General features: G+C 41.4%; 5 protein-coding genes across 19 annotated transcripts; 3 read left to right on the plus strand and 2 right to left on the minus strand.

Annotated features, from left to right (window-relative positions):
• Nucleotides 1-30,317: 30,317 nt before the first annotated feature.
• Nucleotides 30,318-50,735, minus strand: asb7 (ankyrin repeat and SOCS box containing 7). The gene is made up of 5 exons (XM_051712068.1): nucleotides 50,666-50,735; nucleotides 49,783-49,859; nucleotides 48,415-48,668; nucleotides 39,305-39,910; nucleotides 30,318-31,502 (listed from the first exon to the last, which is right to left on the minus strand). Exons 2-5 carry the CDS (start codon nucleotides 49,827-49,829, stop codon nucleotides 31,363-31,365), a joined length of 1,047 nt encoding a protein of 348 aa, XP_051568028.1. The 5' UTR covers nucleotides 49,830-49,859; nucleotides 50,666-50,735; the 3' UTR covers nucleotides 30,318-31,362.
• On the minus strand, nucleotides 31,363-41,913 carry LOC127447868 (ankyrin repeat and SOCS box protein 7-like). Its single transcript, XM_051710063.1, has 3 exons — nucleotides 41,898-41,913; nucleotides 39,305-39,910; nucleotides 31,363-31,502 (listed from the first exon to the last, which is right to left on the minus strand). Exons 1-3 carry the CDS (start codon nucleotides 41,911-41,913, stop codon nucleotides 31,363-31,365), a joined length of 762 nt encoding a protein of 253 aa, XP_051566023.1.
• Nucleotides 50,736-50,783: 48 nt separating the features above from the next.
• Nucleotides 50,784-126,880, plus strand: LOC127448832 (ceramide synthase 2-like). 12 transcript variants are annotated; one of them, XM_051711747.1, is made up of 11 exons: nucleotides 93,253-93,614; nucleotides 107,931-108,114; nucleotides 108,320-108,437; nucleotides 110,547-110,665; nucleotides 113,384-113,441; nucleotides 117,582-117,632; nucleotides 118,157-118,249; nucleotides 119,510-119,638; nucleotides 119,778-119,884; nucleotides 119,992-120,145; nucleotides 123,968-126,880. In XM_051711747.1, the coding sequence occupies exons 2-11, from the start codon at nucleotides 107,942-107,944 to the stop codon at nucleotides 124,094-124,096; spliced, it is 1,131 nt and encodes a 376-aa protein (XP_051567707.1). In that variant the 5' UTR covers nucleotides 93,253-93,614; nucleotides 107,931-107,941; the 3' UTR covers nucleotides 124,097-126,880. The 12 variants fall into 12 exon arrangements, with proteins under 12 accessions (XP_051567670.1, XP_051567662.1, XP_051567644.1 ...); XM_051711765.1 differs by lacking the exon at nucleotides 93,253-93,614 and adding an exon at nucleotides 93,686-93,767; XM_051711756.1 differs by lacking the exon at nucleotides 93,253-93,614 and adding an exon at nucleotides 94,701-94,835.
• A 4,172-nt stretch (nucleotides 126,881-131,052) lies between these two features.
• Nucleotides 131,053-460,509, plus strand: adamts17 (ADAM metallopeptidase with thrombospondin type 1 motif, 17). Of its 3 annotated transcripts, XM_051711576.1 has the most exons (25): nucleotides 131,053-131,228; nucleotides 132,375-132,721; nucleotides 141,347-141,515; nucleotides 160,272-160,444; nucleotides 172,974-173,057; nucleotides 174,244-174,398; nucleotides 190,041-190,084; nucleotides 233,043-233,148; nucleotides 239,788-239,928; nucleotides 243,688-243,838; nucleotides 249,291-249,392; nucleotides 249,588-249,733; nucleotides 252,856-253,025; nucleotides 285,576-285,703; nucleotides 288,285-288,405; nucleotides 289,092-289,166; nucleotides 308,389-308,469; nucleotides 310,263-310,420; nucleotides 333,399-333,558; nucleotides 371,311-371,446; nucleotides 419,544-419,748; nucleotides 436,368-436,520; nucleotides 454,692-454,869; nucleotides 457,004-457,181; nucleotides 457,588-460,509. In XM_051711576.1, the coding sequence occupies exons 1-24, from the start codon at nucleotides 131,057-131,059 to the stop codon at nucleotides 457,153-457,155; spliced, it is 3,507 nt and encodes a 1,168-aa protein (XP_051567536.1). In that variant the 5' UTR covers nucleotides 131,053-131,056; the 3' UTR covers nucleotides 457,156-457,181; nucleotides 457,588-460,509. The 3 variants fall into 3 exon arrangements, with proteins under 3 accessions (XP_051567536.1, XP_051567525.1, XP_051567547.1); XM_051711565.1 differs by having other exon boundaries at nucleotides 457,004-460,509; XM_051711587.1 differs by lacking the exon at nucleotides 289,092-289,166 and having other exon boundaries at nucleotides 457,004-460,509.
• Nucleotides 219,747-221,917, plus strand: LOC127449110 (zinc finger BED domain-containing protein 4-like). Of its 2 annotated transcripts, none has more exons than XM_051712309.1 (2): nucleotides 219,747-220,605; nucleotides 220,774-221,917. In XM_051712309.1, the coding sequence occupies exons 1-2, from the start codon at nucleotides 220,033-220,035 to the stop codon at nucleotides 220,792-220,794; spliced, it is 594 nt and encodes a 197-aa protein (XP_051568269.1). In that variant the 5' UTR covers nucleotides 219,747-220,032; the 3' UTR covers nucleotides 220,795-221,917. The 2 variants fall into 2 exon arrangements, with proteins under 2 accessions (XP_051568269.1, XP_051568260.1); XM_051712300.1 differs by having other exon boundaries at nucleotides 220,795-221,917.
• Nucleotides 460,510-576,716: the final 116,207 nt, after the last annotated feature.

Here is a 576,716-nt window from a genome sequence, read left to right on the forward strand (position 1 = left end):
TTAATATTCTATTGATTTTTGATAATTGATAATTATCTTTGATGATTGTTGAATTTGAAGGATCAATAAGCTAGTGTTAATTTTAATCAATGTTTCATCGATGTTAACAATTAACAATTATCTTTGATAATCTTTGATTAAAAAAAGCTAACATTGATTCAAATCAATGTTCTATTGATTTTAATAATTAATAATTATCTTTGATAATTATTAATTATTGCTAATAACCAAACCCGCTCCTAAACATAGCGCACTACATTTACTGGAGCCCCATATGAGGTTTTAATGAGTTAGATTCTATTATTTAATTTAAATATTAATTAATAACTAAAGCCCTACATATAACACTCTTAGCGTCCATGCCTGCCACGGACCACGAGCCAGCGTTCCATGCCTGCCACGGACCACGAGCCAGCATCCACACCTGCAACGGACCACGAGTCAGCATCCATGGCTGCCACGGACCACAAGAGCCAGCGTCTACACCTGCCATAGACCATGAGCCAACATCCACGCTTCCTGCAGCCTCACCCTCCGGGTCACCTCCTCCTGCAGCCTCACCCTCCAGGTCACTGCCCCTGTGTCCCAGTGGCTTCACCCCCTGCATCTCCAGTGGCTCCACACCCTGAGTCTCTAGCAGCTCCGCCCCTTGAGTCTCCAAGTTTCTTTCCTCTGAGTCCCCTAGTGCCTTGACCTCTGAGCTCCCTCATGCTCTGAGCTCCCCTTTGCTTCCTGAGTCCCCAGCTGCCCTGAACACTGAGTACCCAGCTGCCCTGACCACTGAATCCCCAGCTGCTCTGTCTTCTGAACCCTATGAGCACGATTCCTGATAATATCTCCCAGGGGAAGCATATATAAGGAGAAAAGCAGAGGCACTAAAACTGATCCCTGTGGCACTCCATACTTAACTTTTGTTTTATTTGTCAATTCCTCATTTACACAGACAAAGTGGTAGCGGTCTGCTAAATAGGACCTAAACCATGCTAATGCAAGTCCACAAATGCCAACATAATTCTCAAGCCTATCCAAGAGAATGTTGTGATCTATGGTATCGAAGGCAGCACTAAGATCTAAAAGCACTAGAAGAGAAATGCTGCCATGATCAGATGATAAGAGCAAGTCATTTGTAATAATAAGTGCAGTCTCTGTACTGTAATGGGGCCTAAATCCTGATTGAAATTGTTCATATATACTATTTCTCTGAGGAAATGAACATAGTTGGGAGGACACTACCTTTTCTAGTATTTTCGACATAAATGGGAGATTTGAAATCGGTCTATAATCTCCAGGATCAAACTGTGGCTTCTTAATAAGCGGTTTGATAACTGCCAGCTTAAAGTTTCTTGGGACATGCCCTAAGGATAAAGTTAATAATCCTGAAGTTAATAATATTAAGAATAGGTTCTGAATACAGGGAATGCCTCTTTTAAGAGCTTATTTGGTATTGGTTCTAACATACATGTGGCTTTTGATGTTTCAATAAGTTTTGTTAGCTCTTCATGAACAATGACAGCAAAGGATTGAAGTTGCTCTTGAGGAAAATTATGAGACACTGTTTTCTGAGGTGCTGTGACAGATGATTGCATAATTCCATAATTTTATTTCTGATGATTTAAATTTTATCAGTAAAGAAATTCATGAAGTCACTCGAGGCTTTATTCCTAACCAATTTAGCCACAGTACTGAATAAACACCTAGGATTTTTGTGGTTATTTTCTATGAGTTTGCTAAAATATGCTGACCTGGCAGCTTTTATTTCTTGTCTGTAGCTACAGACACTATCCTTCCATGCACTGCGAAATACCTCTAATTTGGTATTCTTCCATTTACAAAATTGTGTTATCTACAATCGACTATCTCAGAAGTGGAGGCAACTGAGACTTGTCCTCCGCCACCCAGATTGAGATGAGTAACCGTGCCACCATGAGGACCTTCTAAGTAGTGGGGCATTCCAAATTGGGAGAAAAGGGTATATATATATATATATATATATATATATATATATATATATATATATATATATATATATATAAAAGAAAAGTTGCAAATTCACCAAGGAAATCAGAATACGACCCGGGTCATCTATATACTGTAGCAAGGGAAAAAACAACGTTTTTATTTTTTATTTATATCTGATGGTGTCACATTATGTATAGTGACACCATCACTATGGTGTCATCTCTTTACAGTCCTGAATTAAGGACTGTAAAGAGATGGACCAACGAAGCAGAGCTGGAACTACAAGCCTGCTTTGACTGCACTGATTGGAGTGTTTTTGAGGCTGCAGCCACAGACCTGGACGAGCTCACAGATACTGTTAAACCATGGTTTACAGTGGAAATCAGGCAGCTTCGTCAGGCCAAAGAGGATGCTTACAGAGTTGGGGATAAAGTATTGTACAATCAGGCCAGGAACACACTGAATAAGGGAATCAGATTGGCTAAAAAAAGATACTCTGAGAAGCTGAAAAACAAGTTTTCAGCTAACGAGCCTGCATCAGTGTGGAGTGGCATGTAACAACTTACGAATTACAGGACTCCTACCCCCAACCCTGTGGTGGACCAACAACTGGCTGACGACCTGAATGTGTTCTACTGTAGATTTGAAAGGCCCAATCTCACACCCCACACCCACTCTGACCTTCACTTCACATAAATACCAACACCTCCTGCAACCCCCTCCTCCCTCCTCCTGATACTCATCCTGCACTTAAGATCTGTGAAGATGACGTGAGCCGCGTCTTTCGACTACAAAAGATAAGGAAACCACAGGGCTCAGATGGCGTTTCACCTGCATGTCTTAGATCCAGTGCTAACCAGCTGGCCCCCATCTTCACACAGATCTTCAATAGATCACTGGAGCAGTGTGAAGTCCCATGCTGCTTCAAACGTTCCACTATCATCCCCATCCCAAAGAAACCAAAAATCACAGGACTTAATGACTACAGACCTGTCGCCCTGATGTCTGTGGTCATGAAATAATTTGAGAGACTGGTGTTGGCCCACCTGAAGGACATCACTGCACCCTTTCTAGATCCCCTTCAATTTGCTTATCGAGACAGGCAGCAGCTTGTGAGACAGGGGAAACTCACTTCCAGCACCTGTACAATCAGCACTGGTGCCCCCCAGGGATGTGTGCTCTCCCCACTACTCTTCTCCCTCTACACCAATGACTGCATCGCCAAAGACCCCTCTGTCAAGCTCCTGAAGTTTGCAGATGGCACCACTGTCATCAGCCTCATCCGAGATAACAATGAGTCTGCATACAGAAGGGAGGTTGAACAGCTGGCTGTCTGGTGCAGTCAAAACAAACTTGGGCTGAACACACTCAAAACGGTGGAGATGATTGTGGACTTTAGGAGGAACACCCCAACACTGACCCCCCTCACGATTCTAAACAGCACTGTGGCAGCAGTGGAGTCATTCAGGTTCCTGGGCACTACCATCTCACAGGACCTGAAGTGGGAGACACACATTGACTCCATTGTGAAAAAGGCCCAGCAGAGGTTGTACTTCCTTCGCCAGTTGAGGAAATCCAACATGCCACTGGAGCTGCTGATACAGTTCTACTCAGCAGTCATTGAGTCTGTCCTCTGCACTTCAATAACTGTCTGGTTTGGTTCAGCTACGAAATCAGACATCAGAAGACTACAAAGGACAGTTCGGACTGCTGAGAGGATTATTGGTTGCCCCCTAACCCCCCCCCCCCCCCCATCAAGAACTATACACTTCCAGAGTGAGGAAAAAGGCTGGAATCACTCTGGACCCCACTCACCCTGCCCACTCCCTTTTTGAACTGTTGCCTTCTGACCGACGCTACAGAGCACTGAGCAGTTTTTTCCCTCAGGCTATCCATCTCATGAACAGTTAAATTGCCCCATTGAGCAATAACTATGTGCAATACACAGTTTAGTCTTTCTTATATTTATCCAACACATCCAACCTCCTCTGCCATTTCATTCCTCTGAAAAGAAAACAAAAATAACATTTGCACTGTACATAACAGAGTTGTATTTACACTGTACATAACAGATTGTATTAGATTTGCACTACCCATGTGTATGTGTGTATGTATGTATGAACCTTGTCTGAAGGGTTGAGGAGGAGGTGTTGCTGCGATTTACAGTGAAGTTTTTGGTGTTACTCAGAGGACAGGATATAAGTTTAAGTCTTTTGAACTATCAGAATCAGAATCAGAATGAGCTTTATTGCCAAGTATGCTTACACATACAATGAATTTGTCTGTGTGTCTGTATGTATGTGTATAATTATTTTATTTTATTTTTTTTATTATTATGTATGTCTTGCTGTTTTTGTATTGTTTTTGTATGGTTGTACACTGGAAGCTCCTGTCACCAAGACAAATTCATTGTATGTGTAAGCATACTTGGCAATAAAGCTCATTCTGATTCTGATTCTGATAGTTCAAAAGACTTAAACTTATATCCTGTCCTCTGAGTAACACCAAAAACTTCACTGTAAATCGCAGCAACACCTCCTCCTCAACCCTTCAGACAAGGTTCATGTAGACTCATTTAAACTAATATATTCATCTGGTTTAAGCCAGGTTTCAGTCAAAGAGAGTGCATCCAAACTATGATTTGTAATAATTTCATTTACAATTAGTGCTTTTGTTGAAAGAGATCTAATGTTTAGTAGCCCTACCTTTATATGTTGTTTATCTTAAATTTTTTTTATTTTTTTTCAAGTTTGATCTTAATCCATTTTTTTCTAAATGATTTAGTGAGAGGTTTGTGTTTGGTAGTTCGGGGAACAGACACAGTCTCTATGTGATATCTAGGTAATACAGTCTCTATGTTTTATAGTTTATGTGACCTGTGTGACATCTCAAGACAGCTTGCAGATAGATGGTTAAGCCATTCTGTCTGCTTCCTGACCTGGGCCCCAGTTAGTCAAATACTATCACTATTAAGACTATGAACCAAATTACTAGAGAGGAGAGCGGCACCTTCCCTGGAAGGATAGAGTCCGTCTCTCTTTAGCAGATCAGGTCTACCCCAAAAACTCTTCCAATTGTCTATAAATCCTATGCTATTCTCCAGACACCACTCAGACATCTAGCCATTCAGTGACACTAATCAACTATAAACAACAAGCAGGGAGGGGGCCATAGCATATTACAGTGTCTGACATAGTTTCTGCAAGTTCACACACCTCTTTAACATTATCTTTGGTGATCTCTGACTGACATCGTTAATGCCAACATAAATAACAATTTTAGAAAATCTACATTTATCATTAGCCAGCACTTATAAATTTGATCTGATGTCAGACGCCCGAGCCCCCAAAATGCATTTAATAATAGTGGCTGGAGTCTCTATTTCCACGTTCCTTACAATAGAATCTCCTATAACAAGGGCGCTTTCAGCATGATTCTCAGTGGGTTCATCACTGAGTGGGGAGAATTGATTGGAAATCCTAACAGGAATGGGAAAGTGGTGTCGGTTTGCTGAGCGAGTATGCCGCCGAGACTTCACCTGCATCCGAAACAGTATCTACCAGCTTCTCATGGAACGTCCATGGCATTCGCTCACAGATTAAAAGAGATAAAGTTCTGAAACTTTTAATAAATTTAAAAGCATATATCTGCTTGTTACAAGAAACCCACCTTTCAAATTCAGATGAACAATCCTTCATATCTCAACAATCCCTTCTACCTTAATACAAGGCAAACAGGAGTATCTATTTTATTCCATAAGAGACTTTCAACACAATAACAGACTCTGAAGCAAGGTACATCATAAGCCTTTTAACCATTCACAATAAACTATTTACTGTGGTTAATTTATATGGCCCTAACAAAGATGATCCCTCATTCTTCCACTCACTTTTCTCACAAATATATTATTTATTCACCTTCTCTACAGTAATAGTCAGAGGAGATTTTAATACAGTTTTGGATCCGAGTTTAGACTGATCTAGTAAATTAGGAAATTTAAGACACTCTCAATCATCAACAATAATAAAAGAATATACAGTATAGAAGATTTGGTTTTGAAGACAGAGAGTTAAGAATATGACAGCTAGAGAATACTCTTCTCACCTCTGCATCAATCATTTTCACGAATTGACTTTTTCCTTGTCTAGTAAATCTAGTTTTCAAAATATCATTAACACTAAAATACACCCTATAATAATTAGTGATCACGCACCTATATTACTACATTTTCAAATTGATTCTCTTTCCTTTAAATCCTCCTCTATATGGCGTTTCAACACTTCACTGCTTGAAGATCCAAATTTTGCCAAACTCATCAGGGAAGAGTGGGCATTCTTTCTTGACGATAACAAAACCACTAATATTTCAGCAACCCTACTTTGGGAGACATAGAAGGCAGTAATTAGAGGGAAAATAATTTCTTGCTCCTTTAAGAAAAAAGAGGAATGTAAACTTGAACACAAGTTAAAGGAAAAAAATTAAATAATTAACAGACATATATGCAAATAACCTTGAGCAGAACACATGGAATTGCTAATAATAATGTACATTTCAGCTTGACAACATTATATTAAAAAAAGAACAATTTCTTGCTCAACAACTTAAGTATAATGAATTTGAATATAATAACAAATCAGGTAAAGTTTTAGCAAATCAACTTGCCGCTCTGGGCACCTGCCCAAGTCGTCAGGTGTAATAATGGGTTAAGGAAGTGGTTGTAATGCTTTTTGGGTCAAAAGCATCAAAGGGGGGCCTGTAGAAATGTACATTGTTTCCTAAAATATGATTTCCACTTGACCTGATCATCTAAATGGCTTGTTTATTATGAAAACAAAGAAATGTTTCCAAATTGGTGCTGTCACACCACAGGGTGATCCCACTCTGACCAAATGGTCATCATCAATTGTAGAATGGGCACGGGAAGGGGCAATGGAGAACTATCACTGGGGAAGATAATGGGACAATAAGACAATGGGGTGCCTGAGCTTAATTAACATACAGACCATATATTTTAGGGTTCTTCATTTACAAGAAGAGTACAACTTCATTTACATTATGAGCGGGAAACTGTTTCACAAACTGGTTAAAGGTTTTGAGCATACAATGTTCATTGTTCAGTCTGACTCACTCTGAATCCAAGGTGCTTCATGTACTTTGTCACTGCTACACTGCAATAAAATCTTCAGCATCTTCAACCGAAGACCAAAACGTCTGTCCTTCCTTTATGTATTTTGTCTTACAGTGCTCATTGAAAATGATTGCGGTCACTGCAAGCGTATGAAACTAATCACTTTCATTCTGAAAGCCAAAGCTGCTCCCCTCTCCCCCCACTTGATCCTCTGCAGCTCCCAAGGGACCATATTTTCAAGCATATCAAGCAGCTTCGGCTTAATGTGGTGATACAATCTATTTCGGTGGAGATGAGGAGGATGCTATATCGCTGGGCTTTTATTAGTGAGACATGTAGGCACTTAGGCCTCTGGGGACTGAGTTGTTTAAAGTTCTCGTCTGAGTCTTAAAAACAGGGTCAACTGGACAAAAAGCGTGTTGGTGCCCAGTCAGCAAGTTTCTTTCCTTGGAATGAAACTCGACTTGGTTGCCATGTTGGCACACATGACTGACAAACATGTTCAGTCCATTCTCCTACACCTGACGAGGTCCAAGCCTTTGAGCTTTGCCACCAATGCTGCCCTTTCCAGAGTTGCACATTATTATTTGACATTCTCCCTATTCAATGATAGTCTGTATTACAGCTACCTTCAGCAAGGGCTCCCTCAACGAGGCCTATGCCTTAAAGTGGAAACTCTGCTTATTGGTGTTCACCTGGGGAGAGGACCCAATGTATTGCCCTGTGCAGATGATTCTCTTCTTGCTGCAAGAACATTCGTGTGCAGGACTCAAACCATCCACGCTTAAGGTATATGTCACTATCATAGCGACCACTTGTGACCTCTGGGGCTTGTTTATAGACAAACAACCTCTGGTCAACAGATTTCTATGTTGTACAAGACGGCTAAGAGCCTTTTTCACCCTGCTCCCATCCCGGTCTGGGATTAGCGCTGGTGTTAAACATCCTGACGGGTTCCCTGTTTGAGCAGTTAAGGGACAAGTATTACACTCTCCTTTAAAAAATCCTGATGGTGTGATGCTGGGCTCTGGCTTATACTGTATGCTGACGATGACATCTGCATGGGGCGAAGTGCCAAGCGCCACCAGCCAATCAAATTGGTGTGATGGTATAGGGTTTCAAGGTCACCATCCTGCTGCCATAGCTTCAGCTACTGACACAGTGTCTCATTCACTTCTTTCAGGGAACCAAGGTTACGTGAGTAACCAAGACATTTGTTTGTCTTTACAAAATAAACCTGCCACATTGTTTAGACATTTCCTAATGGCCTATTTCAGTCAAGTTTTATAAACAGTATACATATAAAATTGCTAAATACAATCAATAACTTAGCAAATAATGAATTTTATGATGATGAATTTACTGTTAACCGTGCTTCAAAACATTAAATCAAAACAAAGAAATGCAAATACTGGATATCACCAAGTCATGTTAACAATCTGTGTTTGTGTAATGGCTCCGCTTGCATATATTGCATAAATAACAGAAGTAAAATAAATAAATTGAAATTTCTATAATGCTGAATGTGATAATAAGAGTAAAGTAACTTGGCACTGAATTGGGCTGAATGGGTTTCCTTACTCATCACTTTCTGTATCATATCAGGGCCATGTGATGTGCTTTCATGAAGTTGTAAGGGTTTGTCTTAATCTGACTGTACAATTGTGAGATTTGTTTTTGAAAACTTTAATAATAATTAAGTAATAAGATATATTTTTTAACTTTCTGAAGAAGCTTTTGTAGTGCATGCCCTCGCAAAAGTCAGTGAAGTCAGGGCTTGCCCGCACTGCTATGATGCTATGGAATTGTTATGTGGTTGCTAAAGTGATTGGAGTGTTTTTGCTGCATATTGCTATGCAGTTGTTAGGCTGTTGCTTGGTGGTTGTAAGGATGTTCGGGTGGCTACTAGCTGGTTGCTCACAAGCCCAAGTAAACAGACTGCATCCCCATGTTTCTATTATACTCTGGTCTCTAGTTATGGCTTGGGTCCCTCTTTTAATATAGTTTATGGGAATTTTGTGCATTATTGTACGTCATGCATAAATTGTAAATCTGATCGCTCATGATAGCACCTGTCTCCAAAAAGCCACAGGGTTTGATGCATCAATCATGTTGGGAGCACAAATAGTGCAGGAGGTGTTACACACAAAAGTTTAATACTAAAGATTAGGTTAGTTCAAATCCCTAAGCTTAAATATGAGCAATATGACCAAGTAATAGTGATGTGAATAGTGATTTATTCATTGTCATCTTCATTGCAAAAATATATAATGGCTTAAACCATTGGTTGAACCTTTAATTTGGTTGACGTACAAGTACGAGCTGACTGCGCACTGTACAAGCATAGATGCAATAGTGTTTTGAGTGAGCTCTGTTGTCATTACTCTCAAATGGCACTGGGAAGTCTGTGAATCATTTGCATGTTTCAGTGAAACATCAGAACGATCCAATTCACTACAATTAATTAAACTTCCCAGCACTGGAGTGGAATGTTTAGGAGAGTGTGCTTGGCTCGCGTGTCTCTGTGCATGCTAAATAAACTAGGTTTGGCACTGGCCCAATGGCAGCTCTCCTCAGTTGCATGATGCGAGGGTTTAGGGACATTTTAACGAGAATGAGTACATGAGCAAATACCTAACCTGAAACCAGTTCTATAAAAAAAACGCATCATTCATCATCCAAATTGTGTTTTCTTAAATCTCTTAAATCTATTTCTTAGATCTCAGAGCAGTAGGCAGGCTGTAGTTTGGACACCCCTAAACAATTAAGTTAAACAAAGTAAGCAAAAGTAGGAACCTAACTTGGAACCTATATTGGATCTTAAAACATTTAATTGTATGTAAAGTATCAGGTTCACACACTGGCAAAACTTTGTTTAATAACCCTTACAGTAATCACTGCTTCCTACACATTTTAGCGATAAAATACAGTCAGTGACACTTAAAGCACTGTTGAGTCTGCTTTGCATATCTCCATCTATGGATGTCTGCTACTGTTAGACAATTCCAGAAAGCCCACACATTCAAATGTATCTTTCCTGTTCCATAGAGATATAGGCCCACAGACTGGGAGTTTCCCTAACCCAACAGGAAGGGCTCAAGGAAGACCTGTTTCTAGCATCGGTGAGGACATTATCTATCCAGTAGGACTGCATTGGGTCACCAACAATAGCCACATTGTTCTCCATGTCTGCAAGGAAAAATGGGCTACAGAGAGATGCCATTGTTTTATTGTGTAACGTTACCTGAGATTCGATAAATGATAGTGCCCTGTGTTTTTGTCAAAGGAATGCACAAATATATAACAGCCATTCTTAGGTCACTGCAGAATTTTGGCAATAGCCCCACTTACATGGGTTCAAGAGAAGTAGGAAAGCAGAAACCTTTTATTTAAGAACGGCATTCCTGGGAAAGTAAAAGAGTGCGAGAGAGAGATATCGCTTTTCAACAAAACATCACCCATTCTCAAGTAAACAATATCTTCGGGTTTCTGGAATAAGTTCTGATATGGTGCCAAACTTTGTCATTTAAGGTGTCTCATACTTTGAAATCTGCAGTGTTATTCAGATAACATGGCACGGGACGATGTTTTCTTTAAAGTTCTGCCAGGGCATTTGTTTGAAGGCATAACAAGATGTGAACTAAGCTTACTATGGAGGCTACAGCTAAACTGAAAAAGTCCGAAAAAAAGTTAAAATGGGAAACTGAAGATTTTGTCCAACATGATTACATGGGAAACAAAAATGTTGCTTCTGAAGTTTGGCGCTAGCCAAATCTATGTCTACTTAAAAAAATACAACTCGCTTTTGGCACCACTTTTTGGACATTTCACCAGGAAACCGAAGCTCACACATGCCCATTCGTTCAACAACATGTTCACTGTCACTATCTCCAATTCACCGTGCGATCAGTATGTTCTGAGATTGCACTCACTTAAGAATAATTTAAAGACTACAAAATATTTTAGAGCTGAGTATAACGAAAACATTTTATTGACTTTAGAAAGGCCTGAAAATCATGATTTTAAAATTCTGTATTTTTAGGTTTTCCATGAGGGTAAGAACCCAGATCAAAGCAGGAACAGGTTTTGTCACAATCTCTCATCAGGAAAAGAGTGAGTGATTTGTGAGCAACAGAGAATGCAAAAAAATAATCATCCATAAAACATTGTAATCCAGCTGTTGAATGAAAATTCTTTCATTATTCACTTACCCTCATGCCATTCCAGATCAAGCCATAATTTATTTGGTCTCTGCATAAATTAGTTGATCAATGATTTTATTTAATTTGAGAAGACTTTTTTAAATGTAATTTATTTTATTGTATATATATATATATATATATATATATATATATATATATATATATATATATATATATATATATATATATACAGGTGCATCTCAATGAATTAGAATGTTGTGGAAAAGTTCATTTATTTCAGTAATTCAACTCAAATTGTGAAACTCGTGTATTAAATAAATTCAGTGCACACAGGCTGAAGTAGTTTAAGTCTTTGGTTCTTTTAATTGTGATGATTTTAGCTCACATTTAACAAAAACCCACCAATTCACTATCTCAAAAAATTAGAATATTTGTTCATTAGAATATTTGAAAGTATGTTAATTTACTGTATATGTACTCAATACTTGGTAGGGGCTCCTTTTGCTTTAATTACTGCCTCAATTCGGCGTGGCATGGAGGTGATCAGTTTGTGGCACTGCTGAGGTGGTATGGAAGCCCAGGTTTCTTTGACAGTGGCCTTCAGCTCATCTGCATTTTTTGGTCTCTTGTTTCTCATTTTCCTCTTGACAATACCCCATAGATTCTCTATGGGCTTCAGGTCTGGTGAGTTTGCTGGCCAGTCAAGCACACCAACACCATGGTCATTTAACCAACTTTTGGTGCTTTTGGCAGTGTGGGCAGGTGCCAAATCCTGCTGGAAAATGAAATCAGCATCTTTAAAAAGCTGGTCAGCAGAAGGAAGCATGAAGTGCTCCAAAATGACTTGGTAAACGGGTGCAGTGACTTTGGTTTTCAAAAAACACAATGGACCAACACCAGCAGATGACATTGCACCCCAAATCATCACAGACTGTGGAAACTTAACACTGGACTTCAAGCAACTTGGGCTATGAGCTTCTCCACCCTTCCTCCAGACTTTAGGACCTTGGTTTTCAAATGAAATACAAAACTTGCTCTCATCTGAAAAAAGGACTTTGGAACACTGGGCAACAGTCCAGTTCTTCTTCTCCTTAGCCCAGGTAAGACGCCTCTGACGTTGTCTGTGGTTCAGGAGTGGCTTAACAAGAGGAATACGACAGCTGTAGCCAAATTCCTTGACACGTCTGTGTGTGGTGGCTCTTGATGCCTTGACCCCAGCCTCAGTCCATTCCTTGTGAAGTTCACCCAAATTCTTGAATCAATTTTGCTTGACAATCATAAGGCTGCGGTTCTCTTGGTTGGTTGTGCATCTTTTTCTTCCACACTTTTTCCTTCCACTCAACTTTCTGTTAACATGCTTGGTTACAGCACTCTGTGAACAGCCAGCTTCTGTGACAATGAATGTTTGTGAATTGGTGGGTTTTTGTTAAATGTGAGCCAAAATCATCACAATTAAAAGAACCAAAGACATAAACTACTTCAGTCTGTGTGCATTGAATTTATTTAATACACGAGTTTCACAATTTGAGTTGAATTACTGAAATAAATGAACTTTTCCACGACATTCTAATTTATTGAGATGCACCTGTATATATATATATATATATATATATATATATATATATATATATATATATATATATATAAAAGTTATAATTTGTCATTTTTTGCCTTTATTAGATAGTTTAGTGGGGAGAGGAAATGACTAGGAAATATGTGGCACTGGGGAGGCGTGGTCATGTGTCGGTCTGCGGGAGAGGGAGAGCGGTAAGGCTCATCACCTGGCTCATAATTATCTCTAACACCTGTCTCTCATGATAGTGATGGCAGATGGAGACTTAAAAGGCCAGCCAGAGCATCAGAGGGGGGAGAGAGTGGCCAGAGAGCTTCATCAGACAGAGCTTCTGATATTTTGATGTTCATAATGACGGTTACTGTAGTGTGTGTGTGTAAAGCAATACTGTAAATTCATTGTTCATTGTTTCCTGACTCCTCCATTGCCCCGAACAAAGAGCTTTTCTACAGTGGTGCAGAGAACCCGGCTTTGGAGGAGAACGCTGCTATGGAGTCTTCACCACTGGGCAAAGTCTTCAAGACCCTCACCAGTATACAGCAGTCCCAACACCAAGCCCTCATGGAGGTACATCGGGAGCAGGAACAACGCTTTCAAGTCCTGCTCCAGGCACAAGCGGAGGACCGGCAGGTGCTCCGGAGCCTGATCGCCAGGGAGGGGGCTGACGCTGTGACCTCCTCAGAGCATGTCCCACTGGTGGCCCTTACAAAAATGGGGCCAAACGACGATCCGGAGGCCTTCCTTGACCTCTTTGAGAAAACCGCAGAGGTTTGGAGGTGGCCTCCCGATCAGTGGGTGGCCCGCCTGTTGCCCCTGCTCTCCGGGGAGGCACAGCTGGCAGCACAACAACTCCCTGCCACCAGCCTCCTGGATTACAATCACCTGAGAAAGGCCATCCAGCAACGGGTTGGTCGGACCCCGGAGCAGAGTCGGCAGCTCTTCCGCTTGTTGAGCTTCGGGAAGGACAGCCACCTGTTCGCGTTTGCGCAGCAGCTCCGTGATGCCTGCTGGAAATTGTTGCTGGTGGGGGGAACCCGCGGCGTCGTGGAAGTCGTCGATCTGGTGGTACTGGAGAAGTTCGTCACCCAACTCCACCGAGGCATGTCTGAGTGGGTCCAGTGCCACCACACCGGAGGAAGCCGTCCAGCTGGCAGAGGACTACATGGCGGTGTTCCCAGGAGGTGGTGAAGCAGTTTCTTCTCTCTCTTCTCTCTCTCCAACCCCTGTGCCTCATGTTCCCTGCTGGTACTGCGGGGTAACTGGACACAGCCAGGAGCGGTGTCCAGTAATGGAGGTGGGGACACTGGTCCGGATCCCCGACACTCCACAGGCTGCCCCCGATCGGACAGGGGCGTATCGGATACCGGTAAGAGTAAAAGGGGATACACATCAAGCTTTGGTGGATACAGGTTGTTCTCAAATGCTTGGTGCAAGGCGGGGCATTGGATAAAAATAAACTGGTGAGGGTGAGGTGTGTGCATGGTGACATTCACAGGTATCCGGTGGTTACCATTGAGATATGATTCAGGGGGAAAAGGCATAGAGTCGAGGCCGCGGTTAATTCCCGCCTCACCCATCCAGTAATTCTGGGAACCAATTGGCCCAGTTTTAAAAATCTATTGAGGGTAAAATGTGTGGAAAATCTATTGAGGGTAATATGTGTGTCCTGCAAAGTAGTGGCGCAGGGTGTGACGTTCGATACTATGGCTAGTGAGGCGGTGCCAGGGCCGTCAACGTCAGCTCCGCGTCAGGATGATGCAGATGAGGGAATTCCCGTTCTCAGGGGCTTGTGAATTCCCGTTCTCCCTCTGGAGCAATCGCGTGATGAGTCCCTCAAGCACGCCTTCGACTAAGTGAAAGTAATTGATGGTCAACAGCTCCCATACCCATACTTTTCTATTATTAAAGAGCAGTTGTATCAAGTGACGCAGGACACTCAAACCAAAGAGAATACAACCCAGCTGTTAGTACCAAAGAGCCGTTGGGAAACACTCTTCACGGGGACGTTCGCAAGTGGTGTGCGTCATGCCGTGAATGTCAGTTGGTGAATCCACCGGCCACACCAAAAGTGCTATTGTGCCCGCTGACGTTGATCGATATCCCCTTCGACAGAATTGCCATGGATCTTGTCAGGCCATTAGAGTGGACTACATGCGGCCATCACTTTGTTTTAGTTCTGGTGGAATATGCAACGTGATATCTGGAAGCAGTGCCCCTACGCAACATCTCAGCACGTAGTGTTGCCGAGGCACTCTTCAAAATTATATCCCGAGTGGGGATTCCAAAGGAAATCCTCACTGATCAAGGCACAACATTCATGTCACGTACACTTCGCGAACTATATGAATTATTAGGCATTAAGTCAAATCGCACCAGCGTTTATCACCCGCAAACCGACGGGTTGGTCGAATGATTTAATAAGAACTTAAAAAACATGATTCCTAAGTTCATACATGAAGATGATAAAAATGGGGATAAGTGGCTCGAACCCCTGCTGTTTGCAGTATGAGAGGTCCCGCAAGCCTCCACCGGGTTTTCCTCGTTTGAGTTACTGTATGGGCGCCGGCTGCGTGACGTGCTTGACGTCATACGGGAAGCTTGGGAGGAAGGTCCTTCGAATAGTAAAAATAAATTCAATACTTTCTTGACCTTAGAGCAAAACTCCACACTTTGGGGCAGGTAACACAGGAGAATTTGCTCCAAGCGCAAGAACATCAGCGCCGACTGTACGACAGGGGCACTCGACTACGGGAATTCGCACGGGGAGATAAAGTGCTTGTATTGCGGCCCACCTCGAGCTCCAAATTACTCGCCAAGTGGCAAGGACACTTTGAGGTCAGACGATGAGTTGAAGATCTTGATTATGAGGTTAAGCGAATGGATAGGAGAGGGGCATGTCAACCTACCACCTCAACATCCTCAAACCATGGAGGGAGGCAGTACCTGTAGCCTTGGCGATGGTAGTTCTGGAGAGGGCGGATCTCGGGCCGGAGGTATCTCCCAAATCAAGTTCATTCACCCCTGTCCCTTGCGGAGACCACCTCTCACTTCTCTATTGCCAGGTTGCAAGCGGAATTCGTAGACGTGTTTTCACCCCTGCCCGGTCGCACGAACCTCATAGAGCATCATATCGAGACCACTCCGGGGGTGGTGGTTCGTAGCCACCCCTATCGTCTTCCTGAACACAAGAAAAAGATTGTTCAGGAAGAATTAGAGGCAATGCTCGAAATGGGCATAATACAAAAGTCACACAGCGATTGGGCCAGCCCGGTAGTTCTGGTACCGAAGAGCGACGGCTTGGTCCGCTTCTGTGTTGGCTACCAGAAAGTGAACACGGTGTCCAAATTTGACGCTTATCCAATGCCGCGAATTGACGAGTTACTCAATCGGTTGGGCGCGGCTCAATTTTACTTGACGTTGGACTTAACAAAGGGCTATTGGCAGATCCCTTTAACTCCAATGTCCCGAGAAAAGACGGCTTTTTCCACACATTCGGATTACACTAATTTGTGACTCTTCTGTTCGGTTAGTTCGGAGCCCCGGCCACATTTCAGCACTTTATGGACAAGGTCCTCAGACCGCACACGGCATATGCCGCCGCATCATCATTTGACATCATGATTTACAGTAATGGCTAGCTGCGGCATATGCAACATCTGGGGGCTGTCTTGAGAGCGCTGAGACAGGTGGGACTCACGGCCAACCACGAAGAAGTGTACAATTGGGCGGGTGGAAGTTAGGTATCTGGGGTTCCACTTGGGTCACGGACAGGTGAGTCCATAGGTTGACAAAACCACAGTGATCGCAGCCTGCCCGGTGCCCAAGACCATAAAGGGGGTAAGGCAGTTTTTGGGGCTGGTTGGCTACTACCGAAGGTTTGTGCCTAGTTATTCTGATGTGACCTTACTAAAAAGGGGGCTCTCGATCCAGTCCAGTGGACAGAGTTGTGCCAACAGGCCTTCCTTAAGGTAAAGTCTGCACTGTGTGGGGGGCCGCTTTTACATACACCTGATTTCTCTCTCCCCTTTATTTTGCAGATTGATGCATCTGACAGGGGGCTGAGTGCAGTGCTCTCGCAGGAGGTGGGAGGGGAGGAACGGCCAGTGCTATTTGACAAAATATAGTACCATCGAGAAGGAGTGTCTTTCTATTAACTGGGCTGTTCTGACCCTCTGCTACTACCTGCTGGGGCGGGCCTTCACTCTCTGTTCCGATCACGCTCCTCTGCAGTGGCTCCACTGCATGAAGGATACTAATGCGCAGATCACCCGTTGGTATCTGGTTCTCCAGCCCTTTAAGTTCAAGGTGTTCCACAGACCGGGGGCGCAGATGGTTGTGGCTGACTTTCTCTCCAGAAATGATTAGGATTAGGCAGGCCAGAAGTTGCCCCTGAGTCAGCGGTGGGGGCATATGTCATCTGCGGGAGAGGGAGAGCGGTATGGCTCGTCACCTGTCTCTCATTATAGTGATGGGGGAGGGAGACTTAAAAGGCCCACCAGAGCATCAGAGGGGGGAGAGAGTGGCCAGAGAGCTTCATCAGACAGAGCTTCTGATATTTTGATGTTCATAACGACGGTTACCGACGTGTGTGTGTGTAAAGCAATACTGCAAATTAAAGAACTGACCTTGAACCTGCTTCGTTGTCTCCTGACTCCTCCATTGCCCCAAACAAAGAGCTTTTCTACAGGGACTTTTAATTGTAAAGAAGCCCGAAATAAACATGGGACTTTTATTTTGAAATGTCTGCACTCCCAGTTGTGAGCTCACTGACAACTGATTCGCTGAAGTGTTAACTGCTAACCTAAGCCCCTGAGCTCAAACCCTCAGTTCTTTTCGGGTGATTCATGAAAAAGATCCAGTTCAAAAGAATAATTTAGTCATGACTCTCTCGCGCTGGGTTTGTTGTTGCGTGCGGTGCAGCGAGCGCCTCACTACAACAGATCGGATGAAAAGCAGCGTGAGACACACTGATGGCGCGCGCTCTATAGATGTATTCAACAACTCACAAGCTGATATCTGATGAAACCGCATATGAACGCACACAACCCGACTGTCGCCAGTGGCGACTAGATTTTAAATAATAGTTGCGATAAATGATATTTGGTTGCATTTGCGACCATTTAGTCGCAGTCTGGAGCCCTGTGATATCTGAAATAGTGTTGCCATGGCAATGCATTAAATGTCATTATTCCTTTCTATGTATATTCACATGTTTTTGAGGTACTTGGCATGCTTGAATTTTCATGATATTTTGCACACACATCAGAGTTGTCGGCCATTAGGCCTGGGAAAAAGTCAACACATGGGCGTGGCTGGTGAGCTCTGTAGCGCCACCTTTTGTCTAAAGTGGTGGGGTCTGTTTCTTCTATGGTCCCCAAACTTGCTACATATATTGTTCTCATCAAGCCAGACAACTTTCAAAATTACAGTCATTAGCTCCGCCCAACAGGAAGTCGCCATTTTGGATTGAATGTGGATTTTTTGAAAACTGAATACTCCTCCTAGGGGATTAATTTGACTGTCACCAAATTTAGGCAACCTTATGCCAAGACATTGAAGATGCTAAGTTGCAAACAAATTTTTGATATATCGAACGGTGTTGCCATGGCGAGGCAATAAATTAATGGAAAAAGTGAGAAACAGGAAGTGTCCAATATTTTCTGCATGCGTTGTGTGATTTAAATCATATTGGTGCTGTTTGTTCATGGGGGCTGATCGCATGGATGTGGCTATTGTGGGTCACGGTCTTAGCGCCACCAACTGGCAGCAGGAAGAGTGACAGTTACAACAGGCTTTGAAAAAATCCTCTTATATTTATCCGAATCACGTCATACTTGGTCAGAATAATATCAAGACATCGCTGATGTAATTTTGTGAAAAGATTCTTGATATCTTAAATAGTGTTGCCATGGTAACGCATCAAACTTTATTATTCTTTTATTTGTATATTTGAGTGTTTTGAGGCTCTTAGTATGCTTAAAATTTCATGAAATTCGGCCCACACATCTGAGTTGTTGGCCATTAGGCGAAGGCAAAAGCTAAGACATGGGCGTGGAGGGGGGATCTTGGTAGTGCTCCCTTTTGACTAAAGTGGTGGGGTCAGTTTGATTTAAAAAGAAGCCAAACAACTATGTGATAATAAATGGCTTCATATGATCACTATCCTTAAATAAAAGACAAAAATTTCACAATTTCTGCCAGGGTATGCAAACTTTTGAGCACAACTGTGAGTGTGTGTATATATATATATATATATATATATATATATATATATATATACAGTATATAAATTGTTTTACAATATTGCCTTAGTCTTTTACTGTTACCAGATGGCCCAGACACAGAGACTACAAGTGCAAATTGAATGAAACCCCAGATGCAGTTTATTGTGCTACTCCGTGTAACAAACTCAGACTGGAGGTCACCAAACACCGAACTCAGACTGGAGGTCACCAAACTCGGTACATATATAGTTCTCATCAAGCCGGACAACTTTCCATATTACAGTCATTAGCTGTGCCCACAGGAAGTTGGCCATTTTGGATTTAATGTGGATTTTTTGACAATTGATGGCTCTGAACTTTTAAATACTTTAGTCAACATGATCCTAAGACATTGAAGATGGTAAATTGTGAACAGATTTTTTTATATATCGATTGGTAATAAATTGATGGCAAAAAAGGGAAACAGGAAGTGTCTAATATCTTCTACGTGCATTGAGTGATTTAGATCAAATTTGAGCAGTATGTTTGGTCATGAGGCAGATCACATTGATGTGGCTATTGTGGGTCACGGTTGTAGCACCACCAACTGACAACAGAAAGTGTGACACTTTGTGTGACTTTGAAATAGTCTTCTTATATTTACCCTCTCAAATGCATGCGCCCACCATACTTTGTTTTCCTAGAGCCACCAGGTGGCGATGGCGCCGTAGTTATTGGGCACATCATTGCTGATTGCAGCTAGATTTTCTACTTGTCCTTCAGTTTGTGAACACAAAAGAAAAAAGTGCAACACACAATGAAAATTGATGGGGCAAGGCATATCAACTGAATAAACAATATAAAATATAATTTTCACACTGTCTCCAAAATGTATACTGTAACACAGTTCAATGGAAAGGAGGCAGCGAGAACCGGCTTGATGATATGAATCATATTTTAATGAGAATCTGAACCAAAAGACAAATACACACAGGTGTCGGGCAGCTGCCCGTAACTCTCTTTCTGTTGCACTGCCATCTCCGGTCGCCTTTATACCTCTCGGGCTTGATCAGCCTGATTAGGGGCCAGGTGTGCAGAATCACGACCCAGCCCTGCCCTCTGCCCTGCCACAGTCCCGTATTGTTTACCACTTTTTTTTCTCCTGGTAATTATTGATTGGGATCAGAGTGTAACATCTGAGCAGTCTCCCGTCCACCAGAGGGAGCCCTCACCTGAATTCTGAACTGTCACTTCCTGTTTCCTGCCACATCAGTTCCTGCCATGTCTCCTCCTGTTTGCCTTGTATATAAGCCATGCATTCACACTCCCATATTGCGAAGTATTGCCAGTTCACCTGCCTTACCAAGCATTTATCAAGTATATTCTCATTCTGCCTCATGTTATGATCTTCTGCCTGTTTATTGGATTCAAGTTTCTGGATTACCCTTTCTGTCTTGTTGACCTTATTGGATTGTTTGCCTGTTACCTACCTCTGCCTTGTTGTACTGACCACGTTTGAGCCTTCTGATTTGGATTTGTTCATTAAACTCTTCTGCATAATGGATTCTAACCCGACCTCCAGTCTGTGTTCATTACAGAATACGCCTGATCTGAATCCAGCCGAAGTGTCACAGATTCAAGCAGCCTTTAACTACCAGAGTGAAGTGTTACAAGGATTCCAAACACAACTTGCCAGTCTGCGTGCCACTAACGATCATATGGCTCGTTATATTCAATCTCGTCCACCGACCAGAATGGAATCGGTAAGATTTGCCCTACCAGACAAATTTGATGGTTCAGCTGATAAATGCGAGGGGTTTTTGCACCAATGTCAGATATATTTCTCCAATCAGCCTGATGTTTTTCGTTTGGAAAAGACTAAGTGTTAGTTTACGAAACTCTACTCACTGGAAAAGCACTGGACTGGGCGTCAGCTGTCTGGGATATGGACAATCAGGTACAAACCTCGTTTGAGTATTTCTCGAAACAGATTAAAGAAGTGTTTGAATATCCTGCGGGGGGACAGGATGTTTCTGTAAAACTATTACACTACACCAGGGAAAACACTCAGCTGCTGAATACGCTGTTCAGTTCTGCACACTAGCCGCTCAAAGCGGATGGAATGATATTGCTTTAAAGTCAGTCTTCCGTGAGGGTCTTAATCACAATTTACAAGCAGAATTGGCATGCAGAGATGAAACCACTACTCTATCTCAATATATTAACATGGCTGTCAAGATGGATAATTTAATTCGAAATAATCCCTGATCGAAAATGTCTCAAGCCTCTTCACCACTGATCACATCAGTCAATCATTCAATCCCAGAACCACCAGAATCCATGCAAATAGGATATACAAAGTTGTCTTCAGAAGAACGCCACTGACGTCGGTGTGAAAGGCTGTGTTTCTACTGCGGACATTCAGGTCACCAATGTGCTGCATGCCCCAATAAAACCAAGACCTCCAACAAAGAAGTGAGTATGGGAATTTCTCCATTTCCTTTTAGACAAAGCTTCAAACTACCACTAACAATAGATTTTAATGGTAGTCCTCACTATGTTTCAGCGTTAGTGGATTCCAGGGCAGCTGTAAATCTGATCCATCATGAACTTATCACTGAACTCAATATACCTACCTTACCATGCACACCATCCATCAACATAACAGCCATCAACAATGAACCAATAGGAACAGGCATTACACAACAGACTATACCGCTGACTATACGGATTGGTCTATTCCACACTGAAAGGATTTCATTATATATTATATCCTACCCAATGAACCAAATCATCCTGTGCCACCCATGGTTAACTGTACATAATCCAAACATATCCTTTGCACAAGGTGAACTCATTAAGTTGTCAAGTTATTGTCAGCAAAACTGCTTCCAGTCTGAAATCACTCTGCCATGTCTCTCCACCAGCATAGAAAGCCCCAATATTCAAGTTCAAACCAAGATTCCAGAAGAATATGCAGAATTTGCTGAAGTTTTTAATAAAACCAAAGCAACCCAACTTCCCCCTCACCGTCCTTGGGATTGCGGCATCGAACTTCTGCCCAATGCAGCTCCTCCTAAAAGCAAGGTATACCCACTATCACTTCCAGAGACTCAGGCTATGGAAAATTATGTCGAGGAGGCATTAACTTCAGGCTTCATACGCTCTTCCACGTCCCCTGCTGCAGCCAGATTCTTCATTGTGGAGAAGAAGGATGGTGGTCTCAGACCCTGCATTGACTACCACGGCCTCAATTCAGTGACAGTCAAGTATAGATATCCACTGCCACTAGTTCCTTTTGCCCTAGAACAACTGCGTGAGGCTCGAATTTTCACCAAATTAGACCTCTTACCACAATAGGGCACTATGAATATCAAGTCATGCCATACGGCCTTGCCAACTCACCAGCTATATTCCAGTCTTTCATAAACGAAATTTTCCGTGACCTTCTAAACCAGTGTGTCATTGCCTACATAGACGACATCCTTATTTACTCACAAAACAGAGCACAACACATTCAACATGTCAAGACAGTACTAACTTGGCTACAAGAAAACCAACTGTATGTTAAAGCTGAGAAATGTGAGTTTCATACCACCAGTACTATGTTCCTAGGATACAATATCAGTCACCAAGGGGTGGAGATGGATATGTCAAAGATCAAGGCAGTAACAGAATGGCCATGTTCCACAACTATCAAGAAATTACAAAGGTTCCTAGGCTTTGCAAACTTCTACAGACGGTTCATTAGAAACTACAGTATCACTGCAGCCCCGTTGACTTCCCTTCTGAAAGGTAAACCCAAGAAGTTGCAATGGACTGACTCAGCACAAACAGCATTCGAAATGCTCAAGTTCAAGTTCACGACAGCCCCTATTCTCAAACACCTGGACCCTAACCTTCCATTCATTATAGAAGTTGATGCTTCTGACTGTGGAATAGGAGCTGTTCTCTCACAAAGACACGGCACACCAGGCAGAATGTATCCATGTGCTTTCATTTCCAGGAAGCTGACCACTGCAGAATGGAACTATGATGTGGGCAACAAGGAGCTTCTCTCCATCAAAGCTGCATTAGAAGAGTGGCAACACTGGCTAGAGGGGGCGGCCCACCCATTCCAGGTAATAACAGACCACAAGAATTTAGAATACATTAAGAGTACGAAACGTCTGAACCCTAGACAAGCACGTGGTCATTGTTTTTCACAAGATTTCAGTTCACAGTCACGTATCGACCCGGCAGCAAAAACAGCAAAGCAGACACCCTCTCCAGGAGGTATAACCCTTCACACACCCCTAGTTACCAAGACTCCATTCTACCACCATCAGTTATTATCGCCCCCATCCGATGGGACATCATGGAAGAGATTCAGCGTGAACAACAAACAGACCCAACCCCAACAGCATGTCCTCCTACTAAACAATACATACCACATACTCTCAGACAACGCATCACTCAGTGGGTTCATACGTCTCTCAGCACCGGACACCCAGGTATCCAAAGAACTATAAGGCTAGTACGTAATTCATTCTGGTGGCCGAGTTTAATTCAAGATGTTACTAACTTCGTCAAGTCTTGCTCCATCTGTGCACAGTCAAAAAAACAGAGAACCTCCCGCTGGACTTCTTGAAACACTCCCCATTCCACAGAGACCCTGGTCCCATCTATCTGTGGATTTTGTCACGGATCTCCATAGTTCTAACGGTTTCACTTAGAACTGCTAATGCCTTGTTTCATCATGTTTTCAGAGTTTACGGAATACCAGAGGACATTGTGTCGGACCGGGGTCCCCAGTTAACTTCACAAGTATGGCAGGCATTCTGCAAACAGCTAGACATTAACATCAGTCTCACCTCAGGCTACTACCCACAGGCTAATGGACAGGTGGAGAGACTCAATCAGGAGATCGGTCGCTATCTCAGATCGTACTTCAGCCGTGAACAGGAAAAAGTGATTTTCTTCCATGGGCCGAGTATGCCCAGAATTCCCTCACCCATTCCTCCACAGGACTCACTGCCTTCCAATGTGTTCTGGGCTACCAACCACCCATTTTCCCTTGGTCAGGTGAACTGTCAAGAGTACCAGCAGTGGATGATTGGGTCAGGAGAAGTGAGAGGGTGTGGGACAGCGCTCATGTCAGGCTCCAACATGCCATCTGGGCTCAACGAATTCAAGCTGACCATAGGAGACGTCCCCACCCCAACTACCAGCCAGGCCAGAGGGTCTGGTTGTCTTCAAGGGATCTTCGATTGCGACTACCCTGCAGGAAGCTCAGCCCCAGGTACGTAGGTCCATTTCTTATCCTGAGACAAATTAATCCTGTGACTTACAAGCTAGAGCTTCCTGCAAACTACCGCATCTCTCCTTCCTTTCATGTGTCATTGTTAAAACTGGTCCACCCTGCATCTGGCCCTGAAACCACGGAAATGGAACCTCCACCACCTTTGGAGATTGATGGAGCTCCAGCATACCTGGTCAGAGAAATCCTAGACTCAAGAAGGAGAGGGGGCCAGATGCAATATTTGGTGGACTGGGAGGGATACGGACCAGAGGAGAGATCGTGGGTAGCCGCCAGAGACATCTTAGTCCCCTCATTGACCCGTGAGTTCCATCTAATGCACCCCAATCACCCAGCACCTAGACTAAGGGGACACCCTAGGAGAAGAACACCAAGAGGTGTTCGTATAGGGGGGGATTCTGTAACATCTGAGCAGTCTCCCGTCCACCAGAGGGAGCCCTCACCTGAATTCTGAACTGTCACTTCCTGTTTCCTGCCACATCAGTTCCTGCCATGTCACTTCCTGTTTGCCTTGTTTATAAGCCATGCATTCACACTCCCATATTGCGAAGTATTGCCAGTTCACCTGCCTTACCAAGCGTTTATCATGTACTATATTCTCATTCTGCCTCATGTTATTATCTTCTGCCTGTTTATTGGATTCATGTTTCTGGATTACCCTTTCTGTCTTGTTGACTTTATTGGATTGTTTGCCTGTTACCTACCTCTGCCTGTTGTACTGGCCACGTTTGAGCCTTCTGATTTGGATTTGTTCATTAAACTCTTCTGCATAATGGATTCTAACCAGACCTCCAGTCTGAGTTTGTTACACAGAGTAGCACAATAAACTGCATCTGGGGTTTTATTCAATTTGCACTTGTAGTCTCTGTGTCTGGACCATCTGGTAACAGTAAAAGACTAAGGCAATATTGTAAAACAATTTATATACTGTATATATATATATATATATATATATATATACAGTTGTGCTCAAAAGTTTGCAAACCCTGGCAGAAATTTTGAAATTTTTGTCTTTTATATAAAGATAGCGATCATATGAAGCCATTTATTATCACATAGTTGTTTGGCTCCTTTTTAAATCATAATGATAACATAAATCACCCAAATGGCCCTGATCAAAAGTTTAATACCCTTGAATGTTTGGCCTTGTTACAGACACACAAGGTGACACACACAGGTTTAAATGGCAATTAAAGGTTAATTTCCCACACTTGTGGCTTTTTAAATTGCAATTAGTGTCTGTGTATAAATAGTCAATGAGTTTGTTAGTTCTCATGAGGATGCACTGAGCAGGCTAGATACTGAACCATGGGGAGCAGAAAAGAACTGTCAAAAGACCTGCGTAACAAGTGTAGGGCTTTACTGGTTGTTTAGATCAGTGTTACTATCAGAAATAATTAATAAATATTTCTTTAGTTATTAATTAATATTTAAATTAAATAACAGAATCTAACTCATTAAAGCCTCATACGGGGCACCAGTAAATGTAGTGTGCTATGTTTAGGAGCGGGTTTGGTTATTAGCAATAATTAATAATTATCAAAGATAATTATTAATTATTAAAATCAATAGAACATTGATGAGAATCAATGTTAGCTTTTTTAATCAGAAAAAGGTGAAGGTTCTGGAGTGGCCATCACATCTCCTGACCTTAATATCATCAAGCCACCCTGGGGAGATCTCAAACGTGCAGTTCATGCAAGACGACGAAAGACTTTGCATGACCTGGATGCATTTTGCTAAGACGAATGGGCAGTTATACCACCTGCAAGAATTTGGGACCTCATAGACAACTATTACAAAAGACTGCACGCTGTCATTGATGCTAAAGGGGGCAATACACAGTATTAAGAACTAAGGGTATGCAGACTTTTGAACAGGGGTCATTTCATTTTTTTCTTTGTTGCCACATTTTGTTTTATGATTGTGCCATTCTGTTATAACATATAGTTGAATATGAATCCCATAAGAAATAAAAGAAATGTGTTTTGCCTGCTCACTCATGTTTTCTTTAAAAATGGTACATATATTACCAATTATCCAAGGGTATGCAAACTTTTGAGCACAACTGTATACACACACACACACACACACACACACCCACACACACACATATATATATATATATATATATATATATATATATATATATATATATATATATATATATATACACTCACACTACCGGTAAAAAGTTTTGAAACACTTCTTAATTATTATAATAATACTTTATTATAATTTTTTTTTTTTTTTTTTTTTTCACATTTTAGAATAATAGTAAAGTCATCAAAACTATGGAATAACACAAATGGAACTATGGGAATTATATTGTGACTAAAAATCCAAAATAAATAAAAACTGTGTTATATTTTAGCATCTTCAAAGTAGTCACCCTTTGCCTAGAATTTGCAGACATGTACGCTTGACATTTTCTCAACCATCTTCTTGAGGTATCACCCTGGGATACTTTTTAAAGAATATTGAAGGTGTACCCATCTATGTTGGGCACTTATTGGCTGCTTTTCTTTATTATTTGGTCCATGTCATCAATTTCAAAAACGTTTTTATTTTTTTTTTTTAATTAAATTGTAGTTTTATAATGAAATAAATTAATATGGTGGCACAGTTATGTTTTTGTCTACAAAACTAATTTCAAACATTTAAGCATACGCCTTCAGATCAAAAGATTTTTAAGATCATGAGAAATATTTCAGTCAAGTGTTTCAAAAGTTTTGACCAGTAGTGTATATATATTTGAGATCAAGCTTTTGACACTTCTCACAACTGTTACTATTTGACAGTTCACAACTATTACACAAGGTGAAAACATTCACTGATGCTCAAAAAGACAACAAACTACTATATGCATACTATATGTAATTATCTGTAATGTAGATTGTGAAGAGTAGTATTAAATAAAAAAATATTTTATCTCTTATATTTGTATAAATTATGAAAGGGTTGTGAACATTTATGAGACAAAAGGGAATGCAAACTTCTCAACTATGTACTGTATACTGTTTATTAAACCTCAGATTAATGGGTTATCAGCTGTCTTTTCTTCTGCTTTCTATCTTGTTCTGAACAGCAATCTAAATCGAGCAATTCTGTGATTTGGCTACTAAAAACAGCCATTTGGCTCCTTAATGTTTCAGTTTAGGAGCCAATGGCTCCTTAGTCATTTTTTTAGTCTGGAGCCCTGTATCAAGAATCCCTAAATTACTGTAAATCTGTACTGTTTTGACATTATTCGAAAAAAATTCTTTTGAAGCAATTCAATATTTCAAAGTCTGTTAAAAGAGCCACACTTCCTTCCGCCAGTTGGTGGCACTACGACCGTGACCCACAATAGCCACATCAATGTGATCAGCCCGTAAGGCCAAACATTCGGCTCAATTTTTGACGTTACTTTATCACATCGCCATGGCAACACCGTTCAATATATCAAAAATCCATTCGCAATTTAGCATTGTCAATGTCTTGGCATTATGTTGCCCACATTTGGTACCTGTAACATGAAATCCCTAGGAGAAGTATTTCAAATTCCAGAGCATGCATTTTTCAAACAATCCAAAATGGCCAACTTCCTGTTGGGCAGAGCTTATGATTGTCAGCACGAAAGTTGTCCGGCTTGATGAGATCTATATGTGTACAAAGTTTGGTGATGTTAGCTCAAAAGGGATGTGCTACAGAGGCCCCGAACATGCCCATCTTCTAGGTGGCGCTACAGAGCCCCCCTGCAACTTTGCCCAGCCCTAATGGCCGACAACTCTGATGTGTATGCAAACTTTCAAGAGTTTTCACACATGTTATGTACACCAGAATACCGAAAACCTTGAAAAGAAGAAGAATCCTTAGAAAAAAATAGGGCCTCCACACTTTCAGTGCTTGGGCCCTAATAATACTCAGAACAACAATTGGGCCTATGATCTAATGATCTTCTGTGGTAATCAGCATACAAAAGATGCTGTAAATAGAGGTTAACATTTATTTTACCTCAACTATAAAATGAACTTAATGAAACAGGGCAATTTTATATATATATATATATATATATATATATATATATATATATATATATATATATAAAATAAAAAAGCTGACTATATTGGAGTTGCAGATAAAGATGACATTGATTAAAAAATAATGTATTCAGTAATTAGTATATTTAGCAGACTTTTTATTACAAAGTCATCAAACTCTAGAAAAATGACGATCGATGAACACGGCACAATTACTGCTTCAAAGTACAGCAATGATACTTGAAAAAAATAACAAATGGGGACATTATGAGATTCATTATTCACACAATTGTACATCTGAAACTCAGCAAACAGCAGGTTATATACATTCAGTAGTTGATTTTGTGGAAGACTTCTGATTACTCCATTATTAGACTATGCCAACAGCTGAAGCATTCCACGTTCAGTACATTATGGTAACAAGCACTCTTCCTGATAAAGAGATTGTTTCAGTCCCACTAACACACAAACACAGTAAACTTATACAAACAATGCCACTGTTGAAGACACAAAGACAGAAATAATTTAATATTGTGGCAGGTCATTTTAATGCACTTTAAGTGTGTTCATGGTGTGGTGAAATGCTGTAGCTCTACTGTGTCACTGAACGCAAGTAAAGGCAGCTATTGTTAGAACCGGTTTGGGAAAAAAAATGCTCAAGTAAAAGCAAGTGAGAGTAATAGTGTCATTCCTACAATGCTGTGCCTTTTCAGCTTTGAAACTTTAGAAAAATCAAAGTACCTTTTTGTTTCGTCATTAAAGGGACATGTTTATAAGTTATACAGGTAAAGCTTCATGACTTAAAATCTGATATCCATCCTGTTAAGTGGACAGGGTAATGGTAGACATTCAGTGGGTTAATTTAGCCAATACATGGCCTGTGAATGACATCCAGCTAACATATTTATAAACTAATATAATGATGACTGATTTCTTTAAATATAAACATACTGACATTTTAAAATGACATAAATTTTCCCTATATCTTCCCATAACAGAGTTGATATGCTATGCTTGACACACACACACAAAAAAAGGAAATAAAAAATAAAACAGAAGAGTTAAGAACTTCAAATAACTCCAACATTATTTTGCTGAATATAAATTAGATCTTCAATTGAAAGTCACAGCCCATGTTTGGAATGGCAAACTACCATCCTACTCTTACTATTTCTGCCATATACAGATATGGCAGAAGTAGTAAGAGTAGTATGAGAATTATGCCATTCCGAACTCAGTGGAACTTGTCACCACAAGTGTCACAACATAACAGGGTGGACAATAAGTCAAGGGACACACAAATAACCTCCACCATCAGTGTTATAATTGCATGTTTACCATAAATGAATACATGCTAGTGAGAGAATGTAATACAAAACACTTAATTGTATGATTTAGCACTTATTTTTGTCAAAGATGTTTGACATGAAGATCTGGTGACACGGAGGAAATGACACTAGGGCAATAAATTAAAATGATTTCATGTATTTAAAATGTGACTTTTCATAGCAGTGTGTAACATTATAAATAGTCTTTATTCTTTTTTTACAAGTCAATTAAAATCGTAATCTGTTGACATGAAATATTATAATACCTTTACTTTTACTGGGGACATAAAAGGCACTGAATTGTAGGAATGACACACTAACTTACAAAAAAAAGGTCACATTAGTCCCTCACCCAAACCTTTCTGTGACCTTGATTGAGATTTTAAGGGAAAAGATTTGTTTGTGAGATAATTAACCTTGGCTTACGAATGAAAAACGACTTCTGAATGAAAAACTGAATCATGGCATTAGCAAATGCCAGACAAACTTAATGCCATGTAGACCTTACAAGAGGCTGACAAATCACTTATATTTGTAGAAGAAAAAAAAAAAACAACTGTTAAGTGCATTTAAAATACCTAGAATTAAGAAAAGAAAACCCTGAAATTTTTTTTATTTAATTGACTGCACATATTTAAGAGGTTTTTAATGTGCATAAAAAAAAAAAAAAAATAAATTAAAAAAAAAACAAAGGGGGCAAATTAAAATTAAGCTTCAATTAATTAGTAATTGATTGATTTTTTTTTTTTTTGAATTATGGTTCCAAACTTTCCGGCATCAAAGCCCTTGACAGGTCACATGTAAAACAATCACTCAACAAAACCCCGAAACACTTTGATAAAATAAGCTTGTGACTTAAATAGTCTAAAAATATCTGCTGTACATACGACACAATTATTTACATAATCTTTGTTAAGGATTTATGAGTGTATATGTTCAACTTGTTGCCACTATATCTTTTCATATGCCTTTCAATGGCAACTATAGACAAGCACCTTTGATACCGAGTTTATACTGATAAAGATTTGTAAATGTATATTTTGTCTAATGTATATTCTTCAAAACAACAACAAAAAAGTCACTCTCAGATGTAGAGACCATGGGATTTTGCTGTGAAAAAAACAAACAAAAAAACAATTCTTAACAGTGCTATTAAAATGTTTAAAACTTAAAAAATAATTTCTCCAGAGTAAAAATCATGATACGGTTACCACATGCACATTTTTATTTATACAAAATTGTGAGGGTTACTTAAATATTTGCCAATTTGTTTCCAATGTTTCAAAGGGTTATCTTTTTCTTGTCTGAGAATTTAGACAATAGAACATGTCAAATATTTACAAAGGCCTTGCTGATTTAAAAAAAAATATTAAAAAATATTTGGTGCAAATGAGGCTCACATGTTCCAAAATTCTTCTGTCATGGGTCAGGAATTTTTCCAGGCATGCCCCCATGGTGCACAAACCAACACCTTCTACAAACGCATCAACTTGCAGCCCGTTGCAGTGCTCCCAGTTGCACAGTCAATCCGTAAATATGTATTTTCACTCCGTACCAACAAAGTTTTACAAAACTTTGACCTGCTCCCACTGGTTTTGAGTAGAAATTATAAAATAAAATAAAAGAGTTTGCATAGAGTCTTATAGAACCTACAGACATGCTCTTGGCCTGAGTTTGTCGGCCTCCGTCAAACACTGTCAAATTTGTGTTTTAAGTAGTCCTTCATGACCTTGGCAATGGGAAGATCCTCCAGAAACTTTAAACTCTGGAGACCGATGCACTGTCGGATCTTTATCCTGCACAGATCCTGCAAAGTCCTGGGTTGCCCTGAAACAAAACATTTGTCAGATTAAATACAAACCATGTTCGAGTCAATAAAAATTGGATGATTTCAAGTAGTTAATTTCTGTTTATACCATGGTCTATTTGAAAGTTTGATTCTGATTGTCTGGAATGCGTGTGTTAAAACTGTTTAATGCACAGGTAGTTACAGTGAGTTTTAATCATAGTTCTATATTAATGCACCTACTCTGCTGTCCTCTGTATTTGACATAGCCTCTGTTCAAACTACCTCTGGACGTGATTATAGTGTTTCAAGTCTAATGAGTCTCAGAGCCTGGATAAACCGTTACATTACAAAACACAACATCATCAAGTCATGCAATGCCGTCTTCAAATCAAGTGTGAAGCGCTAAAGAAAAGAAAAAAGACGAAAGAGACACCAGTGTTCAGACCCCATTTTACTATGTCCGACCTGGAGATTTTTCAACCTTAAACACCTATAAGGCTTGTAAGAAAAGTATAGTTTGACATTCAGCTATGTTTTGCAAACATTTGGCCGCCAGTGTGTTTGTGTGTGTACACACACAAACACACACACACACACACACACACACACACACAAACACAAACACACACAAACACACACACACACAGGTGGCCAAATGTTTGGAATAATGTACAGATTTTACCCTTATGGAAAGAAATTGGTACTTTTATTCACCAAAGTGGCATTCAACTGATAATGATGTGAAAAATTACTGTTACAATTTGAATCATTTTTTCAGCTTTGAATTATGACAGTTTTGCAGATCCTTTTTTTTTGGGCCCAATTCCCAATGCGCTTTTAAGTCCTCATGGTTGCGTAGTGATTCGCCTCAATCCGGGTGGCGGAGGACGAATCTCAGTTGCCTCCATGTCCCAGAACCGTCAACCCGCACATCTTATCACGTGGCTTGTTGAGCGCGTTGCCACGGAGACGTAGCCATCCACAGTGGCATCCACGCTCAACTCACCACGCGCCCCAACAAGAATGAACCACATTATAGCGACCACAAGGAGGTTACCCCATGTGACTCTACCCTCCCTAGCAACCGGGCCAATTTGGTTGCTTAGGAGACCTGGCTGGAGTCACTCAGCACACCCTGGGATTCGAACAAGCGAACTCCAGGGGTGGTAGCCAGCATCTTTTACCACTGAGCCCCCTAGCTTTACAGATCCTTGGAATTCTAGTTGTCAGTTTGTCCATAGATTCTGGTGACATTTCACCCCACGCTTCCTGTAGCACTTGCCACAGGTGTGGCGGTCTTTTCGGGCTCTTCTCACGCACCTTACAGTCTAGCTGATCCCACAAATGCCCAATGGGGTTAAGATCCATAACACTCTTTTCCAATTATCTGTTGTCCAATGTCTGTGTTTCTTTGCCCACACTAACCTTTTCTTTTTGTTTTTCTGTTTCAAAAGTGGCTTTTTCTTTGCAATTCTTCACATAAGTCCTGTTATGTCCATCAGTAATGTCCTGACTATGCTTTGTGATCAGTTGAATGACGCTTTGGTGAATTAAAGTACCAATTTCTATCCAAATCAGCAAAATCTGTACATTATTCCAAACTTTTGGCTGCCAGTGTGTGTGTGTGTATGTGTCTGTGTGTGTGTATATATATATATATATATATATATATATATATATATAAATAGATTTTCACAGATTTTTCTTTTATGAGGGCATTTTTTTTAAACAAAAAATGCTAAATATCATATGTCAAACACTTAAAATGTATTATAATTCTCAATCAGAACAATTGTAGTTAACTTTAAATTAAACTCAAATACAAAAGTAGATATAAATAATACAAAAAACACTCTGCTTGAATACATGTTAGGTAATTGTCCAGTCGCTATGTTACTGTTACAACAGATTTAGCTGTATTTTGATTTCGTTTCTGATATGTTTTTATTTATAAAAAAAAAAAAAAAAAAAATTCCATCTCACCCTGACCTTAGGGGAATGGCATTAGCACACAGTTAAGTGGAGAACTGGAGTTGCACTTGCAAAAAACACCAAATGCAAGTAAAAACAAAAATTGTAAATAAGTTATATAAGGATAGTCTGACCTTTGTTGATGTTGTTTTTTTTTTAAACTGACATAAGCAACATTAACTAATCAAATAGTGTATAATGTCTTAAAAAGGCACAGCAGAAAAAAGACCCATGTACCCTGTAGAGTCTGAGAAAATGTGGGAAATGAGCAGAACTGCCGTTCACTGGATGTTTTTTGTTTTTGGCACCATTTGGAATAAATTCTAGAGACTGTTGTGCGTGAAAATCCCAGGAGATCAGGAGTTACAGAAATACTCAAACCAGCCCATCTGGCACCAACAATCATGCCACGCTCCAAATCACTGAGATCACATTTTTCCCCATTATGATGGTTGATGTGAACATAAACTGAAGCTCCTGACCTGTATCTGCCTGATTTTATGCACTGCTGCCACATGATTGGCTGATTAGATAATTGCATGGATGATTGTTGGTGCCAGATGGGCTGGTTTGAGTTTGGTTTTTACTCCGAATGGTGCCAAAAACAAAAAACATCCAGTGAGCGGCAGTTCTGTGGTTGGAAACGCCTCATTGATGAGAGAGGTCAACAGAGAATGGCCAGACTGGTCAAAAGTCTACGGTAACTCAGATAACTGCTCTGTACAATTGTGGTGAGAAGAATAGCATCTCAGAATGCTATTCTGAGATGCGGGTTGGTGCTGTTTTGGCAGTATGAGGGGGACCTATGCAGTATTAGGCAGGTGGTTTTAATGTTGTGGCTGATCGGTGTAAATGAGTTCCAGCACAAAGAATTTATTCATTTTAATGGGCAGCTTTTCCAGTCCCAGCACAGACTGTGCACACACAAACCAATCCAGCTGGAAAAACCCACTACAAAGGCCTGGAGATGGACAACTGCAGCCCCTGTCTTGTCACTCTCAATGCCTTTCTAAAGCCCTCAAATACAGGTGATGCCAGAGAAAGTCTGGATCACAGATGAAAATACAGATGCTTTAAAAAAAGTGCTTTTTAAATAAATAATCAAAGTGAAATCGGATCGTGCTGATTGAGTTGACAGCGAGTAAATGACTGCGACAGGTGCCTTTGATATGGTGATATCAAAGTTGAAGCAAAGCGCAGGAATGTGGCCATTGTTACGTACTTGATCATTAGTGCTTCAGGTAACACGGCTTGCTTTTCTTAGACACTCGATTGTTTGGTGTTGGGGAATAGAGATCATAATGGTGTTTGTTTGGGAGGTTAGGCTGACCATGTGAGTAGTCAGTTGTGACTCAACTTACAGATCGTCAGAACTGTCTGATTTCAGATTTCACTACCACCCTTACATTTGACAAATTTCTGGAGGGAATATTAGCTCCTTTGATGATATTCTTGCGATTAGGTCTGAAAAGTGATAGTCAAGCAACCCCCAGCCCCAGAATAACAGAAATAATATGTTTGCAAATGTTTGAAATTAAAAATGAAATGTTAGCTGCAACTAAAAAGTGCACTATAATTAAGGGTGGGCATTACTAACTACCTCACAATACGATACATATTGCAATACATCATAATTAAATGCATCATATTATAATTAGAGCCCGACCGATATGGGATTTTTGAGACCGATGCCGATTTTAGAGAGGGAAAATTCACCGATTACTGATATGGTGGCCGATATATTTAATTTTTGAGCTGGAATGAAAACAGACCTTTTCTATTTGAATTTTTCACCAATATGACTATGCAAAGGTACTCAGAAGGCTGATTTCTTAAACAAATATTTTTTTTTCAAAGAATATTTGACATTATTATTATACATTGTCAACAAATTCTAGAAATTAACACTGAGAAAATAAAGAATAAATTAAAATACAATAAATAGCTAAATAAACATCAGTACTGTTTAGTATCAGTCAAATGCTGACCATTAAAATAAAGAATAAATCAAAATAAAATAGCTAAATAAACATCAGTATTACTGTTTAGTATCAATCAAATGCTGACTATATTAATACTGCTGAGTCAAGATAAACAGATAAGCAGTGGCATTACACCATATTCTGCTATACAAGTTCAGGGGAAACTTTCAACGGTGGAAAACCAGACTTTTAAATATTACATTTTATAAATGCAAGGACTGGAATTGTTCAGTTGAAGGGGGTACCAAACTGTGAATCCTGAACAAAACAGTTTGGTGAATACGTTTACTCATTAGCTTCCACACAGCTGACAACGATAGCCTAGTTTCAATCCACTTTTCGTGCTATTTTGTTATCGACAAAGTGAAAATGCGTAAAATTTGTTTTGCATAATTTGCCGTCTTCTGTCTGTTTCCATTCAAATGGCCTTTTATCGATAAAAATGGTGTGCGTGATGATGTCATGCCTAAAAAAAACACTTTGTCGCATAAGTTTTGGTTTATCGCAAAAGAAATCTGCACTTAAACAGTTTCCATACAGAAATGTGTGTTTATCGCTAATTCGCCACCCAGATGTCCCTAATTTTTTTCCTCTGAAGTTTTGGTAAAATGGGGAGAATATTGAGACAATTAATTGAAATTAACCAGCTAACTGTCATTTTAATTTCACAAATAAATGCAATCAGAAGACAGAATTGCAATCAAAAGGGAGCAGTTGCCCATCTGATTGGACTGTAATTTTGGTCCTGATGTCGCGCCTATCGCAGGTTGCCACCGGTTCTGACCCGAAAGCGAATCGTCATGGCCCTGTTCAAGCTGGCAACCTGCACCAAGTAGTGGGGATATTTTCGGTCTTAGTATAAGGATCATTCATCGATGTGTATATGCTGTGCACAGCTATTAAAGAAAAATGTTTGCGGTGTAATATCAGGGTTTACATATGATACATTCCTGATATTCAATAGGCTATTTTGAACAATCATCTAATCTAAAGCATTGCCATCTCAACTGTATTATGTCCCGTATATTTGTCCCACAACTTTTAACAACCAACTGAACTTGATTATCATCTCAAATTAATTTTAGCATCATAATGCAATTTACATTTTCTGAAGAAGCTCAGCAAATGCGATCCGAGGTAAAGAGGGTTAGATTTAAAATATTTAAAAGCTTTAAAAGGTTCAAAATCTCATTTTCTGAAAGTGAACTCTACACTGGACAAATAGTTCTGATAGTTTATAGTCTTGAAGTGTAGAAAATGTCATTCAGCCGACTTTATTCATCTACAGAACAGGGTACGGCTAATTTAAGTTTGTGTAAAGTATAGGTCTAAAAATATAATTTTTTTCGTTTGGTAATTAAAAAAAAAATAATTATTTAATGCGTTTTTCATTTGGTAATTTATTTAATTTAATACAGGGAATTTTGCCAGCATTTTTTAAAATGTAAGCTAAACAATAATTTAATATAATTGGGCTGTTAGTGTTTCAAAAAGCACACTGAAGCTTTTCTTCTAGTATTGTGTATTTATTTTTAATTTAAAACCTCTTTGTGCACAGAAATTATATGTTTTTTGTATTGTGGGCTAATTCCGTGACTGCCGTCTATTATTTTGAATGGTGTGGAAAAGCAACTTTAATAAATAGACACTAGAGTTAAACGGAAAAATATTATGTCGACTCTTGTGAAATTTTAGCGATAATTTGCGTTTCCATCAGCTTTATTTTGATGCGCCAAAACTTTTTTTCACATAAAATCCTTGGAAAGTAGTTACTAAAAGTAGCTACGTGATTAGCTAGTTAGCTATAAGCTCGTTGTCATGGAGAGTAAAAGACGGACGTTGTTTATTTTACTTTCCAGCATTGTGTCTCACCAACTACGTAACAACATAGCATGAAATCAACACTCATCAGACACAATCAATGTTGTCTGCTGAGCTGCAAAAATATGCTCTGATGTTTACCTTTCACTCAGCTACATTACTGACTGCACTGACAAACTACAGCTGGCTAACAGCAAACAGACATGAGTGACATGCTTGTCAGGGACAAGGTTAATGTTATATTAGTTATATTGAAAAGGGAAAATGATGGGGTCATTGTTTATTAAGTTTCCAGTATGTATTTCACAAACTAGTTAGCTTACGGAGACACCGTTTAACTCCGCCCTGTCTGCAGAGTCACGGTCAGCTCAGAGTCAGCTCTGTAAACAATGGAGTCGAAGCGCACTCTGCTGGACAAACTACCCTATGACACCAATTCTAAAGCATTGTTTTCTGCATTATTTGTTCTGAAAAAAAGTTTTCATATCGGCGCATATCGGTAAAATATATGCCGATACCGATATATTGGTGAAAGGCTAATATCGGCTGATATATCGGTCAGGCACTAATTATAATTATGTCACAATTTTAACTGCGCCAAATGCACCAGAGAGACCGAGTGCGTCCAAGCGAGAGAATTAACCTGTGGCATCAGTTTCAATCTCTCTAACGCTCTTAGCTTCACTTTTCAGAGATGTCTCTGTCCCTGTAACACTCAGAAGTTGAGAGACAAGGAGAAATCATGAGATTGGTCTTAAGGTAAGTTCTTAAGACAAACTGAATGGGTAATAGGGCTGCACAATAAAAAATATTTTTTAAATCAAGGTTACAATTACGGTTGCCACAAATAACTAATCCTGAAAAGTCAATTCTCTTTAGGTATACTACAATCGTGTCTATATTTTCAATTTACAATGTGTTTGTTGTTGTTTTTTTTTTTTTTTTATGTTTGTTTTCTGTTTTTTTAATGAAATGTTACTCAAGTGTTTAGACTAATCTAGGCCCAGAAAGACTTTTTTTTTGGCTGAAAAAGCCACATTTTTTTGTGCTGATTTTGTTGGAAAATCTATGAAATTATAACATGGTAAAGTGTTGAGAGTAATATAGTCTTATTGGCTGCTTAATGTATTATCAAATTTAATAAAATATTAAATAAACAAACTATCAAGGGGCACAGACTTTGGAAATTTGTGAATGATGCATGTCCCATTTCTGCAGAATTATGTGAGCACAGTTTCCATATGGCCCTAAGTAATGCCTGATTCACACATACTCCGTGAGCGAGGCATGAGCGGAGCGTGAGTAATGCAGTCGCTGTTTTACTTTGGCCACCTTTTCCTTGTTAATAATTCATTGTTTAATATGTTTAATGCTGAGGGTTGAACAGCACTTAGTAATTCTCAACCAGGTAAATAGTTGCTTCAATGACAACGTCAGGCAGTCACATGCACATGTTCATGTTTATCAACGTACTTGGTCGTGACTGGTTAATGTTGTAAAGCCTATACTATATCCCTCCATATACAGTACATAAGCAGACAAAAGTCTGTGGTGGCTGTGGGGATTGAACCAACAACCTTCCACTTAACAGTTCAGTGCTTTAGTCCACTACACCGCCACCACTCCTATACATCACAAGAGAGACCACATGAACTCCACCCTCTCGTGAAGCTTACCGTAAGCGATGATTTATAGTTAAAAAGTACTTAAATATTGATCTTTTTTCACACTAAAAGCGATCGCATCACTTTAGAAGACATTAATTTCACCGCTGGAGTTGTATGGATGACATTTATGCTGAGTGTCTGTGATTTTTTAAACTTCAAAAGTCTGGTCACCATCCACTTGCATTTTAAGGACCTACTGAGCCGAGATATTTTTCTATTTTTCTTCAAATGTCTTCTGGTGAAGAAAGAATGTCATTCACAACTGGGATATCATGAGGGGTGAGTAAATGATGAGATAATTTTAATTTTTAGGTGAACTATCCCCTTAAACTACAAATGAGTAAATTATTAATAATAACAATAATAATAAAAAACTAAAAATGGTAATTTTCAACCTACTTGTGACCTCCTGCAGAAAGTCCAGACAGGGCCGACTGATGCCAGACATAGTGACTGAAACAGCCACAGGCGTCTGGCCTTCATAGTTCCGCGTGTTCGTATCGGCTCCATACGTGTAGAGCATCCGAGCACACAGCACATCGTCTCTGAGCGCTGACAGGTGCAGCGGTGTTTGTCCATCCTCCAGACGACCCAGGTTAGTGTCCGCTCCCCGTTGCAGGAACATTCGGCAATATGAGTGGTTGCCCTTTATGACAGCATAACGCAACAAGAAGCCGTTCTGAATGTCTATGTTGGCGTTGTGATCAAGCAGAATGCGTACGCAGCTCGAACGTTCACGGATAATTGCGAGCTGAAGTGGCGTGGTGCCTTTATCACTGAGCGGGTCCACCTCGGTTTTGAACTCTAAGAGGAGACGCACGAAAGAGTCACGCCCGTAGTGAGCTGCCACATGTAAAGGTGTCCAACCGTCGTTGCTCTTGGCGTTGATGATGTCACTACGATACTCTGATTCCAGCATGAGGCGGGCGATACGGGCACGGCCATGCATGGCAGCGTAATGCAGGGCAGTGAAGCCTCCAATAAAGTCCTTCACTGTGGGATCCGCTGTGTGATCACAGAGAGAAACTCATGAAAATAAAGCAAACTAAACTAACTCAATGGAAAATCAAAAATATCTTTGCTGTTATCTAGCATATATGCCACGTTTACATTATGAGGAATAAACATGACTCAAAATATAAAGAGATCTGATATTTGGGCAACACATTACAATAAGGTTCTAGAGTATATGTTTACATTTAAGTTTCGTTAATACATTAGGTATCATGAGCTAACAGTGAACAGAAATTTTTAACAGCATTTATTAATTAATGTTCATTTATAAATTCAATATTGCTCATTCTCAGCTGAAAATAGATTAATGTTTTTGTATACAACTTTTAATGTTAAAAATGTATTTGTATATGCTAGTTTGCATCCTGCTACTATATTTTAAGGCAAATCCTTCTGCACCCCAGTATAAACAGTGGCATACATGATATGTGCTTTTTCATTTTTTACTATTTGCAGTGTAAATATTAACATATACTATCTGCATTCTCTCTAGTAACATGTAATATAATACTATTACAACATGTACAGTAAATGTACATGCCTCATATTATAATATTAGTTTAATAGCATATATTATTAAAAATATCATTATAATATTATTATAAATGACACTATGACATATAAAGTATATAGTCTGGCTCAACCTTATTATAAGAGTACAAACAACTGTGCGGTCAGTGCTATTTACATCTCGATGCAAATGAAGGCACTTTTTTTGTGGTACTGACTGATCAATCTGCAATATTTTACTTTAACTAAATACATAATTTATTTTGGATCACAATAATTACAGAGGGCTGTGCAATTTCAGAAAATCACAGTAAAACATGTTCATGGATCATTCAATCCTCAGATGTTTTGATATTATAAAACCGTTTATAGCGCCCTCTGACGTCTTGCTTGCATTCCTACACCTAAACATGTAGGAATACCTGTATTTCAGTAAAATTGAGATTGTTCAATTACAGTTACTAAACTTTAATTTACCTGCTGTGCTTACAGCTGATTATGCTCTCGCCCTTCTGTAAATTCAGACCTCTATAATAATATACAAGTCTGAACACCAATGTTGGCAGTGGAGGAACCTATGACTTAAAATTAATTATAGTGCAAGAGGTTAAAATATCACCTTGTGCATTTCAAAACTAGTGAACTGGCAAAGGGGTGTACTGTACACTAAGAATCATTTGAGATAGAATAACAATGCATCAGTGAATTAATTTTTCCCCAGGTCTAGTTGCAGTACTGATGATAGAAGTGTCAGCACAATGCCAAGACACTTTTACAATAACTGGGACAGAGCATAGATTGTTAAAGTGGCGGAAAACCTGTGACCCCAATTGTTTGGTTTGTTCATGAATCAGACTTTACTGGTTGAATGTTTGTTTTTGCACACAACCAACAGTGGCGGTCCTGACTCGCATGTTGATCAAACATGAGCCGCCCTCCACCCCACAAAAAACAAACAAAAATTTAAGAGGTTGCAACTAACATAAAAGTAGCAAACTATGTTAAATCTATTTAAAAAAAAAAAAAAAAAAAATCATTTATATAACTATCAAATGCTTATTTAATTCTACTATAAATTTTACAGAATCTTGATTAGGGTTTTAAACAAATAGGGTGTCAAAATTTGATTGAACAAATAAATTTTTACTAAATTAAACAAATTAATTGAATCGAAATTAAGTGAATTGATTAGTTGAACTGGTTTATTTACTGTGGAATGGGAGGGCGTGGTCATGTGTCTGTCTGTGGTAAAGTGGTTTAGGCTCGTCACCTGGGCTGTAATTACTCTAACACCTGTCTCTCATTACAGTGATGGCGGAGGGAGACCTGATAAGGCATGCCAGAGCATCAGAACAGGAGAGAGTTTCAAGAAGACAGATCTGAGAGAGACTGTGCTGTCTAACCGCGTGTTTATGTTAGTGGACGGTTACCGTCAACTGTGTGTGCATCTGTCACTAAAAGAACTGACCTTGAACCTGTTTCATTGTCTCCTGACTCCTCCATCGCCCACGAACTTAACATTATCATGGTGGTGCCGAAACACCGGCTTTGGAGGAGAACACTGTTATGGAGTCCTCACCGCTGGGCGAAGTCTTCAGGACCCTCGCCAGCATCCAGCAGAACCAGCATCAAGCCCTCATGGAGGTACACCTGGAGTAGGAACAGCGCTTCCAAGTCCTGCTCCAGGCACAAGCGGAGGACCGGCAGGTGCTCTGAAGCCTGATCGCCAGAGAGGGGCCTGGCGCTGTGACCTCCCCGGAGCCTACCCCACCTGTAGCCCTGATGAAAATGGGGCCAAATGATGATCCAGAGGCCTTCCTTGACCTGTTCAAGAGGACAGCCAAAGTATGGAAGTGGCCTCCCGATCAGTGGGCTGCCCACCTATTGCCCTTACTCTCCAGGGAGGCGCAGCTAGCGGCACAGAAACTTCCCGCTGTCAGCCTCCTTAACTACACCCATCTGAAGAAGGCCATCCAGCAACGGGTTGGTCATAGCCCGGAGCAGAATCGACAGCTCTTCAGAACCCTGAGCTTCGGGAAGCACGGCCGCCCATTCGCTTTTGCCCAACAGCTCCGGGACGCCTGCCGGAAATAGTTGCTGGTGGAGGGAACCCGCGGCGCCGTGGAAATTGTCGATCTGGTGGTGTTGGAGCAGTTAATCTCCCAACTTCCTCGAGGCATGTCCGAGTGGGTCCAGTGCCACCACCCGGCATCGCTGGAGGAGGCTGTCCAGCTGGCAGAGGACTACATGGTGGCATTTCCATGAGGCAGGGAAGCAGTGTTTTCTTCTTCCTCTCCTCTCTCTCTCTCCACCCTGTGTCTCAAGTTTCCTCCCCCCCATCCCTCTCAGTCCCGCCCAGTTCCGGCTCCCCGGAAGCGGGGAGGAGCCCCGCCCAAACCCCATCCCCGGTCCAGGGGACCCCTTCCCTTGTTTGTCCCTCCTACTCCCTGTCTCCCTCCGCTATCCCCCCCAGGTTGGCAAGACCGCCCCCAAGAGTGCGGAAGAAAAGCCAGGGCCGGTCTGTTGGAGCAGTGGGGAAACCGAGCACAGCCAGGATCGTTGTCCGGTGATGGAGGTGGGGACACTGATCCTGATCCCCGATGCTCCACAGGCCGGGCCGGGGCGTATCGGATACCTTGGTGGATTCGGGTTGTTCCCAAACCTCTATCCACCAATCCACTTGCTTGGTGCAAGGCGGGGCATTGGGTAAGAATAAACAGGTGGGTGAGGTGTGTGCACGGTGACACTGACAAGTATCTGGTGATTACCATTGAGATACGATTCAGGGGGGAAAATGTATAGAGTCGAGGCCGCGGTTAATTCCCACCTCACCCATCCACTAATTCTGAGAACCAATTGGCCTGGTTTTAAAATTTATTGAGGGTAATGTGTGTGGATGAGTCAGGCAAAGTGCTGTCACGGTGTGTGATGTGTGACGCTATGGCTGGAGAGGCGGTGCCAGGGCCGTTGACTTCTGCTCCGCGTCAGGATGACGCAGACGAGGAAACGCCAGTTGGATGCTGCGAATGCCAGCTGGTGAATCCACCTGCCACCCCAAAAGCGCCACTGCGCCCTCTGCCGTTGATCGAGGTCCCCTTCGAGAGAATTAGCATGGACCTCATCGGGCCATTAGAGCGGACTGCACACGGCCATCGCTTTGTATTAGTTCTGGTGGACTATGCAACGCGATATCTGGAAGAAAGTGCCTTTAAGCAAAATCTCAACACTTAGTGTGGTGGAGGCACTCTTCAAAATGATCTCCCGAGTGGGGATTCCAAAGGAAATCCTCACTGACTAAGGCACAACATTCATGTCACATACATTACGCGAACTGTACGAATTACTAGGTATTAAATAAATTTGCACCAGCGTTTATCACCTGCAAGCCGACGGGTTGGTTGAACGATTTAATAAGACCTTGAAAAACATGATTTGTAAGTTTGTACACAAAGACGCTAGAAATTGAGATTAGTGGCTCGAACCCCTGCTGTTTGCAGTATGAGAGGTCCCGCAAGCCTCTACAGGGTTTTCACCATTTGAGCTACTGTATGGGCGTCAGCCACGCGGCGTGCTCGACATCATACTGGAAGCTTGGGAGGAAGGATCTCTGAATAGCAAAAACCAAATTCAATATGGTCTTGACCTTAGAGAAAAAACTCCACACTTTGGGGCAGGTAACACAGGAGAATTTGCTCCAAGCGCAAGAACGTCAACGCCGACAGTACGACAGGGGCACACGACCATGCAAGTTCACACAGGGAGATAAAGTGTGTAGGGCTTTACTGGTTGTTTAGATCAGTGTTACTATCAGAAATAATTAACAATTATTTCTTTAGTTATTAATTAATATTTAAATTAATTAATTGAATCTAACTCATTAAAACCTCATACGGGGCTCCAGTAAATGTAGTGTGCTACGTTTAGGAGCAAGTTTGGTTATTAGCAATAATTAATAATTATCAAAGATAATTATTAATTATTAAAATCAATAGAACATTGATGAGAATCAATGTTAGCTTTTTAAACCTTTAAATCAACAAATATCAAAGATAATCGTTAATTGTTAACATCGATGAAACATTAATTAAAATTAACACTAGCTTATTGATCATTCAAATTCAACAATCATCAAAAATAATTATCAATTATCAAAAATCAACAGAATATTAATAAGGATTAACATTGATGGGGCACCACCCTGGAATCAGGGACTAATAACCAGATAGTAAAACAGTCTCAATATTAGATTGTTTTCTTAGGAAAATCGACATCCGAAGAATATCGATTTTCGGGAAAAAAAAACAACGAAGGCTGGAATCCGAGCACTGACATCCCGTCAGCATGACACAGGCGTATGCAAAACAAACCAAAACACTTCTCTTTGTAATATAAACAAAGTTTATTTATGTAGTAATATCAATTAATAATTAATACAATGCAGTCAATAAACTTCCGACTTACAACTACAAACTAAACAGTGATATGATTAGACATGGAAATAAAAATAATCCTATAACACGAGGGTGTGTGTGTGTGTGTGGTTAGTACGAGAGAGAGAGAGAGAATTAAGTGACGGTCCTAAAGCCGATTTCACGATCGTGGGAGAGAAAGCAGTTGTTAGTTTATCGCTCAGAGACGAGGTGGATGGCTCGTAAAAGTCCTGCGTTCTTTGACTCTTTAATGGATAAATTCAGTTTGCCGGTTTCACCCGCGATGGCGAAAATGCACAACAGTCCAATTTGGTTGGACCACAATACAGCAAAACAAATTTGTGATAATTAATACCCTGAGTATTAATAATGAGCGGACATGGTGGTCCGTAAACTGTACAAGCAAAAACCTTGAAACACAAGAAAATATTCTATCTCTGCCCAGACGTAAACCTCTTACTTGAATCGCATGAGGACACAAGTAGAATGTGTGTTCATCTGTGCTTTAAATCCGACCCGGTTCCTTGAGGCTCGTGTGATGACGGGAGGCCGTTTCCTCGCTCTGTTGGCGGGCACGGCTGTTGATTCTCGGCGGGCTGGCGGAGAACTTCAGAAATGTCGACTTGATTGAAGATGGAAGAGAAATCTTTAATCTCTTCACTTCTGCAGGCAAACGGATGAAGATGCGGATTGCTCGGCAGTCTCCTTCAGATCCGTTAGAGTGTTCGGTTGAACACAGAGTAATCTCAACTCGTCCAGCGAGATGGAGATTGTATGGCCACAGTTTCAAGTTGGACGTTACTTCCTTGTGCCACGAGGTTGCACCTGAGAGCAGCGATGAGCTGCGTCTACACACTGCAAACAAAGTTGCTGGAAGCAAATCCCGGAAGCATTTCAGAGGTATTTCTACTCCTGATGATGTCATGGGTTGAGGTGCGTTCTGTTGTGTGCCTCATCCAATAGGAGTTGAGAGTTCGATCCTTTAGTGAGCAAGGCTTCATGGGATTTGTAGTCTGTTTTGGACTCCCTTTGTTTGATTTTGGTGAGATTTTTATCAGTATAATTTACGACTTTGAATGTGGGGGCTTGAGTTAGGTTTTTACGACTGTGTTAGGCCTGCCTTTGTCTTCTATCTGAATACATGACAACAAGTGCTTGTATTGCTGCCCACTTCGAGCTCCAAATTACTAGCCAAGTGGCAAGGACCCTTTGAGGTAACACGACGAGTTGGAGATCTCGATTATGAGGTTAGGTGAATGGATAGGAGAGGGGCATGTCAAACCTACCACCTCAACCTCCTCAAACCATGGAGGGAGGTGGTACCTGTAGCCTTGGCAACAGTAGTTCCAGAGAGGGCGAAGCTCGGGCCAGAGGTGACTCCCAAACCAAGTTCATTCACCCCGGTCCCCTGTGGAGACCACCTCTCACTGTCGCAGCTTACAGACATGGGTTGTAAGTGGAATTCGCAGACGTGTTTTCACCCCTTCCCGGTCGCACAAATGATATAAAGCACTATATTGAGACCACACTGAGGGTGGTGGTTCATAGCCACCCCATCGTCTTCCTGAACACAAGAAAAAGATTGTTCAGGAAGAATTAGAGGCAATGCTGGAAATGGGCATAATACATGAGTCGCACAGCGATTGGGCCAGCCTGGTAGTTCTGGTACCGAAGAGCGACAGCTCGGTCCAGTTCTGTGTTGACTACTGGAAAGTGAATGCGGTGTCCAAATTTAACATTTACCCAATGCCGTGAATTGACGAGTTACTCGATTGGTTGGGCGCGGCTCAATTTTACTCGACGTTGGACTTAACAAAGGGTTATTTGCAGATCCCTTTAACTCCAATGTCCCGAGAAAAAAACGACTTTTTACACACCATTCAGATTACACCAATTCGTGAGCCCTGGCCTTGTTTCAGCGCCTCATGGACAAGATCCTCAGACTGCATATGGCATATGCCGCCGCATATCTAGATGATATCATAATTTATAGTAATGTCTGGCGGCAGCATATGCAATATCTGAGGACTGTCCTGAGAGCACTGCGGCAGGCGGGACTCATGGCCAACCCGAAGAAGTGTGCAATTGGGCGGGTGGAAGTTAGGTATCTGGGGTTCCACTTGGGTCACGGGCAGGTGCGTCCACAGGTTAATAAAACCGCAGCGATCGCAGCTTGCCCGACGCCCAAGACCAAAAAGGAGGTAAGGCAATTTTTGGGGTAGGCTGGCTACTACCGGAGGTTTGTGCCTAGTTACTCTGATGTCAGCAGCCCACTGACTGACCTTACTAAAAAGGGGGCTCCCGATCCAGTCCAGTGGACAAAGTCGTGCCGACAGGCTTTCCTTAAGGTAAAGTCCGCACTTTGTGCGGGGCCGCTGTTACATGCACCTGACTTCTCTCTCCCCTTTATTTTGCAGACGGATGCATCTGACAGGGGGTGGTGCTCTCACAGGAGGTGGGTACTGTACAAAGTACAGTACCATCGAGAAGGAGTGTCTTGCGATTAAGTGGGCTGTTCTTACCCTTGGCCTTCACCCTCTGTTCCGATCACGCTCCTCTGCAGTGGCTCCATCACATGAAGGATACTAACGCGTGGATCACCCATTGGTATCTGGCTCTTCAGCCCTTTAAATTTGAGGTGGTCCACAGACCTGGGGTGCAGATGGTTGTGGCTGACTTTCTCTCCAGAAATGGGGGGGGGGGGGGAGTAGGCAGGCCGGATGTTGCCCTGGCCTGAGTCAGCAGTGGGGGTATGTGGCTTGGGGGGGGGGCATGGTCATGTGTCTGTCTGCAGGAGAGGGAGAGTGGTTTAGGCTCATCACCTTGGCTGTAATACCTCTAACACCTGTCTCTCATTATAGTGATGGTGGCGGGAGACCTGATAAGGCACGCCAGAGCATCAGAACGGGAGAGAGTTTCAAGAAGGCAGATCTGAGAGAGACTGTGCTGTCTTACCGAGTGTTTATGTTAGTGGACAGTTACCGTTAACTGTGTGTGCATCTGTAATTAAAAGAACTAAACTTGAACCTGTTTCGTTGTCTCCTGACTGCTCCATTGCCCATGAACTTAACATTATCACATTTACATAAACAAATTCACTAAGATAAAATTGGCTTTCCAAAGCCACAAATAAGTGGATTGGTGAATCGTTTGTTTTAACCGATACTCTTATATGAACAGTCCGAATGAACACATTCTCTTAAATGTTTTTGAGTTCCCATAAGAGAGAGAGAGGATGGTTTAGGCAAGTGTGTTTGATCACTGTCTCTATCTGTTCGGCTGCTGCATGAGCACTACAATGTGACAAAAAGCATTGTTGTGTTTTGTCATGTTACATCATTACTTGCAGGAAAAAGTAGCTTGTTAATGGAAAAGCTACACTATTGTCAAAGTAGTTTAACTATTGTCACACTACTGTATAATGTAATTGAAATGGTAGCTGAGGGGGCGCGGCTCGTCTTTTAGAGAGAGTTATCATCGTTTTGTATATTATCTTACCAAGCATCGCATTAACTTTGACCATTTCCGATGTCCAAAAACAGTCAACAATTTTACCTCCGTGTTCGAGGAAAACACGCACACAGCGTTCCTTGCCCTTTGCTGCAGAGAAGTGCAGCAGCGTCCAGCCATTGGCGTCTCTGATCTTGGGCGAATAACCCTGCTCCAGCATCTTGCGAACGGTGTAGACATCACCGGCCGTCACCGCCGCCTGGATCTGCAGCTCCTCCTGCAACTCCGGGTTCCTTCTGCAGTGATGGTTCAGCATCCTGTCACATCTCGCAGTATGGGGGTCAGACGCTCCAGTGTCCCTACAGTCAAACACACACTTCTCACATTAGGAAGGCATCATTCCAATATTTGGCCAATATTTTCCCATTTTTAGATTTTTGCCATCAGCTGAAAACCATGGGCAGTTAACAGAAGTGTTAGTTCTCCTTTGAATTTTGAATAAATATTTTGTAAAAGAAGTGTTACTTTATGTCTCTCTCTTTCCCATCATGAAATTAAATAACTCATAATATATAGGCAACCTGTACTCTAGATATCAGCATCGGCCATTGAAAAACTATGGTGCCCCAGGGGTAACAACCAGATCAGCAAAGTAAAACAAAAAGTTGAAAACACAAAGGAAATAAGCCACGACACAATGGAAATAAACTACAGCACATCAAAATGGAGCCACAACGCATTTATGTATTTCATTTGTGTTAATGAAATTAACCGAAAAGAATATTTTATAAACAGTCCATTTAAAAAAATGCAGTGACTAATCGGGATGCACGAAAGCAGCAGAGAGATATGCTCTAGTTACCTGCTATACATTTAATGCAGAGTGCTGCCCTATATCTCCTATGCCAGCATCGCCACAGCAAGTCACTCACAAGAGAAATGTCCTGATCAGCGAGTAATGGCTTTCCATTAGAAGACACTCAATGTATGCTAAAAATGTCTTTTTAAATATGAATGGATTTTTTTGCCTTTGGTTTATATATATATATATATATATATATATATATATATATATATATATATATATATATATAGATACCAACACATTGTCGAGAGTGAGTATTGTCCAGAGCACTTCTGGACAAATAAGTACAGCATTTATATATATATATATATATATATATATATATATATATATATATATATATATATATATATCTTTGTTTTCTATTAATTGTGACTTAATTTTGTCAGACTGTGGCTTTCATGTTGTGTTGTGGATTATTTCTGTTGTGTTGTGTCTTAATTTTGTTGTGCTGTTTTATTTTTTATTTTGTTTACAAATTTTTGTTTACTTTGCTAATTTGGTTGTGTTGCGCACTCCTGGGCCAACGTAAAAAAACTATATCAGTCAACCACTAGTATCGATAGATTATATAGATAATCACAGAGCTCTGCCAAGATCACTATTACCATTCACTGATGTCTCGTAGATCTGAAACAGTCCTTTTGTTCTGCATCCATTTTCATGTCCACTTCAGAACTTGATTCTGTAGATGCAGAGTAAATAAAGATAGATCTTCAGGCTAATACACATACACATATGCATACTTTTGCAAAATATATATATCTATAAATGTACAAAGTTTATGTATAAATGGTTTTTCATGTGCGCAAACATCATTTAACTATGCTAACAGCATTTAGATTTTAAAAGCAATTTTTATTTGCAAATCTATTGAAATAGGGCCTCTCTGTCTAGGAATACATATTTACAGACACCCAGCATATCACATTATTATCTTTAGCCTTTGAGAAAGAAAAAAAAGAAAAAAGAAAAAAAACAACTGCAGCGAGCATTTGCACACCCACATTTCCTATAAGAAGACAGACACATACGCTCATAGATCTAATGCATGTTTATTACCTAAAATGTAGCAAATAAAGGTAAATAAACATGTCTGTGGCTACTGCACTAAGAACAATGAATATGTTAGCTGGTGTGCTAAACCAGCTGTAGCAGCTAAAATAGCCTGAAAACAGATACCGAAGCGTCTCTTTTTAGAGATACACATAATTTATTACAGTACCAATAACACTTATGTTAATACATGTATGATAATTCTGATTAAACTGAATGAGAATCTGACTGACTCTGTGATTGACATGAACTGTTATTGCATTAGCATAGTTCGCATTTAGCTAGCGATTATTGATCACTTTTACAACAACACTAGGTTTAAAGTTACTTAAACTCTCTTTACCCGAGGATGGAGGATAACTGCATCTATATATTTGCCTATTTAAGACAATAATAACTTAGAGACAGTAAAATAGAAGTATATAATATACATACTGAATAAAAAATACAGTCTGGTAGCCATGAACATCATCTCCTAGGCTTCAAACCGCAGCGACCAATCAGGTTTAAGATGTCAAATACGTCATACAGGCGTCATATTCCTGCAAAAACATGCCGGATAAAGGTGTTTACGGCAATTTTGACTTTTTGACGGCAAACGATGCTCCGTGTGTAAGTGGTTTAAGTTATGTTTTGCTTTATTGGTAGATGACATATAGTATGTTCGAGAATCACAAATCAGCATTTCGAGTGAGAAGCGAACTAAGTTCTGTCGCTTCTTTTAATTTTTGGTATTTTTTTTTGGAGATTACGTCTGTCTGTCATTGGATGCCACCTCTGGGGTTTTATACATGAGAGCAACGAGCAACGAAGTCCTGTGTAATGAAACTTCGCTGCTTTTGTTAGGCAAATATATATTTTTTCGTATTCTAATTTTCTGAAGTTTGTATTATGAGCATCCAATAATCTATGGACTGGCTGCAGTGCACTGGCTTTTCATGAAAGGTATGGGTGATTCTTCAATAAAGGGCACTTTTGGCTACTCGAAAATATACTTTTTCAAACTATGTTTCGTGTTAAAACATGTATCGCACGGCCTCGAGAAAGGTCCGGTGTTCTGACAGTCTGTGCTACCAGCAGTAAAAACGGTGATATGTAAAGTTAAAACTTGGGTAGCACATGTCTGTTTGGAAATGTCAGCAGTATTGGGGCAATGATTGTTGCAAATACAAACATAAATGCCAAATAAATCGTAAGTGTGTATATATATATATATATATATATATATATATATTCCTTTTTGTGTGTGTGTGTGTGTGTGTGTGTGTGTGTGTCATTGGCAGATATCACCGAGAGGCCACTCCTCCTGACACCCCTACCTACAGGCGGAGGGTGAACTTGTTTAGCTACCTAATTTTTCAGCGTGACTAGGGCGCCGCCATAATTCTCCATGAATGTGGACTTCTTCCGGTATAAGCCACCTCCAGCTATTTAGCGACACAAAAATTCTACGTTATGTTGGTTTATATTGCAAACTGGCAATATATGTCATAATATTATTATCATTAATCATTATTTTCATGAACACATTGGTTTGTAGCTCAAATAGTTATACTGTTTATCGCATTTTGCCATCGTTTTATTACACGCGCAGGCAGAGTTTTGAAATAAATAAAGGCAACATTTAAGGTTTTGCAGATAAACATGAATTTTACGTGGAGACATGGGGACATTAAAAAACCGCATCGTCACGCTCTCAAGTATAAGAAGCTATCTGTATTATCGTCTCTTCAATAACAACACAGCAACAAGTCAATATGTACAGGTACTCTTACTATAAATGCTGACTTTAGAAACGTATCCGACATTAGGATATAATTCTGCTGTACATCCTGTGGTTGTGTAATAGTTCATAAGCCTATCACTAAATTCTGGTCATATTATCCTTCTAGTTATTTACATTGTGGTCAATGACAGCAGAACTCTGTCACACTTAACGGAAACGCAGCCGATTGCTTCTGCTTTGCAAAATAAGGTGGATACTTTCACCTGGCACTGCAGCGCCATTTATACTTGATGCACACCGCACTCACGACAGTACAGAGAAAATATTAATCCAGCAAGAAACAACGGCAAGAAGTGCTTTGCTGAACTTTACATTTGCCTTGCCAGGTATTATAATAATAGTTAATGTTTGCTGGCCATATGCAAGGGTGAACAAAACAAAAACACTAAGGCTTTACACATTGTCTGTAGCTAAACTCAAGCAATTTTATTTGTTTACAGTTTAGATACTTGTGTTTTATATTTTATTTCCTAGTCCAGATAAGTTCTAAATTTAAAACAATTGTATGAACTCCAATTACATTAAAACATGTTACACCACGGGTCTATTAAATGCTTGATTCTGATTGGTTCACGGACGTTCTAAGGTGTGCAGTTATTTTTCAAGTAAACGCACCGCTATGGAGTAGTTCCAGGTCTTGACCGCATAACGGTTCCATATCACGTCGCCAAATTATTTCAGTTATTTCAAAGAGCCCTACAGGTTACCACAGGAAAATAACCAGTTAAAACAAAGACATTGGTTAAAGTAACTCGGTTAAGAACATCAAACAATATCTAAAATATCCTACATTTATTTCAGTTTCTGTTAAAAAGAGCCCTCGTCTCCCCTGCACTTACGCACACACACGCTCACATACGCACATGCTGACGCGCTCACACACTGAGACTCAAGTCACTACCAACAAATAGAACCACACCCCCGCGACTTGATCAATAGACTAAGACGCCGCTGCGCTTTGTGACCGCATTACCACCTCGGGTGTGCATTATTTTTCAACAATTCAATGGTCCGTAGTCAATTATTCCTTAATATTTTTACATTTTATTTTACATAGTATAAACTAAACAAGAACTGTTCAGTTATAAATTAATGAAGCCAAACTCTAGTGTATTGTTTAGACCTTTTTGTTCAGTGTAGAAAAAGTAGTGGATACATATGCTTAGTTGTCTTTCTGAACAAGAGCAACTGAGGAGCTGCAACAGGTAATTTCAATGTGAAAACATTGTTCTTTTAACATTTAGCAGTAGTTTACTCTGCCTCAAAAGCACAGGTACATCTGCCCTGCCCCTTTCCTCGAGTTCATCCAATGGGATTGAAGCAGTGCACAGGTTGTTCCTGGCAGGGTACTTAGTCTTACAGGCTCCATATGGTTAGGATTAGGGTGGGGGCAGGGTTAGGGTATCTGCAGCCTGCCAGCAACAAACAGAGCCACTTCTGTACAGTGGGTGTGAAAAGTTTAAAAAATTGTCATGTGCATGACCACGCTAAACGAAGCTTTGCAGACACCAGGCTGTGTCAAGTATAAACCAGACTATGTAATCCCCCCAACACACACACACACCACCACTTCAGAGGTTATAATAATAATAGCCTAATAATATTAAAGGAGCACTCAGTAACTTTTTCCCCATTAAAAAAGTTTTACTCCTTAAGAAATCAATTGTAATTTTGAAACATATGTATAAAATTATGACCACTCACATGAGATGAGGACTCTAGTCATATCAGTAACCTTATAAAAGCTGTTTTATTCTACCTGGGGCAGTGGTGCCCTTATTGTGGCTGCCGTTTTAGAACCACATGACCACCTGAATACTGCTCACTTAATCTCAGTAACCGGCTTGTAATTGGACACTTTCACTCTTGGATTAAATTAATCATGGCTGATTGTGAATAGTGAATTTCTACAATGGCAACGGTAACTGAACACTATTGATTTTGAATGATGCTGCATCCACACCACTAGGTGTCACTGTAAGGGTTAGATGTTATCATCTTTGTTGGGCAGTTGTGCTTGCAGTGGAGATGGTAGCGCCCCTTGCTCAGTGCTTTTGAACAGCTGCTTAAGATGTGCGCCAGGGTGCCTTTTGCTGGGCACAGTGTGCCTGACGAGCTCTCCAACTTTTCCCAACAGAACAAGTTGGCTGGGCTTGGTAGAATGTCATTGACAGCCTGGAGCAGGAACTTGATGTGGTGGGGCTCTGCCTTCCAGAGCTCAGCCCATGAGATCTTAAGCTTTGTTGCTTGCTTCAGTCTTGTCCAGGATCCGTGCTGCCGCATACCAACCATCCAGCAGGCTTGCACGGGTGACCTTGAACTCTTCCACCAAAGATGCTTAAAGTCCCCCTGAAGTGCCTTGAGGAGAGCAGTTCCCTTTTGTTGGAATTCGAGCTGCGTATTCACTATGGGACACCATCTGAGTGTCACATGGTCTGAAGCCCTTATTCAATCATGCCAATTTATTGGCTGATGGTGCTTAAGCAACTCCCCTAGGGAGCTACGTCACGGGCTCCATAAAGGCGCTCGCTTTGGCGCCATCGAGTCAGATTTTCTGTTTTTCAGTGCACGATTTTGTCTAAGCCCGTGTTTGTTTCTAGTAACACGTCGAAGTGAGGATTATTAATTCTCCCTTTGAAGTGGCATAAGGACGTCGTTTATACAGTGTAAATTTCAGAGCAATTTTAATGGGGTTTTTTACAAACATTACAAGGGTCCGACCAGGACAGCGCCACTGTTCGAGGCTTGTAATTTCTTACCACGAGGCGTTATCCCCACTTGTTCCAGTTCCACAGCCTCCAGATTTGGAGCACTGTATGTGGGAGCCATTTGGGATTTCAGCTTTGTTTCTGAGAGGATTGGAGTGCCAACGGACATCAGATTCTTCCTCGTGTTTGTCAAAAGCGCGAGTCTCTTCGGACATGCTCTGAGGCTTGGCATTTTTCTGTCGAACAAAGCGTGCAGAAGAGATACCATGCACGTCTTGAGCCGTTGCCATTAAAAAACTCTGTATGAGAGAATTCGTCGTTGGAAGGGAACAAATTGGCCCCTTTGTCCCTATTGTCTTTTTCTGTGTCGTTCTGGGAGAATGCACATGAATAAGGCAATGGAGGAGTGGCCTCTGCCTCTCTCTCTCTCTCCCCTCCCCATTCGAAGCGAACTGCTCACGGTGGAGGGGATCATGCATGGACCAGTGAGCCCGGCAGCAGAACGTGGGGGTTGGAATAAGAGAATATTCCCCAACGGAGTGATGGCGAACCAATGTGCGGAGTGTTTCGCCGGTGCCATTACTCTTTCGGGATTCTGTCAGGAGATGCAAGGTAATTTTTTCTTTCACCCATTTGTGGACCACACGGGCGTCACTGCTATCTCTAATTGATTTTTCACTGGCGGCCTGGCTGTTTTTCTTTTCAGTCATTTGTTGGATCTACACACAATGGCTTTGCAGTCCAACTAAGTGCATTGCGTTAAGGAATGCTTTTGAGTTAATATCGGCTCTGTTTGGACTTTCACTTGAGGCTCGCGCTGGGGAACGAGTTGGTCAGGGCGATGCTTTTGTTCACGAGGGTGTTTCGCACTATCCGGGTACTACACGTTGTTCCCCATTATATGCTGGGACCAGTTTAGTGTCTATCTGTTTTTCAGTACACCAATTTAGCTCAAGTTTCCCCAGTAATTTACGCTGGTGAATGAGCATTGAATATTTTCGGCTTGAGTTTTGCTTCTGCCTCCATGAAGGGTCTCGGGGCACGTGTAATATAACTCATTGTACAATAAAAATAGGTCTACACATGAGCCTGACGGGCTTGCTGTGTAACGAAGGATTCAGTGAATAAAATTGGACTGTATAAATGTATCCATTTCTCTCCTGTTTGCCCTTCGGTCAGTATCGGGATGAGTTCGCCATTGTATACGCCTTGAACGTCCGACAACCAAAATATGATTCTGTTTTCCCTCGCAGCTTGCTGGGGAGCAAACATAAAAAAACGCTTTCCGAATTCAGTCTCTGTCTCGATGACCAAGGGTCTCGAGACATGCATAACAGAATTTGATGTTTATCAAGCATAAGTGTACACAAAAGACAGTAAACATAAGCACCACACATTTTTCCCCCATAAAGAATGCTGGGGCCATTGTGACGAACAAGTTTTCTCAAATACCGCTGGTTCTGGGGCAGTCGCAAAAAGTAAACCAAGCACACCATCTAGTGGTTACAGGTCGCATTGCAGGCAAGAGCCATGCATTAATTAATCTTTCTGCCTGTCTGTCGGCTTGGCAGCAGCTGAAGGGCATTGCGATCTGGGTACTTTATACAATAAAGCATGGCTATGTCATTCAATTCAGGTGGCTTACATCCCATTCTGGATTTGAGATGTTTGAATTTCACTCTAATGAAATGTAAATTCAGAATGCTGACGCAGAATGCTGGCCAGAAATAAATAATGTCACAAATGCAGCCGGGGGACTGGTTTGTGACAATAGATTTGAAGGATGCTTATTAAAAAAAAAGAGTCAGGCGTTCCGTTGGGACAGATTTGTCACCACAAAGTGATAATGACAGACGCCGCCTCCACGAGTTGGGGCGCTGTATTCACGGCTTGTTTAGCCTATGGAGTTTGGAAGGGCCAGTGGCAATATTGCCACATAAACTGCCTGGAGATGTTCACGGTGCTGCTGGTGTTAATTTTTCCTCCCGGAGATTCAGGACAGCCTTGTCCTCATCCGGTCTGACAACAGGACGGTGGTGTCCTACATCAGTCGCCAGGGAGGAGTGCACTCTCATGCCATGCTGAGGCTGGCATGTCGCATTCTTCTGTGGGCACAGGACCTGTCCAGACAGGGCTTGGTGCCCGGAGATTGGGCATTACATCCTCAGATTATGGAACAAATCTGAAGAAGGTTTGGCAGAGCGGAAGTGGACCTTGGCTTTGAGCGAGACGTCGCACTGTCCCCTCTGGTTTTCTCTCTCGCCCCCGGTACCGCTGGGCATCGATGCATTGGCAATGCTTAAAGTCTGTGTTGCCACTATAGCTGAGCATGCGCTTATTAATGGAGTCTCTGTCAGTAGACATTATCTTGTCTTTTGTTTTATGCGTGGGGTTTGCAGGCTTAGACCTTTTCTTCCCATCCACGTTCCTTTATGGGATATATCTGTTGTTTTAGAGGTGCTCTTGGGTGCTCCGTTCAAGCACTTGGCACCAGTCACTGATACGTTTTTGACTCTTAAAACAGCCCTGCTAATGGCATTGGCATCATTTAGAAGAGTTGGTGATTTGCATGCACTGTCGATCAATCCCTTATGTATGGATTTTGCGCCAGGGTGTTTAAGGGGTTAAGACCTCGTTTGGGCTATTTGCTTAAGGTTATTTCAACATAATTTTGCTCGCAGACTATTAATTTTCAGACTTTCTTTCCTTCCCCATTTGAGTCGGAGGAGCATGAAAGGTTGCTTATGCTTTGCCCAGTTTGGGCGCTGCAAGTTTATGTTGACCATACTAGCCAGTGGTGTAAGTCAGAACATTTGTTTGTGTGCTTTGGTGGCTGCAACGGGTGTTTTGGTGTCCAAGCATTGGCTTATTGGTGCAATTTCAAGTGCTTACACAGCGCATGGTTTACCTTCGCCTTCGGGTATTCGAGCCCAGTCTATGAGGAGCATGGCATCCTCATGGGCTTTGGCCAGAGGTGCGTCCTTTGAGGACATTTGTGTGGCAGCAGGGTGGTCTTCTCCGCATGCATTTGTTAGATTTTATCATCTGTACGAGGGTTTGAATCCTGCTTCCCAGGTTTTCTCTGTTGGAACAGGAGTAAACTCATAATTCCTTTTTATTCGGATGCTTTAGCTCGCTTGTGCACCGCTATATGCTTGCAACACGGGCTTAGACAGTTGGCAGCTACTGTTCGCATGGCATGAATGTATATCATTCCCATAGAGAATACGCAGCTCGAGTTCCTATGAAAGGGAACGTCTCGGTTACGTGGAAGGTATCCCTGGTTCCCTGAGTGGGAACGAGATGCTGCATAGCTGGCCATACTCTCTACCAGCTGCATAGGCTCATGCCTTCCTTCTGAAAATCTGACTCAATGGCGCAAAAGCGAGTGCCTTTATGGAGCCCGTGACATAGCTCCCCTGGGGCGTTGCTTAAGTGCCATCATCCAATAAATTGCTGTGATTGTATAAGGGCTTCAGGGAACCAGGGTTACGCTCCATGTAACCGAGACGTTTTCTTTGGTCTGTTGATGTATTTCCTACTGAAACATGAAGTTGGGGCGAGACTTTTTGAACGGCTCTGCCTTTTTTGAAAAGCCTTGGCAAAGCCACATACACACCTGCTGCTTCTCATGCCAGAGAGAGCTGGTGTCCAGCCGGGGAAGCAATCTATCCCAGTCCGACCACTTGAGGATCAAATGATGATTATACTGGCCACATTACTACATAACCAGCCCATAAACATTACAGTATTTGCTTACGATGAGGCTCGAGTCATTGTGCAAGTCAGTGCAGATAAACGAGAAACAAGTGTATCACAATATGTACATTTTTGAATCACAATACATTTAACATGAATAATAAAGAACGCTCATGCTGTTCATCCTAAGAAACCTCAGAAAAAAGGCTGTATTAAAAATAAATAAACTCCTGCGAGTTTCCTCGCACCCAACTCTCTCCTTCGGGTTCCATTAAGAAGTGATCATCCCTATGCCCTATTCACTTTGAAGAAAATTAAACTCCACTGTGAGCGCTTCAGAGTCCATAAAAGTGATAATGGTGATAATTGTTAACTAGTCCACTAAATAATGTAGCAGCAAAATTAACAGTAATTCAAGTGAGAATCTTCAGTAGAAAAGAAGCCAGTTTTCTTTGCAAAATGTTTTCAACTTGTATCTGGACTTTAAAGGATTCAGATCTCTTTTTTTGTTCACTAGATATCAGTTCACTCTTCATTCACACAGTTATACAGTTATTTGGCACCCTGTCAAATTAAACATTATCATTTGTAAACAAATGATATTAATAAATTAATATTATTATTTTTATTATTAGAGGTCCAAGCACCGCAGGTGCCAGAACCCTATTGTGTTTGTTCTGATTTTCTTAAATGTAGGGGTGTCAGAGACTGTAAATCACAGAGACTCCAAACTTGGCAGGATGGTCCCAAACCTGTACCACTACTCAGGCACTCATACTCGCACCCATCCTACCCTAGGTGGAGCTATAATAAGCACTTTTACGTTGTTGCTCATATCTCCTCAACCGTATGGGCTAGAATCAAAATTCTGTTAATCCATGCATCAAGCCCTACAAAACGTATATCTCCGATTTCATTTCAGTCTATGAAAATGTTCCGCCATTTTTTTAATTTATTTATTTTTATTTTAAGAACCTACTTTTTCAAACTCCTAGGCCATTTGTCACATGAAAATGTGTATACATCATCTACAGACCCTCCTGACAAAAATTATCAAAAGAATTTCAATACGTCAAATCATCCCGAAGATATTGGTGATGCAATTCCTTCGGTAGAACGCAATTTGATTAATCGATTACTATCTACTAAATGCAAGGTCCAAACTTAATAATACCTGATACATATAGTCTCTAGGCCATGTTGATGATGCATGCAAATTTGGCTCAATTCTGCCCATAGGGAGTGCTACAACTAAAAAACTGTCATAACTCTGCAGTCATTTGGTCGACTTAAATTAAATATGCACCTTCTTTGGTTCAAGTGCTAACATATCTTTAACATATTGATTTGACAAATCAACAAAAATGGCCACCAGCAGCCAATCAAATTTCAGCACCTAATAACTTGAGCTGATGGTCCTGAAACGTATTATACAAAAGAAGGGTCCCTACAGGAAGCTGTATATAACATTTTGTCAGAATCAGCTTTTAGTTTTTTAGTATTTTAGTTTCTCCAAATCCTTCAGTGCCCCCAAAACATATGGTCACATGTATTTCCATTTCCGCAAGAAAATTTTCTATCACTTAATCTTTTTTTTTTTTTTTAAATACCTACTTTTTCGAACTCATCCTAGTTTCCTTGATTCACACGAAATGTTGTATACATCATCTACAGACACTCCTGACAAAAAGTTACCAAAAGTATTTCGATTTATGAAGTCGTTCGGAAGATATTAGTGAAAACTGTTTTGGGTGTGGCCAATAATGAGTAATTGGCCTGTATCTTGTGAGCGCAATATTCAAACATAACAAAACTTAAAACACATGGACAACAGAACATTCTGAGGTCATATACAACATTTATTAAATTTATGATGTTAGGGGGTGCTGTAACTTAAAATCTTGTTTTTCAACTGTGATCAAGGCAGTTGAAATTTGACACCAAAACAAATGTGTACATGGCATCCAAAGGATCTATTCTGTTCACTTTGGTTATTTTAATCAAACACACCAGGACAGTCTGATGCGATGTGCCAAATTCCATATATTTCTGTTGTCAGCAACACATCAAAATGATTAGTTAATTTAACAGTAAAGAACAGATGCAGGATGTAGTATCAATTTTGTCCACTAGAGGGAGGCACAATATAAGAAATCACTGAAAGTCTTGAACCCTTCAAATATTTTATTGTGTGAAATGTGTTAATATGTGCATAAATAACAACATAAATCATCTATATCTAGCCACAGTCATTCATTATGAATCAGGAAGAAAAAATATGTACTAACTGCTATATTCATCTAATTTGCGAGATGCACTCCAATACTCTACAGTCTGATGACCTAAAAGCCTGTATGAGCCATAGACCTAATTTACAGTAGCGGTATATTTGATTTTTGATTGAAATGAAATTGAGGCTGAAGTAGGCTATAGACTCACAGTCTCCTCAACTGCATGCGCTGTATGAAGCTATCTAAAGGTCTCAGTTGAATTCAAGTTTCGGAAGTTAAGATAAAATCCAGTGGAGAGAGTCTTCTTTTCAAGCTTAATGAACATGTCTGATGAATGTATTTTCATCAAGTCATCACCGTGCTTGTTTCGGGTTTGATTGGATGCTTGTTCATTTAAATGTGAATGGATGTAATTAAAAATTGGGGCGGATAAAAATATTGTTTTCCCGATGCATCGCGATCCTTATGAACAATCTCGATATCAATTCTTAAATCCTAAGATCGATTCAAGTGAAGCAAATGCACATGCGAGTAAATTTTGCTCTATCAGGCCGCCGAAGCTGGCGTCAGGCACTCATGCTTTAAACGCATTTGCGCAGTGCAGTTGAAGCCTGGTTTTCACGTGAGTGTGGCGCGAGACATCACAGAACCACGTGTAAGTGATGCACTCTGCTCTTTTCTGGAGTGCCCACTTCAACTGGGCTACCCTCGATATCAGAGATGGGATAGTGCAGAACTGATCACTTGCTATCGTGGCGGCTTCCCTTGATGATCACAAGGCTTACCTTGATATCGTGGCGCAGACCTCAAAACTTAAGGCTAATTTTAATTCTGAAAATGTCTAGTTTAAAGTGCTATCGATGAAGTCAAATCTCTCAAACAGTTGGACAGCCCCGACATTTTATTCAGCACTGATGAGGAAAAGAGACAACACTCTGGATGCGCCAAAATAAGCTTTTATTTACATTTATCATTTCAGAACGGGCCACAAAACGGTGCCGCGATATGCCGAAGGGGGCAGCGATATGCAGAAAAGGACAGCGAACAAATTTTTGCCCAAAGATTGCTGAGATTAAGCGAGTAGTATTCAACTGGTCATGTGATTCTAAAATGGCAGCCCCCATGAGGGCGCCCCTGCCCTATGTAGAATAAAACATCTTTTATAAGGTTATGATTAGTCCACATCTCATGTGAGTGTCACATTTATGACTCCACCATTAAATGATGACCCTCTTTGCCTGTCAGTCATTTGGGCGTTTGGGTTGGCTAACGTGTTCTTGGAGAGCAGGGTTTTGGAAAGATGGCGAGTGGTTGAAGAAAGTCTGGAAACGGCTAAAAGCGCATACATCCATTGAACAATCCCATACCTGCACTTTCCTTAAACAAAAGTTTCAAACTAACACTTCACATGAGTGACTGATTATCTTTCTTGTGGATGCAAACCTTGATTTTCACAGTTTCTCATCATGGATGCTTCAGATTTGGATTTCCAAACCATTTTCAGACTGTTACATGCAGGATCTGCCCCTAACCTGTGCAGTAAAGACCTCGCCAGCAGAATTTCATCATGTCTTAGCCCTCAAACAGCCAGTGTCATTGTCACAGACACTGCTGTTATTTGCTTGTGTCTTACTCTTACTGAGAAAATCATTACCAGACTGTCATGTCAGAGTCTGTCACAAGATGTCAGAATATTCTGTGAAGATGTCATGAGGAGCCTGTTTGGAAAAATGAATCTGATGGCAAAACTGGTATGTTACCCTGCTTAACTGATGTTGTCATGGGTGAATCTCACAAAACCTGTCAAGAATATGTGCGTGCCGTACTTCACAATAAAACCAAAAGTCCAAAAGTTAAATATCATTCCCCATTACTGTAATGTGTAGTAATTATTACAACTGTTATAATTATACTGTATATTATTTTAATTATAAAGTATCCATGCATCATGGTAGTATTTGTTGCACTGCCTTTAATTTTTGCTGATTTAAATTAGAAAAAGCTTTTTATTACAGTATTTATATATATATATATATATATATATATATATATATATATATATATATATATATATATGTATGTATATATATATATATATTGGTATGTAAAAAAAAAAAAAAACATCTTTAAGCTCTACAGGGGTAATGATAATTATGGGGAAATGTGCATAATTGTCATTTATGTAATGTCAGAAATGTAATTGTCCTAAAATAGACTGCTTTTTTTTTCATACAGAATCTAATTTTTTCAAATTTCCATTTGTTTTTGGAGTGAATTGTGACCTGGACATATTTTTGTGAGATTAACCCATATAATTTAATATGTAATTTACATTAATTTAGAATTGTTCACCCCAAAAAGAGGAAATTCTCTCATTATTTACTCACCCTCATGCCATCCCAGATGTGTATGACTTTCTTTCCTCTGCAGAACACAAATATGTTTAGAAGAGTATCTCAGTAAAATGCAAATGAATGGTGAACAAAACTTTGAAGCGCCAAAAAGCACATAAACGCAGCATAATTAATGCGATTCCAGTGGTTTAATCCATATCTTTGGGAGTGATCTACATTAATCGGTTTTGGGTAAGAACGGACCAAAATGTAACTCCTACCCTGTGCAACTGTGCAAAAAGGAGTAAAATTTGATCTGTTCTCATCCAAAATCAACTGGATCACTTTGGAAGACATGGGTTAAACCACTAGAGTCAAAAGGATTGCTTTTTTACTGCCTTTGTGTTTTTTTGGAGCTTCAAATTTTTGGTCACTATTCACTTGCATTGTGTGGACCTACAGAACTGAAATAAAAATCTTTGTGTTCAGCAGAAGAAAGAATGTCATACACATTTGGGATGGCATGAGGGTGAGTAAATGATGAGAGCATTTTAATTTTTGGGTGAAGTATTCCTTTAAGCCTTAAGACTAAAACGGAAACGTATGACTGATCCTAGACCAGTTTAGTAAGTGTTTTTACCCCTCTGTTGTGTTTGTGCAGGTCTCCCTCCTCAGCTGCCAAGACCAACTGGTGTCTCATTTATCTGCAAAGTGTATGTCAGCATATGTCATCAATGATATTTGCATCAATGTAAGTATTTCACAAAAATAATTTATTTAATTCTACAGCTGACAGATTTTTCTATGATTATGAGTATAACTTTAACTTATTACATAAACAGTCCCCCTGGAGCAAACTGGTGTTTGCTCATGGGTACAATGTTTATATCTTTTTTTGTGGAGCACAAAAAAAAATGCGATTTTGTTACATTCAAGAACCAATGACATTTGTGGACAATGACATTTTAGAGCTTCAGTGAAGGGAAACATTATTTTGGTCTCACAAAACTAACTTCAGAAGACTTGGAATACTGCACAAGCTGTGTGAAATACTTCTAAGAAACTTTTATTGTGCTTTTGACCTTTTTTGGTGTTTGACAGCCCCTGGTCAGTATGAACTGTCACTGAATGAAGAGATTCTTCAATAAATCTCTTACTGTATTCCACAGAAAAAAAATATCAATACAATTTGAAACAACATAAAGCTGGGTAAATAATGACAAAAATTGTTTTTTGGGTGAACTATTCCTTTTCATACTACACATTTTTGGATTTCCAAACACTTCTGTACACTAAAGCACAAAGACAATTTTATGAAATAGTCTTGATTGACTGATATTGATCATGTGTTGATCCCCATTTCATTTACATTAACGTACAGAACATCTGGTAATCTTCTGTGTACTGTAAAGTTTTGAAATGCTGTGAATATTTTCTGTTTGTCTTTTTATGCTTTAACTCTTTCAATCATTCTGAGTTTACTAAGTTCTGTTGCCTAATTGTTTGTTGCAGGGAAGTAGCTGCTCTCTTTGGATACACACATGCACTGAAGTGTTTCAGAAATCAACTCCCAGCAGTGAACTGGATTTCTGTCTGTGGTCACTAACTGCTGTGATTAAAGGAGTGCTGAGAGCAGATTGCCAGAATAAAAACGGTACTCACATAGTAACACAGTATAATTCCTTTTCAGTTGCTTTTAATTTCATTAAACCAAAGACCAAAGGGTTTATCACAGTATATTTTCAGAATTACACCACTTCCTGTTGCCTGAAAATAAAGAGGCTTCTTTCTTTTTAGAAGAACAAAAGCATTTGTTTTGATCTTAAAGGAAACCACTGCATCACACATTTCTTTGTCTAATTGCATGTTGTGGATGTAGCTTTCTGTGACATGATGAAAACCTTTTTTTACAACTAGATATAATTTCTGCATAGACATGCATGGTTAATTCAGAATGATACATGGAGAAATGTTTTTTTTTTTTTTTTTTACTGAATTATAGTTAGATAAGATGCATTAATAGAGATTTGATGCTTCAGAGTTTTGACCAAGAAGAAAATATGTAACTAAAAATAAATCCACAAATGATCCATACAGTATATTTATTTAAATATTTTTTATTTAAATATATACCTTACTCTGTGATAATTTTCAGTTTCAAATGGCTTATTACAGCTAAAGAATCAAGAGCCAATGTGTGTGTGCTCCCTTCTGTTTTACCCCAATATTGGTTATTAAATCAGTATAAATTTGATTCATGGCTTTATTAGCTCCAGAAGAATATAATCTGTGCAAGCGCTTTCTGTGGGTTCACCAAGGTTTAAAAAGTAAAAAGTATTCGGCCCGCAAAAGATGACGTTTAGTCCAAACGCACCCACGCAGTGTGAGCATGCATGCAGGAGAGAAAGATTTAGGTTATCAATTTATTTTAGATGGCCAGATGCATGTCTGAAATATTTTTTATTATTTTGGGAATATATTGAATATTAAGAATATATTTATTGAAAAGAGGTCATTTTTATTGGCTACTAGTGATGCTCTGATTCATATGACTCGGATCAGTGGTCTCATATCCATAGCCAATCATAAACCATTTGCCCATGTCGCAAAAGATGCGCGGTTCCTTTACAATTTCAGCTTCACTGAACGCTAGCAGAATGTTGTAAGACAATGTGACACCACGTCAGGGTTCGTGTGTGTAAATGAGGAGACGGGGAGCAGTGACATGCTTCAGGTAAGGCTTTTATTTTCTTTGCCTTCATGTGCAGTGTATGCACTCTTTTCAATGTTTTTACTCAGTTCAATAATCCACACTCTCAAAATAAACAAACTTCTTCACAAACACTCAATGTAAACAGATTGCAATGCTGCACACTCGTTCTCTCTCTTCTCTGGCATGTTCAGCTGTTTTAAGGGCTCTCTCCACTATCACTGTAATGAGAAACAGCTGTTAGAAATCATGTCAACCAGCTTGACGAGCCACACCACTCCCTCTCTCCCGCAAACAGACACACATCCACATGCCCATCACCACATACCCCCACTGCCCAACTCAGGCCAGGGCAACATCCGGCCTGCCAACTCCCCCCTCATTCCTGGAGAGAAAGTCAGCCACAGCCATCTGCGCCCCTGGTCTGTGGATCACCTCAAATTTGAATGAAATCTGAAGTGCGAGGTACCAACGGGTGATCCGTGTATTGGTATCCTTCATGCGGTGGAGCCACTGGAGTGGGGCGTGATCTGAACAGAGGATGAAAGCCCGCCTCAGCAGGTAGTAGAAGAGAGTGAGGACGGCCCACTTGACCGCTAGACACTCCTCCTCCACGGTGCTGTACTTAGTTTTCCTCTGTGAGAGTTTACAACTAATATACAGCACCGGTCGCTCCTCCCCCTCCACCTCTTGCGAGAGCACTGCCCCCAGCCCTCTGTCAGATGCATCCGTCTGCAAATTAAAGGGGAGAGAGAAATTTGGAGAATGTAAGAGTGATCCCTCACAAAGTGCAGATTTTATTTTTAGAAAAACCTGTTGAGTAACTAGGCACAAACCATTCTTAGTAGCCAGCCAGCCCCAGAAACTGTCTCACCTCCTTTTTGGCCTTGGGCAGGCCGTGATCACTGCGGTTTTGTTAACTTGGGGACGCACCTGCCCATGACCCAAGTGGAACCCCAGATACCGAACTTCCACCTGCCCAATTGCACACTTCTTCGGGTTGGCTGTGAGCCCCGCCCATCGCAGCGACCTCAGGACAGCTCTCAGAATTTGCATGTGCCACCGCCAGTCATTACTATATAATGATATCATCCAAATAGACTGCGGCATATGCCGTATGTGGCCTGAGAACTTTATCCATGAGACGCTGGAACGTGGCGGGGCCCCGAACATACCAAAAGGAAGAGTCACAAATTGGTGCGTGCGGGGCCGAGCGGCGTCTGGGCAGAGCGAGGCCGGAAAGATAAGTGGTGAATGAGGTCCACATGTGTGCCACACCGGTCTCGCATTCCAGTGTGGGGCGGCGGGAGTATTTAAGGAGAGGAGACCACGGCAGACGAGAGAGAGATGCATGAAGCTGTCTGTGTGTCAGTGTGGTGGATGCTGAAAAGCAAACCTTTTGTGTACTGCTGAAAAATGGTGTCTTATTGTGTGCCACTGAAAAGTGTTTTCTCAAGCCAGCCCCAGCTTCCTCCTTTCCTTAATTGTTACATGTTGTAAGCCAAACGGTGAGGAAAAAGCAGTTTTTTCTCTGGATACTGGAGTTAAGGGGATCTGCCAATAACACTGTTAAATACAGTGTTGAATAAAATTGAGTTGCACCCAACCGATTGAGCAATTCGTTAATACGGGGCATTAGATTTGCATAAAATTTGGACACCGTGTTCACTTTTCAATAGTCTACACAGAACCGGACCATCCAGTCGCTCTTAGGAACCAGAACCACTGGGCTGGCCCAAATGCTGTGCGACACTTCTATTATGCCTTATCAAGCATTGCCTCTAATTCTTCCTTAACGACCTTTTTTTGTGTTCAGGAAGGCGATGGGGCGGCTACACACCACCACCCCCGGGGTGGTTTTGATGTGATACTCTATGAGGTTTGTGCAACCGGGGAGAGGCGAGAACATGTCCGTGAATTCCGCTTGCAACTTGGCCACGTCTGTGAGCTGCGACGGTGAGAGATGGTCTCCACACAGGACTGGGGTGAGTGAATTTGGTTTAAGAGTCACCTCTGACCCGAGCTCCGCCCCCTCGGGGCCTACTGTTGCTAAGGCCACAGGGACCGCCTCCCTCCATGATTTTAGGAGATTGAGGTGGTAAACTTGATGTGCTCCGCCCCATCCGTTCGCTTAACCTCATAATCGAGATCTCCGACTTGACGTGTGACCTCAAAGGGCCCTTGCCACTTGGCGAGTAATTTAGAGCTTAAGGTGGGCAGTAATACAAGCGTTTATCTCCCGGTGAGAATTCTCGTAGTCGAGTGCCCCATCATAACTGTTGGCTTTGACGTTCCTGAGCTTGGAGCAAATTCCCCTCTGTTAGTTGACCCAAAGTGTGGAGTTTTACTCTAAAATCAAATTCATTTTTGCTGTTTGAAGGCCCCTCCTCCCAAGCTTCCCATATGACGTTGAGCACGCCACACGGCCGACGCCCATACAGCAGCTCGAATGAGGAAAACCCTGTGGAGGCTTGTGGGACCTCTCTAACTGCAAATAACAGGGGTGTGAGCCATTTATCCCAATTTCTAGCATCCTCGTGCACATACTTACGAATCATATTTTTTAAACGTTTTTTTAAATCGTTCCACCAACCCATCTGTTTGTGGGTGGTAAACACTTGTGCGAATCAAATTCCTAATAATTCGTATAGTTTGCGTAGTATTCGTGACAAATGTAGTACCTTGATCAGTGAGGATTAGACCCCCCTAAGTGGGGAGGAATCCAGGGCACAGGACCACCCAGCCTCCTGGGGCAGGAACAGGATGGAAAGAGGAGGGGCGGAAGCAGGGTTTGGGGGTAGGGAAGAGAGAGAGAGAAGACGACAGAGAGAGAGACTCTGGATCACTGCTTCCCGGAAACGCCGTCATGTTGTCCTCGTCCAGCTGGATCGCTTCCTCCAGCGACGCCAGGTGGTGGCACTGGACCCGCTCGGCCATCCCACAGGGCAGCTGGGCGATGAACTGCTCCAGTACCACCTTGTCCATGATTTCCTGGGCGAAAGGCGAAAAGGTGGCCGTATTTGCCCAGCTTCAGGGTGCAGAATTGCTGTTGGCTTTGTTCGGGGGTCCAGCCAACCTGCTGCAGAATGGCAGAATGATGGCCATTCCCACACCTCGTTCTGATCAGGCTCCAGAAAGCCTGTCGGTCCTCCGCATGGGCTTGGAGCAGGAGTTGAAAATGCGGCTCCTGCTCCAGCCGCAGGTCGATGAGGCCTGATGCTGGTTCTGCTGGATGCTGCAGAGGGTCTTGATCACCTCGCCCAGTGGTGAGGACTCCATGACGACGTATCTCCTCGAATTTCTTCCCGGGTTTCGGAACCAGTGTGACAACACGTCAGGGATCGTGAGTGGAAATGAGGAGACGGGGAGCAGTGACATGCTTCAGGTAAGGCTTTTATCTTCTTTACCTTCGTGTGCAGCATATGCACTCTTTTCTATTTTTTCACTCAGTTCAATAGATTCAACACTTAAACAGATGGCAACACTGCACACTCATTCTCTCTCTATTCTCTAGCATGTTCAGCTGTTTTAAGGGCTCTCTCCGCTATCACTGTAATGAGAAACAGCTGTTAAAAATCATGTCAACCAGCTTGACGAGCCACACCTCTCCCTCTCTCCCGCAAACAGACACATGACCACACCCCATCACCACAGACAACAACTTGATTCGGGAGTTAAGAAACATGCAGTGTGAGAGGTGTAGTGAATATAAAAAGCTTGTGTACAGTACATGGTGTTTCACGCACAACACGGCAACGGAAAACAGGCACAAAGTTGATACAAAGACTTTTGGTACAAAGTTGATACATAAAAATACATCTTTCTACAGAATCGGTAGTACAGAGAAAAAATAAAACACACAAAGGATGGATGGACGTCTTGGTCTTCAGTTGTAGATGATTAAGTCTTTATTGCAGTGTAGCAGTGACCAAATACATGAAGCACCTTGGATTCAGCAGAGTCAGACTGAGAAATGACCATTCTAAACTCATACCTTGATATAGTTGGTAAAAAAAAGTTTGCCGCCAATAATGTAAATGAAGTTACGCTCCTAATGTTAATTAGATTTGACAAAAATTGTGGTGCCCAATTGTCTGGGATGGTTCTTGATGGCCCATTGCCGCTCCCATATGTAAGGCTGGCACCAGGATGTCTACACCCAAAAGGCTCTGTGAGAGCCAACGTCATAAAACACTCACACAGAAGAGCATCTCCACCTGACACAACACACCCTACTGATTAAGGACCATAAAACGCAAATCTCACTCACATCTGCCCCCTCTCTCACCTCAGGTCACTTTCGGGTCACCAAAAACTAAGTTATGACTTATCCTGTTCTGTAATGTAAAAGGTTTTCTGATCATACATGTTTGGTATCATTCAAGAGGTCTCAGTGCAACTGGTAAAACGGTCTCATTCCCTTTAAGCAAAGTCAAATCACAAGTAAGATTTAAGAACTTAGTAAAATACTGTATTCTATCATGGGCATGCCCCCCTCCCAGATCTCTCACAGAGACCAGAGGCTTTATGCAGATTAGGTGTATTCTTTGTAAACATCAAACTACCTACTCAATCACAAGTTTCAAAGGTCTACTTACAACCTCCTAAATTGTAAACTAAATCCTGAATAACATGAAACACACACATCTGAAATAACAATAGAATCATTTGGTACTTAAGGAGAGATGACAAAGGAATCAGGGAGTCTGTAGTCAGATATCCCGTACAATTGCTGTGTGTCATTTTCTATTGCCAGGTATGTTTCTTTGACTTGTCTTTTATTTTTAGGAATGTTTGTTTATTCTGATCATGTGTGAAATTGGCTTTGATTGATTTTTGTAACATACGTTTTAAATCCTACCTGGCAAATAAATTGTTACTTTTTGATTTATTCTGTATTACTCCGAAATCATTTATCACCGGTAGATTCGAAGGACGCCTTTTGTTACCGCAAACTTATGTCCAGGATAATGGTCATTACTGGAGCTTATGAATAGGAGAAAACCACGTAAGACTACCAGTCACTGCTTATCACCGTCTTAGCAAGTTGTATGAAACTTGACTAAATAAAACTATCATATGGTTATGAGCAAGCAGTAGGTGGCCGAACCACATGATAATAGTAAACCCTGCAACCGTTGACTATGAACGAAACTGCCGATTTTGTGTCTGTGAGATCTATGTAATTAATCGGCCGGCATACGACACTGAGCGACAATCGGGATCTGAATGAGAAGATAATGACAGTTTGGACGATTCAGAATAATCAACAACTTAAAAAGATTAAATTAAAATAATGATCAGAAATCAATTAAAGCTTAAATCTAAATTAGAGGTTCAACTTAAATTGGAGTCAGATTAATATAAAATTGGAGTCAGGTAAAATTAATAATGGAGTCAATTGATAAAGTGCAAATTAATAAGGGTTTTTGCTTCAGCGCTCAGAAAAGACAGAAACCTTCAGCCATTCTATTGACATTGGACCAATAGTTTTGGTTTACCCCTTTTTACACATACTATAATTGTCTGATGTCTCTGCAAAGTGAAAATCCATGTGTTGTGATACAAAGGTGTGGATGTTTGCTCATCTCTTTGATAATTAAGTACAGTACCAATAAGTGTGTATTAGGACCTTTACTGTAAATGTTGCTTAAAGGGTTTCTTCACCCCAAAATTAAAATGCTCTCATCATTTGCTCACCCTCATGCTATCTAAGATGTGTATGACTTTCTTTCTTCTGCAAAGCGCAAACAAAGATTTTGTGAAGAATATCTCAGCTCTGTAGGTCCATTCAATGCAAGTGAATTGTGGACAGGCCTTTGATGCTCAAAAAATCAAGTCAGCATAAACATAATCCATCAAACTCCAGTGGGTTAATCCTTGTCAGACCAAATGTAACTCAAATGAGAACAGACAAAAATGTAACTCCTTTTCTTGACAACAGTCTCCATGGCACTCATGATTTCAAGCTCGATTACACTTCCTATAGCGCTATCTAGCGCTCTGTGTATGTGTCAAGCACTAGAAAGTGTAATCAAGCTTGAAAGCATGATCGTTCCTAGAGACTGCAACTGCAAGATGTGCAGTTGAAAAGGAGTTATATTTTGGTCTGTTCTCACCCAAAACCAACTGGATCGCTTCAGAAGACATTGATTAAAACACTGAAACCTTATGGATTACCTTTATGCTGACTATCTGCTTTTTGGAGCTTCAAAGACCTGGCCACCATTCACTTTCATTGTATGGACCTACAGAGCTAAGATGTTGTTCTAAAAATCTTCATTCGTGTTCTGCAGAAGAAAGTAAGTCATACACATCTGGGATGGCATGAGGGTGATTAAATGAATTATCCCTTTAATAGACCTGCTGCTGTTTATGCCTTTAATATTAATCAAACAACAATATTGACAAGAAAAAGAGAAACACACTCACTGCTCTTGGCTGGATAACTTAAGTAACTTTAATAAACCCTCTGCATTTAAACATGAACACAAATTTAGGCCTTAAAAAAAGAAACCGTACAGCAAAGTTTATGTAAAGATCTCCAACAGCATCAGTACAGCAGAGAATTACTGTATATCTTAGATGTATTTATTATATCTAATAATGATGTAGTGAATATTATGCCAGTAGTTTCAGTAGTTTTAGTTAATTTGTATTTTTCTTCTCTTATTTATATTAATTGTAATTTGTTTTTTTGGCCTTTGAATTACTGACTGTCTACTTGAATAATAATAAAGAAAAATCAAGCTTTGTTTACTTAATTACTCAAAGAAACACTCAAGGTGATATGCCATGTAGAAATGTATGTGATCTCTGAATACAAACTGTTTGTTTATTTTCCCCATAGATGTTTTGACGAAGCTTCTTGCTGCACTGGATGCAGATCTCACTAGCTTGTACGCCAACATTCTCCCTCAAGACACAGTGGAACCTCATAAAACCAAAGTGACAAATCTTTGTAAAACCAAATGTGCGTTCTTTGACCTCCTTGAAGTCCTCAGTGCTGCTCGGCTCAGATGTGGGGTCTGTTCTTTTGTTCAGAGAACTATATTCATTCAGTCACGAGCGCTCCTGCATGTCATGAGAGCTGACGTGGACTATTTAGTAAAGAAACGAGCATTACTTCTACTGAAGAGAACTCTCCTGCGGAGAGCAGGTGAAGACTGGACCTTAGGTGATGTGCATTCTGCAGCGAATGAAGATGGCAGATTGACTGACGACATGCTGTCCATGGCAAAAGTGGTATTACAGGAAGTGGAGGCTGGCTGGCTCAAGGAAGTTCCTGTGAAAATTCGTGCCAGCTTTTTTGGTGGAAACTGTAATGTGGGTCTCAGTGGCACACAGAAAGATGACGTGATGCTGAGAGCATTGAGCCTGATTTTGCTGAAGTCGCTAGAAATAAACATTCAGTTTTCTTGTGTGAAAGGTAACTGTTATGCTGCAGTTTATTAGGTTCCAACCGAATCATTTTAAAAAGGAAATGCATTGCTCAGTTCCTGTGAAGTCATATTAAAATAATTGTTCCATGTCCCTAATTTTGGATTTAACATTTATTTCCAACAGCAGGGGGAGATATATTGCTTGGTAATTTGCTCTTTTCCTCTTCTTTTCAGAAGCTCAGAGTAACATTGACATTCAGCAGTATTTAACAGAGCTCATGTCATTCCTCATACGTCATGGGACTCCTCTGTCTCAAGACACTCACAGCTGTTCCTGGGTGTATTTAGTGTTTGCTGAGCAGGATGATGACATGATGGAGTCAGCCAAAGCCTTGATTGCCTTGTATTTGTACCAGAAAAGGTTTGGTATGCATTTTATGTCACCTGTTATACAGGACTGTACCCCAAACAATTTCTTTCTAGTAGTTGACTGATATGTGGGGATATATGGGGGGGGGGGGTGTAACATTGCTAAAATTTAAATGAACATTTATTTTGAACAGTATTAACTCAGAATTCAACTGTAAACAGAATATGTGCAGTTCAGTCGTCTGTAAGTCTGCCAAGTGGGCATGGTTATTGGCCAATGCTGACAATCTTTAAATGCGAAATATCGGCAGATAATTCAGCCTGGCCAGTGTATCGGTCTACTACTAGTTTTTTTTTCTTTAAGTTAATTAACACCTTAAGTAGTTTAAAGGAAAAAAAAAGTGAAGCAGACTAATGCATTGGCCAGGCTGCTTAATCACATTTGATATTGTGTTCCATTCACTTCCATTCATATGCATGGATTGGAAGAGCCAGAACACAAGCAGATGCATAGATTTTTCATCTTACACTGTGTACCAAAGTTCCATTTTTGTGACTTGTAAATTTATATAGCAAAAAGATGATTTAGCAATATGGGGATCTAAACATCAGACATGGAAAAAATTCTCACTTCACATCTAAAATAGTGCGAATTTCAGTTAAGAACTTTTTAAAGGAATAGTTCACCCAAAAATGAAAATTTGGTCATTATTTACTCACTCTCATGTTGCTCCAAACCTGTATGCTGTTATTTTTTTTCTGTGTAATACAAAATAATTATAATTAATAATTATATTTATTTATCACACATTATACATTTGCACATATACAGTGAAATTCTTTTTTTTTCCACATATCCCAGCTAAGCTGGGGTCAGAGTGCAGGGTCAGCCATGATACGGCGCCCCTGGAGCAGATAGGGTCAAGGGCCTTGCTCAAGGGCCCAACAGTGGCATCTTGGCGGTGCTGGGGCTTGAACCCCCGACCTTCTGATCAGTAACCCAGAGCCTTAACCGCTGAGCCACCACTGCCAAAAGGAAACTTTTTAAAGAATTATGTTGAAGGGCAACATAAAAACACATAAAAATCCATAACTTCTGAAGTGATGTGATGGGTGTGGGTGAGAAATTGATCAAAATTTAAGTCTTTTTTTTTTTTTTACTATAAATTCTCCTCCCAATCTTCACTTCACTTTCACATTCTCCTTCTTCTGTTTTTGGTGATTCACATTCTTTGTGCATATCGCCACCTACTGGGCAGGGAGGAGAATTTATGATAAAAATGACTTTATTATTGATCTGTTCTTCACTCAAACCTATCATATCATGTCTGAACACATGGATTTAACCACTGGAGTCATAGGGATTACTTTTATGTAGTTGCTGTAGTTGTTAATTCACAAAAAAGAACCGGCTCAAAAGATAAATTTGTTTGGGAATCAGACTACACTGTCGCGTGATATGTCTTGCATTGTAGTTTCAAAAGAACTGTCTCAAAAGAGTAATTTGTTTGGGAATCAGACTACACTGTCACATGTTTTGCCTCGCACTGTAGATACAGTAGCAGTGAGGATTGCTGTAGCACTTAGTAGTACAGCATTACTTTTAGGCACTTTTATAGAGTCTTTTTTTTGTTTTGTTCTTTATTTATTTTATTTTTTTTGGAGCTTGACAGCCATGGTCACTATGAACAGTCTTTGGATGTAAAGGAGTGAAGATACTTCCAAAATTATCTTTGTATTCCACAGAATAAATAACAGCATATGGATTTGGAACGACAGGTGAACTGTTAGGATGAACTATTTCTTGAAGTATGTGCTTAGTTTAGTTTAAACTATTGAATGTAAACTTCAATTTGGGAAGAAGCTGTACAGAGCTCTAAAGTAATTTTGCATCATTAGAATCTAGTGTGGCCACCCCTATTGTGTGCAGTAGTTGTGTTGCTATGCTTGCTGGTGTAGTGTTATTATTTAAAATACCTCTCCGCAAACAACAGAAAATGAATGATAAACTAGCTTTCCTTTTTTTCACAGTTTGAGTTCCTCAGACTCAGGGGTTTGTGTCTGGGGCTGTAATCCCCACTGTCATTTTATACTCCTGCTCCGGTCCCTCTCCTTTGACTCCACTATGCTACTAGACTTCCTCATCTCCACTGAAACTTGTTTCCTGGAGTACTGTGTTCGTTACCTGAAACTCCTCTGTGATGACTGGACTGGGTTTTGTAGATCTTGTCGTCATATTGAAGATTGTGATGATACAACTGTGATGTTTCAAGTTCTGTCTGATATTGCTGAAACATCTGAATCATCTCGGATGTCTGTTTCTTGCACAAGAACTTCAACAGGAAGTGATGTCAGAGATGGCCCAGTTTCACAACTGGTTGATTATGGGAGCTCAGATGAATCTGAGGAGGCAGAAGTGAACATTTTTAACAGTAATATCAGGGTAGATTCTGGTAGGACAGTGGCAGAAGCAACTTCTTGCCCATCTGTAACAGCATTAGAACAGGTTCAGACTGAACATGTGTCTGAATATCTGTTTGGTAAAGTGGTTGTGTGTCTTGTTGATCTGAGGACTGCAATAACAAGACTGCATAACAGGGGTCTATTTCCCTACAACCCTACCTCACTTCTAAAATTGTTAAATAACATAGAACCAAAGAGAAACATGGTTAGTTAGACCTAGTCTCAAAGCTATAACATGGAAAATGTATAACCAGATCCACATGGAATCTGCAGCCGCATAAATCCATAGAAAGTTCTGCATATTTCTGGGTAATTGGAACGTTATACACATCTTCCACCCTTTGTGTGTTTGTTAGTTTAATACTTTGGTTAATTTCAAAATGCTTTCAGCTACTAATAAGAGTTTAATATCCTCAGATCTGTTTTACCATATTTAAACCCATTCTGTAGAATTCTGCTGATTTCTTAATTAAATCAATACAAAAAATGCAAAGAAAAAAATCTGCAGGTTACAGTTTTTCTGTCAACTCCCTGCACACACTGGTGTGAAACCCACAGTAGTTCACGACCCATGCCCTCGCACATGAAGTTCAGGTGTTGCTGCGCAAAGTCTTTTATCCAACACCTATATCACCCATGTGAAAAACTAACTGCCCCCTTAAACTTAATTGCTGGTCATGCCACCTTTAGCAGAAACAACTGCAACCAAACGCGTCCGATAACTGGAAATCAGTCTTTCACAACGCTGTGGTGGAATTTTGGCCCACTCTTCTTTGCAGAACTGCTTTAGTTCAGCCACATTGGAGGGTTTTTGAGCATGAACTGCCCATTTAAGGTCCTGCCACAGCATCTCAATTGGGTTCAATTCAGGACTTTGACTAGGCCACTCCAAAACTTTAATTTTGCCTCTTTTGAGCCATTCAGAGGTGGACTTACTCCTGTTTTTTGGATCATTATTTTGCTGCATAATCCAGTTAGTTGTGCTTGAACTCACGGACTGACCGGACGTTTCCCTTAGGATTTTCTGGTAGAGAGCAGAATTCATGTTACCCTCAATTATTACAAGTCGCACTGGCCCTGAAGCAGCAAGGCATCCCCACACCATCACACTATCACCACCATGCTTGATCGTAGGTATGATGTTCTTTTTGTGGAATTCTGTGTTTGATTTACACCAGATGTAATGGGACCCCTGTCTTCTTAACAGTTCCACTTTTGACTCATCAGTCCACAGAACATTCTCCCAGAAGGTTTGAGGATCATCAAGGTGTGTTTTGGCAAAATTCAGACGAGACTTAATGTTCTTATGGGTTAGTAGTGGTTTTCACCTCGTCACTCTTCCATGGATGGCATTATTGGCCAGTGTCTGACAGTGGAGTCATGAACCGTGACATTTATTGATGCGAGAGAGGCCTGCAGTTCCTTGGATGTTCTCCTTGGCTTTTTTGTGATTTCCTGGATGAGTCGTCGCTGTGCTCTTGGAGGAATTTTGGAAGGTCGACCACTTCTGGGAAGGTTAATACTGTGCTAAGTTTTCTTAATTTGGAGATAATGACTCTCACTGTGTTTTTTTTGTTGTTGTTTTTTTTGGAGTCCCAGAGCCTTTGAAATAGCTTTGTAACCCTTCCCAGACTTTCAAATTATCAGACTTATGTTCCTTCCAGAAACCTGTATTCAGCAGGTGAACGGCACCTCGTGGTGCCATCTCATAGAGGCACGAAATCACTTTACCTTGACTGTTCCCCGATGGTTGAATGACCTGCCTAATTCCATCCAAGTAGCTGTCTCTTTAGCCTCTTTCAAAAAACAGCTAAAGACACATCTTTTTTTTGAACACCTAACCCATTTATACTAACGCACTACCTTTATGTTCTTTAAAAAGAAAAAAGAAAACCTTTCCTTGCTGTGTGTACTGCTCTAAGCTATGTGAGACTTGTATTACAGCACTTATTATATTGTTGCTCCTTTTGTTTGATGAATTGCTTCTATTGTTCTCTTCATTTGTAAGTTGCTTTGGATCAAAGTATCTGCTAAATGAATAAATGTAAGTGTAAAGTAGCTATAGAACTAGTCAACCCCCAGGTTTATCCCAGGGAATTTTTTTCCACTTATTTTTTGGTCACAAAGAAAGTAGAAGTGCTTTGGCCGATTTTAAATTTATGGAATTTAAACTATTTTCTAAAGTTCCGGCATTACGGATGTTGCGCACGGCAGATGTGTTACAGACCGTTATGCCTCATAATTGGTATGACGATAGATTTAAAGGATGCCTATTTTCATATTCCAATTGCTCGGAAACACAATCAATTGCTTTGGATTTAATTTATGGGTCAAATATTTCAGTTCAGAGTTCTCCCGTTTTGCCTCCCTCTGGCACCAAGGGTTTTTTCGAAATGTGTCCACTACCGCCACTACAAAGGAACTGCATTAGATTGTTGCCGTACCTGGACGATTGGCTTGTCTGTGCGGCATTACCACAGCAGGCAATGGATCAATATCGCCAATTACTGGACCATATTATGGCTCTAGGGTTCACAGAGAATTGGGGCCAGGGTTATTTTTGTAGTCTAAAATAAATATTGCAAAATAAATGAAACTAAAACTAAATGAAACTACAGTTATTGATAAACTAACTGTAATAAAATAATAATATGAATAAAAAATGTATCGTCTTCGTGATCATCGAGGTCTAGGTGAAGACCTGCAGATGGCGATGTGGCATGTGATGCATGTGAGGTTAGCTGATACTGACACTGAAGACAAGCAACATGAATGATGGCTGGTAGGAAGCGACAGAGTCTTTTGTGGGACTATCTAGAGTTTTATTATGAAACTAGTAAAAGTAAATGCATTGTCACATTCGATCTACGGCTTGTGATGTTGAAATTAAAGTAAAAAATTCCACAAATCTGAAAGTACATTTGCAAAGCAATCATCAAGAGGGATGAGACTGAGCAGACTCTGACCTTGTTTCCAAAGATCTGAGGTTTGGGCAACAAGTTCATATGAATTTAAGAAACGTGAAACACACTTCATATAATGTTAGTCTAGCACCAAGAACAATGAGTAGACTTTTACCCCGTAACTTCAATCTACTGAGGCGATGCAGCAGCACCAATGAGTGGATTGCATTTTGTTTTTTTAGTTAAAAAAAAAAAAGTAGGCTACAGTCATAGATTCTCTCTAAACATGCAGGGAGCAGCAGGAGTCGCTGACCTAAAGGCAAGATAGACAGTCCGACTCAGCTGAGCAACCAGTCAGAACATTTGTTTTGACTGGGATGAGATATTTGCTAACTGATCATAGTTTCCGTTTTAGTAAGGGGCGGGACATTTGTAGCATCTAAAGTGAAATGCTGAAATGCCAGCAGCTATAGTCATCATAATTTGCGCTGTTACTTTACTTCACTGCTAAACGTGACAATATTTATGCATTTAAGTACAACTTTTACTATTAAACTTTGTGAAAATACTGACTGCACCAGTGCAAGTTTCTGATGCTCTCCGCAGATGCTGGCCAACTTAACCGAGTTCTCCCATAATAATATCAAATGTCTTTTTTTTTCTGTCGGTGTTGCTTTTTCTCTCTCTCTCTCTCTCGTGATATAAAATTATTTCTATTTATATTTCTTACTAGGAAAACTATTTCACTATACTGTACTACACATAAGCACATTATAGTACACCAATAATACAAATAACATTAATTTGTATGTATAAAATGTAAGATAAAATAATATGTGTTCTGTCAGTTCCTAAACTATAATTACTAAAACTGAAACTAAAACATATAAAAATGAAATGGAAAGGTGGCCTGGGAAGCTCAGCGTGTATTGACGCTGACTACCACCCCTGGAGTCGTGAGTTAGAATCCAGGGTTTGCTGAGTGACTCCAGCCAGGTCTCCTAAGCAACCAAATTGGCCCGGTTGCTAGGGAGGGTAGAGTCACACTGGGTAACCTCCTCGTGGTCGCGGTTAAGTGGTTCTCACTCTCAATGGGGCGCGTGGTAAGTTGTGCGTGGATCGCGGAGAGTAGCATGAGCCTCTACATGTTGTTAGTCTCCGCGGTGTCATGCACAGCAAGCCACGTGAAAAGATGCGCAGATTGACGGTCTCGGAAGCGGAGGCAACTGAGACTTGTCCTCTGCCAACCGGATTGAGGTGAGTAACCGCGCCACCACGAGGACCTTGTAAGTAGTGGGAATTGGGCATTCCAAAATTGTGAGAAAAGGGGATAAAATAATTTTAAAAACAATTAAAAAAAATAAAAAACAAAATAGAAATGTGTCCACAAATCTAAACTAAAACTAACAAAACATTATTAAAACTTACTAAAACTAAACTGAAAATTATAACAAATTTGAAAACAGTATTAAAATAAAAACGAATTTAAAAATGCAAAACTATAATAAATTTGGTTGGGACAAATGCATGCTTTTCCCAACTCTGTTGACCCATTTCATAGGTCTAGCACTCAACTCTCACACGATGTTGGCCTCCCCCACACCGGAAAGGGTACGTTCAATTCTGTTGGTGGTGAAGCGTCTTCTGGTGGCATACTCACTACATTACATTAATGAGGCTCTTAAGGCCTTTGCACACCAAATGCAAATTTTTGCAGTGATTTCTTGCCGTGATCACCATTTTCAATTTATTTAAACAATGTATACTTAACGGCCGCTGCAGTTACCAAAACCACCGCAACAGGTGACACTAAAGCACAGAAAGCTGTTTTGACAACAGACATTAAACACTGAAGGAACTTGAGGAAGAAATCCTGAGGATATGTATTTCATTTGCATCAAATTCCTTAACTGAAACATGTTTTTCTTGTATGGGTTCTCTTAACATGTAAATGATATTGCCGCATCACTACCTTGCATCCCCTTTAAAATACTCTCTGATCTTATATAATGAATTCATAATGAATTCCAAAATACTGCATTTTTTGCCTTTGCATTTAATCTTACCTGAGTTATCCTATACCTCTAATATAATATGTGTTGTGTTATCTTTGCCTTTGCATCACCTTTTTTAAATAAACAACTTTATGGATCTTAAGTGCAGGTTTGTGCAAAATTCTAAATTTCAGAATTAACCATTTCAATTCATGTGTTTTGAATTGAATTTGAATTGAATTGGCCACACCCCACAGGAAGTTGAATTGGAATGATTGGAAGTGGAATTTACTGATTTGCGATTCAAAGAAACACAGTTACACTACACCATTTCATTAGTCCAAGACACATTTTGTGACTATTCAGTTATTATTTTTCAACAATTAAGCCTCTTTATTCCCTAATAGGTAGTAAAAAATTTTTTAACTTGTAGAAATAACGGAGTCACGTGGCACCATGCAAGGGTCCGCCGTGTGAATGGCAAGCTCTGCGCACTTTGCTAGTTTTTAATTATTTTTGTGTCATAAACCCGTGAGATTCAATACACTCTGTTACATAACTGTTCTATGAAGACAAATATGTCAAAGAAGTCAAAATCAAAAAGTCAAAAAGAAGCTGATACCCCAGACAGGGCCGCAGACCAGGGACTCAGTTTGGACGGTGCGGCGGGAGAAATTCATCGTCAACTCTCCAGCATGTCAGTGATGCTGACGAAGGTCGTAGCGGACTTGGAGGATCTTGCGGTGGTTGAGAAACGGATCGATTATCTGGAGTCATCGGAGAGGGAATTAGCTGCTAACCTGCTAGCGACCAAGGCAGATTTGCAGTGCGTCTGGGAAAAGATGGAAGACCTTGTGAATCGTAATTGGCGAAACAATGTCTGAATTGTTGGAATTCCTGAGAATGAAGAAGGCAGAGATATGGTGAAATTCCTAGATGAGCTCTTCCCTAGTCTGCTTGACATAGCAGGCCATAAGCTGGAAATCGAGCGTGCTCACATAGTTCCGGCTTGGAGATCTGATGAGGGAGACAGGCCCAATCAATTCTGGCCAAATTTCTGAGATCATCCGATAAAGATCTTGTTAGGCGAGGAGTAAAGGAAGGCTTTCTTGGAAGAACCACAACATTTTCTTGTTCCCAGACTTTGCAAATTCGACTAGAGTCTCTAGTCATAGAGTCTCTAGTCTAGTCATTGATTCAAGGAATGCAAAAAACTCTTACATTAGCGAAAGATCGCTTTTGCACTGATGTTTACGGCCAAACTGAGAATAGATACTAAGGATGGCCGCAAAGTATTTACATGTCCCCAGCAAGCATTGTCCTTCATAAAGTCATTGTAATGAGTAAGCCGTGGTGTGATTCTCACATTGCTCCCAAGTGAGCTTGACTCACTGATCATTCACTTGACTGTCCGAGGAAGCTTGGCACCTTTTTGTTTCTTTTTGTGATGGTTCTGCCTAGTGGCTGGAGTTTGTTTTGTGGAATAACACTCCTTCGGGACAGTTGTGGATGAATCTGCTCGTTCTTTGTGCCTATGCCTCCTGTTGGATGGAGTTTGTTTTGTGGAATATTTTTATGCAGGACATTGGAAGGATTAGGTCATCTGCTGCACTTATGAAACAGCCGGCTCACTGAACATTCGTTTGACTGCCCGAGGAAACTGAATGTTTTTTTTAATATATATTTTTTTCTTTTCTGTGTGTGTGTTGGTTCTATTAGGCTGGAGCTTGTTTTGGGGAGGAACACACCTTCGGGACAGTATGTGGATGAATTTACTGAATTTATAGATTTTCTTCTGTTATGTAATTCTGTCTCACAAAATTTGTATAGAAGCACCGGATTTGAGCAATCGACGGCAAAGTTGTCGTGGGGGCTCTCGTAGAGTTTAGAGGGACGCCGGTTGCCGCTGTCGTGCGTGGGGTTAATGCGCACATTTTTTTAGAGCAACATTGATGCATCACAGGATGTGTAAAAATCTTGGTCTTCCAGATATTTGGAGACTTTTGAACCCATCTGATAGGGACTATACATTTTTTTTCATCAGTCCATAAGATTTACTCTAGAATAGATTTTTTTATATATATCGAAGTCCCTCATTTCATCTGTTGTGGATTGCTCAATTGGAAACATCTTGGTCTCGGATCATGCCCTGGTGAGTTTAGAGGTGTTGTTACATACGGAGAAAAAGAAATCGTATAGTCTGTGCTTAAATTTAACCCTTTTGCATAATCTTGAATTCCAACAAATGTTAAAGGCAGAAAGATCAGTGTGTATATGGAGACCAACTGGTCCTCAGTATCCTCTGTCGGCATGGCTTGGGAGGCACTTAAGGCGGTTCTTAGGGGTCAGATCATACAGTATGCCTCGTTCATCAAAAAATCCGAAGCACGAGAACTCGTGGAGTTGGATGGGAGAGGCTGAGCTGAAGCGCCGAATGTCGTCTGATGGCCTCAGAGAATTGACCTGATTGAAATACAGATATAATACTATTTTGTCACAGAAGGTTTGGCTATTCAGGGCAAGACAGTCAAACTTGGAGTCGGGGACAAGGCAGGAAAACTTCTGGCTAGATATATAAAGCAGAGAGAGACTTTTACTACCATTTACTCAGTGAAATCTGCTGGTGGTGAAATTTTTACCTCGGCCATTGATATTAATAATGCTTTTAAAGAATTCTATATTGATCTTTATAGTTCCACGTCTTGGTCTACCGATGAAGATATTAGAAAATTTGTGGAACCATTAGAACTCCCTAAACTGACGGCTGAGCAAAAAGATTATCTTGATTCTGAGATAACCTTGGAGGAACTTGGCGAGGTAATTAAGGCCTTGCCTACAGGCAAGGCTCCGGGGCCAGATGTCTTTGCCGCTGAAATTTTTAGATCTTATGCTACAGAATTGGCTCCACTTTTGCTAGAAGTTTATACGGAATCATTAGATATTTAAAAAGGACAAAGATCCAAGCGAGTGTAAGAGTTACGTCCAATTTCCCTGATCCAGCTAGATTTTGGCTAACCGATTAAGTTATGACATCTCTTCTACATATAGATCAGGTGGGGTTTATTCGGGGCCACTGCTCTTCTGATAACATTAGACGTTTCATCAATATCATGTGGTCAGTAGCGAATGATCAGACTCCGGTCGCTGCAATCTCACTTGATGCCGAAAAGATTTGTTATGGTAGAATGGGATTATCTTTTTAAGATTTTTGAAATATAGGGGTTCAGGATTGCTTTTATTGGATGGATTAAGTTATTTTATAGACACCTGGTAGCGGCGGTACAAACAAATGGATTAATTTCAGATTATTTTACTCTGGATAGGGGCACCTGGCAGGGTTGCCCTCTTTCCCCATTATTGTTCTGTCTTGCCCTGGAACCATTAGCAGCCGCGATAAGAAGTGAAGAGTATTTTCCAGGGGTGGTGGCAGGAGGTATGGTGCATAAGCTTTTGCTTTACGCTGATGATATTTTATTATTCGTCTCTGACCCCACTAGATCCATGCCTTGCCTCCACAGAATTATTAATTCCTTTTCTAAGTTCTCAGGATACAGAGTCAGTTGGTCTAAATCCGAAGCTTTGTCTCTGACAGCGTACAGCCCAGTAAAAAAATCACATGTACATAAGTATTCACAACCTTTGCCATGACACTCAAAATTGAGCTCAGGCGCATCCTGTTTCCACTGATCATCCTTGAGATGTTTCTACAACTTGATTGGAGTGGTAAATTCAGTTGATTGGAGATGATTTGGAAAGGCACACACCTGTCTATATAAGGTCCCACAGTTAACAGTGCATGTCAGAGCACAAACCAAGCCATGAAGTCCAAGAAATTGTCTGTAGACCTCCGAGACAGGATTGTATCAAGGCACAGATCTGGGGAAGGGTACAGAAAAATTTCTGCAGCATTGAAGGTCCCAATGAGCACAGTGGCCTCCATCATCTGTAAATGGAAGAAGTTTGGAACCACCAGGACTCTTCCTAGAGCTGGCCGCCTGGCCAAACTGAGCAATCGGAGGAGAAGGGCCTTAGTCAGGGAGGTGACCAAGAACCTGATGGTCACTCTGACAGAGCTCCAGCGTTTCTCTGTGGAGAGAGGATAAACTTCCAGAAGAACAACCATCTCTGCAGCACTCCACCAATCAGGCCTGTATGGTAGAGTGGCCAGACGGAAGCCACTCCTCAGTAAAAGGCACATGACAACCCGCCTGGAGTTTGCCAAAAGGCACCTGAAGGACTCTCAGACCATGAGAAACAAAGATTGAACTCTTTGGCCTGAAATGGCAAGTGTCATGTCTGGAGGAAACCAGGCACCGCTCATCACCTGGCCAATACCATCCCTACAGTGAAGCATGGTGGTGGCAGAATCATGCTGTGGGGATGTTTTTCAGCGGCAGGAACTGGGAGACTAGTCAGGATCGAGGGAAAGATAAATGCAGCAATATGCAGAGACATTCTTGATGAAAACCTGCTCCAGAGCGCTCTTGACCTCAGACTGGGGTGAAGGTTCATCTTCCAACAGGACAACGACCCTAAGCACACAGCCAAGATAACAAAGGAGTGGCTACGGGACAACTCCGTGAATGTCCTTGAGTGGCCCAGCCAGAGCCCAGACTTGAACCCGATTGAACATCTCTGGAGAGATCTGAAAATGGCTGTGCACCGATGCTCCCCATCCAACCTGATGGAGCTTGAGAGGCCTGCAAAGAAGAATGGGAGAAACTGCCAAAAAATAGGTGTGCCAAGCTTGTAGCATCATACTCAAAAAGACTTGAGGCTGTAATTGGTGCCAAAGGTGCCGTTTTTTATTTTTAATAAATTTGCAAAGATTTCAAACAAACTTCTTTCACATTGTCATTATGGGGTATTGTTTGTAGAATTTTTAGGAAAATAATGACTTTAATCCATTTTGGAATAAGGCTGTAACATAACAAAATGTGGAAAAAGTGAAGCGCTGTGAATACTTTCTGGATGCACTGTACCATGAAAAAAAAATATCAACAACAGCAATGTAAATAAAACCATGCAAATTAGCCAAACAATGCAACCATATTATCCATGCCCTAGTGCATGCTGGGAAACATTTTGTGTTGGCCAATTTGAAATAAATGAATTAATCCAACTCACTTCTGTGCTTGTTGGTTTGACTAAGTATGTTGTAATAGAAAAGCTGCATTGTGATGCATTCCTTAAAATTGCTAAGCCCAAAAAAACAAACAAAAAACAAAAACACAACAATCAAGTAAATATGTCAATGTTTTGTTTGTTTACTTGATCAAATAATTTATTTATTTTATTAATTTTTTTCAGTGTAATGTTTCTGGAAATACTCAATTTGTTATGCATATGATAATATGATGTGTTTTATGTTATAATGAAAATCAAACGTATTAGAAAATAAACTAAAAAACAGTCTATTTAATTGATTTGTATTTCATTTCATTTTAATTCTACTTCCTTAAATTCACATTCAAATTGCAATTCTACATCCTTTTTGCTACCTCAATTCAAATTCAATCCAATTTCAGGAAAGGAATTGGAATTTAATTTGCATTCTTCTTTCAATTTTTAATGGTGCACAACCCTGCTTATGTGTTTTTTCTTTGCCAAATATGAATCATAATACTATTGCTGTGACTTGCAGTGCACACCTTATACATTTTTGGCTGTGATATTGTTAATAGTCGCTAACAGCTGTCGTTAAGTTTTAAAGTATCTAATAATGGATTGGACTGAAGATTGTTTTTGTTTTTTGGTTGAGATCTGTGTGGTTGTATTGTGTGCTTGATAAAGATTGTTGGAGCGTTTACATTTTTTCATGTTTAATTCGTAACATGCAGCAAATGTATAACACAAGTAAATATGCAATAAGATATAATCAGCATTGTTCATTGTTCCAATTGATAGCATCCATTTTATATGTGTGTATTACGCTGTGATTTTAAACGAATGTACTTTACATAAGTATACAGCATATGATCAGGGTTCTTCCAATTGATAACATGTTTTAACCATTAATATTTTTGCTGTAATTTATTTACACTTGATTCATTCTCACCCCTCAGACTGTGTGTACATCTTAACACTGTCACTCAACTTGTCCAGCTGGTGAACTGAAATATTTTGTGAAAGTGACTTATTGAGCAAACAACAACACACTCGTCATCACTGCTGCAGCTTGTAGAGAAGTTTGTTTTCTTTTTTCGATCTGCTTGTCAAGTTGTTCTTTTTCTCATCCGTGATTGGCAAAGGGCAGACCAGCTGATAGGTGCTTTGCACCACAAACTGTACTGGGATAAAATTGCTTGTTGAGTAGTGCAACCTATTGAAAAGGCGTGAATGTGCTAACAGTGATCATTCACCTCGCTTTTAATGTGAAAGGGCCGATCGTCTGTGATTTGTCTTTCAATGTCGCGTTGCCTCTGGTGGGCAAAAGTTTACAGCAGTTGTGCCACTAGGATTGCTGTGGTTGAGACCATTTCAACCTTGGCTCCTTCAGAAGTGGCTGTGTCCAGTGCGAGACAAGCAAGCAAAGGTCAAAATCACACAGTGCTGCATTCAGGCCCTGGCTCCATGGTCACGGAAGCAGTTCCTCAGAGGAGTTCCACTGGGACCATCACCTGCACATTGGGAGGTAAAAAGGACAGTTGCCAGTCTTCTCGGATGGGGTGGAGTCTGGCGCCAGAGGGGAGTGAATGACACTTGGAGCGGGGCTCTGTATGACACTGTATGCTCCCACAACTGCAGCCACCTTCTGCTAAAAGTTGCTCCTCACTGGCCTGCGAGGCCATGGTTTCAGATCCTCCTGTTATTGTTAGTAGGGCCACCTTGTCCTCCACCTTGACTCTGTTGGAGGGGAGAGTTTGGCACCTTCACTTTGACCGGTTGAAGTTGTGGGTGTGGCCACTAGGTCCACCAGGCCTCTCTTGCAGCATTCACAGGGGGCCAGAGGACACTGTTTTGAATGCCTGTGCAGTTGTTGCTTTCTTACATTTATGCATTTGGCAGACGCTTTTATCCAAAGTGACTTACAGTGTACTTATTGCAGGGACAATCCCCCCGGAGCAAGTGCCTTGCTCAAGGACACAATGGTGGTGGCTGTGGGGATCAAACCTTGTGATTACCAGTTATGTGCTTTAGCCCACTATGCCACCACCACTCCATAGTTTTTGAAAGGGTTTGTGCCCTCCATGGGGTGTGTGGAGCCAAACGTGGACTTAAGTATGGCGCTCAATTTCATATGTCAAGCCCCTTTTTAGCCTATATTAGGGTCAAATGTTAAATGGCTGTCTTTGAAAACTGCATGCCTCTTGGTCATTGCAACAGCGAAGCGTGTGAGTGACCACACATAATCAGTGAGTTTGCACTGGGGCCTGACTTCAATAATGTTTTGGTGTGGCCTAACCCAGCATTTATGTGGAACTTGTCCACAATTTATGAATCAGCCCATTGTGTTGGCTGCTCTACCGCCAGAACAGGCTGACATGCAGGTGGAGCTATGTCCAGTTATTTTTTTGAGGGTTTACATTGATAGGACTGCAGCCTGGCACAAGATGGACCAATAGTTTGTTTGCTTTTGTGATGCATGCAAAGGGACTGTGCTCTCCAAACAGAGACTAGGGTGACAGGTAATTTCTCATGCATACAAGTCTGCAGGGTGTCCTGTCCATTCATCTATTCACTGTCACTATATGCATGCTCTCACAACATCTTGGGAAGTACCCAGAGGTGTATCGCTTTCTTATATTTTTGCAATAGCAACAGGGCATCACTTTTTATCTTTTCTACAGATTAAATGTGACTCCCCCGCCAGCAGTGTGTGCTGCGGTGCTCTCTACCTGCACTGATGCATCGCAAGGAGGTGCTTTGTGACTGCATAGTTTTCATCTTCCAGTAGTACTTTCTGTACTGCCTCTGCCGGTCTGGAACAAAGGAAATAGAACCATGGTTGCGAATGTAACTGTGGTTCTGTGACAGACTGGAAGATCTCCAGAGTCTCTGGACACTCGGAATTCGCATGAATCATCTAGAGATCGAGCTGACATGTTTGAGCCAGGGCTTTTATAGCTCAAGACACGTCACGTGCTAATAAAAAGTTGCCACCCAGAGGCGCAAGATTTTTTTCACTAGTGCTTTTAGTACTGCCTCTGTCGGTCGTCCACTCAATTATAGAATCACAATTGCATTGAAGGATGGGAAAGTTCAAAAATATATTGGACCAGACAGCAAACCATAGCTTGTGTGTAAGTGAAGCAAAGTGCTGTATCTAATTTCACATGTGAAGAGGCCATTTACATAAAAGTTTTAAAGGCACAGCAGCAATTCTAAGAGTCGGAGAGAAGGTGGAAAATGGATTTCAATTTTGCCTCAAAATATTCTAACATGAGTATAGTTTGGACTATACTAATTTAAACTGCACATTAGTAAAAAATTAAAATAAATGGAAAAAAATGATCACATGGCATGTTGAAAGGCACAATAACTTTTGGTTTTCCCATTGAAAATAAGGTAATTCAAATTTTATAATCAAAATGCACTAAAGTTGCATAACAAAAGTACATTATTACATTTTCTGAAAAGAATATGAGTGGTCCTTTCCTGTACAAAATCTGCTGCCACAGTGATGTGGTAGTTGCCAGGGCATCAGTACCACCGCTCCCTACATGCATATTATGCAGTCTGCATAGGGCACCAACTCTGTAAGGGGACACCATCTTACCCTAGGGGGCCACCAGAAACTCCATTCGCTGTCCTTACTCGCACATTATACATTATTCAAGGACCCAATAGCAGTTGCGGAACACAGACAGTCGCCTCACGCTCACACTTTCGTTGTATCGTTGTTTGTTGTTTGTTGTATTCACACACACCCGCTTCCCACAATTGGAATCAGGACCTCTCTTTTATTGTGTTGCTCGGTCGTTGCGGCCGATCGTTACAAGATAAGGACTAAAAATACAAGCATATGAGTGAACATGCCTGATGAAATGGAAAACCATAGTAGTTCTTATCCAACTTGTTAACAACATTAAAAAAAAAAAAAAAAAAGTTTACCACAGACCTTAATTTTCTCATAAATCCAAAACTGTCATTATAAAAACCCATAGGAAAATCCAGAGGGAACCCATGGTTAAAAAATGATAATACTCTTCCGTGTTTTGGAGTACAACCTGAACAGCTCTATTCATGTGAATCTCTTTTGTTGTATTTTGTTATTAGTGCTGGATTATTCAACTGACTGAGATGGTAAATCAGTCTCTTTTGTTGTATTTTGTTCATTATTTAAAATGCAGGTTCATTCCAAGTCAATCTCAGAAGATTTAGACCCAACACATAACATCATTAAAATTTAAATTATGTCATCAGCTAATGGAGCAAATACATTTCCATCAGTTTATATGCAAATATCCAGAATCAACAACCATACCTGTCGCCAACGGCTTTTCAAAGGGAAAGGTAACATTATAGTAGAGTATAACTCGCATAGCTCACATGCTGTTGCTTCACATTAGTGTCATGATTAAGCTTGTTAGTTTACTATGCTCTCCTCTGATGAAAAGTTACTAGTAAACTTCATTTAATTAATCATAATTAATTTATCTAGAATCCCAAAGGATAAGGATATTTTTTTTTTTTTTTGGTCTGGCTCCTCCATGAAAGAAAATGCTTTGAAGATAAACCTCATTACATAAATGTTGTTTTATATACTATATGATATATAAAAATATACACTGTTAATTTTTTTTTTCCATGTAGACAAACAGCCTTTATATTAAAGGTGCACTCAGTAATTATTTTCCTCATTTAAAAAGTTTTACTTGTAAAGAAATGAAGAGTAATTTTGAAGCATATTTATAAAATCATGACCACTCGTGAAGTCATATCAGTAACCTTATAAAGCTCTTTTATTCTACATGGTGCAGGGGCAGCCATGTTAGCATCACATGACCAGCTGAATACGCCTTGCCTAATCTCAGTAACTGCCCTGTTATTGGATACTTTCATTCATGTATTAAATTAATCTTGGCTTACTGTGCATAGTGAATTTCTACAAAGGCACTGGTAACCGAAAACTACTGTTTGAATGATGCAGCCATCAGGCCAATAGGTGTCAGTGTAAGCCACACTTCGACATACTTAAAAAAATAAATAAACATAAATTTTATTTACTGAGTGCACCTTTAAGCAAAACATTCTGGTTGCACACTAATGGGCTTCTCACTTGAAATTGTTTAGTTTGGGTTAAACGAAATACTGGGTTCTTCCATGTTTAATGCTATTCATGCTGCATCCTGGGTTAGTTGGTTAGCCTCCTAAGCATGACTGCTGTGTGCATTTTCCATTTCCCTTTTTGATTTGTAACTAGTAGCACCTAATAAACATGCAAAAAAATTCTAAAGAAAATAGTTTTTCTAAAAATGTATGTCCTCATATGGGGACAGCGGGACTAAGTTGTGAAATTTCTAATAATACCAAGCTATCGATGGTCCTTTTTTATAATTTTTTTTTAATCAAATTGTTGATTAGGTTTCCAGGGGTGGTGGTTATTCATGCTTTTGAGATGTTACAGACATTACAGCTGATTTTCTGTTAAGCTGCTTTGGAACCATGTGTAATGGGAGAAGCACAAATAAAACTACAAATAAAATTATTTGACTTTTACAAAGTTTTTTTTTTTTTTTTTACTTTGACAACAAAATCTAAATGTTCTTTCTCTGCACAGTCAAACAAGTGATTGACTGTTTATACCAATCAGAAATTGGCATAATTAATTCAAAGTAATGGCAACCATGTTAAAATATAATTATACATTATAAATTCTGAACCTAAGTACTGATTACCATTGTCTGCCAAACATGTTGAGTTGTCTAAACATCATCTGCAGCCTGAAACTGAACTGTTAGGATTTAATGCACTTGGCTGCATAGGAAAGTTATAGGATGCTCCCTTGCTCCCTATTTAGTGAATGACTTAACCTCCAGTGTGTTGTCTGTCTCCACTGGTCTCAGAATAGGCACCTTATTTTCATCCTTACTCCATATATATATCCTCTGGAATCAAAAAGTCTCATTGAGAAAAAATGTGTCTCAATGTGCACAGTAAATATAGGATTTCTAAGGGGAAAAAAGGCCTGTAGTCCTCGTAAGAAGTCACTGTGTTTGACAGAGTGCCGTTTTGCGATAAATCAGTCAAATTTAAAAAATGGCATAACAGATGAAACTACAGACTCTAATCTGTTAACTCAAACAGGTTTCAATGTAAATACGTAATTAGGTTTCTTACCAGATGTAGTTTTGTTGGCATTTCTCCTAAAGACAAACTCCGCTGTGATTGCGCTATATTGTTTTGTCACATGAATCTTTGTGTCCAAAGTTTAACCAGAGACTATTTAGCAGAGACGGGCCACTTCTATTAAAATTAATGGGAGAAATAGGAATGCCCAATGGTCAAAGGATGTAGAAAGGAAGTGGCGCCTTACAGGTAAAAGAGCCAATCACCTTTAGACACAGACATCTCCTGTCAATCAACTCGAGAACACACAAGCGCATTTGCTAAACAAGCTGGGAAAGTTTAGTTTTTTTTTTTGGATAATCTGTGGTAAAGAAGCACAATTTATGACACCAGTGAGGTCAGATTTTACTGATGATTTGAAATATGTTCTTTGATCGTAAGCTTACTGACAGCCAGAGTGTTCTGAACTGAGATCGGTCGGTTTAAATTAAATTATAAATAATGAAGACAAAAAACAATGTCTGCATAGAAGGGTGCAGGGACGCACAAAGTTATAAGTGGTGTTTGCAAAGCAAGCATTTGATCAAACCTAAATATTAAACTTCAGCACTTAAGAGGGTATTGATACATTAACTCAAATATCTGTTGCTAACTTACACACTCAGTAGACTTCAGATGTTAATTCCACCCCAAGATTCATCTCATAGGTCCATTTGATTTAAAACTGACTTTGACCTATTGCGATACACAATAAAGTTGCTAATATTTTTAACGGTGGAGGGTAGGATTATCAGTGAACAACCATATAAATTTTAATCTCTTTCTCAGACATGTTACTGTATGGCTTCAGAATGCTTGGAATATAGAACACAAGTCATATGTACTACTTTTAGGATGCTTTTTTCAGCATGGTCATTCACATAAGGTCTCTTTTTGTGTTTAATGGAAGAAAGAAAATTATATGGAGTTCAAATGATATGAGGGTGAGTAAATGATTACAAAATGTTTATTTTCAAATGTGAAAATTTCCTATAAAAGTGGTCTTAAGACAAAGTTAAAAAAAGATGTTAGGAAAAGCCTAAAAGATCTCTAAACAGGCACAAGTACAGACACAGACTAATGTGTTGTGTATGAATGTTCTGCTCTGACACTCCCAGTTTACTGAGTTATTGACTGATTTCTGTGCTGTGTGTCCTTTGTCTTACCTGTCTGTTCTGGTGGCACCATTGTGTTTCCACACTATCTCACCCTCACCTCATCACTATCAGTTGTACAATGGAAATGAGGTGAGTCCTTAGGGCACAATTTTTGTGTGTGTGAGTCGAGTTATACAGACTTTCCCATTGAATGCCTGTTCACCTACTGCAGGTATGGAGGGAGGAAGGGAGGGGGGAAACAAGTCAATTGCTACTAAGCTGGGTGTGACCTAAAAGTATTTCAAACAAAGAGTTTTCCTGTGGGCCCAGAGTGTAGGGCTGCTGTCATGTTGTGCACTTTCACACTGTTGGCAGTGGAAAGCAGAGAGAGAGCGGGACGAGATTAAACCTGCACTGTACCACTGAGAGGAAGCAGAGGTGAGCGTGCTTTACTGTGTTCCATTCTGTATTTTTTTTTTTACCTTGAGTGTAGGTTAGGTAATGAAATGGCTTGTGACTAAGCCAATGCATGCTTTATAAACTTCTTCAATAACATTAGGAAAACTAGGAAGAGTTACATACCCCTTCAAGGTTTGTTGTTTTTTTATTACCATAATTCACACTGTCCCTTTGATTTGGTCCATTGATTTTATCTTCATTTATTAGGATGGTAGTGCCAAAATTCCTCCTCACTGTTTCAGTCTCTTCGGCTTGCTCACTGGGGTTTATTATTTACTTATTTATTTTAAGACACAGTTTAAAATAACATTTTATTAAACTGCACAATGATGACTAAGACATTACAGATATTACAGCTTAATTTTCTGTTAAAAAATGATTTTTTGTAAAGAATGGGTGTTGTGAAAAGCGCTATACAAATAAAAATGACTCTCTCTGTTGAGGCTATTGAAAATGTAATTACAAAATTCTCAACCAGCTTTAATAAAATTGATTTTGTTGGTGACCATGTGTATGGAAAGACATACACCTCTTGAAATGAGGTGGTTTGAAAGATGACGTAGCTCTATATGGTAGGTCAAAGTAGAGGATGTAAACCTTGTACATTTGAACTTGTACACTTGCAGAAAATACCATTATGGTGTCTTTGATCCCCAAGAGACTCGAAAGATGACATTTTTCACAGCTGCCAACTGTGTCCTATGAATGACTTCTTTTGTATTGATGTACTGTGTATAGGCTGAAAACTCATCTGTAATACTGAATTTCTATGTGCTTAAGTTCAATAAGTTCTTGAATTCGAAATATGTCACTTGGTTAGCCTACTTTCTTGTTATCAAAAATGGTTAACGAGATAGTGGATTTGTGATGGCAAAAAGAGAATGGCTTGAGTTCAGTGTCACTGTAATGGGGTTGAAGAAAGAGAAGATAATGACATTCTTTGTGATCTGTACACGTGGAGCCTACTTTGTTTACTCAGCGTCTTGTTTAAACAGACTCGGAGTTCTTTGTTGTGTTCAGTTGACATAGTTTTCTGGTCATTCTCTTCGCTCGTATTACAGTCAACAGAAAAAGATTGTTGTTGTTTGCAGTTAATACTGCCTGATCTAAGCAAACATGAAAGTAAGGAACATTTCCTTTTCTGGGTTATGGATATGTTGTAATTGAAGCTCAACACCGTGAATTATCAAGGACTTCATGGTAAGAGATCAATAAGATAAAAAAGTCTTCACAGATTAATAATAATAATTAATTAATATTAATTATATAATGCTGACATATAAAAGCACTATCCATTGATAAGGCTGGTGGTAGTGATGGATCTAATGATCTAATTTGGGTTTTTAAAAGCAACCTGAATGTGTACGGATGGATGAAATAACAGCTGGTTTTGGTACTGTTACACCAAAATGGAATCCAAAATGCATGAATGGATGAAGCTTTTCTACTGAACTATTTTATTTGTTGCAATATTTAATGACGGCAACAGTAGAGAAGAGGCAGGAAATGTATTAGGGTTTGAGAGGGGCATTTGGACACAATGCAGGGTGAATTTTAACATCTCCCACAAGAGCACCACAGCTCAACATATCTGTCACACATGCACTAACCACGAGGCCACTGCTCTAACTCTGCAGAAACTCCATATCACCTTCTTGATCTGTTTCTCTGCACTTTGAGTCACCTTTGTTATGCTGTAAACATATTTTCACACTGCACTTTAAAGTTAGCGTGAAATGGTGTTCGTAACCAGTTCACTTCTGTAATATGACATTTTTGTGTGTGAAAGATGATGTTAAATTATATAAAATGCTTGGCGGGACTTGATTTTTGCCATCGATAATAGATTACAATCATAAAAAGTGGGCATTTCATACCAGAATGGAGCCAGGTGGTTGGAGGGGAGGGGTTAAAAAATTTGAGGGGTCGTGATGTCAGCAGAAAAGGAAAGTCATTTCAGAAGTGGAGTTATTGCATTTTGATGAAAGTTTACATAGACAATTGTTGTCTTTTCTTTGGAATCATCTGCACAGCTGAACAGATTAACCCTTAAATGCATGGGTGTTTCGACAAACATTATTACAAACTGGGGTCATTAGCGACCCAGCACTTATATCTATTACAAATGGATCTACAAAATGCCCAGATTGTGTCACATTTTCAAAATTTTAAGACAATTAGAAAACAATAGAATAAAATAAAATATGTTCTGATATATTTGATGTTTAATTTTTCGTATGTCAAAGACATGACACAAGAAATACAGTACAGGACTGATTAATTTTACAGTAAAATTTCATGAGAAACAACTGGCTGTCAAACACATTGAACTACACATGTGTTTTCTCAGGCACTTTTTGGCCATGTTCACACAGCAGCAGAATACTGTTGTCAGTCCTGTTTTGAATGCTTGATACAGTTCTGTTCCTACACAGTTTGGTTATTTACGAGAGTGACAACCGCATTCTATAACCGAACTGACACCCTTAAATTTTCAGGTCTCACAACCGCATTCTCGGTTAACCTGTGCTGTGTGAACAGAACCATACTGGTTGTCTGTCACGTCATTTAATTTGAGAGAGCCACGCTGCACTGTACACAGGTGTGTCTCATGTGTTTCATGTATGGTTTCATTAAATCATGGAGATGGAGATGGAGATATGAGCTGCTTGTCATTTGAAGATTCAGCCACTGTTTTCCTACCGGCTGTTTGCGGGCACGAGCCACGCAACGCAAAATCTGTGCTATGCATGCGGTTAAAAAGCATTCAAAGCATTTGGCAATTACTTATGATCGGATGGATGAACTCACGCCTCGATTGGACTTGTTCATTTAATAACATGGCACCAATTGTGATAAGATATACTGGTGTTTTGGACGTCACCGGTGTTTTGGACATCACCATCTTTGATATCTACCTTAGTCACTGTCATTATTGTTACAGCTGTTAGAATACAGTTGTGACTTTGGTTGTTCATTCATACAGACAGTATTCAAACTGCTACTGTAAGCTGTTTTTATTTGTATAGCGCTTTTCACAACACCCATTCTTTACAAAAAATCATTTTTTAACAGAAAATTAAGCTGTAATATCTGTAATGTCTTAGTCATCATTGTGCAGTTTAATAAAATGAGTGTTTTACTTCCTTACAACAGGGTAGTGCAAACCCTGTTGTAAACTGGGTTTGCACTACCCATGTGTATGTGTGTATGTATGAATGTGTGTGTCTGTACGTATGTGTATAATTATTTTTTATTTTTTATTATTATCTATGTCTTGCTGCTGTTTTTGTATTGTTTTTGTATTGTTGTACACTGGAAGCTCCTGTCACCAAGACAAATTCCTTGTATGTGTAAGCATACTTGGCAATAAAGCTCATTCTAATTCTGATTCTGATTCTGAACAGGACATTTCAAGACACCTGTAAGTAAATACGGTTGTCAATCCCAAACATTGACTGTGTGAATGTTGCTTTTGAGTCTAAATAGATGCAACTTACATAATTTCAGTAGTACACTCAAATGACAATAGCCATATCATACTGTTCATGTATTACACTTGCTATAGTTTACTTCCATAGTGTTTCTTTATCAAACAGCAACACCTACTGTACATGTGTTACACTTGCTATAGTTTACTTCCACATTGTTTCTTAATCAGACAACAACACCTACTGTTCGTGTGTTATACTTGATAGCGTTTACTTCCACATTGTTTTTTTTTTATCAAATAGCAATGCCAAATGTAAATCAAGTCAATCACTGAAACATCAGCTCCACTTTGAGTAAGAAATAACAGGTATAATTTGTATGTGTACAATCATATGGAATACTGATAATTCACCATTGTCACACAGAAAATCAATGTGATATAGTAGACATTTGTATGAATATTGTACTCATTTGTCTTGTAATAAACAAAGAAATATATATCCTCTGATAGTAAACGTATTAAATCATCAAAAAAATATAATTAATTGAAGTGCAAAAAAGCGACACTATTACATATCTGGGGTCTGTAATGGTTGAGGTACAGGGGGTGGAATGAGGACCCGGGTCACTAAAGACCAGAGTTATGCACTGGGGTTAAGCAGCCTGATCTTATGAAAATTGTGTGACTGTTTTTGCAGTATCGCAGCTGTTTCAAGGTATGTCCACTGTGTGGTGCTAAAAGTGAGTTACATTTTCTTCCAAACAGATGAGTTTTAAGGGTTAATGCTCTATTGAGTTTTAAATTAACAAAACCTACCTTCCTACCCTAAATCTTAAACCTAAACCTAACATAGGGTCAGAAAAAAACAATTGTGAGATGAAAAATTGCTAAAGCATCCACATAATTTTGTGCATGTATACAGATTTTAATCTAAAATTTTGATTCTGATAAAAAACATATCATTTTGTGGTGCTTATGACACTTTCAGCTCACGTGTCGACTCTTGTCTGCAATGTTCTATCAGTTCAGTGAACAAGCAATTTTATCGTGCTCGAGCAAGATTGTAAATATAGAAGGTAATCAGAATCAGAATCAGAATGAGCTTTATTGCCAAGTATTCTTACACATACAAGGAATTTGTCTTGGTGACAGGAGCTTCCCATACACAATACAAAACAGCAACAAAACTTTTAAAAATAATTAAAATTGAACAAAAAATAGATAAATATTGAAAAGAAAAAAGTATATATAGAATACACAATAGACTATATATATATATATATATATATATATATATATATATATATATATATATATATATATATATATATATATACATACATACATACACACACATATATATATACATATATACACTACCGGTCAATAGTTTTGAAATACTTGACCGAAATGTTTCTCATGATCTTAAAAATCTTTTGATCTGAAGGCGTATGCTTAAATGTTTGAAATTAGTTTTGTAGACAAAAATATAATTGTGCCACCATATTAATTTATTTCATTATAAATCTAACATTTTATTTTAAAAAAAAGTTTTTGAAATTGATGACTTGGACCAAATAATAAAGAAAAGCAGCCAATAAGTGCCCAGCATATAGATAGGAACTCCTTCAATACTGTTTAAAAAGTATCCCAGGGTGATACCTCAAGAAGTTGTTTGAGAAAATGTTAAGAGTACATGTCTAAAAATTCTAGGCAAAGGGCGAGTACTTTGAAGATGCTAAAATATAACAAAGTTTTGATTTATTTTGGATTTTAGTTTAGTCACAACATAATTCCCATAGTTCCATTTATGTTATTCCATAGTTTTAATGACTTTACTATTATTCTAAAATGTGAAAAAAAATTATAATAAAGAATGAGTAAGTGTTTCAAAACTTTTGACCGGTAGTGTATATACATATATACACACACACACATAAATACACACACACACACACACATATATATATATATATATATATATATATATATATATATATATATATATATATATATATACATACATATACACATATATACACATACGTAGTGCAAATCTAAATACAAATCGGTTATATACAGTGCAAGGAAATGTAATGGCAGAAGAGGTAGGATGTGTTGGATAATATAAAAAGACTAAGCTGTGTATTGCACATTAATTATTGCTCAAAGGGGCAGTTTTAACTGTTCATGAGATGGATAGCCTGGGGGAAAAAACTGTTCCTGTGCTTGACGGTTCTGGTGCTCAGAGCTCTGAAGCGTTGGCCAGAAGGCAACAGTTCAAAAAGGTAGTGGGCAGGGTGAGTGGGGTCCAGAGTGATTTTTCCAGCCTTTTTCCTCACTCTGGAAGTGTATGGTTCTTGAAGGGAGGGCAGGGGGCAACCAGTAATCCTCTCAGCAGTCCGAACTGTCCTTTGTAGTCTTCTGATATCCGATCTCATAGCTGAACCAAACCAGAGAGTTATAGAAGTGCAGAGGACAGACTCAATGACTGCTGAGTAGAACTGTATCAGCAGCACCTGTGGCAGGTTGAACTTCCTTAACTGGTGAAGGAAGTACAACCTCTGCTGGGCCTTTTTCACAATGGAGTCAATGTTGGTCTCCCACTTCAGGTCCTGTGAGATGGTAGTGCCCAGGAACCTGAATGACTCCACTGTTGCCACAGTGCTGTTTAGAATGGTGAGGGGGGACAGTGTTGGGGGGTTCCTCCTAAAGTCCACAATCATCTCCACCGTTTTGAGCGTGTTCAGCTCAAGGTTGTTTTGACTGCACCAGACAGCCAGCTGTTTAACCTCCCTTCTGTATGCAGAATCATCATCATCTCGGATGAGGCCGATGACAGCGGTGTCATCTGCAAACTTCAGGAGCTTGACAGAGGGGTCCTTGGTGATGCAGTCGTTGGTGTAGAGAGAGAAGAGTAGTGGGGAGAGCATACATCCCTGGGGTGCACCAGTGCTGATTGTACAGCTGCTGGAAATTAATTTCCCCTGTCTCACAAGCTGCTGCCTGTCTGTCAGAAAGCTGGTAATCCACTGACAGATAGACGTGGGAACAGAGAGTTGGTGTAATTTAGTCCGGAGAATAGCTGGGATGATGGTGTTGAAAGCCGAACTGAAGTCCACAAAAAGGATTCTTGCATATGTCCCTGGTCTGCCCAGATGTTGCAGGATATGATGCAATCCCATGTTGACTGCATCATCCACAGACCTGTTTGCTCGATAAGCAAATTGAAAGGGATCTAGAAAGGGTCCAGTGATGTCCTTCAGGTGGGCCAACACCAGTCTCTCAAATGACTTCATGACCACAGACGTCAGGGTGACAGGTCTGTAGTCATTAATCCTGTGATTTTTGGTTTCTTTGGGATGGGAATGATAGTGGAACATTTGAAGAAGCATGGGATTTCACACTGCTCCAGTGATCTATTGAAGATCTGTGTGAAGATGGGGGCCAGCTGGTTAGCACAGGATCTAAGACATGCAGGTGAAACGCCATCTGGGCCCTGTGCTTTCCTTCTCCTTTGTTTTCGAAAGATGCGGCACACATCATCTACACAGATCTTAAGTGCAGGTTGAGTAGCAGGAGGGGGGTTGCAGGAGGTGTTGGTGTTTGTGTGAAGTGAAGGTCAGAGTGGGTGTGGGGTGTAAGATTGGGCCTTTCAAATCTACAGTAGAACACATTCAGGTCGTCATCATGTTGTTGGTCCACCACAGGGTTGGGGGTAGGAGTCCTGTAATTCGTAAGTTGTTTCATGCCACTCCACACTGATTCAGGGTCATTAGCTGAAAACTTGTTTTTCAGCTTCTCAGAGTATCTTCTTTTAGCCACTCTGATACCATTATTCGGTGTGTTCCTGGCCTGATTGTACAAGACTTTATCCCCAACTCTGTAAGCATCCTCTTTGGCCTGGCAAAGCTGCCTGAGTTCTGCTGTAAACCATGGTTTGTCAGTGTTAAATGTTAAATAAGTCCTAGTAGGAATGCACATATCCTCACAGAAACTGATATATGATGTTACAGTATCTGTGAGCTCGTACAGATTGGTGTCAGCAATTTCAAAAACACTCCAATCAGTGCAGTCAATGTAGGCTTGTAGTTCCAGCTCTGTTTCATTGGTCCAACTTTACAGTCCTTACTACAGGCTTAGCAGATTTTAATTTCTGTCTGTAGGTTGGAAGAAGATGAACCAGACAGTGATCAGACAGTCCCAAAGCTGCTCTAGGAACAGAGCGATATGCATCCTTTATTGTTGTGTAGCAGTGATCCAGTATATTTCTGTCTCTGGTTGGGCATGTAATGTGCTGTTTGTATTTGGGCAGTTCACATGTGAGGTTTGCTTTGTTAAAATCCCCAAGAATAATAATAATGAATCTGGGTATTGTTGTTCCATGTCTGTGATTTGATCAGCCAGCTGTTGCAGCACGGCATTCAAACACGCGTTTGGCGCGATATACACACCAGAATAAACGAGGAAAACTCCCGCGGCGAGTAGAAAGTCTTACAGTTAATAAAGAGCGCTTCCATATTAGGATAACACATCTTCTTTAATGTTGTTACATCTGTACATCAACTTTCACTGATGTAAAAGCATGTTCCACCGCCTCTCGTTTTCCCTGTTAACTCCGCAATGCGATCCGCTCAGAACAGCTGAAAGCCTGGCAGATGTAACGCGCTGTCCGGAATGGCTTCACTCAGCCAGGTTTCTGTGAAGCACAAGGCAGCAGAGTTTGAAAAGTCCTTATTTGTGCGGGTGAGGAGATGTAGTTCGTCCGTTTTGTTAGGGAGAGAGCGGAGATTCGCAAGATGAATATTCGGCAGAGCTGTTCAAAAGCCACGCCGATGGAGCTTGACCAGCGCACCTGCTCGTCTCCCTCGCCTGCGTCTCAAAAATCAAATCAAAATCAAATCACTTTATTGTCACACAGCCATATACACAAGTGCAATGGTGTGTGAAATTCTTGGGTGCAGTTCCAATCAACATAGCAGTCGTGACAGTGATGAGATTTACAATAACATCAAATTAACACAGCACAATTTAAACATCTGGTATACACATAATTACACTCAACAATATACAAATAATAACATACACTGTACAGTATGCAATACGCACTATATAGATACACATTATTCAATAAAAATAAAAAATAAAAATATATAAAAAAGTATATATAGTATATATAGAATGTACAGTATTGTACTGTATTGACATTCAGGCTGTTGGTTGATAGTCAGTTGTTAACAGAGAATATAATATAATAATCATGTAATTTATGACAGTCCAGTGTGAGATATAAGAGTTAGGGTAATAAAGTGCAGTGCTGATGTATTTTGATCGTGGGAGATCAAGAGTTCAGAAGTCTGATTGCTTGGGGAAAGAAGCTGTCATGGAGTCGACTGGTGCGGGTCCTGATGCTGCGATACCGCCTACCTGATGGTAGCAGTGAGAACAGCCCATGGCTCGGGTGGCTGGAGTCTCTGATGATCCTCTGAGCTTTTTTCACACACCGCCTTGTATATATTTCCTGGAGGGAGGGAAGCTCACCTCCGATGATGTGTCTGGCAGTTCGCACCACCCTTTGCAGTGCTTTGCGGTTGTGGGCGGTGCTATTGCCGTACCAGGCGGAAATGCAGCCAGTCAGGATTCTCTCTACAGTACAGGTGTAGAACTGTGTGAGGATGTGGCGGTTCATTCCAAACTTCCTCAGCCGTCTCAGAAGAAGAGGCGCTGATGAGCCTTCTTCACAACGACTTCAGTGTGGATGGACCATGTGAGTTCCTCAGTGATGTGGACACCCAGGAACTTGAAGCTGCTGACTCTCTCCACTGGTGCTCCATCGATGGTGATGGGACTGTGTTCTCTGTCTTTTCTTCTGAAGTCCACCACAAGCTCCTTTGTCTTACTGACATTGAGGGAGAGCTTGTGCTCCTGACACCAGTGTGTCAGAGTGTGCACCTCCTCTCTGTAGGCTATTTCATCATTGTCAGTGATCAGACCTACCACCGTCGTGTCATCAGCAAACTTAATGATGGCATTGGAGCTATGTGTTGCCACACAGTCATGTGTGTACAAGGAATACAGTAGTGGGCTGAGAACACAGCCCTGTGGGGTTCCAGTGTTGAGGGTCAGTGATGAGGAGATGTTGCTGCCTATTCTAACCACCTGGCGTCTGCTTGACAGGAAATCCAGGATCCAGCTGCACAGCGAGCTGTTTAAGCCCAGAGCCCTGAGTTTCTCATCAAGCTTGGAGGGTACTATGGTGTTGAATGCTGAGCTGTAGTCTACAAACAACATTCTCACATAAGTGTTCTTTTTTTCCAGGTGGGAGAGAGCAGTGTGTATTGTAGATGCAATGGCATCTTCAGTGGAGCGGTTGTTGCGGTAAGCAAACTGCAACGGGTCAAGAGAGAGAGGCAGCACAGAGCAGATGTAATCTCTGATTAGTCTCTCAAAGCATTTGCTGATGATGGGGGTCAGAGCAACATGATGCCAGTCATTTAAGCAAGTTATTTTTGATTGCTTTGGAACAGGCACAATGGTGGATGTTTTAAAGCATGTGGGGACTACAGACAAAGAGAGGGAAAGGTTGAAAATGTCCGTAAAAACACCAGCCAGCTGGTTCGCACGCTCTGATGACGCGGCCCGGAATGCCGTCTGGGCCCGCGGCTTTGCGGATATTCACCTGTCGGAAGGATCGGGTTACATCCGCTACAGAGACGGAGAGTGAACTAACCTCTGTAGCTTCAGCCGTGAGAGCTCTCTCCACGAGGGCGGTGTTATTTTCCTCAAAACGAGCATAAAAAGTATTTAGCTCATCTGGGAGAGAGGCAGCGGTGTTCATGGCGGAGTTTTTATTCCCTTTAAAGTCCGTGATGATGTTATTTCCCTGCCACATGCTTCTAGAGTTGGTGGTGTTAAACTGTCCTTCAATCTTGCTCCTGTACTAGCGTTTTGCGGTTCTGGCTTGTTTATGCTCCTCCGTGTTCCCGGAATTAAAAGTGGAGGTCCGCACATTAAGTGCTGTGCGAACATCGTTATTTATCCATGGTTTCTGATTCGGATAGATCCGTATTGTTCTGGTCGGAACGACATCCTCCATGCACTTTTTGATGAAACACATTACGCTATCAGCGTAAAGCTCGATGTCGTCATCAGAGGCTGACCGGAACATCTCCCAGTCCGTGTGATCAAAACAGTCTTGTAGCATGGAATCTGACTGGTCTGACCAACACTGGATCGTTCTGAGGGTGGGTGCTTCCTGTTTCAGTTTCTGCCTGTAAGCGGGCAGAAGCAGAATGGAAGAGTGGTCCGATTTGCCAAATGGTGGGCGGGGGAGGGATTTGTAGCCATCCCGGAAGGGAGAGTAGCAATGGTCCAAAACCCGGTCCCCTTGTGTGTTGAAACAAATGTGCTGGTGGTATTTTGGTGCGACTGATTTGAAACTGACTTTATTAAAGTCCCCAGTCACAATGAACGTGGCCTCAGGGTGTGCAGTTTCCTGCTCACTTATACTCCCATACAGTTCCTTGAGTGCCCAGTCTGTGTCGGCTTGTGGGGGAATGTACACAGCTGTGATAATGACTGCTGTGAATTCCCTCGGTAGCCAGAATGGTCGACACAGAAGCATGAGAAATTCCAGATCAGGAGAGCAGAAAGACTTGATAGAATGTACATTCCTCTGATCACACCAGGATTTGTTGATCATAAAACATACACCACCTCCTCTGCTTTTACCTGAGAGGTCTTTCGCTCTGTCCGCTCGGTGCACAGAGAACCCCACGGGTTCAATGGCTGGATCTGGAATCTCCACAGACATCCAAGTTTCCGTAAGGCAGATAATGCAGCAGTCCCTTGTATCTCGTTGGAAAGAGATCCGTGCTTTCAGCTCGCAGAGCTTGTTATCCAGAGACTGAACATTTGCCAGTAGAATAGTGGGTAGCGGGGGTCGATTTGCGCGGCGTCTTACTCTGATGAGAACGGCGGCTCTGTTTCCCCTTTTCCTTTTGCGTTTCCGCGGCCGTGCTGCCCAGACAAAGGGCTCCGCTTGCGTGTTTGTAAACAGCGGGTCGGCATTGAGAAATTTGAAGTCCGGTTTACGGTGTGAAATTGCTGAACCAATGTCCAAAAGTGTTTGTCTGTCGTAGACAATAAGGCAGACAACATCCAAGACAAAAAACATAAGAATTGTGAATAAAACAAACAAAACACTACTATGTTGTGTCGGAGCTCGCAACGCAGCAGCCATACCCGGTGCCATCTTGAGTCAATCAAGCGCGTTTAAACAACACAGCCGCGCCTCCGACTAAAATGTCCAATAAAACGTCCGAATATTCAAAATCCGGGAAAAGATTGACTGTTATATGCTGTCGAATGTTCAGCAGTTCGTCTCTGGTAAAACTGACTGGAAAAAGATTACTAAACACAGGACAAACAAACAAAAACAACAAAACAATGGGAGCGCTCCACACCGAGGTGGCCATCCGCGGAGCCATCATGATGTATTATGATGTAATATGATGCAAATGTTAAAATGTATCGCCTTAAAAGTCATGCACTATTGAATAAGTGTTTTGATGTCATAATATAGCATTGTGTGAGGAACAGGGTGAAAATTAAGTGTTTATGAACTGATAATCTGCTGTTCTTTCGAGATTTGTGAAAAAGGGAATACAAGTCATTGTTGTTTTAGCACCTCTGTGTTTATTTCAGCAGGAAACTGCTGTGTTACGCACAATTAGCCACATAAAAATCATTATTCAAATATGTAAGTATAGTAACGTGATTCTATGTTGACATTAAGACAATAAATGGGGTCAATTTTGATTTCGTGCTGACTTCAACCCTAAGCTAATGTCTTTTTTAAGGTCACATTTAACCCTGGGTTAAACAACACCCTGCTCCACAGCTAACCGTGAATTGCAGTGCCAAAGGTGTACAGTGTGAATTACTATCCCAGCGTGAAATGTAAACAGTGAAAGACATGGAATAACATAACCCAGGAATAAGGTAAATTAGGTTTAAAAATGACCTTTGTTTAATCCTTTATTATTAATAAGTTATTACCCAGTCATCAAACAATATGCTTTCTATTGTGTTGACCCAATTAAAATTACCCTTTAACACAGTACAGGAGGATTCTTTTTGGTATATATGACTGCTAATACTATTCAACTTAGGCGTGAGTTGTAATACATCCATGGGCATACAAAGCACTAAATTAACTTGAATTCCAAATGTGACAATAGCATGTTGGGTTCACACAACATCAGGTGGTGGCTCAGGTGTGTAGTCACATAAGCTTGTGGTAAGCATCACTCCTATTAAACATTGTTTACAGTGAAAGCAGAGCTATTTTACTATAAACATGTTGTAAGAGCCATTTGTAAAGGCTTAGAAAATAAATCAATATATACAACAAAAGCTATTCTTCTCAACAATTTTAACACTAAATCTTATACTACTTTCCTTGCATCATTTGGTTATCTTTTATTGTATTTTATTATTGAATTATTGTAGAGTCTGCTTTTCTTAGCATGTTTGTTCTAGGTATAAATGAATGCAGAGAGTCCTGTAAAACGTATATGCTAAATATAATTAGGATCTCTTTTTAGATTTTGCCATTTCCCCACAGCACTGTGTGACAGTTCACTCAAAAATGAAAATTCTGTAATTATTTACTCACCCTCATGTGTTCCAAACCTGTATGCTACATTTACATTTATGCATTTGGCAGACGCTTTTATCCAAAGCGACTTACAGTGCACTTATTACAGAGACAATCCCCCTGGAGCAACCTGGAGTTAAGTGCCTTGCTCAAGGACACAATGGTGGTGGCTGTGGGGATCAAACCGGCAACCTTCTGATTACCAGTTATGTGCTTTAGCCCACTACACCACCACCACACTGTATGCTGTTCTTTTTCTGTAACAAAAGGAGAATTTTGGAAGATTCTTCATGCAGCCTTTACCATACAACTACAGTTCATAGTGAACAGAAATATAAAATAAAAATATTATAAAAGTAGATATGATTCATGTGCTATATTCTAAGTTTTCTGAAATCATTCGATAGCTTTGTGTGGGGAACAGACCAAAATTTTTGTTGTTATTCACAGAAAGTCTGGCTTCAGAAGGCACAAGTCATTTGGATAACTTTTATGGTGCTTTCATGATGTGATTTGGTTCTTTTTGGAGCTTTTCAACTGTAGCCACTAGGGATGTACATGGTGCAAATTAAGGGGAAGGAACTGGAGACCCCCTGGAAAGAACCGGAGATCCCCCGGACAACAATTTTGTGAATAACCTGATTGGAATCTTAGTCGATGCAGATCTGAGCATATTCCTTCCTGTTCGCAGTTACTCCGTCTCGGCACGCGATTGAAGCACTTTCGTGCTTCAGGTCCCCTCCGACCTCTGCTACAAATAAAAGCATGAACAGTCTGTCCATCGTTAGCGTTGCATTAAATCAGTTTGCTGCATTTGTGAGTGTGACAGAAAGCACAAACATAACTGTCCACCAGTAAACCTAATATGTCATTACAAATAATTTAAAACTTGTATCTATAATTTTGTATCTGATGTTTTTTTTTTACTTTTAACTTCAATCAGTTTTCATTGTGACTGCTTGTGTGTCTTTAAAAGCTTCTTCAGTAAAATGACAGATTTCTCATGTAAGATGAAAACACTCTCTCTTTCCTTTACCAGGAACTGCTTCTTCCATGAATAAAATTCATTAATTAAAAATGCTTAAGCCTATCTTTGCTCTAGTCTAGTCCTTTTTTGAATGTTGACACAAAATGCTCATCTTAGTAACTGTTACACTTGAAATCTTGTCTGATTTGAGTTGTCATCTACTTTATTCAACAGGGACTGGCAGAATGATGGGAGTGATAAATGAGTGGCTGTGGTGGGACCGCCTTTGGCTGCCGGGCAACCTCACATGGGCAGATCTCAAAGACACAGATGACTTTGTCTATGCCAGAATATCACACCTCTATATCATTGTGCCATACGCGTTAGTCTTCCTCTTAGTCAGATACCTGTTTGAAAGGTGAGCTCATGGAATGTGGAATTTGTAAAATCTTGCAATACAGGAAATGGAAATTCGATAGTACACAAAAGGGTAGATTTCAACGCCCAGTGTGGGAATTTATAATGGAGGATGTCTAAAAATGCATGTGATGACTCATACTTAGAAACATTTTACACAACATATAAGAAATGCCAATGGCCTAATTGCACTTGTCTCTATTTAGGTTAATAGCTACACCGTTTGCTGCCTACCTTGGGGTTATAGAGAAGACAAGACACAAAGTGGAGCACAGTGCTATCCTTGAAAATTTCTTCATTACAAAGTCAAAAAACCCAGGACAGGTAATGTGTGCCCCTCCCACTTAACGACTTCAAACTCCATCTAAATCATGTATAATGGTCAAATACACCATAGATTATGATCAGACCAGATCAAGTACTTGAGATATATCGGCTAAAAGCTTATTCTATGCCTTCATGTGAAATTATTTGCCATTGCTGCACATAATATTTATAAGTTTTTCATAAGGTTTTTAGGTAGCATTTTAAAATAGTGCTATATACACAGTTGTGCTCAAAAGTTTGCATACCCTTGGAGAATTGGTAATATATGTACCATTTTTAAAGAAAACATGAGTGAGCAGGCAAAACACATTTCTTTTATTTCTTATGGGATTCATATTCAACTGTAGGCTATAACAGAATGGCACAATCATAAAACAAAACATGGCAACAAAGAAAAAAATGAAATGACCCCTGTTCAAAAGTCTGCATACCCTTAGTTCTTAATACTGTGTATTGCCCCCTTTAGCATCAATGACAGCGTGCTGTCTTTTGTAATAGTTGTCTATGAGGCCCCAAATTCTTGCAGGTGGTATAGCTGCCCATTCGTCTTGGCAAAATGCTTCCAGGTCATGCAAAGTCTTTGGTCGTCTTGCATGAACTGCATGTTTGAGATCTCCCCAGAATGGCTTGATGATATTAAGGTCAGGAGACTGTGATGGCCACTCCAGAACCTTCAACTTTTTCTGCTGTAACCACTGGAGGGTCAACTTGGCCTTGTGCTTAGGGACATTGTCATGCTGGAAAGTCCAAGAGCGTCCCATGCGCAGCTTTCGTGCAGAAGAATGCAAATTCATCTTGCCATCCAGTGAGCCACCACCATGCTTCACAGTGGGGATGGTATTCTTTTCACTACTGGCCTTGTTGACCCCTCTCCAAACATAGTGCTTATGGTTGTGACCATAAAGCTCTATTTTGGTTTACATTACAGTGTGCCAGAAGCTGTGAGGTGTGTCAAGGTGTTGTCGGGCATATTGTAACCTGGCTTCTTTCTGGCAACTCGACCATGCAGCTCATTTTTGTTCAAGGATCGTTGTATTGTGCACCTTGAAACAACCACACTGTCTTTTTCCAGAGCAGCCTGTATTTCTCCTGAGGTTACCTTTGGGTTTTTCTTTGTATCCCGAACAATTCTTCTGGCAGTTGTGGCTGAAATCTTTCTTGGTCTACCTGACCTTGGCTTGGTATCAAGTGATCCCCGAATTGTGATTGAACAGTACTGACTGGCATTTTCAAGGCTTTGGATATCTTTTTATATCCTTTTCCATCTTTATAAAGTTCCATTACCTTGTTACGCAGGTCTTTTGACAGTTCTTTTCTGCTCCCCATGGCTCAGTATCTAGCCTGCTCAGTGCATCCATGTGAGAGCTAACAAACTCATTGACTATTTATACACAGACACTAACTGCAATTTTAAAAGCCACAGGTGTGGGAAGTTAACCTTTAATTACCATTTAAACCTCTGTGTGTCACCTTGTGTGTCTGTAACAAGGCCAAACATTCAAGGGTATGTAAACTTTTGATCAGGGCCATTTGGGTGATTTCTGTTATCATTATGATTTAAAAAGGAAGCAAACAACTATGTGATAATAAATGGCTTCATATGATCACTATCCTTAAATAAAACTGATGCATGATCTGTCATATTTTCAAAATCAATGCCAACATTTCACAATTTCTGCCAGGGTATGCAAACTTTTGAGCACAACTGTATGTTAACATTAATTAAATAAAGGAATGGCTCACTCACAAATGAAAATGTTCATCATTTACTGACCCCCATGTGGTTCCAAACCTGTATGCCTTTCTTTATTTTGTGGAACACCAAAGGAGATTATAAAAATGTTAGCCTCAGCCAACATTTACCCATATTGCATTTCCCCCCCATTCAATTAGTAACACATTTTGCCTTACATCTCCTTTTGTGTTCCATGGATGACAGAAAGTCTTACAGGTTTGGAACAACATGCAGGTGAGTGAATGATGACAGAATTTAAATTTTTGGGCAAACTAACTCTCTAACATAATCTTGGTTCTTTTTTAAGTAGTTTTCATTTCACTGTAAGTATGTGAGCATTAGTCACTCGCCCTTCTCCTCTGTGTTATTAGGCAGATATAGATGGCCTATCTAAAAAATGCAGCTGGTCAAGCAGACAAGTGGAGCGCTGGTTCAGGCGAAGACGGAACCAGGACCGGCCTGGAGTTTTGAAAAAATTCAGAGAGGCCAGGTACAAGCCACAGACAAACTAATATGACTTATTATATGGATCTCTGGAAGCCTTGATTGTGATTGGTCGATCACAGCAATATAGCTGTGCTAGTTTCATTTCTCTCAAATAACTTTGTGCTCTCTTTCTTCTTATGTAATAATATAAGTTCATCTCAAATTAATATTTCACTTCCATTTATTTATGGTAGATACTAATTGCACCATGGTGCAAATAGTGTCAAATACTATTTTCACCCATATTTAAATAATAACATGCAGTATGGGCATCACTGCAGTGTGTTTATTGTGTTTATTTAGAGTCCCACAGACACACTACATTAACCTCTCACCCAAAACCTAACCTTAACCTTACCTTAGAAAAAAATAACCTTGGTTTTACTACAGTAAGCATGGTTTCACAATGGTATTTTTTAGTAAAATTACAGTAACCACAAAATTAACCATGGTTACTATATTAACAACATATTACTGTAGTAACACAATGGTTAATTGCATTAAAACTATGGTTTCAGCCAAAAAAATAAATAAATATATGGTTATTACAATATTAGTAATACAGTGATGCAATCTAAACACAAGCGATGCCGAGCCACAGGAATCCCGATCGACAGACCCGCCACCAGATCAAACGGATCAAATCCATCTCTGCAATCCCCGACATTCACCATGACCAAATCACTGTGATGAAATCAACATTTATATTCAATTTTATCTATTATTTTAAGTAGTAATAAAGGAAATATTAAGAGTTGAACCAGGAAATCAGATGGGAAAAAGAGTAGGATATAACGCGGATTTGAACCTTGGTCGAGTAGGACAACACTATACATTCAAAAATTCTTTACACCCCACGCTACTACAGCTACATCCATTGTTTAATTTGTCATGTTTTTCTGTGGATCCACTAGACTAGTGGTTTCAAACCCTGTTCCTGGAGGTCCTCCAGCACTGCACATTTTGTATTTCTCCCTTATCTGACACACCCAATTCAGGTCTTGGAGTCTCCACTTATGAGCTGATGAGTTGAATCAGGTGTGTTTGATTAGGGAGATACCCAAAATGTGTAGTGTTGGGGGGCCTCCAGGAATGGGGTTGGGAACCACTGCACTAGATTATTGGGGTGCAAATAGCTGCACTGTGTGGCAGATGCTATTTACACCTGGGTGCAAATAGGCATTCCATTTATTTATCTGGTAGGTAGCTGTGTAATAAGCTGAATAATTTATAGTCAGACGGTCAATACTGCAAATTTTTAAATGGATCATTCTAACTTCTGAATGAGCTGTTTGAAGTTGTAAAATGCTGTGACTGAACAAGTTATATTTTTACCAAGCTGCTATACTGCTTGGCAGCTGTAATCAGCCTAGTTAAACTAATGATCTATATTACTTGCCGGAGGAATTCTTTATTCTGATTATTAATGTTAATAAGTGCAACTATTTATTAAAAATTGGTGTCTTCTATCATATTGCTGTTATGCTTAATAACACCCTTTACCCATGGTCAGTTGTAATGTACGCCTCTCGTGGTTTGAAGTCCCTTCAGGTTGATACAACCTCTGCTTTATGTCAGGGTCCAAATCACCCTGTCAGGTTTATTTTTCAATAATGACCAGCTTACTCTATATTATTCCTTATGTATCTGTGTGAGACAAAGACAGAATATGATAGGAAATATGATTATGTGAATGCAGTTCTGCTTCAGTGAAGCTCAATACAGAAGGAGATCAAACCCACATCATGATATCATGCCAAAAATTATGTCACGGTATCACAGGTATTCAAAATATCACCATGCACAAATGGCTAAGAAAAACACAGAAAATACAATAATATCACTGTTCAGTGGTCCCTACATACTCAGCAGGCGATATCTGTAGAAGTCCACTTCACTTGATAAAATTAATTCATTTGTTATGCACTAAATGTCTTGAAAAAGCACAACAGTTGAGTCATGCAGATTAGGAGTTTTGAGTATGATGCTTAATCCTCGCACATTCACGTGTTTTTGCTTACATTTACATTTATTTATTTGGCAGAAGCTTTTATCCAAAGCGACTTACAAAAAGAGGAATAAAACATGTAGTAATACAACATATATTTTAAGTTAATAATGCAAGTTCTCACATAGTCATGCTCAAAGTTTAATCAGTGCGAACAAGCTTTCAGTTTTTTGCTCAACAAACCTATCATATGCGTTAAGAAGACTTGAAATATGACCCATAAGTCGCATGCTCTACATTTATGATACTTTTGCATCCTTTTTGAAACTTGAAAGTGGAATCATTATCCACTGTCATGCATTGCAAAAGAGGGCTGGGAAATTTTAAAACAATTTCTTTTTCAGAATGGATATTCTCCTAAATTTTTGTGCTCTGCAGAAGAAAGAAAGTCAAATGGATTTAGAACAACATTAAGGAGAATAAATGATGACAGAAGTTTAATTTTTGGGTAATCTGTTCCTTAAATATGGCTGATAGTGTCTCTTCTCAGGGCAGTAGTATCAGGTGGTTGGAACGTACCCACTGTTCGAGATGTAGTTTTCATAATGCACTGCATTGGTCATAAGGCAAGTCTAGTCAAGGTCTAATACTCAAGTGGCTGTTGGTTCTATTAATGGTTGCTCTGTGCTCTGTCTAAAACAATGTTGATTAGTTGTTAATTTTGAATGTAATCTCTGAATACATGAATTTTCCACTTGATTTGATTTTCTCTAGTTGGCGACTGCTGTTCTATCTAGGGACGTTCATTGGTGGCATTATAGTCCTATATGATGTAAGTATATTCTCATTCGCTTTTGATTGTTTTCCTTTAATATTTACATGTTAAAGGAATAGTTCACCCTGAAATGATAATTCTTTCACCATTTACTCACCCTTATACCGTTTTAAACTCACATGACTTACTTTCTTCCTTGGAACAAAAACAAAGATATTTGGATGGAGGTATGATGTGAATATATCCATACAATGCAAGTAATTTGGATCAAAACCTTCAAGCTCCAAATAGGACATATAGGCATCATAAAGGTAATCTATAAGGCTCCAGTGGTTTAATCCATGTTTTCTGAAGCAATATACACTTTCGAGCTTGATTACACCTCCTAGCGCTTGAGGCATGCGCAGATTATGATCGCTAAGGAGACTGCAAATGGCTAGATTTATTGTGAAAAAGAGTTACACTTTGGTCTATTCACACCCATAATCGATCAGATCACTATTTGCTGCCTTTATGTTCTATTTGGAGCTTCAGTGTTTGGATCTTAATGGCTTGCATTTCACAGATATATTCACATCATATCACCTTTAAAATATCTTTGGTTTTGTTCCGCAGAAGAAAGTCATATGAATAAATACATTTAAAATAGAATAAGGGTGAGTAAATGATTAGAGAATTATACATTTTGGGTGAACTATTCCTTCAATGTGTATGCTTTTGCATGTCGCAAGACATTTAAAACTTGCATTGTGCCTTTGACTACAGCTGGACACTAAGGTATTGTGAATCTAGAAGACTGATCTCATGAAAATGGCAAGACTGTGGCAACATTTTTGCAAAATGAAATTATGTGGGTTCATTACATGTATCGCAGCAGTTTCATGGTGAAATGTCCACTGTATGGCGCTAAAAGCGAGTTAATTACTTTCCTAAATAGATGACGTTTTTAAAGTTAATGATCTATTTAGTTTTAAGTAAATAAAACCTTCCTCCTTAACTTAAACCTTAAACCCTAACCAAACCAATAGTGCCATAAAAAGCAAATGTTATATGACAGAGCATTAACCTTAAAAACCTCATCTGTTTTTCAAGTTTTAAATAAATAAATGCGACATCCCTACCCTAAACCCTATAACTAAACCTATATGATAGTGTCATTATAACAAATGTGAGGTGGAAAACGTAATTGCTGAAGCAACCATGTTATATTGAAACTTTCTGCTCTCATCTTGAGCGTGCTTTGTTGGACTCGTTCCTTGGTCTTTCGTGCTGCAAGTCCAACACTCTACCATGCAACCAAATTACTTTGGACTAAGCTTGTTAATTTAGTTGGTAATGCAAACGTTAAAATGTATTACCTTTTAAATCATGCGCTATAGTAAAAATGTTTTGATATAGAGAGCATTGTGTGAGGAAAAGAGTAAAAAATAAGGATGGAATTCACTAAGAATGAATTGCGCCTGGTAAAATTAAAGATTGGATGAATTGCACCGGTTATTTGCACGCGCTGTCTGCGCTGGTTTAGCACCTGATTCACTAAAGGAATAATGCAGATCAGGCAACCGTGCAAACACGCCCACAAAATCACTGCTGAACACAATTTGAACGCGCAATTCCCATCTTGCGGGCCAATTCTTCGCGCCATACACTACATATATATATACTGGCGGCCAAAAGTTTGGAATAATGTACAGATTTTGCTCTTATGGAAAGAAATTGGTACTTTTATTCACCAAAGTGTCATTCAACTGATTACAATGTATAGTCATTACATTAATAATGTGAAAAATGACTATTACAATTTGAAAACAAAAATTCAGAACTTCTTAAAGAGTTCTCATCAAAAAATCCTCCACGTGCAGCAATGACAGCTTTGCAGATCCTTGGCATTCTAGCTGTCAGTTTGTCCAGATACTCAGGTAACATTTCACCCCACGCTTCCTGTAGCACTAGCCATAGATGTGGCTGTGTTGTCGGGCACTTCTCACGCACCTTACAGTCTAGCTGATCCCACAAAAGCTCAATGGGGTTAAGATTCATAACACTCTTTTCCAATTATCTGTTGTCCAATGTCTGTGTTTCTTTGTCCACTCTAACCTTATCTTTTTGTTTTTCTGCTTCAAAAGTGGCTTTTTCCTCTGAGTTTTCTCTTTACTGTTGTACATGAAACTGGTGTTGAGTGGGTAGAATTCAATGAAGCTGTCAGCTGAGGACATGTGAGGCATCTATTTCTCAAACTAGAGACTCTGATGTACTTATCCTCTTGTTTAGTTGTATCTGGGCCTTCCACATCTCTTTCTGTCCTTGTTAGAGCCAGTTGTCCTTTGTCTTTGAAGACTGTAGTTTACACCTTTGTATGAAATCTTTTTGGCAATTTCAAGCATTGTATATCCTTCATTCCTCAAAATAATGATTGACTGACGAGTTTCTAGAGAAAGCTGTTTCTTTTTTTTTTGTTGCCATTTTTGACCTACTATTGACCTTAAGACATGCCAGTCGATTGCATACAGTGGCAACTCAAAAACAAACACAAAGACAATTTTAAGCTTCATTTAATGAACCAAATAGCTTTCAGCTATGTTTGATATAATGGCAAGTGATTTTCTAGTACCAAATTAGCAATTTAGGATGATTACTCAAGCATAAGGTGTTGGAGTGATGGCTGCTGGAAATAGTGCCTGTCTAGATTTGATCAGAAATAACTTTTTTCAAATAGTGATGGTACTGTTTCTTTACATCAGTAATGTCCTGACTATACTTTGTGATCAGTTGAATACCACTTTGGTGAATTAAAGTACCAATTTCCTTCCAAAACAGCAAAATCTGTACATTATTCCAAACTTTTGGCCGCCAGTGTATATACATAAATACATATAGGCTGTAATGCTCTTCTCTATCATTTGATCATTATTTGATTAATTTCTGCTGATATGATTGATAGGAAATGTACACAAACATCTCTTTTAAACAAAATACATTTTACTGCCTGCTTAAACTGGTGGTATTAGTGCAATGTAAATTGTGGCATTTTGTGAATAAAGCACAATCTAAAGTAAGCCTAATTTACATAGAAAGGAGGCGTGTTTGCACAGAAAGGAATGACAATGACTGAATTTCAGCAGTGATTGCACCTGCTTAAGCTAGATTGCGGGTGGTTAGTGAACAAGATGCAGGTGTTTGCAGTGAAATACCATGCGCAAAGGTGGCACAACTGTTTAGTGAATTTGAAGTATTTATTAACTAATAATCAGCAGTTTTACTCGTGAATTGTGTGAAAGTCAATAAAACTCGTTGTATCACTTCTAGTGTTTATTTCACCAGGAACCTGCCACGATACTTGGAACGAGACATGTCAAATTCATTTTACAAAAATAGAGTTATAGTAACGTTATTGTTTGAGACCAGGTTTCATCTAGGCAGTGACAATGACAATATCCATTGGCCACACTCACATATAATGTTGGTTTTTATCATGTTGCTAAGCTTATAGTGTGATACCTAATGAGCACAAAAAATACAGAGGACACAAATATTGGGCAAAATAGTTTTTAGTTGTGATTTCAAGGTAATTAGAGTGAACTGTTTTTATCAATAATTTTCGGTACTGAATGAATTATGAGTATATTTATAATCAACATTTATTTCGCATTTTCCGCCATCTATGAATGTGTTTTTCCCTCCACTTAGCTTGTTGCAAAGCATTCTGGGAATGCCTTCTCCGTGAAGTATACAGTACATGCCATGCTGCCTTAGAACTTGGCCAAAATAAGGTATCTTAGAAGACCTCATATCATGGTGCCTACCTTTTGTAACAGCCATTGTGTTTACAGCATGCCCAGATACCTTAAAATTATGTCTTTACAGGCAGCTTACTAGGTTTTGGAACAAATTCACAATTTTATTCTTTCTTTTAAACGGTCTAAAATCTCTGGAAAGTTAATTTGCCACGTACCAAGTCAAAAAATAAAGTTGAATGTTGATTCTACACTACTGTTGCAATACAGAAAATTTTCTTCCATTGTTTAGAGACTCTGTTGGGGCCTCTAAATAAATAAATATATTTAAGAGCGATTTTTCCTATCTGAGTGCGAGCTCTGTTCTCAGTTTTGTTTAGAGGCTAAAATGAAGTTAATAAAGTTTACATGGACTTCACTATCAGATGTATTTTTAATGATTGATCTCTTTTCTTCCTCACAGAAACCCTGGTTTTATAATTTGCGTGAAGTGTGGAATGGCTATCCCAAACAGGTGTGTTCCCAGACTTTACAACTTTCATTAGCTTGTATTTGTGTTGCGTATCCAAGGAATATTTTATTGTTCATATCACCTGGACTAATAAGAACAGACAAAACTTTATTAACTTTGACCCCGGCCCCGATAAGGTTTCACGCAATGCTCAAACTTACAGCACAGCTAATAAAAAAGGCTTCTGATAAGGCTCACATTAGTTCCAAATCAAACATCACCATATTTAGAAGAAAGACAGACTTTTTTTTGCCAGGCTGAAAGGCTGTGTCTGGAACAGCTCACGGTTGTTAACTGAGTTCCTGTTCATAATCAAAAGAACAGTGATGTCATCCAGACTGGCACTGAAAATGCTGAATTTCCTAGAATAATCACCCCAGCCAAGTACACTCTTCGAACTCATGTATCAAAGCCCAGCAAATTGCACAAAATTCGCATTGAGTTATAACTCAGAGCAGTCGAAGTCTTTTACTTTTTATGTCATTAATGGTGGTCATCTCTTGTTGTGTTGTTTTGTTTTTCTGCAGTCCTTGCTAGAGTCTCAGTATTGGTATTATATTGTGGAGATGAGCTTCTATTTGTCGCTAGTGCTCAGGATCACGTTTGATGTCAAACGAAAGGTCAGTATTCTGCAGAGTTACGCTAACACCACAATATCATTGTAATCAGGGACAAAAATGGTTCAAGGAACAAAAACGGAAACCGAAAACGAACAAATTTTTTGCCAAACGTCACAGAAAACAGGACCAAAAGCCATTTAAGTTGTTCCGGAGGGAAAACCTTATTTGTAAATAGTCGTAACCGGTTAATAACTGGTTAATTTAGTTCTGATAATTTTTTAATGAAACAAGGGACTAAATGGTTTATAACAGTACATTTTCAGAAACTACACCACTTGCTGTAGCCCAAAACACAGGGTTTCCCAAAACAAGGGGCTTCACTCTCTTTAGTAGAACATGATAAGCATGTGCTTTGATCCTGAAGGAAACTGCTGCATCACACATTTCTTTGCCCAACTGCACATTGTGGATGTAGCCTTCTGTGACATGCTGAAGATCTTTTTAACAACCATATAAAATTACAAAATATACAAGCATGATTAATCCAGATGCAAGGAAAATTATCGAGGTAAAAAGTATCAACTCAGTTGATTTTTGAGTCTTCACTGAATTATTTGGATTAATGTAGATTTGATGCTGCCAGGTTTTGACTTAGAAGCAGATCTGTAATTTAAACAAATTATTGAAATAAAATAATTGAACAGTTATTATATAATTAAAATAAAATAATTTGGTCCGCATTAAAATGATGTTTAATCCAAACGTGCCCATGCAGTGTGTAAGTGTAGGCAGGAGAGACAGATTTAGACTATTATATATTATACTACTATTATACTACCATTTATATATTTATTCAAAATACATAATTTTATATAATGTACGCTACTGAATACTATGCTTGTTATGATTTCTATGCCGAGAAAAAAAATGAAGTGCTTATTTTCGCTTATTTTAGGTGAGGAAAGTCCCTTATTTTTACTTTGTTTCTTTTGCCAGATCTGGCAACACTGCAACTGGTATATCACCCACCCTTCACACAGAGTACTGTCATTTTAAAAAGAATGTTAATAATCATTCTTTAATTTCATTCTAACCGGTTACCAATTGGAAAGGAGGCTGTGGAACACTAGAACTGGAATGAAAACAACTATTTCTGCTCAGAATGAACCAAAATTTTGTCCCTGATTATAATAAATATTCAATCTTAGAACTTTTGGTAGAGAATATTTGGTTTTCTTTTGATATCTAAATTTTTACAGTCATACAATCAATAGCAGTGGAGAATAATTAAAGCACTTTTCTTAAATTTTTTTACTTCAGGACTTCAGAGAGCAGATTATCCACCATTGGGCCACACTGACCCTCTTAGCTTTCTCGTGGTGTGGGAATTACATTCGGGTCGGGACCCTGGTCATGCTCATTCATGATGCCTCTGACATCCTTTTGGAGGTAAATTATTTTGTTTTGTTTTTCAGTCGGATTCACACACACAACTGTGTCACATACATGCGCACCATGTATACACTGTTTTTATGCTCTCATTTACAGACCCAATTAAATCAAAAACTGTTATGATATTTCCACGCAGGCTGCCAAGCTCTTCAACTATGCCAAGTGGGAAAGAACATGCAATGGCATCTTTGTGGTATTTGCTGCAGTCTTCATATTGACGAGACTCATAATCTTTCCATTTTGGTGAGATGTTGAGGATTATGTGTGTGAAAATGTCTAGTTTACATAACATATGAGTAATAATTTGTTTATTGTTTATAAAAAGGACCAGCTATTTGTCTCTATTCCAGGATTATTCACTGTACATGGGTCTATCCACCTGACTATTACCCTCCATTCTTTGGATATTACTTTTTTAACTTAATGCTCGTCATCCTGTTGATGCTCCACGTGTTCTGGGCATATCTGATTCTACGGATGGTGAAGATGTTTCTCTTTGGAAGTGTAAGTTGTACATATTTTAACATTTCCTAAAGTTTACATGAAATCAAATTGGATCCTATTAACTTTTTTCCTGGTTCCTGGTCTTATAGAGCATCATTATTGGTGCACGTTATTCCAAATAAAAAGAAAAAATTGTATAGTCTTTCACCATAATGTGATGTTAATGTTGTTTTAGTCTACGGTAGGTAATGGAGCTTTTCTAAAATATTCCCAAAGGTTAATGCAGTAATGTAATGCCAGTTAAAGTTATTGTAATAAAGGTTATATGGCAATCAATAATTATACATTTGAAAAAGAAGCGTTACCATTGGGTTACGTTGATATACAATCGATTCCTGATAGAAAAAATCCTGTCCTATATGTTTTCTTGTTACATTTTCTGTATTACTAAGAAATATGTTGCAGGTGTAAAATAGGTTGCAAATGTTGTTTCATGTTTACTTTAATCCAGGGTTAAGAAAAGACATTAACCTAGGATTAATTGTGTGAAAAGTGTTCTGCACCTGGAACCATTTGTGAAAATGAATCCAGTTGTAGAGATTCTAATACAGCATAAATCTTCTCAATAGACAGGTTAGTATGTTAGAGATAGTATGCCTTTTAACAAGCCATAACACTTATTTCCGAGTTGCACATATGAAGTTGGAAATTGCTGTATGCTCCAAACTCTATGCAGAAGCATTGGCATTTAGAAAGATTTTATCATACAGTCGCAGAGTTCAAGTCACATACCAGGAAACTTGAAGCTTTTTAGAACATTTGGTTTTTGTCTGCGCATAAAAGTAAGAAATCTTACTTTAGCCTACCCAAGTGTGCAAGTGTACTAAGGCCACCAGGAGTATGTGCTTTTTCGCATACAAGTGGTTTGAGTTGGTTCTAAATTTGATCCTAAATTTAGAAAAAATGTAATTGCAAATTTATTGATGAATTATATCTGTGTGAAAATTTTGGTACAAATATGTGCGAATGCAACGCTAGTAAATGACACCCATCGGCCTTTTGGCGTATTTGGGAGCAGGTAGAGTTATGAAGTCGTTTTTATTTGTTGTCATGACTTATTGCCTATGAGTATTATTGCTTCATCACTGACACCTGTCTAGTTAACTGTCCCATAATACTTGTTATACCAGTAAAAGGATGATACGCCCAATTAACACTTTTGCCTTCACACTGTCTGTGTTTATTAAGTGCGGAGTGGGCGGTAATGGAGTCTAAGATTACTGTACATAGTAAAACACTGACGAGAGGTAAAATCTATACAACTGTTCCACCAATGGACTGTTTGCTAATGCATAATGTAACCTGTAGGGAGAAAAATACTTTGTTTCTTTTATTGATGATATCCATGACCCATTTTTTTTTCACCTGTCCCATCTCCTTTCAGTTTGACTGTGTTTGTAGTTCACAAATGAGTCATATTCCCTCCTCAGAGTAAGAAATTCCTGCATGTTGGTGTTATGACATGTATTGTCTTCAGCATGTGATTTAATGCTGTTTTTCCTGCACCGCTATTCATGTGTGCTGCTGAATCTGCAGAGCCACAACATAAAATGCTGTAAAGGCATATATACGGTATATTTTAGCAGAGCTGCGAGCTTGTGAATTGTATGTAATGAGAGATAAATAATGGACACTGCAAAAACTGTGTTCTGTGTAATACTGTCAACAGGAATGCATATTTTAATAACCCTACTCCCTAACCATCAGTGGAGTAAAAATATAATTTTAGAGCACAACATTGTTTATTTGAATGCGATTACTTCCTGGTTTCCATGGGACCAGAAATCATGTCTCAGAGACTGGTTGCGCAACCTGCTATAAGTAGCCCCAAAGGGAAAGGTGATCTCATTTGAATTGATACAAAAATGTCAGATGAGGGATGGTGCTTGTTAGTAATTCGGCAGAATGGGGTCGATTTCAGTGTACATGAACATTCAGAAGCAACATGAGAATGTTATCATGTTGGCCATATACAGAAACCTAAATATCACTAAGCGCTTTTCCACCATCAAGCTGAACAGTTCTAAGCATGGTGAGTAGGGATGTGCCCAAAGCCGAATGCCTTATTCGGAAAGGCACGAATAATGACTTTAAAATGAATAACGGATTCATCCAAATAATATAAAAAGTATTTGTATGATTGATTATCCAAAAAGCACAATGATAAAGCAACATTTTAAATAAATATATCCAAAATTACAACAAATTTATGAATCTGTGCAGCAAATATTTCTAAAGTTTAAACCTTAAGAATGAAAATGCGCACGGTGTGATTTCAGATCGGACTCCATTTGCGGTCTGTTAACTGTGCGCGTCTGGAGCTTGTCAAGTGTAACATTAATTAAGATAAGACATCATATAAACATTCCACTTCTTGAAATGTCTATGTTAATCTATCACACAATTCACATGTGATTTTCATGTTTTTATTTGTAGTCTAAACCTGAAGTGATTTAACGGCGGAGCTCGTATTTCCGTCTCTTAAAATTGACCACATTTATATTCACATCAGCGATTAAGGTAATTTTCTGGTTAAGACTTTATTCCAAAAAAAGTTAAAATGCTCCATAATGATTTAAATACTCCATAGATTATTCATCTATTAGGAATATTCCTCCTAATTTAAAACGAAGAAACTGAAACTCCATCTATTTTCTCCTTCTTCTTCTTCTTCTTCTTCTTCTTCATGAAACTGTGCTAAATTTTAAAATGTTAAGTGTTCTTGAACTCTGGTAAGGTGCTATATAAATGTAACATTATTATTATTATTATTATTATTATTATTATTATTATTATTTAACTAATAATGGTGTCCTATTTTAAAAATTCCTGATAGACTTACAGGACTTTCACCTGTTTGTAGGCTATATTGATTTTATTTAAATTTATTTTAACGTTTGAATTTGTATTTATTATTCACTTCACGTGTGTACTTGACATTTCACATTTTGCTTGACACCTCTTGCCTCAAGAATAATGTTGTTATACATGCAAAGACAAATGAAAATTCTGTTTTATACAGATATTAATATCTGAAATACCAGGAGAAACCACAACATATTCCACAGTTAATGTAGCCTACAAATTCAGCTTCATCTGGTAAGAAAAAAAAAGAATAAAATAATAATATATAAATAATAATTGTATAATAATAATAATAATAATAATAATAATTATTATTATTATTAGGCTATTATTATGAAAAGGCATATACAAGGCATATATAACACTATAATTGTAAGAGTAACACTTAAAAATGGGTGTTTCATTTAGTTTTGACGCACATCTGGTTTAAGCCCCGGTTCTATTCGAATACAGATAATGGCTTCCTTGCACATCCCTAATGGTGAGGTTCCAGTAGCATTTCCAATTGAGCACGTTTTGGTACTGTGCAATTACAAACACGTTGCTGGCTTGAATTTCTCAGCTGCACTGGTGGAACGTCTGTAGTCAGTCCTTTCTAATCTTTATTTTGCAGCACCACAATGGAAAATAATTCGTAACCGTCTCGACGAGCCCGGATCAGTACAGAATGGCAAGATATAGGCACTCTATAGGCACTTTTCCACCACTAGGCTAAACGGTTGCTATTACCGAAAAATGCCTATAGAGACTTGGGGTCGAACTCTTTTGACTTGGACTACTAAGCACCCTCCCAGAACACTTAGAACACATAATCAAGCACATAGCAACACTTAAGCAAGCACCAATTTGTGTACAAATTGTACAAAAATGTACAAATCAAGTTTTAGCTGTTGTGTTGACAAAACAAGATTTTTATTTAACTACCACCCTCTCTCTTTCCCACAATGCTCCTGACAGTTAAAAAAAGATGAGAGAAGTGACAATGAAGAAGAGGAGGAGGAAGAAACCAGTTTGACAGAGGACACTGATGGACATGCAAAAGTGACCAATGGCTGTGGAGGAGGAGGAGGGGCTAATCATCATTGACGATGCCAGAGACCTGTGAAAAACAAATTGCATCCTTTAATAACACTAAAACAATTCTTGCTTTTTTCCACCCGGCTTCTTTAGAGACGTTGTGTGTCTTTGCTGCTTTTCAGCGGCCAAACCTTTTTTCCCTTTCAACTTAAAACAGTGTTCATAATATGGCACAGAATCACATGGATAATTATGAAATAACAGAGTGGAAAAAATCAATTGAAGAGCTTGCTCCTCTTAACATTTAAAAGATTCTTCATTGTTTCTGAAGCTCAGCACTTGCGTCACACTGGCAGCCCTTGCCATCTGGCATGTTACATCAAGGCTTCATCGTCGCAGGCAGTGTTTTACAACATCATCTTTGCTGTCCAGAGGAGACTCTATCAAGAACATATGAGATGAAATATTGATGCAAGAGATAGACTTAATGTACATCCTCTTCAGTGGGTTGTACTGTTGTTTAAATTGGTGTTGATTGTTCAGCTGATGAAACATAAAAATAAAAAAATAAAAATAAATAAATTAAAAACACTTTCAGTTGGCAAAGAAATCCAGAAAACATTAGTTGTGAAAATTAGATGTTATCTTGGACCTTCATACAGCTTTATACAGTGTATGCCATTGAAGAGATTGTAAGTCTATCCTTCACAGTCTCTATTTTATTTGCATGAATACTAATATGGTGCTACTGTGAATAAGATCTGTAAGCTTTAAGGCCCGAATATACTTTGTTTTTCTGTGTTCTAAATCAGATCACACCCTGTTGACCACGGTGTCTTTCAAAGTATTCTCTTTTGACAGCAAGCGAATACGAATGCATTCGAAGTATGCACATTACAACTGCTTTGTGATACACTTTTAGGACAGTCAAGTGCAAGCGCATGCGCCGATGATGCAAACAGATGAGGACTATCCATGTGTCGAGAAAATTGGGGCCGCACGCGGCCAGTCCTTGCAGACTGTGCTGATGACAAAATTTGCATCACGCATACTGTGCGCAGCAACAGTCAACTGAAGTATAATTTGGCCTTAAGTAACATCACTGCAGTGAACCATGATTTTCTACTTGCTTGTTGCAGGTGGTATTGGGGAAGAGACACTCTCAGTCCAGAGAGCCTTTGTTTTTGTTTTTTACAAAAATCTGTGGTCATCAATATTAAAAATATATATATATTTAAAAAATGATAGTGTTTTTTATCAACATTTAGGAGTACACTAGGATTTAGATGAACTCAAAGCAAACACACATGGGCTAAAAGCCAAAATTTTGGTTTCATCTTTAACCTCTGTATACTTGAGCTAGGGGTCTAATGGTGGAGAGCAGAAATCAGTCTTTTTCACACAGTGTCTACACTGGACACATCTGCCATCACAGCCTGGCTCAATGGGGCATTCACACTAACAGCAGTTTTAACATTTATGCATTTGGCAGACGCTTTTATCCAAAGTGACTTACAGTGCACTTATTACAGGGACAATCCCCCGGAGCAACCTGGAGTTAAGTGCCTTGCTCAAGGACACAATGGTGGTGGCTGTGGGGATCAAACCCTGATTACCAGTTCTGTGCTTCAACCCACTATGCCACCACCTATTGTTGCAGTTTTATTGTTGCAGTTCACCGAGTGGCTGCATTTTTGGTTGCAGTGGCTGTTCTTATTGATGGTCACTCTAGCATTATTGGTGGGCTGCACAACTGGCCACAATCAGAAATGGAATGTATTGTCGGTAAAAATGTAATGTCATCCTATTTTGATGATACATCAATTTTCTTCCTGTTAAAACTTAACATTCTGCAGGGAAAAGTGTTTGCATATAAATTTCAGCAGTGCTGAATGTATCATATCATAAACAAGATGGCCAATTATCAATGCATGAATTAAACTCACTCAGAATACTGAGGAATTTCTAACACTGCTTCCCATGCATAATTTTTTAAATATCCCTTAAAAGTATGTAGGCAAAAACAAATCATATCGAACATGGAATGCCACTGTCATCACTCCAACTGGTAGTTGCTGCATTGCATATTCCACTTGCATTATCAGGATCCAATCAGCTTTAACTTGAGTTGACTTCACTACACTAAAATGAAAATAAAATCAATATTTTATCATTCATTTTCAACTGATATACACTGGTATAAATATACGTGGCGTGGGTTATTTTAGAATAGCAAATTAATTTTGTACTATGTTAACATTCCTACAAATGTGTGTGCAGTTGATGATTTAAATTATATTGCCGGATACCAGAAACATCTCAAGCTGGGTTTGATGTAACAGTCAGAAATTATAAATACACAATACATAGAAAAAAAAAAAAAAAAATTAATTAAATCATTTTATTTTCAGATCATGTCTCTGTCAACTGAAGATGTGTCTTGTTGCTTTGACACAGCTGCTTTGCTTACAATGGGAGTGATTTAGAACACGTCTGGTGTTATTGGACATTATGGATAAGACATAAAACTAATTAGGCTACTAAATCTGAAGAATATTGGATGTGTAAACACTGGGAATTTTTTTAATGTTTTATTGGTATATGAATGAAGTTGAAATCACAGGTTTAATATTGATCTGTGAACGACTGATTTGGTGAGAGTTGTAAGATATTTAATTAATTGTGAAGTGTATGAGAGAGTGACTGAAGAATAAAATGAGGTAAATGAGAAAACATAATAATGCCTTAAGACCGGCAAAGGTGGTTTTGTTGTGCATTATTTGAATTTATGCACTGAAAGTGTAAAGGATTTTTTATTATTGAATAATTTTTAATCAAGTGTTTTGTCTTTAATGTCAAGCTGTTGTTTTTGAAAATGTTCCATATTTCATTAAAATATTATATTAAAAAATATTATTATTTAGCTATTATTATTAACATAATAACACAGAACAGAACTTTCATTTTTGGGTGGAATGTCCCTTTAAAGTGTATGCAGCTATAGGCTGTGCCTCAAAACCACCTGAATGGCAGAATCAAACAGAATAAACCAATTTGAAAATGTACATTTAATTTGTTTAATACACTGCCCTTGTTAACTACTTTGAGGAGTAGACCACACTCTTGACCTGTGCAATAAGGACAGACCTTGTATGAGCCTAAGGTATCTAAAATGATATCCACTAAACTAAAAAGGCATAATTTTTGGTGTCACTTTGGTAAGGAACACAATGCTCGACACTTAATTTCGTAATTGTAGTGCCTCAATATGACCCGTAGGTGGTAGTAGACACAAATGACAAGTTGAAATGATAAGAAGTGACATTGTACTGAGCTGCCATTCATACTTTGTGTAGGCCTATTGGTGTGTACACTAGAGTGTACAGGACTGCCATGAATGAGTATAGTTCATGTTACTATGCATTGCTTGTTAATTATTGCACAATACTGTATAACATTTATTGTGCTTGTGTTCACAAATCCATGCCATCTTGTAAAGTATTTTTCTGAGTTCTTCACTATTTCCTCTTCTAAAGCAGAAAGCACATATGTGACCACTGATGGCTGTAGGGATCTATATGTGCTATTCCACAAGTCTGCAAATGCAAGCATCACTATTATTATTGCTTATACTTAGGGTTAGGATTTGAACAAACCCCAAACCTTGAGAAAATGCAAAAGTCTATTTTATCTATGAAGATTTGAAAAATCTATCAGCTTAAGAACTGATTACTATGGTTTGGTTACTGATTTCATAGAATGCTGTAGCAGAGTTCAGTGATTCTCAGTGTCAGTACATTATAACTGCATTGTATGCTGTACTTTCAAACTAGACAGTGAGCTTATTTATGGTGTATTGCTGAAATGCTACACTCAGTGCTCAGATATCTCCATAGCAGCGCTGGATTGAGCCTAGATAATTCTGATTTAGTCATTGCTCATTACGGGCCACTTGGCTGTGTCAGCTGCCCGCTATCCGCAGGAAGCAGCAAAAGCTCTTTTGTGGTGCTTTGGCTGACAGGAATGAGAAATCAAAGCACTTGAAATAGGATTAAAGCCTCTCCTGACCTACTCTAATGAACTTTACCCACACACAAGAGCTCTGTTCTCAGGGTACGAACAGATGTAAATGCTCAAATGTAACTGTTGTAAGAGAATTCACAAAATTGATTTAAATAGAGTAGATTCTTCTTACATTAAAGGTTTGTCAATCTTGTCAAGGAGATGTGGAAAAATCCCATAGACTTACACTGAAGGAGGTACCCGAGCCATATAAAAGGACCGGAATATCATAGAGACTTGGGATGGGCTCTTTTGAATTGGGCCAGTAAACAAGCACCAGCAGTAGCAACATCCCAGAACACCTTAGCAACCGATAATACATCTCTGATTTTCAACTTCTGAAAAATGTTCAGTGCTTAATGTTGTATAACACACAACTTTACTGTGAATAAAGGATGTTAAATAATTTTCTTTGCTTTGATTTATGTGGCTTATTGATTATTGAAACCAAGTCTATTGAATAGCCTAGGTCAAAGATGCAAAAGCCATCTTGTGTCAAATCAGATGACTTGCAGTGGACCTGAAAGCACACACAGGTTCAAATTTACTGGTTCTTTGTGTTTATGACTAGTTCTTAAGCATGGCTCATGGCTTATCTGATGAGAACATACATACTGTAGAGCTAATGATGTCACTACAGGTCACATAGTGTTGGGCCTTTGATTATATAGGCTATTTATTGAAAAGGTATGTCCCATTCCACATAACTCCATAATCTTCTAACGTTGTAATCGAAATTGCAACTTTCATTTTAAATATTTAATATAGAGCTATAATAATCCTATAATCATCCATAATATTATCCAAGTCTACACATGCTCTACATTAGAGATAATGCATTACGTATGTTGCTCCCAAAACTGATGAACAGGCACAATTGCATCAACCAGGCACTGTTGCCAACACATGTCACAGAGATTGCATCCTTGCATACAAGAATACATAATACAAGTTTTATCTAATAATAAAGAATGTCAATAACACAATGATATCCTATTTTCTTTTCTTTTATTTAGCCCTGTCCACCCATTCTTCTACACCGCTGATCATAGAAAGAAAAATTGTGTCTGTCAGGTCTTTTTTGTTTTAATTTCTTTATCTATTGATTTTGATTATGCAGTTAAATACTGTCCAAAGCTATTGGAGTTGTTTATTTCAAAACTGTCAAATAACAATGAGCAGACTCTCCTTTTTGTCAGCACTTTGACTTGCAGACTTTCTGTTTGTAACTGAAGGGAGTTGCTGTTGTTATTCACTCCATATTTATAACTTCAATGATAAGCAATACATGCCTATTAGATTAAATAAATCAAGTGTAGAAAAGCTTGATTTGAGTTGCATAGAAAGTGAAGGAAATATCCTTTCAGTATATCTATGAACACATAGACACATTTTTGAAAACATTAAATATAAATCATAGCAGTGTTTTATGCATAAAGACAATTATAATACCATAAACACTTACATAAATCCCTTACTGCAGCTGACCTAATATAATATATGCCCATATAAATGCATAAAAATTCCCAATTAACACAATTCCATTTTGTGGTACAGAACTGACATGGGGCAATGCTCATATTTTCTACATTTACTGGATAACAGTTAGACAAAGTTGATCTGTGAACATAAACCTTTCTTGAACTTACAAAACTGCACAAAAAACGATTTATTCAAATCGTAAGAGAGGAAAGAAAACTTTTGCCATTTGCCAACACTGTATCACAGAGGGTTAACAAAGATCTTCTTTACTCTTTTTGCATCTGACCAGTTTAACTTTAATTTATACCTGACAGTCAGCCAAATATGAAGGCAAGCAGACTAATAAAGGACATGCACTTGACTTGAAATACTTGCTGTTCAGCAAAACACAATCTACTTCTATCTTCTTGGTCATTCCATTGAAAAATAAAACATACTTGTATGAGTATATTTATGTTTCATCATTAAAGGGACATCTTAAAAGATTCATACTGGTCAAGCTAAATTAAATTTTAGATGTCCATCCAGATAAATGTGCAGGGTCAGGGTGGACTGCACTACGTCATCTGTGATCACACACAATTATTTAATTATGTTAATAAGAATACATAAATATATAGACATTTTAAAATTACATTAATTTTCCCTATATCTCCCCATAACGGTGTGGACATGTTTTACTTGACCACACATGACCAACAAAATAAAGGAAAACATAAATAAATAAAAGAGTTGCAAAATGCAAATAACTCAAAATAATTTTGCAGAATGGCAGATGTCACCTCCAGTGTGTGTGAGGTCGTAATATAATACATATATACAATTAAAGATCACAATATCATGACATAACATAGTGGACAATAAATCAAGGGACACAAAAATCCTCCACCATCAGTGTTAAAATGACACAAATACCACAAATTAATACATGTAAGTTAGAGAATGTAAAATTAACCACTCAATTTAATAGCAAAACAACAACAACAACAACAACAACAACAACAACAACAACAAACTTTGAATTCCAATGATTTAGCATTTATTTTTGTCAAAGACGTTTGACGTACAGCTTTGGGACATGAGAAAATTACACTTGTGCAATAGCTTCAGTTATTTAAAATTGGACGTTTAGGCCCATACAAGTGTGTAACATTATAAATAGTCTTTATTGTTTTTACCAAGTCTGTTTAAATTGTAATATGGTGAAATTAAACAACATAAATAATCCCACTAGTTGTACTGGGGAAATACCACCGTGTTGTAGGAAAGAATGACACTTTTGCCACCCTCTCAATAAATCTGTGACCGCGTCACGATTCCAACCCCCTTTAATGACTGACAGCGCCAGTACCCAATGATGCTGCAGGGATCTTTTTACATAAATCTCATTGACCAATCTAGACACAGAAGGGGCGGAATGTCGGTGTCAGGAGGCGTGAGCTTTCCGCCTGAAGTTCAGTTGTCCGTTTGCAGTAATTCAACTTCATGAAACTTCGTGTCAGTCCGTTGTTGCTGCTACACCAGTGCACGCTGCCTGCACTCTTCACACAGTCTTTTCTCCGCGATATATTATTAATGAAAATAATGCACGGCAATGATGCTTTACCGCATATCTTGACTTTTATTCTCTTTTGCGCTGGACTGAAGGCAACATCAGGTAAGAGTATATCACCTGTCATATACTGCTGTTCACCATGGTTACAAATTTCTATCAAAATACCATCCATTATTGCTACAGTTATTGTTACTAGAAAAACAAAGACAAGAAATAAATAAAATGGCAGAAGAACTTGAAAGTTTCTTACACTGTTCCCATATTAATAAATTATGGCTTTACAGTAGTAACAATAACTGTAACGGCGTAAACTGCGGTACCATGGCAAATTTTTGTAAGATTCATTCAACAGTTACTAACTGACAACGATTTGTTGTCTCTTAGTGTGATGGAATAACTTGTTAATTGCATGTTTAACAGCAGACTGCATCTTTTTCCTGCTGCTTTGAAAAACGTTACAGTGTATCCAGTCATGCTGTTTTAATTAGGATGAAAGGGTTTCAGAACCAAAGATGTCCTGCCACTCAGTTTTCGTTTCCAGGTTATATACAAGATATAGGTCTAAAAACCGAGCTGCCTACTTAAACAGCTGTATTGAAATGTTTTTTTTTTCTTTTTTTTTTTTTTTTTTTATCATAGGGGCAAAAACATTCTGAGGGTCAGAGAGTGCATGTGACGTCACAGAGTGCTGAGAGTACATGGGAGCTCACACATCTGCTGTTCATAATACCTAAACAATGTTGTCTAGGTAGGCAGCTCACTAGGTTTTAGGATGCAGCCAGTGTGTGTATCTCATGTCTCCATGGAGTCTGTCCCTTACCCTGTCCACTTGCATTTTAAGGACGATTCTGTGGCTTTTGTATTGAGCTGCCTGCCTAGAAAGCATTTTCAGACATCAAAGGCACAGAAAAAAAAAATGGTGTGATGTCTTGGCAGAGAGTGCATGGGACATCACAAAGTGCTGCGAGTGCGTGTGAGCTCATGCACCTACAATATATGACACCCAAAACATGCTGTCTAGGAAATCAAAGTACTGCAGACAGGCATGTCAACTCAGCACTAACTTATAAAACTAGAAGTTGAAATTTTTTTCTGCCTTAAATGCTGAATCTTTGAAAATAGAGCCACATAGCTTTTGTGAAATTATATGATATCAACATGCTTTTGTGGTATTGTCAGTGTTGTCCAGTTTTTGAATTTCACTTGTTTTCAAATCACAATGTACATTGTGTGTGTTTCTCCTTCTAGCGCAATCTTTCATGTATGAGACAGATGTGGTTGTACCACAGGAGTTGCGGCAAGAGGAGGTACACCTGCTCCAGGGAGCCAATAGGTGGAGCAGAGGTCGCAGACGACGTTTGGACCACCAGCAGGAAGGCCACCTGTTTCTGCGGCTGCCTGCTTTCATAAAGGAACTGTATTTGTTGCTCCAGAGAGATGACTCTTTCCTCGCGGAGGGGTTTGTGACAGAGGAGAGGAGCAAGGAGGGGACCGTTCAGCACGAGCCGGTTTTAGGGGTCCACCGGTGTTTCTATACTGGATCTGTTCTCAATCACACTGACTCTTTCGCCTCATTGGACATTTGTGGGGGACTGGTGAGTGCGGTTAGGAATTCTTCTGATTTTCTCGTCTATGGATTGCATGCAAGTGCCATTTTTTTCAGTGTGTGATTTGAACTTTTAAGGGTCACTTTGACATGAACACATGTGACCACACTTTGTGGTGGCCCTGTGGATTGTTGCGGTTGTCAGCATTCAAGGCCCACCCATGGGAGAAGGGCTGTTTTTGTTGTTGGAGAAAAGGTTTCCTTGACTTCAGTCCAGTTAAGATCAATCCATCCTCAGCTTTCTTTGAACAGCTGTTTAACTGCAATCTATCAATCGTCTTGAAAGTGGCACTCCATTGTCTGCTTGGCCAGGGTACAGGGTTTCTCTGTCATTTGATTTGTTAGGGCCTCTGATCTATAATATCCACCTTTTTCTTGAATGCGGAAGTGTTCTACGATTCATAAAGTAAGGACCCTACAGTAGTAGTATATTTCAGTTTTATGTGTCTAGTAAAATTTAGCTTTTATTTTGGTGGAAAATCAAATGAACCCTTAGCGGGCATGCAGAGTGAGAGAGAAGCCATGTCAGATTTCTTACCGACCAATTGTTTTTATTTCATTATACAAGCGGATTTTACAAACATGATAGACAAATAAACAATACTTTAATTATGTTTAAAAGTGAACTGCTTTTTTAAGAACTGTATTATTTTAATATTTATGAAATATTTAATTGCCATATAGTCCATTTAGAATTCTTTTTTAGATTATTCATTTATTTCAACAAAACAAAATTAGTATATTAAACTACATATGGACAACCAGTTAGTAACTCTCATGGGTCTCATGAGTCTTAAGTACATATAACACAGTAACATGTGCCCTTCAAATGGACGTTGGAAGGGGCGTGTCAACATGAAAGATGATGGAAAGCAGTGATTTTACAAAATAATTTCAACTTCTGTACTTTATTTTATAAAAATATGAACTTGTTATATATGAAAGTTTGTCTAATGACTCAACCGTCACTGGTTTGTTTTAAGCAAATTAATTCAGAATTTGTTAGATACCATGCATTTAATAAATCATATACAGTATGTTGTGAATAAGTGATGCAGGTTTAATCACTTAGTTTTTGTTCACCGGTACAACAGAAAAAGAGCTTTTGCCATTGTTCATTGTGTATTTGTTTAAGTATTTCCGTATTTTGTTTCCCACATGAACGCTTAACATGCCATAGTATTGAATGCCTGACTCAGAGGTACAAGCTTCCCAGGTCCACTTGAAGGCAGCAAACAGTTCTTGGTTTATTTGGAGTGAATTAAGGGTGTGTTCACACTTGGCAGGTTTGGTTCGATTAAAACGAACTCTGGTGCGATTGCTCTGTTAGTGCGGTTCATTTGAACAAGTGTGAATGCTGCCACTCGAACCTTGGTGCGTACCAAACAAGCGGACCGAGACCGCCTGAATAGTGGGTCTCGGTCTGCTTCCAAACGAGCTCTTGTGCGGTTCGATTGATATATGAACGCAGCATGGACCAAAGACATCTAAACGGACCAATAACAGGAAGTAATTTGCCTAATAATGACCTCAAGCATACCTGGTTCTTCTCATCATAGGAGCTATGTTGCCCATTACAGCGGTACAGGCGTTGGAACCACCGTCAGCCGTCCTTGCAGCATATCTTCGTTTGTGTGTGCAAAGGGGGAATTCCTGGTGCTGTTTTGACTCCTTTACACATTTTATTAACTCTTCCTTTGTTCTCAGCTTGTAAAAATACCACCATATATACATACATTTGTGCTCAAAAGTTTGCATACCCTTGGATAATTGGTAATATATGTACCATTTTTAAAGAAAACATGAGTGAGCAGGCAAAACACATTTCTTTTATTTCTTATGGGATTCATATTCAACTATAGGTTAGAACAGAATGGCAAAATCATAAAACAAAACATGGCAACAGTGAAAAAATGAAATGACCCCTGTTCAAAAGTCTGCATACCATTAGATCTTAATACTGTGTATTGTCACCTTTAGCATCAGTGACAGCGTGCAGTCTTTTGTAATAGTTGTCTATGAGGCCCCAAATTCTTGCAGGTGGTATAGCTGCCCATTTGTCTTGGCAAAATGCCTCCAGGTCATGCAAAGTCTTTGGTCATCTTGCATGAACTGCACATTTGAGATCTCCCCAGAGTGGCTCGATGATATTAAGGTCAGGAGACTGTGATGGCCACTCCAGAACCTTCACCTTTTTCTGCTGTAACCACTGGAGGGTCAACTTGGCCTTGTGCTTAGGGTCATTGTCGTGCTGGAATGTCCAAGTGTGTCCCAAGCATCCTTTCGTGCAGAAGAATGCAAATTGTCTGCCAGTATTTTCTGATAACATGCTGCATTCATCTTGCCATCAATTTTCACAAGATTTCCCATGCCTTTAGAGCTCCCAAAACATCAGTGAGCCACCACCATACTTCACAGTGGGGATGGTATTCTTTTCACTATAGACCTTGTTGACCCCTCTCCAAACATAACGCTTATGGTTTTGACCATAAAGCTCTATTTTGATCTCGTCTCTCCAAATTACAGTGTGCCAGAAGCTGTGAGGCGTGTCAAGGTGTTGTCGGGCATATTGTAACCGGGCTTTTTTGTGGCATTGGTGCAGTAAAGGCTTCTTTCTGGCAACTCGACCATGCAGCTCATTTTTGTTCAAGTATCGTCGTATTGTGCTCCTTCAAACAACCACACCGTCTTTTTCCAGAGCAGCGTGTATTTCTCCTGAGGTTAGCTGTGGGTTTTTCTTTGTATCCCGAACAATTCTTCTGGCATTTGTGGCTGAAATTTTTCTTGGTCTGTCTGACCATGGCTTGGTATCAAGAGATCTCAGAATTTTCCACTTCTTAATAAGTGATTGAACAGTACTGACTGGCATTTTCAAGGCTTTGAATATCTTTTTATATCCTTTTCCATCTTTATAAAGTTCCATTACCTTGTTACACTGCTCCCCATGGCTCAGTATCTAGCCTGCTCAGTGCATCCACGTGAGAGCTAACAAACTCATTGACTATTTATACACAGGCACTAATTGCAATTTAAAAAGCCACAGGTGTGGGAAATGAACCTTTAATTGTCATTTAAACCTGTGTGTGTCAACTTGTGTGTCTGTAAGAAGGTCAAATATTCAAGGGTATGTAAACTTTTGATCAGGGCCATTTGGGTGATTTCTGTTATCATTATGATTTAAAAAGGAGCCAAACAACTATGTGATGACAAATGGCTTCATATGATCACTATCCTTGAATAAAAGACTGCATGATCAGTCATATTTTCAAAATCAATGCCAAAATTTCACAATTTCTGCCAGGGTATGCAAACTTTTGAGCACAACTGTATATAAATCCAATGAGCGCATTTAGCCCAGCAGCCAGCATTGTTATGGATGTTTGGCAAGTTCTGTCGCAAATCAGGTTGTGACCTTATCCTGATGCCTTTTGTTTTGTATCTTTAGGTTCAGTGTTAAAAACGCCAGTGTGAACGCTATCCGAACCAGGACAAAATGTATAATTTTATTTTTTGGTCCGGACCAAGAGAACCAAGAGAACCGAAGTACAAGTGTGAACACACCCTAATTCACTCAGCTCCAACTGATTCATAAGTCTCTTTGATAAATTCACCAGCCAGATAGAAAATTTACCCCGCACTTGGCGAGTGTTAATTTTGAACCCTGGTTGTGCTGCACTGATACACAGCACACAGGGGCTCTGACATCGCAATCTGCATATATCTTCTCCCTTGCATTGAACAATATCCATTACGACCAAATTAAAAAATGTATCACAATTTTCACTAGGGGGCAAAATGCGACTGTCGTATCTGGAGGCCGGAGACAGTGAAAATGTGGTGGTATTGGCTGTCGGTCATTGAGGCCTTATGTTGATTAGGGAATACCAATATGTTATTTAGTTAGATGGAACACATTAATTATATCTATAAATTATAGATCAGGGGTTAGGGCACAGTATTTCTCAGTAATCTAATTGGTTGGGGCACAAAGTTTCTCAGTGATACAGTTGGTCAGGGTTTCTTACAAACACCATTTCCTTTATTAGATGTGTTTAATACTAACTGTAATAGGGTAATAAGACTTGGAACTGTGTCCTGTGTGTAAGATTATGGGGAAATTCACTAAACAGTTGTTAACTTTTGCTGTGCAAAAAGCTGCATTTTATTCATCATAAGCAGGCGCAATTAGTGCTGAAATAGCGCTGCGTCTTGAGTATTTAAATTTAGTCATTGCCATTTCTTTCCACAAACACGCCTCTTTTCAATGTAAACTTGGCACATTATAGATTTTGTTTTTTAAAAAAAAAAATAGGTTAATGGGTTATATATTACAAGGCTATTTGCCTTGCACAATAAACATTGCACTATTACCCCCAAGTTTTTTTGTTTTTTTTGGTTTTATCTTAAAGAGATGTTCATTAACATTTTTCATTGATTACGGCAGCAGTATTTCATCAGATAATAATCAAATGATGGAGAAGAGCTTTATAACCTGCCATTTATTTAGATGTGCGGTGTAGTCAAGTAAACGTTCTGCATTTTAAAGAGATGATTCAGGTGTCTGGATCACAGTAGTGGCAGAGTGAGCCAGATTGTGGTTTTATGTTGCAATTTCTACTATATAGTGCTACGAATTGATGAGCAAGTTCAGAATTGCGCCACGCAAATTGCATTCAGCACAGATTTTGTGGGTGCGTTCATGCCATTGCCTAATCTAAATAATTCATGATCTGCCGATAACAGTGAATCACTGAACCAGTGCACTCAGCATATTCACGTAAACAGCACTTTTACCAGTGCAATTCATTCTTAGTGAACCCCCCCATTTGTTTGTGAGTTTGTGGTTTTACATGACCCTATAAAGACACTGTAGTGATTTGAAAGGTCATGTTCTGTGTTTGCGTGTGGGACTCTCTGGCTCTGACTCCAACCACTGGCTCTAACCCACAAACTATAACCCACACATAATTGTTTGTCAGTGCTCCTTCAACACACTTGATGACACAGTATTGACCAGTTATTCAGACCATTTACACATAAATGAACTTCTTTGTCCTCTGCAGAATTTACCCCAGAATTCACTAAGCCGTCTATAGGCTGATTCTGTGGGAAATGAGGTCATCGTTATTGTCAATGTTTTGTCCATATGTTGTGAGGACGGATCAGATTAGATATTTTTGACACCTAAAGCAGATTGACTGCTAGATGGCTGTGCAGATGAGGCAGAAATCAGCTAGATGTTTTAACTAGCCTTGTCTGACCTCTTTCCTGCTGCTGCACTTACCGCAGGTCATCTGCAGGCGAGGAAAACAGATGTTTGAGTGAGACTCAGCAACCTGAGGAGGGAGTCAGGGAGTGGAAATTCTTTGTGTGTGTAACTAGATCTTACAGTTGTTTGACTGGATTTTACTTTTAACTAAAGTGGTATGTCATGTATCGCAATTGTGGTGTGGTTGTGCAACTTTAGGATGTGATATTTCAGAATCTTATTCACATACCACTTGCAGCCCAAATTATTAAAATGAAGTTTTTGACTTCAAATGAAGTTTTGAGCGCCACTCTTCATAGGCAGCACCGAGGGTCACGCAAATAGCGCTTCTCTCACAGAGTGCCCAGGAGACTCGATGCACAGTTTATTTCAATGGAGTTTGCCCTTAGCATGGTGCTAAGCTAACAGTGAGATACTCTAATAACCATAGAAATGCAAATACTGGTTGAAATGAGTTCAGTTAGGTTGAACTATTTTCATACTTTTTGGAATTGAATAAGTTGTAAGTATATTCATAATCAACATTTCTCTTGCGTTGACATTAACACACAAAAAACCCCTGACAGGATGATCAGGATTTGATATGGATGGGTCTTGTATCTTCCTTTATTTTAATGAGTGGCTAGATGTTCATTTTCCCGTTTATTACAGTTACTTACTTAGATGCTGCGACTGACCAATCAGGATGAAGTATTCCAGAGTGCCATGTAATAATAGGATTTAGTCACTGCTGCTAGTAAACTGCTTTAAACAATGTAGAAGTAAGTGAAGGACAAACAAAGATCTGCTAGTCTGTTAATGTCATTTCATCTCATTTTTACTGCTCTCTCTCATCAGCGCTTGGGCCATTTGTAACTGTACTTTGTTTAACCTGGTACATGTGGGGATTGCCTGTACGTGTTGTGATGAAAGCATGTGTTTTACAGCCTCTGTGGGCAGCTTCCTGTCAGCACTCCCATCTTCTGTTCTTTTCGGCCCGCCTGGGGCTCTATCCACCTCTCCCTCACATCCATTCAACATCCATGTGCTTTCCCCTGTCTTTTCTCTATTGAGACCTCCGTCGTGACGCTTGGATAAACAGTCAAGCTAAACTAGCCTGGTTGAATGAACGCAGTCATCTGATTTGATGCTGACTTGGTAGTTTTCGGTCAGTGGACCTTTGTGATGGGAGAGAAATTATTCTTGGATTTCACGTCTTTGTGCCCTTGAAGCCATGAGTGCTACGCAGTCAGATACATATACGTTAGCTTCCCATGAGGGCTAATGATGAATGATTCTTGATTTTTTGTCAGAGAAAACACATAAGCTCTCTCCTGGAGCACATCTTCTGATATTATCGGTACAATCTTAATTTTTCTAATGATGCTGTTGTTTATTTATTAATGCCATACCACTCTTGCCACAGAGCAGTTTTAAAAATTATTTTGGGATTAGTGGTGCAGCAGTTAGAAGGACATATGCTGCTCATGAACTTGACACAGGTTTGAGTCTGATTGAGTCCTGCTCCTTCCCCCCTCCAGTTATTCCCTGACACTGTACAGTAACTGCCTAAAAAGATGCAAATTTTCTGTGAAAAAATTGTGTGGTGCTTGCTCATGTAAAACTCCCCTCCATGATGCTAGGGTGTTCTGCATGGTTGCTAATGCATTGCTTGTTGGTTGCTAGCGTGTTCTAGATTGTTGATAAGGCATTGTTTGTTGCTTGCTAGAGTGTTCTATGTAGAGAGTCTAACACCCTGTCTACTCCAGACGTGAGTGCTGTGTCGTGTTGCATCAAATGCCATAGAACCCATTATAATCAAAGACGCTTTCTACACTGAAAGCATCCGTCGCGGCACATCCATCGCGCCGACAATAAACGGGTTTCCATTTCCATCTTGCACTGCACACGCTGGTGCTACTACACAAATTAAATGGTTTAGAGTGTTCGTGTCAATGCTTCCAGTGTGGACAGCCTCAAGCCGTTGTGTCGTGTCACTTCAACTGACGTGCCCGGTGTAGACAGGGTGTAAGTGGAAGGGCCTACCCCCTTGTCTCTATGATATTCTTACCAATAGATAAGTCTCTGGTCCCTCCTCCAATGTAAGTGTTTGGGATTTTTTTCACCCATTTCATCATCTACAAGGTGAAAATTTTAAGTCAGATCACTTAGAAAAGTGCACGTCCTCAAGAAGCTGCACGATTTGAGGGATCATTCATGTCTGTAGCACAAACTTTGCAGGACGAGCTATGTGCATGCCACCATTAGTTCCTGAGTGTAATAGTTATTTTTTCTTAAGCAAGGACCAGTAAAATGAAATATTAATGTAATGTATAATAATGCAATATAATCCTTAAAATACAACAGTTAGTTCCGGTCCTCGAATCTGATTGGACAAGAGATGTTCCATGAGCACTGATGGTCTCACACATCAGCACTCGGACGCTTCACTGTGTGTATCGCTCCGCTTGTGTTCGTGCTGTTCTAAACTAAAGTGTAAGAGCAGTGCATATGTGTTAAGAGCTACTGTATGTGTGTCTCTTACATTACATATGTTAGCCAGCAGGTGGTGGCAAAAGATCATTTTTGTGTGTAATATGAGCCAGTTAGGTGAGGTGAAGTGAATCCGCATCAGTTAGTGTTTACATACAACAGCACTACGTGATTGCTTGTATAACTACTACACTACTAAAGCTAGAAAATAGCTTTAAACCACTTTAAACTAACAACTTCAGCATTAAGGCTGAGAAAGTACTGTTCAAAATGGCGGAGGAGATTGCGGTTTCTATAGTGAATGACTCTTGCGCACCGGCTACCGTGAAATCGGGAGAAATACCCCCACTTGGACGGCTATTTTTCCACTGAGAAAGCTGACCTTCAGAGAGCTGACAGCATCTCTGCTTGGGTGTGGCAACAGGTGATTGCACATGCTCCATCTCTCTCTCTCTCTCTCTCTCTCTCTCACACACACACACCCCTCTCTCTCTCTCTCTCTCTCTCTCTCTCTCTCACACACACACACACACACACATCCATCCTTGTTTATCCAATAACTTGTTAGAAACAGCACAAGCTGTGATACTATTTCTGAAGTGACATTTTTAAATTACTAACGAAGGCTTGGACTCATCATTTGGTTTGAACCAGCAATGGCAGATGCTGATCCGTCACGTAAGAATGTAGTTCCATGCACAAATACGTTTTTATGACCGTACTCAGTTTTTTCTAATTTTTAAAAATGTACTTGTTAATTGAACTGTTATTGGCGAATATTGTATTGTGATATTGCTTAATTATATATATTTCTGCTTTTGAAAACTTTGATTTTGTAAATGTTGAGCTGTTGACCATTGTGTTTTCTCATAGACCGGCCTGGTTCAGTTCGGAGATGAAAGCCTGTTCATCGAGCCAGTGGGTCAGGCTGTGGATTCCTTCTCTGGCTGGGAACACCGAGTTATCCGGCAAAAGCATTATTTCATGGACAGTCCTGCTGCTGCTGCAAACACCAGCCCCAAATTCTGCCAAACACTCCAAGGTGAGAAGGTCACTGTTCTAAAATAGGGTGCACTTTACTGTGTCAGGTGTGGCAAGCCCCAGTGATTTAGCGGTCACTGTACTTAAATTCATAGCTCAATGGGGCTTTACTTTTGTCATATTTCTGGTGCAAGTGGGAAAAGTGGTCAGTTTTTGTGAGATTCTGTGGTCTCTTTGAATCTGATGATCGCAGAGTTTGTCCATTTTTAAATTGCAATAAAATACACTGTTGTAGAATAAGTGATTATATAAGGGCCCAAGCACTGAAAGTGCGGAGGCCTTACTGCGCATGTGGGAAAAAACGTAAGAAGCATGGCCCTCCGTCATTTCCATTTACGGTCTGAAACGCAATTGTCCTAATGTTCCGCCGCCGCACAGCAGTTCCGCATAAACTTCCTGTCATCTTTGAGGGAATGCAATGTAAAGTTTGTACAAAGTAACATTTATCTTTTACAATACTATCAAAGTGGAAAGCAGGCACAACAATGCCATATAAGAAAATGTATTAGTGTGGACGTAGCTTTAGTTGCATTTTAATATTTGCATTTAACATTGTTTTCGCTGCTATCAAAACAGACCTGTGACCTACAGTTGAGGAGCACTGTGTTAGGAGTGTTCCACTTTTCTCCAGAACTACTTAAGATTCAAGAGTTGTTAACTTCATAAATCAACTTTTTCATTGCAACATTTATTACTCTGTGTAGCTCTTTGATGTCTTCATCTTTTTAACAGCGTTGAAAGCCAGCGAGAGAGAGAGAGAGAGAGAGAGAGAGAGAGAGAAAGCTCAGCTGTTTTGGTCTTTACTGCCTTAATCTTGCTGGTAAATGGTGGTAAACTACTGTTGGAACGTGCTATTTTGCTGTTGAAATACTATCAGAAAGAAAGCAAGAATTCTGTTAGCTTGCTTGTGTACATTAATAATGCAGTGCATATTTTCCAGCCCCTCGGGTGTTTCTTTGGCAGGATTATGGATTTTTCTTGCCGAAAGGAATTCACATTTTTGAATACTGGCTCTTCTGTTCCCTTGGATGTTCCAAAAGCCTTTAGCATCTGTAAATTTTTATTGTCAGTGTCAGGGAGTTTTGTCTGAGCACATTGCATTATTGAATTTGTAGTTTACCCTTTGTACTGAAGCTACACTTATCAAAAATTCCGAGTCTGAATAGCCATATGCATGGATATATACAATCTACGGGCCAACCAAAACAACTTATGGAATTTCCAGTCGTACACTACTGTTGTTTGTGGTTGATTATACTCAATGCATACTCAAATTCCCTTTGAACCTTTTGCTCTGTTCAACATTGTACAAGTCCTCTTTTTTTGCTCTGACTTTGTGCACCATGAATATTACATAATACAATGATGAGAAGACCACCGGGACGCTTGACAAGTACTGCAGATTTTTTCCATATGTCAAAATCTGGTAATCAATGTAACACACAAACCTCTTGTTATAGGAAAAGAAACAGTAAATGAAAAAGAAATAAAGGTGAGTTAGTTGGTTTTGGGGGTTGTACTTTCGAGGAAGGGTCTGGACTCTGATCTTGTCTCGGCCATAATACAGCTCTAGGTGCATTTGTGATTCTGCTTCCCCCTGCACCTGGTGTGTAGGCAAAAAAAATGCCAGATTGGGTGGGGGGGGTTGGGATTCTTTCCTCTGCACTCATGTCTGTCGAAGTCTGTTTAGTGAGCCTGCCAGAGTTCTTTCTCTCACTCCCCCCTTTCCTGCCAGTGTGTTGAAAAGCCCAAAACAGTTGAGCGAGAGAAGTTGACCATTGCTCCCCCACAAACCAAACTGTCCCTAGAGGAGGATACTCGTCGAGACAGACCTTATATCCATTAAACTCAAAATGCCCCTCTTGGGCATGTACACACACTCATGTATGCTGTCTGTATGCATAAATTGGATCACGTTGCACAGTGGTTGATACAGAAGTGTTAAAAGCAATGGAAGGGGGTGAGCTGCAACTTGTCCTTAGTGGATCCTGCTCCATCCCCACTAAAATATGATACTGATGAAAGGGACTTAGCACTTCTAATCGGCCTATGTAATCTGCAGAGCTGTACGTCTGTTGATCCGTTCTGCTCATGCTCGCATGCCAGAAAGCTCAGGTTCGGGACACTGAAAGGGATGAAGAGACGCCTTGGTTCATTCTTCATATTGGTACATTCCTGTTTTGAATGTAGTTGAAGAGGATCAAGTGTCCGCATTGAGAAGAGGAACGCCAGACTGGGAGTAGACACAAAGAAGGATCTGAGCTTGGAGGAAACGACGTGTGAAATTGTTGGGGCCGATCCAAGATTATTGGTTGATTGATTCGTTCGGCTTGTTCGCTTAGACCAGCGGCCACTGCTGAGCTCTGGGAGTGAGATGAAAGGGGAAGTGCTGTTTAGTGGCCAGTTTGGTGTCTAGACAGAAACTGAATCTACAGTACCTGAACCTACAATGACTAATTTGTCAAGTACCTGATGCATTTATCCAAAGTGACTTTCTGTGGGCCACAGTGGTGAGAGTTCATGGGTCACCCATTGCGGGGTTTGAACATACAATCTTGGTTCCCAGGCCAATTTTTCTTTTTATTACATGGCTCTCTGAAATACTTGATTTCCTGCTACACATCGAGGTCCTGATCACCCTGTGTTTATTTTGCAATAATAACCGCTTGTCCGTACATTAGGCCTTATTTTTTTTTTTAAACTAAGTGCGCATTTTATTCATTGGCATATAGGGGGAATGCAGTGGCATTAAGCTAGACTTTAACCCACGTTTCCCAGCTCAATGTGTCAGAGCGCATGTGCTAACCAATAGGCCATGACTCCAACACACATTTCTTTAACCACTGCATTACACCACCCTTTAAAGGACTAGTTCACCTAAAAATGAAAATTTTTGAACATTGACTCACCCTCACTTCACCATGTTGTTCCGACCCTGTATTTTTTTCTTTCAGGTGTGAAACAAAAAATAAGATATTATAATGTCGGAGCTTCTGTTTTTAAGATATGAAAAGTAGGTGGGGATTTATAGTGCCAAGCTCCATAAATACATTGTAAAATTAGTCCATATGAGTCATGTGCTATAGTCCAAGTCTTAAGCAGTCATTCGATAGCTTTGTGTGAGGAACAGACTGAAATCGAAGTTATTCACTGATAATCTTCCCTCCATCTGTGCTCTCAGATTATATTCATGCTTGTAATCAATAACTAATAAATGTAAAAAATGGCTCCTTCAGAAGTGTTTGAAAAATGCAACCGTATATGAGATTTAAAAGCTACAGCATGGGGGAAGATTGTCAGTGAATAATGTTTCATTCTGTTCCGCACACAAAACTATCATATGGTAGGGATTTTAGGACACACACAGGCACTTACACATGCTCTCACACACAGCAGGAGAGTGAGCAGGTGTGGAGTATGTGGTTTATGTTTCCCCTTCAGCACAAACGTATTATTTATAGTCAGCCACACAGTTTTCACCATTACTGGCCCCTCAAGCTTTAGGGGCCTGACTATGAGATTTATTTGCAGTCTACATGATTGTTAATTGAATTTTGAAATGGACAAATCAAAGTCCTCACACCTGATCCTAAATCAGCCGGTGAGCAGAACTTGAAGGGAACTGTTCATAAAGCACAGCCAAAAGAACCAATGATTTAAGAACAAAATACCCTTAAGCTAAATATATATATATATATATATATATATATATATATATATATATATATATATATATATATATTAGCCAAGTCTTTTACGACATCTACTTTGTGCATGACGCGAGTCATTTTTCACAACAATTGTTTACAGACAAACTGTTTCGCTTTTAATTGACTATATCACAATTCCAGTGGGTCAGAAGTTTACATACACTAAGTTAACTGTGCCTTTAAGCAGCTTGGAAAATTCCAGAAAATGATGTCAAGACTTTAGACAATTAGCCAATTAGCTTCTGATAGGAGGTGTACTGAATTGGAGGTGTACCTTTGGATGTATTTTAAGGCCTTCAAACTTATTTTGAGAAGCTTGTGGAAGGCTACCCAAAACGTTTGACCCAAGTTAAATAATTTAAAGCAATGCTACTAAATACTAACAAAGTGTATGTAAACTTCTGACCCACTGGGAATGTGATGAAAGATATAAAAGCTCAAAGAAATAATTCTCTCTACTATTATTCTGACATTTCACATTCTTAAAATAAAGTAGTGATCCTAAGACAGGCAATGTTTTCTACGATTAAATATCAGGAATTGTGAAAAACTGAGTTTAAATGTATTTGGCTAAGGTATATGTAAACTTCTGACTTCAACTATATATATATATATATATATATATATATATATATATATATATATATATACACACACACACACACACATATATTAAAAACAACTTCTGACTTCAACTATATATATATATATATATATATATATATATATATATATATATATATATATATACACACACACACACACACACACACATATATTAAAAACAACTTCTGACTTCAACTATATATATATATATATATATATATATATATATATATATATATATATATATATATATATATATATGTACACACTACCGGTCAAAAGTTTTGAAACATGACTGAAATGTTCTCATGATCTTAAAAATCTTTTGAACTGAAGGCATGTTCTTAAATGTTTGAAATTAGTTTTGTAGACAAATATAACTGTGCCACCATATTAATTTATTTCATTATAAAAAATAAAAAAAGCAGCTAATAAGTGCCCAACATTGATGGGAACTCCTTCAATACTGTTTAAAAAGCATCCCAGGGTGATACCTCAAGAAGCTGGTTGAGAAAATATCAAAAGTACATGTCTGCAAATTCTAGGCAAAGGGTGACTACTTTGACGATGCTAAAATATAACAGTTTTGATTTATTTTGGATTTTGTTCAGTCACAACAGAATTCCCATAGTTCTATTTATGTTATTCCATAGTTTTGATGACTTTACTATTATTCTAAAATGTAAAAAAAAAAAAAAAAAAAAATTATAATAAAGAATGAGTGTTTCAAAACTTTTGACCGGTAGTGTGTGTGTGTGTGTGTGTGTGTGTATATATATATATATATATATATATATATATATATATATATATATATTTTTTTTTTTTTTTTTTTTTTTTTCATATTTTGAATTGTGCTGTGTTCATTTTCTGTTGTACCAAGTACAACAAGGTAGGTTGTGTGTAAAAGACTGAAAAACAATAAATATATCTGAATGAAGCATATTTTGTCCACTCATGAGATATTGTGATTAATCTCGATTAACTACAAGAAAACATGCGATTCAAAATTGTAATTGTTTGACAGCCCTAATATATATATATACATACCGAACTTGTGGAATTGTTTTCTTTGTTGTCACTATCATTTATCAGCATGGATTGCATATTTTATGATTTTGAGGGAGAACCGCTTGACACGGGCACAACATAGTGAAAGAAAAATACCGGCAAAACGTTGTGCATATTAACACATTAATTAACCTCTAGAGACAGTTTAGTTCTAAGAAAAAACAATTGTTTATGTTATTAATTTAGGTATACCAAAAAATAATATGTCAAAGAAGAATTATATTTTACCATTGTTAGCCCCTTTCACACAGACAGCCTTTTCCAGAACAATACTTGCAAATTTCAGGTTAGAGGTCATGTGTGAACACAACCTTTTTGAAAATATTGGTAAATTTTGCTCTGGCAATTTTTCTTAGTGAGAAGTTGTATCATTACCTATACATTTCCATGGTATGTGTGAACAGCACTTATAATACTAATACCAGAAAAGGCAACCCAGTGGTTTTCCTGTAATTTACCTGGTTGCATGTGTGAATGGGGCTAATGTGAGGTGAAAATAAGGATCTATTCTCAGTGTCACTCAGTAACCATCTGTAAGTTCCTTCAGAAATCAGCGCGTTGTGCACTCTGGTGTGTTTAGAATTTTATGACGTAAAAAAATTGTTTTGGATTATTTATGAAAACTGACAGATAATGGACAATGTCACGTTGTGTCACCGCAGACATTTGAAAAAATCTATAGTTTTATGTTTCTAGTATTCTAGTTTTGATAAAGCACCAAGGGACCCCCCAGGTTGCATTTATTTGGCCTTATGGGGGGTTCCTTAACTCTTTTAAAGCAGCTCGTAAAAACATGTACAGGTGCATCTCAATAAATTAGAATGTCGTGGAAAAGTTCATTTATTTCAGTAATTCAACTCAAATTGTGAAACTCGTGTATTAAATAAATTCAATGCACACAGACTGAAGTAGTTTAAGTCTTTTGTTCTTTTAATTGTGATGATTTTGCTCACATTTAACAAAAACCCACCAATTCACTATCTCATAAAATTAGAATACATCATAAGACCAATAAAAAAAAACATTTTTAGTGAATTGTTGGCCTTCTGGAAAGTATGTTCATTTACTGTATATGTACTCAATACTTGGTAGGGGCTCCTTTTGCTTTAATTACTGCCTCAATTCGGCGTGGCATGGAGGTGATCAGTTTGTGGCACTGCTGAGGTGGTATGGAAGCCCAGGTTTCTTTGACAGTGGCCTTCAGCTCATCTGCATTTTTTGGTCTCTTGTTTCTCATTTTCCTCTTGACAATACCCCATAGATTCTCTATGGGGTTCAGGTCTGGTGAGTTTGCTGGCCAGTCAAGCACACCAACACCATGGTCATTTAACCAACTTTTGGTGCTTTTGGCAGTGTGGGCAGGTGCCAAATCCTGCTGGAAAATGAAATCAGCATCTTTAAAAAGCTGGTCAGCAGAAGGAAGCATGAAGTGCTCCAAAATTTCTTGGTAAACGGGTGCAGTGACTTTGGTTTTCAAAAAACACAATGGACCAACACCAGCAGATGACATTGCACCCCAAATCATCACAGACTGTGGAAACTTAACACTGGACTTCAAGCAACTTGGGCTATGAGCTTCTCCACCCTTCCTCCAGACTCTAGGACCTTGGTTTCCAAATGAAATACAAAACTTGCTCTCATCTGAAAAGAGGACTTTGGACCACTGGGCAACAGTCCAGTTTTTCTTCTCCTTAGCCCAGGTAAGACTCCTCTGACGTTGTCTGTGGTTCAGGAGTGGCTTAACAAGAGGAATACGACAACTGTAGCCAAATTCCTTGACATGTCTGTGTGTGGTGGCAAATTCTTGAATCGATTTTGCTTGACAATCCTCATAAGGCTGCAGTTCTCTCGGTTGGTTGTGCATCTTTTTCTTCCACACTTTTTCCTTCCGCTCCACTTTCTGTTAACATGCTTGGATACAGCACTCTGTGAACAGCCAGCTTCTTTGGCAATGAATGTTTGTGGCTTACCCTCCTTGTGAAGGGTGTCAATGATTGTCTTCTGGACAACTGTCAGATCAGCAGTCTTCCCCATGATTGTGTAGCCTAGTGAACCAAACTGAGAGACCATTTTGAAGGCTCAGGAAACCTTTGCAGGTGTTTTGAGTTGATTAGCTGATTGGCATGTCACCATATTCAAATTTTTTGAGATAGTGAATTGGTGGGTTTTTGTTAAATGTGAGCCAAAATCATCATAATTAAAAGAACCAAAGACTTAAACTACTTCAGTCTGTGTGCATTGAATTTATTTAATACACGAGTTTCACAATTTGAGTTGAATTACTGAAATAAATGAACTTTTCCACAACATTCTAATTTATTGAGATGCACCTGTATGTACTTCAAGCTTGAATTGCTACGATGGTAGGAAAATACTTGCTTTTATTTTTAATTTGCGTACATGTTAGGAGGAATGATTAATTGCATTAATCTTTTTAACACATTATTTTTTTATATAATTAATCACACAGAATAATGAGTAACTAAAACAGCCAACTTGATGGTGAGAGAATGATGGGAGAATAGTTTTTTTGGGTGACATATTCCTTTTAAAATGTCAAAACAGCTGGAGGACCTGAGTCATTCCTGCAGGTAGCTTGTTATTACAGTATTACAGTAGATGACTGTTTGCTTGTTTCTTTGGCACCTCAAAATATAATTTAGTGCTCCTGACCATTAATATTGGTTGTGTTACTCATTTAAGTGTATCCTTTGTTTTTTGATTGTTTCTGACTGCAGGAATTGTTGCTGGTGTCAGCACATTACTTGAAAATTGAAGATGTTCTGTATCATTTTTGTGGAAGCCCAAGGCACAGTTAGTTAGCCTAATTCTCTTTGGTCAGATCAGCCAGAAAATAGCTGAGAATGGGAAAAATACTTGTGCTAAAAAAAGAACACGTCAGATTAGCACCATATGTTTTGTTGTTAGTCATTTGTACATGTGTGGGCACTCACACAAAAGCACATTTCTACCCCTCAACACCTATAAACATACAATGGAGACCCCCATTAGAGGGACCTCCATCAAAGCCCAACTCCATTCTGTGGAAAAAGAGCATATATAAGCTTGACCATTCAACAGAATTAAATGGGACTCTAGATTACAGCTCTCAACAAATTTGCAGTTTATGAATTTCCATGACTTACCCAGTCATTTGTGACTACTGGATAAGAACTGTTTTTATTATAATTTTATTGAAACAAAATGCAAAGAGTATTTTCTAGCAAATTAAATATTTTGGAGCTGAGCATAACTAAATGTATAACTTTAGGTATTTTTATTACTTTTACATGGCATTTTAAGATTTTATTAATCTCCTTGACTTGACTTCAGCCCTGAAAATCACAATTTAAAAATTTCCCAATATTACAGGTTCCCTATCTGTCACTCACTCGACGTTGTGTCAATGTAGTGACACTAGGGGTTGAACTTGGGAGCCCCAGTCACCTCTGATATTTGAGAAAAGGCCAATGAAAATTGGCGAGTGGAATTTGCATGCCACTCCCCTGGACATACGGGTATAAAAGGAGTCGGCTTGCATTCACTCATTCAGATTTGTTCTTCGGAGCCGAACAGTGTGAAGCTGAAAAATTCCACTGGCGTTCCTTTTCACCTCTACAGTGGCTAGGCTGTTGGATATACGGCACATTTTGCAGCTGGTTCTCCCTTCTAACGCACAGATAAATGCAGAGAACGCCCCTGGACGCTTCGGCAGCCACACTAAGGAGACCCGCTGTAAACCAGGAGGTGGTACACAGACCACTCCATCCCCCGGTGGAGGGCCGGGAGGAGAGTCTTTTGTTCCCTTTTTCTTTGATTTCTCCGCTTGCCCGGAGGGCACCAGAACTTTCATTTTCAAAAAAAGAGCGGTTCCCTATCTGTCACTCACTCGACGTTGGTGTCGATGTAGTGACACTAGTGGTCACTCTTGGGAGCCCGAGACACCTCTGGTCTTTGATAAAAGGCCAATGAAAATTGGCGAGTGGTATTTGCATGCCACTCCCCCGGACATACGGGTATAAAAGGAGCTGGTATGCAACCACTCATTCAGATTTTCTCTTCGGAGCCGAACGGTCTTGCTCATTGAGCTGAATACTACTGTTCAGTCACCTCTGCTGGATCTGACGGTGCATTTCAGCGGCTTCTCCCTCCTCTGCACTGGTGCACTGCAGAGAACACCCCTGGGCGCTTCGGCAGAAAAACTAGAGAGTATATTTTCTGAAAGAGAATTTTTCCCCTGTAAAACAGTATATATTTCTGTAAAAGAGCGCACACACGGAACGTCTTTTTAAAGATGCTTTTCTGATTGTGTGTTATTCCTGGTTGCGCTCGTTATCTCTCGCCTTCTGATGGTCACGATCACTGTCTTACGTGTCTGGGCACTGCTCCACTGTTCGTGGATGGTCATGTTCTCATTGTGAGAATATGTCCATGGCAACGTTGCGGTCGCGGCTCGCCTTCGTAAGAAAGTGAGCCACCCCAGAGGCTCCCACCTCGGCCCTTTTACCCACGGGTATGAGGCCAGCGCGGCTAGCACTGGGGGCGATTTGGGGACCCCAATGGGACTGCCTCCGCCGGGTATCCCCCCGCGGACCTCCCATTCACCAGCACGCTCGTCTGCCACGATCGGGCTTCCGGATGAGTCCGCTGGCTCGTCTCACGGAGAGTTCGATCTCTTATTCGGAGCCCACGAAAAGTGATGAGCTCTCGAGCGCAGCATCTGAGAGCGGGCTTGTCCAGTCGGAAGCCTCAGCTGGGCTCCTCCCTTCGGAGTCGATTGCCCAGTCACAGGCTGACGTGGAGATGACGACATGCTTTCCCGGGCAGCCGCGAGCGTCGGCTAGAGTGGATCTCACTGCTCTTCCCTGAACCCTTGCGGCTCGGTGATTGGTTCCTGGGCTTGCGGTGCCACTCAAAGCCACGCCCCGCCCCCGTTCCTTTCTTCCCGGAAGTGCACGAAGAGCTGACAAGGTTGCGGGAGGCACCTTTTACTGCCCGGTCCCGATCTTTTCAGCTTCCCCACCCTCACTACTCTCAATGGTGGGGCGGCCAAGGGCTATTGGGCAATCCCCCGGTGGATAAAGGCACTTGCGGTGCACCTATGCCAGCAGAGCACCACCACCTGTCGCGGGTGCCCAAAGCCCCCGTCCAAGGCCTGTAGGTTTACGTCGTCTCTGACGGCCAAGGCCTGCGGTGCCGCTGGACAAGCCACCTCCACCCTGCACGCCATGGCTCTCCTGCAAGTCCGCCAAGGCGCTAAAGGAACTGCACGAGGGAAGTTCTGCCCCGGGATTGATGCAGGAACTGCGCTCGATGACCAACCTCACTCTCCGAGCGATGGAGGTCACGGCGCGGTCTCTTGGGCGGACGATGGCCACACTAGTGGTCCAGAAGCGCCACCTTTGGCTCAACCTGGTCGAGATGGGTGAGACCGACAAGATACGATTCCTTGCTGCCCCCATTTCCCAGGCGGGCCTATTTGGCGACACCATCGAGGACTTTACCCAGCAGTTTTCGATGGTAGAGCAGTAGATGGATGCTAGCCAGCATATCCTGCCCCGGCGCGGCTCAAGATCCCGCACCCCGTCTACTCATCGCCAAGGGCGATCCGCCTGCGGTGACTGCACCGGCTCCGCCGCAGCCCGCCCCTTCGGCCCGGCCCCGGCGTGGAGCCCACCGCAAGAAGCAGACACCACCCGTCTCGCGGCTGCCCAGAACCCGTGAAAGGCTTCAAATCGCCCTTGAGACGGGCGACCCAGGGACAACGAAACCTGCTGCTCTGGAGCTGGTAAGCAGATCTCCATCTTTTTGTTACCTTCTTGCATTTAATTGCGCTGCATGCCCAAGTGGCTGCAGTACTCAAGAGCTCAGCAAGAGCGGTTTCCTTGTTCCCTGGGTCACGTATCCGGTGTGTACGGCCATCATCATGACCACCGTCCACCACTCTATTTTGCATGTTTGGCGCTCCAGCGGCAGTCTCCCGCCCTTGAGCGCCCAGCTGTGGCACAAATCTGCCCCCGATGTGACAGTCTCCACGAGTCACAAGGACAGGCCTCTTCCTCCCCCGTCCCAGGCTGTTCCGGGGGTGGTCACAAGGAGCCAGGTAAGTGCTTCGATGTCCTTAGGCTCAGCACGGCCACGACGTGGTTTGGCACCTCGAGCTCCGCCCTGCCGCGAGGCCCCACCTGCCGCTACGTCCGATGACATTGTCCCTTTGGTCCCCCTTGCGCATGGCTTGCGCTTTCCAATCCGTCGCGAGGGCTGGTCCGGACCGTCCGACTCGGCTGCGCGATTCACTTCGCCGGGCATCTGCCCAGGTTCAGCGGTGTCCACTTCACCTTGGTTAAAGATGAAAATGCTGCTACCTTGCACGGAGATCCGGCATCAAGATTGGTTCGCGGTGGTAGACCTGAAGGATGCGTACTTCCACGCCTCGATCCTTCCTCGACCACAGACCCTTCCTGCGGTTCGCGTTCGAGGGTCAGGCGTATCAGTACAAAGTCCTCCCTTTCGGCCTATCCCTGTCTCCTCGCGTCTTTACGAAGGTCGCAGAGGCTGCCCTTGCCTCGTTAAGGGAGGTGGGCATTCGCGTTCTCAACTATCTCGACGACTGGCTAATCCTAGCTCACTCTCGAGATGTGTTGTGCGCACACAGGGACCTGGTGCTCTCACACCTCAGCCGACTAGGGCTTTGGGTCAACTGGGAAAAGAGCAAGCTCCTACCGGTGCAGAGCATCTCTTTTCTCGGTTTGGAGTTGGACTCAGTCTCCTTGACGGCGCGCCTTACGAATGAGCGTGCCCAGTCGGTGCTGGCCTGTTTGAAGGCGTTCAAACAGGGAACAGCGGTTCCTCTGAAACTTTTTCAGAGGCTCCTGGGGCATATGGCATCCTCGGCGGTGGCCACCCCGCTCGGGTTGATGCATATGAGGCCGCTTCAGCACTGGCTCCAGACTCGACTCCTGAGACGGGCATGGCACCACGGGACACACCGCGTGGCCATTACATCGGTCTGTCACCGTCTTTTCAGCCCTTGGACCGACCTCTCGTTCCTACGGGCAGGTGTTCCTCTAGAACTGGTCCCCAGGCGCGTCGTGGTCATGACAGACGCCTCCAAAACGGGCTGGGGCGCTGTTTGCAACGGGCACGCAGCCGCTGGCCTCTGGACGGGTCCGCGACTGCATTGGCACATCAACTGCCTCAAGTTGTTGGCAATTCTGCTCGCCCTGCGGAGGTTTCGGCCGTTGATCCAGGGCAAGCACGTGTTAGTTCAGACAGACAACACGACAACGGTAGCATATGTCAACCGCCAAGGTGGTTTGCGCTCTCGTTGTATGTCACAACTTGCCCGCCATCTCCTCCTCTGGAGTCAGCAGCATTTCAAATCTCTGCAAGCCACTCACATCCCGGGCAACCTCAACACTACAGCGGATGCGCTGTCACAACAGGTTACCCTCAGGGGAGAGTGGAGACTCCACCTTCAGGTGGTCCAGCTGATTTGGAGTCGATTTGACAGGCACAGGTGCACCTGTTCGCCTCCAAGAATCCTCCCCACTGCCCGCTCTGGTATGCCCTGACCAAGGCCCCCCCTCGGCATAGATGCGCTGGCACACAGCTGGCCCCCTGGCCAGCTACCAGCCCATTCTACCAGGGGTGTAACGGCTCCCTGGGCCCTGGCCAGGGGTGCCTCTCTAACAGACATTTGTAGAGCAGCGGGCTGGGCAACACCCAACACCTGTGTAAGGTTCTACAACCTCCGGGTGGAACCGATTTCGTCCCATGTAGTTGCACGTAACACAAGTGGATAAGCCCGGGATAGCTGGCCGGGTGTATCGCTTGCACATAGCGCCTTCCACCTCCCTTGGAGCTGAAGACGTGCGCCATTTAATTCCCAGTAGTGTTCACAAACTTTGTTCCCTGGTTGACTTCCTCCGAGCCCTGTGGCAGTCGAGTTTTCGGAGAGACTTGCTGCTGGCCCAGTACACGTGCTAAGAGCCCTGTTCTGGGTAGGTGCTCCGCATGTTGCGGTTCCCTGTAAGGCTAATCCCATGCGATCTATATCTTCAGCTAGTTCGTTTCCCTGCTGGCAAACTGCGTCTTCCTTGGGTAGAGCCCCTCTGCCCCAGTCTCCATGTTTGTAGTAACTCCTCCTCCATTTGGCAGGATCTACCTTGAAGGCTCTCCACATGGTTGGAAAGACCATGTGACGTATTCTTCCACTTAAATATCCCCCCCTCTCTTTGGGCGAGGTGTGGTCTCCGCGGTGTCTTCCCCTTGTGAGGGACACCCCCCGACTAGACCTGGTGGCCCAGTCGGATAATCCCCCTTCTTTTTTAGGGAGTGGAAAAAGAGAAGGGGAAAAGAGGCCACGACTGGGTTAAGACTGTCTCTATCTTTGGGTAGTCGACTTGTCCCCAAAAAGGGCCATTCGACACTCATAACTATGTTGGGAGAGGTTACATGTTGACCTGGTGTGCTGGCTATGAGGCACACAGCAAGTCTGCCCACCACACACCGCCAGTTCACGTAACACAGTTCAGCCTTGTGGCGTTTTGTATAGGGACCCCTAGTGTCACTACATTGACACCAACGTCGAGTGAGTGACAGATAGGGAACGTCATGGTTACTGGTGTAACCTCTGTTCCCTGATGGAGGGAACGAGACGTTGTGTCCCTCTTGCCACAACGCTGAACTACCCGCTGAAATGGCTGGACCTTATATCGGCTCCTCAGCATAAAACCTGAATGAGTGGTCGCATACCAGCTCCTTTTATACCCGTATGTCTGGGGGAGTGGCATGCAAATACCACTCACCAATTTTCATTGGCCTTTTATCAAAGACCAGAGGTGTCTCGGGCTCCCAAGAGTGACCCCTAGTGTCACTTCATCGACACCAACGTCTCATTCCCTCCATCAGGGAACGGAGGTTACATCAGTAACCATGACGTTTCCTCATTCTCTGGGTCACACACTCGATGTCTATGGTTGTCACGACAGCCGTACATCGAACACTCGCAGCAGGGGTGCTGCGGATGCGAATCCTCCACCTTCGCACACCGAGCTGCGACACTCACATATCCACAATCAGGCATATGCAACGCGCCACGAGGACACCCAGCCTCCTCTCCCGTCACAGACCGATCCTATGGTGGGTACGCAGAGAGAGGTAAGTGCTCTAACATCTCTCTCAGCACAGCTATGGGTTCAGGACGAGCCGACTCGGCTATTCGATCCCTTCCAGGTAGGACCTACCGCGGGACTCCTTTCCATGTGTGGTACTTCCCCATTGGTAAGTCCATGTGATGTGTTCTCCACATGTTAACCTCCCTTCGGGTAGGATGTGGTCTCCGCTGTGTCCTTTTCTCCATGGGGAAAAGAACACCTTCCCTGGTGCGAATATATCTGGGTCCCAGTTAAGTGAGTTTTCATTTTCAAAAAAAGAGAGAAAAGGTTGAAACATCTGATGCGAACTATTCCCATTGTAAGTATGTCCCCCCCCCCCTTTGGGGTACGAGGGACTATGCAACATATGTGGGGCATTGGGAAGGTTACGATGGGGCTGTGTGCACTTGTTATACGGCACGCGGTAGCCTGCCTACATCTGCACTGCCGATCCATGTAACCCATGTTAACTAGTTGTGGCATTTTGTATAGGAAACCCTAGTGTCACTACATCGACACAATATCGAGTGAGTGACAGATAGGGAATGTCTTGGTTACTGTTGTAACCTCTGTTCCCTGATGGAGGGAATGAGATGTTGTGTCCCTCCTGCCACAACACTGAACTACCCACTGAAATGGTCTCGGCTCCTCAGCACAAACCTGAATGAGTGAATGCAAGCCGGCTTCTTTTATACCCGTATGTCTGGGGGAGTGGCATGCAAATTCCACTCACCAGTTTTCATTGGCCTTTTCTCAAATATCAGAGGTGATTGGGCTCCCAAGTTCGACCCCTAGTGTCACTACATCGACACAACGTCTCATTCCCTCCATCAGGGAACAGAGGTTACAACAGTGCGAACCCTGAAATGCAGTGGTTTCTTAATGAAAACATAGGTAAACAAAAAATTATTTGTCCCCTCGTTCAGTACTGGTACACAAGTAACCATTGTAATTATCAAATATGTGCAAAAGTGAACACAAAGATTTTTAAGACGTCTTACTAGTGATTTCGTTCATGTAACAGAACCGAAATCTACTGAGAGTTTGTCAATGAATAATGCATTTTCAGTTTTTTTGTTTTTACATTTTTTATTTATATGTTGTAGTGAGTTTTCAGACCTGCAAACTAGTCGCCTTTCGGCGAAATTTGCCATTTTGATTTCAAAATATGTCATTCATGTGATTCAAGATTTTTTTGGTGGGGGGTGTATGGGTTGTTGGTTAGCCTACACATCCATGTAAAGGATTTGGTAAACTTCAGCATTATGTGAATAAACATTTTCCTCAGCTGATCGCATCCGTAAATAGAGCAGCACAAGCACAGGGACCCTGTGTGTTTGACAGACACTGCACATTTCTCTTGAGGACTACAAACAGCAAGCTCTTCTCACACTTCCAATCGCAGGGATAAGGAATCCTTACTCTTGCTGTGTGTGTTACAAAACTGATCTAAATCTCATTGTTGTTTTATACTGTATAAACGAAAGAATTCCTTAGTACAGAATACAGGACTTTAAAATGATTAATGGCTTGGATGTTTGTAATGCATGATCTTACTTTATGATGTCTCAGAAAAATAAATAAATAAATAAACTAAGAGAAACCTATTTAATTAACAGCCAACAGTAAAGAACATAAGGTATATTTAAAGAGACAAAGAGCTCGGAGCTGCACCTGTATTTCCCCTGCCTAAATGGTTGAAATCTGTGATGTGGGAATACTTTGGGTATTTCAAAAGGCACTATCTATATTTTTTAGTTAACCAGTTTGTGAGGTTTGTCACAAAAAAGTGTTGGCTCAGGCTGGAAACACTTCAAAATCGGAGCACCATCTCCACAAGCATCACCACGGAATTTGCATGTGAATGTGAGTGAAAATTTATTTAGGAAAAAAAAATTATTGCATATTTTAAAAAAAGAAGCAAAAAAACATACAAGACAGTTTAAATTTTTTTTGTAATGACTCATTTGGTATAACGCTAACTATGTTGAGGCTAGTAACAAAGTGGACCAATCACAGCTGTTGTGGTCTGCGTCGACGAGACATGGTTACATTTTTGAAGAGGTGCACTTCAGGCTATGCGTAGGCTATGCCGTAACCAGCGTAGCTACACTTAGCCTATGGCGTTGTGGCAGCGGGGGCGTGGTCAAGCATCTCTCCGGAGAGAGAGAAAGCAGTAAGGGTGCTTACACCTGAGCTAAATTATGTCTAACACCTGTCTCTAATTTCAGTGAGCACGGGGAGAGCGGCATAAATAGAGACACACCGCAAATAGAAGAGAGAGAGAGCCTGGGCACGACAGACCCGAACCAGAAGCAAAGAGTTTTTATCATAAATAATGAGAGTTTATTTTGTGAAGCGGTGTGTGACAGTGGCTTAACTTAGTACATAACGCAAGACTGTAAGACTGTAATTGTGCTGCAGTCAGAGAAAATAAATCCTTACCTGAACCAGGAAAGCTGCTTTTCGTTTCCTCCTTACAGGCGTAGATTCGATGCAGAAGAATAAATCTGCCTTAAGCGCCATATAAAGGTTTTATGCAAAAATGACCCTGAATTTCAAAGGCAATGAATAGCAATTTAGGAGAGATCACCATCGTTTATTATGAGTATGCTTTGTAATTAGACTCAAAGAACAAAAAAATATTTTAGTGGCAGGTGGACTGACACTTGTGATCCGTGAATTGCTGCTTCTGTCCGCCAGCGAAAGATTGAACCCCTTTCATCCACTCAATTCCGCACCACGAATGACGCAAAGCAGAATCTTATATACTAGCATGACCCACTGAAAATGTAGAGATGTGCTTAGCGCTGTGTGGGTTGCACAAATGGTTTGTTCACACTATTACCCGCATGCCAATAATTAACCCTCCACGTGCAAACAGTGTCTTACAGTAGGTTGCCAAACTCTGGGCTAGCCTTTTAAAGTACTTCTCTACGTCCATTCAATTCCCCAACTAACACCCCTTGCTATTAGTACAGCACACAGCGCAAGACACATACATGGAAAAATAGAAAATTGGTGGTAAGTCATTTATTCAAAAATATTTAAGAAAAGGAGAGAAAAGGCCAGTTTGGTTATTCATGAAATTACAAGAAAAAATTAATAAATAAATATTAAATAATTATTATTATTTTATTTTTTTTTGCATTTGGATTGGTATGGCCTGAAACTGACTGTATAACATTACACTGACCATTATGCCCTGCTTAGTCGAAAGGGCAAAGCACTTGGAGTATGAAATTACTGTCTCATTTATTCACGTTTAGGACACCCTATTTATTATATGATTTTAAATGACAAAATTACCTCCTTGAAGTGACCATCTGTACTCTTTACTAATTGTCGAAGGGCCTTTCGTGAAAGAAGTCACTTTCTAATTTTTGTTTGGAGCGGCTCTATGGGTAGCGCCCCCTTCCTGGCCTTCAAAGGTGTAGAAATGCCATTTGGAATTTACCTGAAATGTGTTAGAAGCCTTCAGACAGAACACGTTCTTAAGCTAAAAAAGATAGTTGCAATGCAACAAAGAGAACAGAACGCAGGTATCTCGAGGTGCATTTTTAAAAGCTGAAGATATTTGAACTGACATGGTATCTAAAAAACCTAGTGCACCTGCAGAAGATGCTCAAAAATAAGTAAGATGTGGCACACCAGTCAAAAATGTTTATATAGTGCATGTTTACATAGAAAAACTATTGAAAAGCAATGCAGACGGATGCAAAAACGCATTCGGTATGAACGAGCAATTCCCATTTCATAATGCAATTCATAATGCAACACAAGGATGCGTTGCATTTTCAGTCTTTCCACAAAGGGCTTTATAGCGCATGAGCGTAAACTGTCTTCTTTGACTGTGATCTACTGTCATGGTTCAGCAATAGTTTGAAGAGAATATTGCAAGTTAAGTCTGATAAACAAATATTTTAAGCAGTTGATAGCTTCCTGAATATAAACACATCTGAAGTAATGGCACAGACATTTGAAGGTAACTCTATCACACCCTTTAGTACTGAGGTTTCTTACTGCAACATTATCACCAGAACACAGAACACAGTACAGATGGTGCAACTTCATTTATTGTATCTTGCAGTGCGCTGGTAAAGCATTTACGTCTGCATTTCTGTACTTCCGTAAAGAATGTTTCTGGTCTGACAGTGTTCTTGTGATGTGTTTGTGTACCCGTGTGTGTGTTTGTGTGTGTGTGTGTATTAGACAAGAAAAAGCAAAAAAAGGCAAAAGGAGCAGAAGAGGCACGCGGCAGGAGAAACACCATCAGGCTGAGCAGAGAATACACAGTGGAGACAGTAGTGGTGGCAGATGCAAACATGGTGCAGTACCACGGTGCTGAGGCTGCACAACGCTTTCTGCTCACCGTCATGAACATGGTGAGACACAAGCAAGTAGTTAACACACACACAATGCAATACAGGACAAAATATAGAGCAATCAACAATGGATAAGTTAAGCCAAATCTCTGGATTGAATTTCAGGATCTCGTCATTGAGTCAGCCAGCCTTACCAGATAAGGTTGTTCGTCCAAAAATAAAAGAGCTTTTTTGTACTATTCTTAAAGGATATTTTACCCAAAAATATATATATTTTTCAAACCTAAATCATTTACTCACCCTTATGTCATTCCAAACTTGTATGTCTTTATTTCTTCTGTGAACACAAATGAGAATGGTCATGCAGCTCTTTTCCATACAACAACAGTTAATGATGACCATGACTGTAAAGCTCCAAAAGGGACAAAAAAGGAACACCATAAATGCACCAAAAAAGTAGTCCATATGAATCGCTTGCTACATTATGCTATATTCCAAGTGTAGAGCATGATTTGAAATTCTTTGCCTAGGCAGCAACTTCGTAAACAGTCAATTTCTAATTATAATGGTCAATACTCACAAATAAATATACAAAATAAATATACAAAATAAAAGATTAAATAGTTTTTTATTTGTATGGGAGTATGTTGTATTGATACTGGTACTTATATTTACAATCAATATTTCCCTCAACTCTGTCTGCCAGCTTGGATTAAAGTCAACATGAATCCAAAATTGAATCCATTTGCTTTCTTAATGTTTGTTTCTTGTCTTTATGTGTACTATTTGCTGGTACACATTATTATAAAAACGTTTGTGTCTTTATAATATTTTATTAGAATGTAATAACTTGAGCAGTCTCTGAAACTGCTTTCCTTTACAGCTGACATCACAAATCAATCTTCTTTTTCAATACCACCCCTCCAACCACCTCTTCATTCTGGTACACACACACACACACACACATACACACACACACACACAAAAAGGCACTGTTTATGATATAATGAATCCCTGATGGAAAGAATAAAGTCCCAGAATCAATGTATCCCAGAGAGAAGGCAATCCCATAATGCACTGCAATGAAATCAGTGACAAAATCCATTCAAGATGGCGGAGAAAGTGATCTAATCTTCAGTCTGATTTACTGCAAAGTGGACTATTAACCCGGTATTTGTGGGCTTAGTATTTTTATATGCTAATGCCCTACTCTGTTGAAATCAATTGCGTCAAGTCTCCAGTGCGCTTTACGTGAGGAGTGCTATGTGTATGATGCTGCCTTTGTAGAATGTTTCAATTCGGTCATAGGCAGCTATGGTTATGCAAACTAGGTTTTAGAACACAGCTGAAAAAGCACATTTCACTTGGAGGTTCCTGGATACCCTGGCCACCAGAAATTAGATCTGATTTGATCCGACAAGAGGTCAAGCATTAAAGTGTCATGCATTAAAATGTATTAGAAGGACTAATTGAAATATATAACCAAGGACAGGGGTGGACTGGGAACAAAAAACGGCCCTGGAGAAAATTTGTCGAGTGAAATGGGTGTTGTGACAATGTGTTTTGCTGTCTCCTTCTGCATATCGCAGCCCCTTCAGCTTATCGTGGCCCCCTTCATCATATATTGGCCCATTTTGGCATATCGCACTCCCGTTTCAAGGCCGGCCAACCAGGAAAAGTCCTGGTTCAACTGATGGCCAGTCTGCCTCTGACTCAGGGTCATCTTTAACACTGGGTAAACAAAATCCTGGGTTATCTTTACCCTGGGTTAATAACTAATCATGGGTTTTTATGTTCAGAGGTTTCACACTGTGTAAATCCCGGATTAACTTTCTTATGTGCATTTATGTGATGTCAATATCAAAGATTACACGAATATAGCTTGCGAAGGACACGCAACCTGTCAGTGGAAATGCTGCCAAGCAAATCAGCTCTGTTTGTCTTGAAACATACCACAAAACCTTAGGCAAAAGGATTTAAATGCTGTCTCTTCATCAAGCCAGTTATTATGTTTGCCATCACTGTTCGACACTGTTGGTTTGCCTCAGATAGAGAATGTTAACAGCGTGTGAAAGTTTTTGCAGCTGTACAAAGTGCATAGATATTTAATGAGGTAAGCACTGAGGCCTTTTATTATTAATTGTGTGTTGCTAAACATCCTACTGTGAAATTCTAACACTGTATCACTTCAGCTGTATACCTCTGGCACCGCAATGCTAACCCTGCTCTGTAGCAGGTTTTTATAACCCCCTTTTAAAAAGTACAAGTGTGAAATGATGCTTTACTCAGGAACAAACAGGAGGAACTCGGGTATGAACAGGTAAATCTCGAGCCTTTGGGACTCTGGATTTTTTTCAGAGTCCAGACGAGTCCATGACATTTGTGATGCAATAAAAAAAAATAAAAAAATAAAAAAATAAATAACAAAACAGAAATTAATGAGCACATCTCTGTCTGCATGCAGCTGTATTAGCCCATGAAGTCATAGATGTAGCCAGAGTTGTTTCTCTGTGTTAAGCAAACACACGCACACACACATACGCACGTGCACAGGCACGCTCATCAGTCAACCAATACACTTGAATGTTACTACAGAGACTACTGTATAACATCGACTACCGAGGTGGCTGGCACAATGAAAACATAAAGATGGGTATGTATCCAATTTAATAGAAACTAAACAAGGCAGTTTCACACGACACGGGACCTGACAACTGGTAAAATTGCGTGTGGCGTTTGTGCAGCCAAGACGGTGCTCGCATTGTGGTTTCATCGTGGTTAAAAACTTAAAATCAAGAACTTCATTGAGTCAAGTAAACCCACATCATGTCTCTCACAGTTTACTTAAAACAGCATATCGAAATAAAAATACATAAAAATAGTATTAATATTGGATATTAAGTCTTTTTAGGTGTAATGTATTTACACATGTAGGCTTCTGTAGTCTCTTGTGGTCCACGTAGTGTTGTCAGCTTCAACTGGTCCATAATAGCTTGATGAATTAACTGTGTCATTTTTTAAATAGTCGGGGGAAAAAAGCGTTATTGTTAAAGCAGACAGCAACTCTAAACATATAAACAGCACCTATTTATTATTGATTGACTGTTTTCAAAGCACTGACAAGCTGCTTAATATACGTTCTTTTACAGCATTTGTCCACCATTCACATCATTCAACCATGCGCAATAAAATATTAGAATATTTTGGGCAGTGAAATGTTTTGTTTATAATTTAATTATAGACTATAAAATAAATGTATTATTCGATGACAGAGTTTGTGTATGAAGCTAAACTTCATGTTACGAGATGAATTTAGTTGGTTATGACGTTTTTATTTTGAATTTGTATTTTATTATATTTAATTTTTATTGTAAACCACCAGGCAACTTATGCACGCCTTTATTTAGCCTACATCTCTGACACTTTTGAAGGACAATTCTGTTAAATTTATGACTCAAAATGATTATTCTCCATGTAAATTTTCTTTGGTTGGTTTTTAAAGATTTCAGACTGATTGTAGATCAACATGGTTGCCGCTCAAGCAAATATCAATTATTATAATTTTTTTTAATCTTCTGCGGCAGCTGCTGCGAGACACACATGGATGCATCAGGGATTTAGGTACACGAGCAGCACGCAGAACTGCCCTGCATTATGCGGTTTCCCGCAAATTAACTAGAAAATCACTGGGCTTTTCCAGTTTTTTTGGATGTAGCATTTGCAGTCAAATCGTGAGACATAACTTCTCAGCGAGTGCTAATTACTACTGTGTTGACTCATTTGTATGTACTGTATTTTCCCAAATCAGTCGGCAGATAGAGAAAATAGATTCAGAAAGAAATCTCAGTATAGACTATTATTTCTTTAGATAATTTTAAATAAAACTAAATTAAATTGAATTGACAAATTGAAAATGAAGTAGAAACAGAAACTAAATTAAAAGTCGAAACATAATAACCTTGGTTGTAATGACTAACGCAGCTTTCGCTTTCTTTAGTCTATGTTTGAGTGGAGGGGAAAAAGCAACAAATAATTGAAATGTAAACAGAACGCAATAAGAAGTGTGTTGAAGGACAGTTTTGCCTTTATACACCTAAAGCATATGCTTTCATTCTGAAACCACTTTGAAGTTTTTTCAGCAGGATTCTAATCATAATATATATATATATATATATATATATATATATATATATATATATATATATATATATATATATATATATATGAAAGGCAACAGAGGTGTTTTTGTTACATTTACAGTGCATCCAGAAAGTATTCACAGCGCTTCACTTTTTCCACATTTTGTTATGTTACAGCCTTATTCCAAAATGGATTAAATTCATTATTTTCCAAAATTCTACAAACAATACCCCATAATGACAACATGAAAAAAGTTTGTTTGAAATCTTTGCAAATTTATTAAAAATAAAAAACAAAAAAAATCACGTTCATAAGTATTCACAGCCTTTGCCATGACACTCAAAATTGAGCTCAGGTGCATCCTGTTTCCACTGATCATCCTTGAGATGTTTCTACGACTTGATTGGAGTCCACCTGTGATAAATTCAGTTGATTGGACATGATTTGGAAAGGCACACACCTATCTATATAAGGTCCCACAGTTAACAGTGCATGTCAGAGCACAAACCAAGCCATGAAGTCCAAGGAATTGTCTGTAGACCTCAGAGACAAGATTGTATCAAGGCACAGATCTGGGGAAGGGTACAGAAAAATTTCTGCAATTGAAGGTCCCAGTGAGCACAGTGGCCTCCATCATCCGTAAATGAAAGAAGTTTGGAACCACCAGGACTCTTCCTAGAGCTGGCAAGAACGGCCAAACTGAGCGATCGGGGGAGAAGGGCCTTAGTCAGGGAGGTGACCAAGAACCCGATGGTCACTCTGACAGAGCTCCAGCGTTTCTCTGTGGAGAGAGGAGAACCTTCCAGAAGAACAACCATCTCTGCAGCACTCCACCAATCAGGCCTGTATGGTAGAGTGGCCAGACGGAAGCCACTCCTCAGTAAAAGGCACGTGACAGCCCGCCTGGAGGACTCTCAGACCATGAGAAACAAAATTCTCTGGTCTGATGAAACAAAGATTGAACTCTTTGGTCTGAATGGCAAGCGTCATATCTGGAGGAAACCAGGCACCGCTCATCACCTGGCCAATACCATCCCTACAGTGAAGCATGGTGGTGGCAGCATCATGCTGTGGGGATGTTTTTCAGTGGCAGGAATTGGGGGACTAGTCAGGATTGAGGGAAAGATGAATGCAGCAATGTACAGAGACATCCTTGATGAAAACTTGCTCCAGAGCACTCTGGAACTCAGACTGGGGCGAAGTTTCATCTTCCAACAGGACAACAACCCTAAGCACACAGCCAAGATAACAAAGGAGTGGCTACAGGACAACTCTGTGAATGTCCTTGAGTGGCCAAGCCAGAGCCCAGACTTGAACCCGATTGAACATCTCTGGAGAGATCTGAAAATGGCTGTGCACCGACACTCCCCATCCAACCTGATGGAGCTTGAGAGGTCCTGCAAAGAAGAATGGGAGAAACTGCCCCAAAATAGGTGTGCCAAGCTTGTAGCATCATACTCAGAAAGACTTGAGGCTGTAATTGGTGCCAAAGGTGCTTCAACAAAGTATTGAGCAAAGGCTGTGAATACTTATGTACATGTGTTTTTTTTTTTTTTTTTATAAATTTGCAAAGATTTCAAACAAACTTCTTTCATGTTGTCATTATGGGGTATTGTTTGTAGAATTTTGTGGAAGATAATGAATTTAATCCATTTTGGAATAAGGCTGTAACATAACAAAATGTGGAAAAAGTGAAGCACTGTGAATACTTTCCAGATGCACTGTATTTTGAAAAGCAGTTTTTCTTAGCTTAAAATATTGATGTTGAGTTTAAGGTTACCATTTCAATTCAGATTCATGAACAGATTCATTCGGACTCGACTCGGACTGCTATGGACTCGATCTTGAGTCTGACTCGGCCCCTTTTGGACTCGAACTCAACTCTGACTTGATTGTTTAAAGACTCGGACTTGACTCAGACTCGACTTGAGTTCGTTGTACTATAAAAACATACTGTAAGTTTAAAAACTCAGAACTTTCTCCACAATACAGAAAGAGAAATTGTTACATTTTTATAAAAACAAATTTCAGGGGGGACACCCCTGAACCCCCAATACAGTGTTTTTGATCTGTCAAAAGGCCTCGTATGCCCCATATATTCTGAATGTAAAAATATTTAAACAAAAACTGGACTGCTGTCATTCAGCTTCAAAATGAACTGTTGATCTTTTAATATTCATATCCAAGTTGTGAGGAGGCAGGTGAGGAATGAGGATCTAAATGCAGCTTTTAATGGTAAACAAAAAGATAAACAAAGTACTCAGAATAAAACGAAACGAAACACGGAAAACCAGGCACAGAACATGACAGCACAAGTGAAGACTGACAAAGAAACCAGGGAAACAAGGGCTTAAATACAAATGGGCAAACAAGAAAACGAGGAACACCTGGGGAAAACAATCAGGGGAAAACCAATCATGAAAAGAAACTACAAAGGACTACAAAATTAACAGGAAACAGGAACGGGGAACTAAACAAGAATTTCAAAATAAAAGTCTAAGTAAAAACACAGGGAATATGTGAAAGAGCCCCCCTTTTAAGGAGCGGATTTCAGACGCTCCAAAAACAAAACAAAAAAACAAATTGAGGTGTGGGGGAAAACAGGTTGTTCAGGGGGGCACAAGGGGCAAGGGGAGCAGAGGAACAAGGCAAAGTTATGGAGGCTTGGAACCAAGGCGGAGCTGGAGGGATGGAGAGCCAGGGTGACGCTGCAGGCTCAGAGGACCAAGTAGACCAGAGTAGATCAGGCGGGCGGCCGGGAGACCAGAGCAGATCAGGCGGACGGCCAGGAGACCAGGGAGACCAGAGCAGATCAAGCGGATGGCCAGGAGACCAAGGAGACCAGAGCAGATCAGGCGGATGGCCAGGAGACCAGAGCAGATCAGGCGGATGGCCAGGAGACCAAGGAGACCAGAGCAGATCAGGCAGATGGCCACAAGACCAAGGAGACCAGAGCAGATCAAGCGGGCGGCTAGGAGACCAGGGAGACCAGAGCAGATAAGGCGGATGGCCAGGAGACCAAGGAGATGACCTCAAAGTGGGGACTGGGTCAGGAGGCCTGGGAGGCGGCCGCAGGGCCGAAGCAGGGTCAGGAGGCCTGGGAGGTGGCCGCAGGGCTGAGAAAGGGTCAGGAGGCCTGGGAGGCGGCCGCAGGGCCGAGACAGGGTCAGGAGGCCTGGAGGCGGCCGCAGGGCCGAGACAGGGTCAGGAGGCCTGGGAGGCGGCCGCAGGGCCAAGACAGGGTCAGGAGGACAAGGACAGGCGGCGGAGCCGCTGTAGGAGGAGTCTCTGGGGGAGCGGGCAGAGCCGCAGGAAGATTAGTCTCGGGGGGAGCGGGCGGAGATCCGGGAACAACCTCTGTAGTTGTGGGCATGGGCAGAGACTCAGGAACGACCTGTGGTCGTGAACATGGGCAGAGATTCAAGAACGATCTCTGTGGTCGTGGGCATGGGCGGAGACTCAGGAATGACCTCTGTGGTCGTGGGCATGGGCGGAGACTCAGGAACGACCTCTGTGGTCGTGGGCATGGGCGGAGACTCAGGAACGACCTCTGTGGTCGTGGGCATGGGCGGAGACTCAGGAACGACCTCTGTGGTCGTGGGCATGGGCGGAGACTCAGGAACGACCTCTGTGGTCGTGGGCATGGGCGGAGACTCAGGAACGACCTCTGTGGTCGTGGGCATGGGCGGAGACTCAGGAACGACCTCTGTGGTCGTGGGAATGGGCGGAGGCTCAGGAACGACCTCTGTACTCGTGGGAATGGGCGGAGGCTCAGGAACGACCTCTGTGGTCGTGGGCATGGGCGGAGACTCAGGAACGACCTCTGTGGTTGTGGGCATGGGCAGAGACTTGGGAACAGAAACTTCTCCTTCTCCTCCTCCGGATGGCCGAAGTTGACAATGCTGACTCTGGGACGGACGAGGCTGGCAACGCTGGCTCTGGGACGGACGAGGCTGGCAACGCTGGCTCTGGGACGGATGAGGCTTCTAGCTCGTTGGCCGTGGCAGGCGTGGGCGTAGGCTCGTTGGCCGTGGCAGGCATGGGCGTAGGCTCGTTGGCCGTGGCAGGCGTGGGCGCAGACAGTTTTTGAGATAGGGTCTTCATGGACCTACACACTGGCATCAGTGGCAGATCATACAACTTGGAGACAGGGGCTGTGGAAGGCTTCGAGACAGGGGCCGTGGAAGGCTTCGAGACAGGGGCCGTGGAAGGCTTTGAAAAGGGAGCTGAAGACGGAGGTTTTGGCCCGGGGTTCCCGCCATAATCCACTGTATAATGGGAACCGCAAAGTTACAGAGCCTTCTCCACATATTTACCGAGTGTCTAGTGAGAATCAGCCGGAGGCATCAGTTCCCTCAGTGCACTATTCAGACCGACCAGGAAGAAAACCACCAGAGAGCGGTCTGGATAGTGCACTTCATTTGCCAGCTCTAAAAACTCACAGACATGATCCTCAACTGGACGGTCCCCTTGTTAAAGGAGTAGAATTCTGACAGCCACTAGATCCATTCCTTGGTCTGTCTTTCTGTGAGGAGGCAGGTGAGGAATGGGGACCTAAATGCAGCTTTTAATGGTAAACAAAAAGATAAACAAAGTACTCAGAATAAAACGAAACAAAACATGGGAAACCAGGCACAGAACATGACAACAGCTGTGAAGACTGACAAAGAAACCAGGGAAAATGGTCTTAAATACAAATGGGCAAACAAGAAAACGAGGAACACCTGGGGAAAACAATCAGGGGAAAACCAATCATGAAAAGAAACTACAAAGGACTACAAAATTAACAGGAAACAGGAATGGGGAACTAAACAAGAATTTCAAAATAAAAGTCTAAGCAAAAACATAGGAAATATGTGACACAAGTGCCCTCGACTGATGAAGTCTTGATGAAATATTTCAATCTTCTGGGCCATATAAATAAAGTCTCTGGGCCCCCAGTGTCCTCATCCCTGAAGAGACTATTTTGACTGTTTAGGAAGTATTATTATTATTATTTTATTTTTTACAAAGTACTATTGCTGCCAACGTGGCAAGTTATAAAAACTATTCAAAAATATATGATATAATTTCATAGCTATAGGACACTGTTTAAGCTACGTATTATTATCTGGACCTTTGCTGGGAAGGAAATGGTGAGACCGGACCTCTTTGAAATTTAATTGCATACCCCTGCACTAGATGGACGTCTTTGACCACTTTGATGCGTTTCCGGTGATTTGCAGCCCGTTTTAAGAGCGGTACAAGCTCAACTTTTAAAAAGGCATCTGTTCTGCTGCATTCCATTGCTGCCACTGGCTTGGAGAACTGCATCTCATCCAGAGTCAACAGACAATGGAAGATGTGAGATGTCATGCCTGTGGAGACCACAGGTCTGCTTTGGATTCTATTGAAATAGTGACTGAAGTTTACACTATCCTAATGGCATCAGTGCAGGTATATATGTGTGAGTCATGTTTCACTGTGCATTGGATTATGTCTGAGCACGATGTTTTACAGTGGATTGTAATAATGTGTGTTCAGCTCATTTCAGCTTGGATTGTATGTGTGTTTGGCTCATTTCAGCATGTATTATATGTGTTTTCAACTCATATCAGCATGGATTGCTTGTGAACCAGTCACAATATGATACACGTTTTGCAAAGGAGCTGTTATTTAAAGATGAGGCAGTTAAAACACTATTGGACCCGACCACAAAAACAAAATAAACGAATTCCATTCACGAATGTTTTATATGTCTCAATGCTTGAGTGAACAGTTTAATACATTCAGATGTAATGTGTTGGGTGTGCGTTATGTGTAAACACTGAAATTTAGTTTTTTATTGTTGTCAAGCTGTATTTTGTATATTGTTGTGGAGCTGTATATATGGCTGTATGGAGGGGCTTCACAATGTTAGCCAATCATAACAATGGACATTGCAGTTTAAGGAAGACGCTAAGGCCAAAATCGAGCATTTCAGACAGAGGGCCAGAGACAGGGTGCAAAATGATCATATATTTCTAAATTATGTTTTGGTGCATAAAAAACTTTACAAACATCTTAATTGGAAATCAGGGAAAATTATATATATATATATATATATATATATATATATATATATATATATATATATATATATAAAGAGTATGTCATCATATCCTTAAAAATATGATAATCCCGGGTTAAGCACAGTGTGAAAAGCCATGTAGCGTGTGAATATAATATATAGACACAAATGGACTACAACTCCCATTAAACTGAGTAAGAGATTGACAACGCCTTCATCTAAACACCGTGGATCACAGATAAGTATATAGAGGATCACAAAGAAAATGAACAAGATGACTGAACTTAAAAAATTAGGAGAATGATGAAAGGACTCTGAAAGGGAGACCCAACTTAGTCTCTGTCAGAATATTTTAATTTAGCCATATGTAAATTAGGTGTTCATTTTCTTTACAGATGTTACTGGTAATATCATAATTTACATCTGCATCCCAAATTCAAAATCAATGCTCATGGTGAAATGTGAATTTCAATGCACAATGTAATTGTATGGTTGCTACATTGCCATTTGAGGGCACACATAATGCTGATGTGGCCCGGGCTGGAATTTGACACCCCTGCTTTCAACAAAAATTATTTTAACCTTGAAAGGGAAAAGGGAAACAAAAAAAGGGGAAATATTTGGAAAATTTTCATTCATTCATTCATTATTAAAAGCTGACCGTTCCTGTTACAATTTAAATCACGCTGGCCTGTGATATTTCTTAACCCTCCTTAATGATACTAGATTGGGTGTGTAAAAGTTACCTGGCCCAGAAGAACATATTTCTTTTTAGTGATTTGAAACAGTTTTTATCTTCTCACCATTACCACATAGCCCACACCCACATGTGTTACCAGTAACACCCTGTCTACACCGGACACGAGTGGCACGGTGACAGTAAATTGATGTCCCTTCTATTTTGCACTGACGCTATTCCTGCCAATAATACAAATGGACAGTTTAGAAAATTTGCATTGATGTGTTCTGTGTAGACAGTGTAGAAATCGCTTGCATCTGGTGTAGACAGGTCGTAAGGATTACAGTTAGAACTATCAGTTTTTTATAGCTAATATTAAATTACATTAATCATCCATTGACAAATTGAAGGATGAATGATTTCTAATTTTTTACAAAGTTTTTTGTCTGTAGTTCTACTTTTCTTTAAGATTAACGTGAAATGCTGTTTGCAACCCATTTTAATTCTCTGTGTGGCATATTTCTGAGTAAAAAGGATGTTCAAAGAGAAAAAAAAAATGTAGGATGGGACTTAAGTTTTTTATTGCGAATTATTGGATCATGGATCATAAAAAGCAACCTTTACGGACCAAAATGGAGTGGTTGGAGGGAAGGCTGAAAAAGAGCAATTCGGAGGAAAGTCATTTAGAGGCAAGTTAAGTTAGCGGAAGTTATTATATTTTGATTTGGATATGAAGATTATGAAGACAAACATTTTCTTTCTTTAGAATAATGTGCACTGATGACTCGTAAAATTAAGAAAGTTAACTAGGGTTGATTTTTATTTAATATAGACTTTAACAAAGAAATCTTCCATCCTAACTAATGAGAGTGTGTATTTAGGATAAAGAAAGAAACATTCTTGTTTTGTAAACTTTCAGTTTTATTTTTGTCTAGTTGCTCATTCAGAACAGGTTTGTAAACAGCATGAACTGTGAGCATCTGGAAATGTGCCTCTGTAATAAAGTACAAACAGACTGCATATCCACTGATAAAACTCTAAACAACTCTGTTGCCTATTGTTTTATTTTGAAGGAAACCTAAATAAACACAGACTTAACACTTCATTGCATCTGTTGTGGTAAAGTGAAGCTAACCTCTTACTGTACATATCTGCTTTTTCTCCTGTGTCTTTAATAGCAGTGGTGAGTTATATGAAGATAAATATCAATATTGAATGAATTGTCCAGATGTGTGTGATTTGGTAAGAAATTAAACCTCCTTTTGTCCTCCCAGAGGTCCTTAGATTTACAATCTTCATGGACGAGGTCGACAGCCCTGTGGAAAATTGTACTCTTATTCAAATAAAACTCTGATATGAACCATCTCTTGTAGGTGAATTTCCCTTCAGATGCTGGTTGCTCATCAATATATAAACACTCTTTTCATTTCAGCTCTGTACTTAACTTATCCCGCATGGAATTGTCACTATTTATTGTGTCAGTTCCAAAATCTACGACAGCATTGTCATTGGATAGTGCATGTTTTCTTAGTAAATATTGTGTAAAAGCATTTGCACTGGGCATTGCAAAACCCTTATTGGTTGATAACACCTTTCTTATAACAACTTAACAATAACACCTTTCAAATATAACAAACAGTGTCTCTGGATTTTTCGAACGTGACAGATATGCAGAAAAAAAAAAGTTCATTCCCTTTCTCTTTGTTGTTCTCTTTCTGCAGGTGTACAACATGTTTCAGCACCAGAGTTTGGGTGTGAGGCTTAACATCCGGGTCACCAAATTGGTTCTCTTGCACACCCGTCCAGTAAGTGTGACCTCTGTGACCCCTGAGCTTGACCATTGTGATCTACAAACATAATTAAGATCCAAATCTCTGTACGACATGACTCACCCTGCAACACTTTTGCTTTTCCGTTCCTCCTCTGTGTTATTCTTATCCTCAGGACCTATGATATTATCTTCACTCTGTGTGTGTGTGTGTGTGTGTGTGTGTGTGTGTGTGTGTGTGTGTGTGTGTGTGTGCGCGCTCACGTGCATGCTTTAACCACTGGTTTTCTCCTACATTTTATTGCTGGATAGTGTTCTCTCCCAAGGCTCCGCAGTGTCTGCCAGAACTATTTTTTTTTGTTTGTTTTTTTAGCATGCACCTCAAAACTCTGATTTGATATATGTCAGGACATTGCTGAATAGTGTTTAGTCTAAATATGGGGAGCTACTTCAGGGCAAACCTTTTAGACACACAACCTATGGTGTCAAAAAAAAAAAAAAGAAAGAAAGAAAAAAGAGGAAGAGAAAGGGTAAGTTTGAAACAAATTTTTGCAAGTCCAGCCAGCCAATTCTAAAAGCCATGCTGATTTAATTGTGTGATCAGTGAATCATCAAAGACATAAACCACTTTTATGCCCTGAAGGAGGCAAATGCAAGTCACATTTACATCATCAACCAATTTTGATTTCTTCACAGATATCTGGCACTGATCGAATCTTTTTTTTTTTTTTTTTGCCATCCGATTGGCATCTGGTCATCTGACCCACATCTAAACACTTGTATCCAATTCTTCTATTAATTTGCAATTTTTCATCATTGTTATATAACAAATAACAAAGGTTGCGGTAAAGCTACATGAATTCATGGGAATTCTGTGTGTAAATCACAGTGGGAGTGCATGTGCTCCACTATTGTCAAATAGTGGGAGAAAAAAGTGGGAGAGCAAGTATTATATGTATTTATTTAAGTTGTTTATTTTAGAATTGCTGAATACCTTATAATTACATGTCAGTATGCTAGTGTAGTCCAAAAAAGTTTTAGATATATTGAATATTTTGACAGTGGCCAGTATAAAAGACATCCAAAGATTTGTTACTTGAGATGCTGCTTTGAATGAATGAATTTGAATGAAATTCAATTAAATGTGTCTAAATTAATGTTTTGCAGCACCATAGTCTGTAAATTATTGTGTAATTTAGAGATATTGTCAATGTCTTTCTCAGGAAAAGCTGAAGGTGGGCCACCATGGAGAAAAGGCCTTGGAGAGCTTCTGTCACTGGCAACATGAGGAATACGGTAGCCGATTCCTGGGCAACAATCACGTTCCTGGTAGCAGAGATGACCCACCTCCTGTGGACGTAGCCGTACTGGTCACCAGGTATTTCTCAACCACTCTTTGACATACAGTGGCCCCAAAAAGTATTTGCACTCTTAAGCCACAATTCAAATTGTTTTGATGTCTTAGTGTTATATAAAAAAAAATTCAAAGCAAGTGGCATGTATTTTAATGAAAGATAGCACAAGCACACATTTCAAGAAATTTGTTTGGTTTCTAATTATAAAACAATAGATGTATTGTTCAAATTAATGCAAAAGTACTACTTTCTTGTTGTCAAAATTTACTGGAACATGTCCATAGTGGTTACTCTGCTAGGACACCTGCGTCAACTTGAGGGGAATTGAGTTCATACATACACTAAAATCACCTTGGGGCAGCTTGGTTAAAAGAAATTGCAAAATGGAGAAAAGTTCTTGCATCATTTGTTTGCAGCTGCCACTTGGTTTGATATTTTGTTATCTTTGCAATGTTACTTAATTGTCCAAAAACTTTTTGTTTTGCACAGATTTGATTATGCTTTTCACTTCTCTTTCTTCATCACCATCCCTCTGTTTTATGTCTTTTACTTTCCAATTCGTTCCACACATCCTTTGAAATTCAGTATCTTTCAACTCTTTGCTATTTAAGACAGATTAAACCTGTTTTCCCCTTTTATAGAGATCCAACACAATTTGAACATTTATGTCATTTATCTGTGACAGACCCGTAATAATCTACACATTCATCCTTTTGTCAGCGAGACAAGTTTGCACCCAATCTTCACCTTCTCGCTACAACAGACACCAACTGGCAGCCAAAAACACCACATTTCCAGTTTGGGATTAGGTGTTATTAGCTTGCTGTATTTCCCAAAAAGTGAACAAAAAGAAAATGACTTTTTAAAAACGACTTGCTCATGTGAGCCTTTCAGATACTATCGGACTTCCTTGGCCTAAGGAGTTCGCAGAGAGGGTGATCGCACACAGAGAGTGCTTTTGTTCCTTCTGTGCCGGGTTAAATATGATCACCGCCGGCGCACAAAAGAAACTTTCTAGAAGGATGCGGCATACAGGAGCAACATCTGTCTTGGCTCGCTTGCAAAGTTGGAGCAGGAATACATCAAAGGCAAATTAAGGCATGACAAGGTGGGCCTCGGTTTCCCTCTCTCACAGCTTTGTTGGTGCTGTCTGTGGCTGGTCCCAAGTACCTGTGTTGCTTACTGACTGAAGAAAGATTATCTTCATAACACATATATAAGAGATAATCCAACAAAGGTATTTAAGGTTTCACACAAGAACCAAAATGAAAAAAATAATAATAATTAAAAAAAAAAGAAACCTTGGGTATGTCCAGAAATGTTAACAGTAACAGTTAGTTCCCGTCCACTATTTTGATTGGACAAGCGCATTCAAAAAGTATGGAACATACTGGACACGTTTCACTGTTTACTGTATTACACTTCTTATCCGTGTTCAGTACGTATTGAACTTTAAATTCAAATTCAAATTAAACAACCTGTGGTTCAGGACCAAGAGATCAATGTTTGGCAGTTTCGTAGGTCCAGTTAACCCCTGTTGGTTGGTACCATAACTACACCATTTTGTTGTCAAAAAGCAAAATGTAATGGACTTAAATTATTCCTGTTTGTTGCCTTTGAAATCACAGATCAAGCTAGTGAAGGGTTTGAGACTGTAGATGTTATTGTGGGGTCATCAGCCAATCAGCATTGCCAGCACATCAGGACGCAGTTTTCCTATGGCTCTAGAGTGATTAGTCACATTCACGTTCACATTCACGTTCACGTTCTGACATAGGCCGACATATAAAGTCTGTCAAAATTTATTTTCTTTTTTTAAATGAAGCTGTTTTTTAAACATATAGACAAAATCTAAAAAAAAGAATACTTTTTTTTTTTTTTTTTATGTGATTTTTTTTTTCAGGCTTTAAGGTCATTATTCTCCTAAGACCCAGCAATTCATTTTTGTATTTCACTATTTTTATTTACGTGTCTCTCAGCCCATACATCTAAAGGTATCTTAGAGGACTCCCTGGGCTTGTCAGAGATACCAATTGTTTGGGAGTTTGGCCATGACAGCTTCCTTTCACTGGTCTATAGATATGTATAACATTACAATTCAGCAAATCAAATACAATATGAATAATAATAATAAAAAAATAATAAAATAAAAATATTATTATAATATGCTTTTTATGCACCAAACACTATATTGACTTGAAAAGGCGAAATTTTTTTTACTGGGTCTCTTGCACACCCGTCCAGTAAGTGTGACCTCTGTAACCCCTGAGCTTGACCCCTGTGATCTACAAACATAATTAAGATCCAGATCTCTGTACGACATAACTCATCCTGCAACACTTTTGCTTTTCCATTCCTCCTCTGTATTATTCTTATCCTCAGGACCTATGATATTATCTTCACTCTGTGTGTTTTTTTTTTCACGCATGTCTACCGGTTGATTTGCTTCAAAAAAATTAATTAATTTATTGAAACATTAAAAACTTAAACCAAAAATGTGTCTAAATTCAAATTACACTTCAAACAATATTTTATATAATGACCTCCACAAATCCAAAAATGTTACCCTCTCCAACCTATTTCACTTTTGCAGTGACTTAAAAATCACAGGTGGAAAACTAATACAAATAAGATCATAAATACAACTGTAAATATAAACGTTTCAACAATAATGATAATAATAATTGAAAAATAAACCATGACCTCAAGAAAGTCAAATGTCATTAAAAAATAAAAAATAAAATAAAATCAAAGACAAAAAATCATTTTTGTTTCTTAAAACGGCTACAACAGTGATTGTCAGGGACATAATTTGATGTTCCACTATATTTTCAGAGTTTGAACATGAACTTTATTAAGACCTGTGGGTGGAATCTCCAAACTGCAAATGCAGGATCTAAGTTTAGAATTTGCGCAAAAAACAGACATGCTCACGAAACATCTTATCACAATAACCTATTTCTCAGGAAAATAGCAATTAATTAACATACAATACACCCACAATTTGCATGCATACATCCACAGATAGCATGAAGACTCCCAGCCATGCCCACTTGTACATTGCACTGGCACAAAATTGTGCTTAGAATTCCAAAATTGGAAAAGATGTAATGCATGGTAGTTGCGCATTGTGCTGTGCTTAACATAGTGACAAAATTATAGCCCATAGTATTATAATAGCTTGTAATCAGGGATTGAAATGAACACCTGCCAACCGGCCAAATTTGGGAATTCCATGCACAATGGTGGGTAATTTTGCTCATCTATCCTCCAATGTGGTGGGCGACCTGTAAGATGTCTCAGTGACAACAGATGAAAGAAAAGCTGTTGATGCACGTGTCTGATTTGCTGTGTGTTCAGAGGTTCTGGCAATCATGAGCGCAGCACAAGAACTTCTCACGGAACGCACATTCCTAGAGTTCTTACTTTTTGCTCTCTGCTTCAGTCATCTGAAAACAGTTTACAAGAATAGTGTTGTCTATAAGAATGCTGCAAATGATCTCAGATCATCTCAGGAAGTGCTCTGAGTTTAGTTTGCTTTATTTCTATGGAGCAGTTTGCATTTTACATGCATTGTGAACGCAACTCTGCAGGTTCACTTTATTTAGAAATTGCTTAATTCCAAATATTTGTTGCTGTACATGCAACAACATTAGGTGAATTGTCTTGCGTGTCATCATATTTCAGTACAGCCTCAGAAATAGTGCTTGAACAAGAAGTTTCTCTCCATTTGAATGTTGCAAAATTATCATTATGATAATAATAATAATGTGGTATTATATGTTACTACTGTGGCTGGTGGGCAAAAAAGTTAATTTCATACCCTGCTTGTTATGCAAAACAATGAGATCTTTATAATGACAGAGCAGGCTGCACATAAAAACATACAATTAAATACCAGTTCCTACTTTATATCTTAAAAAAAAAAAAATATATATATATATATATATATATGTCAGTATTTTCAAAGCTCTGTGTTTTTTTCATTGTGGTGGGCATGAATGGAATGTAGTGATGATTGAGAGATACCTCAAAAGCCTGTTGTATCATATTTTATGCACACATTTTGGTGGAATTTTTCTTTTGACTTGGGTTAGCAAGCAGTCTTTGAATACTTGGAAACTTAATAGCCACGCCCTAGCAACCATCCAGAGAAACCTAGCAACCAGCACCATAGAATTTAATTCAGAATTGCTCAGAAGGTTATCTCTGGATAAGAAAGTCATAGAGACAAGGGGGTTGGCTCTTTTGACTCAGGGTAGCAAGCAGCCTTTTTAGTATCACCCTGGCAACTTCCTAGCAACCAGATGGGGTCATCCTAGCAACCATACAGCCAAACCCTTATCTCTGCACCATAAAATCGGAGAACAACGTGGGTGGCTTCCTTTGATTTGGGCTAGAAAGCAGCCTTCAAGTATCACACTGCCAACTGACTAGCCATGCCCTAGCAACCATAAAGTGCACCATAGCAACCATGGTCTGTCAAGCAGTCTTTTTATTATCACCCTGGTCACTGCCTAGCATCCAGATGGAACACCCCATCAACCGTGTTGCAATAAACTGTACATATCTTGGAATCAGAATATCATATTTGAGACCTGAGGGTGGGCTCTTTTGACTCAGCTTAGCAAGTAGCCTTTGTAGTCTCACCCGGGCCACTGCCTAGCAACCATCCAGAGCACTCTAGCAACCGTATAGCAACACCCATATGGGGTTGGGCTCTATCAACTTGGGGCAGTTGGTGGGACATTGTTGTGATGATTTTGCCATGGCAAGCACCACTCACATTTTCTTCAGGAAATATATCTAGTTAGTTTTACTATATCAAAATCAGCAAAGATATCACAGCAAAAAGACATGTGCATTACAATATGTAGGCAACCATTTTTTTAAATGATATTGCAAGGTCTTCTACTTCCAGAAGAGCACAGAAACATTCAACTGGAGGCAGTAGACATCAAGTACATTGCATACAACAAGTGTTTTCAGCAAAGTATTCATCATGTTGATGATGTAGAGGCTTTAGAAAATAGTGTATAAAATATGATATACACGGCTTTAAAAATTTTGACCAACTCTGTCAAGGGCATTGTGGTCATAATGGCTCATGGCTTACTTCTTGCAGGAATTGAACCATCAACCTTCCATTTATTGGCCCTGAGCCTCAACCAATATACACGCCCACCCCTAATTAATTGCCCCTCATTTGAATCCAAGACTGATGTCCTGTGTGTATTGTTGTATTTTTTTCAGTTTTTCTTATTATTAGGGGGTTAAGCCGCGAAGGTGCAGAACCCAATTGAATTTGTTAAGATTTCTTCTTATTAGAGGCGAAGCACCAAAGGTGCGTAGGCACTATTGTTTCTGTTTGTGCTCTTCTTATTGTTATTCTGCCGTTTCTGGCTGGGAGTCTGTGGCGGTACTTTTTCACTGTGTTTACAGACATGATGTAATGATGCAAGGATGATCAAAATAAGCTGGCGATTTCGTGCCAAATCCGACCCTACAGCTCAAAATATAAAAATAATTTTTATAGGCTTACCATAGTGAATCGGGGTAAGGTAAGGACAATGTTTTGAACACTGATTGTTTATGTACTCAATCACTAATGGCAATTTGTTCATTTTTAACCAAAAAATCTTGCATAATGCAGCTTTAAGTCCTTTTCACCATAATTGTGTACTTCCGGTCACTCTACAATGCACTCTCCATGAGGGGATCCAGTTCACGCAGCCTCTCACGTGATGTAAGCACGTTGGCATGTTCACATGAGAACTGACATGATACAACTGGAAGTGCAGCTCCATTTGTTTAAAAGAGAACACTGTTCACAAGCTTCATTGGTTTTGCTTTCCTTTGGACATGCCAGCGCACTTACGTCACGTGAGAGGCAGCATGAACTGGATCCCCTCAAGGACACACATTGTATAGCGACAATTATAACAATTATATAAAAGTTTGCTTAAATACTTAAATATTGATCTGTTTCTCACCCAAAGCGATTTTATCGCTTTAGAAGACAAATTTAACCTCTTTAGACATATGGTTTACTTTTACTATGATTGTCTGTGCTTTTTGGACCTTTAAAGTGTTGATCACCATCCACTTGCATTGTTTAGACATACAGAGCTGAGATATTCTTCTAAAAATCTTAGTTTTTATTCTGCTGAGGAAAGAAAGTCATACACATCTGGGATGGCATGAGGGTGAGTAAATTATCAGATAATTTTTACTATCCCTTTTACATATCAATTCGACAATCAACAAAAATGTCCGGCATCAGCCAGTCAAATAACTTGAATTGTGAATGGCCAATGGTCATTAACTTTATCATACACAAGAAGGGTCTTACATGAAGCTCTATATCAAATTTGTTGTGAATCAGCCACACGTGGGGCTCTAATAAGTTAATTCACATTTTTGTTAACTCTGGAACCGTATAGGCTACAATAAAATTCTGTAGTTTTTTGAATCCTTCAGTGCCCCCAAATCATATAGTTACATTAATCTCCATTTACAAAATAAAACATTTCTGTGACTTATTTTTTTGAAAAACCTAATTTTATAACTCATCCTAGGCTGTTCGTCTGATTTGCACAAAATCTGGTATGCATCATCTACATACACTCCTGGCAAAAAAGTTATCAAAAGCATTTTGATACGTTAAGTCATTTAGAAGACATAAGCCAATATGTTTTTGGGTGAGGCCTATTATGACTAATTGGCCTGTATCTAGTGAGTGCAATATTCAAACTTAAAACACTTGGACACCAGAACATTCTGAGGTCATATGCAAATTTTCATCAATTTCTGATTCTAGGGGGGCTATAACTTATGGAAATCCTATTTGTTCAACTCTGATCAAAGCAGTTGAAATTGGACACCAAAACAAATGGATCCACGACATTCACAGAATCTATTCTGTCAAATTTGGTCATTTTGATCATAAACACCAGGACAATCTGATGACAGGTGCTAAATTTAACCAATTTCTCAAAATAATAAGTTAATTCAACAGTGAAGGGCAGATGCAGGATGTAGTACCAATTTTGATAAGATAAGATCTTCAAACCCTAAGAGTTCACTTTATTGTGCTGTGTGTAATGTGTTGGCATGTGCATAAATAACAACAAAAAAATAATGAATATCTAGCCACAGACATTCATTGTGAATCAGAAAAATCTGAAAAAAACAAACAAACAAAAAACACATAATGTTCTAGCTGCTATATTTATCTAAGTTGTCAGAGAAATGGCGGTAACATCTAATCTTCACAAATTGTGCTTTGTGGAATTTGTTGTAAACTGAGATATTTATTTATTATCTTTTTTGCAAATATACTTTTTTCATGTTTTGTCTGCGGAAAGATCCAAAACAGTTTAAACAAAAGTACAGACCATTAAAGAGACTGTAAGTCTGTTCCTCACAGCCTCACAGCCTCTCCATAAAAAAATAAAATATGGTGCTACTAAGAATAAGGTCCATGTGTGCTTTGCCCCCGATGATTGCCGCTTGCGGCTATATTTATTATTATTAATATTCTTTTTCTGCCCTAAAAGTATCTGGCCAGCCAAAACCTAGTGACCCCAAATTTGGCAGGATGGTCCCAAATCCCCCTCACTACTCAGGCACACAGACAAATCCCCATCCGACCCTAGGTGGTGCTAAAAAAGCACTTTTACTTTTTTGCTTATACCTCCACAATGGCTACAGGCTAGAATCAAAATCCTTTTGCCTCTAATTCCTTAAAGGGATAGTTCACCCCAAAATGAAAATTCAGTCAGTGTTTACTCATCCCTGTGTTGTTATAACCCCATTTGGCTTTCTTTCTTTTTCTTAAAGCTACTCTATGTAAGATTTTTTGTTAGAAATGAACAAAATTTCATTAATGAGCAAGTACACCAACACTCTGTCTTCCAATCCATGTATTTGCCTTACCCCGTGTCACTACAGTAAGCTGATAATAATGATTTATATTTCAGAGCTGTCGGAACGGATTTGGTGGGAAATTGCATACTTCCATCAGTCATCTGTGTGTAAGTCACGTCCATAAATAAAGAAAAGAAGGTCCAGCTAGCTACTACAGCATGTGTATGTGTACGGTGATGGCCGTGGTGGTAGGCTGAAGCTGACAGCTTGTAGCCACAACACATGAGCAACATTGACCATGGATCATTCAAAAAGGCAACCCTCTGGGGAATCACCCATTTTCAAAATAAAGAAACCTCGAACCGAGAAGAGTCTGCAAGCAAAAAGGGAAAGTGACAGAGCCTGTAAAAAAACATGAAACGGCTTGGCTTTTGCATAGGTGGCAACAGCTCCAAGAAAGGATTTAAAACCAGACCAGAGATGGAGTTTACATGCTCAACAGGCAAAATATTTTATTGGACCAATAAATTAAGAGACAGGTCTGGACTATTTTACTGGACCACCTCTTTGCGCAGTAGTTCGTTAGATAGTGTTAGCCACCCAAATGGGGCATTTTGTTATGGATTGTGGTACTGCAGTGCTTTCAATTTCATTGAAGGACAATGGGAAAAAAAACGTAATGCTGGTAACAACGCTAAGCTTTAAACCAGTTATTACCTTGGTCTATTTGCCTGCTAGCTAATTTATAATTTCCACCATTTGCACCATTTCCACTGTTTGACTTCATCTGATATGACTACCAATCCTTATGTCTACTGTCATCATTGCCTAACTTTTGTAATGCTATTTAAAATAAAAAAAAATAAATAAAAAAAAAAATTAAGTCAAAACAACAGCGGAAGATGTGCTGCTTACCTGCTATTAAGACATATTTTTAGGATATCCATCTTTTTCTGCCTTTCATTATTTTTTTACATTTATTTTAGGGTATGGGGCGAGTTTTTTTGTTGTTAGTGACATTCGCTCTGATAAGTTGATCACCTGTAACCATGATTACACTAGTGGTATTCAAACCATCAGATTCATCCGCGCAGAAGAGCAGAGCCTACAAACTCATCAGACATATTTAATCAGTTTGGTTCTCTGGTTAGTGTGCAGCTCTGTTGTGTTCTGTTGTGTCTATCGCTGTGGTGGACCTGTTTTTAAACAAAACGGGTTGACGCTTGAACGCCCTATTTCGCGAGTGAGGGCTGTTTGAACTTGCTCTCGTGCAGTCTCATGAACGCGCAGAGGAGAGCAACGGTCGGTCAACAGTTTCACTAATTAATACATTAGATTTTGGTTTGTTTCTCACCAAACCTCATTGTATGCTTTCATAACAATTATGAGTCTCATGGTATAATTTATTAGACTTCTGATTTATACTTTTGTGTGCTTTTGAAGCTTGAAGAGGTGGTCACCATAAACTGCCATTGTATGACATCACTGAGCAAATTTTTTCACAATTTCTTAAAGGAATTAAGGTGTTAAAGGAATGTTCCTGGTTCAATACAAGTTAAGCTCAGTCGACAGCATTTGTGACACAGTGTTGATTACCACAAAAAATAATTTTGACTTGTCCCTCCTTTAAAAAAAAAAAAAAATCTGGGTTACAGTGAGGCACTTGTGGAAGTGAATGGGGGCCAATCCTTAAACGTTAAAACACTCACTGTTTCAAAAGTATAGCTACAAGACAAAGGATATACTGTACGTGTAAACATGATTTTAGTGTGGAAAAAAATCGCTTATTAACCTTTTCTGTGTAAAGTTATATCCAGTTTTACAACTTTATTACCATGATGATGTAATGTCAAAATCCTAAAACCCAAAAATGACTGTAAAAATTACAATTTAAACAACTTTAAAGCTCAAATAATACACCAGTTTTAACAGAAGAATTAATGCAAGTGCTTTTGTAAAATTCTAAGCTTCAAATTTCTGTTTAAACCCTCCAAAAATTGGCCACATTCACTTTCATTGTCCCCATTCACTTCCACTGTAAGTGCCTCGCTGTAACCTTGATTTTTTTTTTTTTTTTAAAGAAAAGAAGGGACGAGACGAAATAATATTTTGTGGTATTCAGCATAATGCCACAAATGCTGTCGATTGAGTTTAACTTGTATTGAACCCAGAACATTCCTTTAGAAAAAGAAAGTCATATGGTGTTATAACAACACAAGGGTGAGTAAACAATGACTGAATTTTCATTTTGGGGTGAACTATCCCTTTAAGTCTAGCCCTAAAAAACATATATCTCCGATTTCATTTCCGTCTATAATTTTTTTTTTTTTTCTGCCAGTTTGAGCTTTATGAAAAACTATTTTTTAAACTCCTATATCCTTAGACTCATTCACCTGAAATTTTATATGTTCCATCTAGGGTCCCTCTAGACCAAAAGTTATCAAAAAATGTTGTTTTGTAAAACCATTTAGAAGATATATTGTAGATTGATAAATTAATAGGCTTATATCTTCTAATGATTTGACTAATCAAAATTCTTTTGATAACTTTTTGTAATTAGTGTCTCTAGAACAGTGTTTCTCAACCGGGGGTCCATGGACCCCTAGTGGTCCGTAGCATAATTGCAGGGGGTCCGTAGAATCTTATCAAATATATTTGAAAACCGTGTTGTTGAGAGAGAGAAGGAAAAAACTCACAGACAAGTCGCATCTAGTTTGTATATGGAAGGCATTAGGACCCGGGAGTAGCTGTCTGCATGACTTCCCTTCAGCCGCTCAGAATCAGATGTCACGTGCTCCATGAAGATTACCTCAGCATCTACACATCGTATCATGGTGCACTGGGGCTTGATTTAATCGGGAGAATTTGCTTTAAGTAATGGTGTATAGCGGTTTTTCATATTCTGTTCATGTTTAATGAAAAAAAAAAAAAAAAACGTGACAAATAAGCCACGTCTGGTTATATGTAATTCTGTGGTTATTATTTCTGATATTTGCAACCCTCTTTGCTATGCATTAATTATCCAATTCACTGACTGAATGTTTTTACTACGATATAACATTTTGAGGGCAGATGAGACTGGTTTTGAGATATGATGGTGTCCAGTACTCAAAAAAGGCTGAGAACCACTGCTCTAGATGATACATGCAAAAGTTTGTGTGAATCAGTCAACGGTCTATGAAGAGATCGAAAAAGAAAGTTTTTCAGAAAACTCAAAATACTCAAAACACAGAAGGTTCACCTAACATTAGTGTATGGTTTCCATTTGGTTATGTCACGATCCTGCCCGTTCTGCCCTCTCTGTGTTGTGTTGGTCTTTTTCTTTGTTGTGTGTCTGAGCACATGGCTTGGTTTGTTTGTCAGCCATGTGCTACCTGACACTGCCTACTCATTTCCCTCTAACACACCCCATTATCTAGTCCTTGTTTAGTCCTCCTTATGTTAATTGGGTTCCTGTTCCTCATGTGTTTTCCTCCCTTTATATTGTGCTATCTACCATCATGCCTCTGCCAGATTGTTTTGTGTGTTCAGTTCACTCTGTCTTGCTGTTGGTCGTTCTTGTGTTTGCCCTGTTGTTACTCTGTTTGGATTTTTGTCCCTTATTATTTTATTTTCAATAAAAGCACATTTATCATCATCATCATCCTGCGTTTGGGTCCTTTTTCTAGATCTTTGACAGGTTATTTATTTTTCTGCATTAAAAGTGACTTGCCAGCCAAAACCGTAAGTCCTAGAGACACCAAATTTGACAGGAAGGTCCCAAATTCCCCCCACTACTCAGGTATGTACACAAACCCCATTCAACCCTATGTGGCACTATAGGAAGTACTTCTATGTTTTTGCTTATATCTCTGCAATTGCACAGGCTAGAATCCAAATTCTCTTTTTCATCTGATTCCTTGAAAACTTGTGGAACAAAACGTATTTCTCCGTTTACATTGCCGTCTATAAAATTGAATTGAAAATAAAGTAATTTTTAGTTTTCTGAACAATCTTTTTTTCCTAACTCCTCCTAAACTGTTAATCTGATTTGCCCAAAATTGTGCATGTATCATCAAGGGACCCTCAAGAGAAAAAGTTAATTTTGACTTGTCAAATTGTTCAGAAGATATAGGCTGATAAGTGAATTGGTCCATGGCCACAAACTTAATTGGCTTAATATCTTCTAAACGATTTGACAAGCTAAAATTCTTTTGATAACTTATTGTCAAGAGTTTCTCTGATAAATGCACGTCTTTGTGTCGATGAAGGGATACTTGAGCCTTATTGATGGTGCTGTGGGGGTACTTACGGCAAAAAAAAAGTTTTGGAAACTTATGTAGTGATGAAATTATTTTGTCCTGACTGATCTGTTTTTTTTTTTATTATTTTATTCTTCACATTTTCAATTCACAATTTTGGTTGTTCCTCCCCTTCTTTCCCTTTTGTTTTCTTCCCTAAACTGCTTGGACCCCGATAATCGCTGCTTGAGGCTATATTGTATGTAATAATTATATGTTAGTTGAATTTGCTGTGTGAAAAAAAATAAAATAAAAATGTATAGTTTCAAACCAAAAAAGTATTACATATTTATTACATTTAGAGCCTTTATTCTGAAATATCTTGCATCCAGCATCTTTATAAAATGAAGGACAAAAATCCCTTTCTCACATTTGTGTTTCTAAAAACAGTACAAATCCTCTGAAATTCAAATTTAAGTTATTCAGTTGTTCACTTTTCTAAATAGAAAGTTGGATTTTCTGAGTTGAATAGAGCAATAATTTCAGAAATGCTTCTGAACAGACAGGTTGAAGAGTTTTGAAGCATCTGGACGAGATTCCTCATCATTATCCTCAATTGCTTAGCTTTGTGACATTTGGGAGGGAGATATCGGGTGCCATGTCATATCCTCTATGGACATCAACTCTAATGGAAATCAGCATTCTTAAAAATCTCCCTCCCCATCTATTACTGAAAATGATCTGTCTTCAGCACCCAGCTGTGTGTCAAATTCACTTAAGCTGTGAAAGGAACCGGAAGCTCACATCAAAAACCATTTGGAATAGTAGGACACGGCGCAGAGGATATATGGTGGAAATGCACAGCGTTTGGTGACTGAAACTCTTGTGTAGACTCAACACAACAGACATCAATCTTAGCTGTCTTACATCTAATAAACAATAATATCTTTGTTAATAAATAAAAATAAAAAAGCTTATTTGGTTTATTTTTTATTGCGACCTTTTTAAAAGCCCTTGTTCTTTTTAGTTTGTCATTTCTTGCCCACTTGTTGCCCACATTCCTGCTTGTGATTTGTTAACACTTTAATGTTTAAACTGTTCAACCACAGTAGACATATCTGGTTTGTTGGCTCTCCTCACCTGTTAGTCATTGTTTAATCTGAAAATAAGGTTATGGAAAAAGTCAAATTACAGGGTTCAAGACTGCTGCCACTGCGTCCCCAGAGTTTTGTCCTGCCAAAGACAATTATACAAGATTAAGCACTGCAGACAACTTTAACCATTTGCTGTTTGAACATTTGGAGCCTTGTGTAAAGCTTAGGAATGCTTTTTAATTCTTTCCACCCCTTAAAATTGACTGCTAATTGAGGGATTCAAAGGTATCTTCTGCTTGAACATATGTTGACCTTTTGGGGTGGAGCGTTTAATTGTGTTTTAGCTATCAGGAGGAGCCAAACCTTGTTTACATGACAGTCTTGTGTGTACTTTACTCTCAGTGTGCTGAGAAAGCAAAAAACAAAGCCTTTTAAATCTTCTTGGATGTCAGATGTGCTTCCTTTTGTGGAGAGGAGGAGGAGATGCGGCGTCTTGTTGTTTTGTGGGAACGAATCTGTTTGAATTCAGGCCAGTATAAGTGGGGGGCCATTGCTGGTTTTCGCAAGCGGAGCTGGATGATATCCAGACATCAAGTGTTATTTGGCTTTTGTCTCTTTTTATTTCTCCACATCTCTCCCTCATTCTTCTTCTGTCTGTCTGCACCAATCCACAGACACCCTAAGCCCTGATATATGCATAGAATGCTTCACGTTGATTCATGCACAGATGCTAACGTGAGGCTACCAGCACCTTGCTCAGTCGTTAGAGGGGTGCGTGGGAAAATGGCCCCTTCTAAAGCATCTGTTTGCCATTTCACACCCAACCCAGCCCTTAGACGTTCTCTGTTTGTTCCATGCGACCTCGGAACTCTGACTAATTCTCAGCATGATGACATTAACTCGGGAAAGTGAGAAAACAATATCAGCACTTTTCTGGCAAAAGTAATCCAGCAAAATAATTGAATTTATAAAAAGTGTGTTGTTAGGTACTCTCAAAAGGCTGTTGGTGAGAGATAAAGCTACCATATTTACCTAGTAGGTGAATCTAACCTACTACAAACACCTACAAAATATCTAGGTCATGCTCTACACAAAATGAAAAGAAAAACAAAATTATACATTTCAAGCCTATTTTAGGCTTTAGGCACAATGATTTTCTTTGATTAACATCAGTATACATTCAGTATAAATTTAGTAAAAATACCTCCATAATGTATAAATACTTGACAATAAATAAATGTAGGCCTATTTTGTATATATTTGTATTTAATATATCTGGAATGCTCACGGCAGGCAGCAGCTCTGTGCATCATAAACATATCGATCCTAACATGAAGTCCACTTACAATTGATTTCAGTAGAGTTTTGCATTAGCATGTTGCTAAGCTAACAACAAGATATTATAATAAGAATAAAAATACATAGCACACACAAATATTGACTAAAATAGTCACTTTTGATTGCTTTAATTTTATTAATATATTTTAATACTGAATGAATTATAATCAATGTTTCTCTTCTTTCTAAAAGATACAAAATTAGGCATCTTTTGGAATGTTTTGAAAGAGCTTTCGCATTGTGAGTGTACCTGTGATGCCTTAAAATGCTACTTACATAGACAGCTCAATATGTTTTGGCCCAGGCATGTTCTTGACAAGCATTGTGTGACTGTCTTGAATGCTGGTTTGTGGATTTTCATATCAGAAGTCAGAGAAACAACTTTTCTACTGCCACCAGTCTAGAGTTTGGGTTTGTGTTGGGTTCATGCCACTTTTGTCTGGTTCTTGTGAATTCTCTGAACATTTGTGGCTAGTTCAACCCTGATGTAAAAAAAATAGTTTCAAGACTTAAACAGGAAATGAGCTGGCTTTGATTAATTTGCTTTTGTTTGAAGTGTTACTTTCAAGACTGACAGAGGAAGGCCACTTCAAGTTACAAGTAGCTCACAGTTACAACAACAGCACTGCATTTTCCCACACTGCACTATTTTACCATCAAAGATCAGGTTCATGCAAAGGCATCCAAACAAATACAATAGCAAAACAAAACATTTTGAGAGAGACACATTTCCCATGTTTTGTTCTCAGTTAAAGTCTAGCCTCTCAGGATATTATATATCAGCCCCTCATTCCTTATTCACTAAAGCTTCTTTTCTTGAAAAAGTCTTGAAACTTGTTAGTTTATTTCTCTATTTCACTGATCAGTTAAACCACCAGTGAATTAATGCTGACATCTCTCTCTCTCTCTCTCTCTCTCTCTCTCTCTCTCTCTCTCTCTCACTCTCTCTCTCTTTTGTGTCTTGTGGTATGGAAGGTAATGTTCTGTGAGAAATTGATGACGTAAATAAGAGAACTATAAAATAAAGTTTTGTTAAAACTCAAAACTCTCTCTCTCTCTCTCTCTCTCTCTCTCTCTCTCTCTCTCTCTCTCTCTCTCTCTCTCTCTCTCTTTCGCTCTTTGTTTTCTTATTTTATCTCTCTAGAACAGATTTTTGCGTCCACAAAGATGAGCCTTGTGACACAGTCGGTGAGTAAAATGATTGATACTTTTCATGGGAATATGTAACCACACACGAAAAACATGATTTATGAATTATCTTTTGCATTCTATAAAAAGCCACATAAAAATGGGCTTATAAAGCCCTGAAAAAGCTAAAATTCTTTATAGAAAATTCTGCGCCACTTGCACACTCTTAAAGATTTTTGAGAGCTATGATTTGATGAGCTACAAATCCACATTGACCTATTTAAGAACCAGGGGGCATATTACAAAAACATACTCTGTCTGAATCCTACAAGCATCTTACCTAGTGATTAATCAGTGTGTTTTTCAATGACCGATTCTTAAACTTTTACATTTTGCACACCACAACAAATGTTCATATTTTAAATCCTTGATGAAAGAATTGTATAATTTTGTACAAATTTGAAGCAGCTTCTCTCTAGAAATCCATATAAAAAATTCCATCAAAAGACATGGCATCTGATATGTACATTGTTTTATAACCTTATAAAATGACTCTGTCATCCTTTTATGTCAAGTACTTTAATCAATTATTTCAATTTGAGTAATGTTTCAGTAATTACATATTGCCTGATCTCTACACTGCATAACGTGCATTGTAACTGAAACGTATTCCGGGATCACTTTTTTTGGTAACACTTTATTTTAATGGTCCCAAATAGATATTTAACTGACTATAAGTGACTTAACAACTGGCTTGCTATAGCTAGTAAACAGTGTTTCAACAAACATTCAGTAGACTTTCAGTAGCCTGTATATGGATCTTTATTAATGACCTACTTACATTATTGTTGAGAACATCAGTTCATTAAAAGGTCATTAATAAGATCTATATACAGGCTACTGAGAGTCTACTGAATGCTTGTTGAAACACTGTTTAATAGCTATAGCAAGTCAGTCGATAAGTCACTTATAATCAGTTAAATATCTACTTGGGACCATCAAAATAAAGTGTTACCCTTTTTTTTTTTGCTATTAAGTTAACATACAAAACTAATGCAGTGGCACAGAGGAGTTCTCTCCAGGTTTGGTAATTCAGTAATCTTTAACAAAATTAAATAAATAAAACTTGAAATTTAATTTTATTTGGTTGAAGATTACTTAATCCAAATTGATGGAATTTTGTTATGATATTTAAATGTTAATAAATGTTATTAATAGTCTATTATTATTAAAGCTTTAATTAACATTAGGGTTTTTCAGCATATCCAGATATTATTATTATTATTATAGTTATTATTATTATTAAGTAAATTGTTTGGTTACATAAGTGATTTCTCATACCTGATTAACTTACTAATAAATAATAAGTAACATCCCTCCTGTACTTTTTGTCTCTAGCAGGTGAGAAAGCTGTTCAGATAGACAGCAGCATAAGTGAGATGGGCCATTGGGGAAGGAAGTATAGCACAGGCAGTGATAGTGTTACTCACTAGGACTCATTAGTTAATTTTGATTGAGTGAAGTGAACGGTCATCGAATTTAGTGTGAAAACCCAATACCAAAGTGATCCGGAGCGAGAGAAGCAGAGTGCCCGTCTGTGCGGGTCGATCGTGCGAGGATCCGCCCTTGACTCTGCAACATCTGCATGAGGGAGGTTGTGAAACAAATAATTTTCAGCAAAATATCAAATGATGATTGCGATGTATGTATTTGTAACTAGGTCTATTTCAGATGTTATTTATAAAAAACAGGAACTGATTGCATATTTTTAATTTCGGGGGCATTTTTGGCAAATTTGGTGGCATTTTTGCCCCAAGCCCCCATTCATTTCCGACTCTGATTTACCACATTTTAATTATTGGTAATTGCAGGCAAGCATATTTTATATTTAAGATTAGGGATTTCAACGAACCCCTAACCTCAAGTATTAAACTTTGTTATGTAACCCACACATTTTAGGCTTTAGCAATGAATGATACTTCAAATCATGCGACATGTTGGGGAGAGCTGTGCTATTACTTTTTAAAAAGACCTTGCAGAGATAAAATAGTTGTAAAATCCTACAGACTTACATTGAAGCAGGGACCTGAGCCATATCTGAAGACCAAAATATCATAGAGACTGGCCTCTTTTGATTTCAGCAAGTAAGCAACCACCCAGAACACCCTAGACTTGTGACAGTGAGTTTTGCAAGGGCAAGCACAAATCTGTAAATCTGTTTTAAGTGTTATAGCTGCTCTTACCTAACTAGATGTGGAATGTTGTGAAATGGACCAGTACAAATTCTGACCTTATCTTGTCAGGATTCAGTTATTGATAGAGAAACTCAAAAAAGAGGTCTTTGAATTTGAAAATCTGATCCCTTAAATTCCAGCCATTGAAGTTTGTCGACAAACATTTTCATTGTCGAATAGTCGGCTAATCTCATTTAACATAACATAAGATCACATTAAACTTTAATGATGATGTGCGAGAGGAGCACAGCTCGAGTACATGATTGAGGAGAGGAAGAAAACACAGATCACATTCAAGATGAACTCCAGACTTTCCAAACATCTTAAGGTGATGTAGATTGCAAAGTATGAGGGAATTATACAAAAATACAAAATAAGTAAATATTAACTCTCTATAAAATAAGCACTCTCGTTGTGAAATAAAGACGGAGCCGGAGCCGGAGCTGCCGTTCTACTCGTGTCAGAGCGTCTTTAACCCTATAATGTTGTATGTATCAAATATGATACACAACGTTTGACGGCTCCTGTCTCACTCTCTGTTCAAGCTGAAAAGCCAAATAAACGTATGGTATGTTAGTTTCACTTGTTTATGGTACCATCTAGTGGTTATTTGTGAAAAAAAGTGGTTTCAATGTTTATATCGATCTATTTAAAATGGCAGCAGACTTCTGCAAAAAATTACTCTTATGCTGGGATAAATTACATCTTATTTTAATAAAGTAAGTGACTGATTATGTAGTTACTGATATTTTAAAATGAGTATTTGCTGAATATAAGCAACTTATGCTTGGTTAAAATTTTGTATATTAATTGATTGAAAAAGCATGTTGAAATTACATGTATCAGATATGATACAATAGGCTTTTGAGATATACAGTGGTGGCCAAAAATATTGGCACCCTTGGTAAATATGAGCAAAGAAGGCTGTCAAAAAAAATCTGCATTGTTTATCATTTTGATATTTCATTCAAAAAAAAAATCACAAAAATCTAACCTTTAATTGAAGTAAAACAATTGAAACAGGGGAATTATCTCATTATTAAATAAATATTTTTATCCAAAACTCATTGGCCATAATTATTGGCTCCCTTTTACTTTTTGCAACCTCCCTTTGCCCAGATAACAGCTCTGAGTCTTCTCTTATAATGCCTAATGAGGTTGGAGAACACCTGGCAAGGGATCTGAGACCATTCCTCCATACAGAATCTCTACAGATCCTTCAAATTCAGAGGTCCATGTTGGTGGAGTCTTCTCTTCAGTCCTCCTCCAATGTTCTGTGGGGTTCAGGTTGGGAGACTGGGATTGCCATGGCAGAACCTTGATTTTGTGGTCAGTGAACCATTTTTGTGTTGATTTTGATGTTTGTTTTGGATCATTGTCCTGCTGGAAGATTCAACCAGGGCCCATTGTAAGCTTTCTGGTAGAGGCAGTCAGGTTTAGATTTTTTATATGTGGGTATTTGATAGAGTCCATGATGCCATGTATCTGAACAAGATGTTCAGGACCTCTGGCAGAAAAACAGCCCCACAACATTAAAGATCCAGCACCACATTTAACCGTGGGCATTGGGTACATCTTCATCTCTGTGTGCACCAAACATATCTCTGGTGTTTGCTGCCAAAAAGCTTCTTTTTTTTCATCTGACCATAGAACCTGGTGGCGTCTGTTCGCTAAGTGGTGTTCTTCCCGACGCAAAGACCCCCAGAGATGCGCAGTCGGATCAGTGCTTTCTTTACTGCAGGAGAGGCTGGAGGGGCGGCTGTCCCCCTCCACCCTGAAGGTGTATGTAGCCGCTATTTCGGCTAATCACGATGCAGTAGATGGTAAGTATTTGGGGAAGCACGACTTGATCATCAGGTTCCTGAGAGGCGCTAGGAGGTTGAATCCCTCCAGACCACGCCTCGTCCCCTCATGGGACCTCTCCGTAGTCCTTCGGGGTCTACAGGGAGCTCCCTTTGAGCCCTTGGTGTCAGCTGAGCTTAAGGCACTCTCTTTGAAGACTGCCCTCCTGACTGCGCTCACTTCCATCAAAAGGGTAGGGGACCTGCAGGCGTTCTCTGTCAATGAATCGTGCCTGGAGTTCGGTCCGGGTTACTCTCACGTGATCCTGAGACCCCGAATGGGCTATATGCCCAAGGTTCCCATGACTCCTTTTAGGGATCAGGTGGTGAACCTGCATGCGCTGCCCCAGGAGGAGGCAGACCCAGCCTTGGCGTTGCTGTGTCTGGTGCGAGCTTTACGCATCTATTTGGATCGCACGCAGAGCCTTAGAAGCTCCGAGCAGCTCTTTGTTTGCTTTGGTGGACAGCAGAAATATATCCTGAAGATAAATATATTTTGACTTTACTGCACTGGTTTAAGTATGAACAAGTGAAAAAATACACATACAAAATACACTTATATTCAAGATACATTCTCTGAAAGCAAGTCTTACTTATCTTATATGTTGCTTCTCAAGTAAATGTGTCTTGTTTTAAGGATTTTTAGATATTTGTAAATTTAAAACAAGACAAAACTCTTGAAAACGTTTTTTTTTTTTTGTTTGTTTGTTTTTTTGCAGTGAATCTTTTACTGAATTATACTTAATAAAAAAGTATTTTTCTCATTTACTTTAGTGAATGTCATTTAGAGGTATTTTTAAAAGATGATTTTGTCCTCTTTATTGTTAGTAAGCATGTTTAATACAACCTTTTAAGTCAAGGCACAAGCTGAATAGTTGGTTAAGAGCTAATGATTAATCATTGCAATAATCGCCTAAATAGTCAAATATTCATTCTAATAATTGTTAGATTAGTCAATTATCAAAATAATCATTAGTTGCAGCCCTAATTCACTCATATTCCAGCATTCCCTTCCCTAGCGTGGGGAATACACATCAAAACTGTGATCAGAGGCTCTGTTTCACAATTTAGGTAGCTACCTTGCTGTCTACTGCCTACAGAAGCAATTACATTCTGAGGCAACATCTTAACTGAATTGGAACCTCATAAGTGACCAATTTTTTATGTAACAATATTAACAATATACTTGTTATTTGTTACACTAAGGCAGGCAGCAACTCTTCATACAAGCCTCAGTAAAGCTTCATACAAATGGCACACCTCAATTTCAATAGAGTTTGGCATTAGAAGAGTTTTGATTAGATTTAGATTTTTGCTTAGCTTTGCTAAGATTACTCTAATAAGCAAGAAAAACAAACATAGCACACATGAATATTGGGTACATTTTTTATTTAATAAGATTAAACTATTTTTTAGCTGTATATTTTAAATTTGAATAAATTGGATTGATTTTTCATTGAGCTTGTTGAAATGCATTATGAGATTTCCTTCTCCACAAATTAATTAATACGAAAAATCTTAAAAAGTAGAATAAGTTTGCTGCCTCCATTTTGGAATAGCCTTCTCATCACGAGTGTGCTATGATCCCTTAAAATGCTGCCTTTGTTGGCAGCTCACTAGCAGTAAATAATTTTGCAGTGTTGAGTCAAAGGTTCTTTTAAACAAAACAACAGTGTAGAAACATTCTTGTTAAGGTGAAAATTCATCTACACTAAAGTTTCCAAATATGCTTGCCAGGGTCATACTTTTCTTTAGTGCCTGCATATCGAGAAATGATCATCACGTCCAGAATATATTGTCCACAAGCTCTATGGTTTGCAAGCAGAGAAGCCAACTGAAGACTGTATTGTCAGTCCCAGCCAATCGAAGTGGGACGTAATTGTTCCAGCATGATGGAAATTATTGTCACAGTAGTGCTATTATACAACAACTCAGCAACTTGGAAAGGAATTACTAGAATGAAGGGTTTGAATGGACTTCTCTCTTAATGGGTGGCCTAGTTCCCTGAGGGAAGCATTGACATGAATCGTGAAAAACCTGCAGTCTGTAGCAACAACCAAGCAAAGGCCTCCCTGTCAAGACATGTTAGATAAGCCAACTTTCTATATATGTTCTGCAGCGTTGTTTTTGATTTAACACTTACATGATGCAATTCTCCAGTTATTTTACTGTATATGGTTGTCTTGAGTTGATTTGTATTAGGCTTAAAGTCTTGTTACAACATTTGGGATGACGAAAGCCCAGTTCACTAAGGCCTTATCGTGGAACTTGACCAAAAGTAATGACCTCACTAGTGGTCGATCCGATATTCATAATTGTTCTAATTATTGGAATCGTTATTTTGTCTGATCTGATTGCCGATACATTTTAAAATGCGTTCCGTTGGCTCTGATCCCACTACCTCTCTCTGAAAGGTTACTGCTTGTAGTCTGGCTCAATGTCCTGCCCACAACATTATCGGATTGGTTATGTCACGAGTAAATGGCCAATCATCACTGTACTCTGTATTCGTGGGGCAGAGGTGGGAAAGAGGAAAGCAGCTAGAGAAAGATGAATCACTGAGAGGACAAGCTGTTTTCAAAGGTAAGAATGCAGATACTGAAGTTGCAATAAACATCGCAATACTCTTTGCCAGCGGTCACCAATTAGTGGACCACGGTCCAGGTCCAGACCCCAGATTTGTTCCATCCAGTCCGCGAGACATCATGACAGAGGTTGCCCCATGTCACCATTTCTACACTTTAGGTTAGCAGCATGACAAAACAACAGAGCTGTGTACATGGCAAGCGTTCCAGGACATAGATAGCACTGATCTTTCAGTGCTATATCTTTTAATATTTTTCTCTAGCAACAAACACGGTTGATTAATGCCCTTTCACGCTCCGCACGCGTTGCCTCACTCCCCTAGCCCACGTGCATGGCAGAGCTGCAGACATGGTTATTTCAATGACAGTAGACTGTAACAGATAAATACAGTGAGCAGCAATATAGATGGGCAGCAGAGATAAGGACTGATTTAACAGACTACTCGCCCGTATGAGTTGATGTTTTCACATGTTATAGCTGATGATGGCATTGATTGTAGTCGCTAGATGACCAGTATTAGAAGGTTTAGCAAACATTGCTAGCGTTAAAACTTTCACCTCCATTGTGAATAAAATCCTATTTCCCTTTTTGTACTTGACTTAATGGGCTAGCCAGCAAGCTACATGAAGAGTATCAACTCCAATAACGCTGATTCTCTTCTGTTATCACATGTTAATACATAACATTCTGTTATGAGCTGTTTAGTTCATTATTTTTATTTACTGTATTTAAAGTATCAGTTGAAAAGAAAAGATGATATGTTGTTTTCCAGTATTTTTTCAAAAGATAATGTTGAAATATTCTGTTTTGCAGTATTTCATTAAACAAATTCATGGGCATTTAACCCTCAGGGGTCGACGGATGTGCTGGCGTGTCCTGCTGGATTTTTTCCTCATAACACCGGAAACAACATTTTTGGGCACACAGATAAGTGTAAGACATCATTAGAGACTATAAAGGGTCTACTTTTATTTGTGTACACTCACAATAACAACAAAACATTGTGCTTTTGTAAAATAAAGAAAATAAACAGGGTGCGCTTTCAGCCGTCTCTGGCTCCGCGAGCATCTTTCTGAAACACGTTACAAAAATGAACTGAAACTCCGCAAATACTTATCAGACAAAAATGAAACATATGTCTAAAGAAAGCTTAAAATGTCTACTTTTAAATAAAACAATTCAAATAAAAATAAAAAAACATTCTCCTGCAATGTAATCTGTATGAAACAAAGTGATGTACAGTTTCTCCTGGCTCAGCTAATTATCGCTAATGTGATCACATCCACCAGCAGAGCGTGCTATTCATACGGTAATATGCTGAGGCGATCAATGCAAATGGTAAACACCCCCAACAGTGCCTTAAAAAGCATCAAGTTCATTCACTTTCCTGCACGTTTGGAAGATGGCACGCTACACAGTTGAGCGGGAATCCGACGAGGAACGTTTGAAGAGCGACTTGATCCAGCCGAGGATACAATTTCGGATGAGTAAGTCATTTAGTTTTACTTACAAATTAGTTGACATGCTATTTTATATAAACATGGACATATTTTACTAGTTGGATTATTTCCAGACTTGCCATCCAGGATTCAGAATATTGAAATTTGAAATATGTCCTAATAGGCAAGTTTTAGTTACATTTAAATGTTGTTTCGGCTAAATCAGGTATTTAAATTGTATGCTGTATGATTTAAATATGATATGTAATATGATATAAAAATAATATGAATGTTTAGATTATATTTTAACTAGTGTTTATGCTGCCTCATTATCATCAACGAAGCTTGTGCTTGCAAATATCTTTTCGGGTGTAAATGTGTAAAATGTGCTGTAAATATGCCCATATTAGAAAATCATCATATTAGAATGATTTCTGAAGGATCATGTGACACTGAAGACTGCAGTAATGATGCTGAAAATTCAGCTTTGATCACAGGAATAAATTGCATTTTACAGTATATTCAAATAGAAAAGTTATTTTAAATTGTAAAAATATTTCTCAATATCACTGTTTTTGCTGTATTTTGGATCAAATAAATGCAGCCTTGGTGAGCAGAAGAGACTTCTTTAAAAACATTAAAAGAAATCTTACAGATCTAAAACTTTTGAATGGTAGTGTAGGTCTAAAGATTTTAAATAAAGTCTTCATGTAAAGAAAATGTATAGTCAGAATACTTTTAACTTAAACTTGATTTTGTAAATAAGCTACAAACAATACATTCAATCTTTAAGTCTCCTCACATTCATTCTCTCTCAGGGGAGGGGTCTTTGTCTCCTCAGGTGTGAATCACATCAATATTCATGATCATCCATGCCTCCTCGCATATGGCTTTTCTAACACTAAAAGTGTCTTACAAAAGTTAAATGACTATATTGTTTTGTATGAATGAGTGATCAGGATGGTTTTCACATCATTTTTGTAGCAAAAAACTCTAGGCTACAAGATCCAGTTCTCAAAAGTCTTGTAAACAAATGTTTAGTGTGTGTTAAATGGCCTTATTTCAGTGACTTAATTTTTTTTCAAAAACCATGCATAAACATTATTTTCTCAAAAATACAAACATGTAAATACATGTTGTTCACATATTATTTTAGCCCAGTTTGTGCTGAATACAGTGTTATCAGACTTTAGCCATTAATAGGTTTTAAAGCAACTGAAAAAAGCACAAATGTCAAGGCATGTCAAAACTTCTCCAGGGCCCAAAACACCCTCAGACCCCAGAGGGTTAAAGGATGTTTTGTGTTGGAGTTTGTGTGAATGAAAATTTTGACACAAAAATTTTCATTTTTACTGCAAATGTACATTGGCCCCAAATATTGGTTATCGGTCTCCTTTATTACTAATAATCGTTATCGTATCGGCCCTAAAAACCATAGACCTCACAGATATCAAGTCCACCTCATCCTCCTAAAACAGTGGTAACATAGGAAAACAGACATTCTAATTTCAAGAAACTATGTCAAAGAGAGTGTTAGCATTATTGCAATGTAATTGTCAGGAATACCCAGACTCAGAGATGGTATTGAACCCAATGGCAGGAGTTTATCTCTAGGGTGAGCGAACACTGCAGTAAGAAGCCGCCGCAGTCCTCTGCTGCTCCAGAGTAGGGCGCTGGATTCACCACAGGACCGGCGGAATAGACCAGAGAAGAAATTGCGGAAAAGTGCTAGGCGAGGATGGAGATTCGGAGGGATTTGCCGGAGGGACGAGTGCTCGGAGCGCGTCAATCAGCTCCTGGACCTGGCCCAAACCAGTTGGGTTCATGGCTTTTATTGGTCTGGTCTTCTGTCAGGAATACCCAGACTCGGAGATGGTGTTGAACTCAACGGCAGGAGTTTATTGCAACACAAACCAAAACAAACAGAAACCAACAGGTGAATAGTAATCAAGCGATATGGTTCTGATGTGTAGTGATGAGCAGTGATGAAGGACTGGGTTAATTCTGGAGAGGGATATTCTTAAGGAGGCGATCATACAACTGGGTGCTTACATAGGAGTGGATGATATCGGGCTTGCTGGAGTGGAGAGGAATCGTTAGGAGATCGGGATCGCTGGAGTGGAGAGGAATTGCTAGGAGTCTTGTGAGGAGGATGCCTGAAGGACCAGGTAAGTGAGTCTGTATTCTTTGTCAAGACCAGACAATGATTGAAAGTAGAATGGAGTTTTAGTAGAGGAGCTGATTGACGCAGTGATGAGAGACAGGTGCAGGTGATCAGTAATCAGGAGAGAGAGAAGGTTTAGTGAATGTGACAGAAGGGCCAGATGGATCCGTGACATTACCCCCTCCCCCCACGGACCGCTCCAGAGGGATGAGTTTCCCGACGCCGTGGCCGACCCCGTCGGTCAGTTAGGGTGAGAATTGTGGAAGTCGGAGAGTAGGGTCGGGTCCAAGATGTCGTCTCGAGGAATCCAAGATCTTTCCTCAGGGCTGTAACCCTCCCAATCCATGAGGTACTCGAGACGACCCCTGTGGCGTTGGGAGTCCAGGATGTCTTGGACTGTGTATACCGGTATGTCATTTTTTCAGGGTTGGGGGGGGGTCGTCAGAAGGATCAGGTTCAGAGGGATGAGGAGAGAGAGATGGGTGGTAAGGATTTAGAAGGGAGACGTGGAAGGTAGGGTGAATACAATATTGGGGGGAGTTGGAGTAGGTAAGTGACAGGATTAATTTGTCTGGTGATGGTAAAGGGACCAATGTAATGGGGACTTAGCTTTTTGCATGGGAGGCATAACCTAATGTCCCTCGTGGAGAGCCATACCTTCTGCCCAGGTTGGTAAATGGGAGTTGGGAACCTCTGGGCATCAGCATGGATCTTCTGGCGATGCACAGCTCGCTGCAGGTGGTGGTGAGCTATGTCCCAGACCCTCTCGCTTTCTCTAAACCAGTGGTCAACAGATGGGACATCAGATGGTTCTCCAGACCAGGGGAAGAGAGGAGGTTGGTAACCGAGTACACACTGGAAATGTGTTAGGTTGGTGGAGGGCTGGACAGGAAACAACTCCAATAGTCCTGGCGGCAATGGTAGAAGGTTCTGAGGAAGCGGCTGATCACCTGGATCTTCATTTCTATCTGTCCGTTGCTCTGCGGATGGTACCCAGATGTGAGGCTGATGGTCACTCCCAAGAGAGAAAAGAAAGCCCTCCAGACTCTGGAGATGAACTGGGGACCTCAGTCAGAGATTATATCTTCTGGAATGCCATAATTTCGGAACACGTGGTTAAAGAGCGCCTCTACAGTTTCTAGGGCGGTGGGAAGTCCCTTGAGAGGGATTAATTTGCAGGCTTTGGAAAAGCGATCCACGGTCACCATAATGCTGGTGTATCCCTCAGAGGAAGGCAGATCAGAGATAAAATCGACCCCTAGATATGACCAGGGTCAGCACGGGACGGTCAGTGGATGGAGTTTACCGGTAGGAAGTTGTCGTGGAGTTCGAGATATTGCACACTCCGGACATCCCTGGACGAACCTTCGGACATCTTTATCCATGCGTGACTACCAGAACTGGTCCTGGATAAGCGAGAGGGTCCTATTGGTCCCAGGGTGGCCAGTGCCTAAGGAGGAGTGTATGGAGTCAATGAGTGATAAACGTTGGGAGGAAGGGACATACTTGGTGGATGCTTGGAGGACCAGGTAAGTGAGACTGTATTCTTTGTCGAGATCAGACAATGATTGAAAGTAGAATGGAGTATAAGTAGAGGAGCTGATTGACACGGTGATGAGAGACAGGTGCAGGTGATCAGTAATCAGTAGAGAGAGAGGGTTGAGTGAATGTGGCAGAAGGGTCAGATGGATCCGTGACAGTAATAAGTTTGTAATTTGAAAAGTTGTTTACTGTAGAATGAGACCCACATTTAACCCTAAAGGAATAGTTCACCCAAAAATGAAATTTCTGTCATCTTTTACTCACCCGCATGTTGTTCCAAAACTTTACGACTTTCTTCCTTCTGTGAAACACAAAAGGAGTTGTTAGACATAATAAGAGCCTGACTGTCACAAACTGTGATTTATTTGTTTAAAAGCTAAAAGAAAACAGTCTTTCTCCTTAAAAAGTCAAAAAGGTTCACTTATTTTCCAGCTTTGAAGATCATTGTGATTTATAAACCTGCAGAAAATGGGCCAAAATTTGCTCATGGGATTGCAGCAGAAGATGCCTAAAAAAGATGATAAAACAACCTTTTGGAATAGATTGTGAAAACACAATGTAACATCATCTGGTTGCATTTCCAGTCTTTTTCAAAGCACTCCACACTTAAATGCACATCTAACTGTCTGGAATCACCCTTTTAACATGGGTAAAGCTTATAATTATTAAATGAGAGGAATTTCCCCATTCAGTCAGGTAGGATGACTGTATCAAAGGAGACATGCTGTCTTTGCGATATTTCAAAGGAGTTTAAAAAGTCTCTGTTTAAATGGAGCTCCTTTTCAGCTTATATACAAGGATCCTATTGAAATATGGCTTGATTGAGAAGGGATAAGCTCATACCTCAGGCTTAGCGTCTCCGATCTCAAATTTACTTCCTGGCTTTGAAATCTCTGTTTCTTCAAGTTCTTTGCCCTGAGCGATGGTCTGCAACTCATGTGAGATCTGATATGAGAGTTTTAACTTTTACAGCTGTCCCCAAGACTTAGAGGAAGACTAATACAAGAGGGAAACCATACTTGAACTGGACATTTGTGCACTTGTTTTGTCTGTTAAAAACATTTAAATTTGAGAGAAAATCAGTCCAGCAGATAAACCAAAAACAGATAAAGGATCATTTTTCCCTTAGTGGTTTATTTATATATTTTCAACAATAACAAGCAAAACTAGATTTTTACATTCTCTGAATAAAATTGGAGTCATGCTTGTCCGTGCAAAAGGTCTTTATTCTTGTCCCTAGGTATGGCTCGGCTGCCGCTTTCAATATAAATCAATGTTTTTCATCTGCTAGGTGGAAATTGTAAGAGTGATTGCTTAGAAATTAGATGTTTATGTAATGTAACAATAACTAATTAATGACGGGATAATGTCAGAACTTTTATTTGTCCATATCAAAAATGTATGCTAGAGAAATGTCAGGGTTCTCATATGTTGTTAAATGAGAGGGCAGTGTTGGGTTCAAGTTCACCTTGGTCAAATCCGAGTGAAGACCAAATGCTGGTTGCAAGAAACCCCTTAAAGGGATAGTTCACCCAAAAATGAAAATTCTCTCATTATTTACTCACCCTCATAATATTCCAGATGTGTGTCTTTTTTTTTCTTTTTTTTTCACCGGAACACATTTGAAGAAAAATAGATAAATATCTTAGCTCAGTAGGTCCTTAAAATGCAAGTGAATGGCGATTTCTCATTTGAAGCTCCAAAAATCACAGACAGTCAGCATAAACTTCATCTGTACGACACCAGCTGTTAAATGAATGTCTTCAAATAAGACATGATCGCTTTAGGTGTGGAAAAAGATCAATATTTAAGTACTTTTTAACTCTAAATCGTGCTTCAGGTGAGCAGCGGTACGCACGTTATGTAATCGCATTGGCATTTGAAACACGTGAGAACTGACGCAAGTGTGTCACAGCCGGAAGAGCAGCGCTATTTACAAGTGAGAAAGAGGAACGCTGTACAGAAGCTTTGTTGGTTTTGGTTTAGATATGTATTGATCTGTTTCTTTACTCACAGGGGTGCATTTGTGTGCTCATCCTGGATGTCTCAACTGAGTGGAGAATGTGAGATACATCTGTTTCCATGGCAATGCGAATACGTCACACGAGAGACCGTTTGGGCTCCACCCTCTCATGAAGTGTTGGATTATAGTTAAAAAGTACTTAAATATTGGTATTTTTTTACACCAAAAGCGATCGTGTCACTTCAGAAGACATTAATTTAACCGCTATAGATGTATCGATGACTTTATGTTGACTGTGTGTCATTTTTGGAGCTTCAAAAGAGAAATCTCCATTCACTTTCATTTTAAAGACCTACTGAGCTAAGATATTTTTCTAATTTTCTTCAAATGTGTTCTGGTGAGGAAAGAAATTCATACACACCTGGGATATTATGAGGGTGAGTAAATAATGAGAGAATTTTCATTTTTGTGTGAACTATCCCTTTAAGTAAAGAAAACCCTTAGTGACAATACACTTAAAATTATAACTAATGTTTTTTTTGTTTTTTTTTTACAACTGGCCTTGACCTTTAACCAGTCAATTTCAAGTCAAATCCAGAGGGGACTCATGGCCGTGTCCAAATAAGCCTAGTCCGAGTTGAGACTGGAAAGTGAATCTGTTTGGCCCATGTACACAAAGTTGCGGGAGTGACGACCGCATTTAAATGTGGGAGCGAATCCCCCATAATTTCATTGCATGCATGTACAGAATACAGGAGTTATTCCCAAAATTGGAATGATTGATATGCAATTTAAGTAGCAACACTTTTTCTTTTCTTTTTTGTGTGCAAAGAGATTATCCACCAGAAGCGAATTATCATCAGGCAATGTTTAGTTAGCTGCCATCGACAGAATCGCTGTGCTTTGTTTATGCGCACCATCTAAGCTGCTTTTGTTAAACAGCGCACACTCTCTCTTGACTGTAATTTATGTACAAGCTTTAGGGTTTTGAAATTTCTGTCATGTCCTGAAATGGATGTGGGATGTTTAGTCATAATAATCAACTTCCTTTTCAGCCATACCACTTTGCTGTGTTTATTGTTATTTGATTCATTGAAGCATGACTGCGGTGAGCTGAACTCTAATGGTCTTAGACGCCCATCGGCTACCATAATGGATACATTCAATTGGAGGCCACAAGGAACACTATGTTAACAGCTGAAGAAATACAAACCTAAAGATCTGACAAAAAAGAGAAAAAAAAAAAAATGTTTATGTCTGGATGAGGACTGACAGTGGTGATTTGAGTTTGTTTGTCTGAAGTTTCTTTTGCTTTGTTCTTCACTTCTGTTTCATATATATTGGAATGTCAGTAATGTGAGAAATAGTTAATTTCTGCGGATCATCTCCGTGGTTTTATAAGTCCTTCTGCACAGTAAATTCAACGTGCAGTTTCCTGTTTTCTCTGAACAATATGAAGGCTTCAGAGAATGATTAAGTGTGAAACTGAAGCTTTAAAGGGAACATCATAGGAAACAGTATTTTCTGTACTCTTTTGCAATAAGAGTTTGATATACTACTGTATGTAGACATACTAAGGTTTACAACACAAAGCCTCATCCCCAGTTCACCCAGACAATGTATGGAAACTAAATTGCAAAAACAGCTCATTCAGAACCTTGTGATGTCAAAACTATATGTACATATAGTTCATATGTTTACATATCAACACCTATTCAATATTCTTCAACTTGGCCAGGGTTTTACTACTCATTTCACGTGCAAAACGTTTCACGTTTAGCCAATCATAACAAAGATCATTTACATAGAAATTTCAAACACAACTACTGTAATACACTTAAATTCTTAGGGTCTGAGTAACTTAAGTCCACATTCTATAAAAGTGTATAATATGCCCTTATAAAGCAATCAGAAGTTTTCAAGACCTCCCTTTTTAGAAGATATTGCAGGTCACAACTCCCATGTAATTCTAAAATTATATTCTACACAAATACATGAACAAAAAGCTACACAAGCTAAAATGTTGGTGTCATATTGTTCCAAAATGTTGGAATGCAATTTATAAAGCAGTGCATGTGTTGCATTATCAGAGTTGACACAAGGAGCACTATAGCGTGCATAAGTGTAAACCATAAATGGTCAGTTTTCTTTTACAGGCCACTACGGTAGAGAATCAATAGCACACAATCCTTAACTGTCCATTTATTTATAGTTAGGTAACTGAATATTAAGACATCTGGTATAGACATTTGAGGGTAACAGTATCACCCCCCTTAACAGAGGTTTGTTACTCCCACAGTAACGCAAGAATGAGCACTTAGAATGTACTGTAGAATATGACCGTATGCTTGCAATGTATTCGCCAAGCATTTGCTTATGCTTTGGCATGCTTGTGTAGAGTATTTTTTTGGCCAAAAACTTTCTTACAAAAATGCAAATGCACACAAAGTATATACTGTACATTTTAATTTGATTAGCAACCTAAATGATGTTCCAAACGTATGTTCGGGAGGAGCTCCAGCTCCACATCTCCACCTTTATATTTCATAATGCCTATACCAATTATTTCAAATTAACTTTCCATTTCTTGCTTTAGTCTGATAGTCCATGGTGTCTCAGAGCTCAAGCCAGTCCCGTGGTTGAGCCCCTCTGTTTTGGACAGCACACTAATTATGTTTACCTTAATATGCTCCTGGACTATATGAACCAGCAATCCCGCAAATTATAATGTAAAAAAATCCCTCTCTTAAAGGAGGATCCGGGATGCCTCAATGTTTCTGTGTCCATGCCCCTCTCAGGCATAGCTCTCATGTCATGGAATGAATGACTGGTGACTTGTCGATCCTCCAAGCTTTTTTCACACACCACCTGGTATAGATGTCCTGGAGGGAGGGACGTTCACCTCTGATGATGTGTCTGGCAGTTTGCACCACACTTTGCAGGGCTTTGCGGTTGAGGGCAGTGCTGTTGCCATACCAGGCAGTGATGCAGCCAGTCAGGATGCTCTCTACAGTGCAGGTGTAGAACCGTGTGAGGATGCGGTGGTTCATTCCAAACTTCCTCAGCCGTCTCAGGAAGAAGAGTCGCTGGTGAGCCTTCTTCACAATGACCTCAGTGTGGATGGACCATGTGAGTTCCTCAGTGAAGTGGACACCGAGGAACTTGAAGCTGCTGACTCTCTCCACCAGTACTCCATTGATGGTGATGGGGCTGTGTTCTCTGTCCATTCTCCTGAAGTCCACCACAAGCTCCTTGGTCTTACTGACGTTGAGGTAGAGGCTGTGCTCCTGGCACCAGCATGTCAGAATGTGCACCTCCTTTCTGTAGGCTGTTTCATCATTGTCAGTGATCAGACCTACCACCGTCGTATCATCAGCGAACTTGATGATGGCATTGGAGCTATGTGTTGCCACACAGTCATGTGTGTACAGGGAATACAAGAGTGGGTTGAGGGTCAGAGGTGAGGAGATGTTACTGCCCATTCTGACCACCTGGCATCTGCCTGACAGGAAGTCCAGGATCCAGCTGCACAGTGAGCTATTTAAGCCCAGAGCCCGGAGTTTCACGTCAAGCTTGGAGGGCACTATGGTGTTGAATGCTGAGCTGTAGTCTACAAACAGCATTCTCACATATGTGTTCCTTTTTTCCAAGTGGGAAAGTATAGTGTGTATTGTAACTGCAATGGCATCATCAGTGGAGCGGTTGCTTCTGTAAGCAAACTGTAGCGGGTCCAGTGAGGCAGGCAGCACAGAGCAGATATGGTCTCTGATAAGCTTTTCAAAGCACTTGCTGATGATGGGAGTTAGGGTAACAGGACGCCAGTCATTTAGGCAAGTTATGTTTGACTGTTTTTATATGGGCACAATGGTGGATGCCTTAAAGCATGTAGGAATCACATACAGGGAGAGATTGAAAATGTCCGTTAAGACACCCACTAGTTGATCCGCGTATGCTCTGAGAGCGTGGCTTGGAATGCCGTCTGGACCCGCAGTTTTGCGAATATTCACCCATTTGAGAGATCGGGTTACATCCGCAACAGAGACAGTAAAAACTTACCTCTGCTGTGTCGGGCGTGGGAGTTCTTTCCGTGGAGATGTTGTTTTCCTCAAAACGAGTGTAAAATGTGTTTAGCTCATCTGGAAGAGTGGCGGTGCTGTTCACAGCGGAGTGATTAGTTGCTTTGAAGTCTGTGATTATGTTAATTCCCTGCCACATGCTTCCCACATCGGTGGTGTTGAACTGTGCTTCCACTTTGTTTTTGTATTGTTGTTTGGCTGCTTTGATTGTTTTGCGGAGAGTATAACTGGCATGTTTATATTCCTCAGTGTTCCTGGAATTAAAATCGGAGGTCCATGCATTAAGTACCGCACAAATATTGCTATTAATCCACGGTTTCTGGTTAGGGTAGATTTGTATTGTTTTGGTCGGCACTACATCATCTATGCACTTCCTGATGAAACACGTTACGGTATCAGCGTAGACCTCGATGTCGTCATCAGAGGTGGACCGGAACATCTCCCAGTCCATGTGATCAAAACAGTCCTGTAGCTTAGAATCTGATTGGCCCAACCAGCACTGGATCGTTCTGAGGGTGGGAGCTTCCTGTTTCAGTTTCTGCCTGTAAGCAGACAGAAGGAGAACGGAAGAGTGGTCTGATTTGCCGAAAGGTGGATGGAGGAGGGATTTGTAAGCATCCCGGAAGGGAGAGTAGCAGTGATCTAAAACCTGGTCCCCTCGTGTGTTGCATCTGATGTGTTGGTAGTATTTAGGTGAGATTGTCCTGAGATTGGCTTTGTTAAAGTCCCCTGTAACAATGAACGTGGCCTGATGGTGCGTGGTTTCCTGCTCACTTTTACTCCCATACAGTTCCCTTAGTGTTTGCTCTGTGTCAGCTTGTGGAGGAATGTACACGGCTGTGATGATGACCGCCGTGAATTCCGTAACCAGAATGCTCCGTAACGTAATGCAGAATACACAGTAGCATGAGGTATTACAGATCAGGGGAGCAAAAAGACTTGATAGAGTGTACATTCCTTCAATCACACCATGAATCGTTGATCATAAAACATACGCCCCCTCCTCTGCTTTTCCCCGAGGGATATTTAGTTCTGTCTGTGCGATACACGGAGAACCCTGTAGGCTCGATTGCTGAGTCTGGGACCTCAGTAGACATCCATGTTTCTGTAAGGCAGATAATGCAGCAGTCTCGCGTCTTTCGTTGGTAGGAGATTCATGCCCTAAGTTCACAGAGCTTGTTGTCCAGAGACTGGACATTTGCCAGAAGAATGCTGGGTAGTGGAGGTCGGTTGGCATAGCGTCTGACCCTGACGAGGACACCGGCTCTCCTTCCCCTTTTTTGGCTGCGCTTTTGTGGTTGCGGTACAAACAAAGGGCTCCACTGCTATGTTTATAAACAGAGCGTCATCGGCATTGTGGGGCTCAAAGCTTGGTTTCCAATGTGTTAATGAAAATCCAATGTCCAGAATAGTTTTTCTATCAGGAAGACTCGCAGACTTGAGTGAAATTTAAGATGACATTTATTTGATGAATATAAAACAGAAATGTAATTTTCTGGCGTAAGCCCCGTCTGGCGGTCCGAAAAAGTTGTACTCGGAACCGTCATATCCTGGCAGAGATAGGAGGCAGGGGCAAGGAGCCTACCCCCATGCAGTACGGGACTCAACTGGTGTTGGTGGGGTGGTGGAGGTTGCCGTGTTAACACACTAAAACAGCAATGAGATAGATTGTGAGCAGACTTATAAAGTGATGGCTTACATGTGATTGGCTAGGAGTTACCTAGCTAATGGTGCATTGATGTACAGCTGCTAGTCTTCCCGCTAGAACTACGCTGCGCTACATGTCTGTCATATACAATAATACTGATGACATCTAACGTGTTGGAGCTCACATCACGGCTGCCATCGTCGGCAATATCTTGGACTCAAGGTGCCTAACATTTAAGCTTAAATGTTTAATTCAAATGAAATTGTATAATGTATAATATGCATCTCTATAAGAATAGATGGATAGATAAAAGAAAGTGAAGGAAAGGCTGTTTATGACATACTGGTTGCCCCTGGAGATGGTTAAACCAGCTGACTCACTCTTTCACATTGCTGTTTGGGTGTGTATGTGTGTTTACGTGTGTTAGCCTGTGAATGCAAACCACTTGTGTACGAATGGCAATTTAACCCCACATAAATAATTAGTAAAATATCTACTGGTGCCGTGTGTATTTTCTGTGTCTGGCAAGATGCTGTAAACAGCGTTGGGTAACGTGACTTTTAAAAGTAACTCGTTAGAATATTGCGTTACTCCTTAAAAAAGTAACTCAATTAATTAAAAAGTTACTTTTTATGGAAAGTAAAGCTTTACATTACTTTTGCATTACTTTTGCATTACTTTTTGTCACCGCCACTCTCTCTTCTGCTGTGTATTCAATACAAATACAAGAGATATGTAGAAACATTTCAGGTCATGCTAGCTATGTTACAATACTCATGTAAAAAAAACATACTGTCACATTTCTCAGTGGAAGGAGGAGGCAAGAAGCAAGGTTTCCTGGTTCAGGTAGGCGTTTAATTGAGCACTCTGTCGTCTACAGTTCCACACAGTTTCACAAACAAATCGTTATTTAGATAGTCCCACTTCATCTACTTAACAACATATGATGCAGTGGCCTTCCTTGTGCCAATCTCCCTCTCTCATGTACTGGCGGTGTGGCTCTTTTATGCCGCTCTCCCCGTGCTCACTGAAATTAGAGACAGGTGTTAGACATAATTTAGCTCAGGTGTAAGCGCCCTTACCGCTTTCTCTCTCCCCGGAGAGATGCTTGACCATGCCCTTGCTGCCACACATACTAAACAAACAGATATTTAGAAAGTCTACAATCAGTAGGTCTTCACGTCTTATTTATAATAAAGACTCAGTAACTGGAATATGCATGATTTGTTTTTCCATCGATAAAGCAGCCAATATGAATAATGAAGAATAACCACTGTCTTACCTAAAGTCCAACACTTGAACCTGCATCACATATGTCATCATGTGCTGTGCCCATCGACAATGTCAGAGTCAACTTGAGATGTATTTCAGAAGTCAGGATAAAATTCAGTGGAGAATGCCAGTCTAACATATTCAAGGAATAAGTCTGATGAATAAATGAATATTTTTAACTTAAGTCATCTCAGTGCACGCTTGTTTTGAGCTGATCCACGGTGCATACAGACGTCACTGGTTGATCGTATACAACTGCAAACGCGCACGTTGATACAACTTGAGTGGAATCATTTTTAATGCTGCCAAAATGTCTTCAAAATTTTTGTTTCACGAATCAAATTACTTGTTTATTATAGAACAAAAATGTTGAATATTTTAAGAAATTAAGACATTTTCTCTGCATACACAATCGATGTAGAACATTGCTTGCAGCTGCTGATCCAGAGACAGCTTTTCTTATCCTATTCTCCCAGTTACAGGGGAGCTCTAACATGGAGCATTTCGGCTGCATAAGTCAGTGAATTGAGCAAGTATTTCACCCTGTATATCATGTCGTAGCCAGTGGAAGGCTAGTCTTATTATCCCTCAGTCTAAACGTGTTTACTGATTTTTTTGTAATGCAGCATGTATTTACACATGAATCAATCACATTTCACTCAACTGAATGTTGAATGCTTTAACAGAGCTGTTTGGATGCAAACTGATCCTAGAGAAGTAGTTATGGGCAGATTTAAAACAAAGCAGTTTGGATGCACAAACAGTCAGCAATCATTCCAAATTGTATAATCATGCCGTGGCTACGGGAAGACTTCTCCGGCTTATGCCTGTGCTATATTATACGACGAAAATGTGTGTTTACATGAATCAAGCATGAGAATCTAAGTATCACTTACCCGAATGTTTATGATGGCTGCTCATTTAAGCTCCAGTGCACAACAAAAATCCACCGCTGCAAATGATGAATACAACTGGATTCCACTGAAGTGTTCAGATTTACATTCCTTTACCAGCAATATTTTGCAGTTTTTAAAACATAAATCTAAGGGTGGGCTAAAAGAAAACTTGTTGTGCCCTGCCCATCACTGATAAGCATGGCTCATACTCTCTAGAACTACAATACCCATCATGTGCACACTACAGTGCCCATCATGCACACACCTACTATGCCCATCAAACGCCTCCTCGAAGTTTGCACACTTTTACTCCTGATTTATCACAATATGGGGAAAGGAGAGGTTTACAAAAGCAACGCGTTACTTATTTTAAATATAACTCAGATATTATGGTCTAAAATAAAAAATATTACGTTACTTTACTCGTTACTCGAAAAAGTAATCTGATTACATAACACATGTTACTTTTATCGCATTACGCCCAACACTGGCTGTAACTATGGGGACCATGGCCATGTTTGATCCAACAAGTGCTAAGGTCGAATACAGCTGGTGTTATCACTGCCCAGTGAATTTGCTTCACTGTTCCTGAGCTTGTGCAATCCAAACGATGACCTCCCTGTATCTGTGTACACCCACACGAACTCAAGTCAACATGATATCAAAACTAAAAAATTGTACTGCCTTAATACATGTTCCTAGTTGTGCATGATTCATCAGCATATGTTATTTTAAAGTAAAAAAAGTGTCTTCGTAATCCCTTATCAAAATGTATTAACTTGCTCCGCCTCTGAAATTAATTTCCTGTTCAGGAGGGTTGTAGTCCTCTGAAATTGACTACAGCTCTGGTATATGGTATGCCCAATTTTCTAAATCCAGTCACTTTCCGATGTATACAAATTCCTGCATTGTTTTTTTCTTGGTTAATATCCTGTTTCAGTTCAAATGGTCATATTATGGAACTAAAATGAGTTGCAAATTCCATTTCATTTTGGCTTCAAGTGCAAAAGAAGTGATCATGGAAGAGCTTTTATTGCTTCTCAATGTATCGCATCATACTTGTTTCGGTATTAGAATTAAAAAATGTTTTGGCCTTTTTACCTTTTTTTTTTTAAGAATAGTAGAGAAAGGGCAGGAATTGATGGGGAAACAGGGTTAATGGTATCAGAAATTTCATGAGCTGCAATCCCGTTGTCCATATGAGTACCATAACTTAAAGAGGCCCTATTATGCTTTTTGGGATTTTACCTTTCCTTTAATGTGTAATATAGCTGTTTGTGCATGTAAAAGTTCTGCAGAGTTACAAAGCACAAAGTCCATGCAAAAGGGAGTTATTCTCTCCCACAGACAACATTGCTCAAGAACCACAAGAAATGGGCTGTTTAGTCCAGCCATTTCTTCCGTAAAGTATCTATGTCACTATGTAACACATTTGCATTATACATTCCTAAGGGCTACTTTGGCCTGCCTCAAACAAACGTAGTTATAGCTGAGGCCAGGATGAGTTGGGTTAGTGTTGTCGCCATGTCGAGAAGATGCTGTTTTCTTCACTGTGAAAGCAAAACCTCTTTGTTTGGACTTCCAAAAGCAGACGAATTGAAGAATCAGAGGTTAAAATTTATTTTAATTATTTAGCAGTACAATCACAACCAATGCCGGATTTTCAAGATGGTTACTCCTGAAAGATGGTGCAGTTCCCAGTTTGTTGGGACAATCTGGCACTTCAGGATCACAACCTGTAAGTATATTTGTTATTTGTGGATTTATCTGCTACCGAGAGTTCAAATGCAGAGTTTTGTGTTGTAACTATGGTGTACACCCAGTGCACAGCTGTAGGCCTCTGATAACCTGCTAGCTAATGTTATTGTGTTGAAATAGTTTTGCTAATCAGCTGCAGGCCCACTTTTACCTACAATTGTGTAAAATTATGCAGATTGTTTGTCGTTCTTACTATCATGAACAGTGATCAAGTGTGGAAATGGATTTATTTTTACAAACGGTAATTTTACATCTGCAATCCATGGTAGTGCTTGGCTAACTTGCTATGTAATGTTATTGTTTTGGTAAGGGTTTACTATTTAGCTGTGGGCTGGCTTTTACCTAAACTGTGTAACAAAATGGTAGATCTCAAGAGTCATATATAAGTATATGATTACAAGCTGTAATGTTAAGGCCGCTATCCACGGTAGTCCACGACTAACTTGCTCACTAACCGGGATAAGCCTCTGTTCTCTGTTCATAGCTTGAGCGAAAAAAGTTCGGCTACACCCATTCCAGCAAAAGGTGACTAACTTAGATGCACTATGTGTCTTTTACTTGAAGCTTTGTTAGGTTCACAATAATCAACAGTGTACTTGTAAGAAAGCTACAAAATTAAAACTTACCACTGTGAACCGTCCTTCTCAAGTCATACTTGCGAAGGTGGTTCGTGTTTATCAGTGTGTTCTTCCAAACTTTCATTATCAGACACAAACTGGTACAGCAAAAACTGATGCAGTTGTTACCATAGTTACAATAGTGTTTATAGCTGTTAAGGAAGCCTGAAAAAAGTTATGGTGAGGAGCGTTACATTTCCGACACACGCTCTACGCGGTTGACCAATCACAACAGACTAGGCCAGCTGACCAATCAGAGCAGACTGGCGTTTTCGGAAAGGGGGGCTTTAAAGAGACAGGACCTAAATCAGAGCGTTTGTGTCAGAGGATGAAAATTGGTTTAGCAGAAATGTACAGTATGAGAAAAATAGTTTGTTTTTTGAACATTAAAGCATGTAAACCTATTCTAGTAGACCCCCAAAATAAAATTATTAACCGGTAAATTAGCATAATATGGGCTCTTTAACATGCTGCATTTGCTTGAGCAACCATCAGGCTATGGTTTCGAAAGAGTTTGAAGAGATGGAGAGTACTCAGTTCAGTTTTGCTTTCAGTGTGTGAGTGTGAATGTTTTCAGTTCCCTATCTGCCACTCACTCGACGTTGTGTCGATGTAGTGACACTAGGGGTCACCCTTGGGAGCCCCAAACACCTCTGCTTTTTTGAAAAAAGGCCAATGAGAATTGGCGAGTGGAATTTGCATGCTACTCCCCCAGACATACGGATATAAAAGGAGCTGGTATGCAACCACTCATTCAGATTTTCTCTTTGGACCCGAGCGGTTGTATTCAGTGCACTGAATTCAATTCCCTCCAAAGATGCACCTCAAAACTGCTGGATTTATGGTGCATTTTAGCGGCTTCTCCCCCTCTGCACCCGTGGAGTGCAGAGAACGCCCCTGGGCACTTCGGCAGAGTGAAAATAAGAGAGTATATTCTAAAAGAGTATATTTTCATTCACAAAAAGAGCAGCACACACGGAACATCTTTTTAAAGGTGCCTTCCGTTTGTGTGTTATTCCTGGTTGCGGTCGTTATCTCTCCGCTTCTGACGGCCACGATCGCTGTCTTACGTGTCTGGGAACTGCCCACGCAGAGACATCGTTTGTGGATGAGTCATGTCCTCATTGCGAGAACATTACCATGGCAACGTTGCGTCATAAGAAAGCAAGCCACCTCAGCAGCTCCCCACACCGGTCCTTCTACCTACGGGTTTGAGGGCACGTCGGTTAGCACTGGGGGCGATTTGGGGACATCAATGGGATCACCTCGCACGAGACCGCTGGCTCGTCTCAGCGCGAGTTCGACTTCTCGTTCGGAGTTCGGGAAGACGATGAGTTATCGAGCACAGCATCGGATAGCGGGCTCGTCCAGTCTGACACAGAGGCTTCGGCTGGGCTTCCTTCTTCGGGAACAGTCGCCCAGTCTCACGCCGACGCGGAAATGACGGACATGCTTTCCCAGGCGGCCGCGAGCGTCAGGCTAGAGTGGAACCCTCCACTCTCCCCTGAACCCTCGCGGCTCGATGATTAGTTCCTGGGCTCAGGGCGCCGCCCACGGCCACGCCCCTCCCCCTTTCCTTTCTTCCCGGTAGTGCATAAGGAGCTGACAAGATCGTGGGAGACACCTTTTACTGCCCAGTCCCGGTCTTTCAGTTCCCCCGCTCTCACTACCCTCGATGGTGGAGCAGCCAGGGGGTATTCGTTGATCCCCCAGGTGGATAAGGTGCTCGCGGTGCACTTGTGTCCGCAGAGCGCCGCCACCTGGCACGGGCGCCCGAAGATCCCGTCCAGGGCCTGTAGGTTTACGTCATCCCTGATGACTGTGGCCTGTGGTGCTGCTGGACAAGCCGCCTCCTGAAAGTACACCAAGCCAAGGCGCTAAAAAAACTGCACGAGGAAAGTTCTGATCTGGGATTGATGCAGGATCTGCGCTCGGCGACTGACCTCACTCTCTGGGTGATGATGGTCATGGCGCGGTCTCTCGGGCAGGCGATGTCCACCGTGGTGGTCCAGGAGCGCCACCTTTGGCTCAACTTGGTCGAGATGGGAGAGGCGGACAAGGCACGGTTCCTTGACGCCCCCATTTCACAGGTTGGCCTGTTTGGCGACGCCGTCGAGGACTTTGCCCAGCAGTGAAGAAGCAGACGGAGGCCTTACAACATATCCTGCCCCGGCGCAGCTTAAGAACCCGCACCCTGTCTGCTTGTCGCCAAGGGCATCCTCCTGCAGCAACAACACTGGCTACGCCGCAGCCCGCCCCCATGGCCCGGCTCCGGCGTGGAGCCCTCTGTAGGAAGCAGATGCCACCCATCTCGCGGCCGGCCGCTAAGAACCCAAGGAAGGCTTCGAAGCGCCCCCGAGACGGGCGAGGAGACCCACTTCTCTGGGGCTGGTCGACAGACCACTCCATCCCCCGGTGGAGGGCCGAGAATCTTTTGTCGCCACATGCCCAGGAGTCTGCGGCACCCAAAAGCCTGACAAAAGAATGGTTCCCTCATCTCTGGGTCACATATCAGGTGTGCACAGCCGTCGTCACGACCACCGTCCACCGTCCCATTTTGGCAGGTATGGTGCTCCAGCGGCGGACCCCCCACCCCTGTGCGCCCAGCTGTGGCACAAACACGCCCACACGGGATTGGTTCCAGTGGACTACGGGGACGAGATTCCTTCTCCCCCCTCCTCGGCCAATCTTATGGTGGGCGGCAGGAGCCAGGTAAGTGCTTCGATGTCCCTGGACTCAGCACAGCCACGGGGCTTGAGTCCCCTCGACGTGGCACCTCGAGCTCCACCCCGCCACGAGGCCCCACCCGCCGGTAAGTCCGACGTGATCATTCCCTTCTACAGCCCTTACTTCATTGTACTTCTATTCTCATTGGCCTTTTTTAAAAAAAGCAGAGGTGTTTGGCTCCCAAGAGTGACCCCTAGTGTCACTACATCGACACAGCGTCTCGTTCCTTCCATCAGGGAACGGAGGTTACGAAAGTAACCATGACGTTTTCAGTACATTTTTGCTTGCAAGGTTGTACAGGAGTGTAGTAAAAATTCTGGTCCTGGTATTAAGGGGCCGCACAGGGTTCCACTTTTAAAAACAAAAGCTACAGTATGAGTGCTAATGTAAACAGAGGTGACTGGGTTACTTTAAAAATGCATTCCAGTGCAAATTACTAATGACTTACTAAAAATGTACTTATCCACCTACCACACAATAAAATAAATTAATTCTGAATATGTGCAGAGAGCGTAAGTCTGTAAGCTGTCTGCAGGGGGTAGTGCTTTTTTACCATTCCAGAAAATGCTGCCAACCTTGGTCACCTATGCTAAGATCTGCCACTGGTAATAGTACTTTTATTTATTTTGTTATACATAAAAAAAAAAAATCATATCTGCTAGTAATCCCCAATTTTAAAGAATGCAACAGTAATCTTATCTACATTTTAATGTAACTGTAACAGAATACAGCTACTTTTTTGTATTCTGATTATGTAACACTGTTCCAAATGTCCGGTTACTCCTGTGCTGCCTGTTAAACCTTCATGTAAGTGCTTAAATGTCATGAAAGGTGCTTCCCCATTTTAAGTGTAGTTGCAGTGTCAATTAAGTGTAGTTTACTCCACCAGACATTCATTGCACATTTGACTGTTGCATTTGTTGGATTACATTTCATAAACTCACAGCAAGCTATCAAAATAACATGCACCTCCATATGCTGTTGCACTGCACAAAACAACTGCACAGACTGGAATACAGAAATGTGAACCCAGCTGACCTCCTACTGTAAATCAGACAGATGACAGACATAGCAGAGATAATTGCAGCTCATGTCTAACTATGCATGGCTATAAAAAGGAAAGAAGAAATGCAAAAAAAAAACAAAAAAAAAGTCTACGGAGGAATTTCGGATAACATCTGTTTTCCAATCAACCTACTGTTTTATATGACATTCAGGGAAAATAATTTTTCCATCACAGAGTTCCAGCCAGTGTAAAAATGTGTAGCCTGTTATTTCCCAACATGTATTTTGGACATTGACTGCATATGTGTCAAAACAAAAACAAAAACAAACTAAACAGCCTTGGTAGATATTTCTGACACAGGTCAGAATCTGGCTTAAAACTGTTTTACAATTTTTATTTATATACATCCATTTATTAGTTGACTTCCTGAAGAATGTAAACACTTTGGCACATAACATGAGGTTGGGTGGGACTACCTGGCATGTAGAAACACAACTACACATGTATCTGTAAATTGGCATTAATACTACAACGTAGGGCTGCACAATTATTCGATTTTCTAATCGTGATTACGATTACGGGTGCCACGATTACGTAATCGTTAAAAGTCGTGATTACAGATGTCCACTTGTGTTATTCTGCATGTTTAATAGGTCTGTTTAGAGCATGTAACGTTGTGAGAGGCGAATCATGGGCATGTAGGCGTATCCTTACCTGATCATCCACTGCTGCATGTCTTACGTTTCATATCATGTCACATTCATTTCGTGAACATGTGTGCTGATAAAGAAATATCCAACAACTTGCAAAGTGTTGATCAGAATCAAGCATTAGTTCCGAAATGAAAAGCATTATCTGTGGTGTGGAATTATTTTGGATTCACTAGCGATGATGTCGAGCAGTGCGTTATACTGTGTAAGTTATGTCGAACAACTGTTTCTGCACCATTATGCAACACCACAAATGTATTCAACCATCTAAAATTCCACCACAGAGTTCAATACGAGGAGTGTCTTAGCATGAAGGAAAAAGCACCAAGTCATGCGAGAACTTCTACACAGAAACCCATCACGGAATCATTGTTTAGTGCTTCCCCATACCCGGCAGATTCCCAAAGGCAAATGAAGATAACTGAAGCGATAACCTATTTCATTGCAAAAGACATGGTGCCAATTAATACGGTTTGCAGCGCGGGTTTAAAAAGCTCATAAACACACTGGATAAGAGATTTGTCATCCCATCCCGCAATCATTTTTCTCAAGTTGCGCTACCTTCACTTTATTCAAAATGCCGGGAAGGCCTTGAATCAGATCTGCAAAAAATAGTGTTCTTTTCCACCATGACTGATTTATGTTCGAATAGAACTATGGAACCATATATGAGCCTAACAGTTCATTAAATCGATGACGAGTTTCAACTGAAAAGCAGATGCTTGCAAACGTCCTGTTTTCCACAAGATCACATTGGTGATGTGATTGCTCATGGATTGAAAGAGATGCTGGCTACCTGGGGTTTAAAGGAGGAGCAACAAGTCTGCATCACTACAGACAACACAGCAAATATAGTGAATGCTGTTGCTATTAATAAATGGACCAGACTCCAGTGTTTTGGGCACAGGCTGCACCTAGCAATTGGTGAGTAGCCTGCTATTACTTAAGAATATGATAACATTTATCCAAAAAATTACACATACTATTATTATGCCATTGCAATACTCTTATGTACTTGTCTAACAGACCAGGGTTTTTCAACTCCTGTCCTGGGGACACCACCCTCCCACAAAGTTTTAGATGACCCACTAATTAAAACACCTGATTCAACTCATCAGCTTTTTAGTGCTAAATAGTGAGACGTCTAAAACGTTCTGGGAGGGGGCAGGACTGGATTTGAAAAACCATGATATAGGCAGTAATATTGTTATTTTTTGACAGCGATGCTATGTAGGCACATAAATTGCAATTATAATGCATTTAGTGATAGAACAGTAGCATGAAACAAATTCAGTATAACTTCTGTGTATTGTAATGCTGTTATTTGATGATTAAACTATCACTATAAACATGTTTTGGCAACTATAATCTAAATGTTACTATGTTACTGTCATTTGAAATGTAGTCTGTTTAATTGTAAATAAAATATATAGCTTAGTGAACTATGTGGTTTTTTTTTTAATAATTTTTTTTTATATGTGTTTTTAGAAAACGCTTTGAAAGATGGACAGATTGACCATGCACTGAATATGTGCAGAAAGGTTGTGGGGTGCTTCTCCTATAGCTGGAGACGAAGGAGGGAGTTGTCCGAGGCCCAGAAAGATCTTAAGTTACCTGAACACAAACTCAAGACAGAGTGTCCAACAAGGTGGGGATCAAAACAAGCAATGATTGCTTGGGTGCTGGAACAACAGAGTGCCATTTCTTGTGTTCTGTCCATGGACAAAAAAGTCAGACACCTTGTCCCCACATGGCAGGATATAGAAGTCACTGAGGTAGTCAACAACTCCCTTTCTTCTCTTGCTGAATTCACTGATGCTCTTTCAGGAGAGCAATATGTAAGTGTATCATACTATGTGAAGCCTGTTCTTCACTTGTTCAACAATACAAACTTGGCAGAGAAGGAGGGAGAAACAGAACCCTCAAAATGCATCAAGAGGAAGATCCTGGACTACCTGAATAAGAAGTATGATGATCCACAGACAGAAGAGGTACTTGACATGGCGTCTGTTGTTGATCCCAGATTCAACTTAAGTACGTCAATGAAGACAGAGTTGAAGCTGTCAAGAACTGAAATGGCATCAATACCTACAGTCATGAAGGTAATTGTAATTTTAGGTTGGGCGTGCCATGTAGGCTAATATAATTTTTTTTTTTGACCATTTTCAGTATTAATTTAACATAAATAGGCATTCCTGTAGTAGTGGTAGTAGTATATTACATTATCTTTTATGAGTGAAACCACATTTTTGCCTTTGGTTTATTAAAAGCCTCAACCATCTGTGAGTTAGGAAGCAGATGACCAAAATGCACCAGCACTAAAGAAGACCAAAAAAACATTGGGTAGTTTCTTTAAAGTGGATGAGGACCACAGACCAGCATCATCATCATCTTCTCCAATCTGCAAGACATGGCCATAACTGCTGATCTTCTCTCTGCTGCTGTTGATAGTGAGGCGGATCCTTTGGTCTGGTGGAAGGAACATAAAAAGCAATTCCCAACACTCTACAAGTTGGCACAAAAATATTTGTACATTCCTGCCATGAAATCTCCCTCGGAAAGAGTATTTAGCATTGGAGGAAACATTGTGACTTGTTTGCATGCATCCCTAAAGCATGAAAGTATGGACAGGCTTGTTTTCCTGGCAAAAAATCTTTAAAAGTCAAACCATTGGAACTTAGTATTGTTCATTCCTGAAAACTTGAAGTGTTTTTATGGCTTGTGTTCTAGGCCAAAAGACTTGATATGGCAAATTCTGTGGGGGTTTTTTTTCTATCCACGTTATCTTAAGATTTTTTCCATTGTTTTCATTTTAGATAAAATTTAGGGGTGTAACGGTACATGTATTCATCCCGAACCGTCACGGTACTGACGTCACGGTTCGGTGCATGCAGTCAGACGAAGAATACGTCTGAGTCAATCACAGGCGATCCACACTCCAATCCAGAAGGGGGCGCGCGGTAATGCAATGCTGTTTGCTAACTGCCACAACTGGAAAAAAGCAGAAGAAGAAGAGACCATCTATGCACCAATCCAAAACAAGAATGGCTTCTCCTAATGCACAAGTTTTATTTTTCATTATTCTATTTATTTTGTACTTTTATAACACAAGAGATGCTTTTCAGTTTTGTAGCTGATTGTGACCAAATACCTTTTGTTTTTATCAACCCTACAAAAAAATATGTCCTATGCAAGAGTGCATTCTGTTTACTGCTTAGTGCTTAATACACTAAAGGAGGCTGTACTGAACCAACTACCTCAGGGGGGACTAAATGCCGCTAAGTGGAACAAACTGTAATTTGCACTACTGTCTGCTCAAAATAAATGAAAATAATTTTTTTTTTTTTTTTGATTTGTTGCTTTTTCCTGTTGTACGTACCGAACCATGACTTCTGTGTACCGTTACACCCCTAATAAAATTATTATACCATGCATATTTTTGCTTTTGAATTTTTTATTTTTATTTAAAGAAGACACTAAACCAATGTGTAGTTGACCTTTGAGGCTTAATGCTATAGAAAAGCTATAAAAGTTTTTCAGGAAATGTGTTATCAGCTTGCTTTTTATTTGTATATAAAAATATGGCATGCAATTGCTTCAAACAATGGTATAAAGAAATTCAAAACATCATTCAATGTAAATTCTAATAATCATAATTAATAATCACAATTACAATTACAAGGAGAATGATCGACAAGTATGATATTTGTCATAATCTTGCAGCCCTAATTCAACGTTTAACTCCACTGCTCTACTGCTATACTTTTGATTGAACAGTGTTCTATATATATATATATATATATATATATATATATATATATATATATACTGTATATATTAGGTTTTGGAAAAGAGGGAAATGAGGGTGGATGGTATTATAGTTTCTAAAGGACCTGCTTTTGCTGTTGCTAATCACCAATAAGAGCCCTAGTAGCTGCAACAAAAATGCTATGATAAAGGTTTTATATTCTTAAATACATTTGTGCATGTCTTGTTCATTAATGTCAGTGTGATGCTAGGAAGGTGGATGGGTAAGTACACTTAAATATTGTATTAGCATCTATTGAGCTGTATACTAGTGAGTTAATTTAAACAAGCACAGCTTGTTAAGGTATGTAGCTGCACATTAAGTACTCTCAAGGACAGTCTAGACTTGATGCTCTGTAATATTGTAATTCTAATGGAATTATGAAGCCATTACATGTGTTCAGCTGTGTACATGTGTAAGTACATGCAGTTCCATAACTTAATTACATATTAAGTACATGTTGTTTCATGTTACTACATTATTTAGTACTCTGTACTTACTTGGGTAATTACACTGTAACAGGACACTGTAAAATAAAGTGAAAAGGAGATGTTAGACTGAATGTTAGTCTCAGTCACCATTCACTTTCGCCTCTTTAATTCTTAAGCACTGTTTGGTGACGAACTCGGCGGAGGAGTTACAGCACCAGGCCCAGTACTCGTTGTATGCCCCTTTTCAGGTGAGCCCGTGTGCTTGGGCTCAGTGCTCCATACATGGTGATTCCCCTTGGTAAACTCATATGATGAGTTTCCACTGTTTGGTTTCCCCGTATGATGAGTTTCCACTCGTCAGAGCTTTCTCTGCCTCGGTCACTGTTGCTGCGTATCCTCTCTGTAGATAGGGTCCTCCGGTGGTATCATTCCATATGTGAACTTCCCTGTTGGTAAGTCCATGTGAGGTATTCTCCACATGTTAACCTCCCTCCGGTAGGATGTGGTCTCCGTAGTGCCCTCCCTCCTGGCGCAATTCTAGAACGTGCTTGGCAGAAATTGCTTAACTGCAGCCAGGTAAGGCTCTGCCGGTAGCCTCCTTGAGTAAGTGCCTCCTCCCCCCCTTAACGGGACTAGGGAGATGCCTTACCTCACGACATGGTTGAGCACTCGCTGCAAGGCACGTAGCAGCTTGCCCGTGTCCACTCTTCCGTACCTTGTGACACGATTCAGCGCCTGCGGCGTTTCCTATAGGAACCCCTAGTGTCACTACATCGACACAATGTCGAATGAGTGACAGACAGGGAATGTCTTGGTTATTGATGTAACCTCTGTTCCCTGATGGAGGGAACGAGACGTTGTTTCCCTGCTGCCGCGGCGCTGAACCAGCCGCTGACATGGCCGGGACTCTCTATCGGCTCCTCAGCATAAATCTGAATGAGTGGTGCACGCCATCTCCTTTTATACCCGTATGTCCGGGGCATGCAAATTCCACTCGCCAATTCTCATTGGCCTTTTCTATTTTAAGCAAAGGTGAGATCTACTTGTTACAATTGAGAAATGTGTTATATTCCATTTTTAAATGTTTTAAATTATATGCCTTTTTGGATTTTAGAAATGTTTGAAGGATTTTTCACACAGCATCCCTGACCTAACCAGATGGCTCCATGGTTGGGAAACGCTGGCTCACATTATATAAAGTGACAAAAGAATTAGTTTTGTACACAGAACTGTTCAACTGCACCTTATCTCCAGACTTTGGAAATCGGAAACAGTAGGTTGACTTTTTTTTTCAAGCTAAAATCAGTCTGTGCTTACCGAAATGTAAAAAAACCTGCCTCCAGTGGCCAAAGCTGTAATTGTTGTTGGGCGTATGGGCATGTGTGAGCTCCATTTCCTGGTGTAATGTCCACGGAGGTTCGCCAAAAGCAAGTTGTGAAGCGACTCTCTCACTCCAATCTTTGCAGCATTCTCTTATCCAGAGATGTCTAGTTGTTGGGGGAGGATTAAGGAATGGGCAAGAGGCTAATACTGCAGATTGAACTCTTGGATGCCGGGTCTATCAAGACAAATAGAGGAACATTTAAAGCATAACAGAGACACAGTGTTTACAGTTTTTGTGAAAATTATCCTACAAATGGATTACTTAGAGTTGTCTCTGCATGTTAAGCTGGGATAGAAGAAAGTATTTTAACATCCAAAAAGATATTGTTTTATGTAAATTGAGAAGAAAGCCTTCTTGGCATTTTTTTTTATTTATATATGTTCAAAGGGCAAACATGACAGTTATGCACTAGGGTGGCGTTTTGAGTTGCCTAACACTTATCTCCATTGTAACATTGAAGTTGTATGTCATCTCAGAATGTTCACTAACATGGACCAATGAGCTGTGAGCTTGATGCTAGACTTCAACAACATTCAAATAAAAATAAAATGTGTTAAAAATAACATTATGCACTGTACAGTACGTGTACGGTTTCGACATGCATGGCCCTATTTTATGAGTGCTAACGTTAAGCGCAGCGCTATACTTTAAGTCATAAGTGCAAAGTCAGCGGGCATGGTCATGAATTTTTGGTATTTTCGTGCAAGCATGCGCTAAGTCTAGGCGCAAGTGGGTTTGGTGAAATAGCTCGCGCAACGTGCAAATGGGCTGGATTAAGTGCAATTATATTCTGAGGTTTTCTCCAGTTATTCCACCATCTGCATCCTGTTATATACTCCATTCCACACAAAAAAATAAAAACCAAAAATATTTGTAAATTGTGTAAATTGAAATTACACTTCAAACGACAAATATAATCAAAATAATAAAAAAAACAAAATCATACCAATTCCAAACATTTTACTCTCTCCAACTTCCACCATTTTGCAGTGACTTAAAAATCACTCTCAACAGGTGGAAAAATACCATAAAAAATTAGATCATAAATATAATTGTAAATTTAAACATAATAATAATAATTGGAAAATAAACCATGACCTATAGATAACACAAATCTCATACATTTTTGTTTCAAATGAGAAGGCTGCAACTCTGATTGTCAGGGACATAATTTCTTGTTCCACTATATTTTTAGTTTGGACATGAACTTTATTTCCACCTGGTGGTGGAATCTCCAAACTGCAAATGCAGGACCTGAGTTTAAACTTTACACGATTCAAGACGTGGTTTTCAAACAAAAATAGCACATTGCGCTTTGCGACACTTCATTAACATACAATACACCCACAGTTTGCATGCATACACCCACAATAGTGCAAACACTCCCACCCACACCCATTTGCGCTTTGTGCTGGCACGAAAATTACAGTTAGAATTAGCGCTCTCACGAAATTGGATAAGACGTTGCGCATGGCCATTGAGCGTAGCTCTGTGCTTTGTGCGCTCAGGAAAATGGAGCCCGTAGACTCAGGACTTTCTATGACAGAACTCATATCGAATAAAAAATTTATCCACCTCAAGCGAACGTATACATTTTTTATGCACATTTTGGTGTTTACATTCAGCAGTTATTATGCGATATCCCAAAATGTGCATAAAAAAAAACATTGATGGAAACATAGCTACTGTTTAAATTTTTTTACTGGAAAAGCTACACTTCTTTGCAGACAGTTGAGTTACTGTCACACAACTGAAAAATGTTAAGTTAGATGTGCAGTCACTTTATTTAGTGTGGTGGGATGAATGCAGACAGACACAGTGGTATTTGAAAGAATATACAGTAACCTGCCATGTGCACATTCAGGGCTGACAACCCTACTGAAAAGAACAGCTTAGACTGGCATGAATATTCATGGTGGTCCAAGCTGGTTTATGTTGTTTAACAGCAGAGCTTAGTTGGTGACTTAGTTGGCTAGTTTACCAGTATGGTCTTTTTGGTAAAGCTGGGAAAGATCAAGGAATTCCTTCTGGTTAACATAGCTAACATAGTAACACCAGAATGCCAGCATTCCATACAGTGAACCATCCAAAGCAAAACATAAGCTGGTGACCAGCAATGCAGGTCTTTTCAGTAGGGAATCAAACATGCATATTTGGTAGTTATTTATGGTGCATTATTCCATATAAAAGTATATCTGCTTGGCCAAACTGGACTCTTGTCGTCCCAAACTAATTTTTGTATTGTTGTTTTTTAAGTAAAAGCATCTAAAATTAATTTCATTCTCCTTAGTTATTGATTTCACTTAAGTGAAGTTGGCTGGGTTTTGTCCAGTGTCAGACTTTGTGCCAGGGCCTGGTTTCCCAATAACGATTGATCTTAGTGGTTAAGAGCATTTTCTACAAGCGATTTTACAAACGTTCATTATTATTTACATGAGTTTTCCAAAACTGCACTTAACATGAACATACAAGGATGTGCTTTAAGTGCTGCTTAAGAGAGTCGCTGTCCGTGTGACAGTGCTGAAATGTGAATGTATAATGCTGCTCGTCATTGTACCTTTATTGTATTTGTGCGTAACTTTACAATAATTTGTAATTTACCTCGCTAATATTTGTTTAAAAATATTTTCTCAAATATTCAATCTAATAAAACACATATTTACATATTGTTATACAATAACTTTGTGCAGAACGATCTATTTTTTTTTACACAACCTGCTTCCTTAACCAGGCGTGCATGTGTAATATTTTGTTTTCACACATCTCTCTCGATATGAAAGCTTCCAGGATAAGTGAAGACAGCAGAGGCCCTTTGTATGATCCTGCTAATTACAAGCATATATTGAATATTACAAGGTTCACCGTGTTATCACGCAGTGCAAAATAAGGAGATGTTTAGAAGATGCACTTTAGGGACATTCACAAATATAGCAGAGGTCTGCCTTTTACTCCCAAAATTGATAACAGTGAAAGCATTGCTGCTTGTGTGGTGCTACACAACTTGTAGTGCTGGCGGGAGAACCTTTGGATGTCAGATATGAAGAGGAGACAAGGATGATTAGCCAATATATACTGATGATTTTCATGCAGTTATTGACTTTTTTCTTCTCTCTCTGATTTTAATTTGTACAGTTGTCTGCATCAATCATGCCACTACGTTGCTCTTACCAACTAGTCCACACAAATAACGTCATGGTTACTTGCGTAACCTCCGTTCCCTGATGGAGGGAACGAGACATTGTGTCGATGTAGTGACACTAGGGGTCACTCTTGGGAGCCCGAAACACCTCTGGTCTTTGATAAAAGGCCAGTGAAAATTGGCGAGTGGTATTTGCACGCCACTCCCCCGGACATACGGGTATAAAAGGAGCTGGGATGCAACCACTTATTCAGGTTTTATGCTGAGGAGCCGAGACAAGGTCCGGCCATTTCAGTGGGTAGTTCAGCGTTGTGGCAGGAGGGACACAACGTCTCGTTCCCTCCATCAGGGAAAGGTTGTTACGCAAGTAACCATGATGTTCCCTATCTGTCACTCACTCGATGTTGTGTCGATGTAGTGACACTAGGGATCCCTATACAAAATGCCGCAACTGGCTGAATTGTGTTACGTGAACTGGCGTTGTACTACAGAGAGGTCCCTTGAGGGAACGAGGCGTGGTCTGGAGTCTGAAGCCAGTGCTGAAGCGGTCTCATATGCATCAACCTGAGCGGGGTGGCCACCGCTGAGGATGCCATATGCCCCAGAAGCCTCTGAAAGAGTTTCAGTGGAACCTCTGTTTTCTGTTTGAATGCCTTCAAACAGGCCAGCACCGACTGTGCACGCTCGTTCGTGAGGCGCGCTGTCAAAGAGACTGAGTCCAACTCCAAACCGAGAAAAGAGATGCTCTGAACCGGGAGGAGCTTGCTCTTTTCCCAGTTGTCCCGAAGCCCTAATCGGCTGAGGTGCGAGAGCACCAAGTCCCTGTGTGCACACAGCATGTCCTGAGAGTGAGCTAGGATTAGCCAATCATCAAGATAGTTGAGAATGCGAATGCCCACTTCCCTTAACGGGGCAAGAGCTGCCTCTGCGAAGATGCGAGGGGACAAGGACAGGCCGAAAGGGAGGACCTTGTATTAATACGCTTGACCCTCGAATGCAAACCGCAGGAAGTGTCTGTGTCGAGGTAGAATCGAGACGTGAAAGTACGCGTCCTTCAGGTCTACCGCTGTGAATTTTTGTGTCAGCATCTTGAACGGGAGTCTGTGTAAAGCCCAGTTCAGTACTCGCAGGTCCAAGATTGGCCGCAACCCACCGCCTTTCTTTGGTATGATGAAGTAGGGGCTGTAAAAACCCCTTCTTCATCTCAGCCGGAGGGACAGGTTCTATCGCACCCTTCCGTAGGAGGGTAATGATCTCCACGCGCAAGATAGCAGCGTTTTCGTCCTTCACCAAGGACTTTGCCCAGCAGTTCTCGACGGTGAAGCAGTAGACGGATGCTAGCCGGCATATCCTGCCCCAGCGCGGCTCAAGATCCTGTACCCCGTCTACTCATCGCCAAGGGCGATCCCTCTGCGGTGACTGCACCGGCTCCGCCGCAGCCCGCCCCTTCGGCCCGGCCCCGGCATGGAGCCCACCGTTTTACAGCCCCTACTTCATCGTACCGAAAAAAGTTGGTGGGTTGCAGCCAATCTTGGACCTGTGAGTTCTGAACTAGGCTTTACACAGACTCCTGTTCAAGATGTTGACGCAAAAACGCATTCTGGCGAGCGTCCGGCATCAAGATTGGTTCGCGGCGGTAGACCTGAAGGATGCGTACGTCCACATGTCGATCCTTCCTCGACACAGACCTTTCCTGCGGTTTGCGTTCGAGAGTCAGGCGTATCAGTACAAAGTCCTCCCTTTCGGCCTGTCCCTGTCTCCTCGCATCTTTACGAAGGTCGCAGAGGCTGCCCTTGCTCCGTTAAGGGAGGTGGGCGTTTGCATTCTCAACTATCTCGACGACTGGCTAATCCTAGCTCATTCTCGAGACATGTTATGCGCACACAGGGACCTGGTGCTCTCACACCTCAGCCGACTAGGGCTTCGGGTCAACTGGGAAAAGAGCAAGCTCCTCCCGGTTCAGAGCATCTCTTTTCTCGGTTTGGAGTTGGACTCAGTCTCCTTGATGGCGCACCTTATGAACGAGCGTGCCCAGTCGGTGCTGGCCTGTTTGAAGGCGTTCAAACAGAAAACAGCGGTTCCACTGAAACTTTTTCAGAGGCTCCTGGGGCATATGGCATCCTCGGCGGTGGCCACCCTGCTCGGGTTGATGCATTTGAGGCCGCTTCAGCACTGGCTCCAGACTCGAGTCCCGAGATGGGTACGGTGCCACGGGACACATCGTGTGATCATCACACCGGTCTGTCACCGTCCTTTCAGCCCTTGGACCGACCTCTTGTTTCTACGGGCAGGCGTTCCTCTAGAACTGGTCTCCAGGCACGTCGTGTTCATGACAGATGCATCCAGAACGGGCTGGGGTGCTGTTTGCAATGGGCACATAGCCGCTGGCCTCTGGATGGGTCCGCGACTGCATTGGCACATCAACTGCCTCGAGATGAAACCCTGCGGAGGTTTCAGCTGTTGATCCAGGGCAAGCACGTGTTAGTTCAGACAGACAACACGACAACGGTAGCATATGTCAACCACCAAGGCAGTCTGTACTCTCGTTGTATGTCACAACTCGCCCGTCGTCTCCTCCTCTGGAGTCAGCAGCACTTCAAGTAGCTGCAAGCCACTCACATCCCGGGCAACCTCAACACTACAGCGGATGCACTGTCATGACAGGTTACCCTCAGGGGAGAGTGGAGACTCCACCCTCAGGTGGTCCAGCTGATTTGGAGTCGATTCGACAGGCACAGGTGCACCTGTTCGCCTCCCAAGAATCCTCCCCACTGCCCGCACTGGTACACCCTGACCGAGGTCCACCTCGGCATAGACGCGCTGGCACACAGCTGGCCCCCTGGCCTGCACAAATATGCATTTCCCCCAGTGAGCCTGCTTGCACAGACCCTGTGCAAGGTCAGGGAGGACAAGGAGCAGGTCATCCTGGTAGCACCCTACTGGCCCACCCAGACGTGGTGCTCGGACCTCACGCTCCTCGTGACAGCTCCCCCCTGGCGAATAATACCTGCGGTGGTAGACACGATCACTCAGGCTAGGGCCCCCTCTACAAGGCGCCTGTATGCCTTTTAAGTGGCGTCTGTTCGCTAAGTGGTGTTCTTCCTAATGCAGAGACCCCCAGAGATGTGCAGTCGGATCAGTGCTTTCCTTCCTGCAGGAGAGGTTTGAAGGGAGGCTGTCCCCTTCCACCTTGAAGGTGTACGTTGCTGCCATAGCAGCACACCATGACGCAGTCGACGGTAAGTCCTTAGGGAAGCACGACCTGATCATCAGGTTCCTAAGAGGTGCCAGGAGGCTGAATCCCTCCAGACTGTGCCTCGTTCCCTCATGGGACCTCTCTGTAGTTCTTCAGGGTCTACAGAGAGCCCCCTTTGAGCCTTTGCAGTCAGCCGAGCTTAAGGCACTCTCCTTGAAGACTGCCTTCCTGACTGCGCTCACTTCCATCAAGAGGGTAGGTGACCTGCAAGCGTTCTCTGTCAGCGAAACATCAGGTAGGGCTACAAGCCCATTCTACCAGGGGTGTAACGGCTTCCTGGCCCTGGCCAGGGGTGCCTCTCTAACAGACATTTGCAGAGCAGCAGGCTGGGCAATACCCAACACCTTTGCAAGGTTCTGCAACCTCCAGGTGGAACCGGTTTCATCCCAGGTAGTGGCACGCAACACAAGCGGATAAGCCTGGGATAGCCAGCCGGGTGTATCGCTTGCACATAGCGTCTCCCACCTCCTTTTGAGCTGAAGACATGTGCCATTAATTCCCAGTAGTGTTCACAAGTTTGTTCCCTGGTTGACTTCCTCCGAGCCTTGTAGCAGTCGAGTTTTCGGAGAGATTCGCTGCCGGCCCAGTACACGCGCTAACTAAGGGCCCTGTTCTGGGGTAGGTGCTCGTCATGTGGCGGTTCTCTGTAAGGCTAACCCAATGCGATATATATCTTCAGCTAATTTGTTTCCCTGTTGGCAAACTGCGTCTTCCTTGGGCAGAGCCCCTCTGCCCCAGTCTCCATGTTCGTAGTAACTCCTCCCCCATTGGGCAGGATCTACCTTGAAGACTCTCCACATGGTTGGAAAAACCATGTGACGTATTTTTCCACTTAAATATCCCCCCCTCTCTTTGGGCGAGGTGTGGTCTCCGCTGTGTCTTCCCAATGGGAGGGACACCCCCCAACTAGACCTGGTGGCCCAGTCAGATAATCCCCCTTATTTTTTAGGGAGTGGAAAAAGAGAAGGGGAAAAGAGGCCACAACTGGGTTAAGCCTGTCTCTGTCTTTTGGGTAGTCGACTTGTCCACAAAGGGCCATTCGACACTCATAACATTGTTGGGGGAGGTTACGTGTTGACCTGGTGTGCTGGCTATGAGGCACACAGTAGTCTGCCCACCACACACTGTCAGTTCACGTAACACAGTTCAGCCAATTGTGGCGTTTCGTATAGGGACCCCTAGTGTCACTACATCGACACAACGGCGAGTGAGTGACAGATAGGGAACATCATGGTTACTTGTGTAACCTCCGTTCCCTGGTGGAGGGAACGAGACGTTGTGTCCCTCCTGCCACAATGCTGAACTACCCGCTGAAATGGCCGGACCTTATATCGGCTCCTCAGCATAAAACCTGAATGAGTGTTGCATACCAGCTCCTTTTATACCCGTATGTCCAGGGTAGTGGCATGCAAATACCACTCGCCAATTTTCATTGGCCTTTTATCAAAGACCAGAGGTGTCTCGGGCTCCCAAGAGTGACCCCTAGTGTCACTACATCGACACAACATCTCGTTCCCTCCATCAGGGAATGGAGGTTACACAAGTAACCATGACGTTTTATAAAATATTCACATTTTATAACTTTCATGAATAACATTAACATTAAGCATTTTTGCATTAAACAATGCTGAACATAGATAGTTACAACTGAAAATTAATATATCTGAGTGTTGATGAACTACTAATCTGTTAAAAATTACCAATATAATGTTTGTTACTAGCAAATGGAAGTATAAAGTGTCATCACTATATATATTTTTAGTTTATTAGATGCTCATATAGGTGATTAGTCAGGATAGGTGTTGTTTGGTGCGGCTTGTAATGTTAACTTAAAAAAATAACTTGAAAATGTTTGTCAGAAAAAGTGTCCTTTGTCATATCAAGCATAATTTGTTTACAGCTTAGGGACTGATTCATTCTAAATTAATAATTTAACACTATTTAATACTGAGTGTGTGTATTAATAAAAACATTTGAGGACAAGATGCATTGTGATGCATTGAGAATCATTCTGTAATTGAATCATTACCCTTTGAATCGTAATCATATATAATCGGGAAGCCAGTGAAGATTCACACAACTACTTCTCAGGTATGAGGAGCTAAACACAAGCCAAAAGTATTTTCACTTCAGATCCAAAGCCATGCCTCAAGCAAATCATCAGACAATGTGGCCTTGAATTGCTTGAAGCTACAATATTCTCCTCCAACCAATACATGATGATAATGTAATGCATAGAACAAAATCTTACACAACTAGTAAAGTGTCTTTCACATTGACAGCGATTTTTGGTGACATGAGCGACAGTGAATGTTGTTAGTGAGCAAATTTGAGCTACCACTGGGAATGCAGACAGTGATACGCCACCTGATACAGTTGGATACTGCAGTCATTTATGAATTCCAACTAGCAACTAATAGCACAGAGACGCAAGTGATTTAATTATGTCAGATTGGTGGTTGAATTGTGGTTTCCTGCCTGTCTGTTATCCTCTCACAGTCAGGCTTTGTTCTCTCCACAGGAATCGCTTATCTGGGTGGCACCTGCAGCTCTAAGAGGAAGTGTGTGCTGGCGGAGGACAATGGTCTCAACTTGGCCTTCACCATTGCTCATGAGCTGGGCCACAAGTGAGTCCAAACACTGCAAATTGCAGACCTGTGATTTTAGATTTGTCTGTGTTTGTTTCAGAGGTGACTCTGATTCTGGTACACCACTCTAGTTTGGTCATGCTTCTGCAGTCTATCGCTATCACTACATCAGATCTGGACAGTGAGACATTCCAACACAATATGCATGTAAGAACATGCACTTTTAAGCTTCTTGTTCTACAGTTCTTCAAATTTCCAGACATGAAAATTCTTCATTTTACTCTTCATTTACTTACCCCTTACTCACCTAGTTCCAAACATGTATGACTTTCTTTTTTCCATGGAACACAAAAGGATAATTTTTTAAGAATCGTTATTCAACTCTTTCTCATACAACATTCTTGCGTGTCTTGAACACAGTGTGCCAACGGAATGTGATGCACCAAGTGTGAATATGCACATGCATGAATGACATTTGAGAGCTGAATTCTTTCATTGTATGGAAAATACCAGCGTGAGCATTCTTTATAATTTCTCCTTTAATGTTCCATGGAAGAAAGAAATTAATAAGGGTCAGAATGACATAAGGATGAGTAAATTATGTTAATGTTTCTGTGAACTGTTCCTAAACTTACCATTTTTTTTTTTTTTTTGCAAGTACAGTACCAGTGACTTTTTTAGCAGCACATTAATTAAGCTATCTATTTATCTATCTATTTATGAGTGAGAGACCATTTACTAGTCGAATAAATAGACCAATGGAATCTTAGCTGAGCTTGCTAAAAAAGCAGGCACCTGACTCAGCCCAGATCTTCATCCATCATCTGACTCTTCAGAGGTGTAAATATCTAGTATAAACTGGTATATGCACAGCCATCATATCTAAACACGATCTTCCTATACACACAGCCACGTCTGCTGATTAGGTCCAGATGTGGTTTTCATTCACTCAAACAGCAACTCAAACAGTCTTTTCAGGCATATAATATGTTTGTTTTCTGAAAGAGACAGCCAAACTAAACTAAAGCATCACGGTAACAGTTTAAAACTCATACACTCACTTTGAAACATACTGATCAAGTGCTATTATCCATGCACACAGCCAAGTCTGTTTACATTAGCGCTTGTCACACACACACACACACACACACACACACACATGTTGGTGCAGCTATCCTTATAGACATAATGATTTTTATACTGTACGAACTATAGATTCTATCCCCTAACCCTAACCCTACCCCTAAACCTAACCCTCACAAAAAACATTCTGCATTTTTCATATTCTAAAAAACATCATTTAGTATGTTTATTAAGCAATTTAAATTATGGGGAGACTAGAAATGTCCTCATATACCACATTTATAGCAAAATACCCTTGTAATTACCAGTTTGTAACCTAAAAAATCATCCTCGTAAACTACCCGGACCCGCCCACACACACACACACACACACACACACACACACACACACACACACACACACACACACACACACACACAAACACACACACACAACACACACATACACACACACACACACACACACATACATGTTGGTTCGGCTATCCTTATGAGGACTTTCCATTGACATAATGATTTTTATACTATACGAACTACAGATTCTATCCCCTAACCCTACCCCTAAACCTAACACTCACAAAAAACTTTCCGAATTTTTACATTTAAAAAAAAAAAAAAAAAAAAAAAAGAGATTTGAATTATGGGGACATTAGAAATGTCCTCATAAACCACATTTATAGCATAATACCCTTGTAATTACCAGTTTGTAACCTAAAAAATGTCTTCATAAACCACCCAAACCCTCCCCCCCACACACAATGTCTGAGATGTCAAACAGTGCATCGGCAATCCGGACTGCTGATATTATTTGTTCATTTGTTTTTTACAGCTAAATGAAATAAAACAAAAACAGTACAGCAGACATAACCCATTTGTTCACGTTTACTATATTATATACGGTATTTTTTTAATGACAAGAAATAAAAAATTTAAATAAAATAATACAAAAAATACTTGTCTACACTCTGCCCCCTCTGCCAGCTGTGCAGTGTCATGTGCAAAAATAACTCACTCCAGGGGGTACAGGGGAGGAATTTAGACCCTACTCATGAAAAGGTTAAACTACCTCTTGTCTGTTGGCTGGCTTATTGAAACAACCTTGCTTGCTCTTTTGAACAACACTTTACTTGTGTAAGCTATGGTACATCAGGTTTCTACCTACAGATGAGTAATGAGACACCCCAACCTGGCTCAAAACAAACTTCCTTTCTCTCTGTGTACTTTGAAAATCTAGTGAAATTCCTAAAGAGAGCATGCTGTTAAACATTTCACATTCACACATCATTCAAGTGAATTAATAGTTTGAACCTAACGACATGAGTATGAGCTTCCCCTGTATTACTCGCTCTCTCATAATAACTCCATCTTTAGCTAGCATAAAGCCCCCTTTGACAGAGCAATGATGGGCAGCCAACAACAAAATTTGTCTGGAAAAATGGCCAAGCAACATTAGAGTTAGCGCCGTCTTTGTGGTGCTGCCAGACTTCAGAGGAGTTATCATTGTACCTGCTCCAATACCGTGCAGTGGGACCACATGAGCCAAAGTGGGATTTAATGCCCAGCAGTAATGAGTTGGCATGGAGAACGCCCGACTGGTGCCGTTACTAGGAGGCGGTGCCCTGCTGCTAGCCCAGTCATAACGCACATACAAGGCTCCATTGTCTTAAGCCTATAAAAAAAAAACTATACTTCTTTCTAATAAAAGCTATAGCAAGACATATTAAGATGATTGTTTTAAAGAGTCTCTAAGACTAGTGCGCTGTTGAATATTTCTGTCAGCAAGGCATTTATTGGCTCAAATAAGCACACACTGATGCATTTCACATTCTGATCTGTGATGTGGTCTTTAATCCACTAGAACTGAGATTTGTGCTCGTGCAGCGTATAGGTGGGTGGTATGATCAAAATCTTATATCTTGTTATGAGTAATTTTATGTAGCAAATACAGTTATTTTTACTCAAACAAGTATTCTTTCATAATCTAGTTGTGACCTTTGAATTTGCCATACAGGCATTACAAAAGTTAATTAATGTCTTATTATTCTTTTTTTTATTTTTTAGAAATCCTCCTTTTATTAATGCTTCATCAAACCAAGACACTAATCTTCTTATCACAATTACTGTGCTCTATGAACATTGGCATTACACTAATGGGGTGTGGTCATATTGATCAACTCATTCAAAATGAAAACATGGACACAGCCAAGTTCATATTTTAGTCTACCCACAGTGACTCATTACTGTGTCATCCCTTTTTTATGTGATAATTAATCAAAGCACCCAGGTGTAGATCAATTGTTTACTATTTAATAAATAGATGTATGTATTAATTGGCTTATACATGCTATCTAACACTTTTTCTATATGTTAGAAAAAGTTACAATTAGCAATTATTAATCCAAGTGCAGTGTTATGAAAAAGTCATAGCTATAGATAATAAAGTGAGCAATACAGCATATAATTGGTTATCGGTAGTGTTTTATTACTGTAATAGCACCACGATTATTATTGCTCATAGTTAGGGTTAGGTGTTTAAACAAATGATTGAAACTTTGGCATGCAACTTGTCCTGCACTGTTTGAGCTATGGACTTAAATAATACCTCAAAACATACAGCTTATTGAGGGTAGGGGATCTATAAGGCTACTTTTCTAAGCTATATAACTTACAGTTTTTGCTGGTGGATGATTAAACAGGTGAAAAAATCCTGTAGACTTAAACTGAAGAAGGGACCCGACCCATATCTAGGGACCCAAGCAAAACTCTAGCAACTGCTCAGAACACACTATATAAACGTGTGTTTTCTACTCCTGATTTGTATTAATAAGCATAGCAATCCTACCTCCGTATATTGCCTCTGAAGGCAGCATTTTCCAGTTTTCGGTGGGGGTTGGTGGGGGGGGGGGGGGGTATATGCAACTTGCATATACTCTATTGCATATAGGGAGGACTGGCACTGCCTTATTGTATGCTTTTAGAACAGTCATAGAGTCGAGTCAAGTCATATTTATTTGTATAGCGCTTTTCACAGCACACGTCGTTTCAAAGCAGCTTTACAGAAAATTATGCTTTAACAAACAATTATGCTATTAAAGTCCTCATTGTGGGGTTATAGTGAATAACAAGATTAAAAGGCATGCCTTAAAAATGATAGTTTTAGGCCCGCAGTGAGCAAGCCAAAGGCGACTAAGGCATAGAACACAAAACTCCAAAAGGTAGGTAGGTAGGTAGGTAGGAAGTGAAGATAGATAGATAGATAGATAGATAGTTAGTTAGTTAGTGAGTGAGTGAGTGAGTGAGTGAGTGAGTGAGAGAGTGAGTTAGTTAGTTAGTTAGGAAAACCTTAGATAACCTTAGGCCAGTTCCCCCTCTGGCTAAACAGCATGAGTAAAATGCCAATATTAGTTATCTACTGTATGTGTAATACTTGTCTTCTTTTAAGTAAGTAAACTGAGTAGATGTTGGTGGCCAGTGTTTGAACTAAAAGGATTTTGTACGAACTATGTGATTAATTATAAAGTGTCTATGTCTACAATGTCTACAAATTGTTTGCAGAAGTGCACATAGATGCAGTGTCCATTTATTTAGCTGATTAAAGCTTTAGTTGGTAGTAATTTATCATCTGTGTATTCTATTATAAGTGAATGTAGTCCATCATATGACCAAGATGATTCTGGCGGAGGTCAGCGAAGTGTGCCTCGTAGTCTGGCCGGAAGCTTGGTGGTTCATTTCGGTGGAGTCCATCCTAAGCCCTAATGAGTCTCATAAATTAATTTATTAGGCTTCTGAATTATACTTTTGCATTCTTTTGAAGCTTGAAGAGGTGGTCACCATAAACTGCCATTGTATGACATTACTGAGGAACAAAGTCCCTTTGTGTTTAGAAAAAGAAAGAAAGTTAGTTAGAAATCCACACTGCTTTCTTTATTAGTTAGTTACTTATTCATGTGATTATATAATCAGCCAAATGTTTGGCAACAGTCCAATGCATAAAATCAAGCAGAAATGGGCCAGGAGCTTCAGTTAATGTTCACATCAACCATCAGAATGGGGGGAAAAAATTTGATCTCAGTGATTTCGACCGTGGCATGATTGTTGGTGCCAGACGGGCTGGTTTGAATATTTCTGTAACTGCTGATCTCCTGGTATTTTCACGCACAACAGTCTTTAGAGTTTACTCAGAATGGTGCCAAAAACAAAAAAACATCAAGTGATGAGATCACCTTGTTGATGAGAGAGGTCAACTGAGAATTGCCAGACTGGTTTGAGATGACAGAAAAACTCAGATAACCACTCTGCAATTGTAGTGAGCAGAATAGCATCTCAGAATGCACAACACGTCGAACCTTGAGGCGGATGAATGTATATTGTGAAATACACTGTTACCATCATATAAAATGTTCTGTAAAATAAGTGTCACATGTACTGTGGTGAGTTTGGTTTCACTGCTCACATCTACAGAGGGAAAATGCATTAACTACACATTTTGTTAAAACTATGATAAGTACGAAATCAGGTTATTCTTCACTGTAAAAGGTAACTCAACCATAACTATTTTTGTTCAATAATTTTTTTTTTTTACTTGACTAAATCCCCCTAACCACATTAGTTCATACCAACAAAAGTAATTTTCAAGTGTTTGAAGTACAAATAGATCCTTAAGGAAATAATTGCACTTTTTATTGTGTATGATCTGTCCTGTTACAGGTGGGTTTGACTAAACCGTGCTCAGATTCAGATTCAAACGAACTTCGAAGCTATTTTTCTCAGTTTTAGTATTGTTATAGTTACTGTGTTGTGGCTTTGTAGGGCAGCATACTTGATAGGATATATGGCTTGTGAAAGTGCTTCAGCTGCCTTTACACTGCAGTTAGCTTGGCAATGAAACTACCTTTTTTAATGAGCTCATTATTATTATTATAAAAAAAATTTCACTGTTAAACAAATTCAGCACAACAGACCTTTGGCATACTCCTAACATCTCAATCCACTTATTAACTAAATCACCCCTTTCACTTTTAAAATGTCACCCATCCATGTTAAAGCTTTAAAGAACAAAGCGATGAAATCACTGTAGTGTTCACATTCTTCCTCTTGTTAATTAAGCTGTCTGTAAGCTGACTTTCTATAATGCTCAATGTGTGTCTTTTGACTTTTGTTGCTTTGGTCTTTAGCAAGAGGTGAGATGCACCCTGGAAATCCACACTGCTTTCTTTTTTAGTTCCTGCGCTCAGTACTGCTGCTTCATTTTGGTGGTTGTTTTTAACTTGGGAAATGTAGGTCAGTGCTTAAGAGAAAGAGCACTGTTACGGCCCTTTCTGACATGAGTTTCTGTCTCAGGCTTTAGGTTTAAGCATAGTAATGCTCTTTTTCAGAATAACAAGGCAGTGATATGCATTAAAACGATCCTTTGTAAAGAGCTTTTTAAAGATCATCTTTAACAAGCAAATTAAGCATTTATTGTATGCTGCATTTGCTGGGGTGAGAGTCATATTTTGTTGAAATCACTGGTATTGTGTCTTTTTATGATGAGTGCTATGAATTTTAGTTTTTGTATGCCAACACTATTTTATTTATAATCTTGTCTCCCTTTAGCATGGGCATGAGCCACGACGATGACCACACCAGCTGCACGGGTCACTCCCACATCATGTCTGGTGAATGGGTCAAGGGTCGTAACCCCAGTGACCTTTCCTGGTCCACCTGCAGTCGTGACGACCTGGAAAAGTTCCTCAGGTGAAGTTCTGTGCATTTTACCCTTTAGAGTATAAAATCTCAAAACTAGCCTCTGTTTAGGTGTTATTAGCAAAATAAGTACTGAAATTTGTTGTCACATATCATCCTTGCATCCTTTCCTCATGTCCTAAGATGTAGGAGCTAGATTCAGGGTGCTTCTCGTTTCTCAAATTGTGCATTTTTTTTTCTTTCCTTGTTTCCTTGCTACATGGATGAGATGTGTGAACGGAGAAATAGAAGCAAGATGTATTGTAAAATGGAATATCCTTTCTCACTCAAGCATCAGTTTAAAGCACCATCTTTGTGCAGCTGAATTTCCTCACTGCACTTAAGAATGTGGAAATGCAGTTATGTTGTTGTAAATTGATTAATTAATACATTCCTTTTAAATCTTAATAAAGCAAAATACACAGCTGGAGTAGTGACATTTATGGTTTATTGAAACTGTGAAGGTAAAACTTTAATTACAAATGTTGTGCCATATGTGTCAGGTGTTTTGACAAAAAAATAATTCCACACATCGCTTAAGCCTCCTCTGGAAGCTTCCTTTCTCTTCAGTCTTTGGTTGCTCACAGTGAATTTAGAGAACTGATATATCTTTCAAGAGAGCAATCGATTTCTGGGTATTTTAAAAAAATATATTTTTCTGTTATTTTTGCAGAAGAGTAAACAATGCTTTGAGATGCTTCTGAGCCCTTGCAAAAAGGTCAGCATTGTTTGTGCAATACTCTTTCAGAAGGATAAACAATGCTGTGTGATGCATCAACCCCTTGCTGAATGTTGAGCATCTTTGTGCTAAATCCATACAAAATAACACTACTGCTTTGCAAGGTGTTCAAGCTTTCTTTTGTACAAGATTCTTGCAGTAGGATAAATGATGCTAAATGACACATATGAACCCTCGAAGAAGGGTCAGCTTTGTATATGCAATACCCTTGCAAAGATAAACAATGCTTTGCCATGAGGAGATGGGGGCCATGGTACGCTTAGTTGCACGGCCCGAAAAGACACACCGCATGGACAGTACATTTGCGCTGGCTAGGAGATGGACTGAGACAGTAGCTGAAGTACCACAGTTGTGATGAAGCATAAACAAAACGCTTCATTTTTTGCTTATGACCCTTGCGAAGAGGGTGAGCATATATGCTCTTATCAGAGAACAAAGGGAAAATGACACATGAAACTGTTACATAATAGAGTGGTGTTCCAGGAGAAGGGGAATAAAAGGATTTCAGACAATTAACAACTACAAAATATTATGAAACGTAAACAATAAGGTCAATCCATATAAATTGTTAATAACATTTTTAGGAATGGACAATGCCTTTAAATAGTTATCTTACTATTTGAATTTTAGAAGACTGAAATTTTAGGGGACTAACAAATGCAACAAAATGTGGATAAAGATGGCAAATAGGTAAATGTAAGTACATTTGAATAATGATGTGATGTTTGATACAGAAGCTTCTGTCAAAGCCTGTGTCAAAACCACAACACGTTTGGTTGATCAATGACGTGTGAAGCACCAATTGACTGACTATTTAGTAACTGCTTTGAAAGAAATGCAAATCCCCGAACAGTATTATCACAAAACAGTAGCAAAAATATGAATACTTACCTAATATTAAATGTTGTTGAAGCACAGGTTGGCCAGCAGATGTCAGTAATAAAAAAGAAGCTTTGTGAACAAATCCTGTATAAATATATTTTCATAAAAGTTACAGCTAAAAATAAATAAATAAATAAAAACTTATTTTCCTTTCACCAATAGTGTAATTGTTTTAAAAGTTACCCAATAAATACACTCCCATACTCTGGAATGTTCTCAGAGACCTCCAATTAATCAGGAACATATTTACATAATTGGGAATAATGTTAAACACCTCTGCTAAATATGGTTATTTGATGTATTGAGCAAATTAGGCAGGTCATACCCAACTAACAAAATATGGAAAAACACAATTTAGTTCAGTTTACACCCATAAAGCTGAAGGTAAACTTTACTGAAGCACCAGTGATGAACACCAATGAGAAATTACCCAAAAGATAATACCAAGATGGTGTTAAAAGCACCACAACACACGCCGCTAATAGAACCAAAATGACAAATCATACCACTGAATAATTATTTGCAATAAATCTTCACATGAGCATTAGCAATAAACACCAATTGTATAATGAACCATGCGAAAAATGGAGACATTAAAATGATTGGGTTAGCACACTTGATAAGCTTAGCACTAAAAGCACTTACCTGAAAAAAGAGAAATATAAACATATTAATACTGTAACTGTAAATGTCAAAGAAGTGGTGTACCTGATGAAGGGGACAAGAAATTTTCAGGCAAATTACAATTCAATATATTATCTTAAATGTGATAACAATATAGAGTTAAAACATAACAATTATTTAAAATAGGAGAGGTACAGAAGATGCCTTTAAATGGGGTTTCTTGAATATTTGGATCTTTATCATGACTGAAAAGTTGAGGGACATGTTTGTCACCATATTTGATAATGACCGGGGCATCCTGCTCTGTCTGTTATTTGACTGAATTTGTTGAATTTTATTAAATAAGAAACAGCGGTACATTGTATAAGAGACAGAACTTTCTTCTTCATTTGTTTAAAGCATTTTGTCCAATTCTAGGACAAAACTGAAACTAAACACTGACAAGCGCATCTGGTGCGGCATCTGCATATCTTGCCTACCAAAAAAAATATAGGGCAATATTCACCACCGATACACACAGGGCTATTTCACTTAGAATCAAATGATATAATACAGTACATTGCAATTATGTCCACAAGTGCAGCAATATTTCGCTGCCGGCATTAGCATCAGCACATTTGCGTACAGTGTGGGAATAGTAGATTTATTTCCATTTTGCAGAGACACCCCCCATTCAAAGCTGAATGCTGTCACATAGCACAAATACCTACTGACAAATTCACATATACAGTCACACATACAATTTGGCCTTACCAGCCTGAGGCAGCATTACCTCTGTAGGTCGTCACAGCTAGCTCTTTCCTTGATGAGGGACTGGTGTGGATAGCAAAATACCCCAACCACAGAAAAAAGTGCATTTTAATTGACTTGTGCATTTTAATTGAGGTGTGTTAGGCTTGTTCAATATGAATAAAGCTGCATATTTTATAGTTCATCCATTTACTAACAAAAATGTACATTTAGTTTATTATTTAATTCTGTTAATTCATTCATTCACATCAATTCTAAATTTACATTTTATTTCATTTTTATTTTATTTTATTCACATATTTTCACAACTTAACATAATTTTTCTCAAACAGGCCATGCTTATCTTGGTTTGGTGCATTTTTTAGGATGCCGGAACTTACATTAAATTCTAAATTTATACAGATAACAGACATGCTTGAGAATCCTAAAAAGTGTATGTGCTCATTAGGTGTTAAGGCATCAACAATTAAATTTAAATATTTCTTCTTTGCTCTACTTGAAAAAGAGCGTGGAAACTGCAGTTACGCCGAAATCTACCTTGTTTTAGTAAAATATCTATGTTTGTCTAGTTTTAGTTGAGAGTTTAGGCTTGGGGAGCACGGGGGCTTGGACGTAAGGCAGAATTTATCTTGGAAAATTAATTAGCGATAGAAAAGCACATTTGTAAGCACTGTAATTTTTGGTCTCTTTTGATATAACGTTTGCAGTACCTTTTGTTAAGTGTGAGAATGTAATGAACATCCTGTTTGTTTTCCTAACATCTCATTGTCTTCCAGATCCAAGTCAAGTGCCTGTCTGCTGCATACAGACCAACGTAACCGCTATCTTGTTCGTCTACCAGCCAAACTCCCTGGGATGCACTACAGTGTTGACGAACAGTGCCAGATTCTTTTTGGAACCAATGCAACCTTCTGCACTGATATGGAGGTGTGTATCTTTCAACAATGGAAACCTAATGCAAAAACTGAGATAATGTATGATATAAGGAATGTAGATACCGTCCCCTTGCTGCACTGTTGTATCCATCATATGCCACTTAGTCAAAATGAAATGTGCCTTAGCAGGGAACTCTGTCCAAACAGCTTTCCAAAGTTTCTGAGCATCTCATGTCTGATCTTGTCTCAGGACTGCCACTGACTATCACATGTGCAACCCGACGGAACTGCAGTGGCCACTAATGTAAAAATGTAGGTCATATGACGTGCTTCCATGTGTGAAGACCAGTTTAAGTGAACAGGTGGAATCAGAAAAAAAAAAAAAAGTCAGTTAACCCAGGCAAAAACAAGTACAGTGTAACAAAACAGAAGAAAAATAAGAAACCAAAAACATATCAAAAGTGGTCTATCACCAGTTATCACAAAACACAAGCCAAAACAAACGCAACGAACGGAAGTTGATCTTCTTCCTACTTCCTCTTTCTTTCTTGTCTTTATACGCTAGACACGTGTCTGGATTGGTTTATGGATGAACGATGTCAAAACGGTAATGATGAGTGTCGGGGTAGCTGTCCAATGGTGAGACCTGAGGGATGTGATAGTGGAGATGTAGAAGAGAGAGACAAAACATACAGCCAGCAGAAACACACCTCGGGATGTAACAAGTGCAAAATATGCAAAATATAACCATGTTTGAATAGAACCCGTCCCGTGCGCACACACATGCACACCTAAGTGAGTGGCCGAGAGAGAGGGAGGGAGCTGCTGCTCCGATCTTGGTCAGCTCCGATTCCGATTTCAAACTGGTTAACCAACAATATTGATGATGCCTTGTGGGTCTTTTAAATAACCAAAATATTTCTACACCGCGGACTTCAGCCACTGGCAGAGGGAAATAAAGTCTTTGACATTTCAGTGCGCTGCGCTCTCTCTGCCTTGCAGTTTGCACATATGGCTTTTAAAATGAAGTGATGGCTCAGTGAAACAGAAGACGTACGTTGCAATTTAGAGATTTATTTAGTAAAGTTTATATGATGCTCTGTAAATTTAGCTGATTCTCAGCTAAACAGATTTTTACAATGGAAACTTTCATTCCTTTATTTGGATTTTAGAAAAAACACAGTGAATGCAATACCTTCAATTATAAATGTCAACGGTTTGATAACCATCTCTTTTTAAAACCATGAAACCATGACACCGTTACATACCTATTCCCATGTCTCAAAAAGGAGAGCAAAGAGATGAAGATGAGAGGTGTACCAAATTTGCTAAGGGGTTTTGCATGCCACTGAACACAAACACACAGAAAGATAAAAGTTCCCTAACTTGCCAAAAAGGACATTTATTGACAAAATATGAGTAACATAATCACGTGAGTTTTAGGCCACATCCACACTAATACGTTTTCTGTTTGAAAACACATTGTTTTCTCTACGATTTGGCCTTCTGTCCACACTGAGACAGCATTTGTTCAGCAAAAACTGAGCTTTTACATTTGAAAACGGCGACTTCATATGGTAGTGTAGACAGGGGAAACGAGATAAATGTTTCCGAAAATGAAGTATTTGTTCTCATGTGACACAGTCATGTGATCTATTCAACACAAAACAATCAATTGTGGCCCATGTTGTAGCGGAGTTGTTGTGCCTGCTATCCACTTTGATAGCGTTGTTGAAGATAAATGTTACTTTGTACAACCATCACATTGTATTCCTTCAAAGATGATGGGATGTTTATTCGAAAATGCTGACTGGTGGTGGAACACAAGGACAGCTATGTTTCAGATCTTTTCCAGATTTTGGTTGCAACCAATTTGTAAACAGAATGGTCGTGCCCGAGGAATGGCGTGAGAACTTTCAGATGTCTAGGGACTTTCTGTATCATCTCAGTGAAGTTTTGCAACCTCATGTTCAAGGCCATGCAACATGATTGAGATCACCTTTTAATGTTGTTACGAAGGTTGCATGTACTCTATACTGATTTAGTGACAAAGGAAGACTTCGAAAATGGTGAATGTGTTTGGATTAGCCTGACACACTGTGTCTAAAATAATCAGAGAAGTGTGTAGGGCAATCAAATTTCACTTGGGCCCCATGTATGTTGCTCTTTCAGTCACAGAACCAGAGTTCAAAGCCTTGTCACAAAGTTTTATGAAACACATGGAATGCCGCAATGCTTTGGGGCTATTGATTGTATGCACATCGAAATTAAACAGCCCACAGTAAATTCTACTGATTACATCAACAGAAAAGGAAAATTCTCCTTGAATTTACAAGCTATATGTACTGTAATTATGAGTATACGTTCATGGACGTTGTTGTTAAGTGACCTGGCAGCGTTCTTGATGCGCTTATATTTGCTAAATAGAAAATAAATAGCTTCTTAGAGATGAAAAGATCCCTTCTTGCTGAAAAGTACTTGTGGAAGGAGAGGATCCAGTCTTTTTACTTGGAGACTCAGCCTACACCCTAATGCCCTATGTTATGAAAGACAATGCGAGTGGTGGAGTGTCTCCTGAGGAACAGTACTTTTGGTTGTCACTGTGCAAATCTAGATTGGTGATCGAATGCTCCTTTGGACATTTAAAAGCACAGTTTTGAGCTCTGCATAAGTAAACATGAAATCACATGACAAGGGAACAGGAACTAAACTTTTCAAAATAAAAGACATGAATCAACAAAATACACATGACATATCCCCCCCACTAAGAGGTGGCTCCATTTAGAGATGTTGCTGCCTATTCTAACCACCTGGCGTCTGCTTGACAGGAAGTCCAGGATCCAGCTGCACAGCGAGCTGTTTAAGCCCAGATCCCGGAGTTTCTCATCTAGCTTGGAGGGCACTATGGTGTTGAATGCTGAGCTGTAGTCTACAAACAGCATTCCGTAATATTTAGCAGATAGTTACAGTCCTCTGTTCTGATTGGTCAAGTGGTATTCCAAGAGGTCTGATATTCTGTATAAAAGCACTAGGATGCCTCACATTTTTATGAAGTTTGTAATGTTCCATACAGTCTGTCAGTCTGTGTGTTGTTTGGTTACATGCAACTGCTGATTCTGCTTTGGCTGATCCTGCATTGGCTGAAAATTTTCACATTTCTCAATTTTTTTGTTTTTATTTTCATGAATTTTTGTTACAGTACATATTTAATTACTCATTTTAGACACCTTTGAGGCACACCTCCTCTGGGAATGCCCGACTCCCAAGAAGTGGGTCCGTCTCCATGGCAACAGGGCTCGGCTACATATGCACGTCACTTTGAAAGGACGATGCGTGTGCTTTAGGCATGTGAAGTCCCTTTTTGGATTCTAACCAACACTAAAAAGTCCTCGCGTGTTCAACAGTCACAGGGGAATTATAGTGGATACTATGATCATGAGCCCCAACAGCCTCTGAAACGTTCTCTCAGGAAGAACACACCCCTCCATGAACATCACTAGGCACTGGCATAATGACCGAACGTTTATTTGATTTTCAATTAACCAACCTACAGTATTTCTGTTAGCAAAAACTAGGCAACAGCTTTGGTATAACCAACATGAAAATTGAGTCGAAAGCAGCAACTAAAAACAAAATGTTTTTCATTTTGGTTCGTTCTGAGCAAAAACAGTATTTTTTTATTCTGGTACTCTCAGGGTCCTGCCCTTAGTTTTGGGTTTTTTCCCTTTGGGGCAGAGCCCTGACATGTATGTGTTCTATGTCTGTTTTATGTCTGTGTCTGGATTCAGCCACTTCAGTTGGTTTGATTTATTTACTCTGTGGCTGAGTCAAGGCACTTGTGTTTTGTCTCATGCTGTGTGAATGCACTTGGGATTGTGTTTTCTCATTCCCTCTTGCATTCATGTTGTCTTCAGTAATAACCCCGCCCTCTCGTTTGCCTTGTTATCTGTCTGATTATTAGTTGATTGTTTTCACCTGCCCTTCTCTTTATCTCCTTGTTCCTTTCCTATTTAACCCCATTGTGTTTGTAATTTTTTTGTCTTGTGCCAATTTGTTGTGGGATGTTGCTTGTGTTTTTGTCCCTTGTTAGGTCGCTGTCATTCATGTTCCTGTCCAGTCGGATTTCTGTTGGTTCCCCATTCCAGCCCATCATTGTGCTGTCGCACTGGACTGTGTTTGTTTTTCCCCTTTGGGGTAGTTTTTGTTTGATTTTGTTATATTTTGTATAAATTAAATCCCTAATTGCTACTCTACATTTGAGTCCTGCCCTTTCCTCAACCCAAACATGACAGGTTCAGATGTTCTGCAGTCTCATTTTCAAATGGTAACCGGATAGTACACAATAAAAAAATCAGTTAATGTTCTTTTTCAAATTAAATGTACTATGAATGTTTTGCTTGTATCTGGATTAGCCGTGCACTTAAATGTGGTAATTATACATAGTTGTTAAAAAGGTCTTTATTCACAGAATGGGACATCCACAACAGGCAGTTAGGCAAAGCAATTTGTGATGCAGCAGTTTCCTTCAGGATCAAAGCACATGTTTAATTTTTACAGGCAACATGAAGTGGTGCAGTTTCAAATTTTACTGTGATAAACCCTTTGGTCTTTCATTTCATTAAAAAATTATCAGAACAAAATTAACCGGTTATAACCGGTAACTAGCATTTAAAAATAATACGTTTCACTCCGGAACAATTGAAAATTACTGTTCCCCTTTTTGGTTACGTTCCACAAAAAAATTCGTCTGTTTACAGTTTTTGTTCCTTGAACCGTTTTTAGTGTCTGGTTAAAAGTGACTGTGAGCAGAGAGCTTACATATAACTAGTTTTGACAGCTCCTGATAAAAGGAAAAATGATTGGGATCGGTATAGGCTGTAATCATCCCTAATGTATGGTGTCTGCTTGAATGTCTTTACTCATATTGGTACTCATAACTTCTCATTTGCATAAAGTTAAACGGTATCACTTTACAATAAGATTCCATTTGTTAACATTAGTTAACAACATTAGTTAACATGAACTAACAATGAACAATACCTTTACAGAATTTATTAATCTTGGTTAATGTGAATTTCAACATTTATTATGCATTTTTTAAATCAAAAGTTGTATTTAAAATTAACATTTAAAATTAACATTAGTTAATGCACTACGAACTAACATGAATTAACAATGAACAATTGTATTTTTATTAACTAACATTAACAAAGACGAATAAATTCTGTAAAAAAATATATTGTTCATTGTTAGCTCATTATACCTAATTCATTAACTAATGTTAACAAATGGAACCTTATTGTAAAGTGTTACCAGTTAAACTTTTCTGAACTTTTTTATGTCGCTGGACTTGCCCGCATTGCATGGCCACTGACAAGTCTCACGAAAAAAACGAATGACTTTTGGTTGCTTTGTCACACAAATTGCTGTAAGTGTGAATGTTTTGAAATTGTTGACATACTTTTTAAACTGAACACGTTTAACAACTGTGCCTGTTGTTTCAGCACCTAATGTGTGCAGGACTTTGGTGTTTGGTGGATGGGGACACGTCATGTAAGACCAAACTGGATCCACCACTAGATGGCACAGAATGTGGTGCTGACAAGGTATTGACCATAAAATAGTGGTAGTGTGAAAATTGCAGTAAGTACAGAATTCACCCTTAAACCAAGTAACTTTGAAACATCTTTCTCAGTTTCAGTTTTGGTGTTGTTATTGCATTTTAATTTTGTAGAGCAGTTTGGTGTCATAGATAGGTTAATGTGTGTGTGTGTGTGTGTTTGTGTGTGTGTGTGTGTCAGTGGTGCAGGGCCGGTGAGTGTGTCAGTAAGACACCAATTCCCCAGCATGTGGATGGAGACTGGAGTCTATGGAGTGCATGGAGCATGTGCAGCCGAACATGTGGCACAGGAGTGCGCTTCAGACAGAGGAAATGTGACAACCCCCCGTAAGCCTTTTCATCTTTTTCTCTTGTCATGAACACACACCATAACCTCATTATCCTCCCCATCCAGAGATGATGTGACTTGATGCAACTATCCCTCCCCACCGTGATCATATTTGTGTTTTGGCAGAAACAAGCTTTTCCCTCACTCTCCTTCTTCTAATGATTCTGACTCTCTGAGTGCCTGACAGCCTGCCCCAGAGCTTGTTATATACGTGTGTGTGTGTGTGTGTGTGTGTGTGTGTGTGTGTGTGTGTTTAGAACATTATGTAATAATTCAGAGTTGAGCAAAAACAATTAACTCTTTGGTTATTGCCAACACAGGACATTGTGCCAATAGTTAACAGTGGTCAAATGTACAAACTTCTAGTGTCTTGTTCGTATTTGTGAGGTAATCATTATTTTGCGCATGGGCCACCTTGGATTGTAAAACTCTTGGAGTTGCGTCAAGCAAATGAAAGAGTGAAAAGGGAGAAAATAAGGCTGAAAAGTCACGTTTTTTTTTTTTTTTTTAAGGCACCATAACAGAAAAGAGTGTGATAAAAAACAATATTTGAATGTTTATGACATAACACATAACAGTGCTTTCAAGGCAGCAAAAGAATAGTGCTAAGTTTTTTTTCATTAGTTAAGGTTTTAGGCTTTGGTTCTGCTTGCTGCTTTTGCTGTATAAAGGTGACTATAGATCACTTACAATTCAGCCTCACCAAAAAACAAAAACAAACAAACAAAAAACCTCACAATCTTAACTTATTTAAGTGTGGGGACTTGGGGTAATGTAATAATTACCAGAACTTCTCCTTGATTTTAATCCCGTATGAATCAGTCATGTCAGTAATTTTCCTGGACTTTATATGGACTGTGCGTTCCCACGCAGCTAAAGTTAGAGCGTCTTTTACCTATTATAAATGCCCTGTAAAAATAACCCCTGGTTATACTAATCCCATGCAAACTGATATGCTGGTAAAAAGATAGTGAATCTGCACTTTCCAACCCGTGAACCCTTTAAATATCGCTGTTTCTCAAATTCTCCAAATGTCTGAAGTTAAAGAAAAGAAGACACCAGAAAATGTGAGACACACTCCAAAACTTCAGATAATGCTGACTGTTGCTTATGGACTGATGCATGCTTTTTCTCATGCATTTTATATTGTTTTATGTTGTGTTTATTTACCCATGTAAAAAAAAAATAAAGAATATAGATTTTTTTCTTTGGTTAGGAAAATTAGAAGGTACACAAGCATGTAATATTGTGATTTGAGAAGTTTGAATGGAGGAAATTGTACTGAGCCCCGCATATCGGAAAAATTTCTGCAGGGACAAATAAAATTACATAATGTGAAGGGATTGTCAATATTTTTATTTTCAATAGGATTACAGGCTTATAATGTTAACAGTTCTGTTTAGCCAAATATTCCAATCAGTTTCTTTTAATAATTACAGATATATTATATGGTGATGTTTAATATTTCCTGCATAATGTGTAAATCCAGTAGACACACCCCCATCTCTGCGATTTCTACAGACATCGCTTGTCCTGTCCGAATCGACAGTAAATAGTACAGACTTTCCCAGTAATAATTACTTTACAGACATATGCCAGGAAAACAAATCCCATCCTAATAGGGCTTAAGTTTGAAAATCTCCCATTGACATACATTGATAGAATGTTAGTCCTTCAAATTGTAACCAACAGTGATGCCGTCTTCGTGATTAATTTGCATAAATATAAGAATGAAGACCCATCGAAAATAATATACAAATATAATAATGAGATCTTGAATGGGAAATGCTCAAATTTTCAACTTGTGCGTATTTTCATGCATCAGAGATAGTGCACGTGAAAATCACGTAAAACACAGCTACGTGTGTCTGATGAGAAGCATATTCAGAACGTGAGATTAAGGTAAATGAATTTGCTTCAATGGAAAAAATGGTCAGTGCCCAATTTTCTCAGTCTCAGATAAAGCCGTTCCACCTTCCTCTTCCATTTCTCTGAAAGAATGTGTACCACGTATGTGTTACATGAATAGAACACATTAGCACATTTCTTGCATGCGGTGGCGATTTTGCGTTACCGCGATACAGATGATAATCCAAAATGTATACCAGTTGCCAAATGTCTACTGGTTTATCATGTCTATCATGTATATCGCCCACCCTTAGGTAAGGGTTTAAAAAAATAAAAAATAAATAATATATATATATATCCTCCTGGAAACAAAGTTGTGTTTACAAGGTACAGGGTGATACAATGATTTAGCCATTGAATTCTCAGATCACAAAATCTATATACATTTTCTGCTGTTTTTTTTTTCTGTTTTCCATACAACTGTTCACAGAGACTGTAATGCTATTATTTGATTTTTATTTTTTTTTCAACACTAGTCTATCATTGAGATGTAATCTATTTCCGAGATCCCATTTCCTAAATGGTACATAAAACAAAATAAATTGTTGATGGCCGCCTTACATGTTGGTTAGACAGTCTCTGCCTTTCTAAGTTGGTGGTTCTTGGCCAGAATAAGTTGCAATGTAAACTTTAATGAAAATGTTGGCTTTTTCATGATGCTACGTCCATGCCAATAAGAGGCAGTACAATTCTCCAAGTCCACCATTGTATCGGCCATTGAAACATCTACAAAACATTACTGCTTCTTTAAGGACCTTTACAATTTCAAAACATTAACTTTTTTCTGGTTGACAGCACTGAGTTTGTCATATTTGGTTCATGTTTGCCCTGCAAAAAAAAAAAAAAAAAAAAAAAAAAAAAAGAAAAAGCTTAACTAGCTTGCAATCCCTTGATGGTCTAGGCTGGTTTTTGCTGCTAAGTGCTGGCTTGGTGCTGGTCTAGCTGGTGGACCCAGCATAGCCATGCTTTTCACCAGAAAAACCTAGCTGGTGAAGCTGGTTTACCAGCATGGTCTTTCTGATCAAGATGTTACAGACAGTTTAAGTCTGGTGTCAGATGCCAGCATACCACCATGAGCATCCCATGCTGGGGGACCAGCACCCAAAACACAACATAAGCTGTTGACCACCAGAGGTCACCAGAAATGGTGGTCAGCAGAGTGGGTCAACAAATAGAATGCATAACTGTATTTTTCTGGCTTCTGATTCTCCAGGCCTGGTCCAGGAGGCAAGAACTGTCAGAAGGCCAGTGTGGAGCACAAAGTGTGCGAGGGACCACCATGTTTGAAAGGTCTACCCACTTTTAGAGACCAGCAATGTCAGTCACATGACCGACAGGCCACCAAGATGAAAAGGCAAATGTGGACAGCTGTGATCAATGATGGTAAGACTAAAAACACTTCTACACTTTTAGTTAAGAATGTCTATATACAGTTGCAATTGAAATTATTCAACCCTCCTGACCAGCAATACATTCTGGTGATGTGAATTAAATCAACTAAAACCTCAGTAAACAGTCAAAGTAAGTTTTTAATACACATTTGAGTATTTTTAAGAACAAAGAGTTCAGTTTACCCAAATTTTAAAATAAAAAATAACTAATTCTCTCCACAAATGTCATGTCAAAAATATTCACCCAAAGTCAATCGTTGTGGAGCATCCTTTATCCTTAATAACAGCAAATAAATGTTTCAGGTGTGTTCTCAGGCTTCAGACACCTCTCTATTAGAATTTTTACACATTTCTCATCAGCAAAAGCTTCCAGCTCATTGACATTCTTTGGTTTCTGTGCTGCCACTGCTTCCTTGAAATCCCAGCAAAGGTTTGCAATGGGATTTTAATGATGGACTGAAAGGGCCATTTAAGGACATTCCACGACCTATCCCTGAACCAGATTTTGGACAACTTGGATGTATTCTTGGTGTTATTGTCTTGCTGGAAATCCAGTGATCACCGAGCTTCAATTTACACACTGAAGGCATCACATTTTTCATGCCAAAATGGCCTGATACCTGAAAGAATCCATGGTGTCAGTCACATAGTCAGGATAGCCGTTTCCTGCAGCTGCAAAACACCCCATAACAGGACTGACCCACCTCCATGCTTGACTGTGGGGATGGTGTCGTTCTTGTCATCACCTTGTCATCTTATTCCAGACATACTGCTGACCCATGGGTCTAAATCTCATTTTAGTTTAGTGTCATATCACAAAACATTCTTTCAGGTCTCCGCAGGTCTTTCCTTATTACTTCTTGAATATTCAAGTCAACATTTCCCTTGGTGAAGTTTTGCTTACTTCCACACCCCAAGAAGGTTGCTATTGTACCATATTTAAAAAAGAATTATGAATGGTGCTGCCAACTTCGTCTATTGGAAATTTAAGTGCCTTGGAAGTGTACTTTTAGCCATGACCTTTCTTGTGTAATTAAATAATCTCCTCTATTTGCTTTTGAGACAGCTTATTTTTAATTGCATTTTTTGCATAGAAATACATTTTTGCTTACAACTTACATTTTAAAACTTAAATAAGTGCCATTGCAGATTGATGACTTAATTTTGTTTTAAAACAATTACTTGTGTAGCCTTACATATTTAAGAAACAGCTACATGCAGTAGGGGTTGAATAATTATGACATGGCTGTATTTTTAAAAAGTCCTGCTATTTACAAATATTAGGTTATATATTCACACTATGACTTTGAATGTGTCACTCAACTGATATAGATGTAAAGTTTAAAAATTCTGGGTCATCAGAAAAGCTTACCTTTGTAAATCCTTACTGTCTTGGAGGGGTTGAATAATTTCGATTGCAACTGTAGCTGCTTCCTATAGATATTTTTTTAATGAAAAGAAATGTAAGTTATTTTGAGCTGTAGCCTAGCTGTTAGCACACATGCTACAGAAGTGTTGAGCTGTGGTACTCATGCAGATAACACATTTCCTGATCCCATTCCCCATCATTTTCTGCTGTCTCTCTACTATCTATATGAAAAATGAACAAAATGTACAAAAGAGAGAGAAAACATCTTGGTTACTGTTGTAACCTCCGTTCCCTGATGGAGGGAAAGAGACGTTGTGTCAATGTAGTGACACTAAGGGTCGAACTTGGGAACCCCAATCACCTCTGATATTTGAGAAAAGGCCAATATGAATTGGCGAGTGGTATTTGCATGCCACGCCCCTGGACATATGGGTATAAAAGGAGATGGCTTGCATCCACTCATTCAGGTTTGTGCTGAGGAGCTGAGACAGTGTCCCGGTCATTTCAGCGGGTAGTTCAGTGTTGTGGCAGGAGGGACACAATGTCTCATTCCCTCCATCAGGGAACGGAGGTTACAACAGTAACCAAGACATTCCCTATCTGTCACTTACTCAACGTTGTGTTGATGTAGTGACACTAGGGTTCCCTATACAAAACACCACAACCAGCTGAACTGTGTTACGTGGATTGGCGGTGAAGATGCAGGCAGGCTACTGCGTGCCTAGTAACAAGTGCACACAGCCCCATCTTAACCTTCCCAATGCCCCACATAAGTTGCATAGTCCCTCGGGGGGGGGGGGGGCAAGACGTACTTGGTCCCAGCTAAGTGAATTTTAATTTTCAAAGAGGAAAAAAGAGAAAAGGTCGAGACAGCTGATGCGATCTATTCCCATTGTAAGTATGTCCTTGTCGGTAATCCCATATGAGGTGTTTTCCATGGGACAGTTTCCCTTGGTAAACCTGTGTCTTCCCCTGGGCAGAGCTCTTCACTGCCACCAGTCGCTGCGCATGTAGAGCTCCTCCCTTTCAAGAGAAAAGGTCAAAACAGCTGATGCGACCTATTCCCATTGTAAGTACGTCCTTGTCGGTAATCCCATATGAGGTGTTTTCCATGGTACGGTTTCCCTTGGTACAATGGGAATAGGTCGCATCAGCTCTTTTGACCTTTTCTCTTTTTTCCTCTTTGAAAATGAAAATTCACTTAGCTGGGACCAAGTTATATTCACGCCTGGGAAGGTGTTCTTTTCCCCCATGGAGAAAGGACACTGCAGAAACCACATCCTGCCCGAAGGGAGGTTAACATGTGGAGAGCACATCACATGGACTTACCCACCGGGAAGTACCACAAATGGAAAGGAGCCCCTGCGGTATGTCCTACCTGGAAGGGAGGAGCTTTACATGCGCAGCGACTGGTGGCAGAGAAGAGCTCTGCCCAGGGGAAGACATGGGTTTACCAAGGGAAACCGTACCATGGAAAACACCTCATATGGGATTACCGACAAGGAACCACTACATAAAGAGCACCTATCCCAAGTACAGGGGGATACATAGGGTGTACTTCATGAGTACTGGGCCTGGCATCGAATTCCTCTGCTGAATTCGCCTGCCGCAGGGTGTTGGGGAAGGAAAGACATCCAGGGTTCGCTGGTCCCAGGTACTCACGTGGACAAAAAAGTGCACGTTATTCCCTCAGGGAGGGGAAAGTTGCTGAGTGCAAACGGTACACCTCAGCCAGCTGCCCACATATTTACCTGTTCGTACCTGCTAACACACGGGATGAAACCGGCTCAACCCGGAGATTGTAAAATCTTGCAAAGGTAATGGGTGTCACCCAGCCTGCTGCTCTACAGATGTCTGTTAGAGAGGTGCCGTTCGCCAGGGCCCAGAAGGATGCCACACTCCTTGTGGAGTGTGCTTGTACACCCAGGGGGCACAGCAAGCCCTGGACCTGGTATGCCAAAGCGATGGCATCCACAATCCAGTGGGCAACCCTCTGTTTGGAGACAGCCTTCCCCTTCTGCTGTCCCCCAAAACAGAAGAAAGAGCTGCTCAGAGCATCTAAAGCTCTCTGTGCGGTCCATGTAAACACAGAAGGCACATACCAGACACAGCAATGACAAGGCTGGCTCTGCCTCCTCCCAGGGCAGCGCTTGCAAGCTCACCACTTGATCCCTAAAAGGGGTAGTGGAAACCTTGGGCACATAGCCCGGCCGGGGTCTCAGGATCACATGAGAGTATGCCGGACCGAACTCTAGGCATGTATCGCTGACAGAGAATGCCTGCAGGTCCCCAACCCTCTTGATGGAAGTGAGCACAGTAAGGAGGGCCATCTTCAATGAGAGGGCTTTTAGCTTGACTGACTCCAGGGGCTCAAATGGGGCTCTCTGTAGGCCCAGCAAGACTACAGAGAGGTCCCACGAGGGAATGAGGCGTGACCTAGGAGGATTCAACCTCCTGGCGCCTCTAAGGAACCTGATGATCAGGTCATGCTTCCCCAAGGACTTACCATATACCGCATCATGGGGTGCCGCTATGGCGGCCACATACACTTTCAAGGTGGAGGGGGACAGCCGCCCCTCCAACATCTCCTGCAGGAAGTAAAGCATCGACCTGACTGTGCATCTCTGTGGGTCTTCACCTCGGGAAGAACACCAATTCGCAAACAGACGCCACTTCAAGGCATACAGCTGCCTTGTAAAGGGAGCTCTGGCCTGAGTGATAGTGTCTACCACCGCCGGCGATAGCCCAGTTAGGTCTTCCATGTCCCGTCCAGGGTCCAGACATGGAGGTTCCAGAGGTCTGGGTGCGGTTGCCAAATCGTGCCCTGTCCCTGAGAAAGGAGGTCCTTCCTCAGGGGAATTCACCAGGGAGGGGCTGTCGCGAGGAGCGTGAGCTCCGAGAACCAAGTCTGGGCGGGCCAGTATGGTGCCACCAACACGACTTGTTCTCCGTCCTCCCTGACTTTGCACAGAGTGTGTGCAAGCAGGCTCACTGGGGGGAAACACATATTTACACAGGCCCCGGGGCCAGCTGTGTGCCAATGCGTCCCTGCAGGGAGTACCATAGCAGGCAGTGGAAGGATTCCTGGGAAGCAAACATGTCTATCTGCGCTTCACCGAATCGACTCCAAATCAGCTGAACCACCTGGAGGTGGAGTCTCCACTCTCCTCTGAGCGTCAACTGTTGCGACTGCACGTCCACTGCGCAATTGAGTTTGCCTGGGATGTGAGTGGCCCGCAATGACTTCAGTCACTGCTGACTCCAAAGGAGGAGATGGCGGGCGAGTTACGATATGTGACGTGAGCGTAAACCTCCTTGGCGATTTCTATATGCTACTGTCACCGTGTTGTCTGTCCGATGTAGCAAATTAGCTTAAAAGGGAATTATTTATAATTAATTATAACTGGTTATAATTAATAATAAATATTTAGATTAGATCTTAGAATTAACTGTAGCAGAATCGATATTACAATTATTTGATCTGTCCGTCCAATATAAATATGTAGCAAATTATCTTAAAAGGGAATTATTTATAATTAATTATAACTGGTTATAATTAATAATAAATATTTAGATTAGATCTTAGAATTAACTGTAGCAGAATCGATATTACAATTACTTGATCTGTCCGTCCAGCGAGCAGACAATATAATTATTTATCAACTCTTGGAAGATTACTTTCCTGGCCAAGGAACGATAGCCTTCCTACTTATACAGTGCTAGCAGTAGTTTAGCATGTAGCAAGGAGCAACATTCAGTGACTTTGAATTGTGAGCGGAACACAGAGACAATCAATTGTGAATATAAGGGATTTAATAAATGAAACTATAACTAACATACAAACAAACTAAGCAAAACATACATATATAGAATGAAGGAAAGTAAGGAAAGGAGAGAGAAGAGAGCAAAGAAGGCAGTATTTCACATCAATTAACCACAACCTAAATGAGAATCATCAGAGGCACAATTCACCTTAAAAGGGGTTCAAACTTAAACGCGCATCTAATCAGTTGTAAATGGTTACTTGCATTGGTTTGTTGCTGAATAAGAGTCTTGATGCGGTAGACGAGGTTCTCGACGATTTCTTTAGGAGTGAGTTGAAGAAGTCCACAGGAAATCCACAAAGTTACTTGAAGGTAAACACTGCCAGAAGGTTAAACTCAAGAGAGAGTTTTGGAGTGTGTTGGTCTCAAGAAGAAGAGTTTTGAGCGATGATTAGTCTGCGTTCTGGAGTTTTACTAGTTCATTGCCACACCCATTTTGTGGGTGGAGTGGCCAATCAGAGGCATGCATTTTGAGCGGGAGAAACATCCTTTGTCTCCATTTATGGCCCATTCGCATTTTATTGCTGATCTGGACCGCTAGTGCAGCTTTTAATTCAAAACATAGTAAGAATTGTTTGATGCATTTCACGATCACATGGTGTACATTATTGTGTGAGAAATAAAGAGAAGATCATTTTGATACCAAGAAGGTAACCTCCAGACGATATTAAAGCAGAGATACACTCATACACTTGAATATAGGCATTTAACGTCTAACTAATACAAGTAAAGGGTTTTAACTAAGTTAATATGATAGGGGAATATACATACAACACATGCATATAGCAGATACATTTATAACTGCTTACTATGGCCTAAATAGAGAAAATGTCTTTAGGTGTGTGTGTGACGTGTATTGGAATTACTGGAGACAGACAACTGCTCTGGTGCCTGGCATTGGGGTCACCCATTATGGTGTGAGAAATAAAGAGAAGATCATTTTGATACCAAGAAGGTAACCTCCAGACGATATTAAAGCAGAGATACACTCATACACTTGAATATATGCGTTTAACGTCTAACTAATACAAGTAAAGGGTTTTAACCAAGTTAATATAATAGGGGAATATACATACAACACATGCATATAGCAGATACATTTATAACTGCTTACTATGGCCTAAATAGAGAAAATGTCTTTAGGTGTGTGTGTGACGTGTATTGGAATTACTGGAGACAGACAACTGCTCTGGTGCCTGGCATGGGGGGGGTCACCCCTCTTTCTGTGGAATGTGTTTGAAGCTTGATGGAGACACTTCAGAGGAGACCTGTTTTAGCATCCTTTTGATAGTGATAAAGACCATCTGCAATTTAGCACCCATATAAATGTAAACGTGGAGGCCAGGTCAGTAATTTATATGCAAATGTCAAAAGGCTAAAAGGTATTTTTTTCAAACAAAGTTTTTTTCAAACAAAGTGTAATTAGCCATCACTGATCTTACACAGACGTTACAACGAACTTAACACGTGCTTGTCCTGGATCAACGGCCGAAACCTCCGCAGAGCCAGCAATACTGCCAGAAACTCGAGGCAGTTGATATGCCAACGCAGTCGAGGTCCTGTCCAGGAGTCCGAGGCTGCGTGCCCGTTGCAAACAGTGCCCCAGCCTGACTTGGACATGTCTGTTGTGACAATGACACGCCTGGACACTTGTTCTTGGTGAACCCCTGCCCGTAGAAATGCAAGGTCCATCCAAGGGCTGAACGTGCAGTGACAGATCGGTGTGATAGCCACGCGATGTGTATCACGGCGCCATGCCCATCTCGGGACTCGAGTCTGAAGCCAGTGTTGAAGCAGTCTCATATGAATCAACCCGAGTGGCATAACCGCCGCTGAGGACGCCATATACCCCAGGAGCTCTGAAATTGTTTCAGTGGGACCGCTGTTCTTCCCCTGAATGACTTCAGACAATTCAGCACCAACTGAGTCCAACTCCATCCCGAGAAAAGAGATGCTCTGCACCGGGGAGAGCTTGCTCTTTTCCCAGTTGACCCGAAGCCCCAATCAGCTGAGGTGTCTGAGCACACAATAAATCTCGAGAGTGAGCTAGATTCAGCCAGTCATCGAGATAATTGAGGATGCGGACGCCCACTTCCCTTAGGGCAAGGGATGGCTCTGCGACTTTCGTAAAGATGCGAGGTGACAGGGACAGACCGAAGGGGAGGACCTTGTACTGGTATGCCTGACCCTCGAAGGCAAACTGAAGGAACGGTCTGTGTCGAGGCAAAATCGAGACATGAAAGTACGTGTCCTTCAGGTCTACTTCCGCGAACCAATCTTGATGCCGGATGGGCCCGATTCAATACCGGGCAGGGCCCGATTCAAAGCTCGCAGGTCTAAGATTGGCCGCAACCCACTGCCTAGTAGGGGCTGTAAAACCCCTTCTTCATCTCAGCTGGAGGGACAGGCTCTATCACGTCCTTCTCTAGAAGGCCTGCGATTTCCACATGCAGAACTATGGCATTCTTGCCTGCTACCGAATTAAAACGGACACCATTGAACCATGGTGGGCGCCTGGTGAACTGAATCGCATAGCCGAGTCGGATCGTCCTGACGAGCCAGCATGATGGGTTGGAGAGCTCTAACCACGCCTCCAGACTCCATGCAAGGGGCACCAAGGGGACAATCGCCTTTGACATACCTGTGGATGGGGCCTCACGGCAGGGCAGAGCAGGAGCTGCCACGTCGAGAGGCCTCGCATCCCAAACTCATGGCTGTGCTGAGAGAGATGTTAGAGCACTTACCTTGCTCTGCGTACCCACCATATGACCCAGCAGCACGCCTGCTGCGAGTGTTCGATGTACGGCTGTCGTGAAAATGACATGCCTGGACACTTGTTCTTGGGGAACCCCTGCCTGTAGAAATGCAAGGTCCATCCAAGGGCTGAACGTGCGGTGACAGATCGGCGTGACAGCCACGCCATGTGTACCGCGGCACCATGCCCATCTCGGGACTCGAGTCTGAAGCCAATGTTGAAGCAGTCTCATATGCATCAACCCGAGTGGCATAACCGCCGCTGAGGACGCCATATACCCCATGATGGGTTGGAGAGCTCTAACCATGCCTCCAGACTCCGTGCAAGGAGCACCAAGGGGACAATCGCCTTTGACATACCTGTGGATGGGGCCTCACGGCAGGGCAGAGCAGGAGCTGCCACGTCGAGAGGCCTCGCATCCCGAACTCATGGCTGTGCTGAGAGAGATGTTAGAGCACTTACCTTGCTCCGCGTACCCACCATATGACCCAGCAGCGCCCCTGCTGCGAGTGTTCGATGTACATCTGTTGTGACAATGACACATCTGGACACTTGTTCTTGGGGAACCCTTGCCCGTAGAAATGCAAGGTCCGTCCAAGGGCTGAACGTGTGGTGACAGATCGGCGTGATAGCCACACGATGTCGTGAAAATGACACGCCTGGGGAATGAGGAAAATGACCCAGAGAATGAGAAAACCGCTCTTTTTTTAAACGAAAGTGCCGGATACCCTTCGGCATGCGGCAAAACCATTAAAAAGGGAACGAAAGATTCTCCTCTCGGCCCTCCACCAGGGGATGGAGTGGTCTGTATACCACCTCCTGGTTGACAGTGGGTCTCCTCACCCCTGGGTTGCCCGTCTCAGGGACGCTTCGAAGCCCTCCTGGGGTCCTTGGCACCAGACCGAGGGACGGGGGGCATCAACTTCCTGCGGGAGGCTCTATACTGAGACCGAGCAGTCTGCTTGGGCTGTGGCAGAGCCGGTGTTGCTGCCGTAGGTGGACGCCCTCGGTGACGAGCAGATGGGGTACAGGATCTCGGCAGCCTGTAGGTTGATTCACGGGGCAGGATATGCTGGATCACCTCCGTCTGCTTCTTGACTGCCGAGAACTGCTGGGCAAAGTCCTCGACAGTGTCGCCAAACAGGCCACCTTGAGAGATGGGGGCGTCAAGAAAGCGAACTTTGTCGGCATCCCTCATCTCTGCAAGGTTGAGCCACAGATGGCACTCCTGGACCACCATAGTGGACATCGCCTGCCCGAGAGCCCGCGCCGTGACCTTCGTCGCCTATCAGAGCTTTGGCCTGGTGGACCTTTAGGAGGGCCGTGGCATGCAAGGCAGAGGCAGCCTGTCCAGCAGCACTGTAAGCCTTGGCTGTCAAGGACAACGTGAACTTGCAGGCCTTGGATGGGAGCCTAGGATGATTCCACAAGGTGGCGGCGTTTTGTGGGCACAGGTGCACCGCAATCGCCTGCTCCACCTGAGGAACCTCCGTGTACCCCCTGGCCATCCCGCCATCGTGGGTAGTGAGAGCAGAGGAACTCACAAAGCGGGACCGGGCAGTAAAAGGTGCCCGCCATGACTTTGTGAGCTGCTCATGTACCTCTGGGAAGAAAGGAACTGGGGCAGAGTGTGGCTGTGTGCGGTGCTCTTAGCCCAGGAACCAATTGTCCAGCTGCAAATGCTCAGGGCAGGGTGGAGGGTTCCGCTCCAGCCTGACGCTCGCGGCAGCCCGGGCAAGCATGGCTGTCAGCTCTGCGTCGGCCTCTGACTGGGCAATCGCACCAGATGGTGGGAGCCCGGCCAAGTCCTCAGCGTCAGACGGCAAAAGCCCGCTCTCTGATGCTGTGATCGATACCTCATCCTAATCTCGAGCCCCGAATGAGACATTAAGCCCGCCCTGGGGCGAGCCGCCTGACTCATCCATGAACTCGAATGGTGGAAACAAGCAAATCAAATCAAATCAATCAAATCACTTTATTGTCACACAGCCATATACACAAGTGCAATGGTGTGTGAAATTCTTGGGTGCAGTTCCGATCAACATAGCAGTCGTGACAGTGATGAGACATATACCAATTTACAATAACATCAAATTAACACAACACAATTTAAACATCTGTTATACATAATTACACTCAACTTAAAACATCAAATTAACACAACACAATTTAAGCATCTGTTATACACATAATTACACTCAACTTAAAACATCAAATTAACACAACACAATTTAAACATCTGTTATACATAATTACACTCAACTTAAAACATCAAATTAACACAACACAATTTAAACATCTGTTATACACATAATTACACTCAACAATATACAAATAATAACATACACTGTACAGTATACAATATGCTGTTTTTGTTTTTGTTTTTTGTTTTTTACTATATAGATACACATTATTCAATAAAAATTAAAAATTAAAATATATATAAAAAGTATATATATATATATATATATATATATATATATATATATATATATATATATATAGAATGTACAGTATTGTACTGTATTGACATTCAGGCTGTCGGTTGATAGTCAGTTGTTAAGAGAGACATAATATAATAATAGTAATATAATTTATGACAGTCCGGTGTGAGATAAAAGAGTAATAAAGTGCAGGGCTGATGTATTTTGATCGTGGGAGATCAAAAGTTCAAAAGTCTGATTGCTTGGGGGAAGAAGCTATCATGGAGTCGGCTGGTGCGGGTCCTGATGCTGCGATACTGCCTACCTGATGGTAGCAGTGAGAACAGCCCATGGCTCGGGTGGCTGGAGTCTCTGATGATCCTCCGAGCTTTTTTCACACACCGCCTTGTATATATTTCCTGGAGGGAGGGAAGCTCACTTCCGATGATGTGTTTGGCAGTTCGCACCACCCTTTGCAGTGCTTTGCGGTTGTGGGCGGTGCTATTGCCGTACCAGGCGGAGATACAGCCAGTCAGGATGCTCTCCACAGTGCAGGTGTAGAACCGTGTGAGGATGTGGCGGTTCATTCCAAACTTCCTCAGCCGTCTCAGGAAGAAGAGGCGCTGATGAGCCTTCTTCACAACGACTTCAGTGTGGACAGACCATGTGAGTTCCTCAGTGATGTGGACACCCAGGAACTTAAAGCTGCTGACTCTCTCCACTGGTGCTCCATTGATGGTGATGGGACTGTGTTCTCTGTCTTTTCTTCTGAAGTCCACCACAAGCTCCTTTGTCTTACTGACGTTGAGGGAAAGGTTGTGCTCCTGACACCAGTGTGTCAGAGTGTGCACCTCCTCTCTGTAGGCTGTTTCATCATTGTCAGTGATCAGACCTACCACCGTCGTGTCATCAGCAAACTTAATGATGGCATTGGAGCTATGTGTTGCCACACAGTCATGTGTGTACAGGGAATACAGTAGTGGGCTGAGAACACAGCCCTGCGGGGCTCCAGTGTTGAGGGTTAGTGATGAGGAGATGTTGCTGCCTATTCTAACCACCTGGCGTCTGCTTGACAGGAAGTCCAGGATCCAGCTGCACAGCGAGCTGTTTAAGCCCAGAGCCTGGAGTTTCACATCTAGCTTGGAGGGCACTATGGTGTTGAATGCTGAGCTGTAGTCTACAAACAGCATTCTCACATAAGTGTTCTTTTTTTCCAGGTGGGAGAGAGCAGTGTGTATTGTAGATGCAATGGCATCATCAGTGGAGTGGTTGTTGCGGTAAGCAAACTGCAGTGGGTCAAGATTGAGTGGCAAGACAGAGCAGATATAATCTCTGATTAGTCTCTCAAAGCATTTGCTGATGATGGGGGTCAGAGCAACAGGACGCCAGTCATTTAAACAAGTTATTTTTGATTGTTTTGGAACAGGCACAATGGTGGATGTTTTAAAGCATGTGGGGACTACAGACAAAGAGAGGGAAAGGTTGAAAATGTCCGTAAAAACACCAGCCAGCTGGTTCGCGCACGCTCTGATGACGCGGCCTGGAATGCCGTCTGGCCGTCTGGCGGTATTCACCCGTCGGAAGGATCGGGTTACATCCGCTACAGAGACGGAGAGTGAACTAACCTCTGTAGCTTCGGCCGTGAGAGCTCTCTCCGCGAGGGCGGTGTTATTTCCCTCGAAACGAGCATAAAAAGTATTTAGCTCATCCGGTAGAGAGGCAGCGGTGTTCATGGTGGAGTTTTTATTCCCTTTAAAGTCCGTGATGATGTTAATTCCCTGCCACATGCTTCTGGAGTTGGTGGTGTTAAACTGTCCTTCAATCTTGCTCCTGTACTGGCGTTTTGCTGTTTTGACGCGGAGGGCATAACTGGCTTGTTTATGTTCCTCCGCGTTCCCGGAATTGAAAGCGGAGGTCCGCACATTAAGTGCCGCGCGAACATCGCTATTGATCCACGGCTTCTGATTCGGATAGATTCGTACAGTTCTGGTTGGAATCACTTCCTCTACGCACGTTCTGATGAAACACATTACGCTATCAGTGTAAAGCTCGATGTCGTCATCAGAGGCGGACCGGAACATCTCCCAGTCCGTGTGATCAAAACAGTCCTGTAGCGTAGAGTCTGACTGGTCCGACCAGCACTGGATCGTTCTGAGGGTGGGTGCTTCCTGTTTCAATTTCTGCCTGTAAGCGGGCAGAAGCAGAATGGAAGAGTGGTCCGATTTGCCAAATGGTGGGCGGGGGAGGGATTTGTAGCCATCCCGGAACGGAGAGTAGCAATGGTCCAAAACCCGGTCCCCTCGTGTGTTGAAACTAATGTGCTGGTGATATTTTGGTGCGACTGATTTTAAACTGGCTTTATTAAAGTCCCCGGTCACAATGAACGCGGCCTCAGGGTGCGCGGTTTCTTGCTCACTTATACTCCCATACAGTTCCTTGAGTGCCCGGTCTGTGTCGGCTTGTGGGGGAATGTACACAGCAGTGATAATGACCGCTGTGAATTCCCTCTGTAGCCAGAATGGTCGACACAGAAGCATAAGAAATTCCAGATCAGGAGAACAGAAAGACTTGATGGAATGTACGTTCCTCTGATCACACCAGGATTTGTTGATCATAAAACATACACCACCTCCTCTAGTTTTACCTGAGAGGTCTTTCGCTCTGTCCGCTCGGTGCATGGAGAACCCCGCGGGTTCAATGGCTGAGTCTGGAATCTCCGCAGACATCCAAGTTTTTGTTAGGCAGATAATGCAGCAGTCCCTCGTCTCTCGTTGGAAAGAGATCCGTGCTTTCAGCTCGCAGAGCTTGTTATCCAGAGACTGAACATTTGCCAGTAGAATAGTGGGTAGCGGGGGTCGATTTGCGCGGCGTCTTACTCTGATGAGAACGCCGGCTCTGTTTCCCCTTTTCCTCCTGCGTTTCCGCGGCCGTGCTGCCCAGACAAAGGGCTCCGCTTGCGTGTTTGTAAACAGTGGGTCGGCATTGAGGAATGTGAAGTCCGGTTTTCGGTGTGAGATCGCTGAACCAATGTCCAAAAGTGTTTGTCTGTCGTAGACAATAAGGCAGACAACATCCAAGACAAAAAACATAAGAATTGTAAACAAAACAAACAAACCATTGCTATGTTGTGTCGGAGCTCGCAACGCAGCAGCCATACTCGGCGCCATCTTGAGGATTGCTCGCATCTTGAGGATTGCATGCTGGGGAATGGGAGGTCCGTGGGGATTCACCCGGCGGAAATGCTTCCACTGAAGCCCCCAAATCGCCCCCAGCGCTAGCCACCACGGCTTTGTGCATGTAAGCAGAAGGACCAGGGCGGGGAGCGGCTGGAGTGGCTTTCCCGCTATGAAAGAAAGAAAGCTGCGATCGTAACGTCGCCATGGTCATGTTCTCGCAGTGAGAACATGAACCATCCACGAATGCTGTCTGAGCATGTCCATGACCCAAACAGACACGCTCATGACAGCGATCGTGACTTTCAGAGGAAGAGAGATACCAACTGCACCCAGGAACTGCACATAGACGGAATGTCATCTTTAAAAAGATGCTCTCCATCAGTGCTTACTCTTTTAGAGAAAAAATACTCTTTCAGTATGGCTGCTGAAGCGCCCAGGGGCGTTCATCTGTGTGAGGAGGGAGAACCTGCTGTAAATGCGCCATATATCCAACAGCTTCAAACACTCTTAGAGGTGAATGGAACGCCAGTGGATTTAGTCTACACTGATCGGCTCCGAAGAACAAATCTGAATGAGTGGATGCAAGCCGTCTCCTTTTATAGCCGTCCGGGGGAGTGGCATGCAAATTCCATTCGCCAATTCTCAAGTGGGTGACGTGAGTTTGAATCCAACCAAGGGCACTTTTATCCCTGTGTACTTTCAGAAAATAAATTCTTAACACTTTACACTATTATTCATTTATTTAATGTGTTTTTCTGAAAGTCAAGAACATTTCCACCACATTTTCAGTTATGAGGAAAATGAAAAGTTCTAAGAAAAGTAGAACTTAAATAAATTGAGTGAGATCCACAAATAAATGTAAGGAGTTTCACAAAAATAAAGTTAATTCACAAATAAATAAAATTAGATTAGCAAATAAAAAAAATATTTACAAATACATTTTTTAACTCTCAAACACAACACTGCCCAGCATTCATTTGTGAATCATGCACATTTATTTGTGGATCGCTTCCTGTGCATTTGTGGATTGTAGTGATGTGTCGTTCATGAACGATTCATTCGTATTGAATGAATCTTTTATATGACTTGAAAGAACGAGTAGTCTCAGAGAGTGATTCGTTCCTGTTGTCGTGGCCGCGCCTGCGCAAAATCCTTGCTCGTGTTTCGTTCTTTTGATGCATAGGCTCTGTATAGGAAACAGAAATGATTAGTTCACCCCGCGAGTCGTTCTTCGGGTATGAGTCTTTCATTCATTTGACACGTGACAGCCGCATAGATACCCATAGGATCGGTAGCCTACAGGAAACAGAAATTAAAATTTAAAACTGTGGAACATGTCATGTTAAAATGTGAACAGTATTCGGTAGAAAGGAAAATAATGCGAGAAAGTCTGAAAGGAAAGGAGGGTATTGATTTGTTTAATGTGGTTGTTTGGAAAAGGACTAGAAGACAGAGGGAATTGTAGGATAGTTATGGGATTTTTGGACTTGATCAAAGGATATAATAATGTGAAATACAAATTAAATAGTGGAGGATACATGACAATTAATTGCACACACATAGAACTGATAAACACCTTGGATGAGGTGATTGGGGCATGGGAGCTTAACACGCAGCAGCTCAGATCACACATCACAGGGAAAGCATACACTACATTACACACAGCATGTGATAGAGTGTCAACATGATGCATGCACAATGTATAGTAGGTGGCGGTATGTGCTTATGACACCAACCTGCCATTAAAGTCAGCATGAAACGGAAGTTGCGACCGACTTTACTTTTGTATTGTGACACATTTCCGAGTGAAGCTTATCTAACAACAACAAAATGTAGGGCAGGGATTTGAGTTTATCTATTGGTTGTTGATTGGATTGTGAAAATATGGGTGTTGCATTGTGGAACGGAGGCAGACGTGAATGCGAGTTTGTAGCGGGGACACACACCCCTACCACCATGCTGCCAGAGTCTGAAGCACTGTATTCATTAGTGATCACCTCAGCAATTCAGGCGTGAAATGTCTCGAACACAACCGCAATTATCGCCGTTATTCCTCCTCATTTGAAATGTAAATTCAAGCCAGCTGACCCATAACCAAGGAAGTTTACATTAAGGAACGATAGTTTTGAAGGAAAACAGACAAAAATACACCTTGCCATCTTTACCAACATGCGATTGACGCTTCGTTCAACTATACGCAAGGTTGTGGTATTTGTTTATTCTTGAAATTGGATCAAAATCTAAATTCATGCCCTTAGGATACAGAGTGTTAAGTGTATAAATATAATAGGCCTCTCTTTTTTTTTTATAACATTTTATTGACATCACCACCTCTTCTGGGTGATTTGACATGTTCAATACCGATGTACCGGAGTGTTGAAAGATTTTGAAATCTACCTATTTTTTTTATTTACTGACACTTGGATGAGATTTGTTTCTTGTACCTGTATGTGTTTAATGCTGACCTATGTCCCATTTTTTTCTATTACTCTAAATGTTTTTATTCAAATTACTGCATTGTCTTTAAAATGTGATTCACTGAATATTTCTGAGAGTTGTCTAAGCTGTTTGAATCTTTATGATAATGACGTATGTACTGTTGTTTTTAAAATTTGTCCCTAATTAATTGTTCACATTGAGTATGATTGAATGATTATGAGATAATTGATTCTGATTGTTAACAGGTGTACACAATTAGTTGCATGTTTGAAACAAGGATATTTAATTAAGTGTTGCCTACTAACAAAGATCTCTTTTTTTTTTTTTTTTTTTTTTTATAAAAGGGAAGAGAAAAACAGTGTGCAGATTTTTCTCATTTTATTTTCAAACCTTTATAAATACATTAACATGAATAGTGTGAAAAATAATTCTTGCCATAGCAGATCTTGCACGAACTCTAATATAGTGTATTAATGTATGGTATTCGCTTCTCAGCTCATTATATGATATGGTTCATGTTTTACAAAGGCACTAGCTGTGCTGCTGTTCTTCTGTAGTGTTTGGATCTGACAGGTAACATTAAGAATCAATGTTTTGAAGACACAAACATAGATTTCCCATCATGTAGCCAGGAGTTTCAGTGTAGAAACTTAGTTAAAGGAATAGTTCACCCAAAAATGAAAATTTGCTGATAATTTACTCACCCTCAGGCCATCCAGGATGTATCTGAGTTTCTTTCTTCATCAAAACAGAATTTAAGATTTTTAGGATTTCATTTTAGGCCTCCTCCTTTAAACAATGCAAGTGAATGTACTCCATTTTTTGATGGTCCAAAATGCATATTTAGGGTGCACCAAAATAATCCACATGACTCCAGTCGACAAATAAAGTTCTTCTGAACCCAAACAATTGATTATTTTTAGAAACAAAATAATACTTATATACTTTTTAACTACAAATGTTCACTTCCGTACATCTCTGTGACGTGCGCTCACGAGAGAGATGACGTAAGCTCGTTGGTAAGGTCACGTGTCACGTGTCATGTGGAGGAGGAGGCAGGAAGCGCATCATTGTTTACAAGAGGAGCGCTGTACAAAGTTTTAATTATCTTTGCTGTAGATTTATATTTGTATAAATGTATTGTTCAAAATGGTCGTTTGGTGTGTGTGTCCTGGATGCTTCAACCTTCAGAAACCCCAAAGAAGGGGGCCTGGGTAGCTCAGTGGTAAAAGATGCTGGCTATCACACCTGGAGTTCGCTAGTTCAAATCCCAGGGCATGCTGAGTGACTCCAGCCAGGTCTCCTAAACAACCATATTGGCCCGGATGCTAGGGAGGGTAGAGTCACATGGGGTAACCTCCACATGATCGTTATAATGTGGTTCATTCTCGGTTGGGTGCATGGTGTGTTGAGCGTGGTTGCCACGGTGGATGGCATGAAGCCTCCACATGCGCTATGTCTCCGTGGCAACGCGCTCAACAAGCCACATGATAAGATGCGCGGGTTGACAGTCTCAGACACGGAGGCAAACGGGATTCGTCTTCCGCCACCCAGACTGAGGCGAATCACTACACGACCACGAGGACTTAAAAGCACATTTGGAATTAGGCATTCCAAATAAAAAAAAAAAAAAAGAAAGAAAAAGAAACCCCAAAGAAAATGCACGCCGGGAAAAATATTAACTTTTCATCGATTGCCTATACATTATCATGAGCGATTGAAGCTCTGGCTTATCGCGCTGAACCTGGATATCAGTACACACCTACATTCTCTCAAATATTTTATTATTATTGCTTTAATCAATATAACATGACAGTCAAACCAACTGAAAGCATAAGAAATAAACTAAAAGAAAAAATAATACATACAAAAAGGTATATCAACAATATACAGAATTCAAAAGGCTATAAATTATACTATATACAATTAAGATTCAAAAGGGAATATTCAAGGCCTCCCTGCATAAAGTTATAAAAGTTAATACCCTTTTGCACTTTACTGTTTTTACTCCATCTGTGTAACTGTACTGTTTCTCTTGTAAACAATGACGTGCTTCCTGCTTCCTCCACGTGATGCGTGACCTTACCAACGAGCTTACATCATCCCTTTCATGTGCGCACGTCACAGAGATGTATGGAAGCGAACATTTGTAGTTAAAAAGTATATAAGTATTGTTTTGTTTGGGTTCAGAAGAACTTTATTTGTTGACTGGAGTCGTGTGGATTATTTTGATGCACCCTAAATATGCATTTTGGACTGTCATTCACTTGCATTGTTTAAAGGAGGAGGCCTGAAATGAAATCCTAAAAATCTTAAATTCTGTTTTGATGAAGAAAGAAACTCAGATACATCTTGGATGGCCTGAGGGTGAGTAAATTATTAGCAAATTTTCATTTTTGGGTGAACTATTCCTTTAAGATTAAAATAGCAGAATCTAACAACTGATCCCTGGAACACCAAACAACAAACCTAGTTAGAAAGCTAATTATCAGGGCTTTCACAATAAAAATGTGCTATTTGCAACTTTCAACATTTAAAGGTGTCATGAATTGGATTTTTATTTTATTTTATAATGTTCCTTGAGGTCCACTTATAATGTTATTGTGATTTTTTCATTAAAAGTAGTCATAATTTAGGAATAAATGATCTTTTTCTATCCAGTTTTTGTGCCTCTGATTCAAACGCTCCATTTTTTGTGGCATGTGTTCGTGAAGACTTCAGTTTAAATGTCCACTGCTGTGATTAGGTAACATCTTTGCATGTGGATAAGTGTAAATGCCCCCGCCATTACTCGTGTGTGGGATTGTTTTGAAAATTTCGGATGGTTAAAAATGACAACCGGAGGAATTCATCCATACATGTTTGAGCCAGAGTCTGATCCCGAATTTGAAGAAAATTAACCCCCTCCACAGACACCACGGATACTGCAGTCTGTGACAGCGTGGTAAGTAATCACTGTAATTCGCTTGCCTATTTGTGTAATAGGTATTACTTTTATTGTTGTTTAAACCTAGACATGACACAACGGTGTGTATCTTGTTACATAGTTGCATTTTCCAATGGTGAAACATTTCCGTGTTTTACAAATAAAGTGTAAATACATGGTGCTATCACATTTATAACTGTGGAAGGATACACTTACCGTGCAACATGTAGATCCCTTTGCATTAAAACTAATACACGAGTGTCTAAAATCAATAGGATCAAATCAAATACTCAGTACACATCTAACAGTCTGTAACATACGAAGCAAAACAGTTAACATGGATACTCACACTTGTTTGTTGCGACATCACTGTCAGGTCCAATATAGTTGGCACTGCATCAACTTTTAATTTAAGTCTCTCTTCAAAGCCTGCTTCGACTGTGTCTTGAAAGTATCATCAGTATAATAAAGCGAAAAAACAAAAACGTTCTTACCGACGCGATCCAGGACTTCATTAAAAATAAACGTCAGCCACTCTTTTTTAATGTTGGGATCCTTGCGAAGTAAATGCAAGAGATCTAGTTTCCCACAACCTGGCATTGCTCTACTTTAACTGCAAGACCGGTGCGCGGGCCTACACAGTGTCGACGATAAAGTAGATGTTGATCTGTTTATGCAGTGGCTGGCCTGTACTGATGTAATACCTCACTATGATGTATTAGTGAGGAGGAAGTAGAGAACAAGCCATTTTGGCACCTTGGTTTCAATAAAACCTTTTTTTGGACTAACGAAGAAGTTTTCGGTTCTGAAATTTACAGTAAGTTTTTATAGTGCTATGAACTCTTATATGTCAAGATATCATGGTAAGTTTGATTTTCCAATTCATGACCCCTTTAACATGACACCACTCATGTTTAGAAATGAGAGAAAATTATACAAACCTTAAGTCGCAGTGTAATTTATTCCACTGATTGCTTCTTTTGAAGTTTTGATGTCCTTAACTTGTCAAGAGACCATGTTGAAAAAAGAGATTGATCCTGCCCTGATTCTAAAACAAAACATGATTGGTTGAAGCTAGAATGTGCTAGGATTGGTCAGAGTAATATGGCCATTATCTGATTGGCTTGAGTAGACAGTGGGTGGAGTCAACCTATTTGTGGATTTGTGTGAACATCTTGCAGCTAGAAATGTTTCACAATCCACAAATGCGTGCTGCAATTCACAAATGCACAGTAAGTGATTCACAAATGAATGCTGGGCAGTGTTGTGTTGGTGAGTTAAAAAATGTATTCATAGGGGGGCCTGGGTAGCTCAGCAAGCAAAGACGCTGACTACCACACCTGGAGTCGCAAGTTCAAATCCAGGGCATGCTGAGTGACTCCAGTCAGGCTTCCTAAGCAATCAGTTGGCCTGGTTGCTAGGGTGGGTAGAGTCACATTGGGTTAACCTCCTCGTGGTCGCTATAATGTGGTTCTCACTCTTGGTGGGGCGTGTGGTGAGTTGTGCGTGGATGCCACAGAGAATAGCGTGAGCCTCCACACGCGCTAGGTCTCCGCGGTAACGCTCTCAACAAGCCATGTGATAAGATGTGTGGATTGACTGTCTCAGACACGGAGGCAACTGAGATTTGTCCTCTGCCACCCGGATTGAGGCAAGTCACTACGCCACCACGAGGACCTAGAGCACATTGGGAATTGGGCATGCCAAATTGGGGAGAAAAAGGGAGGAAATCCCAAAAAAACAAAATAATAATAATTCGTATTTGTAAATAATTTTTTTTGGCAAATCTCATTTTATTTATTTGTGAATTAACTTTATTTTTGTGAAACTCCTTACATTTATTTGTGGATCTCATTCAATTTATTTGCGAATAATTTTTTTTATTTGTGAATCTCTTTCTATTTGTATGTCAATTGGAAACAATTCTAACCTGATAATCTTTAGTGCTCGTAGGCGACGTGATATTGTGCTCACTCTTTTGTTTTTCCTCATCATTTTATATCCACTTTCTATATAAAAATGTGGCAAAAAGGCTACCAGATGTGTGCATATGCTTAAGACATGTTGAGCTGTGGTGCTCAGGGAGATGTAGGTTTGAATGCAGTCTGTCTTGATCTGATTCCTCTTCTCTCTCACTACTAATTTACTGTCCCCTCTTTACTGTCTTTGTCATTAAAAAGTGACAAAAAGCACAAATGAACCCACCTACACACAAATATATATCCTGTTCTTTGCTTTGTTTGTGGAGGCCTTCTCCCAATGCCAGGAGATCAGAACAAGAAAGTGTCCAATCTCTTTCTATTTGGTAAAACAAACACTGCAAGCTCTTAGGCGTTTTTCCACTGCAGGAACTTATCCTATTTCCTGGAACTATTTCAGATTCTCATCTTCACCACATAAACTAGTTCCACGTGGAACTAAAGCCTGAACCAAACCAGGAAACTTTTTAATACCTGCTACTGAGGTGGTACTTTCCTTGCAAATAGGAACTATTTGGATGGAGTCAGAACAGCAAATATTTCTGATTGGTCAAAAAAAGGCATCATTGGCCATCAGACAGCCAATACCGGATATTTTTAAAAGTCTGGTTAGTACCCTTTTGTTAAAACTTTTGTTGAGAGGGGCCTGGGTAGCTCAGTGGTAAAATACGCTGGCTACCACCCCTGGAGTTTGCTAGTTCACTAGTTTGAATCCCAGGGCGTGCTGAGTGACTCCAGCCAGGTCTCCTAAGCAACCAAATTGGCCCGGTTGCTAGGGAGGGTAGAGTCACAGTGACTCTCATTTACATTTACATTTACATTTATTTGTTTGGCAGATGCTTTTATCCAAAGCGACTTACAAGAGAGGAAAACATAAGCGAATCATCTTAGGAGACAGTGGTATAAAAAGTGCTGTATTACAAAGTATCACTAGCATCATAATAGCATTCAAAATAGAATAAAGTGCAACAGAATTGTTTTTTTTTTTTTTTTTTTTTTTTTTTTTTAAATGACTGGTTAAGTGCTCATGGAAAAGATGTGTTTTTAGTCGTTTTTTGAAGACAGAGAGTGAGTCAGCTTCACGGATGGAGTTGGGAAGGTCATTCCACCAACGTGGTATGATGAAGCTGAAAGTCCGGGAAAGTGTTTTGGTGCCTCTTTGTGTTAGTACAACAAGGCGACATTCCTTAGCCGACCGCAGACTTCTAGTGGGTGCGTAGCTCTGCATAAATGATTTTAGGTATGCTGGAGCAGACCCAGTAATTGTTCTGTATGCCAGCATCAGAGCCTTGAATTTGATACGTGCATCAACCAGTAGCCAGTGGAGAGAGACAAGGAGTGGTGTAACATGTGCTCTCTTTGGTTCATTAAAGACCAGACATGCTGCTGCATTCTGGATCATTTGGAGGGGTCTAGTTGCACATGCAGGGAGGCCTGCAATGAGAGCGTTACAGTAGTCCAGTCTAGTTATGACAAGTGACTGGACAAGCAGTTGTGTGGCATGTTCAGAGAGTAAGGGTCTTACCTTCCTGATATTGTAGAGTGTAAATCTACATGATCTTGCGGTCTTTGAGATGTGGTCTGTGAAATTTAGTCTGTTGTCGATGGTTACCCCTAGATTTCTGATCGATTTGGAAGGCATTACTGTAGTTGCACCCAGCTGCGCGGTGATGTTGTGTTCAACATCAGGGTTGGCTGGAAAGACAAGGAGTTCAGTCTTGGCTGGGTTGAGTTGCAGGTGGTGCTCCTTCATCCAGGCCGAGATGTCCGCCAGACAGGCAGAAATTCGAGCAGTCACTGTGGTGTCGTTGGGCTGGAAAGACAAGTAGAGTTGCGTGTCATCAGCGTAACAGTGGTAGGAGAAACCATGTGCTTGAATGATGGGTCCCAGTGATGTTGTGTATATAGAGAAGAGAAGTGGCCCAAGCACTGATCCCTGAGGTACCCCAGTAAGTAGCTGATGTGGCTTGGATACCTCACCTCTCCAGGCTACCTTGAAGGACCTACCTGAGAGATAGGAATTAAACCAGTCAAGCACAGTTCCTGTGATGCCCAGCGAGGAAAGGGTAGAGAGTAATATCTGATGGTTGACTGTGTCAAAGGCTGCAGAAAGGTCCAGCAGAATCAGGACTGATGATCTGGATTCAGCTTTCGCTCATCTCAGCGACTCGGTGACAGACAGCAGGGCGGTCTCAGTGGAGTGTCCACTTTTAAAGCCTGACTGATTGTCATCCAGCAGCTTGTTCTGTGAGAGATAGGCAGAGATTTGATTGGAAACTGCCCTTTCAAGTGTTTTTGCCATGAATGGTATGAGAGAGACTGGTCTGTAGTGTTCTATTTGTGTGGGATTAAGTGCGGGTTTCTTCAGCAGCGGGGTTACTCGAGCCTGCTTAAATGTAGTGGGAAAAGTGCCTGTAAGTAGAGATGTGTTAATTATGTGTGTGAGTGCAGGTAGGATGGATGGAGAAATGGCCTGGAGAAGGTGGGAAGGAATGGGGTCAAGGGAACAGGTGGTGGGGTGGTTGGAGAGGAGGAGTTTAGAGACCTCAGTGTCAGTCAGAGGAGAGAACATTGAGACAGAAGAGTTGCATAGAGAAGACAGGTGTTTATAGCAACCTCCTCGTGGTCGCTATAATGTGGTTTGTTCTAGGTGGGCGCATGGTGAATTGAGCGTGGTTGCCGCGGTGGATGGCTTGAAGCCTCCACATGCGCTATGTCTCCGTGGCAATACGCTCAACAAGCCACGTGATAAGATGCGCGGGTTGACTGTCTCAGACGCGGAGGCAACTGGGATTCGTCCTCCGCCACCTGGACTGAGGCGAATCCCTATGCGACCACGAGGACTTAAAGCGTATTGGGAATTGGGCATTCCAAATTGGGAGAAAAAGGGGAAAAATCCCCCCAAAAAAATAAAACAAACAAAAAAAAAACTTTTGAGTTGTTGCTATTGTAGGCTTTTAAATCAAAATGGATAGATGGACAGATGCTGTAGATTCTGCTGAGTATTTATGGAGAACAAAATATGCAGCATGAGCTTGAAACGTCAACCAGAAACAAAGTGAACAAATAATCTGATTGCCTTGTGAAATTAGGCTTTGATGACATTAAACTGTGTAGATTGAAAATAAAGAGAATTAAGCAGGACTACAAGAGAATAATGGATCATGAAATAATTTCTGTTCCATGATTATTGTGTATATACTGTAGTGTGGTGAGCAGGGCAGAGCCGAGCGGCGTCTAGGGCAGAACGAGGCCAGGAAGATAAGTGGTGAATGACTTTCACCTGCTTGCCACACCGGTCTCACGTTCCAGAAAGGGGCGGCGGGAGTACTTAAGGAGAAGAGACAGCGGCAGGCGAGAGAGAGAGAGATGTGTGAAGCTGTCTGTGTGGGACTGCGTGTTTGAAGCACGGGTGCTGAATAGCAGCGCATATGTTGAATGTTTGGCTGAAAAGTCTTATTGTGGAACATTGAAAAGTCTTCGACAATAAATGTCTATGTGCTTTGTCAACCCGGTCCCAGCTTCCTCCTTTCCCCTCATTAATTGTTACATGTAGTATATACATTGTGTTAGGTACAGTTGTGCTCAAAAGTTTGCATACCCTGGCAGAAATTGTGAAATTTTGGCATTGATTTTGAAAATAATTTAAGGAATTTAAGGATAGTGATCATATGAAGCCATTTATTATCACATAGTTGTTTGGCTCCTTTTTAAATCATAATGGTAACAGAAATCACCCAAATGGCCCTGATCAAAAGTTTACATACCCTTGAATGTTTGGCCTTCTTACAGACACACAAGGTGATGCACACAGGTTTAAATGGCAATTAAAGGTTAATTTCCCACACCTGTGGCTTTTAAAATTGCAATTAGTTTCTGTGTATAAATAGTCAAAGAGTTTGTTAGCTCTCATGTGGATGCACTGAGCAGGCTAGAAACTGAGCCATGGGGAGCAGAAAAGAACTGTCAAAAGACCTGCGTAACAAGGTAATGGAACTTTATATAGATGGAAAAGGATATAAAAAGATATCCAAAGCCTTGAAAATGCCAGTCAGTACTGTTCAATCACTTATTAAGAAGTGGAAAATTCGGGGATCTCTTGATACCAAGCCAAGGTCAGGTAGACCAAGAAAGATTTCAGCCACAACTGCCAGAAGAATTGTTCAGGATACAAAGAAAAACCCACAGGTAACCTCAGGAGAAATACAGGCTGCTCTGGAAAAAGACAGTGTGGTTGTTTCAAGGAGCACAATATGACAATACTTGAACAAAAATGAGCTTCATGGTTGAGTTGCCAGAAAGAAGCCAATGCCACAAAAAACAATATGCCGACAACACACTGATACGCCTCACAACTTCTTGCACACTGTAATTTGGTGTGACGAGACCAAAATAAAGCTTTATGGTCACAACCATAAGCGCTATGTTTGGAGAGGGGTCAACAAGTATTGTGCTCCTTGAAACAACCACACTGTCTTTTTCCAGAGCAGCCTGTATTTCTCCTGAGGTTACCTGTGGGTTTTTCTTTGTATCCCGAACAATTCTTCTGGCAGTTGTGGCTGAAATCTTTCAGGTACTAGTTCTACAATTGTGTGGAAAAATGCCACTTGGGACATATATGCTTGCTCATTACTGGATAGCTTATGAGCTAGAGGGTGAATGTTATGCTTTGTTAGAGCACTGATGAGTCTAAATTCATCTCTAAAATTCCTTAACCAAATCGATTTGAATCTAATCCAAAATGGTTTTTAAATTCAGTATCTGGAAAGCAGTAGAAATCCAACGTGGCTGTTATGAAGCCGAGACGAGATGCAGTTTATTTATGGAGCTCAAGGAAAACACAGAGAACAAACAAGGAGAAATCACTGATTAAATCAGAATTAATGTTAACTAAGATAAACGATGACTGACAGGTAAATAACTCATGATACTAGAATCAAGGTTGAGTAGGTCACTTTAGAAGATGGTCCAAACGAGACTAGATAAAGGCTGAGGGAGAATGGTGAGACTTTATAGTGTTCTGATTGATGATTTGATGGGGAGCAGGTGAAAATAATCAATAATCAAGGAGAGTGCAAGGGGTTTAGAGGAGCAGAGACTGACGAGGGCATGACAGTACCCCCCCCCCCAATGGGCAGCTCCCGTGGACCAGAACACTCGACATCTGGGGTGACCTCGACCACGAGGAGCTGGATGATCAGGATGTTGGTTATGGAAGTGAGTGAGAAGTGATGGGTCCAGGATGTCATGTCGGGGAACCCAGGACTGTGCCTCTGGACCATAGCCCTCCCAATTGACAAGGTATTCTAGTCGACCCAGGCGACGTCGAGAGTCCAAGATGGCCTTGACGGTGTAAGCTGGGCCATCTCCAGGAGCAGCGGCAGAGGTGGGTTACCCTTATCAGACTCTGTAGAGGGAGAACGGGGAGAACATATATGAGGTTTCAGAAGGGATACATGGAATGAAGGAGAGATATGATATTGTGAAGGCAATGCCAGATGGTATGTGACAGGATTAACTTGTTTTGTGATGGTGAATGGGCCGATGAAATGGGGATTTAGCTTTCGGCAGGGGAGCTTGAGACGAATGTCCCTGGTGGACAGCCAGACCTTCTGCCCTGGATGGTACTTGGGAGTGGTAGAATGTCTGGTGTCAGCTTGGGTCTTCTGGCATCGAACAGCACGCTGAAGGTGTACATGAGCAGCGTTCCAGGTCCATTCTCTGTTACGGAAACAGTGATCCACAGCTGGTACTTTGGAAAGTTCTCCAGACCAGGGAAACAGAGGTGGTTGGTATCCAAGGACACATTGAAACGAGGTGAGACCAGTGGAAGGGTGGCGGAGAGAGTTCTGGGCATATTCTGCCCAGGGTAGGTAGCGGCTCCACTCCTGTTGGTTGGTATGGCAGTAGGTACAAAGGAACCATCCTATCTCCTGGATCTTCCTCTCCGTCTGGCCATTGGACTGAGGATGGTAACCTGCGGAGAGACTGATCGAGACACCCAGATGGTTAAAGAAGGCCTTCCATACCCTTGAGATGAATTGAGGTCCCCTGTCCAATACTATATCCTCGGGCAGTCCAAAGTTCCGGAAGACGTATTGGAAAAGTACCTCTGCGGTCTCCATGGCAATGGGGAGACCCTTGAGGGGAACCAGCCGGCATGATTTGGAAAACCGGTCTACTGCTACTAGGATACAAGTAAACCCTTGGGAAGGAGGAAGGTCAGTAACGAAGTCTACACCAATGTGGGACCAAGGACGGCATGGAATGGGAAAAGGCAAAAGCTTACCTGCTGGGAGATGTCAGGGTGCTTTTGTCATGGCACAGTCAGAGCAGGAGCAGATGAAACTGGTAACGTCCCAGACTTGATAAGGCCACCAGTACTTGTTTTTAAGTAGCTCAAGGGTATGGAAGATTCCAGGCTGTCCAGATCCAGGAGAAGAGTGGAACCACTTGAGGAGTGCTGTGCAGAGTGCAGATGGGATGTAGGTTAAGTTGGGTGGACAGGCTTCTGGTGCAGGTTCTAAGGCAGCTTCCTGGGTGTATAGTTGGTCAATGTCCCACTGTAGGGTGTTGACAAAGAGTGAAGGAGAAAGGATGGGTGCTGGTAATGAGGTGGACTGGTCAGAGGAGTGCAACCTAGAAAGGGCATCGGCTTTAGTATTTTTGGATCCAGGGCGATAGGTGACAGTAAAGTGGAAACAGGTGAAGAACAGTGCCCATCTTGCTTGACGTGGGTTTAGGCATTTAGCAGACCGCAGATATTCAAGATTGTGATGGTCGGTGATTATAGTAAAGGGATGGAGAGCGCCCTCCAGCCAGTGGCGCCATTCTTCAATTGCCAGCTTGATGGCCAGTTCTCTGTTCCCAAAGTCATAGTTCATCTCGGAAGGAGAAAGTTTCTTTGAATAGAAAGCACAAGGGTACAGTTTGGGAGGATTACCTTGATGCTGGGAGAGTATGGCCCCTACCCCTGAGGTTGAAGTGTCTACCTCGACGATGAAGGGAAGGTCTGGGTTGGGTTTATGAGGATGGGTGCTGAGGTAAAGAAGGTCTTTAAAAGCTGGAAGGCTTTAGAGGCTTGTGGAGACCAAGAGAGGATCTTGGGTTTACCTCTTAGAAGGCTGGTGAGAGGGGCTACCACAGTGCTGAAGTTCCGGATAAATCTCCGATAAAAGTTGGCAAAACCAAGGAACCTCTGTAACTCTGTAACGGTGGTAGGTTGGGGCCAGGTAGTTACGGCTTGTACCTTGGAAGTGTCCTTCTGAACTCCGCTGGAACTGATGATATAACCCAGAAATTGATTGGAGGACTGGTGGAAGAGGCATTTTTCGGCCTTCAGGTACAGACTGTGTTCCTGTAGGCATTTTAGCACAAGTCTTACATGGTGAATGTGTTCCTTTAGAGATGTGGAGTAGATGAGAATATCTATATAAACCAGGACAAAACGATGGAGTACATCACGGAAAATCTCATTCATGTAAGACTGGAACACTGATGGGGCATTGACTAGGCAATACGGTGTCACCCGATATTCAAACTCGTCCACATTATGGATACGGATAAGATTATAAGCACTGCGGAAGTCGAGTTTAGTGAAAATGTTGGCCCCTTGAAGAAGTTCTAAAGCAGCTGGCACCAAAGGCAATGGATAGGAGAACTTTACGGTGATACTGTTAAGGGCACGGTAGTCAATGTAAGGGCGAAGGCCTCCATCCTTTTTGGCCACAAAGAAGAAACTTGATGCGGCTGGAGATGTCGATGGGCTAATATAGCCCTGTTTCAGGGCCTCTTCCACATATTCCTCCATAGCTCTCTGCTCGGGTACCGACAAGGGATATATCTTGCCTCTAGGGAGAGATGAGCCCGGGAGTAGATCTATGGCACAATCCCAGGGACGGTGTGGAGGGAGTTGGGAGGCATTTTGAGCACTAAAAACCTGTAGATAATCCTGGTAACCTGACAGGATGGAGGTGTTCAGGATGAGGGCTCTCTACAGAAGTGGCCAAGCAATGGATGGATCTAGATGGTGAAGGGCGGATGGGTAACGCAAGGCATTGGGTAAAGCATCGTTCACCCCAGGCAGCTACCTCTTTGGTGGACCAAGAAATAACTGGATTATGATGGAGTAGCCGAGGTAGTCCGAGTAATCGGGGAGAATGAGTAATGGCAATGGTTCTGCATTTAGGGCTCCTAATTGGATGGTGAGTGGTGCAGTCTGGTGTGTAATTAAGCCTGAGCCGATGTGTTTGCCAACGACTGAGAGGATGGGTAAAGGCTTAATTACTGGTTCTGTCCGGAGGTGGAGCTGTTTGACGAGGGAGGGAGCAATGAAGTTGCCTGCCGAACCGGAGTCCAGAAGGACATGAACAAGGATTGAGGAGGTGGAAGTCAAAACCGTAATGGTTATACTAAAAGGTTTCCCACATACAGGATCACAGGAAACTGAGCTTACCAGCAGCCTAGGGGGACGAATGGGACATGTGGATATGTGATGATCTGCCACTCCACAGTAGAGGCAAAGGTTGTTAATAATCCGCCTCCTTCGTTCAGTCGGAGTTAGGTGGGTTGTGCCTAGTTGCATAGGCTCCTCCTCCTCAGTCTTTGTTATGGGAAGTGGCGGGGCTGAATAGTTGCGATTTGTTGAGCACTGTTTTAGGCGGGGATCCACACGAAGAGAGAATTGAATGAGAGACTCCAGTCCAAGAGAGTCATCCACACTAGCTAGGTGAATTTGAAGGGATTTGTTTAGACACTGGCGATAGCGAGTAATCAGGGCTGGCTCGTTCCAGTGACTGGCGGAGGCGAGCGTTCGAAAGCGCAGGGCGTAATCTGCAACAGACAGCTTTCCTTGGTGAAGCCGGCTTAATTGTTCACTGGCAAAGGAGGCTCCAGTAGCGGACTCAAAAACCTCATGGAAATGGGTTGTGAAGGCATCGATGGACTAAGCTGTGGGACCTCCCTGTTTCCAGATGGCATCACCCCATTGTAGAGCCTTCCCAGAGAGGAGAGAAATAATATATGCTATTTTGGAGCAATCCATGGAGAAGTGTTGGGGTTGCAATTCAAAAGCCATTGAACATTGAAGGAGGAAGCCGCTGCAGGTTTCAGCGTCGCCAGAGAAAGATTTCAGAGGGCATAAGTTATCAGGGAATGGAACAAAGGTAGGAGGAGAATCAGAGACTGATACTACCTGGGCTGAAGTGAATTCCGGTGCAAGAGGACATGTTGCGGCAGTCGAGGTGAGTGATAGTTTCTCCAGTTGACGTTGAAGGTCATGAAGCGCCTTTTCATGTTGTATTTGTTGTTGCTCATGTTCAAGAAAACGCTCCATGGTAGACGTTGATCCTGCTGGGTTCGTGTTTAATGGTCTAGTCTTCTGTTATGAAGCTGAGACGAGGAGTTGAACCCAGATGCAGTTTATTTATGGAGCTCAAGGAAAACACAGAGAACAAACAAGCTGAAATCACTGATTAAATCAGAATTAACATTAACTAAGATAAACGATGACTGACAGGTAAATAACTCACGATACTAGAATCAAGGTTGAGTAGGTCACTTTAGAAGCTGGTCCAAACGTGACTAGACAAAGGCTGAGGGAGATTGGTGAGACTTTATAGTGTTCTGATTGATGATTTACATACCCTTGAATGTTGAGCCTTGTTACAGACACACAAGGTGACACACACAGGTTTAAATGACAATTAAAGGTTAATTTCCCACACCTGTGGCTTTTTAAATTGCAATTAGTGTCTGTGTATAAATAATCAATGAGTTTGTTAGCTCTCACCTGGATGCACTGAGCAGGCTAGATACTGAGCCATGGGGAGCAGAAAAGAACTGTCAAAAGACCTGCGTAACAAGGTAATGGAACTTTATATAGATGGAAAAGGATATAAAAAGATATCCAAAGCCTTGAAAATGCCAGTCAGTACTGTTCAATCACTTATTAAGAAGTGAAAAATTCGGGGATCTCTTGATACCAAGCCAAGGTCAGGTAGACCAAGAAAGATTTCAGCCACAACTGCCAGAAGAATTGTTCAGGATACAAAGAAAAACCCACAGGTAGCCTCAGGAGAAATACAGGCTGCTTTGAAAAAAGACGGTGTGGTTGTTTCAAGGAGCACAATACAACGATACTTGAACAAAAATGAGCTGCATGGTCGAGTTGCCAGAAAGAAGCCTTTACTGCGCAGATGCCACAAAAAAGCCTGGTTACAATATGCCCGACAACACCTTGACACGCCTCACAGCTTCTGGCACACTGTAATTTGGAGTGACGAGACCAAAATAGAGCTTTATGGTCACAACCATAAAGAGGGGTCAACAAGGCCTGTAGTGAAAAGAATATCATCCCCATTGTGAAGCATGGTGGTGGCTCACTGATGTTTTGGGGGGGTGTGAGCTCTAAAGGCAAGGAGAATCTTGTGAAAATTGATGGCAAAATCAATGCAACATGTTATCAGAAAATACTGGCAGACAATTTGCATTCTTCTGCACGAAAGCTGCGCATGGGACGCACTTGGACTTTCCAGCATGACAATGACCCTAAGCACAAGGCCAAGTTGACTCTCCAGTGGTTACAGCAGAAAAAGGTGAAGGTTCTGGAGTGGTCATCACAGTCTCCTGACCTTAATATCATCGAGCCCCTCTGGGGAGATCTCAAACGTGCGGTTCATGTAAGATGATCAAAGACTTTGCATGACCTGGAGGCATTTTGCCAAGACGAATGGGCAGCTATACCACCTGCAAGAATTTGGGGCCTCATAGACAACTATTACAAAAGACTGCACGCTGTCATTGATGCTAAAGGGGGCAATACACAGTATTAAGAACTAAGGGTATGCAGACTTTTGAACAGGGGTCATTTCATTTTTTTCTTTGTTGCCATGTTTTGTTTTATGATTATGCCATCCTGTTATAACCTACAGTTGAATATGAATCCCATAAGAAATAAAAGAAATGTGTTTTGCCTGCTCACTCATGTTTTCTTTAAAAATGGTACATATATTACCAATTCTCCAAGGGTATGCAAACTTTTGAGCACAACTGTATATTTGATATGACTGAGTAACTTAATGGAACTGTATACACTTTTTGATTTGTTTTGATATTTCCTTTCCATTTCAAAGAAGAGCTAGTTTTTCTGGAATTAGTTTACCTGACAAGCCTCCGCTCAGTGAGGAAAGCAATAAAACAGCAGCACTAAAATAAAAACCACCTCCTTTTCAATCAAAATAGTACAAACTGTCAAAACTTAAGTCACTTACATTCATTCTATCAGAACATTCATCTTCACCAGACTGAAGGAGTGCAGGATAGCTCACGAATCAGAACATGTCAGTCAGAAAACAGGCTTGTGATCTTCTTAATTAGGCTTCTCAGAACAAGTATACCACATAATACCATTAATACGTTTGATGCATTCTAGGCTAAAGTAGAGAAAAGTATGGCTCTTTCAACTTCAAACTTAATTGTAAGACTGACTGTATCCAATAAATAAATAATTATAATAATTTTAAAATTCATGAAAAACACCACAAGCATGCACATTAAAAACAATACATGTAAGTGTAAGATGCATTTATGGTTATGTTAAACAAGGCGTTTACTTGTGTATGTTTAATGTATGTTTATTTTTTTCCCCCCAGAAAAGCCGTGCGCTTTGTACTGTACGCCATTCGGCAGGGAAGCGCCAGTGCTAGTGGCAGAGCGTGTTCTGGATGGAACGCTGTGTGGACCCTATGAGAGTGACCTGTGTGTGAGCGGAAAGTGTCAGGTGGGTAATCATGGCCAGTAGCAATGCCCTAGCAACCACCCAGAACACTCAACTGCAATGACAGTGCCCATTCCGTCCATCAGTTGCACTCACAAGATTAAATGTTACATTTTATTTTATATATAATTTGTATATTGTCTAACTGGTTTTTATTCACTAGTAAAGCCATGTACAAACTACAATAATCAAGCTTGACACCTTTGATGTTTTAAGTCCAAGATTGCAGCGTGTATACACACTTGTGAGACACACTGTGACTAGTTGCAGATGCTGCAACAGATTTCTAACCTGTTTAAAACCTTATCTGAGGTTAGTCATATAGAGCCTTTAAGTGTGCACAGGGCCTCAAGCTTCAGTCTTGAAAAGACGTTCACAGTCTGCAGCAAACTGCCTGGTTTAATACAACCACATGACCTCACGAGGGGATCAACACGTGTGCTAATGTGCCACACATTTGCGAGAGAGAGAAAGAAAAAGAGTAAGATATTGAGAGAAAAAAAACTTGGAAAAAAGGCCTGCAAAGTCAAAGTGTCTGGAAATGATTTTGCCACGTTCTCTATAATACACATATTTTATATATACAGACACATGTTGTTACTGTAAATACTCTTGTAAATTGCGGGATTAATCAGACCTGAACATTGACTACAACCATTCATGTTATAATATAAACAAAACTCTGCCTTGACTGCTCTACAGGAAGTCGAGTATTTCAGAACAGAGGCACTGATTCAGGATCAGATCTTCCTCTGATTTGTGCTGACCACAATCAAAACATCACTGATCTGGAGTCAGCGCTCATATTGTTAAAGTCAAAATTTGTGGCAAAAAAAAGAGTTAGTGAAGGGATGCTCTGTGCCAGGATCTTTAAGCAAAAATAAGATTTAAAGAACCATTTACACTATATTCATTAAATTCTGCTTTGTACAGACTTTAAGCAAATTAGCAAATTAAGAAGCAAATCATTTACAGAGATGGCCTGGATTTCATAAAAGTGACAATTAAAGGCAAGACATTATCTTTACACACGATCCAAACGAGAATGAAAGATTCTTTCGGTGTAATTGAAAAGATAATATTATCCCAGATTTTTTGACTGATGTCACAATTCCAAAGTTTTTTAGTGTTTTTCAAGAACACAAGCTCCTTGTCTGGTGTATACTGACTGTGTGTGTGTATGTGTGTCTGTGTGCAGTTATGTGTATGAGTGTTATGTTGTACTCGCTGCTGCCAGCCAGTATCACTGTAAAGCCACTTTACATGACACACCACAGAGCGTGTAAGACACATTAAATACCATATTACCAAAAACATACTTTAAACAATAATAAAAACGCAGAATTCTTGGTCAATACATTGCAAGTATGCAGCCCTGTAGCTGCCGAGCCCATTGCGACAATGTTGAGAATGCAACACATACTGTACTTGCACTGCGCTATGAATTCCATTCGGGCACATTTTTAATTGTGTGGAACTGAGATTGCTTGTCGATCAATGTTTTTATTATTATTATAATTATGATACTGATATTTTGCAATAATATTGTATCATTATTAAATTGTAATATGTACAGTATATTTTCTGTTGTTTTGTTTGGTGTGTTATAGATAAGTAGAAATCATTCTACTATTTGCAAAACTGGGTCATGGCATATTTGGTTGCACAGAGACCTCTACCATTTGTGTGTATGTTCCCATTTGTGCATGCATACTGTATGTGTGTCTAAGGGTTTGTTTTTGTATCAGACATGTTTGTATCAGTGATATGAACAATGTAAGTAATGCAAGCAAATACAATAATGCTCAAATGTGCTTGGAAGCTACTGGAAAAACCACATTTGTGTTGTGGAACCATTTTAGTTTAGCTGCTGGCTGTTGATATGTACTCAGTACACCAACTCCACAAAGAGTTCAACAGCAACTTTATTCCTGTAACAGAATTTCAGAACATTGAGAACATTCAGAACATTCCTGAAGTAAAATGAAGAATGACTTTCTTTGAATCCTGATAATACATCAGTTAAATTAGCAACATTTATACTGCACTGATACCACCAAATTTGCTAATGACATTTTAAGTATGCAATCTCCTTGGTCTTGATTTATGAGATATGACAATTTCACTAAACATGGTTTTGTCATGTCTGAAGTTATGCATCCATTTTAACAATTACAACTTATATTCAACGTATAAATTAGTTAGAGACCAAAATATCATTCATTTAAAAACCCATATTGATAAACCACAATTTTTTTGTGGTTTTCAACAGAACTGGATGGATTTATTGAATGAAGATAAATAATTGAAAGATATAAATGAAAAAACTGTTTACTCTTTGTGAAGCCTTTGACCCCTGTTTGGTTGTTAATTTTACAGTTGTTACCTTTAAGAAATAATTGAATGAAATGAACAAAAAACCAAGCCACGATATGATGAAGGGGACCGCAATAAGCTGAAGGGGGCCACGAAACAGTGGAAGGGGGCCGCGATATACAGAAGAGGACAGCAAAACACTGGTTGTAATGTAAATCATGAATCAAGAAATAGGAGTTATGCCTTTGTGTTGTCTCTTTACATGCAGAAAATAGGTTGTGACGGCATTATTGGTTCGTCTGCTAAAGAAGACTGGTGTGGTGTATGCAATGGTGATGGCAAATCCTGCAAGATCATCAAAGGAGACTTCCACCACTCCAAAGGGACGGGTGAGTAAAGGAGAAAAAGAGAAATAAATGTGACAAAGTACTTTTTGGTTAGAAATCTTATTCAAGGTTTATAAAGATAAATTTGTGTTAAATGTATTTTAAAGATAAATTTGGCTGAAGGGGCCATTCATATTGAACAAGTTTTTGCATCTGTCTGCTCTGTCTTTCAATAGTTTTTCTATTTAAAAATGCATTAAAACAACCATCTTTGACCGCTGCACTGTGTCTTGCCTTTTTGTCTGCATCTCATGCAGGAGTGCCTTGATTTTAAGATGTGGTGTCAAGTGAACTCTAATTAAATTATTATTATTATTTTTTTAATTGTATTGAGACATCTGCGTTCTGCATTCTATGTATATTCATTGCACCCCATATAGCTTTTTTAGCTCAAGAATGTGTTTGGTTTGAATGGGCCCTAAGGCAGCATCCTACTAGCCAACTCAAAACATTGATTTTGCTGAAATCTCTTTTGTCAGAGTATGTGGCACAGAACACAGTATGCAGCATTTTAAACAGTAGTATGCTACACTGTTGTCACACAACCTCTTATCTTTTGGTAGTACGATCATGGCTCATATTGCGTCCAGTTCATTCATCACACTGGAAATGGGAGGTCAAGTCAAGCACATTGCATTGTGGGACATAGTGTTCCCTTCTATTTACCATGTTGGTTTTGTGTCTCTCAGTCCCCCGTAGCCATTGTAAGAAGGTTTCTACGTGTGTGATGTCGAAACCCAGAGCTGTTCTCAAGTGTTTCTCATGTAAGATGCATGGTTTTGTGAGTGTGTGTGTGTGTGTGTGTGTGTATTTGTGTGTCCTCTTTCAGTCAAGAAATAGCACTATGACGCCTGAGAAGCAAATCTATTCTCAGCGCAAAGTCAAAACTTAGTTTCTGCATTTGCAGTTTGGGGATTCCAGCAGATGATATTAAAGAGCTATCAATCACTTTTAAAACCATGTATTTAAAACCACTTTTAAAACTACTACCATGCATGTAAGTACATTAATAATAATAATAATAATAATAATAATAATAATAATAATAATAATAATGTTTATTTTGTATTGCGCCTTTCCAAAGCTCAAAGAGGCTTTACAGAAATTAAACATAAAACAGTAAACAGAGATACAAATATACATGACAAAACAATGAACAATGGGAGAGCAGCAAACCATCAAGCGTCCCGTAACACCATCAAAAACGCAGATGAGACAGGCAGATAGAGAACACATACATTGCTGTCTGGAGGCAGGAGGAAACACAAACATCCTTTGTAGTATTTTACCGCTAAACACCATAGCACTGGAACGATGACAGACAAAACTAGAGAGAGTTCACAGCAAGTTGGTTATTGAAGTTATTGAACTTATGACACAAACTGTCCATATTTCTATAATTATAATGCAGTACATATAGCCCACTTACACTATGAAATTCTTATGAATAGGATGTCTTCATTTGACAGGGAATGGATAATAGGAAGCAAATGGTGCATTAACTGTAGAAAAACCTCTGAATTAAATTGCACTTGACCCAGCCCATTAGCGCATTGCGTGCGCGATTTCATCCACCCACTTGCACCTAGACTTAACGCATGCTTGCACGAAAATATCAAAAATTCATGGCCATGCCCACTGACTTTGCATGCATGATGTATCGCACAATGTTGTGCTTAGGGCTTATAGTATCATTGAAGGGTGATATCATCGGGTTAAAAAAGTCCCACTGATTGCTTTGATACATCGCAGATATGAAGGAAAAAAAAGAAGCTAATGAACATGGGTCAATGGAACTTTGCTTGTCTCAGGATGCTCTTGGTACATTTTTATTAGTTCAAGAACTTAGGCAACACCATGATGACCTATTAAAGGCCAGAGAACCATGATTTGCCATGCGAATCAATGACTACATTTATGTGGACACTAGAAATCGCCTTATTGCATGAAAGTGGGTTATTGGGAGAAAGTAGCATTCAAGTTTACATGCACTCTATAAGCGGTTTACTCTACTCATGTATACATGCGGCTCGGCAAGTAAGCAGCTTTCTCCACATCAACGTAATTTCCCCCACGATGCTTGTGTAAATAACAAAAATGGGATACGAGGAAGACTTTTCTATTTTATTCTCTGTTGCTTTGCTTTATTTCCAGATGTTCCAGAGTTGTTGCTGTGTTTGTTCCCTTAACTTTCCATCGCGACCTGCAAGAGAATTGCACTGCAATAGTTGGGTTTACCTCTTATGTAAAACTCAGGGATTCCCCCAATATACGAGCACATATATGCGAACGTGAACACACTGGTGTAAACACAATGGTATAAATGGGTATAGTTTATAGTGTATGTGCTTTTCCCATTGCACTCCCAGAAAACTAAAGATCAGCCATTAGAGTTGGTATTGACATTGGGGAGTTTGTAGAAATCAAGAAAGGCATGCATCAAGGATGTGCTTTCTCACCAGATCTATTCAGTGTATATGGTGAGTGGATACTGAGAAAGCTAGATGAAGTTCCTGGAATAGTGATAGGTGGTATAAAGATAAACAATCTAAGATATGCAGATGACATAGTTCTGGTAGATAGATCTGAATCATACATCCAACAAATAGTGAATAAAGTTCTCAGAATCTGAGAGTGCGTAGAAATGGCTTTTTATCAGCTGCAAGAAAACGGTATGCCTTGTGGTTGCAAAGCAAAAGGAAACTGCTATCAGCAATATCAATATCAAAATCTATGGAGAAGGTCTGAATCAAGTGAAATGCTTTATCGATTTGGGAAGTTGGATAACATCAGATGGGAGGTGCAACAGAGAGATTGAGAGAAGAAATGCAATGGCTAAAGAGACTTTCTCTAGAATGGGCAGCCTTCTTTGTAATTTACAAATCCCCATGGAAACAATGCTTAGGGTACCAGACTGCTATGTAATGCCAATTCTAAAATATGGCTGTGAGAGTTGGTTGATTTAAAAAGAAATGGAAGATCGATTACAGACAACAGAAATGTGGTTCCTGATTAGCACTTCAAAGGGTGCAACTCAGGAAGATCTGGAAACAACAACCTGAGTTTTTGAGCCATTGTGTGAGGAAAGAAGGTCTGGAGTATTTATTTTAAACTGGAAAGATTGAGGGAAAGAGAAACAGAGGGTGGCAGAGAAAAACATATATTCAGAATATTGCAAACTGGACAGGCATGGATAATATCAAGCTTCTGCGACTGGCAAAGGATAGGAAGGAGTGGTATTGCATGGTCGCCAATGCCATTGGATATGGCACTTGAAGAAGAAGAATACTCCCAGAAATGTTAAATTATTTCCACTGTTTTGGCTTATTGTTGGGCTCTATCCAATGACCTTTGTTATCCGATATGTTCACGCACATGTGCACTTCTCAAAAACCTGTAAGAATGGCGTTTATGTGTTTAAATGGCCACATTAAGCCACGTTCTCCTGGAGAAACCCAGGTGTGTTAAACCACTTTTCTTAATCCGTTAAACGGCATAAGGAAATCAGCGTTCTCATTTACATGATGTTTCATAACCCGCTCTCTGGAAAAACCCTGGAATAAACCGTTTTCTTAAGTGCATGTAAACATGGTCATTGGCTGTGCTTCAAAGCGTCAGCAGCAAACAAAGTCAAAGTTGTAATAGTTTGAACTTTCAGTCAAGTTACAGCTCTTGACCTGAGCATAACACAGCAACACTTTTTCAGCAGTTGTTGGTGTGCTTTGCTGAGTAAAATAGGCTAAATGTTGTCTAAAGCCGGGAGCTTTCTAAGACTAATTTTCCCAAAAATATTTCTTTCATCAAAATTCTTGGATTGGATTGCATAGTGTTCAACAACAACTGATTAATTTCCTATGTGATAAGTCTTGCTGTCACAACCCTTCATGTTCACAGACTCTTAGTTTGACTCTTTCATGGACTTTTATGTTGTAGTTTTTCTCCCACACTACATTTCCAAGCAGGCACGTTGTCATTACATTCACCTGTTTCCCATCAGTGTTCCCAGCTGTTCACTGTGTTGTTATTTCCCATGTCTGTATATATTCCCTCGTGTTTCATCACTCATCGTCTAGGCTCTGTAGTGGCATTGAGCTAAGGTGTTCTTTTGTTTATCAGGCCTTGTGCTATTTCTATTTGTACATTATCTTCATTAAAAACTGCAATTGGGTTCAATTAACATCTCTCTCCTTGTTGCTGACAATTGTTTCCTATGACAGTGACATTTATATAGCTTGTCAATATAATATGCAATATAAATATCATTATTTAGTGCTCTCTTCATGTAATGACCATACTGTGATATTTACCAGACTCTTCAACTTTGATCTGTCCTGCCATGACACTGGAAGTTATTACAACTGACAAGCCTTTAATGAAAACTTGTTAAAGAGCAATTTTGAAGTTGGAGCTGTTGCCTGGTGGTTAGTGCATGTAATTTGACAGGTTGAGTTGTGATGCTCAAGCAGGGAACGCAATTCGGAGTCTAGCTCATGTCATTTCCCGTTCCTCTTTCTTCTCCCAGAATTTTCTGTCATCTCTCTGCTACAGTGATCAATAAAAGTTGCAAAAAGCTGTTATTAAAGGGACACATGTCACTCACTAGTTGAATGTTGAGTACCAAAGTTCTAAGCGAAGGGTTCAGAGTAGGATGGCGCTACTGAAACTAGTTTTCTCTTCCTAGAGGTATTTTAACGGATCTTCAAGAGCAGTCAAAAGTAGGTTCTTAACCTACTGAATGGTCTGTATCTCATTATTTTCCCTCAGGATAGAAAGTGTTTGGTTCTGGAATTATTTTCCAGATTTAAAAATGAATAGTGAGTTTTAAAAGTTAAAAATGATGAACCAAACCAACAAGACTTTGATTTGAAAAAAAAAACAAACAAAAAAAAAAATATATATATATATATATATATATATATATATTATATATGAAAGTCAGAAAAAAATAATGAGTGAATGAACTACTTCACAAATGATGTAATTGAACCATAAATGACAATACAATATAAACCTATTGACTGACAGGCATTGATTATTAGGACAATTTCACAAGTGTTCTGGTTCATATTTTCCTGGAACACTTTAAGGTCAATAGATTTGGTGTGTTGTCCATAACTGAGGGGCTCCATCACAGGACAGGGCTTGAGCTCTGAGATCCCCCAAAAAAGGTATAAAATAACTTGGACAGGACAGTTTCAATTCAATAAAAGCTGTGATAGCAGAGGCAGCCTCACATTAGGGTCTGCCCAGAGACAGGGAAATAAGGGAGACTGAAATGGATAGGATGAGATGAAAAACTGCATCCGTAAGGACAACATAATATTGTACAGGTAAGCAGAAAGCACACCGCAGTTACAGTGTCGTGGGAGGCTTAGTCACCCAGCTTGAAAGACACGGCCGCAGTTACAGCACCCGGACAGCACATTTGCGCTGCTTAGAAGTATTGAGTCGATAAGCAGCAGCACCGCAGTTGCAGAAGGCTTAGTCACACAGTCCGAGAAGAGGACACTGCAGTTGTGGAACCGGGGCAGTACAGATGCACTTGTTAGGAGAAGGGGATTTGCAGCTGCAAAGTCAGCAGCTCATTATAACTGCGGCATAAACTGATGGCAGCATAAACAAAGGGCTTCAGCGGAAACATGGTGAAATACTGCCCCACAACCTACAATGCTGAACATGAGGTCAGTGCAGCATAAAAACGTGAAGGCTAGCATGCAGTGGGGAGAACCCCCATTGCGCAACCTGAGTTATGAGCTGAATACAACATTACTGCTGCAGCAGAAAGCAGACCATTGGGAATAATAAATGCAACATATAGGGGGGTTACACAACTTAAGTTATTGCTTAGGAAGACCCTGTCTGAATTTTCATGGCTGATCTTCCAACTGAATTCGGAATGCAGAGCCCATTAAGTATATAAAACATGATAGCTCATAACAGTCCAAATGAGGGAGCTCATTGAAAGGATGCCTAAGGATGGACTCATCTCCATGGTCACCCAAAAGCCTGCACGAAAGGTGCCCTCACAAAGATGCGCCCCTTAACTACAATATATGAGCTTGATGGTTTATTTGTTGTGAGACAGGTTCATTCTATTCAATTCTGACAAGGCGAAATTGGAGTAAAGATTTACCAGTATGCTGGATTTGAGAAGGAAAGATTTAGATGCTCAAAGTCAGTGTCTTTGCATCGGCTGTCTATTATTGTCCACAAAAGTGTGAAAGTGGAGATTTCATTTGAGCTCCTCTATAAACTAAAGATAATAATGGATTAATTTAATTGTGGAAGGCAAATTGAATATAGCTACCATGGCTCTGTTGTTTTGAGGCATTTACATGGAATGGCTCATGCTGCTAGGCAAATGGGTAAGCCCCAAAATGTGGGGGCCACGTTACGTTTGAATGGGAGAGTCCAGACTGTATTCAAAAGGGAAGACCAAAACACAGAAGAGATGACTGACTTGATTTACATGCTTCAATGAGAGATTAAAGTAGTAGTAGTAGTAAAGTAGTGGTAGTCTGGAAGTTTTTTTTTTCTCCCCTGATAGAATGAATAGTTTATTTATAACTTACCGATTATCGACTATCCATTGCGAGGTTGATGTTTTTATTATGAATGTGTTGAAGTGCTGAGTGTGTGAGAGTTTGCAATATGGTCCCCATTCATGGCCAATTCTGGATTGCTGCGTGTTCAGCACTCATACCCATCTTAATCACTGGGAGTGAGTGTGAGTACCTTCTGCTTAATAGCTCTGATTTGTTATTAAAGAGATCTCACTGACCTGACAGATTTGATGAATGCTAGTACTTGTGATTAGCCAATTAAGAGAGATAAATAAGTTATTGTGCAGCTGTTGCCTCAGCTACAGTGCAGAATGGAGCTGGAGTAAAGGTTACTTGCTTATGTTAAAAGAATACATGGCATAACATTCATAAAGCCATACAGAGTTTATTAGTGCAGACATGCTCAGTAGGCTTGGGTCTCAATATTGACATTAATGTAGGTCATCATCATAAGATCAGAAAAACAAGTGGCCAAAATTACCCATTGACAAACAGTTTACTACGCAATCATTTTTAACATTTGATGACATAGTTTGTCATGTTGGCATGCATTATGTTAATGTGACCAATAGTGTAACCATTTGTACCAGACTGCAGACCATTCAGACTATATTTGTGCAAACTTCAAAATGATATGTCAGTGACAGTTTGCAACCCATCAAAAAGGTGTTGGTGTTGATTTCTTTGTTTTTAAATCAGGCTTTTTCATTCAGAGTGAAATGGGTCACATCTGTGTGCAGTCTCTTTTGTATGTGTGTTCAGTTGGTTTACCCAGATAAAAAAAAAAAAAAAAGTTCTGTGGTAAAGGAGCTTGACTAAAATAGTTTCAGCAGATTATCACGTTGCCTATTGCATAGTTTTCAGTGCTAAGAGGCTGCGGGGGGAAAGTGGTAGATGACATGTCACACAAAACTATTCCATAGAATAACTGACCATGGCAAGGTGTTTTTGATTGCCTTTATTTGAGCAAGACCTTTTTGATGGGTTTGTAAACTGTCACTAACATCTCCTTTTGAAGTTTGCACAAATATAGTCTGAATGGTCTGCAGTTTGGTACAAATGGTTACACTATTAGACACATCAACATAATGCATGCCAACATGACAAACTATGTCATCAAATGTTATAAAATGACTGTGTAGTAAACTGTTTGACAATGTGTAATTATGGCTACTTGTTTTTCTGATCTTATGATAATGACCTACATTAATGTCACTTGAGACCCAAGCCCACTGAGCATATATGCACTAATAAACAAACTCAGTATGACTTTATGAATGTTGGCAGTTTGTTCATTGAATTACTGATTGGTTTAATTATGTCGCATAATATTTGGGTTTTGACAAGAAAATGCCTGTGGCAGCGGGGGCGTGGTCAAGCATCTCTCCGGAGAGAGAGAAAGCGGTAAGGGCGCTTACACCTGAGCTAAATTATGTCTAACACCTGTCTCTAATTTCAGTAAGCATGGGGAGAGCGGATAAATAGAGCCACACCGCAAGTAGAAAGGGAGAGAGTGCCTGGGCACCACAGAGCCGAACAGGAAGCAAGAGTTCTGTGATGATGAGAGTGTTATTTTGATGAAGCGGTGTGTGATTAAAGTGCAACTCAGTGAATACTGCAAGAGAAAAATAAATCCTTACCTGAACCAGGAAAGCTGCTTCTCGCCTCCTCCTTTCCACCGAACCCCCTTACAATGCCGTTCATATTTCATAAAATAATCGGACAAGACCATAATATTGTGAATGTGAGGCACATGTTAACATGGACACATTGCTGGATAATGTGCACAATCTCACACTGAACACACACTCATTTGAATACGAAGAGGCTGCAGTGTTTTAACGTCATCTAGTAGCTCAAATTGATAATGAGCTATAGTGTTGCGCTGATCATGTTATTGATGACCGAGTTGTAATCCTCAGCGAGTTTAAAAAAAAAAATCTTACATACTTCTGCCGTTCAATCTAATAATATCACTTATTTTAATCTGTACAGTAATGCCAGCAGCATTTAGTAAGTTTGCATTGAATGGAGAGCAAAATATTGAGTCAGGAGCATGATTTTCGGAATCAACGAATCTGCTGCCGGTCGTTCACATCTGTTGTAAAAAGGAAGAAGGTGTCCAGTTAACATGAAAACCAGTTGAACTGTTACACCGACTATGCGCGCCACCATATTTTCGTTGCAATGTAAGATAAGATTCTAAGTTTGTATCGTCATAGAAGCATACAAAAGGAGGAGCATAAAAGGTTCTAAAAACCTTTCACTTCCACTCTCCCAGCCCCGGAAGTGGTTGTGACTGACGGAATGGGAGAAGGCTCGAGTGGACTGACTAGTTTGTATATTCTTTGACGTCAGATAACATGGCCGCAGCACTGCATCAAAACAGTGCGCTCTGATGGTAACGGCTTTATACATTTATTTAGTGATTGTTTGAAAGTTTGTAACCTACAAAAATAAAGATATTGTGATGTTGAAAAGACTATTTGTGCAGCCGATTTTGCTGGTAAACAGAAGCATGAATGCAGATCACACCAGTTTGATAGTACACGTCTGAGCCCAGCCTAGTGTAATCACACCGGTTTGATCATATGTGCGAAAGGGTTATGAGGCGTATATTTCCCTGGTTTTGTCTGCATGCTTGGGTGTGGCAACTGCCATACTCTGTCATACGCAAACGCCGGCGATAACTGCAAAGACAGTGACGAAGCATTTACGAATACCCATAAGAGACACATGCTGACATACAGGTATCTGCTAAGAAGTGTAATCAATACCTGTTGATTTGCCTTTAGGAGACAAAAGACACCTGCAAACATCTGATGAGAAAATAGAATACTGTGGAAGGAATGGTAAACATATGCAAACATGTCTGTAGATGGAACAAGTATGTTGCTTGGCATCTGTGGGCTCCTTTGGGAGGGAAATATAACATTTTGGAAAGACACCTATAGAGGAAGCAGTAAAGAAACCTACATATAATCCTGTTGAAAGGATGAAAGAAAGACACCCTCTGGAGGTAATATTGTTGATACCACTGTGGGAGGAGCAATTTTTTTTTTAATTAACTGTAGTTGTTTCTGTAGAGGAAGCACATAAGACATGTTAAGGGGCACCTTAAACCAGTGAAACATTAGTTAAAATCACAAACCCGTAAAAAAAGTAACAACTATGGGGACTATGAACCATGGCATCCTGTGGGTCATGGCAGCTGGAGAACTGGCTGCTCTTGCACTGGTAGATAGAAAATCCTCATACAGTTTATGCGTATTGCTAATGCTTATAGCTTCAGAGGCCTGTGGATAGAGAAGAGAAAAAACAAAAACAAACGAACAAACATACAGCTTTATCTGACAAAAAGGGTGGTGCAACCATCATAGCGACCACTGGGACAAAACAGAAGGAAGAGAGGCACAAGGTGTGTCCCAAACCGCACACTTCTGCACTATTCTACACCATTTTCTAGTGTAAGTAGTGCGAGTAGTGTTAACACAGAAAATGCAACAAAAAGAAGTGTATTTTAAGTACCTGGATGATGCACTTTTTAACCATCAAAACGGAGTGTGGAATGATGACACTTCATGCACCCGGCGCAGGCGGCTTGCTGTACATAGCGGAAGGTGTGGATTTACCTGGCTGCGCTGCTGGTCTGACAAAACAGATGTAAATAAAGAAGAATCTAGCAGCTAGCAAAACTTTAGTTGATACAGCACCTGAGTTGAATGCTTTACAATCACCCCATTCTGTGTGAATATGTATGTTGTTTGAAATGTTGAACTGAGGTTGGCTAACACACTAAAGCTAGCGGCAACACATCACGTGTGCTTGAAATGTCATTTCCGTCAGCTGTTAAACGGTGAAATGCTTCCATGTATTTAAAAAAAAACTTAATGTGTTCCATTTGGGACGATACTATACTTTGAAAATTCATACACTACATGGCGGGTGTATAGCATATTTTGTAAGTGCATAAATGTATAGTGTGTCGTTTGGGATACCGTTACAGTTTGCGTTAGTGGAGAAATACAGTCCTCACCTTCTTACACTTGTAAAGCTGAGATGGACAAATTGAGCAAGCAAAAGGTATTACATTTTGTTGTTGGGTTAAATCTCTGGATCATCTGAGTAACAATCATAAACATACATATACAATATTTAAAGCGCTGGATGGCATTAAATGTATGGCATATTCAAATAACCACTTTCATGAAAATCTATTGAATGGGATTCTTGGCTTTAATAATACAACTCTGGAGGTTTTAAAAAGATCTTTAAAAGATAGCTTTTAAAAGATCTGACCACTGTAGACACTATATGCATGAAAAGAAATGAAATGAAAAGTTGACGGGTATCTGAAATCTGGAGCAAAATAATGATGTAAAAATCTATCCAGGAACTATTTTAAAGTGAAAGGAACTATGTTCTGGAAAACAAATTAGTCTGAGAAACAAATTTTTTGGTTTATATTATGACAGAAATTGTATCCGGTGTAATTTACATTGTGTGATATTTCTAGCACATTTGTTTATGGTTATAAAGCACGTGAAATAAGACCGTGATGGTCCTTTTTTTGTAATAGACACTGAATAAGAATACTGTATAACAGCAGCCATATCAAGTATGGCAACTTTTATTTATTTAATAACATATTTATGTTATAATAACATTATTATGTAAACACATTAGAGTGTATTAAACACATTTATATACAGTATGTGAAAGTTTTGAAATTCATATTTATTCCACAATAGACTATATCCCCTGAATGCCAATCAGCATAACTCAAGTGTCTATGTTACTGACGTTGTGAGGTATTCATAATGAACTAATTTGTCAAGAGAAGTAAACTTTATACAAACATTCCCCCCTCAGTGTGTATGGAGCACGGAGCAGTAAACACTGTGTTAGGAGCATGTGAATCTTAACGCAGCTATGGTTAGCTATCAGATGTTTAAAAGGATCATTCACGTAATTGAACCCATTTACATGCACTTAAGAAAATGGCTTATTCCAGGGTTTGCAGGATGCGTTCTGAAATGTCAACGTGAAAATCATTTTACGGATTAAAAGAAAGCTGTTCAGCACACTTTTATTTTTATTAATTTCTAGTATGTAGTCATGAGGAGTGAAAAAAGCTCGATGCCAAGCCTCAGTGATAAGAAAGGAACCGAAATTGATAATTCACCTAAAAATACAAATTCTTGCATCAATTACCCAACTTCATGCCAACTCAGATGTGTATTGCTTACTTTATTCTGCAGAACACAAATAATTTTTTTTAGAATAATATCTCATATCTGTAGGTCCATACAATGCATGGGAATGGTTTCCAGAACTTTGAAAGCCCAAAAAGCACATAAAGGCAGCAAAAAAGTAATCCTTAAGACTCCAGTGGTTAAATCCATATCTTCTGAAGCAATATGATAGGGTTGGGTGAGAAACAGATCAATATTCAAGTTCTCTTATACTATAAATCTCCACCTTTGACCACCCCAGACCAGTAGGTGGTGATATGCTAAAAAAACAAAAAAAAAAAAAACAATGAATCACCAAAAAACAAAAGAAAAAGAATGTAGAAGTGAAAGTGAGCTTATAGTAAAATATTGATCTGTTTCTCATCCACACGTATTACATCGCTTCAGAAGACATGGATTTAATCATGGGAGTCGTATGGATTACTTCTATGCTGACTTTGTGATTTTTAGAGATTCAAAGTTCTGGCCATCATTCACTTGCATTGTATGTTCCTAAAGAGCTAAGACATACTTCTAAAAATCTTCTTTTGTGTTCTGCAGAAGAAAGAAAGTTATACACATCTGAGATGGCATGAGCGTGAATAAATGATGAGAGAATTTTCATTTTTGTGTGAACATCCCTTTAAGAGAGCTGTTACAATGGCCTAATTTGGCTTATAACTTACAAACAGCAATTTGTATCTCAGCTCCAATAATTCAAAATACCAGCCAATAATGATTCAGCTGGGGGAGCGCATCATCCTCTAGCTTTACAGTACACAATATGGCATTTTTATTTAGCTATATACAAGTACAGGAGGAATTGTCTGTGCAGGCAGAATTGAGATTGTTTCACCTTTGTGTGCGTGAAGGGTTTGTCCAGAGCTGTGATGGAAGAGGTATGTCCATATCCTTAGAGGATATACAGTATATAGATATAGATATAAAATATTTTGGAGAAAGAGTGCCCAATGAATGATTGAATGAGCTGCATAGAGAGATCTCAATGGCATTTGTGCTGGAGAACCGGGTTCTTGAAGAACAAAGCAGCCTCACACTACTGGCTGCTCTGTAAAAAGAAATATAGAAATTCTAAAAAGTAGTGGTTGCTAAATCGAAAGGTAAATAGAACTGTGAGTTGCTGCGGCAGCTCCTGTTCGACAGCAATATAACTTGAGATGAGGAACAACTTGCCAAGTGAGGAGCAGCTTTGATCGTTGAGTAGAGAGTCATGGAACCTGTTGTAGATGAATGGGTGCCTGGGGACAAATACTGGAAGAATCAGCACCAGTGCGAGGGAAGCAATTAGGAAGGCTGACTTGATTAAGATATTCACAATGTATTATGGGAGTGGGTGGTCACTATCTAGCCCTGGTGTTGTGATTTCCCTTTCCATGGTGAAAGCAACTTCTCTGATTGGTGGATCTCTCTTGAGAATTACAGGTAGTTTAGTTATTTACAGGGAATTGGGCTTTTACAAATCATGTTTGAAAATGAAGTGGAAATCACATTGACTTTTGGCTTCTACAGCAACATACTGTTTATCACTGCTTAAAAATCTTGAAGCTTATTGTAGGTCTTTGAAAGGTTCATACGTTACGCTAAAAATCAGTTTCTCAATGGAGAAAATGAATGGGATTTTTACTTCTAGAAGCCTACTGTTGCACTTTAATAACATACAATAGGTAAAGAACAATGTGTACTGTCGGTGTATAAAAATATGTGAAATCTGAATCTTAAGCCCACTTTGTATTCTCCTGGAAGAAGTTCTAAATATTTTTTTCCAACTGTAATCAAGTCTACATTAATGATACATCTGAATGCAAGCAGGCGTTTAGTTTTAAATATTTAGGCAGATTATTTTTCACAACAAATCAAATACAAATTGAAGTGAAGAGTCCAATGTTTTTTGTTTTGTTTTAATTCCTTCAAATTAAGGGCGATAATGATTTATTGACAATCAATATGATGCTTATCATAACCGGACATGGGAGCATTCCACTTAAAACAAAGATTGCACTCACTTCAAATGCTGTGATAGTTGTGTTACAACTAGTACAACATGACAACTACCTCTACAATCACCCATCAATCTCCCTGACATGGTCTGATGTACTGTATCATGCCTATGCTAACTTTTCTAATATATTGCAATTGTACAATAAATATAAATATGAAACAGCACAACAACAAAATAAATTATATTTCTGAGTTTGCAGTCTAATTAAATGTGATGAGAAGAAAGGACTGCAAAATATTACAAAAACAATAAACAGAGCAGTCTGATTTGTAAATTAATGAATCAATCAAAAGATTTATTTCCTCTGGGCTCCCTAAATGCAGAAACTGAACTCAGCAGGAAACACTGCTACATGCACCTGAAATTTGGAGTCCTACTTGTATCTGTGTTTTGAAGTTTTAACATTAACCATTATTCATTTAATCGATCGTTCGTTTAAAGACAGCCAATAATGGAAGTTTCTAAAGACTGAAATCCCTATTCAAATGTGGTGGGATATGAATGAGTGGGTATGTTTTTGTGTGGTCTGTGTGTTTTACCCTAATAGTGAAAAGCCAGGTGGTTATGGGCAGGCCCAAATGGAATCTGCAGACTTGTTTTGCATTTTCTGCACTGATTTTGAGGGAAAATTTGCTGAAGGGATGTGTTAAATTGAGCTGAAATACTGCACTCTTATTGGTAGCTGAAAGCATCATGAGAATAGCCAAAATATTTAGTAAATAAACATGCAAGGGTGAGGAATGTATAGAACTTCTATGAATGACAGATTTCACAATTATATGGAAATCTGCTGAGATTTCTGCTGAGCTCTGCATGTGCAGATTCTGCCTGGGCCTGGCTAGGGGTGGCATTTAACATGGGTTTGTTGTGGTGGTGGTGGTGGTGGTGCTCTTTTCTGTGTGGAGAGATAACTGCATGTTTGTGATTATACTAGGAGGAATATGGTGAGTAAAATGGGCTTGGTGCAAAGTGTGGGGCATTAAAAGAAACTTTATTTTCTTAAAAAGTTTAGCTTGGATTAGCATCCAAACCACAGGTCAAATAATCTCAATCAAGGTGTGACATGAAGACCTCCTCCCCTGATGCCAGCAATGCCCTGCTCTTTGAATCACTGCCCTTCCTAGGTTCCTGAAGGGAGTGGGCAGGAGAGCGAGGAGGGGCGAAGTGACTATTCCCCATTTGGTGGCATGTGATGAGACACACCTGGAGTCAATGAAGAGCCTCACCACTGCGCCTCTCCTTGGGGGACTGGTCTCTTCATACTGCTGTCCAACCAGGTCAAGAAATGGAGCTTGGAATGGTCCGGAGAAAATAAGATGTGTCGCCAGACCCACCCCCTGCTCGGTCCTGGGAAGCCGAGATGCTCTGGAGTAGACGCTGCCCGTCATGCCCTGGACCAAGGATGGGGAACATGTTGCAGCTTCCAAACCCCGCCCATTATACCTGGATCTTACCCTTTCATCACTAACCATCCTTCACATAGTCCCAGCGCACTGCGAGGACGCCAGATTCCTCTTTGCTTTGGACACTATCCCCCCTTATCTTCATTTTATTATAAATGCCTCTCCAAGGCCTGACACCATACAAAATGTATCTGACTCTTGCTCACCCCTCCACACAGGGTCACATTAATTTCAACTTTGCTTGGCTGTGTATGGAAGATCTTTGAGAAAACAAGGTGTTTTATACTGCTAACCATATCAGTGAAGCCATAGATCACAGCAGCAAAGGTCAAATTGGAGCTGCCCTGTTCTCTCCCTTAAAATGAGCTCAACTGATAGCAATTACTCAGAATACACAAGACCCTTTTGTTTCTTATTACCTACTTCTCTCTTTCAAGGTCCTTTTCATCTACTCAGCAGAGGTAATATCTTTTTTGATGAACCTGAGGATGAAGTTGAACAAATATGAAACATAACATTCTGAATGTGGCCAGTGTGCATGGAAACAAAACATAAGGTTTGATTGATCATTACTGCCCAGACACTTTGTGACACCAGTGTTGGAAGAGGGGAATGTGTTTGTTTTATAAGAAAATGTCCTGATTCCGATCACAGTTTGCAATCTGACCAACTTTGATCTCAAATCAACAGACAAAAGTAAGATTTAGCTTTACACAGCAAATGAATGCAGAGAAAACTACGGAATCTATTGGGTGACTTAACATTAGATCTAGTGTAAGGCATAATTCATTCTCCTGGCAGAGGCTGCTGATATCTACTGAATATGGAATGAGTTTGTCTTCTGTCTGGTTTGATAGGCCCAAAAAATTTAGCCATGCATATAGGGGAGGGAATCAAGAACCAGTTCTGATTAGGGGTCAGCTGCATTAAAGAATTACCTTAAAATACTAATATACATGTAATAGATTGGATTGTTTTTAAAATGTTTAAAATTGATTGATCCAGTCGTGGATGCTGATTGGTCAATAGTTGTGCTTTATTCGTGATAAAGCACAGCTGTGACCTCTTAACAGAACTTCTATTTGTATCATTGTGCAGCACCCATCGCTGATTGTTACTTTTATTGCATAGCACCATTCTTCTAATGAAAGAATGGCATTTAACTATTTTACTTTAAAAAAAAAAAAACATAAATAATAAACATTTGTGTCCTAAATATTTTTTGTTGTGTGGTAAAAGTTTTATAAAATTAATAAGGCATGCGAGGCTGTGCCATATTGTAAATATAGTCACGGCACTTCACGTCTTGTGTGCTTAACAACAACCATCAGCCATGACTATATTCACAACCTCTCAGACATTGTTGCTTGAATAAATAACATTAAAATAGGTTACCAAAAAAAATTTGTTTCTCTTTCATATTTTTATTTAATATATAGTTTGGACTAATTAGGAGGTGGGACATTCTTCTTTTTTTTAATCTTATAAGAATTGTTAATGGAATTCTTAATGAAAACCGAATAGTTAAGTGAAATCAAAATCTGGACTAGAATTGTTAAATTCCTTATTATTCCCACCCCTACATGCAGTGCACAGTTATGATTGAGACTAATGCTGTTGGTCCATTCATCTCTTAAAGTTTGAATTCCCTTTCAAGTTGATCTCTCAAAGCTGCTCCCTGGAGTGATGATCTCTGAAGTCCTTATAGAAACACAGCAGTATTATTGCCAGTTATCGCAAGCATATTGTAACAGGGTAGAAGGAAAGGAGGAGGCGAGAACCGGCTTAACTTAATATATAAATAATATTTTAATAATAAACTGAATCAAAAGGCGAACACACACAGGTGTCGGACAGCTGTCCGTAACTCTCTCTTTGTCGCACTGCTGTCTCCAGTCGGCCTTTATCCCTCTCGGGCTAATCAGCCCAATTAGGGGCCGGGTGTGCAGAATCACTACCCGGCCCCACCCTGCCACACATAGAAACAGGAGGACAGCGGCATTTCATCAGAATTGTATTACATCTCATGTGCTCTGCAAGCCCAACTCATCACTTTGTTGTTTTGATAGCGAGAGGATTACTTTTAATCTGTCTGCTGTGCTTCCAACGTTAAGACTAGCTTTTGCACTTCAAAGTATTCATGTATCCTTTGCACTTCACTTGTGCCCCTCCTCTTCTGGGCTGCCCAGTGCTTCCCTCCAAACCATGTCAGCTTATGTCCTGATTGGTTGAAAAGGCTTATGCTGTGGTTGGCCTGGAAGGTTCGGCCCTGCACACCATGGCAGTCCTGCAGGCCTACCAAGCGGACCTTTTAAAGGTCATGGATGAACGCGGCCTGGACCCCTATCCTTTAAACAGCTGTCGTGCCACTGATTTGCTGCTCTGGGCTAAGATCAATACCCAGGCCATCGGCAGATCTGGGTATTCTGGGCATCACTTTTGGCTGAATTTGTAAGAGATTTTCAACAAGGACGAGGTTTTTTTGCTTGATGCTCCAGTGTTGCAGCAGGGCCTCTCTGATGACACCATGAGTGCCATCAGTGAGAGATTCCAGTCAGCCAAGAAGCAGTCGGTCGCCTACAAGCACATCTTGCTGAGGCAATATGACATTGAAGCGCAGCCGATTCGCTCATAGTCTACTTCAGGGCAGCTTTATGTTGAAGAGTGTGACTGAAGCTTTTTTTCTCCCCAGTAGGTGGAGATTGAGCTGGCGGTTTATCCGCAACAGCCATGACCATGGAAGAAAATTGTGCTTTCTGGAACTTGTACCAGTAGAAAACCTCCTTCTGGATGAGCAAAGCATTCCTGATGGTCTACGGACCTTGAAATGGGGAGTAAAGCCTTTGAAACAATTCAAGAAGGCTCGGAAAACACTTCTGTGTCCCCAGTATGATTCTCTCGTTCTCCCCAGTGTTGTATGCCAGTAACAGCACAAGTAACAAACAAAATAAGAGGAGATGGAATGCAAGCACAGGGATCTGTTGCTTACACACCTGGAGCTTTTGGGCCTCAGAGTCAATTGGGCAAAGAATAGCATGGTGCAAAGTCGGCAAGTTTCCTTCTTTGTAATGAAACTCGACTTGGTGACCATGTTGGTGTGTCTCCAATCCATGACAAAGTTCATGTCAGGAGTAGCTTTACCGCTGATAGGATTCCAGCGGATGTCCAGGTTGATGGCCATGGCAGCCACTGTACCCCCTATTGGTTTGTCACACATGAAGTGCGGGTTCCAGAAAGCATATGTGGCGACAAGGCAGCGCTAGGTTTTGTAATGCATTTTCATTACATGGTAGTCCTCCCAAGGCGATAATCCAGCACGTTGTAGGCAGTGTTTCACTTTTTTACAATTGCGACTGGATTCAGGACTCTCTCCATCTATGCTCAAAGTTTATGTAGCTGCCACTTTGGATGGTTTGTCATTGTGCAAACACACTTTTGGTTAGTAAATTCTTAAGAGGAGCTAGATGGCTGAGGCACTCTCGTGTTTCCATGTCATGTGTCCAATGTTCATGTGTCTAATATGTCCATATTTCACTACCCAGCTTGGCTAGTGTGATGACTTGTAGTGTTTTTGCTTGGTTGTTTCCTTCAGTGGTTTTCACTACCCTGTCGGATAATGAGCACTGTGCTAGGGAATCTGAATCAGTAGCATGGCATTATGGTATTTGATTCCAAAAGCATGAGCTACTGAGGCAGCATTGAGAGACTGACTTGATAAGGAATGTCACAGTTACAAATGTAACCTTGGTTCTCTAAAAAGAGGGAACAAAATGTTGCTTAGCTTGCTGCAATACTGATGAGGGGAGAAGTGTCAAACACAATCTGCCAATAAGATTGGTGTGATTCTATACAGGCTTCAGAGATCATGACTTATGGGATGACTTCCCATAGTGTCAGCTACTGACGCAGCATCTTGTTTCCTTATTTCAGGGAACCGAGGTTACATTTGTAACAGAGACATTTCCAGCTTCTTACTTGAAAAACTGCAATAGAACGGCACTTTAAGTTAGAATTCCAACTTGAAAACTTGTGCAAAAATCCACAACTGCGATTTTGCTGTGATGCTGGTGCATGACGTCATACAAGCATGTAAACATTCACTTTTAAGCAAATAAAAAACATAATTGAATGAAATTTCCTTCATTACATGATAATGAAACTTGTTTAGCAAACGTTTGCAGAGACATGTGTTAAATGCACTAAATAAAACTCTCTTTTGACAGTTTGATGCTTGTAGAAATATTTCTAGCATTGCATAGCATTGTACCCTCTGCAGTTTGGTTGCTAGGATGTGTATCTGTTTACAATTGGACACTTGCTAAGCTAACGGGAGAGTTGCAGTTTTGTTTCCATGTATGTCATCTTCCAAGCATCGTACAATGGAATGCCTTTATGGTCGGATGTCTGAGATGTCAAGTAGAAATATTGCACATCTGACTTTGAATGAAATGCAGCATTATCAATGTGAATGCTCTGCTCTGACTGGCCAGAAATAATGTAAAAGGTCTGCTCTGATTGGCCATGGATATTAGGCATGGTCTGCTTTGATTAGCCATGGATATTGTAAATGGTGTGCTCTGGCCAGGGAGAATACACTGTGCACATACATAAATTTTCATACAATGGAAAAGTGAAAATAACACAAACATGTTTCCACACATGCACCTGTGCCTGGCCACCTGTACATCATTATGAAATATTGCTGTTGTCTCTTTCCATTTTCCTCTCTTCTTCCCATCTTTTTTTCTCTTCTCTCCTCCTCAAAGGTTACATTGAGGCAGCTGTCATTCCTGTGGGAGCTCGACGCATCAAAGTTCTGGAGGACAAGCCGTCCCATAGCTTTCTGGGTAATTACTCAACCTGTTGCTATAACAACCACCTTCTAAATTGGGGGTCGGGGGTTCTGGGTACTTTGCATAAAGTGAATGAAGCCTATTTTTAGGACGATTGTTTTTTTGTTTTGTTTTTTGCATAGTGACATAACCATAATACATCCAGACATTTTATTTTTGAGTGTTTTTGTAATTCTTATGGTATGATGATTCTCATTAATCTCATTACTGTAATACAATACTTTTCATATTACAATACAAATACTGTTTTTTTTATTATTATTATTCAGCCTAATTAAAGGCAGTACATTAAATACTACCATGATGTATAAAAGCATTTAAGTGCAAATAATATTTTTTTTCACTTTACAGTAATGAGAAATGGGGGATGACTTTGGCATAATGTCACAGATTAATGCAAAAAAATCGTAATGGCCCAACAGGTTTTGTTATTCACTATTGTATTTAGTGAAACTCACTAAAGAGTTTGTAATATATCTTGTAAAAGGCAATTAAGCATTGTTTTGTCCAGCTGGCCCACAATGGATGAGTGTATGCATTTAATTTAATTCATACTAATGAGTCAGAAGTTTGAAAGGACAGAAGTTTGTGTCTTGCATTCAAAAAGTAATACTGACAGATCATAATTAATTTTTACACTTATTTTTCTTAAATAAACATCACTTCTCTCAAAGGTCAGTATTACATGATTAACAGGAGTTGAAGGTTATTAAAATGCCCATAGTCTAAGATCTAATAGACTGAGTTTAATAACATTATGAGGTTTACACTTTAGAGGCTGATGATTGTATTCTTGGAGAGAGAGGCTTCTTATACTGAATTAAAAGTTCCAAAATGCAGTGAGCTGCTTACCAAGGCTGCGTTTTTGGGATTTATAAATGCACTCTATGTTTTCTAAGCATTAAATTATTATTTTTTTAAGATACATGCATATATCTGCCTTGGCCTGAATACATTCAGTCACGTTGTTTGCTTAGCAACATGCTAACATCCAACTGTATTGGAATCAATCATGAATCAAGTCTCCCCTGCGCTGCTCTTCACTTGAAGAGCATTCTTTATGTGGTGTGTAGAGCTGCTGCCATGTAGAGCATCCCAAATCAGCCACTTGTGAGGTTCCATTTAAGATAGGATGCTGACTTAGAAGGCAGCTGCCTATTTAGGCAGTAGACAGCAAGGCAGTTCATTAGTTTTGAAATAAAGCTTGCATAACACCTTTTACATTTTATTGTTTCATACAGTGATGTGTTAACACACTGTATGTTTAGTTTGGGTCTGGTTTGCCATCTTTAGTAAAGGGACGGAAGAGTATTTTTTAATGTAAGCCAAAAAGCTTGAAGTTACATGAAAGCGTACTCCTAAATCTAAAATAAATGGTGTTTTAGCTTTGCTGTAAATTTGCAATCTGAATTAAATGTAATGAAATATAAAGACTAATTTACATGTTTTTGCACATGCAAAATAGATTGAGTGTAATGGTGCTTTTGATTTTTTTTAGAAAATGGTTTCAGAATTTAATTTTCCACCATTTCAAACTTCTATTTAAAAGCATGGCAAGATGCATACATTGTAGTCAGTTTTTTACTGATAGTATTGATAAGTTCAGAGCATATGTTTTAAGAATATCTCCTATTTGAAATTAGCTACGTTTACGAGAATAATATCAAGGAAAGTTTATTTGCTCACCCTCTTCATGGCAATATTTGTCAAGCTGATTTGTATTGCTTTATGATGCTTGTGCCTTAAAAAAAAAAATTTATACCTTTATTTCTTATTGACTGGTTTAGCCTTGAAGGACTCCAGCAAGCGATCAATAAACAATGACTGGAAAATCGAGCTGCCAGGGGAATTTGAACTTGCTGGCACCACGGTTCGCTATGTGAGAAAAGGACTTTGGGAAAAGATGTCTGCCAAGGGACCCACTAAGACTCCACTTCACCTCATGGTAAAATCATTAGGTCCTAACATCCACCCCAGGGGGACATCGCTTCCTTTCTTAGCTCATTGCCACTCTTTCACACGTTACTTGATAAATTTTGCTTTTAATGTCAATGTGAAACTTATTTCACATTGAGTTTTAATTTTATCCACTGGAAAATGATTGTATCATTAAAAGTTCATTTGGACAAAATTTTAGATGAAAATTACTTGGAATAACATGCCCCAATGAATTGTGCACAAAAAGACCACGGACATGCAATAAGAAAGTAAACAGGGTCCATTTTAATTAATGTCATGATCTACATGTGTATAGTTAATTTAGTGTAAATATAGCAATTTTGCTCTCCCCGTGAATGGCAGAATGGCTTCCAATGATCTAAGAAGCCTTAGGTATTTCCAGGATTAACACAACGTTTCATTTTAAATTTGGAAAACAGGCCAGTCTGCTAATCCAAAACAAATACATAATTTGAATGGAAACAGAACACACACAATTTTGTTTTGAGAGCAATAACACATTTTTATTTTATTTTTTTGTGATGCAGCCAGTGCTAAACCTGGAGTCTTCCCCTTCATGAATGTCTGGAACTGTTTTTCCACCTCTTGCACCGATGCAGAGATCTACTGCGATTATGACGTCATTTTGCGTTAGTTGGCCCTCGGTGACCCTCATATTACAGCTTGCTATCGAGTGAAACTCAATGCTCTTAGCACATTGTTTTGCTTTAAGTTTTTCCCTTTACGATGGGTGCATAATATCCAGTTCTGCCTACAGTCAGAAAGGGTTTAAAAGAAAAAAGTTTTAGTCTGGATTGCCAAAAAAAGAGCCTTGAGAGAGATTCCTAATTAGTTTAATTAAGCAATAAAGCAGGCTTTAGAAGATGCCAGCCTCTGAGAACTCCTTTGGCACATAGATGCTCAACTTCAAATGGTCAGGGTGTTTTCGTTTCCAACTAGAATATTTTAGATTGCTAAATTGCTAATGTGCTTTCGGTCGGCATTGGAGAATTTGAAAGAGGCTTATGTCTGACCTTGAATTTTTAAATTACTGCAAAGAAGAAGTAAGAGTTGCACTTTCTGATAGCATGTTTAATATGCACACGCCATCTGCCTTGTTTTAGTGCCTGATTTACCAAAGGAATTATGCAAATCCAGTAATGGCAGCAATGCAAATAAAAGTTTTGTGCTAAACGTAATTTGTATGCTGCAAATCCTGATCTGCGTGTCGGGCATTACTAGGACTGTAGAGCATTGCTCCACTATATATGCAAAGTTATAATGCTGTTCACTGTCATTTGATCAACATTTGATCAGTTACTGTTACTGTGATCAATAGAAAATGTACAGAAACATCTTTTTTTTTAGCAAAAGTTAATTTACAGCCTGCATTCCGTGGTGCGTCATTATTAGAGCTGGGAAATAGCACTGAGTTTTGGGGATAAAGCGCAAGCTATAATAAGCCTAATTTACAAATAAGGGAGATGTATTTGCACTGATTATTTGCAAAATTATTTAAATGATTATGGCAAATACACTATTTGAGTGCATTTTGAGCCTGGTCAAATTGGATTACAGGTAGTTAGTGAATAAGACAAGTTTATTGCAGAAATGCTGTGCACAAAAGTGGTGAACTGCTTGTTACATTGTCCCCTCAGAAATGACATTTTACTGGCATGTGGTATACACATTAATAACATATTTTTGGTCTATTAATTGTTTAGGTAATGCAGGGAATTGAATGACCATTGTATTGTTTACACATTTGATAGGTCTGATAGGTTTGTTGACAGCAATTTGAACATATTGCTGCCTATGAGTTCACTGGAGTTTAGTTTCATTCATGGCATTAGCAACTGGATGAAAAAGAGGCTGTTCTTTAGGAGGGGTCTTTAGGGGCTTCATTTCAGCTCACATGCCATTCTTCCACAGTCTGCACAGTAAGTGAGGAAAAAAGCTCTCATCAGATAGACCCTGTAATAAATTAAAGGTTCTTGGTCTTGACGGTGACCTGGGGGCCATAGTTTCGTCCTGTCACTGGAAATGATTACAGGGAAAGAATGGAAGTGATCTCTCTTTTCCTCTCAGCATTTGGTAGCCACTCAGAATCTTACCTCACGCTTATTTACAGGCCTTTGGAGGTAGTTTGGTGTCTGGAGTTTGCTGTAGAACAAAAAAGTAAAAAAGATACATTTCAGTGGAAGAATGTTTAGGGGAAGCTTTACAATCTTTTAATATGCTGATTATTTTCATCAATGTGAATCAACAAGTAAATTTCCTTGACTGTTCAGTAACATGTTTTTAATAAGCAAGCCTTGGAAATTCATTGATGACAGTGATACAAGTTAATAATGTTGCTGAATAACTCAATGTCTTATATTTCTGTCATTTAAAGACCTCATGAAATGGCTTGATGGGCACAGGTTTTATGTCCTGTGTTGATGTATTTCCTACTGAAACACACTTGTCCCTTTTTTAATAGCCAAAAGTCTTTAGTTTCACAGCTATGAACCATGATTTAAGTACATTTTCACCCTAGAGAGTGTTTGTTGGGCAAAAATGTATTTATACTAGTGAGTGCAAGTTATTATAAAATATTGATTTGAGTTTATATTTTTTAATTGTGTGAGAAGATAGAGAGTGTGAAGTGATGCAAGTGAAATTAAACTAGCACAGCTATGTATGAAATTGGTTGCCTGGGATTATCCATCATACAATTTGACAATCATTATATGTATTGCTCTCTTTGTGTGTATCTATGTGTGTGAACAGACTGGAGCCAGTATGTAGTTTTCCAATACCTCCTTATGTTGACTCCAATTTCAGTTGAATAAGAGTGAAAGTATTAGGCTTAAAGATAAAACACAAATAAAGGCTTTAAGTAGACAAATACATATACAGTATATCCCAAGGCTGAGAGACTAAGAGCTGAGCAATTAATTATACAATGAAACATTCTTAAAGAGCACCTATTATGGTTTTTAAACATGCCTAATTTTGTTTTAAAGGTCTCACACAATAGATTTACATGCATCCAAGGTCAAAAATCACTTTCATTTAAATTGCAGCATTACCTATTTTTCCCAGTGTCAAAAACGACTCGTTCAGTGGTCTGTTCTAAAGGATTCATTCTAAACTACTCCTTTCAGAGAGCCTACTCTGCTCTAATTGGTCAGATGTCCCAGTCTGTTGTGATTGGTCTACTGCTTAGTGTAGTGTTTGAGGGCGGGTCAAAGCTGTTCACGAGCAGCCAGTGAAGACCAGAGGCAGGTTTTTTTGTTACTAAATTATGTAGACTAGTACAGGTAGTAAGTCTGGAATTACTAATGACTTGTCAGTTCTTTCTTTTGGGAGTCAATAACTCCATTTGTCATGCACTTTGATTTTTGAAACTTTGCAGTCTTTTTTACATTCACAAACAGTTATATAACACACTACATGAAAGGTAATATTTGAAAAACCATAATAGGTGCTCTTCAAAACTAACTAAATAAGGGACAAGTTCTTAATTTTGTATATTTTGAATTAATTACTCGCAGACAATGCTTTCGAAGGTGTGAACATCTTGCTCATTGTAAATTCCTATCAATATAAGAGTCCTGTGGGAGGAGCCCTAAATACTTAACTAAAAAGGCAGAACACTCCCTGCCTGACATTTGTGAAAATGTCATAATTAAAGAAATAATTAAAGGAGTATTTTCTTACTTTCTAAGCAGCAGAATTATTTCAGATACAAGCCTGAAAAAAAGTCTTGCTGGACCCTCCCTTGGTTACGTTAAGTTCAACTTTGCGAATTGTTCCATCTTGACCAGGGAAAATGTTTGTTAAAAGTAATGTAGGCCATTCATTCCGTGTTGCTTGATTGTCCTTCAAAAGCACTATGTCACCCTCTTGAATGTTTGGGTATGGCTCCTGCCATTTGCAACAAACTTTTCCTGCCATTTCTAACGAACTTGTAGTTCTTGTAGGTATTCCTGTTTCCAGTGACTCCAGAACTGGTTAGCTAAGCTCTGTACTTGCTGCCACTGGTGTTTGTAGATGTAATTTTCTGAGAAGTCTCCAGCTGTAGGTGAAACACTTGTTTTCTGGGCTTAGAGTATTGCAGGGGTACAGTAAGTATCAAAGGTAAATCTGCATCTGTAGAAACAGGTACCAGAGGTCTAAAGTTCATAATTACTGTCACTTCCACCAAGAGTGTACAAAGCACTTCATCAGAGATGTTGGAGAGTCTTTCACGCATCAGCATTGAATCTAGGATTTTCTGTGGCAGGCCAATCATTCGCTCACATGCACCTCCCTTTTGCACTGTTGTAACTTTTTGGAATTCAAGCTCATTGCAAGCACCAATGAAGTTGGTTCCACAGTCAAAATGCAGTTGTTTTGCAGGACCACGGATGGCAAAGAAGAGTGAAGAGCTTGAAGAGTCCATAGATGTAATGACTTCAATGTGGACTGTGCGGGTACTCATACAGGTGAAAAGCACTGACCAAAGTTTGCTGTGAGCTTGACCTCTTCTTGTGTGGTGAGCTACAACTGTCCAAGGGTCGAAGACATTCAGACCAGTGTAAGTGAATGGTGGTGACATGGGTAGACGTTCTGGTGGCAAATCTGACATTTTTTTGCCTTTTTGTTCTTCCATGAAGCTTCCAACAGGTGGCACATGCATTAACAATGCTGCTTATGCGTCTTTTACCTCAAATAAGCCATAATCCAGCAGCACAGATGTCTGCCTCTGTGAATGTGCTGCCTTGGTGCTCCACACGTTCATGATAGTGGTGTGTGAGTAATATGGAAATGTGATGCTTGCCATGTAAGATGATTGGATTCTTTTCTGGACAGCTCAAATTTGCTAGTTTTCATCTGCCCCCAACTCTTAGTAGGCCATCCACGTCTAAGAATGGATTCAGCTTTGAGAGTGGAACTTTACTGCATTTGTTATCTCCTTCCTTCAGAGAGCATCTCAATCTCCTTGATGAATGTTTCCCTCTGCACTGAACTGTTTATCACATTCTTTGCCTTCAGCAGCTCACTTGAAGTGTGGGGTTCTGAGCACAGATGCCAACCACTGCATGAATCTTATTCGCTGGTGGATTTAAAGGAGTGAGCTACATGGATGAGTGATGCAACTGCTCTTTGTAGGGATTTCCAAGATGAGAATCTCTGAAATTTGTCAGAGGCAATTTGTTTGTCCTTTGTTATTGTAGTGCAAGTTGTCACTTAAGGCCTGATTTCTGCATCTGAGTCTGGGTCTACTAGTGCAAAGTTGTCTATTATAATGAAGTCACTTTTGATTTTGATTTGCGTAGATACGCCAGACCTGTGAGCCAGTTAGATTTCATGAGCTGAGAAGCCTGGATAGACCTGGAAGCAAGGCCAGCAGGATTGTGCTCTGCAAGTATGTATCACCACTGCTTTGGATCTGAAAACTGCTGATTCTTTGAACCCTGTTGTGGACGAAGACATAGTTTAGTTTCACTGTAGGTGTAGCCACGTAAAAACTTTCAATCATTGTAGAAGGTAAAAGCATCTGGCTTTAAATAATTCTCTTGGACAATGAGCTCTGCCATATCCACTGCTAAGACTACCACACAAAGCTCTAATCTGGGTATGGTAAGCTCATCTCATGTTGTCAGTTTTGCTTTTCCTAAGATAAAACCAATGCTGATTTGACTATCTCCATCTGTTGTCTTCAGGTATGCTACATCACATGTGGCTTTAGTTGAAGCATCTAAGAAAACACAGATTTCCTTGTGTTTAGCTTTTGAAAGAGAATTGGCTGAACAAGGACGAAGGATGTGAAGTTGTTTCAGGTCTTTATTGATTGTCTCCATGATTCTCACTGACTGAATTTCTGTTGTGGAAGTGGTGTGTCCCAGTTCCCTATCTGTCACTCACTTGATATTGTGTCGATGTAGTGACACTAGGGGTCACTCTTGGGAGCCCTAAACAACTCTGATCTTTGAAAAAAGGCCAATGGGAATTGGCGAGTGGAATTTGCATGCCACTCCCCTGGACATACGGGTATAAAAGGAGCTGGTATGCAACCACTCATTCAGATTTTCTCTTCGGAGCCGAGCGGTTCTATTAATTGAAGCTGAATTCATCCGCAAGTTCATTCACCTCATCTGCTGGATTTTACGGCGCATTTCAGCGGCTTCTCCCCCTCTGCACTCGTGAAGTGCAGAGAACGCTCCTGGGCGCTTCGGCAGAATAATAAAAAGAGTAAATTCTAAAAAGAGTATATTTTCATTCTAAAACAGCGGCACACATGGAACGTCTTTTTAAAGATACCTTTTCATTCGTGTGTTATTCTTCCACACGGAGACATCGTTCGTGGATGGGTCTTGTCCTCATTGCGAGAACATGACCATGGCAACGTTGCAGTTGCGGCTTGCATTCGTAAGAAAGCAAGCCACCCCAGCAGCTCCCCGCCTCGGTCCTTCTACCTACGGGTATGAGGCCATGCCGGTTCGCATTGGGGGCGATTTGGGGACCTCAATGGGAGCACCTCCGCCGGGTAAACCCCCACGAACCTCCCATTCCCCAGCACGCTCGCATGCCCTGGTCGGGCTTGCGGATGAGACCGCCGGCTCGTCTCACAGTGAGTTCGACCTCTTATTCGGAGCCCGGGAAGACGATGAGTTGTCGAGCACAGCATCGCAGAGCGGGCTCGTCCACTCTGACGCGGATGCCTCGGCTGGGCTCCCTCCTTCGGGTGTGGTCGCCCAGTCTCGGACCGACGCGGAGATGATGGACATGCTTTCCCAGGCAGCCGCGAGTGTCGGGCTAGAGTGGAACCCTCCACCCTGCTCTCACTACCCTCGATGGTGGGGTGGCCAAGGGGTATTCGGTGATCCCCCAATTGGATAAGGCGCTTGTGCCCGCAGAGCGCCGCCACCTGGCGTGGGCGCATGAAGCTCCTGTCCAGGGCCTGTAGGTTTACGTCATCCCTGCCGGCTAAGGCCTACGGTGCCACTGGACAAGCCGCCTCTGCCCTGCATGCCATGGCTCTCCTGCAAGTTCACCAAGCCAAGGGGCTAAAAGAGCTGCACAAGGGTAGTTCTGACCTGGGATTGATGCAGGAACTGCGCTCGCTGCGAAGGTCACGGCGCGGTCTCTCGGGCAGGCGATGTCCACCCTGGTGGTCCAAGAGCACCACCTTTGGCTCAACCTGGTCGAGATGAGAGAGACCGACAAGGCATGGTTCCTTGATGCCCCCATCTCCCAGGTTGGCCTATTCTGCGACACCGTCGAAGACTTTCCCAGCAGTTCTCAGCGGTGAAGCAGCAGATGGAGGCCATTCAACACATCCTGCCCCAGCGCGGCTCAAGACCCCGCACCCCATCTGCTCATCGCCAAGGGTGTCCTCCTGCAGCAACAAAACCGGCTTCACCGCAGCCCGCTCCCGTGTCCCGGCCCCGGTGTGGAGCCCACCACAGGAAGCAGACGCCACCCGTCTCACGGCAGGCCGCCAAGAACCCTAGGAAGACTTCGAAGCGCCCCTGAGACGGGCGACCCAGGGACGAGGAGATCCGCTTCTATGGAGCTGGTAGACAGTCCACTCCATCCCCCGGTGGAGGGCCGGGAGGAGAATCTTTTGATTAATTTTTTGCCGCATGCCCAAGAGGCTGCTGTACCCAAAACTTCAACAAAAGAGTGGTTTCCTTGTTCTCTGGGTCACATGTCAAGTGTGCACAGCCGTCGTCATGACCGCCATACACCATCCCATTTTCACAGGTTTGGCGCTCCAGCGGCGGACACCCCACCCCTGTGCACAAACAGGCCCACACCGGGTTGGCTCCGATGGACTGCAGGGATGATGTTCCTCCTCCCCCCTCCTCGACCAATCTTATGGTGGGTATCAGGAGCCAGGAAAGTGCTTCGATGTCCCTGGACTCAGCACGGCCACAGGGCTCGCGCCCCCGTGATGTGACACCACAAGCTCCGCCCCGCCGCGAGGCCCCACCCGCCGGTACGTCCAACGTGATTATCCCTTTGGTCCCCCTCGCCTGGAGTTTGGACGTGTGGCTTGCGCTTTCCAACCCGTCGCGATGGCTGACCCGGACCGTCTGACTCAGCTACGTGATTCAGTTCACCAGGCACCCGCCCAGGTTCACTGGCATTTGCTTCACCTCGGTGAAGGGCGAGAGCACTGCTACCTTGCGTGCGGAGATCGCAACCCTTCTGCACAAGGGCGCGATAGAGCCTGTCCCTCCAGCCGAGATGAAGAAAGGGTTTTACAGCCCTTACTTCATCGTACCAAAGAAAGGCGGTGGGTTGCGGCCAATCTTGGACCTGCGAGTTCTGAACCGGGCCTTGCACAGACTCCCATTCAAGATGCTGATGCAAAAATACATTTTAGCATGCGTCCGGCATCAAGATTGGTTTGCGGCGGTAGACCTGAAGGACGCATACTTCCACGTCTCGGTTTTACCTCGACACAGACCCTTCCTGTAGTTTGCTTTCGAGGGCCGGGCGTACCAGTACAAGGTCCTCCCCTTCGTCCTGTCCTTGTCCTCTCACATCTTCACAAAGGTCGCAGAGGCAGCCCTTGCCCCGCTAAGGGAAGTGGGCATCCGCATACTCAACAACCTTGATAACTGGCTGATCCTAGCTCACTCTCGAGAGTTACTGTGCGCACACAGGGACCTGGTGCTCAGGCACCTCAGCCGTCTAGGGCTTTGGGTCAACTGGGAAAAGAGCAAGCTCTCCCCAGTTCAGAGCATCTCTTTTCTCGGCTTGGAGTTGAACTCAGTCTCGATGACGGCACGCCTCATGAATGAGCGCGCACATTCGGTGCTGAACTGTCTGAAGGCATTCAGACAGAAGACAATGGTTCCACTTTTTCAGAGGCTCCTGGGGCATATGGCATCCTCTGCGGTTGCCACACCACTCGGGTTGATGCATATGAGACCGCTTCGTGTGGTCGTCATGCTGATCTGTCGCCGCCTCTTCAGCCCTTGGAAAGATCTAGCATTTCTTCGGGCAGGGGTTCCCCTAGAGCAGGTCTCCAGGCACGTCGTGGTTATGAGAGATGCCATGGGCACACAGCCGCCAGCTCCTGGACTGGCCCGCGGCTGTGTTGGCACATCAACTGCCTCAAGTTGTTGGCAGTACTGCTTGCCCTGCAGAGGTTTCGGCCGTTGATCCAGGGCAAGCACGTGTTGGTCCGGACGGACAACACGGCGATGGAAGCGTACATCAACCGTCAAGGCAGTCTATGCTCCCATTGCATGTCACAACTCGCCCACCGTCTCCTCCATTGGAGTCAGCAGCGCCTCAAGTCACTACAAGCCACTCACATCCCGGGCAACCTCAACACAGCAGCGGACGCACTGTCACGACAGGTTATGCTCATGGGAGAGTGGAGAATCCACCCCCAGGTGGTCCAGCTGATCTGGAGTCGATTCGGTCGAGCACAGGTAGACCTGTTTGCTTCCCGGGAATCCTCCCACTGCCCACTTTGGTACGCCCTGACCGAGGCACCCCTCGGTATAGATGCGCTGGCACACAGCTGGCCCCCTGGACTATGCAAATATGTGTTTGCCCCAGTGAGCCTACTTGCACAGACCCTGTGCAAGGTCAGGAAGGACGAGGAGCAGGTCATCCTAGTAGCACCCTACTGGCCCAACCAGACGCTCCACATGTGCTTGTTCCCCATAGGTGACCCCATACGATATATCTTCCACTAAATCGTTTCCCTGTCAGTAAACTGCGTCTGCCTTGGGCAGAGGCCCCTCTGCCCCCGGTCACCATGCTTGTAGAAACTCCTTCCCCCTTGGGTAGGACCTACCAGGCAACTTCTCCACATGACATACTTCCGACAACCATGTGATGTATTTCCACTCTAAATACCCCCCCCCTTCTCTGGGTGGGGTGTGGTCTCTGTAGTGTCTTCCCCTTGGGAGTGACACCCCCCTGACGTAGACATTTATAGCCCCCAGTCGGTTAACAAATTCCTCTCTTTTTTGGGAGAAAAAAGAGGAAAAGAGGCCACGGCTGGGCTAGCCTGTCCCTATTTGTTGGGCAGTCGACTTGTTCCCGAAGGACCGTTCGACGCTCATAAGAGCTTTGGGGGAGGTTACGTGGCGGCCTGGTGCGCTGCCCGTCTCGCACCGCTAGTCCACGTAACACAGTTCAGTAGTTGTGGCAGTTTGTATAGGGACCCCTAGTGTCACTACATCGACACAACGTCGAATGAGTGACAGATAGGGAATGTCCTTGTTACTTTCGTAACCTCCGTTCCCTGATGGAGGGAACGAGACGTTGTGTCCCTCTTGCCACAACACTGAACTACCTGCTGAAAGGCCGGGACCTTGTCTCGGCTCCTCAGTACAAAACCTGAATGAGTGGTTGCATACCAGCTCCTTTTATACCCGTATGTCTGGGGGAGTGGCATGCAAATTCCACTCGCCAATTCCCATTGGCCTTTTTTCAAAGATCAGAGGTGTTTAGGGCTCCCAAGGGTGACCCCTTGTGTCACTACATCGACACAACGTCTCGTTCCCTCCATCAGGGAATGGAGGTTATGAAAGTAACCAGGACATTTCCTCCAATGCTCAGCTCTCAGAGTAGAAACATTCCCTGTATAGTGACAGGAGCCACAAGACCAAGAGGATCGAATAAACTATTGATTATGGATAGTACATCATGGCGTGTGAATGGTTTGTTGTTGACTAATACTTGGAAAGTAAATGTGTCAGTTGCAGCTTCCCATATTAGAACAAGGCTGCACTGTCTAGGCATGGCTGTTCCACTGAGATCTACACTGCTGTTCAAAAGTTTGGGGTCACTTGACTGAAATGTTTCTCATGATCTTAAAAACCTTTTGATTTGAAGGCGTATGCTTAAATGTTTGAAATTAGTTTTGTGGGCAAAAATATAATTGTGCCAACATATTAATTTATTTCATTACTAAAATTTTATTTAAAATAAAAAAAAAGTTTTTGAAATGGATGATGGACCAAATAATTAAGAAAAGTAGCTAATAAGTGCCCAGTATTGTTGGGTACTCCTTCAATACTGTTTAAAAAGCATCCCAAGGTGATACCTCAAGAAGATGGTTGAGAAAATGTCAAGAGTACATGAAGATGCTAAAATATAACATAGTTTTGATTTATTTTTTATTTTTTTAGTCACAACACAATTCCTATAGTTCCATTTCTGTTCTTCCATAATTTTGATGACTTTCCTATTATCCTTAAATTTGAAAAATAATAATAATAAAGAATGAGTAAGTGACCCTAAACTTTTGACCGGTAGTATAGGTCTTTGTTGTCTCTTGCATGATCTTCAGGTGGGAATCAGAATCAGAATCAGAATGAGCTTTATTGCCAAGTATGCTTACACATACAAGGCATTTGTCTTGGTGACAGGAGCTTCCAGTGTACAACAATACAAAAACAATACAAAAACAGCAGCAAGACATAGATAATAATAAAAAATAAAAAATAATTATACACATACAGTATGTACAGACACACAAATACATACATACACACATACACATGGGTAGTGCAAATCTAATACAATCTGTTATGTACAGTGTAAATACAAATCTGTTATGTACAGTGCAAATGTTGTTTTTTTTTCTCAGAGGAATGAAATGGCAGAAAAGGTTGGATGTGCTGGATAAATATATGAAGACTAAACTGTGTATTGCACATAGTTATTGCTCAATTGTCAATTTAGCTGTTCATGAGATGGATAGCCTTAGGGAAAAAACTGTTCCTGTGCCTAACGGTTCTGGTGCTCAGAGCTCTCAAGCGTCGGCCAGAAGGCAACAGTTCAAAAAGGTAGTGGGCAGGGTGAGTGGGGTCCAGAGTGATTTTTCCAGCATTTTTCCTCACTCTGGAAGTGTATAGTTCTTGAAGGGGGGCAGGGGGCAACCAATAATCCTCTCAGCAGTCCGAACTGTCCTTTGTAGTCTTCTGATGTCTGATTTCGTAGCTGAACCAAACCAGACAGTTATTGAAGTGCAGAGGACAGACTCAATGACTGCTGAGTAGAACTGTATCAGCAGCGCCTGTGGCAGGTTGAATTTCCTCAGCTGGCAAAGGAAGTACAACCTCTGCTGGGCCTTTTTCACAATGGAGTCAATGTGGGTCTCCCACTTCAGGTCCTGTGAGATGGTAGTGCCCAGGAACCTGAATGATCCACTGCTGCCACAGTGCTGTTTAGAATGGTGAGGGGGGTCAGTGTTGGGGTGTTCAAAGTCCACAATCATCTCCACCATTTTGAGTGTGTTCAGCTCAAGGTTGTTTTGACTGCACCAGACAGACAGCTATTTAACCTCCCTTCTGTATGCAGACTCCTCGTCATCTCGGATGAGGCCGATGACAGTAGTGTCATCTGCAAACTTCAGGAGCTTGACAGAGGGGTCCTTGGCGATGCAGTCCTTGGTGTAGATGGAGAAGAGTAGTGGGGAGAGCACACATCCCTCGGGGGCACCAGTGCTGATTGTACAGGTGCTGAAAGTGAGTTTCCCCTGTCTCACAAGCTGCTGCCTGTCCGTCAGAAAGCTGGTGATAGACATGGGAACAGAGAGTTGGTGTAATTTATTCCGGAGAATAGCTGTGATGATGGTGTTGAAAGCCTAACTGAAGTCCACAAAAAGGATCCTTGCATATGTCCCTTGTCTGTCCAGATGTTGCAGGATATGATGCAATCCCATGTTGACTGCATCATCCACAGACCTGTTTGCTCGATAAGCAAATTGAAGGGGATATAGAAAGCATCCAGTGATGTTCTTCAGGTGGGCCAACACCAGTCTCTCAAATGATTTCAAGACCACAGACGTCAGGGCGACAGGTCTGTAGTCATTAAGTCCTGTGATTTTTGGTTTCTTTGGGATGGGGATGATAGTGGAACATTTGAAGCAGCATGGGACTTCACGCTGCTCCAGTGATCTATTGAAGGTCTGTGTGAAGACGGGGGCCAGCTGGTTAGCACAGGATCTAAGACATGTAGGTGAATCGCCATCTGGGGCCTGTGCTTTCCTTATCCTTTGTTGTCGAAAGACGCGGCTCACATCATCTTCACAGATCTTAAGTGCAGGTTGAGTAGCAGGAGGGTGGAGGAGGGGGGGTTGCAGGAGGTGTAGGTGTTTGTGTGAAATGAAGGTCAGAGTGGGTGTGGGGTATGAGATTGGGCCTTTCAAATCTACAGTAGAACACATTCAGGTTGTCAGCCAGTTGTTGGTCCACCACAGGGTTGGGGGTAGGAGTCCTTTAATTCGTAAGTTGTTTCATGCCACTCCACACTGATGCAGGGTCGTTAGCTGAAAACTTGTTTTTCAGCTTCTCAGAGTATCTTCTTTTAGCCACTCTGCTTGAAGTACTTTTGCACTGTTTGATGCAATCTTGAGCAGTCACAGGTTTGATTCAGAGAGGGATGCCTGTGTACTCTTTAACAGGTTGATTGTTTTCTCTTCAGCTGGCAAGGAAATTAGTCCATCATCCACATAAAACTCATGCTCCACAAAGTGTTTGGTGTCTGAACGGTGTTGCTGTGCACTGTGCTCTGCTGCTCGCATCAGGCCGTAAATTTCTACTGCCAGGGAAGGGCTGTTGCCGAACATGTGGACTTTTATCCTGTACTCAATCACTTCTTGCTGAGGTCATTATCACGGTGCCAGAAAAGTAATCTCGATGATCTTCCCTCACAACAAAACAGTGAAACATTTGTTGTATGTTTGCCATCACTGCAACACACTCTTTCTTTAAGCTGATCAGTACACCCAGAAGGTAAGACACGAGGAGTATGCTGAGCCCTTGAGTTGCTGGTGATCTTTTCTTTAAGTTGTACGTGAATTGTACAGTTACTGAACATTGAGGGTCTTCAATTCTCTAAGATGTTTGTCTTAAAACTGGAAGCCCTGGGCTTGTGCACATCTCCTAGGCATACTTCACCAACCAAGACCAATCCAAGATCTAGTTTTTGGGTGAAGGGTGTGTTGTGTGGGCCACTAATTTCCTTTCTCACTTTATGAGCTCTGAGTAAGTCTCGCCAAAGCAGCAGGAGGATGTGGGCTTCAGGGTCCAGAACTAGGATTTCAGATGTTAGCACTTGAGGAGATGTGTATGGAGAGCAGCTTCTGGTGTTGGAATTTCTTCCTGGTTTTCAGGCATTTCATTCAATTAATGTTGGAAAAATAAGGCTAATTCCACCATTTGCTGCTTCAATCTGATAGCCATTTGCTCTTCTCCCCAAACACTCAATCACTCCACCGCAAGTGGTCTTTAGCTGTAAGGGAATGATTTGCTGTTGAGTAAGTCTCAACACTGACTTGGCTAGAGATCTATTGCTCTGATTGCCGAGCATGGCATGCATCCTTACTGCATTCTCAGGATGCCCCTCAGGAAACACTTTGACAAGACAGGTCTTGAAGCAAGATTTCATTGAAAGACCACTTCTACAAAATTCAGAGCACAGAGGGCTCACATTTTTCTCCTGCATCTTCCCCACCATGATGTGATGGAGGATTTGGGTTTTTTGGTGCCCATGAAGGTGGACCAGGATGCAGAGTGGAGTTGTGGCTGTCACTTTTTCACTCATCACACTTAAGAATGGCCTTGCACCCGTAGTTGCATGGCGCCATGCAAGGGTCGGACGTGTGAACGGTGACCTCTACGCACTTTTCCTAGTTTTAATACTTTTTGTGTCATAAGATGAGATTTGATACACCCTGATTCTTAACTGTCCTAGGAAGACAATATGTCAAAGAATTCAAAAATCCTCGGGCTCTGGAGACATTAAAAGTCACTAACATGCTCAAACTGAAGCCCCCAAGCAACAGGCCGCAAGCCCGGGAGTCGATTTGGCCGATGAAGTGAAGGAAATTCGGCGACAATTGATGAACGTGTCGGCAATGCTGACAATGGTCGTTGCTGACTTGGAGCTTGCTGTAATACGTCGATCGATTACTGCCATGGAGACGAAATTCACTGAGATGGTTACAAGAGTGGTGGATGTCGAGAAATAGAATGATTATCTGGAGTCATTGGAGAGGGAATTAGCTGCTAATCTGCTTGCGACCAAGGCGGATTTGGAGCACATCTGGGAAAAGTTGGAAGACATGGAGAATCGTAACTGGCGGAATAACGTCCAAATTGTTGGAATTCCTGAGGGAGCAGAGGGTCAGAATATGGTGGAATTCCTGGATGGGCTCTTTCTGAGTCTGCTCGACATAACAAGCCATAAGTTGGAAATCGAGTGAGCTCACAGAGTTCCGGCTCAGCGATCCACTGAGGGAGACAATCAATTCTGGCCAAATTTCTGAGATCATCCGATAAAGATCATGTGTTATGTGAGGTGAGGAGTAAAGAAAGGCTTTCTTGCAAGAACCACAACATTTTCTGTTCCCAGACTTTACGAATTCGACGAGAGAAACATGATCGATTCAAGGAATGCAAGAAATTCTTACATCAACGGAAGATTGCTTTTCCACTGATGTTCCCGGCCAAATTAAGAATAGATGCTAAGGATGGCCACAAAATATTTACATGTCCCCAGCAAGCCATGTCCTTCATAAAGTCAGTGGAGTAAGTTATTTTGTGGTACTCACATTGCAGCCGAATAGGCCTGACTCACTGAACATTCACTTGACCATCCGAGGAAACTGGGCACCTTTTTTGTTTCTTTTTGTGCTGGTTCTGCCTAGCGGCTGGAGTTTGTTTTGTGGCATAGCACTCCTTCGGGACAGTGTTGTGGATGAATCTGCATGTTCTTTGTGCTTATGCCTCCTATTGGTTGGAGTTTGTATTGTGGAGTATTTCTTGCAGGACATTGGAGTGATTGGGTCATTTGTTGCACTCATGTAGCAGTCGAATGGGCCAGCTCACTGAACATTCGTTTGACTGCCTGAGGAAACTGAACAGCTTTTTTTTTTTTTTTGTGCTGGTTCCGCTAGTGGCTGGAGCTTATTTTGTGGAGGAACACACCTTTGGGACAGTTATGTGGATGAATCTACACATTCTGTGTGTTTATTCCGCCTATTGGCTGGAGTTTGTTTTATAGATTATCTTCTGTTGTGTAATTCTGTCTCACAAAATTTGTATAGAAACACCAAACTTGAGCAGTCTGACAGCAAAGTTGTCACAGGGGCTCCTGAGGCATATATATGGACTGTTTGAGTTTAGAGGGATGGACGCCGGTTGGTGCGCACGTTTTTCTTTTTTCTGTTTTTTTTGTTCTAGTGCATGTATGGGGTTTGATTGTTGCTCTAATGTTGGAATGTGGTCTTAATAATTACATTTTTGACACACAATCTATTTTTTCTAATATGTCAAAATGTCAGATGTTAATATGAGTGGATTGTCTCTCTCCATGTGGAATGTGAATGGGTTAGGGCACCCCATAAAAAGAAGGTAGGTTATTTCTCTTCTTAATTGTAAGAAATATGATATAGTGTTTCTTCAAGAAACGCATCTTTCCCCACAGGAAGCTGAAAATTTTGGGAAGATATGGGGTGGACATGTTTTCTTTAGTGCTGGCTCGAGTAAGAGCAGGGGAGTCATTATATTGTTAAGTAAGCATCTACAATTCAAATGTCTCAAACAGACTAAAGATAAATTAGGAAGAGTCATTATGGTTTTAGCAAAAAACCATGTTGATTTTTGCTAATATTTACACACCTAACGCTGATGATCAGGGCTTTTTTATAGATCTTGAAGGGATGTTGCAAGCCACTGGCACCCCTCATGATATAACATTGGGAGGAGACTTTAATCTGTTGATGGACTCAGTCCTTGATCATAGTGAAGCAAAAGTGTGTAAGCCCCCTAGGGCAACATTGACGCTTCATAGGATGTGTAAAAATCTTGGTCTTACAGATATTTGGAGACTTTTGAACCCATCTGGTAGGGACTATACATTCTTTTCATCAGTCCATAAGATTTATTCTAGAATAGTTTATATATATATATATATATATATATATATATATATATATATATATATATATATATATATATATGTATCTCTAAGTCCCTCATTTCATCTGTTGTTGTTTGCTAATTTGGAAACATCTTAGTCTCAGATCATACCCTGGTGAGTTTAGAGATGTTGTCACACGGAGAATAAAAATCATATAGTTGGTGCTTTAATGTATCCCTTTTACAAAATCCTGAATTCCAACAAATGTTAAAGGCTGAAATCAATGTTTATATGGAGACCAACTGGTCCTCAGTATCCTCTGTGGGTGTGGCTTGGGAGGCACTTAAGGTGGTTCTTAGGGGTCGGATTATACAGTATGCCTCATTCACCAAAAAATCCAAAGCACGAGATCTCGTGGAGTTGGAAGGGAATATTAAAAGTGCCGAGGCAGAGCTGAAGGGCCGAATGTCGTCTGATGGCCCAGATTGAAATACAGATATAATACTATTTTGTTGCGGAAGGTAGAGTTTTGGCTATTCAGGGCAAGACTGTCATACTTTGACTCGAGGGACAAAGTAGGGAAGCTTTTGGCTAGATATATAAAGCAGAGAATGATCAGACTCCGAATGATCAGACTCCGGTTGCTGCCATCTCACTTGACGTCAAAAAGGTGTTTGATATGGTTGAATGGGATTATCTTTTTAAGATTTTGGAAATATATGGGTTTGGGAATACTTTTATTGGATGGACTAAGTTACTTTATAGACACCCGGTAGCGGCGGTACAAACAAATTGATTAATTTCAGATTATTTTACTCTAGATAGGGGCACCCGGCAGGGTTGCCCTCTTTTCCCATTATTGTTGTGCCCTGGAACCATTAGCAGCCACGATAAGAAAGGAAGATGATTGTCCAGGGGTGGTGGCGGGAGGTTTGGCGCATAAGCTTTTGCTCTACGCAGATGATATTTTATTATTCGTCTCTGACCCCACTAGATCTATGCCTTGCCTCCACAGAATTATTAATTCCTTTTCTAAGTTCTCAGGATACAGAGTCGATTGGTCTAAATCTGAAGCTTTGGCTCTGACAGCGTAATGCCTAGCGACGGCTTTTCAGCCGGGTGTTTTCCAGTGGCCCAATCAGGGCATTAAGTATTTGGCCATTTTATTCCCAGCAAATTTGAGTTAATTTTGACCCCTTAATAAAAAGGTTTTCGAGCGATGTGGGCAGGTGGGCTTCATTACATTTATCTATGATTGGGAAGGTTAATGCTATTAAATGAATTGTATTCCAAAATACAACTACCTAGTACAATCTCTCCCTGTAGATGTCCCCCTCTCTTTATTTCAAGCAATTTGATAGCATAGCGAAGTCCTTCATTTGGAATGGTATGCGTCCCAGATTACATTTCAATAAGTTACACTGGCCGATTGACAAAGGTGGGCTAGGCCTACCCAACATTTTGTTTTATTATTATGCATTTGGTCTCAGACATTTGGCTCATTGGTTGCTTCCACCTGAGAGATCCCATCCCTGGTTTTGTATTGAACAGGAAGTTCTTGCCCCTATTTCGCCACTGCAAAGCCTTTCTATCAAACTAATTGGAGAAGTTAAGTTACACCCCGTTATCTCGCATTTGCACTCGATATGGACAAAAGTGTTCAGAGTGTTTAATTCGTACATTTATTTAAATGTTGTCTCGAGCATATGGCTGAACCCAAAATTATGTATTAATAAGTCCCCTTTCTGCTGGTCAGAGTGCATTGTGAGGGAGGTTAATATGCTTGGTGACCTATATGAGAGTGGAGTGTTGAGAAACTTTGAAAATTTGGTTCAACATTTTGGGATCCCCAGATCTCAGTTCTTTAGGTATTTACAGCTGCGCCATCTGCTTTGTACTATTTTTGGGAGTAGCGTACACCCCACTAAAGCAGCAGATACTCTGGGAGTGGTGATTACTGCTTTTGGAAAAGGTCATGAGGCATCAGTGTATTACTACCTGCTAATTCAGTGTCTGGGGGACAGAGCTTTAACTTCTGTCAATAGATTATGGAAGAAAGATTTAAACTTAGTATTGGAGGAGGGAGTGTGGGCTAGGATTCTAAATAATGTCAAGTCTGTATCTAGAGGTGCAAGGGTGCGCCTTATGCAATTCAAAATTTTACATAGATTCTATTGGACCCCCTCTAGATTGTATAGGCTTGGTCTTAAAGACACACCCACCTGCTGGCGATGCCAGTCAGAAGATGGAGACACAACCCATGTTTTTTGGGGGTGTGTTAAGGTCCAAGAATTTTGGTTGAAGGTTTGGTTGAAGGAGTTTTGTGTGTGAGGTGTTGGGCACTCAGGTTTCGTTTTGCCCCAGACTCTGTATTTTAGGTGGTCATCAATATAGGGGATAAACACAAAAAAATGGGTTCTGACCAGTGTTTGACAGGCAGACAGATTGTTTTAAGGGGATGGAAGTCAGATGGAGCGCCCTCATTTCGGGAGTGGTGTGCGGAGATGGGGAGGGTGGCTGCTTTCAAGGAGGTGTCATATAGAAGGCTGGGTACCTGGGATTCATTTGATGGGAATTGGGGCAGTTATTTTTAATTTTTGGAGGACTCTCGGGGAGGGGCTGTGGAGAGAGAGGCATAGTTTTAGATGTGTATGATAATTATTTTCTTTTTTGTGTGTGTATGTGTGTGTGTGTGTGTGTGTGTGTACTTATGTGTGACCATGAGGATGTTCATTGGGGGTCGGGTGGGGTTGGTGATTGGGGAGGGGGAGGGGTAGTAGAGAGAGTTAAATGTTGATTCAATGTGTATTTGTTTTGTTTTTCTTTGTCAACTATTTGAATCAATTAAAAAAATTTAATAGGAAAAAAAGAATGGCTTTGCAGTCTCGGGTAAAATGTGAAGTTGATGTGAAGCACTCGAAGCAGATCTCTTGCTCTTTCATGTAAGCTTTTCGCTCCTCTGTGGTCTTTAATCTGAAGCCTCAATATTTTCTTAGAGCATGGGGCTTATTGTGAATGGGACAGTGTTTAGTTGGATCGTCTTTGAAGGGTGCTTTGTTTTGAGATCCATCAGTAGATTTCAGTTTTGTGTACTGACACTGGTGTTTTGAAGAGAATGCATTTTGAAGGGAGTCCTTCATACTGTGGACGGCCACTGCTAGAAAAAGCAAAGCTGGGATCGTTACATGTTTTTGGAAGATGGCAGATGAACTGGGTAAAGAAGGAAAATGGAGGGTAAGAGACACCAAATTCTTCTTTGAACTTTGAGCTCTGAGAAATCAATTTTTCTTGTAAGCTTGAAGGTAGTTTTTCAACTATTGGCCTTATGCTATGAGTGGTGTCTAAATAGGTTCAGCCTGGTTGGAAGACATCTAGCTTGGCTGAGAGCAGCCCCATTAAAAGATCTCCAAGCTCTTTTAGTTTATGGATGTTTGTGCTCTAAATACTGGGAAAGCTGTCTAACTTCTTAAAAAGAGCACTTTCAAGAACATCAGGGGAGCTGTAACATTCATCAAGTCTGTTCCAGACCATTTTTAGAGCAGAGTCTGGATTTCCTATGTGGACTGCCCTGAGATCGCTGACATATTCAGAAGATTATTTACCAAGCCACTTTGACAACCAGTCTAACTCCTCACCAGCAGTTAAACCCAAGTCTTTGATTGTGTTAATGAAAGAGGCTCTGTAACTTTCAGGGTGGTAATCATAGTGTGTTAAGCCACAGCTCACTAGCTCTCACCATGCAAAATACTTCACTAATACCATCATGCCTAAAGTTTCTGAGGAACTTGCTACACCACTGAATTTAAGAAGAAGAAAACCTTTATTATTGTCACATTATTGTATTATACATTTTTCATATATACACAGTGAAATTTCTTTGTTTTTACATATCCCAGCTAAGCTGGGGTCAGAGTGCAGGGTCAGCCATGATATGGCACCCCTGGAGCAGATAGGGTCAAGGGCCCAACAGTGGCATTTTGGCAGTGTTGGGGCTTGAACCCCTGACTTTCTGGTCAATAACACAGAGCCTTTAACTGCTGAGCCACCACTGCTTCTGTCATAAAGTAGGGCTGCACAATTTATTTAAATAAAATGTAAACTGCGATATGACCTAGTGCGATTATTAAATCTGTTTAATAAAATAAATAGTCTGCTCACTTCAAAGTTTATTTGCACTGCTCTGTCCAGTCTATATTAAGTTAGAACATTATTACAGTGTTTTCAGAGCAGTGAAAAGCAGAACTAATATTACCAACATCCAACAAAATGAAAAGGAAGGCACTTACATATAATACATCTATATAAATTTTTAGAAACTATAATATGATGCATTGTTAAATTAAATATAATAATGAATAAAAATAATTAAATGAAATGGTGACAAACTAACCAAATCTTTCACTTTAAATTTAATTACACCAATGGGTTATCAGTTCAACTTCATTTTGCCATTAAGCCTTGTTCTTTAGGACTATCTTATATACCATAGAGAATAGTTTGTATAAGCCTACTTGTTTTTAAGGCCTAGAGTAAAGAGTAAAATGGAATATTTTGTGTTTATTTAATTATTCAACCAACCAACCGTATTTTTGACAGCAAAAATTAGGCAACAACTATGGTATTACCAAATTCAGTTAACAGTGACAAATTGAGCAGAAAACCTACATATAACCAGTTTTGACAGAGCTGCTGATAAAAAGTTAAATGATCAGTATCGGACGATTAGATGAAAAGAAAATTGGAGATTGGTGTTGGATGTTAAAATCCTGATTGGAGCATCCCTAATATTCAAGTTGACTGGGTTTCAAAAACCGATTATGATGATTAGTGGACAGAGAACCTATCACAAAATGGACAAAAACTGGTACACGGTGGATGGGTACAATTTTAATATGAAGAAGACTGTGTTTTGTCTTTGTTTCACTGTTTATATATTTATTTGTTTGTGGGTGAATAAAAAATAAAAAAAAGGTCTGTTTGGTTATTTATAAGAGGACTCAAGTGTGAAAACCCAGTAGACTTTTGGCAGTTGAACATGTGAAAAGCATTCAAAAAATGTTTTGTCTATCCTAATCGCAGTTCAGATCGACGGAACACAAATCGTGCAGCCCTATCGTAAAGCTCATCACCCTTTCTCAACCCTTCCTTAGCTCTTGCAAATGCTGCAGCAGCACCCACTGAAGACCTTGATGATGATCTTATTTATCTTGAATGTTGCGAGGATGTGTAAGATGTTTTGTCACTTTTGCTCTGTGTTTTATCTGGTGTGGTGTCTTTCGGATACCTCTCCGCCATAATGCTTGCTTCTTGCTGCTATATGCTTCTGCAAAAAAAAAATTCACTGGACTGCTTTCCTCATGTGTCTATGTGTGTGAACACAATTCATCAGCAAGCCAAACTCCATTCAAATAAAGACTGGAGCCAGGATGTAGTTTTCCAAAAACTCCTTATGTTTACTCCAATTTCAGTTGAATAATATTGAAATTATTAATGAGGCTTTTAGTGACAAATACAAATAATTCCAAATGCTGAGAGAGCTAACAGCTGAGCAATTAATTATACAAAACATCTTAAGGTATTGAAACATTCTTAAAACTAAATAAATTAAGAGACAAGTTCTCAGTTTTATATATTTTGTATTACTTACTCACAGACGATGCTTGCAAAGTAAACAATAAACAAAGTGAAGCAGCAGTAACATGAAACCTAATGGCTGAGGGAGTTGTGCAATAAGAACTAAAATGTCTGCTCTTTTGCACAGTGCAAATTCTTATCAAAATAAAATTCCCATGGGAGGAGCCCAAAACACTTAACTAAACATTATACAAAAATATTTGACTGCAAACTGTTGTGGACTATTCAGAATAAAATATTCCAGAAAGCCATATATAATATATTTTATGATTGTATCAATGTCAATTTTTTTAAAAATACAATTAAAAAGTGTCACTTCTGTGGTGTAGTCTAAAAATTAATAATTATCTTGAAATAGAGCATATCATATGTTAACTATTTCACCCCAACACCCATCAACCAAACAACCAAAAATGTGGTATAATTTTAATGTATTAAACCAAAAGGGTTCTCACTGAGATTCCATCTGCTCTCAGGTTCTTTTGTTCCACGATCAGACGTATGGGATACACTATGAGTACACTGTTGCCCTGAACCAGTCCCAAAAGAACAGCAGCGAGATTGTTAAAGAACCAGAACACATGTTTCTGTGGACTCACAGCAGCTGGGAGGACTGCAGTGTGCGATGTGGCGGAGGTCAGTGTCACCACACATTAACCACAATCCCTCTGGGTTCTCACTCACATCACTGAGTATTTGTTCCTTTTATTCCTTACATTTATATAGCGCTTTTCTACTCACTCAAAGCACTTTGCATCGTAGCAGGGGAAACTTCTCCACCACCACCAGTGTGCAGCATCCACCTGGATGATGCAACGGCAGCCATAGTATGCCAGAACACCCACCAGCTATTGGTGAAGAGGATAGTACAGCAATGTAGCCAATTTATATGTATAGGGGATTATTAGGAAGCCATGGTGGATAAAGGCCAATGGGCAAAGTTGGCCAGGACACCAGAGTTACACCCCTACTCATTACAAGAAGTGCCTTGATATTTTTATTGACCACAGAGAGTCAGGACCTCAACTTAACATCTTATCCTGAGATGGTGGCTTTTTACAGTATAGTGTCCCAGTCACTATACTGGGGCATGAGGACCCACACAGAATACAGGGTAAGCACCCTCTGCTGGCCTCCCTAATACCTCTTCCAGCAGCAACCTTAGCTTTCCCCAGGATGTCTCCCATCCAGAAATTAGACAGGTTTACCCCATTGTACAGCAGATGCCCAGCGATTTATCGTGAAACGGCACCCTGCTAAACACTGTGATCTCATGCAAGGACAATGAGCCTAACTTACCTTAGAAATCCTATATCCAATATCAGAATCAATGGGTGCTTCCAAAAGCTGGAAAATGTTGCTTTCAAAGTCTGTATATAGAGTTAGGATGAAAATAAGGTGCATTTCGAACTGTTCTGAGACCAGTGCAATCGGACAATGCACTGGAGGTTAAGTCATTCACTAATTAGGGAGTATCCTATAGCTTTCCTATGTAGCCAAGTATATTCACTCCAAACTTGTGATCAAAAGTTCAGTTTCAGGCTGCAGATTATGTTTGCACCACTCAACGTGATGGCAGACATCGGATAATGGTAATTAGTGCTTAGATTCAGAATTGATAATGCTAAATTTAATTTAAGCATGGTTGACAGTGATTGGATGATGCTGGCCATTATTTGAATCAGTATTAATTATGCTAAGTTCTGGGCTGCGTTTCCTAAATAGATCGTAGAAACCATTGGCGCCAATGCTTTCTATGATCAACTTAAGCTTACAATGCTTTTGAGAAACGCAGCCCTGATTAGTAAAATGCTTCAGCACTGGCTATCACTTGTTTGTTTGACAGTGCAAAGAGAGAGCATTAATAATTTGTTGTCAAAGCAGAAAAAACATTGTAACATAAAAGTAAAATCAAGTAAAATAATTTTTATTTGTATATATTTTTTGTGCTTTTCCCAAAACACATTGTTCCAAATCAGCGTTACAGAAAATCAGCTGTCTGTCTGTAATGTCTTAAAAACATGAATAACCAATACTCCTATAAACATATTAAACAATTTGATTAAAAAAAAGCTGATTTTCTATAGCTTGGTATTATTTAAAATTTAAATCATTAGTCTGTTATTAAGTATTATACAACAGTTAGTTCCGATCCTCAAATCTGACTGAATGAGAGGTGTTCAAAGAGTCCTGATAAAGGAGTCATAATAGCACCTATCACAGCTGAGAGTCGCGACAGAGTTATCGCACACACTCAGGGTGCTTTCCAGATACCCGAGAGAAGTTGGGAGAAGATTCAAACTTTCAACATGGTGGAGGAGAGTAAGGTTTCTGTAGTGAATGAGTATTGTGAACCGGCAACCGTATAAAGTGCCAGTACAGTGACTTGCTCCCATAAAATAATCAGGGACACACACACACACTCAAATAACTTGTTAGAATCAGCCCAAGCCTTTGTTACTAGTTATAAAGTGAAGCTTTTGAATTAGTAACATAGACTTGGCCACATCTTATGAACTATCAGGTTCTGATCCGTGGCTTAAGAAAGTAGTTCCACACACAAGTGCCTTTTGTGGGGACAGTCCTTAGGTTTTCCTTGGTTATTTATTTACTTTTCTGTTGAGCTCTTCTATAAAAACTATCACAATTGCAATCATGCTGTTTTGTCCATATATCAGCACGGCTGAATATATGAACCTATGGCCGAATCACAGCAGTGCTGAATTATGGCCATAACAGCACTCTTGCTCGAGTGATACTGCTTTAATTATAAGCTTATCAGAAGTTTGTAATTCTTCTGAAGTTCTCATTAATTCAGTTGAAACACCTGTTGATTTTTGTTTGGGAATATGGAGCTCAAGATGAAATGTTGGCAGAAAGCAAGCAGGCAGAGGTGTGCTGTCCAGCTGTGCTTGTGACACTGCATGTCTGTGATGGTCAGCACAGCTATGTGATTACAGTTTTCTAGTTAGAGCCCTAAAACTAATAATTACTGGTATGAGAGGAAAAAGGGAGATTTCAGAGAAACGCTTTCAACACTTAGGCCTGTCACTGTGATTTAATATTGCTTGATTATGTAATAATGAAATAACTGTGATCATTGCACTTTAAAATTCAATTCCATATTGCCATTCAATTAATTCAATTCAGTTATTGCCTTGCCTTGCCTTGAATATTGTTATGAAATATGCATGTAATATCTCTCTTTATGGTGCAGTAATACATTATGAAATGAACTCAGACCATCTAAGAGTGTCAGGGAATGACAGAAAGACCCAAGGATGCAGTGAATAATCAGTTCAGTTTATTGACAAACACACAGGGCAGAACAGAATGAATTCACATGAGGATGGCGAGATGGGAAACAAATGTGTCAATGTGGAGATAATGATGACAATGTCGATCAATGCGGGCAGGAGCGATGGCTGCTGGAACCAGGTAATTAATCCACAGGTAAACACAGTTCAGATAATAATCCACAAGTGAACATCCACAGGGCAGAGGTCCACACACCGGTATCTGCGGTGGGAACACACCAGGCAGAGGAAAACACAGGTAGAAACAACGTGGGCAGGAGCAATAGCGGCTGGAACCAGGTAAGTAATCCACAGGTAAGCACAGTTCAGTTAATAATCCACAAGGTAAAATCCACAGGGCAGAGGTCCACACACCATTTCCATCTGCGGTGGAACACAATGGGCAGAGGAAACACAGGTAGAAACAAACTTACAGGATAAACAGGCTGGCCAGACCGCGACATGAAACAAACGAACAATCTGGCACTGAGTCCGGAAATCACAAGTGTATAAATAGGCAAGGCAAATGAGCATCAGCTGGTGATAATTAACTTGTGAGCGGCGCGAATGAGCGTTTCCAAGGAAACGCTAATCACCCTGCTCATGCGTGGGAAACACCAGGAAATACATAAACATGCAGACACGCAGGGAAACACCAGACAGACTCACCAGAACCATGACAGTCAATGACAGCGGAATCCAGGATGTCGCGGTCCGGAACCCAGATTCTTTCCTCTGAACCGTAACCCTTCCAGTCTACCAGATACTGATAACTCTGCTCCTCTGCCTCACATCCAAAAGACACGTAACTGAGTAGGCTGGAGCCTCCTTGATCAGGCGAGGAGGTGGAGGGACAGGGGCATCGGGGAACGGACAACGGGTTTGATTTTGTATACGTGGAACACAGAGTGGATACGTTTCAAAAGGGGGGGGGGTAATTTGAGTCAAGTCGAACCGCCACCAGACTAAGCACCTTAAAGATGGGAAATTGTTCAACAAATTAGATAATTTATAGATAAAATAGATAAGATAGACATCCCCTCTGACCACACATGTAAACTGGGGGCTTAGAACGGTGACGGTCCACCGAAACTTTGTTCCGAACACCAGTCCTAAGGCTTCTCTGGTGACCCTCCAGGTGCGACGACATCTCTGGAGGAAGCTTGCACAGACGGAACAACAGCGTCGGGTCTTGAGGGGACTGGTAGCAGCTGAAGGAGCCCCACAGGAGGCTGACTGGAAGACTTGCAGCAGGCACAAACCGAACAGGCCGAAACAAACTCACGGACATCCTGTGCAAGCGAAGGCCACCAGAACCGCTGCTTAACTAACGCCTGGGTTCGAGCAGCTCCCGGGTGGCAGGCAAGATCCAAGGAATGACCCCAGCATAGGACGTGCGTTCAGACCGATTCAGGAACAAATAGGTTTGCTGGACACCCCATGGGAATGTTGATGTTACGTAAAGCTGAGCGGACTTTAGCCTCTACCTCTCAAGACACCGCTACAACCATCACGGAGGATGGGAGAATGGTATCTGGAGAGGACAAAGATGAGGCTTCAAAAGAGCATGAAAGTGTGTCGGGCTTACCATTCTTCGAACCGGGACAATAAGAGATCGTAAAATTGAGCCTTCCAAAGAATAGTGCCCAACGAGGCTGCCTGGAATTTAGTCGGAACCCCCAACCCCTCCAACGCCAACCTGACAGCCAGTAACTCATGATTACCAGTGTCGTAATTTCGTTCTGCTGGAGAAAGGTGATGAGTTAAGTAAACGCAGGGGTGCAACCTCCTGTCTGAGGGAGACTTCTGGGACAAAATACCCCCAACTCCAATGCATCAACCTCCACCACAATCTGGCGAGATGGATCAGGATTAATCAAAATGGGGGCTGAAACAAAGAAGCAGTTAAGTTTTAGAAACGTAGCCTGAGCCTGCATGGACCAAACCTCCTGGTGTAGGTAAGGCTCGTCAGAGGTACAGCTATCTGGCTGAATTTCCAAATTAACCGGCGATAGAAATTGGCGAACCCCAAAAACCACTGGACCGCCTTGCAGGAGTCTGGGGTCAGCCAATCCACCAAGGCCTTGACCTTATCGGGGTCCATTCAGGTACTGTCAGGTGAGAGGATTGTAGTGAGAATCACCCTGGTACCAATTGAAATGAACTGGGCCTCACACATGACACCAAAATATGTGGTGATTTTTGATCACACTTCACTTAAAGTGTATGTGTGTGTGTGTGTGTGTGTGTGTGTGTGTGTGTAATTAATATCAGACGGCCCCTCCCTCCATCCTCAGGGCACCAGCTAAGGATTTTCACCTTAACAGTAAAAGAAATATGTATATTGGAGTCGGTCATCTGATTAATCTGAAGAATTCGTAAAATTCGGCCTAAACTTTAGAGCTCTTCTGTATCATCAACACAAGGAACACACAGTTGTAATAAAATGAGTTTTATTTACAAAAAGATAAACAAGAATAACTAACAAAAACCACAAAATGGTACTAATATGTTAAAGAATTATATAAATGAATAGATAAATAATAGTGCATAGGATGGAAAGATGCAAGCGGTTGAATTGGATGTAGCAATGGCAAAGTACGACTATTATCTTATGGAAAGATAAATGGCTGTTTCTCTGTTAATTAATAAGGTGAAAACCTTATTTCTATTTAAACAAATAACTCTAATATTTGCTAGACATTTGATACACACATTATGTAATCCAAACATTAGAAAATCATAAACTGATTGTAAGCACATGCCATGGTCTCACGAAAGAGGTTTAGTAGTGATATTTACATCCTTGATCGATCGATGAGTTCATTGAAGACGACGTCTTCTACTGGTGCTCAGGGCCATGTTACAGTGGGGAAGGAGCTGGATTCTGATCCAACAGCCTTGAACATGAAGGAGCTGAGGAATGCTGATCTCCCGCTAGCACCAAGAGGGTTTTGCAATCTGGAACACGCAGATATACAGCCCTTATGTCTGTGCAAGATTCATCATCTGTAACACGCAGATGCACGAACCTTGAAGAGAGGGTTTGCTCGTCAGAGCTAAACATTGTCGCTGTAGTTATCTCCCTGGTATAGGGATTCTGAACTTGCCATTGCAATAGTCTCTTGTAGTGAGACTCAGTACTTGGTCAATCTTCTTCTGTCTTTCGGATGGACACTAAGAACATTGGGTGATCTGTTATCCTCTCTCTCTCTCTCTCTCTCTGTGAAGCAGAGACTTAGCACGTTGGATGGTTTGTATTACTTTTTGTTTGTATTACGTTGATTATTATTTTGTTATTGCCTCTCTCTCTCTTAGAGTGAGACCAGAACAGAGGTGTTTTAGAAGTGTATCCTGTTAATGACCCTCTGGACAGGGACTAAGGACATTGATTATTATTCTGTTCCCAAACTCAAATAGCCGGGAACTCAGAACAAAGGTGTGGCTCTTGTAAGGATGCTTTATACCTTCTTGATGAGGAGATTTCAGTTTGGGGCTTCTTGTTTCAGGGTTATGATCAGCTGCTGAGATCAAAAGGGGGTCCACACAGTGTGGCTCACCCTCCCTTCTCTCTGTCTTTAGGATGGGGTGTTTGAGAGGTTGCTAAGGAACCACTCATTGACCAATGAGAAGATTTTTCAATGTGTTGTAAGGTCCAGGCCTTACTTACCGAAGTACCTGGTAGTTGTCTAAGCAGCTTATCTGACGGCTGTGCTTGGCATTTGTTTGTGTTGGTCCTGCCACGATCCAATCAAAATGGAGCCACTCTTGTTTTCTTTGACAGTTACAGAGGGGCTCTGCCATAAACTGGGTCCTGGAATGTCATCTGGTCTGACTGTTCACCACAGGATCAACCCCAGGAACGAAACTGAATGAGCATAGAACTCGCACTTCTCCACCTTTACGAACAGTCGATTCTCTAACAGCTGCTGAAGCACTTGCCTGACGTGCTAGACATGGTCATTGATGTTACGTGAGAATATCAAAATATCATCTAAACAGACGAACACAAATTTTCTGACCATGTCCCGGAGCATGTCATTGACGAGTACTTGGAAGATGGCCGGGGCGTTGGACAGACCAAAGGGCATGACCAAATACTTGAAGTGCCCAGTGGGTGTGTTGAAGGCTGTCTTCCATTCATCCCCCTCTCTTATCCGGACCAGGTGGTAAGCATTGTGCAGGTCCAACTTCATGAAGAAGGTGGCCCTGCATGAGTTCGAAAGCCGAAGACATCAACGGCAAAGGATAAAGGTTCATTACTGTGATGTCATTCAGTCCCCGATAATCTATGCAGGGTCTTAAGGAGCAATCCTTCTTCCCCACGAAAAAGAACCCCATCCCCGCCAGAGAAGAGGATAGATACCTGCTGTCAGAGAATCACTGATGTACTTCTCCATGACCTCCCTATCAGGCACCTAGAGCGAACAGAGACTGCCTCGAGGTGGAGAAGTGCCAGAAAGCAGGTCTATCACACAGTCGTATGGGTGATGTGGAGGCAGAGAAGCAGCCCGGGACTTGCTTAACACACCCTCAGGTCGTGGTAAACTTTGGGTACTCAGGTGAGGTCTGCTGGCTCCTCCTGTGACATGGAACAAGACAAGACAGAGGAGAGAGCAGAGATAAGACATTGTGACAAACAGTAAGGACTCCAAGACATAACATTATTCTCTGACCAATTCAAATGTGGATTGTGGGTTACCAACCACGGATGCCTGAGCACTACAGGAGCCGAAGGTGACCTGATGACCAGAAACCTGATCTCTTCCACGTGATTCCTTGAGATGGTGAGGATGAGGGGAGCGGTGGTGTGTGTGATCGTGGTGAGAGATGTTCAACAGAGGGTGTTGGCAGGGATGGGTTCTCTGAGAGGAGTGAGAGGAATAGACCATTTGGATACCATTAAGAATCCAGAATGTTACCTTCAGCTCCAGAGTTGATAAGGGCAGACAAGAATGGACTTATCTGTTAAACTGCAGTCAAGCAGGGAGTAAGGTCTTACATCTGGAGGATTTCACCAAGGATGTTCCACTCACCAGAAACCCCTCATCTACTGGTGAGCATGGTCTTTTAACGGACAGGAGTTTAGTCTATGACCAGGTTGACCGCAGTTCAGACAGAGGCCATTTACGAGTTATTTTTGGCATTCTTGGATGGATAGTCGAGCTAACCCAACCTGCATGGGCTCTTCAGCTGACACGGGTTTGGGTAGACTGGACAGAGAACGTGCCCGGGCTGACAAAACAGGAACCTCTCTGAAAGAGTTTGCCTTGCGATGCCGACGTCTCAAAGCAAGTTGGTTGTTCACCCAAATTGTAAAATCCACCAACCCGTCAAGGCTCTTGGGGAGATCATGAGAGTAAATCTCGTCCTTCCAGAATTAGAGAGCCCATTCAGGAACCGATACCACTGTGCCTGCTCGTTCCAACCACACGGGGCTGCCAGAGTATGGAATTCGATAGAATAATCGGACACAGACAGGTTCCCTTGACATAGTTTTGACAGCTCTCTGGCTGCTTCCGGACCGGTGGCAGCTCGATCAAATATCTTACAAAGTTCCTCAGAGAAGGTGTGGAAGGACAAGCACTGGTGTTGATTGTCCCAGACCACCATTCCCCATTCGTGAGCCTGCCCCAAGAGGAGAGACACCACAAAAGCTACTTTGGCCTCCTCATTGGGAAATGAGGATGGGTGGAGAGCAAATGCCAGTGAACATTGAGATAAAAAGGATCGGCAGGATTTAGGCTCACTGGAATATGGTGCCAGAGGGTTTAGATGGGGCTTGTGAAACCTGGATGGAGTAATGGCTGCTGGAGGAACGGGTGCAGGAGGAATGATGCAGATGGTATCCGTATTGGTAGGACCGGTGCTGGGAATGATGCGCAGATGTTGTAGTAGCGATGTTATCTCACCTATGCGTTCCGCCATCTCTTTTAGAGCGTGAACCCTCTGGTTTAGATGACTCTGTTGACATTCGAGGATCGCCCCCTGCTGAATGACTGCCTCATGCAGTGAGATATTCTCTGCTGGGTCCATCTTTGGCCAGATTGTTCTGTCAGGGAACAACAGAAAGACTCAAGGATGCAGTGAATAATCAGTTCAGTTTATTTATTTATTTGTATTTTTTTATCCCCTTTTCTCCCAATTTGGAATGCCCAATTCCCACTACTTAGTAGGTCCTCGTGGTAGCGCGGTTACTCACCTCAATACAGGTGGAGGAGGACAATTCTCAGTTGCATCCACTTCTGAGACAGTCAATCCACACATCTTATCACATGGCTCTTGTGCATGACACCGCAGAGACTCCCAGCATGTGGAGGTTCATGCTACTCTCCGCGATCCACATACAACTTACCACGCACCTCATCGAGAGTGAGAACAACTAATTGCAACCATGAGAAAGTTACCCCATGTGACTCTACTCTCCCTAGCAACCGGGCCAATTTAGTTGCTTAGGAGACCTGGCTGGAGTCACTCAGCACACCCTGGATTCAAACTCACGACTCCAGGGGTGGCATCAATACCCTCTGAGCTACCCAGGCCCCCTCAATCAGAATAAATCCACATGAGGATGGAGAGATGGGAAACAAACAGTCAATGTGGTGATAATGATGACGATGCCGATCCACACGGGCAGGAGTGATGGCTGCTGGAACCAGGTATGTAATACACAGGTAAACACAGTTCAGATAATAATCCACAAGTGAAGATACACAGGGCAGAGGTCCACACACTGGTATCTGCAGTGGGAACACACTGGGTAGAGGAAACACAGGTAGAAACAAACTTACAGGATAAACAGGCTGGCAAGACTGTGACACGAAACAAACAAATAATCTGGCACTGAGTACGGGAAACACAAGTGTATAAATAGGCAAGGCAAACAAGTGTCAGCTGGCGATCTGAATGGTGCAGATCACAAATGAGCATTTCCATGGAAATGCTAATCACACCACTTACACGTCAAAGGAAATACATAAACCAGGAAATACATAAACACGTAAACACACAGGAAAACACAAGACTCACCAGAACCATGACAAAGAGAGCCTCATAGCAGTCTTAAAGCAAACCACATTTAGAGCACCTCTTGAAAAATATGTGAAATATAAATGTGTTATATTTTGTTAGATATATATACTGTATGTTGCAGTCAGAAATTAACAGACACTTAGGTTGAAGTCATTAAAACTCATTTTTTAACCACTCCACATATTTAATATTAGCAAACTATAGATTTGGCAAGTCGTTTAGGACATCTACTTTGTGCATGTAATAATTTTTACAACAGTTTACAAGTTTACATACACTAAGTTAACTGTGCCTTTAAGGAGCTTGGAAAATTCCACAAAATTATGTCAAGCCTTTAGACAATTAGCCAATTTGCTTCTGATAGGAGGTGTACTGAATTGGAAGTGGACCTGTGGATGTATTTTAAGGCCTACCTTCAAACTCAGTGCCTCTTTGCTTGACATCATGGGGAAATCAAAATAAATCAGCCAAGACCTCAGAAAAAATTGTGGACCTCCACAAGTCTGGTTCATCGTTGGGAGCAACTTCCAAATGCCTGGAGGTACTGCATTCCTCGGTACAAACAATACTACGCAAGTATAAACACCATGGGACCATGCAGCCATCATATCACTCAGGAAGGAGATGCATTTTGTCTCCTAGAAATTAATGTAGTTTGGTGCGAAAAGTGCAAATCAATCCCAGAACAACAGCAAAGGACCTTATGAAGATGCTGGAGAAAACATGTAGACAAGTATCTATATCCGCAGTAAAACGAGTCCTATATCGACATAAAGACTGAAAGACTGCTCAGCAAAGAAGAAACCACTGCTCCAAAACCGCCATAAAAAAGCCAGACTACAGTTTGCAAGTGCACATGGGGACAAAGATCTTACTTTTTGGAGAAATGTCCTCTGGTCTAATGAAACAAAAATTGAGCTGTTTGGCCATAATGACTATTGCTATGTTTGGAGGAAAAAGAGTGAGGCTTGCAAGCCGAAGAACACCATCCCAACCGTGAAGCATAGGGGTGGCAGCATCATGTTGTGGGGGTGCTTTGCTGCAGGAGGGACTGGTGCACTTCACAAAATAGATGGCATCATGAGGAAGGAAAATTATGTGGATATATTGAAGCAACATCTCAAGACATCTGCCAGGAAGTTAAAGCTTGGTCGCAATTGGGTCTTCCAAATGGACAATGACCCCAAGCATACCTCCAAAGTTGTGGCAAAATGGCTTAAGGAAAACAAAGTCAAGGTATTAGAGTGGCCATCACAAAGCCCTGAACTCAATCTGATCAAAATTTGTGGGCAGAAATGAAAAAGCATGTGTGAGCAAGGAGGTCTACAGACCTGACTCAGTTACACCAGTTTTGTCTGGAGGAATGGGCCAAAATCTTAGCAGCTTATTGTGAGAAGCTTGTGGAAGGCTACCCAAAAAGTTTGACCCAAGTTAAACAATTTAAAGGCAATGCTACCAAATACTAACAAATTGTATGTAAACTTCTGACCCACTGGGAATGTGATGAAAAAATAAAAGCTGAATTAAATTAAAGGAATATTATGGGTTCAATACAAGTTAATTTCAATCGACTGCATTTGGCATATATGTTGATTACCACAAAAATTAATTTCTTTGAAAATAAAAAGTTTTATTTTATTAAAAAAAGCAAAAATCAAGGTTACAGTGAGACTTACAATGAAAGTAAATGGGGCCAATTAATCACTTAATTTATCAAAAATATAGCCACAAGATGTTAACAAAATGTGTTAACATGATTTTAGTGTGATAAAGTCGCTTACTAACCTTTTCTGTGTAAAGTTATATCCAATTTTACAACTTTGTTGTCATTAAGATAAGGCGGGACGAGAAAAAAAAAAATTGTGGTAAACAACATTATGTTAAAAATGCTGTTGATTGAGCTTAACTTTTATTGAACCCAGAACATTCCTTTAAATGAGAGAATTGAATCGAAGGTGTGTTTGTGGGTGTATTAACTCCCATATGTACACACTCAATACACTTGAGGTGTTAATCCTGACCCCCAGATTCATCTGATTGTTCCATTGTTTTAAAATATGGATGCATTACAAACCTGACACAGCGTCTTCAAAATGTGGTGCCCATGGTGCAAGACACTGAAAATAGAGCAAGATGTGGCGCAAAGGCCAAAGACATCTGTGTTGTGCTTGTGTATGTAGACAAACAATTAAAAATCAGCTCAGACACCTTTATATTTTTGACACAAGCTCAAAGAAATTCTTGCCTTTTTTAAAAAGATTTGTGCTGTCTGTTTTTGAAAAGTTGAAAATACATCTGTGAAATAGTGTTTGTTTTATGGTCAGCCTAATTACTTCAAGCATTAATATGAAAGCAATGTAGTTATAGCTGGATTTGCTAAATTTGTTCTCTAATACATACCTTGAGGACTCACTCATGAACAAACTGTTGATAATGACTGCAATTTAAATAGTAATTTTTGTGAGAAAATGTATAATCTAAATCTTTCATAATAAAGTTGATGTAGGTTTTCTGTATTTTGTAAGAATCAATCTTTGTTCCACAATCTATTACATAAAATGAATAAGAAATATTCATTATTCCACACAGTTTCTAGGTCACTAAACAAATAAGCAAATTTGGCACAGCCATTAACAAGGAAAATTAAAAATGGCATGTCATGTCAAAAAGGTTGCCGACCCCTGGTGTAGTGTTTCAAACTGGTCACTTATGAGGTTCCATTTCACTTCGGATGCTGGCTTAGAAGGCAGCTGTCTATATACACAGCAAGGCTTTAGAATTGAGCCAATGTCTATTAATATTCTGATTAATATCAATGTAAAACTTGTAAAACACAGTGTAACTATAAAAACCATTAAAAAAAAAGCCATAAAAACCACAAAAAGACAAGCTAATCTTCTCGCCAACAATGCTTGGCAATGAATTGTCTCAGCTGAAAGTGTTCAGTGAGTGTTTTTTAAAAAAGAGGTCAATTTACAATACCATTTGACAAAGTGGAGACACTGAGGGCACTCTACTGTTCTCGGGTAAAAATATGTTGCCCTAGAAACCGTTGTTAAGGGCTGTGTAAAAACATTCTCCTGTGGTGGATTGTTCAAAGTGAGACCCACTAAGTTTTTCAAGTAATTTTTTTGTAACTGTAAGCAAAAATGTCACATGAAGCAAGAAAATCACTTGCCAATGATGAAAATAGAAATCAAACAAACATAAAAATGTCCTTTTGCACATCACTTGGTCACTGTTAGTTAAGACAGAACCTCAGATTAACATGGAAGAGATGTGATTTATCACCTGACACTTTATTGTGTGGCATCTGGATCTCATGACTGTAGATCTGAGAGTTTGGGTGGAGAAGGATCACTGATTGGTGATTTACAATTGATAGGAACTAGTGTAATATACCCAGCAACAGTCCTTGAAAAGTACAGTCTCTCTAGCTCTGTTCCAAAACCTAGTGTGCTTCCTTTCTGTCTACTGGCTACAAAGGCATCATCCTAACTGCCGTGGAAACTCGTAAGTAATGCATTGTAAAACAAATACAAAAAAATAAATAAAAATAAATCCTGTTAAATTTACGGTAAAAAACTGGCAGCTGTGGTTGCCAGAAATTCACCATAAAAAATACAGTAACCATGTTTCAGGCTTTACGGGATGTAATTTTGATTCCTGTATATTTTACAGTGCAGTACCATTGTTTATATTATTTATATTATTATTAGATTAATAAATAATAAACTTGATATATTAACCGTCTGAAACTGTAAAAATCTGCTTTTCACTTTATAATGTATTGTTAATCAGCATAATAATTAAAAAAGGGCACATGATGACATGAAGTTCATCAATAGAGACACTTCCAGGAGCAATGACCAATAAACATGTAGAGACAGTGCTCAGTGTCATTCACACAAACACCATCAGGGTAACACGAAATTAAAATTATGCAATAAACATTAACTAAACTACATCAAATATAACGCAGAACACACTAATGTACATAACTGATATTAAAAATAAGAAGAAAAATAACTATTCCCATAAAATACAATTAAATGAACTGGGTCACGCAGGGAATTCAGGGAACGCCCGATTATTGTTTTTTACCGTAATTTTAACAATAATTTACTGCAAAAAGTACATGTACTCTCTTGTTAAACATAATATAAATTGTTACTGTTAATTATACAGAAAATCATACTATTTACATTTAAAAATATATATATTTTTACAAAATTTTAGCATACCAAAAGTATGTATTGTCTTTTTAAATATATTTAAAAATGTTACCGTATATTTTAATGTAACTGTCCATTAACCAATTAAAAATGTTTTACTGTAGCATTTTTACAGTCTTTTACCGTTAAAATTACAAAAAATTTTTACAGTGTGCATCAACTCTGTGCTGCACATGCACCTCTCAAAACAGCCCTCAACTCAGTTGATTCCACTGTAGATGTTGTTCAGCTAACTATGCAAAAAATACATAACATACAAATTATGCATAAATTAGTCCATGATGCCTTTTTAGATCAACCTGTGCATCGGGCATGCATAAATTATGCCTTAAAAGGCTGTTTTTGTAGGCAGCTCACTAGGTTTTGGAACACAGCTTCTGTCTCTCTCACTTACCCAAACCTTCACTGTAAACGATTAATCTCTCCCTTTAGACCGCACATGTCTTTCATTGGCAAATTTAGAACAACACAAAATTAATGACTTGGGTAATCCTGCAGTCTGGCATTAAGCCACCATCTTAAGCAAGAACAGCATTATGAACTTATAGCAAATTAAAGGTCCCAAGCAAATTCAGTGCTGAGCACAAGGGTCAGTGCTTCCCCCATTGCTAATTTCGTCATGACACCAGTTGACCTCTAAAAATAACCTTTGTGAGTTTTGTGTTGTTTTCTCTAATTAGAAACGTATTATTTTGCAATGACCATAAATCAGACATGGCTAGCTAGGAGGTGAAAGTGGACCAGACAGGATTAGATCTTTGGCAAGGCTTGTAGCGGGACGTGCTCACACACTGCGAAATGCACAGAAGGGGCGCAAAACCATTCTTTTACAAATCTAAAAGTGTCCTTTTGGTCATCAAGAGAAAGGGAAGACATTTTAATAATTAAATTAAAGTAGTTAAATAAAACAAAATTGAAATCTCGTAATAATCTCACAATAACAGTAATAATGTGTTATTATGAGATTTCTTTGTAAATCACAGACATATTAAAGAAAATTAAGCGGAGGTGCCTGTAACAGCACTCGGGGGCTGCAAAAAAGCAGATCGGGGGTGGATTCCAATCGCAAGTGATCCTCGCTATGCCCTATACTCACTCAGTAGTGCAGAGCCCTTGACGTGGGTACTCTGAAGGAAGCAAGGCATTAATGTTTGAATGTTCTCTTTGCTAACAGTCTTGTGAAAGGGCCCTTCAAGAAAAGATTCATTCTCTCGAGCTTTCGAGTGGCATCCCCTCTCGCAGCAGTGCCCTTCAAGGAAGCAAAAATGCAGTTTGGGATTTGCCCTGGAACATCAAAGCGCCATTACCTCAGATGAGTTCCAGGTCAGATATAAAGTCCACTCCATGTATTATGTTGTAAGTTCATCAAAAGAATAATGGTACATGTCCACTGGCGTGGAAGAAATCCGCTCACTATCGCTCGCAACGCTACAACGCTCCCACTTTGGGGTGTGGTACAGCAAGTTTGTATTGTCTACAGATGTCTTCTCAGTGGGATACTATACATACTACTCTTACTGCTTCTACCATATCGATCAATGGCAAAAATAGTAAGAGTGGTATACAGCTTCAAACTTAACCTGTTATGCTTTCAATACACAGTAAAAATAATAATTGTTCCCTATCTGTCACTCACTCGACATTGTGTCGATGTAGTGAGACTAGGGGTCGCCCTTGGGAGCCCCAAACACCTGATCTTTGAGACAAGGCCAATGGGAATTGGCGAGTGGAATTTGCAGGCCACTCCCCCGGACAAACGGGTATAAAAGGAGCTGGCTCGCAACCACTCATTCAGATTTTTTCTTCGGAGCCGAGCGGTTGTGTTCAGCAAGCTGAATCCTCTGCCATTCCATTCATCTCTAAAAAACTGTTGGATTTACGGTGCATTACAGCGGCTTCTCCCCCTCTTGCACTGGTGGGGTGCCCCTGGGCGCTTTGACAGTCTAAAAGAGTATATATTCTTGCGATAAAAGAGTATATTTTCCCTACTAAAAGAGTGGCACTGACGGAGAGCGTCTTTTTAAAGATGCCTTTCCGTCTGTGTTTATTTCCTGGTTACGGTCATTACCTCTCCACTTCCGATGGCCACAATCACTGTCTTACATGCTTGGGCGCTGCCCACGTGGAGACAGCGTTCGTGGACGGGTCATGTTCTCACTGCGAGAACATGACCATGGCAACTTTGCGGTCCTTTAACGAAGGAAAGCCACCCCAGGGGCTCCCCGCCTCAGTCCTTCTACCTACGGGTTTGAGGCCACGTCGATTGGCACTGGGGGCGATTTGGGGACACCAATGGGACTCCCCACGGACCTTCCATTCCCCAGTATGCTCTTTTGCCCCGGTCGAGTTCTGGGATGAGACCGCCGGCTCGTCTCAGGACGAGTTCACGATCTCATTCACCGCTCGCGAAGTGGATGAGCTCTTGATCACAGCATTGGAGAGCGGGCTGGTCCAGTCTGATGCCGAGGACTCGACTGGGCTCCCACCTTCGGTTGCAGTCGCCCAGTTGCAGGCCGATGCGGAGCTGGTGGCCATGCTTGCCCAGGTGGCTGCGAAAGTCAGGCTGGAGTGGAACCCTCCACTCCCCCCTGAACCCTCGTGTCTTGACGATTGGTTCCTGAGCTCGGAGCACCATTCACGGCCGCGCCCCGCCCCGGTCCCTTTCTTCCCGGAGGTGCATGAGGATCTCACGAGGTCGTGGCAAGCATCTTTCACTGCCCGGACCCAGCCTCCGAACTCCTCCACTCTCACTACCCTCGATGGTGGGGCTGCCAGGGGGTACTTGGTGTTTCCCCAGGTGGATAAGGCGGTTTTAGTGCACCTGTGCCCGCAAAACGCCACCACCTGGCGGAACTGCCTGAGACTCCCGTCCAGCATCTGTAGGTTTCCGTCATCTCTGGTGACTAAGGCCTACGGTGCCACTGGACAGGCCGCCTCTGCCCTGCACGCCATGGCTCTCCTGCAGATGCACCAAGCCAAGGCGCTAAGAGAACTGTACGAGGGTAGTTCTGACCCGGGATTGATGCAGGAGCTGCGCTCGGTGACCGATCTTGCCCTCCAGGCGACGAAGGTTACAGCGCAGACTCTCAGGCAGGCGATGTCCACCCTGGTGGTCCAGGAGTGCCACCTATGGCTCAACTTGGTCGAGATGAGGGAGACTGACAAGGTATGGTACCTTGACGCCCCCATCTCCCAGGCCGGCCTATTTGGCAACACCATCAAGGACTTTTGCCCAGCAGGTGGTTAAGAAGCAGACGTAAACTATTCAGCATATCCTGCCCCGGCACGGATCAAGATCCCATATATCTGCCCGTCGCCAGGGGCGTCCTCCTGCAGCGACGACACTGGCTCTGCCGCAGCCCAGGCGTAGAGCCACCCGCAGGAAGCAGACGCCCAGAACCTGAGGAAGCCTTCTAGCCGCCCCTGAGATGGGCGACCCATGCATGTGGAGACCTGCTGCAGGCCTAGAGATGGTAAGCAGACCACTCCATCCCCAGGTGGAGGGCCGGGAGGAGAATCCTTTGTTGCCTTTTCTTTGATTCGCTGCATGCCCGAAAGGCTGCGGCACCCAAACGTTCAGAAAAGGAGCAGTTTCCTTATTTACTGGGTCACACACCGGTGTTTACGGCCATCATTATTGTGATCACCGGACACCGCACATTTATGGCAGGCACGACACTGCGGAGGCGGGCCCCCTTCCCCTGTGCGCCCAGCTGCGGCACAACACACCTGCCCAGGCGGTTGTGACGGATTACAACGATGGTTCCTTCCTTCCCCGTCACTGACTGGTCCTATGGTGGGTACCCAGAGCCAGGTAAGTGCTTTGATGTCCCCAGACTCAGCACAGACACAAGTTCGGGGTCCAAGCCCCCTCAACGTGGTGCCTCTGGCTCCGCCACGCCATGAGGCCCCACCCGGCGGTACGTCCGACGTGATTGTCTCCTTGGTCCCCCTCGCCCGGAGATTGGGGGCATGGCTTGCGCTCCCCAACCCGTCGCGATGGCTGACCGGGACCATTCGACTCGGCTATGCAATTCAGTTCACCAGGCACCCACCCGGGTTCAGCGGCATCATTTTACCTCAAGTGCAGGGCAAGAACACCGCTGCCCTGCCTGCGGAGTTTCCATCCTTTCTGTGGAAGGATGCAGTAGGACGCGTACTGCTTGGTTTCTCCTCGGCACAGGCCCTTTCTTCGGTTCGCCTTCGAGGACCGGGCACACCAGTACAAGGTCCTCCCCTTCGGTCGGTCCCTGTTGCCTTACATCTTCATGGAAGTCGCAGAGGCAGCCCTTGCCCCGATTCCCACTGCCCGCTCTGGTATGCCCTGACTGAGGCTTCCCTCGGCACAGATGCACTGGCACACAGCTGGCCCCGGGGGCCGCACTAGTATGCGTTCCCCCCAGTGAGCCTACTTGCATAGATCCTGTGCAAGGTCAGGGAGGACAAGGAGCAGGTCATCCTAGTGGCACCCTACTGGCCCACCCAGACTTGGATCTTGGACCTCACACTCCTTGCGATAGCCCCTCCCTGGCGAATTACCCTGAGGAGGGTTCTCCTTTCTCAGGGTCGGGGCACCATCTGGCACCCATGACCAGACCTGGAATGTTCATGTCTGGCCCTTGGGTGGCCTACTACCCGCGGTGGTAGACACGATCACTCAGGCTAGGGCTCCCTTTATGAGGCGCCTGTTCGCTAAGTGGTGTTCTTCCCGATGCGAAGACCCCCAGAGATGCGCAGTCAGGTCGGTGCTTTCCTTCCTGCAGGAAAGGCTGGTGGGGCGGCTGTCCCCCCACCTTGAGGGTGTACGTGGCCATTATGGTGGTGCACCACAATGCAATTGACGGTAAGTATTTAGGGAAGCATGACCTGATCATTAGGTTCCTTAGAGGCATGAGGAGGTTGAATCCTCCCAGTCCGTGCCTCATTCCCTCATGGGATCACTTCGTGGTCCTGCGGGGAGCCCCGTTTGAGCCCTGGAGTCAGTTGAGCTAAAGGCAGTCTCTTGAAGACTGCCCTCCTGACTGAGCTCATGTCCATCAAGAGGGTAGAAGACCTGCAGGCATTCTCTGTCAGTGACACGTGCCTGGAGTTCAGTCCGGAATACTCTCACATGGTCCTGAGGCCCAGACCGAGCTATATGCCCAAGGTTCCCACGACCCCATTTAGGGATCAGCTGGCAAGTTGTCAACAGGTAAGTTGGTGGGACAACTGGCCAGGTGTACCGCTTGTGTATAGTGCCTTTCCCCTCCTGGAGGGGGAGACTTGCACTTGTTACCCCCCAGCCATGTTCACAAGGTCATGGACCCTGGATGTCCTTCCTCCTTAGCCCTGTGGCAGGCGAGTTCGCGGAGAAACTCGATGCCGGCCCAGTACATATGCTATTAGGCCCTGTACTGGGGTTGGTGCTCCACATGTGCTGGTTGCCTGTTTGTAACCCCGTGTGATGTATCTTCCGTGAGACAGTTTCCCTGTTGGTAAACCCGCATCTTCCTTGGGCAGAGTTTCCCTCTGCCACCGGTCGCCATGTATGTAGAGCTCTGTCCCTTCTGGGTAGGACCTACCATGGGGACTTCTCCACATGCGACACTGCCGACAAGACTCGGTAAGACCATGTGACGTATTTCCACACAATTGCCTCCCCTTCGGGCAGGATGTGGTCTCCGCGGTGTCTTCCCCTTGGGAATGGACACCCCCCCGACGTGGACATTTATGTCCCCCAGGTGAATGATTTCCATTCTTTTTTGGAGGAAAAAAGAAGAGAAGAGGCCACGGCTGGGGCGGCCTGTCCCCATTTTGGGCAGTCGACTTGTCCCCGAGGTGTGGGGGACCGTACGATGCTCATAGGAGTGTTAGGGGATGTTAAGTGACAACCAGGTGCGCTGGCAATGAGGCACGCAATGGTTTGCCCATCTCGCACTGCCAGTCCACGTAACACAGTTCAGCTAGTTGTGGCGTTTCGTATAGGGACCCCTAGTGTCACTACATTGACACAACGTCGAGTGAGTGACAGATAGGGAACGTCCTGGTTACTTTCGTAACCTTCCTTCCCTGATGGAGGGAACAAGACGTTGTGTCCCTCCTGCCACAACTCTGAACTACCCACTGAAATGGCCGGGACTCTGTCTCGGCTCCTCAGCACAAAACCTGAATGAGTGGTTGCGAGCCAGCTCCTTTTATACCCGTATGTCCAGGGGAGTGGCATGCAAATTCCACTCGCCAATTCCCATTGGCCTTTTCTCAAAGAACAGAGGTGTTTGGGGCTCCCAAGGGCGAGCCCCTAGTGTCACTACATCAACACAACTTCTCATTCCCTCCATCAGGGAACGGAGGTTACAAAAGTAACCAGGATGTTTTCAGTACACAGTCAATATAATCATCATATATGTGCGCGATTACAGACAGAAAGATGCTAACTTTATTTCCACATGCCAAAAGTATGTAAACTGTGTTGATTTATTTCAGTTTTTGTTAACCCAGCTACAGTATTGCCACAATTAATGTGTGCAATATTAATTTGAAGTCTGTTAAAAGACTTAGTTCAACAAAAATATGTGATTTAAGCACTCAATCCTTCAGAAAGTCTATCATTATCATCAGGTGTTGAAGCTATCATGACAGATGACACTGCTTTCATCTCACAGTGATTGGCTGGTGCCTGGCGTTTTTTGTTCCTCATTTGCATAAAGCAGAGGCATTTTAACTTTATCAACACCCTTGACCGCCCTCAACGCTTTCTCCGCACAGTTGTTATTCCCACAATGCACCAATGGCGCTCAACTTCCATAGGAATGTATAGAAAATGCTTGCTCACCTTCGCTCAAAACGCACCAGTGGACAGGTACTGTAATACTTGATTGTTACCGCATTTCCGAAATTGCGCACCTGCAGTGTAGACAGACTTATTAATTATAATGGGAACGGTCACTTCGCTTTCAGTGATAGAAATTCTATACGGTTTTTATAAAATGCTGTCATAAACTGAATGAGTTGTCTGGTTCAGCCAAAGCCAGTTTGGATTTTGCTGAAACTAATAAGCTATTAGACTAATCACTTTCAGAAAAATACCATGGTATTACCACTTTTTAGACATGCAGTCTACCATGATAACCATTGAAAACCATAGCCATCTTGACACCATTGTACCATGGTTCCACCATATTATTGCTGTAAGGTCCTGTATATTTATAAATATTAATGACAGAATATAGCAAAATAACATTATATGAATTTTAAAAGAAATTAAGAGAAAGTCATATAAGAAGTGTCAGTTATGATTACTGGATAAAGTGAGGAAGCAGAGATGAAAGTGAAAAGAGTGATGAGACAAGAAAAACATTAGAGCCCTATAACAAAAAAGACACTGTAGTGTGCCTTTACCATGGCAATAACATGGTACTGGATGGTTATTTTATTCACTGATGATACTGTCATGGTACTTCAAGGTAAAAAATACCATGGTTTTACTATTACACATGTCAAAAACATGGGATTATCACAGACCATGGCTGAAAATAAATACATAAACAAGTGTAATACCATGGTGCTTTTTGTGAGAAATATTTCAGAATATGCTATTACTTGTGACAAAGGAAAAAAATGAAAAAGTATATACAGTACAAGAAAAAGAAAATACTCAAGAAGCAAATCAATTAGTTAAGTATCTATAATTACGCCCTTTTTCATCCTTCCGCCCCTGTCCCTGCTAAGGTCTGTGCACGTCACTGCTCATCCATGTCAGAATAAATACACAGGTTCTTCTGTTGTGTTTAAGCTCCACTAGTCCAAAATTATTGCAGTGAATGTCAGAGTCTTTGACACTTTCCAAACATTAACATCCTCAGTGGTTTGTTAGTAAACTCATACACACACGCATACAGAGGCACACATGCACTACCTTGTAACTCCAATGCCGAAGAGCAGCACATTTGGCAGTTGCTAGTTCTAAAGTGATGTTTTTGAACTAGCAACGAAGGTTTGAGCTGTATCAAAGCTAGATGCTGAATCTGTGGCAGAAGAAATTAGTTCCACTAACAAAAGTGTTTTAGGGAAGAAAGCCAGAAAATGTCTTGATATAAAACCCCAAACGATGTCTTAAGGTGTGGTAACCGTGGTTTAAGCAGAATAATTGACTCCGACTCGTTGAATTATTGAAAAATAATGCACCCCCATAGGTGTAAAGGCAACTCCTCTGTGCGTTGTGGCCGTATTATTTTTTAGTACTTCAATGGTCCGTCGTCAATTATCCCTTTCATTGTTATTAGAAAATAACATTTATTGGACATTGATTTATGTAACATTACTGTTTTAAAAAAGCATGATTTTACCAAAGTTTATGTGTTTTTAGACACGCCACATAGAAATTACACTGATGGCTTATTGCTTTAATTTACATGATCTGAATGTAAATGAGCATTAGAGTATATGCAATATGACACAGAGTTGGGGAGTCACGTGACGCCACGTAAGGTTCGGACGTGTGAATGGTGAGCTCTGCGCACTTTGCTAGTTTTAATACTTTATATGTCATAAACCAGTGAGATTCGATACACCCTGATCCTTAACTGTTCTAGGAAGACAATATGTCAAACAATTTAAAGTCCTTGGGCTCTGGAGACATTAAAAGACACTTACATGCTCAAGATGACGCCCCCGAGCAGGCCGCAAGCCATGGAGCCGATTTGGCCAGAGAAGTGAGGGAAATTCAGCGAGAATTGTTGAACATGTCAGCAATGCTGACGAAGGTCGTTGCTGACTTGGAGGATCTTGCTGTAACACGTTGATCGAACACTGCCATGGAGATGAAATTCACTGAGGTGGGTACAAGAGTGGAGGTTGTTGAGAAACGAATCGATTATCTTGAGTCATCGGAGAGAGAGTTAGCTGCTAATCCGCTAGCGACCAAGGTGGATTTGGAGCGCTTCTAGGAGAAGTTGGAGGACTTGGAGAACCGTAACCGGCGGAATAATGTCAGAATTGTTGGAATTCCTGGAAGGGCTCTTTCCGAGTCTGCTGAACATAACAGGCCATATGCTGGAGATCGAGCGAGCCCACAGGATTGCAGCTCAGCGATCCGCTGAGGGAGACAAGCCCCGATCAATTCTGGCCAAATTCACCGGATCATCCGATAAAGATCTCGTGTTACGTGAGGCGCGGAGTAAAGGAAGGCTTTCTTGGAAGAACCATAGCATTTTCTTGTTCCCAGACTTTATGAATGCAAAGAGAGAAACATGATCGATTCAAGAAATACAAGAAACACTTACATCAACAGAAGGTCACTTTTGCACTGATGTTCCCGGCCAAATTGAGAATAGATGCTAAGGAATAGATGCTAAAATATTTACATGTCCTCAGCAAGCGATGTCTTTCATAAAGGCAATGGACTGAGTGAGTTATTTTGTGGTACTCACATTGCAGCCAAGTGGACCGACTCACTGAACATTCACTTGACTGTCCGAGGAAACTGAGCGCCTTTTTTGTTTCTTTTTGTGCTGGTTCGGCCTAGTGGCTTGAGTTTGTTTTGTGTGGTAGCACTCCTTTGGGACAGTGTTGTGGATGAATCTGCATGTTCTTTGTGCTTATGCCTCCTATCGGTTGGAGTTTGTTTTGTGGAGTATTTCTTGCAGGACATTGGAGTGATTGGGTCATTTGTTGCACTCTTGTAGCAGTCGAATGGGCCGGCTCACTGAACATTCGTTTGACTGTCCGAGGAATCTGAACAGCCTTTTTTTTTTCTTTTTTCTTTTTTTTTGTGCTGGCTCTGCAAGTGGCTGGAGTTTGTTTTGTGGAGGAACACACCTTTGGGACAGTTATGTGGATGAATCTACACGTTCTTTGTGTTTATTCCGCCTATTGGCTGGAGTTTGTTTTATAGATTATCATCTGTTGCGTAATTCTGTCTCACAAAATTTTTATAGAAACACCAGTCTTGAGCAATCCAATGGCAAAGTTGTCGCAGGGCGTACATGGACTGTTTGAGTTTAGAGGGATGGATGCCAGTTGGCGCTGTCATGCGTGGGGTTAATGCACACTTTTTTGGGGTTTGATTGTTGCACTAATGTTGGAATGTGGCATTTATAATTTTATTTTTGACACACAATCTATTTTTTCTAATATGTCAAAATGTCAGATGTTAATATGAGTGGATTGTCTCTCTCCACGTGGAATGTGAATGTGTTGGGGCACCCCATAAAAAGAAGGAAAGGTTATTTCTCTTCTTAAACGTAAGAAATATGATATAGTGTTTCTTTAAGAAACGCATCTTTGCCCACAGGAAGCTGAAAGATTTGGGAAGATATGGGGTGGACATGTTTTCTTTAGTGCTGGCTCAAGTAAGAGCAGGGGAGTCATTACACTGATAAGTAAGCATTTACAATTCAAATGTTTCAAACAGATTAAAGATAAATTAGGGAGAGTCATTATTGTTTTAGCAGAAATTCAGAGGCAAAGTTTGATTTTGGCTAATATTTACGCACCTAATGCTGTTGATCAGGGCTTTTTTATAGATCTTGAAGGGATGTTGCAAGCCACTGGCACCCCTCATGATATAATATTGGGAGGAGACTTTAATCTATTGATGGACTCAGTCCTTGATCATAGTGAAGCAAAAGTGTGTAAGACCCCTAGAGCAACACTGACGCGTCACAGGATGTGTAAAAATCTTGGTCTTACAGATATTTGGAAACTTTTGAACCCATCTGGTAGGGACTATAATTTTTTTTCATCACTCCATAAGATTTATTCTAAAATAGATTTTTTTTTAATGAAGTCCCTCATTTCATCTGTTGTTGATTGCTCAATTGGAAACATCTTAGTCTCAGATCATGCCTTGATGAGTTTAGAGGTGTCACCACATACGGAGAAAAAGAAATTATATAGTTGCCGCTTTAATGTATCCCTTTTGCAAAATCCTGAATTCCAACAAATGTTAATGGCTGAAATCAATGTTTATATGGAGACCAACTGGTCCTCAGTATCCTCTGTGGGCGTGGCTTGGGAGGCATTTAGGGCGGTTCTTGGGTGTCGGATCATGCAGTGTGCCTCATTCACCAGGGGATCCAAAGCACGAGAGCTCATGGAGTTGGAAGGGAATATTGAAGGTGCAGAGGCAGAGCTAAAGTGCCAAATGTCATCTCATGACTGATTGAAATACAGATATAATACTATATTGTCATGGAAGGTGGAGTTTTGGCTATTCAGGGCAAGACAGTCATACTTTGAGTCTGGGGACAAAGCAGGGAATCGTCATGGTTACTGGTGTAACCTCCGTTCCCTGATGGAGGGAACGAGACGTTGGTGTCGATGTAGTGACACTAGGGGTCACTCTTGGGAGCCCGAGACACCTCTGGTCTTTGATAAAAGGCCAATGAAAATTGGCGAGTGGTATTTGCATGCCACTCCCCCGAACATACGGGTATAAAAGGAGCTGGTATGCAACCACTCATTCAGGTTTTAAGCTGAGGAGCCGATATAAGGTCCGGCCATTTCAGCGGGTAGTTCAGCGTTGTGGCAGGAGGGACCAACGTCTCGTTCCCTCCATCAGGGAACGGAGGTTACACCAGTAACCATGACGTTCCCTATCTGTCACTCACTCGACGTTGGTGTCGATGTAGTGACACTAGGGGTCCCTATACAAAATGCCACAAGGCTGAACTGTGTTACGTGAACTGGCGGTGTGTGGTGGGCAGACTTGCTGTGTGCCTCATAGCCAGCACACCAGGTCGACACGTAACCTCCCCCAACACAGTTATGAGTGTCGAACGGCCCTTTTTGGGGACAAGTCGACTACCCAGAGATAGAGACAGGCTTAACCCAGTCATGGCCTCTTTCCCCTTCTCTTTTTCCACTCCCTAAAAAAGAAGGGGGATTATCCGACTGGGCCGCCAGGTCTAGTCGGGGGGTGTCCCTCCCAAGGGGAGGACACCGCGGAGACCACACCTCGCCCCAAGAGAGGGGGGATATTTAAGTGGAAGAATACATCACATGGTCTTTCCAACCATGTGGAGAGCCTTCAAGGTAGATCCTACCCAATGGGGGAGGAGTTACTACAACATGGAGACTGAGGGGCTCTGCCCAAGGAAGACGCAGTTTGCCAGTAGGGAAACGAACTAGCGGAAGATATAGATCGCATGGGGTTAGCCTTACAGGGAACCGCCACATGCGGAGCACCTACCCCAGAACCGGGCTCTTAGTTAGCGCGTGTACTGGGCCGGCAGCGAGTCTCTCCGAAAACTCGACTGCCACAGGGCTCGGAGGAAGTCAACCAGGGAACAACCTTTGTGAACACTACTGGGAATTAACAGCGCACGTCTTCAGCTCAAAAGGAGGTGGAAGGCGCTATGTGCAAGCAATACACCCGGCCAGCTATCCCGGGCTTATCCGCTTGTGTTGCGTGCCACTACCTGGGACGAAACCGGTTCCACCCGGAGGTTGTAGAACCTTGCAAAGGTGTTGGGTGTTGCCCAGCCCGCTGCTCTGCAATGTCTGTTAGAGAGGCACCTCTGGCCAGGGCCCAAGAAGCCGCTACACCACGAGTAGAATGGGCTCGTAGCCCTACCGGGGGCGGCATGTTTTGGGCGAGACATGCCATAGTTATGGCGTCAATGAGCCAGTGGGCGATCCTCTGCTTGGAGACAGCGCTTCCTTTCCGCTGTGCACCGAAGCAGACAAAGAGCTGCTCAGAGAGTCTAAAGCTCTGCGTGCGATCCAAATAGATGCACAAAGCACGCACCGGACACAGCAACGCCAGGGCTGGGTCTGCCTCCTCCTGGGGCAGCGCTTGCAGGTTCACCACCTGGTCTCTAAAAGGAGTGGTGGGAACCTTGGGCACATAGCCCGGTCGGGGGTCTCAGGATCACGTGAGAATAGCCCGGACCGAACTCCAGGCACGTTTCGCTGACAGAGAACGCATGCAGGTCACCTACCCTCTTGATGGAAGTGAGCGCAGTCAGGAGGTCAGTCTTCAAGGAGAGTGCCTTAAGCCCGGCTGACTGCAAAACTCAAAGGGGGCTCTCTGTAGACCCTGAAAAACTACAGAGGTCCGATGAGGGAACAAGGCATGGCCTGGAGGGATTCAGCCTCCTGGCGCCTCTTAGGAACCTGATGATCAGATCATGCTTCCCTAAGGACTCACCGTCGACTGCGTCATGGTGTGCTGCTATGGCAGCAACATACACCTTCAAGGTGGAAGGGGACAGCCTCCCTTCCAACCTCTCTTGCAGGAAGGAAAGCACTGATCTGACTGCGCACCTCTGGGGGTCTTCCTGATGGGAAGAACACCACTTAGCGAACAGACACCACTTAAAGGCATACAGGCGCCTCGTAGAGGGAGCCCTAGCCTGAGTGAATGTGTCTACCACCGCAGGTGGGAGACAGCTTAGGTCTTCCGCGTCCCGTCCAGGGGCCAGACATGGAGATTCCAGAGGTCTGGGCGCGGGTGCCGGATGGTGCCCCTTCCCTGAGAAAGAAGGGCCTTTCTCAGGGGAATTTGCCCGGGGGAGCTGTCACGAGGAGCGTGAGGTCCGAGCACCACGTCTGGGCGGGCCAGTAGGGTGCTTACCAGGACGACCTTCTCCTCGTCCTCCCTGACCTTGCACAGGGTCTGTGCGAGCAGGCTCACTGGGGAAAACGCATATTTGCGAATGCCAGGGGACCAGCTGTGTGCCAGCGCGTCTATGCCGAGGAAGGCCTCGGTGAGGGCGTACCAGAGCGGGCAGTGGGAGGATTCTTGGGAGGCGAACAGGTGCACCTGTGCCTGACTGAATCGACTCCAAATCAGCTGGACCACCTGAAGGTGGAGTCTCCACTCTCCCTTGAGGGTAACCTGTTGTTACGGCGCGTCCGCCGAAGTGTTGAGGTTGCCCGGGATGTGAGTGGCTTGCAGCGACTTGGTGCTGCTAACTCCGTTGGAGGAGACGGCAGGTGAGTTATGACATACAGCGGGAGCGCAGACCGCCTTGGCGGTTGACATATGCTACCGCTGCCGTGCTGTCTGTCCGAACTAGCACGTGCTTGCCCTGGATCAACGGCCGGAACCTCCGCAGGGCGAGCAGAATTGCCAGTAACTCGAGGCAGTTGATGTGCCAACGCAGCTGCGGACCCGTCTAGAGGCCGGCAGCTGCGTGCCCGTTGCCAACAGTGCCCCAGCCCATTTTGGAGGCGTCTGTCGTGACCACGACGCGCCTGGAGACCAGTTCTAGCGGAACACCTGCTCGTGGAAACGAGAGGTCGGTCCAAGGGCTGAAAAGACGGTGACAGACCGACGTAATGGCCACGCGGTGTGTCCCGTGGCGCCATGCCCATCTCGGGACTCGAGTCTGGAGCCAGTGCTGAAGCGGCCTCATATGCATCAACCCGAGCGGGGTGGCCACCGCCGAGGACGCCATATGCCCCAGGAGCCTCTGAAAATGTTTCAGTGGAACCGCTGTTTTCTGTTTGAACGCCTTCAAACAGGCCAGCACCGACTGGGCGCGCTCGTTCGTAAGGTGCGCCGTCAAGGAGACTGAGTCCAACTCCAAACTGAGAAAAGAGATGCTCTGAACCGGGAGGAGCTTGCTCTTTTCCCAGCTGACCCGAAGCCCTAGTCGGCTGAGGTGTGAGAGCACCAGGTCCCTGTGTGCGCATGACCTGTCTCGAGAGTGAGCTAGGATTAGCCAGTCGTTGAGATAGTTGAGAATGCGAATGCCCACCTCCCTTAACGGGGCAAGGGCAGCCTCTGCGATCTTCGTAAAGACGCGAGGAGACAGGGACAGGCCGAAAGGGAGGACTTGTACCGATACGCCTGACCCTCGAACGCAAACCGCAGGAAGGGTCTGTGTCGAGGAAGGATCGAGACGTGAAAGTACGCATCCTTCGGGTCTACCGCCGCGAACCAATCTTGATTCCAGACGCTCGCTAGAATGCGTCTTTGCGTCAGCATCTTGAACGGGAGTCTGTGTAAGGCCCGGTTCAGTACTCGCAGGTCCAAGATTGGCCGCAACCCACCGCCTTTTTTCGGTACAATGAAGTAGGGGCTGTAAAACCCCCTCTTCATCTCGGCTGGAGGGACAGGTTCTATCGCGTCCTTCCGTAGCGATCTCCGCGCAAGGTAGCAGCGTTTCCATCTTTCACCAAGGTGAAGTGGACACCGCTGGACCTGGGCGGATGCCCAGCGAAGTGAATCGTGCAGCCGAGTCGGACGGTCCGGACCAGCCCTCGCGACGGACTGGAAAGCGCAAGCCATGCACCCGAGTTCCGCGCAAGGGGGACCAAAGGGACAACATCATCGGATGTACCGGCGGGTGGGGCCTCGCGGCGGGGCTTGAGGTGCCACACCACATCGTGGCCGTGCTGAGTCCGAGGACATCGAAGCACTTACCTGGCTCCTTGTGACCACCCCCGGAACAGCCTGGGACGGGGGAGGAAGAGGCCTGTCCTCATGACCCGTGGAGACTGTCACATCGGGGGCGGATTTGTGCCACAACCTGCCAAATGGAGTGGTGGACGGTGGTCGTGATGCCAGCCGTACACACCGAATATGTAACCCAGGGAACAAGGAAACCACTCTTGCGGAGCTCTTGAGTACTGCAGCCACTTGGTCATGCAGCGCAATTAAATGCAAAAGGTAACAAAAAGAAGATCTGCTTACCAGCTCCAGAGCAGCGGGTTTCGTTGTCCCTGGGTCGCCCGTCTCAGGGGCGCTTCGAAGACCTCCGTGGGTTCTTTGGTGCCGGCTGTGAGACAGGTGGCGTCGGCTTCCTGCGGTGGGCTCCACGCCGGGGCCGGGCCGGAGGGGCGGGCTGCGGCGGAGCCGGTGCAGTCACCGCAGGGGGACGCCCTCGGCGATGAGTAGATGGGAGGATCTTGAGCCACGCCGGGGCAGGACAAGCCGGCTAGCATCCATCTACTGCTCTACCATCGAGAACTGCTGGGCAAAGTCCTCGACAGTGTCGCCGAATAGGCCCACCTGGAAAATGGGGGCAGCAAGGAATCGTGTCCTGTCGGCCTCACCCATCTCGACCAGGTTGAGCCAAAGGTGGCGCTCCTGGACCACTAGTGTGGCCATCGTCCGCCCGGGAGACCGCGCCGTGACCTCCGTCGCTCGGAGAGCGAGGTCGGACGCCGAGCGCAGTTCCTGCATCAATCCCGGGGCGGAACTACCCTCGTGCAGTTCCTTTAGCGCCTTGGCGGACTTGCAGGAGAGCCATGGCGTGCAGGGCGGAGGCGGCTTGTCCAGCAGCGCCGTAGGCTTTGACCGTCAGAGACGACGTAAACCTACAGGCCTTGGACGGGGGCTTTGGGCACCCACGCCAGGTGGCGGCGCTCTGCGGGCATAGGTGCACCGCGAGCGCCTTTATCCACCGGAGGATTGCCGAATAACCCTTGGCCGCCCCACCATCGAGGGTAGTGAGAGCGGGGAAGCTGAAAAGATCGGGACCGGGCAGTAAAAGGTGCCTCTCGCGATCTTGTCAGCTCTTCATGCACTTCCGGGAAGAAAGGAACGGGGCGGGGCGTGGCTTTGAGCGGCGCCGCGAGCCCAGGAACCAATCACAGAGCCGCGAGGGTTCAGGGAAGAGCGGTGAAATCCACTCTAACCGACGCTTCCGACTGGACGAGCCCGCTCTCCGATGCTGCGCTCGAGAGCTCATCACTTTCGCGGGCTCCGAATAAGAGGTCGAACTCGCCGTGAGACGAGCCGGCGGACTCACCCGGAAGCCCGATCGGGGCAGACGAGCGTGCTGGGGAATGGGAGTTCCGCGGGGGGATACCCGGCGGAGGCGGTCCCATTGGGGTCCCCAAATCGCCCCCAGTGCTAGCCGCGCTGGCCTCAAACCCGTGGGTAAAAGGACCGAGGCGGGAGCCTCTGGGGTGGCTCGCTTCTTTACGAAGGCGAGCCGCGACCGCAACGTTGCCATGGACACATTCTCGCAATGAGAATGTGACCATCCACGAACGCTGTCTCCGCGTGAGCAGTGCCCAGACACGAAAGACAGTGATCGTGACCGTTAGAAGGCGAGAGATAACGAGCACAACCAGGAATAACACACAATCGGAAAAGCATCTTTAAAAAGACGCGTCTTTAAAAAGACGTTCCATGTGTGCGCTCTTTTAGAGAAATATATACTCTTTTAGAGGGGAAAAATGCTCTTTCAGAAAATATACTCTCTAGTTTTTCTGCCGAAGCGCCCAGGGGCGTTCTCTGCAGTGCACCAGTGCAGAGGAGGGAGAAGCCGCTGAAATGCGCCGTCAGATCCAGCAGGTGAATGAACAGTAGTATTCAGCTCAATGAGCATGACCGTTCGGCTCCGAAGAGAAAATCTGAATGAGTGGTTGCATACCAGCTCCTTTTATACCCGTATGTTCGGGGGAGTGGCATGCAAATACCACTCGCCAATTTTCATTGGCCTTTTATCAAAGACCAGAGGTGTATCAGGCTCCCAAGAGTGACCCCTAGTGTCACTACATCGACACCAACGTCGAGTGAGTGACAGATAGGGAACTTTTGGCTAGATATATAAAGCAGAGAGAGTCTTTTTCTACCATTCCCTCAGTGAAATCTGCTGGTGGTGAAATATTTGATAGTAATAATGCTCAGCCATTGATAGAATTCTTTAAAAGCATTATTACTATCTTGATATCTATAGTTTCACATCTTTGTCTACTGATGAGGATATAACCATTAGAACTTCCTAAACTGACAGCTGAGCAAAATAATTCTCTTGATTCTGAGATAACCTTGGAGGAGCTTGGCGAGGTAATTAAGGCCTTGCCTACAGGCATGGCTCCGGGAGTAGATGTTTTTTTAGATCTTATGCTACAGAATTGGCTCCACTTTTGCTAGAAGTTTATTAGGAATCATTAAAGAATGGAAAGCTTCTGCCAACCATGACGCAAGCCTGGATCAGTCTGATTCTTAAAAAGGACAAAGATCCAAGCGAGTGTAAGATTTATTTTCCAATTTCTCTGATCCAGCTAGACATAAAAATATTGTCAAAAATTTTGGCTAACCGATTAAGTAAGGTTATGACATCTCTTATACATATAGATCAGGTGGGGTTTATTCGGGGATGTAGCTCTTCTGATAACATTAGGCGTTTCATCAATATCATGTGGTCAGTGGTGCCTCACTTGATGCCGAAAAGGCGTTTGATATGGTAGAATGGGATTCTCTTTTTAAGATTTTGGAAATGTATGGGTTTGGGAATATTTTTATTGGTTGGATTAAGTTACTTTATAGACACCCGTTGGTGGCAATACAAACGAATGGATTAGTTTCAGATTATTTTACTCTGGATACCCGGCAGGGTTGCCCCCTTTCCCCATTATTGTTCTGTCTTGCCCTGGAACCATTAGCAGCCGTGATAAGATATTTTCCAGGGGTGGTGGCGGGAGGTGTGGCGCATAAGCTTTTGCTTCATGCAGTTTATATTTTATTATTCCTCTCCGACCCTACTAGATCTATGCCTTGCCTCTGTCCTGAAAATATATACTACCTATCATGATGTGCTACCAAAGCTATATTCGCATAGTTTTAGGGTTGGGGTTAGGGTTTGGGGTAGGGCTAGGGCTTAGTACAGCCTCACACCATATTACCATAGTTGATAGTTATGCTGGTAGCGCATCCTGATGGGCATTGTTTGCCTGACAAGATATGCTACTTATGTTTTTAGCACATTTCATGCTGTTGTAGTACATAATGACAGGTTCTCCTGTGCCTACCGACATGCTACCTATGTTTTAACTTTACATATCACTGTTTTTACTGCTGTTAGCACATCCTGAGCATGTAGCACAGATAGTCAGAACACCTCCACAGAATTATTCATTCCTTTTCTAAGTTCTCAGGATACAGAGTTAATTGGTCTAAATCCGAAGCTTTGGCTCTAACAGTGTACTGCCCGGTAACGGCTTTTCAGCCGGGTGCGTTCCAGTGGCCCAAACAAGGCATTAAGTATTTGGGTATTTTATTCCCAGAAAATTTGGGTGATTTAGTTAGAGTTAATTTTGACCATTTAATAAAAAGGTTTTTGAGCGATGTGGGCAGGTGGGCTTCATTACATTTATCTATGATTGGGAAGGTTAATGTTATTAAAATGAATTGTATTCCAAAATTCAACTACCTGCTACAGTTTATTCCTATAGATGTCCCCCTTTCTTATTTCAAGCAATTTGATAGCATAGCGAAGTCCTTCATTTGGAATGGTAAACATCCCAGATTACATTTCAGTAAGTTGTATAGGCTGATTGACAAAGATGGGCTAGGCCTACCCAAGATTTTGTTCTTCTGGACTCAAGATGGTGCCGAGTATGGCTGCTGCGTTGCGAGCTCTGACACAACACTGCAGTTTTTTGTTTGTTTTGTTTACAATTCTATGTTTTTTTGTTTTGGATGTTGTCTGCCTTATTGTCTACGACAGACAAATATTTTTGGACATTGGTTCTGCAATAGCACACTGAAAACCGGACTTTAAATACCTCAATGCCGACCCGCTGTTTACAAACACGCCAGTGGAGCCCTGTGTCTGGGCAGCCCGGCCACGGAAATGCAGAAGGAAAAGGGGAAATAGAGCCGGCGTACTCATAAGAGTAAGACATTGCTCAAATCAACCCCCGCTACCCAGTTTTCTACTGTCAAATTTTCAGTCTCTGGACAACAAGCTCTGCGAGCTGAGAGCGCAGATCTCTTTCCAACGAGAGGCGAGGGACTGCTGCATTATCTGCCTTACAGAAACTTTTTTTTCAGATTCAGCCATCGAACCAGCGGGGTTCTCCGTGCACCGAGCAGATAGAGCGAAAGACCTCTCAGGTAAAAGCAGAGGTGGTAATGTATGTTTTATGATCAACAAATCCTGATGTGATCAGAGGAACATACATTCTATCAAGTCTTTCTGCTCTCCTGATCTGGAATTTCTCATGCTTCTTTGTCGACCATTCTGGCTACCGAGGGAATTCACAGCGGTCATTATCATTGCTGTGTACATCCCGCTACAAGCCGACACAGACCGGGCACTCCAGGAACTGTATGGGAGTATAAGCAAGCAGGAAACCGCGCACTCTGAGGCCGCGTTCATTGTGACTGGGGACTTTAATAAAGCCAGTTTCAAATCAGTCGCACCAAAATACCACCAACACATCAGTTTCAACACACGAGGGGACCGCGTTTTGGACCATTGCTATTCTCCCTTCCAGGATGGCTACAAATCCCTCCCCCGCCCACCATTTGGCAAATTAGACCACTCTTCCATTCTGCTTCTGCCTGCTTACAGGCAGAAACTGAAACAGGAAGCACCCACCCTCAGAACGATCCAGTGCTGGTCGGACCAATCAGATTCCACGCTACAAGACTGTTTTGATCACGCAGACTGGGAGATGTTATGGTCCGCCTCTGATGACGACATCGAGCTTTCCACTGATAGTGTAATGTGCTTCATCAGAAAGTGCGTAGAGGATGTTGTTCCAACCAAAACAATACGGATCTACCCCAACCAGAAGCCATGGATAAATAGCGATGTTCACGCTGCACTTAATGCACGGACCTCCACTTTTAATTCCGGGAACGCGGAGGAGCATAAACAAGCCAGTTATGCCCTCCGCGAAACTATCAGAGCAGCCAAACACCAGTACAGGGACAAGATTGAAGGACAGTTTAACACCACCAAATCTAGAAGCATGTGGCAGGGAATTAATATCATCACGGACTTTAAAGGGAATAAAAACTCCGATCTCGTGGAGAGAGCTCTCGCGGCCGAAGCTACAGAGGTTAGTTGACTCTCTGTCTCTGTAGCGGATGTAACCCGATCCTTCCGACGGGTGAATATCCGTAAAGCCGCAGATCCAGACGGCATTCCAGGCCGCATCATCAGAGCGTGCGCGAACCAACTGGCTGGTGTTTTTACGGACATTTTCAACCTTTCCCTCTCCTTGTCTGTGGTCCCCACATGCTTTAAAACGTCCACCATTGTGCCTGTACCAAAGCAATCCAAAATCACTTGCTTAAATGACTGGTGTCCTGTTGCTCTGACCCCCATTATCAGCAAATGCTTTGAGAGACTAATCAGAGATTACATCTGCTCTGAGCTGCCTCCATCACTGGACCCATTGCAGTTTGCTTACTGCAACAACTGCTCCACTGATGATGCCATTGCATCTACAATACACTGCTCTCTCCCACCTGGAAAAAAGGAACACTTATGTGAGAATGCTGTTTGTAGACTACAGCTCAGCATTCAACACCATAGTGCCCTCCAAGCTTTATGTGAAACTCTGGGCTCTGGGCTTAAACAGCTTGCTGTGCAGCTGGATCATGGACTTCCTGTCAAGCAGATGCCAGGTGGTTAGAATGGGCAGCAACATCTCCTCATCACTGACCCTCAACACTGGAGCCCCGCAGGGCTGTGTTCTCAGCCCACTCCTGTATTCCCTGTACACACATGACTGTGTGGCAATACATAGCTCCAATGCCATCATTAAGTTTGCTGATGATACAATGGTGGTAGGTCTGATCACTGACAATGATGAAACAGCCTACAGAGAGGAGGTGCACACTCTGACACACTGGTGTCAGGAGCACAACCTCTCCCTCAACGTCAGCAAGACAAAGGAGCTTGTGGTGGACTTCAGGAGAAAAGACAGAGAACACAGTCCCATCACCATCAATGGAGCACCGGTGGAGAGAGTCAGCAGCTTCAAGTTCCTCAGTGTCCACATCAGGGAGGAACTCACATGGTCCGTCATGATCATCAGAGACTCCAGCCACCCGAGCCATGGGCTGCTCTCACTGCTACCATCAGGCAGATGGTATCGCAGCATCAGGACCCGCACCAGCCGACTTCATGACAGCTTCAACCCCCAAGCAATCATACTTCTGAACTCTTGATCTTCCACGATCAATATACATCAGCACTGTACTTTATTAATCTTATTATCTCACACTGGATTGTCATAAATTCTATCTTAACATCACACTGGCAACTGACTATCAAGCGACAGCCTGAATGTCAATACAATACAATACAACCTACTGTATATTTTATGTATACTATATATACTATTTTTATTGTATAAAGTGTATTCTATATTGTATGTGTATTCATATTGTGTATTGTATACTGTACAATATTCTTTATTATGTGTATTGTATACTGTATATTTGATATTTTTATTTGTATATTGTGATGTGTGTAATTATGTGTATATAAGATATGTAAATTGTGTGTGTAAATTTGTTTATTGTAAATTGGTATATGTCTCATCACTGTCATGACTGCTATGTTGCTCGGAACTGCACACAAGACTTTCACCCTCTATTGCACTTGTGTAGATGGTTGTGTGACAATAAAAGTGATTTGATTTGATTTTGATTTGATTTATTATTATGCATTCAGTCTCAGACATTTGGCTCATTGGTCACTTCCACCTGAGAGAGCCTCTCCCTGGTTTTGTATTGAACAGGAAGTTCTTGCCCCTATTTCGCCATTGCAAAGCCTTTCTATCAAACTAATCGGAGAAGATAAGTTAATCTTCGCATAACAGGATAAATTAATCCCGTTATCTTGCATTTGCACTCGGTATGGACAAAAGTGTCCAGGGTGTTTAATTCGGACATTTATTTAAATGTTGCCTCAAGCATATTGCTGAACCCAAAATTATGTATTAATAAGTCCCCTTTCTACTGGTCAGAGTGGATTGTGAGGGAGGTTAATACACTCGGTGACCTATATGAGAGTGGAGTGTTGAGATCCTTTGAAAATTTGGTTCAACATTTTGGGATTCCCAGATCTTAGATCTTTAGGTATTTACAGCTGTGCCATCTGCTCTGTACTATTTGTGGGAGTAGCATACACCCCCCTAAAGCGGCAGATACTCTGGGAGTGGTGATTACTGCTTTTGGAAAAGGTCATGAGGCATCAGTGTATTACTCCCTGCTAATTCAGAGTCTGGGGGACGGAGCTTTAATTTATATCAAGAGATTATGGGTGAAATATTTAAACTTGGTATTGGAGGAGGGAGTGTGTGCTTGGATTCTAAAAAACGTCAAGTCTGTATCTAGAGATGCAAGGTTGCGCCTTATGTAATTCAAGATTTTATATAGATTCTATTGGACCCCCTCTAGATTGTACAGGCTTGGTCTTAAAGACACACCCACCTGCTGGTGATGCCAATCAGAAGATGGGGACACAACCCATGTTTTTTGGTGGTGTGTTAAGATCCAAGAATTTTGGTTGAAGGTTCAGAGTTTTATGTGTGACGTATTGGGCACTCAAATTTTATTTTGTCCCAGACTCTGTATTTTAGGTGATGGGGTGGTCATCAATATAGGGGATAAACACACAAAAAAATGGGATCCTGACCAGTGTTATGCTAGGCAGACAGATTGTTTTAAGGGGATGGAAGTTGGCTGGTGCGCCCTCATTTCAGGAGTGGTGCGCTGAGATGGGGTGGGTGGCAGCTTTCGAGGAGGATTAATGTAGAAGGCTGGGGATCTGGGATTCATTTGATGGGAAATGGGGCAGTTATATGCCCTTTTTGGGGGACTCTCTGGGAGGGGCTGTGGTGAGAGAAGCATAGTTTTAAATGTGTATGATTATTATTATTAATTATATTTAAAATTATTTTATTTTTTGTGTGTGTGTGTGTGTGTATACTTATATGTGACCACAGGGATGTTCGTTGAGGGTCAGGGTGGGGTTGGTGATTGTGGAGGGGGAGGGGTGATAGTGGAGTTACGTAAGAGTTACGTTTAGCTGATGTATGTTTTTGTAAACCTGGTGTAACTAAATGATCATGTCTTAGAGGAAAAGTCTTCTGTTTCTTTAATTTGTCACCTAACTCTTTGATGGTTGCTGTTTCAGGAGAGAGAAGGACTGTGGTCTCGTGCATGAGAATCATTAACAAGACCATGACCAAAGTGAATGACAGCTACTGTCAGGTGGAGAACAGACCCCCACCTCAAGTCCGCCCGTGCAACACCCACCCCTGCCAATACAGGTATAAACTACAACAATCAGACACATCATCAGTACTGATAGGCCTCAAACAGAGTGTTTGACTTTTAAGCCCAAAACATACTTCGGTCAGACAGGACGCATGACACAATCTCGTCATCAGCAGAGTGCTCGAGCACTGAACGCGTGCAGCTCGATTTTTCTAACCACGCATCTTTGAACGCGCAGAATGCACATGCACCTGGAATTATTTGCACAAATTAGTGGATCCACAAGGTGGGAACACTCACATTTGAGCCATTGCTGTCACGAAGAAACGCTTGAAGACATAATCGCCGGTAATTAATAGGAGACAAAGGTAAAAACAACAACAGCAGATGTATGTGTCAAGAGCATGTGTGTGAGGAGGTCTGGAGATACCTGCATTTGTTTAACTTGAGTCTGAAGGAATATAAAGAATATAAAGAAATATAAAGTCGTTGAGCATTCGCATCAAAATCGAAGTATACTTTGGGCTTAAGTCCAATGGCTGTTGCATGTAACTGTATTTTTGTTATGTGAATTTAAGTGTTTTTGTTCACCCTCATGCTGTTCCAAACCCGTATGCTGTTAACTGTTCTGTGGAACACCAAATTAAATTTTTTTAAAGAATCATTATGCAGAAAAAAAGTGTATAGCGACCATGTCTGTCAAGCTCCAAAAAGGACCAAAAATCCATCATAAAGGAACTATTAAAGCAGCTCATATGACACATTTCCTATCTATATACTGTACAATGTGCTATGTCTTCTGAAGCCAGATGATAGTAGTTTGTGACTATGTTTGTATTCAGATTTAAAAAATGTCATATACAGTATGCAGAATGGAGAATGTTATTTCAGAGCTGTAGCAGAGGAACATATTTTCAGTCAATAACTTAAATCTTGTGTGTTAAATTTTTGGTCTGTTCTTTACACACAGCTATTGTATGACTTATCGATTTTAAGGGGGACTCTTTGTGTGATGCACAGAGTTGCTGCCTGTACAGAGAGTTCCAAATCGGTCATTGAAGAGGTTCCATTTCTGTTAGGATGCTGATGTTGAAGGTAGCTGCCTATGTAGGCAGTGGACAACAAGGCTGCTCACTAGGTTTCAGAGCCAGGATCTCCTCTCTCTTTGTAGATATAGCAAATAACTCAGGATACAATATTGCACTTATGAATAATGTTCCCAACAAATCTATGTTCTCTAAATCAAACTCTTGTTCCAGGCTGAACAAAAATACATCCAGACATAATAAATAACATCTTCTGTTCCCGTCATCTCTGTATAAATGAAAGCCATGAAAAACATTGAGTCATTATCCTCTAGGAGGAACATACGTCACAGAGGTGTTCCACTGACAATTAGCTGTACCACTTTTGAAATCATATAGGTTTGTCCCTGGAACACAAGCCTTTTGAAGTAATATTCTCTCAATAAAACCAAACCCAAGAATATATATTTAGCTCTCTCTCACTGGTCTTTTTATTCAAGTGTAGAGTTTTCTTTTGATTCTTTTAGAAAAAATGGCAAATATTTGTTTCAAATGCATTATTTGTTTACCCATAATTCCTTCTTTTTTTTTTTTTTTGTATTAGCTGTTAATTTACTGAAATACCTGTTTTATGCTGCTATAGTGGAACAAGAGTAATTTAAAGGTGCACTCAGTAAGATTTTACTTGGCTCTTAATCATTGGTCTCTATTATTGGTCTCAGTAGTACTTGTGGTTTTGGACTCTATACTGACATCTGTTGCCCTGGCAGTGATGGGCAGTAGCTTCTAGGAATGTACCTGAATACCTTATTCGGAAAGGCACGAATAATGACTTCAAAATGAATAATGGATTCATCTGAATAATAGAAAAAATATTCATATGATTGATTATCCAAGAAGCACAAGGATAAAGTGACATTTTAAATAAACATATCCAAAATTACAACAAATTTATGAATCTGTGCAGCCAATATTTCTAAATTGTAAACCTTATGAATGGAAATGCGTACGGTGTGATTTCAAACTGGATTTCTGCGGTCTCGACAGTCTCTGTTAATTGTGCGCGTCTGGAGCTTGTCAAGTGTAACATTAAATAAGATACGACATCATATACACTTTCAACTTCTTGAAATGTCTGTTAATGTATCACACGAGTCACACGTGATTCCCATGTATTTATTAATAGACCTGAAGTGATGATTTCACATCGGAGCTCGTCTATCTGTCTCTTAAAGTTAACAACATTTATATTCACATCAGCGATTAAGGTCATGGCTCTACATTAACGCTTGTCCGCTTGTCCGGGACAAGTGGAATTTTGAACGGACAAGATAAAGAGAATTTTAGTTGCCTGACAATTAGTCTGATTAAAATCTCAATAACGAATGTTAGCTCAATATCCCAGGATTGCAGGTATTGAGCAAAATTGTAATCACTCCTGCATGTTTCGCTTTCAAAATGCGGGTAATTCCCTCTATCGCGTCGCCCTATCTCCCTCTCAACATCGCTCGTGGTGCAGCGTTCAGCAGCTTGTAAGTGCAAGCTGTGGGGAAGCGCATATTTACTGACTTTAGATTTTACATATATAAACGGTATATGATTTAGATTTTACATGTATAAACCTATTAATTGGACATGCGAATGATGTTGTACCATGTCTCTATAAGCGAGTGATACAATAAAACTATTACTACTGTTTATTATCAACAAAGCTGTCTTCATCGCAAGCATGCAACTTTGGAGAGATCTAATTTTGTCTCGTCACATCATGGCGCTCCCTCATAATACAGCAAGAAATGCAGAAATTGCAAAAACGCTTTGTGTAATAATACCATCTGTAGAATGAAGAGAAACGCTTAAAACAGACTTATGCACCCATTACATCTCTCATCTTTCTAGAGCTCCATCTAATGTATGTATCTGAGGTGTTTTCTCTGCCATGTGAATCAGTCAGTTTTAATAAGTAAATAACAATATACAGTGGTGTGAAAAAGTGTTTGCCCCCTTCCTGATTTCTTATTTTTTTGCATGTTTGTCACACTTAAATGTTTCAGATCATCAAACAAGTTTAAATATTAGTCAAAGATAACACAAGTAAACACAAAATGCAGTTTTTAAATGAAGGTTGTTATTATTAAGGGAAAACAAAATCCAAACCTACATGGCCCTGTGTGAAAAAGTGTTTGCCCCACCTGTTAAAACATAACTTAACTGTGGTTTATCACACCTGAGTTCAATTTCTCTAGCCACACCCAGGTCTGATTACTGCCACACCTGTTCTCAATCAAGAAATCACTTAAATAGGACCTGCTTGACAAAGTGAAGTAGACCAAAAGATCTTCAAAAGCTAGACATCATGCCGAGATCCAAAGAAATTCAGGAACAAATGAGAAAGAAAGTAATTGAGATCTATCAGTCTGGAAAAGGTTATAAAGCCATTTCTAAAGCTTTGGGACTCCAGAGAACCACAGTGAGAGCCATTATCCACAAATGGCGAAAATATGGAACAGTGGTGAACCTTCCCAGGAGTGGCTGGCCGACCAAAATTACCCCAAGAGCGCCATGACGACTCATCCAAGAGGTCACAAAAGACCCCACAACAACATCCAAAGAACTGCAGGCCTCACTTGCCTCAGTTAAGGTCAGTGTTCATGACTCCACCATAAGAAAGAGACTGGGCAAAAATGGCCTGCATGGCAGAGTTCCAAGACGAAAACCACTGCTGAGCAAAAAGAACATTAAGGCTCGTCTCATTTTTGCCAGAAAACATCTTGATGATCCCCAAGACTTTTGGGAAAATACTCTGTGGACTGACGAGACAAAAGTTGAACTTTCTGGAAGGTGTGTGTGTCCCATTACATCTGGCGTAAAGTAACACCGCATTTCAGAAAAAGAACATCATACCAACAGTAAAATATGGTGGTGGTAGTGTGATGGTCTGGGGCTGTTTTGCTGCTTCAGGACCTGGAAGACTTGCTGTGATAAATGGAACCATGAATTCTGCTGTCTACCAAAAAATCCTGAAGGAGAATGTCCGGCCATCTGTTCATGACCTCAAGCTGAAGCGAACTTGGGTTCTGCAGCAGGACAATGATCCAAAACACACCAGCAAGTCCACCTCTGAATGGCTGAAGAAAAACAAAATGAAGACTTTGGAGTGGCCTAGTCAAAGTCCTGACCTGAATCCTATTGAGATGCTGTGGCATGACCTTAAAAAGGCAGTTCATGCTCGAAAACCCTCCAATGTGGCTGAATTACAACAATTCTGCAAAGATGAGTGGGCCAAAATTCCTCCACAGCGCTGTAAAAGACTCATTGCAAGTTATCGCAAACGCTTGATTGCAGTTGTTGCTGCTAAGGGTGGCCCAACCAGTTATTAGGTTTAGGGGGCAAACACTTTTTCACACAGGGCCATGTAGGTTTGGATTTTGTTTTCCCTTAATAATAACAACCTTCATTTAAAAACTGCATTTTGTGTTTACTTGTGTTATCTTTGACTAATATTTAAACTTGTTTGATGATCTGAAACATTTAAGTGTGACAAACATGCAAAAAAATAAGAAATCAGGAAGGGGGCAAACACTTTTTCACACCACTGTACATAATAATAATATTAATACTGTAACATTAATAAATTACACACAATGAAAACATATTATCTACCTTTAATATGCATATCTGTTTTAAATATACAACACAGCTGATTTAGCAGCAAGGTTCTCTCAGAATTTTATCTGTTAACATTTTCAATGCATTTGTCAATATTAAAAAGCCATTTTTAATGCAACTGGTGAGAATGGACTTATACTCTTATAAGAGATGATTCACCCAAAAATGAAAATTTGGTAACACTGTGACTGCAGCCAGGTCTCCTAAGCAACCAAATTGGCCCGGTTGCTAGGGAGGGTAGAGTCACATGGGGTAACCTCCTGGTGGTCGCTATAATGTGGTTCCTTTTCAGTGGGGCGTGTGGAGAGTTGAGTGTGGATGCCGCGGTGGATGGCGAAGCCTCCACACACACTATGTCTCCGTGGCAACGCGCTCAACAAGCTACGTGATAAGATGCGTGGGTTGACTGTCTCAGATGCGGAGGCAACTGAGATTCGTTCTCCGCCACCCGGATTGAGGTGAATCACTACGCGACCATGAGGACTTAAAAAAAGCGCATTGGGAATTGGGCATTCCAAACTCGATGGAAAAGGGAACATTAAGGCTCGTCTCAGTTTTCCCTCAATAATAACAACCTTCATTTAAAAACTGCATTTTGTGTTTACTTGTGTTATCTTTGACTAATATTTAAACTTGTTTGATGATCTGAAACATTTAAGTGTGACAAACATGCAAAAAAATAAGAAATCAGGAAGGGGGCAAACACTTTTTCACACCACTGTATATATATATAGTGCAAATACATATCTGTTATATACAGTGCAAGGGAATGTAATGGCAGAAGAGGTAGGATGTGTTGGATAAATATTAAAAGACTAAATTGTGTATTGCGCATAATTATTGCTCAATGGGGCAGTTTTAACTGTTCATGAGATGGATAGCCTGAGGGGAAAAAAACTGTTCCTGTGCCTGACGGTTCTGATGCTCAGAGCTCTGTAGCATCGGCCAGAAGGCAACAGTTCAAAAAGGTAGTGGGCAGGGTGAGTGGGGTCCAGAGTGATTTTTCCAGCATTTATCCTTACTCTGGAAGTGTACAGTTCTTGAAGGGAGGGCAGGGGGCAACCAGTAATCCTCTCAGCAGTCCAAACTGTCCTTTGTAGTCTTCTGATATCTGTTTACGTAGATGCACCAAACCAGACAGTTACTGAAGTGCAGAGGACAGACTCAGTGACTGCTGAGTAGAACTGTATCAGCAGCGCCTATGGCAGGTTGAACTTCCTCAACTGGCGAAGGAAGTACAACCTCTGATGTGCCTTTTTCACAATGGAGTCAGTGTGGGTCTCCCACTTCAGGTCCTGTGAGATGGTAGTGCCCAGGAACCTGAATGACTCCACTGCTGCCACAGTGCTGTTTAGAATGGGGTGGGGGGTCAGTGTTGGGGTGTTCCTCCTAAAGTCCACAATCATCTCCACCGTTTTCAGCATGTTCAGCTCCAGGTTGTTTTGACTGCACCAGATGGCCAGCTGTTCGACTTCCCTTTTTTTATGACAGTAGTGGTTGGACTTGGAGGTGCAGTTGTTTGTATACATGGAGAAGAGTAGTGGGGAGAGCACACATTCCTGGGGGACACCTGTGCTGATTGTACATGTGCAGGGGGTGAAACGCAATCAGGGCCCTGTGCTTTCCTTGTCTTTTTTTTTTTTTTTTGGAAGTCACGGCACACCTCTTCTTCACAGATCTTAAGTGCAGGATGAGTAGCAGGTGGTGGGAGGAGGGGGTTTGCAGGTGGTGTTGGTGTTTGTGTGAAGTCAGAGCGGGTGTGGGGTGTGAGATTGGGCCTTTCAAATCTACAGTAGAATACATTCGAGTCATCAGCCAGTTGTTGGTTCCCTATAGTGTATAGTTAGTAAGTTGTTTCAGGCCACTCCACACTGATGCAGGGTCGTTAGCTGAAAACTTGTTTTTCAGAATAGTATCTTTTAGCCACTCTGATTTCCTTATTCAGTGTGTTCCTGGACTAATTGTACAATACTTTACACTGTAAGCATCCTCTTTGGCCTGACGAAGCTGCCTGAGTTCTGCTGTAAACCATGGTTTGTCGTTGTTGTATGTTAAATGGAAGAAGATGAACCAGACAATGATCAGAGAGTCCCAAAGCTGCTCTAGGGACAGAGCGATATGCATCCTTTATTGTTGTGTAGCAACGATCCAGTATATTTCTGTCTCTGGTTGGGCATGAAATGTGCTGTTTGTATTTAAGCAGTTCATGTGTGAGGTTTGCTTTGTTAAAATCCCCAAGAATATTAATAACTGAGTCTGGGTATTGTTGTTCCGTGTCTGTGATTTGATCAGCCAGCTGTTGCAGTGCTGTGTTCATGCACGCGTGTGGTGGGATAGAAACACACCAGAATAAACGAAGAAAACTCCCGCAGCGAGTAGAAAGGCTTACAGTTAATAAAGAGCGCTTCCAAATTAGGACAGCACATCTTCTTTAATGTTGTTACATCTGTACACCAACTTTCACTGATGTAAAAGCATGTTCTACCGCCTCTCGTTTTCCCCATTAAATCCGCGATGCGATCCGCTCTGAACAGCCGAAAGCCCGTGTAGCAAATTAGCTTAAAAAGGGAATTATTTATAATTAATTATAACTGGTTATAATTAATAATAAATATTTAGATTAGATCTTAGAATTAACTGTAGCAGAATCGATATTACAATTATTTGATCTGTCCGTCCAATATAAATATGTAGCAAATTAGCTTAAAAAGGGAATTATTTATAATTAATTATAACTGGTTATAATTAATAATAAATATTTAGATTAGATCTTAGAATTAACTGTAGCAGAATCGATATTACAATTATTTGATCTGTCCGTCCAATATAAATATGTAGCAAATTAGCTTAAAAGGGAATTATTTATAATTAATTATAACTGGTTATAATCAATAACAAATATTTAGATTAGATCTTAGAATTAACTGTAGCAGAATCGATATTACAATTACTTGATCTGTCCGTCCACCGAGCAGACAATATAATTATTTATCAATTCTAGGAAGATTACTTTCCTGGCCAAGGAACGATAGCCTTCCTACTTATACAGTGCTAGCAGTAGTTTAGCATGTAGCAAGGAGCAACATTCAGTGACTTTGAATTGTGAGCGGAACACAGAGACAATCAATTGTGAATATAAGGGATTTAATAAATGAAACTATAACTAACATACAAACAAACTAAGCAAAACATACATATATAGAATGAAGGAAAGTAAGGAAAGGAGAGAGAAGAGAGCAAAGAAGGCAGTATTTCACATCAATTAACCACAACCTAAATGAGAATCGTCAGAGGCACAATTCACCTTAAAAGGGGTTCGAACTTAAACGCGCATCTAATCAGTTGTAAATGGTTACTTGCATTGGTTTGTTGCTGAATAAGAGTCTTGAAGCAGTAGACGAGGTTCTCGACGATTTCTTTAGGAGTGAGTTGAAGAAGTCCACAGCAAATCCACAAAGTTACTTGAAGGTAAACACTGCCAGAAGGTTAAACTCAAGAGGAGAGTTTTGGAGTGTGTTGGTCTCAAGAAGAAGAGTTTTGAGCGATGATTAGTCTGCGTTCTGGAGTTTTACTAGTTCATTGCCACACCCATTTTGTGGGTGGAGTGGCCAATCAGAGGCATGCATTTTGAGCGGGAGAGACATCCTTTGTCTCCGTTTATGGCCCATTCGCATTTTATTGCTGATCTGGACCGCTAGTGCAGCTTTTAATTCAAAACATAGTAAGAATTGTTCGATGCATTTCACGATCACATGGTGCACATTATTGTGTGAGAAATAAAGAGAAGATCATTTTGATACCAAGAAGGTAACCTCCAGACGATATTAAAGCAGAGATACACTCATACACTTGAATATAGGCATTTAACGTCTAACTAATACAAGTAAAGGGTTTTAACTAAGTTAATATAATAGGGGAATATACATACAACACATGCATATAGCAGATACATTTATAACTGCTTACTATGGCCTAAATAGAGAAAATGTCTTTAGGTGTGTGTGTGACGTGTATTGGAATTACTGGAGACAGACAACTGCTCTGGTGCCTGGCACGGGGGTCACCCACCTTTCTGTGGAATGTGTTTGAAGCTTGATGGAGACACTCCAGAGGCGACCTGTTTTAGCATCCTTTTGATAGTGATAAAGACCATCTGCAATTTAGCACCCATATAAATGTAACCGCGGAGGCCAGGTCAGTAATTTATATGCAAATGTCAAAAGGCTAAAAGGGTTTTTTTTTAAACAAAGTGTAATTAGCCATCACTGATCTTACACAGACGTTACACCCGGCAGATGTAACGCACTGTCTGGAATGGCTTCACTCAGCCAGGTTTCTGTGAAGCACAAGGCAGCAGAGGTTGAAAAGTCCTTGTTTGTATGAGTGAGGAGATGTAGTTCGTCCATTTTGTTAGGAAGAGAGCGGAGATTCGCTAGATGAAAACTTGGCAGGGCTGTTCGAAAGCCGCGCTGACAGAGCCTGACCACCAGCTCGTCTCCCTCGCCTGCATCTCTTGAACAGCACAGCTGTGCCTCCAACTAAAATGTCCAGCAAAGCATCCGAATTGTCAAAAACCGGGAAAAGATTGTCTGGTATGTGCTGTCGAATGTTCAGCAGTTTGTCCCTGGTGAAACTGATTGGAAAAAGATTACTAAACACAGGACAAACAAACAAAAACAACAAAAGAATTGGAGCGCTCCACACCAAGGCTGCCATCCACGGCACCATCTTTCCAAATGACAGTGAATAGTGATTAGTGACTGTAACTAACATTCTGCCAAAAATCTAATTTTGTGTTCCTCAGAAGAGAGTAATTCATACAGGCTTGAGGGTGAGTAATGATTTAACATCTTTCTGCACTGTGTTCTTAATCGCTATTAGGCGTAAATGATGACGATGGAAGCTTTTCTTTTTTTTTTTCTTATGTACTTTCTTTTGTTTTTGTCTCTGGACAATAACTTTTATATTTGGACAAGTGAATGATCAATTTACGTGTCTAAAGGACAAGCACATGACAATGCTTAATGTTGAGTCCTGAAGGTAAATTATCTGGTTCAGACTTTATTCCATAAATAAAGTCTTAACTGCTCAATAAGAGTAGCCTATTCATCTATTAATGTAAAATGAAGAAACGGAAACATACTCAGTTTTTTCCTTCTTCTTTAAAACTGTGCTAAATTTGGGAATAAGTATTCTTGAACTCTGGAAAGGCACTATATACATTTAACATTATTATTATTATTATTATTAGCCTATTATTGCTGTTATTATTATTATTATTATTATTATTATTATTATTATTATTTAACTAAATAATGGTGTCCTATCGTAAAAATTTTTGATAGATTTACGGGACTTTCACCTGTTCGTAGGCTATAATGATTTCATTTTAATTTCTTTTAATGTTTGAATTTGTATTTATTATTTACTGCAAAAATGTGTGCTTAACATTTTACATTTTGCTTGACACCTCCTGCCTCCAGAATAAAGTTGTTATACATGTAAAGTTCATGCAGATATTAATATCAGAAATACCAGGAGAAACAACAGTTAACAGCATATTCCACAGTTAATGTAGCCTACAAATTCAGCTTCATCTGGTAAGAAAAATAAAGAATAAAATAATATTTTTAAAAATAATAATTGTATTATAATAATAATTATTATTATTATTATTATTATTATAAGGCTATTATTATGAAAAGGCATATACAAGGCTTATTTTATTAATAGAAATTTTAAATATGAGAGTAACATTTAAAAATGGGCGTTTCATTTAGTTTTGACGTACTTCCGGTTTAAGCCCTGCTCACACCTGGTTCTAACCGAATACAGAGACAGATAATTTTGTCATATGAACAGATACAAATACAGATAATGGCTTCACTGCACACCCCTAGTAGCTTAACTACAAATAGTGAAGCTATTAGCTTAAATACATTTCTGAGCAAAGCTATATTTTTTATTTGGTAGCGGCATAAATTGCCATGTTATACACCACACTGCCATGTTATACACCACACCAGTGCAGAATGAAAGATTTCAGATTCACAAATGAATCGCTCATCTGAGTCAGCTCTTTACAATGAATTAGTCACACGTGAAAACAAAGTGGTCTGAATCGGTTCGCGATTCAATCTGAATGACTCAGAAAGCTCACCTGCGTGCTGCTGAATCATTTGGTGTGTGCTCTCACTTGCCAACATGCTCACAGAATGTTTTAAAATAGCAAAATAAAGATAACACTGCCTGATTGCAGTGGATCTACAATCAATGGAAACCAAACCTGTAAATGCATCCTATCATTTGCCAGTGATGAAGAAAGTCTTTATTAAGTTCAACACGTGTGCAGCTTGTGAACGACTACTGCAGGTAAAGACATTTTACCACCAAAAGTGTATCAAAACACTCCTTGAGCTTGGGAAAGGCACTTTATAAATAAAACATATTATTAGTAGTTGTTGCCTACGTGAAAACACATTAAAAAAAGTACCATTGCATTACCATGTACCAAAAACAACAGCTTGACACAGAATTGCAGGATAAGATGAATAGTATATGCACGTATTATTCATATATTGTTATATACAGGAATGTGCAATGGAAATTATGTTCAAATATGTATGTATACACAGTTTTGGGGAGTAACGGAATACATGTAATGGGATTATGTATTTAAAATACAAAATATAAGTAACTGTATTCCACTACAGTTACAATTTAAATCATTGGTAATTAGAATACAGTTACATTCAAAAAGTATTTTGATTACTGCAGAGATTACTTTGCATTTTATTGTCATATGTTTCATTTAATATTTAGTCCTTTCAGATGGAAAACATTTATACATTTCTTATGATGTGTTACATTCATATGAGCAGACAGAGAAGTACGTTTGGAGCAGAAGAAATAGAAATAAACCTTGTGTAAATTGTCAGCTTTATGCTAAGCTAAAATGCTATTTTTAGCCATTTTACATGCACATGTTAACAGGCACGATCATATTTTTTTATCAAGAAAATTCACTTTGGATCATATTTTTTTTTTTTTTTTTTTTTTTTTTTTTAATATTAGGGCAAAAATCGTATTCTTGATCATAATTTTTGTATTGTTTTCCTGTAAAAATATCTAAAAATCCTTAAAACAAGATCATTTTGATTTATCTTGTTTTAGAAACAACACTGCATAAGATATTTAGGTTTTTCAGAGAATGTATTTTTAACATGTGTATTTCGTCTTACTGTACTGGCAGAGTTTTTATAGTCAAAACAAGTGAAAAAAATCTACCAGTGCTGAAGAAGTAATCCAAAGTATTTAGAATACATTACTGACCTTGAGTAATCTAACGGAATACGTTACAAATTACATTTTACAGCATGTATTCTGTAATCTGTAGTGGAATACATTTCAAAGGTAACCCTCCCAACCCTGTGTATACATGTATGTACAGGTAGTAGTATGAATGTAAAAAATAAAATGTAAAAATTGTGATTTTAATTTTGAACACATGGGTTTGTATAGGTAGCATATAAACGTCTCGGCTACTGTCATAACCTCCGTTCCCTGATGGAGGGAACGAGACGTTGTGTCAATGTAGTGACACTAGGGGTCGCACTTGAGAGCCCCGATCACCTCAGATCTTTGAGAAAAGGCCAATGAGAATTGGCGAGTGGAATTTGCATGCCACTCCCCCGGACATACGGGTATAAAAGGGAGCTGGAATGCAGGATTCATTCAGGTTTTGTGCTGAGGAGCCGAGACACGGTCCCGGCCATTTCAGCCGCTAGTACAGCGTTGTGGCAAGAGGGACACAACGTCTCATTCCCTCCATCAGGGAACGGCGGTTACGACAGTAACCAAGACATTCCCCTTCTGTCACTCACTCAACGTTGTGTTGATGTAGTGACACTAGGGGTCTCTATGGAAAAACGCCACAACAGCTGAACCGTGTTACGTGAACTGCCGATGCAGGTGCAAGCAAGCCGCTGCGTGCGTAATAGCAGATGCATCAAACTGCACGTAACCTCCCCCAACGCCACCCAAAAGACGTCATGTAGTTCCCCACATCCCTGAGGGGGGGAAGCGACGTAACTAGCATGGGAGCAGGCTGCGCCAGCCGCGGCCTTGTCTCTCTATGTATTCACTCCACAGAGTATTAGATTCAGCTGGGGCCATCTAACGCTATCATACGCATCGGGGAAGGTGTTCTTTTCCTTTCCTATTCTTTCAGGAGGAAAAGACCCTGCGGAGACCACATCCTGCCCAAAAGGGGAGGTCAACATGTGGCAATACGACACATGGGCTCAGCAGCCGCACATGGAAGAGGCGCGGTGGTAGGTCCCACCACAAAAAAAGGGGGGGGGGACTCTACAAACACAGCGACCGGGGGCAGAGAGAGCTCTGCCCAAGGGAGACGCGGGTCCACTGACAGGGAGACCATACCGCGGAATATACATCTCAGGGGTTACCAGAGTAATCAGCACCTGTGGAGCATCTATCCCAGTACAGGGCATATTAGACCCCATAGTGGGGCTGGCTGCGAACTCCTCCACCGAGTTCGCGAACCATTGGGCTAGGGAGGAAGGATATCCAGGGTCCACGACCTCGTGAACTCGACTGGGGGTAAAAGCGTACGTTTTCGCCTCAGGGGAGGGGAAAGACGCTATATGCAAGTGATACACCCGGCCAGCTGTTCCGTATTACCGAACTCTACCAGTTCGTACCTTAAAGAACACGGGACGAAACCGGCTCAACCCGGAGATTGTAAAATCTCACAGAAGTATTGGGTGTGGCCCAGCCCGCTGCTCTGCAGATGTCTGCTAGAGAGGTGCCATTGGCCAATGCCCACGAGGACGCCACACTCCTTGTAGAGTGTGCTCAAACCCGCAAGGGGGCGGGCACGGCCTGGGTCTGGTAGGCCAATGCAATGGTGTCCACGATCCAGTGGGCAAGCCTGTTTGGAGACAGCGTTCCCTTTCCGCTGTCCACCAAAGCAGACAAAGAGCTGCTCAGAGCGTCTAAAGCTCTGCATGCGATCTAAGTAGGTGCGCAAAGCACGCATCGGACACAGCAACGACAGGGCTGGATCTGCCTCCTCCTGGGGCAGCGTTTGCAGTTTCAACACCTGATCCCTGAAGGGGGTCATGGGAACCTTGGGCACATAGCCCGGTCGGGGTCTCAGGATCACGTGAGAATCTGCCGGACCGAACTCCAGGCAAGTGTCGCTGGCAGAGAACGCTTGCAGGTCCCCCACCCTCTTGATGGAGGTGAGCGCAATCAGGAAGGCCATCTTTAAGGAGAGGGCTTTCAGCTTGACTGACTCTAGCGGCTCAATTGGGGCTCTCCAAAGGCCCAGGAGGACCATGGTGAGAACCCATGAGGGGAAGAGTCATGGCCTGGGAGGATTAAGTGATATTTGACTGGCCCGCATGACCTCAGCCGCTGCTGACTCCAGAGGAGGAGATGGCGGGCGAGTTGCGACATGCGATGAGAGAGTACGCCACCTTGGTGATTTATATATGCTACTGTCACTGTGTTGTCAGACCGGACCAACACATGCTTGCCCTGGATCAATGGCAATAGCCTCCGCAGGGCGAGTTGTACAGCCAGCAACTCTAGGCAGTTGATGTGCCAACCCAGTCGCGGTCCTGACCAGGAACCGGAAACTGCATGCCCATTGCACACGGCGCCCCAGCCCAGTTTGGAGGCATCTGTGGTGACCACGACACATCTGGACACTTGCTGTAGGGGAACTTGTGTTCCCGTAGAAACCCGTAGAAACACAAGGTCTGTCCAAGGGCTGAATAAGTGGCGGCAGAGCGGTGTGATAGCTACGCGATGTGTGCTGCGGCGCCATGCCCATCTCGGGACTCGAGTCTGAAGCCAGTGCTGAAGTGGTCTCATATGCATCAACCCGAGCGGCGTGACTGCCGCTGAGGAAGCCATATGCCCCAGGAGCCTCTGAAAGTGTTTCAGTGGAACCACTGTCCTCCACCTGAATGACTTCAGGCAGTTCAGCACCGTCTGTGCGTGCTCGCTTGTGAGGCGCACTATCATTGAGACCGAGTCTAACTCCATGCCGAGAAAAGAGATGCTCTGAACCGGGGAGAGCTTGCTCTTTTCCCAGTTGACCCGAAGTCCTAGACGGCTGAGGTGCCTGAGCACCAAATCCCTGTGCACGCACAGCAACTCTCGAGAGTGTGCTAGAATCAGGCAGTCATCGAGGTATTTGAGTATGCAGTTGCCCACTTCCCTTAACAGGGCTGCCTCTGCGACTTTCATGAAGACACGAGGGGACAGGGACAGGCGGAAGGGGAGGACCTTGTACTGATACGCTGGACGTCGAAAGCAAACCGTACGAAGGGTCTGTGTCGAGGTAGAACCGAGACGTGAAATTACGTGTCCTTCAGGTCTACCGCCGCAAACCAATCTTGATGCCAGACACACGGCAGAATGTGTTTCTGCGTTAGCATCTTGAACGGGAGTTTCTGTAATGCCCAGTTCAGAACTCGCAGGTCCAAGATTGGCTGCAACCCACCGCCTTTCTTTGGTACGATGAAGTAAGGGCTGTAGAATCCTTTCCCCATCTCAGCTGGAGGGACAGGCTTTATCGCGTCCTTGCGTAGAAGGGTCGTGATCTCTGCATGCAGGGTGGTGGCGTTCTCGCCCTGCACTGAAGTGAAGCGGACGGCGCTGAACCGGGGCGGTCGCCTGGCGAACTGAATCGCATAGCCGAGTCGGATGGTCCTGGCCAGCCACCACGACGGGTTGGAAAGCGTTAACCAAGCATCCAAGCTCCGGGCGAGGGGCACTAAGGGGACGATCGCGTCTGACGTACCTGGGAGTGGGGCCTCGCAGTGGGGGGGAGCAGGCAATGCCACATCGAGGAGCGTTGCTTCGACCCGAGGCGGCTGCGCTGAGGGGGACCTCAAAGCACTTACTTTGCTCTGCGTACCCGGCATAGGGTGGGTTAGCGACTGAGGAGGAGGGCCTCTTGGGCTGTCCTTGAGACTGGACACAACTGGCTGGCCATAGAGACAGGGGGCATCAGCTTTCTGCGGGGGGGCTCTACGCTGGAGCCGAAAGCTAGGCTCAGGCTGAGGCGGAGCCGCCTGGGCTTTCGCCGCCACAGGGGGATGCCCTCGGCAAGCAGACGGGGTGCGGGATCTTGAGCCACGCCGGGGCAAGATGTGCTGGATGGCCTCAGTCTGCTTCTTCACTGCCGAGAACTGCTGGGCGAAGTCCTCAATGGTGTCGCCGAAAAGTCCAATCTGGGAGATGAGCACGTTGAGCATGGCAGTCAGCTCTGCATCGGCCTCAGACTGGGTGGCAGCCCAGTCGAGTCCTCGGCATCCGACATCGCCAGTGCGCTTTCCGATGCAGCAATCGAAGACTTATCCTGCTCGCGGGCCCCGAAAAAGACGTCAAGCCGGCTATGAGGCGGGCTGGTCTCATTTTGGAGGAAACGAGCGTGCTGAGGAACGGGAGGTCCGTGGTGAATTACCCAGCGTGACCGCGCCCATTGAACTCCCCAAATCGCCTCCAGCGCCAGCCGGGCCGGCCTCACACCTGTGGGTAGAAGGCACAGCGTGGGGGGTGGCTAGAGTGGCTATCCCTCGGAAGAAGGAAAGCCGCGACCGCAACATTGCCATGGTCATATCCTCGCAATGAGAACATGAACTATCCACAAACGCTGCCTCAGTGTGATCGCTGCCCAGACACGTGAGGCAGCGCCCGTGGCCATTGGAGGTGGAGAGATAACGACCGCATCCAGGAATCACACAAAATGACGGAAAGGCATCTTTAAAAAGATGCATCTTTAAAAAGACGTTCAATGTCAATGTGTGTGCTCTAATAGAGAAAATATACTCTTTAGCAGGAATATACACTCTTTTAGCACTGTCGAAGCACCCAGGGCAGAAATCTGCACTCATCGTGCAGAAGGAGAGAAAGCCGCTGGAAATGCGCCATACGCTTCTTAAGAGGTGAATGGAACAGCAGTAGTATTCAGCTCGCTGATAGTACAACCGCTCGGCTCCGAAGAAAAAATCTGAATGAATCCTGGATTCCAGCTCCCTTTTATACCCATATGTCCGGGGGAGTGGCATGCAAATTCCACTCGCCAATTCTCATTGGCCTTTTCTCAAAGATCTGAGGTGATCGGGGCTCTCGAGCAACCCCTAGTGTCACTACATCGACACAACGTTGAGTGAGTGACAGAAGGGGAACATTTGAATTTACATGTTTTTACATGCACATACATTTTATATTGCACCACACACTATTGTATACTGTATTGCACCATACTATACTGTACCATGGCTTTGACATCATGTGAATAAGCCTTTTAGATGCTTTCTCTATGACAGTATGCTCCATGCCTATGGTTGAAAAAATACAAATAAAAAATTAAGTAGCTTAAATGTAGCAAGCTACTTTTGGCGTGTAGCTTGTAGTGTAACTTGCTGCTTTCTCTGAAGTGTAGCTTTTAGCTTACCATATTTGAGTAGCTTGTCCAACACTGCGTCCTGGACAGTTGTGTAGTCCTACCAAAAAAGTGGTTTACTAATACCTAGTCCCTGTTCATGGACTGGGATTGGGGGGGAATGAACCATATATACAGGTGCTCATGCAAGAGATGCTGCTTTACATTGGAAAACAGCGTGGACAGACGCAAAAACACGTTCAGGGCAAGCGTCCCCTACTAAACTTAAAATTAAAAAAATGGTTTAATAATAAAATGACCTGGAAGAAGAGAGAAAGGGAGAGGAAATGCTTAACATGAAAATAGTGTATTTCTCCTTGGATTAGTGTCTTTGTTTGGCAGTAAATTGTGTTCATCACAAGGGAAATGTAAGAAAATCACATTATGAGTTTTAACTAAACCTGTACTACTGTACTTTTAATTTGTATTAAAAGTGCTGCAGTTTTTCTCACCTCTCTCAGTGAGCACACTGACATATGAAATAAAATAAAATGTAATGCAGTGTCATTAATAGGTGTGTTTACTGGTGTTTTAAAATCCCATAAATCCCCCAAAAACATGCACTTGGATGCCATATTTTTGACAGAATTCTCCTTCTGACAGAATGCATGACAGAAGACATGTGCTGATTGTTACTGATCTTTCCCCCAGCCGTTTCTGACAAGTGTAGCGTCCGTGTATAGCAACAGCCGATATCTCACAACTTGCGCAAAAGGTGTGTGTGTTTCATGTCCATTTCTCTCGATTTGTGAAACATTCTCAGCAGTTTGGGTGTGACGCTAAAATACGGGACAAATGGCATCGCATATGGATTTCATATGGAACACAATTTTTTCCCTTAATTACGGGATGATTCCTTATTTTATGGGACGTTTAGCAACTTAATTTTGCTTATTAATTTTAACTGATTCAGCGTGAGGGTGACTCTCTTTCCACTTACTGTCATGAATTCCCTCAGTCGATGACAGGCGGCGGTGACAGTGATTTTCAGGGGTGGGGAATGGTAGAATTCAAGTGATATTGCACCAATTATAACAAAGAATGGGCAGTTTCACAAAACAGCATCCAATACAGTTAAAGGAAAACTAACACGACAGTAGATTATGGACTTCTGAAGCAGCAAAACAAGTGGGTATACCGAGGGTATACGCAAAAATGTATCCTTAGAAGTCATTATACGCAAACAGCCCTGGGAAAAAATTAAGTATACGGTGTACAGGGACGGTCACACTACACTTCACACTCCATTCACTCCCATTCAAACACATCCAAATGCAGCAGAGCGGAAACGTAAGCTCATGCGGAAAAATTCCATAACTCTGAACCGTGAATTCATATGACAAGAGGAAGCGCGACCAAAAGGAGACTGAAATGTCATATGCTGACCTCTTGGTTCAATTCAAAGGATTCATATTTCAAAGCTGCGAGATTTATTGTTTTAGGAAAGCGAGTAGACAATATATTTTAACATGTTTAATATCACATTATTTGTTATTTGTGATTCATTATTTACTTACACCAGAAGCTTTTCCACATGACATCATATCCTGGTTCGTTGCATTGTCCGAAAAATAAATTGTGCTCAAAGCCTAGTGTGACCACCCCTGTGTATGTGCGTATGGCCCCAACTACACCACTGGTCTGGGATACTAAAAGCTTGTTTACTGAGTGCTGCCGCTTAACACTGAATAAGTTTGTTTATCCTCTGTTTTGTTACTTTTAGTCTGTTTTTTTATCCATCTCACACACATCCCTATAATGGATAACGGAAGTTTGTCCGCATGAGCTTGTGTTTCTGCTTTGCTGCATTCGGATGCATTTGAATGGGAATGAATGGAGCACGAAGTGTAGTGTGACCGCACCTGCAGCCGCTACTCACGAGCTCTCTAATCGGATGAACACCACCTTGTGCTGCCGCTTGGTGTTTGATGTCGCACGTTTTTCCATGATCCGCGCCTGAGAGCTGCAGGTTGTAGTGATTTGTAGAGAATATTACACTGAACGAATATGCCCCTTTACTTAACCTGTTGATGCTCATTTACCCCACACATGGGTTTGACTTTACTTTGCTTAAATGAGTTCACATTTACTATATAATGTTCTGTTCAAAATTGTTCATAATGTTGACAAATTATACATCTTTATAATTTGTCAACATTATTAACTCATTTTTGACTAAACTATATAGTAAATGTGAACTAATTTAAGCAAAGGGACATCAGTTCTGGGGGGGGGGGGGGGTGGCATGCATATCAGCAGGTTAAAGGAATGTTCCGGGTTCAATACAAGTAAGCTCAACTGACAGCATTTGAACTATTGTTCAAAACAACTGATTCTATTTTAAACCCAACTAAAAATGCTTTTCTGGACACCACCCAAGAGTCCTGTGAAACATTTTTAAACTTCTTTACTCTCAGAATTGAGCAGATTAAAGGTGCGATTGTACCTGCATAATTTGATCAACCACTAATTCCTTCCCCATCCATCTCCCTGACTCACTTTGAACCAGTCAGCACAGTTAGTAGATGCAGTCTCTAAGATCAAGTGTTCCAGTTACAAGCTGGATATTCTTTCTCCATGCCTTCTTAAATAAGTTTTCATGACTGTCAGTTCCATTGTGACAGCTATTATTAACAGCTCATTAGCAAGTGGATTTGTTCCAAGTAGTTTTAAACAAAGCAATTCTACAGCCTTTGTTAAAAAAAACATGTTTTGGATCCGGCAATACACAACAATTACAGACCAATGTACAAACTGCCTTTTATTTCCAAGATTTTGGAGAGAGTTGTTTATTCGCAAATTTACTCCTACCTAAATACATTTAACATTTTAGATATATTGCAGTCTGGTTTCAGACCCTTGTGTAGGGCTTTACTGGTTGTTTAGATCAGTGTTACTATCAGAAATAATTAATAATTATTTCTTTAGTTATTAATTAATATTTAAATTAATTAATTGAATCTAACTCATTAAAACCTCATATGGGGCTCCAGTAAATGTAGTGCGCTACGTTTAGGAGCAAGTTTGGTTATTAGCAATAATTAATAATTATCAAAGATAATTATTAATTATTAAAATCAATAGAACATTGATTAGAATCAATGTTAGCTTTTTTAATCCTTTAAATCAACAATTATCAAAAGATAATCATCAATCATTAACATCTATGATACATTAATTAAAATTAACACTAGCTTATTGATCATTCAAATTCAACAATCATCAAAGATAATTATCAATTGTCAAAAATCAATAGAATATTAATAAGGATTAATTTTGACGGGGCACCACCCTGGAATCAGGGACTAATAACCAGATAGTATAACAGTCTCAATATTAGATTGTTTTCTTAGGAAAATCGACATCCGAAGAATATCGATGTTCGGGAGAAAAAAAAACAATGAATGAAGGCTTGAATCCGAGCAATGACAACCCGTCAGCATGACACAGGTGTATGCAAAACAAACCAAAACACTTCTCTTTGTAATATAACAAAGTTTATTTATGCAGTAATATCAATTAATAATTAATACAATGCAGTCAATAAACTTCCGACATACAACTACAAACTAAACAGTGATATGATTAGATATGGAAACTAAAATAATCCTATAACACACAAGGTGTGTGTGTGAGAGTGTGTGTGTGTGTGTGTGTAAGGAGGGACGCACACAAAATGGCGGACGTGACTCTCGTGGAGAGTATGTCACGTGAGACTTCCGGCCAGGGAATATGGCCGCGAATGTGGGCGGAGAGAAACCAGTCAATGGTAGCTTAGGGACAAAGCTGAGCTTTATCACGAAGATATCTACTAGCCAAAAATGTGTGCCAGAATGTTTGTGAGGGGTCGCGTGTGTGTGTGTGTGTGTGTGTGTGGTTAGTACGAGAGAGAGAGAGAATTAAGTGACGGCCCCAAAGCCGATTTCGCGATCGTGGGAGAGAAAGCAGCTGTTAGTTTATCAATCAGAGATGTGGTGGACGGCTCGTAAATGTCCCGGTCTTTGATTCTTTAATGGATAAAAGTTTGTTGGTCTCACCCGTGATGGCGGAAATGCACAACAGTCCAATGTGGTTGGACCACAATACAGCAAATCAAATTTGTGATAATTAATACCCTGAGTATTAATAATGAGCGGACATGGTGGTCCGTAAACTGTACAAGCAATAACCTTGGTACACAAGAATAACACACTATAATATTCTATCTCTGCCCAGACGTAAACCTCTTACTTGAATCGCATGAGGATGCAGAATGTGTGTTCATCTGTCCTTTAACTCAGACTTGGTTCCTCGAGGCTCAGGTGATGACGGGAGGCCGTTTCCTCGCTCTGTCGGCGGGCGGTACGGCTGCTGATTCTCGGCGGGCTGGCGGAGAAATCAGCGACATTGACTTGATTGAAGAGGGAAGAGAAATCTTTTTTCTCCTTCGGATCCATTAGAGTGTTCAGTGGAACACAGAGTAATCTCAACTCGTCCAGCAAGATGGAGAATGTATGGCCACAGTTTCAAGTCGGACGTTACTTCCTTGTGCCACGAGGCTGCACCTAAGAGCAGCAATGAGCTGCGTCTACACACGGCGAGCAAAGTTGCTGGAAGCAAATCCCGGAAGCATTTCAGAGGTATTTCTACTCCTGATGATGTCATGGCTGAGGTGCGTTCTGTTGTGTGCCTCATCCAATAGGAGTTGAGAGTTCGATCCTTTAGTGAGCAAGGCTTCATGGGATTTGTAGTCTGTTTTGGACTCCCTTTGTTTGATTTTGGCGTGATTTTTATCAGTAAAATTTATGACTTGGTATGTGGGGGCCTAAGTTAGGTTTTACGACTGTGTTAGGCCTGCCTTTGTCTTCTATCTGACTACATGAGGCCCAACACTTGCACAACACTGAATCTGCATTGTTGAAGGTCACATGATATTTTACTCTCCATGGATTCAGGTTCACCTGTCATCTTAGTTGTCTCAGCTGTGCTGGAGGTGAATTTCCCCATTTTCACTAGCCGCTGCCTGTCTGTCAGAAAGCTGGTGATCCACTGACAGATAGAGGTGGAAACAGAGAGCTGGGTTAATTTAGTCCATAGGAGAGCGGGTTGATGGCATTAAAAGCCGAACTGAAGTCCACAAAAAGGATTCTTGCAAATGTCCCTGGTCTGTCTAGATGTTGAAGTATGTAATGCAGTCCCATATTGACTACATCATCCACAGACTGAGTTTTAGTGTCAAGATTTAGATGTCAAAGCTGTATGGAAAAATTATCCTGCCCTCTACAAACATTTCAGTCAGGCAGCAGAATGACAGCATTACCTGTGCAAAATACAGTGGCCTAGCTAAGCGCTTGTTCTTGTATTGGTTTGTACAAAATCTCGGCCTCGTGTATGATGCACTTCAATAACTGTCTAAGCTGTTTCTGGAGCTGCAAAAGCAAGACTGCTGTAAAGTTTTCCTGGCGGCCATTAGAGGTCGCCGTGTATGTTTATTGTTTTTCTCTTGTCTTGTGTTTTATTATGGGTTTTGTAGTTCTTTTTGTTGTCTTTATTCATTGATTCCTGTGGTTATTAGTTTCAGGTGTTCCTCGTTTTCTCGTTTGCCCTTTGTGTATTTATCCCTTGGTTTTCCTGTGTTTTTTTGTCAGTTGTTTTCCTTTTCAGGCTGTAGTGTTTGTATTCTTGTTTATTTTGATTCTTTGTACCTAGTGATTCTTGTTTATGGTTATGTTTCAAGTTTCTTTATTAAAAGGCTGCACTTAGATCTGCACATCTCGTCTTATCACTCTCAAAACATTACAGAACAACTGACCCAAAACCCTATGGATCTAGCAGCTATGGAACTGCTCTCTCTAAGGCAAGGAAGCAATACCATTGAGCAATATGCAGAGCAATTCTGCAAGCTTACCCATGCCCTCAGCTGGGGAGACATTGCATTTAAGGACATCTACCATTTTAGACTCAACGAGCCTATGAAGTCCTGTGAAGTGTGAACTCTCCTTGGTAGAATTTATTGATTATGCCTTGAGGATCACGCTATCCCCCTAAACTGTGGGGTTTGACATTACCCCCCCTGCGGCATACAGCGCTTCCTCACCTGAGGCAATGGGCTCTAAAAGGAGGAGGAGGAGGAGGAGGAGAAATGTCCCAACCTCGGTGGTCCCAGCTTCAGTGGCCCCAACTACGGTAGTCTCGGTGGTCTCAACATTGGTAGTACCAGCTTCGGTGGTCCCGGTGGTCTCAACCCTTGAGTTCCAAGTGGCTCTACCCCCAGAGCCTCTGGCAGCTCCGCCCCCTGAGTCTCCTACTGTTCTGCTGACCACACCCCCTGAACTTCCCGCTGCTCCACCAGTTCCGCCCCTTGAGCCTCCTGCTGCTCCACCAGCTCTGTCCCCTGAGTCTCTGGCTGTCCACCCCGAGTCTCCGGTTGCTCCACTGGCTCCACCTCCTGAACATCCTGCTACTCTGCCCCTTGAGCCAGATATATAATATATTGATATTATATAAGAGGAAGTCGTTTTCATTTATAAAGTACTTAATAAAATGACTAGATTATTCAAAAATAGGCAGTACAGTATGTTTATTTTGTCACGACGGGTGTAGATGGAGGACTCAAGCACAGGAGGAACATACAATGATCAGTCTTTATTGAACATACACAGCAAAACAGCAATGATGAATGTAATGTCCAACACAGGTTGCAATGGTGGATGGGATGATGGAGGACACCCGGCGGCAATGAAGACCAGCAGACAGAGGTAGTAGGTGAGAATAATCCACAGGGAGATGAGATAAACCATCCACAGGATAACTGGAGAAAAAAGATCACTTGGTGAGAGATATCCAACTGGATAAATCTAGGCAAGATAATAAACCAAGACATAAAATAATAAACAGAACTGGCTGGCAGGCTTGACTGAGCAGCAGAGACTCATAAAACAATCCAGCGACCCACAAGACACAAGAGAGAGGTTAAATAGATGAGGTAATGAGGGGCAGGTGGAGATGATTGCCTCGTGAGTAGCGCAAATGAGCGTTACCTAGGAAACGCTAATCACGCTGGCCAGCAGCAAAGGAAAGCACATGTGGGAAACGAAAACACACAGACACACATAAATAAACTGAATGGACCCACCAAGATTGTGAGAGTACCCCCTTTCCTACGGACACCTCTTGGCATCCACAAAAGGCCCACCACAACGTTGATGGAACTCATCGATGTGGGCGCGATCCACATTGTTTCGAGCTGGAATCCAGCATCTCTCCTCTGGACCATAACTCTCCCAATTTATCAGATACTGGAAACCTCTACCCCTCTGACTTACATCCAAAAGATATCTGACTGTGAAGGCCGCGGCCCCATTAATCAGACAAGGGGGCGGAGGAACAGAGGTGTCAGGGTAAAGGGGGGGAGCGAACAACGGGTTTGATCTTTGAGACGTGAAAGACCGGGTGAATTCTTTTAAACTGGGGGTAATTTGAGCTGAACCGCCACTGGACTAAGCACCTTAGAGATGGTAAACGGTTCAATAAATTTAGGTCCCAGCTTATATCCTGAGAGGACAACCAGACCTACTGACCACACATGCAAGCTGGGGGCCTAGAACGGTGACGGTCTACTGACGCCTTGTTCCGTTCACTAGTCCGGATTAAGGCTTCCCTGGCGATCCTCCAAGTGTGTCGGCACCTCTGAATAAACGCATCTGCGGACAGAACAACAGCGCCTGGTTCTTGGGAGGGAAACAATGGGGGCTGGTAGCCTAAACAGCACTGGAAGGGTGAGAGACCCGTAGACGAGACTGGATGGAAATTGTGCGCGTACTCAACCCAGGTTAATTTGGCAGTGCAGGACCCTCTCAATATCTTGTTTAGCATGTTCAGCCTGACCGTTCATCTGGGGATGGAACCCAGATGACAAGCTCACAGTTGCCCCCAGCTGTCGACAGCATTCTGTCCAAAATCTTGACACAAATTGGGGGCTTCTGTCGGAGACCACATCTACCTGGAAGTCATGAATGCAAAAGATGTCAACGACAATTGCCACTGTTTCTCTCGCTGAAGGTAATTTAGGGAGGGGAATAAAATGAGCTGCCTTTGAGAATCGGTCAACCATGGTCAAACGGCCGTTTTGCCATTGGACGGGGGTAAGCCAGTGACAGAGTCCAGGCAATGTGTGACCAGGGTCTCGAAGGCACTGACAGCAGCTGGAAGAGCCCTGCTGGAGGTTAATTGTAAGTCTTGTTACTGGCACAAACTGGATAGGCCGAGACAAACTGTTGGATGTCCTGCGCTAATCAGGGCCACCAGAACCACTGCTTAATCAATGCTTGGGTGTGAGCAGCTCCAGAGTGACAGGCCAGATCCGTCGAATGACAACAACAGATTCTCTGGGCACTCCACAGGAATAGTAACGCCACGCAAGGCAGAGCGTTCTTTGGACTCGATTCCCCAGGTAACTGCCCCCACCACCTTGTCAGGTGGGAGGACAGTATCCGGGGAAATCGAACTGTCATCGGTCTCAAAAGTGCGAGATAATGCGTTGGGCTTAAGATTTTTAGACCCAGGACAGTACGAGATGGTGAAATCAAAATGTCCACAAAATAGTGCCCAGCAAGCCTGTCTGAAATTTGGCCGTTTGCAGTATGGATGTACTCTAAGTTCTTGTGGTCAATCTAAACCATGAAAGGTACCCCCAAACCCTCCAACCAGTGATGCCACTCACCCAATGCCAGCCTGACAGCCAGCAATTCACAGTTTCCGATATCGTAATTCAGATCCGCAGGGGACAGGCGATGGGAAAAACGGCGCAGGGGTGTATCTTCCCATCCGAGGGAGATCTTTGGGACAAAACAGCCCCAACTCCTACCACCGACACATCCACCTCCACCACAAACTGACGAGACGGGTCAAGGTTAATGAGAATAGGAGCTGAAACGAAGCAGCTCGAGCTTGTTGAATGCAGCCTGAGCTTGTATGGACCAACAGAATCGAGTTATGGTGGAGGTTAGATTTGTCAGAGGAGCAGCGATCTGACTAAAATTCCAGATGAACCACTGGTAAAAATTGGCAAACCCCATAAAATGCTGGACCGCTTTTTGAGAGTCTGGGGTGGGCCAATTGGCAACGGCCTTTAAGTGTGCAGGGTCCATCCGGATGCCATCAGACGAGAGGACGAACCCCAGGAACAGAACCGACTGTGCATTATAACACTCTTCTCCGCCTTGTCAATTTAAAAGCAGACAGAGGTAGTAAGAGAGAATAATCCACAGGGAGAGAAGATAAACAGTCCACAGGATAATTGGAGAAAACTGATTACTGAGTGAGAGATCCAACTGGATAAGTCAAGGCAAGAAAACAAACTAAGACAGAAAATAATAAACAGAACTGGCTGGCAGGCTTGACTGAGCAGCAGAGACTCACAAAACAATCCAGCGACCCACATGACACAAGAGAGAGGTTAAATAGACAAGACAGTGAGGGGCAGGTGTAGATGATTGCCTCGTAAGCGGCGCAAATGAGCGTTACCTTAGAAACGCTAATCACGCCGGCCACGTGGCAAAAGAAAACACATGAGGGAAATGAAAACACACAGACACACAGAAAAGATCCGACTGGACCCACCGAGATCATGACATATTTAAGATATAAACAAGTTTTTATTGATTTAAAAAAAAAAAAAAAATATATATATATATATATATATATATATATATATATATATATATATATATATATATATATATATTTGTGATAAATATTGTTATTGTGATGTAAATTGATTCATATTGTGATATAAGATTTTGGTCATATCGCCTAACCCCATACAGAATGTTCATGATGATTCACATGAATAGATGAGTGTTAACTTATGACTGTTGTTGGGGATTTTCTTTATTTTGTCCATATTTTCTATGGGTGATTTTAGATTATCCTCATTAAATTTAAACGGTGCAAGAGATGCTTTTAAAAGGAATTCTTATTTTCAATTTTTGAAATAAAAATATGTTGACACTGCTTTTGCACAAGAAACACATTCATATAAAGATAATGAGGTTGATTGGCAGAGGGATTGGGATGGTACTGTTGTTCTGAGCCATAAGAGTACAAATAGTGCTGGGGTTGGATTAATGATAGGATGATTTATTATTGCTATTATTATTAATTAATTTATTTATTTTAATTATCAGATACACTTCAGACCTGTGATTCCACAGATTATTTGTTTTTGGTAATTAGACAATTAGCAATTTAGACTTACATTGAACCTCTAATGGCATCAAAGAACAAAGTGAAAAGCATTGTTGAGACTTATGATTTGGCTGATATTTGGCGTTACGGACATGGTGGAAATAGGCAGTATTCTTGCGTACATTTCTGGGGAGATGTCATTTCTATGGCCAGACTAGATGGTATGGTCTTAGGAGTTGGTTTTATTAATTGTGTTAGAACTAAAAGTTCCTATTGGCATTTTAGCACATCCCTGTTAAATAACAAACGATTTAGAAAAAGATTTATTTATTTAATTGGAGAAATTTAAAACATATTCAAGATTTTGAATCTTTGCAGCAATGGTGGGATATGGGGAATTTTAAGGTCAAACAATTTTGTATTCAGTACAGTTTTAATGCCTCCAAGTACATCATAAGATCTATTGAAAAAGATAAATAAAAAATGGAATTTCAATTTTTAAGTAATTCAACAGGTGTTCAAAGCCCAAATCAGACATTTATAGAAAAAAAAAAAAAAAGATCTTTTTTTTTTTTTTTTTTTAACCTAGGACCAAAGCACATTTTCAAATTTCAAAATTTCTAGTCAGTGGTCTTATGTGTGGTCTTATTTCAATGGACCAAGAAAAAGCCCTTAAGTCAAGTCACCCACATCATGTCTCTCACAGTTTACTAAATATTAGTAATATTATTGGGCTATTAAGTCTTTTTAGGCGCAATGTATCCTTACATGTACGTTGTAAGAAATAAAGTGCAAAATGTGTACCTTTTGGGGTACAATGGCTTGTCACTGGGGCAGTACCCTCAAAGGTACTTTCGTGTACCCTTAAATGTGGGTACATTTTTGTACCCTTACAGTACATTTTAAGATGCAAATATGTACCCTTGGTGACTAACTTGGACCTCAGAGATATGGTACTATAATGTACCCTTGGAAAGGTGTAGATTTGGCCTTTTAAGGGTTCTACCCCAGTGACAAGCACTTTGTACCTTATAAATGGCAAATTTGTACTCAATAAAGCATATTAAAAACTGCCAACTTGATGTTTAATCACGTTTATTTAATAACATGATGCATTCAATAATTTCACATTTTTGTTCATATGTCACAGAATTAACACTTTAAACATATCAGAATCACAATTTGTTATCAAATACAGCAGGATACATATTTATTTATTTATTTATTTATTTTTTGCCATTTTGTTTTAAAAATATTACTACACATTTCATTTTAACTTAAGTACCCTTTAATACTCACCCAAAAATAAATTTTAGGAGCATATAAAAAGAGAGGTTTTAATGAACATCACAGGCTATCTTCTGTACCTCACTTTAAAGCTAAAAAAAAGAGAGCAAAATGAACTCTTGGACACACAAACCACTTCGAAGGAGCTTCTCTCATTTCAGGTTGTTTCACACAAAAAATTAATTATCATATGCCTCCAGATGACTTGAAATTAAATGCACAAGTCACATGGACTACTTTTATGACATCTTTTGGGTCTTCTAAGCTTTAAATTGAGCCTCTATCCACTGCCATTGCATTGAAAGGGTGGGCTGTGATTTTCATTAAAAATATCTCCTTTTCTGTCCCCACATAAGAAAAGAAAGTCATACAGGTTTGAAACATCATGAGGGTGAGTTTAATATGACAATTTTTATTTTTCGGTGTTAATAGTCTCTTCTGGAACATAGGATGTCTTTGAATGATTCTTGACTCATATCTTTGCAAAAGCACATTGTAGGAAGTGAGCATATTTTTCATATAGGGTGAAAAAAGTCATGTTAAAAAGAAAGAAGTGCAGAGAAAAAGAAAGTATGCACCGAAGGCTGCAGTTACCCCCTCTTTCATCCTTATTCCCCTGCACACCATCCATTTGATCAGACTTGAACCATCCTGGTGAAAGCCATTTTCATATGGTGTATCAGCATCACACTGTAATTGGAAAACATAATGTTAGAACAGTATTAAAACCATGCAACATCTGCAAAGCAACTTTCTGAGCTTTACTTAATTTGCTATGACAAAACTTTCAGTATTACATCATTTTGACAAAACAAAACATTTGTTTGACAATATTTAATCTGTAGTAATGCCACAGTAAATACCTGGAAGATCTTCTGCAAGCATATACTCACTTGCTTCAATGTATATTTTGGCCAAAAGGATTTTTCTTGTTGCAAGCTCATGCACAATACTAATGAAGCCCTCTTTGAAGCATTGGACAGTTGATGAATGGATTCAGTCAATTTCATCACATAACTGAAAAAAAGAAAAAAAAAAGAAAAAGAAAAAAGGATAGTAATAGAAAGTTAATCAATAACATTAACTTGATATTAAAGTGGTCACACCAGTCTTATAGAAATAGTTCATCCAAAAATGAAAATTATGTCCTAACTCACCCTTATGTCATTCCAAACCTGTATATCCTTTCTTCTGTGGAACACAAAAGGTGAATGTTTGAAATCTTCATAGTGTTTACTGGCCATAATGTAAGTGGATGGTGACTTAAAAAAAGATAAAAAATGAGGGAAAAATACCATAAAACCACAGTAAAATAATCAATGCAATTTAAACTACTGTATATTCCAAGTTTGTTCACAGGATGCAGTGAGAACCAGTGAGGTTTTCAGAGCTTTGTTGCTTTAATTTGATAATAAATAACAACTTAAATGATGTTCTGTTCATAAAAGTGATCATATCACTACAGGAAACTTGGAATACATTGCACCTTTTATTTCAAATACTTTTGAAATGGTTGGTTGGTGGTTTAAGTGCCTCCAGAAATTCACCTTTTGTGTTACAAAGAAGAAAAGAGTCTTGCTGGTTTGAAATTACATTAGGGTGAGTAAAAGACAGAATTTTCCTTTTTGGGTAAAATATTCAACAACTTTTCAGCAATATAAAAATATTAAAATGCCTAAGTGACAAATTCTGTGCCCCTCTCATTTTCATGTCCCTCTGGTCTTTACAATGTATTTCTAACCTAGTGTTCCACGTGCAACACAGAAATCAAACATGTATTTTAAACTGATAATTGGCATAAAATAATCTGTGATATTACTTACACTGGAGAGTTTTTATCCACCAGTCATTCCATGTTCTATCTCCCTTCTTCGCCATGAAAATTTGCTGCATCCAGTCTTTAACAATCAAGGTATCTGGTAACATTTTGCCATACAGTACATGCAAAATATTTACATGTCCCTCAAAGGTGCATCCAATGACAGCAAACTCCTGTTGGAGCCAAATAAAATGCAGAGGAAAATATTTGTTCAATCTCAAATGTACAAAAAAATGTCCCATCTGAACTTACATTTTGCAACCACTCAAAGATACTGTTACTCTTCAGTTATAAAGAGTATTAATGCTATCAATGATTAGAAGCTATATGTATTGTGAAAAGCACTATATATAAAAAATGAAGACTTAAAATATATGTCCTGTAAAACATTATTGTGCACTTGGCTAGCTAATGTGTTATACTACAGCAATCCACTCACCGCTGACACAGACCTGTGACAGGCTCTTTGCAGTTTCTTCAGACTGTATGACTGTGCCCAAATTTCTCCTTACTCTCTCCCTCTCGAGAATCAAAGGTACATTCTCCAAGAGATTGGTGCCAATTATGCTAACAAAAACAGAGACACATAAGCATGATCAAGGATTACAGGCAATAGATGTCATAATACTTGGATTTATTGTGACAATACTGTGGCTGGGGAAGCAAAACTTTAATAAACGTTTTTTAATACTTTGGGCATTCGGAATTAACGCTGGCATCTTTCCAACTGTAATCGCGTATATTAAAAATGATATTATTGCTCGTGGACGGAAAACAATCAGCCGATACACACTTGCTGTACACCTGCCCAAAGCACCAGCTCTCTGGCGTTGGTGAGCGGCATTGAGCGGATTTCTTCCGCGCCAGTGGACAGGTACCGTTACATGCTAAATACGTGGTGCAAGAAAGCCGTTCGACAGACTAAAGTGTTTAAATGAAGAAAAAAGGACAATAAATAAATAAATTAAATTAAATTAAAAAAAGTCTTGAGGCGTAGTAGCTTTGGTATAAGCGTTATGATTGTCTCGAACGTCGAATTATTGAAAATGAATGCAAACCTGAGGCGTAAAGGCCGCAACAAGATTATCAATACGGGGTGTGCAATAATTGTCAATAATTCAACGGTCCCTCGTCAATTATTCTGTACTAAACTGAAATAGGAGAACAATATGTTGGCTTTCTCAAGCCTGTATAGTTAAATAAGTATTTTGGCAGTAGAGCAAATGAAAATTACTAGCTACAAACACATAACAATTGGACTCATACACAAAATACCAATCATAACAACACTTAAATTGAAACATACCTCTGAATTTATGTGATGCTTCAGTGACTTCCAGGTTCTTTTAACTTGAAAAGATCCTCCATCGACAGTCAGAGATCCATCATCATGTTGCGAGCGTCGGTCCGCGCACATCCCAAACTTCCAACTCACAGCACGCACAGTGAGTCAATCCCACTGGACGAATTTGAATAAAGCACAACACTGTGAAATTGCACTTGCAGCTCTTCAGTTTTTCTTGTTTAAAAAAGTTTGTATTAATTTTGCACAAGTTTGCGCTTTTTCTTTGAATAAATTATACATCCAAAAGATCCAAATTTTAATGATTTTATTTAAAGAAACAGCTTGTTTATTTTATATGGGATAAAATGGCATTGTTTCTAAACCTGTTTGTAATATAATGAATTTGATTTATATGTAAAAAAAAAATAATAATAATAATAATAATCATCATCATCTTGATGCTTTAAATATAAACACTAAAGTTCAGTGGTCAGATATGGATTATTTTATTTTTTTTCACCTGTTGTATGTGACCAGAGAACGTGAACTATTTTACTGTATAACATTGTATTTTTATCATTTATTATTTAAGTTTATGTTGGTGTTGGGTGATTTCCAATTGCATGTTTATTGAATTGTTGAGATCACGTATGGGGCAATGAAATGAATTTCAGGCACTTGAAGGGTTTGGCAGCCTTGAACCACCCCATCCCCCACCAGGCAAATCATTTGATCACAGTATTTTGTACCTCTTTAGGGTGAAATGGTACATACATGGACCATATGATAGACAGAAATGTATTTGTACTTTATCTATTTCTAAAGGGTACATATATAGTACCTTAATGTGTAACTTTGACCCAGTGAGGGTACAACCACATAAACTGTACCCTATGTGATCACAAATGGACCCCGACCGTACCCTTTTTTCTGACAGTGTAGGATTCCGTAGTCTCTTGTGGTCCACGTAGTGATGTCTACTTGAACTGTTCCTTGATTAATTACCTGTAACTTTTTAAATAGTCGAAAATAAAATCGTTATTGCTAAAGCAGATTGGGTGACCAGACGTCCCGGTTTACCCAGAACGGTCCCGATTTTAAGAGGTGTGTCCTGGTGTCTTGACAATTCTCTAAAATAATGTAATTATGTCTTGGTTTCAGCTGGTAGGGTCACTGATTTTTTTCTTCTTAAATTAAATCTCCTCATTGTCCTTCTCGCTATTGTCTCTGGTATCGTTTGTAGATAAGAGGAGCAATTTTGTTGCGTCGCACTTTGATTTGATGATACTTTCATTCTAGTCTTCAGGAAATCAGCTGAAATGTATCTGGTTACCATGGCAATGATGTCACGCGTTTGGCGCTTGAGCTCTATGTCGTCCTGTCAGTCAGCGCAAATGCCCAAATAAAAATTCGTTTTAAACAAAGAGCTCCATTTCTTTGCCCAACATGTAAGCGAGGTGTTTTCTGTCACTGTGAATGTTCATTTTTACCACGAGCATGGAGTCGGAGGTAAATCAGACTGATACACTGCACTTTTTACATAGTATGTAAATGTTGAGATGTGGGTATTGTATTTTGAATTTTAGGTTACATTGTTGTGAATTTTGTGCTAAAATGTGTACCTGACATGACAAGTTATTTAATAATTATACATGCAATTTGAAATTATATGGATAGAAAAGGCTACATGGAATTTCTACATTAAAAAAAGCTAAAATGTGGTTAAATCATGAAAAACAAAATATAAAATAAAATATACATTTTCACAAACGATTATATATACAGTGAAGTGCAGACGTTTGCATACCCCCTTTACTTTAGGCCTATATGCTTTCACACCCCTTTCAGAATGTATACAAATATAAGAGATAAAAGATTATATATTTTATGTAGTCTGCCCTTCAAAAGCTACATTACACAAAATTTACTGTAATTTACACAAATCATCCTGTTCAAAAGTTTGCATCCCCTTGGTTCTTGTGTTGCCTTCTTGAGCATTAATGAATGTTTGCACCTTTTGTAATATTTGTGTATGAGTCCATCAATTGTCCTAACTAAGTGTCAAAAGCAGGATATCTACTGTATATCAGATAGCCACTGTTGGGAAGAACTCAAATGTGCAGAAGATGCTGAGAAACCAAAGAATGTACAATACTTGGGGGATTTTTCTTAAGAAAATTGGGCAGCTTCACAGCTCAAGACAAATCAGGGACAGTTATTACACAAAGTTATTAATCATTGAGAAAGCAACACACCATATTAAAGGGTTTGCTCTTGTGCCAGGAGCTCTAAAGCTCTCTCATGAATGCGCACAGTAGATCAACGGTCAGTGAAGAGTTTCACTTAATAATACATCAGATTTACCCTTAATAATACCCTTAATAATGTGTTTTGTCATTGCTTTGTATAAATAAATCTCTGTGCATGAGTGCAAGATACTTTAGAATAAGACTGAGAAAGTAGTCAGATTCAAACATGGCTAATATTTTTCTTTTAATCAGATTATTTTAGGTTTACACCACCCCCTTAAATCGGATGGAAATTTCATTCGGATCCAGCTCAGTCGGATCATTTTTGTGTTTACATGAAGGCTTTTCAATTCAATTGAGCTATCAGTCAGATTATAATTGGATTACTTGGTTGCATGTAAACGTGGTGTGCCGTTTTCAGCAAATTATCTAGACAATCATGTCCGTGTTAAATGGCCCTAATATTAGCAGTTGGCTTTTCCAGTGTTTTCGATTGGAGCATTTGCAGTCAAGTCGTGAGATGTAACTTCTCAGCGAGTGCAAATTACTCATTCGTTGACTCATTATTTTCCCAAACTAGTCGGCAGATAAACACTAAGAAATGAATCTCAGTACAGACTATTATTTCTTTAGATAGGGATAATTTTAGATAAAACTAAACTAAATTGAAAGGACAAATTGAAAATGAAGTAGAAATGAAAAATAAATTAAAATTCAAAACAATAAAAACCTTGGTTGTAATGATTAATGCAGCTTTCACTTTCTTTAGTCTATGTTTGAGTTGAGGGGAAAAAGCAACAAATAACTGAAATGTCAACAGAACGCAATAAGAATTGTGTTGAAGAACAGTTTTGTCTTCATACACCTAAAGCATATGCTTTCATTCTGAAACCACTTTGAAGTTTGTTCAGCAGGATACTAATCATAAAATATATACTGTATATGAAATGCAAAAGAGGTGTTTTTGTTACATTTATATTGACAATATATATTGACAATGTTTTTTCTTAGTTGTGAAGGTTAAAATAATCTTAAAATATTGATATTGAGTTTATGGTTATAATTTGAATTTAGATTCATGAACAAATTAATTCGGACTCGGACTCAGCTCGAACTCTGCCTGTTATAGACTCTGTCTTGAGTCCGACTCTGCCCCTTTTGGACTCGGGCTCGACTCGGACTCGATTGTTTAAAGACTCGGACTTGACTAGTACTCGACTAAGGTGGACTCAGACCCAACACTATCACTTTGTCAAACATCCCACCTTTTATTAAAGATTAAGTAATCATGAGAGAGCTAACAAGACACGGAAAGACTGTATCGTGCATTAAAGATTATTCTAAATAATAAAATTGAAGAGCTAAATCTTGCCCTAATGTTTAAGACTGACAAATATTATTATGTAATTTATGCTTCTTCTGAAACAATAAAATGTTTTGGTTGTGGAAAAGAAGGGCATCTTATTCCTTCCTGTCCAGAGGAAGAAGAGCAAACAACAGTTCTGGTTAGAAACACAGGTGAGGGGAAGAAGGATAGAGAGACGCATGAAGAATTAAGACAGGTGGAAGGTGAACAGTCTGTGGTAACAGAGGATGTTGTAACAAAGAAAAAAGTAGTTGTAACGTTGCTGCTGACGCTGGCAATGACGAAGACTATGACGATGGTGTAAAGAACCCAAGTGCCATTTTATAAACATGAAAACCCTAACTATAAAACGTGAAACATAAACATAACATAAACATGAACTTGACTTAACATAAACTTGGCATAGCATGAAACAACATGACATGAACAACATACCAAACACATAATACCTAATTAAGGACAATGGAAAACATGAGGGTTTAAATACATGGACATGGGAGAACACATGACAAAGATAACCAATGAACAAACAGAACTCTAAACAAGATAATCAAACAATGAACCAATGAAAACAAGACACATGAACATGGAGGGAAAACAGGACATCACATGACTAGGGACACATGACATGAAACAGGAAATAAACTTCCAAAATAAAAGACATGATATACATGAACACACACATTAAACATTGCACATCCCCCCCACTAGGAGCGGCTCCCGACACCCCAAAACATGATCAAACACATAAAACATGACATAGTTCCAAAGTTCTGTAGGGAGCTGGGGGGGGGGGGGTCTTGAGACGTGGGGCGTGGCCTGGCGAGACAGGGTGTGGGGCATGGGACCAGGGCGGAGCCATGGAAAGCGGAGCCGTGAGAGACTTGAAGGGTGACACCATGGAACTTGGTCCCGGAGAGTAGCCGAAGACTCAAAAGGCCAGGGTGGAGTCGATGGCAGGGAGGACCAAGGCAACACGGGAGGCTCGGAGGAGCAAGGCGGAGCTGGGGGATCGGAAGACTGAGGCAGAGCCGGTGGGACTGAGGAGCAAGGTGGAGCCATAGGGAAGGAGGTCCCCGGTGGAGCTGAAAAATCGGAGGGACGAGGCGCAGCCAGAGGATCGGAGAGCCAAGGCGGAGCCAGGTAACCGACAGACCAAGGAGGAGCCGGAGGGACGAGGGACCCCGGCAAAGCCGACAGGCTGAAGGACCGCAGTGGAGCCGAGGGAACGCAGAGCCGAAGCAATGTCGAGGGACCGATAGGCCAAGGTGGAGTCCAGGGCTCGGTGGGTCCAGGCGGGGTCGGAAGGTTGAAAGTTCCCCTTGCCTGCTCAGGAGAACTAAGGGTGGGTACAAGTGTGGGAACCATCTCCAGGTCCGACAGCTCAGATGTGGCCATGACATGGCATGGAACAGACTCAGGCATGGCTGTGGCGTGGCATGGAGCAGGCTCAGGTGTGGCTGTGACGTGGCATGGAGCAGGCTGAGGCGTTGCTGTGCACCTGGACACAGTTTTTTTGGTTGTTGCCAGACAGGGTGTTCTAAGCTTCTTGGAGAACGTCTCAATTGCTTCTGTCTCTTCATATAATCCCAGACTGACTAAATAATGTTGAGATCAGGGCTCTGTGGGGGCCATAGCATCTGTTGTAGGGCTCCTTGTTTTTCTTCTATTCAATTCTATTTGCAAAGGGAATGTTGGAATCCAAAATTTATATTTCCTACTGACACACTAAAAGCACACTAAATGTATAAAATAACCGTTTTAAAACAAATGTTTTTGTGAAAAATATAATGCCCCAAAGACTTTTGCACAGTACTGTATGTTTTTTTGTGCAAAAACAGAGAATGAATATCTTGAATGATGAATTTGAAGTGTCCTAATTCATTCATTTTTGTTTTATGTTTGGTTTGCTCAGTTCAGCTTTTTATTCATTATGTTATGAGTAAGTTAAGATGGCACCTTTAACCTTTTCGCATGTGAGTTTCTCCTGGACTGACGGACCCCCAAAAGGAGGATTATAGAAGGTTCTAAAAACCTACCCCTTCCACTTTCCCAGCACCGGTAGTGGTTGTGATGGACGGAATGGGAGAAAGATCAAGTGGACTGACTTGTTTATATATTCTTTGTTTGAAGACAGAAAACATGGCACAGGCATATGCAAAACAAACCAAAACACTTCTCTTTGTAATATAAACAAAGTTTATTTATGCAGTAATATCAATTAATAATTAATACAATGCAGTTAATAAACTACCGACTTACAACTACAAACTAAACAGTGATATGATTAGATGTGGAAATAAAATAATCCTATAACACATAAGGTGTGTGTATGTGTGTGTGTGTGGGTGTGTGGTTAGTATGAGAGAGAGAGAGAGAGAGAGATGATTAAGTGACAGCCCTAAAGCCGATTTCGCGATAGTGGGAGAGAAAGCAGCTGTGTTTATCACTCAGAGACGCGGTGGATGGCTCGTAAAAGTCCTGCGTTATTTGACTCTTTAATGGATGAACTCAGTTGCTGTCTCACCCGCGATGGCGAAATTGCACAACAATCCAATCTGGTTGGACCACAATACAGCAAAACAAATTCGTGATAATTAATACCCTGAGTATTAATAATAAGCGGACATGGCGGTCCGTAAACTGTACAAGCAAAAAACCTTGAAACACAAGAATAACACACTATAATATTCTATCTCTGCCCAGACGTAAACCTCTTACTTGAATCGCATGAGGACACAGGTAGAATGTGTTTTCCTCCGTCCTTTAACTATGACCCAGTTCCTTGAGGCTCGGGTGATGACGGGAGGCCATTTCCTCGCTCTGATGGCGGGTGGTACGGCTGTTGATTCTCGGCGGGCTGGCGGAGAACTCAGAAATGTCGACTTGATTGAAGATGGAAGAGAAATCTTTAATCTCTTCACTTCTGTAGGCAAACGGATGAAGATGCAGATTGCTCGGCGGTCTCCTTCGGATCCGTTAGAGTGTTCGGTTGAACACAGAGTAATCTCAACTTGTCCAGCGAGATGGAGATTGTATGGCCACAGTTTCAAGTCGGACGTTACTTCCTTGTGCCACGAGGTTGCACATGAGAGCAGCGTTGAACTGCGTCCACACACTGCAAGCAAAGTCGCTGGAAGCAAATCCCGGAAGCATTTCAGAGGTATTTCAACTCCTGATGATGTCATGTTTGAGGGACGTTCTGTTGTTTGCCTTATTCAATAGGAGTTGAGAGTTCGATCCTTTAGTGAGCAAGGCTTCATGGATTTGTAGTCTGTTTTGGACTCCCTTTGTTTGATTTTGGTGCGATTTATATCAGTAAGATTTACGACTTGGAAGGTGGGGGCTTGAGTTAGGTTTTTTATGACTGTATTAGGCCTGTCTTTGTCTTCTATCTGAATACATGAGGCCCAACACATGAATTGTATGACATATGGAGAATATCAAAAACAATCCAAGATAGCACATGGACTCATGGAAATGAGAGAGAATTTTATAGCAATGGCCTGACTGGACAGATTTGATTGTTTTAAACATTATTTTAATATTGTAAAAGAATGTTTAATTTCACCTGTTGGATTTTCAGATCATTGTTTAGTTAGTTGTGGCAAATCCGTTGCAAATGTAAAGCCCAGAAGTGCTTATAGGCACTTTAACACTGCCTTGCTACAAGATACGTTTTTTATGGAGGTATTTTGTTATTTCTGGAAGAAAATTAAATGTAAAAACCTTCCTTTACTTCCATTCACCAAATGTGGGCATATGGGAAAATAGAGGTACAGCAACTGTGCTGACAGTACACTCTCAATACTTCTAGGGATATTTCCCAGTCATTGAGAAATCTAGAGATTGAGAGAGTGGAATTACAGAAATCTGTGTCCACAGCAGATCGAGAACAGATTAAGGTTCTCAAAGCCAAAAGAAATGTTCTAGATGATTTTTCTGGGCTTTAAAGCACAGGGGGCTCTGGTCTATTCACGCTTTCAGAATGCAACACAGATGGATGGTCCGAAGTTCTTCTTTGGACTTGAAAAAAAGAATGGTCAGAGCTGGCTTATTCATTCTTTTCTTTCAAAGTCAGGGCTAGAACTTACACATCCTAAGGATGTAAGAAGGAGAGCTGTGAAGTTTTATTCAGAGCTATTTCAAGAGTGAACCTTTACATGTGGAAGAGTTAGCCAGTAATTTTTATGTGGGACTACCTAAGATCTAAAATAAGATAATACTGAGCTTGAAAGGCAGCTAACAGTAGGGAAATTGCATTTCGCCATAAAGACTATGGAACGTGGCAAAGCTCCAGGAATTGATGGTATTTGTGCAGAATTTTTACCGGTGTTTTGGCCAATAATAGGGGAGGATTTGTTGACTGTGCTTAACGACACTATGGCTTTTGGGTTTCTGCCATTGAGCTGCATGAGAGCAGTCATTACCCTTTTGCAAATGACATAAAGAACTGGCATCCTGTTTCACTCTTGTATTCTGGTTTAAAGCTGCTCTCAAAGGTTGTAGCCGTTAGGTTAAGGGAGGTTATTGGTTGGGTCATACATACTGTGTGCCCGAAAGATCTATTCTAGATAATAGTGTTTGGCTCGAGTCCACCTTAGTCAAGTCTGAGTCAAGTCCGAGTCTTTAAACACTCGAGTCCGAGTCGAGTCCAAGTACAAAAGGGGCCGAGTCGGACTCAAGACCGAGTCCATAACAGGACGAGTCTGAGTCGAGTCCGAATGAATCTGTTTATGAATCTGAATTCAAATTGTAACCGTAAAGTCAACATCAATATTTTAAGCTTATTTTAACTTTCACAACTCAGAAAACACAATTGTCAATATAAATGTAACAAAAACACCTCTATATTTTATAATTAGTTACATTAGAATGAAAGCATATGCTTTAGGTGTATGAAGACAAAACATCTTCTTATTGCATTCTGTTGACATTTCAGTTAGTTATTTGTTGCTTTTTCCCCTCCACGCAAACATAGACTAAAGAAAGTGAAAGCTGCATTAGTCATTAAAACCAGAGTTATTATAGTTTCACATTTTTATTTTGTTTTTTATTTCTGCTTAATTTTCCATTTGTCCTTTCAATTTAGTTTAGTTTTATCTAAAATGATCCCTGTTTAAAGAAATAATACATACAGAGATTTATTTGTTGTCTCGATCTGCCGACTGGTTTGGGAAAATAATGAGTCAACACAGTAGTAATTAGCACTTGCTGAGAAGTTACACGACTGACAGGACGACATAGAGAGCGAGCGCTAAGTGCATGATGTCATTGCCATGGTAACCAGATACATTTCAGCTGATTTGCTGCAGACTAGAATGAATGTATCATCAAATCAACGTGTGACACAACAACATTGATTTTCTTCCCTACAAACGATACCAGAGACAATAGTGAGAAGGACAATGAGGAGATTAAATTTAAGGGGAAAAAATCAGTGACCCTACCAAAAACCGGGAATGTCCTGTGTAATAACCTGTCTGGTCACCCAATCTATAATAAAATTATTAAAAAAAAACATTTCACATAGTCATAGTCATCAATAATATGGTGGCTTCAACAGTTTGGCATCAGTTGGCTTCAACAGTTGCTTCAACAGTTTGGCATCAGTTGGCATGCGTTGACCCACCCTCGAAAGATGCCAGTTTGGCATCAGTTGGCATGCGTTGACCCATCAGCCACAATTATCATGTTGTGTGTAATTATGTGTATAGTGTTGTGTTAATTTGATGTTATTGTAAATTGGTATATGTCTCATCACTGTCACGACTGCTATGTTGATCGGAACAGCACCCAAGAATTTCACACACCATTGCACTTGTGTATATGGCTGTGTGACAATAAAAGTGATTTGATTTGATTTTGATTTGACCCGGTGATTTGCTTGTAAAATTACATGCCATAATTGTGGTCTTTTTTTTGGAACAAGCTCCATTTGGTGCCTCAGAGTATACTATTTCTCCCACGGGCTTGCAGGGGAGCAAATGTTCATCTTCCGTTTATATAAGTCACGTCAAGTAATTTTTATTTGTATAGTGCTTTTCACAACACACATCGTTTCAAAGCAGTTTTAAAGCAAATCATGCATTAACAAAAAAATAAATACACTGTAATATCTATAAAGAGTGATCATTCTGTAGTTTGATTAAATATAATTGTAAATTGTGTATTGTATATTGTGTGACTGTGGCAAGAAACACAAAACTCCATAAGATGTTGGATAATGGAGAAAAATAACCTTGGGAGAAACCAGACTCACTGTGGGGGCCAGTTCCCCTCTGGCTAAACAACATGAATATAATGCCAATATTAGTTATTTGTGTGCAGTGCAAGTGATGGTTTTAAATTTGTAAATTATGTAAGGGTTAAGGTCCAGTGTTTTTAAAAAAAAAGAAAAAAGAAAATATATTTTTTGAACTTTAAGATTAATGAATAATGTTTTTGAAGTCCATCCTGGATTACATAGTTCACATAGATTCATTGTCCTTTGTTATTTGGCTGATGAAGGCAAAGATACTTAACAGGACTAGAGCATCTTGTTTGGAGGCAAGTTGCAAACATTATCCTTAAGCAAACTTGGGGACTGTGTCTGGACTAGGGGTCGACCGATATGTTTTTTACAGGGATGATAACGATTATTAGTAATCAAGGAGACCGATAACCAATATTTGGGGCCGATATATATTTGCAGTAAAAATGAAAATTTTTGTGTCCAAATTTACACTAACACAAACTCCAACACAAAACGTCTTTTAAATGCCTATGAACGTGTTAAATGAAATACTGCAAAACAGAATATTTTAATATTATCTTAGAAAAAATATAAAACTATAAAATACTAGAACACAACACATCAACATTATTTTTCAAAAATAAAGTGGAGGGAGCTTCTAGCAGCATTTCTTTTGAACTGAAACTTTAAATATATAAAAATAATGAACTAAACAGCATGTTATGTAGTAACATGTAATAACAGATGAGAATCAACATTATTGGGGTTGACACTCTTCATGTAGCTTGCTGGCTAGCCCGTTTAGTCAAGTGCAAAAAGGGCAATGGGATTTTATTCACAACGGAGGTGAAACATTTTACGCTAGCAAAGTTGATGTTACGTTTGCTAAACCTCCTAAAGCTGGTTAGCTAGCTACCACTATCAATGCAGTCATCAGCTATAACATGTAAAAACACCAACTCATACGGACGAGTACACTGTTAAATTAGGGTGGCCATATTCTGGTTTTCCAAAAAGAGGACACCTTTTTTTTTCACCGGGGGTGGGGTGGAATAATAGGGTTCAAATCAGTGTTAATATGAATGCAAACTTTAATACAGTGAAAAAGACACTCTATTAGCATAACATAAATATATATAAATAAATAAAAATTTCCAACATTCTTTTGAATGTCCATGTACTAAAATAAAATATTTGATGCCTTGAGTGTAGCTTCATTTACTATTACTATTATTTTGAATGGCCATGGAAAATGAAGCAATGTGATAATTTTACTTGGTCGCAAAAAGTAGTCCGTTAATTTACCTGATGAACTTTCACCTTTTGCTGACCCTTTATGCTTCACAGAGCTAATGTGTGCTTCTAACGCATCACTTGCACCTTTATTAGCAACTGACACATAAGTGCCAGCTTTACATGTCATACATTCTGCTTCCCACAGACCTGGACAAAAGCATTGGAATTTTTTGTGCAAATCTTCTGTAAATTTGCACTTTTGTTTGGGCATTGTTTCCACTCAGCTGTCATTTACTGCTACTGTCAAGCAACTGTTTGATGCCGAACACAACAGCACTTCGCGTGTTCACGGAGAGATTGACAGGCAGGCATTTGGCCAATAGTTGCTGCAAACCTCTTATAATCAACCAATTGGTGTGCGAGAAGGTAGGACTTACAAAGAGGGGTTAAAGCAATGCAAATACGCACGTACACACAATGAAGTATTAGACCAGATGCACATCATAATGCAACTAAAGCCATTTTTGCAAATTTAGAAATCCCAGCCGGATGCTTTTTTAAGGTCTGAAAAAGAGGACATGTCAGGCAAAAAGAGGACGTATGGTCACCCTAGTTAAATCAGTCCTTATATCTGTCACCCATATATATCGCTGCTCACTGTATTTCTCCTTTGCGGTCTACTGTCGTTGAAATAAACACGTCTGCAGCTCTACTATGCAGTGCCTCATGTCGCGGGCTGGGGAGAGAGGCAGTGTGTGCGGAGTGCGAAAGGGCGTTAATGACGCGTGTTCGGTGTTACAGAAAAATATTTAAATATATAGTGCTGACAGATCAGTGCTATCTACGCCCCAAGTGCTTGCTCTGTACACAGTACTGTTGTTTTGTCGTGCTGCTAACCTAAAGTGTAGAAATGGTGACATGGGGCAACCGTCAGCTGCCCTGATCGGGCTTCCAGATGAGTCCGTCGGCTCGTCTCACGGCGAGTTCGACCTCTTGTTCGTAGCCCACGAAGGTGATGAGCTCTCGAGCGCAGCATCGGAGAGCGGGCTCGTCCAGTTGGATGCGGGTACGGTCGCCCAGTCACAGGCTGACGCGGAGATGACAGACATGCTTTCCCGGGCAGCCGCGAGCGTCGGGCTAGAGCGGAACCCTCTGCTCTCCCCTGAACCCTCGCGACTGGATTATTGGCTTTACACAGACTCCCGTTCAAGTTGCTGACACAAAAATGCATTCTAGCGAGTGTCTGGCATCAAGATTGGTTCGCGGCGGTCCAGAAGTGTGGCGGCCTCCTGGGCCTTGACCAGCAGCGCCTCTCTAACAGACATTTGCAGAGCAGCGGGCTGGTCAACACCCAACACCTTTGCAAGGTTCTACAATCTCCGGGTTGAGCCGGTTTCGTTCCGTGTAGTGGCAGGCACAAGCAGGTAAGTCCAGGACAGCTGACCGGGTGTAAAAGAGCAAGCTCCTCCCGGTTCAGAACATCTCTTTTCTCGGTTTGAAGTTGGACTCAGTCTCCTTGATGGCGCGCCTTACGAACGAGTGTGCCCAGTTGGTGCTGGCCTGTTTGAAGGCGTTCAAACAGAAAACAGCGGTTCCACTGAAACTTTTTCAGAGGCTCCTGGGGCATATGTCATCCTCGGCGGTGGCCACTCCGATCGGGTTGATGCATACGAGGCCGCTTCAGCACTGGCTCCAGACTCGAGTCCCGAGATGGGCATGGTGCCACGGGACACTTCGCATGGTCATCACGCCGGTCTGTCACCGTCTTTTCAGCCCTTGGACCGACCTCTCATTTCTATGGGCAGGTGTTCCTCTAGAACTGGTCTCCAGGCGCGTCGTGGTCACGACAGACGCCTCCGAAACGGGCTGGGGTGCTGTTTGCAACGGGTACGCAGCCGCCGGCTTCTGGACAGGTCCGCGACTGCATTGGCACATCAACTGCCTTGAGTTGTTGGCAATTCTGCTCACCCTGTGGAGGTTCCGACCGTTGATCCAGGGCAAGCACGTGTTAGTTCAGACAGACAACATGACAACGGTAGCATATGTCAACCGCCAAGGCGGTTTGCGCTCTCTTTGTATGTCACAACTCGCCCGCCGTCTCCTCCTCTGGAGTCAGCAGCACTTCAAGTCACTGCAAGCCACTCACATCCCGGGCAACCTCAACACTACAGCGGACGCGCTGTCACGACAGTTTACCCTCAGGGGAGAGTGGAGACTCCACCCTCAGGTGGTCCTGCTGATTTGTAGTCGATTCGACAGGCACAGGTGCACATGTTCACCTCCCAAAAATCCTCCCCACTGCCCGCTCTGGTACGCCCTAACCGAGGTCCCCCTTGGCACAGACGCGCTGGCACACAGCTGGCCCCCTGGCATGCGCAAATATGCGTTTCCCCCAGTGAGCCTGCTTGCACAGACCCTGTGCAAGGTCAGGGAGGATGAGGAGCAGGTCGTCCCGGTAGCACCCTACTGGCCCACCCAGATGTGGTGCTCGGACCTCACCTCCTCGCGACAGCTCCCCCTGGCGAATTCCCCTGAGGAAGGACCTTCTTTCTCAGGGACGGGGCACCATCTGGCACCCACTCCCAGACCTCTGGAATCTCCATGTATGGCCCCTGGACCTGCGGTGGTAGACACGATCACTCAGGCTAGGGCCCCCTCTACGAGGCACCTGTATGCCTTTTAAGTGGCATTTATTCGCTAAATGGTGTTCTTCCTGTCGGGAAGACCCCCAGAGATGCGCAGTTGGATCAGTGCTTTCCTTCCTGCAGGAGAGGTTGGAAGGGAGGCTGTCCCCTTCCACCTTGAAGGTGTACGTTGCCGCCATAGCAGCACACCATGACGCAGTTGACGGTAAGTCCTTAGGGAAGCACGACCTGATCATCAGGTTCCTAAGAGGCGCCAGGAGGCTGAATCCCAAGACTGCGCCTTGTTCCCTCATCGGACCTCTGTAGTTCTTCAGGTCTACAGAGAGCCCCCTTTGAGCCTTTGCAGTCAGCCGAGCTTAAGGCACTCTCCTTGAAGACTGCCATCCTGACTGCGCTCACTTCCATCAAGAGGGTAGGTGACCTGCAAGCGTTCTCTGTCAGCGAAACATGCCTGGAGTTCGGTCCAGGTTACTCTCACGTGATCCTGAGACCCTGACTGGGCTATGTGCCCAAGGTTCCCACCACCCCTTTAGGGACCAGGTGGTGAACCTGCAAGCGCTGCCCCAGGAGGAGGCAGACCCAGCCCTGTCGTCGCTATGTCCGGTGCGCGCTTTACGCATCTATTTGGATCGCACGCAGAGCTTTAGAATCTCTGAGCAGCTCTTTGTCTGCTTTGCTGCACAGCGGAAAGGAAGCGCTGTCTCCAAGCAGAGGATCGCCCACTGGCTCACTGACGCCACAACTATGGCATATGTTGCCTAGGTCATGCCGCCCCTGGTAGGGCTACCAGCCCATTCTACCAGGGGTGTAGTGGCTCCCTGTGCCCTGGCCAGGGGTGCCTCTCTAACAGACATCTGCAGAGCAGCGGGCTGGGCAACACCCAACACCTGTGCAAGGTTCTACAACTTCCGGTTGGAACCGGTTTCGTCCCAGGTAGTGGCACGCAACACAAGCGGATAAACCTGGGATAGCCGGCCGGGTGTATCGCTTGCACATAGCTTCCACCTCCCTTGGAGCTGAAGACATGTGCTGTTAATTCCCAGTAGTGTTCACAAACTTTGTTCCCTGGTTGACTTCCTCCAAGCCCTGTGACAGTCAAGTTTTCGGAGAGACTCGCTGCTGGCTCAGTACACATGCTAACTAAGAGCCCTGTTCTGGGGTAGGTGCTCCGCATGTGGCGGTTCCCTGTAAGGCTAACCCCATGTGATATATATCTTCTGCTAGTTCGTTTCCCTGCTGGTAAACTGCATCTTCCTTGGGCAGAACCACTCTGTCCCAGTCTCCATGTTTTTAGTAACTCCTCCCCCATTGGGCAGAATCTACCTTGAAGGCTCTCCACATGGTTGGAAAAACCATGTGACGTATTTTTCCACTTAAATATCCCCCCCTCTCTTTGGGCGAGGTGTGGTCTCCGCGGTGTCTTCCCCTTGGGAGGGACACCCCCCAACTAGACCTGGAGGCCCAGTCGGGTAATCCCTCTTCTTTTTTAGGGAGTGGAAATAGAGAAGGGGAAAAGAGGCCACGACTGGGTTAAGCCTGTCTCTATCTTTTGGGTAGTCGACTTGTCCCCAAAAAGGGCCGTTCAACACTAATAACTATGTTGGGGGAGGTTACGTGTCGACCTGGTGCGCTGGCTATGAGGCACACAGCAGTCTGCCCACCACACACTGCCAGTTCATGTAACACAGTTCAGCCAGTTGTGGCGTTTCGTACAGGGACACCTAGTGTCACTACATCGACACAACGTCGAGTGAGTGACAGATAGGGAACGTCATGGTTACTGGTGTAACCTCCATTCCCTGATGGAGGGAACGAGACGTTGTGTCCCTCCTGCCACAACGCTGAACTACCCGCTGAAATGGCCGGACCTTATATCGGCTCCTCAGCATAAAACCTGAATGAGTGGTTGCATACCAGCTCCTTTTATACCCGTATGTCCGGGGGAGTGGCATGCAAATACCACTCGCCAATTTTCATGGCCTTTTATCAAAGACCAGAGGTGTCTCGGGCTCCCAAGAGTGACCCCTAGTGTCACTACATCGACACAACGTCTCGTTCCCTCCATCAGGGAACGGAGGTTACACCAGTAAACATGACGTTTTCTAGTTTGGACCTAAATATAAGGCAGCTCATTAGATAAAGAGTCAACTTTTGAATTTTGTTCTAGGAAAAGCTAAGCTCTCAGTTTATTTAAGCAGGAATAATAAAGTTGAGGGTAAAGAAAGTCATGGGGTGATGTTTGTTTTTACTGTATAATAAGATAAGAGCAAGAGTTTAAAAAAAATTTCAGATGATGAAATACTTTGAGAGTTTTTTGTTTTATGTTTTTTTTATATCAATGGGATTATAATGAAATTATTTATTCAGTCCTGGATGAAGATCTATGTTTTGTCTTTCGTAACAGTAAAACAGGAATTGTTGTGTGTGTGTGTGTGTGTGTGTGTGTGTGTGTGTGTGTATATATATATATATATATATATATATATATATATATATATATATATATATATATATACACACATACACTGTACATGTATACAGTATATACTGTATATACATATTTATGTAATTATTTTTATTTTGTATTTGATGAAATAAAGTTGTTATTCTAAAAATATAAAACAATCTCTCTCTCTCTCTCTCTCTCTCTCTCTCTCTCTCTCTCTCTCTCTCTCTCTCTCAGGTGGGTAACTGCTGACTGGGGGCAGTGTTCAGTAACTTGTGGTAAAGGTCTGCAACAAAGGGAAGTTGGCTGTGTTTACCAACTGCAAAATGGCACTTATATTCCCACCAGAGACCTGTACTGTCTCAGCTCCAAACCGGCCGATGTACAGCTCTGTGAGGGTCGACACTGCCTCACTGTGTGGGAGGCCTCCGAGTGGTCCAAGGTTTGTCCAGCAGGCCCAAATCCAAGTATCACACAATGTTCATGAATTGATTTCAAGGGCTTACAAAATATAATGGAAAATAGTAGTAGTGGGTAAAAAAATCTAATATTATATATATATCAGCCACGGTCCATGCATTTTAAGTCTAGGCCTACGGTGCGATTCATGCCATTAAGAAATCATAGTTTCACAATGAATAAGACGGCATATGCCTATCATACTTTACGTGGCAGTCAACTAATAATACCAATTGAAATTTTAAAAACATGTCCACGCACGAAAGCCAGAACCAAGGAGGTCTAATACCAAGAAAAAGCTCTCTAATAATATTTGTGATTTAAATTTTGCTTGCAATACATTTTGTTTTGTCTGAATGCTACTGAATGCTCAAGCAGCCTAATTTACACTTAGAAAACTCCAGATGTTGCTATAACAATGCAAAAAGCACTTACCAATTTGCTTGAAGTGAAAATCAGTCCTCATGCAGAACATCTTAGGTTTTGGATCTCTTTCTCAACGGCAATACCAGCAGTGATGACAGCCGACTCGTCAGCAAGATCTCGCACTCTTCGCTTTCAAATTACGTACATCACTTAAAGTATGATTGCGTCACTCAAGGCCAGCTAGAAGGCCTGGACTGGGACATATCCTAAAGACCACACCCACAAGAACAAATAAATCAATCTGATTGGCTGATGAATCTGACAATCTGACTTTAGATGCCTGTTCACTTACACTGTTGAGGGATTCTGTGGAAATTCTGACGGCTTGACAGGGTGGAACTCAGACTCATGCGCAGCTTCGGCTAAGGAGCATGGCTTCATGCATGCGATTTGTAAAGCAGTTGTCACACTTTGCTTGTAAGCATTGAGGAGTAAATTCTGATTGGATAATTTTTTTTTTTTTTTTTTTTGCTATTCGTTTGTAGATTAATTAGGAGTGGAAAGTGATTGAAAATACATAGGCAAAAAGGTCAATGAGAATGAAAGGATGAAAAAATATTTATTAGGCATGTTACGCCAGCAGAGAAGGCTTTGCTGGCCCTGAGTAAGTAAGTAAATATTTCTGATGTTTTTTGCAAACACTTAAATCAGAATACACAGCTACATTTTGTAAGACCATTAATGAAGAAATACTTTTTAAAAGTAGAATTGAATAGTTACAGCATGTAACTAACCAGACCATGCTAACCATACAAACCTTGACCCCTTGAAAATGTGTGAAACTAAAATTATGTTTTTGGTGCAAGAAACCTTGATTAACTTTCAGGGACAAATTTTTTTTAGAATATGACCCCTTTAAAGAGACTTATCTTGCCTAACTGTACCATTGTCTGAAAGGACTCTGCAATCAGCTTGCAAATGTGTGATTTCCTAGCCAATAGATTTCGAGTACAGGCTGTGATTTAGTGTATAATTTCTGTCAGAAAGGCTCGAGATTATTGGAATAATATGAATGAAAAGATACCTATATCATTTGGCATAAGACCCGTCCTACGGTTCAGCACCCCGATGCTGCTTGAACCATCAGATCCTGCCGGAGGCGATGACGGCAGGGGAGCGGAGCTTACCCCCTCCCAGGAGGGAACCTAAACTGGTGGAGATGGGGTGGGATGTGGGGTGAAAACACAGAAGTATGCGAACAATGAGAGGCAGCTGGCAGGCTTATAAAGTGGAGGCTGTATTGTGATTGGATGTGATGCCTGATGAATTAATCCCAAGATCTTCCTGCTAGAACTACGCTTACGCTTACATTGGTTTGACCCACTGAACAAATATGGCCCTCCACTAAACCAGTCAGTCATTTGAGTCTGAACGGAATGAATCAGTCATCTCCTTTGTAAATGAGAGAGGATCTGAGTAGATCTGTTTTACACACATTGCTGCTTAACATTAGTCAATATGCTGCTGCTGTTGGAAACTTGCTGCTTCTAAAACAAGAGAGACATGCTGCTGCTGCTACTGAACAAAATCAGTTATCCCCCCCAAACAAAATCAGTTATCCCCCCAACATTGCAATGACTATGTATACAAAGAAGAACACAAGCCTGAGAGTGTACTATCAAGACTCATAAATAAGTGTTCAAGATGTCTTTGCAGCTGCCTGATGTAGCATTCAAAACTGCAGAAGACCAATGGCCCATTTTTTTAAGGTAGTGTGGGGACTATGGGTACTGCGGTAGTAGCTGCACTGATCCTGAATGAGTGACTGGTGTTTACATAGAGTTGCTTTGGCTTAGAGGCGAACCACATACGAACCACAAAAACTTCCGGGTTCCCAGGTGTCAGGACATGGCAAAGAGAGGACAAAAACCTATGTTAGTATGGCTGTGAAAATTGACATACCTTTGTTTGCCTGTCAGTTTTTTAATGCTTAAGGAAGACAGTGAATCGGTGGTAGTCAAGAGAAACATCTGAATTGGTGAGGTCTAATGAAGGATTGAATGAGAGAGTTTGCCTGAAATCCTCCAAACCTTAAAAACCCATAAAAGCTATGAGGAAAACACATTCTAGAAGGCTGTTTGTGTAGTCATCAAAACACCATACCTTAACAGGTGCAGCATCTTATGCATTAACGGTAGTGAGAGAGGTAAGCGTTTATCTTTGTCTTCGGGGGATTCTTTCTTTAGGCCATTCAGAAGCAGCCAGATGGATGGATGACCAAGACTAATGATTTCAGGATCCTTCAGTCACAGATGTAATTGAATGCCTGCTTTGGTGACTTTAATAGAATTGGGTTGCAATTTACAAGAGTTAAAACAGTGTACTGTGAAGGCACATATATTGGGCAGGTTTATTGGAAGATCGGGAACAGAAAAAAACAGCACAGAAAGATAGGAAATAAGCCCAGGCATAGACATAAGATTTGAATGTGGATTTAGCCATCCCCAACCTCAATATTTGGCAGTGGTAGTCAGGTTTTAGGAGAGAATTCTAGTCTAACACGACTTGGCTGAAAGGTGGCATCTTAGCTTTTAGGCAGGGTTTCTGAGCATAGAGCATTAATTTCTGAATTTGAGTGGGAAGGGTGTCAGTGATCTTATATTTAAACCGCCACAAACTAAATGATTAATAAAGGGAATAGAAGCAACCTTAATTATAATAAATACTAATGCTTGGTTGTTGCATAAAAAAGTGATTCGTTTACCTTGCCATTCCTCACCCCTCAAAAGCATATGATTATGATGGGGTAGAGTTCAAAACATGATAGATTTAGACTCAGGTGCAAGATATAGATTTTGGCAAGCAAGTTTCTGCAAACCGCTTGTTTCTGAATATTCCACTAAAGCCAATGGAGTGAGCTGCATCTGTATAAATTTGGAGTGAGTTTGAAGTTCTAATTTGTCATTGTAGAAAAAGATAAACCGTTCCAATCATTTAAAAGGCGTGCCCAGAACAGGGTTCGTACGTTCATGGAAATCCTGGAAAAGTCATGGAAAACAAGTTAACACTGAATGTTTTAGAGAAGTCATGGAATTTTCTAACAAAATATTTTCAGCAATACAAGTGTGCTAAGAATTCTTTAAGTTTGGCACGATCGTGGAGCAGCGTGAATAAGTACTACTCAGAGCCCGTGCTGAGCAACAGCATGCAAAATGTGTTGCTGTGTAAACTGAGTAGTTTGTGAATAGGCGTAGTGCCATGCGGTGGTGCATTTTGCATTTTATTAACCCTACTTTTCCACTGGCACAGAAAAACTCAGCTGAACACCGCTCACCATGCCAGGAGAGCTGCCGCTTATGGCCGTGTTTGTGATATGCAAAGTCAGTGCGTTTTGTCTCTCTTTGTTTCCAGTATACGAACAATAATATAATTTTATATATATGCAGTTAAACCTGGAAAGATGCCAGCTTCATTTCCAAATGCCCACAATGTGCAAACAGTGTTGATTTATTACACTTTTGCTTATCCAGCCAAAGTATTGCCTCAATGAATGCGTGCAATCATCATTTGAAGTCTGATGTCAGAAATATACATGATGATGTGTTTAAAGCACTGAATCCTGCAGAAACTCTTATAATTAAAGTCATAAGTGCTTATGACGGACGTCACTGCTTTCAGCTCACAGTGATTGGCTGGTGCCCGGGGTTTTTCGTTCCTCATTTGCATAAAGCAGAGAAATATGAACTTTTTCGATGCCCTTGGCCACCCGCAATGCTTGCTCTGCGCCACTTTAAATCCCACAATGCACCTCGGGAGTGTGGCGCTTGACTTCCATAGGAATGCATTGAAAATGCTCGCTCACCTTTGCTTACAACGTGCCAGTGTAAACATACTGTCATGCTTGAGAAGTTCGCTCACGATTGCTCAAGTTCATATGGTTAGTGTACAAGTAAAATAATTAGTAAATTTCATATTTACATTATTACTTGAATATATTAAGGCTTTGGACATTTGTATGTAATAACTCACCATGTTAAGGAAGCTTATGGTGATATTTGCTTGTGAGTCTGAGCAGTGATAATTGTCCACTTCTTGATGAGCAATCATTTTTGGACTCAAGATGGCGCCGAGTATGGCTGCTGCGTTGCGAGCTCCGACACAACATAGTAGTGTTTTGTTTGTTTTGTTCTTATGTTTTTTGTCTTGGATGTTGTCTGCCTTATTGTCTACGACAGACAAACACTTTTAGACATTGGTTCAGCAATTTCACACCGTAAACCGGACTTCAAATTCCTCAATGCCGACCCGCTGTTTACAAACACGCAAGCGGAGCCCTTTGTCTGGGCAGTCCGGATGTGGAAACACAAAAGGAAAAGGGGAAACAGAGCCGGCGTTCTCATCAGAGTAAGACGCCGCACAAATCGACCCCCGCTACCCACTATTCTACTGGCAAAGTTCAGTCTCTGGATAACAAGCTCTGCGAGCTGAAAGCACGGATCTCTTTCCAACGAGAGACGAGGGACTGCTGCATTATCTGCCTTATGGAAACTTGGATGTCTGCGGAGATTCCAGACTCAGCCATTGAACCCGCGGGGTTCTCCATGCACCGAGCGGACAGAGTGAAAGACCTCTCAGGTAAAAGCAGAGGTGGTGGTGTATGTTTTATAATTAACAAATCCTGGTGTGATCAGAGGAACGTTCATTCTATCAAGTCTTTCTGCTCTCCTGATCTGGAATTTCTCATGCTTCTGTGTCGACCATTCTGGCTACCGAGGGAATTCACAGCGGTCATTATCACTGCTGTGTACATCCCCCCCACAAGCCGACACAGACTGGGCACTCAAGGAACTGTATGGGAGTATAAGTGAGCAGGAAACCGCGCACTCTGAGGCCGCGTTCATTGTGACTGGGGACTTTAATAAAGCCAGTTTCAAATCAGTCGCACCAAAATACCACCAGCCCATTAGTTTCAACACACGAGGGGACCGGGTTTTGGACCATTGCTACTCTCCCTTCCGGGATGGCTACAAATCCCTCCCCCGTCCACCATTTGGCAAATCGGACCACTCTTCCATTCTGCTTCTGCCCGCTTACAGGCAGAAATTGAAACAGGAAGCACCCACCCTCAGAACGATCCAGTGCTGGTTGGACCAATCAGACTCTACGCTACAAGACTGTTTTGATCACATGGACTGGGAGATGTTCCGGTCCGCCTCTGATGACGACATCGAGCTTTACGCTGATAGCGTAATGTGTTTCATCAAAAAGTGCGTGGAGGACGTGGTTCTGACCAGAACAATATGGATCTATCCGAACCAGAAACCATGGATAAATAGCGATGTTCATGCGGCACTTAATGTGCGGACCTCCGCTTTTAATTCCGGGAACACGGAGGAGCATAAACAAGCCAGTTATGCCCTCCGAAAAACTATCAGAACAGCAAAACACCAGTACAGGAGCAAGATTGAAGGACAGTTTAACACCACCAACTCTAGAAGCATGTAGCAGGGAATTAACATCATCACGGACTTTAAAGGGAATAAAAACTCCGCCATGAACACCGCTGCCTCTCTCCCGGATGAGCTAAATACTTTTTATGCTCGTTTTGAGGGAAATAACACCGCCCTCGCGGAGAGAGCTCTTGCTGCCGAAGCTACAGAGGTTAGTTCACTCTCCATCTCTGTAGCGGATGTAACCCAATCCTTCCAACGGGTGAATATCCGCCTAGACGGCATTCTGGGCCGCGTCATCAGAGCGTGCGCGAACCAGCTGGCTAGTGTTTTTACAGATATTTTCAACCTTTCCCTCTCTTTGTCTGTAGTCCCCACATGCTTTAAAACATCCAACATTGTGCCTGTTCCAAAGCAATCAAAAATAACTTGCTTAAATGACTGGCGTCCTGTTGCTCTGACCCCCATCATCAGCAAATGCTTTGAGAGACTAATCAGAGATAACATCTGCTCTGTGCTGCCTCTCTCTCTTGACCCATTGCAGTTTGCTTACCGCAACAACCGCTCCACTGATGATGCCATTGCATCTACAATACACACTGCTCTCTCCCACCTGGAAAAAAAGAACACTTATGTGAGAATGCTGTTTGTAGACTACAGCTCAGCATTCAAAACCATAGTGCCCTCCAAGCTAGATGAGAAACTCCGGGCTCTGGGCTTAAACAGCTCGCTGTGCAGCTGGATCCTGGACTTCCTGTCAAGCAGATGCCAGGTGGTTAGAATAGGCAGCAACATCTCCTCATCACTTACCCTCAACACTGGAGCCCCACAGGGCTGTGTTCTCAGCCCACTCTTGTATTCCTTGTACACACATGACTGTGTGGCAACACATAGCTCCAATGCCATCATTAAGTTTGCTGATGACATGACGGTGGTAGGTCTGATCACTGAAAATGATGAAACAGCCTACAGAGAGGAGGTGCACACTCTGACACACTGGTGTCAGGAGCACAACCTCTCCCTCAACGTCAGTAAGACAAAGGAGCTTGTGGTGGACTTCAGAAGAAAAGACAGAGAACACAGTCCCATCACCATCAATGGAGCACCAGTGGAGAGAGTCAGCAGCTTCAAGTTCCTGGGTGTCCACATCACTGAGGAACTCACATGGTCCATCCACACTGAAGTCATTGTGAAGAAGGCTCATCAGCGCCTCTTCTTCCTAAAACGGCAGAGGAAGTTTGGAATGAACCACCACATCCTCACATGGTTCTACACCTGCACTGTAGAGAACATCCTGACTGGCTGCATCTCCACCTGGTACGGCAATAGCACAGCCCACAACCGCAAAGCACTGCAAAGGGTGGTGCGAACTGCCAGACACATCATCGGAGGTGAGCTTCCCTCCCTCCAGGAAATATATACCAGGCGGTGTGTGAAAAAAGCTCGGAGGATCATCAGAGACTCCAGCCACCTGAGCCATGGGCTGTTCTCACTGCTACCATCAGGCAGGCGGTATCGCAGCATCAGGACCCGCACCAGCCGACTCCATGATGGCTTCTTCCCCCAAGCAATCAGACTTTTGAACTCTTGATCTCCCACGATCAAAATACCTCAGCACTGCACTTTATTACTCTTACTCTTATATCTCACACCGGACTGTCATAATTGATATTATTATTATATTATATTCTCTCTTAACAACTTACTATCAACCGACAGCCTGAATGTCAATACAGTACAATACAACCTACTGTACATTCTATATATACTACTATATATACTTTTTTATATATTTTTTATTTTTATTGAATAATGTGTATCTATATTGTGTGTATTGTATACTGTACATTGTATGTTATTATTTGTATATTGTGTTGTGTGTAATTATGTGTATATTAGACTTTAAATTGTGCTGTGTTAATTTAATGTTATTGTAAATTGGTATATGTCTCATCACTGTCACGACTGCTATGTTGATCGGAACTGCACCCAAGAATTTCACACACCATTGCACTTGTGTATATGGCTGTGTGACAATAAAAGTGATTTGATTTGATTTTGATTTTATTTGAAGTCTCAGTATCATCCTACATTCTCCTGTTTTTAGTGGAAAGAATGACAGAAGCCATGCACTGATTGTCATTGATGTCCTTTGATCTTCCCCTGACTGCTTCTGTCAAGTGTCGCGTCCGTGTACCGGAGCAACAGCCAATGTAGTGGCTCTCCCATGAAAGGTGTCCGTTTCAGGTGTATTTCTTTCAATTTGTTTTCCATTCTAATCTGTAATCATTAACCTTGACAAACATTCTCAGCTGTTTGTATGTGAGGTACTAAAATACAGGTCAAACTGCATCCCATTTTGATTTAATATATACACAGTATATATTAATATAAATGCAATTCTGTACCCTTTAGTACTAAACGATTACATATTATATGTGACGGTTTATATTTTGAAGAACAAATGAAAGAAAAGCCGTTGATGTCTGATTCACAGTTTGTTGAGCGCTTCTCACAGAATGCGCATTTGAAGAATTTCTCTCTGTGTCAGTGGTCCGAAAACAGTTTTCAAGAATTTTGTCTTATATGTGAGTGCTGCAAATGATCTCAGACCATCTCGGGAGGTGCCCAGAGTTTAATTAATGTTGAATCCAGCGGTTAACATTTTACTGAACATGCATAGCCTATACACCGGTATTTTCCACTGTTTGTTTGAAAAGGATAAAAGTGGCTTGTAAAGTGGACATTAAAAAAAAAAAAAAAAAAAACTGACAGTGAGACATCCAAAAGATGTGATGAGAGGACAAGACAAGGCAAAAACAACGTGTTCAAATCAAAAATAAATAAAAATGTCTTCAATTATTGCAAAGCAAATTCTGTGTGTCATTGCTTTAGTGGTATTGTGTATGTTTAGACTGTTACAGTGCATCCGGAAAGTATTCACAGTGCTTCACTTTAAGCAGCCTTATTCCAAAATTGATTAAATTAATTATTTTCTTCAATTCTACAAACAATACCCCATAATGACAATGTGAAAGAAGTTTGTTTGAAATCTTTGCAAATTTATTTAAAAAAAAAAAAAACCCCACATGTACATAAGTATTCACAGCCTTTGCTCAATACTTTGTTGAAGCACCTTTGGCACCAATTACAGCCTCAAGTCTTTTTGAGTATGATGCTACAAGCTTGGCACACCTATTTTTGGGCAGTTTCTCCCATTCTTCTTTGCAGGACATCTCAAGCTCCATCAGGTTGGATGGAGAGCGCCGGTGCACAGCCATTTTCAGATATCTCCAGAGATGTTCAATCGGGTTCAAGTCTGGGCTCTGGCTGGGCCACTCAAGGACATTCACAGAGTTGTCCCGTAGCCACTCCTTTGTTATCTTGGCTGTGTGCTTAGGGTCATTGTCCTGTTGGAAGATGAACCTTCGCCCCAGTCTGAGGTCCAGAGTGCTCTGGAGCAGGTTTTCATCAAGGATGTCCCTGTACATTGCTGCATTCATCTTTCTCTCAATCCTGACTAGTCTCCCAGTTCCTGCCGCTGAAAAACATCCTTACAGCATGATGCTGCCACCACCATGCTTCACTGTAGGGATGGTATTGGCCAGGTGATGAGCAGTGCCTGGTTTCCTCCAGACATGACGCTTGCCATTCAGGCCAAAGAGTTCAATCTTTGTTTCATCAGACCAGAGAATTTTGTTTCTCATGGTCTGAGAGTCCTCCTGGTGGGCTGTCATGTGCCTTTCACTGAGGAGTGGCTTCCGTCTGGCCACTCTACCATACAGGCCTGATTGGTGGAGTGCTGCAGAGATGGTTGTTCTTCTGGAAGGTTCTCCTCTTTCCACAGAGAAACGCTGGAGCTCTGTCAGTGACCATCGGGTTCTTGGTCACCTCCCTGACTAAGGCCCTTCTCCCCCGATCGCTCAGTTTGGCCTGGCGGCCAGCTCTAGGAAGAGTCCTGGTGGTTCCAAACATCTTCCATTTACGGATGATGGAGGCCACTGTGCTCATTGGGACCTTCAATGCTGTATACATTTTTCTGTACCCTTCCCCAGATCTGTGCCTCGATACAGTCCTGTCTCGGAGGTCTACAGAGAATTCCTTGGACTTCATGGCTTGGTTTGTGCTCTGACATGCACTGTTAACTGTGGGACCTTATAGACAGGTGTGTGCCTTTCCAAATCATGTCCAATCAACTGAATTTATCACAGGTGGAATCCAATCAAGTTGTAGAAACATCTCAAGGATGATGAGTGGAAACAGGATGCACCTGAGCTCAATTTTGAGTGTCATGGCAAAGGCTGTGAATACTTATGTACATGTGATTTTTTTTCGTTTTTTATTTTAATAAATTTGCAAAGATTTCAAACAAAGTTCTTTCACGTTGTCATTATGGGGTATTGTTTGTAGAATTTTGAGGAAAATAATGAATTTAATCCATTTTGGAATCAGGCTGTAACATAACAAAATGTGGAAAAAGTGAAGCGCTGTGAATACTTTCCGGATGCACTGTATATACACGATGCTGAATTTTATTTTAAACAAATGGGTAGAAACTAGGGCTGTCAATCGATTACAAATTTTAATTGAATTAATTGCTTGATATGGCAAATAATTAATCGAATTAACCGCAACTGATTGCATATATAAATATTTCCTGAGAAAGCCCCTCAATAATAACAATAATATATAATGATCAAATAATTATAAATAGTTATATTTAAATAATTATAAAAATAATATACATTATAAAAATAATAATAAAATGCATTACATTATTGTGGCAGATGAGTAAAGCATTGATAAGACAAAAAGTGGCTTTAGAAGGGAATATATTTATTTCTATATTATTGAACATAATCCTGTCATTGGCCTACAGTCCAAAGCAATCCATTTTGCAATTGAATTAGTCAATCTGTCAGAGATATATTTATTATAAGGGCTTTTTTAAGGACGTGTCAGTGTAAACATGCTTTAGATGAACGCTTTTAGAGTGCTTTGGTTGTGTCGCACCAAAAACACTGCATTTTTATGTCGCTGTGTTAACTTAAACGTTGTTTGAAACTTAGAAAAAAACTTGAGATCCCTGCATTCGGAATTTGTGCTCTGTCCAACTGTGTTTGAACGCAAGAACGAGTTCTCATCTTGTGATGTCGCAAGTGTCAAGCAAGCCTGAGTGTGGTTTGTTCTACAGTTGCGCTTTGCCCATACAGCTTGAGTTTCATTTACTGACCTCTGCTGAAAACAGGTGGTACTTCAAGCTTGAATTGCTCAGATGGTAGGAATATTCCTTATTAATTGCATTAGTTTGTTTAACGCTTTATTTTATACGTAATTAATTGCATCAAATTAACACAATAAATCAACAGCCCTTGTAGAAACATATGAAAACGTTGCAAAAAAGTTTGTGGAAAAGTCATGGAAATTAGTCAAAATGTGTACGAACCCTGCCAGAAATGCATGTCTTACTGCTGCCTTGATGGAGAGTTATGAGATCTTGAAAGTTTGGAACAGATTAGAACAGTTCCAGTGTCTGGAGATGAAAGCACACCCCTGGGGAACAATTAGCATTTGAAATTTAGGTGCCCTAATAGAGAAGCGAGTCACAGATTTTGCAGAAACAAAAGAGGACATGCTATGACGAATGCAGGTGAGTTTCTTGAGAGGAAGAGAGGCTACCATATGCTGACTGTCGAGGTTAATTCCTTGGAACTCTATAAAGTGGTGGGACCGATTGTTTTTCTTGAGAGATGGGCATGCCAATTTTTAGAAAACAGACCTTAAAGTGGAAATACTGTGGTCTGGCATGCAACTAGAACAATCGACAACTACAAAATCGTCTAACAGGTGTAAAACTAATGGTAACTGTGTTTATGAATCCAGCAAAGCACTTCTGATAGAGTGTCAGAGATTCGTGGACTATTACATTAACGAAAAGCTTGACGGATGGCAAGTATCATTTTTGATGGTCACTTGGCTCGAAAAGATTCCATTGAAGGTCATGAGTTTGAAGACCATGGTATGGTCGACTGAAGTGTAGCACAAGGAGGATACAGTATATCAGAAGATGAGACTGTTAATGCTAGGAACTGAATGATAATATCTATGTTTAGGCTTATGCAGTATATGTATATTAGGGGAGTAACGGTACATGTATTCGTCTCGAACCATCACGGTACTGACGTCACGGTTCAATGCATGCAGTCAGACGAAGAATACATCTGTGTCAGTCACAGGTGATACACTCCAATCCAGAAGGGGGCGTGCGCGGTAATGCAATGCTGTTTGCTAACTGCCACAACTGGAAAAATAGCAGAAGAAGAAGAGACAATCTATGCACCAAACCAAAAAAAGAATGGCTTCTCCTAATGCACAAGTTTTATTTTTCATTATTCCATTTATTTTGTACTTTTATAACACAAGAGATGCTTTTCAGTTTTGTAGCTGATCGTGACAAAATACCTTTTGTTTTTTATCAACCCTACAAAAAATATGGCCTATGCAAGAGTGCATTCTGTTTACTGCTTAACCCCAAAACCAAGGTAGGTACCGAACTGTGACTTCTGTGTACCGTTACACCCCTAATATATATATATATATATATATATATATATATATATATATATATATATATATATATATATATATATAAAGTTGAAGTCAGAAGTTTACATACACCTTAGCCAAATACATTTAAACTCAGTTTTTCACAATCCCTGACATTTAATCATTGAAAACATTCCCTCAGATCTTAGGTCACTTATGATCACTACTTTATTTTAAGAATGTGAAATGTAAGAATAATAGTAGAGAGAGTAATATATTTCAGCTTTTATTTATTTCATCACATTCCCAGTCGGTCAGAAGTTTACATAAAATTTGTTAGTATTTGGTAGCATTGCCTTTAATTGTTTAACTTGGGTCAAACATTTTGGGTAGCCTTCCACAAGCTTCTCACAATAATTTGCTGGAAATTTGGCCCATTCCTCCAGAGAGAACTGGTGTAACTGAGTCAGATTTGTAGGCCTCCTTGCTCACACACGCTTTTTCAGTTCTGCCCACAAATTTTCTATCAGATTGAGGTCAGGGCTTTGTGATGGACACTCCAGCACCTTGACTTTGTTGACCTTATGCCATTTTGCCACAACTTTGGAGGTATGCTTGGGGTCAATGTCTGTTTGGAAGACCAATTGCGACCAAGCTTTAACTTCCTGGGTGATGTCTTGAGATTTTTCTTCAATATATACACATAATTTTCCTTCCTCATGATGTCATCTATTTTGTGAATGCACCAGTCCTTCCTGCAGCAAAGCACCCCCACAATATGATGTTGCCACCCCCATGCTTCGTGGTTGGGATGGTGTTCTTCGGCTTGCAAGCCTCACCCTTTTTCCTCCAAACATAACAATGGTCATTATGGCCAAAATGTTCCATTTTTGTTTCATCAGACCAGAGGAAATTTCTCCAAAAAGTATGATTTTTGTCCCCATTTGCACTTGCAAACTGTAGTCTGGCTTTTTTATGGCAGTTTTGGAGCATTGACTTCTTCCTTGCTGAGCGGCCTTTCAGGTTATGTCGATATAGGAATTGTTTTACTGTGGATATAGATACTTGTCTACTTGTTTCCTCCAGCATCTTCACAAGGTCCTTTGCTGTTGTTCTGGGATTGATTTGCACTTTTCGCACCAAACTGCATTCATCTCTAGGAGACAGAATTTGTCTTCTTCCTGAGCGGTATGATAGCAGCATGGTCCCATGGTGTTTATACTTGTGTACTATTGTTTGTACAGATGAACGTGGTACCTTCAGGAATTTGGAAATTGTTCCCAAGTATGAACCAGACTTTCACAAATTAGATGTCCTAAACGACTTGCCAAAACTATAGTTTGCTAATATTAAATCTGTGGAGTGGTTAAAAAATTTGTTTTAATGACTAAGTGTATGTAAATTTCTGACTTCAACTAATATATATATATATATATACAGCTGTGCTCAAAAGTTTGCATACCCTGGCAGAAATTGTGAAATTTTGGCATTGATTTTGAAAATGACTGATCATGCAAGGATCTTTTATTTAAGGATAGTGATAATATGAAGCCATTTATCATCACATAGTTGTTTGGCTCCTTTTTAAATAATAATGATAACAGAAATTACCCAAATGGCCCTGATCAAAAGTTTACATACCCTTGAATGTTTGTCCTTATTATAGACACTCAAGGTGACACACACAGGTTTAAATGGCAATTAAAGGTTAATTTCCCACACCTGTGGCTTTTTAAATTGCAATTAGTGTCTGTGTATAAATAGTCAATGAGTTTGTTAGCTCTCACGTGGATGCACTGAGCAGGCTAGATACTGAGCCATGGGGAGCAGAGAAGAACTGTCAAAAGACTTGCGTAACAAGGTAATGGAACATTATAAATATGGAAAAGGATATAAAAGATATCCAAAGCCTTGAAAATGCCAGTCAGTACTGTTCAATCACTTATTAAGAAGTGGAAAATTCGGGGATCTCTTGATACCAAGCCAAGGTCAGGTAGACCAAGAGAGATTTCAGCCACAACTGCCAGAAGAATTGTTCGGGATACAAAGAAAAACCCACAGGTAACCTCAGGAGAAATACAAGCTGCTCTGAAAAAGACAGTGTGGTTGTTTCAAGGAGCACAATATTACGATACTTGAACAAAAATGAGCTGCATGGTCGAGTTGCCAGAAAGAAGCCTTTACTGTGCCAATGCCACAAAAAAGCCCGGTTACAATATGCCCAACAACACCTTGACACGCCTCACAGCTTCTGGCACACTGTAATTTGGAGTGACGAGACCAAAATAGAGCTTTTTGGTCACAACCAGCGTGTATTGTTTTCACATGATCGACGAAAAATTAAGCCTCACTTTCTATCCAGTCTGAATGTTGTAATCAAGACCTCAGCTCTAAAGGTTTCTGTAACTTTAAGTCGATTTACAAACGTCTTTCAAATTTTATAATGATATATCCTGACAAGTAATATTATATAAGTAGAGCACCAGAAACGTGCCTCTTACAACTGTGTTGGTCGTATTTATGTTCATTATTATAATTATCACATTGAATCATATTGACTATTTAGAAAGAGAATTATATTATCAGAAACTGAAAATCAACACACTTAGCGTTGTTAGGCTTTCATTTGTGCATAGTAGAATAAAACTACATCAGGCTCTTCATTTAATAGAGCTGCATTCCCAGGTTTATGCTGCTTTGGATTTGACCAACCAGCATATGGCCTGTTTTCGACACTCCCAAGGTTTTAAAACTTTTCCCAGAGCAATCAGGGGAAAGCTTCAATGCTTCACGAGGCTTCATTTGCCCTTCCCTACACTATACACCTTAAGGCAAAATAAGTTCTGCTTAGGTGAGACTGGTGTGACACTCTTTCAGAATGACAGAAACATTGCCACATCCACCATGCGCCTGAAGAATGGTGTAACGCTGACAAAGCTGGGATAGCTAAAGCCAGAATAAAACACAGAGTGTTGTCATTTCCAGGCAGTGGCGAATTCTCAGGGCCAGCAAAGCCTTCTCTGCTGGCCGAACATGCCAAATAAATAAATATTTTTCATGCTTTCATTCTCAATCACCTTTTTGCCTATGTATTTTTAATCACTTTCCACTCTTAATTAATCTACAAACAAACAGAGAAAAACGAAAAGTTTATCCAGTCAGAATTTATTCCTTGATGCTTACAAGCAAAGTGTGACAACTGTTTCACAAATCGCATGCCTGAAGCAGCACTTGAGTCTGAGCTCCACCCTGTCAGGCCTTCAGAAAAAACAAAGATTATGACAAGTAAATAGACAGTAACAATAATATATGGTTAGACTATATTCTTCAAGGTGTTTTGGTTAATTTTATAACTTGATACATTTTTATTATAGAAAGTGACTGAATCAATATTATCTGGCTAGCTTGAATCATGTAAAATGTAGGAACTAAAGCCCTTTTTAGGTACTTTTTAGAGCTGCTGCATGACTTTGAGACATGCTTTGAGTTTCAGCACATCTGTACATTTTGTACTGTGTGACTATACAGAAAATAAAATGATTTATTATGGATTAGTACATAAAAATTTTCCTGGGATCCTGGGATGTTGGCTGCATCTGAAAACTGCAAAATGCTGCTTTTGGAGACTATATAAGGAGGTAGGATGAAAATAAGGTGCTTTTCAAACTGTTCTGAGACCAGTTTCCTTAAGAGTTCAATTCATTCCAAAAAGTTGTCGGTTAAGCATTAACTGATTAGGCAGCAAGTTTTGTTGTTGTTGCTTTTGAATCGCACGTGCTAACAACGTCAGAAGAAAAATGACCGACACTAGATGACGTCACTACGGGGGTTCTTTTTGTGTGTGTGAATACAAGAGGGAAAAGTCTCATCAGGTTAACTGTTCCTCTGAAGAGTTCTCATCTAGAAGGTTACTGAGGGAGAAGTACCGGAACTGTATGTATGAAAAGAGAGATATTCTAAAATCACCCCTGCTTTTACATCAAAACATTTTTAGAGGATGTGTGCGCTTATATCTTTGTGGCTTTGGCATGGCCTGTGGAGGGCACTGTGGTTGTATTTGAATGTCTGGGTCTTCTTCCAGCTTGATGTTGATGCTGTAAGCTTTTTATTAGAGTGGATTCAGCCAGCAGAGAGACCTTACTCTTGTTTGTGCCTTTATTTTTCTCTATTTTTCACACTGTTTGCTCACTCTCCCATTTGCTCCATATTGTATATTTTCCATCTTCTGTCTCTATATCAGTGTTCATCTGAATGTGGTCAAGGCAGCAGGAAACGGACAGTGACCTGCACGAATCCTCTGGGTCTCTGTGATCCCGCATCTCGCCCTGCAGAGGTGGAGACCTGTGAGGATCATTCCAGATGTTACGAGTGGAAGACTGGTGAATGGTCCAAGGTACACACACCTACACACTAGGGATGCTCCGATCAAGATTTTTACAGCCGATACTGATCTTCTTGTCACCTGATTGGCCGATACTGATCACTTCACATTTTATCAGGATCTCTGTCATAACTGGCTATATGTAAGCTTTCTGCACACTGTCACTATTCATTTAATTTTCCTCTTCTCAGTAATATCAGTTTGCCTAGTTTTTGTTGACAAAAAGCTTATAAAAGTTTAAAAAGGCTTATTAAAAAAGCTTTTATTTTTTATTTTTTAAATAAGACTTTAAAACAAGTATTGGCTAACAAAATATTATCTATATTAAGAAAGATAGCCCTATAAAAAATGAATCTTAGTGTCAAACTGAAGACAAACTGATAACTCATAGGTGCAATTAGACTTAATGTGACATTTTTGGTTATTGATTCATTGTCATTATTTCATATAATTATTTTATTTCTATTTTATTTTTTAATTATATTTAATACATTATATTATTGTATCTTAATATTATGTAAAGAATTATTATATGAATAAATTCCTTCCCTGCCTTTTCATTTAGTTGGATGATTGTATTAATAGTTTATTAATTTATATATAACATAAATATAAATAAATAATTTTTCACTTGTTGCTGCTTCAGCTTTAATGAGGTGAACGCGTGCTCGCTCATGAGGGCAAGAGATGAAAGGAAAGTGGAGAAAGAGTGCATGATTCTGGACTCTACAGGTGTTACTATTGTTAATGCTGTTTAATCGGGAGATATTTAATAAAGATGTTTGAATTACACCACATCTTGTAACTCACAATATTACTGAGATTACTGAAGGACTCAAGATGGCGACGAGTATGGCTGCTGCGTTGCGAGCTCCGACACAACATGGCAGTGTTTTGTTTGTTTTGTTCACAGTTCTTATGTTTTTTGTCTTGGATGTTGTCTGCCCTATTGTCTACGACAGACAAACACTTTTGGACATTGGTTCAGCAATTTCACACCATAAACCGGACTTCAAATTCCTCAATGCCGACCCGCTGTTTACAAACACACCAGCGGAGCCCTTTGTCTGGGCTGCACAGCCGTGGAAACACAAAAGGAAAATGGGAAACAGAACCGGTGTTCTCATGAGAGTAAGACGCCGCGCAAATCGACCCCCGCTACCCAGTATTGTTCAGTCTGGCAAATGTTCAGTCTCTGGATAACAAGCTCTGCGAGCTGAAAGCGTGGATCTCTTTTCAACGAGAGACGAGAGACTGTTGCATTATCTGCCTTACAGAAACTTGGATGTCTGTGGAGATTCCAGACTTAGCCATTGAACCTGCGGGGTTCACCGTGCACCGAGCGGACAGAGCGAAAGACCTCTCAGGTAAAAGCAGATGTGGTGGTGTATGTTTTATGATCAACAAATCCTGGTGTGATCAGAGGAACGTACATTCTGTCAAGTCTTTCTGCTCTCCTGATCTGGAATTTCTCATGCTTCTGTGTCGACCATTCTGGCTACTGAGGGAATTCACAGCGGTCATTATCACTTCTGTGTACATCCCGCCACAAGCCGACACAGACCGGGCACTCAAGGAACTGTATGGGAGTATAAGTGAGCAGGAAACCGCGCACCCTGAGGCCGCATTCATTGTGACCGGGGACTTTAATAAAGCCAGTTACAAATCAGTCGCACCAAAATACCACCAGCACATTAGTTTCAACACACGAGGGGACCGGGTTTTGGACCATTGCTACTCTCCCTTTCGAGATGGCTACAAATCCCTCCCCCGCCCACCATTTGGCAAATCGGACCACTCTTCCATTCTGCTTCTGCCCACTTACAGGCAGAAACTGAAACAGGAAGCACCCACCCTCAGAATGATCCAGTGCTGGTCGGACCAATCAGACTCTATGCTACAAGACTGTTTTGATCACACGGACTGGGAGATGTTCCGGTCAGCCTCTGATGACAACATCGAGGTTTACACTGATAGCATAATGTGTTTCATCAAAAAGTGCATGGAGGACGTAGTTCCAACCAGAACAATATGGATCTATCCGAACCAGAAGCCATGGATCAATAGCAATGTTCGTGCGGCACTTAATGTGCGGACCTCCGCTTTCAATTCCGGGAACGCGGAGGAGCATAAACAAGCCAGTTATGCCCTCCGAAAAACATAACAATGGCATATCACACCCAGGACATGCCGCCCCCGGCAGGGCTACGAGCCCATTCTACCAGGGGTGTAGCGGCCTCCTGGGCCTTGACCATTGGCACCTCTCTAACAGACATTTGCAGAGCAGCGGGCTGGGCAACACCCAACACCTTTGCAAGGTTCTACAATCTCCGGGTGAAACCGGTTTCATCTCGTGTAGTGGCACGCACAAGCAGGTAAGTCCGGGACAGCTGGCCGGTTGTATCGCTTGCGCATAGTACCTTTCACCTCCTCTGAGCTGAAGATGTGCGCTGTAGACTCCCAGTAGTGTTCACAAACTGTGTTTGATTTCCTCCGTGCCCTGTGGCAGTCGAGTTCATGGAGAAACTCGCTGCCGGCTCAGTACATGTGCTAACTATGCCCTGTACTGGGGTGGGTGCTCCGCATGTGGTGGTTCCCCATAGGTAACCCCATGCGACTCGCTGCCGGCTCAGTACATGTGCTAACTATGCCCTGTACTGGGGTAGGTGCTCCGCATGTGGTGGTTCCCCATAGGTAACCCCATGCGACATATATCTTCCACTAATTCGTTTCCCTTTTGGTAAACTGCATCTTCCTTGGGCAGAGGCCCCTCTGCCCCAGTCACCATGTTTGTAGAAAATCCTCCCCCATAGGGTAGGACCTACCATGGGACTTCTCCACATGGCATACTTCCGACAAAGTTCGGCAAGACCAAGTCCATTTAGAATCAATTCAAAACTCTGATTCAATCATTCATTTGCGGAATGATTTAACACTGTTCACTGTTTTATATTTTCAAATGTTTTAGTAAATATATATGTATAAAATGTTTTTTTTATTTCTGCAAATCATTTTTGCCAAAAAAATGGAGAACATGTGATTGTCTGAATCACTGTTCCAATCATGAATCCACTCTGAATATTTCCAAATGATCTGTCTCTGAAAAGCTGGCTCAAATATTTATACCAGTATGCTCTCATAAAAAGTAGTTACACTTTCTCATCATGATTTTTTTTCTTCCATGGAGTGAGTTTCCGTAGCAATATCACATTCACCTTTATGGATGACTTTCAAGACTCCACAACTAATTGGGGCCCTAGGATATCTTGGATGTTCCTCTTTGAGGTGTGTTTCCTTCTGAGCTTCTGGTAGCTGGCTTCACCTTACCAACGTTCCCCATCAGTGGCAGCAGATGGTGAAGTCCTTTGAGATAGAGCCTCAGAAAGATGTTTGAAGGTTCAGCCTCATAAGTTTTATATTTCAAACTGAGGCGAAGCATGTGGTTGGACCACATGGTTGGATTGATCCTTGGTTAAGGTGTGAGTGTCTGATCTCAACTACTGACCTAATATCAGTTCAGTCATGCCAACTCTCGGAATTATTTAGCATATTAATGTGGTTATGACATATCATAGGATATTGGTCTTGGTCCAGATCTAGATCTAGTCCACTAAGACCAATATCCTATCGATATGTCATATCGGCTCATCCAATTCAATTTTAGAACCATAACTACTTAAAAATGGTACTGTGCAATTGTTACCATAAGGATCTATTTGAACTTGACCTATCCCTTAAAAATACCTTGTTGATGTAACCTAATATAATCAGGTTGATTCAGTCATATTCTTCATCTTTAATCCTTAGCTGGCGATTGGGGAGCAGGTCGTCCTCTAAACCAATATGCTGCTGTAGGTGCCGCTGGATTCCGTGTGTCATTCATGATACGCTTCCACTCTTGGTGATCGGTGGCGATATTTCTAGCCTCATCGATGGTCATTCGCTGGTTCCGTAGGTCTACCTCAATGTGTTTTAGCTACGTTTTCTTCAGTGCTGCTCGTTGAACCCTCCAATGGACAGGTCACTCTCACCAGAGGAGCCTGTGTGGTATTCGACTGGTGTTCATTATGCAGATGTGGCCAAACCATCGCAATCTGTGTTTTTGGATTTATTCTTCGACTGAAGGTTGATGGTCGCACCTTGTCTGAATAGTCTCGTTATGGTGGTGATCATGAAGAGAAACACCCAGGATCTGTCTCAGGCATCGCATTTGAAAGACCTCAAGCTTTTTCATGTCTGGTTTGAGCCATGTTTCCGAACCGTACAGGAGAATTAGCAGGATCAGTGTTCAGAAGAGGTGAATTTTGGTCTTGATGGAGATATTGGCCTTCTTCCAGAGGCACCATTTGAGCGAAGCAAACACTGCTGTTGCTTGGCCAATCCTGCTGTGGACTTTGGTGGTAGATGCCACTTTCTTCTCCTGCAGCAGTGATCCCAGGTATTTGAATTCTTTGACCTGTTCAGTTTGGGCTTCATTGAGGTGAATGTTGGCCTGTGATCCATCCATGGTCATAACTTTGGTCTTTTCCGCATTAATTCTTAGACTATAGGATTGGGCGATGTGGTAAAGGATGTTGGTAGCCTCTGCACATCAAGACAGTCAGGAAGTTGTTTACGTCATACTGAACTCCGCGTCTGTTTCAGTCATATTAAATTATACTTTTGACTTGTGTAAAACCAGTTAATTATATGTTAGCACATGAACATTGTTCAAAGGGGTCATGACATGAGAAATCAAATTTTCCTTGATCTTTTGACATATAAGAGGTCATTGTATTATAAAAACATACAGTAAGTTTCAGAACTGGAAACTTCCTCCTTAATAGAAAAAGAGCATTTATTTAAACAAGGTTCTAGAAATGGGCCGTTTGGAATTTGTGGAACTTGTGACACCACAGTGATCAAATACATCTGCAAATGACTGCCTCTTCGGCAAGACATCAATGCCTACTTTTCGTCATTACACCCTTGGCCCCGCCCACTGGTGCTCACCTCTCAATCACAGAGGTAAAGAGGAGAGATGACCTGTCATGGGAGATTTATCCAGAGGAGACATACACAGGACACTTTCATGTGCCTATCTAGATTTAATGGTTTTTCTACACTAGATGAACAGCTTTGACTGTTATAATTCATCTCACGCTGCTTTTAAAAGATGCAATGTCAAGTTATAACTCTAAAAAGAGACCTCCATTCAGTTTCATTCAGCTGTGCTGTTTCATGTTGTTTTAAAAGCATCCTGGACCATGTTTGCACCCATCTGTGCTATTTTTAATTGATAACCTTTTGTGAACATGCACCTATATGGACGTCTTTTATCTTTTTGATGCATTTCCAGCTATGTTTGCTTTGTTTTAAGAGTGATAGAAGCGCAACTTTTAAAAACGTGTTTCATTCTGTGGCTGCCACAGACTGGGGAAAACACATTTCGTTCTGTGTGTAAACAAACATGGAAGATGAGAGATGTGAAGACCAGCATCTCTGCTTTGGCCTGTTGAAGCACCCAATATCACCATGGATTATATTACGTTTGCATATTCAGAACATTTCAGCGTGGATTGCTTGTGAACCAGTCACAATATGATTCAAGCTTTGCAAAGGAGCAGTTATTGAAAGATGGGGCAGTTAAAACAATATTGGACTGCAAAAATGTAAGTAAACAATTTAATTCATGAATATTTCATGTGTCATGACTGTTTAATAGTTTATGATGCTGCGTGAACAGTTTAATATATTCAGATGAAATGTGTTGGATGTGCGGTAAACAGTATGTTAATCCTAGAATTTTGTTTTATAAATGTTGTGGTCTTGTGGAGTTTGCTCATTTTCTTTGGATTGCGTTTCAAATATGGCTGTATTGGAGGGGCTGCACAATGTTAACCAATCATAACAGTGGGCATTTACATGGAAGTTTTAAAGGTCCAGAGAGCTTAAAACCGAGCGTTTTTGACAGAGGGCCAGAGACAGGGTGGAAAATTATTAAATATATTACTAAATTATGACAGTTTTGGTGCAAAAAAATAAAAATAAAAATAATAATAATAATAATAAAAAAAAAAAATATATATATATATATATATATATATATATATATATATATATATATATATGTTGGGCCTCATGTATTCAGATAGAAGACAAAGGCAGGCCTAACACAGTTGTAAAAACATAACTCAAGCCCCCACATTCCATGTCGTAAATGTTACTGATAAAAATCGCGCCAAAATCAAACAAAGGGAGTCCAAAACAGACTACAAATCCATGAAGCCTTGCTCACTGGAGGATCGAACTCTCGACTCCTATTGGATGAGGCACACAACAGAACGTCCCTCGAACATGACATCATCAGGAGTTGAAATAATTCTGAAATGCTTAAAGATTTCACTTCCAGCGACTTAGTTCACCGAATACGGACATGGCTTTTTGCTGCTCTCAGGTGCAGCCTCGTGGCACAAGGAAGTAATGTTCAACTTGAAACTGTAGCCATACAATCTCCATCTCACTGGACGAGTTGAGATTACTCTGTGTTCAACCGAACACTCTAACAGACCCGAAGGAGACCGCCGAGCAATTCGCATCTTCATCCGTTGGCCTACAGAAGTGAAGAGATTAAAGATTTCTCTTCCATCTTCAATCAAGTTGACATTTCTGAGTTCTCCGCCAGCCCGCCGAGAATCAACAGCCGTACCACCCGCCAACAGAGCGAGGAAACGGCCTCCCGTCATCACCCGAGCCTCAAGGAACTGGGTCAGAGTTAAAGGACGGAGGAAAACACATTCTACCTGTGTCCTCATGCGATACAAGTAAGAGGTTTATGTCTGGGCAGAGATAGAATATTATAGCGTGTTATTCTTGTGTTTCAAGGCTTTTGCTTGTACAGTTTACGGACCACCATGTCCGCTCATTATTAATACTTAGGGTATTAATTATCACGAATTTGTTTTGCTGTATTGTGGTCCAACCAAATTGGATTGTTGTGCAAATTTCGCCATCGTGGGCGAGACAGCAACTGAGTTCATCCACTAAATAGTCAAAGTACACGGGACTGTTTACGAGCCGTCCACCGCATCTCTGAGCGATGAACTAAACAGCTGCTTTCTCTCCCACGATCACGAAATCAGCTTAGGGCTGTCACTTCTCTCTCTCTCTCTCGTACTAACCACACACACACACACACACACACACACACACACACGCAGGCACGCGACCCCTCACAAACATTCTGGCACACATTTTGGCTCGTAGATAGCTTAAATGCTAAAGCCCAGCTTTGTCCCTAAGCTATCATACAAGCGGATATACGCGGTAACTGGTAGATCTCCGCCCCCATTCACGGTCATATTCCCTGGCCGGAAGTCTCGCGTGACATACTCTCCACGAGAGTCACGTCCGCTATTTTGTGCTCGTCCCTCCTTACACACACACACCCTATGTGTTAAAGAATTATTTTTATTTCCATATCTAATCATATCACTGTTTAGTTTGTAGTTGTAAGTCGGAAGTTTATTGACTGCATTGTATTAATTATTAATTGATATTACTGCATAAATAAACTTTTGTTTATATTACAAAGAGAAGTGTTTTGGTTTGTTTTGCATACACCTGTGTCATGCTGACGGGATGTCAGTGCTCGGATTCAAACCTTCATTCATTGTTTTTTCCCCGAAAATCGATATTCTTCTGATGTTGATTTTCCTAAGAAAACAATCTAATATTGAGACAGTTATACTATCTGGTTATTAGTCCCTGATTCCAGGGTGGTGCCCCGTCAATGTTAATCCTTATTAATATTCTATTGATTTTTGATAATTGATAATTATCTTTGATTGAATTTGAATGATCAATAAGCTAGTGTTAATTTTAATTAATGTTTCATCGATGTTAACAATTAACGATTATCTTTGATTATTGTTGATTTAAAGGATTAAAAAAAAGCTAACATTGATTCTCATCAATGTTCTATTGATTTTAATAATTAATAATTATCTTTGATAATTATTAATTATTGCTAATTGCATTTACTGGAGCCCCATATGAGGTTTTAATGAGTTAGATTCAATTAATTAATTAAAATATTAATTAATAACTAAAGAAATAATTACCAATTATTTCTGATAGTAACACTGATCTAAACAACTGGTAAAGCCCTACAGGGCTGTTACAATTATGGAATTTAGCCCACGTTTAAAAAATTAATTGTCATACATGACAATAAGTGTGTATTAGGGCTTGTCACAATTATGACGATTAATTCTCATATTGTAATTAATTATTAAATTGTCCTACTTAAGGTGTACATACACTCTAAGAAGTCATTTAGTCATATTTAACTTGGAATCATAAAATATAGGACTATATGAAATCCTTTAAGGCTTTAAAAATGTGGAAAATGTTGCACAGGGATAGAATGACATTAAAATAATTTATTTTAAATATTACAATATTTCCAAATTCTTAATGTGTCTCTCTTTTTGATCAACTTTAGCCTTGGTCAACTCTACATATACTGTTCAAGTCAAGTCAAATAATTTTTATTTGTATAGCGCTTTTAATAACAGACGTCGTTTCAAAGCAGCTGTGCAGGAAATTAAGTTATAACAGAAAATAAAGCTGTAACTTCTTAGTCATAATTGTGCTATATGATAAAAATTTGAAAAAAAAAATTTGTAGATTGTGCTTTAATAAGTAAATAATATTTGCTTTTAGACCCCCAAGTGAGCAAGCCAAAGGCTCCCACGGCAAGGAACAAAAAAACTCCATAAGATGTTGGTTACTGGAGTAAAATAACCTTGGGATTATCAAGGCTCACTATGGGGTCCAGTATTGGGCTGATATGATCATATTTCCACTCAAGCTGCTGCATTTTTAACCAAATTAAGTTTATTTATTGTACCTGCAGGGCATCCTCCCAGTAATGCATTACACTAATCTAGTCTTGAGGTCATGAATGCATGAATTCATTTTTCGGCATCAGAAACAGAGAGCATGTGTCGTAACTTAGCAATATTTCTGCTGGAAGAATGCTGTTCTGCAAGCACAGGGATGTGAAAAGTGTTTTTCAAAGGATAGATTGCTATCAAATATAACACCAAAATCTTTTACTGTAGAAGACGATGTAACAGTATATCCATCGAGAGTCAAATTTGTTCCAATAATTAGTTATTAGTTAACCTTTGTTTCGTCAGAATTGAGTTGAAGGATCAATCTTTGAAATAATTTATACACTCTTCTTACTTGGAAAATCTTGACATTTCATCGGGTTTCGAAGAAATATAAAGTTGGGTATCATCGGCATAACAGTGAAAATTCATTCCATGGTTCCTGATAATGTCTTCCAGGGGAAGCATATATAAAGAGAAAAGCAGCGGCCCTAAAACTGATCCCTGTGGCACTCTATACTTAACTTTAATTTGATCTGACAGTCCCTCAATTACACAAACAAAGTGGTAGCAGTCAGCTAAGTAGGACCTAAACCAAACTAATGCATGTCCACAAATGCCAGCGTAATTCTCAAGCCTATCCAAGAGAATGTCGTGATCTATGGTGTCGAAGGCAGCAATAAGATCTAAAAGTACTAGAAGAGAAATGCAGCCATGATCAGATGATAACAGCAGGTCATTTGTAAATCTGCAGTCTCTGTACTATGATGGAGCCTAAATCCTGACTGAAATTCTTCAAATATACAATTTCTCTGTAAAAATTAACATGGTTTACAGGACATTACCTTTTCTAGTTTTTTCGATATAAATGGGAGATTTGAGATTGGTCTATAATACAGGATACAGGCGATACAGGCGGCCGTCTGGGGCCCCGACCATTAAGGGGTTACCTCCCTCCATCCCCCCCATGGTAACACGTTTGGTTGTGTTTGTTAACATTAGTTAACTACATTACACTACAATACATTTAACTAACAATAAGCAATAGTTAATAATCTTGGTTAATGTTAATGTTAATTTCTAAATATATTTTAACATTAAAAAATTTATAAATTAACATTAGTTAATACAATATGACCTAACATGAACAAGCAATAAACAATTGTATTTTTATAAACTGACATTAGCCAAGATTAATAAATGCTGGCAATTGTATTATACATTGTTCAAGGTGCATTCAGTAATTTTTTCCTCATTAAAAAAGTTAAACTCCTAAAGACATGAATTGTAATTTTGCAATATATGTAGGAAATCATGAGCATTCACATTAAAATTAAGACTCCAGTCATATCAGTAATTTTATAAAAGCTGTTTTATTCTACATGGAGAGGGTCCGCACATGGGGGCTGCCATGTTAGAATCACATGTCCAGCTGAATACTACTCGCTTAATCTCAGTAACCGTCCTGTTATTTGGCACTTTCACTCATTGATTAAAGTAATCATGGCTGACTGTGAATCATTTCTACAATGGCATCTGAAACTGAAAACTATTGATTTTAAATGATGCTGCATCCACACCACTAGGTGTCAGTGTAAGTCCAAGATGACACAAAGACAAAAGTTACTAAATGCACCTTTAATGATACCTATGCAAACCCTAAATTTTACCCAGTAATTATCATACTTGCAGTTTACATGACCTCATATTAATTGAGACAAAAGTTGAAAGGTGATCAAAATAAGGAGATAAAATGGTGACTTGTCACAGCACCTAAAATACACATATTCCCTTAAGCATGCATGTACATTTTAACCTAACATCTTCATGTTGGGGAAAAAAAAGCTATCGGACACGTTATTTTGTCATCTACCGAGCTATACCGTATAGTGCTTCTTTTTTAGTGCTTTCTATTAAAAAAAAAATCTGCTCATCATGTTTGCTGTGGTTCTATGGATGTTTTAAATTTATGACAATTTTCACACCGGGGGGTGGGGGGGGCATTTTCATGATTTCACCTAGGGCCCCACAAACCCACAGGCCGGCCCTGCTGTCACCAATACAAAGTCAAGGGCCACGGCTGTCGATGTAATGACAAATGTTTTGTGCTACTGCTATTATTATTATTATTATTATTATTATTGTTGTTTTTATTATTAAAAGAGTCACTCATAAATATTCAGATTTTTTTATTAGTTCTTTTTCTCAGTATTAGTAGCCTGTTTTATTTATTCAAACAATTATGAACATTTTGTTTGTATACAGATACACAAAAGTACACAAATTTGCCTGCTAAAAAAATAAAAAACTTTAATGAACAATCTAGATCTCCATGTCCTCCATGCGAGTCAACTGTTCTTGCTCATATCCAAACAGGATCTCCTGCACTTTTCCTAATTGCAGATTCGATTATTAGACCTATTAGCATTAATATTGTTATGGTTCTTAAGGATAATGTATTTAATATACAAAATGTAAGTAACTGTATTCCACTCCAGTTACAATTTAAATAATTGGTAATTAGAATACAGTTACATTTATTATGTTTTATTACATTTATAAGTATTTTGATTACTGAAAAGATTACTTTGTTTTTTTATTGTCATTTGTTTCATTTAATATTTAGTCCTTTCAGATGGAAAACATTTATACATATAAATGAGGCGATCCAAAGTGTATTTGAACAGCAGTGAAACACTTTCTTATGATGTGTTACATTCATACGAGCAGACAGAGAAGTAAGTTTGAAGTAAGTTAGGAGCAGAAGAAATAGAAATTAACCTTGTGTAAATTGAGCTAAGCTTAAAGCTGATTTTTTCTAGCCATCTTACATGCACGATCATATTTTTTTATCAAGAAAATTCACATTGGATCATAATTTCTTCTTTTCTAGTAAGACCTTTGATGTTTTTGATAATAATTTGTTTATTGTATTCCTGTAAAAATATCTAAAAATCCTTAAAACAAGATCAGTTTGAAATATGTTGTTTTAGAAACAAGACTGCATAAGATATTTAGGTTTTTCAGAGAATGTATTTTTAACATATGTATTTTATGTTACTGTACTGGGTTTTTATAGTCAAAACAAGTGAAAAAATCTACCAGTGCTGAAGAAGTAATCCAAAGTATTTAGAATACATTACTGACCTTGAGTAATCTAACGGAATACATTACAAATGACATTTTACAGCATGTATTCTGTAATCTGTAGTGGAATACATTTCAAAAGTACCCCTCCCAACCCTGCCCACAATCCACCACGGGGAAGACATACGAGCAGGAAGTTTACTGCTTCCTTCACTCCTGCAATGTTTTCTTTCATGCTGAATGTATTAAATTACTTTTTGACAAATCATTACTTGATTAAAATAACATAATAACATACAGAGAGGCAAAATATACAGATACATTTAAAAATGTACTCTTTATTTGATCAAACATACAGTATATATTAAAAATGACAAACAGAATGAAGATTTATTGTATTCATATATTATTTAATAAGAATAACAAGTAAGGTCCAAGTATTTTAAAAGTTAATATGTGATGTTGTTTCTGTGACAGCCCCAGAGCTCCGATGCTTGGTGTATATGTCAGCATCCGAATTCACTCATTCATTTCGTTCACTATATGGGAAATAGTGAACGAGTGAATGACTTCGGACATATCCACTTTCACACGCGTGCCCCGCGCACCTCGCTGTGCACGCGCAGAAATGCTGTCTGTTCGCACTCCAGTTGTCAATCACGTGAACAGCAGAGCCAAGGCATTTATTTACACTTAACTTGGATGTTTACATTGATTTATAGTTAATCCGCCTGAAGTAGCAGCGATAGTTTCCAGTACCCACGCGAGGGCGCGTGGTAAATGCGTAAATACTGGTCATGACATGCGGGACGCGGGACAAAACACACTGATACATTGCTGCACTGATTTAAAAATGTACACTTAAAAACTGTTGTCATAAGGGCCAAGTTACAGAATCACCCTGAAAATTACCATCACATTCACACAGGAAAGCCCATGTTGCATTAGAGCCAAAACTTACCTCAGCGTGCTGCCTTAAATTGAAGCTGTGATTTTTATCTTGAAATATCCGCTTGTCTTGGTGTTAAATGAAGGCATTGCATGATGAAACTATTCTTATTTTCACTGTGCGGAGTGAAGAAAGTGTTTCACTTTGAAGAGTTTGATGCTGCAGCACTGATGACTTGAGTGACAGTCTGTGACAGCAACGCGCGCCTCTGTGTGAACTTCCGCTCTCATAAAAGTCCCATTCAATAATCTCTCAATAAATTACACATTAATTAAAATTAAACCCAGTAATGTAACGACAGGAACGCAGCCCATAGTAAAGAAGTAAAAGTAAAAAAAAAAATTATTAGAAATTTACTTGAGTGAGAGTAAGAAGTACCCACTTTTAAACCTACTCTAAAAATATATTTTTTTAGTAAATGTAGCTCCTTACTACCTACCTCTGGCTAGAGAAGAATATATTTAGATTTTCTGTGACTAAGTGAAGCTCTACTGAACTTTTTGGCTCATGAACTTTTCAGACAAATCTGGGAGATTATTAGTGAAGCCATCTTTAGTGGTCAAAAGAATATTTCTGCCTGAACGATATTGAGTGATCTTAGCTAAGCGCAGCATACAAGAGACTAAGTAATGATCTGAGATTTCACTGCTCTGTGGCAGAATTGCTATATTATCAAAATCAACTTCATATGACAGAATTAAATCTAACATATGATTATGGTGATGAGTTGGTCCTGTCACATTTTGTCTGACACCAACAGAGTTTAGAATATCAATTAATGCTAATCCCAGCAAATCATTTTCATTATCTATGTGAATGTTGAAATCACCAACAATTAAAACTCCATCCACAGTAACTACTAGATCTGATCGAAAATCTGGAAATTCACTAAGGAAATTAGAATATGGCCCTAATGGTTTATATACTGTTGCAAGTGCAAAAGACGACAGCAATTTTTTATTTATATCTGATGATGTCACATTAAGCATGATGACTTCAAAAGAATCAAACTTGTATCCATTCCTCTGAGTAACACCAAAAACATCACTGTAAATTGTAGCAACACCTCCTTCTCAACCCTTCAGGCGAGGCTCATGTTTATAATAAAAACCTGGTGGAGTAGACTCATTTAAACTAATATATTCATCCGGTTTAAGCCTGGTTTCAGTCAAACAGAGCGAATTCAAACTATGATCTGTTATGATTTCATTTACAATTAGTGCTTTGGATGAAAGCAATCTAATGTTTAGTAGCCCTACCTTTATATGATGGTTATCTTCATTTTATTTATTTTTTATTGTATTTTTTCAATTTGACATTAAACAGTCTCAAAAACAAAATGATCCGCACTCCTTTGACCCCCATTTCTTTACATGTTATTTTATGTCTCACCGAACAGGAGAACACAGACATTTCGGTCTTAACATTACTCTCTCATTAATTACTTAGCAAGCTCGTTAATTAGACAGGACATCTTAGTAAATGTGTGAAGTGATCTGACACATTAATCAACTAATGCCTTAAGTCCATATCATCACCCATAATCAAACAGAGAGTTTACCAGTTAGGACTGAATACACATTAATACAATCATGTAAGATGTAAACGTACAATCCATTTTATCACAATATATGGGCAACAATCTAACCACAGACACTTCATCAACAAGCTCATACACAATTTCATCAACACATATTTGACAAAAATAGATGTGATCTGACACATCAATCAACAAATGCTGTTCATTTATCCATATCACCACCTTTAAAGCAGAAGTTTGAATCAATAGCAAAGTGAAATATAAAATAATGTTTTAGTATAACAATGTTGGCTGTAAGGCCGAAACGTCTGTGTTCTCCTGTTCTGTGAGACATAAATAAAATGTAAATAATTTTTTTTCTAAATGACTTAATGTGATTTTTGTGGTTGGCAGTTCAGGGAACAGACACAGCCACTATGTGATATCTAGGTGATACAGTCTCTATGTGTTGTAGTTTATGTGACCTGTGTGATGTCTCAAGGCAGCTTGCAGGTGAATGGTTAAGCCAGTCTGTCTGCTTCCTGACCTGGGCCCCAGTTAGTCAAATACTTTCATTATTAAGACTATGAGCCAAATTACTAGAGAGGACAGTGGCACCTTCCCTGTAGGGATGGATCCGTCTCTTAAGCAGGTCAGGTCTACCCCCAAAAGTCTAGAAATCCTATGCTATTCTTCGGACACCACTCAGACATCCAGCCATTCAGTGACAATAATCTACTATAAACCTCGTCACCACGACGAGCAGGGAGGGGGCCAGAGCATATTACAGTGTCTGATATCATTTTTGCAAGTTCACACACCTCTTTAACATTATTTTTAGTGATCTCCGACTGGCGAAGCCGGACATCGTTAGTGCCGACATGAATAACAATCTTAGAAAATTTAGCATTAGCCAGCACTTTTAAATCTGATCTTATGTCAGATGCTTTGGCTCCAAGAAGGCATTTTACAATGGTGGCTGGAGTCTCTATTTTCATGTTCCTTACAATAGAATCACCCACACTGGTGGCCAAAAGTTTGGAATAATGTACAGATTTTGCTGTTTCGGAAGGCAATTGGTACTTTAATTCACCAAAGTGGCATTCACAAAGTATAGTCAGGACATTACTGATGTAAAAAACAGCACCATCGCTATTTGAAAAAAGTAATTTTTGATCAAATCTAGACAGGCCCCATTTCCAGCAGCCATCACTCCAACACCTTATCCTTGAGTAATCATGCTAAACTGCTAATTTGGTACTAGAAAATCACTTGCCATTATATCAAACACAGTTGAAAGCTGTTTGGTTCGTCAAGTGAAGCTTAACATTGTCTTTGTGTTTGTTTTTGAGTTGCCACAGTATGCAATAGACTGCCGTGTCTTAAGGTTAATATTAGGTCAAAAATGGCAAAAAAGAAACGGCTTTCTCTAGAAACTCGTCAGTCAATCATTGTTTTGAGGAATGAAGGCTATACAATGCTTGAAATTGCCAAAGAGCTGAAGATTTCATACAAATGTGTACACTACAGTCTTCAAAGGCAAAGGACAACCGGCTCTAACAAGGACAGAAAAAGATGTGGAAGGCCCAGATACAAATAAACAAGAGGATAAGTACATCAGAGTCTCTAGTTTGAGAAATAGATGCCTCACATGTCCTCAGCTGACAGCTTCATTGAATTCTACCTGCTCAACACCAGTTTCATGTACAACAGTAAAGAGAAGACTCAGGGGTGCAGGCCTTATGGGAAGAATTGCAAAGAAAAAGCCACTTTTGAAACAGAAAAACAAAAAGAAAAGGTTAGAGTGGGCAAAGAAACACAGACATTGGACAACAGATAATTGGAAAAGAGTGTTATGGATCTTAACCCCATTGAGCTCTTGTGAGATCAGCTACACTGTAATAAGGTGCGTGAGAAGTGCCCGATAAGACAGCCACATCTATGGCAAGTGCTACAGGAAGCATGGGGTGAAATGTCACCTGAGTATCTGGACAAACTGATAGCTAGAATGCCAAGGATCTGCAAAGCTGTCATTGCTGCACGTGGAGGATTTTTTGATGAGAACTCTTTGAAGTAGTTTAAGAAGTTCTGAATTATTTTTTTTTTTTCAAAATTGTAATAGTAATTTTTCATGTTATTAATGTTATATACTTTGTGATCAGTTGAATGCCACTTTGGTGAATAAAAGTACCAATTTCTTTCCATATGAACAAAATCTGTACATTATTCCAAACTTTTGGCCACCAGTGTATAACCAGGGCACTTTCAACAGGCTTCTCAGTGGGTGCGTTACTGAGTGGGGAGAACCTGTTGGAAACTCTAATAGGAATGGGAGAGTGCCTACGAGTATTCACATTGCCCTACAAGTATGCTGCCAAGACGTCAACCAATTGCCCTTCTGCGGGGGCTCTACAGCCGGAACTGAAGTGTTTGTGTGTTGCTCGCTGTACTGGCCGCATCCGAAACAGTATCTATCGGCTTCTCTTTCTCCCTGACCTCCACTAGCGTTCAGATGCGTGTCTCTTACACATTAATCTTCTCCGTCACCCTAACTAATTGCTTACATTTATCACAAGTAATCCTTCACTGCTGACGGTTGAAGCTATAGTAAACATGTGACATGCAGTGCAAGCAGTAATAACCTGGGTTTGTGCCATGACTTACCACTGTTGTTTGTTGAATAGGTGTTGTTGTTCCTGGACAGCGGGGTTTTGAGATCGATGCAGTAATCCACGTAAAAACGCAGAAAGGAAGATGGATACATGCTGTATAATCGTGGTGAAAGTAAAAAAAGTAAAGGTGGGGAAAAAAGTATGTACGCTAAAATATAGCAGAGATTAAAGACGAAAATGCTAAAAATAGAAAATGGAAAATGCTAGCAGGCTACAAACACTGTTGATTTGGAACCCAACTAAACTGAATATTACATGCAATAGTAATATCTTTCTTTCCAAAATTCTTAACTTTCACTCCTTATTTTAAGACTCGCCGTTCACTCGTTATTTAAAAACCAACAGTCCTTATTTCGCATGAAGGAAGAGCTTTGAGAATCTGTTTGAAAATATGTTTCTTCATTCTGTCTTCTCCACAGAGTTAAAGCAGGCATCTCCTCTGTGTCACTGCTGGCCATTGACACTCCTGTATGAACCCGCAATGCCCAAGAACATTTGCCATAACGTGAACAATAAATTAAAGTGAAAGCGGAGAGCTTTGCGCTCACTATCAAAATCCTAGGTTATATTTTCATGCAAGTTAGGCACGAACCTTCACAAGCAGCACACACTTTAAGTACTTCAGAAGTGGTTAATCTTCACGCGCTTTTCAGGTGCTGCTCTTAGCGCGGTCGCGGTGCGGCTCAGTGAGACGGTCCAAGTTCATTTGGAGCATCACAATGCAATAACACCGATAAATGCAACACAAAAAGATTGGAATTTCTAGATTCTATTAAAATTCCATCCCATGCATGGTGCTTATGTTGAGGCAGTAGAGGGAGGGACAGGTGGGTCCAGTAAGCTTGTGCCCCAGGGCCTCACAAGACCATAAACTGTTAATTAGCCAAGTCACATTGAACTACAAAACATACACCTTTTAAAATAGTCAATTTCTAAAATCAGCATCACAAAAAATGAGATATGTTGTAGTTACTCTTTTAAAGCATTTGGTATATAAAATGAGTACTGTCAGAGCAGGATATAATGTGGAAAATATTTGTTGTCATCTAATGTGATGTCATAACTGGTTTATTGCAGTGCTCATCATCCTGTGGGCGGGGGTTGCAATCCAGAGTGGTCCAATGTATGCACAAAGTGACAGGTCGTCATGGCAGTGATTGCCCTGGAGTTCTGAAACCCCCCGCATACAGGCAGTGCCATCAGGTGGCATGTAATGTAAAAGTCAACGTCAACACCATCACCTCCCCTAGACTGGGTAAGAATTTTTAACTGAATTACAGATATGAAAAATAAAATAAATTTTTATCCAATTTACTTTTAAAGGTGAAGTGTGTAACTTTTTCAATGCTAAAATAATTTGTCCTATCCCAGCATAAAATGCAGAGACAGCTCTAAGTAAGGTGTCTAAAGGTTAATTTTCTAAAGGTTAATTTTCTCAAAATCTTTAAACATTAAGTCTCTGTGGCATTAAGATTATTAAAAATAATAATTAAAAGCTAAATATTATTCTTTTTTTTTTTTTTTTTTGGAACGACCCATCCAGCCTGACACAACAACATTTAATTTAGCAATTTCGCAATTTTATTTAATGGCGCTAGTGCCACAGAACTTACATACTTCAGCTTTAAGAAATATTCTGGTCTTTTTGTGCAGAATTCTTCAATGCACATTATTCCAAATCATGCACAATAAAATCAGGAACATGCACTGAGAAAATAAATATACACTATATAATGTTTTACTGCAGTTACATTAATATTACATGGATTTTTAAACATTTTTGATTAATCAGCCTAATTAAAGAACTCCCGATCAAATTGGATATGTATATATATATATATATATATATATATATATATATATATATATATATATATATATATATATATGAACATTTTTATTTGCTCCAAACACAAAGTATAATGGTAGTAACAAATGCAAACTTATGTTATGTTTCGTCACAAACAATGCAACACAGCCAAAGTAATAACAAATCCTAGTGAGCTGCTGTTCCAAAAGTTAGGCACCACAATAATGCTGCTTTCTAAGAAGCCTCATTTTTGGCCAGATTCTAAGACAGCATCACATGGATCCTTCACAGAGAATGCACTCTCAGAATGCATTGTGAAAAGCTCATAAAAAATTGATCCAAGATGGCAGACAAATTGAGAGAAATGTTAGTTATTAATATCGGGTGACCATACGTCCTTGCTTCATTTTCCATGGCCATTCAAAATAATAGTAATAGTAAATGAAGGTACACTCATGGCGTCAAATATTTTATTTTAGTCCATGGACATTCAAAAGAATGTTGGAAATGTTTATTTATTTATATATATTTATGTTATGCTAATAGAGTGTCTTTTTCACTGTATTAAAGTTTGCATTCATAGTAACACTGTTTTGAACCCTATTATTCCACCCCACCCCACCCCAATCCCCCATGATGAAAAAAAAAAAGGTGTCCTCTTTTTGGAAAACCAGAATATGGTCACACTAATTAATGTAATTAATTAAATACTGTAAAATACTTTAAAACATATTTCATAATTAAAAATAATCTTAAAACTACTAATATTTGTGTGCTATGAATTTTTTATTACAGTATTGCGTCATTAGCTTAGCAACATGCAAATGCCAAACTCTATTGAAATCACTTGTGAGTTGAGTCTTCCATGTGCTTTGTGTAAATAGAGCTATTTGTGTGACGCAAAGAATTGCTGCTCATTCAAATTGCAGCGTTCCAAATTGATGAGGTTCCGTTTTAGTTAGAATGCTGCCTTAAAAGGCAGCTTTCTATGTAGATAGCAATACAGCTCACTGGGTTTTGGAACTGAGCCTTTGTTTGCTTGAAACATTTGTGTTGCATAAACATTATTTTATCCTAGGAAGCAGTCACCAAGATGTCTGTTAAAGAAAGCATCAAATGAATCACATTTTAATTGTATACAAATAATCTGATAAACATCTTTAAAATAGTCATATACATTCAAAAATTTCAAAAATCTTCTGCGGAATGTTATTCTGATGCCAGTGTTATAACATCAGATTCTAATATCAGGGAATAATTAAAAGAAAAACCATGGTTCCCACGGTCATGAAATACTTTATATCAGGAAAACCTGCTAATATCAGTCAATTTTTAAATTATGTTTTGCAGGCCTGGGACAGTCATGGAAATTAGTTGGCCAAAATGTGTTGCAACCCTGTAGAGACCTATTGCAGATGAGCAAACACTCAAAAAATAACATCTTCCAGATAATAATGCACACATACAGTACATATATATGCAATGTACAGTATGTGTGTAATCAGGGATAATTTCTTTGCATTCTGTCCTTGTAATTTAGTCTAACAAAACTGTCTTGTCCTTGTGTCTTCCCTGGCAGCTGCACTGACATACAAGTGCACAGGGGATCAGTGGGCGGTATACTGCAGGGTGATCCGAGAGAAGAACCTGTGCCAGGACATGCGCTGGTATCAACGCTGCTGCCAAACCTGCAGAGACTTTTATACCAACAAAATGCCACCCAAGAGTTAATGACCACAGCACTCGTACAGATAGAGGTTTATTTTTGCCTTTTAAATTTGTACTGTCAAGAATAATATGTTATTGTTATTATTATTATTAATATTCTTATAAAAAAAGTTAAGTGAAAATTAAATCAGCCTGAAACTAGTGAAACAACTAAAGAGGTGCACACAAGATATTTTCAAGCAGAATTTTTGTCCCGAAATATATTCTACACAATTATGTGAACATAAATGCCTCTAGCAACCCTATTTTTTGTGCATTATTCAGTGTATGACTGTAAAACGTAATGCTAGTATGCATTGCATTCTCAGCATTGCCACAAGTGGGCACTATAGCTGTGTAAGCATAAACTGTCTTTTTCTACACTCGGGTGAATTCACTAAGTATGAATTGCTTGTAATGCTCTGTCTGCTCTGATTTAATGCCCCATTCAATAAGGAAAATATGCAGATCAGGCAATGGCGCAAACTGAGGATTCAGCAGATCACCACAATCTGGCACACTCTGCGAGACACCATCAATCTACTACTATGATCCAGATACCTGAATCATCTCTTTAACATGCTGAAAGTGTGCTTAACTACACCACACATCTGAATATATGCCAGACTATAATGCTCTTCTACATCATTTGAACATTATTTGACGAATTACTACTTCATTCATCGATAGAAAATTTACAAAAAGATCCCTTTTGTTATAAAATTCATTTTACCGCCTGCTTTCATCTGGTGGTAATAACACAGTGTAAATTACGCCAGGCAATGTTTTGTGAATGAAGCGCAATCTAAAATAATTTACATTGAAAGGAGGCGTGTTTACACAGAAAGGAATGACAATGACTTGATTTAAATACTGAGGTGCTATTTCAGCTCTGATTGTGTCTGCTTTAACTAGATTATGGGGATAAGACAGCTTTTGGTGCTGAAATACCACGCAAAAGTGGCCCCTCGGTTTTCTTTTTCAGGTCAACTACTGTCATGGTGGAGGAACTATTGTTAGAGAATCTTGCTGAGAAAAATTAGTTAAATTAAGGTAACTCTATGGCCCCTTAAGCACTGAGGATTGTTACCACCACAGAACATACAGGACTGCACGCTAAAAATGTGCTGGCCAAGAATTTGCATGTGTTTGCGTACTTGTGTAAAGTATGTTTCTGGCCTTAAAGCTTGTTTTAACTTGAAAAGACTGCATGTATTGTCATGATTTGCTGTAAACCAAACTTGATCCTGGACTTCTTCAGCATACTGGCCTGCCTTTTGCACTGTGGGTTAAGCTGAAATGAATCTTCTTTTTATTTTTTATTTTTTATTTTTTGTATTTTTTTTTTTAAGATAACCAACTGGGGTTGATTTATTATTTTTATTTTTTTAAGGCCACTGGTTGGCTAAAAACCCATTGGTGTTGCAACAACAGCTTTTTCTAATTTTCTGACCATGATCCACAGTATGTGCTTTGTATATTATTGCTTTTATTTTATAGTTAGTATTGTAGTAACTAGTGTTGTTATATAGACTCTAGTCTAAAACCTAATGAGCTGCCTACATGTACATCAGCCATCCAAGGTAGTGTTATATGAAGGGTTTGAAATTAACACCTGCTAAATGCAGGTAAAAATCACCTTCACCCTTACTAGTCACACGTCAGGTGGGTGACGTTTTCCGGATTTTTCCTGCATTGAAAATCTGTGGATGTTGGGTGACTTGGGCTGCTGCCAAAGCAAATATAATTGTATTTGTCTTGCGAACCTTCGCAGCGCACATCAGCGTGCTCCAGAGATAAGATCACTGGAGCTTTGGGACAGAGCAGAGCAAAACTTGTGTCAGGCTTTGATATTGCGGCGGCCGGCGGAGACCATAAAAAAATAATGACAATAATAAGACTATCTATGTTAACCTAACCACAGTAATGAGGAACCCTCCTTGGTCTTACCTGTGGTTATTGCCTTATTATTACAAATGCTATTGTTAAACAATGGTAGAACATTGGTAAATGTTCATACTAGCAAGTACAACTTAGAATTAAGGTGTTTAAACATCTGTGGATAAAGTTATCCTCCTCTTCTACCCTACTCCTGTTCTAACTGCCTATGTTTGCCTTTAGATATTCTAAAGGTGACTTAAATCATTAGGCTTGTGTCCTTTCTCGTACAAACAATTGTCCAAACAAATGCACACAGTTACAGTCTCCAGATAACCTTATCAGTTGTTGTGGTGCAGGGGATTTTGGCTAGTGAAAATACTGAGTGGCTAGTGACCTCGGAACACTACTAGCCACAGTGGCAGGTGAACCAAAAAGTTAATTTCAAACCCTGATTATATGGGATCGCCTTCCTGGCAAAGAATCCAGTACATGTGATGCTGCCCTGGAATTGACCAAAAGAAGGCATCTTCTTAAGTATCTTTAAGTATCTTAAAAGGCAGCATAATAATATCTAAGTGAGGGTGAGCCTTGGCATCCTATGATGCCTTAAAATGCTGTCTATGTAGGCAGCTCAATAGGTTTTGGAACAGAGCCATAATGACAATTAATATAACTGGTGTTATTTAATTAAAAAAGAGCCAATATTATAACAACTGAGGGTAATCAGTGGATCCTTTAAAGAAGACACAGTATGTGGCCACTATCTTTTTCTCATGGTGCTGTAAACACTGGCCCTTATTCTGGTTATAATCACATTATTAATCACAATTTCTATATACTTTAGATGTCTGTTGTCGTGATGTTTTACACACATTTTTAATAGAGCACAGTACATGATCTCTTTGTTGTGTTGAGAGAAAAAGAGAGATTTCATTGTCTTTTGTGGATCCATTTTTGAGTTTTCAGATTAGTTACAGCATGCCTTGTAATGTTGTATCATTAAATGTTAAAGGTACACTTTTTGTTTGTGTCATCTTGGACTTACAGTGACACCTAGTGGTTTGGATGATGCATCAATCAAAATCAATAGTTTTCAGTTGCAGGTGCCATTGTAGAAATTCACTATTCACAATCAGCCATGATTAATTTAATCCAAGAGTGAAAGTGTCCAATAAAAAGATGGCTACTGAGATTAAGCGAGTAGTATTCAGCTGGTCATGCGATTCTAAAATGGCAACCCCCATGAGGGCACCCCTCCCCCATGTAGAATAAAACAGCTTTTATTAGGTTACTGATATGACTAGAGTCCTCATCTCATCTTCAAAATTACAATTAATTTATTTTGGAGTAAAACTTTTTTTAATGGGAAAAAAATTACTGAATGCACCTTTAAATGATTAGTTCACCCAATAATTAGAAGTCTGTCATCATTGTCACTCTCTTGTTTTTCCAAACCAGTATGGCTTTCTTTGAAGAAATGTAAGGTTTATGCTGATCTTTTCCATACAATGGGCCTATTCTTAAATATATGAGTAAATTCCGCAAGTAATTTGCGTGTAAAATTGACCTTTCCGGAAACTTTCCTCCGAATTCACGAATGCTTCATACCCACCAGATGTGTTTGTTAAATGTCTGTATGTTAGTTAATTCCAAACATTCATAAATGGGGCACGCAAGCACGTTCATTCACAATTATCATAATCCATGGCCATGAAAATGCCCGATAAGGCCGGTGCCAGACTTGCTAGTAAATGTGAATCGGGAAATGTGGAACAGTATGATAGGGGTTTAAAATGAAATGAATTCAAATCACAAAATTTAGATTTAGCAAACACACTGGTGTGGTCACAAAGAAAGTGAGGAACTTAATGTATCGCATGTTCTAGCTGACATCGGAGGTTCTTTTGTGAAGTAAATAATCCAAGAGGTCAATAAAAATTATTTGACATGAAGATTTAGTGTAAAAAAAAAAAATTCAGTTCACGCCAGCAGGAGGATGTTCACCACCATTAAACTTCTGGTTCAGTCAATCACATTGCGAGCAGCATTGGTGAAACTTCTCTGGTAAATTAGTGTGGTAACAGTGATATGCTTTCATTGCAACTGCGAGAATCTTCAGATAAATAAATAGAATGCCTGAAGAAGCTCTTTGACCATAATTCTGTAAGCTAATAAAGCTTTGCAAGCCACGACAGTGTACTCGGCTTATTTTGTATTTTTTCTGCTATATTCTGTACGCACCTGCCCCTGATATGTTTATTTATAGGTTTAACAGCATTAACATAGACCATGCTTTAATAACTGAACTTGATTTATTGATAACTAATCTAAATTATGAAACCAAAATTACATATAAAATGAAGAATTTGTCCAACCAATGACATTAGAGAGCATTTATATTTTAGAGAAAATCAAGCACAAACTGCACTTTTCCTTTTCACACCTTACCAAGCATTTCAGCTGGAAAAACGATATAAGCAGAGCTGAGAATAAACTTTGAAGAAATTAATGCAAGCATCAATGAAAAGTTTTTAAGTATGTGGTTTAAAAAGAGAACAACAAACCACTTTTTTTTCTTTTTTTTTTTTTTACTATTTTTTTCTTTTTAAGATTCATTTGACTAATTTCATTATTAGTTAATTTTTTCATTACTTATTTAATTTAACTTCTGTCAAAATGTAGTCATGGCAGTTTGTCAGAAAGAACAAAAAATGCTCGGATACTTAACGCATGTTTTACGCATAGTCGGGAGCAGGTGTAAATTTTGTTTGGACCAATCTTTTGAAAATACAAAAACTTTAATGAATCCTAAAATTTATGTCAGAACAGCTTTACGAACGATTGACACAAAAATGAGTGGTACTTGTGTTTCATGAATGAGGCCCAATGAGAGTGTATAGTGACCAGAGGCTGTCAAGCTTCAAAAAAATATATATAATACAAAGGACAAACAATAAAAGTAGTCCATACAACTCTTGCTTTATATTCCAAGTCTTGTGAATCTCTCAAATCTTATTTTCACCTCTGCATATTCAAATGGTTATGAAGAAGTTATTGTATGGCTTAATAAGACTTGGAATCTAACATGTGGGTCATATGGACTACTTTTTTATGCTTTTATGTCCTTTATGAAACTCTAGAGCCCATGGTCACTAGATGCTCTCATTATATGTAAAAGAGCACTGTAAACATTCTACTAAATTTCTACTTTTGTTGCATGGAATTAAGAAAGTCTAGTCTGGAACAACATGAGAATAAGTAAATGATGATAGAATTTTCATTTTTGGGTGAACAATCTCTTTAAGATTTGGTGAAATCAGGTTATAGGATGTGGCATACCTGTGTCTAATACACACTGTGGGCTATTATTGATAATCCACATTATCTGCTTACACAAATGATTCATGGTGCCTTAATTTAAAATGTAAGAGTAATTATTTTAGTTCTCACTTTGTGCAATATAGACAGTAAATGTACAAGCATATCCCATTTGTGGACAAAGATAGGCTGCTTGGAAAAGCTCTTCCCAATATTATTAGAAATCAGAATCTGAAAGTTTCTTTTATAGGATGTCACAAGGTACAATACACTCACAAGGGTTAGGATGTGGTCATAAAATGTGAACTTTGATCGTATGTTTGTTTAAGCCCCATGGCCAAACATGCATTGTGTGTATGAGTATATGCGCCAAAACCTTGTGAGCTGACTAATGCCCTGACACACTTCATATGAAATCGAAGAACGAATGGGTCATTTAGAACAAAATCTGGCCAAAACTTGTTTTAGTGGTTCATAACAGCTCACCAGCACAAACTTTCAGGAAAACGTACCAGCTGCTAAACACCTTCTTACTGCCATTGGTCCAAGTTATCGGTAGGCATGACCTGGAGTTCCACCATTCAATTTGAACACAACAGCATGCAGACTTAGTAAGCTGGTGCAAATTTACCTACATCTGTATGATCGTTCATGAAGAGACATTTTCCAAGAACATGGAAACATGTTTATTTAATCAACAAAAGGAATCAATTCTACTCAAATACTCTTAAGTGTCCATTTAATCTGTTGTTTGATATGCTGCTTTACTCAGGTGCCTTCTGCAGCCGAAAGCCATTCACACATCTGCCCAAAGTAAGATACGCCTATCATCATTCTTTTGTCTGTATTCTGCCCATTAACACTCTTTTATACATCCATCTCTGCAGTAGTATCAGTATCATTATAAATTACAATAACAGTGTATGGCTTATATTACGGCAGCGTGTACTGTTTTAGTGAATAAACTCCATGAATGCAAAAGGTAAACATTACAAATTGCACATTATCTACTGCATATATATGGTACATTAAACCATCATCGAGTAGTTGAAACAGCTTTTTTTTACTGATCTTGTGTTTTTACTGATTCTCCTTAGAATTTGACTAAAAGAAGGTATCTGAGAAGGCAGCATAATGATGCCTTAAAATACTGTCTCGTTAGGCAGCTCATTAGGTTTTGGAACAAAGTTTATACATGTGTGTTTGTGCCTCCAAGTTTGTGTAGAGACCTTGGCTCCTACTTACCCAGAGAGCACAAGGTTATAACAGGTGCTGGACAAATTTCACTACTGTGAAATTCAGCTGTTTTTTTTTTTTTTTTTTTTCATCTTTTATTCTTGTACTTTTGTATGTATTTAAATGAAACATGTTTTGTTGTTTTTAAGGTTATTTAATGCATAATGTAGCTACCTGCTTATGTCAAAACTATTTGGTGCAAAACCTTTTCACAGGTTTAGTGAAATTTTCTTACATATTCCAGTACTGTATGTCATCAGTTGCACACATTGGTTGGTAAATAAACCACTTTTGATGGTGCTGAGTTGAGCATTTCAAAATGTCCATACAAATATATATATATATATATATATATATACAGTTGAAGTCAGAAGTTTACATACACCTTAAACTCAAATACATTTAAACTCACAATTCCTGACATTTAATCATTGAAAACATTCCCTGTCTAAGGTCAGTTTGGATCACTACTTTATTTTAAGAAGGTGAAATGTCAGAGAAAATGTTAGAGAGAATGATTTATTTCAGCTTTTATTTCTTTCATCACATTCCCAGTGGGTCAGAAGTTTACACACACTTTGTTAGCATTTGGTAGTATTGCCTTTAAATTGTTTAACTTGGGTCAAACGTTTTGGGTAGCCTTCCACAAGCTTCTCACAAGAAGTTGCTGGAATTTTGTCCCATTCCTCCAGACAGAACTGGTGTAACTGAGTCAGGTTTGTAGGCAACCTTGCTCACACGCTTTTTCAGTTCTGCCCACAAATTTTCTATTGGGTTGAGGTCAGGGCTTTGTGATGGCCACTCCAATACCTTGACTTTGTTGTCCTTTGTTGCCACAACTTTGGAGGTATGCTTGGGGTCATTGTCCATTTGGAAGACCCATTTGCGATTGGCTGATGGCTGATGTCTTGAGGTTTTGCTTCAATATATCCACATAATTTTCCTTCCTTATGATGCCATCTATATTGTGAAGTGCACCAGTCCCTCCTGCAGCAAAGCACCCCCACAACATGATGCTGCCACCCCCATGCTTCACGGTTGGGATGGTGTTCTTCGGCTTGCAAGCCTCACCCTTTTTCCTCCAAACATAACGATGGTCATTATGGCCAAACAGTTCCATTTTTGTTTCATCAGACCAGAGGACATTTCTCCAAAAAGTAAAATCTTTGTCCCCATGTGCACTTGCAAACTGTAGTCTGGCTTTTTTATGGTGGTTTTGGAGCAGTGGTTTCTTCCTTGCTGAGCAGCCTTTCAGGTTATGTTGATATAGGACTCATTTTACTGTGGATATAGATACTTGTTTACCTGTTTCCTCCAGCATCTTCACAAGGTCCTTTTCTGTTGTTCTGGGATATGATTTGCACTTTTTGCACAAAACTATGTACATCTCTGTGAGACAGAATGCATCTCCTTCCTTAGCGGTATGATGGCTGCATGGTCCCATGGTGTTTATACTTTTGTACTATTGTTTAGTACTATTGTACTATTACAGATGAACGTGGTACCTTCAGGCAATTTGGAAATTGCTCCCAAGGATGAACCAGACTTGTGGAGGTCTACAATTGTTTTTTCTGAGGTCTTGGCTGATTTCTTTTGATTTTCCCATGATGTCAAGCAAAGAGGCACTGAGTTTGAAGGTAGGCCTTAAAATGCATCCACAGGTACACCTCCAATTGACTCCAGTTAGCCAATTAGCCTTAGTTAATTGGCTAATTGCCTAAAGGCTTGACATAATTTTCTGGAATTTTCCAAGCTGCTTAAAGGCACAGTTAACTTAGGGTGCTTTCATACTAGCACTTTTGGTGTGCACCCAGGGTCGTATGACGTCAAAATTCGGTTCGTTTGGATAATGTGAACACTGTTTTCCGAACTCGGGTGCACACACGGGTCCCGCACCCGGGTCTGCTTGAAAAGGTGGTCTGGGGTACGGTTCATTTGAACTCCAGTATGGTTCGCTGCTGAAATGAATACAATTGTACCAAATCGCGGAAGTGAACCACTTGTGCTGACGTATAATTTGTGTCTTTGCAGGCTTCCGATCACAATTATTATGGTAGAATACATTTCTCATACCTGCTTGTGTCTAAATACACCGCCTTCAGAGAGCAGATCACATTCTTCACATCTCTTCCAATGCATCCGCAGGCTCATGGCAGACGAATGTTAATATTCATCACATCATTGCACATTCAATGCATCTGCAGGAGACAAACACAAGTGTTGTTCTGTTCATGGCAAGTTTTCATGGTAAATCCAAAGAGACAAACTTGAATACTTCACTTAACACAGTGATGTCTTCTCGAGTTGTTACCTAGATACAGTGGTAAACAGCTGCCACTTGTACTCATGTTGATGACGTAATCGGACCGCAGTTCAGACCCAAAAAATATGATGTGCACAGAGACCATGTGATGTGATGTGCACAGGTGGCAGGGGGAGGGGGGAGGAAATGAACTCGGGTTCGGTCCAAGCAATCAAACCAAGTGTGAAAGTACCCTTAGTGTATGTAAACTTCTGACCCACTGGAATTGTGATATAGTCAACTAAAAGTGAATCAATCTGTCTGTAAACAATTGTTGGAAAAACTACTCATGTCATGCACAAAGTAGATGTCCTACATGACTTGCAAAAATGTCCTGGTTTCTTGCGTAACCTCCGTTCTCTGATGGAGGGAACAAGACGTTGTGTCGATGTAGTGACATTAGGGGTCACTCTTGGGAGCCCGAGACACCTCTGGTCTTTGATAAAAGGCCAAAGAAAATTGGCGAGTGGTATTTGCATACCATTCCCCTGGACATACAGGTATAAAAGGAGCTGGTATGCAACCACTCATTCAGGTTTTGTGCTGAGGAGCCGAGACAAGGTCCCGGTCATTTCAGCGGGTAGTTCACTGTTGTGGCAGGAGGGACACAACGTCTCGTTCCCTCCATCAGGGAATGGAGGTTACGCAAGTAACCAGGACGTTTCCCTATCTGTCACTCACTCAACGTTGTGTCGATGTAGTGACACTAGGGGTCCCTATACGAAACGCTGTAACTGGCTGAACTGTGTTACGTGAACTGACGGTGTGTGACGGGCAGACCACTGTGTGCCTCGTAGCCAGCGCACCAGGCCGACACGTAACCTCCCCCAACACTGTTATGAGTGTCGAACGGCACTTTGGGGACAAGTCAACTGCCCAAAAGATAGAGACAGGCAAGCCCAGTTGTGGCCTCTTATCCTCTTTTTTTCCTCTGCCCAAAAAAAAAAGGAATTAACCGACTGGGGCCACCAGGTCTAGTCAGGGAGGTGTCCCTCCCAAGGAGAAGACACCACGGAGACCACATCCCGCCCAGAGAGGGGGTATTTTGAGTGGTAATACATCACATGGTCTTGCCGAGCTTTGTCAGAAGTATGTCATGTGGAGAAGTCCCATGGTAGGTCCTACCCTATGGGGGAGGAGTTTCTACGAGCATGGTGACTGGGGCAGAGGGGCCTCTGCCCAAATAAGACACAGTTTACCAACAGGAAAGCAAATTAGTGGAAGATATACGTCACATGGGGTTACCTACGGGGAACCACCACATGCAGAGCACCTATCCCAGTACAGGGCTTTGTTAGCATGTGTACTGAGCCGGCAGCGAGTTTCTCTGCAAACTCGTCTGCCACAGGGCTTGGAGGAAATCATCCAGGGAACACAGTTTGTGAACACTACTGGGAGTCAACAGCGCACGTCTTCAGCTCAGGGGAGGTGAAAGGCGCTATGCACAAGCGATACACCCGGCCTGCTGTCCCGGACTTACCTGCTTGTGCGTGCCACTACACGGGACGAAACCGGTTCCACCCGGAGATTGTAGAACCTCGCAAAGGTGTTGGGTATTGCCCAGCCCGCTTCTTTGCAAATGTCTGTTAGAGAGGCGCCACTGGTCAAGGCCCAGGAGGCCGCTACACCCCTGGTAGAATGAGCCCATAGCCCTGCCGGAGGCGGCACGTCCTGGCCGTGATATGCCATTGTTATGGCGTCAATGAGCCAGTGGGCGATCCTCTGCTTGGAGACAGCGCTTCCTTTCCGCTGTCCACCAAAGCAGACAAAGAGCTGCTCAGAGAATCTAAAGCTCTGCGTGCGATCCAAATAGATGCGTAAAGCACACACCGGACACAGCAATGTCAGGGCTGGGTCTGTCTCCTCCTGGGGCAGCGCTTGCAGGTTCACCACCTGGTCCCTAAAAGGGGTCGTGGGAACCTTGGGCACATAGCCCGGTCAGGGTCTCAGGATCACGTGAGAGTAGCCCGGACCGAACTCCAGGCATGTTTCGCTGACAGAGAATGCTTGCAGGTATCCTACCCTCTTGATGGAAGTGAGCGCAGTCAGGAGGGCAGTCTTCAAAGAGAGTGCCTTAAGCTCAGCTGACTGCAAGAGCTCAAAGGTGGCTCTCCGTAGACTCTGAAGAACTACAGAAAGGTCCCATGAGGGAACGAGGCGCGGTCAGAAGAGATTCAACCTCCTGGCACCTCTCAGGAACCTGATGATCAGGTTGTGCTTCCCTAAGGACTTACCGTCCACTGTGTCGTGGTGTGCTGCTATAGTGGCTACATACACCTTCAAGGTGGAGGGGGACAGCCGCCCTTCCAACCTCTCCTGCAGGAAGGAAAGCACCGATCCGACTTATCTCTGGGGGTCTTAGGGTTGGGAAGAACACCACTTAGCGAATAGACACCACTTAAAGGCATACAGGCACCTCGTAGAGGGGTGCCCTTGCCTGAGTGATCGTGTCTACCACCGTGGGTGGTAGGCCGCTTAAGTCTTCTGCATCCCGTCCAGGGGCCAGACATGGAGATTCCAGAGGTCTGGTCATGGGTGCCAGATGGTGCCCCGTCCCTGAGAAAGAAGGTCCTTCCTCAGGGGAATTTGCCGGGGGGGCTGTCGCAAGGAGTGTGAGGTCTGAGAACCACGTCTGGGTGGGCCAGTAGGGTGCTGCCAGGACGACCTGCTCCTTGTCCTCCATGACCTTGCACAGGGTGCCAGCACGTCTATACCGAGAGGTGCCTCGGTCAGGGCGTATCAGAGCGGTCAGTAGAAGGATTCTTGAGAGGCGAACAGGTCTACCTGTGCCTGTCCGAATCAACTCCAAATCAGCTGGACCATCTGAGGGTGGAGTCTCCACTCTCCCCTGAGGGTAACCTGCCATGAAAGTGCATCCGCTGCAGTGTTGAGGTTGCCCGGGATGTGAGTGGCTCGCAGCGACTTGAGGTGCTGCTAACTCCAGAGGAGGAGACAGCGGGCGAGTTGTGACATACAACGGGAGTGCAGACCGCCTTGACGGTTGACATATGCTACCGTTGCCATGTTGTCTGTCTGAACTAACACATGCTTGACCTGGATCAACGGCCGAAACCTCCACAAGGCGAGCAGAATTGCCAGCAACTCGGGGCAGTTGATGTGCCAATGCAGCCGCGTGCCCATCCATGAGCCGGCGGCTGCGTGCCTGTTGCATACAGCGCCCTAGCCCGTTTTGGAGGCGTCTGTCGTAACCCCGATGTGCCTGGAGACCTGCTCTAGGGGAACGCCTGCCCATAGAAACGTGAGGTTGGTCCAAGGGCTGAAGAGGTGGTGACAGATCGGCGTGATGGCCACGCGATGTGTCCCACAGTGCCATGCCCATCTCGGGACTCGAGTCTGAAGCCAGTGCTGAAGCGGTCTCATATGCATCAACCCAAGAGGAGTAGCCACAGCTGAGGATGCCATATGCCCCAGGAGCCTCTGAAACAGTTTCAGTGGAACCGCTGTCTTCTGTCTGAATGCCTTCAAACAGGTCAGCACCGACTGTGCACGCTCATTCATGAGGCACGCCGTCAATGAGACTGAGTCAAGCTCCAAGCCGAGAAAAGAGATGCTCTGAACCAGGAGGAGCTTGCTCTTTTCCCAGTTGACCCGAAGCCCTAGCCGGCTGAGGTGCGAGAGCACCAGGTCCCTGTGTGCACACACAACACATCCCGAGATTGAGCTAGTATTAGCCAATCGTCGAGATAGTTGAGGATGCAAATGCCCACTCCCCTGAGGGCTGCCTCTGCGACCTTCGTGAAGACGCGAGGGGACAAGGACAGGCCGAAAGGGAGGAGCTCATACTGATACGCCCGACCCTCGAATGCAAACCGCAGGAAGGGTCTGTGTCAAGGTAGAGTCGAGACGTGGAAGTACGCATCCCTCAGGTCTACCGCCGCGAACCAATCTTAATGCCAGACGCTCGCTAGAATGCGTTTTTGCGTCAGCATCTTGAACGGGAGTCTGTGTAAAGCCTGGTTCAGTACTTGCAGGTCCAAGATTGGCCGCAACCCACCGCCTTTTTCTGGGAAGAAAGGAACTGGGGTGGGGCGTGGCTGTATGGATGAGCCCGCTCTCCGATGCTGCGCTCGAGAGCTCATCAGCATTGCGGGCTCCGAACAAGAGGTCGAACTTGCCGTGAGACGAGCCGGCGGACTCATCTGGAAGCCCGATCGGGGTAGACGAGCGTGCTGGGGAATAGGAGGTCCATGGGGGGATACCCGGCGGAGGTGGTCCCATTGGGGTCCTCAAATCGCCCAAAGTGCTAGCCGTGCTGGCCTCATGTCCGTAGGTAGAAGGACCGAGGCGGGGAGCCACTGGGGTGTCTTGCTTTCTTATGAAAGCAAGCTGCGACCGCAACGTTGCCATGGTCATGTTCTTGCAATGAGTACATGATCCATCCACGAACGCTGTCTCCGCATGGGTCGCGCCAAGACATGAAAGACAGCAATCGTGACCATCAGAAGTTGAGAGATAACGAGGAATAACACACAAACGGAAAGGAATCTTTATAAAGACATGTCTTTAAAAAGACGTTCTGTGTGTGCCGCTCTTTTAGAGAAATATACTCTTTTAGAGAAATATACTCTCTTATTTCTGCCGAAGCACCCAGGGGTGTTCTCTGCAGTGCACCAGTGCAGAGGAGGAAGAAGCCGCTGAAATGCACCGTCAGATCCAGCAGAGGTGAATGAACAGTCAGCTCAGTGAACATCGACCGTTCGGCTCCGAAGAGAAAATCTGAATGAGTGGTTGCATACCAGCTCCTTTTATACCTGTATGTCCGAGGGAGTGGTATGCAAATACCACTCGGCAATTTTCATTGGCCTTTTATCAAAGACCAGAGGTGTCTCGGGCTCCCAAGAGTGACCCCTAGTGTCACTACATCGACACAACATCGAGTGAGTGACAGATAGGGAACTATAGTTTGCTCATATGAAATCTGTGGAGTGGTTAAAAACTTCTGACTTCAACTATATATATATATATATATAGTTATTATAATTCATTTATATCCTGTATTACAACAATGTTGTAATGTGCTTTTTGTGTGTTTGTGTGTAAATAGATTGTATTAACTTGATCTTCAGTTTATCACAACTGTATGGTTCTCCATGGAGAAAATTATTTTAGTGTTAACAAATACATTCTAACTATACAAAATCATAAACATTATCACTACACTCTCAAACATCTTATATATTTGAATATTTTGCAATAAACTGAAAATATATCACACTATTTTTCCTTGGAGTCAGTAGTTTTATATTGTACCATCCATTTGAACTGATTACATGCTATAAGTTTCATGAACTGTAAGTATGCATTGTAACTATGACAGTAAGTACACAGTCTTTTCCTTTTGTCCTTTTTATGATTTTCAGATAGATTTTATTTTATTTTTTTAAATAATTTTTTTAAATGACTTTGAAAAAAAATTAATGATTGAAAAACACTTCAGGAACAAGGTCGCTTTAAAAGTGTATAGTTACTGTTGCACTTTATATAGGCTACTTGTACAAGTTTGCATGGTTTATGATGGTTGTAAATCATACTGTGATTTTTGTCTCTAAGTATTGTAATCTGGTTTTCTACATACAAGAGGGCTTGTGGTCTTGCCAAAGGCTTCAGCATCACAATCACTGTTGCAACCTTGTGAAATTCCACAGCTCATTCCTCAACAGTTTGCATTTGCATTTTGCTCATTCTAATGGTTGTCTGCAGCACTTCCCTCCCAACAACATTGTGAATATTTATTGCAGTGAGAGGAGCTGTAAGTGTGTTCGTGATGAATGGTCGTACGGCCTGCTGTTCTTCACCCGTAAATCTGCCACTGTCAGTGAAATGGCACTTGCGTGGCAGTGAAGGACGCAAGGAGAAGGCCAGTGCTGCGTTTAAGCGCTCCTCTACAGTCCTCTGTATTCAGAACACTCTTTGTTTGAACGGTGGCTCTTCTTCACATGCATACCATTAAGGAATACAGTGTACAGCTGTTAGCCTAATACATTGTCATAAAGAAATAGTCACAAAAGCTCAATCAAGTCATGCCTAATAGGCATTACAATTTCACTTCTTCATCATACAGTATACAGTATGTCTTAAAATATTGCATAAAACATCTTTTAGTTTTAAAAGATGGAAATCATATCAGCTTTATTTTATCACAATATCACAAATAAGTGAACATGGGGTGAATTTTAAATAACTTCACTACTTTGGTTTCAGCAGATGTTTACAATTATGGTATGCACTAATGTCTAAAACAAATAAGTGGCCATTTAGAAAAATGCCTGATGTTTCTTCATTTTTTTCTTTCACTAATCATTTTTTTTATTATTTTTTTTTATTATTATTATTTTTATTGGGGGGTCTTTTAATTGAGAATGTCTTCAATATAACTTTCCATTCTGTTAATCTTTAGTTATTTCCATTTAACTAATGGTTTTCAAGCCATTGATCCATTCTTTTAAATGCAATTAGAGAGAAAGATATTAAAATTTCAAAAGATGACATTACAAAATATGAAAAATAAGTTAAAATGTTCATGTAAACTAACTCTCAGTCCCTCATTCAGCAATGGCCAACTTTAGCTCTCTATTATCTTGTCAGGCATCCTGTTCATTTTCTTATGTGTAAATAATTCAGTTATAATTAATAAATTTTAAGTGCCTGAGCCTGACTAGAGCATAAAAGTCTACTGCTGTATATCATTTTACAGAAATACTTGCTTGGACTCCAACACAGGCATATACATTTTTGTATTTTTTGTATTTTTAAAGTTATAGAGTTCAATAGGTACTACATAACTGGAACGACCCAGTCATTTATTTTATTAGAAAACAGTGTATTAAAAACTCAGATGTTGCCTTTACTTATTTATTTCAAAAGGCGATCAGCACCCGATCTCTCATTCATTCAAAGGAGGTGAAAAACTGAGAGAAAATGAGTTTGGAGTTTAATGTCGGTGTAGGTGTGATCATTGAATGGAAAGAGACAGTGAAAACATTGCGAGAGTATCTAGACCAGGCACTGCCTTTGCACAATCCGATGGAGGCAGAAGTTGATGGGTGAGGGAGGCATCCAAGGGATCATGCTGCAATGCGAAGACGGGAGCAGATGATTGGAGTCTTCCCTCCTGATTGGAGCCATTAGCCATGACTAGAAAGCTGAGGATGTGTGCAGTGTCAGGAGTCCAGATATCTGCTCTTTATATCTTTTGGGGTGTTTCCAATTGCCCTGTAGGATTCTCCATCAACTCTCTCCACCCCGCCCCCGCCCCCCGCAATGTACTCGCAACGAACTTTGTATCACCCAACTCCTCCATGCACCACACGCGTATTCACAAACACACACCCACACGCAAATCACATATGCACACACTCTGTGCTCGGACATATGTTTGTTAAATTGTCAAGGTGTTTTGTTTTTATGTGGAATTCCCATGCTGTGAATTATGTCTTATGTGTAAAAATGCATTCACATTACTTTAACTTCTTTGTGTTGGTTTACGTTTCCTTATATAGCCTGTTATTTCACTGTTATTCCATTATTGGTTTGACTATTCTTTTGTACTTTTGTACTGCTGATTTTTAACTGCTATGCGGGAAAAATTTCATATTTTTACAGGGTTAAACCTTGCTGGTGCCCGACTATCTCTTATTTCTTTATTCAGTTAAATTTAATTTAACTGAAGAAATTATTTACATTTATTTTGGGGCTGCCATCGTTACACAGGACACTCTGGGCTGTCAGTAAAGGGTTTTTTGACACATCGAGTCATGCAACAAAACAACATGGCGCCAATCTCAGAGGAGTTTGTCTTTGGGAGAAAAGCATTTGGGAGAAAATTACATCTGTTAAGAAACTCATTAAGTTTTACATTGAAACCTGTCTGAGTCAAAAGACTACACTCTCTAGTTTCATCTGATATGCATTTTTTTTTTTTTTTTTTTTTTGTATGGATTTATTGCGAAACAGCACACTGTTAAACACAATGACTGCTTAAGTGGACTTCAGGACTTTTTGTCCTTAGCATGTGTCCTTATTCACTATACACGTTTAACCGGTCCTGCTCGACCTGCTCCGAGTGGGATTCGAACCGGTGTCAGCCGGCATGGGAGGCGGACACTAAAGAGGAGAATAAAGGCTACAGCCTCTAGTGACAGTCACTAGTGCGCCTCTTGAGGCCAGGGGAGTGAGGTTTACACACACCACACAGTTATCTGTTATGTGTACCAGCTGGCTCCCATTACACATGATTACAGTGCAAATCAATGAGTTAATCCAAAAGCTGAAAACGTTTGCTTTCAGAGGCTTTATATTGTGTTAAAATGAAAATAAGGTTCATTTTGAGCTGTTCTGAGACCAGTGCAGACAGACCGCACACTGGAGGTTAAGTAATTCACTAAATAAGGAGCAAGGGAGCATCCTATAGCTTTCCTATGTAACCAATTGCATTCACTCCTGACATCTGACCAAACGTTTCAGACTACAGATGTTTGGACCACTTAACATGACTGGCTGACATGGGGCAATGGCAGTCAGTACATAGATTCAGAATTTATTATGCTAAATTGTATTTTAACGTGGTTCGCAGTGATTGGATGATGCTGGCCATTACTTTGAACCAGAATAAATTATGCTAATTTCTGATTGGTAAAATGCTACAGCACTGGCTATCACTTATTTGTTTGACAGTGCAAAGAGAGAACATTGAAATGTTGCTGCCAAAATAGAAAAAAAAAAAAAAAAAAAAAAACAAACAAACAAAAAAAAAAAACATTGTAACATAAAAGTCAGAAGTCAAATTATTTTTATTAGTATAGTTTTTAATTTATGTAGCCAAGAGAAGAAATTTCATGTAATTTAACTCATCATAAATTGGACGTGGCCCCTTTAAGAACTCCTCTTGTTGTGCATAAAATATGTGTTCAGAGGAGTCGTATGTTAAAATTAAGTGTTTGTTATGGATTATTTTTGAAGGATGCATTTGGATTGCAAGTGTGAAGTTTGACAACATTTTGGTGCACATGCGAGGAACTGGGTATGTAAATTTAGAGTTAATCATATCTTGCTTAATGATTTATAGCCCAGTGTGTTATCCAAGTAAGTGTAATATGTGTTATGTGTGAAAATATGAGAACTCTATTGTTTTAAACTGCAATACGTCATTAAAACTTTGTTAAAAATTCATAAAATTCTTGGAGCTATTTAGACAGGGGTGGAAAGAGTACTGTTACTTCATAAAAAATTTATTTTGAGTAGAGTAAAAGTACCTGTCCTAAAAACTACTCAAGTAAGAATAAAAGAGTTTAAAAGTACTCATGAGTAGTGAGTATTGAGTATTGAGTTGCGAAAGCTATGCCCCTTTATAAAAAAAAAAGTTATGCTGTAGTTTAAAAATGTAGCAAACATACCATAATTTACATTCCCTTTTATGGCTGTTTGCCAGAAAGAATAAAAAATATTGATATTTTATAGGTGTTTGTGATTGACAGCTTTTAAAATACATCACTTATCTATGATACTGTAAACACTACATGAATCTGATTAAAAAAATTAATAAAAGGGCGACATGATTACAGAAATGAAAAGATGAAAAAGTTATTTTCAATATCATAATGTATGAAACAATTACATTAAAATCTGTTTATGTGTAGGTTCTAAGGGTGTGTTCACACTTGGCAGGTTTGGTTCTATTAAAACGAACTCTGGTGCGATTGCTCTGTTAGTGCAATTCATTTGAACAAGTATGAATGCTGCCATCCGAACCTTGGTACGCACCAAACAAGCGGACCGCGACCGCCTGAATAGTGGGTATCTGTCCGCATTCATACGAACTCTGGTACGGTTCGATTAATATATGAACGCAACATGGACCAAATACATCTAATTGGACCAAAAACAGGAAGTAATTTGCCTAATACTGGCCTCAAGCAAACCTGGTTCTTCTCATCATAGGAGCTATGTTGCCCATTACAGTTCGGTACAGGCATCGGAACTGCCGTCAGCCGTCCTTGCAGCATATCTTTGTTTGTGTGTTTAACTGAGGAATTCCTGGCACTGTGCTGACTCCTTTACACATTTTATTAGCTCTTCGTTTGTTCTCAGCTGGTAAAAATACCACCATATATACATATATAAATGTAACGAGCGCATTTCGACCAGCAGCCAGCATTGTTTTGGATGTTTGGCAAGTTCCATCGCTAAATATACGTCATAAAAGCTGTCCAAATAGGTTGGGACTTTTTCCTGATGCCTTTTGTTTTGTAGCTTTAGGTTCAGTGTTAAAAATGCCAGTGTGAACGCTATGCGAACCAGGACTAAATGTATAATTTTCTTTTTTGGTCCAGACCAAGAGAACTGAACTACGAACTAAGTGTGAACACACCCTAAATATCCCTTAATGCAGACTAAGAGAGTTATTGTTGCGCATAAAAAAAATAAAAAAAATAAATAAAAAAAAACACTAAAAAAGCAGGGTCACTTGGCGCGTCATGTCCCGCACAATAGAGGCGGTAGAGCAGTTGTTTGGTACAGGGGCCACATTGGGCTTTAAAGGAATAATTAACACAAAAATTAAAATTCTCTTCAACATTTAGTCACCCTTATGCCATCCCAGATGTGTATGACTTTCTTCAGCAGAATACAAATTAAGATTTTTAGAAGAATATTTCAGCTCTTTTGGTCCACAGCAAGTGAATGGATGCCAACATTTTGAAGCTCCAAAAATCACATAATTCAGCATAAAAGTAGATGAATCTATGCGACTCTAGTGGTTAAATCCATGTCTTCAGAAGAGATATGGTAGGTTGGGTGAGAAACAGATCAATATTTAAGTCCATTTTTACTATAGATTCTCCTCCCTGCTCAGTCAGTCTCCACTTTAACTTTCACTTTGTTTTTGGTGATTCACATTCTTCATGCATATCGCCATCTACTGGGCAGGGAGAAGAATTTCTAGCAAAAATTGACTTAAATACTGATCTGTTTCACACCCACACCAATCATATCACTTTAGAAGTCATTGATTAAACCACTGGAGTCATATGGATTACTTTTATACTGCCTTTATGTGCTTTTTGGAGTGTCAACATTTTGGCATCCATTCACTTGTATTGTATGGACCTACAGAGCTGAAATATTCTTCTAAAAATCTTAATTTGTGTTCTGCTGAAGAAAGAAAGTCATACACATATGGGATGATTTGAGGGTGAGTAAATGATGAGAGAATTTTCATTTTTGAGTGAACTATTTCTTTAAGTAGCACATGGGGGGCCACATTGTCCTGCTTTTGAAATACAATGTTCCACATTGATTTAGTTCTTGTATCTTTTAAGCCCAGCAATAGTTGTGTTCTCATTCTAATGCATGATGCACAACAGCAAAGGACCTTGTGAAGATGCTGGAGGAAACAGGTAGACACATAGCTATATCCACAGTAAAATGAGTCCTATATCAAGTTTGTGACTGGTGGAATATTCTACCTGAAGTACAGTATTGCTCTACAAAGGTTGATACTTTTTTATCAGGCATTAGAAAAAACTTAATAAAGGCTAAGCATAATTATAAATTATTTTATGATCTCTAATTTCCTGGTAATTTATTATACAAATTAACACACTCTCTACATCAGGGGTAATATTATTAAAAAATAGTATTATTAAAAATGTCACTGGTTTATTCTATTACATTAGTACTTCTAAAGCTACTCATGTTATTCAGCCAGAAGTAGTGAGGGGTTTTCTCGTTTCCTTGTTATTGTTGTTTGATTAATAGCCTTTTTATGACATAGCCTACTAGACAGTGCTCAATTCGGTTACATGTACACTTCAAGTCCAACATTCTGATGCAAATACGCTTTTTGTCCCACTGTTTACATTCACTTTAGACCAAACTGACTGCATTTACATTAATGGCTCACCAAGACGGGCATTGGCGGAATTATAAAGTGTATTTGATCGTTTAGGCGCGTACCCACATTAGCGCACAAACATTAGCCGCCTGCAAATCAAACAGCACACAGCTACAATAAAAAGTCAATCTTTTATATTTTCTCTAGATCAACCAACCAGTGGTTGTCTTGCTATCGCGATTGATGTAATGAACACCCCTGTTCTAGATGTAGAACATAGTCTAAGAACAGAAAATTACTCAAAAGTTTATCATCGATATCGAGGACATCTCTCTTTTTTTTTTTCAGATAAACATCAAGATTGTTTTATCGCCCAGCCCTATTGATAACATTGCCTTAATCTTGCACATCAACCCAATAATCTCAGTGATAGATAGCTAAATTACAGGCTACGTTATAGACACAGAATCTTGTAAGCAGAAATATGAAAGTTACCTTGATATGTTTCTTAAAATTAGAGGCAGGATTAATGCTGATATCTCGCTTGAGCAAGCTAAATTTACATGATACAATCATGCAATTGGCCTTTTTCACTACGGAAAGCCCTTTCAGGTGCGGCCGTGGATGTTCAGGTGTTGAAATGTGTTTGAGGCATCCTCCACATCCATAACAGTTGGCACCTGATGTACAGCTGCCATTCAAGTCACAAGACTCTCCCTAGCCAATCATGTTTATAGATAAAAATAAAATCAGGACAAGGAAGTAGCAAACACAGACGGTGGGAAAATAGCGCATTAAAAGTACAGTTACAGCACTTAAAATGTACTCAAGTAGAAGTATAACATTTTTAAACTACTTAAAGTACAATTCCTGGGAAAAACTAATTACAGTAACGTGAGTATTTGTTATTCGTTACTTTACACCCCTGTATTTAGGCATGTGTTAAAGGCATATAATGCTGTGAGTGTTTAATCATGTGTTAAATGCATAAAATGCTTTGTGTGATTTGAGCAAATGCTTGAATGTATAAAATGCTGTGAATTATATAAGCATGTATTGGGGTGATGTGTGCTGAAGGATATGGGTGGGCTAATACTCTGTTTGTGTTTTCTTTTGACATTAGCTTCTACTGTATTTCACTACTGTATTTCATTTGTTATATTTCATTACCATATTTCATTTTTGTAGTTCATTTTTTTTCCTAATTAATTATTTCCTTTTTTCTTAATTACAATTTTTTTTCTTTTTTAAATAAAAATTGGCCATCAAATAACCCCCAAAATATATTTTTTCATCCGTGTGGTTTTTTACAGCCCACCAGCTACATTTATGCTTTTCCGAATACACATCGTTCCAAAGCAGCTTTACAGAAATAAGCTGCAATGTAACATCTCAAAAACATGAATAACCAACACTCCTGGAAACAAAATTAACAATTTGATAAAGTCCAATACAACACCAATATTAATTATCTATGTGTAAAACAAGTCTTGTTGTAAGTAAGTAAACTGAGTAGATGTTAGTGGCCAATGTTTAAACTAAAAGGATTTTTTTACAAACTATAAGATCAATGATTGTCTATGAATTGCATCCCAAATTGTTTGCAGAAGTGCACCTGATGCAATGTCCATTTATTTGTCGATTAAGGCTTTAGTTGGTATTCATTTTTCATCTTTGTATTCTATTATACAGTAAGAGAGTGTAGTCAATCTTATGACCAAAATTATGCTGGTGGAAGTCAGCGAGGTATGCCTCGTAGTCCGACTGGAAGCTGGGTGGTTAATTTTGGTGGAATCCATCTTAAGCCTGAAGTGCAGGCAGTGGACAGTGAAGTATCCCAGGTCTTACTGTTAGAGTTGGTAGCAGTTCATCCTCTGTGAAGTCCATCGTGTTCGACTGAAATTATGCAGTCAGTAAAAATCAAAGTGCCCCTAGCTGTCTGGTTGGCACAGGCTGCAACTAGTAGTCATCACTCAGTAACACACACAGCAGGGGAAGTGGGACATCGGGCTGGACCGAAGCTGCCTCTGGCAGACTCTTGTAAATTTGGGATTTGTATCTCGAGGTTGAGACAGGGAAACAGAGAGAAACTAAAAAGAGCTGCCAGAGTGGCCCACCACACCCGGCCCGCAACACACCATACCACACCATAACACACTGGCTCACTGATGCAGGGATCAATTATTCAATTTAATTTTGACTCATCATGATATACATATATTTGTTTTGAAATATAGCTTTTATCAGTTTCTCAGGATCAACGCCTGCTGTGGAATTCCCCTCTATTGTAAATGTATTGTAAACTGTTTATTTTTTATTTATTAGCTCACTTCATTAACCATGTTTAAAGAATTTGAGAAATAAAACTGTTAAACAGACTTCTTGTGTAATCATTACTTTTTTGTATATTGTAATTTACGCATTCACAGCGTATCACATTCGTAAATCAAGAAGGGTCTTTTTATTCCCTTTATTCATAGTCTCATTGTTCTGTCTTCACTGATACTGTTGTTTTTGCAATGAGTGTTCACTTCAGACTTTAGTAATGAGACCAAGCCAAGTTTGTATTATCTTTAAAGTAACGTTGTCTACTTAAAAATAAATGTAATGAGACACGGTCATACACTTAATAATTTTTTTAATAAATACGTATTTAATAAATAAGTGCCTACACCCAAGATAAGAAAGCAAGTTTGCATGCTAATGCTAAATGGCTCGAGTCCTTACTGCTTAATGCTAACAAGGTACAGAATGCTAGTGTTGAAAGTCCTAGATTAATTTTATTGTCATTCAGCATTTATACAGGTGTACAAGATATAAAATATTTTACTAAAGGGCCAAGATGGCAACAGAAGAACACTTAGAAATGGGAGAAACAGCCAACCTGCCATTAGACTGAACTCTAGGCTTTAACTGGCCTGTATTACTCCAGTAACAATGGGAGATATATCGTTACAGATCCTAGATTTATCTTAAAAGACTTGATCAGAATACACCCAGCTGAAAGTTTTTTTCTATTCGTCCTGGCTAATTACATATCCCTTCTTTCTTACCAAACCCTCTGATGTCCACACCTTTGTGTTTCTTCACCTGTTGGCCAGATTATAGCACTATACAACTCATTACCATTTAAAGATCAAAACAACCAGTTTTTAAAGCATATAAACTTGATAGTTTAAACCAAACTTTAAATACTACACTAAACTTTACATGGTATTTAGTAATATTCTTTCTCCCACTGCAGCAGCAGATAAACTGTTTTGATCTGTGTCTTCAGACAATCTGGCGACGGGGCTTGTTGTGAAGTCATCGGAACACTATCTATTCCTAAACCATTACATTACTTGATTACAGAAGTTTGTACACACCTGGCTGAATGAATGTTTCTCATGATCCGAAAGACTTTAATACTCTATTTATAGATTTATGAAAAGATTAATGCAGCATATATTTACAGACATTGGTACCATTTGATCAGTGTTGAAGAAGTCTCTGAAAGAAATGGTGGAGGAAGCTGAGGTAGGAAGCTTCTGGCTATGGTTAAGAAGAAAGGACGTTAAGTGGGGTGTCCAGAAGTGAGAAAGTAGCAATGGGGAATATTTGTGATATGTGGCAAGGTAGTATGGGGGAAAGGGATGGGGAGCAATTATTTCTGCTGACCCACTTGCTCCTTATCCTGGGTGGGGGAGCGAAACCATGCCAATCAAGATTCGGAGGGGTGGCTGACGCAGTCTTGTGGCTCGCCTCTCACGTCGCTCTCTTACTTAATCTGTTGGAGGATTGGTTTAAGGATAGGTATTGGAGGGTGGTAGGCACAGTCTAATAGCTTATCTTTTCTAACAGAAGAGAGACAATGGACGGAGGGTAGGACTGCTAATGGGGGGGGGGGGTACATGGTATGACCTGTAAAGAGGGAATGTCTTGACGGGATGCAAGAACTGGTTGCAATGGTAAGGTTCTGGTGTGCAGCTGCGGGGGGTGGCAGGGAGAAGTGACCACTGCTCCAACATGAGGAGATGTTCTGTGATTAATGGGGCAAACCATCTGTGATGGATGGCTCCTGGCTGATGACCCCATAGCTGGATGACTGAAGGCACTGGTGGAGGTGCAGCAGGTAATAATGCACAGCAGGTTTAGACAGCTAACTGTGCATCTTATAAGTATTCTGGGAGACCAGTGACTACTGTGAATAGGTCAGCTGGAGTCCAGGGAAGACTGGAAGTCAGTCAGAAAAACTGACTGACTGCAGGAAAGTCTGCACAGGGGTGGGCAGATTAGTTACCCTAGCCATAGGTCCTCAAACAGGGGACACCCTAACCAACTATGAGCACAATACAAAGAAAACAGCCCAGTGGTCCTCTGATAGTTGGGATGGAAGACTGGCCAATTAGGATGGACTCAACAGACACGACTGGATGACTATGAGCAAAGGGTCCTTAGGAAATACAGTTGCAGGTGGATGAGGGTAACAACTTACAAAGGTCTGTGGATTCATCAAGAAAATGTGCCTGGAACAGCCAGACACAACTTTGTACTGCAGTAGCAGGTCAGAAAAGAAGGATACAGATCCCAGTTGAGTGCCACAGTGCTACTGAATCCACCGTTGTGGAGTGGCACCAAGAAGACCAGTACTGCCAGCAGGATGAGTCAACCCAGCGAGGTGAGCCGCAGGAGGATACAACCATCAACCCACGGACAAGACCGGGAAGGCAATACAATGAGAAGGAGCCAGGGAGAAGGAAACAAATCAAGTGGCTAAGATCTAATGATAATGAAACATGGAGCAGACCAGATAAGAACCTGTGCTCAACCTTAGAGAATACACTCAGTGGAAGGGTGGAGGCCAAGCTTAACATGATTAGTGACATTGTTTATGGAGAATGCACAGGTACATTTCATTAAGTGTACAATCAGGCCAGGAACACACTGAACAAGGAATTCAGAGTGGCTAAAAGAAGATACCCTGAGAAGCTGAAAAACAAATTGTCAGCTAACGAAACGACCCTGCATTAGTGTGGAGTGGCATGAAACAACTCACAAATTAAAGGACTCCTACCCCCAACCCTGTAGGGAACCAACAACTGGCTGACGACCTGAATGTGTTCTACTGCAGATTTGAAAGGCCCAATCTCACACCCCACACCCACTCTGACCTTCACTTCACACAAACACCAACACCTCCTGCAACCCCCTCCTCCCCCTCCTGCTACTCAACCTGCACTTAAGATCTGTGAAGATGATGTGAGCCGCGTCTTTCGGAAACAAAAGACGAGGAAAGCTTCAGGCCCAGATGGCGTCTCACCAGCGTGTCTTCGATCCTGTGCTAACCAGCTGGCCCCCATCTTCACACAGATCTTCAATAGATCACTGGAGCAGTGTGAAGTCCCATGCTGCTTCAAACGCTCAATCATTATTCCTGTCCCAAAGAAACCAAAAATCACAGGACTTAATGACTACAGACCTGTCGCCCTGATATCTGTGGTCATGAAATCAATTGAGAGACTGGTGTTGGCCCACCTGAAGAACATCACTGGACCCTTTCTAGATCCCCTTCAATTTGCTTATCGAGCAAACAGGTCTGTGGATGATGCAGTCAACATAGGAATGCATCATATCCTGCAACATCTGGACAGACCAGGGACATATGCAAGGATCCTTTTTGTGGACTTCAGTTCAGCTATCAACACCATCATCTGAGCTATACTCCAGAATAAATTACACCAACTCTCTGTTCCCATGTCTATCTGTCAGTGGATTACCAGCTTTCTGACGGACAGGCAGCAGCTTGTGAGACAGGGAAAACTCACTTCTAGCACCTGTACAATCAGCACTGGTGCCCCCCAGGGATGTTTGATCTCCCCACTACTCTTCTCCCTTTACACCAATGACTGCATCGCCAAGGACCCCTCTGTCAAGCTCCTGAAGTTTGCAGATGACACCACTGTCATCGGCCTCATCTGAGATGACGATGAGTCTGCATACAGAAGGGAGGTTGAACAGCTGGCTGTCTGGTGCAGTCAAAACAACCTTGAGCTAAACACGCTCAAAACGGTGGAGATCATTGTGGACTTTAGGAGAAACACCCCAACACTGACTCCCCTCACCATTCTAAACAGCACTGTGGCAGCAGTGGAGTCATTCAGGTTCCTGGGCACTACCATCTCACAGGACCTGAAGTGGGAGACCCACATTGACTCCATTGTGAAAAAGGCCCAGCAGAGGTTGTACTTCCTTCGCCAGCTGAGGAAATTCAACCTGCCACAGGCGCTGCTGATACAGTTTTACTCAGCAGTCATTGAGTCTGTCCTCTGCACTTCAATAACTGTCTGGTTTGGTTCAGTTACGAAATCAGACATCAGAAGACTACAAAGGACAGTTCGGACTGCTGAGAGGATTATTGGTTGCCCCCTGCCCCCCTCCAAGAACTATACACTTCCAGAGTGAGGAAAAAGGCTGGAAAAAATCACACTGGACCCCATTGTCCCTGCCTACTACCTTTTTGAACTGTTGCCCTCTGGCCGACACTTCAGAGCTCTGAGCACAAGAACCGTCAGGCACAGGAACAGATTTTTCCCTCAGGCTATCCATTTCATGAACAGTTAAATTGCCCCATTGAGCAATAACTATGTGCAATACACAGTTTAGTCTTTCTTATATTTATCCAACACATCCAACCTCTTCTGCCATTTCATTCCTCTGAAAAAAAAAACAACAATTGCACTGTACATAACAGATTTGTATTTGCACTGTATATAACAGATTGTATTAGATTTGCACTACCCATGTGTATATGTGTATGTATGTATGTGTGTGTCTGTACGTATGTGTATAATTAGTTTTATTTTTATTATTATCTGTCTTGCTGCTGTTTTTGTATTGTTTTTGTATTGTTGTACACTGGAAGCTCCTGTCACCAAGACAAATTATTTGTATGTGTAAGCATAATTGGCAATAAATCTGATTCTGATTCTGATTAGTGAGAAAGAGTGGTCACAGAAAGATGGGTAGGATGAGAGAAGGAAATATATCAGCTGGTTAAAGAGCGGAGGTAGATCTGCAAGGCATAGAGGAGAGAAGAGGAGCATGAGAAGGAAGACTTGAAGGGATTGTGGGATGGCATAAGGGCTAGGTTAGCGTTTTTCAGGAGGCTAGAGAGAATTCGATGGCAGAGAAGAAGGAAGGAGTATGAGAGGGTGAAGTTTATTAAGGTTCCTTTTAAGTTTGCCAGAAAGATTTTGGAATTGAAGAGAAGTGGAAAGCTGGTAATTGCTAAGCAAGAACTTGAAGACAACATGAAACAACAACCCCAGAAACATAGCTGGCTCGGCTCCCCCGGATATGTCCCACAGCCAGCAGAGCCATTAGTGGGATTTTCTGTAGCTCCCCCCATGCTGAGTTATATTAAGCAGTTGGTAAATAAAGCCCTGGCAACATCAGCCCTGGTTATGGAGACTACTGAAATTTGCCTGGAAGAAGCATTGCATACCCTTGGAATGGCAAAGGGCAGTGGCAATCTTTATACCCAAACAACAGGAATCCACTAACATTAGTCAGTATAGGAGGATTGCTCTACCAATTGTGGAGGGAAAGATTTTGTTTTTGGTGGTAGCAAGGAGGATGTCTGACTACCTCATAAAAAATGGATACATAGACTCAAGCTGCCAGAAGGCAAGCGTACCAAGTTGTCTTGGGTGTGTGGAACATGCGCCAATAACATGGGAGCAGATTCAGTCTGCCAAGAGAGACAAGTAAGACCTCCGTGTAGTCTGGCTGGACCTAGCAAATTCCTATGGATTGGTTTCACACCAGCTCATCAGCTATGCACTGGAGTTTTTACATTTACCAGAGTGTATTAGAAGCTTAGTAGACAGTTACTATGGGGACCTGAAAATATGTCACACAACACAGGAGTAGACAACTGGTTGGCAGCAACTGGAAAAAGGAGCAATGGGATGTTCAATCTCTCCCATCCTGTTCACAGATGCATTTGAGATCAACTTAATTGGTACCAGATAGATGGCCTGAGGATTCTGTGTGTCTGGGATGAGATTGCCAGTGCTGCACAGCTATATGGATGTCAAAAAAAGAGCTGCTGGCATGGGCCAAGATGAATATTAAGTAAAAAAATGGTGTAGCCTTTCCATTCGAATGGGAGTTATGAGCGACCAGATATCGTTTCAGGGGGATGGGGAATAATCCCGGTGCTGGCAGAGCATCCTGTTTGAAGTTTAGGGAGAGAATACACAGCAGATCTTTCAGATGAACACATGGCTTGACACAGGGTTGATTCTGAAGCAGCAGAAAGAGGGCTTGGATAAGATTGACCTTTGTCATCTCCCAGGCACATACAAGGTTTGGTGTTACCAATTTACATTGTATCGTTGCCTGATGTGGTCACTAAAATTTGTGAGATCACTGAGGAGGCAGTGGCATGGACACCAAGGCTAACAGTTACATCAGGAAGTAGCTGAGCTTGCCGCATTGTATTTCAGATGTAGCATTGTTTGGAAGAAATGCCTTATGACTGCCACTAAAGTCCATTACACTGGGCTACAAGCAGGTGAAGTCCAGGCTGTTCTTAGACCTAAGGGAATTGACTGACAAGTCTGTGAGGGTTAGTCAAGCCCAGGTTCGAACAGGCCAGGATTGAAAGGAGGATGTTGTAAATGGGGTGGTTTCACAACTGAAGCAACAAGAGATTGTTGGAAGAACTCAATCAGGAAGAGCAGGCCTTGGATGGGGGATGGCTCCCAAACTGTGTTCAGCAGCATATGGGAAACAGAGGAAAACAATGATAGTGACAGAATTATCCAAGATGAAAGGGGTAGGGTATACGTATGATTAGAGCAGTCAGCCATCAGCAGCAAGGGAACTGGACAGTATGGGAGGGTACATCTGATTGAGTTTTAGGATGGGCTGACCTAAGATAATGACTTGCCCTGGTAATCGGCCTTAAAACACACAATTAATTGGTCCGTTTTCCATATTGCCTGTGTGCATTGTATAAACACAGACAGTGTTCTCACTGGACACAGCGTTGACTGCCATTGTTCCACTCCCTCGCCTTCTTGGAGGAGGAAGAAGGGGTGGAGCTCGACTGGCTGGCTCAAGTCAAGTAATTTTTATTTGTATAGCGCTTTTCACAACACAGCTTTATAGAAAATCATGCTTAACAGAAAATTAAACTGTAATATCGATAAAGTCTTAGGAGTCATATTGTGTAGTTTGATTACATATGATTGTAAATTGTGTACAAAAATAAATAATTAAATATTGTATTTAATTGAGCCCCAGTGAGCAAGCCGAAGGTGACTCATATGCCAGTCAGAAAGAGCTTTAGGGAGAAAATCTGGATTGGGGGACAAGACCAGACCTGCATTGTCTGGCATGAACCAGCAACAGCTCTGATGGACTGACAGAGCCTGAAGTTCCCCAATCCGCTTTGCAGAGGTTACTGCCAGAAGAAAAGCTGTCTTAAGGGACAGCCACTTTAGGCCTATCGATACAAGGGATTCAAATGGTGGGTGCTGGAGTGCACTCAGGATCAGGGACTAAAAACGACATGTTTTTCATTTCGGTTTGTTCTGAGCAAAAACTGTATTTTTACATTCTGATTCAGAAATTCTGCAGACTCCTTTCCAAAAGTTACCAGTTAGAACAAAATAAAATAATGGTTAATACATTTCTTTTAAAAATAACAGTACTCTACGTGAAGGTTGTGGGTGATATACAAATTGCAGTGTTGCCAGATCTCGCAAGAGAAACAAGTAAAATGGTCTGGAAAAACAAGCCCAAAATAAGCCACTTGCCTCACCAAAAATAAGCAATACAATTTTGCCCTGTGTGGTGGATTTATTGGCATAGAAATCATAACAAGCAGTTCATTAACAGTTAAATGTAATTTTAAATACAGATCTGCTTCTCAGTCAAAACCTGGCAGCATCAGTCTGTATTAATGCATCATATCTAACAATAATTCAGTGAATACTTGGAAACAACTAAGAAATGTAATTTTTACCTCTAATAATGTTTTCGTTGTACCTGGATTAGCTGTGCATGTACAGTATATGTAGTAATTATACATAGTTGTAAACAATTTCTTCATTCAGAGAATGCGACATCCACAGTGGGCAGTTAGGCAAATAAATGTGTGATGCAGCAGTTTCCTTTAGGGTCAAAACAAATGTTTCATTTTTTCGGGCAACATGAAGTGGTGTAGTTCCAACAATTTACTGTGATATAAACCCTTTGGCCTTTAGTTTCATGAAAAACGTATCAAAACAAAATGAATCGGTTATAACCGGTTTCCAGCATTTAAAAATAACATTTTCACTCTGGAACAACTGAAAATCACTTTGTTTTGTTTTTTAGTTGCGTTCTGCTAAAAAATGTGTTCGTTTTCGTTCCTTGAACCGTTTTTAGTCCCTGAACAGGACCCTATTCAAGTCCCACTGGGGTACAGCAGGCCTCCTATTACAGGGTGTGCACCTTTGAGTAACCCTGAGGAACTGTGAAATCAGGACACAGCAGCGCTCTGACAGCCTGTGGTCCTCTACCCAAGCAGCTTTGACTGCAGCTACCATGCCTCTGAGAGTGGTGGGTGCCTTCCCAGCCTCCAAATGCTCCTGCAAGATCTATAGGATCTCCTGAGCTGTGGATGTGAGGAGATTAATCTGGCATTAACTTAAGGAAGCCTGAAAGATACCCCTAAATGAATAGGCTGCCCTCATTGATAGAGCCTGATCTCCTTCCAGGGTCCTAATTATCCATTCTGGGTGTCCCATTGCCTGGAACCCAGTCCTTTCAGGGGTCAGGCACAGAGTCTGAGACCCTGAGAGAAGGAATGAAACAGCATCCCCTGTGCTTGGGACAGCAGATTCCTCCTGACTGGGAGCTCCCATGGTGTCCCGTGCAGGAGAGGTGGGATGTCTGAGAACCACACCATTGGGAAAGTCCAATACGGTGCCACCAGGATCATTCTCACATTCTCCACCTTCTTTCTCTGAAGAAGGGGTTGGAGAAGGCTGAACGGGGGAAACACATTTAGCTGACCCTAAGGCCACTGTTGTGCCAGGGCATCTTTCCTGGGAGGGGGATTGTCCCTCACCAGGGAGAAGAATAGTGGAACATGGGTTGACTCCCTGGAGGCAAACAGGTCTGTTACTGCCAGGCCAAACTGATACCAGATCTATGTGACCACCTTGAGGTGGAGGCTCCACTCCCCTGGGTTCAGACCCCCCCCCGGACAGATGATCCGCTGCCACATTTGTGGATCCTGGCACGTGTACTGCTCTTAAGGACAGGAACTGTGCATCTGCCCATGTCCACAGTTTGTATGCTAGTCAACATGCGGGCGGGCGGGCGGGCGGGCGGGCGGGCGGGGGGGAGGTTGATATATGCCACGGCCACTGTGCAGTCTGTTTGGACCAGAATGTGATAGCCCCTTAGGCGTGGCAGTAAATGCTGCCATTTTTTATTTTACACTGATCAGCCACAACATTAAAACCACCTGCCTAATATTGTGTAGGTCTTCCTTGTGCCACCAAAACAGCACTAACCCGCATCTCACAACAATTGTACAGAGCGGTTATCTGAGTTACCGTAGACTTTGTTAGTTCGAACCAGTCTGGCCATTGTCTGTTGACCTCTCTCATCAACAAGGCATTTCCATCCACAGAACTGCCGCTCACTGGATGTTTTTTGCTTTTGGCACCATTCGGAGAAATTCTACTCGTTGATGCCCCAGCCTGCGTGCACTGCACCCCAGCTTACCTGAGAGGCATCTGTCAAAACTAGTTGTCGAAGGAACACTGGACCCAGAATGCTGCCACTCGCAATGTTCTATTTGGCCCTCCACCAGTGAAGTGCTGCCCCAGCCTCCAAGTTACAAGCACTGTCATTTCCAAGGCTCCAAGGTGCTCTTCTCCACATTCACGCGTAGCCCCAAATGCTGGATGTGCTTCTGAAGCACAGAAACATGATGATGACATATCTGCTCTGTTATGGCACAAACCAGCCAATAGTCCAGATAATTTAGAACTCTTATGCCTGAGCAGTGAAGAGGTGCCAGGACTGCGTCCACACAACTTTTGAATGTCTGAGGAGCCAGGGAAATGCCAAAGGGGAGCACTGTAGACTTTAAGGTTCTACCCTCTAACGTAAGATGGGTATGTGGAAGTATTAAGTAATTATTATAATTAATTAATTAATTATTATGTATGCATCTTTGAGGTCAACAGTTACATTATTTTAGGGGGCGGGGGTATACCTTTAGCCTCCTGAGATCCAATATTAGGGGTAGACCACCATTTTGTTTGAGGATGAGGAAATAATGCGAGTAGAACCCCGCCTGGTGGTCACCTTTTCCCATTTCCCTTATTGCCCTTTTTAAGAGAAGTGTGGTAACCTCTGCAAGCAACACCTCCCTGTGCAGTGGGTCTACTACTGTGGACCTTGGATGCAGCCTGGTAAGAGGAGGAACCTGGAAAAACTGTAACCGGTAACCCAGGGACATGGTTGAAAAGACCCAGGGACTTGTTATACTTTTTTGTAATACAGGGGCTGGTTATACTGTATTAAAAAATTGTTTTTTTTACCCACAGAATGCATGCACATAAAGTCCTGAATCAACTTTGTACTGCTTTAATCATGGATATTAGGACAAAACAAAAGGGAGAACACACTCATTGCTCTTTTCAGGGATCCTACTGTCATGGAAAACCTGAAATATCAGGGAATATTAAATATTAAAAGTTTATAATGAATATATATAGTTTTTCTCTACTAAATATTTCATGAGCTTGAAATTGCTAATGTGCAGAGTAGAACTTTCTCGCAATCCATAAAGATGTCTCATTTGTCAGTGAATCGTTATTTTGAGTAAGTTATTTTGAATGAGGACAAGCCATTGAAATTTCAAAGGTAAAAAATTGTGGGAACCCTGACTTTAGCTATAATAAAGCAGCTGAAATTGCATGTGATCACAAACAAAGGCTTGAATAAAAATGGGGCTGTTTGGCAGCTGCTATTGTTGGTGTATTGCAGTTTATTGTGCTCTGGGAGCGCAAGTTTCAGCAAGTCATATAACGTAACTGTACTTTGGAAACAAGCGGAAAAAAAAAACACGCAACACTTGACTTCCTATATTTATAAGCGACTTCATGAAAAAAAGCCCAAAGTCACTTATAATAAGTGGACATGGCAACACTGAATGTGGTGGACCCAAGGGCCCTTGGCCCCGGCCACTATCCTTCTTCTTGCCCTGCTCTCTAGGACCCCAATAAGGCTGTTCTTGTGGGTCTCAGGGCTGAACCATTCTTTGTCTCTGTGCTGACCACTTGAGAACTCTCTAGCATGCTGGCGAGCCTCCTGGGCCTGCTGTAATAGCTGAAGTGCATCTGGTCCAAACAAAGCTGAAGGCTCCACTGGAAGTCTAGTAAGATGGTCACGATAGCCCTGTAGTAGTCGGGACTGTGACAAACACAGGTGACATCTCATTACCCACAGGGACCTTCATTGCTGTTGGAACGACCAGTGAAACCTGCCAAAGCTCCTCCAGGAAATTTGAGTCCTCCTGCTTCTCCTGAGCCTTATGGGACAATTCACACAGACCAACGATGTGAGGCTGTGGAAACAGCAAATTGTTTTCGTTCCACTGCCTCAAGTCTGTAAGGAGGGGAACCCTAAGCAGGCAACAACGAGCCTCTGCCTCCTCCACAAACTGAGTTGGGGCTGCATTAGTATCTTCGGGAATAGGATTCAGGAATGTCAAGGGTCTAAGCCACACCTGTGCTCTTCCATAAAACCTTCCTCATCGTCAGAAGGGAAAAATGTTAAAACATCAATGTCCTCCTCTGGAGTCGGAAAGGATCCTGAGAACAACCTGGTGTAGAACCCACATATGAGGCGCTCTCACTGACTGACTCCCTCCTTTTATGCTTTTTCCGCACCAGCTGTGATGGGGAGCGTTTACCCCCAAAGAATCATACACGTGCCTCCCTTGTGCACAAGGGCATAATAAAACAGTCCATACAGAAAGAGAGATCCTTTCTAGCCTTCTGTGCATGTTGATAACCTAGGCATGCAGTACAGCTGTCATGCCCATCTTCTATTGGCAATGTCACAGCACAGACATCACACAAATGGCTGCCTGTACTTGTCATCTTTATATATATATATATATATATATATATATATATATATATATATATAAACTGGTGGCCAAAAGTTTGGAATAATCTACAGATTTAGCTGTTTCAGATGGAAACTGGTACTTTAATTCACCAAAGTGGCATTCAACTGATCACAAAGTATAGTCAGAACGTTACTGATGTAAAAAACAGTACCATCACTATTTGAAAAAAGTCATTTTTGATCAAATCTAGACAGGACCCATTTCCAGCAGCCATCACTCCAATACGTTATCCTTGAGTAATCATGCTAAATTGCTAATTTGGTACATTATATAAAGCACAGTTGAAAGGTATTTGATTCGTTAAATGAAGCTTAACTTTGTTGGGCACTTCGTTCAGGAGCAGGTTTGTTTATAAGGAATAATTAATAATTATCAAAGATAATTATTAATAATTAAAATCAATAGAACATTGATTAGAATCAACATTATCTTATTAATCCTTCAAATCAACAATCATCAAAGATAACTATTAATTATCAAAATCAATAGAATATTAATAATGATCAAAGACAACTATTAATTTTTAAAATCAATAGAACATTGATTAGAATCTACATTAGCTTATTAATCCTTCAAATCAACAATCATCAAAGATAAGTATCAATTATCAAAATCAATAAAATATCAATAAGGATTAATATTGCCGGGGCACCACCCTGGAATCAGGGACTAATAACCAGACAGTATAGCAGTCTCAATATAGGATTGTTCTCTTAAGAAAGTCGACGTCCAGAGAACATTGACATTCAAAAGGAAAACAATGAAGACTTGAATCCGAGCACTGACATCCCCTGCCAGCCCTTGTCACAGGTGCATGCAAAACAATACCAAAACACTTCTCTCTAAAGTATAACAAAATTTACTGATGCAGTAATATCAATTAATAATCAATACAATGCAGTCGATAAACTTCCAACTTCCAACTACAAACTAAACAGTAACATGATTAGATATGGTAACAAATAAGCCTATAATACATGAGAGGAGGGTAGAGATGTGTGTGTGAATGTGTGTGTGTGTGTGTGTGTGTGCGCGTGCGTGTAAGGAGAGAAGGAGTGCACAAAATGGTGGACGTGGCTCTCGTGGAGATTGTGTCACGTGAGGTTTCCGGCCAGAGAATGTGGCCGTGAATGTGGGTGGAGAGACTGGTTAATGGTGTGTCTCCACTGGTACGATAACTTAGTGACAAAGCTGGGCTCTATCGCCAAGTTATCTGTTCGCCAAATGTGTGTATGGGTATGTTTGTGAGGGGTCGTGTGTGTATGGTTAGTACGAGAGAGAGAGAACAGGGCAACAGCACTGAAGCCAGTTTAGCGATCGTGGGAGAGATGGCAACCGTTCATTTTATCACTCAGAGAAGTGATGAACAGCTCGTAATCCGTCCGCTGCGATCGTTGGTTCTTTATTGGATAAACTCAGTGTGCCGGTTTCACCTGCGATGGTGGAAATGCACAAACAGCCCAATGAAGAAGAAAAAGAAGAGTAATTTTTCTTCATTTCTGCAGGCAAAAGGGTGAGACGCGAATTGCTCGGCGGACTCCTTTGGATCTGTTAGCATGCTCGGTGGAAAACGGAGAATCTTGGCTCGTCCAGCGAGATGGAGATTGTATGACCAAAGTTCAGGTACGTACTTCCTTGGGCAACGAGGCTACATCTGGGAGCAGCAGGGCTGCAACTAGATGCGGCGCATACTGTCACTGGAAGCAAGCTTAGGAGGAATCTCTGGAGCTTTATACTCTCGATGACATCCTGTTTGAGGGACACATTCTGTCATGCATTTCATCCATTAGGAGTTGAGAGTTTGATCCTTCTGAATTTCACACCTAGGTGTAAAGTGAGCAAGGCTTGATGGGATCTGTAGTCTGTTTGGACTCCCTTTGTTAGATTATGGCACCGTTTCATAGGTTATCAGGCTTTTGACTATGTGTAAGCCTGCCTTTGTCTCCTATCTGAGCACATAAGGCCCAACAACATTGTATTTGTGTTTGTTTTTGAATTGCCACAGTATGCAATAGAACGGCATGTCTTAAGTTCAATATTAGGTCAAAAATAGCACAAAAAAAAGAAAGAGATTTCTCTAGAAACTCATCAGTCAATCATTGTTTTGAGGAATGAAGGCTATACAATGCTTGAAATTGCCTTGAAATACTCAAACCAGCCCCTCTGGCACCAACAATCATCCATGCGATTATCTAATCAGCCAATCGTGTGGCAGCAGTGCAGTGCAGTGCATAAAATCAGCAGATACGGGTCAGGAGCTTCAGTTAATGTTCACATCAACCATCAGAATGAGGAAAAAATGTGGCATGATTGTTGGTGCCAGATGGGCTGGTTTGAATATTTCTGTAACTGCTGACCTCCTGTGATTTTCATGCACAACAGTCTCTTGAATTTCTCCAAATGGTGCCAAAAGGAAAAAAACATCCAGTGAGCAGCAGTTCTGTGGATGGAAATGCCTTGTTGATGAGAGAGGTCAACAGAGAATGGCCAGACTGGTTCGAACTAACAAAGTCTATGGTAACTCAGATAACCGCTCTGTACAATTGTTGTGAGATGAGGGTTAGTGCTGTTTTGGTGGCACAAAGGAGACCTACACAATATTAGGCAGGTGGTTTTAATGTTGTGGCTGATCAGTGTAAAATAAAAATAAAAAAGTTTGCAGAGCAACATTGGACCACACAGAACCAAATCTAAACAGAACAGAGTGCCACACGGTTCACTAGAAACTGCGGATCAGGTAAATGCATGTGAAGTTTATACTGACACAAGTTTAGATCTCAGGATGTGGTGTTGGTAAAACCAAGGTCTAAACCACTACACTACAAGGGCAGTGAGCACCCAAATTCAGAGAGACACTGAAGGCAGATATTGAGGAAAATATACAGTCTTGAATTCTTTTTGTAGTATTACAAATTGAGGAGGATCAAGTTCCTGAGCAAACTGAAGAGTGTAAGGCAGGGCTAGTCAACTGGCGACCCGCAGGCCAAATATGGCCTGCCAATCATCCTTGTCTGGCCCTCCAACTGATTTTTTATCAAATTGTCTCGCTATCTGAAATACCAGAGCACTCTTTGTGCAAAACTCAGTGTTCATAAGCGCGAGCCTCAGCAATCAGCGGTGAGTTTAACAACGCTCATTGGCACATGCAACAGCATTCAGCAGTCATCAGACAGTTAAGCTTTTCTGGCGAAAGCTTAGTTACACTGCTTTGCTAAACATGGATCACACCGTTTAGGTGAGCATTTGATAGCATCTTTTTTCAATCAAATATTTATATAAAATTGCTTAGTTGTGTGGAGTGTGGTCAAATCTACAGATATAAAAAATTATTACCGTAGTTGTGACAGAAATGTTGTCAGCACATATGCACATTAGGCAATCGATTATGATAACTGAAAGTTCAAAGAAAATGCACTCTAAAGTTTGCTTTTATTCACTATTCTTTTTTTATATAATTATATTTATTTATCACACATATACATTTGCACATACAGTGAAATTCTTTTTTTTTTCCACATATCCCAGCTAAGCTGGGGTCAGAGTGCAGGGTCAGCCATGATACAGCACCCTTGGAGCAGATAGGGTCAAGGGCCTTGCTCAAGGGCCCAACAGTGGCATCTTGGCAGTGTTGGGGCTTGAACCCCTGACCTTCTGAGCAGTAACCCAGAGCCTTAACTGCTTAGCCACCACTGCCCCCTACTTCTTGAAGTGTCAAACGATTGTGTCTCATCTGTTTAGGGTCTGTAGGGCTTGGAAAAACATGATAACGTCAAACTGAACCTGCAAATATCCTGATTATATTTGGTTATATACAGCTGTGTGCATCATCTCAGTTTGTTCTTCTTTCGCCAGTGCTTATCTACACAAAAATCTGGCTCCTGCACTAGCTATTGTGTGCAAATTCACAATATTTGCAGGACTAATTTTTTTCTTCACTGAATAGGATGATAGTTTATAGAGAAAATGGAAGAATAGTTATTTTATCTCTCTCTTTTTTCTTTTTCTTTTTTCTTTTTTTTTTAAAGAAAATTACATTTAAATGCATTCTTAAGTAAACATGACATTTCTATATGGCCATTGTTTTCATATGTGGGTTGATATTGTGAGAGAGCTTCAGCAGGTCAAAATGTTTCTCCTCAGTTTTAATAATTTGTAAACAATAGCCCTAAAATGTTAAAATAATTCTGTTTGTTTGTTTGTTTGTTTTTTGTTTTGTTTTTTCAAAGTAGAGTTGATAAAAAAAATGGTTTGTTAGTTAAGAGTATGTCATGTTTGTTCTTCAGCCAGATCTTATGAAGGAATTTATGACAAGACCTTAAAAATTATAATTCTAAAGGGGGAGCCTGGGTAGCTCAGCGAGTATTGATGTTGACTACCACCCCTGGAGTCACAAGTTTGAATCCAGGGCGTGCTGAGTGACTCCAGCCAGGTCTCCTAAGCAACCAAATTGGCCCGGTTGCTAGGGAGGGTAGAGTCACATGGGGTAACCTCCTCATGGTCGCTATTATGTGGTTCTCGCTCTCAGTGGGGTGCATGGTGTGTTGTGCATGGATGCCATGGAGAATACAGGTGCATCTCAATAAATTAGAATGTCATGGAAAAGTTCATTTATTTCAGTAATTCAACTCAAATTGTGAAACTCGTGTATTAAATAAATTCAATGCACACAGACTGAAGTAGTTTAAGTCTTTGGTTCTTTTAATTGTGATGATTTTGGCTCACATTTAACAAAAACCCACCAATTCACTATCTCAAAAAATTAGAATACATTATAAGACCAATAAAAAAAACATTTTTAGTGAATTGTTGGCCTTCTGGAAAGTATGTTCATTTACTGTAAAAACTATGTACTCAATACTTGGTAGGGGCTCCTTTTGCTTTAATTACTGCCTCAGTTTGGCATGGCATGGCATAGAGGTGATCAGTTTGTGGCACTGCTGAGGTGGTATGGAAGCCCAGGTTTCTTTGACAGTGGCCTTCAGCTCATCTGCATTTTTTGGTCTCTTGTTTCTCATTTTCCTCTTGACAATACCCCATAGATTCTCTATGGGGTTCAGGTCTGGTGAGTTTGCTGGCCAGTCAAGCACACCAACACCATGGTCATTTAACCAACTTTTGGTGCTTTTGGCAGTGTGGGCAGGTGCCAAATCCTGCTGGAAAATGAAATCAGCATCTTTAAAAAGCTGGTCAGCAGAAGGAAGCATGAAGTGCTCCAAAATTTCTTGGTAAACGGGTGCAGTGACTTTGGTTTTCAAAAAACACAATGGACCAACACCAGCAGATGACATTGCACCCCAAATCATCACAGACTGTGGAAACTTAACACTGGACTTCAAGCAACTTGGGCTATGAGCTTCTCCACCCTTCCTCCAGACTCTAGGACCTTGGTTTCCAAATGAAATACAAAACTTGCTCTCATCTGAAAAGAGGACTTTGGACCACTGGGCAACAGTCCAGTTCTTCTCCTTAGCCCAGGTAAGACACCTCTGACGTTGTCTGTGGTTCAGGAGTGGCTTAACAAGAGGAATACGACAACTGTAGCCAAATTCCTTGACACGTCTGTGTGTGGTGGCTCTTGATGCCTTGACCCCAGCCTCAGTCCATTCCTTGTGAAGTTCACCCAAATTCTTGAATCGATTTTGCTTGACAATCCTCATAAGGCTGCGGTTCTCTCGGTTGGTTGTGCATCTTTTTCTTCCACACTTTTTCCTTCCACTCAACTTTCTGTTAACATGCTTGGATACAGCACTCTGTGAACAGCCAGCTTCTTTGGCAATGAATGTTTGTGGCTTACCCTCCTTGTGAAGGGTGTCAATGATCGTCTTCTGGACAACTGTCAGATCAGCAGTCTTCCCCATGACTGTGTAGCCTAGTGAACCAAACTGAGAGACCATTTTGAAGGCTCAGGAAATCTTTGCAGGTGTTTTGAGTTGATTAGCTGATTGGCATGTCACCATATTCTAATTTTTTGAGATAGTGAATTGGTGGGTTTTTGTTAAATGTGAGCCAAAATCATCACAATTAAAAGAACCAAAGACTTAAACTACTTCAGTCTGTGTGCATTGAATTTATTTAATACATGAGTTTCACAATTTGAGTTGAATTACTGAAATAAATGAACTTTTCCATGACATTCTAATTTATTGAGATGCACCTGTAGTGTGGGCCTTCACACACGCTATGTCTCCACGGTAACACACTCAATAAGCCACGTGATAAAATGCATGGATTCGTCCTCTGCCACCCGGATAGCCACTACGCCACCACAAGGACTTAGGCATTCCAAATTGGGGAGAAAAATAAATCAATAATAATAATTATAATTCAATATACAGTAGCCTATACCCTGTGACTATTTTAATATGAATAAATGCACAGTATTAAGGGTGTTTTTTAAGTAGCATGGTACTTGCGATGAAAGTGTTAGCTAAGATAAATACAGAAAAAAAGTGGCCCGCCGCCAAGTTTTCATCTGGATAATCTGGACCCCACAAGAAAGTAGTTGAAGAGCCCTGGTGTAAGGTTCCAATGGAATCTGAAAAAATATGGAATCCAAAGAGTTCATAAGGGAATAATCCAATTCCATGCAAGTCCAAAAATTGTTTAGGCAAAAATCTAGTGATGTGAAGTTTGCCACCGATGCTTCGAAGCTTGTATAAAAAAAAAAAAAACTAAACATCTCACAGTGAAGCACTGTACCGGAGCTTGATTCGGTTTGCCATAACCACGTGACCTGAGACGTCCTAAGCTTCGTTTCCGCACACAACCACGTGACTACTTCGTATTCCAATTAAAAAATAGCGTGAACCCCTTGCGCAGGTTTCAAGTGTCATTCACTTCGGTAGTGAATTGAGACAGAGGGTGAGTATTTTGAATTGTTAGCATGGAACCAGCCAAGAAATGAGGCCGTTCTGAAGTCTGGCAGCATTTTCAGGTGGTGTCAACAAATAAAGTAAGTTTAATAATATTAAGAATTATAATAATAATAATAATAACATCAATAATAATATTAATAAGAATTAATACAATTTGATAATAATAAGTCATAATAGGAATACATATTTAAATGTGTGGTTTTGTGTATATGCAATGTGTAATAAGCATATATTATGTAAAATATTACATAATTTATATGAAAATATTACATGTACTCAATGTAATACATGTGGGCTTCTTCTCTAGGTTGAGTGCTTAATTTGTTCTCAGCAGTTGTCATATAATAACAACACATCCTCAATGTTGAGACATTTTAGAGCTAAACATGAGAACACAACTTCAGGAAGTGGACCAACAGCTACAAGCAACCAAGGTATAAGACTTCTGGTCAGTCATTTATTTGTTTGTCTACTGCAGTCTTTATAATAAGGAATCTTAAATAGTGGAAGAAGCTAAACTGTATACATTAATGTTTTAAAGGCTGTTATGTATTACTGCAGTTATATTTTAAATACATTACTGTATTGCAAGGATCAGAAAACAAATGATTGATGGGGCTTTGGTCAACATGATTGTAAAATATTACTAGCCATTTACAATTGTGGAAGATGCTGGCTTTAGGGAGTTTGTTGGAATTTTAGACCCAACCTACATTATTACATCCCGCCAGTCATTAAAGAAAATGGTTGAGGATAAATACAAGGAGGCCAAAGAGAAGGCAAAGGAAGAGGTGGAAAAAGGACAGAGCTGTAAGCCTCACATCAGACATGTGGACAACATATGGATGCATATCTGGCAGTGACATGTCATTTTATAAATGAAAAGGATCAGCTGTCCACAGTTTTACTGGGGGTGGGAACATTTTCAAAAAGTTATACTTATGAGAGTATAGCTGAAGTGAAGACAGCTTTGATGGAGGAGTGGGGCATTCAGAACAAAGTGCAATGTCTTGTAACTGATGATGCTGCCAATATGCATGTGCCAGCATCCTGAAGCTCCTCCACACAAACTGCATATCACATGCCCTAAACTTGGTTGTGAAAAAGGCCACAGAACAAACACCAGGACTTGAGGATATTAGAGCAAAGGCACAAAAGATTGTGGCTCATTTCAAGTCCAGCACAACAGCAAGAGAAAGGCTATTGCTGTTACAAAACCAGATGGGCAAGCCAAATCACAATTTAATTCAGGAGGTGCATACTCGTTGGAACAGCACATATGCCATGTTAAAGCGCCTCTTTGCTCAGAGGGAGCCAGTAGGTGCTGCTTTGGTTACTCTGAAGACAAACCTCACACTTTTGACTTCAGAAGAGTACCAGACAGTAAATTAATGTCTTGGTGCACTGTGCCACTTCAATGAGGCTTCCATAGAATTGTCAGAGGAGAAGAGAGTGTCAAGGTAATTCCTCTTATATGAATGCTGAGGCATGCAATCACTTCAAAGAGCTCACAGGTTGACGATGAGAAGGCTTTGCAATTGTGCAACAACCTCCTTAGGCTTCTCTCGGAGAGGATGTTTACATTTGAGACTATGAGTGTTATGACCCTGGCAACTCTGCTTGATCCACGTTTTAAAACTGTAGGCTTCTGCAGCCAGTCAAATGCACAGACTGCTGTGAGATGCCTCACAGCAGAATGTGCTGCAATCATAAGAGCTGAAGCAGTCCAAAACACCCCCATCCACATCCTCTCAAATCCCCTCATCACAACCAGAGCCCGCAAGAGCCACAGGCAGCCATGCAACCCACTCGGGTACTGTTTGTGGTATTGTGTGTGTGTGTGTGTGTGTGTGTGTGTGTGTGTTTTATTACATTTGGCATGGATCGTGAATGTATTGCAGAGAACCTGAATTCCATTCCATTTTTATTTTTATTATTATATCCTTTTTCAGGTAAAGGTCTGTGGGATCTACTGGACAGTCATGTTGTAGAAACCAGAAGGATGAAAAATATGACTGCAGATGCCACAGTTGAGGTTCAACGGTACCTCAGTGACCCACATATTCCACGCACAGAAGATACTCTGCATTTATGGGCTATTCAAAAGGCAGTCTATCCACATCTTCATCATCTTGTTCTGGAATTGAATGCACTCCTGCCTCCTCAGTCTCGTGTGAGAGAATATTCTCAAAGGTAGGGGAAGTAGTAAATAAAAAATAAATAAATAGACTTAACCCCCTACTGTTGAACAAATCCTGTTCCTTAATAAAAATCTTTAAAGTCTTCCATTTACCACATAATAAAATGTCAACTCCCCAGTTCACAAGCACTTCAACTGACCATTCCACAATAATCTTCATTTTTTTTTATCATTTATATGCCTACATGAGCCTTGCCTATGAACTCATTGGTATAGGACTAAGGCAAAACCTTGCATGTGTTGATCAATGCAGACTCAAGTTAATTCGTCCCATTTATAAATTCGTTCATAAATTCATCCACAGACTCATTTATTCAAACATTGCGTAAGTACTACACCAACAGTGACACATGACACATGAAAGAATAATTATTTTTATTGCTTTTATGGTTTTCAGAGTACAAAGTGATTGATTTGTTACATGAAACAATAAAAAAATGGCTGGGTCCTCTGGGACGCAAAGGCAGCTTTTCAACATTTTGACCACAAGATGTCATTAGTGTGCACCGTGTTGAAAAGCTTTGAGTAATGAATCATATCATGATACAGTTGAGGGGAAAGCCTTGTTGCTTCGCAAAGCTTCATTTCACCATCACTAGAAAAATCACTAGTTGAAATCCAAGCACAGGTCACAGGAGGCAAAGAATAGTCAGGCAGTTAACAAAGCTGTAGCATACAAGCAGCAAGAAACAAGAGCAAGTGAGGAATTTATACACACTAGCAAACTAAACACAGGTGATCTCAGTGAACTAATGATTAGACTAATGAACAGGTAAGCAGGAGGGGGTACTCTCTGCTTCTCTCTGCTGGTCAGGTCATGGTGTGACATACTATAGCTCGCTATTTTTCCCAACTGTCATGGAACTAAACAAAATACAAGTATAGTTTGTCGGACTTAAATAACCCAGCGATTGAAGACCCACTGCCATCTCTAAAATCTGTTGTTTGGGAGCATTATGGTTTTGCAGTAAACTAAAGTAATACTGTGCAACAAGTAGTGAACAGAATGAAGGCTGTGTGTTGGCTCTGTTTCATCGAAGTCGGGTATGTCTCAGGTAACACATCTAACATGATTACTCATTTGCAGCGACATCATCCACATGTGTCTTTTGAGCTTACGGGAGCAAGGCATAAACAGCCTGTGAAAGTTAGTCTCGCCACAGCGTTCAAGCAACCTCTCGTTGCAAGCTCAGACAGAGTTAAAGCAATAACAAATGCCATAGGAGTATTTATTGCTGCAGATATGTGACCATACTCAGTCGTCGAGAACACAGGATTTAAGCATCTGCTTAACGTGCTTGAGCCCCTTTATAAAGTTCCTACAAGAACGCATTTCAGCAGTTCTGTAGTCCCCTAACAGCAAGAACACAAGGCTGCTCCTAGTGCAATGCTCTATAGTGGCCGGCACAGCTGGAGTGTCTTAAAGAGTATCCACGTCACCATTCTCCATACATATGGAATAGAACGGCCCGCACCATGCAGATTTTCCTAACTGAACTTAATAGGACATCTTTGATTTGTCACATCTGTTGACCACTGCATAGTTCCTTCATAGTCACTTCAATTTGTGTTATTTCACGGTTTTGATTACTTGTGCCTTCTTCCACATTTTAGAACAATTGTGAAGAATTTGAGCACCCAAACTTTTAATGTACTGGTTGCAAAAAACTGTCAAATCTGCCCAAAATCCATGGACAAAAAGGTGCAAACTTCATATGTGAGATGTGCTAATAACTAACTGTTATAGTTAGTTACACTGAGTTTCATTTTTATATATTCATTGAAATTGGGCAAATTACAGTAACATATTGAAACATTAAAACATTAGTATATCATCAAATTCTTAAATTATGTCACTTAGTGAAAGATACATATAAAAACAAGATGCTCATTTCTGCAAGAAAACAATGATATCCAATTGACCTGTTTCACCAACATGTTTGTGACCAAAACTCTAGATACTTTCATACAGTGTGCTGCGCTTTGGGATGTGACAAAGGCCAGCATATTTTCATTTCTATTTATAAATTGTGAAAAAGTGATGCTGCTGTTTACTTATCAGAGCCAAAATGTTATTTTCTTTCAATAAAGTTAAATCTTTCAAGTGACACGGCTTCATTTCACCAAAGTCAAACTGATGAAGGGGGAGAGCATGGATAAAACACTTTTTTATAGGATTTTGTTGGGTTTTGATAATTTCTTCAGACACATATTTATCTGTACATGTGTCGATTATATTTATAATATAAATGGGTCAGATACAATTAAACTGCAAATTGCACATACCTGTAGATAGGATGATGTTAAATTCATAAGACCCAGAATGTATAAAGGTATGTCATTATTGTAAGACATTGTTATAAATTAGCACAATAATGCCAATAAACATTCCAATATATTTAATGTGCATATACCAATGTTAGTCACAATGTTAACACACCACCAGACTACAATGTTAATATATTTGTCATGTACACTATTATGCCTCGGTTGCTTTCTGTGTATTATTCATGAGTTAAAAGCAGCTCTTACACTTACAGACAAGATAATCACTTATGTTTTGTAATATTGTGACCAAATCAAGGGCAGAAAACAACATGAAAACATTTGTAACTTCTGAATGAGAGATGTTTATGATGAAGTACCGGTAGGTGTGGTATGCTGAAAATATTGTGTATAATTTGAATATGTAAATCCTGTGAATTTCATTTATAATGCTGTGAAGGTGTTTAAGCTTTTTAAGTTCCATGTCAAATACTATTATTTTATTTTTTTATCCCCCTTTCTCCCAATTTGGAATGCCCAATTCCCACTACTTAGTAGGTCCTCGTGGTGGCGCGGTTATTCACCTCAATCCAGGTGGCGGAGGAAATGTCTCAGTTGCCTCCGCTTCTGAGACAGTCAGTCTGCGAATCTTAACATGTGGCTCGTTGTGCATGACACCGCAGAGATTCCCAGCATGTGGAGGCTCATGCTACCCTCCGCGATCCACACACAATTTACCATGTGCCCCATTGAGAGCGAGAACCACTAATCATGACCACGAGGATGTTACCCCATGTGACTCTACCCTCCATAGTAACTGGGCCAATCTGGTTGCTTAGGAGACCTGGCTGGAGTCACTCAGCACACCCTGGATTCGAACTCGCTACTCCAGGGTGGTAGTCAGTGTCAATACACAATGAGCTACCCAGGCTCCCTCAAATACTATTTTTGACACTCTTGTGTTATGTTTAGAGATCAATATGCAAATGTGGTGAAAATGCACAAACCTTATTGGTCGTATGTATTTGTGCGTACGTGCATCTCAGACCGCTAGGGAGAGTTCTCGCGATACGCTTTATTCATGAGTAAAGCCATGGTGATGAAGCATCACGTCTCAAGTGTTCACTTGTTAATGTTCTCCTTGTAATTCAGATCGGTTGCTATATTGACCGTTTTTGAGTATACACACTACCGGTCAAAAGTTTTGAAATACTTACTCATTCTTTATTATATATATATATATATATATATATATATATATATATATATATATATATATATTTTTTTTTTTTTTTTTTTTACATTTTAGAATAATAGTAAAGTCATCAAAACTATGGAATAATGTAAATGGAACTATGGGAATTATGTTGTGACTAAACAAAATCCAAAATAAATAAAAAATGTGTTATATTTTAGCATCTTCAAAATAGTCACCCTTTGCCTAGAATTTGCTCTTGATATTTTCTCAACCAACTTTTTGAGATATCACCCTGGGATGCTTTTTAAACAGTGTTGAAGGAGTTCCCATCTATGTTGGGCACTTATTGGCTGCTTTTCTTTATTATTTTTTCCAAGTCACCAATTTCAAAAAAACTTTTTAGTTATTTATTACATTTTAGTTTTTTAATTAAATAAATTAATATGGTGGCACAATTATATTTTTGTCTACAAAACAAATTTCAAACATTTAAGCATACACCTTCAGATCAAAAGATTTTTAAGATCATGAGAAACATTTCAGTTAAGTGTTTCAAAAGTTTTGACCGTTAGTGTATGTAAGTTGTATGTTATTAAACACTATGTTGTAACCCATCATCGGTCTCCGTGCACGCCGATAGCACACGTGAAAACAATACTGTGAAACGTGAGATATATTATATATCACATATGAAACACGATGTATGTTACTTGCTTCATGTGAATATAAAGTATTAACCTTCTATCAATTTTATTTCATGCCAGTTCACCCTAACGCAGTGTAAAACTGTAGTGTGATGTCATGCACGTGTGGTTAAGAGAACTTGAGTTTGTAAACGGCATGCATAAATGCACGTAAGTTATCCATATTGTGACAAATATGTACTTTAATGTTGTTAATGTTGCTGATCACATGTTTAAACAGTGTATATTGAGAGGAATGTGTGTAACTATGCACAACTGCATTCACTGACCTATGCATTACATGTATGTAATGTTTATTAAATTATTCTAATTGATTCATGAGTAAAGCCACAGTGATGAAGCATCACGTCTCAAGTTTTCACTTGTAAATGTTCACCTTTAAGGGAGTACTAAAATTTTTGGAGGCACCACTGGGATAGCTGAAGTGGGGTGGCTCATCTCCTGACCGGCAGAACCCGTCCAGTCACATCTGTACCAAAAATTCAGTGACAGCAAAAGGCAACTGCTGAGTTAAGAAGCGAGCTAGAGGAATTAGAGGACAGTGGCATGGCTGAGTTTCTGAGTATTAACGAAAAAATAAGTGAGATAATGACTGCCGCAGAAAATGTGACAGAGACCAGACAGGTAATTGAGAGTACCACTGAATCGCTCTCCACCATGCATGTTACCCCTGCCATTGTAAACAACGCAACAGTGAAACTGAATTCACTCAATTGTCCCCCTACAATGATACAAAGACAAATTTCACAAGACTTTAAAATAGCTGGCTCAATTGGCGACATTGGCCAGAAAGACAGACTGTCATTTTCTAGTCTTGCCCGTCAAATTGAGAGATGGACTAAAAAAGGGATATTCGGAGCAGAAAGTCACAGGTGCAGTTATCAGGGCCATCATGCCTGGACTCCAGCTACATAGCTATCTTGAGGGAAAAACAGATTTGTCACTTCCCACACTGAGACAAATATTGTGTTCGCATTACCAGGAGAAAACTGCTACTGAGTTATATAAACAACTCACTATAGAGGTTCAGAATGCTAAATAAGCACCGCAAAGCTTCCTGATATGTGTGCTCGACCTAAGACAGAAAATACTGTTTGCCTCACAGGAAGACAAATTGGGTTTGAAGTATGATCCAGTGTTAGTGCAAAATATGTTCTTACATACGTGATCTGCAACCATACCTGTCTGATGGTACTGTCTCAGATGAGGTACTACTAGAGAAAATAAATGTGGCTTGTGCCCACGAGACTGAGAGACAGAATAAATGGAAAACTGAGTGTAATACGAATGTCAATGTTACCCAGTTTGGAAAACCAGTCCCTGAGCCAAAATATCTGTCAAAGCAACCTAAGCTTGATTTGATGTCACAGTTAAAGAGCCTCAGTGATGATATCACGCAAATCAATGAAACAATTCATATATGTGTGTGTGTGTATGTGTGTGTGTGTGTTTGTGTGAAAAAATTCAAAACAATGGACTGTTTCATTGATTATAATGGGGCACTACTGCAAGACAATGGACTGTTATAGATGCACCAAAAGTTGAATAGGCCTAATGAACATGGACTGTCGAGATGCTTGAAAAGTTGAACACTCGACATTTTGAGAATTTGAGAATTTTTTTTTTCTGAATTATTTTCTTTTTGCGGGACCAACTAAATGGATTTTCTCTTGAAACCTTGATAATCAAAGTCACCTTTGCTAAAAGGGTCAACAAAGACTGTTGAAGGGTTTAACACTATGGTTACTATTGTGCCTTCATTAAGAGGAACATTTTGAAACTGTCTTTGGAACTGTGATGAAAAAAAAATGTGTACCAAACAATGTTCTTGTAAGCAAGTTCTGGGTGATAATAGGAAAACTTAGGTAGACTAACCTATTACTGTTACACTGAGCTATGCAAGTAGATGTCGGGACGACATCTTATTCTCAGGGGAAGAGTGTGGTATGCTGGCAATATTGTGTATAATTTGAGTATGTTAATCCTATGAATTTCTTTTATAATGCTATGTTTATTCTTCATAATACATTTAATACATAATTTCCATGTCAAATACTATGTTTTAGACTATGACTGTGTTATGTTTAGACATCAGTATGCAAATGGTGAAAATACACAAACTGTCCTGTTTACTTTCGTAACCTCTGATCCCTGATGGAGGGATGAGACGTAATGACACTAGGTGTCACTCTTGGGAGCCCCAAACACCTCTGCTTTTTTGAAAAAAGGCCAATGAGAATTGGCAAGTGGAATTTGCATGCCACTCCCCGGACATACGGGTGTAAAAGGAGCTGGTATGCAACCACTCATTCAGGTTTTGTGCTGAGGAGCCGAGACCAGGTCCCAGCCATTTCAGTGGCTAGTTCAGCATTGTGGCAAGAGGGACACAAGGTCTCGTTCCCTCCATCAGGGAACGGAGGTTACGAAAGTAACCAGGACGTTCCCTATCTGTCCCTCACTCGATGTTGTGTTGATGTAGTGACACTAGGGGTCCCTATACCAAATGCCACAACTAGCTGAACTGTGTTGTGTGAACTGGCGGTGTGTGATGGGCAGACATCTGTGTGCCTCATAGCCAGCACACTAGGCCATCACGTAACCTCCCCAATACTCTTATGAGCGTTGAACGGTCCATCAGGTACAAGACAACTGCCCAACTATAGGGACAGGCTAGCCCAGCCGAGTCCTCTTTTCCCTCTCTTTTCTCCCCATAAAGAGTGGAATTTGTTAACTGACTGGGAGCCATAAGTGTCTGCATTGGGGGGTGTCCCTCCCAAGGGGAAGACACCACGGAGACCACAAACTGCCCAAAAAGGGGGGGGTATTTTGAGTGGAATACGTCACATGGTCTTACCGAGTCTTGTCGGAAGTATGTCATGTGGAGAGGTCCCATGGTAGGTCCTACCCAAAGGGGGAGGAGTTTCTACAAAGCATGGCGACCGGGGGCAGAGGGGCCCCTGCCCAAGGAAGACGCAGTTTACCGACAGGGAAACAATTTTGTGGAAAATATCACATGGGGTTGCCTTCGGGGAACCAGCACATGTGGAGAACCTACCTCAGTACAGGGCCTCATTAGCACACTTACTGAGCCGGCAGCAAGTTTCTCCGCAAACTCAACTGCCACAGCGCTAAGGAGGAAAGTCATCCAGGGATCACAGTCTATAAACACTACTGGGAGTCAAGAGCGCACGTCTTCCCCTCAAGGGAGGAGCGTGAGCTCTGAGAACCACATCTGGGTGTGCCAGTAGGGTGCTATTAGGATGACCTGCTCCTTGTCCTCCTTGACCTTGCACAGGGTAGGCTCACTGGGGGAAGCACGTATTTGCATAGTCCAGGGGGCCAGCTGTGTGCCTCGGTCAGGGCGTATCAGAGCGGGGAGTGGGAGGATTCTTGGGAAGCAAACAGGTCTACCTGTGCTCGACCGAATCGACTCCAAATCAGCTGGACCACCTGAGGGTGGAGTTTCCACTCTCCCCTGAGGGTAACCTGATGTGACAGCACATCCGCTGCAGTGTTGAGGTCGCCCGGGATGTGAGTGGCTCGTAGCGACTTTAGGCGCTGCTGACTCCAGAGGAGGAGACGGCGGGCGAGTTCTGACATACAATGGGAGCATAGACCGCCTTTGCGGTTGATGTACGCTACCGAAGCTGTGTTGTCCGTCTGGACCAACATGTGCTTTTCCTGGATCAACGGCCGAAACCTCTGCAGGGCGAGCAGTACTGCCAACAACTCTAGGCAGTTGATGTGCCAACGCAGCCATGGGCCAGTCCAGGAGCCAGCGGCTGTGTGCCCGTTGCATACGGCGCCCCAGCCCGTCTTGGAGGCATCTTTTGTAACCACGACATGCCTGGAGACCTGCTCTAGGGGAACCCCTGCCCATAGAAATGCAAGGTCGGTCCACGGGCTGAAGATGTGGTGACAGATCGGCATGATGGCCACGCAATGTGTCCCGTGGTGCCATGCCCATCTTGGGACTTGAGTTTGAAGCCAGTGCTTGATATGCATCAACCCGAGCGGTGTGGCCGCCGCTGAGGATGCCATATGCCCCAGGAGCCTCTGAAAAAGTTTCAGTGGAACCGCTGTTCTCCGTCTTAACGCCTTCAGACAGTTCAGCACCGACTGTGCGTGCTTGTTCGTGAGGCGCACTGTCATCGAGACTGAGTCCAACTCCAGACCGAGAAAAGAGATGCTCTGAACCGGGGAGAGCTTGCTCTTTTCCCAGTTGACCCAAAGCCCCAGTCGGCCGAGGTGCCAGAGCACGAAGTCCCTGTGTGCGCACAGCAACTCTCGAGAGTGAGCTAGGATTAGCTAGTCGTCAAGATAGTTGAGGATGTGGACGCCCACTTCCCTTAGTGGGCCAAGGGGGACCTTGTACTGGTATGCCTGGCCTACGAAGGCAAACCGAAGGAAGGGTCTGTGTCGAGGTAAGACCGAGATGTGAAAGTACGTGTCCTTCAGGTCTACCGCCGCAAACCAATCTTGATGCCGGACGCTCGCTAGCATGCATTTTTGCGTCAGCATCTTGAACGTGAGTCTGTGAAAGCTCGGTTCTGTACTCGCAGATCCAGGATTGGTCACAACCCACCGCCTTTCTTCGGTACGATGAAGTAAGTGAAGTAACCCTTTCTTCATCTCAGCTGGAGGGACAGGCTCTATCGCACCCTTGCACAGAAGGGTAATGATCTCCGCACGCAAGGTAGCGGCATTTTCGCCACAATGTCGAGTGAGTGACAGATAGGGAACTTATTGGTTGTATGTATTTGTGCGTACGTTCATCTCGGACCACTAGGGAGGGTTCTCGTGATATGCTTCATTTATGAGTAAAGCCACGGTGATGAAGCATCGCGTCTCAAGTGTTCACTTGTAAATGTTCTCCTTTACAGGAGTTCTACATAGGCATGTGTACTTGTCAGTCACACATCATACTAATCGGCATACAGAGATGAATCATGGATAAAATCAGCGAAAGTCAAACTTGGCAATATTTGTGCTGTCTTCAGACCTGTATAAACCTTTCCTGTGAATTAGCATGGATCAAAAGCTATTTTTGATATTTTTCTTGATATCATTTCACAGGTTTTTGTCCATTAATTGTCAATGTTTCCTCCAGCTGATACTCACAAATATGCCGGCTGCGAGGAAAATATGACATCACTTCAAAAGCAAAAACATCCCATAATAATTAATGAACAAGGCTGTCTACACTGGAAGCATCTGTTGCGACTCGTTCACAGACAGTAAATGGATGTCCCGTTCCAATTTTGTGCTTCACATGATGGCGCTACTCCTGCTAACAATAAAAATAAACGGTTTGAGCGTTCACTGCCCACATTCCCTAGCTGCCCACCCAGGTGCTCCTGATGGCCAGTCCTCTCCTGTTTACTGGAGTTTTATGGGGCAGTTACATTGAACATCTCATCACAAGTTCCTCAGAATCTTCAGTTGAATCTTTTAAGTTGAAACTGACTTCTGTCAGATTCACATTGAGTTCTGTACCATTTACCCTCTGGGAAGGTCATCCAAGACTGTACATCAGTGTTTTGGAGAGTACTTTACCACTACAATGCCATCCCGATCCTTTTGCCCATTCATTCAAGGCTGCAGGGCCTTTGTTGCCAATACACTTTAAACCCAGCACAATACCAAGAAGTACAGAGATTCAGTTTAATAGCGGAGGCTAATTCCAGGCTAAACTCAATGTTTTAAAGAAAACCTATGTTTTTAGCTGAAGAGATATCTGGAGTGTCTTTTTTCTTCATCAAAAAATTCAGAATGCACTCCTCAATGTCTTTTTTGACATTTCAATTCACTTCTGAGGGTTCTGCCTTTAACATGGAGTACTCAGAATAATTATAAGACAGAGTCAGAATGAAGACAAGACTATTCGTTTAATGAGATGGGGAGAAACAGCGTTCAAAGACTGCATTAAAAATCTGCAATTGAAAAGTCTTGGAAATAATAATTAAGAAAAACCTTGGAAGTAAAAAGTTTTAGGATTTATACAAATTTAAAACAATGAAACATTATGAAAACTTAAAATTTAAAGCTTAAGTATGTAACTTTTTCAGTGTTAAAATACTTCTATCAGTGATGGACTGGCCATCTGGAGCACCAGGTCAGTCACCCCACTCTTATGTATTAAGCATTTGCCATTTACTAGTACTGTAAACATGTTCAGTTTTTAATAACTTTTAATAACTTGGAAATAGTTAATTCAATAATTAAGATCCTGATGAAAGAGAAATATAAATTAAGAAGTAATACTGTTATAGCCTTACATACATTACTGTTTACATATTTTATTTTTTACAGATTTCATCTGCATCCCAAGTGAATGCTTAACAGTCAGATGTACATTTCTATGCAAAAGAAAATATGCAGTATTAATATTTATAAATGCATTTGCAATTCAATAAAAAAGTTAATTCAATATTTAAGATCCTGATGTAAGATAAATACTAGTTAAAAATTCTACTGTTATAGCCTTACATAGATTACTGTTTACAGATTTTATTGTTTACAGATTTCATCTGCCTCCCAGCTGAATGCTTCACAGTCAAATATACATTTCTATGCAAAAGATAATATACAGTATTAATATTGATAACTGCATTTGCAATTCAATAATAATATCAGTCCAGCCCTGCTTCTATCCCAGCTTAATATGCTGAAAAAACTATAAGTAAGCCTATAAGTTTCAATTTTCTTGAAAACTGTAAAGACTGTGTCTCTGTGGAGTTTTAAAACTTCTTGTTTGTTTTAAGAGACCCGTTCAGATCCGGCCCAACAACATTACTCATCCAATGGCATGAGTTTGAGGTGGGACTATCTGACTGTTTGAACAACTACTGACAAGGGGCCTATTCGGAATACTGTTTTGAAAACATTGTTTGTTTTTGCAATTCCATTCAGTGGCAGTAGTGTCACAGAAATTACATTCTTCAGTTTCAACATAAATTTTTAAAAAATTCAAATCACTGATTTGAATTTAGATTTTTACCCCAAAAAAATAAATAAAAAATGCAAGTTTGCAATGGCGAACCTGGTGTACCTGTTTGTACACAGATTGTATTATCACTGTTCATTGCTGTTCATATCTTTTTAATGTTTGCTTTATTGACATTTTATTCATTTAATTTTTGATGTTTGATGACTGAAATAAATAATAGGTAACAAAATGCTTGTCTTCTCATAATACCATCTTGGTTACTGTTGTAACCGCCATTCCCTGATGGAGGGAACGAGAAGTTGTGTCGATGTAGTGACACTAGAGGTTGCTCTTGGGAGTCCCAAACACCTCTAATCTTTGAGAAAAGGCCAATGAGAATTGGCGAGTGGAATTTGCATGCCACTCCCCTGGACATACGGGTATAAAAGGAGCTGGCTCGCAACCACTCATTCAGGTTTTGTGCTGAGGAGCCAAGACAAGGTACCTGCCAAAGCCGCGACTGCAACGTTGCCATGGTCATGTTCTCGCAATGAGAACACAAACCATCCACAAACGCTGCCTCTGTGTGATTCCTGGATGCGGTCGTTATCTCTCCGTCTCCGATGGCCACGGGCGCTGCCTCACGTGTCTGGGCCGTGCTCACGCTAAGACAGAAACGCATCTTTAAAAAGACGTGTCTTTAAAAAGACATTCACGTCAGTGTGTTGCTCTGATAGAGGAAAATATACTCTTTGCAGAAATATATACTCTCTCAGTAGCGCTGTCGAAGCGCCCAGGGGCGTAGTCTGCACTAAGTGTGCAGAAGGAGAGAAAGCCGCTGAAATGCGCCGTAAATCGAACAGCATACGCTTCTTTCTGAGGTGAATGGACCGGTAGTGGAATTCAGCTCGCTGACACACAACCGCTCAGCTCCGAATTAAAAATCTGATTGAGTGGTTGCGAGCCAGCTCCTTTTATATCTGTATGTCCGGGGGCGTGGCATGCAAATTCCACTCGCCAATTCTCATTGGCCTTTTCTCAAAGATTAGAGGTGTTTGGGGCTCCCAAGAGCGACCCCTAGTGTCACTACATCGTCATAACTTCTAGTGAGTGACAGAAGGGGAACTCAGGTTTGACTGTAAGCATAATGTAGCATTATTGCATGAACTGACACTTCAATGATTCAATTTCACTGCATAATGAAGCGATGTATTATTTTCTGATAATACATTTATAAAAGATAAATGCTTATATCAAAACTATAGATGTGTTCTCTATTGAAATCATAACATATTCAGCTATAGACACAACTTTACTATTGAAATAACACATTTATCATAAAAATCCACAATAAAGACCACCTTCCATGTGTTTTCGTAATATTTCTCTAAATTTCAAGTTGTTCCTGCTCTTCTTCTGCAAAGAGTTTACTGTATAAAAAAAAAACAAAAAAAAAAAACAAATTGCGCTCTTACTATATTGTATAGACCTACGTAAGACAGTACCGTAAGCACAGATGGTACACAACTGTCATTGTGGAAATAGATTGTGGCATGCAGACCAATGCCACTTCTCCCTCTTCTTTTTTGCTGAGATTGAAGTCACTGTAGATCTGCTCACATTAGGCCAAAAACTTTGTGTGTCTCAGAGTGACCGTGTTTCATAGCATGATCAGTTAGAGGGACTCTCAGATCATTTGACCTTCTTCTGTGTCTTCTTTACTCTACTCCTCCACCCTGCTGTCCCCTTTCTCTCTGCTCACCATCATTATAACATCTCCAATTGGTCTTTCCACAAGTCTTTCAACGCTCACCCCTAAAAGTGCTGAGAAAATCTCCCCCTTTTCTTATTAATTCTTCTTCCTAATTCCTCTTCCTTTACCCACTCTACCTCTTCTCTGTTTGCACCTCTTCCTCATCTTGTTTTCCATTTTTTCTTATTTCTCATGGTTTGTTTGCTCTGAATTGTCATATTTGACCCCTTTTATAGAAAGCAAAGTCATGATAGCTGTGTGAACAATTTAGTAAATTGCTTTTTCTTTGCTGTGTGCATTACAAACACAGCAGATATTAATATGAAGGGACTTGACAACCTTGAATTGTGCAATTTGAGAATATGACTTTAATTTAGCGGTCTGTGTTAACTGTTTTGAAAACATGAATCTTGGATCAGAGAAATGTGTGTGTAGTGTTTCAAGAAAATTTAAAAAATCAAGAAAACTGTACAATCTGTTTAGGACAATTATAAAGTGCTCAGATGGCTGTGTTAATTGTTTTGAGAGCAGTGAACTGAGTTTGGAGAAACATGTTAAATCAATCAAGAAAAACTGTAATAAAGTTGTGTTTATTTTATTTAAAAAATGTCAAATTCAATATTTTTAAACAATCTAATTGAGTCTAAATACTGTACCATCAAATTCCAGATGAAATGCAAGAGTTTACTATAATGAATTTATTGACATTCATTTTCTTTATATATCAAAAAATGCATGAATACAGTTCGTGGTCATATTTGAACAGTATTTCACGCCTTTGATGAACAGCATCCAAGGGTTAAACATTCTGTATGTTGGCTAATTTGTCTACTGTCATATAGCAATACAAGTGTAGTTGGGTACAATGGGGCTAAAAGCACACCTTAAGGAAAATTGTGATACAAAATGTATCAAGATTCAAGAAATACATTTATTTTTTTATTAAATATTGGCAGAGCAACATCATTTGTGTGAAAAGAAATAACAACAGAAGGTTGTTTTGAATAAAATTATTTATTTTTTTTAAAGGTGGCAAGGGGGCCTTTTATCCCTCACCTGGGGTAAATGGCTCCCTCATTTGGGGTAAAAGGCCCCAAGGGGAGTTATATTGATACAGTGTACAAACCAGGGCAATAGTTATAGGGCACAATTTGTCAACTTAGGCAAAAACTTTTGGACAGCAAGATGCTTTTTTGAGTAACAAATTAAGATAATGCTTATTCAAAATAACCACTTCAGAAACTGGTGCATATTTTTTGTTCATTTCAATCACATTTCGCATTTTATAACATCTCAAGTATTTTATAAACAAATTAATCTCCGTTGTTATTGGATCAGTTACTGTGAGCCCAGTTTGAATATTCTTCATAGCAATTCTATTCGCCCTACTCAAGAAAAACAATCTGTTTTATTGGGGCCTTTAGCCCCTGCAACAGGGGGCTTTTTACCCCAAATGTTTTCACATATTGGAAAGTTATTGATTTTTATTTATTTATTTATTTATTTTTTAATAATCACCTTAAATATTTTGTCTCAAAATAAATGTGATAATTTCCAGGATATTTATTAGCTACATAAATTTGCAATATTTAAAATATGATTAAACATTAGATCAAATGACCTCAAAATAAAATGAATATTTGCAGTGTATTGTGACAGTTAGGTAGGAAAGTACTGTGGTAGTTTTTGGTGCTATTTAGTGTTTTGGGAGAAAACAAAATCAGAGGAGCCTTTTACCCCGTGGAGCCTTTAGCCCAGCTTTACCCTACTCCATTTAACATATTTTACATTTCCCCCCAAAATCAGTGCAAAAAATAAATAAATAAAAAATAAATAAATTTGGGCCTGCTCATAACACTAATTATCCCAAAGTCCTAAAATATGGATGCATTTGGCTATATTGCTACCAGTCCGCTTTAATTTATTTCACCAATGAAGAGCTGATAAATACGGCTGTACCGTTGCTATAGCAAAGCTGAAGAGCCCCAACCATGAAACGCGCTGCAATATTACTTTAAGTGCTTCTGTCGTTGTGCTGATATGATGTTTTGATGATAGATGGTCCTTGTCCTTTCCTGGCTGATGATTTTAACCCTTTCTGAGGTATACACCTGCAATACTAACACACCTTCAAACAGCTATGGTTTTTGTTTTGCTTTCAGCTTTTATGGAATAAGTGACAGCTGAGTTTATGTAACATTAGGAAGAATTCTGCATTAGATAAGCAAGATGGTGCTGGCACTATAGGCCATGAGAACAGATGTGCTAAAAGGTGAATCAAATCCTATATGTTAACATTCATGACCTCATATACTGTAGATTTGCATTAAAGTGCAAAGGTAAATTAGACAAGATTCTGTTTTCTGTTAGCCTTCGTGAAATTGTAATTAACGAAATCAGATAAGAGCTTTGAATGTTTTGAAAAATTTGAACTTGGGCAACTAGTACGCGACTGTTCTACCGGTTGTGATGTTTTCCAATTAAAACTTGGTGCACTAAGTGAGAATTTAGCCTATCAAAAAATTTTTTATCTTAAACGCCAGCTACTTCAACTGAATTTATGGTTATAAATAAAGAAATAATTTATTAAAAATCAGTCAGAAATAATTTATATTATAAATAAATTGCAAAAATGTTTGCCAGTTTTAACGTGTGAAGTCATATCCATATTGAAATCATATCTATTCATTTAGTGATCGCCTGACCACATATTGTTTTTATTAATTCATTATTTAATTAATATTAAAGGCCAAGAAAGGCATGGTGTACAGTCAGAGTGATATGCAGGATTGAAGTGGATGGGTCTTGTACCATCCTGAAGTGGTTTATTTTGAGATAATAATGGGCTGACAGTAAATGATCCTGCTTTTTACATGAGTGAAATGAGAGACATCACAGGAAAAGTGTAGGAGATTGGTTGTCAGGGACAATATAAAAAATGGTCAGATATGCAATAAATAAATAAAAGGCAAAAATAAAAAGACAAAATATGCAAAAATATTTGAAATTATTTTAGATAAAATATGTTTGTAAATACACTGAGCCTTGCATTAACAGTGGAAAGGTCATTCTAAAGCAGAATGGTTTCAGTTAAGTTTGTTCGATTTCCAGAGCATAACTTTAATGAGTTATGCTTACACAGCCATTTAAGAAAAGCAATTAGTCTTAATCTCTCAGTGAATATACAACCCAATCACAGCTTCTACAAATGGCATTCACACACACAAGAGCAAATCAATTCAGAAGAGTTTCTACAGCTTATCATCATCAGCTGTGAAATACACCACTCATCAGCCCTTCAATTGAATATTATTATTTTTTTTTTTCTGTTGTTCATCAGGTGTAATTAAGATACACAGAGTACAGAGACTGTGCATGATTTAGCCTTAATGATGCATAAATTAGAACCATAAGCCCACTGGGTATAATTTATGATATCTTTCGATTAGGTTTGGAACTATTGTTCTTTCCAATGACAATCCTTGGACTGTAAATATATTTAACCTGTAGCCAATCAACTCATTCTGTGTTATGTGTTTGTGCAGTTTCCCTGGTTTGTTCAGCATTTCTTGTGTTTTTTCTAATTGTGCAGCAGCATGTCCACATGCTTAACTCAGTATGTCTATGTATGTTATAGTAGTACACATAGCAAACCTCCATACTTTGTCTGCAGTAGGTCTGCGCACAGATAGTCAATATTCGATTAACCGTTCGATAGTGATACCAAAATCACTATTTGGTTATTCTACATGTGCAATAGAGGTCTTCAACCTGACCCGAGGTCGACGAGTTCCGACAAATCATCAGGTTTTCCAGGAGGTTTTCCAGCCAGGCTGTTCAAACATGCTTTTGTGTGTACCTGTGCAGTTTTTCTGTTATAGATCTGTGATACTGACACATGCTGGATTGATGACTTTGACTGTTGCACTGACTGAATCTCACTTTTTTCTTTCAGTACCTCACGCAGAATCACAGCATTTAAAAGTCAAATTAAAAAGACGCATCTAGAAACACCTGTGTTGTGTTCCATTCGTTGTGCTGCATTCTGAAGAAGAGTTCTTTATGTGACTGTTACACCATTAAACATGATTCCAGTTTATTTTTCACAGAGCAACGTTTTAGTGCTTGATAAATGTAAGACAGCGTTTTTAAGGTAAGACAGTGTTTTTCCCTTTTGCTCTGGTGTGCATATTTAGTACAATAATTAGACAAGTTCAATGTAATTAGATTTTTAACCATTTTAAAAGCAAAGCACCATGAAGAGGCTATTTAACCACAGCAGTATGACTCCACACACATCACAATATTTGTGTTCGCTGCCTCACATATGTGTGAAGCTGCCCATGCAGAGCGCATATACTTGCAGTGGCGGTTTGATTATTTTTGTTTTACTTTAATGTGAGATTTTATCACTTGAAGATGTACTGTATTTATTGTGCTATTTAGACTCATAGCTCAATGTACACTTTATTTGCTGCTGTTTTGAGCGGTGTTTAAGGAAATTCACTTTACAATAAACATCCTTTATTCCCGTGACTCCAGACCTTGTGGTTAACAGAATGTTAAAAATGGTAACTGTGCACATCCCTACTCTGCAGCAGCAGCAGCAGCAGCAGCAGCATAGCAGATCTAGTCCGCCAAGTCCAAAATCCTATCAGTATGTCATACCCACATTAACATGCTAAATCTTTACGAAAGTTGTCATGACTGAAATAAATTAAATTTCTCTACAGTCCCTGAACACATACATGAACACACACAAGCAGAAATACTAATGGTGTTTGCCCATTCATCACCCAAGTATTGCTAAGGTGTTTTTAGCACATTGCTATGCGGTCGCTAGGGTGTTCTGTGTGGTTCATTTTCGCTATTACACAACACAATAGAGTGTAATAATTAGGGTTAGAGGTTTAAATAAATGAGCTATAATAATAATAATGCCTTAGCAAGCACAATAATAAGAATAACTGTAATAATCTTCTCTGAATTCTCTCAAAGCCCGCAAGTGATTGTAAAAACCCAAAGACCAAATGGGGCATTCAAGTCTTTGCTAAATTACAGAACTGTAAAGTGACACTGGTAAGACTTTAGAATATGGTTTCATACTTTATGGGTAACTATGCAGGAACTAATGCAGGACAGCTGAGAACTACATTAACACTTTAGTAACTACATTAAACTAACAATAAAACACAGTTAACCATTCAGATAGTAACATCAGAGAATATTTAGCCCAAGATGTAGCACCAGTGTTAAAATGAATGGGAGAAATTGGAACACCCAAGATGGTGGATGTAGAAAAGGGCCAATCACCTTTCAGATTCTGTAACAGATATCAACAGTCAGTCAAACTGACAATGGGCATACGCATTAGCTGGACCAGCCTGTCAAAATAGCATTTTAAAGCCTGATCTGAGCTAAATAAACATATTTTATGATACCTTTGTTGTCAGATTTGTGTCAATGACAAATTAGGATTTTTAAAAGGCTTTTTAAAAGTTCAAAAATATTGCAATTTTTTATTGCATATGGTCACACCGTCACTCGGTCACACCACATGTTTTTAGAATTCTGTCAAATTTACAGGCAAAATAATGGGCCACCTCAGCAAAACAGGTATTATTCTCACACAAGGACATTATGAAATTTATAAATAAAACAGATTTTTTGGATAAAAAGTTTCAGTATGTTTTTTACCACATGATGGTCAATTTTGGCAACAACACACCAACAGTTTAAATGATGATTATTTTCCAAATTGTAAAGAGCGGTAATGGCCTTCAACTTGTATCCAGTGGTCCTTTTCACGCATTATAATTACGTTTAATGAACATAGTTATTTGTATTACTTTGAAGCGGTGGGAAATAAGGCTCTCTTCCATTTTTGAGCATGCACAGGAGCAGCATGTAGGCACTGGACGGTCTGAGACTTGCATTCCCGAATTCCCATTTTGTGTGGGTCAAACGGTGGTAAGTTTTACACCAACTTCATCAGTACATAAATATATAAAGTAAAAATGCAGTAAATGTAATGAATGATGTGCAGTCAGTTGATCGTTATCGCAAGATATACTCCAACTGGGTGATCATGTGAAGTGAAACTTTCTTGTTTTACTCCAAAGTGATTGGAGCATGATTTCTGTAAAGCCGTTGGGTGCTTTAAGATAATTAGCTTTTCTGAAGCTAAGCTATTTTCTTGATTTGGTAGCAGCATAGCGTTGACAAAAGCTGCACCGCTACATCATGGCGTGAACCCGGTGTTTACTGTCGCTGGCAGTTTTGATTCAGAAATAACGATGTCCTCTTCACAATTGAATCATTCATTTGAGTTGGTTCTTTATAATGAATTGGACACGATTCAATCTGAATGACTCAGAAACCTCACGTGTGAGCTGTTGATTCACTGAAGTATTTTCTCACCATCAGCAATTTAACAAAATATTTGTAAACAAAATCAAATCAAAATCAAATCACTTTTATTGTCACACAACCATATGCACAAGTGCAACAGTGGGTGAAAGTCTTGGGTGCAGTTCCGAGCAACATAGCAGTCATGACAGTGATGAGACATATACCAATTTACAAAAAACATCAGTTCCCTATCTGTCACTCACTCTACGTTGTGTCGACGATCCCTAGGTCACACTTGGGAGCCTGAGACACCTCTGGTCTTTGATAAAAGGCCAATGAAAATTGGTGAGTGGTATTTGCATGCCACTCCCCCGGACGTACGGGTATAAAAGGAGCTGGTATGCAACCACTCATTCAGATTTTCTCTTCGGAGCCGAACGGTCATGCTCACTGAGCTGAATTCCCACGACTGTTCATTCACCTCTGCTGGATCTGACGGCGCATTTCAGCGGCTTCTCCCTCCTCTGCACTGGTGCACTGCAGAGAATGCCCCTGGGTGCTTCAGCAGAAATAAGAGTATATTTCTCTAAAAGAGCGGCACACGCAGAACGTCTTTTTAAAGATGCCTTTCCGATTGTGTGTTATTCCTGGTTGCGCTCATTATCTCTCACCTTCTGATGGTCACGATCACTGTCTTTTGTGTCTGGGCACTGCTCACACAGAGACAGCGTTCGTGGATGGTCATGTACTCATTGCGAGGACATGTCCATGGCAACAATGCGGTCGCGGTTCGCCTTCGTAAGAAAGCAAGCCACCCCAGAGGCTCCCCGCCTTGGTCCTTTTACCCACGGGTATGAGGCCAGCGCGGCTAGCACTGGGGGCGATTTGGGGACCCCAATGGGACCGCCCAGTTACAGGCTGACGTGGGGATGATGACATGCTTTCCCGGGCAGCCACGAGCGTCGGCTAGATTGAAACCCTCCGTTCTTCCCTGAACCCTCGCGGCTCGATGATTGGTTCCTGGGCACGCGGCGCTGCTCAAAGCCATGCCCCGCCCCCATTCCTTTCTTCCCAGAAGTGCATGAAGAGCTGACAAGGTCGTGGGATGCATTTTTTTACTGTCTGATCCCGATCTTTTCAGCTTCCCCACCCTCACTACCCTCGATGGTGGGGCGGCCAAGGGCTATTCGGCAATCCCCCGGTGGATAAAGGCGTTCGCGGTGCACCTATGCCCGCAGAGCGCCGCCACCTGGCGCGGGTACCCGAAGCCCCCATCCAAGGCCTGTAGGTTTACGTCGTCTCTGACGGCCAAGGCCTACGGTGCCGCTGGACAAGCCGCCTCCGCCCTGCATACCATGGCTCTCCTGCAAGTCCACCAAGGCGCTAAAGGAACTGCACGAGGGTAGTTCTGCCCCGGGATTGATGCAGGAACTGTGCTCGGCGACCAACCGCTCCACCGCAGCCCGCCCCTTCAGCCCGACCCCGGTGTGGAGCCCACCGCAGGAAGCAGACGCCACCTGTCTCGCGGCTGCCAAGAACCCGTGAAAGGCTTCAAAGCGCCCTTGAGATGGGCGACCCAGGGATGACGAAACCTGCTGCTCTGGAGCTGGTAAGCAGACTTCTCCATCCCCCAGTCGAAGGCCTGGAGGAGAATCTTTTTGTTACCTTTACATTTAATTGTGCTGCATGCCCAAGTTCAGTAAGAGTGGTTTCCTTGTTCCCTGGGTCATGTATCCGGTGTGCACGGCCATCATCACGACCACCGTCCACCACTCTATTTGGCAGGTTTGCGGTCTCCCGCCCCTGAGTGCCCAGCTGTGGCACAAATCCACCCCGATGTGACAGTCTCCACAGGTCACGAGGACAGGCCTCTTCCTCCCCCATCCCAGGCTGTTCGGGAGGTGGTCACAAAGAGCCAGGTAAGTGCTTCGATGTCCCTAGACTCAGCACGGCCACAACATGGTGTGGCACCTCAAGCTCCGCCCCGCTGCGATGCCCCACCTGCCTGTACGTCCGACGACATTGTCCCTTTGGTCCCCCTTGCGCGGAACTTGGACGCGTGGCTTGCACTTTCCAATCCGTCGCGATGGCTGGTCCGGACCGTCCGACTCGGCTACACAATTCAGTTCGCCAGGCGTCTGCCCAGGTTCAGCGGTATCCACTTCACCTTGGTGAAGGACGAAAACGCAGCTACCTTGCGCGCGGAGATCGCTACCCTCCTACGGAAGGGTGCGATAGAACCTGTCCCTCTGACCGAGATGAAGAAGGGGTTTTACAGCCCCTACTTCATTGTACCAAAAAAAGGCGGTGGATTGCGGCCAATCTTGAACCTGCGAGTACTGAACCGGGCTTTACACAGACTCCCGTTCAAGATGCTGATGCAAAAACGCATTCTGGCAAGCGTCCGGCATCAAGATTGGTTCGCGGCGGTAGACCTGAAGGACGCGTACTTCCATGTCTCGATCCTTCCTCGACACAGACCCTTCCTGCAGTTTGCATTCAAGGGTCAGGCGTATCAGTAAAAGGTCCTCCCTTTCGGACTGTCCCTGTCTCCTCGCATCTTCATGAAGGTTGCAGAGGCAGCCCTTGCCCCGCTAAGGGGGGTGGGCATTCGCATTCTCAACTATCTCGACGACTGGCTAATCCCAGCTCACTCTCGGGACATGTTGTGCGCACACAGGGGCTTGGTGCTCTCACACCTCAGCCGACTAGGGCTTCGGGTCAACTGTGAAAAGAGCAAGCTCCTCCCGGTTCAGAGCATCTCTTTTCTTGGTTTGGAGTTGGACTCAGTCTCTTTGACAGTACGCCTCATGAACGAGCAAGCCCAGTTGGTGTTGGCCTGTTTGAAGGCGTTCAAACAGAAAACAGCTTTTTCAGAGGCTCCTGGGGCATATGGCATCCAGTCAGTTGACAAAAAACATAACTGTAAACAAGACAAACAAAAAACTGCAATGTTGTGTCGGAGCTTGCAACACAGCAGCCATACTCAGTGCCATCTTGAGTCCAAAAACATGGAAAACTGCCATGGTCTCCTAAGCAACCAAATTGGCCCAGTTGCTAAGGGTAGAGTCATATGGGGTAACCTCCTCGTGGTCGCGATTAGTGGTTCTCGCTTTTAATGGGGCACGTGGTAAGTTGTGCGTGGATCGCGGAGAGTAGCATGAGCCTCCACATGCTGGGAGTCTCCGCGGTGTCATGCACAATGAGCCACATGATAAGATGCGTGGATTGACGGTCTCAGAAGTGGAGGCAACTGAGACTTGTCCTCCGTCACCCAGATTGAGGTGAGTAACCACCACCAAGAGGACCTTCTAAGTAGTGGGAATTAGGCATTTCAAATTGAGAAGAAAAGGGGATAAAAAGAAAAAAAGATAAGAGCTTGAATTTAAAGGGGGTTATTTTGCGATAAAGACCAACTGACTGTACATTTATACCGCTTATTTCACAACTATTTACCAAAGAAATAAAATGATGTATTGTTTTGAGTAAACATTATTTTATTATGTGAGAAGAAATAGCGCAGAATGATACGAGAGACATATAACAGTGACATATTGTCAACACATAGTATTGTTTAAAAGTTTGACTTGAACTTGGTTTGTCCCTTGCATGATTTGGATGGTTTATTTCCAAAGAATTTGAAGAATTGCATCTAAAAAATCTACAGCAGCTTTTCTTTGGGTTATTGGACCACCATACTCCATGTTTATTGACATTTTCCAAATCCAAAAAGGGAATGCTTGACAAAACACTCTCAAACTTTCTACACCAGGTTAATACAAAGATAGGTGAAATATTTTATGAATTTTAACTTACATTTTATTTCTACTTATTGAATTTATAGACTTATTTTACCTAATAAATATTTGAAGCTGTCCATGCAAATTTGTGAGTTGTAAATAATTTATATATTCTGCCGTAAGTTCGACCAAACTCATCTGTCACAGACTCCCTATGGTTAATTTATAAAGCTAATGTGTTATTGCATCTCCATTTTGAGAGACACGGGATGTTGCTGCAATGCAAACTGTTATGGTTTGTGTTCTTTCCATTATCCTTGGCAACGAGTGTATATCATTTTGTTGAATCTAATATCTGAATATACTGATTTGCTTATAGTTTTTCTCAGTCGATTTTCAAACTGTAATCAATGCTCTCAAAACAATTCACACAGCGGATGAAACAGACACTCAGTTTTGCAAAACAATTTAATTTCACTGCATAATGAATCAACATATTCTTTTCTGATAATGCATTTATTAAAACTAAATACTAACATCAAAACTATCATCTAAATCATAAATCATAACATGTTCAGCTATAGACACACAACTCTATGATTTAAATAACACATTTATACTAAAAATCCACAGTAAAGACCTTTTTTCACGTGCTCTCATAAAATGTACCTAAATTTTTAGTTGTCCCTGCTCTTCCTCTTCCAATGACATTCCTCCCTCTTCTTCTTTTTTGTTGAGATTGAAGTCACTGTAGATCTGCTCACATTAGGCCAAACACTCTGTGTGTCTTAGAGAGACCATAATTCATGACATGATCAATTAGAGGGACTCGCAGATCATTTGAGCCTTCTTTACTCTAATCTTCCACCCTGATGTCCTCATTACACCATCTCCATTTGCTCTTTCCTGAAGTCTTTCCATGCACACACCTGAAAGAGTTCTCATCACTTCTTCCTCAGATTTTCTCTTTCTTTACCCACTCTACCTCTTCTTCCTCATTGTTTGTTTGCTCTGAATTTTCATATTTTACCCCTTTTATAGATAGCAGAGTCATGATTGTTGTGTGAAAAGTTTAGTAAATTGCATTTTCTTTGCTGTGTGCATTACTAACTCAGCCGATATTAATATGAAGGGATTTGGCAACCTGACATGTGCATTTGAGAATATGACTTTACTATAGTTGTCTGTGTTAACTGTTTTGAAAGCATGAGTTTTGGATCAGAGAAATTTGTTTGTAGTGTTTTGAGAAAATGAGGAAAATAAAGAAACATGCACAATCTGTTTAGAACATTTACAAAGCTTTCAGATGGCTGTGTTAATTGATTTGAGAGCAGTGACCTGAGTTTGGAGATATGCATAAAATTGATCGAGAAAAACTGTAAAACCAAAGTCATGTTTATTGTCATTCTTAAAGGAATAGTTCACCCAAAATTGAAAATTATCTCATTATTCACTAACCCTGATGCCATCACAGATGTATATGACTGTCTTTCTTCAGCAGAACACAAATGAAGATTTTTAGAAAAAGATAGAGCTCTGTCAGGTCCTTATAATTGTTGGAACTTCATTCAGGAGCGGGTTTGGTAATTAACAATAATTAATAATTATTAAAGATAATTATTAATTATTAAAATCAATAGAACATTGATTAGAATCAGTGTTAGCTTTTTAATCCTTTAAATCAACAATCAAAGATAACCATCAATTATCAAATTCAACAGAATTTTTAATTATTATCAAAGATAACCATCAATTATCAAATTCAATAGAATATTAATTATTATCAAAGATTATTGTTAATTATTAAAATTAATAGAACATTGATTAGAATTAACACAAGCTTATTGATCCTTCAAATCAACAATCATCAAAAATAATTATCAATTATCAAAATCAATAGAATATTAATAAGGATTAATATCGCCGGGGCACCACACTGGAATCAGGGACTAATAACTAGACAGTATAGCAGTCTCACTATAGGATCTCTTAGGCAAGTCGACGTCCGGCGAACATCGACACTCAAAAGGTAAACAATGAAGGTTTGAATCCGAGCACTGACATCCCCTGCCAGCCTTTGACACAGGTGCATGCAGAACAATACCAAAACACTTCTCTTTAAAGTATAACAAAGTTTATTAATGCAATAATATCAATTAATAACCAATACAATGCAGTCAATGAACTTCCGACTTCCAACTAAACAGTAACATGATTAGATATGGTAACAAATAAGCCTATAACACATGAGAGGAAGGTATGTATATATTTGTGTGTGTGTGTGCGTGTGTGTGTGTAAGGAGGGAAGGAGGGCACAAAATTGCAGATGTTGCTCTCGTGGAGAGTACATCACGCGAATGTGGGCGCAGAGACTGGTTAAAGGCGTCTGCCCATTTAACGCGTGTCTCCGCTGGTCATTAACTTAGGGACAAAGCAGAGTTTTTCACCAAGTAATCTACTCGCCAAATTTGTGTGCGGTTAGTACGAGAGAAATAGAACAGGGTAACGGCACAGAAGCCGGTTTTAGCGATCGTGTTTGAGAAGGCAACTGTTAGCTTATCACTCAGAGAAGTGGTGAACGGCTCATAATCCGTCCGCCATGGTCGTTGGTTCTTTAATGGATAAACTCAGTGTGCCGGTCTCACCCGCGATGGCGGAAATACACAACAGTCCAACGTGGTTGGATGACAACAAAACAAATCTCATTCGTTATAACAGTAAGTTACAGTAATACCTTGAGTATCATTAGCAGCATTGAGCGGACTCGGCGGTCCGTAAACTGTACAAGCAATAGCCTTAATACACAAGAATAACACACTATAATAATCAATCTCTGCCCAGACGTAAACCTCTTACTTGAGTCGCATGTGGATGCAGGTAGAATGTGTGTTTGTCCGTCGTTTGACTCCGACTCGGTTCCTCGAAGCTCTGTCGGCGGGCGGTACGGCAGCTGATTCTCGGTGGGTCGGCAGAGAAAACAGCGAAGTCGACTTGGTTGAAGAAGGAAGAGAAATCTTCTTTCTTCACTTCTGCAGTCAAATGGGTGAAGACGTGGATTGCTCGGTGGTCTCCTTCGGATCCGTTTGCGTGCTTGGTGGAACACAGAGAAATCTCAACTCGTCCAGCGAGATAGAGATTGTATGGCCAAAGTTTCAGGAATGTACCTTACTTCCTTGGTCAATGAGATTACACCTGGGAGCAGCAGAGCTGCATCTAGAGGCACATACTGTCGCTGGAAGATCACCAAGGTTTTTATACTCCCGATGACGTCATGGTTGAGGGACGCGTTCTGTCATGCGCCTCATCCAATATGAGTTGATAGTTCGATTCTTCAGAATTTCACACATAGGTGTAAAGTGAGCAAGGCTTCATGGGATCTGTAGTCTTTTGGACTCCCTTTGTTTGATTTTGGCATGTTTGTTATCAGGCTGTTTGTAGACCTCAGTCAGGCTTTATGACTGTTGTAGGCCTGCCTTTGCCTGCCTTTGTCTCATATCTGAGTACATGAGGCCCAACATTCTGAAGAGTTGGTTGTTGTCCAGCATCTTTAGAGCAACTGAAGGGCCAAACAGTTCTTGTAGGTTCACAGTAACCTGAAGGTTACGCTGTCCATATCTTCCTGATAGAAAAGAAAATGGTTGCACAATCAGTACAGTTCATTAGAGTTCACAGAGGCTTTATCGTCTGGGCAGAGACTGAGGCACATCTGGGCATAGAACTTCTAGCTAAGTCTAAAACTACATTCATCACACATAGAGACAAATATTCCAAGTAATAGGTAGGCACAGCATTAACCGTAACACAATCCTTTGCTGTTCTTTTGTCATAACACAAAATCATTGTAGAACCTGACAATGGGTACAAGGACCAAAACGTTAGAGGAAAGGAAAGGAGGGTTAGAGGTTAAAAGGCTTATCCTTGGAAATGATTGGGGTTAACCTGTGGGATGGGCTCAGACTGGTGTGTAAAACACGGCTGTACGAGAAGGAGGGAGTCCAGTCTAGCCTGTAGGTTTTGAATGCACGTGTACATGGCATGTGCAATAATTGCCGTGATGATCCATCCACTAAGGAGGAGTCCGAGGGCGACCAAACTGATAGGGTGTTCTTGGTGAGATGACGATCTGCTTATGTGACTAGGAAATATAGTGGTCAAGCCAGTCGGTTTGAGAGTGAACTTCACTAATTTCATCCCTTCAGCCTGAAGCTGCTGTTGAAGGGTGTCATCAATGGTGAGGTTATGACCTCTAAATGTGTCCATGACCTCAATTTCTGCATCATGTTTGTCGACGCTGAGATGATGGAGGACAACATCGTCAATGTGCACAGTGGCTCCTTGGGGAACTGTTAAGAACACCATCTGGTTTGGTAGCGTTAGTTTAGTGGCTGTATCAAGGCAGACATATGACATTAGAACTTTGGTGGCTGGTGTGTTAATGAGCCAGCGATTGCCTGCTCGATCTACCTTTGTCTCTGTTCCTTTATCTTTGAAAGACAAGCTACATTGACACTTTTGTTCAGGGGATTCGGCTCTTAGGCTGCAGAGGTAGTTAGTTGCCTCTCTAACAAAAGGGATAGCTTGGACAAACCCAATGAATCTTGATAGGTGAGTGCTGGTGGTGTTTTGAGGTGAATGTGAGTGTTACCTCTCTGAAAACCAAAATTCAATACAGATTTAAGTCGATATATATTCTGCCTTTCTATGATGGGTGGATTGAAGATGAATCCTATTTCGAGGTTCTGAGGATTTACATAGATTGGAATTGCACTGCCAAGACTATATGCCAGGTGTATCTGTGATGGCTGCACAATGGAGGTAGTAGCGGATCTAAGGATTTATTCGACAAGGTCTAGGGAGACCAGGTAAGCTGGAATCCTTCCACCACTCAAAGTGGTGCTATGAGTTAGTGCATGGCGACAGGATGGGTTGAGGCATGCAGCTATCCTTATGGCGCTACTATGGTGCAACTTCTCTCTTTTGGAATGAAAATGACTTGAAGAGCTTAATCTGATTTGAATGAACCGATTTGTATGCTGGTGTTTGGCTTGGTTTTGAGACTCTGATGCAGAGCTTTCCAACAATCTTGAAGGGGCCTGCCCAACTTGGTAGGACATTTTTTAGATATTCCTGCTGGTTTGGTGAACCTGAAATAGAGTACCTTGTTGCCTACTTTGTACTACTGTCATAGTAGAATTTGGATCCCTTGACACTGGCTTCCAAGTTCTTCTGGGCCCACGCGAAAGTGACCTGAAGGTGGTAGCACAGGTCCATCATGTATTGGTGTGGCATATAGGTGGTTGCAACACTGACATCGTCAGGGTGGTACAGAAGGTGAAGCGGAAGGGTCATTTCTCTTCCAGTCATCATTTAGAATGATGTGACTCCTGTGGAGTGGTGTAGAGTAGCCATCAGCACCAGGGGGAGTTTCACATCCCAATCTTTGCCTTTGCTGTTAACATACGTTTTAAGCATGTTGATAATGGTGAGGTTGGCACGATCGACCTGTTCAGATGACTGGGGCTGATACGGGATGTGGAAGTTGACTTCCACGCCCATAATTGTGTATGGTTGAACACATGGTTCAGCAGCAGGACTGCGTTTGTTGTGGCTGTGTCGTTAGGAGCAGGGAGGAATTCTAGCCGCGTGAAAATGCAGGTAACCATGAGGAGGTACTTTTTACCTCGTGAGGACTTGGGGACTGGTCCAATCCAATCCACCTGGAGGTGGGACCATGGGAATGTGATCCCTCGGTATTGGAGTGGGGTCCGATCCAGCGGTCTGTACGGCTGGAACTGGCTACATACCAGGCATCCTTTAACATAGGACTGGGTGTCACGGGCCATCGATGGCCAATAAACGACTTGCTGGAGGTTCATGTGGGTGGCCTTGTAACCCTGGTGGTCTCCGACAGGGAAGTCATGAATGTGGGCTAGCATCACTCCCCAATGATTGGTTGGGACAACATAGCGAGCTGGAAAGTGAGAGATAAAACTATGACGAGCATAGATTGAGACAGAACAGATTTTATGGTTCTGGGCATACTTGACCTCAATGTCATAGCCTTGCAGTGCCATCATCCAAGTGGCAATGCAGCTGTTGGATATCTGCTCCTCCCTCAGCCATTGGCTGTTCAGGAAGGTGACATGTTGGTGACAAGTCTCAATGACTGTCTTCTGACCCCCAATGTAGCTATGAAAGTGTTCCACAGCCCATATGGTGGCCAGGAGGGCCTTCTCGCAGTCAGAGAACTTAATCTCAACAACACTAAGAGGTCAGCTCGTGTAGGCGATGATGCCTTTTGTCTGTGCTTGTTTCTGTGTCAGGGTGGCACTGAGACAGTGGGACAAGAAGCTTGCCTCGAGGTGCAACTCTTTATCCTTGTCTGGGTAGGCCAGACAGGGTGCAGAGCTGAGCTTGTCTTTCATCTGGCGGAAAGACTGTTCCTGGGGCTCTCCCCACTCGAATGTTTTGTCTTTATGGAGAAGCTCCGTGAGGGGTCTGGCTATCTCCGCATAGTCCTCGATGAACTGTCGGGAGTAAGGGAAATTAGAGGGTTTGTGGAAATTGGCCCATTCATTTCATTTGCCACTGGGCGCATCATGAGCACGAGGGATGATACCAGGTTCGTGTACTGCCCATTAGCCATTTGGCTTATAGGCCGAATGGACATTTTTAGCTTTTGGGGGCTTTTCCAAGGTAATGCTCGAAGGACCCCTTTTAATGGGCAAATGTAGGCAAATAGGGGGCGACTTCGAGCTGCAGGTGGTCTCCCAACTGACCACTGAGACCCCCAGAGTCCCACGAAACCACTTTTTGTCCCCTAACCGACTATTTCTCCCAAATGACCCCTGAGACCCCCTGACCACCCGGGCCATGCCCCCCGAGTCCCATGGACCCACTATTTGTTCCCTAAGTGATCATTTCTCCCAAATGACCCCTGAGACCCCCTGACCACTCGTGCCACACCCCCGAGTCCCATGGACCCACTATTTGTCCCCTAACTGGCTATTTCTCCCAAATGACCCCTGAGACCCCCTGACCACTCGTGCCACACCCCCGAGTCCCACGGACCCACTATTTGTCCCTTAACTGACTATTACTCCCAAGTGACCCCTGAGACCCCCTGACCACTCGTGCCATGCCCCCGAGTCCCACGGACCCACTAATTGTCCCCTTAACAACTATTTTTCCCAAATGACCCCTGAGAACTCCTGACCACTCGTGCCATGCCCCCAGAGTCCCAAGGACCTACTATTTGTCCCCTAACCAACTATTTTTCCCAAATGACCCCTGAGACCCCCTGACCACTCATGCCATGCCCCCAGAGTCCCACAGACCCACTATTTGTCCCCTAACCAACTATTTTTCCCAAATGACCCCCGAGACCCCTGACCGCTTGTGCCATGCTCCCAGAGTCCCACGGACCCACTATTTGTCCCCTAACCAACTATTTTTCCCAAATAGTTATTTATACTCTGTGTCATCACGGGCCACATGTTTGGTGCCCACTGTGCCCGCCCACACCCTTGAAATTTGAGATATTCGATCATCAGGGGCCCCCTAGTCAGGTCTTGGAATTTGGAGGCCCTGGGTGCTTGCTAAGTATTAAAGCCTCTGATGAATATACTGTTGCACATGGGCCTACAAGTCAGCCTGTCTCATTGATTCCTATGTCAGGCAGAGAGTTCTGTTGAAAATAATGAAAAATACTTTTCTACGCTATAGGCCTTAGTCCTCTTAGTATGTCGATAAGGGGCACTCGACATGTCACTATGTGAAATTTGGGGTCCTTATGACCTCATGGAGCAGTGCCAGAGTGCATCCCATGTACAATTTATGCAATTAATGTCTGTAATGCTTTCACGGACACCACTCAGAATGCTCCAACTGACTCTAATTTTAAATGTTTTTCTTCTCAGGGGCCCCTTAGACTGTGTGAAAAGTTTGAAGTCTTTTTGACATGGTTATGTGCTTTATTGGCTGACCTGTGTGTGTAATGTGACAATAATTTTTCAGGAATATTTTTCTTGATTTTTTTTTTACAGTACCTGCCTAATACTGAGGGACATGAGTTTTTAATATGTTGTATCTGAAAGCCCCACGAAGGAGTATTTGACGCCTGAAGTTGCTGGCATATGATTTAAGTTTTTTTTACACTGAATCATACAGGAAGTGCCCACATCCAATGTTTTTAAACGGCGCCAAATGCATGGTTCGTGGACACTTTTATTTTTTAAGCAAATTATGCATATTTATGAGTTGTAAGTTACATAAACATGTTCTATAAAGTATTTTGAGTGCTGACAAGGGGATTTTATCAATCAAATGTAATGTAAATGTTACTTAAAGTCTTTAAAATCAATTGTCCACGAACCTAGTGTTGAGTCTCCATAGAACAAATTGTTTTTGGACACTTGCATTTTTTAAGCAAATTATGCATATTTATGAGTTGTAAGTTGCATAAACATGTTGTGTTGTGTATTTTAAGTGCTGACAAGGGGATTTATAAAAATAAAATTGTATGTAAATGTTACTTAAATTCTTTAAAATGGATTGTCCACGAACCTAGTGTTGAGTCTCCATAGAACAAATTGCTTTTGGACACTTTCATTTTTTAGGCAAATTATGCATATTCATGAGTTGTAAGTTACATAAAAGTGTTCTGTACAGTATGTTGAGTGTTGTACTAGAGGTTCTACAGGTAAATACTAATAAATAATTTTTTCCCCCTCAGTATCTCTTCTTCATACTGGAAGGTCCCACATACAATGTTTTTAAATGGCACCAAATACATAGTTCATGGACAGTCATTTTTTAAGCAAATTATGCATATTTATGAGTTGTAAGTTGCATAAACATGTTGTATTGTGTATTCTTAGTGCTGACAAGGGGATTTTATCAATAAAATATAATGTAAATGATACTTAAAGTCACTAAAATGAATGATCCGTGAACCTAGTATTGTCACGTAGTATTGAATAAATTTATATAATAAAGTGTACTGTGCTGCCCCACTCCAACCTCAATTGCATGTGTAGACTTGAATTTGGAGTCCCACACCCCTACTCCAAATTCAAGTCTATTACAATGGTACTCCAAATTCAAGTCTATTACAATGGTAATGATTAGTAATTGAGCACTGAGTCTCCATAGAACAAATTGCTTTTAGACATTTTCATTTTTTAAGCAAATTATGCATATTTATGAGTTGTAAGTTGCATAAACATGTTGTATTGTGTATTGTGTACAGGAGCACATGTTTCACCTTTCTAAGTCTATCCAGAGCTGAGATCTGGAAATCCCATGTACAATTTATCCTATTCACAGAAATAGTGGTTTCGTGGACAGTGGAATTTGAGGTTTTGAAGGGCTTATGTTGTTCAGGGGGAGTCAGAGAGTCACCTAAGTATGATATTTAGTGATTTCCTGTTTCCTTCACATTATAAAGAGATGTCCACCAAGTCATTATTTCAGGCCATTCAAATAAATTGTCTATGGTACCGTCCCATTTCCAATGTATCTAAAGGGCTGAAATAGGTGGTTGGTGGACATTAGATTTATAAGTTACAGGATCAGTTTATGTACTAAATATCATATTTAGGTGACTGTAGGACTCCCCCTGAACAACGTGCACCCTTCAAAACATAAAAATTCCACTGTCCACGAAACCACTATTTCTGTGAATGGAATAAATGGTATGGGTGGTGCATTTGGATCAGTGTGAATGGGAACGGTATAGAGGTTGGTGACCCCACAATCATGGGAATCTATCGAAGATCGGCTGAAAATCATGAAAGAGTTTACGAAGCACGTTTCTCTGATCCTCTGTCATTAAAGCATCTGCTTTGGCAAGCTGCTCATTGACTTTCGGCCTCAGACTTCGGGATAGTCCTATATACCTCGCTAGCAACCTGGCACACCTTGGGAATGGTCTGGCCTGTTATCATGTGTTCTACCTTAATGGTCAGAGAATGCCTCTCGGCCCGGGCTTGGGACCACAAAACTTGGTTGACTGTGTCCAACTAAGTGCCTAGTCTGACCAGAAGGTCCGCCCCCATGAAGAACAGGGGTTGGAGTTGAGGGACTACACTCACAAAATGCATGACTGCCTTTTCCCAATCCGTACAGAGAGGGCGTATACCCCAAAAGGAGACTTTGCAGTGACCCTGCCGAAAGGATGCAGTGACTTCACGGTGTGAAGAATGGAGGAGGACTGTGTCAACACAAGTCCTCGTATAGGTCCTGGCAAATAACGGACTTTTCTGAACAGAGCACTACAAATGCTTCTGGTGTCACTATACCATTGATGTGCACACCTCCTACTATGTGGGGCTGTACAGGGTTAAGTTCATGTTCTTCAGTGAACAAAGGAAAGACTCATGGTCATGAAATGAGTTTTGACTATCAACCTGCGGTGGCTGTGGGCTTGCAGGTGTCGTAGAACGTTAAGAGCCAGGGCCAGGCTCTGGAGGTGGCATGATAATTGGTAGGGGTTCTCTGGGCTCCTGGATGATGGCGACTTGTCCATCTGAAGCTGGCACACTGTTTTCTGGACCAAGTGGCCTCGGTGTGTCAAACTGAGCCCACATGTGTCCATAACGGCAGTCAATGAGCAGAGCCAGTCAGTCCAGTAGGTCCTGGCCAATTAACAGTGGTTCCGTATTAATGGGACATATGTAAATTGGGTGTATCAGCATCATCCCTTTAAAGGTAAGGTTGATCCATGCCCGTTTTATGATAGACGACCTATCTTGTATGTAGCTTGTGATGCTTATGTTGCAGGTCTCGATCTGTAATGGTTTGCCGAGGGAGAGCGTTGCTCTAGCCTCCTCTGCGAAGGTGTTGGAACCCATCAGACTTATTTCGGAACCAGTGTTGAGTAGTTCCCTGTCCATAAGGGCAACGCCCGATGCATATATGCATCGGGCATTGCCATTATGGCCCAGATCACCCAAGAAGGTCAGAAGGAGGGTGTGTTAGGAATGACTGTTTTGGGGAGCAACTTGGCCTCCCCTGTGGTCTCAAAACTTGTTCTCTGGAGGGGGGGTTGAAACCTTGTCTTCTCACTCACCTTCTTGTTTGGGTTTCCATTAGAACCATAACTTTCCTTTCAGCTGGCAAGCATTTTGCCGTTTTGGCCCGGCGTGACCCTGGGGATGTGTCTGGTCACCACCCCCCTGGTTCTGTTGCCCACCCTGCTGACAAGGTGGTCAGCGCCCCTGGGGTCCTGTTCTAATGTTCACCTTAAGACGAGGCATTTCTTTGCCTTCAAGCGCTAGGTCTGCGAATTCTAAGGCTTGGATCCCCAGAACTCTGGCATCAACTTTGTGCCCTCGAGCAGGGCGCACGTGCATCTCCCATGCCAGTTCTGCATACCTTCTGATTTCCTGCACAGTGGGGTTGCCCATTCTGCAGTGCATTGTGACATCATATTGCACGCTCTTGTGGAGGTTGTGAAGGAAGAGAGACTTGAAAGCCCATTCCTCCTCCGGACCTGGTGCATTATGTCCTTGGAGGTACGTGGTTCTCAGGCATCTGTGATACTTGCGTGGAGGCTCATGCCTCTTCTGCACGATGGCGAAAGTGCCTAGGGTAGCGGAGGCTTCGACAGTATATGGTGAATACTCCTCGCGTAGGGCTTTACACAGAGCTGAGTAGAGGTCTCAAGTACCAGTCAGTAATGTTTCCATGAACACATGGACAGTCCTCAACGTTATCTTCCATACGAGCTTGAGTTTTTCACGCGATGAAGCTTGAGGTAAGTCAACAAGGCAGTGCTCAATTTTTCTGAGATAATCATCGATGTTTGAATCTCGATTACTTGGGTCAAAGAGCTTTATGTCCCTTGCGAGGGACTCGAGTTGTCGAGTGCCCAAGCCTTGGTGTCGGTATGACCACGGGTCGTCCGAGTCATCCGAAACACCATAGTCACTCAGATTGTTATAGCGATGAGGACGACTTCTTCCCCTACATGGTGGGGATGGAGTCCTTTCAATGCGTGGTGGTGGGCCCTGTGTTGTGTACAGCTCCCTGGCTAATGGGGCCCTCGAGCCGCTTACACCACTCTGGGCTCGGAAGTAATGTTCCCCCCTTCGTGGTGTGGAATCAGTCTGGTTGACTGAAAATGGACTGAGGGGGGCAACCGGAAGGAGGGGCACCTGCATCCAACCAGCAGACCGCTGGAGGAGCTTGAAAGGTGTCTAGAAGGACAAAGTCAGAGATTGTACCACTAGGGGCAGCTCGGCTCCTAGCGTGTGTCCCTGGGTTTCCTAGGGGCACATTTCTATGGGTTGTGCTAAAGAGGAGGACCTCTTCGATGTCAGATGTTGTGCTGTGCATTTCCTGGGTGGCCCAGAAATGCAGTTGCCTGATCTGACTCTGCTCTTAGCTGGGCAGCTTTGAGCTGCCTGCTCAGGGTTTCATTTACCTCCTGCATCCGGGCATTATTTTCCTGTGCCCGGACTCTCTCAGCTTCGCTGCACCTAACTTCTTGGCGCAGGTTGAGATTTTCCCTCTGCACCTCTGGTAGCTGTTCTGCAGCTGGGTGAGCTGGGCCTGGTGCTCTGCAGTTTGCAGTTGGGTTCTGAGGTGATGAAGAAGGAACATTTGGCCCATGAGGTCTGGTATTGTGCGCTTTGGCTTCCCGCCCGGGTTGTTGACATAATCAACTAGTTCCTGCAATGCTTCATCACAACAACTAACATTGTAGCTGTTAAGGTTATCTCTCTCCTCTATGGAGAGATGGAGGACAGCGGTGACCACATCTTGCAGTGCTGGGTCGTCTGTCCTCTGAGGAGCTTCAGCTCTGGCCACATGGGGCGATTGGCGACTCTTTTTACCAGGGCAGTAAAAATGCTCACGACACAGTGGCTCTGAGAGCTTGTTGTGTTACAGTTGCTATAATGCTGACACGAACACACAGGTGAGAGGCTTCGACCTGTGGCTTATGGGTTACTGTTATGCAATGTGTGAATTTCACTGTGACCTCTCCTTGGTGGACATTAATTAGGTTACCTGACACCTCTCTCTAACATCTAGGCAAAAGCATTAGGAGTTAAATAACAGCAGGCTTTGAGCAGACTATCGTAAACATACCAACCCCTAATCCACTCTAAGAGCACTTTCACACCACACTAGCTTATGCTTGGCAAGTTGTGAGAGAAGTCAATCGTCAAACAGAACCAAAAACCTTGAACTAATGATTCAAGTTATTACTTTGGATTCTTATGCATACACACTGTGACAAAACTGGCATGTAGGAGGCCTCACACAGGGCACCATTAATGTTGGGCACTTTGTTCAGGAGTGGGTTTGGTTATTAGCAATAATTAATAATTATCAAAGATAATTACTTATTGTTAAAATCAATAGAACATTGATTAGAATCAATGTTAGCTTTTTAATCTTTTAAATCAATAATCATCACAGATAACCATCAATTATCAAATTCAATAGAATATTAATAAGGATTAATATCGCCGGGGCACCACTCTGGAATCAAGGACTAATAACCAGACAGTATAGCATTCTCAATATAGGATTGTTCTCTTAGGAAAGTCAACGTCCGGAGAACATCATCATTCATATGGAAAACAATGAAGGCTTTGAATCTGAGCACTGACATCCCCTGCCAGCCCTTGACACAGGTGTATACAAAACAAACCAAAACACTTCTCTTTAAAGTATAACAAAGTTTATTGATGAAGAAATATCAATTAATAATCAATACAATGCAGTCAATAAACTTCCGACTTCCAACTACAAACTAAACAGTAACATGATTATGCCTGTTTAGCACGTGTCTCCACTTGTACGATAACTTGGGGACAAAGCTGAGCTTTATCGCCAAGTCATCTACTAGCCAAATGTGTGTGCGGGAATGTTTGTGAGGGGTCGCATGTGTGTGCGGTTAGAATGAGAGAGAGAGAGAACAGAGTGATGGCACCGAAGCTGATTTCTCGATCGTGGGAGAGAAAGCAGCTGTTAGTTTATCACTCAGAGATGCAGTGAACAGTTCGTAAACTATCCCGCGGTCTTTGATTCTTTAATGGATAAACTCAGGTCACACCTGCGATAAATACACAACAGTCCAACGTGGTTGGACTACAACACAACAAATCTCATTCATGATAACAGTATGTTACAGTAATACCTTGAGTATTATTAGCAGCAATGAGCAGACTCGGCAGTCTGTAAACTGTACAAGCAATAACCTTGATACACAAGAATAACACACTATAATAATCTATCTCTGCCCATATGTAAACCTCTTACTTGAATTTGCTGCTGATGATTCTCGGCGAAGTTGACTCGGTTGATAAGGGAAGCAAAATCTTCTTTCTTCATTTCTGCAGGCAAATGGGTGAAGACCTGGATTGTTTGGCAGTCTACTTTGGATCTGTTAGCATTTTCGGTGGAACACGGAGAAATCTCAACTCATCCAGCGAGATGGAGATTGTATGGCTACAGTTTCAAGTCGTACGCTACTTCCTTGTGCAACGAGGCTACACCTGAGAGCAGCAATGAGCTGCGTCTAGACATGGCACGTAATGTTGCTGGAAGCAATGCCCAGAAAGATGTCAGAGGTTTTTCTACTCCCGATGATGTCATGGTTGAGGGTGCGTTCTGTCGTGCGCCTCATCCAATAGGAGTTGAGAGTATGATCCGTGGTTGTTATCAGGCTGTTTGTAGGCCTCAGTCATGCTTTATGACTGTATGTAGGCCTGCTTTTGTCTCATATCTGAGTACATGAGGCCCAACATAATGCAATTACATGGGTGTCAGCACTTTGATGGTCCAAAAGTCACATTTAGGCAGCATAAAAATAATCCATGTGACTCCAGTTAATCAGTGAATGTCTTCTGAAGTGAATCGATAGGTTTATGTAAGAAACAAGTGTCTCTCACTCTCAAACCGGCATCTCCGGCTGCTCTTTATCTCACTGTCCCGCTGATCAGTTGATTCAGTGCCTGTTCAGATTCAGTGTCCTCCTCATCACACTCCTCCCCTGCCCGATTCAGGCCGGGGTGCCACCGGTCTGACTGACTCCCCCCCCCCCCACCCCACCCCCATCTCTGGAGGGGAGACGCTGCCCTTCCGGCCATTCTGTCAGCCAATGGTCCACCCCGCCTCCTGCGAACCTGGGGGAGAGACAAGAGGAGGTGTGGGGAGAGGGAAAGGGCGAGTGGAGACACAGAGAGTGAGAGAGAGGAGAGAGAAAGATGAAATTGCTCGTTGGCTCCCGGACACGCCGTCGCCCGGTCCTCAACTGCTCCTTTGCCCTCTGGTAGATGCCAGCTCGCTCCTCCCCTGGCAGATGGCAGCGGGCCCTCTGGCCCCTGGCAGATGGAACCGCTCCTCCCCTTCTCGGCAGACAGCAGCGGTTCCTCCGGCTCTCTACAGCCGGCAGTGACCCCCCCATCCCCAGGCAGGCGGCTGCTCCCCTGGCGGATTGCAGATGCGAGGACTCCACAACATCGTGTCCCTCCTCCCTCCTGGGTTTCGGCACCACTGTAACAGTATAAGGATGGGCAAGGCTGAGGTGGGAACCGGCTGAAAAGTGAACGTAAAGTTTAATGATATAATTGAACTCAAAACCAACATAAACAAACATGCAGCACAGCTGCATGCATCTCTCTCTCGCTCTCGAACCAGTATCTCCGGCTGTCCTTTATCTCGCTCTGCTGCTGATCAGCTGATTCAGCGCCGGCCGTGCTCCATCACGTCCCAGCCATTCCCTCCTCCTCGTCACATCCACCAAATATTGATTTTTGAACTCTTCCTAAGTTAAAACATGAGTATTGTGGGTTAGGGTTAGGGTTATATACACAGCTCTGGAAAAAATTAAGAGACCACTGCAAAATTATCAGTTTCTCTGGATTTACTATTTATAGGTATGTGTTTGAGTAAAATGAACATTTTTGTTTTATTCTATAAAGTACTGACAACATTTCTCCCAAATTCCAAATAAAAATATTGTCATTTAGAGCATTTATTTGCAGAAAATGACAGCTGGTCAAAATAACAAAAACGATGCATTGTTTTCAGACTACGAATAATGCAAAGAAAACTAGTTCATATGCATTTTTAAATAACACAATACTAATGTTTTAACTAAGGAAGAGTTCAGAAATCAATATTTGGTGGAATAACCCTTATTTTCAATCACAGCTTTAATGCACTCTGGCATGCTCTCGCCAGTCTTTCACATTGCTGTTAGGTGACTTTATGCCACTCTTGGTGCAACAATTCAAGCAGCTCGGCTTTGGTTGGCTTGTGGCCATCCATCTTCCTCTTGATCACATTCCAGAGGTTTTCAATGGGGTTCAGGTCTGGAGATTGAGCTGGCCATGACAGGGTCTTGATCCGGTAGTCCTCTGTGTGATTGACCTGGCTGTGTGGCAGAAGAGCAGAAGGAAGCAAGTTTTCTTCCAGGATAACCTTGTACGTGGCTTGATTCATGCGTCCTTCACAAAGACGAATCTGCACGATTCCAGCCTTGTTGAAGAACCCCCAGATCATCCTGATCCTCCACCTGGCCGTCTAATGGTTAGACGGACACCTGGAGAGGCCTACAAGCCACAGTGTCTCACACCCACTGTGAAAATTGGTGGAGGATCAGTGATGATCTTGAAATCAGCAGTTTACATACACCAAAGCCAAATATATTTAAACTCAGTTTTTCACAATTCCTGACATTTAATTGTAGAAAACATTCCCTTTTTTAGGTCAGTTAGGATCACTGCTTTATTTTAAGTAGTAGACAGAATGATTTATTTCAGCTTTTATTTCTTTTATCACATTCCCAGTGGGACAGAAGTTTACATACACTTTGTTAGTATGTGGTAGCATTGCCTTTAAATTGTTTAACTTGGGTCAAACATTTTGGGTAACCTTCCACAAGTTTCTCACATTAAATTGCTGGAATTTTGGCCCATTCCACCAGACAGAACTGGTGTAACTGAGTCAGGTTTGTTGTCCTCCTTGCTTGCACACGCTTTCTCAGTTCTGCCCTCAAATTTTCTCTCGGATTGAGGTCAGGGCTTTGTGTTGGCCACTCCAATACACTGACTTTGTTTTCCTTAAGCCATTTTGCCACAACTTTGGAGGTATGCTTGGGGTCATTGTCTGTTTGGAATATTCATTTGTGATTGAGCTTTAACTTCCTGGCTGATGTCTTGAGATGTTGCTTGAATATATCCATATTATTTTCCTTCCTCGTGATGCCATCTATTTTGTGAAGTGCACCAGTCCCTCCTGCAGCAAAGCACCCCCACAACATGATGCTGCCACCCCCATGCTTCACGGTTGGGATGGTGTTCTTCGGCTTGCAAGCCTCACCCTTTTTCCTCCAAACATAACGATGGTTATGGCCAAACAGTTAATTTTTTTTGTTTCATTAGACCAGAGGACATTTCTCCAAAAAGTAAGACCTTTGTCCCCATGTGCACTTGAAAACTGTAGTCTGGCTTTTTTATGGCGGTTTTGGAGCAGTGGCTTTTTCCTTGCTAAGCAGCCTTTCAGGTTATGTCGATAAAGGACTTGTTTTACTGTGGAGATAGATACTTGTCTACCTGTCTCCTCCAGCATCTTCACAAGGTCCTTTGCTGTTGTTCTGGGATTGATTTGAACTTTTCACACCAAACTACATTCATCTCTAGGAGACAGAATGCATCTGCTTCCTGAGCGGTATGATAGCTGCTTGGTCCCATGGTGTTTATACTTGCATACTGTTGTTTGTACAGATGTACCTTCAGGCATTTGGAAATTGCTCCCAAGGATGAACCAGACTTGTGGTGGTTGACAATTTTTGTGACTGATTTCTTTTGCTTTTCCCATGATGTCAAGCAAAGAGGCACTGAGTTTGAAGGTAGGCTTTAAAATACATCCACAGGTTCACCTCCAATTCAGTGGACCTCCTATCAGAAGCTAATTGGCTAATTGTCAAAAGCCTTGACATCATTTTCTGGAATTTTCCAAGCTGCTTAAAGGCACAGTTAACTTAGTGTATGTACATTTCTGACCCACCGGAATTGTGATATAGTTCATTAAAGTGAAACAATCTGTTTGTAAACAGTTGCTGGATAAATTACTCATGTCATGCACAAAGTAGATGTCCTAAACGACTTGCCAAAACTATAGTTTGCTAATATTAAATCTGTGGATGAGTTTTAATGATTTCAACCTAAGTGTATGTAAACTTCTGACTTCAACTGTGTGTATATATATATATATATATATATATATATATATATATATATATATATATATATATATATATATATATATATATGGCCACTTTGCACATCAGTGCCTGCTCCACTTTCTTTCTCAGTGGGACTCTGGAACTGCCAGTCTGCTGTGAATAAAGCTGACTTCATTCCAGCCTTCGCCACACAGTCCACCCTCAGCATCCACACACTGACAGAAACATGGAAACATCCAGAGGATACAGCAACACCCGCTGCTCTCTCCAACAACTTCTCCTTCTCTCACAACCCTCAACACACCAGTAGGGGTGGGGGAACAGTTGCACATTCAAAACAACTGAACATTTTCCCCACACTCCTCTCTATGTAACAATACTTCTTTTGAATTCCATGCAATTACTACAATGTAACCCACAAAAATCCATGTTGTTGCCATCTATCGCCCTCCAGGTCAGCTGGCAAACTTTCTTGAGGAGTTGGATGTCCTGCTGTCCTACTTTCCGGAAGATGGCAGGCCACTTGTAGTTCTTGGAGATTTCAACATACACCAAGACAAGCCCCAGGCCACTGAATTTCATGCTCTCCTGGCCTCATTTGAATTGGAAAGACTAAGCACTACAGCAACTCACAGATTGGGCAACCAGCTGGACCTAATTTTTTACACGTAACTGTACCAACTCAAATATTCTTGTTACTCTTTTACATGTCTCTGATCACTACTTTGTTTAATTCAACATGACTCTCACATCTATATTAAAACATACACTGTCTTTGGTTTCCTTTTGCCATAACCTCCGTTCTCTTCTACCTCTCTTCCCACACAAAACGTATTTTCCACCCTGGATGTAAACACTGCCACAGACACACTAAGCTCCACTTTAATAACCTGTATAGACACCATCTGTCCACTCTCCTCCAGGCCAGCACATATGACACCACCCAGCCCCTGGCTCTCTGATGTCCTTCGTGAACATCGTACTGATCTCATGGCGGCTGAGAGGAGATGGCAGAAATCTAAAGATCCAGCAGATCTGGGTAAGTATCAGTATCTGCTTGCAACTTTTTCAGATAATGTTAAATCTGCAAAAACTTCCTATTACCAGAACAAGATCAGCAGCACCACAGACACTCGCATCTTGTTTAGAACATAGAACACACTTCACACTCCACCTGACACATCACTGACAGCAGATGTCTTCGCCACATTTTATACTAATAAGGTTACAGCCATCAGCAATAAATTCTCAGCACAACACCTTGTCAAACACCCCCCTCCTATATGCAGCTCTTCTGTCTCTATGTTCTCTCCTCTGACCAACACTGAGGTCTCTAAACTCCTCCTCTTCAACCACCCTACCACCTGTCCCCTTGAACCCATTCCCTCCCAACTTCTCCAGGCCATTTCTCCATCCATCCTACCTGCACTCACACACATAATTAACACATCTCTGCTTACAGGCATTTTTCCCACTACATTTAAGCAGACTCGGGTAACCCGCTGCTGACAAACCTGCACTTAACCTCACACAAGTAGAACACTACAGACCAGTCTCTCTCATCCCATTAATGGCAAAAACACTTGAAAGGGCAGTTTTCAATCGGGTCTTTGCCTATCTCTCACAGAACAAGTTGCTGGATAACAATCAGTCAGTCTTCAAAAGTGGACACTCCACCAAGACTGCCTTGCTGTCTGTCACTGAGTCGCTAAGACAGGCAAAAGCTGGATCCAGATCATCCATCCTGATTTTACTGGACCTTTCTGCAGCCTTTGACACAGTCAACCATCAGATCCTACTCTCCACCCTCTCTACTCTGGGCATCACAGGAACTGTGCTTGACTGGTTTAATTCCCATCTCTCAGGTAGGTCATTCGAGGTAGCCTGGAGAGGTGAGGTGTCAAAGTTACATCAGCTAATTACTGGGGTACTTCAGGGCTCAGTGCATGGATCACTTCTCTTCTCTATATACACAACATCACTGGGATCCATCATTCAGGCACATGGTTTCTCTTACCACTGCTATGCTGATGACACACAGCTCTACTTGTCTTTCCAACCCAATGACACCACGGTGACTGCTCGAATCTCTGCCTGTTTGGTAAACATCTCGGCCTGGAAGAAAGAACACCATCTGCAACTCAACCCAGCCAAGACTGAGTTCCTTATCTTTCCAGCCAACCCTGCTGTTGAACACAACACCACTGTGCAGCTGGGTTCAACTACAGTAATGCCTTGCAAAATGGTCAGAAATCTAGGGGTAACCATCGATAACCAACTCAATTTCACAGATCACATCTCAACGATAGCACGATCATATAGATTTACACTCTACAATATCAGGAAGATAAGACCCTTTCTCTCTGAACATGCCACACAACTTCTTGTTCAGTCACTTGTCATAACTAGACTGGACTACTGTAATGCTCTCATTGCAGGCCTCCCTGCATGCACAATTAGACCCCTGCAAATGATCCAGAATGCAGCAGCATGTGTGGTCTTTAATGAACCAAAGAGAGCGCATGTTACACCACTCTTTGTCTCTCTTCACTGGCTGCCAGTTGATGCACATATCAAATTCAAGGCTCTGATGCTGGTATACAGAACAGTCACTGGGTCTGCTCCAGCATACCTAAAATAATTTCTGCAGAGCTACGTCCCCACCAGAAGCCTGTGGTCAGCTAAGGAATGGTGCCTTGTTGTACCAACACAATGAGGCACCAAAACACTTTCCCGGACTTTCGGTTTCATTGTACCATGTTGGTGGAATGAACTTACCAACTCCATCCGTGAAGCTGACTCACTTTCTGTCTTCTAAAAAATGGCTAAAAATAAACCTTTTCCATGAGCACTTAACCAGTCACACACACACACACAAAAAGTTGCACTTTAATCTGTCTTGAATACTACTATTCTGATGCTAGAGAAACTTTGTAATACAGCACTTTTCGTACCTCTGTCTCCTTAAGATGATTCGCTTATAATGCATTCCTCTTTTGTAAGTCACTTTGGATAAAAGCGTCTGCCAAATGAATACATATATATATATGTTCCCTATCTGTCACTCACTCGACGTTGGTGTCGATGTAGTGACACTAGGGAGCCTAAGACACCTCTGGTCTTTGATAAAAGGCCAATGAAAATTGGCGAGTGGTATTTGCATGCCACTCTCCCGAACATACGGGTATAAAAGGAGCTGGTATGCAACCACTCATTCAGATTTTCTCTTCAGAGCCGAACGGTCATGCTCATTGAGCTGAATACTACTGTTCATTCACCTCTGCTGGATCTGATGGTGCATTTCAGCGGCTTCTCCCTCCTCTGCACTGGTGCACTGCAGAGAATGCCCCTGGGTGCTTCAGCAGAAAAACTAGAGAGTATATTTTCTGAAAGAGCATTTTTCCCCTCTAAAAGAGTATATATTTCTCTAATAGAGTGCACACATGGAATGTCTTTTTAAAGATGCGCCTTTTTAAAGATGATTTTCCGATTGTGTGTTATTCCTGGGTGTGCTCGTTATCTCTCGCCTTCTAACGGTCACGATCACTGTCTTTCGTGTCTGGGCACTGCTCAAGCGGAGACAGCATTCGTGGATGGTCATGTTCTCATTGCGAGAATATGTCCATGGCTTACGTTCGTAAGAAAGTGAGCCACCCCAGTGGCTCCCGCCTCGGTCCTTTTACCCACGGGTTTGAGGCCAGCGCGGCTAGCACTGGGGGCGATTTGGGGACCCCAATGGGACCGCCTCCACCGGGTATCCCCCCGCGGACCTCCCATTCCCCAGCACACTCGTCTGCCCCGATCGGGCTTCCGGGTGAGTCCACCGGCTCGTCTCACGGCGAGTTTGACCTCTTAAAGTGATGATCTCTTGAGCGCAGTATCGGAGAGCGGGCTCGTCCAGTCGGAAGCCTCAGCTGGGCTCCTCCCTTCGGGGTCAATCACCCAGTCACAGGCTGACGCGGAGATGACGACATGCTTTCCCGGGCAGCTGCGAGCATCGGTTAGAGTGGATTCACCGCTCTTCCCTGAACCCTCACGGCTCGGTGATTGGTTCCTGGGCTCGCGGCGCCGCTCAAAGCCACGCCCCGCCCCCGTTCCTTTCTTCCCGGAAGTGCATGAAGAGCTGACAAGTTTGCGGGAGGCACTTTTTACTGCCCGGTCCCGATCTTTTCAGCTTCCCTGCCCTCACTACCCTCGATGGTGGGGCGGCCAAGGGTTATTCGGCAATCTCCCGGTGGATAAAGGCGCTCGCGGTGCACCTATGCCTGCAGAGTGCCACCACCTGGCGTGGGTGCCCAAAGCCCCCATCCAAGGCCTGTAGGTTTACGTCGTCTCTGACGGCCAAGGCCTACGGTGCCGCTGGACAAGCCGCCTCCGCCCGGCACGCCATGGCTCTCCTGCTAAAGGAACTGCACGAGGGTAGTTCCGCCCCGGGATTGATGCAGGAACTGCGCTCGGCGACCGACCTCGCTCTCCGAGTGACGGAGGTCACGGCGCGGTCTCTCGGGCGGACGATGGCCACACTAGTGGTCCAGGAGCGCCACCTTTGGCTCAACCTGGTTGAGATGGGTGAGGCCAACAAGACACGATTCCTTGCTGCCCCCATTTCCCAGGCGGGCCTATTCGGCGACACCGTCGATGACTTTGCCCAGCAGTTCTCGATGGTAGAGCAGTAGATGGATGCTAGCCGGCATATCCTGCCCCGGCACGGCTCAAGATCCCGCACCCCATCTACTCACTGCCAAGGGCGTCCCCCTGCGGTGACTGCACCGCCACCCGTCTCACGGCCACCCAGAACCCATGAAAGGCTTCAAAGCACCCTTGAGATGGGCGAACCAGGGACAACGAAACCCACTGCTCTGGAGCTGGTAAGCAGATCTTCATCTTTTTGTTACCTTTTGCATTTAATTGCGCTGCATGCCCAAGTGGCTGCAGTACTCAAGAGCTCAGAAAGAGTGGTTTCCTTGTTCCCTGGGTAACGTATCCGGTGTGTACTGCTGGCATTACGACCACCGTCCACCACTTCATTTGGCAGGTTGGCGCTCCAGCGGCGGTCTCCTGCCCCTGAACACCCAGTTGTGGCACAAATCCGCCCCCGATGTGACAGTCTCCACGGGTCACGAGGACAGGCCTCTTCCTCTCCCGTCCCAGGCTGTTCCGGGGGTGGTCACAAGGAGCCAGGTAAATGCTTCGATGTCCTTAGACTCAGCACGGCCACGACGTGGTGTGGCACCTCGAGCTCCGCCCCGCCATGAGGTCCCACCTGCCAGTACATCCGATGACATTGTCCCTTTGGTCCCCCTTGCGCGGAACTTGGACACATGGCTTGCGCCTTCCAATCCGTCATGAGGGCTGGTCCGGACCATCTGACTTGGCTGCGCAATTCACTTTGTCGGGCATCCACCCAGGTTCAGCGGTGTCCACTTCACCTTGGTGAAAGACGAAAACACTGCTACCTTGTGCGGAGATCGCTACCCTCCTATGGAAGGACGCGATAGAACCTGTACCTCCAGCCGAGATGAAGAAAGGGTTTTACAGCCCCTACTTCATCGTACCGAAAAAAGGCGGTGGGTTGTGGCCAATGTGGACCTGCGAGTACTGAACTGGGCTTTACACAGACTCCCGTTCAAGATGCTGACGCATTCTAGCGAGCATCCGGCATCAAGATTGGTTCGCAGTGGTAGACCTGAAGGATGTGTACTTTTCACATCTCGATCCTTTTCGACACAGACCCTTCCTGCGGTTCGCGTTCGAGGGTCAGGAGTATCAGTACAAAGTCCTCCCTTTCGGCCTGTCCTTGGCTGCCCTTGCCCGGTTAAGGGAGGTGGGCATTCGCATTCTCAACTATCTCGATGACTGGCTAATCCTAGCTCACTCTCGAGACGTGTTATGCACACACAGGGACCTGGTGGCTTCGGGTCAACTGAGAAAAGAGCAAGCTCCTCCCGGTTCAGAGCATCTCTTTTCTCGGTTTGGAGTTGGACTCGGTCTCCCTGACGGCGCGCCTTATGAATGATCGCGCCCAGTCGGTGCTGGCCTGTTTGAAGGCGTTCAAACAGAAAACAGCGGTTCCACTGAAACTTTTTCAGAGGCTCCTGGGGCATATGGCATCCTCGGCGGTGGCCACCCCGCTCGGGTTGATGCATATGAGGCCGCTTCAGCACTGGCTCCAGACTCGAGTCCCGAGATGGGCATGTTGCCACGGAACTCACCGCGTGGCCATTACGTTGGTCTGTCACCGTCTTTCCAGCCCTTGGACCGACCTCTCGTTTCTACGAGCAGGTGTTCCCCTAGAACTGGTCTCCAGGCGTGTCGTGGTCACGACAGACGCCTCCAAAATGGGCAATTCTGCTTGCCCTGCAGAGGTTCCGGCCATTGAGCCAGGGCAAGCACGTGCTAGTTCGGACGGACAGCATGGCAGCAGTAGCATATGTCAACCGCCAAGGCGGTCTGCGCTTCCGCTGTATGTCACAACTTGCCCGCTGTCTCCTCCAATGGAGTCAGCAGCACCTCAAGTCGCTGCAAGCCACTCACATCCTGGGCAACCTCAACACTACGGCGGACGCGCCGTCACAACAGGTTATCCTCAAGGGAGAGTGGAGACTCCACCTTCAGGTGGTCTAGCTGATTTGGAGTCGATTCGACAGGCACAGGTGCACCTGTTCACCTCCCAAGAATCCTCCCCACTGCCCGCTCTGGTACGCCCTGACCGAGGCCTTCCTCAGCATATACGCGCTGGCACACAGCTGGTCCCCTGGCATTCGCAAATATGCATTTTTCCCCAGTGAGCCTGCTTGCACAGACCCTGTGCAAGGTCAGGGAGGACAAGGAGAAGGTCGTCCTGGTAAGCACCCTACTTGCCCGCCCTGATGTGGTGCTCGTACCTCACGCTCCTCGTGACAGCTCCCCCCAGGCAAATTCCCCTGAGGAAGGACCTTCTTTCTCAGGGAAGGGGCACCATCCGGCACCCGCGCCCAGACCTCTGGAATCTCCATGTCTGGCCCCTGGATGGGACGCGGAAGACCTAAGCTGTCTCCCACCTGCGATTGGTGGACACGTTTACTCAGGCTAGGGCTCCCTCTACGAGGCGCCTGTATGCCTTTAAGTGGCGTCTGTTCGCTAAGTGGTGTTCTTCCCGTCGGGAAGACCCCCGGAGATGTGCAGTCAGATCAGTGCTTTCCTGCAGCACACCACGACGCAGTCGATGGTAAGTCCTTAGGGAAGCATGGTCTGATCATCAGGTTCCTAAGAGGTGCCAGGAGGCTGAATCCCTCCAAGCCGCGCCTCGTTCCCTCATCGGACCTCTGCAGTTCTTCAGGGTCTACAGAGAGCCCCCTTTGAGCTTGCAGTCAGCCGAGCTTAAGGCACTCTCCTTGAAGACTGCCATCCTGACTGCGCTCACTTCCATCAAGAGGGTAGGTGACCTGCAAGCATTCTCTGTCAGCAAAACGTGCCTGGAGTTCGGTCCAGGTTACTCTCACGTGATCCTGAGACCCTGACCGGGCTATGTGCCCAAGGTTCCCACCACTCCTTTAGGGACTAGGTGGTGAACCTGCAAGTGCTGCCCCAGGAGGAGGCAGACCCAGCCCTGTCGTCGCTGTGTCCGGTGCGTGCTTTACACATCTATTTGGATCGCACGCAGAGCTTTAGAATCTCTGAGCAGCTCTTTGTCTGCTTTTGGTGCACAGCGGAAAGGAAGCGCTGTCTCCAAGCAGAGGATCGCCCACTGGCTCATTGACACCATAACTATGGCATATCTTGCCCAGGACATGCCGCCCCTGGTAGGGCTACGAGCCCATTCTACCCGTGGTGTAGTGGCTTATTGGGACTTGGCCAGGGGTGCCTCTCTAACAGGCATTTGCAGAGCAGCGGGCTGGGCAACACCCAACACCTTTGCAAGGTTCTACAACCTCCAGGTGGAACCAGTTTCGTCCCAGGTAGTGGCACGCAACAAGCGGATAAGCCTGGGATAGCCGGCCGGGTGTATCGCTTGCACATAGCGCCTTCCACCTCCTTTTGAGCTGAAGACGTACGCTGTTAAATCCCAGTAGTGTTCACAAAATTGTTCCCTGGTTGACTTCCTCCAAGCCCTGTGGCAGTCGAGTTTTTGGAGAGATTCGCTGCCGGCCCAGTACACGCGGTAACTAATAGCCTGGTTCTGGGGTAGGTGCTCTGCATGTGGCGGTTCCCTGTAAGGCTAATGCCATGCGATCTATATCTTCCGCTAATTTGTTTCCCTGCTGGCAAACTGTGTCTTCCTTGGGCAGAGCCCCTCTGCCCCAGTCTCCATGTTGTAGTAACTCCTCCCCCATTGGGCAGGATCTACCTTGAAGGCTCTCCACATGGTTGGAAAGACCATGTGACGTATTCTTCCACTTAAATATCCCCCTCTCTTGGGGCGAGGTGTGGTCTCCACGGTGTCCTCCCCTTGGGAGGGACACCCCCCGACTAGACCTGGCTGCCCAGTCGGATAATCCCCCTTCTTTTTTAGGGAGTGGAAAAAGAGAAGGGGAGAAGAGGCCACGACTGGGTTAAGCCTGTCTCTATCTTTGGGTAATCGACTTGTCCCCAAAAAGGGCCGTTCGACACTCATAACTGTGTTGGGGGAGGTTACGTGTCGACCTGGTGTGCTGGCTATGAGGCACACAGCAAGTCTGCCCACCACACACCGCCAGTTCACATAACACAGTTCAGCCTTGTGGCGTTTTGTATAGGGACCCCTAGTGTCACTACATCGACACCAATGTCGAGTGAGTGACAGATAGGGAACGTCATGGTTACTGGTGTAACCTCCGTTCCCTGATGGAGGGAACGAGATGTTGGTCCCTCCTGCTGAACGCTGAACTACCCGCTGAAATGGCCAGACCTTATATCGGCTCCTCAGCGTACAACCTGAATGAGTGGTTGCATAACAGCTCCTTTTATACCCGTATGTTCGGGGGAGTGGCATGCAAATACCACTCGCCAATTTTCATTGGCCTTTTCTCAAAGACCAGAGGTGTCTCGGGCTCCCAAGAGTGACCCCTAGTGTCACTACATCGACACCAACATCTCGTTCCCTCCATCAGGGAACGGAGGTTACACCAGTAACCATGACGTTTTTTTTTTAAAGTCTTCAGAAGAACAGCAGGTTGACTTTGGACTTAATCTAAATACTCAAGATGTGTTTGCTGATTGAAGGATTACATGAAGAGGTATGATTGGAATGCAGGTGCGATGGACTTCATATACAGTGCATCCGGAAAGTATTCACAGCGCTTCACTTTTTCCACATTTTGTTATGTTACAGCCTTATTCCAAAATGGATTAAATTCATTATTTTCCTCAAAATTCTACAAACAATACCCCATAATGACAACGTGAAAGAAGTTTGTTTGAAATCTTTGCAAATTTATTAAAAATAAAAAACAAAAACAATCACATGTACATAAGTATTCACAGCCTTTGCTCAATACTTTGTTGAAGCACCTTTGGCACCAATTACTGCCTCATGTCTTTTTGAGTATGATGCTACAAGCTTGGCACACCTATTTTTGGGCAGTTTCTCCCATTCTTCTTTGCAGGACCTCTCAAGCTCCATCAGGTTGGATGGGGAGCATCGTTGCACAGCCATTTTCAGATCTCTCCAGAGATGTTCAATCAGGTTCAAGTCTGGGCTCTGGCTGGGCCACTCAAGGACATTCACAGAGTTGTCCCGGAGCCACTCCTTTGTTATCTTGGCTGTGTGCTTAGGGTCATTGTCCTGTTGGAAGATGAACCTTCGCCCCAGTTTGAGGTCCAGAGCGCTCTGGAACAGGTTTTCATCAAGGATGTCTCTGTACATTGCTGCATTCATCTTTCCCTCGATCCTGACTAGTCTCCCAGTTCCTGCCGCTGAAAAACATCCCCACAGCATGATGCTGCCACCACCATGCTTCACTGTAGGGATGGTATTGGCCAGGTAATGAGCGGTGCCTGTTTTCCTCCAGACATGACGCTTGCCATTCAGGCCAAAGAGTTCAATCTTTGTTTCTCATGGTCTGAGAGTCCTTCAGGTGACTTTTGGCAAACTCCAGGCAGGCTGTTATGTGCCTTTTACTGAGTGGCTTCCATCTGGCCACTCTACCATACAGGCCTGATCGTTGGAGTGCTGCAGAGATGGTTGTTCTACTGGAAGGTTCTCCTCTCTCCACAGAGAAATGCTGGAGCTTTGTCAGAGTGACCATTGGATTCTTGTTCACCTTCCTGACTAAGGCCCTTCTCCCTCAATCACTCAGCTTGGCCGGGCGGCCAGCTCTAGGAAGAGTCCTGGTGGTTCCAAACTTCTTCCATTTACGGATGATGGAGGCCACTGTGCTCATTGGGACCTTCAATGCTGCAGAAATGTTTCTGTACCCTTCCCCAGATCTGTGCCTCGATACAATCCTGTCTCGGAGGTCTACAGACAATTCCTTGGACTTCATGGCTTGGTTTGTGCTCTGACATGCACTGTTAACTGTGGGGCTTATATAGACAGGTGTGTGCCTTTCCAAATCATATCCAATCAACTGAATTTACCACAGGTAGACTCCAATGAAGTTATAGAAACATCTCAAGGATGATCAGTGGAAACAGGATGCACCTGAGCTCAATTTTGAGTGTCATGGCAAAGGCTGTGAATACTTATGTACATGTGATTTTTTTCGTTTTTTATTTTAATAAATTTGCAAAGATTTCAAACAAAGTTCTTTCATGTTGTCATTATGGGGTATTGTTTGTAGAATTTTGAGGAAAATAATGAATTTAATCCATTTTGGAATCAGGTTGTAACATAACAAAATGTGGAAAAAGTGAAGCGCTGTGAATACTTTCCGGATGCACTGTACAACACCAATTCCAAAATGGGAAAAGTACGTATATATTACTCATTCACACAAATAATTATTGCACAATTGAGTGGAGCTATGGTTGTATTGTACCATCTTCACAAACCCATTGCATTCCTGTAAGATGCAGAGCACTTTTGTTTTTTTCTGATATATGAAGTAAGTCCACTCTTGAGGATGCATCTGTAAAACGTGATGATGTGAGAAGGCAAGCCAGCTCTCTTTAGCCTCCTTATGAATCAGCAGGCTTTGCAGTTTGTTCTTTACAAGGAGGAGGTGTTTACTGAAGTCAATATTTGAAGTCACTGGAAATGCAAAGAAAAGGATTCTTAGTGAAATATAACTTCTAACTCTTCTGTTCACATGTAGGACTGTGACAGAGGACTTCGCTCAGATGCCTGTGGGAATAGTAATTCCTGAAGAACATCCAAGGGCAGGATTTGCCCAGTTACACCTCCAGCCATCTTCCATTACAAAAGTACTGTAAAGAGACGTTGTTCTTGATGACCTGGGAAGTCCCTTCCAAGTGTAAGTACAAGTGTGATAATCTGGATGCAGTATTCCTGCAGTTTCAGTACTTCAGTACAAGTGTGCTAAATTGAAAGCAGTATTACTGCAGTACTGGAAACTGCCGGAATAGTGCGTACAAATTGACACACTTGTACTGCAGTACTGAAAACTGCAGGAATACTGTGTCCAAATTACCACACTTGTCCTGCAGTATAGAAAACTTCAGGAATATTTTGTCCAAATTACCACACTTGTACTGCAGTAGAGAAAACTGAAAAAATACTGCATCCAAATTGCCACACTTGTACTGCTGCTGCATTACCACACTTGAACTGCTACTAAACTACACTACCTGTGCATCAGCAACACAATATTTCAAATTAAACATTCACTAGCAAATATAAAAGTATAAAATAAACATGAAAAAATTGGCAATGTTAATGTCTTCCATTTTCAAGTAAGTGTCAAGAACATGTGATACAGCACATGCACTACACAGTACAGTACATGACCTCTAAAATGCAGTGCTTTAATCTATAGAACACCCAGCATTGGCAATGTCGGATAAAATGTTTAATCGCATGATTTTTCATAGTTAATCACAGATATTGAACATTGTGAAATATGACTCTATACATAATTATTTTCCTGTCAAAATGCATTTAATCCCTACTTTAAAAAAAAAAAGGGAAGAAAAAAATATGCAACAATGTACTGAATGTTGGAAATATTTTCCAAGCAAAACCTTTTACAGTATAAAGATTGAAAAGCACTAAAATAGCACCAAGTAACATAAAAAGTTTCCCAAAGTCTAAGTGGAAGGTACACAAATTGAAAGAACTTGTCCCCATAGGTTTGACTATTCATTGCATCGCACAGTACATCTCTTAAACCGTCATCCTCCACAATATTAATTGTCCGACAGGCTGTGGCTGTTCACTTTGCTACAGCAATTGCAAAGTCGCATTCAAATCATTTGCGCTGCTTTGAACTCCACATAAAAAGCATTGCATCTTGAGCCTTTTTGGACGGTAATTGTTTTACATGGGGATGTAAGGTAATTCCAGCCTTTACAGGGGCTAGTCAGTGATTTTATTGCCGTCTGAATCCAAAATGTCTGTTTTTCTCCCACCATTCACAAGAAAATTCCCGGTCTAATTACCTAATGTTTTTTGACAAACACCAAGGTTGTGCAGTAATTTAATTTCCATCTGAATCCACATCTCTGAGTTTAAAAGCAGGAATCAATCCAAAAGTATTTTTGGAAAACGTTTTTGACCTCTGCCAAGTGCTATACGGTTACTATTTGTCAAGATGCATGGTAATGTGCATGTGTAGAAATGTTGGAAATTATTCACATTAATAAGTTACATCCCTGCTCCATCACTCTGAGTTGGAGCTTTTACGTAAAGTAAAATAGAAAAAAAAGAGGTTTTATTAACCTAATTTTTCCAAATATTTTCCACATTTTCTTTACTGTACTTGGTACATGTGTGGCTTTTCTCTCTCTCCCTATGCACTTGTGTGTGTATGTTTGATTGCATACTGGGGAGACAGAGTGAGAGTACGCGCGTAACTGATGATGCACTCACATTTCAGCGTGTGAGAAATGAAAGCATGAGCAAAGTGCTCCGTGTTCCCTCTATTTACACTTTACAATGAACAGACTGTTCAACTAAACTGTACACCCCCTAATAATAATATTACATGTGACTGACCACATGAGAAGCAAATTTCCAGGTTCATAGGATGACCGAACTCACTCTTCCACAGTGAATTAATTGTCATCTGAATGCATGAGTTTTATCACAGAGGAGCCATGCACATTTTATTTTAAAGAAACAATAACTGAGAAACCTGAACTGTCCGAATAGGGCTTTGTTTTGCTTTTAGCACTAATACTGACCACATAATGATACTTCATTCAAATAGTCCGGTAAGACGGAAGCAGAACGAGGTGCCTGGGGAAATGCTGGTTGCTTCACTCAAACAAGTTGTGTGAATGTGGCTTTAGTTTGCTGTGTCTGGGTTTGATTTGTACCAAAAAAATTACCATTAAGAGGTCCTTTCTCCATCACTTTGATGCTGTGTGTTTGTTTGTGGTGTGTGCATCTCTGTGTAAGGTCCCCCCAGTTACATCGCAAAGGTTCCTCCCTATTGCAACTAGTGTTTAGATCTCACAAAGAGAAAACTGCATTTGCAGTTGAAGCTCCATTTAAACTGCTTACAAACACACAGCTGTTTAACTGCACTGAATTGCATGTGAACTACACAAACTACAGCTCAACTGCATAGATCTGATATAGTACTACACAGAACTGCTGTTATTTTGCAATGTACTGCAGTTATACCAGTGTTGAATGCAGGTATACTTCACTGAACTATAATAGTACTACACTGACCTGCAGTTTTACTGTAGTACACTATATCAGTAATGCAGTTAAAAGGCATTGCAAGTGCAGTACAGTTTGTCATTGTGCAGTACAACATCATTGTAGTACACAAAACCGCCCTTTTTACTACATATATTGTAGTAATACTGCAATCAGACTGAGAAAAATGTTCAGCCTAACCCAAAAATGAATATTCTGTCACCATTTACTCACACTCATATTGTGCCAAACCTGTATGACTTTGTTTCTTTGCATTGAACAGAAAGAGTAATCTAGTACTGTTCACACTGCTCTTTTCCATAAAATAAAAGTGGATGAGGACTATAGGGACTGCAGTGGTCAGCCCTTATTTTCACTGTGTGGAAAAGAACAGCTTGGACATAATGCTAGATTAGTGGTTCTCAGCCAGGGGGCTGGGACCCTCTAGGGGGCCTCAGCACACTTCCAAGGGGGCCTCAAGATTACTTAAAATTAATTTTAAATCAGAAATATTAAAATAATTAAAATAATACAACTTAATTAAAATGCTAAAAAATACTTTAAGATGTATGCCCACAAATAATAAACAGATTCTTTCTGAAACTTCTAGAATCAAAAATTATCCATGATTAAATATTTTAATCAGACACATCTAGTTTTGGGCGAGAGGGCCTTCAAATATTGTCTTAGACAGTGGGGGGCCTTAGAGTCAATAAGGTTGAGAAACACTGTGCTAGATAACTTTTTTTTTTTTACTCATGGTTTGGAACAACATTAGGGCAAGTTAATGAAGTTTGTTGTGAAGTTTCATTTTCAGTTAACTATCCCTTTAATGCAGTTTATCTGTTTGTTGAGGTGGCACATGTTGAAATGTGTAAGCAAACTTCAGAGAAGTGTCTTTCATGCAATTTATGTAAAGAGTTTTTTAAGGAAGAAATCAGGCTCTATTTTGACTTTAAACAGTGTTGTCATAAGGTTTTTTTTTTTTTTTTTTTGAGAATAGTATAAGTCTTTTTTAGAGTAGAAATTTCAATAATTGATAAAATTAGGAATATCTGATAAGTGTGAATAAGTTATTTTCTTTAAAGGTATAAATAGAAGTATTTAAGTTGTATTGACTTAATTTTCTCTAGGCAACGGGTTTCCTGAATTTCAGTTCAGGAAACTCAGTTTTAAGTTAGTAAGCTTAACATTATTCTGTAATTGTATTATGTGTAAATCAAATGTTTATTGTAACTGTCATACTGCTATGTTGCTTGGAACTGCACCCGAGACTTTCACCCACTGTTGCACTTGTGTAATATGGTTGAGTGACAATAAATGGATTTGATTTTGATTTGATAATTGTAACTTAAAAAGCTTAAGTTAGTCCAGCTTAAAAAAAATAATAATATTGACCACAACATATTTTTATTGAGTTTAGTTGAGTTAGTGTAACTTGGAAATTTTAAATTCAGAATAATATTTATTTACTCATTTTTTCTAAGGCAACATGTTTCCACATTTTTTTATGAGTCAAATAATCACATTTTAATGTGTGGCCACACGTTAATATCATAAAATGATAATTACACAACATTCATTTATGTATTATTTAGCAAGGCAAATGCATAGGTGCTTTGCACAGTAAGATTAAAGTGCAGTAAGACTGAAGTAAAAAAATCAAGTGATTTTATGCAGATTTTCAAAAGAGAAGTTATGGATGGACGGTCGTCCCACATGATGTTTTAACACTTTAAATGTGAAAAATGATGACCTATACCTAAAAAGCATGGAAAAAAAAAATTAAAGATAGTAAAAGTACTTTTTTTTAAGGCAATATGTATTGTGGCACTCCAAGGCAAGGAGAGGAATGAGCTGCACCAATATAAGACCACCAGAGACAGAGGAGTAGTTTTTACAGCAACAACAACAAAAAAGGTAGTCTTATTCAGACCAAAACTTGGAAATGGGCAAAGGGGCAGGGGGATAGAAGTTGAACTGAAGTTCTTCCGGGGTAAGGACCGGGATATCCGTGGAGTTTTAGACCCTCAGCGACCTTTTAGACCCTTAGACCCTTCATTGAGAGGGCGAGAGACAAAGAGAAAGAAGGTGTTAAATAAGTGTAAGCTGGATTCAAAAGGCTTTAGCCTGTGAGCCTAGTTTCCCCTGAGTTTTTTTTTTAGGAAAATAGCAAATTGAGTTTTGCGCCACTTCATTAACATACAGTACATGCCCATTTGCGCTGGTACGAAAATTGCACTTAGAATTAGTGTGCTCAAGGAAACTGGACAAGACATAGTGCACGGTCGTTGTGCGTAACTCTGCGCTTTGTGCACTCTTGAAAATAGAGCCCTGTTTCCACAATCGGCTTTATAAGTGTTATCTTACAATGTAAAATTAAAAAATAAATCAAGATAAATATAAAAATAAAGTGTCTACAAACAAGTGCACTGACCTCCAAAAGACTTAACTGGACAATTACAGTAGTCCACTCAATTTCTGTTCATACATGCAGCGACTTCCAGTGACAAAGCAGCAAGATCTTATCCATTTTCAATGAGAGCTGGAGGCTTCCGGGGACATGAGCAACAGCGACAGTTGGTGACTGTGGGCTTGTCCACTGACTTTTGAAAGTTGAGAAAATGTTTACTGTTGCAATGCAAATGAGGAGCAACATTTGGTAGTGATATCAATTGGCTCGGTGCACAAGATCCGCTTCCGTGATACGAGTGTGTACATGCTTGCTTCCGGTTGTATGAGTGTTCATTGAAAATGAGAGAAATTACGGTATGAGCAGGGCTTTATTGTTGCTATGATTGGAGACTTCCAGAGGAGACTTGTTAGAGATTTGGCTGAAACCAGCATGAACATGTTTACAAGTAAATAAAGAGAGGAGAGTGGTCTATCACAGACATGAGAAAACATCTTGGTTACTGATATAACCTCTGTTCCCTGATGGAGGGAACAAGACGTTGTGTCGATGTAGTGACGCTAGGGGTTCAATCTTGAGAGCTCCAATCACCTTTGCTTAAAATAGAAAAGGCCATTTAGAATTGGCGAGTGGAATTTCCATGCCACTCTCTGCCCCAGACATACGAGTATAAAAGGAGATGGCGTGCACAACTCATTCAGATTTATGCTGAGGAGCCGATAGACAGTCCCGGCCATGTCAGCGGCTGGTTCAGTGCTGCGGCAGGAGGGACACAACGTCTCGTTCCCTCCATCAGGGAACAAAGGTTACATCAGTAATCAAGAAGTTCCCTGTCTGTCACTCACTTGACATTGTTTCGATGTAGTGACACTAGGGGTTCCTATAGGAAATGCAGCAGGCACTGAAACATGTCACGAGGTACAGAAGAGTGGACACGGGCAAGCTGCTGCGTGCCTCGCAGCGAGTGCTCAACCACATCGTGACCTTCCAGTGAGTTATGTAAGGCATATCCCTAGTTCCGTTAAGGGGGGATGAGGCACTTACCCAAGGAGGCTACTGGCAGAGCCTTACCTGATTGCTGTTAAGCAATTTCCCGCTGAGCACTTTCTAGAATAACGCTGGGAAGTTCTCTTCCCTCTCCAGGAGGGGGAGCACTACGGAGACCACATCCTACCGGAGGGAGGTTAACATGTGGTGAATACCTCACATGGACTTACCAAGGTGGAAGATCACATATAGAATGATACCACCAGGACCCTATCTACAGAGAGGGTACGCAGCAACAGTGGCCGAGGCAGAGAAAGCTCTCTGGGTTCACCTAAGGGGAAACCAAACAGTGGAAACTCATACGGGATTACCAAGGGGGAATCACCACACATGGAGCACTGAGCACGAGCACACAGGCTCACCTGAAAAGGGCATACCACAAGTACTGGGCCTGGTGCCATTACTCCTCCGCTGAGTTCATCACCAAACAGTGCTTAAGAATTAAAGAGGCGTCAAGGGTTCCTCGGATATGGGGAACTGTTGTGGACAAAAAGGCGCACATTATCACCTTTTGAAAAAGGGGAAAGGCGCAATGCAAGCAATACACCCAACCGGCCACCCAGTCTACCTGCTGTTACCGCGTAACACTCAGGTCGAAACCGGGTCTATGCGTAGGTTATAAAACCTCGCAAAGGTATTGGGTGTAGCCCAACCCGCAGCTTTGCATAGTCTGAGAGGCCCCCCTTTCCAGTGCCCAAGAGGATGCAACACCTCTAGTGGAGTGCACCCAGACTCCCAAGGGGCACGGCAAGTCCTGAAATTGGTATGCGAGAGAAATGGCATCCACAATCCAATGGGCTAGCCTCTGCTTGGAGACAGCTTTCTCCTTCTGCTGCCCTCCAAAACAGACAAAGAGCTACTCCGAGCATCTAAAGCTCTGCGTGCAGTCCAGATAGATGTGCAGGGCACAAACTGGACACAGCAATGACAAGGCTGGGTCTTCCTCCTCTGAAGGGTGCGCTTGCAGTTTCACCATCTGGTCCCGAAAAGGAGTGGTGGCAACTTTGGGCACGTAACCAGGCTGGGGTCTCAATATCATGTGAGAGTGTGCTGGCCCGAACTCTAGGCATTCACTGGTTAAAGAGAGCACCTGCAGGTCCCCCACCCTCTTGATGAAAATGAGCACCACCAGGAGGGCTGTCTTCAGAGAGAAAGTGCTGAGCTCAACCTGCTCCAGGGGCTCAAAGAGGGCTTTCTGTAGGGCAGGTAGGGTTGCAGAGAGAACCCAAGAGGGGATCAGGCGCAGTCTAGGAGGATTCAACCTCCTCGCACCTTTGAGGAACCTGTTGATCAGGTCACGCTATCGTGAGGGTCTCCCATCCAGTGTATTGGGATAAGCTGCTATGGCAGCCACGTACAATTTCATGATAGAGGGAGACAGCCAACTCCCCAGCCCTACCTGAAGGAAGACAGCACAGACCTGACGGCGCATCTCTTTGGGTCTTCCCCATGGGAAGAACACCAGTTCGCGAAGAGACGGCAGTTCAAGGCATACAGCCGCCTCATAGAGGGGCTCTGGACTGAATGATTGTATTTACCACCACTGGCAGAAGATCCGCTAGGTCTTCCACGTCTCTTCCAGGAGCCAGATGTGGAGATTCCAGAGGTCTGGCCGTGGGTGCTGGAGCGTGCCCTGCCCCTGAGAAGGTCCTGCCTCAGGGGAATGCACCAGGGAGGTGCTACTGCCAGGAGCATCAGATCCGAGAACCAAGTCCGGTTGGGCCCGCACAGCGCAACGAAGTCAAGTCCAATTCCATACTGAGAAAAGAGATGCTCTGCACAGGGGAGAGCTTGCTCTTCTCCCAGTTGACCTGCAGCCCAACTCGGTTGAGGTGCTGAAGCACGAGGTCCCTGTGTGTACACAATAGGTCTCGCGAGTGAGCTAGGATTAGCCAGTCCTCGAGATAATTGAGAATGCGTATGCCCTTCTCCCTCAGCAGGGCCAGGGCAACCTCTGCAACCTTGGGAAAGACACGAGGGGACAGGGACGGACCGAAGGTGAGGACCTTGTACTGGTATGCTCGTCCCTCGAAGGCAAACCGAAGAAAGGGTTTATGTCGAGGAAGGATCTATACATGAAAGTATACGTCCTTCAGGTCGATGGCCACAAACCAATCCTGACGTCGTACTGATGCCAGGATGCACTACTGCATTAACATCCTGTAAGGCTTTGTTCAAGGCATGCAGATCTAAGATTGGGCGTCTGGTGAACTGGATCACGTAGCCGAGGCGAATCGTCCTAATGAGCCACCGTGAGGGGCTGAGAGCGCTAACCATGCCTCCCGCCCCCATGACAGCGACACCAAAGGGATAAACTACACATAAACACACCCACAAACAAACTCAAATTTATACACATAGACTCACACACCGCATACAAGGAAGAAAAAAAAAGTTTTTTGAGACATAATCTCGCTATACAAAATAAATACATAAATAAAAAATCTACATTCTAATTGCATTATTTATTGCTACAGTATATGTTCTTTTCAAAATCTCTAAAAAACTAGCTCACATACTGTATAGGTACACTCTAGTACACTATGGTTAATTAACCAAAAAATTGAGAAACCCTATCAAAAGTTTCTTGAAATTTTATGTTGCTTCAGTCGTAGTGTAAAAACGTGTTGGCACATGTTTTTTTTGTTTGTTTTTTTTTAGACTCATTTCTATATTGGAGAAGAGTTAATAACTGGGTTAACATTTTTTTGCCCAGTGGAGCACCTACCCCAGAACAGGACTCTTAGTTAGCGCGTGTACTGGACCGGCAGCGGATCTCTCCAAAAACTCAACTGCCACAGGGCTCAGAAGAGGTCAACCAGGGAACAAACTTGTGAACACTACTGGGAATTAATGGCACATGTCTTCAGCTCAAAAGGAGGTGGAAGGTGCTATGTGCAAGCTATACACCCGGCCAGCTATCCCGGGCTCATCCGCTTGTGTTGCGTGCCACTACCTGGGACAAAACCGGTTCCACCCGGAGGTTGTAGAACCTGGCAAAGGTGTTGGGTGTTGCCCAGCCCGCTGCTCTACAAATGTCTGTTAGAGAAGCACCCCTGGCCAGGGCCCAGGAAGCCGCTACATCCCTTGTAGGATGGGCTCGTAGCCCTACCGGGGGCGGCATGTCCTGGGCAACATATGCCATAGTTATGGCATCAATGAGCCAGTGGGCGATCCTCTGCTTGGAGACAGGGCTTCCTATCCGCTGTGCACCAAAGCAGACAAAGAGCTGCTCAGAGGTTCTAAAGCTCTGCGTGTGATCCAAATAGATGCGTAAAGTACGTACAAGACACAGCGACGACAGGGCTTGGTCTGCCTCCTCCTGAGGCAGTGCTTGCATGTTCACCACCTGGTCCCTAAAAGGGGTGGTGGGAATCTTGGGCACATAGCCTAGTCGGGTTCTCAGGATCACGTGAGAGTAACTCGGACCGAACTCCAGGCACGTTTGGCTGACAGAGAACGCTTGCAGGTCACCTACCCTCTTGATGGAGGTGAGCGCAGTCAGGAGGGCAGTCTTCAAGGAGAGTGCCTTAAGCTTGGCTGACTGCAAAGGCTCAAAGGGGGCTCTCTGTAGACCCTGAAGAACTACAGAGAGGTCCCATGAGGGAATGAGGCACGGTCTGGAAGGGTTCAGCCTCTTGGCGCCTCTTAGGAACCTGATGATCAGGTCGTGCTTCCCTAAGGACTTACCATTGACTGCGTCGTGGTGTGCTGCTATGGCGGCAATGTACACCTTCAAGGTGGAGGGGGACACCCTCCCTTCCAACTTCTCCTGCAGGAAGGAAAGCACTGATCCGACTGCGCATCTCTGGGGGTCTTCGTATTGGGAAGAACACCACTTAGTGAACAGACGTCACTTACAGGCATAGAGGTGCCTCGTAGAGGGGTCCCTAGCCTGAGTGATCGTGTCCACCACCGCAGGTGGTAGACTGCTTAGGTCTTCCGAGTCCCATCCAGGGGTCAGACATGGAGATTCCAGAGGTCTGGGCGCAGGTGCCAGAGGGTGCCCCGTCCCTGAGAAAGAAGGTCCTTCCTCAGGGGAATTCACCAGGGGGGAGCTGTCACAAGGAGCGTGAGGTCCGAGAACCATGTCTGGGAAGGCCAGGCACAGGGTCTGTGCAAGCAGGCTCACTGGGAGAAACGCATATTTGCGTAGGCCAGGGGGCCAGCTGTGTGCCAGCGCGTCTATGCCGAGGGGAGCCTCGGTGAGGGTGTACCAGAGCGGGCTTTAAGGATTCTTGGGAGGTGAACAGGTCTACCTGTGCCCGTCCAAATCGACTCCAAATCAGCTGGACCTCCACTCTCCCCTGAGGGTAACCTGCCATGACAGCGTGTCCACTGTAGTGTTGAGGTTGCCCGGGATGTGAGTGGCTTGCAGCGACTTGAAGTGCTGCTGACTCCAGAGGAGGAGACGGCAGGCGAGTTGTGACATACAATGAGAGCACAGACTGCCTTGGCAGCTGACATATGCTACCATTGCCGTGTTGTCTGTCCGAGCCAACACGTGCTTGCCCTGGATCAACGGCCGGAACCTCTGCAGGGCGAGCAGAATTGCCAACAACTCGAGGCAGTTGATGTGCCAATGCAGTCACGGGCCCGTCCAGAGGCCGATGGCTGAGTGCCTGTTGCAAACAGCACCCGATGCCTGTTTTGGAGGCGTCTGTCATGACCACGACACGCCTGGAGACCAGTTCTAAAGGAACACCTGCCCGTAGAAATGAGAGGTCGGTCCAAGAGCTGAGAAGACAGTGACAGACCAGCGTGATGGCCATGCGATGTGTCCCGTGGTGCCATGCCCATCTCGGGACTCAAGTCTGGAGCCAGTGCTGAAGCGGTCTCATATGCATCAACCCGAGTGGGGTGGCCACCGCTGAGGACGCCATATGCCCCAGGAACCTCTGAAAATGTTTCAGTGGAACCGCTGTGGAACGCCTTCAAACAGGCTAGCACCGACTGGGTGCGCTCATTTGTAAGGCGCGCCGTCAAGGAGACTGAGTCCAACTCCAAACCGAGAAAAGAGATGCTCTGAACCGGGAGGAGCTTGCTCTTTTCCCAGTTGACCTGAAGCCCTAGTCGGCTGAGGTGTGATAGCACCAGGTCCCTTTGTGTGCACAACATGTCTCAAGAGTGAGCTAGGATTAGCCAGTTGTCGAGATAGTTGAGAATGCGAATGCCCACCTCCCTAAACGGGGCAAGGGCAGCCTCTGTGATCTTCGTAAAGATGCGAGGAGACAGGGACAGGCCGAAAGGGAGGACTTTGTACCTGACCCTCGAATGCAAACCGCAGGACGGGCCTTGGAATTGCCTCCCTGCTTCGATGACCTGGTGGACCTGGGCATCTGAGTGGATCAGCACCTGACCCTGCTTTGCCACCATTCTCCAAATGCCTGGCCGGCTGTCCACTGTTCCGGCCAGGCCATCGGAATCACAGTCTGAGGCAGAGCCCATGCAGATCGGGAGGACTCGGCTTTCTCTGCAGGAGAAGCAATGACGCCTCACTCAAGGACTCTGTTTATATTGTGCACATCCTGGCCATGTCTCTGCCTCCTGTCCAGTAAAATCAATCGCTCGTCAGTAGGTAGGGGGTTACTGGCGAGCGCAACACCCCTAAACAAAACCCCCAGACTACATACTCTTCTCCCAGTACGACTGCAATACAGATCAACCAGTCATGCTTTTTCCACATTGGTGGATTCTGGAGCCGTAGGGAACTTTCTGGACATCGACGTGACTTCCAAGTGGCAAGTTCCGGTGGTCCTGTTGGACAAACCTATCACAGCCCATACCATCAGCAGCATGCCCCTGACCATCATCACCCATCCCATCAAGCCAGTTACCTTTGTCTCCGGCAATCATTCGGAACAGTTATCCTTGTACCTGGTCCAATCTCCATCGGCGCTGGTAGTGTTGGGGCATCCTTGGTTGGTAATACACAACCACCACATACTGTAGACTGGTCTCCCCTGTCCAGTCATGTGTTTCGTTTCAGGATGAATCAGCAGATTTATTTCTCCTCTTCGCCTGTACGACTGTGCTTTTGATTTTCTTCCTGGCACTTCTCCTCCACGAGGATGGCTGTTTTCACTCTCTGCTCCTGAGAGGAAAGCCATGAACAGGTACATCAATGATTCTCTGGCAGCTGGTCTCATCTGCCCTTCCTGTTCTCCGGCAGGGGCGGGGTTTTTCTCGTGGAGAAGAAGGACGGCTCGCTTAGACCTTGCATAGATTATTGGGGGCTGAATGACATCATGGTGAAGAATTGTTATCCTTTGCCTTTGATGTCTTCAGCTTTCAAACTCTTTCAGGGAGCATCCATCTTTACGAAGTTGGACTGACGCAACGCTTATCACCTTGTCTGGATCAGGGAGAGGGAAGATGGCTTTTAACACCCATAGGGGGTTGGTCAATGCACCAACCATCATCCAGGGACTCATGAATGATGTTGTGTTTGTTTATCCACCTGATATTCTGATTTTCACCCAGAATATCTAGGACCATGTCCAACACATCAGGAAGGTGCTTCAGTGACTGCTAGAGAATCGGTTGTTCATTAAAGTGGAGAAGTGTGCTTTTCATGCACAGTCAGTTCCGTTCCTGGAGTTCATCATTTCATCCGAGGGAGTGCAGATAGACCCTGCCAACGTCAGAGCCATCTCCGACTGGCCAACCCCAGATTCCCGCAAGGCCTTGCAGTGGTTTCTGGGGTTCGCTAATTTTTACCATAGGTTTATTCGTAACTACAGCCAACTCACTGCACCTCTTACAGATCTCACCTCCACCCACATTGATTTTTGTTTTGTCTCTGTGGGTCGAAGCCGCATTTTCTAAACTAAAGAAGTGGTTTACCACCGCCCCTATTCTTAGTACTCCCGACCATTCATGTCAGTTTGTGGTGGATGCGTTGGAGGTTGAGGTCGGAGCGGTTCTGTCACAGTGCTCTTACTCGGATGCGTCCGTGTGCCTTTTTCTCACACTGTTTAACTCCAGCAGAATGGAATTATGATTGTCGGTAACAGAGAATTGCTGGTTGCCCAGCTGGCTTTGGGCGAGTGGCGTCACTGGTTAGGGGGTTCGGGGGTACCTTTCATGGTCTGGACTGATCATAAGAACCTAGAGTGCATCCATAGCGCTAAGCACCTTAATTCTAGACAGGCTGTCTGGTCACTGTTTCTCACAAGGTTCGACTTTGTTCTCCCGTATCGTTTGGGTTATAAGAACGTTAAACCCGATTCGTTATCTTAATATTTTGAAGTCGAGACCTCTACCCTCCCACTGGATACCATTCTACCCACCACTCGGGGGGTGGGCATGATATCCTGGGATGTGGAGGCCAAAGTCCATGCTGCGGTACGTAACACCGCTCCTCCTGCTACATGCCCAGCTAGTCTGTTACTTGTTCCGCGATCAGTTTGGATGCACATCCTACAGTGGGGCCACTCATCCAATGTCGCTTGTCATCTGGGGCAGCTCGCACCCAGGCGCTCCTTAGACAGAGATTCTGGTGGCTGTCGCTAGTGCAGCACGTACACCAGTTTGTAGCTGCTTGCTCCATTTGCACTTCAAGTAAATCCCCCAGTCAACCTCCATGGCAGCTCAAAGGCGGCTCACTTCATTCCCCTCCCCAAATTACCCACAGTGAGGGAGATAACGGTAGCAATCATTAACCAACTTCTTCCGCATTCATGGCCTCCTGGTCGATGTGGTTTCTGACAGAGGCCCGCAATTTGTGTCATTTTTTTGGGCAGAATTCTGCTGACAGCTGGGGGCTACTGTGAGTTTGTCCTCTGGGTTCCATCCTCAGGAAAATGTACAGGCGGAGAGGAATAATCAGTATCCCGTAATCTGTCTTCTTGGAGCTCTCATTTAGCCTGGGTTGAGTATACCCACAACTCTTTGCAGTCATCGTCTACGGGGTTATCACCCTTCCGGCGTAGCCTCGGTTACCAGCACTCTTTGTTCCATGCCCAAGAGCCTGACGTTCAGGTCCCGTCCGTTCACTCCTTTATTCAAAGGTGCCGTCACACCTGAAAAGCCGCCAGAGAGGCCCTGATATGGATTGGCGCTCATGTTAAGAGGTTGGCCCCCAACTTACATGTCTGGTCAGAAGGTCTGGTTGTCCTCCAAGGACACTCCGCTCCAACTCCACTCAAGTAAGCTGGGTCCCAAGATTATTGGGCCATTTCCCATCATTAAGGTCATTTGTCCATCTCAAGTTACCTCTCTACCTCAAACGCATCCATCCCATTTTCCAAGTTTCTAAAATTAAACCGGTTTTTCGTTCCAATTTGCATCCCACCGCACCTATCCTGCCTCCACCGTGTCTAGTTGAGGGATCTCCGGCATATACGGTCAAAAGGTTGATCAACATCAGGCAGGGGGCAGAGGATTCCAGTACCTGGTTGACTAGGAGGGTTATGGACCTGAGGAGAAATTTTGGGTCCCAGCTCGGGACATCCTGGACTGCAGCCTCATCGATCAGTTCCACCTCTGGCAAGGTAACTCTGGTGGGTCAACCTGTTGGGGGGGGGGGATTCCCCAATTTTTTCTATTTGTTTTATTTTTCTCTCACTCATGTGTCTCAGGTGCTGCCAGCATGCATGATCGGCGTTTCCATGGGAACACTGATTGTTTCCATGGGAACGCTGATCATGCCACTAATTAGCATGCTAATCACTAGTCACCTGTTCTCTGCCTACTTAAACCCTTCATTGTGTCATGATTTTTTCTAGATTGTTGTGTGTTCAAGTAACTCACCTCGCTCTCCCTGCCTCAGTTGGTCATGTCTTGTGTATCTGTATTGGTTGCCCATCTCTGCCCGTGTGTCTGGAGTGTGGTTACCTTCCAGGTTGCTGCTGCACTTGTCCTTCTGCCCACACATTCTTCAATGGAGGATTCCTCATGAATCTGCTCCCTACTACCATGAGGCATACACGCCTACGAACACACTTCACGGAGGATTCCTCATGGATCTACTCTCTACATTTCCATGATGCATGCACATCTACGAACACACTCTTCATGCAAGATTCGTCACGGATCTCTCACTACATGACCACGATGCATACACATCTACAAACTTCCTGCTGCAGTCGGTGCCGGGTTACCCATGCTTCACCAGTCCTGCAGTGTTCTAATTTATTGACAATACATCCTGTGAACTGTTCCTTTGCTCTTGGGTCTCTTGCTTTCTTACAAATCCTTGTCAAGTTAGAATGGTATCTTAGTTTTTCTGGCAATATGTCTAATAAATATGTCTGTTATTTATTTATATTTAAAATATTTAATACTCATTTGATTAGGGGCTTGATGGACGTGTAGTTTTACAGTTTAGATAATTCTATTAGATTCATTAAGATATTACAATACATTAAAATTAAATTCATATAAAAATTACTTGAATACACCTATCCTATGATAATTCTGGTCTTCAAAAATGTATAGATATACAGTGGGCTGGATAAAGTGCTATTTAATTAGGAGGTTTTCTTTGGTTATTCCACCGTCTGCGTCCTATTATACAGTCCATACCCTAAGTACACACCAGAGATATAGACAAAGACAGCATTCATAAGAAGTTGGTAGTGTAAATGGACTGTATTAAATGAATTAGAAGAATTAAAAATTACATTCTTTTGTGCATTAAATGCATCCTTGATGATTGTCGGGCATATTTCTACGACAGTGACACACTCCTGTTATACGCATGGAAAATGTGATTCTCGTCAGAATTTGGTTGTAGACGCTGTTAAATTATTGAGAATGTAAGTATTATTAATAATTTTCATCTACTGACACACAAATCATGGCATGTATTAACAGTGATTGTATCAGCATGCACTTCACTTCTACTGGTCGATTTTGATTTTGAAAAATGTAATTTATTTATTGAAACACACAATTTTTTTTAAATAATAATAATGAATCCAAAAATATTTCTAAATTGAAAATAAACTTCAAATTAAACAAAAATATAATCAAAATAATGAAGTGGTCAAAAAAAATCATACAAATTCCAACCATTTTACTATCTCCAACTTCTGCCAACGGCCCATTTTGCAGTGACAGTGAAGTGGAAAAATACAATTACAAATAAGATCATAATTACAATTGTAAATTTAAACATAATAATACTAATTGAAAAATAAACCATGACCTATACATAGTTTAACACAAATCTTTTTGTTTCATATAAGACGGCTATAACTCTGATCGTCAGGGACATAATTTGATGTTTCACTATATTTTCAGAGTTTGGACATGGATTTTATTACCACCTGTTGGTGAAATCTCCAAACTGTCAATGCAGGAACTGAGTTTAAACCTTGCACTAAGTTAAGACATGGTGCTATATTTGTGTGAGTTGGCAAAACATAGCGCTTGTAACACTGACTCAGGCTGAGTGGGATCCATGTGCGGTTTATTAACACAACAAGTTCAGAGTACAAACAGGCGTGGGTAAAATAACCAGGGCAACCAACAATATCAGAGACAGGGCAGTAACGTAGTCAAACAGGCAAAGGATCGGGGCAGGCAGCAAAACAGCAAAAGAGATAGTCCAGGCAAACACAGTAATAGGCAGGCAGCAGAGAATCGTACAAGGTAAATCCAAAGCAGAGTCAAACACGGGTAGATCAACAGAGTAAGTAATAATGCTCAGAAATGTAGCCGGGGCAAACAAGACTTCGCAATGAATGAACACACACATCAGGCTTAAATAGTCTGAGTGATATGAGGCAGATGTAGGGTAATCAGTCTAGGCATGTGGGCACTTGGGAAGTGTAGTTCAATGTTAATATTCAGGTGAATGAGACCTCTGGTGGTCGATTGACGAATCTTCACCGGCGTTCGTGACAGCGCTACACTGACTACGCGCAACATCTTATCCAATTTTCGCGAGAGCGCTAATTCTAAGTGCAATTTTCGTGCCAGTGCAAAAGCACAAGTGGGCGTGGGAGGGAGTGTTTACACTACTGTGGGTGTAGACATGCAAACTTTGGGCACAATGCTTTAAATAATAAGTGCAAAGTCAGTGGGCATGGACATGAAGTTTTGGTATTTTCATGCAATCATGCGCCAAGTCTAGGCACAAGTGGGTTTTGCAAAATTGCCTGAGCAATGCGCAAATGGGATGATTGTGCAATTTAATTCTGAAGGAGAGACTAAAATGTTTGGATTTGGGATGATTTTTTTTACCACTTCGTTATTTTGATTATATTTTACGTTTTGTTTAAAGTGTAATTTGAATTTAGAAATATTTTGGTTTAATGTTTTCGTGTTTAAATAAATTAATTACATTTTTCAAATCAAAATCTACCAGTAGAAGTGAAGTGCGTTCCGATACAATCACTGTTAAGCCATGGTTTGTGTTAGTAGATGAAAATGATTAATAGCTAATACTTACATTCTCTTTAATTTAACATAGTGTACATCCAAATTCTGACGAGAACCACATTTTCGATGGGACATTCTAAAACGTTTAATGTGAAAAACCCTTAACGTGGCTTAATGTGCTAAAACAGTGATATTTGAACACCAAATTGCACCAAATCACATTCAGATTCTGGGCTCATCTGCTTGCCTATACATAGTATGCATCATCAATAAGGTGCATATTCAATTTGGTCTTCAAATATCACTGTTTTAGAACATTAAGCCATGTTAAGCGTTTTTCAAGTTAAGCGTTTTAGAATGTCCTTTTTCGATGCATATGAGCTGACAGAAATATATGCCTGACATTTCAAGGACGCAGTTAATGCACAAAAGAATGTATTTTTCCGTTCTTCTAATTAATTGAACCTCAGAATAAAATTGCATATGACCCATCCCATTTGTGCGTAGCACAGGCGATTTCGCCAAACCCACTTGCGCCTAGACTTAGTGCATGCTTGCACGAAAATACCAAAACTCCATGCCCATGCCCACTGACTTTTCGCTTATGACTAAAAGCATTGCGCTGTGCTGTGCTTAACTCTAGCACTCTTAAAATAGGGGCCATGGTTTTCAAAGGTGTTAGTGCAATGACCTATTTCTCGGGAAAATAGCAAATTGTGCTTTGCGGCATTTCATTAACATACAATATACACACAATTTGAGCACATACACCCACAGTAGCGCAAACACTCCCACTAACACTTGCGCTGGTAGAAAAATTGCGATGTAGAGCTTTCACGAAAATCAGATAAGATGTTGCGCACGGTTGTTTTGCGTAGCACGAAAATAGAGCCCATTGTGTTCACGCTGTACTTACTAGTTTATTGGACATCACATTGTTAGCTTAGCAACATTTAACGCCAAACTCTATTGAAATCAACTGTGAGTGGAATCTCTTATGCTATTTGTGTGACGCACAGGATTGCTGGACGTGTAGAGTGTTTCAAAACATTCACTTACTGAATAAAGCTTCAGTTTAGTTAGGATACTGCCTTAAAATGCAGCTGCCTATGTAGGCAGTAGACAGCAAGGCAGCTCACTAAGTTTCAGAACAGAGCAGTTATCCTTTAATTTATCCTCTTGTCAGTTATACTTTAAATATAAAAAAGTATAAAAGTTGAAAACATCTATTCTGGCATTATAAAGCCAAACATCTTACAACAGAGTTAATAGGGTTGCCTGCCCTTGTTTTGTATCCTGTTTCAAGTTATTAATCTTCAAATAGAGTTCCTCTTAGGTAAAGCCTGCTCTCATTGAAATCACATCCCCTGTGCACAGCATGCTTTAATCAGTTTAATAAAAATCATTACTGTGGTGTCATTACATAAAATTATTTTTTTATGACACTATTTTTGTTAATCACAGTGTGTTTTGTTTGGACAGCTGCAATTAATTTAAAGACCAATCCATTATTGTAACTGTTGTCTTTGCAGCTGTGATACAAAATTGTTAGCTTAATCACTGAAATGTATGTGTTTGCGAAATAATAAATAACGGAATGTTGAATGAAACTGTCTTCGGTCTTCCACTTCAGGGAAAATTACTGTGTAATCCCTCCCTAAAATAACAATGCATTATGTCAGCTGTGAAATGTGTATGCTCAGGAAGCAAGCTATCACCTCATCATAGATAAACCTTAGAAGACAGACATAATGGAGGAGTGTGATGGAACAATCTGGGCTTTTTTTTTTTTTTTCTATTATATTGTTGTGGCAGACTTTTTTTGTAAAAAAAAAAAATTGTGGGTACAGTTCAAACAAACCTCTTTGTGCCTCCCTGTGAAAGTAAAAATTGTATTTTCATTCATTTGAATGAGGCCCTCCCACAGGATAGATGTGTGAGTGATATGGTGTCTCCAGTAACAATACCACCATGACAGGGCATCTTCCAGGGCCATTAGCGAATATCTGACCTGCAGGTCAACCCTCTGATGTGCTGTCCGCTCTCTGCCCAATACTGATATATTTTAAGTAGAATAAATCTGCCCTGCTTATCAGCACCCAGAGGCAGAAAAAGAGACAGCATAACATTAGGATTAACTTTGGAGAATAAAAAGGTGAGCCTGATCTCCAAAAAAAAAAAAAAAAAAAGAAAAGAAAAGAAAAGAAAGAAACGTTACTGTGGCGACATTTTTTCAAAATTATGTAACGTTGCTCCTTACATGTATTGTTGCAGTTTCAAGGTGTAATGCCCACTGTGATGCTAAAAGCTATTGTAGTTAAATCTATTCCAAAACAGATGAGGTTTTTAAAGGAATTGTTCACACAAATGATTATTCTCTCATAATTTACTCACCCTTATGCTGTCTTAAACTTGTATAAATTTCATTCTACTGTACTTCGGAAAAAAATTAAAATCAGAGAAGATTTGTCAAACGTGAGGATATGTTAAAAATCAAACGTGAGGACAAGCTAAAAATCACAGTCATGCCTAGGAGACTGCAGATGGCAAGATTTACTGTAAAAAAAGAGGTAAATATTTTGTTCTGTTCTCACACAAAACCAATCGTATCACTTCAGAAAACATGAATTAAACCACTTGTGTCGTATGCATTCCCTTTATGCTGTCTTTATGTCCTTTTTTGAAACTTGGAAGTGTTGGACCCCAATGACTTCTATAGATATATTCAAACCATGTCTCCATCAAAATACCTTTGTTTGTGTTCAGCAGGTGAAAGGAAGTAACACGAGTTTGAGACATAAGAGTAAATGATGAGAGAAATATTTTCGGGTTAACTATTCCTTTAAGGTTAATGCTTCATTGAGTTTTAAGTAAAAACATAACCAACATCAAAACCTAAATGACAGTGTCAGAAAAAGCAAATATAACATGAAAAACATTATTACTGAAGCAACGGCAACCAAGTAGTTTGTTGTGTTTTTACGACACTATCGGTTCATGTTTCAATTCAGGTCTAGCTCATGCTGAAATTCCAAAGGTGAAATACAGTCAATACTCAATGGGAATCTGCGTGATCAAGAATTTTGCCTGATGGACTTCCAGTGGTGAAGAAATTTCACTAAGCACATTTTGCGTGTGGTTCAAGTTTGATGAACTTTGACTAATAGCATTTGCTTGGTTTGGCAGTGACTTCTGTAAGGACGGTCTTTTGTACATAGCTCATGCAGGTTTCACACTAGTTTCTCACGTGATCTGGATTGCCTTCCTCGTGCTCTTTTAGAGAAACCCAGCTTCCTGTTTGCTCCATGGCAAAATGTGTGCTTAACTACTGCTCGACTGTAAAGTTATCTGAGTATGCTTTAAAAGCATTGAACAAAATTAAACAAACCACACGCAGAAGATGTATTAAATGAAAAATAAATACACAATACAAGGAGAAAAGCAACAATGTGCTTTAGCATGTGGAACTCTAGCATTAGCCCAAGTCTATATTAAATTATTTATTTTACCTTACATTTGAAACATATTGCCAACATTCTCTGGATTAAATAAATGACCAAATTATAAAAAACAAACAAACATTAAAGTAAACTAACTACCAAATGAATATATATATATATATATATATATATATATATATATATATATATATATATATATATATATATATACACTATATTGCCAAAAGTATTCGCTTACCCATCCAAATAATTGAATTCAGGTGTTCCAATCACTTCCATGGCCACGGGTGTATAAAATGAAGCACCTAGGCATGCAGACTTCTTCTACAAACATTTGTGAAAGAATGGGCCGCTCTCAGGAGCTCAGTGAATTCCAGCATGGTACTGTGATAGGATGCCACCTGTGCAACAAGTCCAGTCGTGAAATTTCCTCGCTACTAAATATTCCACAGTTAACTGTCAGTGGTATTATAACAAAGTGGAAGCGATTGGGAATGACAGCAACTCATCCACGAAGTGGTAGGCCACGTAAAATGACAGAGCGGGGTCAGCGGATGCTGAGGCGCATAGTGCGCAGAGGTCGCCAACTTTCTGCAGAGTCAATCGCTACAGACCTCCAAAGTTCATGTGGCCTTCAGATTAGCTCAAGAACAGTGCGTAGAGGGCTTCATGGAATGGGTTTCCATGGCCGAGCAGCTGCATCCAAGCCATACATCACCAAGTGCAATGCAAAGCGTCGGATGCAGTGGTGTAAAGCACTCCGCCACTGGACTCTAGAGCAGTGGAGACGCGTTCTCTGGAGTGACGAATCACGCTTCTCCATCTGGCAATCTGATGGACGAGTCTGGGTTTGGTGGTTGCCAGGAGAACGGTACTTGTCTGACTGCATTGTGCCAACTGTGAAGTTTGGTGGAGGGGGATTATGGTATGGGGTTGTTTTTCAGGAGCTGGGCTTGGCCCCTTAGTTCCAGTGAAAGGAACTCTGAATGCTTCAGCATACCAAGAGATTTTGGACAATTCCATGCTCCCAACTTTGTGGGAACAGTTTGGGGATGGCCCCTTCCTGTTCCAACATGACTGCGCACCAGTGCACAAAGCAAGGTCCATAAAGACATGGATGAGCGAGTTTGGTATGGAAGAACTTGACTGGCCTGCACAGAGTCCTGACCTCAACCCGATAGAGCACCTTTGGGATGAATTAGAGCGAAGACTGCAAGCCAGGCCTTCTCGTTCTACATCAGTGTCTGACCTGACAAATGTGCTTCTGGAAGAATGGTCACAAATTCCCATAAACACACTCCTAAACCTTGTGGAAAGCCTTCCCAGAAGAGTTGAAGCTGTTATAGCTGCAAAGGGTGGGCCGACGTCATATTAAACCCTATGGATTAAGAATGGGATGTCACTTAAGTTCATATGCGTCTAAAGGCAGATGAGCGAATACTTTTGGCAATATAGTGTATATATATATATATATATATAGTAGTGGGGGAAAACAGGCGAACACACTGAGGTAAGGCAGTTTTACCCCAAAAGGGCCCATTTATTAACAAAGTGCAAGGTTTGACGTGAAAGTGGTGTGCAGTTCCTGAGTGTGAGCCAGGGTGGGAGAAGTGTAAGGTTTTTCTTTGCTCCGGTGAGGAAGAAGTGCATGGGAATTTCGTGTCCTTGTGTTGGTGGGGACTGCGGCCATATTGCTCGTTAGCCATGCTTACTCTGTCTCTGTGAGAAGCAGAAGAAAGCAATATTAGTGTTCAGTTGGAGTCAAAAGCTCCCTTTCCTGTGAGCAGCACTTCTGTTGTATAGGGCTTTCTTAACGAGAGTAACTGGCGACAGCTGTGCCCAGTTAGCGAACCCCCGGTGCTTCATTTCCGTTTACACTGGTTGCTATGGGTGACGCTGATGTGCGTTCAGCTGGCTCGCCACATCAATTGTACTCACCAGATCTACCAGGGGGAACATCCGGGAGAGACCATCCACATTGCCGTGCGCCGTACCTGATTGATGGTTAACCGTAAAATGGTAGTCCTGGAGTGCGAGGAACCACTTGGCCATCCACTGTAGTGGTGTATGGTCATTGATTAGGGTGAAACTGTGGCCAAGGAGATAATACAGGACTGCCCACTTCACCTCCAGGGTGAAGCACACCCTGCGGCACACCGGCTTTCGCTGGGGTCAGCTTCTTTTTAATATAAACCACCGGATGTTCCTCCCCCTGGAATTCCTGGTAAAGGACAGCCCCTACACCAGACTCTGATCCATCCATCTGAAGGGTGAAGGGCCGAGAGAAGTCTGGGGCATGGAGGATCATTTCAGTGGTGAGTGATTGTTTCAGGGCTCTAAATGCTGCTTCCACCTTGGCGTTCCACTGCACCTTCTCAGGCTGTCCTTTCCTGGTGAGGCCTGTGAGATGACAGGTTACAGAGGAGAAGTGCGGGATGAAGCAGCGATTATAACCCACCAACCCCAAGAAAGCACATAACTGGGTCTTAGTGGAGGGTCGAGGGAAGTTCTTTACAGATTGTACCTTCTTTTCCTGTGGCATGATCAGTCCTCTTCCAATTTGAAAACCCAGGTAGCGTGCCTCTGCTAAACTAAGATGGTACTTC

This window comes from Myxocyprinus asiaticus, chromosome 1 (genome assembly GCF_019703515.2).
Source record: "Myxocyprinus asiaticus isolate MX2 ecotype Aquarium Trade chromosome 1, UBuf_Myxa_2, whole genome shotgun sequence".
Lineage (NCBI taxonomy): Eukaryota > Metazoa > Chordata > Actinopteri > Cypriniformes > Catostomidae > Myxocyprinus > Myxocyprinus asiaticus.

What these genes read in the sequence shown, in the direction of transcription:
- LOC127447868 (XM_051710063.1), bottom strand. An exon ending in CTTTCTGCAGGAGGTCACAA is followed by an intron (nt 31,503 to 39,304) that starts GTAGGTTGAAAA and finishes GTTTTGTTTCAG; the next exon opens with GGCAACCCAGGACTTTGCAG.
- asb7 (XM_051712068.1), bottom strand. Translation starts at nt 49,829, where the DNA reads ATGCAGAACAAAAGGACTGTTTCAGATCTACGAGACATCAGTGAATG. An exon ending in CTACGAGACATCAGTGAATG is followed by an intron (nt 48,669 to 49,782) that starts GTAATAGTGATC and finishes GTTTGACTGTAG; the next exon opens with GGACACTGGAGCGTCTGACC. An exon ending in TGTTTTCCTCGAACACGGAG is followed by an intron (nt 39,911 to 48,414) that starts GTAAAATTGTTG and finishes GTGATCACACAG; the next exon opens with CGGATCCCACAGTGAAGGAC.
- LOC127448832 (XM_051711666.1), top strand. Translation starts at nt 51,894, where the DNA reads ATGGGGACATTAAAAAACCGCATCGTCACGCTCTCAAGTATAAGAAGC. An exon ending in AGATTGCCAGAATAAAAACG is followed by an intron (nt 64,642 to 72,547) that starts GTACTCACATAG and finishes TTTTCCCCATAG; the next exon opens with ATGTTTTGACGAAGCTTCTT. An exon ending in TCAGTTTTCTTGTGTGAAAG is followed by an intron (nt 73,127 to 73,313) that starts GTAACTGTTATG and finishes TCTTCTTTTCAG; the next exon opens with AAGCTCAGAGTAACATTGAC.
- adamts17 (XM_051711565.1), top strand. Translation starts at nt 131,057, where the DNA reads ATGAAACTTCGTGTCAGTCCGTTGTTGCTGCTACACCAGTGCACGCTG. An exon ending in AGGAAATGTGACAACCCCCC is followed by an intron (nt 249,734 to 252,855) that starts GTAAGCCTTTTC and finishes CTGATTCTCCAG; the next exon opens with GCCTGGTCCAGGAGGCAAGA. An exon ending in TGTTCTCAAGTGTTTCTCAT is followed by an intron (nt 289,167 to 308,388) that starts GTAAGATGCATG and finishes TCCTCCTCAAAG; the next exon opens with GTTACATTGAGGCAGCTGTC.
- LOC127449110 (XM_051712300.1), top strand. Translation starts at nt 220,033, where the DNA reads ATGTGCAGAAAGGTTGTGGGGTGCTTCTCCTATAGCTGGAGACGAAGG. An exon ending in CAATACCTACAGTCATGAAG is followed by an intron (nt 220,606 to 220,794) that starts GTAATTGTAATT and finishes TCTGTGAGTTAG; the next exon opens with GAAGCAGATGACCAAAATGC.